The sequence below is a fragment of the Pan paniscus genome, chromosome 1 (assembly GCF_029289425.2).
Source record: "Pan paniscus chromosome 1, NHGRI_mPanPan1-v2.0_pri, whole genome shotgun sequence".
In the NCBI taxonomy this organism is placed as follows: domain Eukaryota; kingdom Metazoa; phylum Chordata; class Mammalia; order Primates; family Hominidae; genus Pan; species Pan paniscus.
Window position 1 is genome coordinate 141,343,919 of NC_073249.2, and position 576,716 is coordinate 141,920,634.

At 39.7% G+C, this 576,716-nt stretch overlaps 7 protein-coding genes across 18 annotated transcripts; 5 read left to right on the forward strand and 2 right to left on the reverse strand.

The window, feature by feature from the left end:
- Nucleotides 1-5,191: 5,191 nt before the first annotated feature.
- On the reverse strand, nucleotides 5,192-8,362 carry CCN1 (cellular communication network factor 1). The gene is made up of 5 exons (XM_003805296.5): nucleotides 7,851-8,362; nucleotides 7,320-7,533; nucleotides 6,613-6,969; nucleotides 6,273-6,481; nucleotides 5,192-6,157 (listed from the first exon to the last, which is right to left on the reverse strand). Exons 1-5 carry the CDS (start codon nucleotides 7,911-7,913, stop codon nucleotides 5,855-5,857), a joined length of 1,146 nt encoding a protein of 381 aa, XP_003805344.3. The 5' UTR covers nucleotides 7,914-8,362; the 3' UTR covers nucleotides 5,192-5,854.
- A 2,212-nt stretch (nucleotides 8,363-10,574) lies between these two features.
- On the forward strand, nucleotides 10,575-270,992 carry DDAH1 (dimethylarginine dimethylaminohydrolase 1). 7 transcript variants are annotated; one of them, XM_063607164.1, is made up of 7 exons: nucleotides 66,888-67,376; nucleotides 93,599-93,714; nucleotides 230,677-230,776; nucleotides 237,920-237,993; nucleotides 238,965-239,084; nucleotides 264,595-264,738; nucleotides 267,913-270,992. In XM_063607164.1, the coding sequence occupies exons 3-7, from the start codon at nucleotides 230,683-230,685 to the stop codon at nucleotides 268,027-268,029; spliced, it is 549 nt and encodes a 182-aa protein (XP_063463234.1). In that variant the 5' UTR covers nucleotides 66,888-67,376; nucleotides 93,599-93,714; nucleotides 230,677-230,682; the 3' UTR covers nucleotides 268,030-270,992. The 7 variants fall into 7 exon arrangements, with proteins under 7 accessions (XP_063463230.1, XP_063463234.1, XP_063463231.1 ...); XM_063607161.1 differs by lacking the exon at nucleotides 66,888-67,376 and adding an exon at nucleotides 67,442-67,634; XM_063607160.1 differs by lacking the exons at nucleotides 66,888-67,376; nucleotides 93,599-93,714 and adding an exon at nucleotides 10,575-10,945.
- Nucleotides 270,993-312,279: 41,287 nt separating this feature from the next.
- Nucleotides 312,280-323,007, forward strand: BCL10 (BCL10 immune signaling adaptor). 2 transcript variants are annotated; one of them, XM_003805295.7, is made up of 3 exons: nucleotides 312,280-312,884; nucleotides 318,354-318,642; nucleotides 321,277-323,007. In XM_003805295.7, exons 1-3 carry the CDS (start codon nucleotides 312,828-312,830, stop codon nucleotides 321,630-321,632), a joined length of 702 nt encoding a protein of 233 aa, XP_003805343.1. In that variant the 5' UTR covers nucleotides 312,280-312,827; the 3' UTR covers nucleotides 321,633-323,007. The 2 variants fall into 2 exon arrangements, with proteins under 2 accessions (XP_003805343.1, XP_008967806.1); XM_008969558.6 differs by having other exon boundaries at nucleotides 312,548-312,884; nucleotides 321,310-323,007.
- A 6,542-nt stretch (nucleotides 323,008-329,549) lies between these two features.
- C1H1orf52 (chromosome 1 C1orf52 homolog) lies at nucleotides 329,550-339,305 on the forward strand. The gene is made up of 3 exons (XM_003805293.5): nucleotides 329,550-329,890; nucleotides 330,526-330,724; nucleotides 336,566-339,305. Exons 1-3 carry the CDS (start codon nucleotides 329,615-329,617, stop codon nucleotides 336,637-336,639), a joined length of 549 nt encoding a protein of 182 aa, XP_003805341.3. The 5' UTR covers nucleotides 329,550-329,614; the 3' UTR covers nucleotides 336,640-339,305.
- Nucleotides 339,306-387,502: 48,197 nt separating this feature from the next.
- On the forward strand, nucleotides 387,503-437,263 carry SYDE2 (synapse defective Rho GTPase homolog 2). Of its 2 annotated transcripts, none has more exons than XM_063600026.1 (7): nucleotides 387,503-389,082; nucleotides 398,496-399,191; nucleotides 406,051-407,153; nucleotides 410,967-411,093; nucleotides 419,977-420,158; nucleotides 424,443-424,674; nucleotides 429,978-437,263. In XM_063600026.1, exons 1-7 carry the CDS (start codon nucleotides 387,663-387,665, stop codon nucleotides 430,475-430,477), a joined length of 4,260 nt encoding a protein of 1,419 aa, XP_063456096.1. In that variant the 5' UTR covers nucleotides 387,503-387,662; the 3' UTR covers nucleotides 430,478-437,263. The 2 variants fall into 2 exon arrangements, with proteins under 2 accessions (XP_063456096.1, XP_003805340.2); XM_003805292.7 differs by having other exon boundaries at nucleotides 387,505-388,998.
- An 18,925-nt stretch (nucleotides 437,264-456,188) lies between these two features.
- On the reverse strand, nucleotides 456,189-530,652 carry DNAI3 (dynein axonemal intermediate chain 3). 2 transcript variants are annotated; one of them, XM_003805290.5, is made up of 23 exons: nucleotides 529,084-530,647; nucleotides 519,598-519,675; nucleotides 518,508-518,546; nucleotides 510,168-510,349; nucleotides 509,179-509,283; nucleotides 506,906-507,055; nucleotides 505,559-505,758; nucleotides 501,364-501,480; nucleotides 497,951-498,141; nucleotides 497,045-497,169; nucleotides 495,983-496,072; nucleotides 494,388-494,474; nucleotides 493,385-493,513; nucleotides 487,454-487,527; nucleotides 483,884-484,028; nucleotides 481,970-482,057; nucleotides 474,243-474,373; nucleotides 470,216-470,279; nucleotides 465,453-465,583; nucleotides 462,991-463,195; nucleotides 460,895-460,986; nucleotides 459,581-459,703; nucleotides 456,189-456,863 (listed from the first exon to the last, which is right to left on the reverse strand). In XM_003805290.5, the coding sequence occupies exons 2-23, from the start codon at nucleotides 519,659-519,661 to the stop codon at nucleotides 456,720-456,722; spliced, it is 2,676 nt and encodes an 891-aa protein (XP_003805338.3). In that variant the 5' UTR covers nucleotides 519,662-519,675; nucleotides 529,084-530,647; the 3' UTR covers nucleotides 456,189-456,719. The 2 variants fall into 2 exon arrangements, with proteins under 2 accessions (XP_003805338.3, XP_063456106.1); XM_063600036.1 differs by lacking the exons at nucleotides 456,189-456,863; nucleotides 460,895-460,986 and having other exon boundaries at nucleotides 529,084-530,652.
- An 11,098-nt stretch (nucleotides 530,653-541,750) lies between these two features.
- On the forward strand, nucleotides 541,751-574,101 carry MCOLN3 (mucolipin TRP cation channel 3). Of its 3 annotated transcripts, XM_034934143.3 has the most exons (13): nucleotides 541,751-543,182; nucleotides 546,209-546,438; nucleotides 550,397-550,564; nucleotides 557,317-557,470; nucleotides 558,589-558,673; nucleotides 558,753-558,849; nucleotides 562,348-562,447; nucleotides 565,270-565,382; nucleotides 565,466-565,615; nucleotides 569,150-569,251; nucleotides 569,358-569,480; nucleotides 570,273-570,479; nucleotides 572,291-574,101. In XM_034934143.3, the coding sequence occupies exons 2-13, from the start codon at nucleotides 546,211-546,213 to the stop codon at nucleotides 572,423-572,425; spliced, it is 1,662 nt and encodes a 553-aa protein (XP_034790034.1). In that variant the 5' UTR covers nucleotides 541,751-543,182; nucleotides 546,209-546,210; the 3' UTR covers nucleotides 572,426-574,101. The 3 variants fall into 3 exon arrangements, with proteins under 3 accessions (XP_034790034.1, XP_034790036.1, XP_063456116.1); XM_034934145.3 differs by lacking the exon at nucleotides 565,466-565,615; XM_063600046.1 differs by lacking the exon at nucleotides 550,397-550,564.
- Nucleotides 574,102-576,716: the final 2,615 nt, after the last annotated feature.

Consider the following 576,716-nt stretch of genomic DNA (forward strand, 5'->3'; position numbering starts at 1 on the left):
ATTCAAGACCCAAGGCCTGGAATTGGGGCCCCAAGACCCCTCTTGGTATTATACTCCACTGTGGCTGAGCTGGTACCTGTGATGCAATACAAGGTCCCCTTTGCTTTTTTGTCTGCTTTTCTCAAGCAGAAGGAGTCTCTCATCATAGTCACAATAGCTGGAAATGTGCTGAGTCTCACCTGAAGTCATCACATCTCAAAGTCTCACCCAAGGCCCACAGCATACTATCTGGGTATCACTGCTGGTTATTCAGGGCCCGGGGGCTCTTTAGTCAGCAGGTAACAGGTCTTGCCAGCTCTGAGTCCTTATCTTGAAGGTAGCAGGTTCCCTTCTGGCCCAACATGTGTCTAGAAATGTGGTTGGCAAGCTAGGACTTGGAATGGGGGCCTCACAACTGTGACCTGTGCCGTATCCCACTGTGGCTGAGCTGGTATCCAAGATGCAAGACAAAGTCCTCCTTATTCTTCCCTCTCTTCTCCTCAAGTGGGAGGTAGGGGTCTCTTTTGGAGCCGCAAGCTGTGCTGCCTGGGTTTGGGGGAAGGGTGATGCAAGCTCTCCCTTAGCTGCCCCAACTGGTATCTCAGTAAGTCACATGCCCTTAAAATCCACCTGCTCTGAGCCCAGCTCAGTGCCAGGACTTGCAGTCCTTACAGCTGAGACTGCCTTTTAAGTTTATTTACGTCCCCAAGGCACTTCAGCCCATGGTGGTAAGGCTTGCCAGAACTCCAGCTCTTACCACTGGGATGGATGATTCTCCTCTGGCTAGGACAGGTCTGAATGCTACCTCCATGGGTGGGCATCTCTGCTGTGACAGGGCAGCACTGCATTCCAGGCAGTCTCCCAGTTGCTGTACTCTCCCTCTCCCAAGAGCACAGATTCTCTACACCATGTGGCTGCTGCCGGAGAATGGGGGAGGGGTGGTGGCAGTGATTCAAGACTGTCTTTCCTACACTCTTCAGTGCCTCTTTCAATGATATGAAGTTAGAAACTGGTACTGAGTGCTCATCTGAATTCTGGTTCTTGTAAAGGTTCTTTTTTGTGTAGGTAGTTGTTAAATTTGGTGTTTCTGCAGAGGGGATGATTGTTGGGGATTTTTATTCCACCTTTTTGCTCTGCCCCTTAAAAAACTTCTTGGTGTAAGGAACTATTAATAATTTAGACTGGGTGGTGAAGAAAGGTTGCTAAGAAGGTAGCATTTGTGCTGAGACCTACATGCCAAGAAGAAGCCTAGGTCAGGGGAAGGGGCATTTGAGGCAGAGGAACGCTAGTGCAAAGGCCCTGCAGGGGAACTTGCTTGGCTTTTTCAAAGAAGAAGAAAAGGCAAGTGGAAGTATAGTGAATGAGGGTGAATGGTAAGAAGTAGGCAGGGTCCAGGACCTGGGTGCCAAGTAAGAAGCTAAATCTCTACTTTGACAGCAGTGGGACACCATTGGAGCCTTTAACCCAAGGGTCCATATAGTCCGATTTACATTTTTAAAGAGTCAGTTAAAAAATGTAAAAGGGGAAGAATGGAAACCAATGATATTTTGGTTATCTATTGCTATGTAACAAACAAACCCAAAACTTATTTCTTTATAATTACCGTATTGGTTTGCCCACTATTTCGTGGGTCAGGAACTATGGGAAGGACTCAGCTGGGCAGCTCATCTCTGATTCACAAGACATCAGCTGGGGTGGCTGAGGCTGGAGGATTCACTTCCAAGATGGTTTCTTCATGGACAGGTGTAATGCCCAAGTGCTCCTGGTCCTTTCTCTTTCTCCACATGGCAACTCATTCTCTAAGGCCTATCCATGTGGCTTCAGCTTCTCACAGCCTGCTGGTCTCAGAGTAGTTGTACTTCTTACATGGAAGCTCATTTCTAAGAGAAAGGATGGAGGAATTCCTAGCCAGTACTGCATGTGGAACTTGTACCACATTGCATTGTTTCCTCCACATTCACAGGTCAAGAGCTCACCCAGATCCAAGAGGGTGGAGAAATAGACCCCCCCCATTAATGGGGGAGCAACAGAGGCACATTGCAGAAGGGCACATGGAGTGGGAGATATTGCTGCAGCCACCTTTGGAAAATACAATATGCTATAAATGAGGAGGCCATTCTGGTAATTCAGACAAGGGATGATGGTGGTCTCGCCTAGAGGTTTGCTCTGGAGATGAGAAAGGGGTAGATTCAGAATATATGGAAACAGCAAAGCAGTAACAAATGCATCTGAGTATTTATTAATTGTAGTTTATAAGATTACATGGATGAATATTGCCCACCACCAATGGAGTAAGTCACAGCTATATCTAATCTATTTGTAGGACAAATGGATCATTGTCATGTTTCAGAATATGCTTTGTTTTAAAGAATCAGTTGTGTAGGGCAGGGAGTTAATGAGGCCTGGATAAGGCTATACAGTGAGGTTAAAGTATGGACCTGTAGACTCTGAGATCCAGGAATTGCTGTGTCCTCTAACCAAGGGTGCTTTAGAAAGTAAAGGGGGGGAAGGGGTCTAGCCACAATACATTTTCAAACGCTTCATGGAAACAAGTGCATTTGATGACAGAAAGCCTTGAGCAGTTTTCAGTTCACACATGTGGTTACTTGAGGAGATAAAAGTTTTAAGGTATGAGAGCCAATGTACCAAAGTGGGTGTATGAGAAAGGGTTTTTGGGGTGACAAAAATGCTGAAAGCTATTTTCCTACTTTAACATGAGGGAGTGAAACAGAAACTTGCCCAGAGTCACCTAGTGAATTCATGGCAGAGCTGGTGCTAAAAGACATGATTCTATGGGATTCTTTCCACTGTATCACCTGCCATTCTGCCCAGAGCATAGCTTTGCTCTGTACTGTGGTCATACTGAACCACTGCTATTGCTCAACTGACTTTCAAGTAGTGCCAGAAGGCTGCAAGAAGAGGTTGTGAACAAACCAAGTCTGTTCCCTCTGTTGGAAAACATAACTCTAAAATATGCTTTGCTAATTTTGACTCAGTTGTATCTCTTTGTGGAGCAGACAACACATATGTTCATATGAAAAAATAGTCATAGTGAGACTACTTGCTGTGCTGCTCAATGTCCCATAGAGTATTTCTTAAAATTCGTGGAATGCCTAAGATTCTGAGATCACTCTCTCAGTTCTAAAATCTCTACCAAAAAATAGCTCAAGACCACCAGGATCTTTTGGATTGAAAAGCAAGAACAACCCAAGGTCTTTACTGTGCATGGGAAGGTACATATATATTATAATGAATATTTCTATATGTAACTTCTATTTCATATATGCAGATGCATAATTTTTGGTTTGTTTTCTCAATATTTAAAGTGGGCAGAGCTCCATTCTGGATGTAGGTAAAACTTACGTGTTCTAAATACCATAATTTTATTCTCCACTACTTTTAATTTCTTCAGGTTTTTCTATAGCTAAACAAAAGACATAATTTGCTTGTATTCATCTTCTTTATTAATTGAACACACTTATTGTGAATGGAATTGGCACTTTCAATCACCCTCATTGTATTTACTAGGATGAAATTAATAACCCAAAGATTCAGTGTTTTCCCATACTAGGTTCTGTTTCATATTTGAACTTATTTGGACAAATACTACTTCCCTGCACACTGAAAGGATCTATAAAATATTGCTCCTTGATCTCTGCATAAGAAGCAATTTGCTGGACTCCAGTGTTGGAGAGCAATACTTCAGGGTTGATGCTTGGGAATGTGTAAATCTTGCCTATGGATTTAGATGTCTGTTCAACAAGATTGCACCACAAAAGCCTCACACCTTTATGATGTTTCACACGTTACATTGCACTGACAAGTTTAACTGCATCCACGACTGGGCCAGCTGATGTTTAAATTCTCAAATACCTTAACATTTGAATGTCTCAGGCAAGAAACCTGACTATTCAGAAGGCACAAGCTGTAATATTTCAGGCAAGTCAAAATCAGAAGTGAAGGCTTTTGGCCATAGATTTTACTAGTGCATTTATATTAACCTTTATGCATTTCCATAAGGCTTTAAAACCATTTCTTAGGCAGTATTTTTCTGTGGGTCTTCATTAAAGTATGGATCTTATTTAATCTACTGGAAAAATCCCTTCAGGATCCCAGGAGCTGTCCTCCTCCATTCCTTTTAAAAGCACTTTCTCTTCTGCCTAAAAACTCAAGTACTCTCTTAACTAAGTGCGGACTGAAATATTTCACTATGGATTTGAACAGGAGCCAACAGTGATGATGAAAGGAAAACTTCTCCCTATAAAAGGTTTATTGTCAGCGCTTTCTAAAGATGAAGATGCTTCTGAAACAGGCTACCGACATTTTCACAAACATTGACACAGCCTTCTCAACCTCTCCTAGACCTATGATTTGGGTCCCTTTCTTTTAGGAATGCTCTGGACCTTTGACCTTCTGAATAGCCAACTCTATATAACTGCTCCCTCCCCCATCAATATAACGTATATTATAAAAAGGAAAGGGGGATGGGGTAGCTTGGCCCTCACGCTATTGGAAAAGTACTTGAAATTCCTTGCATTCCTTTGCATTTAACAGCATGTTTACCTAATCACCGGCTTATTAGGATTAACACAAGTCATGCTTCAAGCTCATTTAGTGAAAACAAACTGACTCCTATAGACTCAGATTTTTCCTGATAACAGCCAAGGGTAAATTTCTAAATAGTTCTCCTAATTTTTAGGAACGGTATTGGGAAAATATAAAGTTATAAACAAGCAAGTCTTTAGAATACATTAATTATATTCAATCTTGCCCATGGATCTGGATGTGGGCAGCCTGAGTTATGGACTACCCCTTTTCATTAAAGGGTTTCTCTACTCTACTAAAGTGGCATGCCCACTAACCTGGTGATTAAAATAATAAATTATTATAGCCATCTCACAGAGTGATGGAGACCCTTAGGCTTTACATTCTGATGAACATGAAGCGCTGTTTTCTTAAATCACAAATTTAGCTTCAGAATCTTTCTTGTGCTTCATACAATGTCGTGCTCAATACATGTTTTTTAAACATTACTTTATATGCAAAGACTTTTCTCTACTGAAGGTATAAAAGCAATCATTATCTTATTTTAATAGCTTAATTCACTGCTGTATCCCAGTAAGTCCTGTTTGAATAATGGAGTACGTGAGCTAGGTTGTTCCTAATGACTTTGGAGCACCTCTAAAAATACCGAATGGCATACACTCAGATATTAGGTAAATATTTCTTTATTAAATGGTTAATTCCATAAATAAAATCTTTTCACTGAATATAAAATTAAAATCATTTACAAATTATTCCAGTATTACATTTCCCCTCCCTCCCCAAAAGCTACATTTTGATAAATAAAACATTCAGTCTTAAAACACCTGATTTCTGTTTGCAGTTTAGAGTGCAGATAGCTGCCTCTCACAGACACTCATGGAGTGTCCCCCTTCAGGAAGGGATGGAATGCCCTCCCATTTACTTTTGTCAAAGGACGAATAAAAGCTTTAAACTGTCCAACTAATCTTATTATCTCTTTTACGACTGTAGAACCCCAAAAGGAAAAAAGCCTAGAGAAAATATGCTTAGCAAATAATTTACAAACAGAAAACAGAAAGTCATCAACTCCACAAGCTCCAAAATGAAGCAGTAACATGTGCTCCAATACTATGAAGCAAAGTATTCTCCAATCGTGGCTGCATTAGTGTCCATCCGCACCAGCAACCTTGACAGTTTCGAAATACCTTAATGCTCCTCAAGAATGAGCAAGGCTTCCTTTCTACAATGAGTCCCATCACCCACACCACCCCCGCCCATTTTCTCCATGATTCTGATTCTGACACTCTTCTCCCTTGTTTGTCTAGGTGTGCCCTGAAAACCCAGGTAGCATTTAGTCCCTAAATTTGTGAATGTCATTGAACAGCCTGTAGAAGGGAAACGCTGCTTCATTGGCATGCGGGCAGTTGTAGTTGCATTTGCAGGACTGGATCATCATGACGTTCTTGGAAAATGTCTCCCCATCTTCGCAGCGGAACCGCATCTTCACAGTCCTGGTCAGCTGGGGCGTGCAGCATCGGCCGTCCACGCAGGAACCGCAGTACTTGGGCCGGTATTTCTTCACACTCAAACATCCAGCGTAAGTAAACCTGACTGGTTCGGGGGATTTCTTGGTCTTGCTGCATTTCTTGCCCTTCTGTAAGAGAAAGGAGAGAAGGAAAGTTAGGGGTGATATTTCTCTTTCTTCAAAAAGATGTTCACATCCCACCCACCTGCCAGGCAACAGTCTACACGTCCCTGAAGGAACTTACTTTCAGGCTGCTGTACACTGGCTGTCCACAAGGCCGCACCTCACAAATCCGGGTTTCTTTCACAAGGCGGCACTCAGGGTTGTCATTGGTAACTCGTGTGGAGATACCAGTTCCACAGGTCTTTGAGCACTGGGACCATGAAGTTGTTTGAACAATACATTTCTGGCCTTGTAAAGGGTTGTATAGGATGCGAGGCTCCATTCCAAAAACTAGAGACAAATAAGAGGGAAGACTTCTCAGAGGCATACCAACACAAACAGGCTCAAGTACTCATTTCTACAAAGATTTAGACCAGAAATGCATCTCAGTACAGTGTCTGAAGTGCTCAGTCTCCACTTACCAGGGAGCCGCTTCAGTGAGCTGCCTTTTCCAACTGCAATCAATTCGTTGTTTCTCGTCAACTCCACCTCGGAGGCATCGAATCCCAGCTCCTTGCCAAGGAGGCCGTCCTGGTCCTCCATGGGGTCCTTGATACTATCCTCGTCACAGACCCACTCCTCGCAGCACTGCCCGCTAACTTTGACCAGCCGAGGGTTGGGACAGCCCAAGTTGGGGAGAGATAGTTCTTGGGGACACAGAGGAATGCAGCCCACGGCGCCATCAATACATGTGCACTGATGTTTACAGTTGGGCTGGAAACTTTCCCCGTTTTGGTAGATTCTGGAGTTATATTCACAGGGTCTGCCCTCTGACTGAGCTGCAAAGATCACCAAAAGAGAAAGGTAGAAGGGGATAAAGTTAAGATTCCAAACCACCGCCTGAAACTCATACATATTTTCTGTTGTTAAATTCAATTTATGGTAAAGTTCCCTACAATTCCCCGGAGACTCCAGACCAGAACAATAAGTTAGTCAGGAATCACTTTTCCGTATGCGCTTTCGTTGGGCCCAGACACACTGAATTGCATTCCAGACTGCTGAAATCATGTGCCTTTCTGCCAAGCTACCAACAACAAAGCATCACCATACATGGTCTCAGAATTACTAAACTTCTGGACTATGGGGACTAGTATTTTTTTTTAAAGGGGCCAAACCACAAGCATCTTACCTCTGCAGATCCCCTTCAGAGCGGTGGAGCTGGCGCCGAAGTTGCATTCCAGCCCCTTGGTGTGGTCGCAGGGCTGCGTTTTGCTGCAGTCCTCGTTGAGCTGCTTGGCGCAGACCTTACAGCAGCCGCAGCCGTCCCGGACCAGCCCGACTCCCGGCGCGCACTTGGGCGCCTCCAGGGGGCAGTGGCAGGCAGCGGGGCAGGTGGAGAGCGCCTGGAAGGGGGAGAAGATACGCGTGAGACTCGGCGCGGTGCGCAGGAGGGGCGCCGCGGCTGCCGCAGGGAGGGACGGGGGTCTCCGACCCTGTCGACGGGGAGCCTCTGATCTCGTCCAGCCCGGCCACCTCGGAAGGCTGCTCCCACCAAGAGGTCCCGACACGTCTTCGGTGGGAGGGGGAGAGTGCTTAAAGAAACGGCTACCCGCAAACGATCGCGAACTTTTTAACTTTTCCTGCCGTGGGCAATCTGGGACCAGGGGAAGGGGCTGGAGAGCGGACGGGGAATAGGTGGCAAAAGGAGAGTCCAACTCACCAGCCTGGTCAAGTGGAGAAGGGTGACGACTAAGGCGAGCGCCCTGGCGATGCGGGAGCTCATTGTGGCGCGCAGGAGTAGCCCGGGGCGAGCGCGGCGACGAAGACGCCAACAAGCTGGTGTGCAGCGGACAGGCCGTGCGCAGCGGGGTCGGGGTGGCGGCGCGGTGGGCCCGGTGGGCAGGGAGGCGAGGGCTGGGCGGCGGGCGGGCGTCTTTCGCTCGAGGTCCCGGCGGAGAAGGCGCGGAGGGCGCGGGCGCTGCTCGGGGGCGCTCTCGCTCGCGGTCTGCCCAGGCGCCCCGGAGCCCGCCTTTTATACGGGCCGGCGGAGGCGCCGCGTGTTGCAGTGACGTCGGCTCTGTCTGCGCGTTCCAGAATTCTCAAACATCTCAGGAATGCTGGTTGGCGCGGGCTGCTGCCAAGCGCCTCCCCTGGCTCCATTGCACCTTTGTGTGTGTGTGTGTGTGTGTGTGTCTGTGTCTGTGTGTGTGTGTGTGTGTGTGTGTGTCTGTGTGTGTGTGTGTGTCTGTGTGTGTCTGTCTCCCAGACCCGTCAAGAAAACAGTTCGGTGTGTGTGTGTGTGTGTGTGTGTGTGTGTGTGTGTCCCAGACCCGTCAAGAAAACAGTTCGTTTTTTCCACCTTAAATTACGACTTATGTTGGGAAGGGTTCTTTGGGGCGTGATGGTGGTGATGGTAGTTGGAGGGTCGTGAGGGGCGAGGGGGGCCAGTTCAGAACTTTGCCTGGACTGGGTGGGTGGGAGGACCTGACAGGGAGGAACAAAAGTCGTTTTGTTTGGTGATGCGAGTTGACCGGGCAGCCACTGAAGCCCTCACCCGGGAAGGCAGTGAGCTGTTTGCTTGTTTACAGCGAAGGTGAGAGGCAAGTTATCTGTTGAAAGAGTAGAACGGGGAAGAGGAGTGTGTCTCTGAGCCAGGAATATTTGTGGACTTCAAAGAGGCGTGTTCGGAACAAGTCCCAAAGTTTTGGCATGATGTTTATTAGCAAAGTTCAGTGAATTGCAAATTAATACCCACAGTGGCATTTATGAATGAAAAGGCGGTGGGGGGGGGTGCGGGGGGAAACTTCCCCATCGTCTGGCAAATTCCCAGGCAGAGGTCTCCCCCACTCCTCCAGCCCTTCCCTCTTTTGGGTATGTTGTACTTGTTTGTTTTTGGAGGTTCCCACTTTAGTTCCAGCCCACTGCCTGGGTTGGAAGTCCGAGAGGAAACGAACGCGGGGAGTTCTCCGGCAGGCTGACTTATACTTCCTCACGGATGCAGGAGACGGGGTAAGCCCTTCCCGCCTCCCTCCGCGGGCAGGAGGCTATGCTAACCAAGCAGCCAGCCAGAAGTGCAGGGGACCACCGTGGAGTGGCCTGAAATCATCACCTGCAAAGACCGCAAGGTCAAACCAGATTCCAGGACCATTGTGCCCTATGAATCTCTGGGAAAAGCAGACTCCTTCAAGCTGGACGTTTTGTGGGGTTTTTAACTCCTTTCCTAGGGACCACTGGAAGCCTCCCATTTTAAATGAATTGCAATGCCCTTCTCTCCAAGTACAGCAAAGAGATTTAGGATGTAATATTTTGCAGTAAAAATGTCAGCAGATTTTAAGATCTTGTTCTACCTGCAACACACTCAGTAGAAGACTCCACCACAAGACAATTTACTTGAACATCACCAATACCATTAGTGTGATTGATAAACTTTCCCTGCAAGTTTCAAAAACTTTTTGCATAATTTTAATAAAAATTATCATGTGAGACTCATATGCTCTAGGATAACTACTTATCCTTTTTAATGTTTAAGGCTGTTCAGACTTCATAATTTAGCAGTCTTGCTTGAAAAGGCCCTTAGTGCTAATGCTGACTTTCCTGGTAAGCACAATGAGAATCTGTCAGGATGAAAACACACTCCAGTGAAGAGAACTCTTGCAGGAAGGAGTTCAGTTTCATTCATTCCAAAGTGCCCTTTCATAAATGGAAGCAGCATTTGCTAGAGGGAGTGGGATCTCTAAAGCTCTGTTGGAGGGTTAGGGGTGGGAGACTTTTCAAGACAATGGATTGTCAGGTGTTATGCAAATACAGTGAGGAAAGTGTGGGCCCAACACGTACACAGATTAATACATCAATTATTATTTACAAAACACTGTTTTTCCTGCCTTATCATTTCATTATTGTTTCCTTCTTAATGAAGTGACTGGGGGGTGGGAGGGGGGAGGAGGGGTGTAGGGACAGTACTGGTTGAACAGAGGGAAATGGTAGAGAGAGAATGGAGAGGAGGGTTCCTGGCTTCTGTTGTGGCGGCTTTTCTATTTGACTTCATGGTTGTAAGTATTTCCAGATGGTGAATCAGACACCAGACGTAACAATATTTCCATATTTGGGTATAGCAGTAGCCTGCGTTTTTAACATTTTTCTGCCTCTGTTATCCAACCACAAAGCATTCTTGACAGCTTCAAATGTTGTTAAATATAGATTTAACTTCTCTTCCCAGAGCAGGAAATTCTTTGGAATTCCTTGTTTTTCACGCAATCTGTCCATCATGATTTAAAATAAAAGCACAGTGGATCATCCAACTGGCCGTATATACCTTAATTGGAGGTTGGGGATGGGGGACGGCAGAGATCCAGTCTGCCGCACTGCGTTCAAACACACGCCATTCCAGAGATTCCTTTAAAATCACATTAAAGTTTTTTTTAACAAGGGTGTGTGGGTTTGTTTCTGGACTTCAACTGGGGAATCTTGAGGATGAGTTTGCCCCAGAGGAGAAATTTAGAGAACCTTACCGTCAGCTGCCCATTTAAAGCAGGGGGTGTGTTGTGGGATGGGGGTGGGAAGCTGGAGCAACAGGGCCAGGAGGTGTGGGAGCGGGAGACACTAGAGTAACCTATGTGCACAGCCTCTCCATATACCATGTGCTGTTGCGCCTGCTAGTAATCGACGACATTAGGCAAGAGAAACAGCGGCTCCTCAAGTCCTGCCCAAAAACCGTCCAGAAACCCCAGCCTCCGGTCGCCTTCTCGCCGCCTCCGCTGGGAGCCGCAGATCAGTCCAAGTTGACGGACAGGAGGCGAAATGTGCAAATGTTTACGGGTAAGTGTTGCTTCGGGTGCTAATTCTGTATGGCTCTTTTGCTAGTTTCTCCTTCACCCTCCCCATACGGGTGCCCCAGGAGGAAATAACGGACTGCCTTGTTTCCTTGGGCTGCCTTGGATTGCAATCCACGGAGAAGGGGCTACTTGTCTTCTGCAGCTCCTGGCTTCGGGCTGAGAGATGGGGACGTCTCTCAACGCTGCTGCCAGGGAATTTTAGGTTACCTAATGAAGGGCTCACTGTCTGGCGGCAACCGAGAATAATAACGGTAAATCTGGCGACTCCAGTTTCCTAGCCCTAGGAAGGCTCTCAGACTAGCGTGCATCCGAGTCGCCTGGAGGGCTAGTTAATGAATGGTTCTCTGGGTTCCCACCCCAGAGTTTCTGATTAGTTACATTTCTAACAAGTCCCCAGGTGATGGTGATGCTGCTGGTCCGGAGATCACACCCTGAGAACCACTGCCCTGGACGACCGGAGTGCCTGTAGTAGGGGTGTGTATGTGTGTCTTCATAGATCCTCGCCTGCACACCCAATCTCACAACTCCACTCTTCAAAGCCACCTTAATGAACAGAACTTAATGGTGTCTGCAAAAGACCGGCTTTAAGGTGGCGCCCCCGTACCATCCCATTTCTCTCCTCTACCATTTCCCCGCCCCCATCCCCTTGGCTTGACAGCCAGGAGAGCCCCAGGAAGCCAGGATCCTGGTGGCTGCGGCAGGAACTGGGTGGCCGACGCGCGGAGAGGGCGGTCGGCTCCGGGACCCCTGCGGAGGGAGCGGAGAGGGTCCGCACCGCGGGAGGGTGCGGGACGGTGCGGGACGCGAGGCATCCGGACGCGCCTGCCCGGCTGCTACCGCCGCCCCCTGCCGGCCACTCCGCCCGCGCGCCCACAGTCACCGCGGTTGCCAAGACTCGAGGTTTCCGGCGGCGCGCGGCGCAGGACGTTTCCAGCCCCGGCCCATATTTGGTGAAAGTCTTTCAAGACTCCGTCATCTAGCTTCGGGGGGCGGTGGCGGTGGCGGCGGCGGCGGCGGCGGCGGCGGCGGCGGCGGCGGCGGCGGCGGCTGTCCTGCGACCGGGCCTGGCAGCCTTGCGGCCGCCGCGTTCCTGAAAAGTTCGCCGCGGCCGCCCGCGCCCAGGCCTCCCTCCGCGCGGGACCCCGGAGCGTTGCGGGCGGCGGGGTAGACCCGGGCAGTTCGGTCCCAGTCCTCACCCCTCTGAGGGCCGAAGTCCGCCCTGCGCTGCGTGGGAGGCTGGCGCGGAGGGCGCCGCGGCCCAGTTGTGTCACTTTTCCCGTCCGCCCCCCTGTTGACTAGTCCTCCCAGCGGGGCAGCGAGTTGCCGTGCTGTGCCAGACGTAGAGGGTGCGTCCGGCGCAAGGGTGTGGGGCTGTTTGTGTATGTGTGTGTGTGGGCGGGGGGATGTTCGGAGGATGGCGTTTGCGTGGACACCAAGCGCACCCGAGCGCGGGACGTGGAGCCAACTCTGGGGAAAAGCCCCGAAGGGCCTGGATTCCATTATCCCCAGAAGGGACACATGGTAAAGCTGACTCTGGGTTTCTCCTGGCCTCCCACGACCCCTTCCCCTCTTCCTCCTCGAGAAGTTCCGCGTGTGGGGAGCCCTGGATAGGAAGTCCTGGCTCTGCCGTCAGTAGCCTGTGGCCTTGGGGACGCTGCTCATCCTCTCGGGACCTTGCCTGCTTCTCAGTAAATTGGGAAAGGAGGCAGCAAGTAGTAAAGCCAGAGCAGCTCCTTTCAGGGCCAAATCTCATGTCATCCCCTCTAATAATGTCAGAAATTAACACATTATATAGGGTTCACATAGGTTGGGCATCACTTTAAGTGCCTTCTATATATTGATTTAATTCTCAGATGCCCCATTGAAGCAGGTCATCTTGGTAACACCATTTTCTTTTTTTTAAAATTTTATTTATTTATTTTTTATTATACTTTAAGTTTTAGGGTACATGTGCACAACGTGCAGGTTTGTTACATATGTATACATGTGCCATGTTAGTGTGCTGCACCCATTAACTCATTTAACATTAGGTATATCTCCTAATGCTATCCCTCCCCTCTCCCCTGACCCCACAACAGGCCCCAGTGTGTGATGTTCCCCTTCCTGAGTAACACCATTTTCTATCTAAATGAAGAAATGGAGGCATGGAAGGTAAGTGACTAGCCAAGGTCACTCACCTAGCCAGCAGCGAAACTGGATTTGGGCCCAGATCATAAGGTCTCACACTTAACTACTGTGCTATACTGCCTACTCTCCATCTCTTACCTCAGACATTCAGGCCCATCCTCTTCTCCTGGAAATTTACCTTTATTTAACTCTATCACAGCTTACGCAAATAGTCTAGGTGAAATGCATCAGATATAAAAAATAGTTGATAAATTACCTGAAGCTGTGCTAACCCCTGAGAATTGCCTAATGTACTGGCTCTTAGGAAGGAGGGAGAAAAGGAATGTTGTATTTTAACAGAAAAGGTCTTAATGCAGATACATTTATAGAGTGGTCTTTAAGCACCTTGGCAGGCTGGTGGGGAAGATATTTAGGACCTCTGGGGTTCTTTTGACACCTCATAAGCCACATTGTTCAGGCAATCCCTACTTCTGGAATAAGGCTTGGCCTGGTAGGAATTGAATTTGTCATTGAGATGAAGGTTTCAGCATCACTCACTTGATGGTTCATCAGTCTGGGTGTTCACTGTGGACCCAGTCTGTTTTTGTTGTTGGCTTTTTTTTTTTTTTTTTGTAACATGGTCTGGTTCTGTCACCCAGGCTAGAGTGCAGTGGCATGATCTAGGCTCACCATAGCCTTGACCTCCTGGGCTCAAGCCATCCACCCACCTTAGCCTCCTGAGTAGCTGGGACTACAGGCTCATGCCACCACACCCAGCTAATTTTTGTAGAGATGGGGTCTCCCCATGTTGCTCAGGCTGGTTTTAAACTCCTGGGCTCAAGCGATCTGCCCATCTTGGCCTCCCCAAGTGCTAAGATTGCAGGTGTGAGCCACTGCACCAGGCTCCCCGTCTGTTTTTAACTCGTTTTCTCCCCAACTATGTTATAATTAATTACATATATATATACAGAGAGAGAGAGAGATGGGTTTTCACCATGTTGGCCAGGCTGGTCTCGAATTTCTGGCCTCAAGTGATCCACCCGCCTCGGCCTCCCAAAGTGCTGGGATTACAGGCATGAGCCATAGCGCCTGGACTAATTACCCATATATTTGAGGACAATGTATTTACCCTTCCCTGAATCCCAGATTTATTCAGAGCTTGTGATGTGTCATGGCATAGTGCGAAGTACTGGTGACATGAGAAAGAGGATTTTAATATTGAACGTCCCCCACAGGACTGTAAGGCATATTGCAGAAGTGGGTACATAAATGCTGTGTGGATACTTCACTGCCTGAGAGGAGTTAGGGGGAACAACTAATCTGGGGCTGAAAGGATGAACAGGAGTTTGATAGCAGGGCAGGACATTTGAGAGGAAGGGAACAAGGCCTTGACTGGGCATAACAATCAGTCTGATGCACTGGGTCATAGGATTCCTTCTGAAAACTGGCAAGAGATGTCAGTTGGGACCATCTGCGAATGGCCTTGCTGTCATGGCGTTGGAACTTTGCCGAGTGAGCCATGTGAGTTTTTGCCTAGGTTTCCTTGTCTATAAGATAACAGGATTCTCCTAGCTCAGAGGACACACACTCAAGTGCCTGCAGGATTCAGCCAGGTAACACCATGCCATGACTCAGGATTAGTGCTGGCTGATATTTGGCCTCGGCCTTGGGAACCATGGGGACACTGGGACCATCTATGAGAGGCTGAATGGTTACTAGGTGAAAATGTAGGTTCACTGTTTGCATATTTTCTCATTTTAAAAAGAGATACTAGAGATCTGAATTTTTATGTGAAGTCTTCAAAATTTTAAAATGTTGGCAATTAATTACAATGTTAAAATGCCATCTAGACTAATCCTTGGAAAACCTAAGAAGACAATGTCTGTGGGTGCCAGTTGTGATCTCTGGACTGAATATCTCTAAGAATCTGTCTTGCTCCAGCATTCTGTAACTCCCAGCCACCTGTGAAATTGTAGGGAACAGCACCCTGGGCTCCATTTAATTGTCAAGTTGACTAGACTTTATTTTGTTTAAGAATCAGGGCTGCTACTTACCTCTTGGTTGTAGGAATTTATAACCTATTAACAAAATTGGAATTGGCTTTTTACAAATTTTCTACTTCATCCACTCTCCAGCCACTACTCTGTCTCCCTCCTTCCTGTCCCCCTGAATTGATGCTGTAAGCAGCTGGCATCACCTTGGCAGTATGATAGGAAACACTTTTTTAGGGCATCTGTATCCCGTGGGAACTCTTATCTGTTTATTTTCTCCACTTGGCATCTATCCACAGGAAGCCAGCATTCCTAACTCCCTTACCTTACAGAACTTCTTGTTTTGTGATAACACAGAAACATTTTATTGGAAAGGACTGGAAGGCACCTCTCCCACCACACCCTGCAATCCATCTTCTAGAGATGATTGAGCAATATGAAATATAATAATTGTAAGTCATTATCAAATGGCTTGGCTCCAGATTGAGAGAATCAGCAATTAACCTCTGCCTTTCGTGTTTTATTTCTGGAGATATCTGTCTCTTAACCGACCACTAACATCACACACAGCACATCCAGAATTTAGAAAGGATTTGCTCTGGGCACAGTAGATGAGCACACAGATTCTACAGAGAGATTGAAGTGATCTATTTGTGACCAATTTTTGCAAGTCTTGGGGATTGAGTGTAAGGGAGTATTCAAGCAGTTGGACTTACTATGTGAAAGAAGACATAAGACATATTTACTGCTCAGCCTGATGCCTGGCACATAGTAAGTGCTTAATTACGATTATTCCTACTGCCAAGCACCACCATTATCTTTACTTTCACTGCAATTAACATAGAATGAGCTAGTCTTATTCTCTAGAGAATACTTTCTATTCTTTAGAACTCTAGTTATCAAATCAATAAAATTCTTTGGTATATGGTATATAGGTGATATGATTAAAAGGATCCATCCAGCCAGGTATTCTGGCTGCACTGAGACACCAGTGACTATCTAAAAAACCACTCAAATGGGCTTACCTCTCATGGCACTGGGACTTTGCCTACAGGCAGTGGTGAGCCATGTGAGGTTTTGCTTTGGTTTCCTCATCTATGAGTTGATAGGATTGCACCAGCTCAGGAGTGGTACACTCAAGTGCCCCAGGAATCAGAGAGGTAAAAAATGCCATGCCTGAGGGTTAGTGCCGGCTGACACTTGGCCTTAGCACTTGGGAGACATAGGAATAGTTGGAAGCATCTATGGGGCCTGGGCTTTGCCTCCCATTGGCTAAGTGGTTAGTATACACAATCTCATCTGATCTTTATAAACAACTCTGTAGGATGAATATTTTATTTCCATTAAAAAGATGAGAAAATTGAAGCTTTGCTAGATGTCAGTTATTGGTGCAAGGGGGCAGGGTTGTTAAGGTAGAGCAGAATACCTGTTTCAAAGACCATTCCTTTCAGGGAGAGCATGGTATTTGTCCTTCATGAAATCTGCCTTAAAGTTCAGGAAGTTGCCTGCAACTTCTTGACTTCCCCTTAACAACTGACTGTGAATCTGTCACTTAAATATTGTTCTAAATGTGTCTTTAGCTTGTGTTTTCAGTAATTGTGGCCCACAGTTTCTTAATGAGAGTCTGGTAATAAACAAGTTAAACAATGAAAGCCTTGCCTGAGCTTGTTTCTGTTTCCTCTGGGAGGAAAAAAGAAAGAGATGTGTCAGAACAGAGGTGGAACTTCTCAGAGATTGAGAGATCCGTCTACTGTAACTTAGTCATCACCATCAATTTTGTTACCTGAGGCAGGCAGAGCTGCTACCTCCCACAGCCTGTGGTTATCCTCACAACAGAGTTACTAAGCACGGAGCCCTCCAGGCCCCTGCCAAGCACACCCTGCATGTGCCTTACGCAAGGTGTCCCTGAGCATTGAATGTTGGGTGGGGTGGGGGTTGCCCAAGGTTATGGCAATAAAGAAAAAACATAGTGCCAGGTGCTTCTCTGAAATCATTTACCCCTTCTTTTGTAGTTAGGTTTTGGCTTTCAAAAGACGGAAAAAAAAAGCTTATAAACAGTTCAATCTAAAAGGACAAAGGCAATATGTATTGTATGCTTAAAATTTCCAAGGCTCTGGAAAATGTCTTTGGGAGAATTAGAAAGTGTAGTCTATATGCTAAAGCATTGCAGACCCAGAAGATAGATGATTCAGTTCATTCTAATAAACATGACATGTATGGCATGCTGCATGCTAGGCAGCAATGCAAAGAGGAATAATATATGGACTTTGCTTCATGGCTCTAGCTGCCTAGGGGAGATGCAGATGCTTAAACAGATAATACAATACTGTGGATTAAAGCTCTAGAAGCCATGCAGCTTTGGGAGTACGGACAAGGGATGTCCAACTCTGAGTCTCACCCTTTAAAGATGTGAGGTCTTGTTAGTGTGTATATTTTTATGGATGAGAGGGATTGGGCACAGTTATTCCCTAACATACACATTCCCTTTGAAGCTGGGGACTGCAAGGAATGTGCACATTCCTGAGAGATTAGAAAACATCTAAAAGTGAGAACTTTCAGGTGAGCCTCTTAAAATGCATTGATTACAGATGGGACCGACCCTTTGGGTGCTATTGAAAATTCTTATCATTATGGATCCTTCTTTCAGAAGGGGAAAGAGAAGGGAAGTGACATTTACAGGGCACCGCCATGGGCCAAACGCCTTACAGGTTCATGTTCAGGGGAGCCCTCTGAGATGAGCTTTTTGACATCTTTCTAAGCTTAGGGAATGAAGGCTCAGAGAAGTTAAGCAACTTGTCCAGGATCAGACAGTTAGAATGTGACCAAACAAGGATTCTAATCCAGGCCTGTCTGACTCCAAGTTCCGTCCTCTTTCTACATTTCTGCTACACAGTCCTAATTCCTTGAGTTTTCACTCCCTGTATGAGTGTTTGCCATTTTTCTCTCTTTTTTTTTTTTTGTTACCACCACTTCGCCTTTATAGAGCCAGCCCTTTACACGTTCCTTAGCACTTTCAGGTGCACTGATTTGAAGTCTTTGAGCCACTGATGACTCTAGCTTTTAAAAGGAGGTACAGATTAAAGTGAATGGGATCATTGCCATCACGTGAACATTCCTGTCACCATCAGTTTGATCAGAGAACAGGCATGGTGATAGCCTGCACTTATCTTTGCTTCTTTGCTAGGCACTGGGCAGAATGATTTAGACATATGGAATCTCTGTTTTCCAGGGACAGATGACAGATTCCAGAGGAAATGGTGCAGTATAATTAAAAATAACTAAGGAAGTATGATTTTCTTATTTTGTGTTTGAAAAATGGTTGGGAGTTGCCACGGGCAGTCTGAGGCTGCACTAGAGTACTATGCTGTAACCTGGAAGACTGCTTTGAGAAGGAAGTTAGATGACTATATGAAGAAGGTGTTAGATAAGTGCACTGAGATGTGTGTGTGTGTGTGTGTGACAGTGTGTGTGCTGGAGAAGGGAGGTTAAGGATCAAAGGTATGGAATAAGCAAGGGAGAGAAGGCTCAGAAACAAAAATAGAAAATATCAGGCATCAGGAGAAGAAAGGCTGAACTCTTTGTAGAGGCTTTGAGGCCACGTGGTAGCAAGAAAGAATGCAGGGGTCAGAGGGTACACTTGCTATGGTGCGACTCAGGTTAACCACCTAATCTCACGGGGCCTCAGTCTCGTCGGTGGTAAAACAGAAATAATAATATCTCAAGAATTATTGGGAGGATTGAATGAAGTCTTGTTTCAGCTCTCCAGAAACTGAGATGTGCCCTACAAATGTTTGTGATCAGCGTCAGCTTGGTTTAAATCTGAAGCTCCTGGAGAGCCTTTGGGAGGGGAGGGTCACATTCTGTGGTGAATAGAGAAAGTCAGCAGTCACTGTGAGCATGGGGTATAGCGAGTGATAAGGAAGAACTGACTTAGCAAGACTAGGTTGTGGAAACAAGAGAAGCTGAAGAGCAACCGTGAATTAGGACATTCTCATGGATTCATTTCTTGTTATCACCACTGATCCAGACTCCCTCCACCTTTCTTTCCTCTGGGCTTCCTGCACTTTCATTGCTCTGCTATTTTGAATAGAGGAGAAGTCCTTGAGTCCCAGTTCAGGAGAAGCAACTAGAAAGGGCCAGCGTGCATAGCTGGGCCATCCTGCAAATGCTTTTTCCAAGAGCTGCAGCCCTGAAAACTGGGGCCAGAGAAGGAGGTGGAGGACGAAGATGGGGTTGGAAACAAACTCAGGGAAAACTTCTGAAGTGACAGAAAGTGAGAATTGAGACAATTTCTGCCTGAAATCACCTCTCCAGCTATTAGTCATTAACCCACCTGGAACCAAATGCAGTTAATTTAGCACCATGTTGGAAAGCTTAGAACATGAACCACATCCTAGGGCCAGGTTTTGATCCTTTGTAAAGGCTTCTCTTTTGGAACACAATTTGGTGTCAGTACACAGGAACTAACAAGTGTGCTGAGTTGTGAGTCATCAGCAGTCTGCTTTCCTCCAGAACATCATGGGAAAAGAATGGGCAGACTGCTTCAGATAAAACCTGGACCCACTCAAACTCTTACTGTAGACTGGAAACAAAACAAATTGACTTTAAAAAGAATGTTTTAAAAATCTGATTGAACTCAGAAAGGAGACCTAAGCCTCTGTTCTTTGGTTTCAATGTGGATCTGAAGTCTTGTTTTGTTTACTGTTCAGTCTTCAGGCAATTGCATCAGGTGTTATTTACAACTCAGTAGATTCTTGGGGAGTTCACACAGGCCTTTTAAAGCACATTTGTGAAATGATTGCACCATACTAGGGTTTGGGGATACAAAGATGACAGATGTGGTCCCTGACTTTGAGGACGACACAGTCTAGGGGAGAGCTTGCATAAATAGTGTGTATATAATGAGTGACTTCATAAAGGTACAGTATACATGAGCTGCTTTAGGAGCCCTGCCTGAACACTGCCCCACACTGGGGTGAAGTCTTCTTGTCACACTGGATGGTGCTGCTCTTGAGACTTCCAGAGCTCCCTCCATAAAGCTTGGAAGGGCAAGCTGTGTTTTTCTCTGCTTGGATATAATTTATTATGCTTTGGACATAGTATCAGCAAAGACTTGAGGATCCTTTAATAAGGATCCTTTAATTATGAACTCTCATTCATAAGGAATTGCATATTTTTATTTTAAATGTCTTTGCACTTCCCTTTGGTAAGCAATCTAGGGTTCCTAATGTGCATAGCCTTTTGGGTAAACGTGTGTCTTCTGGTGTTCTAATGATAGCTAGTGAATGTGTGAATTATATTCTTGGCCTTACTTGAAATGATGCGAGGTTTCTGTTGTATAGTGTTAAAGGTGAGCCTGATTATTTGAAGCCCTTCCCTAGGCAGTGGGCACAGTGGATAAGAAGGGAAAGCATATTGGGTAAAATGACAGTGCTCCAGGATTCCATTACATTTAGTGGCATTTTGGGATATTGTTTTATTTGATTCCACTGTTGTTCATGATATGCCATCTGTCTTTATTTCCTTTCCTTTGTTTGCTTTGGGTTTAATTTTCTCTTATTTGTCTAGTTTCTTAATATGGAAGCTGAGGTCACTGGTTGAAAACATTTTCTCTCTATTATAAGCACTTAATGCTATAAATTTCCCTCTACTCCTGCTTCAGCTGCATCCCACATATTTTGACATGTTTTTATTTTTAATCTGTTTAAAAGACTTTCTAATTTCCTTTTTGATTTTTTTTGACTCAGGTTATTTAGAAGTGTGTTATTTAGGATATTTGGATATTTTCCAGGTATGATTCTGTTATTTATTTCTAGCTTCATTTTATTGTGGTCAGAAAATAAACTGTGTTTAACTTGAATTCTTTTATACTTCTTGAGACTGGTTTTATGACCCAGAATATAGTCCATCTTGAAAAGAATGTCTAGTCTGCTATTGTGGGTGGAGTGGTCCATACGTGTCAGTTAGGCAAAATTGTTTGATAGTGTTGATTTTTTTGTCTACCTATTCTTTGGATAATTGAGAGAGGAATATTGAAATCTCCAACTACAATTATGAATATGTCTATTTTTCTTTTTAGTTCTGTTAGGTTTTGCTTGATGTATTTTGAACTTCTGTTGTTAGATGGATAAACATTTAGAATTGCTATATCCTCTGGATAAATTGACTCATCTGTGATTATGAAATGACTCTTTCATTTCATAATTAGTCTGTTTTCACGCTGCTGATAAAGACATACCTGAGACTGGGCAATTTAAAAAAGAAAGAAGTTTATTGGACTTACAGTCCCACATGGCTGAAGAGGCCTCACAATCACAGTGGAAGGCAAAAAGGAGCAAGTCACATCTTACATGGATGGCACCAAGCAAAAAGAGAGCTTGTGCAGAGAAACTCCCATTTTTAAAACCATTGGATCTTGTGAGACCCATCACTATCACAAGAATAGCACGGGAAATACCCGCCCCCATGATTCAATCATCTCCCACCAGGTCCCTCCCACAATACGTGGGAATTATGGAAGCTACAAGACGAGATTTGGGTGGGGACACAGAGCCAAACCATATCATTGATGGTTAATTTTATGTGTTAAATTTGACAGGGCTACAGGGTCCCAGATGTTTGGTTGAACATTCTGAGTGTGTCTGTGTGGGTGTTTTTGGATGAGGTTAACATTTGAATCAGTAGACTGAGTAAAGCAGATGGTGCTTTCTGATGTGGGTGGGCCTCATCCAATCAGCTGAAGGCCTGAATAGAACAATAAGACTGACTCTTCTGTATGAGGTAATTCTTCCTACCTGATTACCTTTGAGCTGAGATGTGAGGTTTCTTCTGCCTTCAGTCTCAGTCTGACACATTGATTCTTCGTAGGTTTCAAGCCTGCTGGCCTTCAGGCTGGAACTACACCATCAGCTCTCCTAGGTCTCCAGCATGCCAACTACAGATCCTGGGGCTTGTCAGCCTCCATACTCACATAAGCCAATTCCTTATAATAAATCTCTCTCTACTTCTACACATACACACACATACACACATGTACACACACACACACACACATATATACATACATACATTTTTCTGGTTCTGTTTCTTTTGGAGAACCATAACTAATCTAATACAATTTCTTTATCCCTAGTAATATTCTTTGTTCTGAAATCTAATCCCTATTCTAGTTTTCTTTTGATTAGTATTTATATGCTATTTGAAAAATCCTTTTGCTTTTAACCTACTTGTGTCTTTATATTTAAATTAGGTTTCTTATAGTTTGGGTTTTGCCTTCTTATTCAGTGTGACATTCTCTACTACTTTATTTTTCTTTCTTTTTTTTTTTTTTTTTTTTTTTGAGATGGGGTCTCGCTCTGTCACCCAGGCTGGAGTGCAGTGGTGCGATCTTGGCTCACTGCAACTGTCACCTCCCAGGCTCAAGCCATCCTCCCACATCAGTCTCCTGAGTAGCTGGGACTACAGGTGTGCACCACCACACCCAGATAATTTTTTGTAGAAATGAGCTCTCACTATATTGCCCAGGCTGAACTCCTGGGCTGGAGCAATCTACCCATCTTGACCTCCCAAAGTGCTAGGATTACAGGCATGTGCCACCTCACATGGCCCATTCTCTACTTTTTAATACTGTCTACCTTTTCTTCCTTTTGGGGATTGAATTGTTTTATTCTGGTGTATTTCCTTTTTTATTGGCTGACGAACTATAACTCTTTGTTGTTGGTTTTTTGGTTTTTGGTTTTTTTTTTTTTTTTGAGACAGAGTTTTGCTCTTGTTGCCCAGGCTAGAGTGCAATGGTGTGATCTCGGCTCACTGCAACCTCCGCCTACTGGGTTCAAGTGATTCTCCTGTCTCAGCTTCCCGAGTAGCTGGGATAACAGGCGCGTGCCACCACACCCAGCTAATTTTTGTATTTTTAGTAGTCACAGGGTTTTGCCATGTTGGCCAGCCTGGTCTCAAACTCTTGACCTCAGGTGATCCACCCACCTTGGCCTCCCAAAGTGCTGGGATTACAGGCGTGAGCCACCTCACCCAGCCAATATTTTGGCTTTAAACATCCAATTATCTTTAGAAAGATATACAAAATGAGACAAAAGTCTTTTATATTTACCATTTCTGGTGCTCCTTATTCCTTTGTTTAGGTATTATTTTTGCTTCTGCCTGAAGCACTTCTTTTAATGTTTCTTGAGCAGGTGTGCTGGCAATGGATTCTTTTAGCTTTTGCATATCTGAAAAACTTTTTTTTATTTTCTTTTTTTCAACTTTTTATTTTGAAATAATATAGGCTCTTAGGAAGTCGCAAAAATAGTTCATAGAGTCAATCTAATGAGCCCTTCACCCAGCTTCCTCCAAGAGTGGCATCTTATCACTAGTACAATATCAAACCAGGAAATTGACATGAGAGCAATACTAATAACTAGACTACAGACTTTAATAAGGTTTTAACCAGTTGTTTTATGCACTCATTTGTATATTCACCTTAATTTTTGGAAGATATTTTTACTGGATATTGGACTTCTAGGTTGGCAGTATTTTCTTTCATTGCATTATAGCCCTGCTGCTTCTGGCTTATGTTGTTTCTGATGAGAAATCAGCTGACATTCAAAAATTTGTTCTTCTTTATGCATTTTTTTTTTTAACGGAGTCTCGTTCCATTGCCTAGGCTGGAGTACAGTGGCACAATCTCGGCTCACTGCAAACTCTGCCTCCTGGGTACAAGTGATTCTCCTGTCTCAGCCTCCTGAGTAGCTGGGACTATAAGTGTGTGCCACCACACTCAACTAATCTTTTTTTCTGTATTTTCAGTAGAAATGGGATTTCACCGTGTTGACCAGGCTTGTCTCAAACTACTGACCTCGTGATCCGCCTGCCTTGGCCTCCCAAAGTGCTGGAATTACAGGCGTGAGCCACTGCGCCTGGCCACAATGTATCTTCTTTGGCTGCGTTTAAGAATTTCTCCTTTTTTTTTTTTTTTCGACATAGTCTTGCTCTGTTGCCCAGGGTGGAGTGCAGTGGCACAATCTCGGCTCACTGCAACCTCTGCCTCCTGGGTGATTCTCATGCCTCAGCCTCCTGAGTAGCTGGGATTACAGGCACCCGCCACCATGCCTGGCTAATTTGTTTGTATTTTTAGTAGAGATGGGGTTTCACCATGTTGACCAGGCTGGTTTCGAACTCCTAACCTCAAGTGATCTGCCTTCTTGGGCCTCCCAAAGTGCTAGGATTACAGGCATGAACCACTGCACCTGGCTTTATTACCATTTTTAAGCAATTTGTGATGTGCCTTGGGTGTAGTTTTCTTCATGTTTCTTGCACCTGGTGTTCTTGGATCTGTGAGTTTAAATTTTTCACGAAATTTAAACAAAAATTTCAGCTATTATTTTTTCAAATGTGTTTTGGCCTCACCACTACCCCTCTCTGCACTTCAAAGACTCCAATTACATATGTATTAGGTCATTCAAAGTTTTCACCAACTCACTGGAACTCTCTTTGTTTTTTACTTTTAGTCTTTTTCCCTGTTTTCACTATGGAAAATTTCTAATGCTATATCTCAAGTTCATTAATCTTTTATGGGAGGTATATAATCTGCTGTTAATCACATTTATTATATATATATTTTTATCTCAGACATTGTAGTTTTGTTTTGTTTTGTTTTTTGAGATGTAGTCTTGCTCTGTTGCCAGGCTGGAGCTCAATGGTGCGATCTCAGCTTACTGCAAGTTCCGCCTCCCGGGTTCAAGCGGTTCCCCTGCCTCAGCCTCCTGAGTAGCTGGGACTACAGGTGCATACCACCATGCCCAGCTAATTTTTGGTATTTTAGTAGAGACGGGGTTTCACCATGTTGACCAGGATGGTTTCGATTTCCTGACCTTTTGATCTGCCCAACTTGGCCTCCCAAAGTTCTGGGATTACAGGCGTGAGCCATCACACCCAGCTCTAGACATTGTAGTTTTAACTCTAGAAGCTTGACTTGGGTCTTTTAAAATATCTTCCATGTTGCTACTTAGCATGCTTAATCTTTCCTTGACCTTTTTCAATAGATGGAATATAGTTAAAATAATAACTCTTAATCTCTTTATCTACTAATTCTATCATGTGTGTCATTTCTGAGTCTGTTTACATTGATTAATATTTCTCCTAATTTTAGATCATGTTTTTCTGCTTATTTGCATGCTAGTAAGTTTTGAGTGGATGTCATACATTGTGAATTCTACCTTGTCAGGTGCTAGATATTATATTCCTTAAAATATTCTTGAATTTTGTTCTGGAACACAGTTACTTGGAAACTGTTTAATGCTTTCAAGTCTTACATTTAAGTTTTGTAGAGACCAAAGTGGCATTTAATTTAGGGCTGATTTGTCCCCAGGACTGAGGCAAAACCTTTCTGAATATCCCACTTGCTGCCCCATAATTTGTGAAGTTTTCCACTCTGGCTGCTGAGAACATAAAATATTCCCGGCTCTTTGTATGTTGCAAGAACTGTTTCTTCTGCTCCTTTTAGGCAGTTCTTTCCCCAGCCTGGGATAATTTCTTCATCTGAATGTACTGAACAGAACTTAGTTGAAGACATAAGGAGTGCCCTTTTCAGATCTCTGGAGCTCTCTTTGTGTAGCTCTTTCCTGTCCAGCACTCTGCTCATTATCTCTAGACATACTTGCTTCACCAAAAAACTAGCTCTCATCAACCCAGGGAGACTGCTAGACTGCCTGGGTTCCCCCTGCCTGTGCTACAGCTTAGATCTTCTTTTCAAGCAGTAAGCTGGGATAATTGTAGGTCTTGTCTTATTTCCCCACTCTAAGCAATCACTATGCTGTGCAGTTTGATGTCCTATGTCTGAAAAATGTTGTTTTATATAATTTGTCCAGTTTTATTATTTGTTTCAGGCAGGAAAATCATTGTTCCTCCATTTTGGCTTGAAAGTAGAAGTCCTGCCATTGGAATTTTGCTGGAGAAACTGTATTAATTCCTGAGGGCTGCCGTACCAAAGTACGGTAAACTGGGTGGCTTAAAACAACAGAAATTTATTCTTTCACAGTTCTGGAGGCTGAGAGTCTGAAATCAAGGTGTTAGCAGGGCCATGCTACCTTCAATGGTTATAGAAAATAATTATTTCTTCTGGCTTCTAGTGGCTTCCAGCAGTTCTCAGTGTTCCTTGGTTTGTGTATGCGTCGCTCCAATATCTGCTTCCATCTTTCCATGGCCTTCTCTTCTATGTGCCTGTGTCTCTGTGATCAAATTTCCTCTTTTTATGGAAGGGCACCAGTCATTGGATTAGGTCCATCCCAATTCAGTATGACCTCATCTTAACTTTGTTACATCTGTAAACAGCCTATTTCCAAACAAGGCCACATTCCCAGGTACTAGGCCTTAGGATTTCAACCTATCTTTTTGGGGGACACAACTCAACCCATAACAGAAACTTTTATTCTTCTTTTTGATTAAATCGTATTTTAAAGGGAACAAACATGACTGGTCTTTGTGGTAAACTATTAAAAATGCCCTGCATTATTAGTTTATCTTTAAATATCCTCAAGTATTTATGATAGTCGTAATAATTTCTAAATCAACTTCATATCTATCTTTTCTTAAATATGATTTGTTAATACAGTGAGATTGTTGCATTAAAATTTCTCATATTTTCTGTTTTTTTTTTAATAAAGCCATTGTATATTTTTTGGCCTTTTGTTCCACCTTGGATTATTAGGGATTAGAAGGGGTTCAAACTTAAAATTGTAGTAATTAGCTGCTATGATGCTATCTTAAAAGTAGCTTCTTACCTAAGAATAAAAATGTGTAGTCAATTCTGGCTTCATTATTTGGAGGGATTAGAAGCAACTCTGTCAAACAGGGTGACTCTTGATGCCATTTGCAAATTCTTCTTAGAAAGAAGCTGCAAAAGGAATCATTCACCTACTAATCCAACATCCAATAAAGTTTAGTTCCATGAGCTAGTATCATCAATGGCAGAAGCACGGTCAAAATTAGAACAGTAGCCATAGAAGTATACGTTCTAAGTTGACCTTTCTTTGGGTGACAAGAGTTTAGTAACGCCCATGGATTCACTGGCTTTCTGTAGTGGCAGGCAGTTCTCTGGTCTCCATCATTACACTTAACATGTTGTACCATTTTAATTGTGACTTTAATTTTAATTTTAAACATGACTTTAATTTTAAATGTGACTTTCTCCCCAGTAAGAACCTTGAGAGACTATCTTGGTACTTAACACAATATAATACACTAGATTCTTAATATTATGTAAGAGATCACAGTAGGATATGAGGGAGAAGAGAACACATGAGTAAATGAGGCCCAGAGACATTTAGCATCATGTCTGTGGCTACACAGCTAGTTAGTGATAGGGTAGAACTAAAGTAGCTCTTCTATTAGGTTGGTGCAATTACTTTTGCACCAACCTAATAGTTCTCAAGTAGTTTTTTCTTTTAACAACATCTGTATTTTTTATCTCTTTGGATCTCAGTTCTCTAGCCATAGTATAGTAATTTTTATAAATTATAGTTAACACTCTTATAGTACTTGCTATTTTCCTGGTATGTTTTTAAATGCTTTCAATATATTAATTCATTTGATCCTCCTAATAACTCTTTGAGGTAGGCACTATTTTCCCTACATTACAGGAAACTACAATACAAAGGTATTAAGTAACATGCTCACAGTCATATGTCTGGTAAATAGTCAAGCTAAGGTTGGAACCCAGATAGTCAGATACTAAAGTCTATATGTAAACCACTAGGATACACTCCCTGAAATGGAATGACATTATCTTTTTGTTAAAGTCGTATGAGGAAAAGTGAACAAATATTTAATGATGTAGAATAACATAATATAGATTTTATTACACAAAGAACATACATTTTTAAAAATTTCAGTTAATTTTGTGTTAAAGATGCTCATTAATTTGTTTACTTTCCATCAAAAAATGTAGAATCAATAGGAAAAATACCTTAATGTTTATACATTAATATTAGAGACACATTAAAGATTCTCATTAGATAACATATACTTTTTCAAAATAGGTTGCCAGTTTCTTATAAGCAATAATCAGTTCAGTCAGAATTGATACTTAGTTTCTCCAAAGGATTTAAGCCTTATTCTTTTTCTTATTTTCTATTTACTTCCAATGTAAAAATCACTCTAATGCTACTTATTTTTTTAATTGATTGCTCTGGGGTTTGCAATATGCATTGTTAAACTTACTGGTCTCTCTTCAAATAGTATTAGACTACTTCATATATAATGTAAGAACCTTACAATAATATATTTTCATTTTCCCCCAAGAGTCTTTGTGCTATTGCATCATACATCGTACTTCTATATATGTTACAAACTCCATACTTCATTGTAAATATTTTTGCTTCAATTATCTTTTAAAGAAAATATTTCATATTTACTCACATGTTTATCATTTCTGACATTCATTATTCCTTTGTATAGATCCAAATTTCTCTCATGATTTTTCTTTTACTAGAGGAACTTCTTTGAACATTTCTTATAGTTCAGGTCTGTCAACAATAAGTTCTGTTTGCTTTTATTTTTCTAAAAGAGTTTTTATTTTGCCTTCATTTAGGCAGAATATTTTTTCTGGGTTCGGAATTGTAGATTGACAGGCTTTCTCTTCCCCTGCCTCTTTTAGCATGTTAAAGATGTTGTTCCATTGTATTTTTGCTTACATGTTTCTGACAAAAAGTCTGCTGTTTATTTCATCTTGATTACTCGTAGGTAATTAGTCTTTTTCTCTCTGGCTGCTTTTGGTATTTTCTCCTTATCACTGGTTTTCAATGATTTGTCTTGGTGTCATTCATTTTTTATCCTGCATGGGATTTAATTAGATTCCTGGATCTGTGGGTTTATTCTTTTTATCAAATTGGGAAATTTTCTCACCATAATTTATACTCGTTCTGTCCTCCTACTTCTCTCCATGTGGACAAGTTTGCATGTGTTAGATTGCTTGCTATTATTCCACAAGACAAAAAGCTCTGTTCATTTTTTTTTCAGTCTTTTTCTGTGTGCTTCATTTTGGGTATATTCTAATTTGCTATGCCCTCATGTTCACTGGTCTTTTCTTCTGCAGAGTCATATCTGCTTCTACACTCATCCAGTGAAATCTTTATTTTAGATGTTATACTCTTCATCCCTAGAAGTTCTATTTGATTCTTTAAAAAAAGATTTTCACTTCTCATCACATTATGTTTTACTTCAAATACTAGTACATAGCTATAATAGTTGTTTTAATGGTATTACCTTCTAATTTCATTATCTCCATCATTTCTAAGTTTGCTTCTATTGATCGATTTTTTTCCTCTTTTGGATCACATTTTCTTGCTTCTTGGTATGTCCAGTAATTTTTAACTGAAAGCTGAGTATTATGGCTATTATGTTGTTGAGTTGGGGATTTGTTGTCATTCTTTAAATAGTATTGAGCTTTGTCTTGGGGAGTAAATTACATGTAGATCAGTTTGACCCATTCGAGGCCTATTTTAATATATTTCTAGGGCAGGTCTAGAATAACTTTCACTCAAGAGATAGTTCAGTCCTACTACTAAGATGTGACTCTGCTGGTGTCTCTACTGAATGACCTAGGATGACACTGAGGGCTCTCTACTAGTCAAAGTGAAAAGTCAGGTGTGCAATTTCAAATGTAATGGTCAGAGATGACTTCACTGAGAAAATGGTGGCTTGCACATTAATACCTTTCTTATACCTTTCATTACTGAGTCAGGGGTGTGAATTCTTTTAATAATGATATATAATGTCAAACTGCTTTCCAGTTTATACTTCCACTACCAGTTTAGAAAAGTGCCTGCTTCATAATAACCTTGTTAGTATTGAATTTAATAAATTATAGTATATCCTTTGGGAGGAATTATGCAGCCATTAAGAAGCATGATTTTTGAAGACTATTTAATGACTTGAGAAAAGGCTCTCAAACCAATGTTAATTAAACAAAAGCAGAGCAAAAAATTCTATGTACATCAAGATCCCATTTTTACATAAAGATAATATGTATTCTTTGGTAATAGTATTTATCTCCAGATGATGAGATTATGAATGATTTTCATATTCTTATTTTATTTTAGTATAACTTATATACTACTTTTAGCATTATTACTTTTAAAACTTTTAAAAACATGAGGCACCTGATAAATGAGTATATAGAAAAGAAAGAGGCTTTACTCAGAACATGAAAATACCTGAGGGCAATAAAATCAAAAAACATAGAGACCCATCACAAACTAGAACTGGAGTCACTTTTTTGTTTCCGTATTCATTTTGTGACAATGGAGTTGTCTGGGCCATCAAAAAGAATATCCTGATAGGCATCCCACCTAATGGAACTTGCAAAAGTTGTATAACTGGTCAATTTAGATCCATGGAACAGAAACAACTATATGTCTTAAATTGACTTTGGTTTTTGTTTGTTTGTTTTGTGACAGAGTCTTGCTCCTTCGCCCACGCTGGAGTGCAGTCGTGCGATCTTGGCTCACTGCAACCTCTGCCTCCTGGGTTCACCCGGTTCTCCTGTCTCAGCCTCCCAAGTAGCTGGGACTACAGGTGCCGGCCATCAGGCCCAGCTAATTTTTGTATTTTAAGTAGAGACGAGGTTTCATCATGTTGGCCAGTCTTGAACTCCTGAACTCAAGTGACCCACCTGCCTTGGCCTCCTAAAGTGCTGGGATTACAGGCATGAGCCACTGCACCCAACCAGATTGATGTTTTTTTTTTACTGGTTTGGACCAAGTGCATTTTCTTTGTCTCCTGTTTTACATCTTAACACTGAATGTATTCATTTGCTAGGGCCGCCATAACAGAGTCTCACAGATTGGGTGGCTTAAACAACATAAACTAGTTTTCTCATGATTCTGGAGGCTAGAAGTCTGAGATCAAGGTATCAGCAGAGTTGGTTTCTTCTGAGGCCTCTCTTCTTGGCTTGCAGGTGACCACCTTCCGTTTGTGTCTTCAGATACTCTTTCCACTATTCATGTCTGTGTCCAAATTTCCTCTTCCTGTAAGAATGCCAGTCATATTGGAATAGGGCCCCCTGAATGATCTCACTTAACCTAATTACCTCTTTAAAGACCCTATCTCCAAATACAATCACATTCTGAGATACTGGGGGTTAGGACTCTAATATATGAATTTGGGGTCGGGGAGACACAATTTAGCCCATAACACTAAGTTCGGTTCTTCTCTTTAAATTTTTCATGCATGTTACAGTGAAAAAAAGCTAATTTCTTTACTTTCCAAGCATAGGTTTTGAATCCAAAAGTGTCTGTTGTTGAATTTTGGCTCTCTCACTTAAGAGCTGTCCAACTTTGAACAAGGTATCTGGCCTTTCTATACTTCAGTATTCTCATCTCTCAAATGAGGATGGCACAAGCACATATCTTATAACATTGTTGTAAGCATTCAATTATTTAATTGATGCAGAACTCACAGAATAGTGCATGTCACATAGCCATATACTAAGTGCTCAATAAAGATTAGCTGTTACTCTTATATCAAATTATCTCATCTGTGTAGCTATTTAACACTGTACTTAACACGGGAGATATAGTGGTAAATGCAAAAGACAGTTCCTGTCTTCACTGAAGAGAGATTTTCCCCTGAATCTAGATGTTGGTCTTATTTCTGGTGAGGAAGCTTTTATTCTTTTCTTTTCTATTTCTTTTGAGACAGAGTCTCGCTCTGTCACCCAGGCTGGAGTACAGTGGTATGATCTCGGCTCACTGCAGCCTCTGCCTCCTGGGTTCAAGTGATTCTCCTGTCTCAGCCTCCTGATTAGCTGGTATTACAGGTGCCCACCACTACGCCTGGCTAATTTTTGTGTTTTCAGTAGAGACGGGATTTCACCATGTTGGCCAGGCTGTTCTAGAACTCCTGACCTCAGGTAATCAGCCCGCCTCGGCCTCCCAAAGTGCTTGGATTACAGGCGTGGGCCACTATGCCCAGCCACTTTTATTCTACTTTAAAAAATTCTGTATAGAAATACTTTTCTAAGGGATACTGAACAGTCAAAGCATGTTTGGTCTCTCTGACTTTCCCTCATTGAAAGCTTGATTCTTGTTATACGTGGTTGGTAGATTTAGGGAGATGTAAACTCTGAAAGAAACTTGAAAGTAATAAATCCTATATCTCCTTTATGATTATGTCTCCTTTTTTTCTACCCCTTAAACAACACACATACACACCCCTTTAGCTGTGCTGGACACATTATCTAATTCCACGTGCGCAAATTCTGCATCTAGATAATGTTGTCTTGTGACAGTGTGGTATCTACCTCATTAAGCAGTCCTTCTAGAATGCTTTGATGACTAAAAATACAGATGACGTGTCCTTCGTACAGCCGCTTTTTCACCCGCATATAGGAACATGTGCTTTGGGTACATTTTCAAGCAAGGACTTGTGGTGATCTACCTCATACATTAATCCTAGCTGTAGTAATACTTTGGGAAAGGAATATGATCCCAAAATAACCACCAGGAGAAGAGAAGCATGTCATGAAAGGTCATGGCAATGGGGCAGAGGATGTTGGACAGGAGTGTTCTAAAAATAGAGAGTAAGAGATCAAAGAACCAGCAGTAATGAGGAACATTTTTTGGCTTTGGTTCCCAGGAGAAGGAGGAGAAGGAGGAAGGGGAAAGGAGAAGGAGGGTGAGGAGGAGGAGGAGGAGGAGGCGGCGGCGGTGGTGGCCGCACTCCCCAGCCTGTTCGTGCCTTCTGTTCTACCCGCCACTCATACCTGTGTTGTGGAAATGTAGGGTAGGGAGGATGGTTAGCACATTTTCCTGTCCTGGGTGCTGACTGCCTTTAAATTATTTTGATAGAAAGTGTATTTATATAATGCTTAAAAACATGTCAAAATAAGAAGCATGGAGAATTTTACCTTACTGCCATATTGCTACTATTGCAAGGAAGACCTAAACATTTTGGATCAAGAATCCTCAATTTCACCTTTTTTCTGGACCAGACCTTTAGGTTTTACCAGTTCAAATTGACTTTTTGTCATCTTCCTAAACTATACCTGATGATTAATTGTGAGTGTTTGCAGAGCCAAGCACTGAGTTTTTGTGCATTCATGAGAAGTTGGGTCAATCAGCCACTCTGAATATTCTGTAGGCATGGGTGTGGGCATATCTGGCTGCAAGTGAAGAAATTTATATCTTAGATATGCTGTTCAATCCCTCCCCTGCAAATATAGCTTTGACAATAATGAGGCGAGTAGATGAGGACATGTTAAAAGCATAGGCCTCTTGAAGGAATTTTTGGCAGATGATTGTGTGTATGTGTTTGTGTTCATGTATGCACACAATATAGTAATTCCATACAGTAGGGAATTTAAAAATCTGGGATGAATCCCATAACCTTCCTAAGGTCAGTTTACTCAATAGTGAACTAAACTTATTGACACTTGGCTGACAGACGATAAATGTATGGAAGTGCTTGCCAACTATACAATGCTGTACAAATGTTCCTTAAATCCTGTGGTTGTCAGAGAACCAGTCTATATGTTCAAGTCGAATCCACTATCTCCTATTCAAGGAGGTTTCTTTCTTTTTGTTCATTCCAAAACTATTTACTGTGCCACTCCAGTGTGCAAGGCACTATGCCAGGCACCAAGAAGCATTTAAAGATGAATCATACCCAGATCCTGCCCTCAAAGAACTTAGGATATAAGGAGGCAGATAAACTACTGAAAAATGCTCTGCTTGGTTTCTCTAATTTAGCTTCAAATGATGTCATAACTGAGCATAATATGACATTTAAAAAGGGTCTTAGCACTCCCTCTTAAATATTTAAATAACAATGTACATGTTAATTAGTATGCATTTGCCTGTTAGTAGACTTCTTAACATGTATGCTAGTAGTCAAGAATACTGAGAAATGCCTGTGCAGGCAAAGGTGTCTTGATTCAGGACAGGCAATGTGAGGTACTGTAGTGATTAGCAATGACTGACAGTGCACTAATCACAGCCCTTGTTGAGCAATCAGTCTTCATTAGGCTCCCCAAACCAAAACTGACCCAAAAACAATTGATTCTTTCTGGCTTTAAAGCCAATTTCTCCATTTGTTTTGATTTGAGGCTTTTTAACGCTGAATCTGTGTGTGAAAGGCCCTTCTGTTTAATATTTTAGTTGCAGTGCAGTTAATAAATCCTTGACTTTATTCTAAAAGTAGAGACAAAGTTAAGACTTCTCCAGGAGACTAAGGAATCTTAATATTTACATGAGGGAAATATACACAGTTATAATCCTGAAAATTATGCAATTTCCAGTCATTTAAAAATCACCACAAAATCTTATTCTTGTAAAAATCTAGCTTAAAGCACATTCTCAGTCAGAATTCTGGCTTTAAAAATATTCATTGAATAAGAATACTAGAGGTCTTTGGAAAGTATAGGACATGATACTGATCTCTTCTCCCAGTAAAAGAAAGCTGCTTTAGAGATTAAAAAAAAAAAAAAAAAAAAAAAAAACTCTTACAATTTCCTTTTTAGGAAAACTACGAGGGCCTGTACATTGGTCTTGAGCTGGCCTCTCTTTCAGGCATGAATAGATCTAAATCACTGTGAGAGATCTTAAAGATGGTCCTTAGGAAAAAGAAGCTATTGTGAACTCAGAAAAGAGGAATGTTCCATTTAGTGCTCAAAAGAATGGTTGAAAACTAGTGGAGGACATGTTGGTGCTAACATTTAACAAATGAGTTTCATGGAATGCTGCGAAGTGAGATGTAACATTGTGTGAGCAGCAAGTATAATCTTCAAGCCAAGATGTCCAGGGCAGGCACAGAGGCCTGGGCTTCCTTATGAACCAAGACAGACAATTCCCAGCCAGAATCCCCAGAAAGTCCCTCCATGGAGAGTCTGGCAGACTAGCTCCAAGTCTGCAGCCTTTGAGCTCGCTCACTACAATGTTTCAGAAGGAAGGAGAGTCCAGATCACATATCCAGTTATGTAGCACCTGTGACCCCTTAGTGGCTCATTGCCTCACAGTAAACACTACCACCAATATTGCTGACAGTCCCCAGATGCAGTGGATTCATACAACAAATATCAGACCTCTAGACTGTACTGTCTATCAGAAATGAAGAATCTGTTCATGCCTCTGACCTCCAATTTGTGCTTCTGCAAAGTGCAGTGAGCATCTGCAGGCCTGTGTCTGTCTGCCTGCTGTCTATGGTTAGGTCAGCAATAGTGCCCTTTGCTGGTAACAAACCTCTGGGCCTCCAGTTTCTTCTGGCCTCATCTTCATAGTTAGGACCCAGGTCACTCCCTGTTTCTCACCAAGCAACTACATGATTTCTAGAGATCCCAAAAGTTTTAATCTTGAACAGTGATTTTGACTCTTTCAGAAGACTGGTTAGCTTTAGGAATAAAAAGCAGAGTAAAAAATTCACTCTCTGGCTTTTCCAGTATTTACTGCTGTGTAATAAACTACCCCCAAACTTAGTAACTTAAAACATGGATTTTGTGGGCCAGCAGTTTGGCAAGCCTCCTCTGAGTGATTCTACTGTTCCTCCTGGAGATGACTAAGGTCACTTATTGGTACCCAGCTGCTAGCTTGGCTGGCTGAGCGGTTCTAAGGTGACTTTACTCACACATCTGGTACCTTGGTAGGGGTGGCTGGAAGTGTGAGCTCACCTGGGACTATCTATTGGAATACATAATGTGGTCTCTCCAGCACCTTAGTCTCAGGGTGGTTGGATATCTTACATGGCAGCTGCCTCCCCTCAGAGCAAGAATTTCAAGAGAACAAGGAGGAAGCCCTCTTTTTTTCTCATCTAGCCTCAAAAGTCCTGCTACATTCTGTTGGTTTCAAGCAGTCATAAGGCCATCCCAGATTCAAGAGGAGGGAAGTTAGGCTCCATTTCTTGACGCGAGGCTACCTATAGAAGAGCTTAGGAAATTTTGTTGAGGTCATCTTTGGAAAATATAATCTACTTTGGCCTTCAACCTTGTTTTACTTACTTACTGTTCAACTGACTCTGAATACCTGATTCTTGTCCAAGAGTCAGTTATTTTGTCTACTCAAAAGCAAGCTTCTTCCTCCCTTCTGGTCTCCCTTCTTTCCTCTCCACCTAATTAAGAGGCCTGCTTCTAAGAAGCTTCCCACAGATCATCTAAAAGACAAGGCAGAGTTCATGGGTCTTAGCTGGAACCAGCAAGATGATATGGGTCAGAGGAAGATATAATCATGATGAGAAGAATTAAGGGAGCTTCCTTGAGGAAGTGGCCATTATGCTAGACTTCGATGGACAAGTAGAATATGATACATTGAGAATAGGGGAGAAAGGCATGTCATTCCTACATGAACAAAGGCACAGCAATGTAGAAATGAAAGGTATATTGTACGAGGAAAAGCTAAGAGTACTAAAGAATTGGGGATTCAGATTCTATAGCCGTTGAGAAACCAGGTTTTTAAGTTGTGTTTTAAGATGAAACTCTGATAGCAGTGTGGAAGATGCACTGGAGAAGTGAGATTGTAGAGAAAAAAAGATGACCAGAGTATGTTGAGGGCTAGTGTATCCAGGTGAATGGAAAGGAGAGGGCTTTCTTTCTTTTCTGGTCTATAAGAGAAACAGTAGCCATGACTTTTTCCAGAGATAATGGCTGAAACCAGTACTATTCATCACTAGATTTGGGCCTTCTTTCAGCAAAGATTTGTCCAGTTGTATTTGGATTGGATATTGGGTAGGACCAGTTATCCCCTTGGGATTTCATCCCACCTCTCGCACCCCTTTCCCAGTGAATCTATGCCTCAGCCTTCCTGGAAACCTTCAATTTCCCAAGTCCACTTCAAACTCTTGCCCTAGCTAAGAGGGCCCAGACCCTCAGCTGTTTCTTCCCCAATCCTCTAAACTCTCTTTTTTGCCACCCCATAGCCATTCCCTGAGCATGCCATGCTCTATTTCACTGCCACATGTTTGCATATGATCATCTCTCTACCTTCCTAGCCATCAGTTAACACCCAACTGAAATGTCACCTCTGTGAAGCATGATGCATAGGCTACTGCCTTCTGATCTCCCAAGATGTTCTCTCTTCTATCATAACATCTGTCCCATTTTAGCATCATGTGTATTTCATGTTTATTTTTGTGGATTAGACTGAGCCCCTTGAAGGAGCAGAACGCTCCTTATCATCTTTGTATCACTAATGTCTCTCATAGGCCCTAGCATGGAGTAGGTGATCAGTAAATTTTACAAGAAGGAGTGAAAGTTGAAACTTCACTTAACTCATATTGGTCTGTGTTTCTGATCTAGAAATCCTAACACTCTGAATGAGCAAGGGGTTGGTTCCATTCTGTGCAAACAGTGGTGGTTAAGTGTGCTCAGAAGAAGCTGGGTTTCTGTTGACATACAGTTACCGAAGTAATCTGGGAAATTGGCCAGTGAAAACCAGCAGATCCCAGAGTAGTAGAGCTCTGTTCACAAACCTTGTTTATTTCTAACAAACCATTTCCCAGAGGTATCATGAGCAGCCCAATTGCCATGTCTCTCACACCCCAGCAACTATTAAAACCAGCAATTCCCTGCCTGGTTTCAGAGTGCAGAGCAGCCCCGTGTAGTCCCCTGGATTGTCAGTAACATTCTCTTTTCTGAAAGCCTGACATTCATGAGTAGTTTAGGTCATTGTCAACTTCTGTGGTCACCTTTTAAAAGCTAAGGTCATACATTCATAAAATCCTTCCTGACATTGTGTGGATAATAGCAGGTAACTCAGCTTATACATAGACTAAGCCCTGAAGAATGCTCCGTGGGCAGAGCTCAGCTTACTTGAGAGAACTTTGTTTGCACAAGGTTTCAGAGCTTGGGTAGAGAAGATGTTTTCCTTTTTACCAAGAACTCTGCCATGAGCAGCTTTATGTAATCAAGTCAGTGCTAGCAAGTTGTTGCTGCTTTCAAATGGCTAGAGCAGATAGATGACACGTCTGCCTTCTTAAGCCTCAAGTTAATACATACGTACTCAGGGAGAGCCTCTAAATTGTGTGTGTGTGTGTGTGTTTTTAAATTATTACTTACTTGGGTTATTCACTGGGCTTACTAAACAATGGTCTGTAAAGATGTAACATTTTGCATCTTCCTGACTAAAATGTTTGACTTAATTTTACCCCCTAACACCCATACTGCCTCTCTCACTTAATTTCAGTTTCAGATGTTTTCACCTCTAAGGAGACACATTTATGAAAATGACAATTTTTAAAACATACCGATTATGGGCAATTCATCACAACACCAAATAATTCTCCCCTTTAAGGGGAGCTCTTAATTATCCTTTAAGGACGGAGCTCCCTATTTTAAGAATCACCAAGAACTTGGAGCAGAGTAGTTCATGAGGTGGGGTGAAGGGAGAGGGGCCTTTGGAGTGGGCACACTTGGCAGCCTCATGCTACCGCTGCTCCATTGACCAGAACCTCTGGGCCTCAGCTTTTCTTTGGATGAAACCCTCATCACAGATTTGGTATAGATTGAATAATGTAACCCTTAGAAGAGTCTCAGCAAAGATTAATTTCTGTCCTTGTTTCCTAGACAGGTCAGTAGGTCTTGGGAGGGGTGAAAGGAGCAGAAACTTTAAACTAAAGAGTTAGGAAACAGTGGTAGTTGGGCATATCTAAAATTAGAATATGTAAATATGTAAATAGAATCCAATTGACGGTAATTTGACTTGCAATTTCCTGGGAACACATCTACTATACCAGACATGCTGAGGATTTTATGACTCTGTAGCTACATTTAGTCACCATTTTAAAGAGCCCCTTGGCAGTATAGATTCTCTAGCATCATAGCATATTCTATTATAGAAATTAAAGGTCTGGAAGAGCTCTGGGTTCCAGTGAATGGATCCCCAGTCGAAGTGTCAATGATATAAAACTTGTCCATTTATATTTACAAATGATTACTTAATCACTCTTCCAAGGTGGGAAGAATAAACTCATTCTACTGAAATTTAATTTATATGATTGAATGAGAAATAAGAGATTAACTCACATAAATTAATGCTGAATATTTTTGGAATATCTTCTTCTCTTAAAGCTCAAAGACACTCTTTTTTCTCTTAACTCCTTTCTTCATCACTGATGGAAGTTTTAAAAACGTTTGTAATTTAAAAATGCAAAGCACAAAGACCATAAATATTTGGCAGGATATCCAAGATTCAGGCTTAACAGAAAGCAAGAGAAAAGATAACAGCCCTTGATGATGGAAGCAGAGATGAACCAGGTGCCTTCCGGGTCCACTTCATGGTCTACATCTAACACAAGAGGTCTACATCTAACACAAGAGTGGTATGGTCCCTGAGCAGCAGCATTAGCATTCCCTGGGAACTGTGAATAATGTAAAATCCCAGGCCTCTTTCCAGATCTATTGAATGAGAAACTGTGGGAGAGGGGTTCAGCAACTCTTGTTTAAACAGGCAGTCCAGGTGGTTCTGAGAATGGTAAAATTTGAGAAACTTTAGTCTAGAAGGAATTTTGAAGAATAGAAGGACATAACATTTAGAGTGGTGTAGTGTAATAAAAATTTTATTCCATGCTGAAAGAGAGACAAAAATACTTAGCAGTCTGTACAGTGCTTAGATAATATGGCTTTTGACTAAAAACCTTTATGAAAACCCATAATTTCATACAGAGTGACAGTTTTAGGAAAAATCTCAAAAGTTCACTTTTCGTAGCTTGCCACATAATACAAAAATGTTTCAACTGCCCAATTTGAGTTCTAGCCTAAGTCTTTTCTGTGGAACCAGTTCCATGAAATATTTAAAATATTTATGTAGAACAGGAGTTCGATGCCCAGATATTTTCAGGGTACCCCAGGCTATGCAAAACGAAAAAGGTTTTCTTGCTAAGTCTTATAATAAGGAGACCTGTTTCATTTTGTGTGATCCAGTGCTCTGGAGGACTTCTCAGAGCTTACACTGTGTGAATGTAATTATGAATCTCCAAAAGAGGATATTCACTTTTGTGTATGGTGGCTCTTTTAGTTTATGGTGTTCCTCAAACTTCTGTGAAGCATCTCTTAAGACCAGAATTCTGCAGAATCCATTTTGGAAAATGCAAATCTAAATTATAGAATGATAGAATTTCTGGCTTGGAGCTATTCCTAGGGATCAACCAGTTGAATCCCTTACTTCTGAGCACCTGGCTTGCTGAAAGTCAAAGTGAATTATTCTGAAGCTACTCTTTATCTATAGTTTGTGTTGTTATTAACCCTTGCAGATATGAGAATCTTCTTTAAACATAAAATTTTATGGATAAACATCCACCCCTTACACATGTGTACATGGATGAAAATAGGTAAAATGTTTTACACTGGTTAATTAAAAAGTGACCTGATGCTGGGTAATTATAGTACAAGCTTTGGAGTCAGATGCCAGCTCCATTATTTATACCAGTAAAACTAAAGGGTGAGTTAGTTAAACTCTTCAAATATCAGTTTCTTATCTCTGAAATGTGGATGACAATTATACCTACCTCCTGGGTGCTAATGAGAGTTAAACAAAATGATCTCTGTAAATGTTCAATAATGTTAGCCACTGTTTTTATTGCTTGATTAAAATATACATAATGAACAAAAGTTACAACAAAATTCATAATGCTTTTAAAGAATTTGTATTTTATTAAGTCAAATTAAATATATTTTGCCACATGGATTTGAAAAAAGGTATTGCATATAAGTGTAAGACATTATTCATTCTACAGTGTTTGGTATGCAAATCAATTTGCAGATCCTTAGCAATAACAGCTATATTTGGGGTTTACAGACCTTAGGTTAAGAACGAATGGCCTGTGTCAACTTATTTTATCTACAAATAGACTGTCTATTTTTAAAACATTCACTTCAGGAGAGAGCCCTCAGCTTTCTTTGTTCTGTTATTCGTGTGTTCAAACTCCTTTGCAGTTAATTTTTTATAGGTCTCTCGGGGCACGTTCAAAATCCATTTCCTCTGGTCTTGTCTTCTGCAGACCTGGATGGCCAGTCAGCATCTTCCTCACAGGAATATTTTATTCAGAGTAAAAGCTCTTCCTAAAGAAACCTCTCTATCAATCAATTGCTATCAATCACTCTTGTGCCCAGTATTTGAGTAGACATCTTTAGATAGACAGAAGTGTTAAACCACTTTTGTCACTTCGAGGAACTTATAATGTAGTTGATGGAATGCAGTCATAGAGAGTATTCAAATGCTATCCTGACGGTACTGGTTGAAAATGTGCTTGATGTTCGGCAAAGGACAAAATCAATGTGGGAGAGTATTTGTGAAGCCCTGTGAAGGCAAAAGCATGTTTAGTGCAAAAACACTGAATGAGGAATCAGGACTAAGGTTCTAATTTACATTTCCAGACTTTGAAACAAACTCACTGTGTGACCCAGGGATAGTCTCAACTTCTCTAGATCTTAGTTTTCTTATCTGTAAAATGGATGATTGAATTAGGTTCTGCCTGGTGCCAACCTCTGGTAGAAAACCTTTATCTACAATGTGCATTCTCATGTTGAATGCTTACACAGCCCTCTGACGTAGGTACTATTAGTAGCCCCATTTTTGAAATGAGGACATTGAGGCTCAGTGAAGTTGCTAACCTGCCAACACATAGCCAGTGAGTGGTGGTTCCAGTACTCCTACCAGGGTGTTCTCCACTCCGGCCTCTTTCACTCTTAACCACAAGGCCAAATTTCTCCTCTGAGAGGATGGGAAAAAGGTTTGAGCTGGACTTTTTGAGATGGATGAGGGCAGAGATTGAGTTACACTGTGGGTCTAACTCAATCCCCAGAGTACAGGGTAATTTATAGTGCAGCTCCCTCCCTGAATCCCAGAAAGCCTATAATATGAAGTTATTTCTGTCCCCAAACACCAGTATCATTATAGAGATCAGCTGAACATGAGGTTAGTTTATTGCTTATTCATTAACATTTTCTTCTTTGTTTATTTATTTCTTCTTTTTTTAATCCTTCAGTAGTTTTTTAGTTGCTTTTTTCTAAGTTCTCCTTAATTTCTCAAATAAAGCTCTGCCTATTGTCATGTATACAGAAAGACCATTTTCTCCCCACCTCTTACAAATCATAAGCCTATAAGTAATTACCAGTTTAATATCATATTTAGATTTTTAATAAACGAGTGACTGTATTTACTTCCATTTGCTTCTGTTCTAGTAAGGATTTAGAGCTCTTCTGTATGTGACTTTTATCTCTAGTTAGCGTTGTTTGCCTTCTGTTCTTGCATGATCTGCCTTGAATCTGACAGTTTAGAGATGGAGGAGCCAACAATAATGTCTTAGTTCATTTCGTGCTGCTGTAACAATACCACAAGCTGGGGAATTTATAATGAACAGAAATTTACTAGCTCACAGTTCTGAAGGCTGAGAATTTCAATATCAATACCGAAGTCACATCTGGCCAGTGACTTTTTGCTGTATCATCCCATAGTAGAAGGTGAGAGGGCTAGAGAGACAAAAGGAGGCCATGCTTGTCCTTTTATAAGGAACCTGCTCCCAAGATAACTCCTGAGAAAACCGCATTAATCCATTCATGAGGGCAGAGCTGCCATGGCCTAATCACCTCTTAAAGGTCCCACTTCTTAATACTTCTGCAATGGCAATTAAGTTTCCAACACATGTTTTTTTTTTTTTTTGGAGACACATTCAAATCATAGCAAATAGTAGTCATAAACTTGTACTCAGCATTTACTTTGTTTTAGATATTATTCAAGGTGTGTTATGTTCAATCTTCACAACCACTGCAGAAGTTTGGGACTATTGTTGCTCCCATTTTATGAGCAGGAACATTGATACAAATAAGAAAGTTGAGATGCCAGTGCTTTATCCAAAGTCACATAGTCACTTGGCAGAATCCAAGTCAAACTCAGGGAGTTTGGCACCAAAACCTACACACTTGAGGTTAGACTTTTGCCTCCTCAGAAGGAAAGAAGTAGGCAATACATGGGAAGGTCAGTTTCTTCTTCTCCCCCCTCCTCCCTCTGCATCTCCTCCTCCTCCCACCTTCTCCACCATTTCTGCCTCTTCTTCTCCTTTAGAACGAACTAATTTAAATGGAATTTATTTGGCTAACACAAGAAGATTAATTATTTAGGCTAGGAGAAAATTAGGAGGAGGGGAAGGAAATTAAGAAAGGGAACATTTTGGATATATATTTGCCTCTCATATACACCTCTTTCCAAATGGAGAGCTGTTTCCTGAACAGTTTTCCTAGTGAAAGAGGTCATTCACAGCTAGAGAAAGCAGGCCCCACTGCTGCCAGGATGGGCCTGCCACTGCAATTGCAAAATTAATAGCTTATTGCCATTTCTATCATGTTTTAATAGTTGAAAGAATAAGAATTGATCCTTATCTTTAAAAAAGCGAGAAGGGCTTCAGGAAATTACTCCCTTCATCTTATCACCTCTGCTGTGCCTTATTGTCATGATACAATCATGTGTCTGATATTTTCTTTTCCTCTGCTAATAGCAGAGCTTTAAATTATTAAAGGAGAAGAATGTTGACCCTCTGCTTTGCTGCTTCTCCCTCTCTGCTTTGAGAGTTGGTTGACTCTTTCAGCTTCTTTCCCTCTGCCTTAGAAAGGCTCATTTTCTGTTGGGAGTCACGTCCTGGCTCTGCTTCATGCCTGTGAGTATGGAGGGCAGAGTTTGGGTTGCTGAATGAAGCTGAGGAATGTCTGAGAGGCAGGGCAAGGGGGTTGTTGACTTTACTCAAAATATTTCTTGAAAATATCTCATATAATGTTAGATTTTGCAGCTCCCCTAGCTCTTCTCCAACCCCCCACTTTTAAATAAACATGTTGAGTTATAATTGTGTACAGAAGGAGTTAGAAAATGAACCCCACTGTTGCTATCTTCACAGGCATCTGTGCGGGTGTGACAGGGTGAATAGGCCCTTTGGGAATTTTAAGGGGACTCCTCTAGAGCCAAATTCCTCAACCAGGGCAAACTTCCATCAGCTGTGTAAATAGTGTGGCAATGTGTGGAGGCCACAAGCAGTTTCCTGATAGTCAGCTACTGTGCCCAGGTAGTTAAAAGGAGTCGTGTTCCATCCTGAGGCTTGCAGGATGTGAGTTGGGTCTTATAGTCTCTGATGAGTGGGTGGGTAGAAATTTCCTCTCCACTTTATTTAGTACTGGGGAAGGCAGTCTGATTAAGATAGGTAGGGCTGGCTGGATGAAACCACACCTAAGAGAAGCCTTCTGGGTGTCTGAGTCAAGAGAAAAACTGTGACTGTAAACTGAGGACAGAGTTAGGCATTCACTGGCAGGCATTCTTCCCAGCTCAAGAAATTCCTGGGGATGGGAATAGACATTGTGCTCTGGGAGTTTTTATTTAGCTGTTCTTTAAAATATAGAGTTAAATGCAATTCAATTCATGTATCTAGTGCCTTTAACTATTCCCCACAACATCTGAAAGAATTTGGAAACCCTGGAAAGGCTTCCTGTCTGTCAAGCAATGCCACGTGCATGTGCCTAGTTTTTTGCAGCTGCATTAACCTCAGCTCTTCCCTGTACAGAGATCTGGATGCTTGCCCCAGCTCCTGAATCTAAAGTTGTTTTGTTTTTCATTTGCTTATTCTACAGTGTTCATCATTCTGACATCCAATTTGTTTGTTTAGCTTAAATGAATAAGGATAGAGACAAAACAACTAGGTACAGGCAGTTTTCTATGTACATCAGTGCATAATGCATTCTTGAAAATATGAACAAACCTGCAAGAACCAAATAATTGTAAATGGAGTTCTAGTACCAATGAACCAAAAATACTATAAAATCCCTAAATACATCATGTTTTTAGAGGTAGTCTTTAATCATGTATTTCCGGCATCGTGTTTGTTCTTTAATGCTTTCCTTTCACCACTAGACCCATGAAATACTGGCTGACATCCAACCATCATCCAATTGAGGTAAAAGTTTATCTGCTTTTGGCTTGCCCGCTGTTTTCCATGCTCATCTTAATTGTGTTAAATTTATGAAACTAACCCTTCTCATCAACAGTATCAGAATTTATTTTCAGCCCCGCTTTTATAGATGTATATGGATAAAACCCATCAAATTATTCTAATAATTACTTAAACAAGTATTCTAGTACAAAGATGGTGTCATGCTGCCCAGACAGAATAGCTATGCCTGCCATTGTCCAGTTTTATCATGACCAATTTAAGTGCTTGTGTTTCTCCTTTCTTTAAGTGTTCTCCTTTCTTTAACCTGTCTAAACCATTGCGGAAATTACCAGATATCAAAATTGCATGCTGCTGTGGAAATGTTTCCTTGAAGTGATCAACTTTTGTCATTGGTCCAGAGCCACAGGAATTGATGGAAAACAGGGTTGGAGGCAGTTGCTTGTTTCCTGTGTGCACTGTGAGCAAGTCTGCCTCTTACCAGTCTAGATGAAGCCTACCACCCGGCTGGATCCCAGCATTCTCCGTGCATGTTGTACAGCAGTTGTTGTTCTCTTCAAAACAACAAAATGTTTGAAATTTTAAAAATTTCAATGTGTTGAACATGTATATAGATAGTTGTGACTGAGAATTTAACTAACAGTAATTCTTGAGATGAGAGAGGAAATAGAAACCAATGGAAGGGTTGAATCATTTTTGTCTTTTGTTATATCTCCTGGCTCCTTGTGAACATAACCTGGGGATACATAATATTGGACTTCATCTGCATGTTAATATCACATAAAAAAAGATCTGAGAAGCAGTATAGTAGAATCATTAAAAGCATTGACTTTGAAGGAAAACAGACTTTGGATTCCACTTTCTGGCTATGTGATCTTGGGCAAGTTACTTCACCTTACTGAACCTCAGTCTCCTCATTCATGAAACTGAGATAATGATGTCCATCTCTGCAGGTCATTATAAAAAGGAAACACAATATTGTACAAATTTTTGTGAAATCGTCCAGTGTTAGCCAACCAACATAGGTTTGTTTCAAAGATTTCCTTGATGTGGTTTAAAAACCTGTGTTTCTCCTTTTCATCTTTGACATTATGGGCCAATAACAATACTAACCATAGTGAAAAGAGAATGGAAAATGACAGGAGGTCATATGTGTGAAAGTGTATTTGGGTTGGACAAGGTGGATCTGAATATTGGTGCCATCACTTTCTCCCTGTTTGTGGGTAGCTTTTTATAAACCAATACATAGGTTAAGGGTCTGAATAGACAGAAGGCTCTTTCCTTAAAAAGACTGGAAAACCTTCCAAGTAGCTCTTGAACCCTCACATTTCATCACCATTTATGGTGTTGGGAAATTTTTAGAAATTGAGATATGAGGTGATACAAACCTCGTTTTCTTGTGACAGAAATTCCTAGCCAGATATCTGGAAATAGGAGAAGTTGGAGAAGAGGTTTGAGGGGCTAGAGAATACTGATTTCCTTAGAATCTAATCAGTAACAGGCTGAGGAAACATTTTAAAATCACATAGATTCTATGCATGTCTGAGTTGCCGCCTTTCAGGAATATTCACTCTTGGTGTCTTTTCAAAGATCATGACACAACAGCAGTTTGTCAGACTCTTCTATGAATGGCCCCATACTTGAAAACACCAGCTTCTTATAGGCATTCCCATGTTGTATTATAGACAGTGTTCAGGCCCTGAAGTAAGAAAATCTGGATTAAAATCCAACCTCTGCCATTTATTAGCTATATGACCTTAGGTGAAAGGATTTTTCAATAATTCTCAGCCTCAGTTTATTCATTTGCAAAGTTTACATATTAATATCCACATCAAGAAGTTGTTTTGAGGACTAAATGAGAAAATATATGTTTTAGTCCATTCAGGCTGCTATAACAAAAATATCATAGACTGAGTGCTATTAACAACATACATTTGTTTCTCACAGTCCTGAAAGCTGGGAAGTCCAAGATCAAGATGCCAGAAGATTCAATATGTGGTGATACCCTGCTTCCTGGTTCATAGATGGCCATCTTCTCACTTTGTCCTTGCGTGGCTGAAGGAGCAAAGGAGCTCTCTGAGGTCTCTTTTACCAGGACCCTAATCTGATTTATGAGGGCTCCAACTTCATGATCTAATCACCTCCCAAAGGTCCCACCTCCATATACCATCACATTGGGAATTAGGTTTCTACAAATGAATTCTACGGGGACACAATATTCAGTCTGTAGCAAAGAGTTTAAAAATTTCTGTGAACTCTACCACCCAAATGAAGGGTTTTAGTGATAGATCACCACAGGATTTTGCTATAACCTATAAAACATAAACAAACACTTGAACAAGCAAAAACCCAACACAGCATCATTTACTAATGTCTGAAGTTGCAATACCTGAGAAATACTTTTTTAAAAAAATAACAGTTTCCTATGAAATACTAGGGCCAGGGCCAAGACATATTTAGGGTTCCAGCAACTCCTTCTCTTCCAGGCAGTAGCAAGAACAAAATGACAAAACAATTTCCATTTTAGCACACAGGACATTTCTTCCATTTGTTGTTTCGAAGGATTTTATATTTTTTAAAGCAAGGTGTTCTTAGCCTAAGTGCTTACAGAGAATCCTTCAAAAAAGTTTTGGTTCTAAAGAAATATAAAGGCTATCACTTAGAAAAGTGCTACTATGCAGGCCCATCAGTTGTGACTGGATCATGGCAGGAGAATGAACGTCTCTTGAAACACGACATCTCAATTCTTGGCTGAATAGTGGTGACATGCTTGGTGACGTGACGATAACCGGTATTCATTTGGTCATAATGAATAATAGAGAAAAACCATTCAATGTGTTCTGATTAGTCATCCAAATGATAGATATAGATACAGATATAGATATACATTTTTTTTTTTTTTTTTTTTTTTTTTTTTGATACGGAGTCTCGCTCTTTCACCCAGGCTGGGGTGCAGTAGTACGATCTTGGCTCACTGCAACCTCTGTCTCCCAGGCTTAAGCAATTCTCCTGCCTCAGCCTCCCAAGTAGCTGGGATTACAGGCATGCACCACCACGCCCAGCTAATTTCTGTATTTTTTTAGTAGAGACGGGGCTTCACCATGTTGGCCAGGCTGGTCTTGAACTCCTGACCTCAAGTGATCCACCCATCTCAGCCTCCCAAAGTGCTGGGATTACAGGCGTGAGTCACTGCACCTGGCCAAATGATAAATATTTTTAAAGAGCCGGTTACATGCAAGAAGTTGCTGGGCTTTATGGTGGGGATAGGAGGAAAGCATTGGAGGTAGTTGTACAAAGATGTGTGAATTATAGTCTAGGTCTTGAAGAAGCATACTCTAATGGAGAGAAAGCGTATACGTAACTCTAGCACAAGATACAAAGAGTAGTTTCATACAAGAGTGCAAAATGTATGGTAGTTCAGAGGAATAAGAGGTCATTTTAATTTGGGGAATCAGGAAAGAGTTAACAAAGGAGTGGGTGTTGTGCTGGGCTTTGAAACCTGGTTGTCTCTGGGCATGTAGAATAAGGAGGAATTCATAGTCCAGGCACAGCAGAAATCAACGCCAAGGCCCAGGGCTGGGTAAATGTAAGGAACATAAAGAGGAAGATAGGGAAATAAGACTAAAAGGTGTAACCCCAGGTCAAAGGAAAAGGGAATATAGTATATTGGAAAGATCGTTGACTTAGTTTAAAATGGGGATGATACTCTATTTACTAGTTTCTAAGATTCACATTATTTTTTTCTCATTTTAGTGTTTTTTAAATCAAGAAAAATCTTAGTATGTATATTTAATGTAATAATTTTTTATTAAAAAGAGATTATTGAATCAATGGAATATTCATAATTGATAGAAATATTTTAATATTTCATAGTTATAAAATTGATTTCATTTTCAAGGATATGGTATAATACCTACTTTATAAGCTTTTTGGAGAAATAAGTAAAATTATATATGTAAAGCACTGGTCACATAGTGGGCTCAATAAAGTTATTATTTTTATAGAAAGAGAGTTGAATTAAGTTTGACAGGCAATGGAGAACTACTGAAGGATTTCAAAAAGAAGAAAGGCAAATCAAACTGGGTCATTAAAATCACCTGCCAGTAATATAAAGAATTGATCGAGGGATGGAACCTATCTGGGACACTACTACAATAGTCTGGAAAAGAGTTAATGAGGGGTAATTGAGGGGGAGAACTTATGAAAGTGAATGGCCCAGCTTTCCCTTAGGGGTGCTGTTGACAGGGCCTGCCAGCTGATACGGTACAGAAAAGGGAGAAGTGGATATGATTGAGAGAACTGTGCTATTAACCGAAGTCAAAGGTACGGGAAAAGAAACAATTGTGGAAGGAAATGGATATGTTTGATCTGGGAAACACTGAATCCAACTCCAGATGGAGATTATCCAGGAGGCATTTAGAAATCTGTAACTTTGGCAAGGCGCGGTGGCTCCCACCTGTAATCCACTTTGGGAGGCCGAGAAAGGCGGATCACCTGAGCTCAGGAGTTTGAGGCCAGCCTGGCCAACGTGGTGAGACCCCATCTCTACTAAAAATACAGAAATTAGCTGAGTGTGGTGGCAGGAGCCTGTCATCCCAGCTACATGGGAGGCTGAGGCAGGAGAATCGTTTGAACCCTGGAGGTGGAGGTTGCAGTGAGCCAAGACTGTGCCGTTGCACTCCAGCCTGGGTGACAAGAGCAAAACTCTGTTTCAAAAAAAAAAAAAAAGAAAAGAAAAGAAAGAAAAAGAAATCTGTAACTTCATTCTAAGAAAGAGATGGAACTAAACATGTAATATTAGAGTCATTTTCATTTAGATGGTAATTGAAGCCTTGGCTGCAGATAAGATTTTTAAAGGAAGGGAATAGTTGGGGAAAAGACAAGAGGTTGAAGAATGGAAACCCTAGAGGAAAACAACATGCTGTAGATAACTCATTGAAAAGAAGTAGGGGGACCAGAAAAAGAAGGATTTGAACGTTTGGAACGTTTCTCCAAAGAGAAAAGAAAAGCTGGCCAACAGTGCAGAGTATAATTGATCCCACAGGCACACATTTGTGAGCATAAACACAAATTGGTAGGAACAGAAACCTCTTTCTTTACACACCTGAGTTGCCCTTGAATCTCTCTTGGCATTTGACTGCCATCTTTTTGCTGCTTTCACTTCTTTCCTTTCTCAGCAATTTCAGAGCCTTTTCATTTTGACCTGCATTTCTGCGGTTGCTTTAGTAGCTTTGAGTTGTTCTTTTTTTTTTTCCCTCTCTTGCCTGTGAACTTGTGGGAAAATGCACAGCACAGGCGATCTGAGGAAGCCCCTTAGGGTAATCCAGCACTGATGCTTGAGAATGTCAGAGAAAGTAATGAAACTGAGCCCACCTGGGCAAATCATTGAGGTAGGCCCCCGGGTGTTCCCCTTTTAGGGCAATCCAACACTAATAATAATGATACCATATGGTTTAGGATCTGAGTACAGACTTAGCCTGATTCACCTTGAAGTTTCTTGGAAAAGGTGCTGCCACCTCTCACATAGAACTTTCCCACTTCTCAGCTTTTGGTACTATCCTGATGTTTCTCTTTTCATGTTATTTTATGCAGTAATTATTTCTTTCCATACCATACCATTCAGGGTCCTTGAATGAGCTCATGTCCACTAAAACCAGCTTAAATTTTGAGAAAGTTCCTGCATAACTTATGTTGAATGCATTATATACTTGCAGACAGTGGTAGTCTTGTATTTGTCGTAATCACATTTTCATGTGATAATGTATTATACATCAATAGCCTGTTGGCAGTGCATTTAGTTCTAGTGTGGGAAACTTGTAGGAACAGATCAGGTATGGTTTTTATTTTCCTGCTGATGGGGATTGTGATGTCTACATTCAGTACACCCTGAATGCCTGACTGTTAATGTGTCGGTCTTAAGTGTAAAAGCAGAATTGGCTTTACCAAGGACAAAGAGAACACTTATCTGCTTAGCGGGTTTTTGTGTTTTTTGGTTTTTTGTTTCTGTTTTTATAATGATTTTAATAACTTTTAAAGTGCACTTATTAGCTAAATAGAATTAATACTTGTAAATGAGAACAATTAAAATATGCCAGGGTCCTAAAGATTATAATTTACTGAGTCTGGGTCAAAACTTGGGCATCTTATTTTTAAGAAGCTTCCCTAATTCTCTAATGTACTTTAAAGTTTAATGATTACTGTTTGTTTGAAATTAGTTAGAAAACTTAGTATAAGTAGGGAACTTATTGCTATTACTAGTAACTATTGCACAGTTATTCCTACCCTGCAATAGAACACCAGAACTTATTCTTCCTGTCTAATTGTAATTTTGTGACTGTTGACCAATCTCCCCTCCCAGTGTCTGATAACCACTGTTCTACTCTCTGCTTCTGTGATAGCAACCTTTTTTTTTTTTTTTCAAATTCCACATGTGAGTGAGATCACACAGTATTTGTTTTTCTGTGTCTGGCTGATTTCGCTTAATATGATGTCCTTCAGGTTCATTCATGTTGTTGCATATTACAGGATTATTTTATTATTATTATTATTATTTTTGAGACAGGTCCTCACTCTGTCACCTAGGCTGGAGTGCAGTGGTGCAATCTCAGCTCACTGCAACCTCCACCTCACAGGCTCAAGTGATCCTCCGACCTCAACCTCCTGAGTAACTGGGACTACACGTGCATGTCACCATGCCCAGCTAATTTTTTGTATTTTTTTGTAGAGATGAGGTTTTGCCAGGTTGGTCACAAACTCCTGAGCTCAAGCAATATGCCCACCTCAGCCTCCCAAAGTGCTGAGATTACAGGCATGAGCCACTGCACTCGGCTATTCTTGCTTGTGACTGAATAGTATTCCACTGTGTATATATATATATACACACATTGTGTGTATATATATATACACACATTGTGTGTATATATATATATACACAATGTGTGTATATATATACACACATTGTGTGTATATATATATATACACATTGTGTGTATATATATATATACACACAATGTGTGTATATATATATACACATTGTGTGTATATATATACATATACATTGTGTGTATATATATACATATATATATATATACCACATTTTCTTTATCCATTCATCTGTTGTTTGACATAGGTTGATTTCATAACTTGACTATTGTAAATAGTGTTGCCATAAACACGGGAGTACAGATATCTCTTCATCATAACTGATTTCATTTCCTTTGAATAATACCCAGTGGTGGGATTTCTGGATCCTATGGTAATTTTATTTTTAATTTTCAGAGGAACTTCCATATTGTTTTCCTATAATGACTGTACTAGTTTAGGATCCCACCAAGTGTGTAAATGTTCCCTTTTCTCCACATCCTCACCAACACTGTTTTCTTTTGTCTTTCTGGTAATAGCCATTTTAACTGGAATGAGTAGTATCTCATTATGTGTGTGTTTTTTTGTTCATTTGTTTGTTTGTTTTGCTTTGTTTGTTTGTTTTGAGAAGGAGTCTTGCTCTGTTGCCAGGCTGGAGTGCATTGGCGTGATCTCGGCTCACTGCAACCTTCGCCTCCCGGGTTCAAGCGATTCTCCTGCCTCAGCCTCCCAAGTAGCTGGGATTATAGGCATGTGCCCCCACACCCAGCTAATTTTTGTATTTTTAGTAGAGACGGGGTTTCACCATGTTGGCCAGGATGATGTCGATCTCCTGACCTCGTGATCCACCCACCTCCGCCTCCCAAAGTGCTGGGATTATAGGTGTGAGCCACCGCACCCAGCAGGCTTTTTAATTTTTATTATTTTTTTATCTTTATTTGAGACAGAGTTTAACTTTGTCGCCCAGTCTGAAGTACAGTGATGCAATCTCCGTTCACTGCAACCTCTGCCTCCTGGGTTCAAGCAATTCTCATCCCTCAGCCTTCCAAGTAGCTGGGATTACAGCCACGTGCCACCATGCCTAGCTAAGGTTTCGCCATGTTGCCCAGGCTGGTCTCAAACTCCTGAGCTCAGGTGATCCGCCCAACTTAGCCTCCCAAAGTGATGGGATTACAAGCACAAGCCACCGCACCCGGCCTCGTGGTTTTGATTTGGACTTCCCTGATGATTACTGATGCTGAGCATTTCTTCATTCACCTGTTGTCCGTTTGTATGTCTTCTTTCGAGAAATGTTTATTAATGCCTTTTGCCCATCTTAAAAATTGGGTTATTTCGACTTTTTTGCTGTTGAGCTAAGTTCTTACATATCTGAATATTAACATCTTGACAGATGTGGAGTTTGCAAACGTTTTCTTCCCTTCTATAGGTAGTGTCTTTACTTTGTTAATAATTTCCTTTGCTGTGCTTTGCTTTTTAGTTTGATGTAATCCCATTTTCTACTTTTGCTTTTGTTGCCTGGAGAAATGCTTTAAAAGATGGGCAGATTTCTCTGAAAATTTGCAGAAGAATGGAGAACTTTCAGAAAACTGAAAAAGAGCCAATATCGTATCTATATATTTTTGAAGGAATAGAAGAGATTCAGGCAACTGTGGGCTATGTGTTTAATTTCCATTGCTGAAACATATATACAGCACTGGGGATAGTCTCATAACGTTGGTTTGGTAAGTGAGCAACTGTTCTCCAATCATACTTAGGTAGAGCAAAGGGAAATGGGCTGAAACTAGAACGTGCGGGATTTAGGTTAGAATGTAAGAGTTTTATGACTGGGAGGAATATTGGAACAAGTTCCTAAGAAGCATTGTGCAACTTCTTTCTCTAGAGATCTTTAAAAATACGATAGATTTTCATGTCTGGTTTAAATCTGGTGCTGCCCAAAGGTGAAAGAAAGCCGAAGTGTTTTATTTTATGCCCCACATATATTTTGAAGAATTTTAACATCGATTTTCTCATTTCAAATGTTGTAAACCAAGGATTTGAATTATGTAATGGTATCACTAATTTTTAAAATATCCTTTCACCTTAAGTGAGTTTTGCTTTACAAAGCAGTGTATATTCGTTTGCCTTAAGACTTTCATCTCATTTCCACAGGAAAAAAAAAAAGAATTGCTAAGCACATCCACTCCCACGCCACCTCCTTTTCTTTTTCTTTGGTACACTGTGTTTTTGGCCACATGTATACACAACAAAGTTCAAATAAGTAGTCACAGGAACCTTTACTGGGAGGCTTTGGCAAATCAAATATATGCTATATAATATATAATAATTATACGTGGAGAAAAGAGGCAGAGGGCCCAGAAGCTCTTGGCAGCTGTGCTGTCTGGTTAGAAAAGGAAGCAAGTTACAGAATTTGGACATTCAGTTCTGAGATGTTATTCCTGAGTCAACAGGATTTTAATTATGTATGTGGCCTAGAAGAGACATTTATGCAAGAGGAACATATTGTTGTTGAACGTGTTTGTGATTTTACTCATGATTCAGAATTGGAAAGAAGCTGAAAGTAATTTCTGAAGGTACATAACTGAGTTGAAGGAACATAGAATAATGATACCTCTCCTAGTGGCAGAAAAATAACTAATATCTTGGCTTCTCCTTTCAACTTCCTCACTCAACACACTCTCTTTTGTTTTATAGTTATATTTTTCAAAAAAGTATGTGTGTGTATATATATATACATTTTTTTTTCAAACAACACTCAGACATTTCAAATCACACTATTTAGGCAGAAATAAGGGATGTGTTAAATATTACTTCATCTTTAAACATCTTTTTCTCCTATCCTCATGGTGAGGTCACTTCAAGTTAGAGTTCTTGTTTATAAGTTCATGGTGTCTTTGTGTATATTTTAGGGTAGTTTTTGCAAGAAGTTACAAATTTACTGCACTGACGTGAGATGCTTCATGAGACATGGAAAGGCTATTCTGAATTGTGGCAGATAACTTCTGTCTTATGGATAGAGTAGGGGAGATTACGGAGCCTGTAGAACGCAAAGAATTGAGCTTTTCTAAGAGTAAGTTTTTCTTCCTGTGACTCCTTTCATTGATTCATTCACTGATTGATTGATTGACTGATTCATTCACTCATTCAATATTTACTAAGCACCTACAATGTGTCAGTTCTAGTATTAATGCCTCAGCAGACCTATCATTGCCCACGTTTTGTTTTAACTTACCTTTGTTTAATTTACCTTCTCCACCGCCATCCAAATATGCAGCCATAATGACATTTTCTGCTTTTAATAGCTAACAGTTATTGAACACTTACCAGACATTGTCCTAAGGGCTTTTTGCACATTGTCTTATTTAATTTTCACAGCAAGCAACCTTATGAGGTAGGTCTTATTAGCAAGCTCATTTAAATAGGAAGGAGCCAAGTAGGGCAGAATAGGTATCTTGCACTAGGTCACATATCTAATTAGTGAGCCCATGCTGTGGGACTCTAAGGCTTTGTTCTTGTACAGCCTCCCAGGATTATTTATTCTGTTTTTTTTTTAAGCTTTTCTTTAGGTGCAAATTCTCAAGTTCACCTCTTTGCCTCATTAAATTATCATTTTTACCTTCTGTTTTCATCTCTTTTACCTCCTTGAAAATCCATCTGTACTTGTGTTTCTAAGAAAACAGTAAACTAATTGAAGCTCCAGTTACTTTAGATTTTACAATACTTTCTTGGCTGGGTGTGGTGGCTCATGCTTGTAATCACACTTTAGGAGGCCAGGGTGGGAGGATAGTTTGAGGCCACCCTGGACAATATAGTGAGACCCCATCTCAATTGAAAAAAGAAAAGAAGAGAAAAAAATACTTTCTTAATGCAATTTTGATTTTCTCTTAAAGCCTTTTAATATAACCAAATCAATGTAGCAATTTGTAAAGGTTAATGTAAAATAAATTATTTTAGTATATAAAGAGATTTTCCCTCTAATGTCTACACGGTGAAAATTAATACTTGGTGTCTTGAGTAACTTAAAAATATTTAAGACCCTATGAGGTTCTTTGGTGAAGGGACAAAAAGTGCAGAATGTACCTAAGTGAGTTTTCTCCAGTTTAGTAAAAGATTATAAAACCAAGTCTTCAGCAAACCTAGAAATGACAACTATGATTTTATAAGTATGAGAACAAGAATCATGTTTCTTTAATGCTAGTTATACCTTCCAAAAAAACTTCCTTTTAAGTTGAGCCAGATCTGCCAAACCAGCGTATCATCTTGGAGCAATTAAAGGTTTTAGGGTTTCCCCTCTAGAATCTTATTTCCAGTTGACAGATTTTGAAGCTTCCCCAAGGATGCCCATTTGGTAGATGTCATACACTTTCTAATGAAGGGTTGCGAAAAGCAAATGATCACTTTGTTAAAACCTGGGGGCTCATGTTGGCTTTGCTCTGTGAACCCCAGAGTTAGCATCTAAAGTGGCAGAAGACACTTAAAAGAGGGATTCTCCCCTTCATATGCTGCTCCACCATTTGCTAGATAGCTGTGTGGTCTTGGGCAAGTTACTTAAAATCCTAGTGCCTTCTATAAGATGGGAGTAACAACAGCATCCAACTCATAAGTTGTTGTGAAATAAGATAATCTAGGTAAAGCACGTGGCAGAGTGCCTGGTCCATAATAAACATGCAATAAATGTTAGATTTTATTCATCGCAAACGTGGTGAAACTGAAGGTGACTTGTGTTGAACTCAATTCTTTTAGAAAACCTTCATAGAATTTGATACTCACATTGTAATTCATAGCTTTGTAATACTAGAGACTTCTAGGTTTTTTAGTTACTGAAAGCACAAAAGATTGTTTTTCTTTATAGGGATGTTAGAGGAAAAATTCACTTTATATTCTGAAATAATTTACATTAACCTTTACAAATGTGTTATATTGATTTGGTCACATTATAAGGCACTTAGAGAGAATCAAGAGTGCAGATGGACAGGTCTTGACACGTAGCCTCTGCAACCAGGAGACAGGCAGAAAACAGACTATGGGGTCTCTAAGACAGCAGGTAGAATAAAAAGGCATGAACTCTGGATTGGGAGCTGGAGGTGCCTGGATCAATGGGAGGAAGTTGGTATGGTGATTCCCAAATTGCATTCTCCAAAATTGTTAGCTGTGGTAATAGGCATGCCCTACAAATAATGATTACCTAGTCAAATAGGCTTGGAAAGTCCTGGTTTAAACATGGTTAACTGCCTTAATTTATTGTAGAACCACTCACTATTCAGTAGTAGTCTAAATTCCAGCCCTGCCTTTTTCTAGCTGTGTGTGACTTTAAGCAGATTGGTTAACTTCTTCAGCCTCTGTTTCCCCAGTTGAAAATGGGAATACTAATAGTACCTACATTGTTTTATTATGAGCCAAATGAGTTAGAATTTGGTGCCTGGTTCACAGTAAGCATTATACACGTATTGGCCTTTATTAATGTGGTGGAAGAAGCATAGGAACTGGTATCATTTAATCCCTCTATGGACTTTGGGTCACAAACTTGACATCTTAGGGGCACTAATAATTGTCTGTACAATAGGGAAAAAAATACCCACTTCCCTGGCTCATTGTGAGGAATGTAATACACATGAGAGATATTCGAAATGTTAAGGCACAGTGCAGTGTGAAAAGCACATGGTAAATGTATAATAAATGGTAGGTCTTGTTATTCCCCAAATTATCCCCGCTATTATTCACTAAAATACATGAACACTGGGCTGATAGCAGTGTGAGATATGCACAAACTGAATACTGTATCTATAGAATGCAACCTGTGTATTGATTGACACGTGGAGTAGCCTGAGATTCTACCCTTTTTACATTATGAGGAAACAGCAAGAAAGAGTAGAAATGGACCTCTGTCAAGGGCCTCTATGTCTCAGATGGGGTTAAATGTGTAGTATGTTTAGGCCTAAGAAGTCAGGATTGAGAGGGGTAGAGGCACTTGGATCATGGGGCAGAAGTAGGTCCTGGTAGTCCCAAACTGTTAACTGTGAGAGTAGGCATTATCTTCAAATAAGTTTTCACTAGTCAAATAAATTTAGAATGCCCTGGATTAAATATCATTAAATGACTTTCTTTATTGTATATACACTCACATTCTTTGATACGCTAATGTATACTTCAATTTCAATTCACTTTTTTTTTTTTTTTTTTTTTTTTTGAGACAGAGTCTCACTCTATCACCCAGGCTGGACTGCAAAGGCACGATCTCGGCTCACTGCAACCTCCGCCTCCCAGGTTCAAGTGATTCTCCTGGTGCAGCCTCCCAAGTAGCTGGGATTACAGACATGTGCCACCATGCCCAGCTAATTTTTTGTTTCTTTTTTTAGTAGAGACAGGGTTTCACCATGCTGGCCAGGCTGGCTTTGAACTCCTGACCTCAGGTGATCCGACCGCCTCAGCTTCCCAATGTGCTGGGATTACAGGTGTGAGCCACCATGCCCAGCCTTTAATTCACATTTTGAAACTCTAGGAAAAAGATGTGGTTTGCAGCATTTCCCAAATGAGTCCTTTTCTTTTTTCCTCATAAAATGGCTTAGAATGCACTTTACGAAGAACTGACCAAGGGCAATTGTGTATCCTTCATGTTTGCTTTGGTCCTTTGTTCTCCCAAAAGGCTGCTAATGGCCTGCTTTACGATTCGGACTTTTTATTATCAGCAGGATTCAGCCTTGACTTGTTTCTAGTGATGAGGCAGCACATTTCAACCTGTAACATTTTGAACTGTATGAAATTGCTGATATTTGAACACTTTTGACCTACTAAATGACAATTTCATGTGGTTCAAACTAATACTTAGGACAGTGACTGCAAGTGCCATTTGCATCCACCTGGTTCAGGTACTCCTTCCAAATACCTGAAGGAGGATGATTAGTATGTGGGGACTGGATTCTCCCAGTTTGTACCTCCACTGAGCAAATATTTATGGAACGTTTACTATATACTTTGGACCATGCTGTCCATAGCAATTTACCTGTAAAATATTACCTCCCTCCCTCACATTTTATCAGTGAAATACTTGTTGCAAAAGGTTTGGAGGAAGATAAGCCAAAAAATGACATCTGAATATTTTTTTCAGACCCTGGGTACCACCAGCTCTGCTATTTCTGGGTTTTCCAAATGCGTGGGTCAGCAGTTTCCAACCCCTCCGAGATGCCCAGGGTCCTTCCCACAGAGCTGTAGCTGTCATCAGACACTGGTGGGAGGGCCCGGGAAGTAAGCTCCCTGAAGAGTACTTGGCACCTGCTTCACACTGGGCAAGATGTAAGGAGAAAGCTGACTCTGGGATGGGTCTACTAGTTAAAGTGGTGATTAATTTAACATTCATTTACTTATCTATTCCTTCCCTCAACACATTGTTATGGAGTGACCAGAAAATGTGCCCAGTAACTGTGCTAGGGTAGGGACGCAACATCGAACAGGATAGCACCCTGCCTGGTCTCTGCCACCCACAATCTACCACAGGAGGCAGAAGTCAGCAGGCACTTACAACTGAGTATGGTGGGCAATTCAGGCGAGGCAATATGAAGAAAGCCAGGTGGGAATGGGGGTGGAACGGCATATTGAGGATCGTGTACTCAGAATTCCCTGCTCTCGGTTGGGGAGAAGTTTGTGCAGTGTTTCTACCCCACCTGCCACTGAGGAAGGGGCCAGTCCAAAAAGGAGATTCTCAAAGGGTCATTCTTATTAGAACAGTCTGTTTTGCTGTCCAGGGAATCTATATTGTCATGTGTGGAGTTTTGAAATATATATTTCTCAGTCTCAATTTGTAAATTCTGCAGGCAGCATCAAGAAAAGGTATGGATAGGCCCCTATTTTAATCCAGCTCAATATGCAAAAATTTTTACTTATAAACCATACGTGTTAAGTTAGAATACATGGGATCTACTGGGTTCTGACCAGTCCATCAGTTTTAATTAATGAGTGAAGGACCTCTGAATTAGAGTCAGGATTCACATTACACAATGAGTCTTCATTTTCACAGATGTAATCACCACAAAGTTTCTTTAAATAATTACCCTTTTTTTGGTAATTAATATCCGACCCTATCTTAAATGTTAAATTTACACATCCATTTTAAGGAACCATCAAGTGTCCAGAGCCTGAATCTGCATTCATCCTCCTGCTGCATATGGCCTTCTTAGAATAGTCTCAAGTGAGCTTGTTCTAAAACCAGACTTTTAATTCTGTGCTCTGTTGCCCAGGCTGGAGTCCAGTGGTGCAATCTCGGCTCACTGCAACCTCCCTCTCCGGGGTTCAAGCGATTCTCCTGCCTCGGCCTCTTGAGTAGCTGGAATTACAGGCGTGTGCCACCATGCCCAGCTAATTTTTGTATTTTTAGTAAAGACGGGGTTTCACCATATTGGTCAGGCTAGTCTCAAACTCCTGACCTTGTGATCTGCCCGTCTCAGCCTCCAAAAGTGCTGAGATTACAGACATGAGCCTCATTATCTTTTCTTTAAAAAAAATTGGATGGGGTATAGGAAGGTTAAAGGAAGGAAGTAGCCTAATTTTTAAGTTTGAAAAGTTGCAAAAAATGTTCTTTAAAAAGCAAAGAAGGGATTGCATGTCTGTCTTCCTCTTTAAAAAGTTAATATTCTTCAGAATATGATAATATAACAACAGTTATCATAACTAATGTAAGTAAAATATAGAGTCCTTTTATTAGCACCCTTTTATTTCCTTGAATCATTTAAAATCATACCCATATTATTGCCCTATAATATTTTATTTACTTTAATACAATTATGAAATTTTGCAAAGGGCTTGGTAAAGCAGTATTTTCCAAACTCCAGGTCATGACCCATTGGTGAGTCTGGAAATTAATATAAATTTTATACAAATGAGGTAATAGAATGGAATAGAAATACCAGAATGCATCACACTTGGTAAGGGTAGATTTTGTTTTGTGAAATTTTGTTTTATATACATTTACACACATATACATGCATATACACATATATATTCACACATATTTATATGTGTATACAAACAACATATAAACATATACATGTGAGTGTACTAACTCACTGTGGAATGCAGACAAAAAATTTAAGAAATCCTAAAATGAAGAGTTCAAAATAAAGGTAAAATGTAAATAACCATATTACACAATAAATATGATTTTAAACACTAAATAACATTTGTTAAAACAATGCCTTCAGCTTTAACAAATTTACAAACTTGTTTAATAAACAAAAGAGGCATGGAGGCAAAATGTACTCCCATATGTGTATACGTACATGCATACAGACATCTACCCATAAATAGAATTTTTAAAACCTTCAAATATATTTAAAACCTTTAAAATGTAATTCAAAATAGAACTTCCGATTCCATGAATAGCATTTGTTAATAATATAAAGTAAAAGATGCAATTATGCTGATATTTTCACAGTGTTCATTCATTCATCTACTCTAAGCTAAAGACCAATATGAAAAAAAAATTGCAGGGAGTTGCTCTTTTATTTTAAAGTTTATAACCTACTTATATAGTACCTACCCTCTCATTAGCCTGGGATGAGAGTAGACAGTCTGTGTGATGCACAGAATCCAGAAGGAAATTCTGAAACTGCATCTAATAGTTGCAAAGAGACAATCCTATCCTTCATTTTCATGATTTCTTCCTCCATCTCTCTCTGGTCTGAACCAGTCTTGCCTAACATTATAATACTGCTTTTCCCATTCTTCATCATGAACCATAAAGGCTTCTTGCAAACTCTCAAGGCTAAACACATTCCAGACATTCCTTTACACAACGTTCCTGAAAAGGTTCGTTTCTTAGGATCCTGCAGCAACACTGCCTGCATGGTTCACAGAGACCAGACCGCTGCACAAGCCTTTCACTGGCAGACAGCCAATGGTGCTGCCTCTCCTCTCCTCTGAAAGACTTGCTTTACTCACCCAGAGTCCATCAAACTCGCTTTTCAAGGGGTAGATGAGGACAGCAGGATCCTCAGTAAAGAAGAATCACCTAGTGAGGCAGAGTTTCCAGCAGCACAGTGAAGCTACACATAGGTTGTATATCTTGGTATGATGTGTATTTGCTTTGGAAAGAGGCATTTAAACAAAATTCTCCTTAGCAAAGTCTTGCCTCCACCGCCACCAATCCAGGAGTCTCAAAATTATTTTTAATGAATTCAAGAAATAGAAGTTCTACCCTGGAACACTTATTAGCTGCCTTTCTTATATAAGCAATTACAGGACACACCATTTTCTTCCTTTTTCCTATTAACATTTCCGATTCTGCCTCTCTTTTCTCCCTCCCTCCTTCTCTTCTCACTTTGTGTCACACACACTTCATTTGAAATTCTCTAATTCTCTTTTTAGACCAGGGAAAATCGATATCAAACATTCCAGGGCCAGAGGTTTTCAAGAAAGACAAGACAAAAACCACAGAACTTCTTTCACATACGACTGAATCCCTTCACACTCTTTCTGGCCTATGGGATACTCGTTGCTGAGAGGTTTAATTTGCCTAGAATTCTCTTTACCCTCTTCTTCCCAACTCAGCCCCTTCTCTTGGTATCCACATTCCTTGATAAATACAGCCAAACCCAGCATCTTTCTCAGAATCACAAAACCCTAGTGCAAGGTCTCACAATTCTCACTCCATGAAATATGAGTTCCTGGTCAAGTGTTAAAGGCTGTGATCACACACCTAGATCCGGGTGCTCTGACCAGTGGAGTTTGTCATAAGGCCCTATTCTTTCTCAGTGATCCATGAGACAGTGAACAAATTAGAGGTGCTCTATATTCAGCATGTGACTGACTGCCAAAGAAATGAAACTCAGAACCCAGGGGTACATCACAGAATGAGGAGATGATTCAGAAGCTGAGGGATCATTTGTCACTGCAAACATATAGTATTAGAGAGAGAAGGAAAGCTATTAGCTTCAGGAATAAGCCTTTTTCTCTCCTCGTCTCTCTTTCCATGAGCTGGGGCTCACTGAAAGTGTTGCTGAAATGAGGGAAAGATGGGCAGCACTTTTTCCTGTAGCACATACAGGACACTTATATTTCCATGTCCTTTGTCACCATATCTGTTAGTAATTTTTCTGGATCCATTTAACCAGACAGTCTTCTGACTTCAAGATCTGTGGCAGAATTTTCACATGGCCATTCTGAAACAGAGGAGCTCACCTAAACAAATCCTGTAAGACACAGTCACCTAAAAATAACCCTAGCAAATTATTGGGAGTAGGAAATGAAGCAGAGATAGCAAGTTCCCACTGACTTTTTAAAGAATCACTATGAAGTGTTTACAAGGATGCCGCAGAGGACTAAAATTAGTTTATTCTGCACAGCATTATCCACTGCTGACTCAAGATGGTGATACAAGCAGTATTAAGCTGTGAGCTCACCCGGAAGCTCATTCTCTAAAATTACTCTCTTGCAGGGATAGACCCCTAGTTCACATTGGTGAATGGAAGATGGGGTATAAATAGCAACTTGTTACGCCATCACTCAGAAGCTATGTGTCCTGCTAGTCTCCAGTTTTGTTTCTTCCAGATGTAAGAGCCTCCTGATCAGTCTATTGTCTCTCAGTGTTCAAGGGTATGGAGTGTGTGTGTGTGTGAATATCATTCTTTCAGTTGTACAATACAATAATTAGAAAACTTAGAAGTTAAGTGATGTGGTAAAGATCATACAGCAATTCCCTGACACTTAAAACTGAGTTTTTGTTCCTATAATCTTCAAAGACTTAAATGTACTGAACCTTTGCTGTTTCTCCTATGAGCCAGAGGACATGTCCTATCAACTGAGTTAAGTGTCAACGGTCAACTTGCTAGAAACATGTTCAGATATGTGTAGGGAGAGAAGAATATGTAGATACATATGCTGTACGAGTGGATTCTTATGAAAGAAAGGTTTTCTTTATATTTAAGGGCAAGTTTATTAGAATTAAGCTGCATCCACACCCTACTCCAAGTTATTATTTTGGTTGCTTCACTCAAATAGTCAATTCAATAAAGAAAAAAAAGTCAGCATCTCCAGCATTTCTACATCAGCCCATAGCCTGTGATGTTCTCTCTTGGTGGCCGATTTTGCATTTGTTTTCATAGCTACTATATTTTCTATATTTCATACCTACTATATTTTCTATAGCATTCATTTCAAGACACAAACAGATATTCTTTAATGTGTGCCAGTCAGTCATTTTGGTTCTAAATAATTCTGTTTCTCCATAGGTGCCCATTCTTTGCCGCTGACAACTTTCCCTCATCTGCTTAATCCATTTTCTGGCTTATTAAGTACTGGGATGATTTCTTCAGTGACAGAAGAAACTATGCATCACTGATTTCCTATTTTTGAGGCCCTGGCATTTTTCTTGTTGGGACACTGCGTGCTTCATTTCTAATTAGGCTTTTCTTCTTACTCATATTTGGCTTTGCTTTATCAATACATTACGCAACCAGTAACTGGAAACAGGATCCCAGAGAGTGCTGCAAGCAAGCTTCCCAGTGACCTAGGGGAAAGAAGGAGTATTAAGGGGTGAGATGGAATTGGAGTTGCAGGCAAGATGATTATCAGGCTTGATGATGTAATGGGAAGTTGTTAATTTTAAAGCAACAGCTGGATTCTTTCTCAGGTTGATAGTAGTTCTGTTTTGTAGCCAGACGAGTCTTCAGTAGAAACAATCCCATTTTATCAGATACAGTATTTCCTTTAAGATAGGCTTATACCAAACATCTTTAGAGAAAGCCATTGGGCCTATTCTGTTGTACAACCAGGGTATAAAGCAAAATGCTCCAGAAGTAGTGTTTTTTTAAGGTCCTATTCAAACGCCTCCACTTCCATGAAGTTTTTCCAGATCACCCCAGCTGAGAGCCATCTCTCCATCCTCTCAACTCCCACAGCACCCTGGGATAATCCAAGTAAGGCACTTAGCATGGAGCCTGTGTAAAGAAGTGTTCATTATTATTGTCCTTACCTCTTTGTAGTACGTATCATCTTCCTCCTTGTGTCTCCATTGTGTACACACCACTTATCTCCCCCATTAACCTGTAAGCTACTGAAGGGTCTGATGCATCGTTTTTTTTTTTCCCAGCAGTGACTTGCTGGGGAAAAAAAAAGTACTTGGTAAATGTGTGTCGAATGAATAATAGATGGTTGGCCTTCTCAGGTATCTTTGCATCCTCATGCCTGACATCAGTAGATACTCAATAAGTGTGAGGATAATGAATGTTCAATGAATGGATATAGGCAAAAAATTCGATTGCTAACTCTTTTGAAAGGCTGCCAAAGTTCAGCCTTTGTGTTCATAGAGTTAACTTTCCTAATATCCTTAATGTTAATGCCAAAGACAACCAACAATAGCAGCTTTACTCCTGAACCCAGTTCCTATAAATGACATGCTTGTTATTTAAATAACTAGGCAACTAGTTTCACCGACACTTCCCACATGAGGAGTAAAATTATTATGGCTGATAATTTTTGGGCATTTGCTTTATGCCAGTCTCTGTTCTGTGCTCTTTCACACACTCATTCACTTAATTCTTGCTGCAATCTATTTTAAAGATGAGGCTCTGAAGTACAAGAAGGTTAAATCCCTTGCTCCAGGCCAGGCTCTTGCTGAATACCACATTGTAGCCAGAGCTGGGCTGGAGTTGCAGACAAGTTATGGTTTGATGGCACCATTTCTCCATGTTTCATACAAAATGCTAAAATAAGCAAATACCAGAATTGGTCCAGCCAAGATGCTAATGCATAGAGACTTTAATGTCTGTCTCAAATATACTTGAGCTCTCAACTGTTTTCTGTATTGTAGGTGCCCCAGGTAGAGAAGGGGAGGAGGGCTGCAGGAGCTGTTACTTGGTTGTGAGCACCGAAAACAGTCACCTAGAGACTCAGACTTACTTCTATTTGTAAATATCTGCTCTGCTGCATCAGTAGGCGTCACCTTGCCTCATCTACTTCCACTTTCCGTTTCATACTCTGATCTCTTCCAGGTATTCCCTCAGCTTTGAATTTTCCACTTTCCTACCCTCCTTCAACTGCGTGAGCCCTACAGGCCATTCAAGAAGCAACTTAAATGGCCTCTGACCATCTCAGACAGGTGTTGGTATCCCTGCAACTCCTCGTGCATCCCACCCCCAACAGCTGTTAGTGTTTTATTTTGTAATTGTTGGTTTAATTGTCTCTACTGCTAGATTACAGTCTCATCAAGGATAGGGACCCTCTCTTATTCATGGGTATCCTGAGAGCCCAGCACAATTCTGGGCACATAGAAAGTGTCTCATAATGTTTGCTGAATGAATAAATGACAGTGTTGTTTGCATGTCCATACCACTCTGAAAGTATTACATAAACCAACTTCAGGGACTGTGCACCTCCACATTTAGATGCCCAAGATTTGGCAGGAAGGACACAGCCAAGAATAACTGATTAGAGATGTTGTTTCTCTGTCCCTATATAACAGAGAGAAAATATCCCACTGTTATCCAATATAAGACCATAAAAATGAATAGTCTTTGATGAGGAAAAAAAAAAGTAAGCCTGAAAAATGTGTGGCTGGAAAAAAAATGTTTCAAACAGCATTTTATTTTTCCCCTCTGTGGACTTGTATAAATTATGTGTAAGGCAAATATGTGATAGAGAGATGCAGTGGTAATTACTTGTTCTCAAATGTTTGGTTAACTATGCCTCTTAATCCCACATACAGTAGCTTAGCACAGAATTAAATTCTGCCCCTTAGGCAGAATTAGTATTTGGAATTTCTTATTTCTGTAGTTTAAATGTTTTTATCCCAATATTTGTACTTTTCCATTTAGAATAAATAAATGTACTGAGTGTGTGTGGAGAAATATAAATAGCATGGAATTTTTATGATTCAACTCATTGTTCTTATTGGTTTGTGGTCAATTTTTATGGGTACCAATTTTTTAAAAATTACTCACCCATAATTAGTTACAGGAACATAGAAAGAATCGCTAGACCACTCTTTCTTCCAATGAATGTAGTATCATCTTATTGCCAATAATTAAAGTCTTTAATTTTATGAGGGAAAAAATAACTTCCTTCAGGCTTTGCTCTCAAAATGCAGATATTTCATGATACAGTGTTATATGAAATAATTAGGAAGAAAGGTTTTTCTTTGCTGCCACATATAGTAGGAATGGGAAAAAATTGTTGCTCTGATTAACTGGGGAGTCTACTCCACGTGAGTGGTAGTACTAATTTACTAATTCATCCATTAACATCTGCTGTGTGCCTAAAATGTGCCACAAACTGCTATTTACTGGAGATGTAAGAAGAGCTAAGACTTGGCCTCTGTCCTTAAGGAGCTTACAAAGAAATGGGAGATGTTTGTATAAACAATTGCAATGAAACAAGACAATTCTTAAATGGAAGTCTATACAACGCACAGCAAGCCTGTAGGAGAAGGACGTGAGCCGGATGGGGTAGGAGTGGGCACTGAGGATTATGGATTCACAGAGAGAGCATCTGAGCCGAGACCTGCGGGAGGAGAAGGAATTTGCCAGGCAGCACAGCTGGTGACTCAGCGACGGGGGAAGGCATCTAGATACAGGAGTGAGTCTATGGAGTCTTTGGGGTTTTATTATTAGTAGCAAATGGCCTGTGACCCACCTCACAACTCACAGAAACACATCAGTGAGGCAATCCGTGGTAAGGCTCTCTTACGAAGGTTTTCAGCATAGCAGGGATCTTTCAGATTGGCCATTAAAGACAGCATGAGTTCACTCTGGCGGCTGTATGGTGGAGACAGCATCTAGAAGCTGCCACAGTGTTGGGGCAAAATGGGATGAGCCCAGATCTGAAACAACACTGGTAAGAATCAGGGTGTGGAGGGCAATAATGAGGCCAAAGCAGTGGGACCTGGTGATGAACCAGGCAGGTCACAGGTGCCTTGGGCTGTAAGCCACGAGATCTGGATGGACTCAAGTTTCCAATCAGTGGTTGTGGCTGTCTGCATCACCCAAAATAGAACATAGGTTGAGTCTTGCACTCAAACTAACTTGAAGGCAGAATGATGAATAGCCGGACATTAAAGTACTGTGATGACTTGAAGTGGGATATTTTCAAAATAGATGATCCTTTCTGGGGGGGATATTTGTCTGTGTCGATCTATTAAATAACTGTATCTGGCCCTGGAGAGGTAACTTAACACTTTCAGCAGGGAAGGAGCTGAGGCTGACTCACAGCTCTCCATCGGCATTTCCCATTTTTCTTTCAAAGCAGTTCATAAATACCTTCTTTATTCTTTACATTTTTACTGTGGAGCCAGCGAATGTATAAGGAAGAAGTTGATTAGCGTGGTTAATCTACCTCTTCTATTTAATTGCATATTGACATATTCCTGTGTTTACGCCCATAAAATTCCTGTATCTGCTTTCACAGCTCTTCAGAACTTCAGAAGGAAATCTGTTCCAATCACATTGAACTCCTGTTGTCCCCTGCGTTCAGTAATGAGGTCCCTTCTTTGTGCCTCGGCACAGTCCATTTTCCTATCTGAATTGTTCTCTCTTAGAAATCCATGAACTTCTTCATATTCTAGCTCAAAACTTCTCTGAGACATTTAGTCACTATTCCAATTGCTGCTTTGTTTTTTGACACTTCTGAACTGTATTAACTTTGCATATAAGTGTCTACTTAAGTCTTCTTAAACATTTCATGTACATATTTTGGGCATTTTCAAACAGTATTATCCTTAACCTAGTGCAACTGTTCAATAGATGACAACCTTAACCAATGGACAAGTAGTAGAAATACATTTCCCTGTCTGCCTTAGTTCCAAGTCTACCTTTAAAAGTTTAGAACTTTTTCTAGAACCCAAAATATACGTGCCATTAGGTCAGCATCTCTATTTCTGACTTCTAAGTACAGTTCTTTGAACAAATATTCAAAATATTTTATATGCACAGAAAAGTACAGGATGTAACACAGCAGAATTAAAAAAGGTAAATATCTTGTACCATGTTTCAGATATTTTATTTTTATGAAAAAGATTAGGAGCTAAGCTATGAGGATGCAAAGGCATAAGAATGATACAGTGGACTTTGGGGATTCAGGGGAAAGTGTGGGAGGGGAGTGAAGGATATAAGACTACACATTGGGTACTGCTTGGGTGATGGGTGCACCAAAACTTCCAAAATCACCACTAAAGAACTTATAATAAATAAGTCCAATAAATAAATAAATAAATAAAGGGGAAAAAAAGAATGAAACATTACAAATATAGTTGATATCCTTTTTGTAGTCTTCCCCCCATGCCGTTTACCTCCTTTTATTCCTAGAGGCAACCACAAGCCTGAAATTGATGCATTTATTTCCTTTCTCTGTTCCTATAATTTTACTAAATATGTATCTTTCTGTGATCAATATATTAATTAATGCTTGTGTTTTAAAATTTTACCCAAGTAATATCTTTACACATATGGATTTTGTTATTTTCTCCAACTTCAGAATCTCTGTATTTTGATAAGCAGATGTGATCTTTTATGTTTATTGTGATTATTGATAAGTTTAAGATTGTTTTTAGCATTTTTCTTAGAATTTTTTATTTATTGAAATTTTTCATGCTTTTCTTCTTCTTTTTTGTCTGTGTAAGTAATCATTTTAAAATTCCTTTTTGTTTCCACACTGGTTTGGAAAATAAACATTCTATTTGTCTTTTTAGTGGGGCTGCCACTTTAAATATGAAAATAAAATTTACGCATTATTTTTAAAACTCCAAGTCTGTATTTATCTTCCCAGTCTTAATCTGTTGATATTCATCCGTTTTTTTCCCTAAGCCAATACAATGATCCTTGGCGGGGCACGGTGGCTCACGCCAAGGCGGGCGGATCACGAGGTCAGGAGATCGAGACCATCCTAGCTAACACGGTGAAACCCCGTATCTACTAAAAATACAAAAAAAAATTATGCCGGCCTGGTGGCGGGTGCCTGTAGTCCCAGCTACTGGGGAGGCTGAGGCAGGAGAATGGCATGAACCCGGGAGGTGGAGCTTGCAGTGAGCCAAGATCATGCCACTGCACTCCAGCCTGGGCGACAGAGCAAGACTCCGTCTCAAAAAAAAAAAAAAAAAAAGATCCGTCTTTCCTCGTTTCTTCTTGTTTTATAGAAAAATGGTTATACTATATGCACTCTTCTATAGCTTACTTTGCAGTTATAACTTTTGAATATCCTTCTATGTCAGTAACACAGTTCTATCTCATTCTTTCTAATGGCTACATAGCAATGATGATGATAGCTAACATTTTCTGAGTAATTGCTATGTGCTAAGAACTTTGTCTCATCTAAAAGTCACAACAATTATATGTCAAAAGAAGCCCCATTTTAGAGATGAGGGGCCTGAGGCTTAGAGAGGAGTGGCAGATAGAATAATGGTCCCCCAAGATGTCTATGTCCAAATCCCTGGAACCTGTGAGTTTGTTATCTTACATGGCAAAAGGGACTTTGCAGATGTGATTAACAGTAAGAACCTAAAAATGGAGAGATCATGCTGGACTATCTAGGTGGACCCAATCTAATCACTTGAGTCCTTAAAGGTGGAGCCTTTTCCAGCTGGGTTAGGGAGAGATGTGATGGTAGAAGCAGGGTGAGAGAGACAGCAGCCTGAGAAGGATTCACCACCCTGTCGCTGTTTTTGAGAGGTCGACATTTATGTGCAGGGACAAGCAAGAGGCCTCTAGGAGCTAAGGGCAGCCCTCAGGTAATAGTCAGCAAGGAAAGAGAGATCTCGGTCTTACAACCACATGGAACTGAATTCTGCCAACACCTGAACGAGCAGAGAAAGGGATTTTCTCTTAGACTGTACAGGAAGGAGTGCAACCCTGCCCACCCACTGATTTTAGTTCATACCAGACTTCTGACCTGCTGAACTGTAAAATAATGTCTGTGTTGTTTAATGCCCATAAAATTGTGGTGATTTGTTAAGGCAGCAATGGAAATGAATACAAGCAGCCACAACTAATAAGTTGTAGTGAAATGGGAGCTCAGGTAGTCTGATTCCAAGGTGCATATATATAGCTAAATCAGAGTTTATTTAGCCAGTCCATTACTGGTGGGCATTAGGTGGCTTTCAATTTATAGTATTTCAGACAATGGGACAGATTTCCTCATAGCTCTCTCTTTATACACTTTAGAATTTAGAATTTTTATAGAATTTAGGAATTTAGAAATTCCTAAAAATGAAATTATTAGGTCAAAGGATATGCACTTTAAGCATTTTTTAAATAAATACTGTCAAATCGCCTTACAAAGGGTTCCCAATGCAGTTCATAGACAAGAACTGAAATCAGTAGAAATAAAATTAACAAAGAGTATTAATGGCTGTGACTCATTGGTGACCATTTCAGAAAAGCAAAGAACTGAAATGACCACAAAACTGAAAGTCCCTTTCTCCTTCAATTTAGATGGAAAGCCTACAGATGTCTGTTCTGAAAGAATCCCTCTGGCTCTGTCTTCTTTATGTGCTGTGTAAATTCATTACTTTGTGCTTTTACTTCTGGGTCTTGCTCTTTGGCCCTTGAAGCAATAAAGACTGAGAAAATTAATAGTTTTTAAGTATCACTTGTGCCACACATCTGTTCTAAAAATGCTATATTTCTTCAACGGAGGCTAGAGTTTCCCATGTGCACAATTAGATACTTTATGAATAGCATCTCATTAATTTTGAATGATAGGCTGTCCAACAGGGCCCTGGAACCCAACTGTTGAAAGAAATCACTGATTTTAAAAAATTAATGTAGCAGCCAGCTCAAACATGAGGGCCCAGTGAGTAGCCAGCATTTTATGGGAGTCACTGATGAAGGGTCTCATCAGGATGTAATGGCAAATTCCTCATGTGACCCTACATCAGAAGAAACCTCTTCACGTTAGCAAAGCCCAGGCTCTGAAAGACAAGTAGTGTTTCTTGTTGGAAATAATTTTATTTTCTTTGGGCATCTTACCTTCATTTTTTAGATATAGAAATTGGTTTCTTTCTTTTCTTTTCTTTTCTTTTTGTGGTGATAAAAATGTGTATTTAGAATTAGCCAGCTAGGCTCAGTTTAGATGATCTCAATTTTATTGGCAGCATCCAAAGCATCATAGTTTGGAACCTGTTGAGCATATGTTGCCTTCCCTCCATCAGGCCTGCTCAGAGTGTTGACGTTGGTCATGTCAACATCAAAGCTTCTTCATAGCCTGTTTGACCTGGTGCTTGTTGGCTTTGCCATCCACAGTGAACACAATGGGTTGTTGTTGTCCATCTTCATGGCCGACTCAGTAGTCGGGGGAACTTGATTGTGGCATACAGCTCAAGCTTGTTTCTCCGAGGGCGCTATTCTGTCTTTGTTTCTCCTGGGGGCTTGGGCTGCCTTTGGGAGCCTTAGTGTCTTGGGACTCTAGAAGGTGGGTGATGTGTAGATATTTATTTGTGATGCTGTGATGCCTTTCAGCACTGTCTACTTGGCCTTCAAAACCTTTGCTTTAGCTTCTGCTTTGGAAGGGGAAAGGACTTCCTTTGCTTTAGGGACTATCTTGAGGAAAAAGCTAGAAAGTGGCTTTTTTTACTCCTGGCTTGCACCAATATTTTGGTGAGCTTGCAGATCTGGTAGCATCCTTTCTTTTTTCCCATGCTCTTTCCTTTGTTTCAGAACTTCCTTTTATTCTACTGCCTTGGAAATTTTCGTTTTCTCCTTCAGCTGTGATGTTAAATAATTAGAGGTGTGAAACCCTTTGACTCAATTATTAGGCTTGTTTTTTGTCCTTGCGCTCAACTGCTTGATCCTAGCACGTTGCAGTAAACATCCTCTTGGTTGTGAATTGGAAAGATGTCAAGTTAAAGAGGTTTGTCTGTTGTTACTTTATTTTTGCTTCATTTTACCTAAGAAACAAGAATGGAAATTTGAATTCTGATAAATTTTAGAGTGTTATGATGAATAATAACACCTCCTATTTATTGAACACTTACTATGTACCTAACACTATTAATTTTTCAGAATGCTTTCACTTATTTAAGTCCTCAGGGCTGTTCTGTGGTAGGTGCTCTGTTATCCCGATTTCACTGTTGAGGAATATGAAGTTTTAAGAAATTAGACAACCTGCTCAAGGCTATATAGTAGTAGAATGATAAAGCTGAGATGCAAACACAGGCTTGTTTGGCCAGTCTGCACTCTTAACCACTCTACTATAATGTTCCTTGGCATTTCAAGTTATTTGTAAGCAATGCTTCCAGGAACATTTTTTAACCAGAAAAAACTAAACACAGAACTACTTAGTTGTGTAGAAGCAGAAAGAACGCTGGGATAAGAGTCAGGAGATGGAACCCTAGCTGCGTGCCTAACTAGCCAAGCAAGTCCCTGAACCAGTCACTTCACTAGCCCTAGCCCTGTGCTTTTCTCATCTGTAAAAGTGCCAAACTTCTAGCATCCTGAACAAAACTTGATTTCTTCTTCTTTAGTTTTTCCTGTACTAAGGTAGATGAAACCCACCATTCCCATATCATTTATGACAACTAAGGTTGGTATCAGATGAGGCCATTGGCACAGGGCTACTTGTCCAGAAAAAAGAGGGAAAATGCAATGATTAAATGCCACCCACCCCGGGCAGAAAGCAAACTAAGCGTAATGACTCACATCCAAAGCCTAGAAAATCTTGGTGGAAACAGGGTGGATATATTCTTCTATCTTCAATTTTCTCTGTGTGTATTTATTGTTGACCATAGAAATGTGGATAAACATGTGGCTCACCATTAACCATCATCTCCAAATTGCTAAAGCTATTGTGGAGTAATAATGCCACCAAACTTTGTCCAGCTAGAAATGAGACCCAGCCATAGAGAAGACTTCCTGAGTTTCTCAAGCATGTATCTATTCTATCACATAGCTTTTTTTCTATCCCATGTGTTATGGGCTGAACTGTATTCTCCCTAGCAAATTCATATGTTGAAATTCTAACCCCCAGTACCTCAGAATATGACTGTTTGGGTATAGGGCATTTAAGGAGGTAGTTAAGGTAGAATGAGTCCATACAGGTGGTCCCTACTTCACTATGACTGTTGCGCTTAGAAGAAAAGTGGATTAGGACACAAACAACACAGAAACAAAACGGCGACCATATGAGGACACAGCACTAAGGTAGACATCCACAAGTCAAGAAGAAAGATCTCAGAAGAAAACCATCCTGTCGACATCAACTTGATCTTAGCCTTCTATTCTCTAGAACTGTGAGAAAACACATTTCTGTTGTTTAAACTACCCAGCCTGTGGTATTTTGTAATGGCAGCCCTAGCAAACTCATCCACTATGTTTTAAATCCAGGTTTTTTTTTTAAGTTTCTCTTTTTTTTTCAGAAGTTTCTAACCTTAATTTTAAATTTGTTTTTCTTTCCTCCTTTGCTTGAGCTAGATTTCTACACCCTAAGAAGTCATACTCAGGTTTCTAACTTCATCCACATACTGGAGTACAAAGATTCCACAAATTTTAACAGTATTCGAAGAGTGCTCAGTCTTTGAGATGAGTCTTGACTGGTACTTTGGATATAACTTACATTTTATACCTCTGTAAATTCCTTTTCTTATTGCTCACCTGTGTCAGTTCTCAAATAGATTATTTAATTTTATAACAAAGCAACAAATAAAACAAAGCACTGAACTATGTAAAACTGACTTCTCATCCCCTACCCCTGCCCTATGAATTTTTATCTTTTTCTTACTCCTTACCTTGGGTAAAATGGCAGCAGCAACACCATGAACCCAAGTTCAGGTTCTCAAACTGGGAACTTAGGGACTCATTCTTCATTCTTTCTTTGTCCTTGCCTCTTACATTTAACTCATTATTCAAAGTCTGTTCATGCTTCTTTTAAAATGTCTAATAAAAACACTCGTAATTTTTTTTTTTTCAGAGACAAGGTTTCACCATGTTGGCCAGGCTGGTCTTGAAGTCCTGACCTCAAGTAATCTGCCCGCCTTGGCCTCCCAAAGTGCTGGGATTACAGGTGTGAGCCACCGTGCCCAGCCAACACTTGTAATTTTAAGCTATATTAAATTTGAATTGGCAATATCAATATGGACTCATGAATTAAAAACATATATATGTGTGTGTGTGTGTGTGTGTATTCTAGCTCTGTACACTGAAAGAACATAGAAGCAATGATATTCCTCTAGCAATGAGCAATACCTAGAACCCAGATCTTGGTTTCTACTCATCTTTGTTTATTGAAACACAGTAAACAATGTTCCTGTTTACAGGAGAAATAGCTGATTCTAGGTGTTGAGCATGGAAACTACAAGGTAAGTTTAGGACATTTTGATATACCAAGGAAGTGCTCAGCGATTTATGGGGACATGATACAAGGACACAGGGGCTAGTGTGAAAGGGCTCCCACTAGCCAAAGTTTGGACAGTTTGAATATGGCTATATTGATTGCAAAACATTGAATACATAAAAATTCATTAGTCCATAGTAATACCCAAAAAAGTGAAAGAAAAGGAAAAAAAACTAATTTACCATCATTGGAAGTGATCATTCAATAAATCCTTACTCTGACATTGATAGTAAAAGGGAAAGAACTAAACATTTACCTTGCCTTTTTTTTTTTTTTTTTTTAATGCTTTAAGTTCTAGGGTACATGTGCACAATGTGCAGGTTTGATACATAGGTATACATGTGCCATGTTGGTTTGCTGCACCCATCAATTCATCATTTACATTAGGTATTTCTCCTAATGCTATCCCCCAGCTCCCAAGCCCCTGACAGGCCCCGGTGTGTGATGTTCCCCGCCCTGTGTCCAAGTGATCTCATTGTTCAATTCCCACCTATGAGTGAGAACGTGCAGTGTCTGGTTTTCTGTCCTTGTGATAGTTTGCTCAGAATGATGGTTTACAGTCTCATCCGTGTCCCTGCAAAGGACATGAACCCATCCCTTTTTATGGCTGCATAGTATTCCATGGTGTACGTGTGCCACATTTTCTTAATCCATGGTGTATATGTGCCACATATTCTTAATCCAGTCTATTACTGATGGACATTTGGGTTGGTTCCAAGTCTTTGCTATTGTGAATAGTGCCACGATAAACATACATGTGCATGTGTCTTTATAGTAGCATGCTTTATAATCCTTTGGGTATATACCCAGCAATGGGATTGCTGGGTCAAATGGTAATTCTAATTCTAGATCCTTGAGGAATCGCCACACTGTCTTCCACAATGGTTGGACTACTTTACACTCCCACCAACACTGTAAAAGCATTCCTATTTCTCCACATCCTCTCCAGCATCTGTTGTTTCCTGACTTTTTAATGATTGCCGTTCTAACTGGCGTGAGATGGTATCTTATTGTGGTTTCGATTTGCATTTTTCTAATGACCAGTGATGATGAGCATTTTTTCATGTGTCTGTTGGCCGCATAAATGTCTTCTTTTGAGAAGTGTCTGTTCATATCCTTTGCCCACTTTTTGATGGGGTTGTTTGTTTTTTTTCTTGTAAATTTGTTTGAGTTCATCGTAGATTCTGGATATTAGCCCTTTGTCAGATGACTAGATTGCAAACTTTTTCTCCCACTCTGTAGGTTGCCTGTTCACTCTGACGGTAGTTTCTTTTGTCGTGCAGAAGCTCTTTAGTTTAATTAGATCCCATTTGTCAATTTTGGCTTTTGTTGCCATTGCTTTTGGTGTTTTAGTCATGAAGTCTTTGCCCATGCCTATGTCATGAATGGTATTGCCTAGGTTTTCTTCTAGGGTTTTTATGGTTTTAGGTCTAACATTTAAGTCTTTAATCCATCTTGAGTTAATTTTTGTATAAGGTATAAGGAAGGGATCCAGTTTCAGTTTTCTACGTATGGCTAGCCAGTTTCCCCAGCACCATTTATTAAATAGGGAATCCTTCCCCATTTCTTCTTTTTGTCAGGTTTGTCAAATATCAGATGGTTGTAGACGTGTGGTGTAATTTCTGAGGCCTCTGTTCTGTTCCATTGGTCTATATATCTGTTTTGGTACCAGTATCATGCTGTTTTGGTTACTGTAGCCTTGTAGTATAGTTTGAAGTCAGGTAGCATGATGCCTCCAGCTTTGTTCTTTCTGCTTAGGATTGTCTTGGCAGTGCAGGCTCTTTGTTGGTTCCATATGAACTTTAAATTAGATTTTTCCAATTCTGTGAAGAAAGTCATTGGTAGCTCGATGGGGATGGCATTGAATCTGTAAATTACCTTGGGCTGTATGGCCATTTTCACAATATTGATTCTTCCTATCCATGATCATGGAATACTCTTCCATTTGTTTGTGTCCTCTTTTATTTCATTGAGCAGTAGTTTGTAGTTCTCCTTGAAGAGGTCCTTCACATCCCTTGTAAGTTGGATTCCTAGGTATTTTATTCTCTTTGTAGCAATTGTGAATGGGAGTTCACTCATGATTTGGCTCTCTGTTTGTCTGCTAATGGTGTATAGGAATGCTTGTGATTTTTGGACATTGATTTTGTATCCTGAGACTTTGCTGAAGTTGCTTATCAGCTTAAGGAGATTTGGGGCTGAGACGATGGGGTTTTCTAAATATACAATCATGTCCTCTGCAAACAGGAACAATTTGACTTCCTCTTTTCCTAATTGAATACCCTTTATTTCTTTCTCTTGACTGATTGCCCTGGCCAGAACTTCCAACACTATGTTGAATAGGAGTGGTGAGAGAGGGCATCCCTGTCTTGTGCCAGTTTTCAAAGGGAATGCTTCCAGTTTTTGCCCATTCAGTATGATATTGGTTGTGGGTTTGTCATAGATAGCTCTTATTATTTTGAGATACATTCCATCAATGCCTAGTTCATTGAGAGTTTTTAGCATGAAGGGCTGTTGAATTTTGTCAAAGGCCTTTTCTGTATCTATTGAGATAATCATGTGGTTTTTGTCTTTGGTTCTGTTTATGTGATGGATTATGTTTATTGATTTGCATATGTTGAACCAGCCTTGCATCCCAGGGATGAAGCTGACTTGATCGTGATGGATACGCTTTTTGATGTACTGCTGGATTCGGTTTGCCAGTATTTTATTGAGGATTTTCGCATCGATGTTCACCAGAGATATTGGTCTAAAATTCTCTTTTTTTGTTGTGTCTCTGCCAGGCTTTGGTATCAGGATGATGCTGGCCTCGTAAAATGAGTTAGGGAGGATTCCCTCTTTTTCTATTGATTGGAATAGTTTCAGAAGGAATGGTGCTAGCTCCTCTTTGTACCTCTGGTAGAATTCGGCTGTGAATCCATCTGGTCCTGGACTTTTTTTGGTTGGTAGGCTATTGATTATTGCCTCAATTTCAGAACCTGTTATTGGTCTGTTCAGAGATTCAACTTCTTCCTGGTTTAGTCTTGGGAGAGTGTATGTGTCCAGGAATTTATCCATTTCTTCTAGATTTTCTAGTTTATTTGCATAGAGGTGTTTATAGTATTTTCTGATGGTAGTTTGTATTTCTGTGGGATCGGTGGTGATATCCCCTTTATCATTTTTTATTGCATCTATTGATTCTTCTCTCTTTTCTTCTTTATTAGTCTTCCTAGTGGTCTATCAATTTTGTTGATCTTTTCAAAAAACCAGCTCCTGGATTCATTGATTTTTTGAAGGGTTTTTTGTGTCTCTATCTCTTTCAGTTCTACTCTGATCTTAGTTATTTCTTGCCTTTGCTAGCTTTTGAATTTGTTTGCTCTTGCTTCTCTAGTTCTTTTAATTGTGATGTTATGGTGTCGATTTTAGATCTTTCTTGCTTTCTGTAGTGGACGTTTAGTGCTATAAATTTCCCTCTACACACTGCTTTAAATGTGTCCCAGAGATTCTGGTACATTGTGTCTTTGTTCTCATTGGTTTCAAAGAACATCTTTATTTCTGCCTTCATTTCATTATTTACCCAGTAGTCATTCAGAAGCAAGTTGTTCAGTTTCCAGGTAGTTGTGCAGTTTTGAGTGAGTTTCTTAATCCTGAGGTCTAATTTGATTGCTGTGTGGTCCGAGAGACAGTTTGTTGTGATTTCTGGTCTTTCATATTTGCTGAGGAGCGCTTTACTTCCAACTACGTGCTCAATTTTGGAGTAAGTGCGATATGGTGCTGAGAAGAATGTATATTCTGTTGATTTGGGGTGGAGAGTTCTGTAGATGTCTATTGGATCTGCTTGTTGCAGAGCTGAGTTCAGGTCCTGGATATCCTTGTTAACCTTCTGTCTCTTTGATCTGTCTAATATTGACAGTGGGGTGTTAAAGTCTCCCATTATTGTTGTGTGGGAATCTAAATCTCTTTTTAGGTCTCTAAGGACTTGCTTTATGAATCTGGGTCCTCCTGCATTGAGTGCGTATATATTTAGGATAGTTAGCTCTTCTTGTGGAATTGATCCCTTTACCATTATGTAATGGCCTTCTTTGTCTCTTTTGATCTTTGTTGGTTTAAAGTCTGTTTTATCAGTGACTAGGATTGCAACCCCTGCTTTTTTTTGCTTTCCATTTGCTTGGTAGATCTTCCTCCATCCCTTTATTTCGAGTCTATGTGCATCTTTGCAGGTGAGATGGGTCTCCTGAATACAGCACCCTGATGGGTCTTGACTCTTTATCCAGTTTGCCAGTCTGTGTCTTTTAATTGGGGCATTTAGTCCATTTACATTTAAGGTTAATATTGTTATGTGTGAATTTGATCCTGTCATTATGATGTTTGCTGGTTATTTTGCCCATTAATTGATGCAATTTCTTCATAGCATCAATGGTCTTTACAAATTGGCATGTTTTTGCAGCAGCTGGTTCCGGTTCTTTCTTTCCATGTTTAGTGCTTCCTTCAGGAGCTCTTGTAAGGCAAGCCTGGTTGTGACAAATTCTCTCAGCATTTGCTTGTCTGTAAAGGATTTTATTTCTCCTTCACTTATGAAGCTTAGTTTGACTGGAAATGAAATTCTGGGTTGAAAATTCTTTTCTTTAAGAATGTTGAATATTGGCCCCCACTTTCTTCTGGCTTGTGGGGTTTCTGCTGAGTGATCTGCTGTTAGTCTGATGGGCTTCCCTTTGTGGGTAACTTGACCTTTCTCTTCGGCTGCCCTTAACACTTTTTCCTTCATTTCAACCTTGGTAAATCTGACAATTATGTGTCTTGGGGTTGTCGAGAAAGATACTTCTCGAGGAGTATCTTTGTGGTGTTTTCTCTATTTCCTGAATTTGAATGTTGGCCTGCCTTGCTAGGTTGGGGAAATTCTCCTAGTTAATATCCTGAAGAGTGTTTTCCAACTTGGTTCCATTCTCCCCATCACTTGCAGGTACACCAATCAAACGTAGATTTGGTCTTTTCACATAGTCACATATTTCTTGGAGGCTTTATTTGTTTCTTTTTACTCTTTTTTCTCTAACCTTGTCGTCTCACTTTATTTCATTAATTTGATTTGCAACCACTGATACCCTTTTTTCCACTTGATTGAATTGGCTGTTGAAGGTTGTGCATATGTCACAAAGTTCTCGTGCCATGGTTTTCAGCTCCATCAGGTCATTTAAGGTCTTCTCTACATTGTTTCTTCTAGTTAGCCATTTGTCTAATCTTTTTTCAAGGTTTTTAGCTTCCTTGTGATGGGTTTGAACATCCTCCTTTAGCTCAGAGAAGTTTGTTATTACTGGCCTTCTGAAGCCTACTTCTGTCAACTCTTCAAAGTCATTCTCCATCCAGCTTTGTTCCACTGCTGGCAAGGAGCTGCAGTCCTTTGGAGGAGAATAGGTACTCTGATTTTTAGAATTTTCTGTTCTGGTTTTCCCCCATCTTTGTGGTTTTATCTACCTTTGGTGTTTGATGTTGGTGACCTACAGATGGGGTTTTCATGTAGATGACCTTTTTGTTGATGTTGATGCTATTCCTTTCTGTTTGTTAGTTTCCCTTCTAAGAGTCAGGTCCCTCAGCTGCAGGTCTGTTGGAGTTTGCTGGAGTTCCACTCCAGACCCTTTTTGCCTGGGTATCACCAGCATAGGCTGCAGAACAGCAAATATTGCAGAACAGCAAATATTGCTGCCTGATCCTTCCTCTGAAAGCTTCATCCCAGAGGGGCACCTGCCTATATGAGGTATCTGTCAGCCCCTACTAGGAGATGTCTCCCAGTTAGGCTACACGGGGGTCAGGGACCCACTTGAGGAGTCAGTCTGTCTGTTCTCAGAGCTCAAACGCCTGGCTGGGAGAACCACTGCTCTCTTCAGAGCTGTCAGACAGGGATGTTTAAGTCTGCAGAAGTTGTCTGCTGCCTTTTGTTCAGCTATGCCCTGCCGGCAGAGGTGGAGTCTAGAGGCAGTAGGCCTTGTTGAGCTGCAGTGGGCTCCACCCAGTTCGAGCTTCTTGGCTGCTTTGTTTACCTACTCAAGCCTCAGCAATGGTGGACACCCCTCCACCAGCCAGGCTGCCGCCTCACAGATTGATCTCAGACTGCTGCCCTAGCAGTGAGCAAGGATCCATGGGTGTGGGACCTGCGGAGCCAGGCACAGGAGAGAATCACGTTGTCTGCCGGTTGCTAAGACCTTGGGGAAAGCCCAGTATTTGGGCAGAAGTGTCCTGTTTTTCCAGGTACAGTCTATCAGGGCTTCCCTTGGCTAGGAAATGGAAATCTCCCAGCCCCTTGCACTTCTCAGGTGAGGCAACACCCCGCCCTGCTTCAGCTTGCCCTCCATGGGCTGTACCCACTGTCCAACCCAGTCCCAATGAGATGAACCAGGTACTGCAGTTGGAAATGCGGAAATCACCCGTCTTCAGCGTCAACCACACTGGAAGCTGCAGACCAGAGCTGTTCCTATTTGGCCATCTTGGCCTATCTTACCTTGCCTTTTTAAAAGGAATTTTATATCATCTACCTGATGAGGGAAAATTTATCTTTAGAGAAGAATGCCAATGAAGGAGTGATAATATTTGAAATTTACTAATTTGCAACTCCCAGTGAAATAATTGATTCAGGCAAGGATCTTTAATAGTAAAAGATTATTGCAGAACAGGTTATTCACACAGTTACAAAGCATCACAGAACATGTCACTTCCTAAATGTAAAAAGTACAAAGGAGAAGATCTGGCAGTCACCACTTTAACCAAGTGATTGACCTTAGAATCACTAATACGGGACAAATTTGTATTATGTTCCTCCTGATGGGGTACAGATGAAATTCATGAAATCATTTATTAAGTATTCTTGCCAAAAGGGCTTAATCTGAATCAAAGTAAGCTTTTAGGCAGGCCTAACCTCAAATAAATAGGAGTTACAGGGAATCAAAGAAAAATCAAATTACAAAGAATCCTGCAGAAGAATCTGAATTTGAGATATTCTACAAAACAACTATTTTCTTTTTATTCCTCCAAAAGTCATTTTTATGTGGGGAGAAGGACTGGGGGAGCTGTCCCAGGTTAAAAGAGACTAAAAGGCCATAACAACCCAATACGAGAACTTCAAAGGACTCTTAGCTTGATAAAAACAGCTAAAACTTTTAGAAACATTTAGGGAAAACCTGAATATGAGCATATATTAAATAACATGGGTATTATATGATATTAAGGAGCTAATATTAATTTTATTAGAAATGATAATGACATTGCAGTTATGTATAAGAAAATTCTTATTTTTAGGAGATGCTGTTTGTTTGTTTGTTTGTTTGTTTATTGTGAAGCAGGGTCTCACTTTTTCACCCAGGCCAGAGTACAGTGGCACAAACACGGCTCACTCCAGCCTCAACCTCCTGGGATCAAGCAGTCCTTCTACCTCAGCCTCCCAAGTAGCTGGGATTACAGGTGCATGTCAGCACACCTGGCTAATTTTTGTATTTTCTGTAGAGACAGGGTTTCACCATGTTGCCTAGACTGGTCTCAAGCTCCTGGGCTGAAGCAATCTGCTTATTGGCCTTCCAAGGTGCTGCGATTACAGGCATGAGCCACTGCGTCTGTCCTATAGAAGATGTATATTTAGGTGTTAATGTTCAGGTGTGAGGTGTAATGATTTCACCAACTTTCAAAATATATATACACACACACACACACACATATATATATTTGTGTGTGTATGGAAAGATAAAGCAAATATGGCAAAATAGTAACAATTGTTGCATCTACATTGAAGAGATTGTAGAGATATTTATTTTACTGTTCTTTCCAGTTTTCTAGATGTTTCATGTTAAACAATTTAGAAAAGAATTTATGCCTCTACTCCCTCTTCTTTTGTGCCTCTGGCACTCCTTTCTATCCCCATGGTCACTCTCTGACTACTGCTCTTCATCGCCTCTTACCTGAATCTTTGTGGTGGCCTCCTATGTTTCTGTCTTCAGTCTAAATGCCTCCAAGCCATCTATCCGAGGCACCTTCCTAAAAATCAGTTGTCACCATTTCTCTACCTTGCTTCACTTTATCAGTAGTCATTCCCTTCCTCATCACCCACATGGTAAAGTCTGAATAAGCTTAGCAAGCAAGGCCATCCACACTTTTGCTTCAAGCTATACTGACATCACATCCTTGTTCAAGGTGTTCTCCTACCGCCTCATAGCCTAAGCTCTACCTAGGTTACAAACTCAAATGCCCGCATAGAGGGCTGGGAATAAAAGAGTTTAAGTTGTGGGTCTAGGGTGGACTTGGGATCAGGAGCCCTGTCTGAAGGGGGCAGCTATTACTTGGGACCAGATGAGTGTTGCTGTGAGAGGATGTGGGCCAAGTGTGAAATCTTTGTTTCCATTAAGTCAGAAATAAAGATTTGTATACTAATACTACCCTATTTTAAATGCTAATGGTAATTTATTTTTTTAAAAAAACTGCTGCAGAATGAAAAAATTGTGACTGCAGAGTATGATTCTGTGATAACCCATGGGACTTAATGCTCACTCTTTCACACTGACCTCTTTGTCATTCTTCCTTCTCTCTCCACGGTGGGAAGACTTTCTGCATCCTTTTCCTGGTGAAATCTGGTGAATACTTCAAAACCCAGCAGGCAAGACCATTCATGTTGCACTGTCAGGCCCGGGCAGACTGAGGGGCTCTCTCTTTAGTGCACCCCAGCCATTCATTTGTACAACCTTCCTTCTAGAACTTGTCACGGAATTACATATCTGGTTGTTTGTCTTCTCCCACTGGATTCTGAATCCTCATGATTAATAGCCACATTTTATACATCTTTGTCTCCCCTGAGCTGCTCACAGTGTCTGGTGTAAAGTCAGCATTCAATGAACATCTGTTGGTTAAGTTGCAGGCTGTTAAAGGTAATGCTATAGAAGAATTTAGGACATGGCTTCTATGACATCCAGTTTAAAATGTATTAAAAAATGTCTATAAATCAATTAAAGAAAATTTTCTATGATTATAATATTCCAAGTAAGTTTCTCTTTTGAGATCATTTGTCTATTGTAGGAAGTCAGGTAAATAAGTTTAGTTTTAAAAAACAAAAATTTCTCAAATCAGGATTCTTTCTGACCCTTTAATCTCAGATAATAATAGAGTATTATTTCAAGGATTCCCCTTCTAGCACAATCTTGGTCAAGATCAGGCCAAGAATATAGACAGGTTCAGTAAACCACAAGTGCTCTAAACCTGCTTGAACCTATGTAAGAACTGAGCAGTGGGGTGTGCACTGAATCAAATCACCTTCTCTCCTCGGGACATCAATTCCTATCAGTACTGTATGCACCTGATTCTTATTCGTGTCTTTTTCATGCCTTTCTTTAATGAAATACTTTTTCCCTCTTAGCAGGCCTTCCAAAATTCAGCTCAAAACTTACTTCTTCCTAGAAGTGTCTGCTATCACCTGCCTTGATTGTTCCTCTGTATTATATTCTCCATTTATCTGTGTTTCTTTTTTGTTAGGTGTGGCCTACTCTGGTGTAAGACATATAATAAGAATAATTATGATATTAAGAAAAAGATAATACCGTTATCATAATATTTGGCTTTGGGAGGCCAAGGCAGGTAGATCACCTGAGGTCAGGAGACCAGCCTGACCAACATGGTGCAACTCTGTCTCTACTAAAAATAAAAAAAATCAGCCGGGCATGGTGGTGTGTGCCTATAATCTCAGCTACTCGGGAGGCTGAGGGAGGAGAATCGCTTTAATCCAGGAAACGGAGGTTGCAGTGAGCCGAGATCATGCCATTGCACTCCAGCCTGGGCAACAAGAGTGAAACTCCGTCTCAAAAAAAAAAAAAAAAAAGAATCATTGAGGGCCATTGTTAAAAGAAATAGCTTACCAGACCCCTCCCTGGAAATTCTGATTCAGTGGGTCTGGCATGGGGTAGGGAATGAGGATAGGTATTTGTATTTTTAACAAGTGCCACAGATAGTTCTTATTATCAGGCAACCCTGGGAAACATTGCCATCATCCTTATAAACTTGGGTTTGGGAGCAGACTAGTCAGAGTTTGAGGATGGGTTCTCATGCTTTTTAGCGTATGTAACAGTGGGCAAGTCACCATGTCCTAAGCTGTGATTTTTTCATCTAGAAGAGGGGGATGATAATCACTGTCTCAGTGTTGTTCTGGGGACTAAATGACTCATTTAGAGCATGAGCACTTAGAAAGTTCCAGACATTCTAAGTGCTCAGCAAATATGTGACAATCATATTCATATTTTGCTTGCAGTTTGCTTGGTTATGCTACTGTGATTCAAAATCTGAATGATGGTTTTCTTGGTTCTTCTATAGCACTATGGTGACCCAGGAGTGTGACCCAGGAGAGTGACCCAGGAGATTTTATCACAGCCAAAGACTATTGTTGAGAGCCTGCTCATCTCTGCCAACTTTTTATTGACTCAATAAGTTATCACCCTTTGTTCTCTTTAATTTTACCTGTCATCTCCATTGAATTACAGAAAGGTCTTTGAGGCCAATGACCCTGCCATCTAGTTTTGTTATACAGTAGATCCAGTATCCTGTACAGTGGGCTATCAACAGAGGGCATGATCTAATAAAACACACATTTATTTCGTGGAGTTATAGAGCCATCATCTCTTACTTAGGTTATGACAGCTCCTAATGGGTCTTGGAGTCTTGAGGTCTTATGCTCTTGCTTCCCTACAATGCAGCCTATGCTGCAGCCAAAGCGATCTTTGAGCAATATCATCACAGCATGCCAGTCTGTTTGAAACCTTCCAATCCTTTCCCTGTATTTATAGTAAAATCCAAACTCTTTACTGTGGACTTGTAAGCCCTACCTGATCTGGGCTAGTCTGTCTGTCTGACCGCATCCCCTGTGATTCACCTCCTGGATCGTTACATTGCAGCAATACTGAAGTTCTCCCTCCCTAGACTGCCCTTTCCCCCCATCATCACCTGCCACTTAGCCCAGAGGTCACCTCAGAGATCTTCCCTCATCTCCCTATCTCATGTTTTCCTGCCACTATTTCCTATCCCATCTTCCTGCTTTATTTTCTTCTCATCACTTACCACTGTCCAATATTGTACTTATCAGTAGGTGATGTTAGTTTGTGTGTTTATTGGAAGCTCCATGATAGCAGGCATCTTGTCTATCTTGTATTCCAAGTACTGGGAACAGAACCTGGTACCTTCATGGGCTTAGTAGATAGATAGATGGATGGATAATTAGACAGATAGATAGATAGATAGATAGATAGATAGATAGATAGATAGATAGATAGATGAACTTTAAAGAACATCAGCCGGGTGCAGTGGCTTATGCCTGTATTCTCAGCACTTTGGGAGGCCCGAGGTGGGTGGATCACCTGAGGTCAGGAGTTCGAGACCAGCCTGGCTAACATGGTGAAAACCCGTTTCTACTAAAAATACAAAAAATTAGCCTGGTGGCGCATACCTGTAATCTCAGCAACTCAGGAAGCTGAGGCAGGAGCATCGCTTGAACCCAGGAGGCGGAGGTTGCAGTGAGCTGAGACCACACCATTGCACTCCAGCTTGGGCAACAAGAGTGAAACTCCATTTCAAACAAATGAACAAACAAAAAGATAAAGAACATCTATATAGTCTAATATATTTCAACTTTTTTAAAGCAAGGAACTCTTATCAAACAAAATGTTTGTTTTTAAATTATTAATTTGGTTGTTGGGTTTTTTTTTAACTTATTTCTTGACAATTAATAGGATTCCATACACATAAAAAGTTCTTAGCAAACACTTAACAATTTACTGAGTCCATGTTCAATGAGATCCACCACCAGGGGGACATCAATCCACTGACTGGTAGCTATGGATAGTGAGAAAATCTGGCTGAAGGAGAAGCAGATCTGACTCCAGGAGACAAAGGCAGGCAGAGGCACCGAGTGTTCTGGTAGTGTCACTCCTCCAGGGCTTCCCCATGGCTCTGCAGACAGAGGTGGTAGGAGGCAGGAGAGGCAGGGCTATCTCTGGAGAACCCAGAAGAGAAGCAGTAAAAGAGGACTCTTTAATGCAGGCCAGGCTTCAGTGAGAAACTGCCTGGCCTGGAGCAGCCCTGTACCAGTGGCTGCAGCACTGCAGAAACAATGGCAGTGGTGGTGGCGGCGGGGATAGGTGGAAGCAGCAGTGGTGGTGATGCCACAAGAAAAACTTCTTAGGGAGGTACTAACATGGGAAGCAGCCTCTCACCAGGCTGAAGCCAGAGGGACCTGAGAAGGGGGCAATGATGGCAGTGACAAGCAAGGGACAGCAAGGAGGTCCTCAAAAGTGTCACATTTTCCCAGGAGAAAGGAAGAGATTCAAAGAACTGAAATTCCAGCAGTTGAGCATGTGTGATCTCAGTCAGAGCCACTGGCTTTGTTGTCATTTGGTTGTGTTTACTTTTCAGTATCATTCTCAAGAATTAAGCAAGATAACATGTGCAAAGCATCTAGCAGAGTGCGTGGGGTGTAGTCAGCAAATGTCGTTTCCTCTCGTTGTTGGGCAACCACCAGTAGCACCATATCAGAATTAAAGGTGAATAGAGGAATACTGTGTTAAGCTCTGAGGAAGAAACAATGATAAATTAGACATTGTCCATGTCTTCAAAGAGTTTACAATATGGAAGTGACATGATCGTTCAAAAGGCAGAAAGTGCAAAGTGCTGTCTGAAGCAGTGCCAATAAAGTGTTAAGTATGTTCATATATACTTATACCTGGCATAAATTCCAGCGTAGGGGACTGGATAAGCTTTATGGAGAAACTTTGGGTTTTAAAGAATGAATATAATTTAGGCATGGGAAGCATGGTTAAAGGATAAAGAGGAGGAGAAGGTAGTGTAAGAATAATAAGAAATTTAGGAGGAAAATCAAGATTAGAGTTCTAAAAACCAGGGAGAATTTCAAACAGGAGATGATGAGCAAAAGTATCCAGTGTGAAGGACTTCTGCTTCTGGCTTTGATGAAGTTACTAGTACCAGCCCTCTTGCCATAAATAGCTGTAAAACTGGACAAAATATATGGAGCAACTGTTTTCAGACATTGAAATTCACCCAGTGTTGAACTTTGATCCCTGGGAAAAGGGAAACACATGAGATGAAACCCTTGGTCACCTTGTCTTTTTTCCTGGAGGCACAGCAAAATGGAGCCCAAGTTGATAATGGTTGCTTTACTGTTCTGAGGAGGCAGAGATCACAGTTCAGGGCTGTTGAGGTGGTTGGAATTTGTAGGTCAGGCTAATGAAGAGAAAGCTGCACAGAGAAACAGGTCCAGAAATCTGCATATGGGTACTATAAAGTCTTTGGACAAATGCTAAGCTTCTCACTTTCTGGGTGAGACTCTACAAAGTCTGGTGGCAAATAGCTACTGGGGAGCTGTAAACTGGGTGGAGATTCCAGAAGGTGCACAAAACTGGAGATGTAGATGTTCTGAGTGGAGATGTTCTCAGTGATTCCCTGGGGTTTTCAGTGAAGAACCCAGAAAGGCCAGGCAGTAGGAGGAGGGCTACTCTAGCCCTGGACTCAAGGCTATACTAAGTTCATCCAAATAAAGTTTAAAAACAGCTTTGTAAAAATTAAGCTTCTCCACTAGTAAATTAACGTAACAAAACTTAACACTCTTTAAATCCAGACCTGATAATGTAGCGTTTAATGTCTAGCATACAATTCAAAAATTACTAGATACATGAAAAGGCATGACCACAACAGATTTTTTTAAGTCAATAGAAACATACTCAGAGATAGCAGATATGTTAAAATTAGCAAGCAAAGGCTTTAAAACAACTCTTATAAATATGTTTAAATTTTAAAGAAAATATGGACTCCAGTAAATAGAAATTCTCACTAGAAAAATGGAAAGTATAAAAGAAAACCAGCTAGAAATTCTAGAACTGAAAAATGTAATACCTAAAATGAAAAAAAAAATCCCTAAATGAGCTTAACAGCAAAATAGATTCCATAGAAGAAAAAAAAAATAGTGACATTGAAGAGAGGGCAATATAAATGATCTCAGCTGAAGCACATAGAGAAAAAAGCACTGAAAAAAATGAACAGAGCCTCACTGACTCGTGGAATAGTATGAGGTGGCCTAACATCTGTGAAACTGGAGTTACAGAAAAAGATGAAAGAGAAATTGGGGCAGAAAATATATTTGAAGAAGTGATAGCTGAAAAAATTCCCAATTTGGTGAAAAATATTAACCCATAAACTAAGAATCTGAATAAACTCCACGCAGGATAAAAAACAAAGAAAACCACTCATGGGTACATTATAACCAGGTTTATGAAAGCCAAGGATCAAAGAAAAAAGTCTTAATAGCAGTATGAGGAAAAGACTCATTCTGCGCAAGACCCAGGGGAACAATAATGCTGATTTATCAATAAGCCAAAAGGGAACTGAATAACACCTTTAAGGTGCTAAAAGAAATAAAACCTGTCAACCTGGAATGAGAAACCTAGTGAAAGATAAAGATCCCTTAAAAAAATGAAAGAAAGAAAAAAAGAGAAAATGGGAAGGGAAGGGAAGAAGGGAGAGAGACAGGAAAAAAGGAAGGAAGGAAGGAAAGAAGGAAGGAAGGAAAGAAGGAAGGAAGGAGAAAAGAAAGGAAGGAAGGAAGAAAGGAAGGAAGGAAGGATGAAGGAAGGAAGGAAGAAAGAAAGAAAGAAAAAAGAAAAGAAAGAAAGAGGAAGGAGGGAAGGAAGGAAGGAAAGAAAAGAAAAGAGAGAGAAAGAAAGGGGAAGGGGAAGAAGAAAAACACTGCCAAGCAAAAACCAAATGTATCAATGGTGCACATAAACTGTAAGAAATATTAAAGGAAGTTCTTCAGGCTAAAGGAAATGATACCAGATAGAAACTCAGATCAACATAAAAAAATGACTAGTGCTAGAAGTGGTAAATATGTGGGTAAATAGAAATTACTTTTTTCCTTGCCTATTATTGAATGAGTAAAACTTAATTATAAAGCTGAGTTTTTGGTAGACATTGCAATAGTCTGGGAATCAGGAAATCTGGGATCTGGTCCACTTCTGTAACCTTAGGTAAGTGGCTTAATCAATACTTGATATTCCTCTCTAAATGGTAACAATTCAAGAAGTTTCTTTTTTTTTTTTTTTTGAGATGGAGTCTCACTGTTGCTGGAGTGCAGTGGTGCGATCTTGGCTCACTGCAACCTCCGCCTCCCAGGTTCAAGCAATTCTCCTGCCTCAGCCTCCCAAGTAGGTGGGATTACAGGCATGTGCCACCACACCCAGCTAATTTTTTTGTATTTTTAGTAGAGATGGAGTTTCAACATATTGGCCAGGCTGGTCTCGAACTCCTGACCTTGTGAGCCACCCACCTTGGCCTCCCAAAGTGCTGGGATTACAGGCGTGAGCCACCGCACCCGGCCTCAAGAAGTTTCTTTTTATCATTGCTAAATACCTCAAAAGGGCTATCTACTTATTATTTCTTAAATTTAATGTATATATGAATTACCTAGGGATCTTGTTAAATTCAAGATACATTAATAAAGTTATTGTGGTATAGTAAAAAGACAGACAAGTAGATCAATGAAATTAAAAATATATATATTCTTTTTTTATCCCTTTTACTTCTAACTTGTTTATACTTATGCTTTATACATAAAGCATCTCTTTTATAAACTCTATAGCATTAGTTCTTGTTTTTTTATTCAGTTTGATAATCTCTGCCTGTTAATTGGAGTGTTTTGTTTGATGTTGAGGTTACAGCTACTATTTTGCTATTTATTTTCTCCCATCTATTTGTTTTGTTTTGTCTCCTGTTGTTGTTGTTCCTTTGTTTCTCCTTTTCTTCCTTCTTTTGAATTTGTTGAGAAATTTTTTTATTATTTTTATTTTTTTGAGACAGGGTCTCACTTTGTCACCCAGGCTGGAAGGCAGTGGCGCGATCTCTGCTCACTGCAACCTCCACCTCCTGGGTTCAAGTGGTTCTCCTACCTCAGCTTCCCAAGTAACTGGGACTACAGGCGTACGCCACTACCTCCGGCTAATTTTTGTATTTTTTTGGTAGAGACAGGGTTTCACCACGTTGTCCAGGCTAGTCTCAAACTCCTGACCTCAAGTGATCTGCCCACCTCAGCCTCTCAAAGTGCTGGGATTATAGGCATGAGCCACCACACAGGGCTCGAAAATGTTTTAATATTTCATTTTATTTCCTCTATTGGCTTGAAAACTATATGTTGTTGTTTTATTTTGGGCGATCTAGGGACTGAAATGTGCATCCTTAGCTTAGCAGAATCTACTATGATTTCACATCACTACATGTGTAGTATAAAAAACCTACAAAAGCAAATTTTCTGTTTTCCAATATGTTCTTTGCACTATTGTCATACTTCTACATAAGTTAACAGCTCCACGATAAGTTTTATTATTTTTGCTTTAAATAATCAATTGTCTTTAAAAGAAATGAAATAAAGGTTGATATTAGAGCAATTCTGGAAAACTTCCTAGGTTTACTCTGATTACTGTATTTTCCAAATGTCGTATGTGAAGTCCTTTACAGCCCCTACCTGCTGGGTTGGATGAAGCAATCTTTGAGGGAAGTCACCGCTATAGTCCTGTTGGCTATCCCTCAGAATCTCTTCAAAATTCACCCTGGAGAAGGAGAAGAGAAGGATGCTTAGAGAGGAAGGGAAATACTGGCAAGGAGATGGGGAGAATGAAACCACTTTAAGACTGTATTTTAAAGGCTCGTTAAGCTTCACTATTAATGAAGTATAATTTGAAGAGATATATTTCCTTCTGGAAGGCAAGTTTTAAGACACTAGGGGGTTAGTTCACCCAGAGAGATGCTGGTAATTATATTTGAACTGTCAGTAATTCTAGTTCCATCACCAGAAAGCAAAATGCAAGTAGTAAGGGATGACTCTACTTGAAATCTCAGGGGGAAGAAAGAACTTTGCTTCTCTCAAGGTCATCTGGTGTTTAAAGAAAATGTGTCATTGATGATTTAATAATATATAACATGAGAAATTGCATTAGTATAACTGTGTTACATTTTATAATCTTATTTTTTATGTAGAGAACAGATTGCCTTAAATCTGCAAGTATCATATTTGAGTTAAAATTGCATTCAACATACCATAAATATGTACTTCCTAATCATTTAAATGTTTGCAATCATTGTGTATCTCAGTTAAAATATATGTTCACATTATACTTTAAATTTCTATTTCCTTTGGACATTATTGTATTTTGCAAGATCAGAAAGATTATCTAAAAATTTTCTGTAATGATAATGGAAACCATGTTAACATCTGAATCATGTTCAATGTGAAAAAGATAGTTGGGGCCAATTTAACAGTTAGTACTCTTTCTTAGCAGAGAATGACAGAACACTGCTGTAAAAAGGACTGCTGTCTTTTCTTTTTAAATCTGCAAAGTGTTGCTAAGTACCATAGTCCCTCGCCTTTGGAAATACCATGGCTTTTTGGGTCACCAGCTGTGTGTTATATACCAATAGAGAGTACAACTCACAGCCATTTTTTGCATTCTTAGTGCTATTTGTGGCTGTTTCTTTACCTCATGAGCTGTATGACACCTTTTATTTAAATAAATCCTTATGTTTGTGATCACTGTGCATCAGGTTATTGGGCCTGTGGCTGGCCTTCCAGTTGTTCATCAGTCTGAGCTCACAAGAAGCAGACACAATTGTCAGTCATTGTGCTGTTCTGTTAGGTTAAGTCATCCTGGTGGTATCCAAAACATTTCTGGTATAAGAATTATTTTTTTCTGTTTCGAATTAATGAAGCAGAAACACAAACTGTGAACATTGTCTGTAAATAGCCTTTGTTCCTTTATGCAGAATGTCCTCAATGTTAAGGCCTGCAAGAAGACAGTACGTGTTATATTAGTTTTATAGTATTAGTGTTCGTGCTGAATGATGGCAGGAAAACCAGCTAGGTTTTATTTCTTACTGGTTATTATTGGTTGATGAATTCCTGTGAAGGTTTATGATATTAGGTTAAATTATATGAAATTGCTATTTGTGTAGACAATTTAATATGACTCAACCAAACAGGAAACAAAGCAGCTTCAGTTCTAGGATACAAGATATAATTCAATTAATTTGCTGTACATCATTGTGAGTCTGCTACAAATATCTTAAATTAATACATATAACTTAAAAATTGGAACTGGAAAGGAAAGATTTGTTTTCCTCTTATTCTTACTTTGTTTTTACTCTGTGTCATTGCTCTCTTGCTTTCAAGGAAAATACCGACTCTATATACAGAACATCTCCTGACATTTGCCATTCTGTAGGTCTTGAGGGGTAAACAAGTAAGAACACAAATATTACTTACTCAGTTGTGAGTTAAAGTCATCTTTCTATTATTCTAACAATAACAAACTTGCAGCTGTTCCTTAGTGAATTTTCATGAATTCTCTTCTCTCTAGAGAAGACTATTTCATCACAGAAATATATTAGAGGTATTAAAATGCCTTTCCCCTCTCTCTGCTTCCATATTTCTCCATTTGCAGTTTCATCTGTATGGAAAAGGAACTCTGGTAACTTTGGCCAAGACTTTTCAGTAGGAAATGCTTCAAAATACAAAGCAAGAGCTATTTTCAAGAAAGACCTTCTAAATGTATATTAGGTAAGTTAAATTTTAGATGTCCTCCTTTACAGCTAAAAGTAAACACATTTGATTTAATTATATTAATCAAAATGTACTTGCATTCAAGTGTTCTTATATGTCAATACTCCTGGATAGATTTAAATTACATTGACAGAAAATATCCATTTCCTCACATTTTCAAACACCAAGCAAGTAGCAGAACCCGGTCTTTAGCGTGGTTGTATTTTAAAAAAATGTAATCCAGCCAAGGCTGATCTTGTTTTTCCTTTATTCTTTAAGCCAGAAGCAATTACTTTTCATTTCAGGATTAAGCGTCTGTAACGTTGCCACTCGTCGCTGAGGCTCCTGGTTTCAGCATGTCTCCTTGGTTCCCAGCCAGCTCTGGGTGTTCAGGTAGCAGCTGTGTCTGGGAGTGTCTCTCCAGTCCACATTCCTTGGCCATGAATTTTGCAGCCCTGTTTATCTGATGAAGACCTCCCAGTAGTGAATTGCTCATGACATTGTCACACAGACCTTAATGAATGATATGGAAAGATACTGAATATTTTTCCTCCCGGAATGCCAACCAATCTTCAGTGTCCCAGCGCCTTCACTCCAGCTGATCATGGCAAAGGCTTGGTACTGAGATCCAGTGAGACCTTTGTCCTACAAAAACCACATTCTCACTGGATGCCTACAAGTCCTCTCTATGGGACTGTTACCCAAGCCTGTTTACAGAATTTTCAACAATTACATCTGCCCATTTGCTGAGTCTCACTTCTCTGCACTAATTGTTGACTTCAATTTATATTTTTAATGTACAAATGCTATCACCAACTTCAGTGCATGAAGACCTCTCTTCCTTCTCTTCAAACCCATGACTTTGCTTGGAATAACAGGGATGGCTTTATGGCATGTTCTCATTATTTCATGTGTCTTCATTTTGCTTTCCCAAGCCAGATTGTAAATTCCTTGAGAGAAGAGACCCTGAAAACTAGAAATACCTATACAGACAGATAGACAGTAAAAAAAAAAAAAAAAAAAAAAAAATTGGACAGAAAGACATCTGTTGCCTAAGTAATCCAGAAAATTTGCTTTAACACGTTCAGAAGACATATTTGGCTATAATATACAACTCCTCTCCTTTCCCCCGCCTGCCCTCTGCTGGAACTGCTAATGAGCAGTAAGATGGCAAAAGCAGGACATTGTATGGGAAATGTGGGAAAACAGGGGCTAGTCTGACTAGAAGGTGAGTTGAGTAACTGTGATTTGTGAGTCCACAATGGGAATCTTTGAAGTCCTTCATGATGTGCCTTTGTATGACTAGCAACCTCCTCACAAGACTCTATGGTTCACTGTGCACAAAGATATGATTCTGCCTGCCTGCCTGAGATAGATCAAGTGACCTTGTGTGTTCTCTTCCTCCTCTGTGCTTGTTTCATCTGCAGAACCATCTGATGGATGGCAGACAGCTGAACCAGGTACTGCCCCTTCCCAAACGCAAATGCCCTCCCCATTCACCATTCCCTAGAGCGTTCACTTCCTTCATCTATGAAAGGCAATTACTAGGGTCTAGCAAGACTGCCAATTTGGTAATGCAAAGCAGGAGATAAGTGTGAAACTCTAGACTGGTTTTCTGTTTCAAAGGGCAGCAGGATGTGACAGCTGCTGAGGCAGCCCTTTGCCCTTGGAGAGGAGAAGCAGGAGTGTGATCACTAGATGACCTCTCCCTCCTGCTGTCTCCTGGGTGGTAGGGACAGTCTCTCTCCCAACTCTACTCTTGATCAGGTGGCTACATATTATGAAAAAGAGGAGGAAAAACATGTTTTTGCTTTTAAAATTATTATGAAGAGAGAGTACTCTTTGGGGAAGCAGAATCCATTAGCTGAATTCATTTCAGTAGCTATGTTTAATTAAGTTAGGCAGCCTTAATGCAATTTTATTATGTAGCCTTTAAGAGCTGTTCTGGTAAATGCCCATCCTATAAATACCAGCACTACTTTATATGTGTGATATCCTTTTTGGAAGGGCAAATCTGAATTATTATCCAGATATTAATCTGCACACAACCCTATCCAGACAATGCAAAGATGCTTCCTCATATTCTGGACATTGTTCAATACATTCAGAAGGGGGAAAAAACTGCTCAGATATGACCTTCTACATTTTAAGTCAGTGGATAAGCCAGCCTGGTTGCATCCCAAAACATACTTCTGAACATCAGTTTCACCTTACTACTGACCAAGTAATTGATTTCTGCATTTCATTATGTAAATTAAACACTAGACTTTGAATTACTAGAAATACACAGTTAGCCAATAAACCTTTCTTATAAAATGACAGTATTTTAACTTATTAGATGTGTTGGCATGTATTCATGCCTAAGATTTCATCAATCAATTTTCCATTTTAAAAAGCTGTCTCTGGAAGCAACAGTGGAGAGATGCTGAGTTCCAAAAGCAATGTTGTGAAAGGCAGCAGGTCTAGCGTTCCAGGCACATGCTTAACTAAATTCTAGTCAATAACCATGTGGCTCCAAGTATAAGCCCACATTTTTTAAAGTATCTACCTTCTGAACTGACTCTTTTGGAATGTCAGAATTTTAAAAAGAAAATATTTAAATTTCTCTATTTAAGAGGTGTGCAATGTTTGTTCAATATTGGAGCAACCTCTGATATTATTTTAAAATATTTATTTTGCCACTTTGACAGCCTTCTACACTGCCCTTGGGTTTTAATTTTGTTTACAGTACTAAACTTCAATAGTTGGCTTCAGATTAAATGAATATTAGTATGTTGTGGTGATTTTATTAATTATTTGCTTTTGAAAAATTTTTTAAGCTGAAAGTCACTCCAAAATAGAAGCTTTAAGAATCACTACCACCAACTTAACTTTAAGTCATTTATTCATTTCATTCAGTTAACAAAAATATATTTAACACATAGAATTTGACTGACTTATCCCTAAGCAAGGTAGGCATAGCACCTGGGGCCCACAATACTTTTAGAGGCCTATAAAAACAGTCTTTTAAAATCAGAAGAAAACAAATTTTTTTATTTTAAAATCAGAAGAAAAAGATAAAATTTTAGGTCAACGAAAGTATATATAATATTAATATATTCATTTTCATACCAGGATGATCATAAAATATAATTTTAAATATTTTTTAATGAAGGAAGGAGCCCATGAAGGCAAAAGTTTCCAGGACCCATAAAGTGATAATGCAACCCTTTGTGACATATGCCAAGTTTTATCTATGCTAGATTCTAGGGGTAAGAAGATATGTAGGGCACAGTTTCTGTACCCAAAGCACTCATAGTCTAATGAAGAAAATGGACATATACAGTTCATAATGTGGTTGGTTCCCTTGACATTGTTTGAGAGTAATTACAAGCTGAAAAACATAAGGGTTTTACTACAAAATGTCATTTAACACATAGACTTGGCCTTACATTTCTTTCCGTTAAACTTATACAAAAATTAGGTTTATATATATCTTAATGCTACATAGACAGTGTAAGTATATATGTTTGTTCATTTTAAACATTACTGATATTGCCGTTCAGATCTGTAAATCAGAATGTTCATTATTTTATAAATGCTGTCCATCGACAGGATCACAAAGGAAATTCCACGTGCTGATATCAATGGTCCAATGAGGAAAATGAGAAGTGAGATCTAGTTCTCCCTAGCTTAGCAATGCTTATCTATGTCCTTTCGAGTTTTACTGAGATTACAGAAATGGAACAGAATCTTGGCTGCACTTTCCCTCTTCATAAAATTTCACATTTATATGAGATTCTGCATTTATTTTTTTCTATTACTGTTTCTAATGCTGCAATTTGGGTAGTCACAATGTTCCACTTAACCTAAGTCTTCCTTGTTAATATTTGAGTCCATTTTTGCATTTTTTTATTGTTAATTAGAGAATGATTTCTGAACATTTTCTATTTTTAGAGCAATTTTACCTGCATTATCTTATTACACACACAAAAGCTTTTTGAATAAGTAGGACATCATAGGACATTCAAAAGAACACAGACTCAGACAAGCCTGGGTATGAATCTGAATTCTGCCAGTCAAGCTGTATTACTTTGGTCACTTCATTTAACCTCATTTGCATCTCAGCTTCCTCATCCATAAAATGAGGATCATTATGCATGTCTCATAAAGTTGCCATAAGAATTAGGATAATGTATGCTAAGTGTTAGACCAGCACCTGAAATTTAGTAGATACTAAATAAGTAGCTGCTATTATTATTTGCCATATTTTATAAATTAGGAAACTGAAACACAGACATATTCCTCATGCCAGTATAGGGGGTTAGGGCACCTAGTTATTACAGGCAAACTGCAGACTTTGTTTTGAACAAGCCTTATTGAGAATGAGGGTATAGAGTACAAAGTACACAAGCAAAAGATACAGAAAAAACACTGACATCAAACCAACCAGATAACCAATATATGTTTATTGGGCACCTTGTAAGTATAAGACATTCTGTGTACAAGTTGGGCTACTTTGCAAATGACGGAATTCCAACTTGATCACACAAAAAAGAGAATTTGCTGGCTGATGTCACCCAAACACAGAATGTGGACAGCTGGTCCTATGGATGTCTGGACTCAGTGGCAAGCACAATTTTAGGGCTTATACTCTCTATTTCTGATGTATGTTTCCAGTTCTCTTTGCAGATGAGCTTTCTCCATGCCATGGGGAACATGAATCCTAGCAACTATGATCTCTCATCTCATCCTAACAGCAGTTCTACCAGCAAAGAAAGAGGATTCCTTTGTCTTTGTCTGCAGTTTGAAAACAATCCTAACAATCACTTGCATTGAATCAGTTTAGGTCATATACTCTTCCCTGAGCCAATCACCAAGCCAGGAAAATGGAGTAATATAATTGGCCCAATTAAGAGCACACGACATGTTAGGAGCTCGAGACCAGCCTGGCTAACTTAGTGAAACCTCATCTCTACAGAAATACAAAAAAAGCTAGCTGGGCATGATGGCACACACTTGAAGTCCCAGCTACTTGGGAGGCTGAGGTGGGAGGCTCATTTGAGCCTGGGAGGCAGAAGTTGCAGTGAGTGGAGATCACACCACTGCACTCCAGCCTAGGCAACAGAGCAAGACTGTCTCAAAAAAAAAAAAAAGAGTACATGTTACTGTTGTCATTAGAATAGAGGGAAGTGTATTGGGCAAGCAAAAATCATAACCTTTACCTTCAATGAGTTATAATAGAGAAATTAATATTTTAATGGTAGAGTTGGCTCAAGGAGCCAAGAGGCCACAATCTCAGAATGTCTGGCTGAGATGCCATGAGCCCTGAGCAGACATGTCACATGGACTGCCCAGCCAGGAAGGGAGGCCTATCATAATTTTGTCCCCCACTTGTGTTATCTCATAGACTACAGACTTAAATTTATTTCTTAATATGCATACTATTTAAAGAAGGAAGTTATAAACATTTGGGCATTATCTTAGAGAAAGCAGAACTTTCTAAAGAGAGTGTCTGGAGGCTGGACCACAGACTAACATCCCTGTTGGTTGAAAAATTGCAGGCTGTCTTGTCCTGTTGGAAAGCATTATTTTAACAGATTGCTTAATGCTTTTCCTTCCTGTAGCATGGGCTTGGGGGAGTGGTACTCAAAGCAGACTTATAAATTGGATTGTATAGTGAATGAACTTTGCTTAATGGCTTTGCTGGGTTTATTTAAGACATTGAACTGTTTGCCCTTGTCTCCAGTGGTTCAATGACCACTCATGATTACATTAGTGGGAGAACTATTATACTGTGTTAGAGATACGGAGAGCTTGTGACTGGGTGAAGAGTCAGTGTTTTGACTTTTTATGCCAACATCATTATTTTCCCACTCATTTCACATTTCTCCTGTCAGTTCAGCCCTCAATTCAAGGTTACCTTGATTACTTTCAGGTCTTTTAGTCATGAATCTTTCTAAACTATTTTTACCTCAAATTGTTCCTATATTTTCATGAACTCACTTTTTCTTCTTTTCTGTCTCAAAATTAGAGGTATTCCTAGTCTTTTCCAGCACTAAATTCTTCCCTCGTCTACCTCCTTAGAAAACTAACTTCATTCATTCCTTCATCTTCTATTTGCATTTTCAACTATCTCTCTTCATTGCATCTTTCTCCACTTATCCACCACAAGCCTACCTCTTGAAACAGTATCAAATGAGATCATATTTGGGAAAGTGCTCTGTTACTCTGAAGTAGAATATAAATATGGAATAATATCATAATCCTGTCTTTCTTCTTCCCTCCGTGATCATTTCAAAAAACCATCAATATAAAATATTTTTTAATTTTACTATATCACTGTTCAACTCATTACCTAATGTCTTAAAATCTGATTCTGTCTCCTAAAATACTATGTTAGGTGTTCATAACTTTATCTTCTAGTATTTGACACAGTTAACTACATCCTCCTTCCTTGGTTTTTGTAACCTCATTACCTTGATTTGCCTCCTCTCCCTTTAACCATTCCTCTTTCCTTCAATGTCCATCTTTTCCCTTCTATCTCTAAATGTGAGTGGTCTCTATCATTCTGTCCTTCCTTCTCTCCCTCTCTCTCTGATTCTCATAAATACTCCTTGAAACCACCAACAAATTCTTTTCTTCAACCTCTGTTAATTGCCTGCTGATAATTTTAACCTAGATGTCCCACTAGCCCCCAAAGAAAATGTATAGTAAAATAAACTCTTACCCCACTCCAAATATCTTCCACCTTATCTCAGCCAACAGTGTTACTCTTTTACTGAGTCACCTAGGCTTGAAACCCTAATTCCATGATTGATTTTTCCCTCCTTATCCCTGAATCTAATTTCAGCCATATTTTACAGACATTTACTCTGTCTCTGCCTTCTCTTCCTTCAGGTAGTGATAGTTCAGGCTGCTGGAATAGCACACACCCTATTATTTTTGCTTTCAGTAGGGTTGTCCAAACGTATTTTGTGGTCATACTGTTTTTCCCTTCTTTGTTCCTTAGTTCTTTCCCTTTTCTGGTCTGAATAACCATTTTAACTTTATTCACAAAGACCACTAAATCTTCTGTGCTAACATTTTCTCAGAACTTCCACTAAACATGTTTAGAATGGCTAGAATGGCCTGTATAACATGCCTGGTAAGTAACAGCTGGGTGCAAGTTGACTATTGTTTATAAGTAGTGACATGACAAAAATACATTTCATAGCGTATGTCTATTAATTTGCATTTTCAAATGCAGTCACCATCTTCATATTAGAAAATTCAACCGTATTTGATTCAGAATGCTGAAATTTTGAGGATCTAAAGACATGCTAATGAATATACACTGAACATGTTGCCTGACTTTTAATACTTTTTCACCAGTCATCAGAATATAATTCCAGTTTATGTCTAACCTCATCAGAAACATCACCTTTCAGTCTCTAGGACTCTAGCTCTCTAACTTTGTTTCTGCAGATCCTATTAGCAAAAAAATGATTAAGGACAGCTTCAGTTTTCCCAGTTTTGACATTAAGGGTATTTGATGCCACAGTAGTATACTGTGCAACTGTAAAAAAGAATAGGGAAGCTCTTTATATGTCTATATGGAAAGATCTCTATTAAGAAATGAATGTTCATGTCTCCCTCAAAACTCATGTGTTTAAGTCCTAACCCTCAATATGATGATGATATTTGGAGATGAGGCCTTTGGGATGTAACTGGGGTTAGATGAGGTTATGAGGGTGGGACTCTCATGATGTGATTAGTGCCTTTATAAGATTAGATGCCAGAAAGCTTGCTGGTTCTCTATCTGCATGTTAGGACATAGTGAGAAGAAAGCCATCTGAAAACCGGGAAGAGAGCCCTCACCAGAATCTGACCATGCTGGTGCCCTGATCTTGGACTTTCAGCCTCCAGAACTGTAAGAAAATTAATTTCCATTGTTTAAGCCACCCAATCTATAGTATTTTGTTATGGCAGTCTGAGCTGACTAATACAATCTCCAATATTTATTATTATTATTATTTTGAGACAGAGTCTTGTTCTGTCACCCAGGCTGGAGTCCAGTGGTGCGATCTCAGCTCACTGCAACCTCTGCCTCTGGGTTCAAGTGATGTGCCTGCCTCAGCCTCCTGAGTAGCTGGGATTACAGGTGTGAACCACCACACCTGGCTAATTTTTTGTATTTTTAGTAGAGACGGGGTTTCACCATGTTGGTCAGGCTGGTCTCGAACTCCTGACCTCCAGTGATCTGCTTGCCTCAGCTTCCCAAAGTGCTGGGATCATAGGTGTAAACCACTGCATCTAGCCTCCAAGATTTATTTTTAAGTAGGGGAGAAAAGAGTGCCAATGTGTACTGCAAAGTGCCAATGTGTACTGCAATGGGAGTTTAAAAAAGAAGAGAAAATATACTTGTACTGGCTTGCATATATGTTTTTTAAATCTTGGGAAGTGTAAATGAGAAACTGATAATATTGGTTACCTGTTTTGTGGAGATAGGCAGATAGAGAATAAGGGAGGAAAGGAGACATTGCTGTATATCTTTTTATACTTTTTGATGCTTGAACTATGTGAATGTGCTACCAGTTCAAGGAATTAAATAAATAAAATTTACTTTTTTAAAGTAATAAAACAAAAACATTTAATAACAAAAACATTTCATTTGGAAAAATAAGATTATATTCAAAGAAGAAAAATACTGATTATGTTGAAAGAAGATGGCTGACCAGCAGAATAACTAAAGCAGAAGTTTACATTTGATGCAGGCACAATTTGAACAAGATGAAAGAATAGGAGCAGATGTACTAAATAACTTTCCCAGTCAGCTCTTTAATAACTCCCATGACAGTGTAGGCAATTCTTATTGTTACTGCCCTTTTCTTGGATCTGCGTTGGCTACTGCCAGCAGAGCTGGAAGTGCCCACATGACATGTATTCAATTGAAAGGTGATAGCCACAAGTTCTCAAGTACTCTCAATAATGCTCAGATGGTGCCTGAGAGTAACACCTTCTCCTTCAACTTCCCTTGGTTGGAAGTCCTAAGTACAAGGAGAGCAACTACTGAGAAAAGGATCCAGTCATCCATTTGAAGAAGGTTAATTTCTGTTCCAAGAACACAAATGTAACTTTTCTCACAACCTACTTTGGCGAATTAAACATCCAATTGTTTTACGAACACTATATCATACTGCCCCAGAACATTGTCCTTCTGTAGTTCTGATCATTTTATTTCTGTTTAATATCTATCAAAGAATTCTTCTCTATTAGTTTCAGGGTAAAATCCAAAATTCAAAATATGATATTCAAAGACTCTGGTCATCAGGCTTCAGCCTATCTCTCTACCCACATCTGCTCATTTTGAGCTGTTTTGCCATGACCCCAAAGTGCTTTCCTTTCTCTACCTCCATGCCTTTTTAAATGCCATTTTCATTGCCTGGACTACCCTTCTATTTCTTCCTTTTGATGATGCTTTTCCAAATTAAAGTGAGTGTTCTTTTTCTAATATCACCCTGTATTTATTGCACACCATTGAGATTCTCTATGTGCTTGTCCTTTCTATCAGACTCGAGAAGTTCAGGGGCCATAGCATATTCATTTTGCATCTCCAATGCTGGCATCCAGTAAGCATTTGATGGCTGAATGACTGAATAAATGTGTAGTCTAGCTGAAGTTTTAAAGACAGAACATTGTAGTACCCTATAATAAAATCCTACCCAAGGCTTAGGAAAACTGCCTTGCAGGAGGATTCTAACTCTGCATTTTAAGAGTATAATTCAGCCTCAGATTGGCTTGTAAGAGCTGAATTCTGTCAGAACAATTCTCCCTGAGCCTTTTGATTTTTTGGAAGGCTTTCACTTTTGCAGATTTGTGTGTCTGTTGTTTGAAAACTCTGGTGAGCTTTCCCATACTAAGGTAGCTGTTTGACGATCTCCTCTGTTTAACAGCATTTTACTTCTCATATTCTAAAGCATAGATGACAGCTTGCAATCCAGTGGATTTTCATCCTTATCTCCTGAAAACCACATTTCTTAGGCATTGTGATAGTAAGTTCCATATCTATGAAAATCACCCCACAGAAGTGAGTTTTCAGCTCAAACCTCAGATACGCATTTGCTTGCAAGAGAGCAAGAGTGACAGCAGGGCAAACTCAACCACTTTGTAGTTAGATGTCCTTCTCATGTGTCTTTCTCAAAGATTTTCTTTTAAAGTGTGAAATTTCCAGAAAAATCTAACAGTTTCTAGCCAAAATAGTTCACTTCCCAAGCTAAAGGGGTTGATTTTGGTGGGCTTCAGTTGCGTCAATAGGCCACTAGTGAGGCAGACTTCAGAGATAAGCCCATCTTTTGTTAATTCACTTCACTCTGAACAAAACAGACAAAATAAATGCTTGAACCCCACCTATTTAGACATGCTTGCATAAACATGGCTTCATAATAGTTTGCTTTCAGAGTCCATTGACTTTAATTGTCCTACGGATGCTGTTTAAATGCGTCCATTGATATAATGTGTTAGTGCTCATTTTCTATAGTAATGAGCATAGTCACAAGCCTGAGTTCAGGATACATTTGAGCAAAATCCTGGTACTAATCACAATATAAATAGCACATCTGATCTTACTGACATGTGGCTGAAGGCAAAACGTAAATCCAACAAAATTTGCAGGACTTTAGTTCTGATGCCATTTCTTGTAAAGTTTGGGGATAAAAATGATAGGAGTCCTGGAATATTTTTCCCATGCTAGGATTTTAGTTATTCTGCAGTTACCAAATCTGCAAAATTTCTGGATTTGTCCTCCTCCAGGAAACACTGTCTTAATTAAATAATTAATTAAGCTCATTTAAAAGCCAGTGATTCTCCTATGGTTTGCTTCTATAATTGCCTCTTTACTCATTTAAAAAAAACTACCTAAGCTAACTCTTTTATTTGTTCTTAATATGATGCTTTACCTAGTTCATGCAATTGTTTATCATATGACTTATGTGTCTCTCTGTGTTGTCATTGTCATTATCTGTAGAAAATTGTTAGGTCCCAAAAGGCAGGACCTGAGTATCCTTATTTTCTGTGGCACCCACACAGCATTATATGATATTAAACAGGCAATAATTATTTTAGTGTGATGAAGATGGGAATCTATAGCATGCTGATGTAATGTGAGTTTAACATCAAAAAATAAAGTTACTGAAGCTCAGGTATGCTATCCATAGCACACAGTAACCTGTATTAGTTACTAAGAAGGGTTTAGTATTATGTGAAAGCAGTTGATGAAATGTTCAAAATAGCCAACTTCCAATGACTCAGAGTACATGTGTCCCTTAAACTGCTCACCTGCTTTTGCTCTAGAGCTATGTTTCAGCCTTTATGATTCCAGAAAGAGGCTGAAAAGGCATACAGGAGGTCAAATCAGCCAACTTCTACATTTTGGGGTTCTGGTGATAGGGTTACTGAGCGAGATGGTGATAATGATTGTTAAACCATTATTTTTAGGGATTAATGTGGAATTTACATTTACAGTTTACATCATTAAATCGACATGCATTATCAATTGCACTGTTTGTAGAACTGTGGAGAAATTCCTTTTTCTATCAAAAGCTCTACATGTTTAGTCTGACTGTAGATCTTGTATCCACATGCTAGTCTTGATGGACTAGCAGAGCTCAGAGGACCAAGCCTTAAACACAGAGCACAGTTTCCTAGAAGTAAAGAATTTAACCTTTGTTCTAGTCCTTCCATCAGCCTCATCAGCAGGAAAACTGTCAAGGTTGATTTCAAATGAATCATCCTTGGCAGCATTTTTCCCCCTAAAACCGCTTATCTGTCACTTTATGGAAATTGCTACTTGCCCTCAGTGGTATGCAATATGAGCTCAGACATTACACATAATTCATTATACCACAAAGTTGAAAAAAATATATAATACATATAAATATATTATATATTAAACATAAATAAATAGGTAGATAGATAAAATTTATCCTGAACCAGCTATCTATCCATAAACTCAGCAGTTTTACAGTTAAGTTCTGAAACCACAGCCTTTTGGTCACTTGCCGCCAGTATTCTTCCAAGAGAGATTAAGAAATGTTTGGCCTAGAGGCAACCTTTAAAATGTACTGAGAAGTGCATTTTTGCCAGCTCTATTGATATTACTTCTACCTAGATGACCCACATACTTCTTGATATTCTTTAAATCTTTGCAAACTGGGTTTATAACATTTCCCTCCTGGGGTTAAAACAACCCCAGCCCCTTAGGCACCGTGTCTTTAAGACATAGCATTACAGAACTTTCACTCCTGGAGTGTGTATCTGCGATCAAATATGATCATATGCTCTATTCTGAATTGAAATTAGCTTTATGACTTCTACAATCAGAGCGAGTGTTGGGCTTAATGAGTTGAGACTAGATAACAGAAGATGCATCTTTCACAGGCTGTAGCACTGAGTCCCCACTTTTCTCATACAGGTCCGCGATCCATGGTCTGCAATTCAGAAATCCAAAGGGCTCTGAAAAGCAAAAGTTTTAGTAACAAAATTTGGTGGCCAAAATTGATGTGAAGCTTTATAGTCCCCATTCATCTCACTTAATGGAAATATTAGTACATTTGATTATGGGTTGCTGCCCAGGACCCACTGGGGGTGTTACATAAACAGATATACTCACCGCATTATCTTCCTAAAATCCAAAAAATGTCACATCTAGCATCAAATATTTTGGGTAAGAAATTGTTAACTGTACCTTTCCTTAAAATACTAAAGGTTTTTTACTGGGGAGAGCGAGCCAATCAGGTTTTGAAGTTCACGAAAGGCAAATCTGTAGATGAGGGTCTTGATGAGGGCAGAAGTTTAGGGTAGGTCCTAAGACTTTACAACGTAACATCCTCTCTGGTTCTTTTCTGTGTTCCTAGTTTTGTACAGATTTATTTTTGAGTGTTGGTCAAAATAAGGGTACAAAATAAGGGGAATGTTATTTTTTAAGAGAATTCTTTTTTTTTTTTTTTTTTTTTTTGAGATAGTCTTGCTCTATTGCCCAGGCTGGAATGCAGTGGCACGATCTTGGCTCACTGCAATCTCTCCCTCCCAGGTTCAAGCGGTTTTCCTGCCTAAGCCTTCTGAGTAGCTGGGACTATAGGCATGTGCCACCACGCACAGTTTTTTAGTAGAGATGGGGTTTGACCATGTTGGCCAGGCTGGCCTCGAACTCCTGACCTCCGGTGATCTGCCTGCCTCGGCCTCCCAAAGTGTTGGGATTACAGGCGTGAGCCACCATGCCCGGCCAAAAATTCATTTTTATTGTTGTCCCCTTCTTCCTTTTCTGTGAAAGTCCTCATCCTAAGAAATTTATATATTTTATATTAATTAAATCATTTCCTATTGATTTTTGTTGTGATTTTCAAAGGTGGATTCCCACAGATAAAATCTTAGCTATTGCCCAAGACATAGTAAAGGGTCACATGTATGAATTTTTATAATTGGAAGAAAATTCTGCCTTTGTGAGTGCACATGTCCATCCACATTTCATCCCTCCATCCCTCAAAACCCTAGTGAGGGGCATTAAAGAATGGTTGATGTATATGCAATGTCTGTTAAGCATGCACTATGTATTTCATCCTCATTTATTGGGTCTGGGATGGAAGTTTCTAGCCAGCATGAACCTAACCTACTTTTTGAGACAAAATTCACTGTTTCGTTACAGGCAAAATTCTGGTGTGGTGTGAATGCTGTGGCTCAGTCCGAACATGTTTTTTTCTGTAATTTTATCATTATTACACGATTGCAATACCAGTTTTGTTTTTTAATTGGAAAGCAACATTTTCTACTGTTGAAAGTCGTTTTTTGACAAATTGACCCCTCCTAGTATTGAGTACTAAGTTGAGGACTGCATCTTCTTGTTTTTTACATTATAGAGAATAAAATACTATTGATTTGAAAAATACATATCACTTGGTATCTCTGTCTTGGTTGCAGTGGTGATACAGAATTGGTTTCATTAACTCCTACATGGTTGGTAATCACTGATCAAGAAAGTGGGAAAACAAAACCTTAAAACTTCAATCCTCAGTAGGAAGTAGGTTACATTAGGTCAATTTATAGGTAATCTATGCACATGCTAACAGGGTTGGAAAGAACCTTACGAAGCATATTACCTGATAAACTTGAGTGGGTTTGGGAGAACAAACTAACAGGATTATTGTGACTCCTAGTTGGTACATGGGAGCAACTGACGTACCCCCTTCAGAACCTTAACTGTTAGTAACAGTGGCAGTAACAACACAAACCAGTGAGCAGAGATACAGCTCTTAGGCCAAGCTGGCCAGACTGTATGGCTGCAGGAAGTGACTGACCAGTGACAGTGCTCAGCCAGACCAAGATGAGGAGAGAAGAGTCAATAAGCTTTCTGGAGGCTAAGGTGTTCCCGTGGTGGGGAAGTGTGCCCCCAGCCTTCATGGATGAGTTATAGGTCTTAAAGTTAGTCTCCTCTTGTTGGGATTTCACACTCATTAAATAACCTGATAATAACCTGGTTTTCCATGTAACTGCCTCTAGGAAGAAAAGTACTGTTCATGAAGACATAGGTATTTCAGTCTGCATGGTAAAAGATCTATATCTTACTATAAAATAATAAACTAGCTGGTTTATAATGTGTAAAAAAGATTTTTGAGAAATCATTGGTGGTGGTATAATATTAAGTGATATCATCCATATGGGTAGTTATTCTCATAACATCTTGTATGTAACTATAACACTTATAATGTATTAATAATTTGTTTTCAATCCTTTAATTTGGACTAGACATAACTCTTACAGAGAGAAATTGTCTTTAGGCTGGGTAGGTGACTCACATCTGTAGTCCCAACACTGTGGGAGGCTGAGGCAGGCGGATCACCTGAGGCCAGGAGTTCGAGACCAGCCTGGTCAACATGGTGAAACCCTGTCTGTACTAAAAATACAAAAAGTAGCTGGGTGTGGTGGCACACACCTGTCATCTCAGCTACTTGGGAGGCTGGGGCAGGAGAATCACTTCAACCTGGGAGGCGGAGGCTGCAGTGAGCTGAGATTGCACCACTACACTCCAGCTTGGGCGACAAAGCAAGACTCCATCTCAAAAAAAAAAAAAAAAAAAAACCAAAAACCCAAAGAAATGATTTTTATTATTTTATAAAGTATATGCTTCTTAAAGAAAAATTGGAAAACACATAAAATTTTAAAGAAAATAAAAATCACCTATAATCCCACTTCTTAAAGATAGCAAAAGTTACTATTATATTTTAATAAGCATTTTCTCCTATATATGTCATTAAAGTAAAACTGTGATCATACTAAAACATTATTTTCAAAAGCATTATTTTTAATGACTACAGCATATCCCACAGGTATGGATATACCTTGATTTATTTAACTACTCTTTTATTATAGGGCTTTCCAATTGTTTCTGATTTTAAATTTTAATTTAATTAATTAATTAATTAATTTATTTATTTATTTTTGAGACAGAGTCTTGCTCTATCGCCCAGGTTGGAGTGCTGTGGCACGATCTTGGGTCATTCGACTTCCATCTCCCCAATTCAAGTGATTCTCATCCCTTAGTCCCCTGAGTAGCTGGGATTACAAGTGCTTGCCACCACACCCAGCTACTTTTTGTATTTTTAGTAGAGATTTTGTATTTTTAGTAGAGATGGGGTTTCACCATGTTGGTCAGGCTGATCTCAAACTCCTGTCCCCCGGTGATCCGCCAGCTTCGGCCTCCCAAAGTGCTGGGATTATAGATGTGAGCCACCACACCTGCCTGTTCCTGATTTTTAAAATGATGAATAGAGAAACCATTTCTTAACCAGATTGTTAGCCACAGTATCTAACACACTTAGTCACTTAATATAAAAGTATTGAATTGAAAAGTTATTTTCATCTGAGATCCTATCCTGAATAGGTTTATTAGGTTTTATTAGAAGCTTAAGAGGAATCTGACAAAATGAACTCCAGAGCACATATATTTTGGTGTGGAAGGGAGCAGTTTAAGCCTGTGCTCAGAGAGGCAACCCAGGGATAGGGAACTGCTAACAGTGTGTGGGGTGGAGCAGGGGCACATAGAAGAATTTCTAAGGTGAATGTTGACTCTGTCACAGTTTTACCTACTGACAGAAGTGTTGAACCATCCACAGTGGGTTACTTCTCCCACTCTTCTGAAGAAGGAGCTGTTTTGTCACTTGTTCTGTTTCTCTTTTAATTGCTCATAGTTGTTCCTATGAGAGCAGACATGTGCTCTTTGAATTTAATTGAACGTCTGCTTCAGAAAAACGTGACAAGGAAATATTATCTTCTTAGATTTCAGTATGTGTAAGATGGGTATAGTCGTTTACAAAAATTCCCAAATCAGAATTTTGTGACCTCTTCTAGAACATGTGATTAGCCTGGCCCAGCATGACTCTTTCCCAAGCAGGGCCAAACAGATGGAAGCTGGAAGCACCATTTTCACCCTAAAGGGATCAAGACAAGGCCCAGCAAACTGAACTAGCAATATCTAATTGTCTGGTGTTCTGATGATGCTCACATTGACCCCACCTCCAGAGTGCCTGTTACCATAACATCTGGAACTGTTATAACACTGCCTATTTTGATATGTGGCCAAAACCACTCTACTTTCAGACTGTGTGAACACTGTTGTAATACTCAATAAGCAATTAGTGGTGCAAACCCCGATTGTGGTAATATTAGTGCCTGATTTGTTTAATTTAATTAAGCATTTAATTTCCTTCTGGTGTCTTTATAAAAGAAAAACAGAAGGGAGGAAAAATAATCTCAGATTATTAACTACTTTAAGCTTTTCACCTACTACCTCTTGGGCTATAGCAAATCATTAATCTTTTAAAAGCAAAATGCAAAATAAAGTAAAATAAAAATTAAATGTAAACTTTCAAAAGGCAATAAAAATATAATTTCTTTTAAAGCATGTATTAGTTTCACCATATTTCTAGAATATTGTAAAGTAATATACAATTATATAGAATACAGCATTATACAGTAATGTAATATGCTTTAGACTATCCCCCATAATATTAACAACCCACTCTTTATCAATTGATATTCATTAGTCTTGTCTGACTATGCCAAACCTATTCCCTGATCTCCAACTTACCCGTCAATGACCACTTCTGATGAGGATCTGAACACTATTGCAATAAGGCAGACAATATTATAAAATTCAAGAAACATTAAGTCACAATAGGAAGGATACAACTGAAAGGATAATGATATGGTTTGGTTGTGTCCCCACCCGAATATCATCTTGAATTGTAGTTCCCATAATCCCCACATGTTGTGAGAAGAACCCAATGGGAAGTTATTGAATCATGGGGGTGGGTTTTCCTATTCTGTTAGTGAATAAGTCTCATGAGATCTGGTGGTTTCATAAATGGGAGTTCCCCTGCACAAGCTCTCTTGCCTGCCATCATGTAAGATATAACTTTGCTCCTCCTTCACCTTCCGCCATGATTGTGAGGCCTCCTCAGCCATGTGGAACTGTGAGTCTATTAAACTTCTTTCCTGTATAAACTACCCTGTCTTAGGTATATCTTCATTAGCAACGTGAGAGCAGACTAATACAGATAATTCCTAAAATTAATTAAGATGTCAGAAAGCGTTCTTGGCAAAAAGCAAGTTAGAGTGGAAACTTCTCTTTTCTTTTTAAAGATGTATCCTATGATATGGTCTTTAGTGGAAACCCATGTTTTCTATAAAAATGAAACTGATTTTTCTATATAATATTCTTGCCCATTTCTCTCCAAAATGGTTTATCTGTCAGCATTCTCACAGAAGAAAAATTTGCTTTCCAAGGCAATTTCCTTTCCCTTTTTTCCCTATATTTTTGAAAAATACTTTCTTTAAAGGCTTTTCTAATTTTTTTTTAGAAGGAAAGTTGGAGAAACTGAGATTAGGAGATTTTGAGTTGGCAGATGGCATAGATCATTAATTTTTTGCAATTATGTTTAATATATTAAAATAACAAAAACTGAATAGAGAATAGAAGCCCATATACTAGGGAATAAAAGCATAAAATTTCCTGTACAATAAATTATAGACAATTTGTACAGCATTTTTTTATTGATGCATATGCTAATTTGATGGTTGAGATGTTTAAATAAATTCCCTGAAAAATTTAGTAAGTAGCTACATATGTGACCTGTATGAACACAAATTACGATTTTCTTCTAGCTTTCACATCAAAATTTCACATCATAATATACTATATATATTTCTATATATAGTAGAGATAGTATATGCATATACATATACATATACTATCTCAGTATAGCAGAGACAGTAGTGTGAGTCATATATCATCTCTAAAGAGCAGGATAATCTTGGTGTGAGTTAATCTTGATTTACATTTTAACTCCACTCTATAATAACCACCAGGATGTGTTATATTTTCGGTAGATAATGTTTTCTTCGGGTGGTTTTCAATGCTGACTTCTCTGAATCTGCATGGTTCTCACGTAAGATGTCATGAGGTTGTAGGAGACACTCTTCTAGTTGTAAAGGCTGTAGAAAAGGCCTGAGGGCGGATGCATATTATTGACAGGCCCCCTGTCGTTGGGGAGGCACGTATTTATGGAGCCCTTACCTGTGTCAGGGCTCTCAGCCAGGAGCTGACCCTCAGCTTTAAAACAAGGTTAACAATATCACTGACATTCCAGCTGTAGCACATAGATTTTTCTCTTCCTTCCTCCAACATGCTAAATTCCCTCCCACCTTGTGTCTTTGCTCATATGCTCAGCTCAGTTTGGTAATTTCTCTCCACTCCTAATTAATACCTACTCATCTTTCAATTCTCAGCTCAGAAGTCACCTCTCCAGGGAAGTCTTCCTTTATTCCCCCAGACATATGGGATTTACGTTATTATACATGCTCATGGTACCCAGTCCTTTTCCTTTACAGCACTTAGTTTGTGAGTATTTAGTGATGGTTTGATTCATAGCTGTCTCTCTGCTAGACAGTATTAGCACCTACTACTAGTCAGTGACTAGTGCTAGTTGTGTATTATGGACCCTGTTTTTATTTCAGAAAAAAGTTAGCAAAACTTTAGAAAATGAAAGAAATTTTTCTGAAAATATTATTGAAATACTATCTTGGAAGAATAACAGAACTTGATACTAAGAGTGTGACTGGTTAATGATACACACTCCTTCCATCAAGAGAAAGTGTCTGTTCCCCTCCCTTTTATGGGCAGGCCTGTGACTGCTTTGACCAGTACAGGATAGCAGAAATCATGCCATGCTAGCTATGTGCATAGCCCCTAAAGAGCACGGCAGCTTCCACTTCTCACCTGTAGGAAGCCAGCCACCAAGAAATGAGACTATTCTGGGACCACTATTCTGTGAGAATCCTGAGCCACATGAAGAAGCTCTGGAAGAAGGGACCTGTGTGGAGGGGGTGAGCTGGGGGTCAGGCTGAACAACACTGAGGCACTAGAGATGTGAGTGAGAAAGTCAGCTGGAAAGTGGTCCCCAGCTTCAGCTGCCCCAATGGACTCCATGTGGATCAGAGACACAAGCTTTTCCCCAATTCCTAATCCACAAATCATGGTCCAAACAAAATGACTGTTTTATAAAGCCACTAGGTTTCAGGGTAGTTTTTTGTGCATCAACAATAACTGAAACAAAGAGTAAGAAAAGTAAATGCATGAGAAGAAGGAGCTGAGGAAAGATAATTCAGAGGAGAAAGTAGGTGAAGGGCAAAATAAAGAAGCGTGTAACAACTATCTTGAGGCTGGACATGGTGGCTCACCCCTGTAATCCCAGCACTTTGGGAGGTTGAGGCAGACAGATCACTTGAGTTCACGAGTTTGAGACCAGCCTGGGCAATATGGCGAAACCTTGTCTGTATAAAAACACAAAAACATAACCAAAAATTACCCGGGTGTGGTGGCGTGCACCTCTAGTCCCAGCTACTCAGGAGACTAAGGTGGGAGAATCACTTGAACCTGGGAGGTAGAGGTTGCAGTGAGCCGAGATTGTGCCATTGCACTCCAGCCTGGGTTACAGAGTGAGACCATGTCTTGAAAAAAACAAAACCAAAAACAAACAAACAAACAAACAAAACCCAACCACCTCAGAGGTAAGAGTTCAGGTAATAGGGACAGTGAGGCTTTCTCCATAAAACCACTAGAAGTTTGGAACCTCTACTCCCACTCCACTCCAACCATTTTTGCATGATGCAGGTCCCGATATATGGAACCCCTCTATAATTTTATAATGGTGCTGGCAAGAAAAAGAAAGTGTGGGGAAATAATCTGACAGTGTTTACATGATCTATTTTTCTAAGAGTTATGCCTATACATTGTCAAACATATTGAATTAAGTAACCTGAATTATTTAAAATGTAGGTAATTCTTACCAAAATTTAATATAAGAAGGTTCCCATTCAGCAGGGGAAGTTGGGCAATAATTTTATTGTAATGGGATTTGACCCTAGAATGGGTAAATGAAGCTTTCCCCAACCAATAATGGAATAGGAAAGAGGAAAGGGAGTAACCTTTGTTGAAAGTCAACTATTGCTATGCTTTGCATATCTTCTTCTTTTTCCCTCCTCCTCCCCCTTCTCCTCCTCCATCATCATGCAAGTGGCTAACGTTTGTTGAGCACTTGCTATATCTACATGCTGCAAAGCTTTACATGGATCATCTCATTAATCTTCATTACGTCATAATATATGTGTAATCTTTGTTTTACAAGTGGAAAAATACTGAAGCTCTGTATGTGAAGTTAATTGACCAGGATTGTACAGATAGTAAGTAGTGGAGCCAGCATTTGAGCAAAGGGCTTCTTTGAACAAAGGGCTCCCTCAGCAGAAGGGAGAGGAAGAACATATTTCATATGTTGTCTAAGTTAATTTAATTTAGTCCTCATAATAACTATGTAAGATTGATATTACTACCCTCATTTTTCAAATGAGGGTCTTATGCTCAGAAAGGTCAAGCAAGTTGTACAAGATCACACAGCTGTGACAAAGCCAGGGTTCAAACCCTGACCATGAACTCTCCACTCTCCCATAGCAATTTATAAGCATTGGGAGCAACAGAATCATAGATTCTTAAAGCTGGAAGGGGCCTAGTATAATTTTCTTATTTTATAGGAACTGAAACCCATTCTTATGAAAGTGGGCTGATGAGAGTGGGGAGAAAGGAATGCCATCTATTGCTTTAATTCAGCCATTTTCTACACACCTGAATTGAGGATCCAGTAATAACAAGATGTGCCTGTTTGCCAAGAGCTCCTTGGATTAGCAAGTAAAACAGTGCTTTGTCATAGGAGTCAAAACAGGGATACAGATGCATCTCATCCCACCTGGGGACCCAGGGAAGTCTTCTTGAATAGAGTGATGACTTCAATGAGTCTAAAGAGGATTAGGAATTACCCAAGCAGGGATGGGGCCACACACATTCCAGGAAATGGGAAATCATGCACAGAAGCCCAAGTAAGAGAGAATAGGGATGAGATCAGAATGAGGATGGCAAGTAGGCAGAGGCCACATCATGGGGGTGGGGTGTTGGGTGGGCCATGGTAAAACATGTGGACTTCATTCTGAGGATACTGGGAAGCTACTGGAGGATTTAGACAAGACAATGGCAGTTAGATTTGCAGTTCAGAAAGACTGCCTTGGATAAGATGGCTGTTGCAGTAATCTAGGAAACCAATAATTATTTTCTGGACTAAGTGGTAGCAGAGTGGATGAAGAGACATGGGTGGATTTGAATCATTTTAAGGGGATTGATTGGTCAAAACATGGTGATTGATTAAATGTGGAGGTAAAGGAGAACGTGAGCCAAAGGATAACACTCAGATTACTGGCTTAAGCAACTACCAGTATGAATGGAATAGGGATTGGAAGGAGCAATCCTGGGCAGGATATGATGAGCTGTGCTTTGGGATGTCAACTTTGGAGTGCCTTTGGAGCAGCCAAATAGGGATGTCTTTTAGGCAGTTCTGAAGCTGGGCAGGAAAAGACCAGAAATGAAAGTTTGAGCCATGTTGGCACTGGGGTGTATTTGAAGTCATGGGCCTAGATTCGCTCATCCAAAGCAGGAAGCATGTAAAGTTGGAAGAAAAGAGATGGAGGCTAGAGAACTCTGGGAAATACCAACATTTAAAGGAAAGAATGAGGAAAAGCAATGGAGTAGAAGCAGAGGGAGAGAGACAGACTGGCAGAAGAAAAGAAGTCATGAGAGAGAAGCATCACTGAAGCAAAGGATTCTTTGGACATGTGTATACCAATGCTATGTTAAAACCATTGTGCGTTAATACCACAAAAGCAAATACAGTGATTCCCTGGCATTGCGAAACTGGCATTCTCTGTGCTTCATAAGAAAATGAAGCAACTTCATTTCACAAGGAAATGAAGGGGGTTATCAGAGCCCTGTGCACGTGCGTGTGTGTGTGTACACATACATATACATATATAACAATTTTAAATGTAGAGTAATGTTTTTCTTTTCTTCTACATTTAGATTTCCTAGAATTTGAAAGATCTTTCCCCTCAAACTATTTCTTCCCCATAAATATATATTGAATATCAAATGGTCATAAACATACTTCTGGAAAAATAATGTTGCAAAAAGCTCTGAAAAACTGAAAAAATTGCTAATATAAAAGTTTGGGGAACTACCATTTGACCCAGCAATCCCCTTCTACCCAAAGGAAAAGAAATAGTTCTACCAAACAGACACTGTCACTCATATATTTATCATAGCACTACTCACAAGAGCAAAGTAATGTAATCAACCTAGGTGTCCATCAGTGATGTATTGGATAAAGAAAATGTGGTACATATACACTATGGAATATTACACAGCCATAAAAATAATGCAATCATTTCCTTTGCAACAACATGGATGCAGCTGGAGGTCATTATCCTAAGTGAATTAAAGCAGAAACAGAAAATCAAATACTGCAATACTGTTCTCACTTAAAAGTGGGAGCTAAACAATGAATACACCTGGACATAAAGACGAAAACAACAGAAACTGCGGACTCCAAAAAGAGGCAGGAGGGGAGGTGGGAAGGGCTGAAAAACTTGCTATTGGGTACTATGTTCACTACTTGGATGATGGGTTCAATAGAAGCCCAAATCTCAGCATTATGCAACATGTCCATGTCACAAACCTGCACATGTACCCGCTGAATCTAAAAAAAAGTTTGGAGCAATACTCACCTCTGCTTATTACCATAATACATCACAAACTTGTTAAAACTCAACATATTTATATAGTACTTTGAACTTTACAGGATATTTTGGTTATCTCATTAGCCCCTAATGTGGTTGTAATGAGGCAGATGACTCTGGCATCCGTGGGTTATTACACTGTGCTAGGAGAAAGTAATAAGCAGCATAAGAGTGGTGTGGGGACCAAGGGCCCTTTGAAGTTTCACTGAAAAATCAACTCTCAAAAGGAAGATTAATAAGAGAAAAGGCATATAAATTTATTTAGCATGTACACATGGGAGCCTTCAGAATGAAGACCCAAAGACACAGGAGAAATTGACCTATTTTATGCTTAGGTTTAACAAAGTATGGACAGCCATGTAGAAATATGATTGCACCAAAAAGGTATGATCTAATGCTAATAAACTGAGCAAGGAAGCCCAGCCAGGTCTGTCTGCCTAGATTCTCCTTCGCCTCTCTGAGCAGCATTCCTTCTGGGGATGGGACAGGACCTTCTCTGGAATGGGGGTCTTATGATCTACAAACAAGGTATGTCAGATAATTTCTTTATGGCCTGTTTTCACAGAAATAGGGCAGAAGGAAAGTTGGAGTAATATTTTTAGGTTTTATGTCTGGCTTTGGAGAAAAAGGCATTTTGGTTTCTATGACCCACCCTGGGGAAGAGGGATTCTAGTTTCTGAGGCTAGCCTCAGTGGGGCATGGGACTGAGGGACAGGAGGGCAGGAGAAGGTCAGAGAACAAATCTACACCTCTGAGGCTGCTTCTGAGGCCTTCATTTTGGGGCATTGTTTTCTGAGCCCCAACAGAGGAACACAGAAAGAGCTACAGAAATTCAGAAAAGGGATGTGTTGCTTGCACAGGAGGAGGTGGGGACCAGAGAAGGTTGAGCTTTGAAGTGCAGAAAGCACTGAGTGCTTGCAGTGTCCCTATCACTGTCGTGGGCACTTTATGTTATCTCATTTGAAGGACTTGGGTATTTTAAGTAGTGAAAATAGGCACTTTATACAGAGGCAGATGGATACTCCATAATGAATACAATGCCTGGCACAAGAGCACAATAACTGTTAATATTAGTGGCTATCACAATTGAATATTTACTGTGTCCTAGAAGCAATGCTCAGATCCTTTGTATATGCTGTCACATTTCAGCCTCAAAACTCTGAAAACAAGGTATTATAACTCCCACTTTACACATCAATTCAAGACAATGTGTGTGCACACATATACACATATATGTATGTAACAATGTGTTATAAGTGAGGGCCCTGGTAAAAAACAAATGGCATACTTAAAGAATTCTGAAGAGCATGTTTAATAAAAGGAATGTTTTTAGAGGTGTGGGCAGGTAAAGAGAACCAACAAGGAACCCAGGGACTAGCAAAAACGAGAAGCCAATACTACCCCTAGATGGAATAATGGAAGGCAACAGCATTATCAGAACCCAGCCGAGAGCTGGAACCATGGAATAGGAGCCGCCAGCAGAAGCTATGATTGTGGAAGGATGGAGCTGTTGCTACAACCATGAAAAAGCAGGAAGGGAGCCAGAGAAATAAATACCCCAATCTCTCTCCCCTCTTGTCCTCCAGTCTCCTGTAAGTATATCCCATTCACCAAAACCAACAAAAATGGGATCGCAGGTGATGAAGTCCATGAAGATCAGTCCTCCACAGCTTCAAGCAAGACAGAAAATGGTGAAACACGTGTCTTGGGTACACTAAGGTGATATAGCCAGAATGTAGGAGGGCCAGGAATCAAATTCAGGCTTGTCTGAATCTAAAACCCATGCCTTATCCACTGCTTTTATGTATTCCTCTACCATACATACTGTAGATGCTTAGTAAATGTTTCTTCAATGAACGAAACCCCAGATGAAAGTTGGAGAAACTGAGCTTAGGAGGCTATGTGTCTTGACTTTAGGAACCAGAGTCCTGGTTACCGTGGAACCATCTCTGGGTCTGTAACTCACTGCCTGCCCATTCAACCAAACACCACTCACTCCTTGGATATAACAGGCAATCTGCAGCAATGGGTTTCTTTCACGGTAAATATTTATGTAATAATTATGTTAAAACACTCAGGACTTAGTGTCAAATTGCAGATTTATGGTACTTACTTTATCCAATATTTCTAGCACTTAGGTTGGACAAGGACATCCTTGAGCCCTCCTTCTCTTTGAGAATTCCCACCCTGATATGGTTTGGTTCTGTCCCCACCCAAATCTCATCTCGAATTGTAGCTCCCATAATTCCCACATGTTGTGGGAGGGACCCAGTGGGAGATAATTGAATCGTGTGGGGCAGTTTCCCTCATATTGTTCTCGTGGTACTGAATAAGTCTTACAAGGGCTGAGGGTTTTATAAGGGGAAACCCCTTTCACTTGATTCTCATTTTCTCTCTTGCCTTGTGGCCATGTAAGACGTGCATTTTTGCCTTCCACCATGATTGTAAGGCCTCCCCAGTCACATGGAACTGTGAGTCCATAAAATCTCTTTTTCTTTATAAATTACCCAGTCTCGGGTATGTCTTTATCAGCAGTGTGAAAACAGACTAATACACACCCCCATCTCAAAACACCTGTCTCCTATGAAAGTAAATCTTATATCTGCTAAAATGGAGTAAGAAAAGAGTAAGACAGGAATGCCTGTTTTAATCTTCAGATACTTGCTATCTAAAATTGACTTCAAATAAGGCAAGATAACAGCAATATTATCAACGGAAAAGAAAACTTGCCCCTGTGTTAATCAACATCCAACCAGAACAGAAATAGCTTTAGGTATGTCAAACAGAGGGAATTTAAAGGAAATTGCTTATAAAGGTCTTGAAATGTCCAGAAGAGGAAAAGGAACAATTTGACCATAAGCCATAATTATCATTCATAATTACCATTCATAATTACATCCCCATTTCCTAGCACAATACCTGGCATATAGCAAGGGTTCAATAAATATTTATTGAATCTATGATTACACTTGTGGGTGAGATTTGGTCTGTCAACCTAGGAAGGCCACAAGTTCTCCTGGAAAGCATACCTTCAAGCAGCTATATGACTCTGGTAATTCAGTGAATGTGTACGTGTGTTTTGGCATTTGGTAGGAAATCATGTGCAAAGCCTTCTGTTCAAAACCTCTCAATGGATAATATTTACTGAGCATCTATTAGGCTCTAGTTACTTTCTATGCACTTTTTAAGCACTTTGCAATATTAACATTTATAATAACTCTATGATAACGTGTTCATTGCTCCTTATTTATAGATGACGATGAAACTGAGGCAAAGAGTTTTTAAGTAACATGTCTAAAATCATAAAACGAGGAAATAGTGGAGCCAAGCTTTCATTACACAGTCTGGCTCTAGAAGCTATGCTCTTAATTTCCACACCATATGCCTCCCCACAGCTGATGTGATGAAGGCTTAGCCCACTTTTCCACCTTTGTTTTCCATTTTCCCCACTGTTCTCTGGAGGCAGACACCAGCTAGCTGTTTCCCCAACCTCATGTTTTCTTTTCTTTCTGGGCCCACAGCAGAATGTATTTTCCAGCCCTTGCTCGTGGTTATCGTAGCTGGGTGGCAGAATTTTAGCCAGAAGAATGGGAGCAGAGGTGATATGCATCCCTTCTGGGCCTGACCCATTAAGCCTTTCACATGTGGCGGCTGTATGTTCTTTCTTGTTCTTTCAGTTTGAGGAAGGTGAGTGATATGGTTTGACTGTGTCCCCACCCAAATCTCATCTTGAACTGTAGCTCCGATAATTCCCATGTATTGTAGGAGGGACCAGGTGGGAGGTAATTGAATCATGGTAACGAGTCTTTCCTGTACTGTTCTCGTGGTAGTGAATAAGTCTCATGAGATCTGATGGTTTAATAAAGGAGAGTTCCAGGCTAGGCGCGGTTGCTCACGCCTGTAATCCCAGCACTTTGGGAGGCCGAGGCGGGTGGATCACAAGGTCAGGAGATCGAGACCTTCCTGGCTAACACAGTGAAACCCTGTCTCTACTAAAAATACAAAAATTAGCCGGGTGTGGTGGCGGGTGCCTGTAGTCCCAGCTACTCGGGAGGCTGAGGCAGGAGAATGGCGTGAACGCGGGAGGCGGAGCTTGCAGTCAGCCGAGATTGCGCCACTGCACTCCAGCCTGGGCAACAGAGCGAGACTCTGTCTCAAAAAAAAAAAAAGGAGAGTTCCCCTACACAAGCTGTCTTGCCTGCCGCCATGTAAGACATCCCTTTGCTCTTCTTTCGTCTTCTGCCATAATTATGAGGCCTCCCCAGCTATGTGGAATTGTAAGTCCATTAAACCTCTTTCCTTTATAAATTACCCAGGCTTGGGTGTGTCTTTATCAACAGCATGAGAACTGACTAATACAGTGAACATGGAAAACTTGGATGCCACATGTAGAAGAGTTGGAGCCACAAAATAGAAGAAGGCTGGATCCCTGAATATTGCTTGGAAAAAAGAGTTGAGAATCAATCAGGAACATCTGTGCTAGACTTTAAGTGAACAAGAGATAAGCTTCTGTCAACTTTGTGCCATTATATGTGTTGGAGTTGTTTTGTTACAGCAGCTATAGATATGTAAATAGATCTACCTACTGTCCTTTGAAAATGCCTTTCCCTTAGAATTCTCATTCTCTCCTTCAGTTACTCACATCCAAAAATTATTCAAGGCCTAAACCAAGTCCAATCATCTTCAAGCAGCTTTCTTCCACTCCCACCCACCATAGAGATCTCTCTTTCCCTTACCTTCCTGTAGCACTTTGTTATCTATACCTCTCATGTGCACTTACCCCAGCTCCAATTCTGGATGTCTTGTTTTCCTAGTGAGATTGTGAGCTCTTCAAGGTAAGGATCATGTCTTTGTGCTTCCTTCTTTTGTGACTCTGAAGTGCATAACATGGTGATGTGCCTTGGGAATTTTCAATAAATATTCATGGGAAAGATGAACATATCAATGTATTAAGCTCAATAAAGTCCATTTTCCTAAAAACAGTCCTTCATTGCTGAAGTGTGAAAGCATGTAAACTATAATCTACTGGATTTGGTATTTTTATTATTCTTTTTTACTAATATATACATTCTAACACTTTTTGACCACTGCTTAGAGAAAATAGAAGGCATGCTTATCAAATTTCAGATGGCACGAATTAGAAGTAATAAGTAATGCACGAGATAACAGAATCAAAACTAGACAAATTAGAAATAAGTAAATAACATTTAACAGGGATAACTACAAAATTAGATTTTAAAAGAACAGGTACCCAATTTCAGTATGGAAAGACATGGCTAACATCAGGTTTTAGTTGGCTGCTAGACTGACATGAGCCCAGAGTGGTACACAGAGCCCTGTTCATAGTTAGACTCAGGGCACTGAGTGGTAGGTGAAATATTCAGGCTCCAACAAGGCACAGGCATGAATGAAGATTGCTAGATGGTGGCCAGCTAGAGACAGATGGAGCCTCAATGTCTGGTAAAGTCTGCAGTAAAGAGCAGAATGAAGTCCTATGCTTTATTTAACCCGGGAGCTAAACAAATAAACAATATATAATAAGAATAAATAGGCTGGGTGCAGGGGCTCACGCCTGTAATCCCAGCACTTTGGGAGGCCGAGGCAGGCAGATCACCTCAGTTGAGGAGTTCGAGACTAGCCTGACCAACATGGAGAAACTCCGTCTCTACTAAAAATACAAAATTAGCCAGGTGTGGTGGCACATGCCTGTAATCCCAGCTACTCGGGAGGCTGAGGCAGGAGAATCACTTGAACCCCGGTTGCAGAGGTTGCAGTGAGCTGAGATCGCGCCATTGCACTCCAGCCTGGGAAACAAGAGCGAAACTCCATCTCAAAAAAAGAAAGAAAGAAAAAAAAAGAATAAATAATGAACTAATTTAAAAATAAATAAATTTTATATTTAACCAGGGCAAGCTTAAGGTAAAAGATCAACTTTCACCTGTAACTTTGATGGGAATCCTCCATCTGAGGACACCATTAAGTGATTTCTGACGCTAAACTGGGGCTAATGGGGCTGCCTGGATCCCCTAAGAATTTTGCTTTAGAAGTACTACCTAGTCGGTCTTAAAGGTTTGTTATTTTACTTTTGGTCCCACTTCCCAATGTCAGTGTCAGAGCTGTCCTTGAGACTCCTCAAATTTGGGCAGGGCGTGGTAGCTCACGCCTGTAATCCCAGCACTTTGGGAGGTGGAGGCGGGTGGATCACCTGAGGTCAGGAGTTCGAGACCAGCCTAGCCAACATGGTGAAAACCTGTCTCTGCTAAAAATACAAATTAGCCGCGAGTGGTGGCGTGCACCTGTAGTCCCAGCTACTCAGGAGGCTGAGGCAGGAGAATTGCTTGAACTGGGGAGGCAGCAGTTGAAGTAAGCCGAGATCGTGCCACTGCACTCCAGCCTGGGCAACAAGAGTGAAACTCCGTCAAAACAAAACAACAACAAAAAACAAAAAAACTCCTCAAATGTGAAGCTGAGAATTTTGAAGCTCATTTATAAATTCACACCACCCTTGTGGGAGGGGAGAGAAGGCAGATCACATCTCTGGGCTCAGTTGGGGCAACCATTCTAGGATGCTCAGAGAGACCTGCTCCTAGAAATCCTGAGTTTCCTAAAAGCTGGGATCAGAGTTCTGGCAAGAAGGCTGTAGCCTGGGCCTTGGCCCTAGACCACCAAAAAAGTGAATACAGGCTTAGGCAGTGTTCATAGAGGCCCAGCATCTGGAACAAGGGTGCTGCTGTAGTCTGTGCTGGTCAGACCACACAGGAAGAATTGTTTATTTTCCGGATACTATGATTTTAAAAGGATACAAGCAAATTGGTGTGTATCAAAAGGAAGCTGACCAGAATGTTGAAGGGACTTGGAAACCAAATCACTAGTTACTTTTCAGTGGTTTGGGCTCCAGGACTGGAGGGGGTTTAGGGTGGGGGGTAGAGGATGGTGTTAGGCAGCATAGATAATTAGAACTGTTTTCAGATATGCAAATGCTATTTTGTGAAAACACACACACACGCGAACACACACAAAACAAGAAAAACTTGTACTTTAGGTAAGGCCAGAAAACAGAACTGGGACCCGTGGGATTTCAGCTCAACATGAAGAATCTGTAAACCATTATAGCTCTTCAAAAGTGGGCTAGACTTTGTAAGCACGCAAGGTTTAAACTGTTCAGGTAAAGACCAGGAAGCCCTCCAGCTGCTCTTGTCCAGACCGAGGCCGGCTCTCCAAGTCCGCGCTGGGGACGATGGGAGGTGTGCACCTGCGACAGAACACAGGTACCGCCAGGTCCGGGTAGGGGTGGCTTTTCGCCGAGGTCCCCCGCCTCCGCATACTTCTCGCCCTCGCTGCTTCCCCGGCCGCCTCTCCCGGCCCCACTTCTCGCCCGGCGCTCGCCGCTACAACTCCCGCCTGGGCTGGCGCGAGACCCGCGAGCGCCGGAGTGGGCGCGCGGGAAGCGCGCGGGCCGGCGCCCGGAGCTCTGGGCATGCTCAGTCGCGCGGGCAGGGCTCCGGGCGCGAGCTGGGCTCCTTCTGCACCACATTCAGCGGCTGCCAAGAGGAGCCGCCGGGCGCTCGCAGGCTCAGCGCGCGCTGCCCGCGGCAGGACCCGGCCGCCTCCGCCGCCGCCGCCGCCGCCGCCCCTAAGCCTCCCGAAGCCATGGCCGGGCTCGGCCACCCCGCCGCCTTCGGCCGGGCCACCCACGCCGTGGTGCGGGCGCTACCCGAGTCGCTCGGCCAGCACGCGCTGAGAAGCGCCAAGGGCGAGGAGGTGGACGTCGCCCGCGCGGAACGGCAGCACCAGCTCTACGTGGGCGTGCTGGGCAGCAAGCTGGGGCTGCAGGTGGTGGAGCTGCCGGCCGACGAGAGCCTTCCGGACTGCGTCTTCGTGGAGGACGTGGCCGTGGTGTGCGAGGAGACGGCCCTCATCACCCGACCCGGGGCGCCGAGCCGGAGGAAGGAGGTAACTGCCGACTCGAGGGGCGCGGCCGGGGCGCGCGCCAGGCCCTCCCCCGCCGCCGGCCGCCGTGTTGCCTGGGGAGTCGCGCCATTGGCCCTCGGGCTAGTTCACAACTTCCCGTCGGGGGGCGAGTGTGTGTGTGTGTGTGTGTGTGTGTCAGAGAGTCAGAGAGAAGTTCATTGTTCACACCTCCCGGCTGCCGGCAGCCTTCTGGAGGATCCGATTCAATGTGGTTGTACGGTCTCGGGCAGGTGGGTGGGCGGGGGATTCCGTCTCACGGGCATTTTTATTTGTGAAAATTAAACGGCAGCGACGACAATGCAACTCTGAGTGTTTCCCAGGGAGCGAGGGCCTCGAGGGGTGCCGCTCCGGTAGGGCGGGTGGAGGCTGGGCGTCCCTCCAGGGGGCAGCGCCAGTCGTGACACCGAAGCCCCCAAGTCCTGCCTGGCGCTCGGAGCAGGACAAGCTGGATGAATTAACGGGGTGTCGGTGCCCACAGACCTGGGGCTTCTCAAGTTAGTTTTCAGTGGTGGCGAGTGAGTCCCAAAGAACGGGACTAGTAAGTGAATGAATGGAAGGAAAAGTGTTTTGTTGGTGAGCTGTGCTAAATGTGTGCATGAATGGGCTAGGTTTGAAAAGCTGTACTCTGTGCGGTGTTGGGTGTGTGTGCTAGCGAGCGTGTTTAATTAGAGATGGTTGTTTCACAAATTCCATAATTTTTATTCTCTATATTTTTAAACTCACAGCAATTAAGAGAGTTTTTCTGTTCTCAAGGGTTGTAACTACTTTGAAATACTGCAGCTTGTGAAATGGCTGATTGCTTTAAGTGCAATGTAGGTTAGTGGGGAGAGACAAATAGAGTGAGATTGGATTTTAAAATGCCATCTGGCCTGGGATTCTTCTCATTGCCAGTTAAGAGCCCAGGCTCAAGACTCCGTTGCTATTGGCATCCAGTGGCATTGCAAGAAGCTAGTGGTTTCTTTCATTTCTGGAGATTTAAGAATTTTTTTTCTATTTTGTCTGTATTCACTTCACATTGGAAATGCCTCATAGAGCTTATGATAAAATATGCTTATTCCTCACCTGCTCCACTACTTGGTTGATGGAATGCCACATGGTCTGAGAAAATAAGCATATTCTACTAATTTCTCATCGAGATAATCAGCTTTTATTTCACCCTCCATTAACAGAAAACCAAAAGAGTAACAGATCTCTGCTAGCCCTTTGATGTCTTTGCCACACCTCTCCATCTTTGAGTCTGTGAGATGTCCCACTCTTTTAAACTGATAAGGAATGTAATCCCATTTGAATACTTTCTAATGCGTTCTAGGCCAAATGGCAGAGCTATGGTTTGAACTTAAAAGAGCAAAATCGATTTCAAAACCCTTTCAAAATGGCACTCTTTTGATGAGAGTAGTCCAATTTCTTCTCAAGAGACTGTCACCATATTTATTCACCCATTTCATTTTATTCCTATAATAAAAGCTTCCAAGCTTTGGCCTCCCTGATACCTAAGTGAGCAGTGATCTTTTTCCCCTGCCTAGATTTTGAAGCATACATTTTAAATTGGTTTAATTCGGATATCAGCCTGGTGGCCCACTGCCAGAAGTCACATGGTGTAGTGGATAAAAACATTAGACTGAATCTCAGCTCTACCACTTTCTAATTCTGTGACCTTTAGGGAGTGTCTCTTGCCTCAGTTTTCGCATCTATACGGTGGACATAATAATACCTGTTTCACAAAGTTGTTGTAATAGATGTATTAATCTACCTGAAATTCACAGGACAGGACATTTGATGAATGTTGACTATTATTATTCACTTAACTATGGATCAGGGAAGATTTACTCCTTTAATAAGAAGTCAGCTATACACTGATGTAGTTAGTGACATCTCTCTACTATGTGATACTGCCTCTGGGTTTGGGTCTCCTGCTGGTGCCTGCCTTTGCATTGCACATGATCTGGGTCACCAGGGTAACAGGCCTCCCAGGCAGGGAGAGGAATATGGGCAGTCAGTGTTGGATGGGATGCTTCTGGAGGGCAGAGTCATGTAGGGCAATGCTTGTAGAAATCTCTCACAGCACCAGCTCACCGCCTTGGTAGGTGTTAATGCTTGTTGAGTGAGTGGATGAATGAATGAATGAATGAATGAAATGCTAATACAAGAAGATAGTTACTTCAAGACCCTCTATGGATTGCTGTATATTTTTTTCATGTGATGTCTGCATTCCCAACTGTGAAAATCCACAGTAGCCAAGGAATTATTTTAAAATTATTGTCACTGATCTCTGCCTCTAGTCTTGTCAATTTTCCATTCCATTCCCACACTGTAGCCAAGCTGGTCTTTTAAAAACTCAGATCTGATCCTGTCCCTTCTCTGACTAAAATTCTCAAGGGGCCCCCACTGAGCTTAGATAAACCCATTGAGCTGGGCTGTGCTTGCCTTTCCAGCTTCAGCTTCACCTCTGATCCCACCCCAAGCATCCCCTGATCCATGGATCGAGCGAGGTTCTTTCACTGAAGCTCACCAGACTATTGCTTTTATTTTGTCCGGATACTCTTCCTCTTTCCTCTCTTCCCTTTTATCTGTCTTAAGTTCTCAGCTTACTGTTATCACTAATATTATTAGCTAATATTTATTGGGTACTTGCCACTTGCCATACACCATACCAGATTTATGATGTGCATTTCATTAATACTCACATCAACTCTTTGAACTCAATACTATCATAATTCCTATTTTAAAGTTGGTGAAACTGAGGCCTGGAGAGATTAAATAAATTGGCCAGGGTTATAGAGTGTAACCTGTAAAACCAGGATTTGAACTCGGGTTTAGAGAACTCCAAAGCTCTAGTCCCACTTAGACATCACTTTTCCAGGCATGGAATTGGTTCTCCTTTTATGAGCTCCTAAAACGCTATAAACTTCCTTTTATATATATCATACCACATGATAATTGCCTGTTTACCGTTCTGTATCTCCCACTATTATGTAACCTGTCAGGACTAGGATCATGTCTGTATTGGTCAACATTTTGTCACCAAGGCCTTGCATACAATAGGCATGTAGCAAATATTTTGTTGAACAAGTGTTCTCATTATTTTAGATTAACCTTAATTCTCCCTCCTTATGACATATTTGGTGTTTCACAAGCATTCCCAATCAGTAAGGTCCCAAAAGTTCTATTATGAACGTAGGTGGTTTATAGCTGTTTCTTCTTCTCCCTTTCCCTGTCCCTGCCTCTTTCTATTGTTATTGTTGTTTTGTTTGTTTTTATAAAAATCTTGAGAAATTCCTTCTTAATCAAAACATCGTGTTTCATTTAATGACTTTTCTTCCTTGGAATTCAAGAAAGTATTCCTGTGAAAGCCCAGTGTTTGCCTGAATGGGGCCTCAAAGATTAATAAAACACAGGCCCTGTGTGCAGGAAGCCTAAGTTTTAGTGAAGGAAACTGTATTTACAGAAAGTCAGTAAATAATGTTAATTGTCTAATAATGTTGTATCTTTAGATTTTGAGTATTTTTTATGTTTAATACTTTAAAGAAAAATCAGCCATTAGAGGCCTATCAAATTTTACATGACTCCAACTTACTTTTTAGGGAAAAAATGCAACTTCTCTGTTTGTTTGTTTTTAGAGACAGGGTCTCACTCTGTCACCTAGGCTGAAGTGCAGTGGCATGATCATAGCTCACTGCAGCCTTGAACTTCTGGGCTCAACAATCCTCCTGCTTCAGCCTCCCAAAGGGCTGGGATTACAGGCATGAGCCACTGTGCCTGGCCAAAAGTCAATGTTTAAATGTCAAATAATGTAAACAAATAATCTGAAAGATGATGTAGGAGAAATAACAGGGTGTGAGGATTGAATTTTTTAAATTAAAACTTTTGTGTAGATAATTAATGCCTACAGTGCCAAAATCAAAAGGTACAAAAGGATATGCAGTGAAAGTGGGTGTTGCCCTTCTACTCCCACTCTTGCACCTGCCTAACCAGTTCTCCTCCTTAGAGGCAACTACTAATGCCAATTTCTTGAGTTTCTGTCCAAAGGTTCTTAGTACCTAATGAATGATTAACTGACAAAACTTAACTTAAGCAAAATTGCAAAATATATCCTGTGCCCTTTTGCCCCTTTGCTTTTTTTAAAATTTATTTGTCATGTACCCTGTTGACTAGGATTGCTCCTTTTTAACAGCTATTTTATCCTTTCCCAGGTACCAAGTGTTAGTATGTGGGGTAATTTTGTCTTGGAGAAAACCACACAAATGCATTCTTACAAAGTGATAATAGCTTTAATTATTGTTTCCTTGAGCTTTTGCATTTGTAGGGGCCTCTTCAGGAAGAAGTCAATGCTTAGCACCAGGTAATAAATCCCAAAAGTGGAATTAGGCATCAAATGGGGGAATGGGGACATAAATGGAAGGGATGGGGAATATAATTTGGATATATGTTCCCCTTTTATTAGGGTACTTAGTAGGACCTATATATTTTGGTTCTGGGTTTATTCTCTGGTTAGGAAAAAGCCTAAATATGTTCATCCTGGAGGCAAGTGAACATCAAGATAATGTCTAATAGCCATAGCTAACAAATGCCAAGTTTTTGAATGTGTGTGAATCCTAAAAGGTGGTATTATTAACCCTATTCAAAAGATAAGGAAACTGAGGCTCAGGTAACTGAGGTTAAGTGACTTGTCCAAAGTCATACACAGTAATAAGTTGCAGAAATGAGGTTTTTATGAAAATCTGAAGGTCATTTTTTGCATGAAGTGCTTGTTGCCAGTTGCGGTTAATCCTAACATAACATTAAATCTATGTAGAATAACTACTTAAATCCCATTTTACACATTAGTGATATGCAATCTAACTCGAACACTAAGTGAATCATTTTACTTCCCTTCTCTCGTAAATGAGAATATGTTGTTTTCACTTTAGTTTAAAAATAACAATTCAGTCATTTATATAACCCCCTAAATGGCCTAGGCACAGTTTGTGCGTAATTGTATCTTATTTACCAGCATAGTGGATGATTGCATTTTTAAATGCATAAATTTCCTCAAACTTCTGTTTAGTTTCAAGTGAGAAAGCTGCCCCAAACCATAATTAGAAATTATTCTGACACCAAGATGGAAAGTGAATGTGCTGGAGGCTCTTCACATGGCAGCAGATTAACAGTTCTTGATAAATCATCACCGCCAACTAGTTAGAACAACTGCTCCTCTTCAGGATTTTTTTTTATTGTTTTGACTCTTCTACATGGCCTTGGCAGTAACGTTTGGAAATTGATGTGTCCCAGAGACTGGGATGCATCCAATAATGTAGTCTCTTCCTGTACCGCTGATCTTGAAAGCCTTGAAAATAAGGAACAAAATGAGTAGGGAGTGACTTCTATTAGATACTATTAGCTGAAAATGAGCTTTCTGCAGAGATTCTTAGACTCATTAGAGAACCATTATAAGACTAAGAAGGCAGGGCTAGATCCCTTGTAATTCAGATATGCTGGAAAATTGCCTTTGCATGTATTTGAATTCTTATTAAGCTCAGATTTCTTCAAAATTAGTTTTTATTATAATAATGGTAGGTATCCATCCATTAATATAAACCACAAAAACAGAGAAATCTACTTACAACTTTTCAACAAACAGATTTACCTTCCACTGCCTTTGTGTCATAAGTAAATTGTTTGTGGCATCTTATGATTCTCAATATAAATTTGGAGGTGCATGTTTTAAAAATGAGTGCTAGTTATTAATTTTATGGGCTTTTGCTACTAAAATCTGTAACCATTTCAGAAAGCCTCATTTTTTGACTAGAGATCTGGATATGTGTAGTGTTCCTTCCTTCTTATCAAGGGAGTACCATAATTAAAGAGAAAATGACTAAAACCTTAATAAGAGAGAAAAAAGTTTCATTTATATCTTATACAGAACATAGTGCAGTATTTATTTCAGGTTGTCCATAAATATTTACTTACATAACTGAATCCTCTGAAGTTCCATCAAAATATTCCCCTGACCTTTGAAGTTAGCTTCCATCACTTCCCCTAAACTGATATTAGATATTAAATCTGTCAGACATCTCAGGCTCATTTCATAAGCAGGGGCTTTTCATCTGAATGGACAAGCAGGCATAATCTCAAGCAACAAATCCCATTTTAAAATGTGTGTGTGGTGCCTGTAGTCCCAGCTACTCAGGAGGCTGAGGCAGGAGAATCACTTGAACCCAGGAGGTGGAGGTTGCAGTGAGATGAGATAGCGCCACTGCACTCCAGCCTAGCAACAGAGCAAGACTCTGTCTAAAAAAAAAAAAAAAAAAAAAAAAAAAAAAGTGTGTGTGTAATGTCATCCTAGTTCACTTTGTCATTATCAAGTAATTTAATAATATACATCATTTTCCTGAAGCTGATGCTGCTGAAGGAGCAGTAGCATCACATAGAAAGGAATAAATCACCAGACTTTAGACTTTTGTTGCTAAATGTTTAGATTATGCAAGCAACTATGACAAGAGGAATCAGTATGAAAAAGTACAAAGAAAAGTACGAACTAATACAGGGTTGGTTTAATTTTGTCCAACAAATCAGTGTGGACAAGAACCCGACTTAGTTTAGGTTAGCAAATTAAAAGGACTATATCATTTAAGCTGCTTTTGCAGCTGGATGGGCTTATAGGGGTAAGTTATCATTCCAGTGAAGATAAATACATCAGCATTTTCCTCTGTTTGAATATGTGTAAGTAAACCTTTGCCTTTATTAAAAGACGTTTTGGGCTGGGTGTGGTGGCTCACGCCTGTAATCCCAGCACTTTGGGAGGCCAAGGTGGGCGGATCATGAGGTCAGGAGTTCAAAACCAGCCTGGCCAACATGGTGAAACCCCCATCTCCACTAAAAATACAAAAATTAGCTGGGCGTGCTGGCAGGCGCCTGTAGTCCCAGCTACTCGGGAGGCTGAGGCAGGACACTCACTCGAAACGAGAAGGCAGAGGTTGCAGTGAGCCAAGATCACGCCACAGCACTCCAGCCTGGGCAACAAGAGCGAAACTCCGTCTTCATCCTTTTGCCTTGATTCTGTCATCATTATTTTGCTTAAGAAATATTAAAGTTTTCCAGTTTTTGTGTGGCATTAATTATGAGTGCCATGATTGCGTGAAAAATGACTGCTTTTGATAGTAAAGGGATAATAGTTGTGTTACTCATATCTGTTAGTACATTCAATAACTGTCTATTATGTCCAGGCTGAATGTTTGGTGCTGGGGAGATACAGATGAATTAGACACTTCCACTGCCCCTGAGGACGTCACAGTCCAGAGAGGGAGGCAGATCAGTGACAGACACTTGCAGAACACGGGGGCAGATTTTATGACAGACCTCAGCCCAGTGCCATGGAAGCTCAAGAAGATGTGTCTCACCCACACCAAGGCTTCCCAGAAGGAGCGATTATTGAGTGAGAATTAACCAGGGGAAGGCAGAGAAGAGCAACCTTCCAGATACAGAGAACAGGATGAGATAAGATGGGGGTAATAGTCCAGTGAAGATTAATTTTATTAATGTTGAAAAGATGTAGAATTGAGAAAAACCCACCCGTGCCCTCTCAGATCTTTTGAAATTTCAGATCCAATTCCAAGTTCACCAAAAGAAACAGGTACAGAACTGTATTACTTTGTTTTGGGTCTAGAAGGATTTGGCCACTTTGCACACCTCATTTCTAAGTGTACTTCCCTTTTACTCTTATCCACGTGCTCCGTAATGGTCTGGAACCCCTTCTAGGATTCCTGACTAGCACAGTTTGGGAACAATGTAGCCCACTCTGGAGTTGACTAAAGTCTACTTTAAGTCTGAAACTTAAACATTTCCTGAGTTTGCCATTTAGATTCTGGTAAGGCACTTTTTTGGTGGTGGAGGGTGGGGGGGTCCTGTAAGTTATCAGTATATTCTTTGCTGGGGGTTTTCCCCCTTGACCTATAATTTGTTACATGAGGGTGTATCAGGAAAACCTGTCATCTTGTAGTATGTAGTTATATACAGATGCTCCTCAACTTATAATGGAATTACATCCGGATAAACGTATCTTAAGTTGGCAATATCATAAATTGAAAATACACTTAATACTTGTAACCTACCGCACGTTGTAGCTCACGCTACACTACCTTAAACATGCTCAGAACATTTACATTAGCCTATAGTTAGACAAAATCATCTAACACAAAGCCTACTTTAAAATAAAGTATTGAATATCTCATGTAATTTATTGAATACTGTACTGAAAGTGAAAAACAGAATGGTTGTATGAGTACTCAAAGTATGGTTTCTACTGAATTCATATCACTTTTGCACCATTGTAAAGTCAAAAAATTGAAAGTTGAACCATCATAAATCAGGGACCATCTGTACATTACCCATGTCAATGACAAATAAGACAAAACTAATTTCTATTTGCTGTTGAAATTATTTTTATTCACAAATCTCTCCATCTTGACATTAGTCACCATTGAATCTCAAGTGCAGCATAAACTGAGAATGCATCTATAATTATGGGTTGAATTTTGCATGAGCTACAGGAGGCAGCCAGGTGGGGATACCCACTGTCCTGGGGGCAGGAGACACTGGTTTTGATTTTTGCAGTGATATTAAGATCAAATAGCTGAGGGATTTTTTTTTTTTCTTTTTGGAACCCGGGTTGTAGGGGAGAGAAAGTGTAGGGTGGGAAAAAGATAAGAAGATGGGAGAAAGTGGATGGGGAGCTGATGATAACTTACATTTGTGAAATGGAATTGGAGTTTGATAAATAAAAAATACTGGATTTTATTCAACCGAAGACATTATACTTTTTCTGCTTAATTAACTAATCATATGAACTCATGCCTTGTTAATGATAATCCATTATGAGATGCAGTTGAGTTTGCTAAATCTATTTCAAAAGCTCTGCTTACTCAACCATTTATAGCACATTTGACAAGTAATTTTTTTCTATAGAAGACTTTAAATAAAAACCATTGAAATAGTGTAAGATCCTAGACCCACATACTGTCTGCCATCACACATCACTTTCCTCAGTGTCTGTCAGTTGATGTTTTTGTGTGGTGAATGTGAACCAGTGGCCTGAAGAAATGGAGAGTAAATGATGATGAGGTATTGCTGTAAGTTGTGTTTTCTGTTATAACTAAGTCTTGACTTACCCATGGTAATTCTTTCTTACAAACCTTCCATATATGTGTGCTGGTTTCTATTCCTGATGCTGAACTGTTAGTTTTCTAATATTTAACTTTTGGCTTCCAAAACTACATGAAGTTATTATTCTAAAGAAAGACAAAAAAAAAGAAAAAGATACCTACTTAAAAGTAGCCTTCCTATAATTAGCGGTGTACACATGTTAGCCAAATAAGGTATAGATGTAGTCATTTTTAGCCTGAAATGATTGAAAAAGGTGAAATTAATGAATTAATCTTGGTGCAGTTTCAAAATAGTAATGGAAAAAAAACATAGCCATTTTATTCTTTTAATTATTTTTTTCAGTCATAAGGGAACCATCATTTCAGGAAGAAAGATTATTATTACTACAGTTTGGCTTTAGGTCATATTTTAGGCCATTTATGATGTAATCATATTTTCCAGCTCAAGAGTTTTGTGTGAAGAGATTTAGATCTAGTACTTTATTTTGAAATACCCAAACCATTTTTTAAATCTTGTTTTTGGAATTTTCTAACTTTCTGCATGCCATCCTAGTTCTCTGTCAGGGACCCTGGTTTTCCAGCTCCCTTTTCTCTGAAAAAATACACAGTTGGGATGTTGAAGGGCCCTAGTCGAAAGGTTATTGATTTCTTCACTTTCGTCTTTTGTTACTCTCAAACTAAACATCATTAAGGCTTCGGCCTCCCTAATCTCTGAGTCTTCCCAAGTCACCCCAAATGTAGAAACAGTCCAATTATGACTAGAGCACAGCTTCAAGACAAGGTTTTTGTACCATTTTTCCCCCAATTGCTGCTCTCTACCCACTAGTGGGTCATGAAATCAATTTAGTGGGTCATGACCAGATCTTTCATTTTTATTGTAATAGAATCAGTAGAAAATGTCAGAGTGTACTGCAACATAGCGTCATAAGGGTAAGTATTGTTTCATAAAACTTGTTTCATTTTTACACACTATGTTTGTGTATACTGATTAGGTAAATAAATTTCTTACACTAGGTCATGGTAAAAAATAAATGTGAAAAATCGACCGCATCCCCTTTCAACTGGATTGCACCATTCAGCCTCTTTATAGAAATTCTGCAGGGCCATTCCTGTTGGCCAGTTGGGTCCTGGGAATCATGGCCAAAATCTCAGCATTACTTTCTATCAAGTCATGTTTTATTTCCTCTCACTTGTGTTGACTCCTTACAGTGATGGTTTCCTGACTGTTTGGACCCCTGTCCATTCAGCAAACTAGTGATGAGTCCATAGTTCTGTGTGGCCTGGTAGGTGTGATCGGGGAACATGAAGAGGGGGAAGATTGTCAGCTTCACCATTTGCTAGAAGCTGATTCTACCTTTCCTTCTTTGGTGACAAATTTTAACCTGGTTAAGGGAAGGTTATGTTAAGACAGCAAAGCATAGTTTTCCTTCTGAACTTGCATCTTTTGCATTTTTCAGAGGCGGGGAGGGGGAAATTTGGTGGCAGCAGCATTCCCTGAATGCCTTGCCAGGGGTTGTACCTGGTAGGAAGCAGTAGCATCCAGGTGGGGGCTGAGACCTACACAGACACTGGGAGGCATCAGGATCCAACATCAGGATTTGACCACAGACACTCTTGGGGTAGGGACCGAAACTCAGCACACTTACTTTAACCCCAGCATGTGTTCAAATACAGAATGTGCTAAAATGTGATTATAATGTTCATGTCATTCTCAGATCACTGGCTAAAGGCCTAGAAGAGATCTTGGAAATAACTAGTTTCACTCTCTTTCCTTCACACTTATGCAACACTAGATAAGTGGAAATTCTGCCTTATGTAAGAATCCAAAGAAAATTTAGTTTTCTCTGCCAAGTAATCCATTTCAGCAATATTTGTTGGTAATGGTGCCTGTTAAGTATGAGACATCTGGACTGGCATATAAATTGGGGTTCATTCTGACAAAGTATATATGGATGTTTAGTAATGGGTCAATCTGGGATTGCAGGGAAATGAAGCACCCAGTTTTCAGTGGTGATCCCTTTCTCCTAGCTGAGCAGCCTAGTACTAAGAGTGGAATGTATTCCCTTATATATGCTCTTCTATGCCCCAAAAATGAGTGCTTTGAAGATTCTGATGAGAGACATTAATGATAGAGGCAAACAGTGTGTGGCTGTGACTGGAAAAATTGTGTGTTTGTAGGAAAAGGGCTTGGAATTGTGAGACTTGGAGCTGTAATTACATGAGAAAAAATGGGGAGTGCAGTTGTCATGTCCATGTCTACATTTTTCTTTGTGAGCACTGAGCTGGATAACTGAAGCCTCTGAGTGGTTTGCAGGAAAGCAGGATTAATACTGCTTCTAAACTGTCCAGTCCTCAGAAGGAAGTTTCTTGGTGAGTGGATGGGATAATAGGGATTTAAGTTAGAACATTTTCTTGAAAGTAAATGCCAAAAAACACACAAGATATAGCTTGTTGGCCTCAATACAGCTGAGGGCTCAATTATGATTTAGAACACGCTCCCTGAAACACTCGCCTGCCCTGAGGTCAACCTAAGGACTGGAAATTCTGCAAATGTAACAGCTACTATCACTTGGTCTGTTTTTATAACATACACACACACACATACACAGGTTTGGATAAAATCAGTTTTCTAACAGTGCTCTGCTTGTGAATGCTTGGTGGTATTGTGGATTATCAAAAATGTTTACAGGGATTCTTGAGTTACATTATTTCAGTGGTCGTTTAGCCAGGAGAAAGTTTTTGTTGTTGTTGGTTTGCTTTAATGAATTGTGCCTTTTTTACTGAGCTCTTTCAGCCTGTGATCACCTCCATGCAGGTCGTCTTGATTTCATCATTGGGATGGGCTTTTATGGTGCTATCTGTGGAGGAGAAAGCATATATGCAGTTCCTAGAACTTCCCTACCCTTCTTTACCTTCCTTTTTTAGGGGAGCTCCTATAACACTATGAGTTTGTTCTTTTACTCTAGGTCTAGATGGTGATTTTCAAATTTTAAGTTCAACTCGTAAGTGGATCGTAAAGTTACTCTAGTAGGTCACTCCAGTTTTTTTTTTGTTTGTAAAGGAACTGAAATAGAATAGAAAATATCAGAGTGTATTCGCAACCCATAATATAGCTAGGTAATGTTTCATGTAACCTTTGTTTCATTTATACACATACACGCATCTACGCATCTACGTGTTCCCTCTTATGCTGTAGGTTGCAACATAAAGTGTACTTCTTAGTGTAGGTCATTGTCAAGAGGCTTTATTTATTTATTTATTTATTTATGTCGTTGTTGTTGTCAACAGGTTTTAAATCTACTTATCTAGGAGACCAAAAAATACCTTAAATAAATGCTGTCATTTTAGCTTTTGTTGCCATTCTTTGTTGTTTGCAGCAACAGAATTTTGGCATGTGTCAAAGGCACTTGACTTCCATTGAGCAAATGGGCTGTTTGATCTCAGGGCACTGGGTTTTTCATTGCCTAGTAGGAAGGTAAAGCCATTCATCCAAAGGCAGCAAAATGCAGGGGATGGAGAGGAAGAGAAGGAAAACAAACAGTGTAGGTGGAAAGTCTCAGGCTCTTCCCAGGAAACAGGCATTTTCAAATATCAAAGACTCCCCTGCATTAGTGCTACAGAGTATTTCTGTACACTTTGAAGTGATACACTCATTTGTAAACCAAATTATAATGTTGTGATATTATAGCCCAGGATGGCAGGTGTTCAGAAAGCATACCACTTATTAAAATGGCCATATGAAAGCCTAGTACATTTTCTGTTCTATTGATTCCAGTCTCATTTCTACTGCTTCTACTTTCCTCTGCTCCTCACTGAACTGCCCACCTGCTCCCAGACCCACAATCACTCGAGATATCAAATCAGCACAAGATTCAGTCTTCATCACCCCTCTAGCATGCATACCTCTCACTCAACCCAGGTATCTAGAGACACATGCTTCTAAGCTGACTCAGGAGGCAGACTTGCTTGACTCCTGGGGCACTTTTGAGAGGGGGCATTCTCTTCCTTTCCATGTGCCCTGAGGACTGGCAGGGGACAGCTATAAATTCAAATTGTGGTTCCAGTGCTTATTAGCTGTGTGGCCTTGAGCAAGTACAGCATCACTTTCATCATCTGTAGTGTTGAGGTGGTTTTGACTACCCTATAGCATTGTTATGGTGAATACATGCAATAATACAGGTAAGGTACTGAGCAGTACCATGCACAGAGTAGCTCTTCCATCAGTGATCAGTCCCTCTTCTTTCTGCCTTTATATGCTTTTTGTCTTTCTAAAGGGCTGCTATTCAAGCCCCTAAGGATTGAGGCTGTGCCCTTCTCCTGCTATCTTCTCTTCCTGGAAACTGGAGACCTCCATCCATTGGGCTGTGGCCAGACCACATGTGGCCTGCCCAGACTGAGATTCTGTCCAGCAGTTGGCATTCATTGCTCTTGTATTTTGGACCCCTATGCTGACTCCACCTGAAACATGCCAGGAGGATGGTAAGACCATTAGAGATATGCACTTGATCCTCAGCTGGCAGCCGGGCCAGTCACCCAGCGCCTGTGCCACTCTACAGGCAGGTCTCTTGTGGGCACTGGCCTCCTCTCCAGCTCATGGTTTTAGGAGTAGGTCATCAGACTCAACTGAGTCAAAAGGTACTACCCTTTTTATAATTTCTCTTCATCCGCTGATCTTCTAAGTGAATGAATACTTAGAGATATTTCTGCCATTAAGCTTATCATCTGATCTTGAACTAGTCATATATTAGCATTTGAATTCACATTTTAAGTATCTTTACACATTCGATATATTTTCCATTTTAAGTACTTAAAAAATTCCTCTTAGATTGCAGGTGAAATTCCACCTGGAATTGAGTCTCAGTTCCACTTCTCAGTTACATCATCTCGGGCAACTCAAAAGTTTCAGTTTCCTATAAAATATCTTTATGCCTTCTTCCCAAGGATGCTGAAGATCAAAGTTTTCTGAATGTTGTGATGCTTTATACAACAGTGATTACAGTGGCAATGTTATGATGAGTAAAGGATTGTACGTATGGTAATAGTAACGTTATTATTTATGGACTGGCGATAACTAGCCTATTCTTGATGATATATCGGATTGACTAGATTTGACCAATATCCTTTGCATAATAACTGTGACACCAAGCTGTGACAACCTTAGAGAGAGGTCCTGATAGAAAGAGACTACTCTTAGAAAGCTTCGGTCACCTGTAAAGACCCAGACCTACCACTTACTAGCAAGGTGAACTTGGCCAAAAAAAACTTTTGATACAGGTTTGTCACCTGTAAGAAAGGGTGACACTACTTTTATTTATTCAACAGGCAATTGTTGTTTAGTGCCTACTACATGCAAAACATAAAGTAAACAAATATGATGCCTGCCCTCATGGAGCCTGTAGTTTAATTGGAGAGATAAGCATGAAATAAATAATCGCAAATATATGTGTAATTAAAAATACCAGTAAGTGTCCTAAAGGAAAAACGCAACTTGTCTCATAAAGTTGTAAAATGTCAATAAGAGACCTTACTTGCAAAAGACCTGAGTATCAGCTTTTAGATGAGACCGGTGTTACCTGTGTTGCAGAGGAATTAGTGGATTACCCATGCTGTTGCTCCTGTTTGTACACCTCTGATTTTATTCTTAGGAATATTCCCTCTCTCTGCTGGAAGGGACAAGAATCCTGCCCCTGTACTCCAGCACCATGGGCACCTGCTTCTGGCCAGCTCTGACTTCTTGACCCTGTAGTCTACCTCTCTCTCCAGTACAAACACACCTCTTCTCCACCTCCCAACTTCATCTGCCACCTGTTCCTGCTGCCATGCTTTCCAGAGATCCAGCCCCACCTGCTTGGACTTTCACCCACCACACATGCATCTCCGTTGTGCTTCATGTAGTTTTCAGGTTCAGAGACCCCTTCCAGTGTTACACACCTTCTCCCAGCTAATCCTTTCACCCGCAATAAACAACAGCAGTATCATTTATCATGTATTTACTGGGTGCCAGCACTTTAAATCCATCATTCTCTCTAGCTGTCCTGGCCCCCTTCCAAGCCCTGGAAGCCATCTGGCTATTAGAAGAAATAAAGTGTCCCTTGTTCAATAGGTCTGTTGGTCAGCCTCATCATTCTGCTGATGGCCCTACCCCACCATGACTCTTATTCATTTCATATGCTCAGGTAGTGCCTTGGTTCCATTAACTGGGTTTACATCTTGACCCCTTTTGTTGGTTTCCTACCTAGATTCCCTGCAAAAGACCCCAAGGCTGACCTCTAGTCCTCATATGAGAGAATCTCTCAAACATACTGCTATGTCCTCTTGGTGCCATGTTCTGCCAACCTTCTCATATGTCTGCATTGGGCCAGACACCAACCTGCCTTATGCTGGGCTGTGCCATCAGCCTAGCCCCTTCTGTGGGGGCCCCTGATGCCAGCTGCCATTCTGAGTCTTCTTTCTTTTGCCCAGAGTCGGAACCATCCCTGGTCACTGGCCTTGTGCTAGTGGGCCATTTTACTGACGGGACTCAGAACCAATGTGTGCTTTTATATTTTAAAGTATTTACTAGATTTAGCCTCTTAGGAAGTTTGAGGTACGATAACTTGACTGAGGCACACCCTTAACTTTGTCTCTTTCCCCTTCTCCTGTAGTAACTAGCTATATAGCTTATCAATTAAATGCTACTTTTCTGTCTCAGTTTAACAAACTTGTTCTTGGAATGCTCACTAAACTGAATCTAGTCCAATTTTGTAAAATTTGTAAAATTCTTTGCTGGCAGAAAAGAAATTTCACTGTGTTTAATTAAACAGATTAAAATGTGATTTTCTCAATTGTCAAAACTGTTTTTGATAGATTTCCTGTGTTTCGTGGGGTTTTTTTATAAAAGAAAAATTATTCACATTATTGTAATTCCATATTATGCAGAACAGGAACAAAGGAAGTGATGCAGATCCTTTGGCAGAAAGGTCATTTGAGTCACTGGAGTGTCCTGAACCATAGGGGAATTAGAGCTCCTATTGATGGGATGCAGAGCACATTTCTTCAGATTAAGACACCGCTCATTTATGTGGATGTTTTTCATCTGAATATTTGTGCCAAAGGAGAGCAACAGAGGGATACTCACTTGTAAACAAAGGGGGGTGGTGCAAGGAGGAAATGAATACTTCATAGAACTCTAAAATAAACCAATCAGATTTTCAGAACCTCTCACTCTTAATAATTCCTGCCATTCTTTATCTCTTAGAGCAGAGATGATTGAGAGAATTAAAGAGTAGACTTAGTAATGGTGAAAACACAAATTCTGATTGGTAATCCAGGATAACAACTTCAAAGTAATAGACCTTTGTGTTCTAACATAGGGGTGTCCGATCTTTCGGCTTCCCTGGGCCACATTGGAAGAAGAAGAATTGTCTTGGGCCACACATAAAATACTCTAACACAATAGCTGATGAGCTTAAAAAAATCACAAAAAAATCTCCTAATGTTTTAAGAAACTTTACAAATTTGTGTTGGGCTGCATTCAAAGCCGTCCTAGGCCACATGTGGCCCATGGGCCATGGGTTGGACAAGTTTGTTCTAACAAGAAAGGATGATGAAGATGCTGGCTCCTGACTACAATGGGTGGATATTTACTGCTGAACACACAGCACTGTATAAGGTCTCCAAGGCCTCCATGTCATCCTTGGGTTAATTAAAATAAGGGATGAATTTAGGGATGCAGCCGGCTCCTCTTTCTGATGATTCAGCATGAAGGAAGAGGGTAGTTTTGCAGAGAAGAAATCCTTCCAGTGTTTCTGTCAAGGATTAGCCTGTTGATGAGGAAATTCAGACATCAACGGTCAGTGTAGCTTTTGGTTAACATTTTGCATAATTCAGACTGACTAAACTTACAATTCCTGGTAACTCCATTTGAATCTTTGGCAAGCCTTGGAAGTAAACGGGAGCTACCTCCAGGCTCAGACTAGCAATCATATTACTAGGTCAATGATTTTACATTCTAGTCAGATTCCTTTAGGTTGCAAATAACTGAAACATATTCCTGCAAGAAGGAGGAGGAAGATTGTAAGGATAGACTCAAATCGAAACCACAGAATCATTAGGGACATGAAGTCTCTCTTTCTACTCATGCCATCTCTTCTCACTGTCCACTTGCTTCATTCGATTCTCTGGTTTATCTTAAGCTTCCTTGTGGCCCACCCGAGTTTACTTCATATTCCTGTAACTTAGCTGCTGTGGCTTTCTGACTCAGATTTCCAGTTTCTCAACTTAAAATGTTTAAATGGAGAGCCTCATGGGCCCATGCTAATTTTTTGATGCAGGCAACCAAGTGATAGATAGCTGGCCAGCCTATAAATAGACTGAATTCAGTTCAGGTGCCCAGCTCTGGTTCAACCAGATGTAGCTTCAGAGGCCAAGATCAGAGTGGGTTTGCTTAGAGCAGCAGGCATATTTTTGCATATAAATAGGCAGGCAGTGATTGGTGTCTCCTGTGTAGCTGACCTCCTCATGCTAATAAATGAATCCAAACACTGACCTGTCATGAAAGAAAGAGTGCCTTGTGTGGGGAAGCCACATTCTGATCTTTTATTCCATTGAGTTTTAAAATTCAATGATGACCACCTTTCTTTCTTCCTTTTGAAAGGTGGCCTGTCCTATATCCTTTCAGTGAGACACACGTCTCTCCTATCTTAGGTGAAATTTAAGTGTAATGTAAAATGCTATTGCTGCAGGAAGAGTGTACATCAGGAAGAAAAGGGGCAAATAGGAAGAGAGAAGGAGAAGAAGAAAGGAGGAAGAACTAACTGGAAATGAAATCCTCAGTTTCTACCCAGAAACTTGATACATCTCCATGACACTAAGCCATATGCTAGAGGATTGGGGGAGGGGTGGCAGGAGAATTCAGGGAGAGGGAGAGGAAGGGAGGTGGGATTGAAACAAGGGGGCAAATAACAGGAAGGAAAGGATTTTGGATATTAGGCCTCAGAAGGTAGAAATTCCACCTTGATGTCTTTGGCGTGATGTTGCCAAAGGATAGGACTTGGAATGGACATGATCAAGTGGGCCAGGTGGGTTTTCCATTTTCCTTTTTCCTGAAAGCCCACCAGTAGACAATTGATATGGTTAGGCCTTATGTCCCTACCAAAATCTCATCTTAAATTGTAATCCTCATAATCCCCACATGGCAAGGGAGAGACCAGGTAGAGGTAATTGAATCACGGGGGTGGTTTTCCCCATGCTGTTCTCATGATAGTCAGTGAGTTCTCATGAGATCTGATGGTTTATAAGGGGCTCTTCCCCCTTTGCTCGGCACTTTTCCTGCCTTCTTGTGAAGAAGTTGCCTGGCTTCCCTTTCAGCTTCTGCCATGATCGTAAGTTTCCTGAGGCCTCCCTAGCCATGTTGAACAGTGAGTCAATTAAACCTCTTACTTTTATAAATTACCCAATCTCAGGCAATTCATAGCAGTATGAAAGCAGACTAATACAACAAGTCCATGAGCAATTGCTGGGGCGGTACAGCTCACAGCATGAATGTCTCAACTTCTGACATGCCACAGTCAGACATGCACCAGAAAATAAGTGTCTGGCTGTTCTGATGTCCTTACTGGACTGTAATATTTTGAATTTGCCATTCTAACAAGTGGTCAGAATTGCAGATGGCATTTAACTATTGGGATTGCTTCATTTGGCTTTAAAATGTAACATGAAGTCAAGTGTGATGGCTTATGTCTATAATCCCAGTATTTTGGGAGGCCAAGGAGGGAGAATAGCTTGAGGCCAGGTGATTGAGACCAGCCTAGGCAACATGAAGAGACCCTGTCTCTTAAAAAAAATTATCTGGGAATTGTGGTACACACTTATGGTCCCAGCTATTCAGGAGGCTGAGGCAGGATGATTGGGCTTAGGAGATCAAGGCTTCAATGAGCCATGTTTGCACCACTGCACTCCAGCCTGGGCAACAGAGCAAGACCCTGTCTCAAAAATAAATAAGTAGGTAAGTAAATTAATCCAATGTAACGTGATATTTTCATTGAGCATATACCCTTTAGGAAGGACAGAAGGACCTCATTATTCTTTCACATATCTTCACTTGCTTTTTACATTAACCGTCTGTCCTAAATTGATGCCATATAGTCTGGCGTGCAGATTCACATTTGTCAAGATTTCTAAATATTTGATCTTAAGGCACTGTCTAGTATTGCACAAATCACTAATCTTTTATGCTTTTTTCTTGATAATTAAAAAAGAGTATGCTTAGAACTCCTGAATTCATCCTCGTAACCTAGTTCAGATGCCCCTCCTCCTTGAAGCACCCCACACTCCTAGAGCTATCATGTCCCCCTGTGATGCTTAATACTGAGTGTCAACTTGCTTGGATTGAAGGATAAAGTATTGATCCTGGGTGTTTCTATGAGGGTGTTGTCAAAGGAGATTAACATTTAAGTCAGTGGGCTGGGGAAGACAGATTCACCCTTAATCTGGGTGGGCACAGTCTAATCAGCTGCCAGCACGGCTAGAATATAAACAGGCTGAAAAATGTGAAAAGAGAGACTGGCCTAGGCTCCCAGCCTACATCTTTCTCCTGTGCGCGATGCTTCCTGCCCTAGAACATTGGACTCCAAGTTCTTCAGTTTTGGAACTTGGACAGGATCTCCTTGCTCCTCAGCCTACCAATGGCCTATTGTGGGACCTTGTGATTGTGTGAGTTAATACTTAATAAACTCCTTTTTATTTATGTATCTATTCCATTAGTTCTGTTCCTCTAGAGAACCCTGACTAATCCCCCTACTTTGGTCAGCACATAGCGCTCCATATTGTCCTTACTTATTTGCATGGTTACTCACACATCTATGAACTCCTTTCCCACAGCACCTGTGACCTTTTCACTTCTGAGCCTCCAGCACAGAGCACAGTGAGGAGCACACAGTAGGCGCTCAGTGAATGTCTTGAATTGAGTAGACTATATTCAGTACAGTTTAGCACTCACAATATTCTCAGGACCTACCCTGTGGGGCCACATTGTAGGTGGAACTTTGACACAGGACTTGAGGTCAGGATGCCTGTGGTTAAGCCTAGCCTTGTTCTTAAGAGTATGTGGCTTTGCCTGGGAGAGACACAACAAAAAAAGAGAATTTTAGACCAATATCCTGGATGAACATCAATGCAAAAGTCCTCAATAAAATACTGGCAAACCAAATCCAGCAGCACATCAAAAAAGCTTATCCACCATGATCAAGTGGGCTTCATCACTGGGATGTAAGGCTGGTTCTACAAATGCGAATCAATAAACGTAATCCATCCTGTAAACAGAACCAAAGACAAAAGCCACATGATTATCTCAATAGATGCAGAAAAGACCTTCGACAAAATTCAACAGCCCTTCATGCTAAAAACTCTCAATAAATTAGGTATTGATCGGATGTATCTCAAAATAATAAGAGGTATTTATGACAAAACCACAGCCAATATCATACTGAATGGGCAAAAACTGGAAGCATTCCCTTTGAAAACTGGCACAAGGCAGGGATGCTCTCTCTCACTACTCCTGTTCAACATAGTGTTGGAAGTTCTGGCCAGGACAATCAGGCAGGAGAAAGAAATAAAGGGTATTCAATTAGGAAAAAAGGAAGTCAAATTGTCCCTGTTTGCAGATGACATGATTCTATATTTAGAAAACCCCGTCGTCTCAGCCCCAAATCTCCTTAAGCTGATAGGCAACTTCAGCAAAGTCTCAGGATACAAAATCAATGTGCAAAAATCACAAGCATTCTTATACACCAATAACAGACAAACAGAGAACCAAATAATGAGTGAACTCCCCTTCACAATTGCTTCAAAGAGAGTAAAATACCTAGGAATCCAACTTACAAGGGACGTGAAGGACCTCTTCAAGGAGAACTACAAACCACTGCTCAACGAATAAAGAAATGGAAGAACATTCCATGCTCATGGATAGGAAGAATCAATATTGTGAAAATGACTATACTGCCCAAGGTAATTTATAGATTCAATGCCATCCCCATCAAGCTACCAATGACTTTCTTCACAGAATTGGAAAAATCTAATTTAAAGTTCATATGGAACCAACAAAGAGCCTGCACTGCCAAGACAGTCCTAAGCCAAAAGAACAAAGCTGGAGGCATCATGCTACCTGACTTCAAACTATGCTACAAGGCTACAGTAACCAAAACAGCATGGTACTGGTACCAAAACAGAGATATAGACCAATGGAACAGAACAGAGCCCTCAGAAATAATACCACACATCTACAACCATCTGATCTTTGACAAACCTAACAAACATAAGAAATGGGGAAAGGGTTACCTATTTAATAAATGGTGCTGGGAAAACTGACTAGCCATATGTAGAAAGCTGAAACTGGATCCCTTCTTTATACCTCATACAAAAATTAATTCAAGATGGATTAAAGACTTAAATGTTAGACCTAAAACCATAAAAATCCTAGAGAAAAACCCAGACAATACCATTCAGGACATAGGCATAGGCAAGGACTTCATGTCTAAAACACCAAAAGCAATGGCAACAAAAGCCAAAATTGACAAATGGGATCTAATTAAACTAAAGAGCTTCTGCACGACAAAAGAAACTACCATCACAGTGAACAGGCAGCCTACAGAATGGGAGAAAATTTTTGCAATCTACCCATCTGACAAAGGGCTAATATCCAGAATCTACAAAGAACTTAAACAAATTTACAAGAAAAAAATCAACCCCATCAAAAAGTGGGCAAATGATATGAGCAGATTCTTCTCAAAAGAAGACATTTATGCAGCCAACAGACATATGAAAAAATGCTCATCATCACTGGCCATCAGAGAAATGCAAATCAAAACCACAATGAGATACCATCTCACACCAGTTAGAATGGCAATCATTAAAAAGTCAGAAAACAACAGGTGCTGGAGAGGATGTGGAGAAATAGGAACACTTTTACACTGTTGGTGGGACTATAAACTAGTTCAATCATTGTGGAAGACAGTGTGGCGATTCCTCAAGGATCTAGAACTAGAAATACCATTTGAACCAGCCATCCCTTTACTGGGTATATACCCAAAGGATTATAAATCATGCTGCTATAAAGACATTTGCACACTTATGTTTATTGCAGCACTATTCACAATAGCAAAAACTTGGAACCAACCCAGATGTCCATCAACGATAGACTGGATTAAGAAAATGTGGCACATATATGCCATGGAATACTATGCAGCCATAAAAAAGGATGAGTTCATGTCCTTTGTAGGGACATGGATGAAGCTGGAAACCATCATTCTCAGCAAACTATCACAAGGACAGAAAACCAAACACTGCATGTTCTCACTCATAGGTGGGAATTGAACAGTGAGAACACTTGGACATAGGATGGAGAACATCACACACTGGGGCCTGTCGTGGGGTGGCGGGAGGAGGGAGGGATAGCATTAGGAGATATACCTAATGTAAATGATGAGTGAATGGGTACAGCATACCAACGTGGCACATGTATACATATGTAACAAACCTGCATGTTGTGCACATGTACCCTAGAACTTAAAGCATAAAAAAAAAAAAAAGTTTGTGGCTTTGGTCACCATCTTTCTGGGCCTAGTTTTCTCATAGATGAAATATGGGTAATGATTCCTACCACTCAAGACTTTCACGGCGATGAAATGAAAAAATATATATGAAAAGTCTTTGTAAAGTGCAGTTTATAAGGAAGATATTGTCAAAACTATTCTTTCAGAATTTCTGAAACTAATCTTTAGATGTGATATAAGACAGATCTTTCTTCTGCTGAATCCTGCTGTATGGCAAACATAAAGTTGAAAGGTATACTGTTGTGAGAATAATAAATATGAAACATTGGTGTAGTGCCTAGCACATAGTAGTCACTTGCTGATAGCTGTCATTACTATTATTACTACTGCTATTATTAGGATAAAGTAGTGTTTATTCAGCTGGCTTGGAGTTAAGCAATTGAGTGATCTGAGAGGGGTAACAAATTTTCAATCCTTGTGTAGTCTGCCACTTTCTATGCCTGAACAAGCAACTGATTTCTTTTTTTTTTTTTTTTTTTTTTTTGAGATGGGGTCTTATTCTGTCGCCAGGCTGGAGTGCAGTGGCATGATCTCGGCTCACTGCAACCTCTACCTCCTGGGTTCAGGTGATTTTCCTACCTCAGCCTCCCGAGTAGCTGAGACTACAGGCGCATGCCACCACGCCCAGCTAAGTTTTTGTATTTTAGTAGAGACGGGGTTTCACCATGTTAGCCAGGATGGTCTCGACCTCCTGACCTCGTGACCTGCCTGCCTTGTCCTCCCGAAGTGCTGGGATTACAGGCGTGAGCCACCGCACCCAGCCAGCAACTGATTTCTTACCTCCTTTCTCAATACTGTATGTAATCTTTCCTTCCTTGTGTGCTGTGAGGATGACTTTGAGCTCAGAGAAGTGCTGTAAAAATCCAGGTGAGTATTGCTATCCTATTGAGCGTGTGCTTTAATTCTGTTATTATCTGCATCTGTCAGACATGGAGCCTTCACCGAGGATAGTGAGGCTCTAAAAATTTCAGCATTTATCTGCAGGGCTGACATGCCACTTTATTTAGAAGTTGGGGTGGAGATGGAAACTTTCCGAGTACTTGATGTCATTGAGCCTTGTTAATTTGTGAGTTTTGTACTTGCCCTCTTTCTTTCTTTTTAACCATTCTTAATTTTCCAATCCTGCTTTTTGTTGGCTTCAAATGTGCTCACCAGAATCCTGCCAGCTTTAGTTGGAAGAAATATATTTCCGAGCTTAGTTGGACATCAGTTTTTTTTGGGCCCTGCCCAGATTTTTGACAGAGAAGGTAGTGTTAAGGGGGTTGATGGTGTCTAGACAGTAAAATCAGAAACTTTGTAATTTATGTTGTATTACAGACGTCCACTTCCCGGATTGGAAAAAGGAAACTGACTTTTATCTAAGGAAGTTACATTGAAAACCAAAGCCCCTGGGTATTTCTGACCCATGAAAAGTTAAAGCTTGAGTAATTTTACATAACATTCTCCAGCCCCTTCAAAGACTGGAATTATTGAGAGTAGTCCTGTATAGGGTCAGGGATGAAAAATAAACTTCCAAGTCTCAGAAGATAATTCATAGACCCATATAACAGTCTTTCCCGGCTACTCACCTCTGATTAGACCCCTGTGAGCTCACAATGTGAGTGGGTCTTGCACATCAGTTTCAGAGGGATTTTGGAAAGTTGTAGAGGAGAGAGGCTAATAGCAAAAGAGCATGGAGGTGTTCGGAATTCCAAAGAAGATTGAAGATCTGACTCAGGGCTCACCCCGCTAAAAAAATCAGACTTTTCCTTAAGGGAAAAAGCATGTTGTTGATTTGGAAAAAGTATAACAAAAATTAAAAGTACCTTAATTATGCAATGATATTTTGTGCTTCTTTTTATGCTGTTTAATGCTCATAAATATCAGATACATCCTCAATATTCATTATTGTGGAAAATAATAGAAAAAAATCTTAATAAGCTAGGCAAAATTTATGTAAAACTAAAGGCTTTTAAAGCCCATGTCAGCTTTTGTTTTGTTTTGACCTGGATCATCATCCAGGTTCCCAAGTAGAATTCTGAGTTCCTTTCAGAAAAGTATGAACTTCTTTATGTAGAACTATGACACATCATATCAAAGGCTACTATCTGAACTGTTTTAGAACACATGTATTTAAAATGCTGTAGTCTTATTAGCATTATGAATTAATTCTTTGCTTTTCTATCAGTCTGAAAAATTTTAAATATCTTAAAGTAGGAAAATTAGTAAAAACTCCATTCATTACGGAAAAATTGTCTTGTTATTCTTACAAGATGCTAGGTCACTCTCCCTGAGTTAAATTTCACTTTGACAGTTTCCAGCTGATTGTGCCGGGGTCCTAATAGACACACAATAAGTGTTAGCTGAACTGTATGTTGAATTCTTTCTAAATTTTACATCGAAAGCACTTTTCAATGTGTAGTAACTAGATGATTAAAATTTGTCTTGAAGAGCAGATAGTTTAAGAAAACAGATATAAGAAACAAGAGAAGAGTGTCATGTATAGTGTATTGACTACTAAATACTGATGATACGTATAATGTGCAGGAATCTCTGTAGCAGCCAGGGATGTAATGGAAGCCTTTTTCACAGCTTTGTAGCCCCCTGGCAGAGAGCTGAGAGATCAGAACTGTGTCAGACACTTGGGAAGCTGCAGTTCTATGACATTTACTTGCATGTTACTCAGTTTAGGATGTTTAAGTTGTTGGCTTCCCAGGGTGATATTTGATGTTTTTCTTTAGCTTCCACAGTTCTAGCAGAATGCAGAAAAGGTAAAGGGTACAGTGGGAAATTCCTGATTAATTGGCGAATTGTCTTTACAGAAGGATGCTTGGTAATCAGCCTAAGCTGGAACATTCATATTCCACCCCTGCTAATTATGGCAGAATGCAAAGATAGTAAAACTGCAGAAATAACAATGACTGATTATAATAGTCACCATTAATTAAGCATTTTTATCAGCTCACTTAATTTTTACAACTCTATGAATTTGATATTATCACAGTTTTCAAATGAGCTAGTTGGAGTTCAAAGAAGTTAAATACCATGACTAAGATCACAGACTTAGTGAAGACGAGTTATTTCAAATCAGATTTGGTCTGTTTTGAGTTCAATACCCATCCTTTTAATTACCATCCTGTTATAAAGCTTTTTATTCACCTTCACTACTAATTTCTCATAAGAAGTTATATTTTGGCTTACCCTAGTCTGCTCAACAAAAGTATCTAGGTATCAGTATATCATACCTAAAAATCTAAGAGCCCTTTAAAAATAGATCTTCCTCCAGGATCATCTTGATCCCTGTTGTGGTTATTTAATGCTGCACAACAAATTATTCCAAAATGTAGTGGGTTAAAGCAATGGCAGCATTTAATTTGCTCATGAATTTGCAATTTAAGCAGGACTTGGTGGTATAACATGTCTCTGCTTTGCTTGGTGTCAGCTGGGGTTGCTCAAAGAGGACTAGAATACAGTTGACCCTTGAACAGCACAGGGGTCAGTGCATCAACTTTCACACAGTCAGAAGTCTGCAGTCGTTTCCTGTCATTAGGCTCATCTTCCAAAAAGTGGAAGAACTACAGAATGTTCTCAGATGGCAAATAGATTTTAAACCTCTACATTCTTGAGCAAATTTCACCCTTAAATAGAAATTCAGCCAATTATTTTAATCTCATAAAGAGCCATTTTAAGGAGCCCTAAAATTTTTTTCTTCTAGTTTTTATTTTAGGTTCAGGGGGTCCATGTTCAGGTTGGTTACATGGGTAAATTGCATGTTGCTGTGGTTTGGTGTACAAATGAGTTCATCACCCAGGTACTGAGCATAAAGTTAGTTGTTTGATCCTCATCCTCCTCCACCAACCCTCCACCCTCTAGTAAGCCCCAGTGTCTGTTGTTGCCCTTTTTGCATCCCTGTGCACACAATGTTTAGCTCCCACATATAAGTGAGAAGATGCTGGTATTTGGTTTTCTGTTTCTGCATTAATTCACTTAGGATAATGGCCTCCAGCTGCATCCATGTTGCGGCGAAGGACATGATTTCATTCTTTTTTATGGCTGCATAGTAGTACATAGTGTATATGTACCACATTTTCTTTATCCAGTCCACCATTGATGGGCATTTGGGTTGATTCCGTGTCTTTGCTATTGTGAGAAGTTCCAAATTGCCGTCTGTTAGATTTGTTGTGAGAAATAAGGAGTTAATGAGAACAAATTACATGAAACAAATAGAAGTCCTAACATTAATGGTTAATCTGTATTTAGTGGTAAACTATGCTTATGTGTTTATTAAAATTTTATAACTTTACATTGAACATTTAAGAGATTAAATACATTGGCACAAAAAAAACTGCATATAACTTTTGACTCCCCCAAAACTTAACTACAAATAGCCTACTGTTGCCTGGAAGCCTTACCAATAACATAAAGTGCATTAACACATATTTTGTATTGTATGTCTTATCTATTTTAATCTTAAAGTAAGTTAGAGAAAGAAAATGTTATTAAGCAAATCATAAGGAAAATATATTTACTGTTCATTAAGTGGAAGTGGATTATCATAAAGATCTTATCCATGTCTTCAGATTGGGTAGGCTGAGGAGGAGAAGGAAGAGGAGGGGTCGATCTTGCTGTCTCAGGGGTGGCAGAGGCAGAAGAAGATCTGCATATAAATGGACCCCCCTCAGTTCAAACCCATGTTGTTCAAGGGTCAACTATAATTATTTAAATATCCGGCAGTTGATACTTGGAAGACTCGGATAACTAACTAGAGGCTGGCACAGTGAGGCTCCACAGGCCTCTCTCTTCATCACTGTGTGGACATGCCATGTGGTCTCTCCAGTATGGTGGAATCAGAGTTGCCAGGCTTCCTCCATGTCCCTGTTGGCTCAGGTTGCCCAGTGTGTGTGGAGGGGCTGGTGGCAGGCAGCGAGAGAGGGAGAACCAGGTGGAAGCTGCATTGTCTTTTTCAAGCTAGCCTCGAAGTCACTCAGCATCACTTCCATCACAGGTTTTTTTTTGGTTAGAAGTGAGCCACTAAAACTGGCCCATATTCAAGGGAAAGGAAATTAGTCTTTATCTTTTGTGGGAAGAATGTCTAAGAATTTGTGAACTTGTTTTAAAACCATGGAGGCACCTGTGAACCTTGCTTGAGTAGTGTCTCCCATGACACCTGTTTCAACTTAAAGTGATAGGGTTGGCCCTGGACAGAAACGTGCAAGAACTGAGAGTTGTCAAAAATGTCTACCGCTTCACAACTGTGACCCTCACCTCCCTTCAGGGCCTCCCTTCCCACCAGTAATGGCCTGTGTGGCCATAGAGCTGCTCTCTTCTCCCACTTCACACCTCTTCTCACCCACACCATAATACTCATCTGATTGATTAGTTAGCCCAGGATTCTGAAGCCCAGAGATAAGCTGAGCACCATTACCAGCATAGCCAGCAGAGCTTCTGCAGCATCAGCAACACTTTGTGCCTGAGCCAGCTCTGACTGAGGTTCATAGTGTCCCAGATTGCTATAGCATATATGTTTTCACATCAGCAGTACATGCTTTCTCATCTCTTCTAACACATTCGTATTAATGATATGCAACAGCTTTCCCTGGGGTTTTGGCCAAAAGCTTTATTGTCCATTTTAGTATATTTTATGCCCATGTTCTCTTTGTCTTATTAATGTGAATTCACATATAGCTTTAAAATATGATAAATATTAATCAATGATCAATACAAAAGCATGAAAGTATTTCTATTAAAAATCATCACAAGTTTCTTCCAGAGGTTAAAAATAAAGTTAAAATAAAAGGAAAAAAAATTTTTTTAAATTATCACAAGAATATTAGCCACCATGCCTGGCCCAATATTCTGTTAAGGAGACCTTTTTTCACCTTTATTTTTATTATTGTTCTTGAATTTATGGCCAATGCAATAAAATATAAAACAGATATAAGTGGCTGGGCGCGGTGGCTCAAGCCTGCAATTCCTGCACTTTGGGAGGCCGATGTGGGCAGATCACTTGAGGTCAGGAGTTCGAGACCAGTCTGGACAACATAGTGAAACTCCATCTCTACACACACACACACACACACAAAAAAATTAGCCGGGCATTGTGGCACACGCCAGTAGTCCCAGCTACTCAGGAGGCTGAGGCACAAGAATTGCTTGAACCCAGGAGGCAGAGGTTGCAGTGAGATGAGATTGTGCCACTGTATTCCAACCTGGGCAACAGAGAGAGAGAAAGAGAGACTGTCTCAAAAAAATAAAAATAAAAAAGATATAAGTGGTCCAGCACAATCATATGTCCCTTTTATTTCACTTACTCTTGTGTTCTAGGCTAACTCCCATTTAGCCACTTGGCTCTCTCACTTCCTTCAAGCCTTTGCTTAGGGAGGCCTATGCAGACCACTTTATTATTTAAAATTTCACAACTCTCCACCTCCTGCATTTCTGTTCCCCTTACTCTTCACTACTTTTCCATAGGACTTACTACCTTCTCACATACTACATTTACTTGTTGTACTTATTTATTTTTTATCCCCCACTAGCATGTAAGCTCCACTAGGATGGGGATTTTGTATGTATTGCTCACCCATTTATTTTCATTATTTAGTAGTATGCCCAACATATAGTAGATGCTCAATGAATATTTAGTGAATGAAAGAATAACTGTTGGAAAAGAAGAGAACAAAATCATGTTATTTGCCTTATTAAATCATTTAATTAGAAATCTCAAGGCAATCAAATAGAATAATATTGAAACTAATGGGCAGGCTAGTCCAAAGGTACTGAGTTTTCTCAGTTGATTACAGTCAGTTACAGGTCGAACTCTTTGTTCTACCCTTCACCTGCCTTCTCACTATTGCACTTGACTAGTCTTTAATAATACAACAACTAATGGGCAAATTAAGTGGAAAAATCCATTTTTATTTTATATAGCATCAATAATCTGTTAGCAAATATATTTTTTAAATCTTATGCAAATATAAAATGCCTTGGAAAAATTTTTAATAAAACAGTTATAGGAACAACACAAGGAAAATAGTAAAACTTAGAGACATAAAACAAGATAAAAGGGTATGTAATCTGGGTAATCATTACTTACTATATACTGTCAAGATTTCTATTTTTTCTAAATTTATATATTTAATACTCTTTAATATTATATACTAATTATTAATTTCAATATCCTGTATTTAATATTGTTCCAATCAAATTCTAAAAGGATTTTTTGCTTGGGAAGTAAGTTAAAGAAGTTTGCCTAGATTCAAGAATATGTAGATGAAAATAGCCAAGAACACTTTGAAAAAGAAGGGATAGTGTTTGGTCAGAGAATGTCACTTATTGTAACATTAAAACAGAATATTAGGCCAGGCATGGTGGCTAATTCCTGTAATCCCACCACTTTGGGAGGCTGAGGCAGGAGGATTACTTGAGGTCAGGAGTTCAAGACCAGCCTGGGCAGCATAGCAAAACCCTGACTCTACTAAAAATATAAAACTTAGCTGGGCATGGTGGCACATGCCTGTAGTCCCAGCTACCCTGGACCTGGGAGGCAGAGGTTGCAGTGAGCCAAGATCATGCCACTGCACTCCAGCCTGGGTGACAGAGAGAGACACCCTGTCTCAAAAAAAAAACAAAACACACACACAATATGATACTTTAATAATTAAAGTGGTACTAGTGTAAGAATAGACATAAAAATTAAAGAAATGTCATAGTCTTGGAACAGACTCAAGTATACATAAAAATCTGGTAAGGAGGCATCACAAGTCAATGGGGCTAGGCAACTGATTAATCATTTTTAAAAATTGGGGCATCATGTGACACATCAAAATTCAAGATGGATCAAAATGTTAAATGTAATAACTAAAATATAATAACTATACAGTAATGAACAATAAAACAATGAGAAACAGGTGATTTTAAGATGTGCTGTTAGGATAGGGGGTGAGGGAAACAGTGTAAGTAGAACAAGGAAATCACAATAGGAAAAATCAATCACTTTGATTACATTTTACATCCTGATATGGTATCTTAAATGTATTTTAATTTTTAATTAATAAATACTGTACAAAAAATGTTAAATTATTTTTTTGAATCCTACATTTGATCTAAGTAACATAAATAATTACCTGAAGATTTAAATGTGTTTCTTTTCTACAAAATCAAATATCAAGAACATTTAACATATGTAGATTTTGAATGAGCTAAATCAGAAATAATACAATATTTTATTTGTATCTTAAGTTTAAAGTTTCCTTAGTATTACTCTTCATAGTTAACATAGCTTAGGCTACAAATAACATAACTAGATTATGTTGCATGGCTGTTAGCTTGTTGTTGACATTATTGTTTTTATGAAAGAACATGAATATTTTAATGATGTCCTTATGAAGGAATAGAAAAATACACAAGCTTGAGATTTTTAAAAAGTTGCTCAATTTTTTTCCAGCTTAAGAATTTAGTACAAGTTTTATGCATGTTGTTTGCCTAGTCTTTGGATTGACGATAATACCTGTAAAATTCCTTACAATTTAGTGTATTAATTAGCCTTCCTCAGAAAATCCTGAGGATGTTCCCAGACTGTGTGCCGCTTGTACGTTATTGCAGTTGTCGTTGTTTTGCATTAAGGACAGGAATCTCTACAGATGGCAACCAAATACTTGATGCATTTTCCAGAAATCACTGAAGAGAGGTAGATTTCATGTGCGAAGGTGGAGAAGAAAGCCCTGTCTCCTCGCCCCTGCCAAGCTCAAACCCCTGCTGCTTCTCTGCTGCCCTCTTCCTAGGTCTGCCAGCCTGAGTCCCTTGCCAGGTCCTGGGTGTTTTACCTCCTAATTACAACTCTGCTTGGCACCTCAGCCTTTCTTTCCATGAAAAATCACTAGTGGCACATAGAGGACCTTAAAAACAAAAACAACAAAAAAAGATTAAATTATATATGTATGTATGTATATGTATGCATGTACGTATACATATATATGTATAGTCTGGCCAAAAACCAGTTTTGTTACATGGATTGGTATCACACAGTGTAAATATCATGGTCATAGAGTAGATTCCCCCATCTGTAGTTATCTTCTCTGAACTAATATATTTAAGCCAAAACTAAAATGGAGAATTATAAGGTCTAGGGTATTGTTTTGTTTATTTTGTTTTGTGGGAGTTAGTCCAGGTCTTGATCAGTTCATGCCCCTAATTTGCTTTCACCATGCTATGCCTTCAAGATGCTGAAATACCAGAATTAAAAGTAGAAAGTTCCTGTTGATTTTTAGATGCCTTAAATATTAAACATTTAAATTAACTAATGGAAGGTGAAGTAGATAAACCAAATCATCAAGTAAACTGAGATTCATTTCTGTTTCGTTCTGCAGTAAGTCATGTGATATTTTCCTGGGAAAATTCATATTCTTAATTATCTTTGGTTTGCAATAATATTAAAATAACTGCATTTCCTGAGTACAATTCAATTGTGCCATTAAGGGATGTGGTGTTCTTTCATCATTCCAGGCATGATGGAATCTACTGAAAAAAGCTGACCATTCCAGGAAAGGTGGAATCTACTGGAAATTGGTCAGAAACAATACACACGAAAATAAAATAGATTTGATGATATTTAGAAGCATGCATAATGACAGAAGTTGCATTATCTCTGTTCTAGTGTTGCTTAGACATCTCAGAATCATAGCTTTGGGAGGGATGGGTGGAAGTTGTCTCATTGATTTATCACTAGCTAGCTGAGGGCCTGCTTAACCATGTACCTGTTAGCCTGTGGAAAAAGAAAAATGGGAGATGAAGAGGCCACACTTTCAAGGAGTTCCGGTGTGGTGATGTTCAATCTTGCTATCTTGAGCCTTTATTCATTTCTTCATGCTCTAGGACTGCCAAACAGGAGGTCACAGTCTAGGGAGAGGCACAGAAGGACATGGGCCTAAAGAGGGAGTACATTCTACATAGCCCTTTCACAACTTTCTAACTCTGCAAAGTTACCACGTGTTTCCTGAGGTTCTTTTAGAAATCCCTTTTATTGTATTTAGGAGTTAACAAAATATTTAAAACTGTAAAGCTCATCATGTTTGTGTTAACATTAGATTGTACTCATTTGGGATGTTAGCATAGATCAGGTGCCTGAGGTTGTGGGAAATTATCATGCTCTGAGATCCTGCCTCTTGTATTAATTTCAAAGCAACTTCATGTGTGAGAAATGGCGGGACACTTTAAGATCATTCACCTCACCTAGCTTGACCCTTCTGCCTATTTTATGAAGCTGTAAATAAATATATGTAAGGAATATTGCTTATATCTCCAAGCATTAGCATTGTCAGGATGGAGGTGCTGATTACTGAGTAACAGATCAAGAGCCTCCTAATAGGGTCAAATGCATTACTGCACAAGGGAAGGCATGTGGAAGTGTTTCTAACACTATCGTAGAGCTTTCTGAGAGGAAGGAAAGAAGAGAGGGAAGGAGGGAGGGAGAGAGGAGGGGGTAGAGGTGAGGAAGGAGGGAAGAAGGAAAGAAGGAGAGAGGGACCATAGGTTTTCTGGTTATTAGACAAAGGAGGAGGATTCTAGCTTAAGGAACAGCCTAGTCCCCTTCAGTCCCTGAAACTTTTGTTTTCTCACTGTCAGACAAAGAAGGTGAAGCGTTTGTCAGGTGCCCTGCACAACTGTCCTAGCTATCCTTAGCAGGACTAAAATGCCTCCTATCAATTTCAGGCCAATACCCCCGATGAACATCAATGCAAAAATCCTCAATAAAATACTGGCAAACCGAATCCAGCAGTACATCAAAAAGCTTATCCACCACAATCAAGTCGGCTTCATCCCTGGGATGCAAGGCTGGTTCAACATACACAAATCAGTAAACATAATCCATCACATAAACAGAACCAATGACAAAAACCACATGATTATCTCAATACATGCAGAAAGGGCCTTGGATAAAATTCAACACCCCTTCATGCTAAAAACACTCGATAAACTAGGTATTGATGGAACATACTTCAAAATAATAAGAGCTATTTATGACAGACCCACAGCCAATATCACACTGAATGGGTAAAAGCTGGAAGCATTCCCTTTGAAAATCGGCAGAGGACAAGGATGCCCTCTGTCACCACTCCTATTCAACATAGTATTGGTAGTTCTGGCCAGGGAAATCAGGCAAGAGAAAGAAATAAAGGGTATTCAAATAGGAAGAGACGAAGTCAAATTGTCTCTGTTTGCAGATGACCTGATTGTATATTTAGAAAACCCCATCATCTCAGCCCAATATCTCCCTAAGCTGATAAGCAACCTCAGCAAAGTCTCAGGATACAAAATCAACATGCAAAAATCACAAGCACTCCTATACACCAATAATAGAGAGCCAAATCATGAGTGAATTCCCATTCACAATTGCTACAAAGAGAATAAAATACTTAGGAATCCAACTTACAAGGGATGTGAAGAACCTCTTCAAGGAGAACTACAAACCACTGCTCAAGGAAATAAGAGAGGACACAAACAAATGGAAAAACATTCCATGATCATGAATAGGAAGAATCGATATCGTCAAAATGGCCATACTGCCCAAAGTAATTTATAGATTCAATGCTATCCGCATCTAGCTACCACTGAATTTCTTCACCAAATTAGAAAAAACTACTTAAAATTTCATATGGAACCAAAACAGAGCCCATATAGCCAAGACAATTCTAAGCAAAAAGAACAAAGCTGGAGGCATCACACTACCTGACTTCAAACTATACCACAAGGCTACAGTAACCAAAACAGCATGGTACTAGTACCAAAACAGAGATATAGACCAATGGAACAGAACAGAGCCCTCAGAAATAACACCACACATCTACAACCATCTGATCTTTGACAAACCTGACAAAAACAAGCAATGAGGAAAGGATTCCCTATTTAATAAATGGTGTTGGGAAAACTGGCTAGCCATATGCAGAAAACTGAAACTGGGTCCCTTCCTTACACCTTATACAAAAATTAAGATAGATTAAAGACTTAAATGTGACAAATTTGCCAAAATTGACAAATGAGATATATTTAACTAAAGAGCTCTGCACAGCAAAAGAAACTACCATCAAAGTGAACAGGCAGCCTACAGGATGGGAGAAAATTTTTGCAATCTATCCATCTGACAAAGGGCTAATATCCAGAATCTACAAGGAACTTAAACAGATTTACAGGAAAAAAACAAACCCATCAAAAAGTGGGTAAAAGATATGAACAGACAGTTCTCAAAATAAGACATTTATGTGACCAACACACATATGAAAAATTCATCACTGGTCATTAGAGAAATGCAAATCAAAACCACAGTGAGATGCCATCTCACACCAGTTAGAATGGCAATCACTAAAAAGTCAAGAAACAACAGTGCTGGAGAGGATGTGGAGAAACAGGAACACTTTTACACTGTTGGTGTGACTGTAAACTAGTTCAACCATTGTGGAAGTCAGTGTGGCAATTCCTCAAGGATCTAGAACCAGAAATACCATTTGACCCAGCAATCCCATTACTGGGTATATACCCAAAGGATTATAAATCATTCTACTATAAAGACACATGCACACATATGTTTATTGCAGCGCTATTCACAATAGCAAAGACTTGGAACCAACCCAAATGCCCATGAATGATAGACTGGATAAAGAAAATGTGGCACATATACACCATGGAATACTATGCAACCATAAGAAAGGATGAATTCATGTCCTTTGCAGGGACATGGATGAAGCTGGAAACCCTCATTCTCAGCAAACTAACACAGGAACAGAAAACCATACACTGCATGTTCTCATTCATAAGTGGGAGTTGAACAATGAGAACACATGGACACAGGGAGGGGAACATCACACACAGGGGCCTGTTGGGGGGTGGGAGGCTAGGGGAGGGATAGCATTAGGAGAAATACCTAATGTAGATGACGGGTTGATGGGTGCAGCAAACCACCATGGCATGTGTATACCTATGTAACAAACCTGCACATGCTATACATGTATCCCAGAACTTAAAGTATATAATAAAAAAATAAAAAATAAATAAAAAGCCTTCTATCCCCACAGCCATCCCCAGTTTCCTAGCCTTCCGGTCTATAGCTCTAGACTTCCAACAGTTGCCACCTTGGCTTGTTTCACTTCCTCATGTTGCTCCCTCTGGCCATATGGCCACAGATTCTTATCTTTTATCATACATATTCAATAGAAGAAGGCTGCACCAGAAAATTTTAATCCAGCAGCGTTCTGATCCTCTAGCTAAAATGCTTGATCTTCCTGAATAAAGCACAGCATTCTTTGTCTTCCAAGCAAGCAGGAGTAAACAGGCATGCTGCTGGCTATTTATGTTGTCTGGAGTTACTTCTCTTGAGTCTTTGCTGCAGGAAGTTGATGAGGAACAAGACCATTTCCACTGCCTTCTCAGATATCAGTTCTCTGACCTTGGCAACAACCTTACCCTTGTTAAGTAGTGTTTGTCTCTGATATGGTTTGGCTGTGTCCCCACCCAAATCTCATCTTGAATTTGTAGCTCCCATAATTCCCACGTGCCATGGGAGGGACCAGGTGGGAGGTAATTGAATCATGGGGGCGAATCTTTCCCATGCTGTTCTCATGATAATGAATAAGTCTTATGAGTTCTGATGGTTTTATAAAAGGCAGTTCCCCTACACACACACTCTTGCCTGCCACCATGTAAGACATGACTTTACTTTTTCTTTGCCTTCTGCCATGATTGTGAGGCCTCCCCAGCCGTGTGGAACTGTGAGTCCATTAAACCTCTTTCCTTTGTAAATTACCCAGTCTCAAGTATGTCTTTATTAGCAGCGTGAGAGAAGACTAATGCCGTCTCCAATCAAACCTCTACACATACAATAATATCCTTCTCCTGAGTCTTGGTTCTGAGAAGTCTGAAAAGGCAGATGGATAACTGGAAGGATCTTGGGTCACACAAACTACTTGGGTTCTTACTTAGGTAGACCACTTCATGGCAGTTAGCTGTGACTCAGCTGGTTAACACCACAGCTTCCTCTTCCCTTCTATAACCAATAAGACTGGGTTGTGGGTGCCATGAATGTAAGGGTTGGGTCTCCCTATCTTGGATTATACTTCTCTCACCTGTGTTCAGCCACACTATTAGAGGAGACATTTGACACCTGACAGACTGGAGCCTTTCCTATCCCCTCCCTCACCTGTGATATTTGCGGAGCTAGTTCATTAGGAAATACATACATGTTTATGAGGTGGGAGGGGTACAAAAAGAAAAAAAAATGTATGCTCAAATATCAGGGGCTCCTAATGCAAGTTTTTCTATCCCTCTTTCTTTCTCTCTCTCTTTGTTACATCCTTAGAGAGAAACAAAATATTTACACTGTGTTTGTTTGTTTTCCCAGAGCAATTGACAACAGACAGTCATGTAAACATACCCAGTTTAATGATCATGTAAGAAGATGATGACTATTTCAGTCTGTCCCTTTGAGCTGGCTCTGCATAGACTGGCAAGACACAAGCGTTTTGTACTTGCTATTTCTAGATAAAGATCTCACTGCTGTAAAAGTCTTGCTTGAATCCAAGTTACCATATGAACCAGTTGGAATAAAAATCCTAAACAGAGTTCCTTAACTAGCTGCTTCCTTCTGAGCAGGCTTTTTGACAGTTAGAGATCTGATGTTTTGCATTAAAAAATTTCAGAAAATGAACAGATTTTCAGACATGCTGTAGTACAGAATGCCCTCTTCAGTTTGTTTTCCATTGTCTCTTCCACTTTTTTTTTTTTTTTAGCTCACTTGGAAAAAAACAAAAACAAAAACAGAGCCACAAGCATGATGAGTTCTTAACACATTGTGGAACTTAGTAGCGTTTAAATGAGAATCAGAGACCTGTATTCTCTTTTATATGTGAAGGCACCTAATGTGTGCTTGTCTTGGTTTAAAGGTGAAATGGAAATTGGCACTAACTATGATCCTGTGGAAGTCACTTAAGTTTTCTGAGACTTATTTGCCTTCGTATAAAATAAGGAAATTGAACTAACATCATCCTTAAGATAATGAGGTTTAGAAGTTTTAGCCCAAGTGGGTAGTCAAGGAAAATGTAATTTATTTTTCTTTTTCCTTTTTTTTTTTTTTTTTTTTTTTTAAGAATCAGGGTCTCACTCTGTTGCCCAGGCTGGAATGCAGTGGCACATTATGGCTCACTGCAGCCTCAAACTCCTGGGGTTAAGCAATGCTCCTGCCTCAGCCTCCCAAGTAGCTAGGACTACAGGTGCACACCAGCATGCCTAGCTAAGTTTTTTAAAACTTTCTGTAGAGATGGGGGTCTCACTATGTTGCCCAGGCTGGTCTCGAACTCTTGGACTCAAGCCATCCTCCCACCTCGACCTCCCAAACTGTTGGGATTACAGGCATGAGCCTCCACACTGGGCTTGTTTTTCAACTCCTTTGAGATGTCAGGTAATTTATTGATAGGCAATATTAAATTAGCAGAAGTTGTTTTGAGTAGCTTGTTACCTACTTATAATAGGTTAGTGTCTTGGGTCTCAAGTATTTCAGAACTGCTCAAATAGTAGCTATGCAATTGCTTAGGCCATAAATTAATTCAATTAATGTGTATTGAAGGACTTCTGAGTGCAAGGACTTAAGCCAAGGCACTTGCTACATAATGACATATTTAGTCTGTGGAGCACTTGATAGTTTACAAAGCACTTTCATTTAAATTGTTTCATTTTATTTTTATACCAACACTGTAGAGGGGGATATCACCATTTTATAGGTAAGGAAATTGAGGCCTAGTGATACTACATTAATACTATTATTTTATAACTTAAATCTATTATTTCTAAGTTCCAAGGAAACAAGGAATGGGAAAACATAAAGGAAAACTTTTTATGAAAATTAATTATTTGATTATGGTGATGATGGCTTTTACTGAGCTCTCATTGTGTGACACTGTTATAAGTGTTACGTATGTATTCATCAATTTAATTCTTGCAACAATCCTATGAGAGAGGCACTGAAATTATCCCTGTTAGTAATGAACGTAATGTGAGGTCCACCAGGACAGGATATTTTAAAATCTGTTTTGTAAATGTATATCCCCAGTAGCTAGACTAGTGCTTATCACAAAATGAATACTTCATAAATATTATTTTAGTGAATGAATCTGTTTTTCAAAGAGAGAAACTGAGGCCCAGGATAATTAAGTAACTGTCCTTAACCAAAGTCACTCAGCTAATACAAGGTGGGTACAAGATTTGAACTCAGACAGCTTATTGAAGAATTCTTTTAAGACCACAAGCTATCCTTGTTTTAAAAATGAAACAAAATAACCTACCAGCCAAAACTAAATATGTGTGTTTTGGAGGGAAATTTTAAACTACCTTGGAAAAACGTAATAACTTCTCTTATCCTCGGATTTAAGTTCTTGCAAAGAAACATTTACTTGATGTAAAACTTCAGACTGGAGATATAATCGTTATGTATTGATGGTGATCAGACTTGGAAAACAGTTGTTAAGTATTCTGGTGTTTCTGCTTAAGAATGCATTCTCTAAGTGTGTTTGATATTTTATGTTTGTATTGGCAAAAGTATTCCTTATAGATGAGGAAAGTCTAGCTCTGATTTATCCATCAAAGAAATATAAATGTCTGAGAGATGGCATGGCTAGCTGTAGAAGCAGGGAGTGGGAGTTGTGGGGAAAGGAATACAAATTCGGATCAATAAAAAAAAATATTTGAAGAAAACTGAGTAAAATTACTAGCTTGCAGAGATGGACAAGTGAAAATCTAGAAAGAAAAATAAAAAAAGAAGTGATGGATTGTCTTTGAAAAGTGCAAGTCTAAAACTACAGTCCTGAAGTGAGATTTTGGTTTCAACATGAAAGAACTGCAGTGTGAAATGTAATGCCTAACTTCATCTGATAGTTAATGTGACATGACAGCTCACATGAAAATGAACTGCAAATAAATGCTTAATTTTAAAAGATACTGTATGATCTCAATAATTGAAATATTGAAGGCTTCTTAACAGAGCATAAGTAAATGTTTCAATAAAAAAAAAGGGATACTCTTTTCTACAGACAGCCAACGACAATAGACTGGATGACTGTGATCATTCTCATTATTGTTTATATAACTAATTCTTATCTCTTCCTATGTGTTTATATTTGCTTCCTTTTTTTACACTGATACATTAGAAAGGAAAGCCAAAGGTCATTTTCTCTTTATCATATAACTTTTTTATGATTATAGAACTAATAAATATATACTCATTGGAGAGAATTTGGAAAATTTAAAAAAATTAAATTTAATAACACAGCACTTAGAAATTTCATTAAGGTGGTATATATGCCTATGATAAATCCTTAGGGAACTCAGGAAAATTGACTGGTGTTTTTCTAATTATATAGCCCTGTGAACTAAAAAGGAAGGAGATAGTGGTATCTATTTTTACATTTGAGAAAATGGAGATACTGGTTAAGGGGGAAAAATAGTTTTTTAAAAAGCATGCTCACCAGACTATCTCTGTATCTACAAAGATCTTCTTTTCTTTACTTATATAGTGTGTGGACAGATATCACCTTAGTTCATATTTGTGCTGAAAAATATAGGTATTTGAAGATAATCAGGTTGCATAATTCATTCTGTATGTTAGTCTCACATTCCCTATACTGTCTTGATCTCAGTGCAATTAATAACTCAAAAAGAGAAGAATACCAGGCTCAAGTTTACCTTATTGCTAAATTATACCAAAGACTTAAGAAATAACACCAATTCTCCTTAATCTCTTCCAGAAAACAGAAGCAGAGAGAGCACTTCCTAACTCATTCTATGTGGCCAGTATTATCTTAACACCAAAGCCAGATAAAGATATTACAAGAAAGGCCTATAGGCCAATAGTTCTCATGGACATAGATACAAAATCTTCAATGAAATATTAGGAAATTGAATCTAATAATATATAAAAAAATTATACACAATGAACAAGTGACATTTATGCCAGGTATGCAAGGCTGATTGGGCATTTGAAAACCAGTGTAATCCACCACATCAACAGGCTAAAGAAGAAAAGATATGTGATGATATTAATGTTAGAGAAAAAAACATTTGACAGAATCTAACACCCATTCATGATAAAAATCGCAACACATACTTAAGGGTGACAAACTCAATGCTTGCCCTCTAATATTGGGAACAAAGCAAGGATTTCCTCTCTGACCACTGCTGTTCAAAACTACAGAAAGTCCTAGCTAGTGTAATAAGAAAAGAAAAGTAAATAAAAGGAGCACAGGCTGAGAAGAAAGAAATTAAGCTATTTTTTGCATGATTGTCTCCATAAGAAAATCCCAAAGAACTGACAAAAAAGAAAACACAACTTCTAGAACTAATAAGGAAGTATAGCAAGATTTCAGGGCACAATGTTAATATACAAAAGTTGATTGCTTTCTTACATACCAGCAATGAACAATTGGAATTTAAAATTTAAAAACAATACATTTACAGTAGCACCAAAAAAGCAAGAAGGGAGGGAGGGAGGAAGCAAGGGGGGAAAAGGAAGGGAAGGAGGAAAAATGCCTACATATAAATCTGACAAAATAAGTACAAGATCTATGTGGAAAACCATAAAACTTGGATGAAAGAAATCCAGTTCCTTGTTCATGAATTGGAAGACTCAAATTGTTAAGATGTTAATTATTCTCTTCTTCACCTATAGATTTGATTTATTCCCAATTAAAATTCTAGCAAAAGCTGTCCTGTAGATAATGGCAAACTGATTCTAAAGCATATATGGAAAGGTGAGAAACCTAGAATAGCTAACATAATACTGAAGAAGAATGAGTGGAAGACTCACACTACCTGATCTCCAGATTTCCTATAAAGTCACAGTAATCAGTACAGTGTATATTGGTGATAAAATAGGCACATAGATCAATGAAACAGAATAGAGAGCCCAGAAATAGACCCACACAAGTATAGGCAATTTATCTTTGACAAGGATTAAAAGCCATTTCTCCTAATCTGCTCAGCCTGCCATAACAAAATGCCATAGATTGGGTGGCTTAAACAACATAAATTTTTATTTTCTCATAGGTCTGGAGGCTGGACATCTTGAGATTAGGGTGGCAGCATGGTTGGATTCTCTCTTCCTAGCTTTCAGACAGCTGCCTTCTTGCTGCGCGCTCATATGGCCTTTCCTTGCTTTGTGCACATAGACAGGGAGAACAAGCAAGCCGTTTGGAGTCTCTTCACTAATCTTATCATGAGGGCCCCACCCTCGTTACCTCATCTAACCTTAATTATCTCCCAAAGATCCCATTTCTAAATATCACCACACTGGGGTTAGGGTATAAACATTTTAGGGGGACTCAATTCAGTCCATAGCACCACTCAGTGGCAAAAGGATCTTTTCAACAATTGTTGCTGGTGAACGATAGGATGTCCATAAGAAAAAAGTGAATCTAGGCACAGACCTTATACCTTTCATAAGTATTAATGCAAAATGGATCATACACCAAAACGTAAAATGCAAAACTAAAATTTCTTGAAGAAAACAGGATAAAATATAGGTGGCCTTGGGTTTGGCAATAGATTTTTATATACAACACCAAAAGTATGATTTATGACGAAAAATTTTATAATCTACACTTTATTAAAATTAAAAACTTCTGCTCTATGAAAGAAACTGTTAAATTAATAAAAGACAAGCCACAGGCTGGGAGAAAATACTTGCAAAACACATATCTGATAGAGGAGTTGTATCCAAAATATACGAAGAACTCTTAAAACACAGCAATAAGAAAACAGGCTAATTAAAAAGTAGGAAAAAGGCCTGAACAGACTCTTCACCAAAGAAGATATGCAGATGGAAAAAAATTTGAAAAGATGCTTAACATAATTTGTTGTTAAGGAGTTGCAAATTAAAATGAGATATCACTACCCACCTATTCAAATGGCTAAAATTTTAAAAAACTGACAATATCAATCGCTTGGCAAGGATACAGAACAATAGGTACTCTTTTTATTGCTAGTAAGAACAGCCATTTTGGTAGTTTCTTTCAAAGCTAAACATGATCTTACCATACAATCCAGCAATCATGCTCCTAAGTATTTACCCAAATGCATTGAAAAAGCATGTCCACACAAAAACCTGCATGTGAATGTTTATAGCAGCTTTATTCATAATCACCAAAAACTGAAAGTAACCAAGATGTCCTTCTATATGTGAATGGATAAAAAAACTATGGTACATGAATATAAAGGAATATTTTTCATCATAAGAAATAAGTAATCTTTAAAAGACACAGATGAATCTTAAATGCATATTGCTAAATGAAAGCAGCCAATCCAAAAAGGCTACATACTGTATGATTCCAATTATATGACATCTAGAAAAGACAAAACTTTAGCAATAGTGAAAAGATCAGGGGCTCAGGGACAGAGAAGGAGGGTTAAACAGGTACAGGTAAAGCACAGGGGATTTTGTGGGCAGCAAAACTATTCTGTATGATACTATAATTACAGATATGTAATTTGTCAAAACCCATTAACTTCACAGCACAAAGAATAAACCTCAATGTATGCAAACTTAGAAAAAAAAAATCATTCAGGAGGTTGGGAGTCCCAGAATGGAAAGTAGAATGTGATAAAAACCAATCTAACTGTGTTACAATGTGTGAAGCAACCTCACTGAAGCGGGTGGAGGAGAAAGCTGCTGACCTCAGTAACTTTGGAAATGAGTGGAATTTGTAAGATTAAAAACAAAAGATACAACACAAAAAGAATGTACAGTATTCTCATTGATAAAGTTATTTCTTTTGTGATATGGTTTGGATCTGTGTCCCCATTCAAGTCTCATGTTGAATTATAATCCCCAATGTTGGAGGTGGGGCCTGATGGGAGGTGATTGGATCATGGGGTCAATTTTCCCATGAATGGTTTAGCACCATCTCCTTGGTGCTGTCCTCACAATAGTGAGTGAGTTCTCACAAGATATGGTTGTTTAAAAATGTATAGCACCTCCCCCTCCCTCTCTTTTGCTCCCTCTCTCTTGTGAAGCACCAGTTCCCGCTTCACCTTCTGCCATGATTGGAAGCTTCCCAAGGCCTCCCTAGAAGCAGATGCTACTGTGCTTTCTGTACAGCCTGCAGAACCCTCAGCCAATTAAACCTCTTTTCTTTATAAATTACCCAGTCTCAGATATTTCTTTATAGCAATGTGGGAATGGTCTAACACAGAAAATCAGTACTGAGGAGTGGGACATTGCTATAAAGACACCTGAAAATGTGGAATTAGGTAACAGGCAGAGGTTGGAAGAGTGTGGAAGGCTGAGAAGAAGACAGGAAGATAAGGGAAAGTTTGGAACTTCTTAGAGACTGGTTAAATGACTGTGACCAAAATGCTGACAGTGATATGCACAGTGAAGTCCAGGCTACCAAGGTCTCAGAAGGAAATGAGCTTACTGGGAACTGGAGTAAAGGTCACTTTTGTTATACCTTAGCAAAGACCTTGGCTGCATTGTGTCCATGCCCTAGGGATCTATGGAAGTTTGAACTTTAGAGTGATGACCTAGGGTATCTATCTGGCAGAAGAAATTTCTAAGCAGCAAAGTGCTCCAGATGTGCCCTGGTTGCTTCTAACAGCCTATGCTCATATGCAGGAGCAAATAAATGACTTAAAGCTGGAACTTATATTTAAAAGGGAAGCAGAGTGTAAGAGTTTGGAAAATTTGCAACCTGGCCATGTGGCTGCTGAGCAACCACTTGCTAGAGAAATTTGCATAACTAAAAATAAGGCAAGTGCTGGTAGCCAAGACAGTGGGGAAAAGTCCTCAAAGGCATTTCAGAGACCTTCATGGCAGCCCCTCCCATCACAGGCCCTGAGGCCTAGGAGGGAAGAATGGTTTCCTGGGACAGACCCAGGGAGTGTGCTGCCCTGCACAGCCTCGGGACACTGCTCCCTGCATCCCAGTCGAACCCCATCTAGCCATAGCTCAGAGGAGCCCAGGTCGAACCCCAGCTCAGACCACAGCTCCAGAGGGTTGATAGTTTGCAACCTTGATAAAATGTGATGAAAATGGCACTTTACCCCTGTGATTCTCTCCAAAAAATGATAAGCCCAGACTAATTGTTATTTTTAAAAAATCAAGGAAATGCAACTTGAGGGACATTCTACAAAAATAAAATAAAATAAAATCAGCTCTCCTGAAAACTCTCAAGGTCTTAAAAAATAAGTCTGAAAAATTGTTATAGCCAAGAGAAGCTTAGGGAGGCATGAGGATTCAAATGCAATGTTGGATCCTAGATGGGATCCCAATATAGGAAAAGGACATTAGGTGAACCAATATATGGTAACAAATGCATCATACTAACGTAAGAAGGCAATAATAGGGGAATGCATTTGCAAGTCCATATAGGAACTTTTTTGTACTAGTTTCACAATTTTTCTTTAAATCTAAAACTGTCCCAAAGAGAAAGTTTATTTTTAAAATATGTTACCCAGACTTTTTTTTTTTTTTTTTTTAAGATGGAGTTTCACTCTTGTCATCCAGGCTGGAATGCAATGGTGCGATCTTGGCTAACTGCAACCTCTGTCTCCCAGTTTCAAGTGATTCTCCTGTCTCAGCCTCCCGAATAGCTGGGGTTACAGGCACATGCCACCATGCCTGGCTAATTTTTTGTGTTTTTAGTAGAGACAGGGCTTCATCATATTGGTCAGGGTGGTCTCAAACTCCTGACCTCAGGTGATCTGCCCACCTCGGCCTCCCAAAGTGCTGCGATTACAGATGTGAGCCACACTTCTGGCCACATTACCCAAACTTTCTTATTGCTACTGTTTGAAGGAGCACTTCATCGCACAATTCCAGGAGACACCATTCATATAATGGTGTCTCCTGGAGTTGTTCAAGGCTTTAACACTTTTACAATTTTAATGGCTTTTTCCTAGGAAAAGCAATCACATCTGTCATGCATCAACTTGTTTTTCCTGTAAAACTTAGCATACATTGATTACAGATCCTACTTAACTGATTTGTCCAGCTAGGAAAAGTTGGGCAGAACCAGTCTTTTATAGGCAAAGGCATGGAAGGCTCTTTCCCTCTTGTAATGCAGACATCAACCCAACTACGATATGAGCAGAGGGCATAGAGGGAGCCAAGTTGGAGAGATATGACTGGCTTCTCCTGTCCTGACCTATAATCTGTACTCCACTCCTTTATCCACCACTAACATTGATTATGGGATAGGACCCATAGCATGGCAAGATAGCGTTCCTGTTGCACCAGGAACCAATTCAAATGGATGGGAAAGCAGGGATATGGGTACTGTGTTAAAAGGAGAAGTGACAGCATTCCTGAACACTGAAAAGGACATTTCCAACATCCGAAGAGATGCTACATTTTCTAGCTTGCTAGAGAGAAAGGCTGAAAGATAAAAACTTTTGTTGACTTCCTCTGCAAACGAGCATTTAACTGAAAAGTGTAAATGAAATTTTAAATACCAATGAAATGTGATGCCTTCTCCTGGTATTTGGTCCATAAATTATGTTGCACCAGAGTTTAGATCATAGTTCGCCCATTTCAGACCAAATTCATGGTCTTTTACTTTCTGTTCCTATAAATTATAAACCCCAGATGTGTCAAATTGTGTAATAAACAAATAAAAAGAAATTTGTTTTTTAAGGAATTTCATAAATTTCTTGTTTTACCGAGTTTTATTGGTCTCATTTTAGTGGGACAAAAAACAAATTAACCTTTCATGTTTTCACTTGTTACATTGTAGAGAGACCCTGAATTGTTGGGACGAAAAAGGGAAATGCTTTTCTTGGACCAATTTTTTGATTGGTCCACTTGCTGAGATAAGCCTCCTGCTGAATCAAATGTATGTTTTGTATTTGGTCTTGGATCTTATCTGCCTGCAGCAGCAGCAAGCTTAATAGCAAATGAGGTTCAAAAAGATGAAGTAGCTATTTCAGCCTCTTATCCTAATGTTTTCAAAGAGCTCTGTAGATTTGGTCATTATGCCCATCCTAATCAAACTGTCTGAAAGCTTATCTTCTGCCACCATTTCCTACAGACTTTCCGCAAAGCAACTATGATTTGTAATCGTTAGTAGAATGGTATGTGGTATGTAAATATATGTAATAATTATATTTCTAAAACAGTCTTTGTGACCATCTTTTAAAGGATCTCAGCTTGACAATGAATTGCCTATTTTTAGTTTTCAAATCAGGGTATTTTTCAATTATCTTGCAGTTGATTTTCTAAATTCACTCTTCAATTCATGAGAGAAATGGCTTTTATAGGGCAAATAAATACATACTATTTGGGCATTAGAGAGGACAGAGATTATTTTATTCTTTTTGTATTGAATAATTTTGCAGGAAGCTGCTGCTGATTACAAGGAGAGTTATATGTATTAAGATTGATAAAGAGAAATATTTTTAAGGCTTTTAGATTTCCCTATAAGGAGATAGGATTTACATTCCAACTTTGATTTTCTTCAAAGGGATCCTGTTTGCTTAAATTCTCAGAAAATATGATTGGACTTCTCAGTCAACTGAGCTGTAAGAGTGGTGAAGAACCTGCCCTCAGGAAGGGACCTGTCAACATTTAGAGGGTGTGGGGGTGGTGATATTGGGGATGGAGACTGGCATGATGGAAGGGATGAGGCCTAGAACACAAGCATATCGAACCCACTTGCCTCTCTGTGAATGGGGCTCTTGCACACAGCCAGGCCTGACTTCCCTCCCCGCTGTTCCCACTCACCCAGCACAGTAGACTGATCCAGCCCTGCCAGGAGGTGGCTGTCCTTCGCCAGCGCCAACTCCTGGCTGCACGCTGTGCTCCACAGAGCCTTCCAGCCCAGCCAGCTTGGCTGTTGGGGTCTCAGATTTCAACTCAAGGTGCCAGCAGAGTCCCTTCACTAAAATCATATTTTTTCACCGGATAATTTGATCATTTTACAGTTGGTGGGTTTCATCCACAAAAAATGGTTTTCTAAAAAGTAAAATCTAGTGTTGTCTTCATGATGTTATATGTAGGACCACTACCCGGTAAAAGCCACTGAGAGAACCTTGGTTAGAAAAAACACTAGTTCATCCAGGTGCAGTAGTGGCTCATGCTTGTAATCCCACCTATTTGGGAGGCCAATGCAGACAGATTGCTTGAGCCTGGGAGTTCGAGACCAGCCTGGGCAACATGGTGAAACCCCGTCTCTACAAAAAAGCAAAAATTAGCTGGATGTAGTGATGTGCACCTGTGGTCACAGCTACTCAAAAGACTGAAATGAGAGGATTGCTTGAGCCCACGGGGCAAAGGTTACAGTGAGCCATGATCATGCAGCTACACTCCAGCCTGGGCAACAGAGCAAGACCCTGTTTCAAAAAAAGAAAAAAAGAAAAGAAGGCACCAGTTCAGTTGTCTGATCCACTCCAGGTCTGACCACACTATTCTAAATTCTTTCTTTTCCAGAAACTAGAGACAACTGTTTTTAAAATAACTATCTTTGGGAATATTATGAACTTTATGAACATTTCCCTGCAGATAATCAAACTAGTCAAATACTGTTTGTAGGCTGGGCATGGTGGCTCATGCCTGTAATCCCAACACTTTGGGAGGCCAAGGTGGCGGATCACCTGAGGTCAGAAGTTTGATACCAGCCTGGCCAACATGTTGAAACCCTGTCTCTACTAAAAATACAAAATTTAGCCGGTGTCATGGTGGATGCCTGTAGTCCCAGCTACTCAGGAGGCTGAGGCAGGAGAATCGCTTGAACCCAGGAGTGAGACTCCGTCTCAAAAAACCCCAAAAAACAAAAACCAAATACTATATATAGAATGAAACCAAAATCACAGTCACACAAAGACTGTGATAAGACTTTGTTAGAGTGAAAGATTCAAAAAATTTATATTCTTTTTTCATACCTCGAAGTAAATTATATGCAAATATGTCCTAACATAAGCAAACTCAAAACTAAAAGTATGAGCATCAGTATTAATAAATTAAGGGGTTATTTTATTTGCTTTTCTTTCTTTAATATTATTTGCTTTTCTAAAGCTTTCATGATATAATTTATATAAGTAGATAATTCCTATGGTAGGATTCAGGAAGAATTTGATTCATTTTAAAATGTAGCTGACATATAATTTTTTAATTATTGAAAAGTATACATTCAGAACAGTGTTTTAAAACAACTGAAAAGTTTAAAGAAAATAAAATGAATACCTGTATACTTATTACACAGATTTTAAAAATCAAAATTTAGAAGGCATCTGTGAACCTCTCCTCAATCACAATCCTCCCCACAGAGGTAACTACTTGTCTGAGTTTTATGTCAACCTATTCCCTTGTTTTTCTTCATAATTTCATTACTTGTCTATTTCCCCCCAAATAATATAGTGTTTCATTTTTTTCTGTTTTTGAACTTTGCATAAATAGAATCATACTTTTTATGTTTTTGTGTGACTTCTTTTACTTAACATTACTGTATGATGTATTTCAACATATGAATATATTCAGTTTTTTCTGCTGATTTATATTTGGATTGTTTCTTGCTATTAATATTATGAGCAACCCTGCAATTAATAAACTGAAATGTATCTCCTAGGTTACACGTGCTAGAAATTCTCTCAGATTTCTAGAAGTAGAGCTGGCTTGTAAAGTGTACAAGATTTTAAGCTATAGTAAGTACTGCTGAAATAGCTTTCAAGCATTTATGTTCTCACAAGCAATGGGTAAAAGTGCCGCTTGGCCGGGTGCAGTGGTTTCACGCCTGTAATTCCAACACTTTGGGAGGCCAAGGTGGGTGGATCACGAGGTCAGGAGTTTGAGACCATTCTGGCCAACATAGTGAAACCCTGTCTCTACTAAAATTACAAAAAATTAGCCGGGCGTGGTGTCAGGCACCTGTAATCCCAGCTACTCAGGAGGCTGAGGCAGGAGAATCACGTGAACTTGGGAGGCGGAGGTTGCAGTGAGCCGAGATAGCACCATTGCACTCCAGCCTGGGTGACAGTGCGAGACTCCATCTCAAAAAAAAAAAGAAAAAAAAAAGCAACACTTGAAATATTTGATTTTCGTTAAAGTCACAGGGGCCTTCCAAATTTTGATTTTAAAATTTTCCTTCTATTTTTTAAAAAACAAAATTATTGTGGTTTTCATTTTTCTTTCCCTGATTACCAATGAGCTTGGGTATCTTTTCATATGTTTATGGGCCATTTGTGTTTTTGTTCATTCATCAAATGTTGTTTGAGTACATCCCATGTGCCAGGCAGTCTTTGAGTCTCTCCTCCACTTTCAAAGAACAATAAAATAGAAGGAATAACCTAGAAACAACTCCACACATATATACAGGGCCATAACTCAGACAAAGAGAGCATTGTAGGTTAGTGGGTAAAGGAGAATCTCTCTCCTCCATTTCTTAGAAAGTGGAGGAGAAACACTGTACCTATCGATCAATTGTCCATTTTTCTATTGAGTTGTTTCTCTTTTTCAGAGGAATTCTTTATATGTTCTGGAAACATCCTTTGTTGATTGTGTGTGTTGCAAAGATTGTCTCCAAGTTTGTGGCTTGCCTTTTTACTCTGTGGTACTTTTTGATGATGAACCAGAGCTCTTAATTTTAACGTGGTCAGATCCTTTCCTTATATTGTCTTCTAAAAGCTTTAGCATTTTGCCTTTCATGTTTAAGACCTTACTTCCATTTGGAATGTATTCTTATATATTGTGTGAGGATGGGATCCAATTTCCTTCTTTTTCTTGTTACCCACACTGTATATGGAGAACTAACTCTCCTGGCACCATTATTGAATGGTCTGTCCTTTTCCTGCTGATCTACAATGCTCTCTTTGTTGTGAGCTATAGCCCTATATATGTGTGGATCTGTTTCTGGGTTCTAATCCTTCTATTTTATTGTTCTATTTGTCTCTCTCTATGCCAGTTCTACCATACCACTGTATTAATTACTCATCACAAGAAGAAAAGGATAACAATTATTTTGAAAGTTAAATGTACAGTGCCTGACCTGATACATGTTAAGCATACAATAAATGTCATCTGTTATTATTTTAGTAGGAAACACATTTTCATATGTTGTTTTAAACAATATCTAAAATCTGTAGAGAATTAGTCAACATTCAATAGATATAACCACTTCTGTTTTTGCATTTGATATGAGTTACTGTAGCTACCCAAAGACTTAAGAAATTCATACATTCAGTTACTATTTTTGTCTTCTTCTGAAGTATGTTGGAAAAGATGAAAGATGAACTCTATAATTTCTTTACTCATCCTCACTCTGCAGTCTCTTAGAAAGGTTAAATGAAGAAGGCTTGACTTCGATTGTTTTTCGGATTTGAATTTTGGAAAAGAAAATGATGCTGGAAGAATAAAGCAGCACATTTAGGAAAGACTTTCAGTGATAAATATCTGGAGTATCCTGTTTTCTATACCTTGCTTCTATGCCATATTTTACTTATTATAAACTACCTCAGGATCTTTGTCAAATAAACCCATTTATTTGATGAAGGAGAAGGAAGTGCCACATTTTAACTGTTACTGAAAGAAATGTTCTTTGCCCTGTTGGTCTTGGACTTCCACAAAATACTTGATTCCAGATGTTAAATTGTTTTTTCAGAAGCCTTGTTAAAGGGCCAGAGCATTAGATTTTTGAAGGCATTTCCAAACCCCAGCTGATTATCACAACACACAGGAATCCAAACTTTCAAAGCTTAGCTTTGGCTCTTCAGTGTATCAGCAGCTGCAAAAAATATGTGCTAAGGCACAGGTTCATAGGACTGGGATCCAGTGTCCTTAAATGGTAAAACTTTAAGTAAATTTCCTTTACTTTCCACTTATCATAGATGCAGTTCAGTTGTTTAAAGTGCACTAAATTTCCTTGACTCCATCAAAAGTAGTGAGAACTTGATAATGGTAATAGTCATGTAGCAGCCTGGTGTGTAGGTATTCACGGTAATGGATTTATTTTACGTTTTTCTCTGGCTGTATATTTCTAGAATATATTAACAAAGTAATCCTTCCTCAGAAAAATTTATTTTTTGAGAGAGGGTCTTGCTCTGTCACCCAGGCTGGAGTACAGTGGCACCATCACAGCTCACTGATACCTTGACCTGCTAGGCTCAATCAATCCTCCCACCTCAGTCTCCCAAGTAGATGGGTCTAAAGGTGTGTGCCACCATGCCCAGCTAATTTTTTAGTTTTCTGTAGAGACAAGGTCTTGCCATGTTACTCAGGCTGGTCTCGAACTCCTGGGCTCAAGCAATGTGCCTGTCTTGGCCTCTGTAAGTGCTGGGATTACAGGTGCAAGCCACCATGCCTGGCCCTCAAAATATTTTATACATGCCATTTGCACCGTTCTTTAGACCAGTTCTCATCATTCTCTAGGGAACTACCTTGATGCTTTTCCAAGGATGAGGGGTACAAATGTCCTCTCAACAGATGCCTTCAACATGATGAAGCCAAAAAGAGGTGGGATTAGGGGGAAATAAAGGGGAAGTTTTGTGCCATACTACACCGATTGGTAGTAAAGAAGAGGGGAAGATGTTCTCAGTGAAAGAAATAACCGAGCAAAGGCTTAGAGCCAGTAATGACCAAGAGACTTCAGTCACAGGAAGATCGTCTTGTGTTGAGTGAAGGGGTCATTGTGGTTTGCCATGAGGGACTAGCTGGAAGAGGCAGATGAACAATTGTTAGAAGACCCTGAAAGATGAAATTCAGTGTGTTCTAACAGTAGACTGATTATTTCTGTGTTCATTTGTGTCACTTAACAAATAGCGTTAGAGCCTCTAGCATGACGTAGTAGACTCCGACTCAAGAAATTCCTGTAGTCACATGGAGTTGAATTATAAAGACAGTTTATAGTAAACAAGAGACTATTGCCGGCCTTAAAACAAAACCTTTCACATGTTTTAAGTTAATTTTTTAAAGAAATATTCTTTTCTCTGCCATTGGCACTATGCCTGGAATTTGGTACATGTAGGAATTTTAAAAATCAGTCCAATGCCTCTCTTAAATTCCACAAGTACATTCTATATCAGTGGGATAATTTAGACGGAAGTTCTAATGATATCAGTGGAGAAAATTCCTGCAGGCCTTGGTAGATTGGAGGTTCTGCTTTTATTCCTTTCTATACCCTCTTCCAGCTATTGATTGACCTCCACAGTGCTGAGGCTGAGGTGTCGGCTGACCTTTCTCTGGTTTCTCAAGATTCCTCCCTTTCAGAGCAGAAGCCAGCATAATCAGAATACTTCTAAGGAATCTGCAGCAGCAGCAGTCGCCATGGGGAGCCTCAGAATCACAGTGAAACACAGCGTTTACCTTCAAATGGCTCAGCAGTTGCCATCATGGCAGCTATCAGGAACTGCAGATGTCTCTTTCATAGTCTTTATATTTAGGACCCAATAGAATTAATTGTCTGTTGTCCTGATCTATATCTAGACAGATGTATACAGGACAGCCATTTTGCTAAGAGCTAGGGAGTCTAGAAATGAAAGACAGTCCCTGCCCCCAGATGAGCTCATGCAATTTGGTGTAGAAGACAGAAGGACAGCACAGCATGGTAGTGAACACAGCATCAGTCCCCTCATCAGGGTCAAAATTTACTTTGTCAAGCAAATGAGCATCCTAATTAAGGCAGGCCTGTTACCTTTCTAATTGTTTCTCTAGTTATGTGAATTCTTCTGTTTGACCTACTTGACCTTAACACTTGTCGTTTGTTTTTTAAATATTACTCTAAGCTACTTACTGCAATTGTTCCAAATGTTTAATTTATTAATTCCAGGCAATTCATAACAATTTATTGCTATTTCTTAGACTCCTGCCTCACTGTCAACTGTTATTGGTCTGTTTCATGGATGACAGTGGTTAAATGTTTTCATATGCACTGCAGTGTTTTTTGTGATGCTGTGATAACTTGTGGGCTAGACTAAGATGGCTGGTCAGGATCCCTGCCAAGACACTCAGTCAGTGGACCTATGAAGAATATGCTTGGGTAGAGTTGGGTCTCAAGACATCATCTCAGCTCCATGGATGAACAGTGCTATCTACAACAGCCTACGACTTCTTTGATGGTTGACTCTACCCTTTTATACTGTCTCCCTCCCTCTTTCCCACACCTGTCATCAGAATGTCTGCTTCTTATAGGTTCATATTCCACCAGAAGCAGGGGGATATTTCTCATTGGGTTGTATACTTTGGCATTCTAGCAGGGAAGCAAATAATTATTTATGATACAAACTTAAGTAAAATTGAGAATCAAAATATTCTTAGGACTAGGTCAAGCCAACTACTACAAAGTCATCTTTAAAAATTTATTCAAATTATGTGTTTTAAACTCAATTATACTCAGTACCTGAACCCCAGAATATTCAATGTTAACCTCATTTCCATTTTTTTTTTTTTTTTGAGGCAGAGCTTCGCTCTTATTGCAGGCTGGAGTGCAATGGTGCCATCTCGGCTCACGACAACCTCCACCTCCCAGGTTCAAGTGATTCTCCTGCCTCAGCCTCCTGAATAGCTGGGATTACACGCATGTGCCACCATGCCCAGCTAATTTTGTATTTTTAGTAGAGATGGGGTTTCTTCATGTTGGTCAGGCTGGTCTCAAACTCCCAAACAGGTGATCCACCCGCCTCAGCCTCCCAAAGTGCTGGGATTACAGGCATGGGCCACCATGCCCGGCCTCATTTCCTTTTTCTCAAAAAGAGATAAACATTATTACATTTTAAGGAAATTTCTGTAGATCTATTTTTTTTTCCCTTGAGAAAGGGTCTCACTCTGTTGCTGAGGCTGGAGTATAGGGGCATGATCACAGCTCACTGCAGTCTCCACCTCCCAGGCTCAGGCGATTATCCCACCTCGGCCTCCCGTGTAGCTGGGACTACAGGTGTTTGCCAGTGTGCCTGGCTAATTTTTGTATTTTTTGTAGAGATGGGGTTGTGCCATGTTGCCCAGGCTGGTCTTGAACTCCTGGGCTCAAGTGATCCTCCCGCCTCAGCCTCCCAAAGTGCTGGGATTACAGGCCTGAGCCACTGTGCTCAGCTAATCTATAATTTCATAATCTCTGTTGATATATACATAAGGAGAATTGTTATGATTACAATTGGCTTTGGATCTTCCCAATTAACTTGCAGTCCAACAACTCAAGTAGGGCTGAGGACTAGTATAGCAATGAGTTATGACTGATAACTTAAGATTTGATGAAAACTTTAGCATAGGTAGGTGCTTCACAATTGATTTTTAACTAATATGTACAATTTCTTATAAATAAAGTTGAAAACTTATATATGCATTACAAATAATGCTGAAACAGCATGAAATGCCATTATAGAGGTGAATGCAACCTGCTTTGGGAGCACAGAAGAAGTAAATCCCTGCTGTGGAAGTCAGGTAGCCCTTTACCAAAGAGGCAATGTTGAAGCCAGTGTAGAGCAACAAGCAGGAGATCCAGGTGGAAAAAGGTAAAGGACGTTTTAGGCAGTATGTGAAAAAGCATAGAAGTGTGACGTAGAATCTCCACAGACCAGTAGGAAGTTTGATGTGACTAGAACTTAAAGTAACAGGAGAAAAATTGGGAAGTTAGACTGTGAATGTCAGGTTGAGATGATTACACTTTGTCCTGTATTGCCATTTAAGGGAAAATAATGAAGGTGTTTCATTTGGGCAGTGACATGATCAGATCTTTCTCTTTGGGAATATCTCTGCTGTGGATTAGCAGTTCAAGACACTAGACTCAAGAAAACCACATAGGGGTTCCTGCAATAGTTCACACCAGAAATGTGGAAAGTCTAGACCAGGGGTGTCCAATCTTTTGGCTTCCCTGGGGCACACTGGAAGAAGAAAAATTGTCTTGGGCCACACATGTAATGTACCAAGACTAACAATAGCTGGTGAGCTAAAAAAAAATCATCAAAAAAATCTCATAATGTATTAAGAAAGTTTGTGAATTTGTGTTCGGCTGCATTCAAAGCCATCCTGGGCTGCATGTGGCATGCAGGTTGTGGGTTGGACAAGTTTGGTCTAGACTATCAGTTACTGTGGGAATGGAAAGGAGGGGTGAAGTTGGAAGGTCTTTAAGAGTTAGACTGTTACCCCCATGAGGGCAGGAACCGTGTGTGTTCTATTCAGCTTTGACCCATAAAGCTCTCTACTCCTCTGCTCCAAGTGACAAGGCCCCTTTCTGGCAAGATCCCCATCATATTCGTCTTACTACTTGGATTTTAGCATCCAGTGTAACAAGCCCATTCATTGCCTCTGGTGCTATTGGATACATATAATTGTCAAGAGTGAAGTAAGTTAAAAAAAATAGGCTAAATTTCTTCACTCATTTGTACGTTTCCATATGCTGTTTTGTTCTATATGACCATCTAGGTTATTCTGGAAGAACAGCTGTATTTTTAGTGGATGTGTATAACTTGCCCCATTTCAGAAAGTAAGCTAACACTGTGACATACTTTTTAGCAATTTTAAAAATGAAATGGATTCAAATGTACAGGTATGAAAAGATTTCCAAGAAGTACTTTTTTTGTAAAGTAAGTTATAGAACAATATGTGATAATATATTAAACAGGGAAAACATGTAAATCAAAATGATATACCTTTATGTGTTCATTTAATCATGGAAATGCTCCACAAAACAATATGAAAAGGAGTACTTCAAATTGATAAACATGGTTACCTCTGGGGTGGAGCAGAGAATTGTTCAGTTAATCCTGAATATTTTACCACAAAAAGATAAAAAAAAAAAAAAGGAAGAAGGAGAAAAAGGTAAGGGGAAAGATGAGGAAGAAGAAGTAGAGCAGACAAAAGCACAGCTCTTTCAAGGCAGAACATTCCATGCTCTATGCTTACATTTGTGAAGGGCAAAAGAAACCAGGAAGTACATCTTTGTTCACCACTGGGAAACAAGGATTTGGTTTCATGGATTATTTTTATTATAGCTGCTGAAGTTGTGAGTGATAAAGTAGTGCAATGCGTCTAATACTCAATTTTAAACTAGAATATCCATTTGTAAGCCCGGGCCTGCACTTGATTTGAATACCTATGAATGCAAGCCAACAATTTAAAATTCCACATGCGTGGTCTTCCAGTTCTAAAGCAGGAGAAATAATACTTGCCCCTAAAAAGGATGTTGAGGAGACAAATGATAGATGTAACCAAAAGAGCCGAGCTCTTTTGAATTTTATATAAATATAAGCTAGGATGTCCTGGTATATATAATCTTTACATATATGCATAAACTTAGAGACATGGGGTATCTGTTACATAATGTTTACCAATTTTAAATGCACAAATTATTGTTTAGGGTAATGTTTCATAACCCTTGGGTCAATATTACCAAAAACCAACAATCAGTTCTTTCAGTTTGGGATTTCAAAAAGCCTCCTTTCAGATTTAAATTGAATAGGAAACCATTATTTTTAGTGCTTAAAAACACGGTGGTGTCCCCTTAGAAACCTCCAATTAGTAGCAGCCATTGTCTAATTAGGTGAAAATAATAATCTATCGATTGTTATAAAAGCAAGATATTATAATTCAAGTGTGTTTCCAGATGCCAGTGAATTGCTGGAAAGCTGCAAGTTTAACTTTCCGCTCTGATAGAGTTTTAAAAGAGGTCAGGGTACATTTTACCATAGTGTCTAGCAATGTGAGTTTATTCAGACCTTTTGGCAGACATTCCTGCACACTCAGGCTAAATCAATGAATCATCCATTGTTGGCCAGCTCCGCTCTCAGTTGCTAAGAGATTTTTTCAAGCATACTGAGGCTTTATTCTACATGGTCTGTAAAAAGGGCAAACTGTATTAAATTTTAAAATGTCTCATCTTTCCTAAATTAGTAATTAAAATTTTACCCAGAACTTTAATACTGGGGCAATGGGAAAGTCTGTGTGCAGCTGGAGGCCTTTCTACTTGGGAAAATACGTGAGAAAACTTCCTGCTCATAACTCTTCAGAAATATGTGTGTGGAGGAAATGGAAACATTTAAAAAGTGGACACATGAAAAACAAAAACTCAAGGAGGAAGGTCTAAACTCTCTTAAAGAAATATAATGTGTTTTTCTTCTTATATATTTCAAATAAAAGAGGTTTCCTTTAAATTTTATTAAATATACTCTAATTTTCCTTGTTTCTCTTTGAGTCATAAAGACCTTGTAATATAGCATTTTATTTTAAAGCTTTAATATAATAGTTTTTTAATATAAAAATTTAAAACTACCATGAAATAAAGGAATGTAATTTTTTCAGCTTGCCCTTTATGAATGTTTATAGTATATTCTGTTCTCTATATGTAATAACAGTGCTTCATATACTCAAAAACTAAAGGAGTATATTTTTACCTATTCTCACCACAAATAAATGATCAGTATATGAGGTAAGCCATATGCCTGATTCAGCCATTCCACAATGTATACATATTTCAAAGCGTAATGCTGCATGCCATAAACATACACAATTTTTGTTAATTAAAAAATTAATTTTTAAAAAATGTATATTCTATATGTATCCTTCTTGAATATTTCAAGTTTTAAAACATAATAGTTGTTTCATTTCTTTTCTCTTTGGACTTCATGATGATTTCACACTATAGATAATCTCATAATTTATCATAGAGGTTACTATTTCATTTTGCTGAGAGGATGGGGATAATTTGGACTACAAATTTAAAAAGAGAAAGAAAGCAAATGTAATGTATCTTAAAAAAATATTTTTAAGTTTATTGGATCCAGATGTAGTGATGAGGAAAGCTTCTCTTCTGTGTTTCTTAGTTTCTCAAGATAAAATTCTATTTCATAAATCTCTATGAGGACTGTATCAAATATTCTAAAAGAAGCTTTTGAGATAGAACGTGGCTTTTGGAATTGGACAGGCCTGGTTGCTCCATGTTCTAGACAGTGTGGCCTTGAACAAATTACTCCTCATCTTTGGGCTCCAACTTTCACATTTATAAAGTAAACATAATAATGCACACCACCATGGGTGGTTATGGAATTCAAATGAGGAAACATGGTAGGTAGCCCTGGCACATAGTGGGTCCTGGATAAATGTCAGTTCTTACCTTCTTTAAAACTGTTGGAGGCTAATATCCGTGTGCTCTTAAATACAACCAAACCTCTTTAAGTTGGCAACTTAAGTGTTTGGTTTTACTTCTAATTTCAAAAGAAATGTATTCGAGTGAGTGGCTGAGAGCATTCATTACATGAGGGCAGCTTGGAATAAGAGAACGGGATAGTCTTGCACCTTGGCCTTCTTTCTGGCAGAGAAACAAAACATTTGTGATTCTTGGGTTCTTGTCTCCCCTCTCTGAGGCTCTCTCTTTTTCATAGAGGATTCCACCTTCTCTCAAGACTTGTATTCCAACATGCTATCTCCAGTTTACTATTCACTGCTATAAAGTAGGGCTTTTTTTTTTAGGGCACTTTTTAGATCCAGCCAAGGACCAAGTCTTTCCCAGCCAAATGCGGAGCAGGGAATGGACCATGCCTTGATACAGCCCCTGCTCCTGTTGATCCAGACCACGACTTTTTAAGACTAAGCTTACAGAAAAAATAAAGCGTGACCTCCATTTACATGCTTAAGCGTCCTGACACCTGTGTTTATTTAAAGGAACCATCTCCGTGTCTGTACTCACAGCCTGATGATGCATGCCGTCTATAGAACTACATACAGTGTTTTTTACAGTTAAGTTTTTTAATAGCAGGGAAAAACAAGATCTTTTCCTCAGATGCTTGACTATTTCCCTCTGTAATCTTAGGTATAGTTTCAACCCTATTTCTTTTTGGTAATATTTGTTATATTAGGTGTTGGAGGCCAATATCAGCTAATAAATAGACCTATGTGGCCTATTTATTGAATTAAACTGAAGAGAATTGCTAGCATGTCTGCTGTTAGGATACAGTAGTATGAAGTGGCAGCTACATAAAACTGATTACTCTGGTGGCCCCTGCATAAAGGGAGAAGGCCTCATACAACTCAACAGTGATATCAGCAAAATAACATGTCTATCCTTGTCAAGAGAGAAAACAGGGTTGAAAATGACAGAATGAAGATGTAATACTCAGGCTTTCTAGGGCGGATTGTAGAGTCTGGCAAAAATGAAGCAAAACAAAACCCAAAGGAAACAAGTTTAGATTTAATGCCTAAAGAAATGGCGTTCCCTCAAAGAAAGTCCACATGAACTGACTTAAGTTGCAGTGATGGGTCAGTGAGAACAGTACATATAGCAACTCCTGTGGCCTTCTGTTAGAGCTTCACCTTGCAATTGTAATTTTTATATAACTCAACTTGAGAGAGAGAGAGAAAGACAGAGAATTTCCCTCACTTTCTGAATCATGGCTCAGAAGTGTGTTATAAAACACCAAGAACGGAAAAGCTATTACGTGGAATATAAAGAAATACTTGAGTCTACAGTATCATTGAACTCTTGGATTCGGTTTCAGCAGACATGCTCTGTATTCCCACAAGAGTCTGGAAAATGAACTCCTATTTTTTTTTCTGTCTGGAGCTGCAGTTAGTGTTATTATTTGCTCCATGGCTCAATCCGGGTCAGACTGTTCTTCAGTAACACAGGTGGATGTTAAAACAGGGAATCTGTTGAAAAGATTGCGGAGGAACTGCTTCCCAAAAGCAGTTCTGGATGGCAATTTGATGGCAGTCAGCTATGGTAAGGACAAATGAAGCTTAGCAGTACCTTCTAGAATGTGGTCTTTCAGGCTTTGTCAACTGCAATCCTATAGGCAGAAGTTTCATGTATAATGGGTCAATATGAACTGGTGGCATCTTCTAAGAAGTGGATTCTAGAAATGGAGGTCATTAAATGCTCAATACTTGCGAATTGTAATGTTGATCTGCATTTTTCTGTTTAGCTTTATTTGTGAAATATAATATGTAGTTCTTAAAGAAAAATTCCATAAGCCTTTTTTTTCTTTCGTATGGGCTTAAAAATATTTTAGAAACTTGTTAAAAACTAGTTATAGAAATATTCATTATCCTACTAAAAGTGGCAGGAGGAATATAGTTGTGATTTAAGATATAGAAATTGTTTTGTACTAATGTGTTTTATTGTCAGCAATTACATTGTTAAAATGTAACAAGTAAATTTTGCCAAGAGTACAACATGTATCCATTTGTAAGTAAGCACACAGGGAAAACAATATTTTAAATGTTCTACCCATTGAATTATTTTTCTAGTAAACAACTTGACATAAAATAGACTGAAACATTCATTTATTTTAACAACTATGTTAAATTACAGATTAATGGTCCAAAATAAAATTTGAACTGATTTAATACATAATTCAGTTTTGGGGGAAAATAGATCTTTCTCCAACTGAGAATAGACTATATATTTTTTCTTTTGTGAATAACTTATTTTACCCTTAATAAGTTTAGGACTTGCCTGAACCACAGCCAGCCTTAAGAATCCTTTGTTCAGAAATGTTCAGCGTTATATTGACTAAGGAGCAACTTGGGGGTTGAAAAATAGATCACTATTTCAGTTTCTGACTTTAGACTATTTTTAAAGTAAAGTGCTGAGAGTTCCAATTGAAAAATTGCAAATGCTCCAGGACACTGTGCCTGGAAATAAGATTCCTGAAGAGTAGAGCCTAGGGATGTTTAGGCAACCCTTACAGAAACAAGCCTTCAAGTACATTTTAAGTACAATGTGTCTCGCACGTTTTGAATGATTCTTTTCAGATTTTTTTTTCTTTGGATATAACTATTCTGTTTTACTTTACATACATATATATACATACACATATATGTATATGTATATATGTGTACATGCATGTGTGTGTGCGTATATATACACACATATATATTCACATACATATTCATATATATATTCATATATATATAGGTATATGTATATATGTGGTAAATCTAGGAGTTTACATATCCAAGGGAAAATTTCCCTCAAACTTGTGATTGTTACTCACCAGATCAAACATTAGCGGTCCCTAAGGGACAGTCCCAGTCCACAGCCAGCACACACAGATCCCTTCTTATCACTTGGAACAGACACTCCTCCATGGGTACATACCCAGCATTCTTAAGAAAACAGGTATCTGTTGAGGTTAAACTAATATTTTTGGAGCAAAACATGAGAATTGTCAGAAGATTTTTTTTTTTTTTTTTTTTTTGAGATGGAGTCTCGCTCTGTCACCCAGGCTGGAGTGCAGTGGCGCTATCTCGGCTCACTGCAAGCTCTGCCTCCCGGGTTCACGCCATTCTCCTGTCTCAGCCTCCCGAGTAGCTGGGACTACAGGTGCCCACCACCGTGTCTGGCTAATTTTTTGTATTTTTAGTAGAGACGGGGTTTCACCATGTTGGCCAGGATCATCTCGATCTCCTGACCTCGTGATCCACCGCCTTGGCCTCCCAAAGTGCTGGGATTACAGGTGTGAACCACCGCGTCCGGCCAGAAGATTTTTATTAATTGTGTTTTCTAGAAATGTAACCTTAGTTCAGCTATATTTACCAGAAAAATATACAAAGCATTTTTATATCTTAGTATTTGTAACTGAAATTATACATTTCTGAAGAAAATATCAAATCTGAGATAAAAACAGCATGGTAAATTAATTTGTACTGAAAATATTTTTGAAAATATTTTGTCTATAAGAATAGTTTGACAAGTAGCCTTATTTGCTATAGTTGAAAGACTCTGCTTGAAGAAAAGCATTCACACTTAGACCCTGGCTAGAAGAAAGAAATTGGAAGCAGATTTTTTAAAAGACTGTACTTTCAGGCCTGGGCACAGTGGCTCACACCTGTAATCCCAGCACTTTCAGAGGCCAAGGCAGGAGGATCACTGAGGCTAAAAGTTCAAGATAAGCCTGGGCTACGTAGTGAGACCCTGTCTGTACCAAAAAAAAAAAAATAGAAGTATTAGCTGGGAGTGGTGGTTGCGTACCTGTAGTCTTAGCCATTTGAGGGGCTGAGGCAGGAGGATTGCTTGAGCCCAAGAGTTTGAGGCTGTAGTGAGCTGTGATTGCAGCACTGCACTCTAGCCTGGGTGACATAGCAAGACCCTGTCTCTAAAAAAATTAATTAAAGTAAAATAAAATACATTGCCTTCAGAACACATTAAAAAGGAACAAGATGCAAAATAGTTTTGAAAATGTTTTCTTTTAAGTAAGATAGTAATTGTGCTTCTTTTTAAAACAAAATTACATATAACTGAAAATCTAATTCTACAGTTCAATAATAGGAATTTTAAGAGCTCAAAAGCTGCTGCTTAGTCAGGTGCAGTGGCTCATGCCTATAATCCCAGCACTTTGGGAGGCCGAGGTGGGTGGATCACTTGAGTGCAGGAGTTTGAGACCAGCCTGGACAACGTGGTGAAACCCCATCTCTACAAAAAAAATCGTTAAAAATTAGCTGGGCATGGTAGTGTGCGCCTGTAGTCCCAGCTACTTGGGAGGCTGAGATGGGAGGATTGCTTGGGCCCAGGAGATCAAGGTGACAGTGAACCTTGGTCATGCGACTGTACTCCAGCATGGGCAATAGAGTGAAACCCTCCTCAAAAAAAAAAAAAAAAAAGAAAGAAAAAGAAAAGAAAAAAGCAAAGCTGCGTCTCTTAAAATCCAAGGTAAAATTATATTTCATCCTCATTACAACTCTTTTTCCTAAAAGTAAATATAAACCATGCTCTTCTTTATGTCCTATTTAGACTATCTTTATCTGATGTATTTAGTCATTCTCTACTGCTCCAAGGAAGTGAATAAATCCAGGTAAAAAGAAGATACCAATAATGAAAGATTTCACTTTTCATGAATGTTTTCATAGTAGGCCCTCTTCATTTTAGAACTGTAACCTGTTAGAAAAAAGGATCGATTCCTGTAATTGTATTGCTAGACTGTGTCAGGGCAGTGTATTATGAAAGCTACATTTGAGCAGCACCAAGATCGCCTTTTAATGATGAGAGATAGTGTTAGTCTGCTGTACTCAAAAGTGTTCACTCTTTAGCCCAATGTTCTCGTATTATATAAAGCTTTAGAAACCCTGGACATTTGCCTACAGTGTCTTTGAAGAAGGCAATCACATTGTGGGCATGGATCATATCTCTCTGCTTACATTTTTATGGTTTTCATTTATGTACCATTGTACTGCCGAAGGGATAGAAGGCAGCTTGGAAGGATATATATAATAAAGGTAGAACCAATCAAAAGATGGATATAGGAATAAGATAAAATGATTACCATTAGGTGGCCAGGAACACAATATATGGTCTACACACTGTTACAGATGGGTCACAAATTCCACTGAAAGCTTTCTAACCACCAGCATAAAGAATTGAACCTGGTGGGTATTTTAGTCTATGAGGGCCTAAAGATACAGGCAGGTCAGATTCTGAGAAGTGAAAATGTGATTACTACTAAGCTCAGAGAAAAATTTCTTCCTGGGGGTCCCATGTGGACAGTGCGTAATGATATAAATAGCATCATCTACCACATTTTTACCAGTAGGTACAGTTCAGTTAATTCAATATTATAGAAAGTAAACTATCTAATTAGATGTACATTTTAGAATTTCTGCAAGAGTAGGCCAGGCACAGTGGCTCACGTCGTAATCCCAGCACTTTGGGAAGCCCAGGTAGGCAGATCACCCGAGATCAGGAAGTCAAGACCAGCTTGGCCAACATGGCAAAACCCTCTCTCTACTAAAAATACAAAAAACAACAACAAAAAAAAGCTGGGCATAGTGGCACACACCTGTAATTCCAGCTACTCGGGAGATTGAGGCAGGAGAATTGCTTGAACTCAGGAGGTGGAGGTTGCAGTGAGTCAAGATTGCACCACTGTACTTCCAGCCTGGGCAACAGATTGAGACTCCGTCTCAAAAAAAAAAAAAAAGAAAAGAAAGGAATTCCTGCAAGAGTAGACTATGTGTCCTTCAGGCATTCCTCCCTGATTGTTTTTGATAAATAATGCCAGTGAGCTCAAGGTTTTTTTGCTAAACAATTGGCTGGGATGCAGCAAAACAAGACCAAGATTCTCCAAAGAAAAAAATATTTGAGTCCACTTGGGCATTTCAAGAACAAAATTACAATAGATTTAGTTTTAAAGATCACGGTTGGCTTTATTGCAATTCTAGGATCAGGCAACATTTTATGCCATAAAATACAATAAATTTGCCAGTGAGTTGAACAGAAGGGGTTGGTTTTATAGACAGAAAGGGCTAAGGAAAGCAAAAATGAAGAACAAAAAACAGATTGATTATTTCAAAGTTACTTTCCTTGAAAGGCAGGGACAGGGAGGCAGAAAAATAGAAAGATTGGTTAGCATCAGGTTACTTTTAAGGATTAAAACAGAGGAAACTATTATCCTACTGATTGAAGATTGAAATTGGCCTATTTGGGAAATTGGCTGCTATCTCTCTCTCCTGCTTTCTTGGAATGTTATATAACAACTTAGTTTCAGTTTGGTGATGTGGAACTTCGGCATGGATAACTCCATTTTGATTTTTAGTCAAATCTGTTGGGGCCTAATGCAGGAGCTGTGGGGCCTAGTGCAGAAGCTTAGTCCAAAACAATGGCCTCCTATATTTTGTATTTAACAATTTTCCCCTTTCAGTCATGCTTTCACCTGGGTGAGTGCATGACCAAAACTAAGGGCATTAATGCTACTCTTATTATCATGCTGGGTTTCTGGTCTCTACAAGTCATTCATAGGTTATGGTGTACTCATCATCATGCATTTCTTTGAGTTTTTGTCATTCCAGCAGAAAAGAGACTCTTTGGTGTTTGATGAATGGCTGTGTGCAACCTTTAAAACTTTTCGAGAGGATATAGTGTACCAGAGAAACTACTATTATGACTATCAAAAGGATAATGCCAGGAGTTTGGAGTATGCTCCTTTATCTAGGATCCCCATAAACTAAACCAACTGAAATTAAATAGATCAAAGAATGAGCCAGGCCGGATACTCATTATATCTATGGGTAACAAGAAGTATTAGCAATTGCACGGATTTCTCCCTATTCATTTAGTTGGTAGCAATTCTATCATATAGCATTCCAGGAATGGGTTAAATTAAAACAGACAGTACTAACTCTATAAAAGAGATCACTAGTACAATTTGAACAAACAGTTGCATTAGGGATATTAGGGATGTTGCTGAAGTTACCCACTAGGTGGACTAAAGGATCTCAGGTTTTTTAAAGATTCAGATTTGACATAACAGATTCAACATGCTGTCAGATTACTCACAAAAACTAAGGATTGTGAAACTTTAACCATAGCCTTATTCTGCCAAGCGAAAGAAGTAGGCATAAGCAAGGAAAAATTAAGAGGGGTAAGAATATCATAAGAAGTCTTCGTCTGATGGCCTTGGGAAAAGCTGTCCACGGCATGCAGTTAGCAAATTCTCATCCTGGTTTGCAGTTTGAATGTCCCTGGTTGTGGTGTTAGATATTCTGGTGAACTCTCTGTATGGCACGCACATCACACATGAGACTTGTCCCTTGAAATTTATATCAAGTTGTCCAGCTTAGAACTTTTGCTCTTAGTTGAAGAGTTGAAGCTAGATACTGGAGGTAGTGCACTAAAAGAATTCAGGATCCAGTCCAGTCTAGGGAAAAAGTGAACAAGGCTACAATCTACTAAAAGGTGTACTATAGTTTTTCTTTTGCAACATAATTTTTCTGTCTATAATCACCCCCATTTCTACCAAAGATAATCAGAGTAAGACTAATTTGTTTGCAAAATAAGTTTCGTCTCATTAAACTTCACCTGATTATTTGTATATAAGTACAGCAAGAATAACCACACAGTTCTTTTTAAATTTGATTTGCTGGAAATTTTGACAAACAATCTCAGATTATACTTTTAAAAACCTCTCATCACTAGGAAGCCAAACCAAGGCCGACATCAGACTTTGTCTATGGTTATCTAGTGTCTTGAGGTTCCTAGGCCTGCCAGGAAGTGACAACTTTTTACTCACTCACTGTAATGCTGTGTGTAAGTCCACTTTGTGTTGCTATAAAGGAATATGTGAGACTGGGTAATTTATGAAAAAAAAAAAAGAGGTTTATTTGGCTTACAGCTCTGCAGGCTATATAAGAAGCATGGCACCAGCATCTCCTCAACTTCCGGTGAGGGGCTCAGAAAGCTTTTACTTATGGTAGGAGGCTAGGGGAGTCAGTAGAGTCACATAGCGAGAGAGGCCTCCCACCAGGCCCTACCTTCAACACTGGGGATCAGATTTCAGCATGAGATTTAGAGGGGATAAACATCCAAACTGTATCACACTGGGAATCCTTGAAGCGAGGCATTCTATTAATTCTCAAATATTACATTTCAGTCAAAGCCTTGGTAATTAAACCAGTGTTTCCAATTGTATTGTGTAATACAGAGAGCAAATTCTTATTGAGCTTATGAAAATAATCATATTAAGGAGAAAGATGGAATGTTTCAATTTTTGTTTATAAAAGTATACTCTACCAAACCATTGTGAGCTAGAGATAGCTTTAAAAAATAGTTTTCTTAAATCTGGAAAATAAAACATTAAGAGAACCAGCATTGTTTTAAATAAAAAAGCAATAAAAACCCTTACTTTTTCCTTATCAGTTTTTCAGTCTAATGTAATTAGTTCTTGCTCTGTTTGATCTTAGTTGATAGTTTCACTAAACTACCAGTTTCTTTCTTAGAGTTCTACAAATTCTTACCCAATCCAGTGCTATCTCAAAGTTGTCACAAACCTGTACTTGTCAGAATTTTTTCCATTCTTTCCATGAACTTCTTTGAAGATTATGGTTCTTGCAAAAAGCTTTCAGAACAGCATCAGAATAAAGCAATTAACTGAGGACAATAAGACTTAAAATAGCCATCATTGAAAACCTGATGAGAGTCCATAATGATGCAGCTGACAAAGAAATTGTGTTATTTCTGTGGCATACAACATTTTAACATAATAACCAAAATTATGATTGATTTCTAGAAATTTAATGCAATTTTGAAAAACCTTTTTTTTTTTTTTTTTTTTTAAGACAGGGTCTCACACTATCACCCAGCCTGGAGTGCAGTGATGTGATCATGGCTCACTGCAGCCTCTGCCTCCTGGGCTCAGGCGATCCTCCCACCTCTCAGCCTCCCAAGTAGCTAGGACTACAACTGTGTGCCACCATGCCTGGTTATTCTTTGTATTTCTTATAGCAATAGGGTTTTACCATGTTGCCCAGGGTGGTCTTGAACTCCTGGACTCAAGCAATCTGCCCACTTCAGCCTCCCAAAGTGCAGGAATTGCAGGTGTGAGCCACCACACCTGGCCTGAATAAATATTTTAATATCATATCTATACAAATGTAAGGAAAAGACGGTTAAACGTTATCTCTTATTGACAATATTTCCTATATAATTTAACATATCAAATAAACCTAATTGGTTTAATATCTCTCTTTTGGACTTCCAGGTGGCTGTGGTTTGGATGTTTGTCCCCCAAATCTCATGTTGAAATTTGATCCCCAATGCTGGAGGTGGGGCTTAATTGGAGGTGTTTGGGTCATGGGGATGGATCCCTTGTGAATGGCTTGGTGTCTTCTTTGCGATGAATGAGTTTCCATTCTATTAGTTCCTGTGAGAGCTGGTTGTTTAAAAGAGCCTGTCACCTCCCCACACCTCTCTTGCTCCCTCTGTAGCCATGTGATCTCTGTACTGTGACTCCCTTTTGCTTTCTGCCATAAGTGGAAGCTTCCTGAGGCTTTTGTCAGATGCCCAGTCTTCCAGCCAGCAAAACTGTGAGTCAAGTAAACCTCTTTTCTTCATAAATTATCCAGCCTTAGGTATTCCTTTATAGCAACTCTAAAGGGACTAAGACAAGGAGACTTAGAATTTCATTTTGGGAAGTTTGTCAAAAAGATTCAAACACTTGATCAAAAATAGGATCACATTTTTGATCAAGTGTTTGAATATAATACTCATTTAGCCACAATGATAATTAAAATACTTCAAAAGAAGTTACATAGCTGTAGAAAATCTTAACTCTTATAATAAAGAGGAGACTCAGTTTTCCTAAGTAATTAATGACCTAAGAAAGAAAACATGAAGCACAGAAATTATTTTGACAAAATACATAATCTTTCTTTTCTAGGCCACATACCTAAAAAGTCTCACAATTTTTTAATAAGAAAAGATCAGTACACATCAAGAAAACCTTGTTTTAAAATTTTAAAAATAAAGCTTAATTTTTAGAAAAACCTAAAAACAATTCTTTTTTAATTTTAGCCAACTTGATCACACTCAAAATTCCCTTCATAAGATTCATCTTCCTTAAATCTTCTAAAACTTGCAAAGACCTCGTGCAGCTTGCTCAAACCTTCACTTCTTTTTCTTTTTTCTTTTTTTTTTTTTTGAGATGGAGTCTCACTCTTGTTGCCTAGGCTGGAGTGCAATGGTGCGATCTCAGCTCACCGCAATCTCTGCCTCCCAGGTTCAAGCGATTCTCCTCCTTCAGCCTTCCGAGTAGCTGAGATTACAGGCATGCACCACCACGCCCAGCTGATTTTGTATTTTTAGTAGAGACAGGGTTTCTCCATGTTGGTCAGGCTGGTCTTGAACTCCCTCCCTCAGGTGATCCACCCACCTTGGCCTCCCAAAGTGCTGGGACTACAGGCATGAGCCACTGCGCCCAATCTCCTCGTTTTCATATTGAAACAAGCAGTCATTCTACCTTAGGGCAAAAATTTACTTTTCTTTTTCCCTCATCTTTCTGACCACACAGAATTGTCATTCAAAAAAATTAGTCTGTTTTCAACTTTCTTTACCAAAAATATATTCTCAGACTTACAACTTTTTTGTATCTCTTTTTCCTACTTAATAGTTCCTTCCTGCCTTGTTTCCATTTTCTTCATAAATCTTTATTGTGAAAAGCCTTTAACCTTTGAATTAGCTGAAATAACTCTTTTCTACAAAAATATATTCTCATGACTTTTTATAAATTTTTTCACCCAAAACACATTTTACTTTCTCTTGGTATACTTTGCATATAGAATTACATATATTAATTAGAATTTTTAACTTTTAGTAACCTTAATTTCTAGTGAAACCTAGGAAGTAAGCAATTTTGAACTATCATATGCCAACATTTTATAACAACACAAGATGACAAAGTATCTATACTTTAATCATTTTTAGCAATTAATGGGTCAGTATTCTAACTTACTTGGAAATGGCTGACATTTCAGGAATATTACTTAATCATATGACTTTAAGATTATGTTACTTTAAGATTTTTGAAACTATGAAGAGTTTATTTAAAACCTTTAACTCACTTACTTTCACCTAATTTACTTGTTCTTAAAAATTATGCTTCAATTGGTCGTTAAACAAAGCTAGCCACTATCTCAAGTTATTTCCTTGTTAACCATTTTTACAGTATGCCAATGTTAGTTGCTACCTAAACAAGAGCCCTAAAGTTAAATATGAGGTTATTTTGTTGGTCAGAAGACACACTGTTTTATTGAACTAGCCTTATTTACCAAAGATTTACCTGTCACATGAACTGAAAGGTATTTGAGTTAGTCTCTTAGCCTGTTTTCTTTTGCTATAACAAAATACCAAAGACTTGGTAATTTATAAAGAAAAGTGGTTTATTTAGCTCATTATTCTAGAGGCTGGAAAGTCCAAGACTGGGCAGCCCATCTGGTCAGCTTCTGGTGAGTGTCTCATGTTGCACCATAACATGGTGGAGAAACAGAAGGGAAAGCAGGCATGGAAAAGGGATAAAACACAGGCGTGACCTCACCTTATAACAACCTGTTTTCCTTTGAGAACTAATCCAGTCTTGTGGAATTAACCCAGTCTCATGAGAAAGACATTAATCTATGTGATTGACCTAATCATCTCTTAAAGACTTTACCTCCCCACATTGTTATATTGGCAGTTAAATTTCAACACGAATTTTGGTGCAGACACACAGCAAACCATAGCATTTAGTGCAGTTTTTCTGATGAAATATTATATTTTGTCACTTACTTTTTCTTTAAGCCAATTAATTAAAGCTTTTTCATATATTTTGGTAGCAAAATATCACATACATATAACACATGTAGACATACAGACACACAGCCAGAAGCAGATCTTAGAGCTTTTATAAGATTCTCTATTTGCCAGTTTTTCAATAGTTTCTCTTTCTTCTTTAGATTATCAATCTCCTGATTACCTGTTCTGCTGTTTTAAATTATTGTTAGCTAGGCAACCCTAAATTTGTCATTCCAAAGGCATGACTCTTAGGTGAGACAATGTAGAAAATTTACATCTCAAAGCACACAACTGAGATCTAAACACCATTATTTGCTGAGACAAGGGCAAAGATTAAGACCCCATAAGACAAGATGGGCAGGAAAAGTACTATAAACACAGTTAAGGTTTGTTATGTGAATTTTAAGCCAATGTCTTTCTCACTGTAAAAATTTCTAATGGTTTTAGGTGCAAAGAAAGAGAAGCCCTTAGAAATGGAGATTTTCTTTATAGATGTAAATTTCTTTTACAAGGGGTTTTTAAATAGCTAAATGTTAGAAAGTTGTATTTTAGAGACCAATTTAGTACAATAGATGGTCATTTTAGATTGTTTATTAATTGGATCACTGTCTTCAGGGTAGAGCCCTCTAATGAATAGGACAAAGAAGGCATTTTCTTTGCCTGGACTCATGGATAGAAAAACTCCTCACAACTGAAATTTTGTTTTTTATTTTGAGGGAGAGACTGTCCCCACAAGTGGAGTTTAAACTGTGTGACTTATGCCTCAGTCTCCTGATCTGTACACTAGAGGTAATAATATCTCCTTCAGAGGGGTATTTTAAGAAGTAAAGATGATACATAGTGTATAGAACAATGCTATAAGTATTAGTTGTTGATGTTGTTATTGCTATTAAGGAGTGTCTTGTGCAAAACAAATATTTCGTTTGAGGGAATAAAACAATTAAAAGAATGGGCAACTGAATTATTGTTATAGAGCAAAATGACCTAGGAGAGACCAAATACTAGGAATCAGCCATGTATGTCAGATGCTTAGAGTGTCCATGTCAAAGACCTTTGGAAACTGCAGGACTTTTATTCTTACATCAGTCCCCATGAAGTCAGGATCTGTGAAGAGTCTGAGATTTTACTTCCTTTCCTTGTAGTTGCATCGTAGTTGACCCACCTCAAAATGGGAAATGTCAGGCCTGAGAGTCATCAGGGGTTCATTTTCTTTCTTTTTTCTTTTCTTTTTTTTTTTTTTTAGACAGAGTCTTGCTCTGTTGCCAGGCTGGAGTGCAGTGGCGCGATCTCGGCTCACTGCAACCTCTGACTCCCTGGTTCAAGCCGTTCTCCTGCCTCAGCCTCCCGAGTAGCTGGGATTACAGGCACATGCCACCACGCCCAGCTAATTTTTGTATTTTTAGTACAGACAGGGTTTCACTATGTTGGCCAGACTGGTCTCGAACTCCTGACCTCGTGATCCGCCCGCCTCAGCCTCCCAAAGCACTGGGATTACAGGTGTGAGCCATCACACCCAGCTCACGGGTTCATTTTCTAACAAGAGCTCAGCAGCACTTATGTTATGAGTTGAATTGATACCCTCTCAGAATTCATATGTTGAAATCCTAACCCCTAGTACCTCAGAATGTGATCTTATCTGGAGATAGAGTCTTCACAGTGGTAATCAAATTAAAATGAGGTAATCAGAGTAGGCCCTAATTCAGTATAACTGTGGCTTTATAAGAAGAGGAAATTTGGACATATAGACATGCATACCAAGATAATACAATGTGAATATGAAGACAGCTATCTATAAGCCAAGGAACGAGGCCTAGAACAGATGCTTTCCTCATAGCCTTAGCAAGGAACCAACCCTGCAGATACCTTGATTTCAAGTTGCTAGGCTCCAGAACTGAGACAATACATTTTTGTTGCTTAAGCCAAAAACAAAAACAAAAATGGAGTTTAATGTAGAATCTCAGAAATCACCACTAAAGAACTTATTCATGTAAGCAAACACCACCTGTTCCCCAAAACCTATTGAAAAAAAAATTTTTTTAAATAAATAGATAAAGTAGAAATCACAGTTCTGGTGTCTACCTACAGGATAACAACTGGAGCTTCCCCCAAAGGCCTGTCAATCCTGGTGGTCAATGTGGAGATTATCAGAGGGTAGACAGCCTGTTTATAATGTTTTCCCTGGAAATATTTGGGGCAGTCTCTTTTCCAATGTCCTGCTTGTTTGCACCAATACCAACAGTTTTTTGGAAACTGTTTTTTCAGTCATTTATTAAAGAAATGCCCCAGAGCAGGCCAAAAGGCCAGCCTAGGTTGTTGGTTGCCATCCAACTGAAACACTTTGGTAATGGCTTTCAAAAAGTTATTTGCAGTTTTTCCCTGCTTTCCATAATGGACCAGGCAGGGCTTGTCAGGTAATACCATTCTGCATCTTTCACCCATTTTGGGGCTTCTCTAATTCTCACCAATATGTGTATTAGTTGGTTGAGCTCAGATATCCTGGGGTTATAAGTTTCAGTGAAGACCCTAAATTTTTCCTACATTTTTCTATATTTATTTATTTATTTAGAGATGGGGTCTCACTCTGTCGCCCAGGCTGGAGTGCAGTGACATAATCGTAACTCACTGCAGCCTCAAACTCCTGGGCTGAAGTGATCCTCCCACCTCAGCCTCCCAAGTAGCTGGGGTTATAGGCATGTGCCACTACACCTGGCTTCTCTTCAGAAAATATTTGGAGGTCTTCTGTAGGTTTAGGAACTTTTTAAACTATGGCCCTTGGCTCTGTTTCTGTCCAAAGAGTATAAGTCACTCAGGGATTACTTCCTGAATTTGGGGTGGTTTTTCTTATAAAGAAAGCATTTAATTGTGTTTTCAGAAAAGGAAGGCATTTAAGACAGAGTTAGTAGACTGACTATTCAGGCAAAGACAGAGGGGAGCAGAATAAGTCAGGTTAATGTTACTGTCCTTCGTATGGATGATATCTCACATTTGTAACTTTTTATTAGCTCTTTGCAATGAATTTTTTTAAAAAGCAATTTTAGAATCCTGTTGTCTGTTTGAGGCTTCTGAATGCCAATTAGAATAACAATCCCATTCTCTCTGCCTAATTATAGAAACTTGGGATTCAAGTACACTTATATGAATGGTCTTGTTCATCTGGAACATTCTGCATAGTAGCCATTATAATTCTATATTATCTGTAGTAAGATTTGATATTTGCAGCTTCCTGAGCCATAATTCTGTATGTGAAAAAGGCAGGCATACTGGAAGGCAGAGTTGTCAGATGTTTAGAAATTAAGGATCCCATTTTTATGTTGGATTTTGGGTCTCTTAGAGCTAGGATGGCTTTGGCTCTAAGATCTCAGTGCTCAAGAAGAGAACAAATAAAGAGGCCCCTGCAGTAATAACCACTTACTGTGACTACCGTCTAAGAAGCTGGCACTGTGGTATGGGGGTGGGTGTGGCAACCCCATGCCCTCTTTGGGTACATTACATCCCAGCACATCCATGTGTTCACCAACCCCAAAGCTTATCAAATCTTGTTATTCAGAAGTTTTTATGGAGTCTAATCTCCAGTCCTTCCCCCTTCCCTTTCCTGGAGGTCAGTAGGTGACATGGTTTGGCTGTGTCCCTACCCAAATCTCATCTTGTAGTTCCTATAATCCCCACATACGCTGTAGAATGTCTTGGGACAGGTGTGTGGAGTAGAGGATGGTGCAGTTGGGTTTTAAATCAGATTCACTCTAATTGCAGATCAGGCTGTGTTCAGTTCTAACTAGAAGGTAGGAGATCTTGCCAGTTCTCCAATTTGGCCATTACCAAGGGACCCCGGATAAAGCTGATATATGATCCCTATTTGTCATTTGTCTCTTCCTAATTAGCCATAAGGTAGAGAAGAGGTGGGAGGTGGTGATTGACACCCCTAACCACCAGCAAATAGGGTGAGGACACTGAGGCAGGACTGGGCTTGACTTAACATAGAAAGATATGCGACCACATATTTCTTTCTATCTTTTGACTTCAGATATAAAAACGACTAGAATTTATTTTCCTATGATAAGTAGTAAAAAAGATGCTTCTGTTTTTCGTTAGAAGTTAAGAGGTCTTCTAGAATCGTCAACTTTGATTACGCATTCTTTTGCTCTTATCACTGAATTATATTAGCATAACTGTAACAGAAATTGTTGATATTTTACTAATGGTGAGCCCACTAGCATGGTGGGCTCTAAAATTCCCTCCCTAACACTTTTTGCTTCCATTGTCTTTTAGGGAGCTAATTCCAACTCCCAACTAGAACATGAGTTCCCCTAGGTCAAGGAGTTAATCTTCCTTGTGTCGTATTCATTCATCCTTTGCTCATTTATTCATTCCATAAAACTTGTTAGCATCTCCTGTTTGGTAGGCACTGTGCCAGGCCCCGTACATTACATGGTTATATAGCCATCAACATCAGAGTAGAGACTCTAGCCTCACAGAGCTCACAATCTCTTATAAAGCCCATCATGATGAGAGGATTTCAACTAAGTGAGTAAAGCATTGAGCACAGTGTCTGAGACAGCATCAGCCACTCAACACACATCTGTTCAGTGAATGGAGAACTCAGCAGTGCTGGAAGTAGCACAGAGTTGGTATTCTGAGACTTCCGTATGGGATTGTCTAGACTCCCAGACTAAAATTTAATAGTTAGTAAATAATATTTATTGAACATTTACTGAGTAGGTCACCATGCTAAGAGCTTTATAAACATCATTTTATTCATCACAACGCTTTGAGATAAAAACAACTTTTATTTTTATTTTTTCCAGTTTGTTTTTGTTTGTTTGTTTGTTTTGAGACAGGATCTCACTCTGTTGCCCAGGCTGGAGTGCATTTAATTTTCATTTTTAGTAGAGACAGGGTCTCACTTTATTGTCCAGGCTGATCTCGAACTCCTGGGCTCAAGGTATCCTCCTGCCTCAGCCTCCCAAAGTGCTGGGATTACAGGTGTGAGCCACCACACCTGGCCTAAAAACAACTGTTAATGATCATTTTATGGGTGAGGAAACTGAGGCTCAGAGTGTAGTATCTTTCCCAATCAACTAGCAACTATCAGAAAAAGGATTTGAACCAAGTTGTTTAATTTCAAAACCTGTGAATGTAATCATTTTGCTACATAGCCTCTTAGGGGTCGTCTATTTGAATTCCTTTAAGTGAATCCTGGGCCGGTGAACTTTAAACAGACTGTCAGTCAGGATGCCAAATACTCCACACTGAAAGTAGATAGAAATAGCTTCATCAGGAGCACAGTGAAGGTGACACTTTCTCCTTTGTGACATTTTTCAGAGAGCCATTGGTGGTCCTAGAGTATTACTATCTACTAGGATTTACTGGGTGCTACATCCAGATAAGCCAAAGAGGAGATGGCTCTGGGTTGTTATAATGACATTTTCATGATTTTTTCATGTAACCTGTCATTTTACACTTTATTAAGTATTCTCATGATTCTGGACAACAGATTTTGAAATGACTCAGAAAAATGAGGCAAATTTAGTGTGTTGTTTCCTTTTATGATTCCAATTGCATTTTTTCATGGGTCACTGTGAACAAGGCTTACAATTATTTTTATATAATGACTTTTTCATTCACATTATTTCTGTAATCTCATAGTTTAATGACTATTACTGTCTATTTATATGACTTGTATTTATAAGACTGGTGTTCAAGAGAAAGTTTATTTTTTCCTAACAATAGTAGTAATGGCACATAACTAAGATTGAGGGATCACTTTGTGTCAGGCTTTTCATTAAGGCTGTTTATATGTATTATTTCATTTAATCATCATATCAACCCTATGAGATAGTCACGATTGTGATCTCCAATTTACAGACAAGGAACCAAAAGTTGTAGAAGTTGAGTGATATAGTTTGGATGTTTGTCTCTCCAGATCTCATGTTGAAATTTGACCCCCAGTGTTGGAGGTGAAGCCTAGTGGAAGGTGTTTGGGTCATGGGGGCAGATCTTTCATGAAAGGCTTGGTGCCATCCTCAGAGTAATGAGTGAGTGCTCACTCTATTAGTTCCCCTGGAACTGATTGTTAAAAAGAACTTGGCACCTCCCCAAGTTCCATTGCTTCCTCTCTCTCACCATGTGATGTCTGCACACAATGACTCCTCTTTCCCTTCTGCCATGAGTGGAAGCAGCCTGAGGCCCTTGTCAGAAGTAGATGCTGGTGCAACGCTTCTTGTACAGCCTGCAGAACTGTGAGCCAAATAAACCTTTTTTCTTTATAAATTACCCAGCCTCCAGTATCCTTTTATAGCATCATAGACAGAAAATTGGTACTGAGGAGTGGAGCATTGCAATAAAAATACCTGAAAATGGGGAAGCAGTCTTAGAACTGGATAATGGACAGAGTTTGGAAGAGTTTGGAGGGCTCAAAAGACAAAAAGACAAGGGAAAGTTTGGAACTTCTTAGAGACTGGCTAATTGGTTGTGACCAGACTCCTGATAGAAATATGGATAGTGAAGCCCAGCTGACAAGGTCTCAAATGGAAGTGAGGAACTTAGTGGGAACTGGAGCAAAGGTCACTTTTGTTATGCCTTAACAAATATCTTGGCAGCATTGTGTCCATGTCCTAGGGATTTGTGGAAGGCTGAATTTAATAGTGATGATGATGAAGGTTATCTGGTAGAAGAAATTTCTAAAAAGCAAAGCACTCAAGAAGTGGTGTAGCTGCTTCTAACAGCCTATAATCAGATATGGGAGCAAAGGAATGAGCTTAAGTTGGAATTTATATTTAAAAGGGAAACAGAGCAGAAAATTTTGGAAAGTTCTCAGCCTGCCTATGTAGTAGGAAGGAAAGAGCACTTTTAGATGAAATCCAAGGATGTGGCTGATCTATTGCTTGCTAGAGAGATTAACATGGATAAAAGGGAGCCAGGTGCTAATAGTCAAGACAATGGGAAAAAGGTCCTGAAGGTGTTTCAGAAACCTTCAAGACCACCTTTCCCATCACAGACCCAGAGACCTAGGAGGTCAGAGTGGTTTCAGGGGAATGGCCCAGGGCACCACTGCCCTATACCACCTCAGGACACTACCCCGCAGTCCCTGCTGCTTTTAGCTCCGGCCAGTTATTTCTCCAATTGTCTGTCTGGAGGGTATAAGCCTTAATAAGCCTTGGTAATTTCCATATGGTGTTAAGTCTTCAGGCATGCAGAATGCAAGGGTGATGGAGGCTTGGCAGCTTCCACCTAGATTTCAGAGGATATATCAGAAAGCTTGAGTGCCCAGGCAGAAGCTTGCTGCAGGGTGGAGCCCCCACAGAGAACCTCTACTAGGGCAGTGTGGCAGGGAAATGTAGGGTAAAAGCCCCCTACACAGAGTTCCCACTGGGGTATTGCTTAATGAAGCTGTGGGAATGGGGCTGCCATCCTCAAGATCCCAGAATTATAGACCCACCAGCAGCATGTACCCTCAGCTTGGAAAAGCTGCAGGCATTGGACTCCAACTCATGAGATCAACCATGTGTGCTGCCCAGCAAAGCTGTGGGGACAGCACTGCCTAAGGCCTTAGGAGCCCACCCCTTGCACCGGTGTGCTCTGGATGTGGGACATAGAGTCAAGGATTGTTTTGGAGCTTTAAGGTTTAACGTCTGCCCTACTGAGTTTTGGACTTGCATGGGGCTTGTTACCCCATTCTTTTGTCCAATTCCTCCCTTTTGGAATCGGACTGTTAACCCAGTGCCTGTACAAACGTTGTATCTTGGAAATAAATAATTTGTCTTTGATGGTACAGGCTCCCAGCTGTAAGTAACTTCCCTTGAGTATCAGATGAGACCTTGGACTTTGGACTTCTGAGTTGATGCTGGAACAAGCTAAAATTTTAGGTGACTGTTGGGATAGAATGATTGCATTTTGCAATATGAAAAGGACATGAGATTTGGGGAACCAGGGAAAGGATTACATACTTTGGATATCATGTTGAAATTTTATTCCCAATGTTAAGAGGTGGGCCTAGTGGGAAGTGTTTGTGTCATGGGGGTAGATCCCTCATGCTTGGTGCCATCCTCCTGGTAATGAGTGAGTTCTCACTCTATTAGTTCCTGCAAGAGCTGCTTGTTAAAAAGAGCCTGGCATCTTCCTTCCCTCTCTCTCCTCCTTCATCTCTCTCACCATGTGATCTCTGCTTATACCTGCTCCCATTGGCTTCCACCATGAGTAGAAGTGATTTGAAGCCCTTCCCAGATGCATATGCTGGCACCATTCTTCTTGTGCAACCTGTGGAACCTTGAGCCAAATACACATCTTTTCTTTATAAATTACCCAGCTTCAGGTATTCCTTTATAACAATGCAAATGCACTAAGGCATGGAGTAATAGCCCAAGGTCACACAACTAGTAAGTAAGTGGTAGATCCTATATTCAAAATGAGGCCTCATTTGTTCCAATATCCATGAGCTCAACTGCTCTCCTATACCATCTTCCTGCCAGGCCGCTCTAACTGCAGAGTAAACTTGCATCAGATAAGAGGTTATGCCTTGATTAAGGCCTTGTGGTCCAAACTTATGGGTTTTCCAGTGGGCAAAATTATTTGAGGAAAAGATTTCACATTTTCCAACTTTTCTTCTTTTGAAATATGTGTTAAAATGAGGTTGCTTTCTTAAAAGCAAACTGTTAAATAATACAGTCAGTAAGCTATAATTTAGTATGTATTTTACTAATGCTTTATTTATTTCTAAGATGATCCTGGTCTTCTTCACCAGCCTTCAGTGGATTGTTTTTCTCCAAGCCATTCTGAATCTGTTTTTGATTCAAGTTAGAAAAGCTCCCTGGCTATAGCCATGGTTCTGTGTTTCCAGCTGCTTTACTCTGTGCCAGTGGCTTTGAGTTCTTCAGCAAAGGTACTCTGGCAGACCAAGTCTGTCTTACTCAGAAGCTTAAATAGATATTGCAGAGGAGAAGAGGAAAAGAATCAGCAGTGATTATTACTTGTACTTCTGAGACTCTGTTAATTGTAATGTCATGGTTAAATTTGCTTATTAACCACTTTGATTCAGACTCATCTTCCAAATACAGTCCAGAGACAGACTGCTATACAGTTATAAAAGGTCTCCTTAATTAGCTTCCAAGTTCCATTAGAGTTAAGGTTGTATCAGAGCTTAGCATTTTAAGTAACATGTAAATAAATCCTAAAGAAGTTTTATCACACTCACTGTCTGCTCCCTTTCATGCCAATGTCACCAAGATCATCAAGAATCACTAAATTTGTTCTTAGAGAAGCAATTTCTAGACCTCCCTTCTGTTCATTTGTTAAGGGGAGAAATGTTGTTCCTCATTGTTTAAATGAGAAAAAATTTTCATTTGAGTTATGGGACATTATATAATGTTGTCACAGAGGTGGTCAGGAAAGAAAAGTAACAATGTTTAGGTGTATAGTCTTGAAGCTTTGACTTCCATCATGAAAGATTAACTGCTACAGGAATTTTTCTTTTGCTGTAAGTAATTAGAAAACTGGACCAACTATGTGAAACAGCTTTTCAGACAGTGCACACAGGAAGTGTAGGACTGATCCCTGAGGGAAGGGAAACAAATGAATTGAGATTACAATTTTCCCAGCTTATTGTCTGGAGGCAGTTTTCAGGCCACAGAGGTGGAGGAGGGGATGCAGAACAGAACCTACTGGTCTTATCAAATTGAGGGGACAAAAAATCAGTTTGGGAGAACTAAAATGGTAGAATTTGCAGGGCAGAGTACTGGAGATGAGGGGCTGCTCAAATACAGCATTCCAGAGATATGCAGGATTGTTACTTGAGTCTTTGGGTAGGTATGTATTTGTCTGTGCATGCATAAGAGGAACTACCCAAAGCTAGAGAAAGAACCAGCAGAAAATAAGCCAGACAATTCCCAGAACTCACGCAGAAATGAGATTATATTCCTAAAAGCCAGAAAGGAGAGACCTCACAATACACAGGGCTTTGAGTAGAGCCTCAGAAGAGCCTTGCCTTAGCAGTGAGGGGAAATCACTACTTAATACCAGAAACTTTACACATCATGATCAAATACAGGAATACCTCAGAGATAGTACAGGTTCCATTCAGATTATTACAATAAAAGCAAATACCACAATAAAGGGAGTCACAGTTTTTTTTGCTTCCCAGTCCATATAAAAGTTATGTTTACATTTTAATGTAGTCTATTAATTGTGGAATGGCATCATGTCTTAAAAATATATATGTATCTCAGTTAAAGAATATTTTATGGCTAAAAAATGCTGACAATCATCTGAGCCTTTAGCAAGTCATAATCTTTTTCTTGGGGAGGGTCTCGTCTCATTGTCAATGGCTGCCGACCTATCAGGGTTGTGGTTGTTGAAGCTTGAGGTGACTGTGGCAATTTTAAAAAGTAAGACAACAGTGAAGTTTGCTGTGTTGATTGACTCTTCCTTTCATGAAACATTTCTCTGTAAGAAGCAATGCTGTTTGATAGCATTTTACTCACAGTAGATCTTCTTTCAAGATTGTAGTCCTCTCAAACTACCATTGCTCTGTCAATCAACCAAGTTTTTGGACTATTCTAAATATTTTATTATCATTTCAACAATGTTTCACAGCATCTTCACCAGGAGCAGTTTCCATCTTGAGAAACCACTTTCTTTGCCCATCCATAAGAAGCAACTCCTCATCCATTCAAGTTTTATCATGACATTGCAGCAATTCAGTCATATCTTCAGGCTGCACTTCTAATTCTAGTTCTCTTGCTATTTCTACCACATCTGCAGTTACTTTCTCTACTGAAGTCTTAAACCATTCACAGTTGGAATCAGCTTCTTCCAAACTTCTGTTAATGTTGATACTTTGACCTCCTCCCATGAATCACAAATGTTCTTAATGACATCTAGAATGATGAATCCTTTCCAAAAGGTTTCCCACTTATTTTGCCCAGATTCATCAGAGGAATCACTGTTTTGGCAGCAATAGCCCTATGAAATGTATTTCTTCAATAATAAGACTTGAAAGTTGAAATTACTCCTTGATTTATGGGTGGCAGAATGAATCTTGTGTCAGCAGGTGTAAAAACAGCATTAATCCCCTTGAGCATTTCTATCAGAACTCTTGGGTGACCAGGTGTATTGTCAATGAGCAGTAATATTTTGAAAGCAATCTTTTTTTCTGAGCAGTAGGTCTCAACAGTGGGCTTAAAATATTCAGCAAACCATGCTGTAAACAGATGTGCTGTTATGCAAGTTTTGTTGTTCCATTTGTAGAGCACAGTCAGAGTCAATTTAGCATTATTCTTAAGAGCCCAAGGATTTTCAGAATGGTAAATGAGCATTGGCTTTAATTTAAGGTAACCAGCTCCATTAACCTCTAACAAGAGAGTCAGCCTGTGTTTTGAAGCTTTGAAGCCAGGATTAACTTCTCCTTAACAGCTAGAGAAGTCCTAGATGACATTTTCTTCCAATATAAGGCTACTGGATTTAATTTGAAAACTTTTGTTTAGTATAACCATCTTCATCAACCATATTCATAACATACAATGCTGTGTGTTAGCTGTAATAGATCTTCTGAATAACTTGTTGCAGCTTCTACATCAGCACTTGCTGCTTCACCTTGTACTTTTATGTTATAAAGATGGCTTCTTTCCTCATAAGCCAGCCTCTGCTACCTTTAAACTTCCAGCCTCTGCTACCTTTAAACTTCTGCAGCTTCCTCACCTCACCTCTTCTCAGATCTCGTAGAATTTAAGAGAGTTGGGGCCTTGCTCTGGATTAGGCTTTGGCTTAAGAGAATATTGGGGCTGGTTTGATCTTCCATCCAGACCACTAAAACTTTCTCCATATCATCAATAAGGCTGTTTTACTTTCTTATTAGTCGTGTGTTCACTAGAGTGGCACTTTTAATTTCCTTCAACAACTCAACTTCCTTTACAATCACAACTTGGCTAACTGGCATGAGAGGCCTAGCTTTTGGCCTGTCTCAGCTTTTAACATACCTTCCTCACTAAGCTTCATAATTTCTAGCTTCTGATTTAAAGTGAGAAATGTACAATTCCTCCTTTCACTTGAACACTTGGAGGCCATGGTAGGATATTAATTGGCCTAATTTCAATATTGCTATGTCTCCAGGAATAGGTAGATCCCCAGGAGAGGGAGTGACAGGGAAACAAACCAGTCAATGGAGTAGTCAGAACACACACACATTTATTGATTAAGTTTGCTGTCTTATGTGGACGTAGTAAGTTTGAAATACTGCAGGAATTAACAAAAATGTGACACAGAGATATAAGCAAGCACATGCTGTTGAAAGAATGGCATCAATAGACTTGCTTGATGCGGGTTTGCCACAAACCTTCAATTTGTAAAAAAAACAGTATCTGCAAATCACAATAAAGCAAAGTGCAATAAAACAAGGTATGCTTGTAACTGAAAACCAGTAGTGAAGAGATAATCTGAAAAGCAGTCAGAGGAAAAATACTCATTGTGTATAAAGGAACAAAGACTAGGATGACAGCGGAATTCCCATTAGAAACAATGCAGGCGTAAAGGCATAAGAATGATATAATGGACTTGGGGACTCTGGGGGAAGGGTGGGAGGGGGGTGAAGGATAAAAGACTACACATTGGGTAACGTGTATACTTCTCGGTGACAGGTGCACCAAAATCTCAGAAATAACCACTGAAGAACTTATCCATATAACCAAAAATCACCTGTTCCCCCAAAACTATTGAAATAAAGAAAAGAAACAATGCAGGCTGAAAACATTGTAATGACAATCTTTGTAAGTGCAAAAAAACAAAAAACAAAAAACACTTGCCAACCTAGAATTCTGTATCCAAAGAATATATCTTTTTTTTTTTTTTTTTTTTTTTTGGATGGAGTTTTGCTCTTGTCACACAGGCTGGAGTGCAGTGATCTCGGCTCACTGCAACCTCCACCTCCCAGGTGCAAGCAGTTCTCCTGTCTCACCCGAGTAGCTGGGATTACAGGCGCCCACCACCACGCCCGGCTAATTTTTGTATTTTTTAGTAGAGATGAGGTTTCACCATGTTGGCCAGGCTGGTCCTGAACTCCTGACCTCAGGTAATCCACCTGTCTTGGCCTCCCAAAGTGCTGGGATTACAGGTGTGAGCCACCACGCCCAGCTAGAATATATCTTTCAGGTCTATAGTTTCTTCTCTGAAACCCAGAGCGCCAGATGTGTTTTAAAATTTATAATTTTTCATATTTTGAAAGTAAACGGAGTATGTCAACCATATTTCATAACACACACACATAAGTCTAAGATAGCACCCTTTAATCAACCACATTAATATATGTGCAGCAAAACCTAGGAATGTTCATTCTAGATGATATAAAGTCTAAAACTTTCATATCAAATCAGGTTTTACTACCAAATTAGTTCAGGCACTAAATTAAAAAAGAATACCCTTGGTTTTCAGAACTTTGGGCTTTCAGAATTGTAAATAAGAGACCTTGTGCTAGTCAGTTTTCTACGTTATGCCTGCCTTACCTCTGATCCTTACCAATCCTTACCTTGTTTGTTATCACAAATAATATGTGACTACAGAAGGCAGCATGGATCATGTAACCAGAGGCCAGTGGGAATATGACCATTTCAGCTCTGCCAGTGCCAGGGACCAAGAATCTGAGACTATGTTGGGATGATTGTACATCCTGGAAGATGCCAGCACAAAATGCTGGGTAAATGCTCATTGTGAATGTCACCTAGGAAGAAAGCAGTGGAGAGGAGGGGATGGACCTGAATTTAACTGAGTTGGAATTTAAAATAATTGAGAAATTACTGGACTTGACTGTGTTTACCCGGATTATCTACTTATAAGAAAATGAAGTTACATTTTTACATAACAGAATTTATAAGTTTTTAAATTATCTACTAAACATTACTTAATGTCATACGGCCTGGTTCATCATCTGTTAAATAGGAAGAATAATACCAACTTCACAAAATTGTATAAGGCTTCAAGGAGAAGATTGAGAAAGAAAAAGAAAACTTCATACACTTAAAAGAAAAATGTAACAGAGAATGTTTGTTAGGTAAGCTTGGGTTTTTAAACCAATGAGCTCTCTGTTGTTTTGGCAGAATTACTCTGGCTCCAGTGTGTGAGATGAATTTGAGAAGGGACAGCTGTTAGAAGGAGACCAGTTAGGAGGCTTTGCAATCATTCAGGCAACAGGGAATGAGGCCTTTTGTTAGGAAATTGCAGTGTACATGGGTTCAAGATCCTTTCCAGTGGTAGAAACATGGAAAAGAGTGAGGAACTCAGAAGGAGTCAAAGATGACCTAAGATTCCAAGGTTGGTGATTAAAGAGGACAGTGATGACATTAACTGAGTTGGAAAGTAAGGATGCCAGCAGGTTTGGGAAATAGATAAGTTCAGTTCAGAGTACAGTGAATATAAGGTCAACAAATGCCTTGGAAAAGAAGACAACAGTGAACAGTAGTATAATGGTGAAGAGTGGTGTGTGGTGTGGCTCTGCAGGCTGACTCTTTCACAAGTTATGTAAGTGTTCTGTGCCTCAGTTTCCTTTCTGTAGAAATGGTAAAGGTAAAAAGCTTTTTGAAGTTTGCCTTTGGAAATATTTTTAATTTAGAATTTTAGCTGTGCCTCATTATCTCTACCTGTCACTATAAATTTTCTGTAGAATAGTGGTTCAAATATTACGTAATTCATGGACTTGTTATGAAGCTTAAATATTAGGTCATCCAGGAAGAGAGCATAGTTGGGCACCATTATTGACTATAGCTATTGCAACCATTTAGTGGGAGGCCGATGCTGTGGATGTGATGGAAAGAGCACTGCTCCCTGCCCTGGGAGACAGAAGACACAGCTCTGAAATATAACTAGCTGGTGGCTTTTAACAAGAGGTTCAGTTGGGCCTCAGTTTGTTCATCTGTGAAAACAAGGGACTGGATAATTCTCTATAAGGCCACTTACATCCCTTAATATTATACGGTTCCCTTGAGGTTAAAAACAAAATTTGCTACAGATAAACCATAATGGAAATAATGTATTCACTTGTAATGGAGCAATAGATTAAGTGCTATTTTAGTGTCTGTGTGCCTGGCCTAAGACATATTTTTGCATTTAAAGCACATTAGGAAATTTAGAAATGGTAAAGGTAAAAAGCTTTTTGAAATTTGCCTTTGGAAATATTTTTAATTTAGAATTTTAGCTGTGCCTCATTATCTCTACCTGTCACTATAAGTTTTCTGTAGAGTTTCAGATAAATGTACGGTGTCTTCTCTGCCTTTTCCTGTTATACTTGCTTAGTGATGTCACAAAACAGCTGTCTGGATGCTTACTTCATTTGCAAGAATAGAATAGGGCATTTCGTTTGCTAGGATTTCCACTTGTTAAAAAGAATCCCAGAGGGCCAGCCATGGTGGCTCATCCCTATAATCCCAGCACATTGGGAGGCCGAGGTGGATAGATCACTTGAGCTCAGGAATTCTAGACCAGCCTGGGCAACATGGTGAAAACCTGTCTCTACAAAAAATACAAAAATTAGCTGGATGTGGTGGCACATGCTTATGGTCCCAGCTACTAGGGAGGCTGAGGTGGGAAGATCTCTTGAATCCCAGAGGTCAAGGCTGCAGTGTGCTGTGATTGTGCCATTGCACTCCAGCCTGGGTGGCAAAGCAAGACCCTGTCTCAAAAAAACAGTAAAAATAAAAATTAAAAATCCCAGGTTCCATAGAGAGGGTACTCCTTTACTATTACTTTTTCTGCCTTCTATAGCAGAGCACAATCCTCTTTCCATTACATTACTAGAAATTTTTATTAATGAAGACATGCTAAGCACATAACCAAAGCTAAGATTTTCGTTTTGGCATATTTACGGAGAAACTATGAGGAGGAGGAGATACAAAATGGCCTCCTCATAATAGCTTACACCTGCTCTATCACTTTACCTTTAATAGGGGTGATTCCATTCACCCTCATTAACTTCTTTTAGCCCTTTTTGGTTTTCCAAATTTGATACCATTTGTGTTGAACAGAATAGTCTTTTACTTATGTCCTTCATAAAATGGCAATATGCAAAATATGATTGAAATAAGGAATGAAGTCCAATAAGTCACTTATAAAATATTCATGCTGAAAACTTTATTCATATGACATGTTTTATGCTCACGTTATATATACATTTGCCAAGTGTTCAGCTGTCAGAAATTAGAGATCAAATACAAAAATTTTGTTACAGTTTGTACTATATATTTTCCAATTCTTTAGGTGGGCAGCCTTCAAATATTAATGAAGAAGAAGAGAGGTTATCAATTTAGTTGGGAAGCCAAATCTTCAGTCATCAAATGGATTACTCAAAAATTTTACTGAACGTGTGTGTGTGTCTACTTGTATGGGGGTGGGGGGATGAGGGGGAGAAGGAAAGAGAAAGATGTTTTGCTTCCTAAAAGAATCTGTGAAGGAAAATCTGGCAGACATTGTAAATCACTTCGATTTTTACATTTTCCTTATCAATACCAATTGAAAAACACCTAGACCATTAACTTTGAATTGTATGGAAACCTCTAAAAATGTACCTGCCTGCCTAATATCAGAGTACCATGGTCCTCACTCTTGTTTTTCAGTGCCAGGCCACATTTATTCTGTGGCCTTTGGGTTTGGTTAGATGGCAGATGGCTCCTCATTTGATGCCATGAAATGATGAAATCCCAGCCAATATGAAAACTTTAAATGAAATCTGTTAATTTATGCTTGGAGTCTAGAAGACAATTTAAATATATATGTATATATAATTAATAATGTATTAATGATTCTAAAACTTTAAAAGTAGAAACAGCTTTCTATTCATAGTCTTAACATTGGCTTTTCATATCAAAACCATTTTTAGTTTATCAGGAATCTTGTTAAACCGTAAACAAGGGGACTTGGGTTCTAATCCTGCTTCTGCCTCTGTGGCAGGGGAGAGTCATGCCAACCTAGTGGGAGTTGGTCACCTGAGCTGTATGACCACAAATGTCTCTTGTGAGTTTTACATTTCATGATTCTGTGAACTAAATATCCTGTGCTAGTTTTTCATTTAATTCTCCAGTCCAGAAATTTACCACACATATATCTGCATGTAGCTTTGACATACATTAGGTGATCACTTAATATTTGGTAAAGTAACAATGTGTTTTGCTACTTCAGATGGATTGTAAAATTACTGTAATTTTGCAGCTTTTTGTATTGGGGCTATTACTTATTTGTGTTGAATCACATTATTGTTGCTTTAACATTTACTTACTCTCGGTGGCTTTGTGCATCATTTAGAGTTGGTTTTTATGCATTCTCACTAAGGTATTTCAGCAGGGAAGCTGCAGGAAAAAAAAAAAACTTTATTTTGCCTAATCTTGGGAACTCTAAAAAGATAGACATAAATATTTTCATAATCATAAGGTAATCCAGGGAGTGAATTTCACTTTTCTCCAGCTTGATTTTGCTAAAAAAAAAGACCATTCTGGATACACAGGCAGCTTATTCCAAACAAGTTACCCTGTGAAAAGAAAAGCTTCTCTAACTCTGCTCACTGGAAAACTGCCTGGATGGAGGCAAGCGTTTAGTACCCTGAATTTGGAGAGACCTAGACTTTCTTCTAAAGCTCTAAGATGGATATAGAATTTAAAAATTATAAGAAAATAACTTTGCTGTTTGATGAAAGAATTTTAAAGTTAAGACATCTGTTTCCTTTATTTGTTTTCCATTACATATTTTCAGTTAATATCTAAATGGGGGATAAACTACTCATCAGGCAGGTAGTGTAAATAGTGCACTAGTTATTTTTAAATGCCTAATTCCATACGGTATCTATTCAGCTTTACATATTTTCAGTAGTTAACACCCTAATAGGAGTGGCTTAATAAGCCATTTACAATAGAGGCAGTTAATTAGTTATGCTATTAAAAAGCAAACTTTAAAGCATTTAATCCACTGTACATTATTGTTTGCTTTGAGAGGCAAACTTAAGATTTATAAGGTTCCAATTTGAACCCCAGAATAAATGAACGTAAGGGAAGCCAAAACTTCCCTGGTGTTGAGGAAAAACCTTTGCTTTCTCACTTCCTATGAATAGCAGTATTGTCCACCACCATTAGTACAGGGGCACCAGGGCCTTGCCATTCCATGCTTGGGCTTGTTTTTATTTTTAAGGAATGTTGGAAAATTGTGGAAATGAATGTTTTTTCTTCCCTTTTTTCCTTAATACCTCATGGATCCTGACCTTTTTCTTTAAACTGGTTTAATACGTGTTTCCCTTAAGGTTGGTCATTGACCCAAAAATAAGTTTGAGTTTCTTTTTCCATGATCTCCTCTAAAGAATTCTGTTAATAGCATACTAAACTGGATTACAAACTTACTGAATAAGTGCTTTGAATTCTGGGCAACCTTGGAATAAAGGGCACAGAAAGAGTAATACTGCATAGAATGAAACTGGGCAAGTTGGTATAAAGGAAAGGAATGCAACTGTATGGCTGATGTGATCAACATCGTCTAGTAGGTTTATTAGCAATTTAATGGAATATGGCTATTCAAGCACAATAATGGCTTCAGTTGAAATGTCTGTTCTGCTCTTTTTCCCATACACTTTGGAATGAGTAGAATGTGACAGTTGAGCTTTCAACAAGCTTCATGAATTTTAAATCCTTTTTAGTTATAAAATGGGGTACATGGCTTGTAGTCAGTGTGGACAAGGAGCTGGCAGCCTCATCTAGTCTTATGGAATATCAGGTGTCTTCAAGATAATGAGGGCTCGAGTTGACCAGGTACATTCTGGGTTTGCTCTGTATATCCACAGAGAACAGAGGGACCTCTCTCTGTGCAACATCCAATGATTATTTTGCAGTTGTAAAGTTACTTTCTCAACATTTACTGCAAGACCAACTTGATATCATCACAGAAGAAAACCTGTACTGATGTCTCAGAACAACTTCTTTTTGGCAGCTAAATATTTTTATTTTGTTCTATCTCTGGTTGATTCATGCATATTTAGAGAAGAAACACTCTGTGAATTGTGATGTAGCTTTTTATCCTCAAATTTTAACACCTATCCTAATTGATCCTTGAGTATTTCTTTAAATATTTAAATGTTTTATAAAGTTCTCAAATTCTATTACCACCATAAAAGTCTGTATCTCTGCTTTGGGTTAGGTCTTGAAGTACTCTAAAATTCAATACAAGGAGCTTTACTTATTTTATTTGCAGTTACCTAACAACAAAAGACTGTTTTCAGAAGATAATTTTTTTCAGAAAATCTAATTTAAAGCAATCTCAATTTAAATAGTATGAATTTATTTTTAAATTGGTTTATAATAGTACCCTGTGTTCTATTTAACTATGTTTGTGCTTATAGTATAATTTTATAACAACAGTATGAGCAAAAAAAAATTATCATAAAAATACTTAATAGGAATGTGTTGAAGTTTGTGTGATAGATTATTAACAGTAAGTGTTATCTATGCATGGGTGTTGGGATTACAAAGATTTTTAATGGTTCTATTTGACTTATCTGTACTTTCTAATTTCTCTACATTAAATTTGTGGGATGGGATATGTTACCTTTTTCACTTCAAGTCCAGAGAGAGTGGGCTTTAAATAAACCTCTCAGAGAGATTAAATATATTTTTGCAGTTTGGAAACACCAAGGATAGGTGTCTGGGAGATACAGAGGATTAGCAGCTGGTGACTAACAGGTTAGGTAGGAAGCCAAGAAAGTGCTACTGTGTTGGTCATAGCTGCACTGCCAGAGTTTGTAAACAAAGGATGTGCAAGTGTTTGCATGGACTAGAAATGGGTCATGTAGGAGAAAAAGTTGGTCTGGGGCTGTTTTGAGTTCAGTCTAAAATAATAGCCCAGGGAAGTATGGGGACTCCAACAGTGAGAGCCTGGATGGAGTAGACCACAGGTGAACCAGGGGTGGATAACCCAAGCAAAAAAGACTCTGGTAATACAGCTTCCAGTGGTCCAGTCTCCCCTATCTAGAGTCACGTTAGTATTTGGATGTTTAGAGTAATGGAAAGTATGCACTGACAAGCTGTGCCCCCTGCCTTGTGAACCAGAATGAGCAATGGTTACTGGAATTGTAGGTAGTAGATGAAGTTTTAAATATTCAGGCTTTGGGGTCCCAAGTATCTCTTAACTTCTTCCACCAGTGTCACATCAACCATTTTCCACCAACCAACCACAGCTCTTTGCATTTTTGCATATTTCCTTTAAGTCTTAAGAGGTATACTTAACAGGCATACTTAAAAAAAAATAGTTGCAATCTTAGTTTTTTGTGTCTTTTAACTGCTAAATTTACCCACATTCTTTTTGTTCTTAGAGCTGTCTCTTAGTTTCTCCCTGGGTATTTATAAGGATACCGTATTAGTCTATTTTCACACTGCTATAAAGATACTACCCAAGACTGGGTAATTTATACAGGAAAGAGATTTATTTGACTCACAGTTCCGCATGACTGGGGAGGTCTCAGGCAATTTGAAATCATGGCAGAAGGCTAAGGAGAAGCAAGTATCTTCTTCACAAGGTAACAGGAAAGAGAGAGAGTGTGTGAAGGAGGAACTGTTAAACACTTATAAAACCATCAGATCTCGTGAGAACTCACTCATTGTCACGAGAAAAGCATGGGGGAAACCACCCCCATGATCCAATCATCTCCCTCCCTCAATGCTTGGAGATAACAGGTCCCTCCTTTGATATGTGGGACATGGAGATTACAATTTGAGATGAGATTTGGTTGGGAACACAGAGCCAAACCATATCAGATACTCTTTAGTTCACTGCACAGATTCTAAATGACATTGAGCACTAAAGTATGTTACATTGTGCCCTGAAGACCTGAAAGAGTTAATCTACTTTTCAAAGTTCCTGTGGTACTATCCAGGAGGAAGTGAAGCAACAAGAAAAATCTAGCTAACTATATAACGTCAATAAGAAATACTTCACTTATATATTTGCATAATACTGAAATGCATTTAGTTTTGACAGCATAAACAGAACTGTGTTCACTAGGGACTTATTTCAAGATTTGAATATCAACTTATGTAATATTAAATTTAGTTAAGATACATCAGAAAAATTTTACTAACTATACCCACTATTAAACTAAGTGGTTTTTTGCCGACAGATTGTGTGCTTTGTTCAACTGTAAGCTTTGTACATTTCATAACAAGCACATTCCTGTTCTGAAATGGAATGCACCCGATCTATAATAAATCTGCTTGAGAGACAATGGATCCTAGCCAGCTCTGCCTTGGTTCAAGGAAAAAGACAATAAATAGGGGGCAATGACATTTATGAGAATCTAATTTCATTATACTCTGCCTCATAGGAAGAGAATCTAGATGGTGTTGAGGTTATTGTACTTTGAGTATTACTCAAAACCAGATATGAAGTACCTTCTGTGTTATATTCCTAATGGTTATTCCTCCAATGAGTGTTTTACTTAAAAATTAGTTAATATTTAGTGATAAATTAGAAGTAAAAAATAACTTTTTTTAAAGGAGAAAAAAACTATAATGGCAAGAAAAATATGGCTTACCATATTTTTTAAAGTAATTTAGGAAAGGCAAAACTCATTAGCTAGATGATAATTAGTTTTCCTTGGTAGAATATTGACCAGAATGTTTCTATTAGGAAAATACTATTGAACTGTTCCAGTCTTTTCCAGCTGAGGATGCCCAGATTTGATAATAGTGAAGAAAAATTCTTCACTATTTTTTAACACAATGTTAGAACACAGACAGTTATCAAAACCAAGGACAATTTCTTGAAACTAGCCATTTTGTACAACTATGGTTGGAAATGAGCCTTTACTTAATATTTATAAGCATCCAAATACTCAGCTGGTGTTTTTTCACTAACATATTTTAAACAAGTTCCCAGAGAAGCAAATGTATGAACATATGACAAAGGGTGAATATTTACAAAATCATTTGCCATGCTTCAGCCTGGAATCAGAAGGCAGCTTCTCAGAATTAATTACTATGCACTCTGCTTATCCTGACTAGGGCCTTTCACAACCATCTCTAATGAAGGCTTTAATAACACACAAAAAAGCTAAGGACTAGGAAAGAAAAAAAAGCAGCAAAATTCCCCCCCAGAAATCATCCCAGTGTTCCAAAAACCATCTTGCATATCATGCTCAAACCCGAGGCAATGTAGAACAGTCAAAAAAGCACCAACTTGTACCAGCTGTTGAGAAAGCTCCACAATTGGTGAAAAATTAGCAAATACAATATTTTTAAAAGAAATGCAGCCTTACTTATGCAGCAATCATTGAGGATATACTAATGAAGTGTTTCTCAGTTCAGATATTTAGGGGACCTACTTGAATAAGTGAATATGAATGTGTTTTAATTAGCACAGCAAACTTTCATTTAGTCCTATGGTGCTATACAGTGTGAATGTATTTTGGACTGACTGATCTGAAATGTGTTTGAAAGTTGTTCTTGCTATATAGCCTTGCCTACACTATTGATTTGCTTAATGCACTTCAGCTTGTCTCCAATTCAAGTGATCATAATTTCAAAATTGATTTCTGAAATAATAAAATCTTATGCTACTGGTATGGTTGTTTTTTGTTGTTGTTTGAGATAGAGTATTACTGTGTTGCCCAGGCTGGAGTGCAGTGGCTATTCACAGGTGTGAACATAGTGCACTGCAGCCTCAAACTCCTGGCCTCAAAGGATCTCCCTACCTCAGCCTCCCAGGTAGTGAGGCTGCAGACATGTGCCGCTGTGCCCAGCTTTACTATGTTTTATAGCATCTACAAAACTGAATTTAACAAGAAAATGTACAAGCAAGTGGCAAGAAGTAGCACTTGATGACTTCACTACGTGTTACCTCTGGAAAGTTCATTACAATCCATTTATTTGTTTCCAGACCTTTGATCTAGATGGCATTGGTGCAATCATAATGAATGTACATTAAGTAGCTCTTCCTGCCAAAGGGGGATTTTTGCATCCATTGCTGCAAACAGCTACCAAACTTCGCAACAGTAATGAATGAGCAATGTCTCCTGGAGTCTTTTTGTTAGAATAGTATTGTTAATATTAATGGACAAGGCAGGTTTCCTCACATCACTTCCTGCAGATCATGGTTTGAGTTAGCTCTTCTGATATCTCTTAGATTTAAGTACCTTTTTGTATCATTGACTCCCAATTTTTATTTCTGGTTCTGACTACTCCCCTTGATCTCTCCATCTGAATATCTAGAAGTCATTTCAAACTCAGCATGGCCACACAGTTCTTCAATTTTTTCTCTCCAGCCTTGCTTCTCTCCCTGGAATTTTTCATATTAGAAATCAGTACACCTATCCACTCAATTGCTCAAGACAAAAATCTAAAAGTCACCCTGGGCCCTTCCTTTCCTTCACCCCCACATCCAATCCACCAACTTCCGTCAACCCTCCAAAACACATTCCAAATTCAGCACTTTCTTTGTCTCCACTATCACCACACTTGTGCTCACCACCATTTTCTTTCACCTGGACTACTGCAGTTGCTTTTTAACTAAGTTCTCTGTTTCCATTTGTGCCTTCCAATCCATTTTCCACAAAGCAGCTATCCAGAATTTGTAAATTAAATTATATCACTCCCTTCCTGCAGACTCTCCAGTGACTTCCAATAATACTTAAAATTCCAATTCTTTATGTGAGTTTACCAAGTTCAGCTAACCCCATCTGGCAACCCCAGCTTTATCTGGTAAAATGCCATATTAGTTTGCTAGTACCACTGACTGGACATCTTAAATAACAGAGATATATTTTCTCACAATGCTGGAGGCTAGCAGTCTGATATCAAGGTATTGGAAGGGTTGGTTTCTTCTGAGGCCTCTGCCTGGCTTGCAGATGGCCATCTGTGTCTTCACATGGCCTTTCATCTATGTCTCTTTATCCTAGTCTGCTCTTCTTATAAGGACACCAGTCATAATGGATTAGGGCCCATCCTAATGACCTCATTTTAACCTGATTATCTCTCTAAAGACCCTATCTCTAAAGGCAGTCACATTCTTAAGCCCTGGGAGTTTTCAACATATGAATCTTGAGGAGACACATAGCCCATAACACTTGCCCTCTTCATTTTAGCACTGTGCTAGCTGTCTTCCTGTTCCTTGAACAAGTTAAACTTGTTCCCACCTTAGGGCCTTTGCACTGGCTCTTGTTGGAACATTCTTCCTATGGGCAACAGAGTTGGTCCTTTTGGTCACTCAGATATCAGCACAAATGTCACACTTTCAGAAAGGCTGTTCCTGACCTTCCAAACTACAGTAACTACCCTAGCCATTTTATATCACATCTCCTGAATTAAATAACTGCATAGCACTTACCACTAATATTTTTAATGTTTATTATTTATTGCCTATCTCTCCATATCCTCACCAGAATATACACAGGGCTCTTCTCTCTTCGCTGATGTATTCTCGGAACCTAGAATAGTGCCAGGTATATTGAAAATGCTGAATAAATGTTTGTTGAATGACTAAGCAAATGAACAGAATTACTGGAGATGAGTGGCGGTTAGTGATTATTGGGACAAATAGGCCAACGGTAGTTTTCTCACCTGCGGGTTTTTAGAAATAAAGATGAATCTTCCCACCCTTGAAATGTCGTAAGAGTTGTTTAAAAGAGGTCACAGAGGTTGTATGGCTCTTGCCGTGGCTATGCCCTGTCTAAACAAGGTGGATATTTTTGCCGTATACTTGTTTATAACATTTCCAGAAATTCTGTCTGACTTACAAAGTTGTTCAGCTGTTCATTCAGTAAACATATACAGAGAGTCAACTAGGGGCCAGAACTTGTTAATAGAATGCCCCGAGCCTGGGCAGCATAAGTAGACCCCATCTCTACAAAAAAAAAAAAAAAAAAAATTGGCCATTGGGCACACACCTGTAGTCCCAGCTACTCAGGAGGCTGAGGTGGGAGGATTGTTTGAGCCAGGGAGGTTGAGGCTGCAGTGAGCCATGATGGCACCACTGCACTCCAGCCTGGAGGACAGAGTGAGACCCTGTCTCAAAAAAAAAAAAAAAAAAAAAAAGAATCCCCTGGGAGCCATGGGAGCACACAGAAGGAATCTCTGACCCAGCCAGGACCTACATTTGGGCTGGGAGCAGGGATATGCTGGAAGGCTTTTAGGGCAGCTTAATGCCTACAATGTATAAATTGTATACTGAACATACAAAATATTTCCCATACATTAATCTGTTTGTGTCTGGCAGCATGCGATTCCTCTGAATTCACAGAAAATTATGAACACTTCGAGTACTATTTCTGGTGCTTATTTTGGATCATGTGCACAGCAAATTTTTATGCTTCTCAACATTCAGGAAAATTAGTTTAGAATTTTATAAACTTGTCAGTTCCCTGGTTTTTAGCCTACTAAATTTTGCAGGTCTTTTGGCAGCTGACACTTATTTTAATTTGGTATTTGGTGATAAATCATATTTTTATTTGCCCCTTGCAGACAGAACGTCAGTGGCTTTTAAGTACTCAATACATGTATTGTATCATTATCGTCAACAAGGAATTGAACCACTTGAATTAGTACATTATATATCAAGAGAGCTGACAAGACCAGCAGAGCTCCTGCCTTGTTTTTCATTTAGAAAGCTAAATGTCACTTCCAGCCTTCTTCCGGGAAACTGTCTTGTAGTGACATCGTTATGGAGGGACCTTTGAACCTCTGGAACTTTCTCAGTGTATTCTCCAGATAATGAAAAGGGTCTTTCCTAGTTTTGTCCAGAGTGCTTTTTATTTCTCCTGGCTCCGTGGGTTTGCCTTCCACATTTCTGTCTAATCTTCCTAGATGCTATATGCCCTTTGGATCTGAGCACTGGTTCAGAGATGAAGAGTGTTGAAATATTAATTCCAGCTCTGATATACAGAGCTGCAACAATTGTGCTTTATAAACTAACATAATCCTGGGATGCTTTTAGTTTGACAATCTACTGTCTTCTATAGGCAGGATGGTCTTAGTGTTGTAAGTGGTTATAAATAGCATGGTGCATTCCTATAAACAGAAAAAAATCCTCCATTAATAGTTGTTTCTGTATCAGAATTTAATCAGTTTGATAAAGTGGCCTGTTATTACTGACTCTTAGGATACTACTTGTCAATTTTGTTGTATACCTAAATGAGTTACTTTTAGCTGCAGCTAACAGAAAACTCAAATTGGTTAATAAAATGAAAAATCTTATATATTAAGAACTCCAGGGCTCTAGGGTTGGATTTGGCAGCTCAAAATGTCATCAAAGGCTCAAATTGCTTCCCTCTCTCTGCCCTGCCATATTTGATGATGGATGTGTTCTCACCAGTTCCAGGTACAACATCTATACAGAACAATGTCCAAGGGAAGAAGAGGAATTATGTTTCTTTCTATGGCTCCAGGAACCTCTCAACAGACATCCCCTCAGTGGCCAATATTGGGTCACTTGCACCAGACCCTGGCATAAGAGACAGAACTGCCATGCCTGATTTAGACTGGGAGGTACCTTAAGGAATATGGTGATAATTAAATGACATAATCCATGCAAAATCACTTAGCACAATGCTTGGCACTTAGAAAGAGCTTAATAAATTGTATTTATTATTAATGATAGTGTTATGAGTGGTTAAGAGGTTCCTCAAACCTTGTTGATACTGATTGTGTGTTGAGGAGATAAAGATAACAGGGATCACCTGGGGAAGCCCATCTACTCAAATCCTCAGAGCGCATAGCAGGAGCCTACTCATAGGAAGGGAATGGGATAGGTAACTAGAACAGGACTTCAGGGAAAAGAACCAAAGCAGCACCCAGGTATATGGTCAGGAGTAGGACAAAGCAGAAAGAATGACTTGACCCTGTGTCTCAGAGCATCGGCCTGGAGCTTGTTAGATCCTTCTTTTTCAGGTTAAGATCGATCATGGGAATAAATGAGTTATTTTTAGGTGCAGCTAACAGAAAACTCAACTCAGATTGGTTTGGGAAATGAAAAATCTCATATATCAAGAACTCCAGGGCTCTAGGGTTGGATTTAACAGCTCAGTCCAACTTAGGGAATGAACCCAAAGTTGATGAAATCTACTATACTGCATGTGAATATAAATAAGAAAACACACAAAGGTTGGCAAATAAGCAGAGCCTGACATCTCTCTTATAGGAAAAGCATTGTAGATTCTCTGTGTCATATACTTATCTCACTACTGGCAAGTAATTAGCATCCTTGGAGAAACTGTGTGATGGGTTCTTCCAAAAAAATAAAATATAAGTATCATAAGTTAGTGTTGAGTTGACACTCACACTCTTTGTTTCCCACTGCATTGGAATCTTCTGTTTGCCTCTGAGGATTCCCATCTTTCTGGAGTTTTTTTAATCCACTTTTAGGTTTGCCCTATCTTGTCTGCATTCATATATCCAGCCTCTTGCCTCTGATTGGATTTGGTTAAACACCAGAATACTTTACTCATGAGTAACCATCTGGGGTATTTTCAGTAAATTCTATGGGAGGAAAATAGGATTACAGTTAGAGTCACATTTATGAATGCCAAAATTTTTTCTGAGACTGCAACTTTTAGAAGTCTAGAGCTGGAAATGACCTCATTTTTAAGCTTTGTGCCCTCCGTTTACTAATATGGAAACCAAAATGCTAAATATCTTGCTTAATTTTTAGCAGTTTCCACTAGAAATAAACCCATATGTTTGGAAATCCAAGAAATCAATGGGAAAAAATGAAATGGGTATGTAACAGTCTGTGGGAAATGTTTCAAGAGATCTTATTCATGTAAAAGTTATAACAAAAGTTCAATAAGAGGGAAAATGAGCTAAGTGGTTATAAAACTTTAACACGTGTTGACCATTTGATAAAATCATGAGTTCTCTGAATAATCACAGGGTTCATATTTATTTGACTTTGATAACTTTTAAAGATTTTCGTGATTAAATAATTTCCAGTTCTGTTGACCATTTTTGTAGGACTAAGGCTCCCATTTGATTTGTTGGTTGTTGTTTTTTTTTTACCAGCTATCAGCTGAGAATTGCTCTCAGTTCCCAGAGGCCACCCTGTAGGCCCTCTTCTGGCAATTCACAACATGGATGTTTACATTCTTCAAAACAGAGGATCAGAACATCTCTCTGACTTCTTTGTCTCTAACCTTTAAACCCACTTTTAAGGGTTCTCCTTAGGTCAAGCCCACCCAGGGTAATCTCCCTTTGATTAACTCAAGTCATCTAAGTAGATACTTTACACCTGCAAAATTTCTTTACTTGTGCTATGTAAAGTAACCAATCACAGATATGATATCTTCATCATATTTACAGGTCCTACTCACACTCAAAGGGGGAGAGATTTATACAGGACATGTACATCAAGGGGGCAGCAATCATGGGCACCATTTTAGAATTCTACCTACTATACTTCCTAGTGTGGTAGAAACCCTTCTCATCTCTCTAAATTCATCACTTTTGTTTGGAGTGTATATAATGTCTTGGTTTGAGTGTGTCTGCATATCCATATGCTTTGGTAACCTCACTATTTAAAATACACTGTTGACTACCTAAAGATTTTTACACAAATAACTCCTCCTCGTACTCTGATGAGAAAGTAGTGGCTTCCAAAATTTATTAGCCTTAGTTTGTGTATGCTTAGAAAGGCAAAATTTAGACTGTTTAGAAACCAAATGCAAGTTCAGACTGCTGCAATTTGTAGTCTCTATCCTTCCATTTCTCCAGAATGTCTGAGTCCACATTTTTGTTCAATAAATAAATAATAGTGAACATAATCTGTTTTGGAGAGTACTGTAGCTCCTCACAGTCACTCGATTTCATTGTAGATACCTAAATTTGTTTGTTAGTAACAATATTGTGTAGGAAAGAATAACACAAACTTCAGAGCAAAGCTAAGTTGAAATCTCAGCTCTCTGCTTACTTGCTATGAGACTTTGATCAAATTTACTTACTCTGCCCCAGTTTTCTCATCTGTAAAACAAATCATTCTTGTACTTGCTTCATCAGGTTGTAAAAGTTAAATAAGGTTAATATGAGTTCATAGTAGAGTGCCTGGCACATAGGAAGACTATATAAATGTTTGCTGTTACCATTGCTAACTAAATTCCTTCTGAGAGCTTTGTCCTAAAATTAGAATATAGAAGAGGATCCCAATATGTTTTTATTTAGAAATTTTTAAGACCGGATCATTGAGTACACAAAATGTCTGTTCGATCCTTTTTTGTTGGTAGTTTTGGCTAATTTTAGTAGTCAACACCTACAGCCAGGCATGGTGGCTCATGCCTGTAATCCCAGCACTTTGGGAGGCTGAGACAGGTGGAACACCTAAGGTCAGGAGTTCGAGACCAGCCTGGCCAACAGGGCGAAACCCTGTCTCTACTAAAAATACAAAATTAGCCGGGCGTGGTGGCACAAGCCTGTAATCCAAGCTATTCAGGAGGCTGAGGCAGGAGAATTGCTTGAACCTGGGAGGCGAAGGTTGCAGTGAGCCAAAATCATGCCATTGCACTCCAGCCTGGACAAAAAGAGTGAAACTCTGTCTCAAAAAAAAAGAAAGTAATCAGCACATATGGACAAATTTAGGAATGAACCACTGAACAAACCTAAGGGATCTCCAAATCAAAGGGTAGTAATGAATATGCAGGTTTTTCTTGGTGAAACAGGTTGGTGTGGTTTATATATTCTGTTCATATTACTTAGTGTTCTTAATCACTCTATAACTTAACATCCTAAGGCCCTAATATACAGAAATTTCATTTATCTCTAATATGAAGAGATCATGGAATACAAAGCCACCTTGGCACAGGATCTTACAATATCCAGTGGACTTAAATGTACAGAATTGGAAGGCAGAAGGCATGGGCTCCAAATCTGATGTGGGCTGCACTCTATGATGAGACCTCAGGAGAATCTTAATCATACAGTGAAGTGAAAATGAGGATGGGCTCCGGAGGCTTGACTCGGCAAGTCAGTCAACCTCCCTTAGCCTCAGTTTACTCATATATAAAATGGGTATACTAATATCTACCCTTTCTTCTTTTTGGAGTTATTGTGAGCATCACAACAAATATTCCATTTTATTGTCACTATATATTCAGAAGGTGTATCTGTTCCACTAGATTAATTTCACAGAGGCAAGCAAGGGCTGTGGCTTAAAAAAAAGAATTGTAGCCTGATTTGAAAAAAAAAAAAAAAGTTGACATCCACCAAATATTTGTTGAACTGAGATGTTATTCACATGACAAAATATATGTGAAAATGTGATACAACATTAAGCAATGTCATAAAATCAGCCAAGTGTACTAGCAAGTGGCCACAGTGACCAAAGATGTGCTGATTAACAAAGAAGTTTAAAGTAGCATAAAGAAATAAAATGTGGCCTTTTGAATATGACCTCAGACAATATAGTGATTTTGATGCATCAGCAAGTTCCAAGCCATCTGTGCCTTGATGTGCCAAGACAGCTTCTTGAACAGCTTCCTCAGCATTATCTACATGTCACACTCAACATTAAAAGGCAAAACAAAATCAGCAAAAAGTTGGGAGATGAAACCATCTCACTACCAACAAAGCTATGTTGCTGCTGTTCAACTCTCTGGAGCTAGACAAGTGTAGGGATAGAATGATTCTATAATTTTAAAGCTCCTGTAATGTGATGAGTTACAAAGAAACCAGGACAACTTAAGCAGGCATTGAAAACATAGTGGTGACATTGGTGATAGCACAGCTTCTAGCACATGGCAGAACTGTGGTTGACTGAGACATGTCAACCACAGACAGGCCAACTTTGAGGGCCACGTTTATTTCATAGTATCTAGCAGCAGAAACAGCTGAAGGAAAGCAGCTTGGCTAACAGATTGGTGCATATTCTTTAAGGAGCCATAGCTCAGAACTGTTCACCAGGCCCCACAAGCACATTCACAACATTTAGAACGAAGATGTGAAACATTCAAAAGGGGCATTACTGAAAATAAACAGCAAAAGTCAATTTTGGAAAGGGTCAACTGGAAAATATTGCCCTGAAATAAAGAGTATTAAACTAACAGTGCTATAACAAGTTATTATGAATATAGCTTCCTAGTAAAACTATATAAGGCTTTATTTTTGTTTTGTTTTATATTAGGGAGAGTTTTGGGTTTTTTGGGAGTTTTTTTAGTATTTTAGGTTTGAGGGAGATTTTGCAAGAACAAAAGGAAAACTGAACTTAAAAGATGTTTTATTTAATACAGAAAATTGTATTTTTTATCTTTTACTTGTTTTTGAAAGGTAGCCAAAATCCAAACAAAGGACTGAGTTAATTTAGGGCAAAATAATAATATCATCAACTACTAGTTTTGAGCACAATATGCCAGGCACTGAGCTAGGTGTTTTACATGTATTATCTTATTTGTTACTCACATAATCCCTGTTAGAGAGAAAGCACTATTCCCATTTGCAGGTCAAGAAACTGAGACTCAGAGAGGTGAATTTATCCAAGTCACATTGCTAATAAGTGATAAAGACTTTATTCTAATCCCTGGTTCTTGCCACTCACCATGAAGGTCTAAAGGGAATGAAAAGAGAAGACAGGATAATCATGAAAACGTGATAGGATGGAAATGAGAGCCGTAAAAGAAGGAAAGAAGAGAGTAGAAAAGGGAAGGGTAAGGAAGGAGACCAGGCATTGAGAAAGAGAAAGAATTCTTTAGACTGATTGGGTCCCTTAGAGTGGTAATATTCTCAGTGACCATGATCATTCCATATCATCTTAGCTGATGCTCTTTTGAGTCCTGTGGAACATCTTACCAGACAGGCCCACTTCCCACCTTATGTAGTACTTTCCAAGGGCTATTTCAAAGCAGAGGTTACACAAGAAATTTGCCACATGTCTTGACAGCTTCCAGGAGCTGGAAGGAAATCAGATTTGGATTATCTAAATTTAAATTTAAATGTATCCTCAATGTATGTTCTCTAACTGTATACTGGCCTTGCAAAAAAAAAAAATCTATAATTTTAATTCACAGGAAAGCAGATGGGATCTGTCATGGAGGGATAAAACACAAGAAACATGTCCAAATATAAGAAAAAACAACAGTTTTTTTCTTGTGCACTAATTTTATAGTACAAGTATCTGTCACTGTGTATACACAAGCTGTTATTCATAAAAAATACAATATTTATTCAGCAAATACTGTGTGACTTGTATGTATTTAATGACCAGAAGGAGCCTAAAATGTTGATACTATAATGAATAAATACCCACTTTAAAGGTGAGAAAACTGAGGCTCAGAATACTAAATAACCCGAGGACACTGGCTAATAAGTAGCAGAACTGGAAGCAGCAGAGGTGATCTGTAGCAGCTGTGACCAGAGAAGAAATCTATGCTGTGATAAATAGTACGAGGAGAAAAATGGGGCAAAAAATGCAAGTATAACATTGTTTTAAAATGAAATGCAAAGTACATGTAGCATGAAAAAGGAGGGAAGAAAGGTCTTGTAAATCTTTTGCGTAAAGAATGAAAATTACTGTATATACTTTATACTCTAAGGCTGAAATTAAGTAGGTTGTTTTTCTAATTTTCCCTTTTTATTTCTAATTTTGTGGGCTAAAATGACCCATTCAGCTCAGCCGTTGGAATTAATACTGTTTGTCCTGATGGTTTCTCTGAGTAATGCTAAGTTCCACACTGCAGGGTTACTGTCTCAATGAAAGGTGGGTGTGTTATTTGGTCATTTTTTTTCCTCTTGGAAGTTAATAAAGTCAACATTAACCATGGCCATGTAACCACAGAATGGGCAGTTTCTTAAAGGCTCATGGTTTGGATCTTTTCCTGCAAAAACTCCCACTTCTATAGTTACATTTAGTGTTCTAACTGCCTGAATACCTGGCTTGCTATGGACCCATGTGTCAGGCCTGTTTGCAGCTGAGTTTGTCTGCTTCAACGGAACCTCAATGCCAAGAGTGTGTGGTTCCCAATGGACAGCCTGCCGAGTTCAGCCTCTCATTTCTTCTCCAGAAATCTCCCTCAGTTTAGCATTGCCGATTTGATGCCATATGGCCCTGCAGTTCTCAAAACTGTTTACTTGATGTTTACAATTTTTTAAAAATCTTGTCCATGTGCTTAACTCTGAAAGTAATGTAGTATCATCAACATGTGTGGTATGGACCTATCCTGATGACTGTTTGTATAGATGTGATTGAATTTTTTTAAGTACTACCCCTGCACAAGAGCTAGTTTTTTTAATGTCAGTGCAGCTGTTTTAACTTAAAAAGAAAAGAAAACCACAAACATTTTATCCTCTAAAACTTTTTAATTTTCAAAGACATAGGACATTTAAAGAGATGTAATGTTTCTGAAACTGGTATATAGTAGACTCCCTACCTCTATTCTCCTCTAACTTTTAAGAATTGAATACAGTTCCTGAGTTGAGATGTTGCATAGTTACATACAAACTTTTCAAACCAAAATTTATGTTATTGCTCAACTCCTCCTAATCTTTGAAATGTTAAGTTATAATAGAAGCAGTAGCATTAGTAATAGAAACAAAAAGTAACTGTACATCTGTTCTCATGATCTCTCCCTAAGCTCAGTGAATTTTCCATGGACAAAGAGGCAGAGATGTCAAAAGGAAACAGTTGTGTTTTCCTGGGTTCATAGTAGCCCAACAAGTCATGGTAAATATTGTGTTTGCTCCTTATTTTATGCTGTAGCAACAATTCCACTTCCTATTACATAGGAAAACCTATTCTGCTGTTAAAAGAGGTCACTGAATGTATTTACTACAACATTAAGACCATTTTGTCCATGGAAATATTTTTTATTGTTCTGAGTCACTCTGGTTTGTGGAATTTTTACATGAGTTCCAGGACAAGGATGAGATGATATATTTATTTTACTTTGTATCCTCTTTAAATGTTTTTTGAATGCATGAATGTCAGGCTTGTTGTCAAAGTATTTCCATATTTTTATTACTTTAGAAGTAACTCTGCTCTATTTGTGTCTCTTAAACTCTTCACTGACAATTCACACTGTGTACTCAGCATGTTGTATTTTTGGAAGAACTACCTGCTTTGCCCAGTGTGATGTGATCTCTTGTTCCCTTGTCCCCTATTCGAGTCATCTCATTGTATGTCTTTACTATCCTAAAGGTTTTGCAGACCTTTGAAAATATTTAAATTGTTTTGTTGAGCTACTGGATGGACTTGAATTAAATTGTGAGCTTCAATTTGTTATGCTTCACATTCATTTCTTATATTAAAGTAAGCCTCAATAGAAGTGTTCCTTAATTCAACCCAGAATATCTCTGTGCTTTAGACATGCCCTGGAATCATAGAAATACCTGAAATTTATTTTCAAATATTCATTGGTTTGATTGTAATTGTTGAACTCGTTAATCACCTCTAAGGAACTAGGTTTTAAAAGATGGGTAATCATATTAACTGTTTGAATATAACTAACACAGTTTACATTTACAGAGAAGCAAAGGATGTTTTGACATTTTACAAAATATTTGAATAGAAAACAGTGATTGTCCTATGGGTTGAGATTTCAAATTACGAGTTATTGATATTCCTTCCATGTATTATATTGTGTGTGTGTGCAATTCTGACTAAATGACTGACATAAGATTTAAAATGGAATCTTGTATTTCCTGGCAAGGGTAGGATAATTGGGTGCTTTGCCTCCCACCTTCCTTTACTCATGTGCCCTAACTAGTCAGCCTCCAACAATGCCCTAACTGGTTAGCCTCCAATAGTGTGCTAACTGGTCAGACTCCAGCAATATCCTAACTAGTCAACCCCTAACAAATGCCCTAACTTGTCAGCCTCCAACAGTGGCCGAACTGGTCAGCCTCCAATGGTGCATTAACTGGTCGTACTCCAACAGTGTCTTAACTAGTCGGCCTCCAACAGTATTGTAACTACTCAGCCTTTCTACAGAAAAAAATGACACTGTATTGACTCAATCTTACACTAGAAGGGAACAAAATAAACAATTTTTAACAGATCATTTCTTCTCTTACAAATGATCATGACTGGTCATACATTATGTATTCACAAGGATGGGTGTGTATATGAGTGTGGATGTGTGTGGGTGTGTGCACGAGAGCTTGATTTAGTGTTTAGATGTTTTGGATGGTTTTTTCTTGTTAGGAAATTGTAGCATAGTAATCTGAATCATTTTATTTTCAACAGGTTGACATGATGAAAGAAGCATTAGAAAAACTTCAGCTCAATATAGTAGAGATGAAAGATGAAAATGCAACTTTAGATGGCGGAGATGTTTTATTCACAGGTATAGTTGTATTTATTTTTTCTATCCAAGAATATTTTTAATACTTGGCTTGTATTTACTTGTTTTATTATAGTTTTTTGTGGTTTTTTTGTTGTTGTTGTTTTTGAGACAGAGTCTTGCTGTCACCTAGGCCGGAGTGCAGTGGCGCCATCTTGGCTTGCTGCAACCTCCGCCTCCTGGGTTCAAGCGATTCTCCTGCCTCAGCCTCCTGAGTAGTTGGGATTACAGGTGTGTGCCACCATGCCCAGCTAATTTTTGTATTTCAGTAGAGATGGGATTTCACTATGTTGGCCAGGCTGGTCTCAAACTCCTGACCTCAGGTGATCTGCACACCTCGGCCTCCCAAAATACTGGGATTACTATCATAAGCCACCATGCCCAGCCTACTGTAGTAGTTTTAATTACCAAAGTAAGAGATGCTAAATGGAGGGAAATAGGAAAATACAGGAAAACACAAGAAGAAAAAAAATGACCTTCTATTCAAATGTAATCACTTTAGTATTTAGTATATATGTCCTTTTAGTACTTCGTATATATACATTTGCATATTTTTACAAGAACATTATTGGTATGTACATCACCACTTTGTATCTTGCTTCTACTTTATTCTTCTACAGCATGAATTTATAAGTTGCATCATTTTCCATTGTGTTACTGTATATCTGGTTTGTATTTAAAGGATTCATAATTCAAGATTAGTGTCATTTACAAATAACTTTCTTTCCAGATGGCAAGGTGGATTTAAATAATTTCTATGCAAATTGACTTGGCTTAATGCCAGATGGATAATAGCAGAACTCAACAAAATATGAACAGCTAATATTATTATTGATCTTACTGGAGTCAGTTTTTACAGTGTGTAATGTGGCTACTAAAGAAACAGTAATTTTAGCATTTAACCTTTTCAACTCATTTATCGTATAATTAGTGTTGTATAAAATCATGTGTAAAATCTGGGTCCCCAAATTCATTCTGGTTATACTGATGAGCAAGATAATCAATAGTAATTTTAATTTATAGTGAGAATTTATTTTCCCAGACATGTCAGAGAATACATTTCACCAATGTAGCCCTGACAGCAAAGGCTGGTCCTCAGGGACTTGGGAATGTGGCCCACTGAAAGCGTGAAGCTTCTTGGAAGTCTAATATTTTGGCTGATGTGAATTTTATATTGAATCTCATATATATGTATAGTCAAGATATAGCCATTTTTGTTTTAATATCAAAATAATGTTTTGCATTACTTACTTTGGACATAATTAATGTTCCTGAAGAAGGAATAGTGTTTATTCTGTGACATTTAAGTAGTTCTTTGCTAAGTGTCACATACTGTCGCTATGGGTGGGGCCACCACGTTGCCAGCTCTGGGGGCGCCATTCTTGTTAGGGATTGTGTGAATAGTATGCCCTGGAGTTGTGTACTGCACCTGTGCTGCCACTGTCACATGCAGTGGTCCATCTCTGGGGTTTGGTTTGCATGCCCATTGAACCCTAAGAACACAGAACAAGGAGTCAAGAAGGCCTACACTGCACTCTTAGCTCTGGGTGTGCCCAAGCAGACTCAGGCATTCTTTGAATCTGCCTAGTAAGTTCCCCTTAGAATATTCTTTGTGTCTCCCGTTGATGGCACTTTCATTCTTTTTGACAGTACAGAACAACAATCTGTTTATCTAACAAAATAGGCTTTTGTGAAAAGTTAGATGTGTAAATCACACTTCCTTACAATATAACTCTTTTTTATCAGAACATAGCCATGCAATGAATAACTTATTGTAAGCAGGTACTGTTAACATTTGAAATATGGCTTAACCAAGCTATGTTCACAACCATTTATTTTGGCAGCTGAGCCAGAAAGACCCCCTAAAATCTCCTCAGTGTGAAAGTGCAACTTACACTAGGAGTCTCTTCTTTTGGTCAAAGGTCTTTCCCTAGCATCTCAAGCCTAGTAGTTTTGACCTATCTTCAAAGTAGGTACTAAGCATTTAGGCTTGCCTTTGATACTACCTGTAGACTTTTTTTATTTGTTATATTCAATACTTAAGTTAATGTGTTAATAGTTACTTTGTTCAAAACTGAGGTGATGTTGGGATATCTTTACCTCCTTGGCACTCCATTCACACCTAATGTGTGTTCCTGCCTTCTATTTTCTACTTGTCACTTTTCTTCATCTATTTTATTGCGGTTAAACACACATAACATTTGCAATTTTAACCATTATTAAGTGTACAATTCAAGTGACATTAATTACATTCATAATGTTATACAACTATTACCACTCAATTTTTGGATTAGGAAGAGTTAGATAAGAAATAAGGTCTGTAACATTTTCTATGTGCTCTATGTCCTCTTTTCTCTGTAATTCAAAGCCTCATTAATAATTTATCAGGAAATGGACAGAAGAAAAGCTGCTTTCCAAATCCAGTTCCTGCTGGGAAATCTGTCAGTCAGGCAAGCAGCTACTGGCAAAAATTGTTTCAATCCCATTTCTCTTAAATAGACAGCAACTTACCTCTACTTTTATTTATTTTTGTGAAATATAGAGTACATTAAAAAAGAGTTATAAAATGTTTATGTACAGTTTAAAGATCAATAATAAAATGAACACCTGGGTGTCCACCTCCTGACTTAAGAAGTAGAACATTGCCAGGACCATAGACACCCCTGTGGGGTCCCCAGTCAAAACCAGCCTCTCCCCCGACCTCAAGTAACCACTGTCTTGAATTTTGTGTTAATTATTGCTTTGTTGTTCTTTGAGTTTTGCCTCCATGCATGTATTCCTAAAGTGTATGTTGTTTTAGTTTTGTTTGTCTTGTAGTTTTATAAAGCTACAAGATACCTTTATTAGAGTCACATTATATGAACTCTTAGGTGATTTTTCTACTTTTGATCTAAGTTGATGTGTGTAGCTGTAGTTCATTTTCAATGTTGTGTAGTTCTCTGTGATAAGAATACACCATAATGTATGTATTAATTTTACTACTGATGTGGTTTTGGATGTTTTCCAGTTTTTGTGGATTATCTTCTGTGTTTCTATGTACATTCTTGTGTGTGTCTCCTGGGAACATATACAAGAGTTTCTCTAAAGTAAACACCTGGAAATGAATTTCAGGTGATAGAGTAAACTCTTTTTCTTGTCACTGAAATGATTATATGATTTTCTTTAATCTGTTGATGTAGTTAATTTCATTAATTCATTTTCTGATATTTGACCAGTCTTGCAACCCCAGCATGAAATCAAATTTGATCATGATGTACTCTTTTTAACACAGTGTTGAATTTAGTTCGATAACATTTTGTTATGACTATTATTTTTGTGGCCTATAATTTATATTTCTTGTTATCCTTGTCTGGTTTTGATAAAAGAGTTACATTAGCCTCGTAGAATGTATTAGGGAATATTTCCTCTTTTTCTATTCTCTGGAATCAATACTATTTGAATTATATATTCCTTAAACTTTGGAAACAGGCTCTTGTGCCTTCTTTATGGAGAAATTTAAAACTGATTTAGTTGATTAATGATTATGTGACAATTTAGATTTTCCTGAGTCAGTTTTGATGCGTTCCATTTTCTAAGATTTTATCTATTTTAAGTTTTCAATATGTTGGGTATAAAGTTACTTATATTTCCTAATATCTGTTAAAGCTTCACAGCAACTATAGCTATATTATCTTTTCATTGGTAATGTTAATTTATGCCTTCTTTCTTTGTTTGCCAGAGGTTTGTTAATTTTATTAATCTTTCCTAAGGACCAACTATTGGCTTGGTTGAACTCTTTCTCTTGAATGTTTCTTTTCTGTTTCTGTATTTCCTTCCTTCACATTTCTTTCTTTTTACTCTGTTCTCTTTTTTTCTACATCTCAAGTTGGAATTTTATCTCATTAATTTTAGCCTTTCATCTTCTCTAATGTAAGCTTTTAATGCTATGTAACTTGGCCTCCAAGTACTACTTTAGCAGACTCCTTCTTATTTTTATGTGGATATTTTTGTTATCATTTAGTTTTTTAAAATGTTTTGTAATTTCCACTGTGATTTAATCTTTGATTCATTCAAAGGTAATGAGGTTTTTTTTAAAAAAAACTTATTGGTTATTATTGCAAGTTGGTGGAACACTAACTCATAACTCTAATAATTTATATGTAAAAGAAAGACTCAAGCATTTAGCTTTTCTTTCCTTTATGAATTTCATTTCAAGTAGACCAAATACTTGAGGAGAGATTTTCTTTTTAGGGTTGCAGTGAGTAAATGCAGATTCCTAATAAAAAATAATGGATCTGTGCAGTGATCAACAAATGATATTAAAACTGCTATATGAAAGCTTGACAGGAAACTTTATAATGAGGGAATCAGGCTGATGCCACTTGAACACACAGTAGTCCTATTAAAAAATATATGAATGAGCATCTAACCATCTACATGAAACTGCCTGCTTACTGAAAATACAAAGGATAAAGGAAAAAATTTAAATGCTAAGTTATAAGAGGAAGCAACCAGTCAAAGCAAGAATGTAGGACAGTCAGTAGGAAAAATGGCCTGGTTTCTCCTATAAATGACTGAGACAGGAAGGGGAAAAACAAAAATGTGAATTGGCATAGAAGAAAATGACACAAAAGACATCAAAAAAATTTAGATGTCCATTTCAGTATTTTAGTTGTTTCCATCAGGAAGATTATTTAGGAGATCTCATCCAACGTACTGCCAGAGACAGAAGTCCAACCTACTTTGAAGAGATAAGCAGCATCCTTCTCTTTGTACTTTCCCATCACATCTTAGCCTTTTTTAACTTTTTTTCAATCAGCCCACATCATGCTCCGAACACCTTAGTCTTTTAAAATGGAAATGGTATGCATGCCACCCTATAAATTTGTTATATACATAAATGTGGAAATTTTCATCCTCCCTTTGTTTCTTGGAAAAGAATTCCACATGAAATGTGAGAAAACATAGTCAGAGAGAAATCAGTATTTTTTTTGCCTCAGAGTATTATGTTTTTCTTAAAAGATTTTCTTAAAAGTTATAAATAATTTATAAACCTATTTTTATCTTGAAAGAATTAAGGAAACTTGGTATTTTTTCATTGTAGCTGACTATTTAATAAAGTGCATAATACTTTTTTCAAGTAAAATACCTCTCCTTGAGTTAAATTTTGATCTTTATATAATGAGTTTTCTTAAAGGACAACACAATCATACCATTACCCAAAAAACTGTCAGTGTGCCACAAAAGATTCCTGTGTCTGCCAACACCATAAGCCCTTGGATATTGTCATAACATCACCTGACCTATGTCATTTGCCCGTTTAATAAGGACATTATGAAGATTAAAGTTATAATATTTATAAAATCTATCAAGCACTTCTGCATGGCTACTCTTCTTATACTTCACCATAATACTTTGAGGCAAAAAGATACTAATTTCTCTTTGAATATCTTTTCCACATATTATGTGGAATTTCAATAAATAAAGGGAAGATGAGAATTCCCACATTTATGTATTGCCTAACTCCATACTATAATTATTTGCCTATAACTAAGAGACCATTTTTATCTAGTGTTTTGCCTTCTGAGTAGAAAAACTGCTGAATTTCAGAAAAGTCAAATAAGAATGAAGTTTCATCCTGCAGAAATTTTGTACTTTGTACATAGGTATCTTTTGATGTTTTGATTTCAAATATATGGATGTGTAGTTTCAAAGACACGGCTCTTAGAGGTCAGACCTGAAGACCAGTCAGCACTTAACTCACTTTCCCCAGATTGTTTCCTCAGGCCTCACGTGATCATTTTATAAGAAAAGAATCCGAATTTATCAACAATGTCTAGTACTGTTCTTTTAGTGAAAAAAAAAAGGTAGTATAATAAATTCTCACTTAACAATGTTGATAGGTTCGTGGAAATTGTGACTTTTAAGCAAAGTGACATATAACAAAACCATTTTTACCATAGGCTAATATAAACAAGAGTTAAGTTCCTCTGGCATATTTCTAGTCACAAAAATATCACCCAGCTTCTAAATCAAAACCCAAAACACTTATAATATTAAGCATTGAAATAAATGTCAGCCATATGCACATTTTTTTAAATTAATAAAAACAAGATAATTGCCCAATTTTTGGCCAATTACTGAGTGACAGCCGTTGTGGTGGTGGGTTAAATCAGGGAATAAATATTTGCAAAGATAAAACTGTAAGGAGCCCCTCCTCCCACCATACAGCTCAAAACAATCACAAATATGGTGGGCTCATTGAGCACTTTCCTACAACATCGTTTATTGTTGTACATTTGTATGATTATTGGATGCTTTATTACAATCATTTGTATCCATTCATTTTCTAAGGCACTTCTTCCAGTTCAGGGTCATCAAGGGTGGCTGGAGGCTATCCTGGAAGCTCAGGGTGCAAGGCGGCAACCCACCCTGGACAGGACACCGTCCCATCACGGCACACTCACCCACACACACCCACACTTGCTCAGACTGGGACCCTGTAAACATGAAAATTCACCTGCTGTGCACAGCTCTGGGATGTGGGAGGAAACCCACGCAGGCCTAGAGAGAATGTACAAACTCCCTACAGACCATGGCCCCAGCTCAGAATCGATTTTTTCTTTTTCCTCATCAAAGTTGAGCAAAATGATGTTATTTGAGGAACTGTTTTACTGTTAAATTGTCATTGCTATTACTTAATTTCTGATCAGAGATTATCAATGTGTTTATTATTGCCTAAATAAAAATTTCATTCCTATTGTAGTAAAATATACATAACATAAAATTTACCATTTTAACCATTTTTAAGTGTACAGTTCAGAGGCATGAACATTCACAGTGTTAGGCAACCATCACCACCAGGCATCTCCAGAACTTTTTCATCTTCCCAAACTGAAACTTCCTATCCATTAAACAATAACTCCCCATTTACCCTTCCCCATGGCTCCTGGAAACCACCATCCTGCTTTCTGCCCTTTTGAATTTGAAAAAGTTTATTCTTAAGGGCAGTAGTTTGAAATCATTTTTTGTAGTCTCTTTAGTGAAGCTGTTCTCTGTGGTAAGAGAGAACTGTGTGATGCTTTAAGGTCATTATTTATAGATAAAAGAAATGATGTACAGTCACTGGTGCCGCCTGCTCACTATGTTCCATGACATCTATTATAGGCAGAGAATTTTTTGTGGGCCTTTCCAAAAGGACAAATCAACGAGGTGCTGAAATCTTGGCTGATACTTTTAAGGTAGGTAAAAGGTAGTTTATGCCTGGCACAAAGCAATTACTTAATAAATAATCATAGAACCATTGAATCAATGTCATGAGTAATGGTGTTTATGCTTCACTGGCTTTGTACAATAATTCGTAATGTTTGTACATTTACTAGAAGTTTTAGAAGCTATAAAATTCAAATTCCTCAATAATTCAGCTTCACTGGGCTACCACAAGAACAACTAAGTTAGCATGGGCATCTTCTGTCTTCTCCCAGTGTATAATTATACAACCACCTGGCAGATGTTCCTGGAACAATCAACAGCTTAAAAAAAAATCTGGAAGGCCGGGCGTGATGGCTCACACCTGTAATCCCAGCACTTTGGGAGGCCAAGGCAGGAGGATTGCATGAGCCCAGGAGTTCCAAATGAGCCTGGGCAACATGGTGAGACCCTGTTTCTAAAAAAAAAAAAAAAAAAAACTTGGAAACCCAATTGACTGTTATGAAATACAGATTTTTTTTAGATTGGAATCAGGGGTCACCTGTGCTTGAGTGCCTTCTGTGTGCTGGAAACTGTGCTAGGTGTTGCACGTACATCCTCTTAAGGTCCCTTTACTCTATTGATTATTAATAGATTGGCTCTCTACACTGCATAGGAAGAGATATAACTCTCAAGATGCTCCGTTCCCCATGAGGATGTGAGTCTCCAGCTGAGGCACTGTTTACACAGGATATTCAAATACACCCTCCCAGAGTAGCCCACTCCATAGATCAAACAGCCAGCAAAGATGTTGCAGCAGTCACACATCTGGTGACTCTGCTGTCTTCTTAGAAGCAGTCTTCGTTTAACTAGCAATATCCAAATCTGTGGGTCCCAGTTTTTCTTCCAAATATTCAAGGTCCCTGTCAGCCTTCAAGAAGTAGGTATATTTCAGGGAGGTTTTTAATCAGTTTTAGAATTATTCTGCAATACTAAACTGCTTGTTTTTCTATTGTCCACGTAGGACTATGCAGTCTCCACAGTGCCAGTGGCAGATGGGTTGCATTTGAAGAGTTTCTGCAGCATGGCTGGGCCTAACCTGATCGCAATTGGGTCTAGTGAATCTGCACAGAAGGCCCTTAAGGTAAATACAAAACTGTGCTCCTTCTAAATGTAGTGGGGGTGCCTGCCACAGGGTTTTTCACATCCTCTCTGCTGGGGGAGTAACAAGCAGGGTTGGCAGGGAGAGAACAGGCAGGTATTTGAGCTTCTGTGATGTGCACTGTTGTGACCTCACATTCATTAGAAGCCAGGAACACCTAAGTGTAGGAAGAACTCTTCACTGGTGAACTGTTTTTAGTTACACACCAGATTTCCTAAAAAAAAGGCCATGATTCAAAATAATAAACACCAAACTCATCAACATTATCCCTCAGGGGAAAGGAGGGCATGCCACCAGATTGAGCTCCTTGTAATGTTTTCTCACTTAAGTTGGAGAGTTGGTACACAGGGTTTGTTATATTATTCTTATCCTTTTGTTGCATCTGGACTATTTCATAATAATCTTTTAGAAAGCCATGGTTCAGAAGTACCTAAAAAGCTTAACTTCTTCATTTGCATTTGGAATAATAACATTTTAAGACCGGAAATTTCCTCATTTTATAGATAGTAGACTTGCCAGAAGAAAATTAGACTTGCCCAGGTCACACGGCTAAATCAAGAGTGGAAGTCATTGATAAAGAAGATGACCTTCTGTTGTTACAATGCAGTGCTTTCCCTTTCCTTCTCTGTAACTTCAACCCCGTGAGATGATCTGGACACCCAATAAGGATAAAGACTGTGTCTGTTTTGCTCATCATTATGCTCCTTTGCACTTGGCCCACAGTGGGCCCTTCATAAATGTCTGATGAAGGGATGAATAAATGAATGAGAAAGGTGGTATTATCTCCATTTTGCAGATGAGAAAACTAGATCAAGTGACTCACCCCAGGTCATAGTGCTAATAATAAATGGTGGGTCCTGCAGCCCCTTCCTCTTAGCTGGTCCTGCACACGAGCATGCATGACTTATTAAAGGGCCAAAGCCAGAAGTTCCTCTTAGTCATAGACAGCAAATCTGTGGGCCCTGAGGCTCTTTCAGGTCTCTTCTCTTCTACCTCAGTGCCAAGTGTGGTGGTTTGGCTGGGAAGCAGTCGTTTCCTTGAGCTAAATTTCCCCTCTGTATTATCTGCCACTCTTTGAGCTAGCTCACCTGGCCTTTCTTCCGCCTCTTCCCAAACGGTATCTTTGATTCTGTTTCTAAGGCTTTTATTAATTGTTGCTGAACAATCTGTCTCAGAATTTGATTTGTATCATGGTGGCTTTTGTTCGTTTACTTTAGAGAATGTCTTTTGTTCTGCTCCATCTGGAAGTTCATGTCAACTTCTTGCATATAAAAAAAGCTGGTGTCTTGAAAGAAAACATTTGATAAACGGTGTCACTCAGGAGGTCTAGGAAGATTATTTTTCTCCTTAGGGACTGTGGTATCTATCCGTGGTACCTAGGCTGGTCTGCATATGTCTGAGATCGATTATAAGATGAGAGGGTTTAAGCTGGTCTATACCATGCATTTGTGTGTATTAGCAGAAAGAACTTCTTCTGGGTGGACCAACTAGAAAAAGTGGCCCCTTCTGCCATTCTGGGTAGACTAGGTCCCTAACTCAAATCATTTGGTCCCTACCTCAATAGGTCTGTAACTCAAATAGTCTAGAGAGACTGACACATAACAAAATAAAAGGTAATCAAATATGACTAATTAGCACTACGTTATATGATATAGGCCCTAACTGCTCTTCAAAGTTCAGAGGAAAAGGAGGCATTCCCTGAGGCCTAGATATTCAGAGAAAGCTTTGTAGAGAGAAATGAGACTAGATGTGAGTCTTGAAGGATGGATGGCATTTGACAGGGTAGAATTCAATGAGAGAAAATTACAGGTGGGGACATGGCATAAGCAAAGACTGAGCAAAGTACATTCATGAGATGTGAGCAAACCAGCTCAACTCATAGAGTTTCTAGTGGGTTTGCAGGGGTACAGGTGGAAGGGGCAGGTGAGATCTGAAGAAGTAGGAACTTAACAGTGAGGAAGACAAGATTATCACCGTGAGGGAGCAATCTGGGTCTTTGAGGAGAAAGCCCTGCATTGTTTCAGAGATGTTGGACCAACATTGGAAAAGGAAGACCCTGCAGTCAGAAAAGAGGACCACTGATGACCTAGGAAAAAAACCCCAAGCCCTAAGTCCTATTGCATGGCTTGGCAACTCACCCCTATTTCTCTCTTCATCTTTCCCTTCCCATGGTCAAATTCTCTCAGACCACATCTGTTAAGGGCATCCTATGAAGACTTTATAGTCCTCCTCCCTGTAGAGTTCATTCGAGTTAGTGTTAATAATGATGTTCCTTTTCTACTTGTCAGAACCTATAAATAATCCTCACTAGCTAGAAAGGCATTTGTTGGAGATTGCATTTTCCATCAGCAAATGTACTGCCTAAACCACAGGCCTGTGGATTTGGTGAATGCCCACCTGCCATGTTTCTAGCATCAAAAATGTCATGTTACCTTGTAGTGAAAATAAGAGGACAAACTGATCTGGGGAATAATGAGCTCTCCTAAGGAAATAGTCACAGGTTCAAAATGGGTTGGTGAAACTCAGGTTTGCATGAACTCAGCTGCTTTATTTATTTGAGAGCAGTTTGGTTTCTATGTTACAACCATCAATAAAATTAATAATGGGGCAATTATTTTTTTCTTTATTATACTTTAAGTTCTAGGGTACATGTGCACAGTATGCAGGTTTGTTATATATGTATACATGTGCCATGTTGGTATGCTGCACCTATTAACTCGTTATTTACATTAGGTATATCTCCCAATGCTATCCCTCCCCCCTCCCCCATCCCACGACAGGCCCCGGTGTGTGATGTTCCCCATCCTGTGTCCAAGTGTTCTCATTGTTCAATTGCCACCTGTGAGTGAGAACATGCAGTGTTTGGTTTTTTGTTCTTGTGATAGTTTGTTGAGAATGATGGTTTCCAGCTTCATCCATGTCCCTACAAAGGACATGAACTCATCCTTTTTTATGGCTGCATAGTATTCCATGGTGTATATGTGCCACATTTTCTTAATCCAGTCTATCATTGATGGACATTTGGGTTGGTTCCAAGTCTTTGCTATTGTGAATAGTGCCACAGTAAACATACGTGTGCATGTGTCTTTATAGCAGCATGATTTATAATCCTTTGGGTATATACTCAGTAATGGGATGGCTGGGTCAAATGGTATTTCTAGTTCTAGATCCTTGAGGAATTGCCACACTGTCTTCCACAATGGTTGAACTAGTTGACAGTCCCACCAACAGTGTAAAAGTGTTCCTATTTCTCCACATCCTCTCCAGCACCTGTTGTTTCCTGACTTTTTAATGATTGCCATTCTAACTGGTGTGAGATGGTATCTCATTGTGGCTTTGATTTGCATTTTTCTGATGGCCAGTGATGATGAGCATTTTTTCATGTGTCTGTTGGCTGCATAAATGTCTTCTTTTGAGAAGTGTCTGTTCATATCCTTTGCCCACTTTTTGATGGGGTTGTTTGTTTTTTTCTTGTAAGTTTGTTTGAGTTCTTTGTAGATTCTGGATATTAACCCTTTGTCAGATGAGTAGATTGCAAAAATTTTCTCCCATTCTGTAGGTTGCCTGTTCACTCCGATGATAGTTTCTTTTGCTGTGCAGAAGCTCCTTCGTTTAATTAGATCTAATGGGGCAATTATTAATTGCTAACTACTAACATAGAAATATAAATACTCCATGTTATTATAGACAGGCAGGAAGACAGATGAATAGAGACAAATATATCACCTACAAGTGATAAAAGTGGTATTGGTTTTGTTTTTCCCATTTTACAGTTCAAAATACTGAGACCTGATGAAATAATCATTTTGAGTAGGATCTTACAGTTCCAGAAACAAGTTTCCTGGGCCCTGATTCCCCTGGCCCCAGTTGCCCACCCTACTCCATACTGAATCTTCTTTTTTAATTAGAAAACCTTTTCTAATTATTTTGCCATAGATTGGTTCTAGCCGAGCTTGTCTGCTCCTTCCATGTCTTTCCACCTATCTCCTGACTTTCCATTTTTTACTGGTATCCAGGATCTGAGCAGTCTCAGGATAGGTGTGAGTTTGGTACCAGATATTTATTTTTTCCCTTGTAAACCTTGATGTCTCAGTTCTTTCCTCTGTAGAGAAGTCCCTGGTCACTTGGGCATCTCTTTAAAGGGCATATTACTTAAACAGAGGTGAATTGTGCCTTCCTGTGCTACACACCGAAAGCTTGATTACTTCTCACCTCTGTCACTGCTCTCTGAGTACTTGGTTCCTTCAGAATCTACTTCTTACATGTTTAGGTAAAGCTGAGAGCCCCAAGGGTTTCTGGGTAGTTTTATTGCATTTGAAATACTTTGTAATGGGTTGCAATCTACTCTTGGTTAATGAAGTGGATTCTTATGGAGATCATCATCTTGCCATTTGAGATTATAGTGGAGTTAATAGTGTGTGCATTGTATATTTAAATGAAATCATCCATCTAGGAAGAGTTTAGCAATTCTCAGCTAAAAAGCCCAGAACACATAAATTCATTCATTCATTCATTCATTCATTCATTTAAGATGGAGTCTCACTCTGTTGCCCAGGCTGGAGAGCAGTGGCTTGATCTTGGCTCACTGCAATCTCCGCCTCCCACTTTCAAGAGATTCTCCTGCCTCAGCCTCCTGAGTAACTGGGATTATAGGCACCCGCCACCACGCCCAGCTAATTTTTGTATTTTTAGTAGAGATGGGGTTTCACCGTGTTGGCCAGGCTGGTCTCGAACTCCTGACCTCAAGTGATCTGCCTGCCTCGGCCTCCCAAAGTGCTGGGATTACAGGCCTGGCCACCACAACACATTTAATACAGGGTACCAATCTAGGGAAAGAAGAAAGGAAGACATTATTACTGCATTTTACCATCCATATGGCAAAGGTACTAGAAGTTAGGTTGGTTTGAACAAATGCTAGATATTTAACAGCAAGTCTGATCCTAGAAATACTATTATTTAGGCCAAATTAGTTTTTAGAGCAACTTGCATTTCCTATAGTTTTTCTCCCAACTTTGCATCTCACCTTCATACCCCTCTACCTGTAAAAAAAAATAATGTAAGACAAATTAATTAGCGCACAGGCATTAGACCTGTTTGTACTCTTCCAGAAGGAATGTTTGCCTTCTCTAAAAAGATGAGTACTCCAGTCACTCCAAAGTTTGAACAAAAGAAGCCAACCCCCCAAAGAATAAATATTCTATTCTTTCATGCACATAGTTAAACAAGAGGCAAAGCTACTCTCTACTGTTACCTGTCAGAATAATAGTTATTTTAAGATGAAGGGAGGCAGTCATGGTCCAGAGGGCCACTTTGTGTGTTATACTTTATATATTACACTTTGTATACTTTAATTTTTTAAAGTTTAGGAAAAATATATATGTTACATTGTTGGAAGTAGGCTATGATTGACTTACAGAAATAATTCTCCAATAACTAAGTGTGCCTAACTCCTAACCCCCTGCTTTACCATTCTACATGATGACTGTCTTTTCCACAGACTACCCTGTTTTTAATTTTTTTAATTAAGGGGGAAAAAGACATAAGAAAGAGTAAATCTATACCACATCTCACCTTGTTCTTTTTCTAGATCCATCCCTGAAATTGCCTTCTTTTCCAAAAACCTGAATTAATTACATGCTATCGTCACAGGAGGACAGATAGTAATATCTGCCTCAGGAGGGACTCACAGTAATTCTCAGTAATGATTTTTAACTTGACCTCATTGGTAGCATTCACTCTTCCAGTCAATTGGAGAAAAAAATTTTTTCTTAAGGAAGGAAAGATGAAGGGAGGGAGGGAAGGATGGAGAGAGGGAAGGATGAAGGGAAGGAAGGGAGGGAGGGAGGGAGGTCAGGGGAGGTGGTACCTTTAGCTAAAACTTTCCTGAAACTATTCAGAGGAGGAAGCTGCTGACCCCACCTGGGAGGGACTGCAGCACTGACCGGCTACGGGACTGTGCCATCTGCTGGCCGGGCAGCAGGAGGAGCATCCTCACCTTCCTAACCCCGTAGGAGAGGAATTTTTTGTTGTTTTGTCTTGTTTTGTTTTTGTTTTCATTTTTTTCATATATTACATTTGTGTATATTTATGGGACACAGCTATAGTTTTCTTTGGTGGACTTTTTTAAAATTAGTAATTCTGTTCTTTTGTATCACAATAAATTATTACCTAAAAATACTTTTAATAAAAATACTACAAGGACGTGGTAAGAAAAGAATTATGAGATCACCACTCCATTTTTTGTGCCTTTGTCATGTAAATTGAGCTTAAATACAGTATGTGGTTTTTCAATAGACTTGTAATTTTAAATTAAAATGCTCACAATGCATCTCAATGGAAATGTCTTTTAGGTTTCTTATCTACTTCCTGAAATAACTAACTGAATTTCTAACATTCCTTGAATGAACACAAGAGCTGCTTTGTACCTCATTTAAATTGCATAGCACACAGCCTGTTTTTCTTTTGAATGACTAACTATATAATAGAGATCACTCAGACTGTATTTCCTCTTGTTTTGACTCAGCTGCAGCATTGCTTTTATGTCCAAAAATGTCCATGTTATTTTATAGATGGTCATATAAAAAATGAAGATGGAAAAACCCTTAATGTGTTTGGATTTTATATGTTTTTTATTGCCTGGAATTTCCTTTAATGACAACTAGCAAAACCCAAAAGACAGAATGAGAACTAACTAGCTCATATCAACAGGGTGATTGAAATGGAAAAAATAAAGACTTTGCATTTTTAGTTATTGTTGTCACAGGGAATTATAGTGTGTAGCCACAAGATTTTCCACTTTGAGTTTCTGCTATGAAAGGCATACTGACAATCCCATTGTAGGTTTAATTTTGTCTTATTATCTGGCTGTTGTATTCACCAGCTCCACAAAACAATGATTTTTTAAATCTGCCATGCGTGTATTAAGAAATTAAAACACAAAACCAAATAGCCTCTGAATTTGTAACAACTGTTTATGCTCCTTTTCCTGGCAGCAGTTGCCTCATCTGACAATATTCCCAGAACTGTATGCCAACAAGGCTAGGGTGGCCAAAATAAAATGTTTTGGCATAATAAGCCAATAAATAATTTGAAGCTATGACACCAAAACAGCCATGCTGAATTTTAGCATTAGTCCCAAGGCAGGAAGAAGTCAAAATTGGCCAAGTAGGAGAAAGGGAATAATGTGCTTTTTTTTCCTTTTGGGCTTTCAAGAAAATGTCAAAGGGAAAAAGGAATAAATTATATTTAAAAGTGCTGTTCATCCTGTCCAGTATATACTAGACCATCAAAAAGTATTAAACTGACTCTATAGGATATTGTAGGGGTAATCATCTGTTGGATGGTTGGCCACATAGCCTTATAAGGGGCCTTTCAACCCAAGACTCTAACTTCTGAAAGAAAAAGTCTATAAGTGACCTTAAATTAGTGGTTCCTAGTGAGAGTGGTTTCAAGTCATCTGAGTAGCTTTCTGAAAACATACTACCCTGGGTTTATCTCAGAAAATTCTGATATTTTGGGTCTGGAATGGAACCCAGGCATCTGCATTTTTTAAAAGCTCTGCAGGTGATTCTAATGCACAGGCCAAGGTTGAGAGCCACTGCTTTCAAGGATATCTGCAACTTCCAAAAGTGCCCAGCTTACAATCCCGAATAATGTGCACCTGAAGAAGCCAACGTTTTTGTCATACAGGTGCAAAATAACATATCCCAATTACATTAGCAGTAAAAGTAAAGAAAGTATTCAAATTAAAGCCATAGAAAACTAGAAACTTCTTAGGTTTTTCCTGCCCAGAATTAAACATTGTATAAACTTGAAATATAATACCTAACTGGGTAATAATTTGGATGCCATGATTTAATCCATTTGACATGCTAAAATTCCTCATTAAAATATTCCAAGTTACCAAAATCACTAATGTTATCATTTTCTGAGAACAGGAAGCTTGCATTTGACTCATATTCCCATACCTCCTCCTCCAACACACACACACACACACACACACACACTCATAGAAAAACCTAACAACAGGACCTGATCTTACTGTGTGAAGATATATGCCAAAAAGGGGGAAAAAAGTTAAACTTCACACTATTACTGATATTAGAGAATACCTTACTTTTTAAAATAATCATATGTTGATTCTACTAAAGAAGCATAATTGCCTACAGGGCCAAAATGCCCATGAGGACAAAGCAGAGAACTTAGAATCCATTTCATGGATTGTCATTCTGGCTCTGCCTCCAGCTCTCCCTATGTGACCCCTATCTCCTATACTCGTTCTCTTCTTGAAAAAACAAAGTTGAATTAGCCTCAGTAGGAATCGAGAGTGTTGTTCCTTCCCATTGGAAATTTTATAACAGCCAGTCAAGGTGAAATGCCGTGTCTTAAACCTAGGATGGAGCAAACAACTACTTGGCAAAAAGTAGCAACCATATAATTATAAAGCACTAGTGGTAAGGATTACTTCAGAGTGGGCTCACTGTAGAATCTTAATGTGATATTGTCCTTTCAGTGCCTGTAAGTGATGGAACATCTGGGGTTTTTTTTGTTTTTGTTTTTCTCTTTGTTTTTGTTTCTGAGACAGTCTCGCTCTGTCACCCAGGCTGGAGTGCAGTGGCGTGATCTCGGCTCACTGCAAGCTCCACCTCCCGGGTTCACGCCATTCTTCTGCCTCAGCCTCCCGAGTAGCTGGGACTACAGGCACCCGCCACCTCCCCGGCTGATTTTTTGTATTTTTAGTAGAGACGGGGTTTTACCGTGTTAGCCAGGATGGTCTCACTCTCCTGACCTCGTGATCCACCGCCTCGGCCTCCCAAAGTGCTGGGATTACAGGCGTGAGCCACCTCGCCCAGCCGGAACATCTTTATATCTGTTTGTGCTTAGCAATGTTTTTATGCCTGTTTGAGGAAAACCACAGAAAGATTCCAACTTCATTCCATTTTCTTAGAAGAAGCTTCAATTACATATATAACTATTCAGTTGGATATCTAACAAACATGATTTTCTAATTCATACATAAAACTCTGATAGGAAAAGCAGCTAAGATTTTCAAAACCTCTTATTACTGTCTCTTCTGCAAAAAGACTTTTAAAACAGCAATTGAAAAGACATCACAGTGGTAAGATTTACTGAGCAGCAACTATTAATATATGAAAGATACTATCCCAAGCACAGGGATACTGAGTCGGATGAGAAATGATCTCTGCCTTCAAGGCTGCTCCCATTTAGCTGGAGAAACAAGAGAGAACATTAAAAGATAAAAACTGTCACCGTGCAACACAACATAAGTGGCTAATAAATGGTTCAGAGTCCTAGGAAAGGTGGTAGGAGTTCTGGAGAGGGATTGATCAACCAGAAGCAGGACTCAAAGTCTGAGTGCACCTGAATGAACGTCAGGCATAGCTGGCACAGAAGAGTGGTGGTTATTACAAACAGGACAGCCTGGGGAAGTGTCAGTAGTACCATCAAGAGACAATGGCTGGAATGGGGACTGGATGCAGGGAAACAGAGAGAGAGGTGAAAGATACAAGTTGGGGCTGCTTCAAATTATCTTGGCCAATGAAATCGGGGTTTTCTTATCTGTGGGCTGTGGGGGACAACACAGATTTTTTTTTTTAGCAGAGGAGTAGAAGCTGAAGGTGTTTTTTCAGAAAGATCTGTCTGGCACGGTTCCCATAATGATTTAACAGGAATAAGGATTAGGAGTAATAAAACTAGCTGATGCCATTGCACAGCACAGTCTATGAATAAATGAGTGGAGGATCTGGACTAGGAAAGTAGCTATGAAAGTGGAAAGGGCAGTGCAGAAAGTGAGGCCCACTTAGAGAAGTAACAGAACATCGTGACTGATGGACTTTAAAGGGAGAAAAAGGGACCAGATCAACACTTTGGAAGATAATTACAGAACTCCTGTTCTGTGCCCCTGGGGACAATGATGAACAAAATGACTTCAGAAATAACTACCACAATGGCGTGCCTTTGGTAGAATTTTTGGAAAAGAGTTTAAACTCTCCCTGTCACCATGAATTCAGCATTCCTCATCCACAAAGGAACAAACCATCAAAAATTGGTGGGCAAATGTTGCTGGATTTCACTGACCTAGATTCACATTTTAGGAATAGAGCAGTACTCAGATATGACAGCAGCTCTGGTAGGCATCTGATGCCTAAGCTTGCAAGACACTAACGGGGTTGGCTTCCATTTCAGTTTCCATTGGCAGCAGTGGAATCAGTGCTCACTCAAGTCTGGAGTCTCTGTCCTTTACCCTTTTCCATTTATTTTCATCTGTTACTCTCTCTCAAGGCCCACCAAAAAAATCATCTTAAAAACATTTGCATGCCTTCCATCTCTAGCAGTGTCAGATTGTTTCTTGGCTGAATTGATTTGGCAAAAGATTTTTTAAAAAAGGATGATTTCTGTCTCATGGGCTGAGATCGTACATCACAGCATGACCTATGTGATACTCTCAGCCATGCCAACGCCAGTACCTTCGGTCTTGAAGGGATTAGGAAATGTTGTCAGTTGAGCTGGAAGGAGGAGGGTTTTGAGTTTTGGGTTACTGTTTCTCTGTGGAAATCACATGTATTAAATGCCATAGGTGTTGATAAGTATCCTATTGCTTGGCTGAAGGTTAATAAAGCATAGGGTGAAACATAGACACTAAATTAGAAGTGACATTTTGACCATGAATTATTCTGCAGCCTCTGGGGAAAACTTCCCCACTACATGACACAATACTAGAATTTGGATCATCCTTAGAAATACTGACATGCAAAAGAAACACATTAAATTTTCTACCACCCTCCTGCAAAACCATCCCACTACCATTGCCCTGCTCTTAATCACTTACTATTTTTCCTTGTTTTCATCTTTCAAAATGTTGTATTTGTCCAATAATCTTCAAGAATATTTCTAAATCTCATTTTCTCAGCTATGGTTCTGTTGCTGCTGTTGGGTCCCCATATTACTCATCACACTATCTGTTTGCAAATGTTAAAGGTAGCTTTGGAGATAGATTACAACAGCCATTCCCTTTATCTCTTCCCGAAGTGGGACCAAGTTTAAACCTGTGACCACATACTCAGAGGTGACTCACCGTTATAGGGTTCCAAAAACAACAACAATGAAAAACAATCAGGAGCTAAATGAAAAGCGCTGAATCTATTAGAGTTTTTGTATGTTTTCTAATCACTTATTTCTTTTTTACCCACACCCTGGCAAACGATAAGAACTCCATAAAGTTCGGCTATTACCAGTCATATTATCAATAGCAGTAACAATACCTGTTAGGTGTGAAGATCATATATATATATATATTTTTTTTTTTTTTTTGAGACGGAGTCTTGCTCTGTCGCCCAGGCTGGAGTACAATGGCATGATCTTAGCTCACTGCAACCTCCGCCTCCCAGGTTCAAGCAATTCTCCTTCTTCAGCCTCCTGAGTAGCTGGGATTACAGACATATACAACCACGCCCAGCTAATTTTTGTATTTTTTTTTTTTTTTTTAGTAGAGATGGGGTTTACCATGTTGGCCAGGCTGTTCTTGAACTCCTGACCTCAAATGATCCCCCATCTCTGCCTCCCAAAGTGCTGGAATTACAGGCATGAGCCATCACACCCAGCCAGATCATATTAATTTGAATAGTGTAAGTTAGTGGTCCTCAAACTTTAATGTACCCAAGAATCACACACAGTACACACTTAAAAGGTACATCCCATTCCTGGGGTTCACTGCTAGAAATTCTGATTCAGCAAGACTGGGAACCATGGCGTGATTCTGATGCAGGTAATCCATACGCTGTGAGAACACTGGCTGTGTCTGGAGTTCACCAGATGTCAGTTCCTACATGAAGGCAGGGAGAGAAAATCTATTCCTAAAGTAAATTGTTATGTCCTTGAACAGAAAATGTCACCTAAAATCATTCAGAATAATGTCATATTGAGTAAAATACCTGGCACTTTAGAGAAATAGCTCTCATATGAAGGAAAATCAGGCATAACTCCCCTAGATTACTGAAATACAAGTGCTTATGAAATGCTAACTTTTCTCTAAAATGCTGTCTGTTTAGAAAGAAATGCCTACAGAATGAAAGATTTTCATTTATCACATTTTCCATATAGTGCCTTTCTCTCTGTTGATAACATATGTATATTAAAATACAATGTATCTGCAGTGAGTTTTTATTATGCTCATTCTCATTAGGCACACAGTCCCTCAGACATAGAGAAAAGTCTGCCTTCCTTCCCAGCTAAGAAGTCCTGTGGTATGATACTAAATACATGATACTAAATTCTACAAGAAGGAATAGTGGCAAGAGGAAGGAAACCCAGATCTCTGGGGGAGAAGTTTGTCTGGTCCCATCCCTAAAGCTTGTTAGAGAGAATTTGAGAAAGATCTCTGGAGAGCAACCAAAGCTGATGAAAGATGGAAGTTCGGTGACTGGTGTGGATTGCACAGAAGGATAATGCAAAAGTGTGGACTGGCAGCTCTTTTCTCTTCATTGAAGGCAGGCTCTGAGTGAGTGTGTCTTTTAAAGGAAATTGCATCAGGAGACTTTAGGAGGGTTTTCAGAGTTATTAAAATGGATAGACTATGGAGGAAAGGGGACTTTAACTTTTTGAAAAAATTAATTTTATTGGCCGGGTGTGGTGGCTCATGCCAGGACTTTGGGAGGCCAAGGCGGGTGGATCACGAGGTCAGGAGTTTGAGACCAGCCTGGCCAATATGGTGAAACCCCATCTTTACCAAAAATACAAAAATTAGCTGGTCATGGTGGTGTGTGCCTGTAGTCCCAGCTACTCGGGAGGCTGAGGCAGGAGAATTGCTTGAACCCAGGAGGCAGAAGTTGCAGTGAGCCAAGATAGTGCCACTGCACTCCAGCCTGGGTGACAGAGTGAGACTACATCTCAAAAAAAAAAAAAAAAAAATTAGTTTTATTGTGACATAATTTCCTTACAATAAAATTACAGTTTTAAATGGATAATTCAATGAGTTTTGACAAGTGTATGCAGTTAAGTCCAATAGAACTTTAACTTTTCATATTTGAATTTTTTACGAGATGCACTTGTAATAGTGTGATAATTTAAAAACATGTTTTTAGAAGAACTGTTTGACATTGTATAATCACACCTCACCTCATAAAAGCAGCTTACAAAGACACATAAGTACAGCAAAATAACATAACTAAAAATAGAAGGGAAAGATGATATAAAACAAGAAACAAGAATGAGGATTTTAATTGGAGCTGAGTTAGAGAATACACACCATCTATTGATCATATGGTTTTTGTCCTTCATTCTGTTGATGCAATATATCATGTTTATTAATTTATGTATGTTGAACCATCCCTTGCATCCTTGCACCTTTGGGATAAATCCCACTTGATCATGGTGTAATATCTTTTCGATTTGCTGTTGGATTTTGTTTGCTAGTATTTTGTTGAGGAGTTTTGTGTCTATATTCATCAGGGATATTGACCTGTAGTTTTCTTTTTTTGTTGTGTCCTTGTCTAGTTTTGGTATCAGGGTAATCCCGGCCTCATGAAATGAGTTAGGAAGAATTCCCTCCTCTTATTTGGATCCATTCTCTTTTCTTCTTGGTTAGTCTAGCAGTTTATCAATTTTCTTTATTTTTTCAAAAAAACAACTTTTAGTTTCATTGATCCTTAGTATTATTTTTTAACTCTATTTCATTTAATTCTGTTTTGATCTTTATTATTTCTTTCCTTCTACTAGTTTTGTGTTTGGTTCTTGCTTTTCTAGTTCCTTGAGGTGCAACATTAGGTTGTTTTTTTGAAATCTTTCTACTTTTTTAATGTTGGCATTTGTTGGTATAAATTTCCCTTGTAACAATGCTTTTTCTTTATCCCACAGGTTTTGGTAAGTTGTTTCCATTTTCACTTGTTTCTGGAATTTTTTTTTCTTTCTTTCTTAATTTCTTCATTGACCTTGTAGTCATTCAGGAGCATGTTGTTTAATTTCCATGTATTTGTACTTTTCAATATTTCTCTTATTGCTGATTTCTTGTTTTATTCCATTATGGTCTATGAAGAGAATTGTCATGATTTTGATTTTTTAATATTTGTTGATACTTGTTTGGGGCCTAATTTTGATTTTTTAACATTTGTTGATACTTGTTTGGGGCCTAATATCTATCCTGAAGAATGTTCTTGATGTGCTAATAAGAAGAATGTGTATTCTGCAGCTATTGGATGAAATGTTCCATATATTTTTGGTACATTTGGTCTAAAGTGCAGTTTAAATCTAACGTGTCTTTGTTCACTTTCTGTCTTTTGCTGAGAGTGGAGTGTTGAAGTCCCTAGCTATTATTGTACTGGAGTCTGTCTCTCCCTTTAGATCTAATGACATTTGTTTTTTATTTTATTTTATTTTATTTTATTTTAGAGACAGGGTCTCACTTTGTCACCCAGGCTGGAGTACAGTGATATAATCTTGGTGCACTGCAACCTCTGCCTCCCAGGCTTAAGCCATCCTCCCACCTCAGCCTTCCAAGCAGCTGAAACTACAAGCATGCACCACCATGCCCAGCTGATTTTTGTGTTTTTTATAGAGACAGGGTTTCACCATGTTGCCTAGGCTGGTCTTGAACTACTGAGCTCAAGTGATCCACCCACCTCAACCTCCCAAAGTGCTGGCTGGGATTACAGATGTGAGCCACCATGCCCAGCCAACATTTGCTTTTTATATCTGGGTGCTTCAGTGTTGGGTGCATATGTATTTAGAACTGTTATATTCTCTTGCTTAATTGATCCATTTATCATTACATAATAACCTTCTTTGTTTCTTTTTACTGTTTTTCATTAAAAATCTGTTTTATCTGATATAAATATATCTACTCCTGCTTGCTTTTGGTTTGTTTGTGTGGAATATTTTTTCTGTCCCTTTACTTTCAGCCCATATTTGTCTTTTTATAGGTGAAGTGAGTTTCACTAGGCAGCATATAGTTAGGTCATGGGTTTTAAAAAAATATTTTTTAATAACCTTCATTACTTTGGATAGGTCACGGGTTTTTTAATCCACTCAGCCACTCTATATCTTTAAGTTAAAAATTTAAGCCATTTACATTCAAGGTTATTATTGATATGTGAGGACTTATTCCTGTTATTTAGTGATTTTCTGGATGTTTTATATATCCTTTGTTCTTTTCTTTCTCTCTTACTGTTTATCATTGTGGTTTGGTGGTTTTCTGTAGTGGTAACATCTGAATGCTTTCTCTTCCTCATTCGTGTGTTTGCTCTTCCAGTAAGTTTTATACTTTTGTGTGTTTTCATGATGGAAGGTATTGTTCTTTCACTTCCAGGCATAGGACTTCCTCAAGCATTTCTTGGAGGGCTGGTCTCTTGGTGATGAATTCCCTCAGTTTTTGGTTGTTTGGGAAACTCTGAATTTGTCCTTCATTTATGAAGGATAATTTTACTGGATGGATATTGTACCCTTAATTGGCAGTTTTTTTCTTTCAGCACTTTGAATATATCATCCCATTTTCTTCTGGACTGTAAAGTTTCAGATTAGAAATGTGCTGTTAGTCTGATGGAGACTTCTTTGTGTCTGGATGCTATAGTAATCCATTCTCACTTTGCTATAAAGAACTACCTGAGAGTAGGTAGTTTATAAAGAAAAGAGGTTTAATTGACTCACAATTCTGCAGGTTGTACAAGAGGCATGGCTGGGAGGCCTCAGGAAACATAATCATGGTGGAAGGGTAAGGAAGCACCTTCTTCACATGGTGGAGCAAGAGGAAAAGAGAGTGAAGGGGGAAATGCCACACACTTTTAAAACATCAGATCTTGTGAGAAATCACTATCATGAGAACAGTAAGGGGGAAATCTGCCCCCATGACCAATCATCTCCCTCCGGGTCCCTCCCCCAACATTGGGAATTACAATTCAACATGAGATTTGGGTGGGGACACAGAGCCAAACCATATCAGATGTTTTTCTCTTGCTGTTTTTAGAATTATTTGTCTTTGACTTTTTACACTGTATTAGTCCGTTTTCATACTGCTTTAAAGAACTGTCTAAGACTGGGTAATTTATAAAGGAAAGAGGTTTAATTGACTTACAGTCCTGAAAGGCTGGGGAGGCCTCAGGAAACTTAGAATCATGGTGGAAGGCAAAGGGGAAGCAAAGCACCTTCTTCACAAGGCAGCAGGAAGGAGAATGAATGCAGGAGGAACTACCAAACACTTATCAAACCATCAGATCTCATGAGAACTCACTCACTATCATGAGAACAGCATGTGCGGAACCGTCCCCGTGATCCAATTACTTCCCCCTGGTCTCTCCCTAGACACTTGGGGGTTATGGGGATTATAATTCACGATGAGAATTGGGTGGGGACATAAAGACTATATTAGACTGTTTGATTATAATATGCTGGGGAAAAGATTTTTTGGAGGTTGTATCTATTTGGGAATCTTTGAGCTTCCTGTTTCTAAATCTCTTGCTAGACTTAGGGAGTTTTAAGGTATTATTTTGTTAAATTGTTTTTCTATGCCATTAAACTTCTCTCACCCTTTGGAACACCCAAAATTCAAATATTTTGTTGCTTTATGGTGGCCCATAGGTCACATTGGCTTTCTTCTTTCTTGTTTTTTTTTCTTCTTTTTAAAGTTCTGAAATTCTTCTTGATTTAATATCCTGTTGAAGTTCTCATTGCATTTTTTATTCATTCATTGAATTCTTCAGTTTCAGGATTTCTCTTTGGTTCTTTTTTATATGTCTATCTCCTTGGTGAATTTCTCATTCATATCCTGAGTTGTTTTTTAAATTTCTTTTTATTGTTTATCTGTGTTCTCTTGTATATCATGGAACTTCCTTAATGTTGTTATTTTGAATTCTTTTTCAGGCACTTCATAAATTTAGTTTTTATTGGAATCTGTCTCTGGAGAATTATTATGTTCCTTTGGAAGTGTCATATTTCCTTGCTTTTTCGTATTTCTGTGTCCTTTCATTGATATCTGTGCATCTGGTGTAACAGTCACTTCCTCCAGTTTTTTAGATTGGTTTTCATAGGGGAAGACATTTTCCTGTAGATAGATCTATGGTGTTGGTTGGTTAGGGTACTTTTCTTTTATTCTGGGCATATATAGTGGTGTAGTCTCCATAGGATTTCTTTGGCTATACACCATCAGTGGTGTCTGTGATTTCCTCAGTGGCGTAGGCTGCAGTTGTTAGTGGAGATTATGCTGAGGTTTTCCTGGGGATAGGACGCCAGGTGGGCCACTCCTCAGGCCCTGCTGTTGGCAGCGGCAGACCAAGCATGCCTGTTCTTGGGTCCCGGGGTGGCATATGTGGGCGCCAGTGTTAGCAAGTCCAGACGGGCTGATTTTGGGGCCTCCAGGCAGCTTTCTTGGGTGCTGGTTATGGCAGCAGTGTGCCAGATGACTGGATGAGTCCTCAGGCTCCCCATGGGCACTCACTGATATTAGCGGTGGCTGCAATGGGCTGGGCAGCCCAGTCCCCAATCCTCCAGGTAGTGCATGCAGAAGATTGCCAGCAGTGGTGGTGGTGGCAGGCTGGGTAGGCCTATTCTCAAGTTCCGGGAGGATTGCCCAGATGCCAGCTGTTGTAGACAAGGTGAGGCAATCCCCCAGCCTCCAGACAGCATGCTTGGGTTTCAGCAGTAGGTTTTCTGGTCCTGTTAGGCCCCCTGATGGCATGCATATGCACCTGGGTCAACCAATGGGGAGGGGCAATCCCTAGGCCCCCAGGCAATGTGCTTGGGCACTGATGGAGGACAGGGGTGGTGCCAGGCCAGGCAGGCCTATTCTCAGGCCCCCCATGGGGCCCATGGGCCCAGGCTGTGGTGAACAAGGCAGAGCAATTTCCAAGCCCCAGACGGTTTGCTCAGGTGGCTATGACAATGGTGGCAGCCTGACCTCAGGACACATGCTAGTGTGAAGCAGCCCTTCTACTGTGGGAACAGGGTTTTCTCTCATTGACAGTGGCCCCAGGAAGTCAGGTTTCATGCTCTGGGAAACACATGCTTCAGCTCCCTTTGTCCCAGGATCACCCTCCCCAGTGTGCAGTACAATGTGTGGGCTAGAGTTCTGGAGACCCTGCCACTCTACTGTGTCCAACCTGCATTGCACCCTGCAGCCCTCTGTTAGTGGGGCTCCAGGGATGTGAAGATACAGGGGTTGCTGGGTCCCAGGGCACAATGCAGTCTGGTGGGAAATGGGCTTTCTAACTGGCTATCTGTCCAGAACTAAGTGGGTACATGGGACCCGAGTGGGCTCCATCTCTGGAGCAATGCTGCCACACGGACCCCGGGAATACCAGTTTCAGGGTCCTTGGGGTTTGAGAGACTCTTATGACTAGGATTTCAGCAGTCAGCATGGGAACATGTACCACTGGGAATCTCTCACTTACCCTTTCCTCTCACTAGGGACCCTCTCTGGGCTCCCAGCTGATTCCAGCCAGGCTGTCTACCTTGCCTCCCTCTCCTTCAGTATCTCAGGTGTTTTCTGTCACTTCTCTGCTGAATTCCAGCATTCTCTCTTAGATGTCTATTCAAAGTATGATTATCTACTTGCTATTTTGGCTCTTCTTTGCTGGGGAAACAGGTGTCCAGTGCCTCTAGTCAGTCATCTTAAAGCCCCTCTCAGGCAGTGTTCATTTTGAACTAGTCTGTGGAAAGACTATAAAACATGAAAATATGCTATCAGTTTTAGAATGTTATCCATAGCTATATTGGCTCAGCCTTAAAAAGACCTCCAGGGCTTGATGCTGGTATGTTGTCAGGCTCTCAATACACTCTTGATGGATGGATAAATAAATAAATGATTTTAGATATGCAGTAGCAATGAAGAGTGTACTTGGGCATCATATATTGTATCAATAGACCATAGTCAGTTGTTTTTAATACTGGTTTAGCTTTGATATGTTAAGATGGGTACATTATGTTTTATATATATATACATATATGAATATAAAGATCAATTATGAGTGACCCAAAAATGTGCTTTGAATATTCCCTAAACATCTCTAACTACCTTTTATATACCTTTGCTTCAGAGTTTGACCAATAAGTTCTAAATTGTTCCATGAAACAACATAGCCCAGGATTTTTTAAAACATAATTACCATTATACAAAGAAAGCATGAGTAAGAAGCAAGAGAATGGAGTGGGCTTTCAGTCGTTTGGATGAGAAAATTCCCAGAAATGTTGGGAACTGCCGGAAATGCCTGGTTGTTAATGCAACTTGCCATGCAGATTCTCTTGGGCTGAAAGCCAGACAGTTCCCACTCTATTTTGTGACAGCTCCACCCTGGGGAGCAAGGCCAATTCCTCCAACCAGCAGCTGCGTAACAGACCATGACAGTGTGGCCACAATGATTCTCAGAGCTATTTCCTCCCTACAGCTGCGTGCCTTCTTCGTTAAGGAGTTGCCTATGATAAAAGTGAGGTTGACTGTCTTTTTACTGCTAGCATACTCTTCATGTGCTTGTCCTGCCCTAAATGATAGATTTTCATCTCCTGAAGGCATCTCTTTCCCCTTTCCCTTTCCCACCTCACACTGCCATTGTGCTGAGCCCGAAGGGGGCGTACCATAAAAGATTGTTGAACAGAGCTGACCACCAATTGATCTAATCCCCATAATAATCACTCAAATTAGTTTCCATAAAGTGGAATCATTCCTTTGGCAAAATTCAGAAAGGGCATTCGGAACAGCAGCTTGACTTCTCAGATCTTTCCCCCAAATCCTGTAGAACTCATTTGTATCATTCAGAGTTGAGTCTGGGGCCTCTCAGGATATCAAGTAATCTGCTCTTAGGGAAAGGAATTTGTGGTGACGTGTGGAGGGTTTAGGTGTGTCTCCTTTCCATTCTGGCTTGAGACACAGTGAGAAGCAGGAAGTACAGTCCCTGGGGTTGGAAAAACACTACATACAGCACTGGAGCAGTACCACCTCCTCCATGCTTTTTTAGGAAAAAATGTTGGAACAGAACTAAACGGCCCAACAGCTGCATTCTCGGGATATTTGAAATGGTACTCATCTTTTAACAAAGCCTCTGTGCATCCACAAAGGGGAAACAGAACCTGTTCCTTGGCCTCACTGTTGCTCAGTCCTCAGGAGCCTGAGCTCTTTGAGGTGATGCCCTACCAGACAGGATGTGTTAACGCATCCTCACAGTGCCCATTAGGGTGTAAAAAGGGAAAGATGTTCAAGAGCAACACAGCCTTCCTGCGTCTTTCTCTGCATGTTCCCTGCTGAATGGCCAGCACCCTGTCTTGTGTACATACATGTGTCTCCTAAACCCAGCTACAAATAAATCGTAAGCTTATTCAGACAATAACAACATACAAGAGAAAGGAAAATAATTACTCCAACAGGAAAGGAGAAATCTGTTCTTTGCCTCGAAAGACAAAATCTCTTTGTGTTTATAATAAGCACCTTTAGCATTTTCAAGGGGGAAAAGCATATTTCTTGTTCGTTATCTACAGTTACCACTTCATACATCCCTTTCATTTAGAAAGGCTACACCTAACATAACTTTTGTAATTTTTTTCAGTTAAGCAGAACTACTCACTGCTCCAAATGGGGCCTGTTCATTATTAAAAGTCATTTCTTTGGGCATATTCTTAAATCTGTCTTAAAATGATAACCGTGGAGTCTTGATAAATTAATTGAAAAGCTTCTCCTAAGGTAGCTTTGTTGGGGTTTTGTTAAGACATTTATTTTAAGAGTAACTCTCAGTAGAATTTATCAGTGAATTACTTCATATATTCTCAGCATTAAATTATTTCCCCACTAAAGATATTATAATTCCTTTCCTCCCAGTAATGAAAAATTGAAACTGTCCTCAAATAATTCTAAAGTAGGTACTGGCCTTTATGTTAATAAGTATAGGAATGTCCCCACCAGAAGCTTTAAATGATAAAAAATAAGGCTCAGAAAAGGAAGAAGCATTAAAGAGTGAAGAGTGATTACAATTTCAAATACATGCCAGTAACTGAAGAACAATTCAAATAGGAACCAAGTAGGGGAGAGGATTGTTCACTCAAGGAGGTGAGGTTGGGGGATAGGGCAGAGCATGGAAACAGCTGAAGTCAACTGGACAGGCCCTGTCACTTCAGTGACACGTGGTACTTTCTGAGATGGGCACAACCTTGGAGATTTTAGTTTGTTTCCTCACTGGTAAACAAGAAGTCAGCACTGATAACAATCCCTGAGAACACTTCCTCTGGAATGTATGACATTCCATGCTTCTGCTTTGTAGTCACCACCGGACATGCATGAGTCACGCTGAGAGGTGGGGAATTTGCCCAGACCGCTAGATCCAGTGAATAAAGTCAGGCCTAGGAGATGTAGTCTTGCCATGTTTCTTTCTCTTTCAATTCATCTGGTACTAAGAGACATGGGTGATTTATTTATCTGTGGGTAAAGAGTACAATGAAGCATCTGCAGATCACAAATTAAAATGGAAAGCCAACTGGCAGTTATCTGGTGATTATGAGTGGTGGGAGCACTTAGCCTGAATGTGTGGGCCAAAATATGCCACACACAGTTTTCCCAATTGCTTAGAAAAGTAAGTCAATGGGAGTAATAGATTTTCTAGATTTTGTTTCGTTTGTGTCTAGGTTGACCAGGTAGCAGTGGTTGTGTATACATGTTGTAAGGATCTCTCTGAGGTCCTCAAACCACTGGGGTCCTACTTAGTAAACCTCTGGCTCAGAGAACTGCCTCCCCAGTTGTCTGGAAGAAATTCTGAACTTCTTGGGTAAACTAGGTCCAATTCATGTGACAGGATGACCGTCCAGTTCTGACTGCAAACATGAGCAGACTGGCCATCTTGGTCCACCCTCAACAGCACATAATAAACAGAGATTTAGACATAGTGGAATCCCATTCCCTGCACCTGGAAAAAAGCACGTTTGTGAGACTGACCAAAAGCTATTGTCTAGAAGCTTCACAAATCCTAACTGCCACCTTGCATATCGAGGCAGCCCCACTCTACTATGAAGAAGTCAATCTGCCCATTGGGTTTATGGACTATTTTACTAAATTGGGGTCACAACCTGACAGAGGCTTATGTGTTCGGTTTGATATACACACAAGTTTTTCTTTTCTTTCTTTCTGTGAATGCCCTTAGGTGCCACATACTCTGCAGGTAATTCCAGATCCAACCCCCTGTTGTCTTACTTTGTCATCCAGAGTCATTTGAGTTAGGACCACAGAGTATAGTGCCCTTCTGTATGGCTTTGAAAAACAGACAAACCTTGGCCTCGTTGATTTTAGCCATGTTTTTTCACATTAAAAATAATGAATTGTATTTCTATTTCTGGACATAGACCATACCTTGTTTCTCTGAGGGAATTCAATTGTTTACCCATGTGATTGACCACACAGTTCATCACAGTGCCCTCCTGAGGTTCTCTGTAGCGTTTAAAAAGGTGAAAGGAATGAAGAAATGAACCAGTTAGTGCAAACATATTTTGGTCACCTGCTATATGTCAAGTGACTTGCAAGAAACAAAGAGGGAAGTGAACCGACTTTTATTACACATTTAATATCTGCTAGAAGCTTGTGCTAAGCATTTTATGTACATTATCTGTTTTGGGGTTTTTTTTAAATAATCTTCAGAGTTACCCTGTGGAGGATAGGTATAGCATTCCCATCCCATTTTACTGCTGAGGGAATTGAGGCTCACAGGGCATATGTGACTTTCCCAAAGTCACACAATTAGTGTGTGGCTGAGCAAGGCTTCAGACCCAGACCTTTCTGACTCTGAAGCCCATGCTCTGTCCACCTCATTATGCCTGGACCTGCATTCAAGGAGGTAGCAGTCTGGTTGAAGGGAGCAAAACTGCACAAAAACTCATAGTAAAATTTGTCCTTATTCCAAAAACTTTGGGAACTTTGTAGCAATTATCTCTCTAGGGGATCTAGGTAGAAGGGATGCTAAGCCTGCAACACTACTAGATTACATGTTAACGTAGGCCTTAGAAAGAAGGAAGCTGAAGAAGTAATTGTGAGAATATGGTAGGTCTAGTCTTTTATGGTTTTTAAGACTAAGGATTAGACTCCAAGACAGATTATCTGTGGCTCAGGCTGGAGTGCAGTGGCACTATCTCGGCTGGTGGCAACCTCTATGATCTTCCCACCTCAGCCTCCTGAGGAGGTGACTACAGGTGTGTGCCACCACACCCAGCTAATTTTTTTGTAGAGACAGGGTTTCGCCATGTTGCCCAGGCTGGTCTCAAACTCCCGGGCTCAGGCGGTCTTCATTTGTTCCCTTGCACACAATAATAAATGGAAGCTGCTATTATTGTGTTTTGGAAGCAGCCAAAAAGAAAATCTGCATAAGAAGAACTAAATTGCAATTCGTAACAAAAGAGCTACTTGGGTCTGTTTTTTATTCTCTCAAGCTTCTTCATATTATTTCTGGGCATATCCATTTTATAAAGAGGGCTAAATTGAATATGTTGTTAATTTTCTTAGAAAAGTTAATCTTTAGGAGTGTCTTTAACTTCTTAATTGCCCACATGTTGGATTAGATCTAAGGTTTCTAATCAGGGCTGTAAAGAAAGACCCACTCCATAGGTGATCCCCTCTACGGGCCTATCCCTTCAAGAACAATTTAAATTCAAAAGTGCAAGAGAGATGTCCAGTTAAGTCCTTTACCTATACCAGATGGTAGCAGGTCATAACAGGATTACATACAAGAAAAGAATTAATGGTACTGCCAGAGAATGAATAATAAGTATCAAGTGAATGTGAAAAAGTAGGTGTTATGTAGTTTGTAGGAGGTAGTTTCCTGCTGCAGAAGTTGAGAAAGAGCAAAGTGAGATGATTAAGAAACGTTTTGAGTTGCACAGATCTGGGTTTGAATCTACCTATGTGACCTAAAGCAAGTTATTTGACCTCTCTCAGTGCAGTTTCTTCATCTGTAAGATAGAATTTTGAGATTAGATAACAAATGTAAAATGTTTGGCATGGTGCCCTGCTAGTTCTTATTGTAATATAATTATCTATTTTTCTGTCAGTTTCCTCCACTAAACTGTAATCTTGGAAAACTGGGTCTGTGACCTGTTCATCTGTATGTCTCAGCCTTTCATACAGTGCATAAGCTCATCCCCATTCCTGATGTTTCATTCCATGTGAAGGGTATTCCATTATGGGATTGCTCTTGGCCTCTCTCCACCCTTGACATATTCCACACTAGAAGTGAATGATTTACCTGACTGGTGAGTCAGGAAGGGCTTACTATGTGCCACTCTTAGGAATGAATTTTCTACAGGAAGCATGCTGTCTCTCTTCTGCTTTTCATACCATAAATCTCACTATCCAGTGCCCCCATGACTGAGTGGGCATGTCTGCCTAGTAATATGAAGCACATTTCCATACAAACACTGAAAAGTAAAAGTAGATGGGACCATAAAGGTAGATTAGAACCAGATTGTGGAAAAGATCATGTTATACCTTCCTAGCATGATATTTCAGCAGATTCCTTAAAACTGTATGGATATTGATAAAGAGTAGAAAGAGTCTACATGACTAAACCCCAAATAATATTTGTTTTTGTGGGTTTTTAATTTGGATATTCTTGTTGTTAGGGGGAGGAGTGTTGTTTTTTGATAGTTTTGATTATGTTGAGGAGGTAAGGATGAGGTATCAATATTTTAAATTTTGTGCAGAGTTCATTTTTGTGTTGTTTTTAAAGTTATTTTATGCTAGGATACTAATAAGTTCATCATTTGAAGAACAGACCTGCCAAGTAGGTTTTTTTTTTTTTTTCTCTCCAGTTGTGGTCCAGGGAACCTCTGCCTCAAAATTATCTGTAGGGCTTCAAAATGCAAAATTCCTTTGCCTCACCCAAAATCTGCCAAACCAGCTTTCCCTAAGGGTGAGGCCTGGGAATATGATTTTCTTATTCTCCCCAGGTGGCTTTTATGCTCATTGTATTAAGGCCATCACCTGCCAATGAACAGGTGAATTCAGTTTAAAAGTATATGGAAGAGCAAAGCGTGTGTGTGTGTGTGCATGCGCGTGCGCATGCACGCGCATGCACACACGTGTGGTGTTACTGATTAATCAGACTCACATTATTGACTATTCTGATTACTGGTATGGCCCTTCTTTCCTATAGAGGAGGCAGCCCTGCTTACTCAGCCAAAGATATCAGAACCCCTGCTGGGCCTTACATGTGGCCATTTTGCATCTTACTGATAGGTCTTACGAACAAAGACTAGAAAAATAATAGACGGTTTTAAAACCTTAAAAGAAAAGAGAGACAAACACATACTTTTAAAGAGCAACAAAAACCCTTGCAATTCTTCCAAAGACTCATAGCTTAATCAAGTTTTCCTTTTCTGGTTCTAAGTGACTGGAGGTAATAGATGGGAATTTGAACAGAGGAACAGCCTAAAGTGTCAGTTCCAAGCTTGTATCCTACCACACTGCCTTCCTTCTGTTTGAAAGTGTGGGGAGTTACTCTTCTTAGGCCTGCTTTGTTTCTCTTTATAGATCATGCAACAGATGAGTGACCACCGCTACGACAAACTCACTGTGCCTGATGACATAGCAGCAAACTGTATATATCTAAATATCCCCAACAAAGGGCACGTCTTGCTGCACCGAACCCCGGAAGAGTATCCAGAAAGTGCAAAGGTAAAAAAATATCCCTTCTGGCCACTGCAGCTGGGTCAGCCTCCCTGAGGATTTTTTCATAAAGGAGTGACCAACAGGAGCCTCCTTTTCCTGTATACATATCAAACAATTAAGAAAAGAAAGGATAATACAATTTAGGGCGCAAGGAAAATGTGTTTCACTTTTCTCATTCATGTCATTGCTCACTAATGCATGCATAGTAATTGAGATGATCATGCCGGGTATTCAAAGCTTTTCAAATAAATACTCAGATTTTCAAATAAGTAGTCACCCAAGTCTATGCCCCAGCTCTGATTAAATGTACTTTCCCACCCTCAGATACTCATTAAGCATAAAGACCTACAATTAGATGGTCAACGGTATCACTGTTTTCTGACAGATCTGAGCTGTCCCTCAGAAAAGGGCAGCTTTTCTTTATATTTCTTTTTATTTATTTATTAATTATTATTATTATTATTATTATTATTTTTGAGACAGGGTCTCACTCTGTTACCCAGGCTGGAGTGCTGTGGCACGATCTTGGCTCACTGCAACCCCACCTCCCGGGCTCAAGAGATCCTCCCACCTCAGCCTCCTGAGTAGCTGGGACTACATGCATACACCACCACAACCTGGCTAATTTTTGTATTTTTAATAGAGATGGGGTTTCGTTATATTGCCCAGGCCGGTATCAAATTCGTGAGCTCAAGCAGTCTGCCCGCCTGGGCCTCCTAAAGTGCTGGAATGACAGGCATGAGCCACCATGCCCAGTCCTTTTTTTTTTTTTTTTTTGAGACAGGATCTTGCTCTGTTGCCAAGGCTGGAGTGCAGTGGCATAATCATGGCTCACTGCAGCCTCAAATTCCTGGGCTGAGCAATCCTCCTACCTCAGCCTCCCGAGTAGCTGGGACTACAAGCACGCACCATTATACCTGGCTAATTTTTTATTTTTTGTAGAGACGGGGTCTCCTTATGTTGCCCGAGCTAGTCTCAAACTCCTGGGCTTAAAGGATCCTCCCACTTCAGCCTCCCAAAGTGCACAGGCATGAGCCACCACACCTGGCCATTTGTTTCTTTAGGTAGAGGAGTATGAATGACCCAGAGTGGTGGGTGTTCATTGTCAGGGCTGCAGAAAGAAGAAACTGCCTGTGCTAGGTAGCAAAAAGCTCTTCATTGAAAAGATAGAGCAGGTAGTAGTATGGTACACTCGAAATCAGCCAACTGGTCGCTCCAGGAGTCTCTGTGTTTGTGTTCCAATAAGGGAGCTCTCTCTGGATCTGGAATGCTTTTCCTGGTCTAAGAAAATCTCCCTTGTTTTTCAGCGTACTCTGCCAGTCTCATCTATATACTTTAGTAATTTTGATTTTACCCTACCAAGCAAACATAACAGTGCTCGTCCATAGATTCTTCAAGTGTCCATATCTTCTAGGCACTCAGCATCTCATCTCTGCCCGGAGGAACAAGATATTTATACTATGCATTACAGAAGAGCCTTTAGTAATCATTGATCTTTTTTTCTTTTTTGTCTTAAGCTTCGCAAATATTAGAAAATATTTTATACTACCTTTTAAATATGCAATATTATATAATTACTAGGTTCACTCTCTAATCACAGCCCCTTTCTGAGCAGATAAAAAGAAAAAGGTGAGGGAATACATAGATAATTTTTTCTATTTCCATGGCTGAAAGTGTGAACCTGAGGAAAATAGAGTACTCCTGACCCAGAACTGGGGCTTACCCAGCTCTTAGATGAGTAATGGATCTCATACTTTAATGCACATCAGGGTTGCTAAAAATGCAAGTTCCTGGACCCCCACCCTAGAATCTGCAATATCAACAAGCACCCAGTCACAGAACTCACTTTGAGAAATACAGGTCTGAATCATTCATCCCTCTTTAGCCACATTGATCATCTGACCTACCAGATGTTATTCACTGCCCCCCTGATTCAGCCGTGTGTCTCTCAAAAATAACAATAGTATTAATAATATCCCTGTTTACTGAGGGCTTCCCCGGTGCCAGGCAGGGTGCCAGGCATCCCAGGTGTATTATCTTATTCAGTCCTTGTAACAGCCCTATGGGGGCAACATTACTATTCCAATATTACAGAGAAGTAAACCGAGGCTCAGAGGGAATGTCACTTCACTGAAATAATTCTTTAAGTAGTAGGTTGACAGAACTGGGTTTGGGACCCTACTCTGGCTCCAACACTCTTAATTAACCACTGTGCTGAATTTTAAGAAACGCAGTGCTTCCTAAAGAAGCACAGGAGATTGTTATTAGGCAGTACACTTTCAAGTGATTCTGTTTTTTAAAATATGCTTTGTTTGATCATCACAGAACAATCTATGAACTGTTAATTGAAGTTTTGACATATGCTTTCTATTAGTGTCAAAAGATGCTAATAAAATTCATACCTGTAATTTAAAAGCAGTTTAACCTGAAATACTTAAGTTATATCTTGTCAAATTTTTCCAGTGGTGTTGGTAAGAAAATAAACCTAAAGTATAGTTGAGAGGGTTTTAAACTGTGAAGAGAAGGCCTAGTGTGGTGGCTTATGCCTGTTTAATACCAGCACTTTGGAAGGCCAAGGCAGGATGATCACTTGAGCCCAGGAACCCAAGACCAGCCCTGGCAACATAGTGAGACCCTGTCTCCACAGAAAATAAAAAATAAAAATTATCCAGGGATAGTGGTGTGTATCTGTTGTTTGTCCCAGGTACTTAGGAGGCTGAGGTGGGAGGATCACTTGAGCCTGGGAAGTCGAGGCTGCAGTGAGCCATGGTCGCGCCACTGTACACCAACCTGGAAGACAGAGCAAGACCCTGTCTCCAAAAATATATAAATAAATAAAAATAAAGTGTGAAGAGAAAGTAATATTCAGACTGACACATGGTCACCAACTTCCACGTACCACTTAATCTAGCAATGACAATGGCAGAGTAAAGGCATCTCTAGCAAAACCACATTTCTGACACATCTTTGGCCTTGAGGTTAAAGGACAGGGCTAGTGGTTAACCAGTTCCCACCAGCTCTATAGGGATGACTGTGGGCATGTGTGTGGTTGAGACTGCCTGTGTGTCTTGGGATTAAATGAATGAAAAGCCTAGATGTACAAATCAAATTGATTCTCCACTTCTGAGGATGGTAAAACATAATCCTTCTTTTCTTCCTTTTCCTTGATTCCCACTGTAGGTTTATGAGAAACTGAAGGACCATATGCTGATCCCCGTGAGCATGTCTGAACTGGAAAAGGTGGATGGGCTGCTCACCTGCTGCTCAGTTTTAATTAACAAGAAAGTAGACTCCTGAGCTGCAGAGTTCCCCCCGGTAGCCGGCAAGACCGCACAGGCAAGGCCGATGACTCTGTGCCCACTCCTGTTGTTTTCCTTGACAATCTACTGTGCCACTGTGCTACTAACTCTTGTTTACAAAATTTGATTCTAAGTTGAATTGCTTCATTGAACACCCCCACCCTCCCTCCCCTCGCGGTGGTACCTAAGCTGTGGATTTGCTAAATGAATTAAGCAACCTAGAAGATACAGAGCTAATGAATTATCAAAATGTGATTAATCCCAGTAAGGAAACACTCATTTAGTGTCTGTATTTTTGGTGTGAAAATTATTTAGTTGCCAGTATATTCTGAAGAATGTCTTCTTGATCAGTCAGATAAGCTTGCTTTTTTTTTTTTTTTTCATGAATCATGTTTGGTTCCTGTGAAAGTCCCTGGTCCAGGGATCCTCCTCCTTTCTCTTTTACTTCTGAATTCTGAAATTCAGTTAGTTACTTTTGCCTTTCGCTCTTCTATCACAGCCACCTTGACCTTGGGTAAAACCCAAGGTCTTCCTTCTGGCTACCTTCCTGCAGGTCCACCCTGTCTGCCATTGGTCTCCTCTGCCTCTGACTACATCTGCCACCAACAACCCTCCCCTCACCCCTGCCAGGAGCGGACAGGCTTCTCAGCAGAACTGTGACTGAAATCAGAGCTGCTGTCTGGGGCAGTGTTAACTACACAGAGGCACATCCTGATAGGGTTTGCCCCAGAGATCTAAATTCCAGAAGGAGGGCACCACACCTAGGAAGGTAAATCCAGTATCAGAAGGTTGCTAAAAGATTAAAGATCAAGAAGCTTGGAAACATCCCATGGGTACAATGTCTTAGAAAGTCTTTAAGTCACATACCATGAATTTTTGCTTCATTACTGACCATATATGACCTTGGAGGAACTCTTTTTTTTTTTCCTTCAACTCATTTCTGTTTCCACCTACCCTGACTCACCCTATTTCCAGTCTTCTACCCCTGCAGTTATCCTAGTCCAGCAAAGTCATTTCTTTCAAAAGAGACATCATGTCTGAAAATGATTACTGGTAGTCTAATATGAGCCAGAGTAAACAGCTCCTCATGGTCAATGAACATGTTCAGGAAGCGATCACCTTGATGCTTGAACCCAACCCCAGACAGTGGACAATTCTACTTTGAAATATCCGTGAATATTTACTGTGGAATCCAATTTAAATTTCTTTCTTCTCTAGCCTTTAAATTACACAACTTTCAACTGACACGGATCTCTTACAAAGAACAATGCGGCACTGAAGGAAGAGATGATTCCTTTACTCAAACCTGCAGGAATCAGCCTATTAACAGGCAGGGGAAACGGTACTTTCCAATGAATGGTAACTGATCCAGGCACGTTATCACACTTCCTAGTCATCTCCACCTTTCCTGTATTGCCTGTGGCTTGTTGTTTTAGATTAAGAATCAAAGAGATTAAGAAGTATCACTTCAAGTCTTGCTCTGCTCACTTCTATGTTTGCAGTCAAATTATTCCTTATGTTGGTGACCTAAAGAGAATTACTTTCATTCATTTCATTTCCCCCGTAGCAGATGGAAGTGAGAAACCTCTGAGAAAATGAAAACATCCTTAACCACTATCTTTCCCTTTTATTTGATTATTTTATGTCAGAAATTTGCAAAAGTTTTTTTCTCCTCCTTCTCTTCCTTGTTGCTTAACTTTTTAATTCATGCCATATGCAGATATCCAATTATGTGCATCCTGTGAATAAACCACGTCTTGGTCACTGTCATATTTTGAACCATCTCATCAGAAATGAATAATATCTTTTTACCAGAGAGAGAACGAATGTTAGCCACATGCCCGAGTTAACAAAGAAAAAATGTTCTCAAGGTTGTCCTTTTGGGTTAAATCTGGCCCTTCCTTGGCAAAAACAAAAATTCTCCCTGTGAGAGCTCAACATCTCAAATACAACCACAGGAAAAATGGCCCAATCTGCCAGTTTAGGCTTACCAGCATATAATTTTTAATATCTTTACTTCTATCATCCCAAATCAAAGAACTCTTCTCTATTATGTTTAATCAATTGCAAGCAAATAGATTTTTCTTTGTAACAATTTGTTCTGCAGAAGGCTATTTTTCACTTTTCCTTTCTTTTGCTTCTTTCTGTCTTTCCTTCTCTTTTGTCTGGAGAAATCACTTAGACTCTGTGTGCCTCTTCTACATTGCATTCTGCTCTGCTATGTTACCTGCTAGGCTGGCTTCTTTGGACTCCCTATGTGATTGATGATGTGAAAACCTAAATTACTTGCAGCATAGTATTACTTCTTTGATGTTCTCATTAGCATAATGTTATTTTTGAAAAGGAAAGATACTATCACATAAGTTTTCCTCGTCTGTTGTGATATACACCAATGGATAAACTAACGGAAACTGCTTTTTGACATTAAAAGACAGGAGAAATTATATTTAACTAAGTAAAAGTTAAGTCAGAATTACTTGGGTGATGTGATTCAATTTAGTTAAAGGATGATATAGAGAAAATACATTATTTAGCATTATTTCTTCAGCTATAATGAATTGCTATAGAAATCAGGCAGATCTTTCTAATGTGTATTGATTGGTCTTTTCGGCTACTCTGAACAGATTACTAAGGCCATCTCCTCATCTCTAAGGGAGAAAAATAGTCTGTAGATGAATAATGTAAGGTAAAGAGTTGCATGTCAGTCTTTGTAATTATTTACACTTTAACTTTCTCCAGAACTCAGACATGATTTCAACATGGTGTTAGATTTGTGCATTTTATTTTCCTGACCACCTCATTCCAGCCAATGTATGGTTATCCACTCTGTGTGCCAAAACCAATCATGCCTTTCACGGCCCTTTAGTTCAGAGAAGTTCTGCACTGATTTTTAGTCTCTTGATGTCTCAGTCTTACATGTATAACAATCACAATGGAATAAAGTGTTGAGTTGTACTGTGATCAACAGTGTATGTCTCTTTTCTTTGCAACAGAAACTGCCATGGGGAATGAAGTCATCATTTCTTTGCTGTCAGTCATGGGATATTTTCTCTCTTGTCCTTTAGGCTATGAACTTAGAAAAATACCATACCTGTAAATCAATTGCCATCAAAGCTTGGGTTGAAATAATATTTGAAGTGATACTTCATACTTCAGGCACTTAAAAAGTGTGCATATTATGTACACTAGGTCAGGAGAGCTTGAGTTCCCCTGTGCCTCTCCTCAAACGGCGTCCCTTCATCCCTTTCACTGTTAACCATATTCAGCACATAGTCAGTTATGTGGTTCAGTTATGGAGGCAGGTAAATGATTTTTTTATTTGCTCATTCATACAAGAGTTTGTTTTTGTTATATAGTAAGCATCTTTTAGCAAATTTGAAGGTTTTTTTAAATGAGGCTTTTTTCAACAAGTTTTTTCAATCTGTATTGTTTTCTTTCAATGATTGTAAAAATAACTGCTTACTGTTAAAATCCAAGCAACACAAAAAACTAAGTAAATTTAAAAACTACCCCACAATTTTATCACCCAGAGATAACTATTATTAACATTTCAGAGAATAATCACAGATCTGTAAATAGATAGCAGTATAAATATGCAATAATTTTACATAATCATGCTGTTCTGTAGTCTGCTTCCTTCGACTTAGCAATATTGTTGGCCGCTTTCCATCTCAACAAATGTAGATCTACATCATCAGTTTTAACAGCCCTGAATATTCTACAACACGGTTATTCAAGCAGCTCGTTCTAAATTATACATAGTGTTATGTCACAGATAGTCAATATGCCCACATTGCTATTAGCCAGGGGTCTTCAGTCTATCAAAAATGCACCGCTTCTAAGCTTTCACCCAGCCCCAGAGCTAGTTCATGTGGCATATTTTTATCATAACTGAATGAGCTGTGTGAATGCTCATCAGAGGCAAAGACCAGTTCTAAAATTCCTTGGGGATGTCATTGATTTAATCACACCTTCTCAGTTGGTGTTGCATTGATTATCTCTGCATTATTTAGATTGTCACTGGCAGTGATGCTAAAAAATGCCAAATGCCACCTTGCAAACCTACTGTGGGTCCCAGTCGGAAATGGAGCCCTCCACCTCAGTGCCAGATATACTGCTCCTCCAGAGGAGAAAGGGAGATACTTCTTAAAGGAAGAGTTGGCAGGGGTTCCCTGACTGACCTTCCTCCCCACCTCTGAAAGAATAAGGGGAGAGGAAACAGAAAAATACCCTCCGTAGCAAGCTATAGATTCTGGAAGTGGGAATTTTGCTCACTGAAGAATGCTGGTCATCAAAGATTTTAGACAAGTAAGTACATATTTAACAAGTGCCCATACTCTGCCAGGCTCTGGAGTACAGCTCCTATCTTTCAAGAACTGATGGTTTGGGAGAGGCAGGGAAGGATGACTACACAATTACACAAATGATTATGATACAGCAGAATGTACGAACTACAAAAGAACAATGCCGTGTCTGTTCCCAAGTCAGGGAGACCAGACATAGGAATTGGGGTTTCTGGGCTTGGAAGGACAGCTCTGGCTTCAATAGGTTGAGATGGGACTACAGGTTGTCTAGGCTGAGGGAGCCGCAGAAGCAAAGGCATGGAGGTGGGAGAGCATCGTGTTCACTTCAGAAGCAAGTATTTGAGCCCCTGTTATGTGCCAGTTAACTTTGCTAGGCCCTGAGGATACAGTGGTGACAGTCCCTACCCTCCTGGAATGTACATGCAACAGGGAAGACTGACATAGAACAAGTTAGGGCAAGGGGAATGAACATTATTAAAGGAGAATGGGGTGCTTAGAGCAGACCATAGGGTCAAGCAAACAGATTTATTTGGCTGAAACACAGGGTAAGTATAAGAGCATGGTGAGACAACATTGGTTGGAACATTGAGGGCCTTGCCTGCTGAGTTAGGATATTTGGACTGAAATTGGCAGTCTGCCAGGATCCCCTGAAGACTTTTCAGTCAAGAAGTGATATTATTGGAGCTTGATCTGGCAGCATTATATAGGATGACTGGGAACTGAGAAAGACTGGTGTTTCGCCAAGCTTAATTTCTCCAAGTTTAATTTGTTATTTAAATATCTCTTCTTACCACCAAAATGGAGCCTGAAAGCCTGGCAATTAAGTCTCTTTATATTTTCTTTCCTGAAGAACAGATTAATAACACCTTCCCCTCCCAACTCCGAAGGGACATTTTCAAGGCAAATGCGATAAAAGAACTGAAGGGTTCTTTGGATGAAAGAGATAATGTAAATATCATTATCATCATCATTATACTTATTAACTCCGATCACAGCAAGCTTAGATCCCATCAAAATGTCATCTTCTATTTGAAACGTCAATCACCTACTCCAGAAATAACTCGGGATTTTCATCACGGATGCCTCTAAGCTGGCCTGATGGCTTCCGTGGTGAATTCACAGGTTTCCCTGGTAGCTGACATGGCTGTGCCACAGACATACTTGCATTAGGAAACTGTTGGCTAATCCGAATGTTCCCTGTCTCCCTTCCCCCTCCAAACCCTCATTTCTAAGTTAGTGAAAGCTAGGCCACTTATAGCACAAGATAACTGGGGTTATCAGGCTTTTAGGAGGACAGGTAAGTGCCAAATATATTACTGTCACTATAAATAAATAAAAGATTCAAACAAGTATGAACTTGGTAAAATATTGCCTGAGCTGGTGTGTGACATGAATGCCTAAAAGCAATCATGGGTCTCTAGGTCTTGGGAGGCCCCCTCTATTTATAAATGGAAAGTTTAGTTATTTTGGCTATGAATACTGAGAAAGAGCTTGAGTGAATTAACACAGGCCTAAGGAGGTAGCTTGCTGCCCCAACTTTATTGAAGTCTAATTGACAAATAAAAATGGTATATATTTAAGGTGTACAACTTGATGCTTAGAAAGACATTGTGAAATAATCACAGTCAAGTCAATTAACATAGCCATCACCTAACAGAGTTATCACTTTCTTTTTTTTTTCTTTTTTTTTGGTGATAAATATTTAAAATCTTTCCTTTTAGCAAATTTCAAGTATGCAATAGAATATTGTTAACTATAATCACATTGCAATACATTTGATCTCCAGCATTTTTCTATCTTGAAAACTGAAACTTTCTGCCCTTTGGCATCTCCCCATTTCTCACTTTAAAAGCACTTTAAAAGCAGGAACTTTAAATTCCTGCTCATGGACAAGAAAGCTTATTTATTAGCTAAGGCTTTGAGGTAAGAACTCAGAGGATGACCATTCAAAATTAAACTAGGACCCTATATGCTATAGGTTGAATGTGCCTCTATCCCACCAGGGTACAAAGACTGCATATTTCACATTGATGGAGGAAGAGCTCAGGAACCAAACAAGTTCTGATTTCAAGCAACAGTCTAGCTGTGTAAAAGGAGCTAGTGGAATAAATACTGATTCACAGGGCCACAGAGGCTTAAAATTCCAGGGAAGGATGTGAGCAAAGTCATCATTTTGTTTACAGGGGACCCAGATGAGGGTATGAAGTCCCCTAGAGTTAATGCTAAGACAGTAACATGGGGTTTGCTTCTTTCCAGGCTTGATAATAATTGGGAGAGACAGAAGGAATGTTGTTAGCAGGGCAAGATATAATAGTATCAAGGAGTCTGTTAGGAAATAGAATTCATTCCCACTTGGTTCAAATAAAGAGATGACCTTAATGAAGGTCTGTTTCAGAAGTATGGGTGTTAAGGGTAAAAACAAGGGGTGGTAAGACACCCGGAAAACAGATGTCAGCAGCACTCCTAGGCCCAGCAGGACAAGGACAGAAAATTGTGCTGCAAAATATAAGACAGAGAAGGCAGGGCCACAGACCCAGCCAGAGAGCAGAGAAGAAGTACCTTAACCTCTTTCTCTCCTAACTCTGATCTGCTGGTGCTCCCCATTGGCTGAACACAACCACAAGATGCAGTTAGGGGCTCAGGGGATGCCTCCAGCCTAGGAGGTCAGCGTTCTAGGGCAGAGAACTGGCAGAGAAGGGCAGAGGATGGATCTGGAGAGTCAGAGGATATCAGCACAAGGCCACTGTGAAAATGAGCTCTTAGCCTATCAGACAGTGGCCATAACCAACTCTGTAAATTTACAACTCTCTGTAAATTTAAATAATTTATTATTTCAGTTATCATTTAATAACTCTTGGCAGATTCCTTAGGCACATGCCAGTTCTGTGGTCTGGTCCTCCCTCCCTCAACATCAGAAAATAATTGGAGCAGAATCAACACCAGAACATGAGTATGCACGGCCTGAGGGTGAAAGAACGTTGCATTCCAGACCCATGAGTCCTGGACCTCTTTAGTAAGCACTGTGTTATTTCTAAAATTAGAGCAGTCTCTTGGGCACCTGGTATCCCAAAACAGCTAGTTGCCTTTTTGTAGCATGCCCATGACCTTCTGGTAACATAAAGTTGTTTAGGATCCTGAAGTACCTCTTTTCTGTTTCCTTTTGTTTGTACATCCTGCTCATCTTGGCAGGCACAGCTGTTTTGGTTTTACTTGGTCATATTGCTTATGGGGATAATAGTCAGTCTAAACTAATAGTAGTGAATTCCCCTTTCCTGGGGTGTTCAAGTAGCATTTGAAGGACCGTGTGCAGGAGTGGTCCTTCTATCCACTAACATCTGATATACTTAACATCCATACCAAGGTATTCCTTTCCCACCCTGGAATCTTTTAGTAGGCCTTTGTACTATATTCTGATTCTGGGTGACTTTCGTTTCCCCTCTACTACCCCTAGTCTCCCAAATAGATGAACATTGCCCTCATCTAGTGTTTTAGTTCATTTTCTGTGGCTTATAACAGAATACCACACACTGGGTAAATGATAAACAATAGAAGTTTATTTGGCTCATGGTTCTGGATCTGGGAAGTCCTAGAGCATGGTACCAGCATCTAACAAGGTTCATCCCATGGTGGAAGGTGGAAGCAAGTGCACAAGACAGAGGCACTAGGGATCAGGCTTACCTTATAACTACCCACTCCCATGATAACTAACCCACTCCCATGACAATGACATTAATGCATTTGTGAAGGCACCACCCTCATGACCCAATCACTTCTTCTTAGGCCTCACTTCCAAACACTGTTGTTTTAATGATTAAGTTTCCAATGCTTAAACCTTTGGGGAACACATTCAAATCACAGCATCTACTAAATGACAGTAGTAAGGGTTACAGCTTCAATATGGTAGCATGAAGAGGTCAATGGATTCACTCCCAAGTGAAACTGGCAATTCCTCAAGGATCTAGAACTAGAAATACCATTTGACCCAGCCATCCCATTACTGGGTATATACCCAAAGAATTATAAATCATTCTACTATAAAGACACATGCACACATATGTTTATCGCGGCACTATTCACAATAGCAAAGACTTGGAACCAACCCAAATGCCCACCAATGATAGACTAGATAAAGAAAATGTGGCACATACACACCATGGAATACTATGTGGCCATAAAACAGGATGAATTCATGTCCTTTGCAGGGACATGGATGAAGCTGGAAACCATCATTCTCAACAAACTAACACAAAAACAGAAAACCAAACACCACATGTTCTCACACATAAGTGGAAGTTGAACAATGAAAACACATGGACACAGGGAGGGGAACATCACATACCAGGGCCTGTTGGGTCGGGGGGTGGGGGGAAGGACAGCATTAGGAGAAAGACCCAATGTAGATGACAGGTTGATGGGTGCAGCAAACCACCATGGCACACGTATACCTATGTAACAAACCTGCACATTCTGCACATGTACCCCAGAACTTAAAGTATAATAATAAAAATAAATAAATATTTAAAGTCTCTGGAAATGGTCATAAATGTACATAGCAAATGAAGAAACATTTATTCAAGAAAATCTATTAAGACTTGGTAAGATCAGTGAATCAGTGATATTTGACCCAAGACCCACACCCTTCCTCCCCGCTCACAGCTCAGTGAGGCAGAAGCTCCACACCTTAGGGTAGAGCTAAGAACACAAGGCTCCTTTTCCCCACAGATCCTAATTGAAAGTCAGTCTTCCTGGGGAGAGACAGGATGTCAGCATTGCTTATCCTGCCATTCCCACTCATGACCTAATGCTGAGACTAAGTTCTGGGTGAGTGTTGCCAGGAGGGTCTCTTTTCTTCCTCCAAGCCCGAACTCTCAGGGGACAGAGGCTCCACTCTGAGAGCATGGTACCAATATGATACAGGGAGCCTGAATGTCCTTGCCTTGGCTCATGGGGCAGGAGTTTTAACCCAGAGAAGCAAACCAAAAAGACCTGAGTCTGTTGCCTCCTCTCTACCTGGCACTGAGAAACAAAAACAAGGTTGTCATTCAGAGACAAGTGAACCATATTTTCCCTGCCCTCAATCCCGCAGAGGATGGCTCAGAGATTTTCCCCAGGGGGATAATCAGGCTGTGGAAGGAAGAGCTCTGAATCCCTCCCTAGAGAACTGACTTCATTTGCAACAGAGTGTGAAGTTCAAGTCTAAGTGTGCTCTCAAAAACAGTTGTGGTTGTGGTGAAAGGCAATAGAGAGGAAATTGGTAGATTCCTTGGAGGTAAAGGCTAAATTGTAGGCATCCAGATCAGAGAGGAAGAGGTAAAACTATCTCTATTTAACATGCTTGTCTATATGGAAAATCCTAAGAAATCCACTAAAAATATATTAAAATTAATAAATGAGGCTGGGCACGGTGGCTCACGCCTGTAATCCCAGCACTTTGGGAGGCCGAGGTGAGCGGATCATCTGAGCTCAGGTTTCGAGACCAGCCTGGGCAACATAGTGAAACCCCACCTCTACTAAAAATACAAAAAATTAGCCTGGCATGATGGCGCACGCCTGTGGTCCAAGCTATTTGGGGGGCTGAGGTGGGAGGATGGCTTGAGCCCAAGAGGCAGAGGTTGCAGTGAGCCGAGATCACACCACTGCACTCCAATCTGGGTGACAGAGTGAAACCTCATCTCAAAAAAAAAAAAGAATTCAGCAAGATTTTAAGATAAAAGATCAATATATTAAAAATTGTGTTTCTACACATTTGCAGTGAACAATTCCAAAAATAAGATTAAGAAAACAATTCCATTTATAATTGCATTCGAAAGAATAAAACACTTAGCAATAAATTTAGTAAAAGTCCAAAACTTATTCTCTGATAATTATAAAACATTGTTGAAAGAAGTTAAATATCTAAATAGATGGAAAAACTGCTTATGTTCATGTATTAGAAGACTTAATATTGTTAGGATGACAACACTCCTCAAGTTGATAAACAGATTAAATGCAAGCCCAATTAGAATCCCAGCTGGCTGCTTTGTAGAAACTGACAGGCTGATTCTAAATTTCACATGGAATTACAAGGGGCCTCAAATAGCCAAAACAATATTGAAAAGAAGAATAAGCTTGGGGGACTCGCACTCCCAATTTCAAAACTTTAAAAGCAACAGTAATCAAGACAATGCAGTACTGGTGTAAAGATAAACATATAGATGAATGGAATAGAATTGAAAGTCCAGAAATAAGTCCATGTCTCTATGGTCAACTGATTTTCAACAAGGGTACCACGACTATTCAGAGGGGAAAGGACAGTCTTCTCAACTGCTGCTGGGACAACTGGATACCCACATATCCAGCAAAAGAATGAATGAAGTTGGATCCTTTCTTCACACCATATACAAAAAGTAACTCAAAATGAATCAAAGACCTAAATATAAGAGCTAAAATATAAAACTCAGAAGAAAACTTAGTGATAAATTTTCATAACCTCAGAATTGCCACTTACATATGACACCAAAAGCATAAGCAACAAAAGAAAAACTAAATTGAACAACATCAAAATTTAAAACTTGTGCTTCAAAAGACACTGTCAAGAAAAGGAAAGACAGGCACGGTAGTGCACACCTATAGTCTCAGCTTCTCGGGAGGGTGAGGCAGGAGGATCCCTTGAGCCCAGGAGTTCGAGGCTGCAGTAAGCTATGATCTCACCATTGCACTCCAGCCTGGGTGACAAAGTGAGACCCCATCTCTTAAAAAACAAACAACTGAAAAGATAACCCACTGAACCAGAGAAAACATTTGCAAATTATATATCTGATAAGGGACTTCTATCTAAAATACATAATGAACTCTTACAGCTTGATAATAGAAAAGACAGTTTGAAAACAGGCAAAGGATCAGAGACATTTTTCCAAAGAAGATATACAAATGGCCAACAGCCACATGAAAAAGATGTTTGACATCATCAGTCATCAGGGATGTGCACATCAAAATCACAATGAGATATCACATCATACCCACTAGAATGGCTAGAATCAGAGTCAGGTAATAGCAAACATTGGTAAGGAGGTGGAGAAATCATACCCTCCTGATGAGAATGTCAAATGCAGCCACTGTGGAAAACACTCTGGCAGTTCCTCAAACACCTACACATTGAGTTACCATATGATCCAGCAATTCCACTCCCTGGAATATACCTAAGAGAAATGAAAGCATATGCCCCCACCAAGGCTTGTACATGAATGTTTACAGCAATTATTTAAAATAACCAAAGGGTGCAAACAACCTGTGTATACCAACTAATGAATGGATAAATGAAATGGATGCCAACTGATGAACAGATGAACAAAAATATCCATACAACGGGATATTATTCAGGTGTAAAAAGGAATGAAGTACTGAACATGCTTCAACATGAATAAACCTTGAAAACATTATGCTAAGTGAAAGAAGCCAGTCACAAAAGACCACATATTATATGAAATGTCCAGGATAAGTAAATCTGTAGAGACAGAAAATAGAATAGTGATTGCTTTGGAGGGGAGGGTGCAAGGAGGGAGGAGAGGGAGGAAAAGGGAGTGATAACTAAGGGTAGAGGGTTCTTTTTGTGGTGATGAAAATTGATGTGGTTATCGTTGCATATATCTGTGAACATGCATAAAATCATTGAATTGCACATTTTAAATGGGTGAAGTGTTTGGTATATGAATTATATCTCAATAAAGCTGGTTTTTAAAATGACAGCAATAATTCTCTTTGTCCTTTTCATATCTCAAAGGGTGGTTGGGAACATCAAATGAGAGGATTTATATAAAAGTACTTGGTACTCTATGCAGTGCTATACAAATGTAGCCTATTATAGTATTGAATGGGATTAATCAGCTTTTCACCAGCACCTGTCAGTACAAAACTCCGAAGCTGCCATTCCTAAAACTACCTTCGCCCCCAATTAGAATTCCTTTTCTTTAGTGGTTAAAACTCATTGACAGAGCCCAACCCTTGAAATAGTGCTGCATAATAATTGCTTATGGAATGCTTCTTACCTTCATAGCCTTTAGAAAAAAAGAAAATAACGTTTCTTTTATATGTTTTCCTAAGACTCAACTCAAGTGTGTGTAATTACCACACATACCAAGCTCCTCATTATGTCAGCCCTGGAGCCCACGTGGCCATTATAATAATTTGCTAACTGGCAATTGTTCCTTTCTTCTCACAGTCCCAACCCCAGTCTTATATTTTGGCCATTGCTCTGTCCTTCTGAACTGGGGTGAATAGCAGTGTGAAGGCAAAGGGGATGAGAATGAAATATGCTCCAAGTGGCAAGTTTGAGAGTAGTATAGACAGAAGCTGGTCCTTGGCCAGGTGAGCCTATGAGTGCAACACCAACGCAGCATTTACACCTAGGACAAGGAGGGGCGGAACAAGTCCCCTATGCAAAACTGAGGCCCAGAGAGACTCAGTCACCAGGAAGTCACACCGCTAGTAGGTGTGGTACTAGGGCTCAAACTCTGTGTTTGGCAGCATTACTCTACACCGCCCATTGAAAAACAGGTGCCCTACGAAAGTTTCAAAATTACTGCACATCAAAGTATCTTCAAAATGTATAAAATGTTTCCTACCTCTGCTTTTCCATATGAATGCCGATCCGACAGTGCATGTTGCCCCTTTTCCCCAGAGGCATCTTTTGATTTAGCCTCAAAAACAAAGGAAATCCGAATATCCATGTTTGCCGACCTTAGCTTTTGCAGAAAAATCGTGGAGTAACAGCGCCCTCGGGTAGTCACTCGCGTTTTCTCAGCCGGCCTTTGAGCGCGGAGAAGTGAGGCTAAGAATGCCGCCGCTGCCCCCTGGTGGGCTTTGGACGCCTGGGCCCTCCTTACTGAGTAAAGGGCGTCTTCCCAGGACCTGCCTGCCTATGGGCCCGCGGAGTCACCTGGGAGACCCATTCCCAGTCCTGGCCTAGGCAGATCCTGAGGCGTGGCCTCTCCCACCTCAGCTGAAACCAATTAGCTGAAACCAAAATTGGAATCAAAGCCCTTGGCAGGGGGTGTTTTAAGATCCACACGCGCTGGGACCTGGGAAGGCCTGAAGGCTTTGTGGCCAGAAACCCCTGCTGCCACCTATCTCTGGGCCCAAGCCTACGTTTCCTCCCCTGGAGCAGCGGCTCTTTAGCTAAGGGATTGTTCCCTTTTTGGAAAAAAAAAAATCACCAAGCTCTAGGGTTGAGGTATGGGTAGCAACACTCTAATTAGTTATTTATATCTTAGTGTGAAATCTGACCCTTACCTGGTAGCAGGTGTTTCAGGGGAAAAGAAAGAATCTAAGAATAATGAGAGCCTACAGTAGGCATGGAAGGCAAGGGGAGAGAAAGGGAGAAGAAAGGGAGGAACGGCAATGGGGAGGGGAGGACAAGGGAAGGGAAGCGAGGGGAAGTGAGGGGAGAGGAGGGAAGGAGAAAGGAAGGGAGGGAAGCAGAGGACAGAGGAAGATAGAGGAGAGGGGTGGGGAGGAGGCCAGCTAGACCCTTCTGCAGTCTCACTCAGTCCTCATTGCCCTAGTCTAGGCTTCAAATGTGTAAAGAATTTGCAAGTGCACTCTTGTTCAATTCGCAAGACATTTCAGGGCTCCCACGGACTCCCACCATTGCTTAGTGTATTACTCTGAGTTCTCCAGAGAAACAGAACCAGAACCAATAGAAAAAATATATATCTCATATATATGAATTACTATATATGCAATATATATGACTTACTATAAGGAATTGGCTCATGGGATTATAGAGGTTGACAAGTCCCAGATCTGCCGTCAACACACTGCAGATCCAGGAGAGATGATGGTGTAAGTTCCAGTTCAAATCTGAATGCAGAGGAAGACCAATGTCTCAGCCCAAAGGCGGCCAGGCAGAGAAAGAAAATCCATCCTTACTCAGCCTCTCAGTCTATTCAGGCCTTCAGCAGACAATAAAGTCCACTCACACTGGGAGTGGGAGGGCTCTGTTTTCCTCAGTCCACTCATTCACAGTTGATCTTAACCAGAAACACCCTCATAGACACACACAAAATCACCTTAATCAAGTATCTGGGCACCCCATGGCCCAGTCAAGTGCACACATGCAATTACCCTCCCATTTGGCAGTAGCAGCACCTGTCGGCCACGCTACCTTCTGGTTGCTTGTGCCAGGCTGCTCTCCCACTAGACAGTAGAGGCTGAGGGCAGAAACAGCCTTTTCTAGCACAAGATCCCGGTATCTAGCACAAGAACTAACACAGGAAATGGTAAGTGCTCGGGATGTTTTAAAACTGCAAAAATGGACAAATGAACAAATGCACATACCTGGGTCCAATATAAAGAAAATATAGGCCAGGCACAGTGGCTCATGCCTGTAATCTCAGCACTTTGGGAGGCCAAGGCAGGTGGATCACTTGAGGTCAGGAGTTCGAGACCAGCCTAGCAACATGGCGAAACCCTGTCTCTACTAAAAATGCAAAAAGCAGCCGGCCATGGCGGTGCACACTTGTAATCTCAGTTAGTTGGGAGGCTGAGGCAGGTGGATCACTTGAATCCGGGAGGCGGAGGTTGCAGTGAGCCGAGATTGCACCCAGCCATATAGTAGTTGTCTCATTATACATCTATGTCCTTTATAGAGGACAGTGAGCTCCTTGAGTTAGGAGCCAAGTAGGTCACTGCATCCCCAGTGCTAAGTATGATGTTTGACACATAGTTGGTGCTCAGTAAATATTTGGTGACCCAGAGATGAATAGACCCATCAGTGAGGGAGAGAATGAAGCCAGCCAGCTGTCTCCCCAGAGATGGGGCGGGCTCAGATTCTCATTTGGAGCTAACTAAGAGTTACTCTTACCTGTGGTCAGGATCAGAGACAGGCTTTTACAAACTGGTATCCTGATATTCTCTTCAAACAGATTTGAGAAACCTTTGTAAAATTCCAATCTTGCTGCCTGTCACCACAGTTATCCAGAAACTGTCAAAAGCAATAGGACTCCTTGGGGGGAAAGCCAGGAAGGCTGTACAATTACTGCTGTCTGTCAGGAGACTATGACAGCACCTTGGGCCCTTCCAGGGGAGGATGAAAGTTCTGATTTCTTCCTACTGGAGGTAAAAACAAGAAAAAAAAAAGTTCTGATTAGGTGGACTCTGTCTCACCTAGCAAGCCTGCTGGGCTGACTGGAGAGCTGCCCTAATGCTGGGAGACAGGTTTCCAGAACAATCTGGAGCAGAGTGAAGAGATCCGGCTCGACTTAATTGTACTTACCTACTAAAAAGTCTCTGCTGCTCAGAAAATGCAAGAAAGAGAAATCTACCTTTTGGGTTTCTGTGCCTCAGTTTTGCTTGTAAAAATATTAACAATGGGCCAGGCGCGGTAGTTCATGCCTGTAATTCCAGCACTTTGGGAGGCTGAGGTGGGCAGATCATATGGTCAGAAGAGCAAGACCATCCTGGCCAACATGGTGAGACCCCGTCTCTACTAAAATACAAAAAGTTAGCCAGGCGTGGTGGTGCGTGCCTGTAGTCCCAGCTACTTGGGAGGCTGAGGTAGAGGAATCGCTTGAACCCTGGAGGCAGACGTTGCAGTAAGCCAAGATCGCGCCACTGCACTCCAACCTGGGCGACAGAGCGAGATTCTGTCTCAAAAAAATAAAATAAAATAAAATAACGAAGGCCCCAGGGAGAGTCACAGGCAAGTGAAGAGAAGCTGTTGGGTAGGTACAGAGCTTTCACAGAAGCTTAGGGAGCACAGCAACCCCCAGCTCCTCAGGTGGGAGGGAAAAGCAAACCTCTGGTTAGCCAAGTTTTCTGCCAGCTCACAGAGACCGTACTGGGTAGCAATGAAGATGTGGGACCTAGAATCAGAGCTGCTCTCAAATCCTGGCTCTGTCATTTACTTGCTTGGCCCATTACTGTGGTAGCACCAAAGGGAAGCTTGGAGGGATGTTAAACAGCTGTGACCTCCATGAGTTCCCAAGCTGTCCCAAGTGATGATAATAATCATCATCGTGATGGACAGTTCTCACACTTATGTAAAGTATAAATATAACCATATGAGAATTTTTTGGTATTTTTTATCACAATCTAAGTTAATATGTGTGCTTTTCATGCAAACACAGCATCAAGGCAATTCCCTGAGCAATGCCCCCACCACCCCATCACCACGATAAACCCCTCCTCTATGTGAATTCTGGAGCCAACACTGGCAAATCTCCATTCCTCTCTAAACCTTGGTTTTCTTCTCTGTTACAGCAATAAAGGCTAATATAGTTATTGAGTACTTTCTGTTTGCCAGGCACTGAGCCAGATGTTTTTATGTGAATTATCCCATTTAATCCTTACAACAACAGTATGAAGTAGGTCCTTACCATTCTGTGCTTCAGTTTCTCAAAAGATAGAGACAATAATACCTACCTCCTGGGATTGGAGTGGGGGCTAAAAACAAGATGCATGTGGGATATCTGGCCCTGGTGGTGCTCAATGGTACAGTTCTAACAGTTGTAATGATTATAATGATGTTGGAGAGGCTGCAGGTGAGGAAGTGAAGCAGGAAGAGGAAGAAGATGAGGAAGATGAAATCATGGTTCCTGGTGGGCAGAGATGCCAGCGTATACTTAGACCCTCCCTCAAGTGCTCATCCACAGATGCTGTCCCTCCTGACCATGAGACCTGAAGTGTCTCAGCAGCGTCACCATGCTTGGTTTTATTCATCCACACTCAGCTGAAGTAAAGAGGGGGCCTGCACAGATCTATAAAGTAAGTGGGTCTGGCCTTGATGTCCCTGGCCTTGGCTGTCAACATCTTATTTCTCTTTTGGTGACACCCCCTCCCCTCAGAAGGGCCCCTCCCTAAGCAAGTTACTTACAAGGAGTTAGAGGGAGAGGGAAAAAAAGGAACAATCCAAAGTAGCCCAGGTCTAGGACTCCAGAGAGAGCCACCAGGTCAGGGAACATGGGAATGAGGTATGAGGTCTGAAGGCCAATAATGTAAGGACACAACAGTCTGGGCCATGTGAAAAGGGGCTAAAGGAGTGTGTGATCGAAACTGGTCATTGTCCAGCTATATCCACTCTCCCCTTCTTCCTTTTAGTAATAGGTTCTTGAAATTTTACCATGCACTTGGCCACTCAGCTGAAGACTACATTTCCCAGCCTCCCTTAAAGCTAATTTATAGTCACAGGAGTAAGTTCTAGCCAATGAGATGTGAATGGAAATGACATGAACAGTTTATAGGACACATCCTTAAAACAGAAGCCACATGCCCTTCCTCTCATTTCCTACCTCCCAATATGCAGAAACCCAGACCTGGTCCTGGTAAAGCAGCTTCAGCCAGGAAGACAAAGGCAATCCCATGGGGTTGGCGAAACCACAAGGAACCAGGCTTCCCAGTTCCCCTCACCCTGGGATGCTCACATATCTTGGAGTTTTTCCTTTAGGATTTTATAAACATCGATATTGTTTGCTCTTTGCATTAAAGCAGCATAACACGTGCTCATTTGCCAGTTGTCCAAAATGAGTCTAAAATCCAGGTCCAAGAATGAGAATCCTCTGGCTAGAATCCCAGTCAGCATGTTACCAAATCCAGAGAAATCTTGAGGGCTTCTCTGAGAGGACATGGGACTGGTTTTCAGGGTTTCAGGGGAAAAAAACATAAAATTCTGAGGCTCAGATGCAATTTCTGGGCTGAGGTGCAAGGGGAGGTGAGCCACTCCCATGAGAAAGGGCAGAGAGACCCTCTCTCGTCCCCAGATTGCTGGGATCAAGTTCAGGCCAATGCAGAGGACTGGCTTGAACTTGATCCGGCCAAAGATCCAGTGTGCAACCGTGGGACAGCTCATTCCTGGGAAAAACAAGACCCAGCTTTCTCACCATTGTATCCTGGCTTGCTCACCATCACATGGCCTGGCACACAGAAGGAGCTCAATAAATATTGATTTGAATATTGACTGAATGAATAATAAGAATTGTACATTTTGAGGTCTTCAAAACAACAACAGTTCTGGCAGCAAACACCAAGAGTTAGACACTCTAAAGGAAAGACAAGGGTTGGCCCTGCTTGGCCAGTTTCTTCATGGAACATCCCTCTGAAAACCCAGGGACTGCAAAGACTCTTTAAAAAACAGACCTCTCTTTCTCTCTTTCTCTCTCTCTCTCTCTCTCTCTCTCTCTCTCTCTCGGCATCCCTGGGCCACTTCCCAAACTGTAGCAAACGGGGAGTTTGAGTACGTCAAAAAGCCCATGGATTTGGAAAAACTGATTTAGGAAGACTGACTAAATGGAACTGCCTTCTTTCACCACTCATTCATTCATGCAACAAAACTTTATTGAGAAAAGATTATAGTCTCTCTCCCCAACCTGAATGAGCTCATGTACTGTCCCAGGCTTTTCTCACAATCACAGCCTCTGCATACCTCCTAGCCTCCCCCTCAAAGAGTGGGTAGGCCATGGGGAGCACAGCCAGGATGCAACAGCTAGGAGCTACTTGAAGATGGAAGCAGAGACACAGTAATACCACAATCCAGGGTTGGAATGAAAATGGATTTCCCCCTGCCAGAATTGTCCTCAGCTACAAACCAACCTTGCCCCTTAGGCCTCCACTCCCCTCCTTCCCATCTGCTGAAGGATGAGTGGGGCTGCCCTTACTCTGAGGTGGCACAATTCAGAGTCCAGGCTGCTGCAAACCCCTGCACATGCTGCTGGCTGGAAAGTGGATGCAGAGATCAGATCAGAAGGCTTTCCTTGTTGGAGCCTGGACACAGGTGCTCATACTACCCACTGCCATTTGGAGTGCAGTGGTTGCTGTCTCCCAAACCCTCCTTGACCTTGGGCAGATTGGAACTGGGCAGTGAGTGACCTGGGGACCCGGGAAAGGGAAAGACTGGAAGGCAGGGGAACCAGCCCTGTGCCTGGGGGTTGGGAGAGGAGTGATAGAAGGGGTAGGAATGGGAAGTAAAATACCTAGGAAACCCTGCCTATTAGGGAACTGTGTCTGAAAGCTTTTTATCAGAAAACCAGTGTGTATGACAATGATGACGGTGACCACGAGTGTGATGTGGGGCCATGTGTGGTATCAGGAGAAAGTGATCATGATCCATCCCTCAGGACAGCCAGCAATGAGGAAAGATGAACTAAAACCCTCACTGGTTGTTTAAAGAAAATACAGATTTAGTTCTTGCTGGAGGAGCTGCTTATTTGTGGTTGACCTTATATTTGCAAAAACCAGGATGCATATTAAAAGAACATGTCAGGCTTTTGTAAAAAAATTTTATTTTGAACTTGTCTGAGACTTGCAGAAGAGTTGCAAAAATAGTACAAAGAGTTATCTATATCCCTCATCACGTTCCACTAATGAAAACATCTTACATGACCATAGGATAATGATCAAGAACGAGAAGCTAACATTGATACAGTATTATTGACTACACCACAGGCCTTATTTGAATTCCACCACTTTTTCTGCTAATGTCCTTTTTCTGTTCCAGAATCCTAACCAGGACCCCACATTACATTTAGTTGTCATGTCTTCTCATCCACTCCAGTCTGGAACAGTTCCTCAGTCTTTCATGAACTTGACACCCTCGAAGAGTACTGGTCAATTCTTTTGTAGATTGTCTCTTCATTTTGTAGAATGTTTTCTTATGATTGGAATCATGTTATGCATTTTTGGCAAGAATATCACAAAATTGATATTGTGTTCTTCTCATCACATCAAAGTGTTCATAATGTTGATGTGTCATTACTGGAGATGTTTACATTCATCACTTGGTTAAGCTGGTGTCTGCTGAGTTCTCCACTGTAAACATAACTATCTTTCCATTTGTAGTTAGTAAGTAGTTTGGGTGCAATATTTAGATTTTTAACAATCCATTATTTTCTATTGATCATCCTTCTTAACCTCTGCAGGTGTCTGATTCTCCAGTGTAGTATTCTGGTTAGCTTGAGTAGGTCACAGCCCCTTGACCCCAGATTGTCTTGAGGTCAATGGTTTTAGCAATGCCCAATAAATATTCAATGGGTATAGGTGGAAAGTTCCACATGAGACATAACCATAAATGCAATGTACAAGCCTTGTCTGGATCTTGGTTCAAACAAACCAATTATAAAAAGACATGTATAGCAAATTTTAATATAGATAGGATATCGAATGATACTAAGAAATTATTGTTATTTGCGTTAGTGTGATCATGGCATTATGATTATATTAAAAATATCTTTTTCTCATAGAAATATATAGTGAAGTATTTACAGTAAAAGTGATATGATAACAGGGATTTGTTTAAAATAATCCAGGGAAAAAATATGTGGAGAGACACATGATGAGAGAGTGGCAAATGCTGATCACTATTGAGGCAAATAATTGGCACATGGGGTTCCATTATATTTTTCTAGTTCTGTGTATTTTTTTAATTCCCAAGGTAAAAAGTAGAGGTTTAGATAAATTAAAAAGTGATTTATCTCAGCTAATCTGCCTCAGAAAATACCACACTCATATATTAGTGTAATTTTATTCTGCATTCTGTGAAAACTGGACACTTCCCATACTACAACAAAAGCAAAAAATGATCCCATTCTCAGGATCTGGGTGATTGCTTGCTTTGGGTTCCCAGCCCGGATGACACTCCCCTTTTGGTGGCATTTTCTCAGGGGCACTCTTTCATCCTTGTCTTCAGTAAGTATACACCTTTCTTGCTGCTAACTCCTTTCTTTTTTTACCTTTTTCTTTTTTTATAGAGAGATAAGGTCTTGCTGTGTCACCCAGGCTAGAGTGCAGTGGCGCGATTACAGCTCCCTGCAGTCTCAATCTCCTGGGCTCAAGTGATCTTCCCACCTCAGCCTTCTGAGTAGCTGAGACTACAGGCACATGCCACCACACCCAGTGAATTTTTTTTCTGTATAGACAGTATCCTCCTACATTGCCCAGGCTGGTCTTGAACTCCTGGCCTCAAGGAATCCTCTCACCTCAACCTCCCAAATTGCTGGGATGGCAGGCATGAGCCACTGCGACCATCCACCAACTCCTTTAATTCATCTTAATGTTTGTCCTGTTCCTTCTAGAGATTTCAGAGGTCATTTGACCCCAGAGTTGGATTGGGTAGGAAAGTTAGCCTCTTTGAGGCTCAAATTCTTTATTTATAAAATGAGGCTAGCATAGACCTACCACACGGGTCATGAAGAGAACTGCAGAGGATAACATGCATGCTCCTATTCTGTGCAGGTGTGGTACATTGGGGGTGCTCAAGAAATAGAACTTTTCTTCCACTGTGGTCATGCCTGCCCCAGAAAACCCTAGAAAAGGTCCCAGTCCTGGCACAGCAAGACATTTAGGACCCAAAACCTGGACATGAGACCTGGACAATGTGACTTTGCTGAGTGGCAGAATTGTTGCCTCACTCGGTAGCATAAGTTGTTTTGGAATTTGATGTGGTTAGAGATATAAACGGCAATAATCTGACAATTCTATGCTCTTTCTGACCTGGCAGATATCTCTGAGACCACCGTAGATGATTGTGCAGTACATATACCTGTGATAAACAGCTGCACATGGTGGTCCCAGACATCTGCCCCCCCCAGATGTAACTCACTTCCTGCCTTCCTCTCTCTATCCCCCTCTATTCTTTCCCATCCTTTTTCCTCTTTTCATCCTTTCATGTAAATGGAAATCACAGTAACACTCTGAGGTTGTAACGTAGGTCAAAGTAGATGTGTCTAAAACTGCTTTAACTCTAAAATGCTATATAGAAAGTTATGCTTTATTGTTTCATTTTTCAGAGCAAGAACTATTAAATATGTGTTAGATGCCATCAGTTAAAGTGCTGGGTTGGTTTATTTGGCGGGTTTTGGTTCTAGTTGCTGTGCACATTCCAGTCCCTAAGGCAATCAGTGGTATTTTGAGAACCTAGCTGGCATCCCTGCATGACTGGGATAGAGACATACTCTCCCGAGCGGTGACCCTCCTCCTGGAGCATGCTAGCTAGATCTGCACAGGTGAGAAGTGGCTCAACTACAAATTAACACCTGGCATTCAGTGTGTCTGCCCTTGTAATTCTTGGTGTGGGGATTGTATCAGAAACCATACGTGTTTCCTTTGTCCTGACATACAAGACTTGTCTCTCCAGATTGGCAGGTACACAGGCCTCTGGCTGAACCTCAATTTCAACAACTCTGGAAGACCCTTTGAGGTGCTCCCCAGGACGCTGTTGGAGTCTCAGTAATAGGATTTCACTTCCCACCCTGATTTCTGAACCTATTGAGGAATAAGATAAAAGACCAAGTGGTTAGAGGCCAAAATATCACATTCACCATTGATAAAGTTTAGGTTGGAAGGCCCAGCTTGTATCTCTTGGCAAATGGAACCTGAGTTTTAGGTGCAACCCTTTCATGGGAGTGCTGGGCCAGGGAAAGCTTCCACCCTGGCCAGAGCCTGCCTGGAGGAGCTGAGCAGAGCCTGTGCTCACAGCACATGAGTGCTCCCAGGAGGAGGACATAAGGTTTTGAGCCACGCTCCCAGTTTTTCCTCCAAAATTCACCAGGTACAGAAGGAACTCTGACAGGGACCAGTGCTAGCCAAGAACTGTTCCTCTCCCACAAAGTCTTCTCAGGGCAAAATGTTTATAGAGTGACAAGTTCCCTCAAGAGGAACATCTGGTCACCCTCTAATCTATGCTATTCTGACAGAATAACTAAAACACGCTCTTCCATGCCCTGTCTGGTGTTTACCACAAACCAAAGCTATGTGCTGGCATTCACACCTCCCACCACTGCAGTCACTTCTTCCGTTTACCTAGCATCCAGCACCCACTCACCACCCGCTCTAGTCTGACGGCCCACAGGGTATTGTGGCTGGAGCCTAGCATTTCCTTTTCAACTGTTTAAGGGATGCAACCTGCTTCTCTTTTGTTCTTACACAGACGCATTCTGTGGGCAGCTTCCATACCTTTGGACCTCAGTGTCATGAAGTATCACATGGCCTCACAACAATAAATGGAAAACCTAATCCTCGTGTGTGTGTTTTTAAAAGTCCGTTCCATTTAAATGAGTCATACCATTAAGTCAACACACAGTTTCGCTTTAAACCCTAAGTCACTTACATAAATCCCCAGGGGTTCACTGTGACCCTGTGTAAGGCTTCTTCCTTTTCTGTAAACTTTCGTTCTTGGATTACACATTTCCAGGGATGACTGCCAACTCCTTCTTTTGCCTTCAGTCCTCTGAGAGTGTGTGTGCGTGTGTGTGTGTATTTTACGTCTGCATCCTGGTCCTGCAAATAAAAGCCACCTTTCCTGTTTTCTCAGCGACTTGAATCAATTCCAGTTTTCCATTTTCCCATTAGTGTTTGGTGTGTGTGCTTTGCTGGATTGGTCAAAGAAGCTCCCCACTCTGCAGAATTTTTGAAGGCTCCTAAGGTAGAGAGCATTACATTGGAAAGAAATGGAGCTTTCTGATTCTTCAGAGACTCAGCCTTCTCCTCTGAGGACCCAGCTGCTGGTCAGGTGTTTAGGAGAACCCAGCAGGCAGTCTATGCTTCCATGGTCTTCCCAATAACACTTTATGCTTCCTTCTATTAAGTACAACCATCTATATTTTAATGACTTGTTTCTCTTTCTCCTTCCCTGCTCTGTGAATTTCTCCAAGGCAAAAACTCTGTCCTAGCCAGTTATGATGGCTCACGCCTATAATCCGAGCTACTCAAGAGGCCAATCACTTGAGGCCAGGTGTTCAAAACCAGCCTTGGCAACATAGTGGGGCCCTCATCTCAAAAAAAGAAAAGAGAAAAAAAGGCCTGTGTTCTATTCTTCTTTTGATCCATTTCAGTTAGCTCCTGACTCTTAGTGCCAGCTCAGTTAGTATTTGAGAAAAGGTAAAGGAAAAGAAAGAAGCAAGGGAGGCCAGAAGGGAGAGAGGTTCCAGCACCCTTGAATATGCTGGCATTCCCTCTAGAAAGCTGCTCCTACATGTTTCCCTGTGGCCGGCTCCTCCTCTCTCTCTCATTCCTATGTCCATTCAGCATCACCCCCTCAGAATGTCCTTTCCTGACATCCTTCTTAAAGAAGCCACCACACAGTCACTCTCTATTTTATTTTCCTGTTTTATTTACTTCATAGCTGTTTGTGATCCGAAATTATTTAACTGTATGTTTATTTATTGTCTGACTCCCTCCACTATGATGTAAGCTCCATGAGGTACAATAGTTTTAGGATCTTAAATAGTGCCTAGCACATGATAAGTGCCTAACAAGAGTCAATTGAGGCTGGGCGCAGTGGCTCACTCCTGTAGTCCCAGCACTTTGGGAGACCAAGGCCAGTGGATCACCTGAGAACAGGAGTTTGAGACGAGCCTGACCAACATGGTGAAACCCCATCTCTACTAAAAATACAAAATTAGCCGGGCATGGTGTTGGGTGCCTGTAATCCCAGCTACTTGGGAGGCTGAGGCGGGAGAATCACTTGAATCCAGGAGGTGGAGGTTGCAGTGAGCTGAGATCATGCCATTGCACTGCAGCCTGGGCAACAAGAGTGAAACTCAGTCTCCAAAAAAAAAAAAGGCCGGGCACGATGGCTTATGCCTGTAATCCCAGCACTTTGGGAGGCTGAGGCAGGTGGATCACCTGAGGTCGGGAGTTCGAGACCAGCCTGACCAACATGGAGAAACCCTGTCTCTACTAAAAATACAAAATTAGCTGGGCATGGTGGTGCATGCCTGTAATCCCAGCTACTTGGGAGGCTGAGGCAGGAGAATTGCTTGAACCCGGGAGGTGGAGGTTGCAGTGAGCTGAGATCACACCATTGCACTCCAGCCTGGGCAACAAGAGCGAAACTCCATCTCAAAAAAAAAAAAAAAAAAAAAAAAAAAAGTCCATTGAATGAATAAACAGAGAAAGAGAGAAAGGTAGGCAGGCTCTCCTCTCCCTTTTGCCCACTTGAATTGACACCTTAAAATGTAGACCACCACAGACAAAAAAGAAGCTGTTCTTCTGTCCTTTGCTGACCTGTCTACCTGGCTCTTTAACATGGACTGCAGGGCCCAGAAGACATCTTTACTGGGAGAACAGTTCAAGATGCAAAAGAACACCGTCAGGAAAGTGGTGATGCTCACGTGCAGAGCCCTTCTAGAAATGGTTCCAGCCACACCACCTGTGTTCACTGTACAGACTGAGCTTCTGAAAGGATGGCAGGGAACATAGGTTTCACAGACACCCACAGGTATTTAAGCAGAGGTGAGGGCTACTGTTGATATGTCATGGCACCTGGAAACACGTGGCACTACAAGACCTCAGGAGAGAGCCAGACTTGGCCAGCCAGGGGCCAGGGGCTGCCGCGCTGCTGCTCTGCCAGCTACACTGTCCTCATCTCTCCTCTGTGCATCCATTTCCTGCTCTCTCACTGCAGACCTGTGCACAGGAGCCAAACATGCTGCTCAAGAACCTCAGAGGCCCATTTCCCAATTCCACAAGGGAAAACCTGGTGAGTCCAGCTTGGGTCCAGTGTCTACATCTTGTCCACTCAACTATGAAGGGAAGAGGGTCACACTGTATAGGTGTGGCAGCTGATACAGGGTTCAGAAAAAGGGGTATGTAGTTGGGGATCACCCCAAAAACATTTACCATCTTTACCTTAGTCAACAGATGGTGTGCTCAGACTCCAATATCTGAGAAGCAGTTTATTATCATTGCCCTTTAAATGTCCAGATGTTTTCCATTTGTCTTTTCTGTCATTAGCCCACAATCACCTGGCAGTGGAAGCATAAAATATAAGAGGCTGCCCTCTGAAATATTTGCTGGGTCACTAAGGGCATTAAACACTTGTTTCCAGTGTTAGGGAAGCTAAAACAGAGGTCGTGGGTCAATGACAGAGCAATGTTTTAATGTCTACATTGGCCTAAGGAAGCCAAATGCTGCAGAAATCCTGTGGGCAGCTTTCCATCTTCCTCTTTCATCAATGTCAGGGCCTGAGAAAACTCTTGGAATGTATCCACTTAAGTCCAACCACTTTAACAAAACAAGATAGAGTATATTCTGAATGCAACCCAAACACACCTCTCTGTGGGTAATTATGAAGCCAGCTCAAGCAGCCTTATGCCTCCTGCGATGACTATTTCTGACTCATTCCATTGGTTTTCTGACTTTATAGCCCAGGTGTATGTGTTATAAGGTGACACTAGGTGAGATCATACCCTGTTTTTCTTAATACTTGGTAATTTTCAACCGAATTTATGTTTAAGAAACTGTTCCTTTGGGAGGCCAAGGCGGGCGGATCATGAGGTCAGGAGATCGAGACCATCCTGGCTAACATGGTGAAACCCCATCTCTACTAAAAATACAAAAAATTAGCCAGGCTTGGTGGCAGGTGCCTGTAGTCCCAGCTACTGGGGAGGCTGAGGCAGGAAAATGGCATGAACCCGGGAGGCGGAGCTTGCAGTGAGCCGAGATCGCGCCACTGCACTCCAGCCTGGGTGACAGAGCTTGACTCCATCTCAAAAAAAAAGAAACTGTTCCTCTGTTGAGGGAATCCTGTTGATGGACTGGAAGAGAGATGGGAGGAAGATGGGCATAAAATAATGTGGCTTCAAAGAGAGATGTGGCTCTGCACATTAAAGTAAGAAATTGGTTTAGCTATGGACAGAGACACATTTCCAAAGATGATGTCTCCTTTGGAGACATATTCCTACCTGAAGAATATGAGAATATGTAACCCAGTGTGTCCACCACTGCCTTGACTTATTGAGAGGTTTGGGGCCAGTTCTGTCTGGTCCCATCTTGCCCGGGTACTATTCCATGAAGACCCTCTAGGAGACCAAGTCTTCAATCCTGGGGCTTCTAAGTGCCCTGGACCGTTGGAAGCAGGGACTTTTCACATGGTGTGTGAGGGGCAGAGGGCTGAACAAAGCCCTAGGGAACAGGTGGTTGTCTTTGGGCCTTGCTAGTCATCACTGTGACTGCAGGCCATGAGCAATGTTCACCACAGGCAAATGAGACATCTAATCTAGGTCCTCAGGACCAGTGGGGGTCTCCAGGAGTGTGGAGCTTATGGGCTACAGTCCATAGAGGACAACTATCTCTCCTTCTGCCCTTGGGGTCCTTAGCATCTCCCTATCCCCCAGTCTGTGGACTCCTTAGTCTGGAGAGCAAAGCTTTCTTTGCATTTGCAGTTATGCAGCAGGCTGTTTCTGTCTTATACCTGCACTGGTGACTTTTGAACTTAAACACTATAAATTTGGCTAATTCTCTGCCTCAAGAGCGACATCCTTCCCCTAAAGCAATGATAACTCATATCGAGTTTTCTGGGCTGGGAGGAAGATCATTAGAGTGCAAGTGAAGAAAATCAGAGAGCACAAAGCTGGAAGAGGTGTGCAGGCTGGGACTGGGTAAGAACACAGAGTGAATTATTTAAAACATTAACCCACTTCATATATAGGATCAGGTATTGCGCCTGTATATAAGCCTTGTTATTGTGGAGTTGTGTGTTCTCGTTCACATGATTCCTTGCTGGGCTACAGGACAGACATGTGGACCTCACATGGAGGAGAAAGCAGGAAAAGTAGCTGGACTTGGCTTGGTTCAGCAGAGTCTGGGCTGAACTGTGGACGTCCTGCTGCAGAGTTGAGTGGGGAACCTGGATCTTGGGATATGTACCAGGGTGGGACAATTCTGAGGATGTTCTATACCAGCTCTGTCCAATAGGAATATGCTGAGAGTCACATATGTAATTTCACATTTTCTAGTAGCCACAGTTTTAAAAAGCAAAATGAAACAGGTGAAATTAATTTTAATATTAATACATTTGTTGAACCTTGTCTACCTAAAATATTATATCAATGTGGTAATCAATATAAAAAATAATCAATAAGATGTTTTACATTATATATATATAATTTCTAACTATATATATATATATATATATACTGTTAGAAATCCAATGTGTATTTTACATTTGGAGTGCAACTCAATTCTTACTAGCTACATTTCAAATGCTCAGGGGTCACAAGTGGCTAGTGGCTACCATCTTATAGGTCAGGGAAGCTCTATACTATTTCTCACAGGTTCCCAGTGGGATTGAGCCCCAGTTGCCCACAGTGGTAATCTTCTGATTGACGTCCCCTATCTAGATTTCCTTTCCTTTCCTGAAGGCCTCCATTCCCTTGCCAATGCTTCCTGGGATCATCCTTCAAGTGAACCACTTGCTGTTCACTCCTTCCCTCCAAGTCAGCTTCTGGGAAATCCAACCTAAGATATGATGTTCTAAGCCCATAAGCACTAAGGATAGCCACATCTTCTGTTAGTTAACTTCTTCTCACTGTTGAACTTTCTATTATTTTTACATGGAGTAAATACTTGCTAAAAGTTACAGCAGGGTGTATTCTGCGTTATGACAACCTAGGGGGTCTTCCCATTCTGGGGCCTGAATAGCAAAGAAGAGAACAATGTCCACTTCCCTCAGGCCAAAGTGGTGGGAGCAGTAGCAGCGCCCAAGGAGATAGCTGTGCTTAGCAGCGGGGTGACCTCTCAAGTGTCACCAACAGCAATGTGCCTGGGCATCAAGGAGCCTGGGGCAGCAGAACACAAAGGACTCATCTTGCTTTCACTTAAGATGGCCCTGGGGACCCTCGGATAGGCCAGAGGACAGTTTCCAATCACCAGACCAAGAGGAGGAAGTACCAGCTACCACAATTTTATATTTAAAAGGAAATTTAAATTTTTGTAGGTATAGATGGTAAGGTCAGGACACCCTGGTCACAAGCGAATTAATTCTCTTTTTTGTTTTGTTTTGTTTTTTGAGACAGAGTCTCACTCTGTTGCCCAGGCTGGAGTGCAGTGGTGCAATCTCCACTCACTGCAATCTTTGCATCCTGGGTTCAAGTGAGTCTCGTGCCTCAGCCTCCCGAGTAGCTGGGACTACAGGTGCACACCATCACATCTGGCTAATTTTTTTGTATTTTTTTGTTGAGACAGAGTTTCACCATGTTGGCCAGGCTGGTCTCGAACTCCTGGCCTTAAGCGATCCATCCACCCACCTCGACCTCCCAAAGTGCTGGGATTACAGGCGTGAGCCACTCTGCCCGGCCACAAGTGAATTAATTATCAATCTGCTGTTTCAGTCAGGATGACTTCAGAGAATCCTCTGTCCATGCCTCTGAGAACAACAAAGAAAAACAATGACCAGTTGAGATGCAGATCAGCTCTGGCACTGTTCATAAATTCTCCTAGAAGAAGTGCTTTCCAAGGAGTGGGAACATGACTTATAGTGATGCCAAACAACACCTGACACATAACACAGCCCTGTGGGGGTGTGGAGCAAAGAAGAAAGAGCAGTTTCATGTCAGCAAGCACTAAAATATTTCTAGAAGAAACCTGACCCCTAAATGTCTATGTCTACATATATTAACAAAATATTCTGTGATTTATTTATCCAATGAAACTGGAAATTTCCTTCCTGCTCATTTGTATTTTGTCTCCATTTCTCTTATGCAAAATGGAATACCCTTTTGAGAATCTAGATGATTATTGCCGGGCACATTTTCACTGGAGCCAACATCTCACCAAATAAAGGCCAATATATTTCAACCTCCATCAGCCAACATAGTAAATGAACAAAATATTATACAGAAGATGAGTCTAACCTTGTGGCCTTATTTCCTTACCTCCCAAAACCATATGCCTCATCATCTTTTCCAAACAGTGAATTTAAAATAACAATAATAATAACATTTCATTTTGGCTTCCTTCCACAACACACTCTACTGAAATTACTCTCTCTAAAGTCACCAGCAACTCCCTGTGCTAACATCAGGGGTCTTCTCTCAGTTCTCTTCCTACTTGAATTTTCTGCAGCACGCAACATATTGAACAATCTTTTTTTTTGTTCACTCCATTGCAATAAATATTTATTAGTACCTACTATAAGCCAAGCACTGTTGTAAACATCTTCAGTATATTAGAAAATAAAACAAAGACCTCTGCCCTTCTGGAGCTTACACTGTAGCATAAGAAGACATCATAAACCATAACCCTAAGGAAATGATAGCATATGTTAGAAGGTGGAGACCAAACTGCCCTTTTGGTGTAGAAAGGAATGTCTTGGGCTTTGGAGGCAGGAGAGCATGATTCAGAGACTGGAGATGACAGAAAGCTGTGGGGTGATATGAGATTTTCTCCAAAAATATCCCCAAACAGTCTGTGGCTTCCTAAGCATCACAAAATGCCAATGTGACCAGATGTCTTATAGAAAACAGAGTTGGGGTGTTGCTTCCTGGCTGGCTCTGGCAAGTTCTGTGGATTCCCTCAAATCCACCTCTCCGCGCTCTCTCACTCCTGCCACTGCATTGAGTTCGGGTCCTGAGTTCTGCCTGGATGACCACCTCAGCTTTCAAGCTGCAGTCCCTTCTGGAGCCCCAGTCTTAAACTATCATCCACTTCACTCCCCATAGTGCTGCCTGGTGGATTGATTGTCCCCTAAAATACAAATCAAATCCTGGCACTAGCTTTTTCCTGAAGTAGACATCCTAAATTGGCAATATGCTTTCCAAAGAGCCCCTAATAATATACACACTGAGAGACACACACTCATCTGCTGAGAGAAGCATACCTAGAAAAAGCACAATGGAATCCATTTTTCTCATGAAACCAGAGCAAAATGCTACTCCTATTAAAGAGGGTTGACATGCTTTTCATTGCTTTAGGAATTACCCGTAGTTGAAATAAACAGCAAAGATTCTAAGGAACTGTAGGTCATTGACAGAGGTAAACTAATTTTAACAGCAATCCAGATAATCACGAGTGGTTGGTTTGGGGGCTTTAGAGCTGTCACCAAGCAGTTTAAAGCACAGGAAGCAAGCTCACTGCCTGGAAGTTGAGCTGCAAATGAATCCCTAAATTTAGCATCTTGATATGGGTGAAAGCAAACTAGGTACATGATTGCCCAATCAGAAACACAGAATCAACTCACTTAGCAATAGCGAGTTATGTTTCTGCTCTGACGGTAGGTCAGCAGTGTACAGGCATCGCGCAGAGGAAACTCACCCAGGGAGGCAGTCTGGGCCTGGGTTTCCTCAAGGAAGCATGGTTGAAGGAAGAAACTGCAGTGTAGCTGAAATAAATCAAGGTTATCATCAAGAAGATGGTGCTGACAAGTTTCAGATCTGAAGGATGAGTTAATAATGATACTAAGTCTCAAGAGTAGTGAAATCGTGATCATTGCTCACATCTCCTGCCTGCATGGTATATGCAGAAACTAAGCACTCTCCAGCCTTTACATGAATCAATGAAATAAGATGTTGCTATTTCTTTTTCTTTAAATGTCAGTGTTTCCCAATATTCCACCTTTACCCCTCTTCTCCTATTTAAGCTTTTTCCTGGGTGGATGAGGAACCTGGGGCATGGAGCATTTAGGTAACTTGCCTGAACCCGAACAGTGAGTAACAGGACTACAGGGAGTGACTCAAGCCCAGGTAAAGTAAGGCTGAAAACCAGTGAATGAGGCGTGAGTCAGAAACCACAAAGACGGAGGTCAGGATGGAGGATGGGGCAAGGAATGGGTTGGTGCAGGTGGATTAGAACTAAGGCAAGGAGGAACTACAGAACACTGAATTTTCCTTTGGCTGTTTCCTGGTGTATCCCAGAAGTAAGAATGGTTGTTGAGAGGAACCACAAAAGTAATAGAAAAAGTATGCTGACATAAAAGGGGTTAAGAATGACCTCCAATTGAGGCTGGGCACGGTGGCTCCTGCCTGTAATCCCAGGACTTTGGGAGGCCAAGGGGGGCGGATCACCTGAGGTCAGTTAGAGACCAGTCTGGCTGACATGGCGAAACCCTGTCTCTACCAAAAATACAAAAAAAATTAGTCAGGCATGGTGGTGGGCACCTGTAATCCCAGCTACTTGGGAGGCTGAAGCAGGAGAATCACTTGAACCCGGGAGGCAGAGGTTGCAGTGAACCAAGATCACACCACTGCACTCCAGCCTGGGTGACAAGAGCAAAACTCCATCTCGAGAAAAAAAAAAAAAAAAAAAAGAATGACCTCTGATTCAGTCACTCATTCAATATGTATTTACTGAACACCTACCATATGTCAGGCTCTGTTCTAGGAGCAGCACTGAAAAAGTAGATAAAATACTGGCCTCACTGGAGTTACTGGAGTTACACCCTAGTTGAATAATAATAGATTAAATATTAAACAATAAAAATAATAGATTGCATATGCCCTGTTGTCATAGGCAGCCCTTTCCAAGGCAAAACCCCAGTAAAACCAGATTAGGAAATTAGAGGAAGAATAAAGGACAAAAATAACAACTTCTGACCCTTCAGGCCAAGCTCTTCCCCTGTCTAGCAGAGATGCCCAAGATACAAGTGGCTCTGGCAGTGTGAATACAGAGGCTTAGAGCTGGGCACACTCAAAATCACTAGGCCAAGCCAAGCACCATGGCTCATGCCTATAATCCCAGCACTTTGGAAGGTCAAGGCAGAAGGATCGCTTGAGCCCAGGAGTTCAAGACCAGCCGAGGCAACAAAGTGAGACCCCCCATCTCTACAAAAAATCAAAAAATTACCTGGGCATGGTGGTGTGCACCTGTGGTCCCAGCTACATGGGAGGCTGAGGCAGGAGAATCACTGGAGCCCAGGAGGTCAAGGCTGCAGTGAGCCTTATTCACACCACTGCACTCCAGCCTGGGTGACGGAGTGACATCTTGTCTCAAAGAAAAATAAAAATCACTAGACCAATCACATCACCTTCTGGTTTTTGAGGGGTTTTTTAAGAGACAGAGTCTTGCCCTGTCGCCCAGGCAGGAGTGCAGTGGCGCAATCATAATCACGGTAGCCTTTAACTCCTGGGCTCAAGGAACCTTCCCGCTTCAGCCTCCCAAGTAGCTAGGACTACAGGTGCAGACAGGGTCTCATTATGTTGCCCAGGCTCATCTCAAACTCCTGGCCTCAGGTGATTCTCCTGCCTTGGCCTCCCAAAGCACTGGGATTACAGGCATGAGCCACCATGCCCAGCCACCTTCTCATTTTTTAATTACCTTCTATGACTCCCTCACCACAAAACACACACACACACACACACACACACACACATATATATATATAGTTTGGGTTGTGCTTGCTTGAATACCTTGCAGGAAAGAAAACATTACTTCCCAATGCAGCTCACTCTAGAGAAGTTTAGGTTTTGTTTTGTTTTGTTTACCTTATATTGACTCTGACATTAAAATTTTTTTATAACCTAGGTGATAGGTCAATAGATGCAGCAAACCACCATGGCACATGTCTACCTATGTGACAAACCTACACATCTGGCACATGTATCCTGGAACTTAAAATAAAATTAATTTTTAAAAAATCATTTTAAAAATCATTTTATATTTTCAGTTTGGGGTTATCCATAAATTAATAAAAATACTTTCTGGATAAGTGGCTTTCAAACAATGCTCTATAAAGCCCTTGGTGCTTTGAGGAAGGACTCAGAAGTAGTGGGGCAGGGTGGGTGGGCAAGACAGAAAACTTCTACAGACCCGGTAGACAGAGACTTGAGTTTAGTTTCCACAGAGAATTTTATTGGAAGAAAGGGTTGCACAGTTAGAAAAACATTTGAAAACCCCTGTTCCAGATATTCATCCCACAAGTCATTATTATAAATGTTGAATCAAATAGAGGTGAGAGCAGAGCATTAAGATACATTTCCCTGCATACTGATGGCAATCACTGTGTCTTGGGTATGGCAGGAAAGCCAGTTGCGAACCAATCTCATTGTTCCACATGGACCCCCAAGGCTTAAGAAAGACCCTGTAAATGTCTCCCTGAAGCTGTCAAGAGTGTGCGTTTCTGAGTTTCACCATTTGTTGGGATCACTGCTTTTCAGCCCTGGATCTGCATTAGAATCAACTGGGAAGTTTTAAAACTACCACTGCTCCTCGAGAAATTAAATATCGTTACCACGCGACCCAGTCATTTCACTCCTAGGTATATACCCAAGAGAAATGAAGACCCAAGTTCAAATGTCTGAAGGCCACATCCCTATATACCAGCTGGTGAATACTGGGGGAGGAACTAGATGTCCCAATTTGCACATGAATTTTTATAATATTATTCATAACAGCCATATAGCCATATGAATAGCATTATTCATAATGGCCAAAAATATGTGGACTTAATCCAAATCTCTCTCAATTGATGATTGCATAAACAAAATGTGACATATTTATACAATGGAATATTATTCAGCCATAAAAAGAAATGAAGTACTGATTTGTGCTACAGCATGGATGAACCTTGAAAACATTGTTAAGTGAAAGAAGCCAGACACAAAAGGCCATATATTGTATCATTCCATTTATATTAAATGTTCAGTATGGCAAATCTATAGCAATAGAAAGTAGACTAATGGTTGTCTAGGGATAAGAAAGATGAGAGGGTTAGGGGTGGTGGCTACAGATACAACTATCTTTTTGGAGTGATGAAATATTCTGAAATTGATTGTGGTGATGGTTGTAGAACTCTGTGAATATACTTAAAACCACTGAATTGTATACTTTAAATTGTATATGTATAAACGTATACTTAAATTGTATGGTATGTATATTATATCTCAATAAAACTGTTACGACAAAGATAATAACTACCTCTGCTTTGGCTTCCACAGAATTTTTGTTAGGTAAAATATTTTATTAAAGAACAATTTAAATATATATAAAACAAGTGTTATGGTTTGAATGGGTATCTTCAAAATTCAGGTGTTGCCAATATGACAGTATTAAGAGGTGGGGCTTTTAAAAAGTGATTAGGCCATGAGGGCCCCTCCCTTAGGAATAGAATTAGTGCTTTTATAAAATGGCTTCATGTAACGAATTCATTCCTCTTGCTCTTTTTCTACCTTCCACCATATGAAAACTTAGCATTTCTCCTCTCTGAAGAATGCAGCAATAAGGCATCATCTTGGAAGCAGAGCGCAGCCCTCACCAGACACCAAATGCTGGTGCTTTGATCTTGGACTTTCAGCCTCCAGAACTGCTTGAAGAAATTTTCTCTGACCCCACACCCTTGGGGCTAGTCTGGAATACAGGCCTTTCCTTCATATTTCCAAGACATAGCTCTGTTTGCTTCTGTGATCTTTGAGAGTGAAGACACCTCTTCTTATTCATATTCCATTCTTGGTCTTTCTATATACAATGTCCCCTTAGCAGCAAATACCTCCTTTAAATGGAGGAAATTCTCTGGCACATACACTAAAACCATGGCTTCTCCCTAGTGAGAGGGCTGGGCTTTGGAAAACAATAGAGACGATGTGGTGGAAGTAACAGCTCAGTACTTACAGCTAGCAGGCACACATCCTCCTCCCTTCACTTTGGATTTTTCCAAAGAATTTTTTAAATTGATCTAGGTGGGACTTGGATGTCCATTCCCAAGTGATTCTATTAAATAGCCTAGACTGAGAACCAGTGACTCCAGTCATGGGAATGGGAAGGGAAATGATTGATTTTGAGGGATGTCACCCTCAAAGAATATTAAAGGAGTAGCTCTTGAAAGCCTAGATGTTCCCACTCTAGGCTTTCAAGAGCTACTCCTTTAATATTCTTTTCTGAGGCTGGGCACAGTGGCTCATGCCTGTAATCCCAGCACTTTGGGGGACCAAGGCAGGTGGATCACTTGAGCCCAGGAGTTCAAGACTAGCCTGGGCAATATGGTGAAACCCCATCTCTATAAAAAAATACAAAAATTAGCTGGGCATGCTGGTGCATGCCTGTAGTCCCAGCACCTTGGGAGGCTGAGGTGGGAGGATCACTTGAGTCCAGGAGGTTAAGGCTGCAGTGAGCTGATGTCATGGGATCCTGTGGGTGTCACTTCACCAGCCGGAAACCTGTGTGGCCAGTGGTGCTTTTGCCTGAGTTTTTACTTGGGCCCGCTGGGCTTGTTCCACCCAATCAGCCTGGCAGGCTGTGCTCAGGTTGCACTACTGGCCTGAATCTCATGCCTGCCAAGGGACAGCCAGGCACAGAGCAGCAAGGGGTGTGTGAGTGAGCAAGCATAGTGCCCGGCCACTGAGCACAGCCAGGCACACTGGCTGTGGTGGGGCAGGCAGTTCCAAGCACCAGCACAGGCGCCAGCTCCCTGTGAGGCTGTGGCTGGACCACGTGGACCACAAGCAGCTTCCATGGCTGGCACTGAGGAACGCGGTGGAACTTGGAAGCTTGGAGATGCCAGAAACCACAGAGCCCCAGAGAGGGTGTTACAGCCCTGGCTTGGGGAGCTCCTAGGTCTGGGCTCCCAGAAGGGCTGCAGCTCTTCTCTCCTTCTTGTTGCCCACAACATGGTAAGCAAGGGGCGTATTTCAGACCCATTTGTGTTATAGCTCTTTTAGCCCAGGCATTCAGTGCATCCCGAGTTCTTGTCCTGTGTCTAGGAAGAATGAGGTACGCAGACACGTGGAGGGTGAGCAAGTCAAAGAGGAGTTTGATTGAGTGACAGAACAGCTTAGAGGAAACCACAGTGGGTAGCTCCTCTCCACAGGCAGGTTGTCCCAACAGTGTTCAGCTCTCAGCAGAGGAGACCCTAGAGTGGGCAGCTCCTCTCCACAGGCAGGTTGTCCCAACAGTGTTCAGCTCTCAGCAGAGGAGACCCTAGAGTGGGCAGCTCCTCTCTGCAGCTGGTAGTCCCAACTTATGCCCAGCTCTCAGCAGAGAGGAGATCCTGGAGCAGGTAGCTCCTCTCCAAAGGCAGGTCATCTGGTCATCGGAGTCTGGCTGAGTCCAGGGGTTTTTATGGGCTTCAGAGGGGAGGAAGTACATGCTGATTGGTTCACGGGTGGCAATGGGTGGGCCTGAAAATAGCACCATAAGTTCCCATTCTGGCCCATCAGCCCCACCATCAGGCTTTAGGCCATCCCTGGCTTGAGGCCATCCCTGGCTTGAAGGTGAGGCTTCACCAGGGACCTGCCCCTTTCTGCCCAGAAGCTTGTCTGCCTCCTGCCACTGCCCAAGCTATTTGTGTTGAGGGGCTCCTGCAGGCCCATGCTGAGCCACCCTCAGTGCTCCCTCAGCCTCCCTCCTGTGCTCATCAGTGCCCAAAGCCTGGAGGGGAGCCAAGGCGGCAGGGGTCTGGCATGTCAGTGCTGCTCTGAGCATGCATACACCTGGCTGGGTTGCAACAGGGCCTGGGCTTGGCCTCAACTTTGCTCCAAAATCAGAGTGGGCACCGGGAGTGGGGAGAGACCAGGCAACAGGAGCAGGTACTTCTGAGCCTGCAGGGGCAGGGGGGCTTCCCTGGCCCCCAAGAGATGCCCGGGTCCACAGCCATGGCTGGATGGCTGCAGCTGTGCCTGAGAGGGCAGGGCTCCTGCCTGATTCTGGCCCCTAAGAGCACAGGGATGTCCAGGTCTGGAGCTGTGCCTGGGCAGCTGCAGCTGCACCCAGGGAGCACAAGGCTCCCGCCCTGCCAACTTGGAAGTGGGCAGGGCTTCCACAGTTCCCGGCTCCTCCCAGCCCTGTAGAGCTCGCAGCCCTGGCCACGCCTCCCCCACTGCAGCCAGTGTCATGATAGCAGCCACTCCAGAAGGGCCACCCACACCATCACCAAGATTGCAACACTGAACTCCAGCCTGGGCAACAGAGCAAGACCCTGTCTCAAAAAAAAAAAAGTTATTTTCTGGAATTATGCTTGCCATCATACCCCACCTGGAGTTTGCAAATATCATACTCCTCTTTCTGAGACTTGCATTAGTTAACATTGCCAGTCTTCAGCTACTCTCATTGTTGCACAGTGCCCTTCATGGATCCTAAGCTGGAGCAGATACACCCATTTGTGAGGCTCAGGATATAATGATTCAGAGAATGCTCAAGCATCCTAGCTTCTCTGAATCATTATGTCCTGAAGCACTTAGCTCAGTCTGCAGCTAGTAATTAAGAACACTGGCCTTATTATCAAGGCTGAACTGGAATCCCGGTTCTGCTACTTGGTGGGAGAATGACCTTGAGCAAATCATGTTTCTAAGCCTCGGATTTCTCATCTCTAAAGTGAGGATAATAAAGCCTACCTGTAAGGACTGTTATAGGCATTAAATTCCCACCACAGATGTAAAGTGCTTGGCTCAGAGTGAATGTGAAATAAACTGCTAGTGATTATTTCTTCCCAGGGAGTTGTAAGACTGGGAGATCTAGCCCCTCCTCCAATATCCCCCTGCTGGTATATAGGTATGCAACCTCCAAACATTCAGGACTCATAGCAGGTGCCTGCCTGCACTCTTCAAACCAGTCCTCTAGGGGGAAGGCAAAGGGAATGATCCCTTATCTCTGGTTCCCTCATCAGCCCCAGCAATGTCCTAGTCTTGGGGTACACTAGCAAATATTGTCAGAGCATTTTCTCAGATCCACGCCCACCACCCTACACTTTCCTGGTCTTTCCTCCCTAAGCCAAGAGCCATTCCTAGAGACAGGACCCCCAGGAGTCTTCACAAAGTCCCTGTGCTGAAACATCTGAATTTCACCACATAGTATCTTGTCATTAAAACCTAAGAGTGTCTGTCTCAGAATTGGCCACTTTTTTCTTCCAACCATTTACAGAAAATGTATAATCCACAATTTATAATTCCACAACCACCTGGAATAGTATTTGTTGCTCAATACACATCTGACATCTGACATCTGACAGGAAGTATGGAATAAATAATCAAGAAGCAGTTAAAGCTCCCCCTGTTAAAATCCTCCCACCCAGCTTAAATACTGGGTGAACTCCTCTTTCATGTTGTTTTATCGATCAGAATGGTTTCCTCTTCCCTACCTCTGAATTCTTATTATCACTATCTTTATTGCATACTTACTAATTGATCCAAGATCCTACAGCTAATAATTGGCAAATCTAGAATTCAGCTGTACTGACTTGAATAGCATCTCCCCAAAATTCACATCTACTGGAACTTGGAATGTGAACTTATTTCAAAAGTGTCTTTGGCTGGCATGGTGGCTTATGCCTGTAATCCCAGTAATTTGGGAGGCTGAGGCAGGAGGACCATTTGAGCCCAGGAGTTGGAAACCAGCCTGGTCAACATAACAAGACACTGTCTCTACAAAAGTAAAAAAAAAAAAAAAAAAAAAATAGCTGAGCGTGGTGGCACATGTCTGTATTCTCAGCTACTTGGGAGGCTAAGGAGGAAAACTGCTTGAGCCCAGGAATTTGAGGCTACCATAAGCCATGACTGTGCCATTGTACTCCAGCCTGGGTGACAGAGAAAGACCCTGTCTCAAAAAAAAAAAAAATGTGTCTTTACAGATGTAATCAAGTTAAGATAAGGTCATACTGAATTAGGGTGGGCCCTAAATCCAGTGACTGGCATCCTTAAAAAGAAGGAAATGTGGACACAGAAACACAGGAGGAGACACAGAGAGGAAGGTCATGTGAAGATGGAGGCTGAGGTGGGAGTGATGCCGCCACAAGCTGAGGAATGCCAAGGATTGCCAGAAGTCACCAGAACCGAGCAAGAGGCAATGAAAGAATCCTCCCTCACGGCTTCAGAGAGAGCATGGCACTGCCAATTTTGGACTTCTGGCCTCCAGAACTGTGAGAGACTAAATATCTGTTAAGCCACTTTGTTTTTGGTAATTAGGTATGATGGCCCTAGGAAACTAATACACTGTCTGTCAGATATCAGACATCCTCATTCTTAATGATATCTCATCTGTACCATGATGTTATGCAGCCTCATGATTGTAGCACCTAAACCGTATCCCTCATGGCACATTTCTCAGGTGCCTTCTATTTCACAGTAGGAGGCAGATGGAGCACCTGGAAGTTGAGGGGGTATGGAGGCTGTGTTAAGGGATAAGGAAGAAGTAGGATTATTGCAAGGTAGTGGATGGGTGGGGCTGTTTTCTTGAAACTATGCCCAAACTTCATTGTTAGCCAGACCCTGTGATTTAGCAGAAAGAGGAAAATTAGTTTACTAATGAAAGAATTATGATGCATTAGAAAGCAAGAAGGACTGGGAGTTGCAAAGCCTGCCACAAAGGAGCTCTGTGATTAAGCACGTGGTCTTCAGATGTGGCTTTTTAAGCTAGGCAATTCATCTTGGGAACATTGACACATGGTCTGAAAAGCAAAATATTACTCTTTCAGCTATAAAAAAAACTCCCGGAATCCTCATTCAGTCCCGCCCAATCCCTGATCCTTATTCTGTAACTCCCAATTCTAACACAGGGCAGACACTTAACTTTTTAGTTGACTAAATAAATAAGGGAATGAATACTGAGGATAGAAAAGGGTTGGAGGTGTCAGAAATGAAATGATGGTCAAGGAAAGAGGAAGACTCAGATGTATAGGGCATGGAAGAATGTTCAAGAATCAAAGATGTCTGCCACTAACATTTGGTAATCAAAAGCCATAACAAGCAAATGTGGCAATATATCAGTATCTGTTCAATCTTGGTAGTGAGCGTAGGGTGTTTGTAATATTCTTTATAGTTTGGTGGGTTTAAAACGTTTCCTTCAAAAAGAACAACAGTGCAGTAGCAATCTCAAAATGGCCAAATCAAAATGAGTGCATTAAATTGGCAGCATTCAATTCACTTGCTTTGATGGGTGAATCCTCCCCTTCATCAGCAGAACTGATTTGACTGTGGTAAAAACAGTTCATTCCCACACACAGATAGACCAATACAGCCCTTTTGGAGAGCACCCATATATACGAAAAGCCATAAAATATTCATTTCCTTGGGCTTTGTACTCCTGGTTCTGGGAATTTATGCAAAGGCAATGATAATTTGAAAGGAAAAAGGATGAAAATATGTGAATTATATGACAATTTTTTAATAACAATGAACACTTGGGAAGGATTTAAGATGTCAGTGGGGAGTGCTCACCACTGCCCCCACCCTGGTCAAGCCATCCTAAGCTGTGCCTGGATGGCTGTGTGTAAGGAACATGGCTGTGCTTTGGTCAAGGATAGGACGAGGTAAACATCCACAGGGACTCAGCGAGTTTAGAGCGCAGGCATATAACTCCACTTGTTATCACAGCTATGTAGCCATAACATGGGAAGGTCATCCCTTGGCTCTAAGCCCCTATTGTCTGTAAAAGGTATAATTGCCCTGTTGACATCATGCAGGCGTGCTGACACCCAGAGAGAGAGAGAGAGAGCCAGAGTTGTCCCTCTTGGAGATTGACAGTGGGGAGCCAGGACACAGCTCGGCTTGCTCATGCCCAGAGAGAGGAAGAGTTAAGCTGCTGACCCCGAAGGCAAGGGAGAGTCGGCCATGCAGCTGTGTGGGGGAGCCGCCAGACTAAGCACCTGAGACAGGGCAGACAGTGTAGAGAGCTAGTGTAAGAAAGCTGTTGATGAGAGCTGCTGCTGAGTAAAATCATCTTTCACCTGCCTACGGTCCCCTGAGTGTTCTTTCTGCTCATCCACCCACTCCCCTTGGACCTCAGCATGGGCTAGAACCTGACCCCAAGCATGAAATTTGGCTCAGTCGTGAACCTGACATTATGGTAGCCTCCACGTAGTCTCTGCTTCTTGCCCTTGCCCCTGCCATCTACTCTCCACTTAGCAGCCAGAGTGATCCTTTCAAAATGAAATCAAACTGCTTCCTTGCTTCATTTCAAAATGCTCCCACCACCCTCACTGCTCCACCCTGGTCTGAACCACAACCTCCTGGGGCCTGGATATAGCAATACCTCCCTAAATGGTTTTCCCTCTTCCATCTTCTTTCCCCTTAGCACGGAAGTGAAAGTGCTTCTTTTCAAATCACAAATCAGATCATGTCACTCTGCTCAGAACCTTCCAGTGGCTTCCCGTCTGACTCAGCACACCCATATGACTCAACACACAAGGAGTTCATCTCCTTCCAGTTACACTGAGCATTTTTGTTGGTTGCTGGCTGTACTCATAATGCTCTCTCCTTATATCCACACGGTTCACTCCCTCACTTCCTTTAAGCATAAATCAAATCCCTTATCTTGGTATTGACAAGCCAAGAACAGACTCCTCCAAAGTGAGCAGTGAGGTCATGACCACCCTAGTTTAAATTTTACCAATCCATACAGCCTCATCCTACTTCCCTGTTTTATTTTTTCCTCTTAGCATTTATCATCTTCTAATAAATTAAATAACTTAGATATAGCCAGGCATGGGGGATCACGCCTGTAATCCCAGCACTTTGGGAGGTTGAGGTGGGCAGATCACCTGAGGTCAGGAGTTCAAAACCAACCTGGCCAATGTGGTGAAACCTTGTCTCTACTAAAAGTACAAAAATTAGCTGGGCGTGGTGGCGTGTGCCTGTAGTCCCAGCTACTCAGGAGGCTGAAGCAGGAGAATCGCTCGAACCCGGGAGGCAGAAGTTGCAGTAAGCTGAGATGGTGCCATTGCACTCCAGCCTGGGCAACAGAGTGAGGCTCCATCTCAAAAAAATAAATAAATTAATTATTTTTTAAAAATAACTTAGATATAGCCGGGTGTGGTGGCATGCGCCTGTAATCCCAGCTACTGGGGAGGCTGAGGCAGCAGAATCACTTGAACCTGGGAGGAGGAGGTTGCAGTGAACAGAGATCGTGCCACTGCACTCCAGCCTGCGTGAGAGAGCGAGATTCTGTCTCCAAATAAATAAATAAATAAACTTAGATAAAATTTTTCAAGTGCCTACCTCATCTGCCCCAAACACACATAAACTAAAATATAAATTCCATGAGGAAAGAGATTTTTATTGGTTTTGTTCACAGCTGTTTTCCTAGCACCTAGAACAGTGTCTGGCACATAGTGGACATTCAAAAAACATTTGTCAAATGAAAGGATTCATCCTAAAGTTAAGGATGGTTAAGTAAATCGGATGGAAGACGATGAAAAATTAAGCAATTAGAAAAAAACTGTCCATGTATAATGTGTCAACATGGAAACAGGACATAATGTAAACATCAGAATCCCTGTGCTGTGATTCTGGTTTTTGTGGCTCTGGTTACATTGTTTTTTTGTGTGTGTGTGTGTGTTTTTCGCTTTCCCGTTTCTTAAACATTGGCGTTCCCAAGTTTCTCCTTGGTCCTCCTGTCATTTTTATCTACTCTCGTAGCTTCAAATACCATCTAGTTTATAGTTTATTTAGCATGTTGTCCAAGCGATCGTCTTGGGCCCAGGGCTCTACCTGTAGCTTTTCATCCACACTTCTCAGGTTGCTTCTTACACAGCGCCATAGTAGTTACAATACGGTCTGGGGATAGTCGTCTCTTCATCAGTCTCCCCCTATAAAATGGAGGACTCATAGTATAAGTTGCCTAGAACATATTAGTAAGGACTCAATAAATGTTTGAGTAGGATGAGCTGGGTGGCTCATGCCTGTAGTCCCTGCACTTTGGGAAGCCGAGGAGGGTGGATGGCTTGAGCCCAGGAGTTTGAGACCAGCCTGGGCAACATGGCGAAACTCCATCTCTATAAAAAATACAAAAAAATTAGCTGGACTCCCAGCTGCTTGGTGGCTGAGGTGGAAGGATCGCCTGAGCCCTGGAGGTGGAAGCTGCAGTGAGCAGAGATCGCACCACTGCACTCCAGCCTGGGCGACAGAGTGAGATCCTGTCTCAATAAATAAATAAATAAATAAATAAATAAATAAATAATCAGTTGAGTGCATACTGTGTGCCAACTACCTTTAAGAACTTTACATATGATCCCGGCAGCCCTAAAAGGTAAGCATATCTGTCTCCATTACACAGATTAACTAATAAGGAAAAACTATGTTTATAATGAACAGTGACCAAAAAGTATGCAAACGTTAAATTAAGTGTTAAAGTGGTGGGATTGTAGGTGGTTTCTTTTTTTCTTTAAAAAATTTGTTTAGTATTGTAGTTAGGCTGTTTGTGTGTATGCATGTGTATGTGTGTATGAGTGCGTTTGTGTGTGACCAAAACAGTAACTGGCAAACATAACAACAGGAAATTGTAGGGCAGGGTCTGGGAAAAGGGGAGGAACCCAAGGTACTGACAAGCCCATACCGGACTCCCCCGAAGTGAGCAGGCAGCAAAGGCTGAGAGTGCCAGCTGCCTGGGCACTGACGGACCCCACCCACGGAAACGATGCCTTATGAGGAAGCTAACCCGGGCCACTTACCGACGACCTGCGCAGGCGTGGCTTGAGGAAACGCCCGCTGTGGGCGGAGCCACCCGAAAGGCTCCGGTCGGGGCGGGAACAGGATCGGCCCGCGGGCTGGCGACGATAGGCTGCCGCAGAGACAGGGCGGGCTCTGCTAAGGGACGCGCCTCGCCGTGGGGCGGTGCCTGCGCCTGAGCCTCTACGAGAGGGAGGGAACGCTGCTCCGAGCTCCGCGTCGCGTCGCATAGATTTGCGACGCCGTCGACCTCAGAGGCGGGGCCGGAAGCGCTACGGTTTGACCCCCGAGTCCCTCTGTTCCCGAAGGGGCGGCCGTCTTTCTCCCGACCCGCTCCGCCTCCTCTCCTTCTTCCCCATTACCCAGAGGCCGAAGCCCCCAGCCAGGGCGGGGCGGCGCAGCCCGAGCTCCCGGACCCGGAAGAAGCGCCATCTCCCGCCTCCACCATGGAGCCCACCGCACCGTCCCTCACCGAGGAGGACCTCACTGAAGTGAAGAAAGACGTGAGTAAAGCAGCTGTGCCCAGGGCGGGCGGGGGCGGGCTGCAGCCCAGCGGGAGAGGAAAGCGGAAGCCTGGAGTCCGAGGACAAGGAGGATCCTCCAGGTCGGAGGAGCGGAAAGTCCTAGCACAGGAAGATGTGGCGAGCCCTGCATCCGAGGGACCTTGGTGGCAGTGATCCTCCAGTGATCTGTCAATCCAGGTTTTACATCGCTAAACGCAGAGCTTGGGCTTTGTTGCCAAGTGGAGTTTTGATTCTTGCCCACTCCTCACCCATCTCCTCATGCTTTCCCCCTAACTGGGTTCTTGGAGATGCTTCGTTAGGGACTGGCGGCTCAGATTCATCCTTAAGTCAGGCTGCCTAGGCTGCTCACTCAGCCTAGGGCGAAGGCTGTACCAAGTAAAGGATCCCAAGCAGTGGACCAAAAATGTGAAGCTCTTTTGCATAGGGGGCTTGAGGAAGCTCAACAGCTGAAAGCACAACCTGGAATTCCCCTAGTAAGCAGACGCCCACATATTTAAATTGGGGTTGGGGGAGTGAATACACGTAGCTGAGAATTAATGTACAGGTAAACGTCGAAAATATTCAGCAGCTAAATTATGCTCTTCTCGGATAGTGCAGAACCACATAAACCTTCATATTTATTTGTAACGAATGGCTTTGTTGAGATATGACATTCTTTTTCCTTTGCGTTTACTTGTTTTGTCAGATGAGACCTATATGAGTATCACTAAAATACTTTATCTGAAGTCAAGTGAAAAACAGAAACTCAACATGAAACGTGTTCTTATTGAACACTGCAGTACTTTTACAAAGTCATTTTGATGAACTGGACAGGATGGCAACTTTTTAAATGTTCATCCACTTCAAATCCCTTCCTCTTCCCTGTAAGGTTTATTACACTGTACTCACAATTGGTGTGACTCACCAGCAGAAGGAAACTGGATATGACTGGGAGTTGTGCTTAGTTTCCTCATTCAACAGAGATTTATGGAGCACTTGCTATATGGAAAGCACTGGCCTTGGGTCTGGAAGGATACAAAAAAATGAAGATCAGTTTCCTGCTTTACATTCTAGTTGAGATAAGAATGGAACATAAATAACTACTGTAGAATAAATGTTGTCTTATTCATGGTGAGTGCCAGTAAAACTTTGAACTTCCAAGAGCTAGGCCTCCTATGTTCCAGATGCTGTGTCACACAGTTTACAATGTTCCCACTTAACCTTCGCAACAGCCTCTAAAGAAGATAATTGCCATTCCCATTTTACAGCTAATAAAACAGGAACTGAGAAATTACAAGTGGAAGGAAATAAGATCTGTATACAAGTACAGATGTGAAGAGTGGCTTCCAGGTCTTTGTTTTTCTCTGTCAATTCATTGATGTTATCTGTCTTCAGGATTTCATTTTACGCCTATATCAGAAATAAATAACCTTGAGGAAACCATGGATGGGTTTCAAAAGGTCTATGAGAAAAACTATGTGCATGCTTTTTTCTTAGAGATTTTTTTCATGATATTTTCAAAATGTCTTCTGATCTTAGAAAGTTTTAAAATTATCCACATATTTGGACTTTTCTCTCCACTCTAGGTCCTTATTTCCAAATGTCTACTGGAAATCTACTTTTATATCCTACAGATTGCTCACCTTGTCAAAAAATTGAACTTTTACTATCCTTTTCCCAAAGTTGCTTACTGTTGCTGCTGTATTGCCTTTCTTGATGAATGGTGTGCTACCACCCTTTGTCTTGGGACCTCCCACTTCTTTAGTGTCTCCCCCTTCTCCTATCTAGTTATTTGCCTCATTGTGTTAGTTGGATTTAGTACAGTTTAATAAATATGGATTACATGCTACTGTGAGGCTGATACTGTGGTTGGTTCTAACAGTTCAAAAATTAAAAATGAAAACACAATCCTAACTTGAAAAGAGCTCAATTTCTTGAGGGGGATTGTTTTAAATCACAAAATAAGTGCAGTGAGTTTTGCATTCACCTGAAACATTAACTACTTGGTGCCCTAGTAAGTGCAGGATATACAGTGTTGGCTAAAACATACCTCGTAGCTGCCTGCTTCAAACAGAGATGTTAGTTTAAAACAAATCAATAAATTTTGTTTTCATTATTGCAGTTACTATGAAGGAATCCAACAGTGCCAAGACAATAATAGGGGAAATCGACTTGAGATAGGATGGTCAGGAGAGGTTACATTTAAACTGATTCCTGAAAGATTTGACAGAACTGAGGGAAGAGCATTCTGGGCAGAATGGAATTTGTCAAGGACCTAAAATAGGCAAGACCCTGGTGACTTGGGGAAATCGGAGGAAGGCAGAGGGTAATCTGAAGTGAAGTTAGGAAGGTGGGCTAGAGCCATTTTCATGAAGAGCCTTTTAGTAAAGTATCTGGGGTTTTTTTCCCCCCAAGTATAGTAGGGACTTGTTGAAGAATTGTATAGTTTAAAGATCCCTCTGCCTGTTTCATGGACTGAGGAGAACAAGAATCAGAACAGGGAAGCCAGTGAGCAGGCTCTTGGAATCTATAGAGATGAATGAGGATGGTGATTTGGATCAGGGTGAAGGCAGTGGAGATGGATGGAGCAGGAGAATTCCAGATGCAGTTTTTGAAATAGAAATGATATGACCTGGTGATGGATTGAACATGGGAGTTGAGGAAGAGGATGTAATTAGATTAGTACATGGAAATGTCAGATCAGCAATTACATCTTCAAAGTCAAAGATCAGAAGAGAGATCTGAGCTAGAAATGTAAGTGTGGAATTGAATGATTTTACCTAGAAAGCTGCGAGCTAGAAATGTAAGTGTGGAATTGAATGATTTTACCTAGAAAGCTGCGAGCTAGAAGAGAAAAATGGTGTAAAACCCTTTAAAGAGAAGAATTTTAAAAAGTGAATTGTTAGCTTGAAAGTAGGGTAACAACAACAACAAGAAAATGATTGAAAAGTTGTATCCACAGAGATGGGAAGAAAACCAGGAGAGTGTGGTATTCATGTAACAATTTTCTTGTTTCAGGGAGGGAGTAGTCAACTGTGTTTATGCAGCTGAAAAATGAAATGAAGACTGAAAAGATTTGGCAATAAGGGGGTCATTGGTGACTTCGAGAAGAATACTGGGGCAGGATGGAAATGTCTGGGAATGAATTGGGAAATGAGGTGAAAGAAGTGGAGTCCTGGTGTATAGAAAGATGAAGTGTATACACAAGGTGCTACAAGGACAGAGGAGGGGGTGCCTAACTCATTCTGGGGAGTTAGGTAAACCTTTCCAAAGAAGATGACCACTGACCTAAATCTTAAAGGACAAATAGGGGCTTTAGGGTCTGATAAAAGAAGACAAAAAATACGTAAGGAAATGTAGAGAGACAGATAGTTTTAGGTAGAGCATACATTTTCAGGACAAAGGTAGTGATAGATTAAGCTGGAGAGGTAGGTAGGAGCCATATTATCATAGAACCTTGTCTTCCATAATTAGTTATTATTGAGTACTTACTGTGTACAGAGACTATGCGTGGCCTTCATATATAGTATTCCCATTTAGTCCTCCTTGATGTCCTGTGAGTTAAGTTTTTAATCCTTATTTTATCAATAACATACCTGAAGCTTGGAGTGGTGAAGTAACTTGGCCCAGCTCTCACAAGGGTGAGTACTAGATTCAAGATTTGCACTGAGGTTGGTCCAACTTTAGAGCCATGCCCTTAACTTTTCTACTCTTCTGCCACGTAAAGGAACTTTATCCTTTAAGACAGGGCAGAACATTGTTTTTAATTTTTTTTCTAAATTAACAAAATTTCAATATTAGAATTTGCTGGGCACAGTGGCCCACACCTATAATCCCAACAACTCAGGAGGATAAGGTGGGAGGATTACTTAAGGCCAGGATCAAGACCAGCCTAGGTAATGTAGCAAAGATCCCTTCTCTACAAAAAAAAAAAAAATTAAAAATTAGCCAGGCATGGTGGCTCACACCTGTAGTCCTAGCTACTCAAGAGGCTAAGATGGGGATCACTTGAGTCTAGGGATTCCAGGCTGCAGTGAGCTATGATCAAGCCACTGCACTCCAGCCTAGGTGACAGAGTGAGATCCTTAAAAAAAATTTAGTAAAATTCATATAATACTCCAGATTTCCATTTTCTCCTGAAGGAGAAATGTTGAGGAGGGGGAAGGAAGTAGTAAGTGCAGCTAGGTTTCTATTGTTAATAGTCCATGCCAGATATGATAAGGACCAGGTCCTGGACATAGTTATTTGCTCACTCTGCGCTTTTCCTGTATTTGACCTATAATCTTTTTTTTCTGGGCCCGATCACATTGTTTTATAATTATTACCTGTGATATGTATTCCCAGCTAGACCATGAGCCCTTTGCATGTAGGATTCAAATCTTGTTCGTCTTTGTATACTCAGTGCTCAGCATTCGGCATATTAGGAATTTAGATTTGTAAAATACTTGTCATGTGAATAAACAAGTAAATGTGGAACTTCGTAGACCAAGAACCACAGGAACCCTTCACCTAGCCTACTTTCCTGCCATCATATACTAGGGTACTTGAAGACGTTCCATTACCTTTGTCATTATTACTAACATATATTGATCACTTACTATGTACCAAGCACTTTTCTAAGCACTTTGCATGTCTTTATTCCTCATATAACAGTCAGCTGAGGAAACAAGCACAGAGGAGTTAATTACTTGCCCAAGATCATATATCTAGTAAATAGAGGAGCTAAAATACAGTCACCGGTACCAAATTATTAATGCCATTTATTGAGATCAACATGGATTTTCTACTAATTAAGCTCTCAGGCACTTCTCAAATCTAGGTTTGCTTTTTTATGGTGTCCTTTTTCTTTATTTCTTTCATTTTTCCAACACTCCCTATTCCCCACACATCTTTCCATCTCCCTTCCACCAAGACTGATTCACTGAGTTAGAGTGTAGTCTTTCCAGCTGACCCCAAAGACAGATACATTATGGGCTCTTTCAGTTTAGGGTTTTGTTTTTTGTTTTTAACAGTTTACTCTAAGGAAATGGAGTAATTAATAACAAACATGAGAAAGTTACAGACTGTGAGACCTCTCACTAAGTTATTGGTCCTGACTAATTCTGCATTCCTTGCCAACTGATAGCTAAAATGTACAGTAGTCTTTGCCCTCATCTTTACTCCCGAAGATGGCCCTCAACAGACCTCCCTGTTTCCAAGGACCCAGGCCCTCTAGATTCAGCTGGTCCCTCTTCACAACAGCCTGGTCTTGGTTTTTAGGTTTGAAGGTGAGATCAAAGCAGTGAGGAATGTCTAGGACCTACTTGTGTCTACTTGGACCTTCATCTTAATTAGCATGCATTTTAGAAGGCCTGAGCCTCCTGACTTTAGAACATTGTCTCACACCAGCTAAGACTGCCAACTAATAGTCAGTATGTGATTTTCTTAGATGTTACAAAATAACGTTGAACCATATTTTATGTCTTTTAGGCCTTAGAAAATTTACGTGTATACCTGTGTGAGAAAATCATAGCTGAGAGACATTTTGATCATCTACGTGCAAAAAAAATACTCAGTAGAGAAGACACTGAAGAAATTTCTTGTCGAACATCAAGTAGAAAAAGGGCTGGAAAATTGTTAGACTACTTACAGGAAAACCCAAAAGGTCTGGACACCCTTGTTGAATCTATTCGGCGAGAAAAAACACAGAACTTCCTGATACAGAAGATTACAGATGAAGTGCTGAAACTTAGAAATATAAAACTAGAACATCTGAAAGGTAAGATATCTTAATTATCTAAGAGCTAATTTAAATGTAATAATGCTTTTAAAAAATGCAGAGCAGGCCAGGTGCCTGCACTTTAGGAGGCCAAGGCAGGAGGATTGCTTGAGGTCAGGAGTTTTGAGACCAGCCTGGGCAACATAGCGAGACTTTGTCTCTACAAAAAATTAAAAAATTAGCCAGGCATGATGGTGCATACCTGTGTTTCCAGCTACTCAGGAGGCTGAGGTGGGAGGATCACTTGAGCCTGGGACATTGAGGCTATAGTGAGCCATGATTGTGCTACTGCACTCCAGTCTGGGCAACAGAGCAAGACCCTGTCTCAAAAAAGCAAAACAAAAACAGAAATGATCATTTTGCTTTCAAAAAGTTTAAACTTCAAAATTATATTCAATTTGCACTTATTTTACCTTATATGACACTGTTACATTGAAAAAGTGGACTATCTCTCAATATCCTGTATTTGTATTCATTTAATACCATTTATAGAAAACTATTATGAAATCCCTGCATACATAAGGATTTGTTTCTAAAGTCAGTAGAATGTAAAGTTAATCTATTCAAGAGTAAGCTCTGAAAATACTGTACATCACACATAAAGAACAGTATTTAGGCAAAGTATTGTAAAAGTCCAACTCTGCTAGTTTTTCTTGTGATCACCAGTTGATCACAAGATGAAGTAATTGGCATATGTTTATAGGAATCACGTTGCATAAAATATTCATGACTTTAAACTAGTCTGGCAAGATGTGAAAGCATGGAAACAGATTAAGAGAATAGCAGATTCACCTGTCCCATTTCACTCTCACTCCAGAATATACACTCACTGATTGGAATATTGTGTGGAATTGCCTACACAATTTAAATCCCCAACCCGCTCCTGCCTCTGTTCCTCACTGTCTCTCTCCAGAGCACATAAATGTGCATGTGATGTTCTACAGCTCTTCTAGGCATTAGGGATACAGAAAAGAATAATTTAGGGCTCTGCCCTTAAGGAACTCATAGTCTATAAGTGTCCCCTTGCTGGGACACATTACAAGTTTTCCCTTTTGAGCCATATCTAAGAAAGTAGTTTGTATAGCATGGAATAGACATGCTGACTGTATTGTGAGGTTGAAAAACTAGTGGAAGAAGTGACATGTAAGTGCCCTTTATACACTATGCAGGTTTTGCCTAAAAATTGTCAACTCAGGGTTTCTGTGCCTGTAGGTTGAATATTTGCTAAGCCTAACAGAAGGGTAAATTGTATTTGTGTTTATTCTTTCAATCCTCTGGATAATGGTTAACTATACCCTTTGGATATCATAAAATTCTTTGATGGTATCTAAGTTGTTTTCTGCTGTAGCAATACCTGAGACTGGGTAACTTTTAAAGAAAAGAAATGTATTCATTTCTTACAGTTCTGGAGGCTGGTTAAGTCCAAGACCATGGCGCCAGCATCTGGCAAGGGTCATGCATGGTGGAAGGGCAGAAGATGGAAGAGCAAGGGAGGGCAAGAGTGTGAAAGAGAAGAAAAAGGAGTCGAACTCCCAAAATAACTAACCCATTCCCGTGATAATGGCATTAGTCCAGGGCAGAGCCCTCATGACCCTGTTGCCTCCCAAAGGCCTCAGCTCCTAACACTGCTGCAGTGGCAACCAAGTTTCCAACATGTGAACTTTTGGCGGATACATTCGTACCACAGCTGATGGGAACAACCACTGTCATTTGAGTAAACTGTGAGGTTGAGAAACAGGACATTATCTATTGAATTGTAGTTCTCACTTTCCCACAAAGTAGTCCTGGAATGTTGGACATGACTTAACTGTCCTGTGCCTTTTTTTCTCTTTTTTTTTTTTTTTTTGAGACGGAGTCTTGCTCTTGTCACCCAGGCTGGAGTGCAATGGCATGATCTCAGCTCACTGCAACCTCTGCCTCCCAGGTTCAAGCGATTCTCCTACTTCAGCCTCCTGAGTAGCTGCGATTGCAGGCACCTGCCACCACGCCTGGCTAATTTCTGTATTTTTAGTAGAGATGGGGTTTCGCCATGTTGGCCAGGCTGATCTCAAACTCCTGACCTCATGATCTGCCCACTTTGGCCTCCCAAAGTGCTGGGATTACAGGCGTGAGCCACCATGCCCCACCCTTTTTTCTCATCTTTAATAATAAGAGACTATCCTAGGTGACCTCTAAAATTCCTTTTAGTTCTAATATCCTATTATTCAAGAATTAGCCATTGTCATTGATCAACAGATAGAATTTTAGCATCTGCCCTGTTTACATTTTTTTATTAGCTAATATTTTTTATACCAGAATACTAAAGAATATTTATTGTGAAAGCTATTTCTTATTTTATAAAAAATTTTAGGTGGTTAAGTTTATATGTACACTGTACCTTAAATGAGAATTACGGCATGTCGTTTAACTTCCACGAGACTATTTTGTTATATAGAAAATGCAAATAATAGTATACTTCATGGTTGTTGAGAAAAGCAAATTAGATTTGAAATAGATTATGGCGGAAATTACAAGTTGCTATTTAAATTTTGATTGTGGGGTAACTAGCTTGTAATCTTTAACAAGTCACAAGATGGACAGTGACTCCATTTTTTTAGTTACTTTTTCATTTACATCTGAATAATTTTATTGTAGGACTAAAATGTAGCAGTTGTGAACCTTTTCCAGATGGAGCCACGAACAACCTCTCCAGATCAAATTCAGATGAGAGTAATTTCTCTGAAAAACTGAGGGCATCCACTGTCATGTACCATCCAGAAGGAGAATCCAGCACGACGCCCTTTTTTTCTACTAATTCTTCTCTGAATTTGCCTGTTCTAGAAGTAGGCAGAACTGAAAATACCATCTTCTCTTCAACTACACTTCCCAGACCTGGGGACCCAGGGGCTCCTCCTTTGCCACCAGATCTACAGTTAGAAGAAGAAGGAACTTGTGCAAACTCTAGTGAGATGTTTCTTCCCTTAAGATCACGTACTGTTTCACGACAATGACACTTTATTGCCTTTTAATTTTTAATGATGACAAAAAATGTTTTAAAGAATATGACTTTTTATAAAACGGCTGTAATCATTTGTTTACATTTGATGCATGTCTTTTAAAATGCAATGTAAGCATACTTTGTAAATAGGATTTTTAGAATTAAAAAAGCATACTTCTAGGATAGCTAACTGTAAATCATGTTGATCATGTACTTTTTAGTAATTTCTTTTTTTCCTTTTTAAGGTCTTTCAGTATTTTTTTAAATATTTTCTATTTTAAGACTGATTTTAATAGGGAATATATCTCTATTTGAGAATAGACCCTTACTGGGAAGAACGTTTTTTCCTCAGTGCATTTGTGCTAGAAATTTTCAAGAGTCTTAATAGTCTTTGCCAGTCATTCAGTAGCAAATTTTCAGCGTTAAGCTGTTCCTGTTCAGTAATAAAACCGATCACTGATGGGAAAACTGCCAATATAGAAAAATAAAAATCTCTTTTCCACTCCATTGTCGTATAGGCACTTAAACAGCCTCTTTTTGATACTGGAGGAACACTTGATGGAGTGTGAGCCACCTAAGATCTCAGTTTGCCAAAATTCATTTCTAATTAACCTTACTAATTATACTACTTTGTTAGGATTTTCACATTCTTGGCTTAATCATTTTCATTCCTAAAGAAAAATATCTTGGCCTAAACCTCAGTTATTACATGTAATTTGATGAGGTATTTTTTCCTTTTTTCTTTTTCTTTTTTTTTTTGAGACAGTCTTGCTCTATCGCCCAGGCTGGTGTGCAGTGGCACATTCTAGGCTCACTGCAACTTCTGCCTCCCATGCTTACGTGATCCTCTCACCTCAGCCTCTCAAGTAATATAGCTGGGACTACAAGTGTGTGCCACCATGCCTCACTAATTTTTGTATTATTTTTGTAGAGACGGGGTTTTGCCATGTTGGCCAGGCTGGTCTTGAACTCCTGGACTCAAGCAACCTACCCAGCGTGGCCTCCCAAAGTGCTGGGATTACAGACATGAGCCACCTCACCTAGCCTGATGAGATTTTTAAAAAATATTTTCTCTGTACTTTTCATTCTCTTTTAATGAGGACCAATGTACAGTTGAAATAACTGGAACAAATTATTTTTGATGTGTGTGAAAATTCTGTTTTTAATGCTATTTGAACAAGTGGGCCATTAGCCAGATTTGTCTTTTTGTTGTAAAACAAAATTTGACTAATTTTACATGTTTATAAATCTTATGCTCTCACTGTTTGTTTTTATTTAAATTACAATTTTATCTGTTTCCTGACATTGTCTCCTATATATTTCTATTATTAATTGCAAAAACGTAGAAATGGAAATTTTGCTATCAACAATAAAATTTTTTTAAAGTAGTGAGTGCTATTTTGGAGTTCCAAATTTTCAATAGGAAGTATCTAAAACTTTTTTTAATACGTGCCATTATCTATAGAAAACATTACTTCAGGTTGTGAGATTGAGTTACATTTCTGGATGGACTGATGAATTTATCCAACATGAAGAAGATTGGCATATTAGCTTTAAAAATTTTTAAAGATTGGATTTTTTTTAGTATAAACATTTTCTAAGGATTATAGAGAAATGTTTCACCTCCAATGCATAGCAAAAATAGTGGTGTTAGAAAGAAAATAGGTTACATTTAAGGAAGGTGCTTTAAAAAGCAGAAGCAGACTTTAAAATTAAATTTGTGGACACCTTTTTAAAAATTGAATCAAAGATTATAATTTAGATATACAATAACACCTATATATAGATTAGTTTTAACACTGAGTTTTCTTTCAGACTGTTTTCTAACTACATAGACAATAAAATTAAGCTTTGCATAAAGCTAGGTTTGTGGATTTTTGACTTCTACAAAGTCATTTTTTTTCCTTTTAGCCCTGAAAACTAGCCATTGCCAAAAGTGTGTAATTTAGGATGACTGACAGGATGCAATTTGTTAACTAAGTTCATCAATGCAGCAGTGAAAAAGTTACTTTTCAGGGATACCATATTATCATAATACAAAAACACGTTAGTTCATTTTTATGTATATGTATATACTTTTAATACTTTATTTTTGGAGCAGTTGTAGGTTTACAAAAAAGCAGAAAATACAGAGTGTTTCCAAATACCCCCCCTTCTCCCTCAGTTTCCCATATTATCTTGCACTGATGTGGCACATTTGTTATAATTGAGTCAATGTTTTGTTTTGTTTTGTTTGGGGTTTTTTTTTGTTTGTTTTTTGTTTTGTTTGTTTTTTGAGACAGTCTCGCTCTGTCACCCAGGCTGGAGTGCAGTGGCATGATCTCAGCTCACTGCAAGCTCCGCCTCCCAGGTTCATGCCGTTCTCCTGCCTCAGCCTCCCGAGTAGCTGGGACTACAGGTGCCTGCCACCACGCCCAGCTAATTTTTTATATTTTTAGTGGAGACGGGGTTTCACTGTGTTAGCCAGGATGGTCTCAATCTCCTGACCTAGTGATCTGCCCACCTTGGCCTCCCAAAGTGCTGGGATTACAGGCATGAGCCACCACACCCGGCAAATCTTTTTTTTTTTTTTTTTTGAGATGGAGTCTGGCTCTGTCACCCAGGCTGGAGTGCAGTGGTGCAATGTCGGCTCACTGCAACCTCCACCTCCCAGGTACAAGCGATTCTCCTGCCTCAGCCTCCAAAGTAGCTGGGATTATAGGCGTGTGCCCCCACACCTGGCTAATTTTTGTATTTTTAGTGGAGACAGGGTTTCACCATGTTGGCCAGGCTGGTCTTGAACTCCAGACCTCAGGTGATCCACCTGCCTCAACCTCCCAAAGTGCTAGGATTACAGGTGTGTGCCACCACACCCAGCCTGATGAGTGAATCTTGATACTATTATTAATCCAAAGTCCATTGTTCACATTAGGGTTCACTTTTTGTGTTATACAGTTCTGTGGGTTTTGACAAATGTGTAATGTCATGTATCTGCCATTATGCAGAATAATTTCACTGCCTTCAAAAGCTCATGTGCTCTACCTATTCATACCTTCCTCCCTCTCATCTCACTCCCAACCCTGGCAATCACTGATCTTTTTATTGTCTCTGTAGTTTCATCTTTCCCAGAATGTTATACAGTTGGAATCATAGTATGTAGCTTTTTTCAGACTGGCTTCTTTCTCTTATCAATATGCATCAGAATTCTTCCAGGTCTTTTCATGATGAGTTCACTTTGTTTGTTTACTTTTAAAAATTTGCCAAGTTCACTAGTGAGAGGGGGAGAAAGAGTAGAGCAAGGAGTTCTGTCTGTGACTGAACAATCAATTGAGATAATTCACTACTTGCCGGAGAGCGAGAGTTCACTTTTGAAGAGGTGATTCGTCTTTAGTCAGCATGTCACTCATTGTGTGCAATGTCAAACACTGGTAAAATAGGGGCAGGCCAGGATAATGGCAGTTTTTTGTTTATTTGTTTTCATAAATAGTTTTTTATTTTAAATCCAATTTATCACATTTTTTCTCATGGCTAGTGATTTTTGTCTCTTGTTTAAGAAATTTTTCCCATCTCAACATCCTGATGATATTCTATGCTTTCTTCTAGAAGTTGTTTTAGTTCCTCATTTAGCTCTATGATCCATTTCAAAGTAAATTTTGTGTATGGTATGAGGTAGAAATCAAGTCTTACAGCTACCATCTTTTTATCTAAGCAATGTAAAAAGGAGGTGGAAGTTTCACACTCTAGTCTTATATTGTATCACTGGATAAATATGTCCACTGTTGACTTTGGAGAAAAAGCAAACCAAAAAGCAAACTGATCTACAGTTTTTAAATGTAATCTTATGAGGGCTTTCTGAAAGGAGAGCTGAACTTAAGGATAGATAATATATAAAAAAACTTGAGTGCTGCTGCTAAAATCATGCTGAATTTGCCATACTATTTAATTACCAGAAATAGTTCTTTATTGCAATGTTTCCCAAATTTTGCTGTCCATTTTACAATCAACTGGGGAGTGCTTAAAGATCCCTATCTCCAGGCTGTACCCCATACCCAATAAATCACAATGTTTGGTTGTGGAAGCCAGGCATCAGATTTCCAGGTGATTTTCAGTGGGCAACAAAATTTGGAATCCACAGCCTTACTAGATGCCAAATAATGAGTTTAGTGTTTCCGCATGTGTGATCTTGTTTCTTGTTTTTTAATCCTAATAACCCTGCAAGGAAGGTTTTATTGTCACTTTTTTTTTTCTACAGTTGAGAAAGAAACTCAAAATAAAGTCAATGATTTAAAATCACACAGCTCTTTAGGATTAAAATCCAGGGCTGTTTGACTCTTAAGCCTGTGTTCTCATACAACTCATGTTTTCATTGTGGGAGAGAGTCCAAAAATAAAGAAAACTAAGATAATTCTAGTTATCATGGAGACAAAATAAGGCATGAGTTAAAAAGTAACTTGAAAGATACTTGATAGTATTATTGTAGAAGGCTTCTCAGAGCAGGTGAGGCTTTGAGCAGAGACCTAACTCATAAAAAAGGAGCCAGCCATGGGAAGTTCTAGAGGGAAGAGTTCCAGGCCGAAGTAACATTGAGGTCAGAAGCCCTGAGGTGGGAATGAATTAGTGAGAGAACCTGGAAACATTAACACCTTATTAGCAATGAGCTCACCTAGCACCCAGACCTTGGCTTCTAAATACCCATTCTCCATTAAAAGGAATCAAAGTTCCTTGGAAATGGCTAATTCCAAGGCAAAGTATAAGATGAGCCTGAAACATCTTGTTCCAGGAAGCAGACAAGTGATCAAAGAATCTCGAGGAGGACATGTCCAAAGGACACACAAGCCTGCTTGAAGGGGCTCCCATTGGCCAAATCAGATAATTTCAACATCAAAATAAATAATAATGGATTATAACTCATTTGATAAACCATGGGTCAATGCTAATATAAATAAATGAACAGTCTAGGCATGATGGCTCACGCATGTGATCCCAACGCTTTGGGAGGCCAAGGTGGGCAGATCCCTTGAGCCCAGGAGTTCGAGACCAGCTTGGCCAACATGGGGAAACCCTGTCTCTACTAAAAATACAAAAATTAGCCAGGCACGGTGGCAGGTGCCTTAATCTCAGCTACTCAAGAGGCTGAGGCACAAGAATCATTTGAACCTGGGAAGTGGAGGTTGCAGTGAGCTGAGATGACTCCAGCTGAGTGATGGAGTGAGACTCTGTCTCAAGCAAAATGAATAAATAAACAAATAATTTGAAGCAGAATGTGATGTTGACATGGTCTTTAAATACCTCCTTACAAAAATACTTATTTACAAAGGAGGAAAAAAGTAACTACAGTGGAGAAGCCTGGCAGATACAACCTTAAACAAGAAATCAAAGGTAAAATCATCAGTGCCACGACAAACTGAAATCATGTGCCTTCTGATAGAAGGCAATGAGAAGACCGTAATACCACTTTCATAATATTCTTGCCAAAGATTCATAACCTGACTCAAATCATTAGGAAACATGAGACAAGAGGAATTGTTGGCAGCTATCTTTGTAGACAATCTGCTACAAAAATGCTAAGTTTGAGGAGCTTCTGAGACATTGAAGTAGGAAATTGCATGCAGGAGTTTGGTGTTCAGGAAGACTTGTGGACTAGTTATGTAAATGTGGGAGTTATTAGCATAAACTAATATTTAAAACCTTGGAACTTGGTGAGTTTGCCTTGAAATGGAGGGCAGACAAAAAAGAGAGGAAGGCTCAGAACTGAGCCTGAGGTGCTTCTGCATCTAGAGGTGATACAGAGAAGACAACAGAGAAAACTGAAAAGGGCCCTGTGAAATAGGAAGAGAACTAAAGTGTATGATCTAGTGAAAGGCAAGAGAAAAGCATTTCAAGAAGGCACCTATCTTGTTGAAAGGTCAAGTAAGAAGTGGTCTTTGGACCAAGTCTCACAGAGACCACTGATGGTTTGATAACAAGAACTCATGTTGCTCAAACTGAGTACCTCAATCTCCAAGGCATTCAACAGTGAGCCCATTTTAAAAGTCACTCAGAGTGTCAGTTTTACTCAGTAATAAGTAAGTCTAAATATTTTTGTCTATTAAAATAAAAGAGCTTTATTAAACACAACCATGCAAAATTTGCATACATTTTCAAGATCTTATATTAAGAAAAATAAGTATGTATGCCCATGGGACTTTGGGTCACAATGTATCAGCTCAGCTTCTGGAGGAACTGGAGACCGAGGTCACTCGTGGACAATTAACTGTGCCTATATGGCCAAGCCCCAATAAAAACTCTGGACAACAAGGCTCAGGTGAGTTTCTCTGGATGGCAGTATTCCATGCATACTGTCACGTGTCTCTGCCACAAGAAGTTCATACTGTTCACAATTCCACTAGGAGAGGACAACTGGAAGCTTTGAATGTGGAACTCTGCACCGTGTGCCTCTTCCCTTGGCTGTTTGGTTTTTTCTCCCCGCCTGTATTATTTTGCTGTAATAAACTGTAACCATGAGTATAATGGCTTGCAGTGAGTTCTGTGAGTCCTTCTAGTAAATTATCAAACCAACCTGAGGGCAGTCTGAACTTTGCAAAACCTGAAATTGGTGTCAGGAGTGAGGATGGTTTTGAGGACTCCCAAACTTTGCACTTTGAGACCATCATTTTCCTCTGCCAACATAGGAACCTGGATGGGAAAACTTGAGAAACACTTATCTAGACCCACACCATCATAAATTATTATAATCCAAAAATATTTATTAACCATCTGCTCTGTGACAAGTACTGCGCTGGGTAGTAGGAATCTAAAAATGAGCAAAGCACAGTCCAGCTCCTCCCCTCAAGGAGCTCATAGACATCGTACCACAGCAAAGAGGGAGTGAACAAGATAGTTATATAACTCTGCCCTGGAGCCTACTTCCAGGGAGGAATGGCAAGTTATGTGTGAGTGTGAGTATCATCTAAACGAGCAGGCATCCTTAAGTGAAATCTAAATACACTGATAACAACTTCATTTGGGTGTCATTCCCATTTAGTTCACCAGAAGGAGTCAAAGAGTTCTAGTTTCCCTGAATACTAGGCATATGGTTACACCATTTACCAAAAGAAGGAACAAAAATGCAGAGAAAAATTATATGAAAAGACAGATTACGGTTCCAATAGGTGGGTGTTTGAGGCCCCAGAAGGATACCATATGGAAAATGTAATCCAGGTGGTGGTCGGGTCTAGAGTTTGGGTGGAAAGATTGGTATTAGACACCCAGATTTGGGAATCATAGCATAAAGTAGTTAATGCGGTGGAAAGGGATGGGCTGACTTGCAACTTTGTAATGCCCTTTAAAATGTTAGAAGCATCACTGAAAGATAGTACAATATGTTGGGAAACACCAACATTTAAGGGCCATATGGAGCAAAGCAGACAGAGAAGAGGCTGACAATGAGAAGCCAGAGAGTTTGGACGACCCGAGTGGTAGGCTATGATCCAAGAGGAGTTTTGTCAAAGCTATTCAGAGCGCACTTGAATGAGGTCAAGCAGGAAATGATTTGGTTCTTGGCTTGGGAAGTCCACCACCCCTAGAGGTCTTCCATGACAACCTAGGGAAACACACTGAGAGTAATTTTTATTTGGAAGACGAGATGCAGTGGATCAGGAAAAAATCCTACCCTCTCTGGGCAAGGGCTAAAGTGGAGTGACAGCGAAAAGACAAAATTCTTAGGTCTTCTATGCCTTTGGTAAATGCTATCGAATGCAGGAAGTTTGGCTGGGATCCCTGGCTCAGAACTTCGTCTCTTCTCAGAGTTCCTCAGAAATGAGCAAAAGCAGCCCCCGCCCCTGCTTGGGAACGTGCCGGGTCCGCCTCCAGCCTCAGCCCCTCCGAGGGGGAGCAGGAGCGTGGCGCAACCGCCAGGGGGCGCAGACTGCAGGCTTATTTGTAAGAGTTGGGGCGGGGCCACGCGCGGGGCGGGCCCTGGGGTGGCTTCCGGTTTCCGGCTTCCGGCGGAGTGCTCGGTTGTCGCTCGCAGCCGTCATGGCAGCGGAGGAGAAGGACCCTCTGAGCTATTTCGCGGCATACGGGAGCAGCAGCTCAGGCTCCTCGGACGAGGAGGATAACATCGAGCCGGAGGAGACGAGTCGCAGAACCCCGGATCCGGCGAAGTCGGCGGGCGGCTGTAGGAACAAGGCGGAGAAGCGGCTCCCGGGACCTGACGAGCTGTTTAGGAGCGTGACTCGCCCGGCCTTTCTCTACAATCCGCTCAACAAACAGATAGACTGGGAGAGGCACGTCGTCAAGGCGCCTGAGGAGGTGAGGTCCCCGACCCCGTTTCTCGGTCTCGGCCCCGGCCTGCGCCCCCTTTCTCCTGAGCCCCCTGCTGGGGACCTGCTGTCCATTCCCCCACACGCAGTCACCCCCGCGGGATGCCGCACCACCCCCTCCCACCTCAAGCCCTGGGAAACCTGGCCCCCTCCCCCCGCCTGGTGGGTGTTAGACCGGACCCGCAGCCCCGCCCCTTGTGAGGAGACCCAAACCTCCGCGCTCGGTGCCCCGACCCCGCGCGGCGAGGACTAACAGTGGTGACTCCCCCGCCCCCCCCGCTGCAGCTTCTCCCTGAGACCCCTTCCCTTTGACGCCGAAGTGCCTGCGGTGCTGCCTCCAAGACAGTGTCTGCTGCAGCCTCCTGAAGGGGTCAGCCTTGGCGTAGTATCTCTGAGACTGGATTCTTCTTTGGTAACTAAAAGTTATTAGCTTTATTCATATAGGGAACCCTTTGGCTTTTCACTTAACAGTATTGTGATTTTGATGGAAAAATGTGTCTTTCAACCTTAAAGAAAAAAAAAGTCAGCCTGAACGATAAGCGAACGGCAGGGAGTTGCATGTGCCCACGTCCATCGTAGGAACCTCGGTTCGTCACAGTGCTTCTTAATGTGCTTGCTTAACAGCCTCCAAAGGAATTCAAAATATGGAAGTCAAATTATGTACCACCTCCTGAGACCTACACCACTGAGAAGAAGCCTCCGCCTCCAGAGCTTGACATGGCAATAAAATGGTCTAACATATATGAGGACAATGGTGATGATGCTCCACAGAATGCTAAGAAAGCTAGGCTTCTACCAGAAGGGGAGGAGACGTTGGAATCAGGTAAGGAAAGTCAGAATCCGATGGTGGTCTATTTTGATCCCCGTGATGGGCTTAAAAAGAATGAGATATTTAATGAATGAAAATTAAATCTAGCGAATTGGCAAACTAATTTGATGGTCTTTGGATACTTACTGCTCTGCTTTTGAGAAAGATCATACATATTTGGCTTTAACATGAAGTCTCTGATAGCTCAGCTAGTAGTAGTTGCTGTATTTTAGTGAAAGATCATAAATTATTCAGGCTTTAAAGTAAAATATCTGATATCTCATCCAGTGGTCTGATTTATGATGCCTTATTAGAACAACACAAATCAATTCATGGTTTCTTGTGACTGTAGCTACAAAGTACTGAAGGCTTAATTTTCTTTTTTTCTTCTTTTTCTTTTTTTTTTTTTTTTTTTTTGAGACAGGATTTCGCTCTTGTTGCCCAGGCTGGAGTGCAATGGCGCCATCTCAGCTCACTGCGACCTCCACCTCCCAGGTTCAAGCGATTATCCTGCCTCAGCCTCCAAGTAGCTGGGATTGCAGGCGCCTGCCACCACGCCGGGCTAGTTTTGTTTTTTTTTTTTTGTAGAGGTGGGGTTTCACCATGTTGGTCAGGCTGGTCTTGAACTCCTGACCTCAGGTGATCCACCTGCCTCGGCCTCCCAAAGTGTTGGGATTTACAGGCGTGAGCCACCGCTCCCGGCCGAAGGCTTCATTTTCTATTAAAGCAGTTGTGCTTCAGAGCTAAAATTAGTATGACAAAATGAATTTAACTGAGCATTACTACATAGTAATAGGAAGATAATGACTGAGTTGTTTTACTTTAGTTCATAATAGCATAATTTCGTCTCTTACTTGGACTGTCACAGTAATCTTTGCCTGCACACTCTTATCCAATCTGTACCATCCTTCACTGCAACTAGTGTTGAGTTTCTAAAAGTCGTATATGATTATATAACTTGCCTGCTTAAAACCCTTCAACGGGATAAAGTCAAGGCCTTGTATTAATAGGCCCTTTCTCCCTGTCCACAGTCATTTTTAATGGCCCCTTTCTAGCACTTGAAGATCTTGAAATCCAGAACTGAATTGTATGGTTCCCTGCCTTTCAGTATACGTTGCACCTTATTCTTTAGTGTTCTTTCTTATCTCTGGCTAGTAAACTAATTCATCCTTCAAAATCCAAATCAAAAGAAGAAATCTTAGGTATCACCTCTAATAATTATTTGCTCCTTTGTACTTTGTTTATGCTAATGCTGTTGATTGCCCTCATCACTTGTATGTGATTTTTTAAAAAGTCTGTCTGCTTTATGATGAGTTCCTCAAACAGCAGGATTTGAAGTGTTTGTTTGTATCGAGTACATTGTAAGTATTCAGTAATTGTTGAATTGAACTAATGTTTTGGACCATTATTTTTAAGAAAGTATGCCATTTTTGTTAAACAGATTTCTGATCTTCCCACAATACAAGGGCTACTTAGCCCGTTTTTAACAGTCATGCAGGGAGTGATGTTTTGTTTTAAGAGAAAGGAGAACTGACTGGCAGTTCTTTCTTTCTTTAATTTTGATTCTACCTAGCTTTTCCATTACTTTTGCTGACTTCCAATATGTATTAGTCACTAATGAAGGAGCATCTTCAGTAAGTAGCATCTTTTTGCAGACCTTAAATGATGTAAACATTTATAATATCTCATATTGTACAATCTTTTTGTTTTCTTTCTTTTTTTTTTTTTTTTTTTGAGACGGAGTCTCGCTCGGTCGCCCAGGCTGGAGTGCAGTGGCGCCATCTCGGCTCACTGCAAGCTCCGCCTCCCGGGTTCACGCCATTCTCCCGCCTCAGCCTCCCGAGTAGCTGGGACTACAGGCGTCCCACGCCCGGCTAATTTTTTTGTATTTTTAGTAGAGACGGGGTTTCACCGTGTTAGCCAGGATGGTCTGGATCTCCTGACCTCGTGATCTGCCCGCCTTGGCCTCCCAAAGTGCTGGGATTACAGGCGTGAGCCACCGTGCCCGGCCATTCCTTTTCATAATTAGTAAAAATATATTTGCTTAAATAATCTTTATTACAACACCTTGTGAAATGAGATAGAGAAATGTGGAAATGATAGCTTACATAACTTGTCCAAGGTCACAAACTAGAAAATGCCAAATTCTAAAATAGGTACTTTCACACAGTTTTCTAATTTATTACTCCGGGCAACCTGATACAGAAGTGCTACATGACTCATTATTACTGTTTTACAGATGATAAAACAATCTGAGATTAGGGACTTTACCCAAATTCATTCACGCAGCTAAAGAAGAGGCAGAGTAGTAGGCATTCAAATCCAGAACTTTAAATAGAAATTATGCCTTATTAAACTGGGAGTTGGTCTCCTGATGAATAGCCATTTCTCAACAGTGAGATATAGCTATTCTTCTGTAGGGCGAATGGCAGTAAAGATACTAGGGTTGATACTCAAACTAGATTTCCATAGGCTGGTGCTCTCACATCTTTGTAGTTATATGGAAAAAACCAGGATTATACACCAGGGCAAGCAAGCAAGAAAGAATTATCTTTTTCTAGCTTAGCTTTTGAGTTAAGTTAGAAGGAGTTCCAAATATGTGGCAGGTAACACTGCTATTCACATAGATAATTTCTGTCTTTTTGATCACATGATGGTCCTTTATTGGAAAACAAATACAGGCAAAATCAAATAACAGACCCATTTTTTAGAAGTGATTTTCAGATTCCTATATCATAAACCCACTGTAAAATCAATTTATGTCATGATTTTTTAGGCTTTCTTTTTCATTCATAAAATATATATCAGAAACTCTACACTCTTATCCAAATTTTAGATTAGCAAGTGACTTTTTTATTTTGCTTCCCCATTCTGCCCTTTGGCCTTCTATTGCCGGTTAACGTTTTCCAGTTACTTTAGAGGAAGAGCTGGGAAAGGTTCAGAACTCATCATTGGGTCTTGCTGCTTATCAGCACTTCGGGTTTTTTTTTTTTTTTTTTTTTGAGATGGAGTCTCGCTCTGTCGCCCAGGCTGGAGTGCAATGGTGTGATCTCAGCTCACTGCAACCTCCGCCTCCCGGGTTCAAGCGATTCTCCTGCCTCAGCCTGCCAAGTAGCTGGGACTACAGGCACACGCCACCACGCCCAGCTAATTTTTGTATTTTTAGTGGAGACGGGGTTTCAGCACGTTGGCCAGGGTGGTCTCGATCTCCTGACCTCGTGATCCGCCCGCTTGAGCCTCCCAAAGTGCTGGGATTACAGGCGTGAGCCACCGCACCCTGCCACTTCTGGTTTTAGTGGTTGTAAAATGTAGGTAAGCAAAGCTTAGTTATTAGTTGTAGCTTTATTGACATGTATAATAATTAATTGTAAAAGCATAATTAATATAGTGATTTTTAGTTTACACTTTTTAGAATTTAGAAAGTTTGTCTATTGATAAGTTAAACTTACTTGAGTGATTTGAGTTCCATAATAAAAAAATTGCTTCCTTACCAGTACATCTATACTATATGAGACCGAGTAAAAAAGCTCAGTAAAGTTGATAAATGAACATTGCTCAGATTTTTTCCCCTACTCTAGTTTATAAAGCAATGCCTTGTCATGACACTAGATGGCATAGCACTTCTGCTCAAATCACTGATAGCCAGTTACTTTTTAACTTCAGTAGTTTGTGGTTTTGTTATTCAGTTAATTTACTTGTAATAAGTGGCAAATTAAAAGCAAAAATATCTCAGTATCATCTTCTAAATGTATGTTAATGCATAGTGAATATTATAGTAAACTTAGTACTTTCCATTTTTATATCATCACTACTGAAAATCTCAAAAGAGGAGCTTAGTGATAATTAACTCATTAAAAAGCAAAAGGTGCCGGGTGCGGTGGCTCACGCCTGTAATCCCAGCACTTTGGGAGGCCGAGGTGGGTGGATCACGAGGTCAGGAGATAGAGACCATCCTGGTTAACACCGTGAAACCCCGTCTCTACTAAAAATACAAAAAATTAGCTGGGTGTGATGGCAGGCACCTGTAGTCCCAGCTGCTTGGGAGGCTGAGGCAGGAGAATGGCGTGAACCTGGGAGGTGGAGATTACAATAAGCTGAGATGGTGCCACTGCACTCCAGCCTGGGCAACAGAGCAAGACTCCATCTCAAAAAAAAAAAAAGCAAAAGGTTTGGCTTGTTTTGGTGGTATACCATGTTATTTGGTTTGTGGAGCCAGTGTTTTTGTGTGAACATGATGAACTGCTGATTAAAACTTTGATTTGTAAATTCCTGGGGTGAGTTGATCTGAATTGTATTTTATTCCACTGCCTACATAAATCCATAGTGCTCTGTGAAGCATGTGAATAACATCACCGTGCTGTGCTTGAAGGGGAGTGAAGATGAATGGTATTGATTGTTATCTGCATCAATAAATGAGATATTCTGATTATGGTACAGTTAGCAGAAGGGAATTGAAGGCTTAAGATTTTAATATTTCCTTCAAGGAATTTATGATTTGATGTCAGTAGTTCCTCACATTTTTTAATAATGAAGGCTTCTTTCAATATCAAGATATTTTATAGATCTCCACATGATAACCTGTTGAACTTTTTGAGTATCTGTTGATCAAGAAAATAAAGTCAAAAGCTACAATTAATTAGTAATGTGCTCAAAATAAATTTGTATTTTATAAATCATAACATCTTTTCCATGTTACTCTGTCTATATGGAGTTCTTAATACCACACATTTGCTTAGGGAGATGGAATTAGCAACTAGTCTGTGCTACCCTGTATTTTTTTTTTTAACCATGTAGTTGGATTTTTAAAAATACAGTAAAAGAGTTCACTTTTCCAGGTTTGACAACATTTTTATGAATTGGAAATTTTCTGTGGCTACAGATACTATTAACATTTTGGAAAGGTGTAAAGAACATTGTTTTAATGTAAGGCTCTTCTCTAACCTCCCTCCCCTCTCCAAATTCTCCATAATATGAAGTAGGAAGATATGTATTTTTCTGTTGCCATTAAAATGCTCTGGCCATCGTAGGAGTGGGGATGGGGAGGGCGGGGATGAGAATTACAACTTACTAGAATAAAATTCCAAATAGAGGTTTGGGGAAACCTACTTGTGAGTGCTTTTTAACCTCAAAATAAGGATTTGGGGTGGGTGGAGAAGGTGATGGGGCAGAAGAAGTTGTTTTTGGAGGAGAGAAAGCAGATTGAAAGGAAAAGGACAGCTGATAGCCACTTAAATAATGTCATCGTTAGAGTGATACCTATTTTTTGTAAAAAGAAAACAATATGCTCCATTCTTACAAAGCATTGATTGTATTTTAATATATGCAATGTAAATACTATCATGCAGTGGTGTCCAAGGGAGAGAATACAGTCATGAGTTCTTAGTTTCTGTTATTGGTTGGGCCAATAAAGCCCCTTCATCATCATCCTTTTCTGCTTATCACTAGAGACAGAAACTAAAAACCATGGCTTCAGGCTGCTAAAAGCCTAAAACAAAACAGAACAACAACAACAAATAAGGCAGGTTGGACAAGCTTGCTGAGTATTTGGGAGCCTTTTTCAAAAGTCTGATTTGGGGGAAGTAAAGTCACTTATTTTAAGCTACCTTAGTATAGCACCTAATGAGTTACTTTGTGAATTTTGTATGGCTGCAATTGAAAAAAAAAAAATTGCTCACTTTCACTTGCATTTAAAAATCAGAGCTCTAAAAGTTAATTCTTGTTTTTTATTGGGAAACTCTGAGAGAAACATTAGTTGATGAGGGTAATAATTTTGGTATAAAGCCAGTGAAATTTTAATGCTTAACATGTTGGGTTTTTAAAAATTACTGATTGAAACTCTTCCTTTTCTATTTAAAGATGATGAAAAAGATGAGCATACTTCTAAAAAGCGCAAAGTAGAGCCAGGAGAACCAGCAAAGAAGAAAAAGTAGAAACAAATGACCAGAATTTCTGTACTGCTAAACTTGTTGAAATGTTTCTTTGGACAGATTAAGTTGATATTGTGGGTTATTATGCCACATCTCCATGAAAGTGCATACGTTAATGAACTAATAAGTATTGCCTCAAGAACTTTCCACTGTAGAATTCTTTTTTTATTTAAAACATGTATGTATTTAAAACTCAACTGGTGACTTGTGATTGTGAAATTGATAACACTTGGATGCATTCTTGCTCTCACAGAATTGGTGACATGCTTTGAGAGTTTTGTCACATGTTGACATGCCAATGTTCTATAAACCTTTTATAAAGGAATATATTTTTAAAGTAAATATATTGTAATGTACTGTGAACTTGTAGGGTGCTTTCAACAGTCTTTGTACAGTGTAAATAGATCATGGAAATAAAATTACTTATTCAATATTACTATTATTGTATAACATTAACATTTGAATGTTTGTCTGTGACAAGTACCCTATTTGTCGTGTGACATTTTAAGTTGTAATAAGAAGTATTACCATTTAAAGAGTGCCTCCTGTGTTCCAGATGCTTTGTGCATATATTTTCTCTGATCCTTAAACAACCTAGCAAGGTATTATTAGTATTCTCATTTTATAATAAAGAGTGCTTGAGTAGCTTGTCTAATGTTACACAGCTAGTGAGTGGTTCATTTGGAATTTAACTTGGGACACTTGAACCTCAAAATCATCACATTAAACCACCTGTCCACCAGTCAAAATTTAGTCATCTTTCAGGAATGACATCAATTGTCATCTCTTCCAGGTACTTTTCTGTTGTACCTGGAGATCCGTTAGTGGAGAGCTTTTCCTCTCCTGATTGGATGACTGTACTTGTCATCTGTGCTTTATGGTTATTCATTAATTTCTTTATTAAATTGTAAGTTTACAGGACATTCAGTTAAATTTGAATTTCAGATAATGTTTTAGTATATTTAATATTCAGGACATATACAAAAAATGTGTTTATCTGAAATTCAAATTTAACTGAACATCTTTTATCTGGTAACCCTACTTCTACATGTTTTCTCTACCCAGCTTCTATTTTAATGCTTTGCGTATAGTAATAATAAAATGAACAAGAAGTAGTTGGGAAGGTGTGATCTTTGAGTTCCAAAATGCAGTTATTTTAGCATTTTGAACAATAAAAAGGTTACACTCTGCATCAATCTTTCCATGAATCTGAAGCCCTTAAGAGATAAGAATTACAGAACAGTGCACATTCAGTGTATAAGAACAAGACAGCCAAGCATTGTGGCTTATGCTTGTAATCCCAGCACTTTGGGAGGCCAAGGTGGGAGGATAGCTTGAGGCCAAGAGTTGGAGACCAGCCTAGACAACATGATAAGACCTCATCTTTACAAAAAATAATTTAGAAAAAGACATAATCTGAGTATTTTTTTTAAAATCTGTTTTTCCCCATTGTGGAAGATAAAATTTGAACAATTACGTGAGATTTGTTTACTTAGGCATGTGTATCAAGTAGATTAAAATTCATAAAAGTCATTAAGAGTGATTGCATCAGCCATGGTGCTTTGTGGAATGAAGGTCCATAACAGCATGATGGCTTCCAGTATATCTCGAGTTTAGAAAAACCAATTCTATAGCTGCCCATCCTCTAGGTTTGCAAATATATGAATCCCAAAATTGAAGTAATTGCTAAAGCAAGAATATGTTTTTTTAAGATTGTAGTCTTTGTAATGAATTTGGAAATCTGTGGTATCATATACTAAGGAGTGGCATCAAGTGATAAAGCAAGACCATAGTATGTACATGACACCAAACACAACCAAATCAAGTTATATTTGTGAAGTTGTGATTCCCAAGCTCTGGAGAAATCTAAAATTTGGATGCATGTGTTGGTGGAGCAAATATCTCAGAAGTTACTGAAATATTGCAAGGTTCTTAAGTTAGCAGGAAAGCAAACTTTTTTCTCTCTTTCCTGGGAGATGTGCAGAGTATGTTGTATGAGGAGGAAGACAGGACTTAGGGAAGAGGCTAAATATTTTGGAGCAAGTCTGACTCAGCCATTTGTATCTCCTGGTTGGAAAATGGACTGTCATATCACTCTACATTCATCATCACATTAGAGAATAGATTATTTTCCCCTTTAGAGATGTCCTGGGAACGTGTTTGCACAAGTGTCCACGTGGGTACTGAGGTGAAGTTTGGTTGAGCTAGTGGAAACCTAGTGGGGAGAAGTCTTAAAAATCCATATATGTAAGAAAAATCATCTATCCAAGTATCTTTCATTTTAGAGAATCGAGTCACTTGATACTTCTGATTGTTTCCTCCACTTTAAGTTAAGCCTGGGCAACATGTTGAGATCCTGATCTGGTTTGGCTGTGTCCCCAACCAAATCTCACTTGAATTGTAATTCCCACAATTCCCACGTGTCATGGGTGGTGACTGAATTATGGGGGTGGGTCTTTCCGGTGCTGTTCTTATGATAGTGAATGAGTCTTACGAGATCTGATGGTTTAAAAAACCATCAGTGCAGGGAGTTGCCCTGCACAAGCTCTCTGCCTGCTGCCCTCCACATAAGATGTGTCTTGCTCCTCCTTGCCTTCTGCCATGATTGTAAGGCTTCCTCAGCCATGTGGAACTGTAAGTCCAATTAAACCTGTTTCTTTTGCAAATTGCCCAGTCTCTGGTATGTCTTTATCAGCAGCATGAAAATGGACTAATACAGTTAATGGGTACCAGTAGAGTGGGGTACTGCTGAAAAGATACCCAAAAACGTGGAAGTGACTTTGGAAGTGAGTACAAGGCAGAGCTTGGAATGTTGGGAGGGCTCAGAAGACGACAGGAAAATATGGGAAAGTTTGGAACTCCCTAGAGGCTTGTTGAATGGCTTTGACCAAAATGCTGATAATGATATGAACAATGAAATCCAGGCTGAGGTGGTCTCAGATGGAGATGAGGAACTTGTTGGGAACTAGAGCAAAGGTCACTCTTGATATGTTTTAGCAAAGAGACTAGTGGCATTTTGCCCCGTCCTAGAGATTTGTGGAACTTTGAACTTGAGAGAGATAATTTAGGGTATTTGGTGGAAGAAATTTTTAAGCAGCAAAGCATTCAAGAGGTTACTTGGATGCCATTAAAGGCATTCAGTTTTATAAGGGAAGCAGAGCTTGAAAGTTCAGAAAATTTGCAGCCTGACAATGCAATAGAAAAGAAAATCCCATTTTCTGAGAAGAAATTTAACCTGGCTGCAGAAATTTGCTTAAGTAATGGAGAGCCAAATGTTAATCCCCAAGACAACGGGGAAAATGTCTCCAGGGCAGGTTAGAGGTCTTCACAGCAGCCCCTCCCATCACAGGCCCAGAGGCCTAGGAGGAAAAAGTGGTTTTGTGGGCTGGACCCAGGATTCCTGTGCTGTGTGCATCCTAGGGACTTGGAGCCTTGTATCCCAGCCACTCCAGCCATGGCTGAAAGGAGCCAATGTAGAGCTCAGGCCATGGCTTCAGAGCATGCAAGCCCCAAGCCTTGGCAGCTTCCATGTGGTGTTGAGCCTGCAGGTACACAGAAGTCAAGAATTGGGCTTTGGGAACCTCTGCCTAGATTTCAGAAAATGTATGGAAACAACTGGATTCCCAGGCAGAAGTTTGTTGCAGGGATGGGGCCCTCATGGAGAACCTCTGCTAGGGCAGTGCAGAAGGGAAATGTGGGGTTGAAACCCCCAGAGTCCCTGCTGTGGCACTACCTAGTGGAGCTGTAAGAAAAGGGCCACCATCCTCCAGACCCCAGAATGGTAGATCTACTTACAGCTTGCACCATGCGCCTGAAAAAGTCACTGACAGTGCCAGCCCATGAAGGCAGCGGGGAGGGAGGCTGTACCCTGCAAAGCCACAGCAGCAGAGCTTCCTGACCATGGGAACCCACCTCTTGCATTAGCATGACCCAGATGAGAGACATGGAGTCAAAGGAGATCATTTTGGAGCTTCAAGATTTGACTGCCTTGCTGGATTTCAGACCTGCATGGGGCCTGTAGCCCCTTTGTTTTGTTCAGTTCTCCCATTTGGAATGGCTGTATTTACCCAATGCCTTTACCCCCATTGTATCTAGAAAGTAACTAACTTGCTTTTGGTTTTACAGGCTCACAGGCAGAAGGGACTTGCCTTGTCTCAGATGAGACATGGGACTGTGGACTTTTGGGTTAATGCTGAAGTGAGTTAAGACTTTGGGGGACTATTGGGAAGACATGACTGGTTTTGAAATGTGAGGACCTGAGATTTGGGAGGGGCTGGGGTGGAATGATATGGTTTGGCTGTGTCCCCACCCAAATCTCATCTTGAATTGTAACTCCCACAATTCCCAGATGTCATGGGAGGAACCCATTGGGAGGTGACTGAATTATGAGGGCAGATCTTTCCTGTGCTGTTCTCATGATAGTGAATGGGTCTCACGAGACCTGATGATTTTAAAAATGGGAGTTGCCCTGCACAAGCTCTTTTTGCCTGCTGCCATCCAGGTAAGATGTGACTTGCTCTTTCTTGCCTTATGCCATGATTGTGAGGCTTCCCCAGCCACATGGAAGTGTATGGCCAATTCAACCTCTTTCTTTTGTAAATTGCCCAGTTTTGGGTACGTCTTTATCAGCAGCATGAAAATGGACTAATACAGACCTCATCTCTACAAAAAAATTTAAAAATTAGCCAGGCGTGGTGGTGCACGATAGTGGGCCTAGCTATTGGGAAAGGCTGAAGCAGGAGGATCACTTGAGCCCAGGAGTTAAAGGCTGCAGTGAGCTATGATGCACCACTGTACCCTGGCATGGGTGACAGAGCAAGATCCAGTCTCTAAAAAAAAGAAATAAACCATATCAGGCATGAATGGCTTTTTGTACAGGGTAATTTGAGAAAATAACTAAGCATATGTGGGCCATGTTTTAAAATTTGAAGTGTAAATAGCTTCATAGAGTTTTATGGGAAACATTCTAACTGGAATCAGAAAAATATTACTGATTCAACTGCTTTGGCCAAAAAAAATTACTGAGAAAATTGGCAATGCGTTTTCACCATTAAAACACTAAGATCTGGACTCAGTTGTAAACTTGCAACTTTCTAATCTTAAAATTTAATGCTGTGTAGTGCTTTTGAATTCACAAAGTTTAGTCACATAATATTTTAGTTTCCAAAATCCAATTAGGTAGGTTTCATCATTTTCAAATTGTGGAATGGAAAATAGGCCCAGTGAGCTGACATAGTGTACCCATGGATGTACAGTGTGTTAGCTTCAGAGAAGAGAGGGATGGAGAAACTGGTAGTGCTTAGTTGGATATAATAGCTGAGCATGAGGCTTTCTTTCATTGCTAATTATATTTTTAAATTTAAAATATGAATGGATTAATGCAGGTTTGAACATAATCTACATTTAAAATATGTCACACAAGTTAGGTACAAAGCTCTACCAGAGACATTTGAAACCTCTAAGTATTTTTACAGGTCTATATAATCCGAATAAATGCAGCAACTCAATTTGATTAAGTCAAAAACTGACTAATCTGAATTCATAACTGGACTTTAAAACATGGGTGGTATTTTGGAGTTTTAGAATTTTTATCCATACTGTACTGCTTCCCTATGTCACCCCTCCATTTCATAATAGTACAGAAGTTTCACATATTCCTACAAAATCGTGTTAAAATTCCCAGCAAATGTTTTGGAATTTGCATTACATTCTAAAGTTTTCTCTCTTCATCTTCCTCCACATAGATAATTTTTCCAATTTTTTGAAGCATTGCCTTTCAATAAAAAGAGAGTGTGGGGAGATACCAAGAGGCATTTTTGTGTTCTGTCCACAGACAAGGGACTTTTTGCCTGTTTTGTTCATTGACTAGAACAATGCCTGGCACATAGTAGGCACTCAATATGACGGCTAAATGTTGCAAGTAAGCTGAATTCCTCACCCCTGGTTTAGGGTTGATTCTCATTTGTCTTGGTATAATGCTATCCCCCTATCCAAAGGCTTGTGTTTTCAGTTATATGGGCCAATATGTTTTATTAACAATGTAAACAAGTTTGAATTGGGTTTTCTGTCATTTTTCCACTAAAACCATCAATTAGTGCAAAACTGATTTACTCCTTTGGTTTCTTCCAGGGCTCCATGCTATTCTGGTTGTATTTTCTCTGGTTCCTTCTCTTCCAACTGCCCCTGGTTGCCAGTGTAGTCTACATTGTTATTCTTCTCATTCTCTACCCTTGTTCTTGAAGATTTCAACCAAGTTCATGGCTACTACAATCAGTAACACTTTGATGATCCCCTATACTGTATGGCTTGCCAGAGTGCTCTTATAAAGCCTAGATTTGTGTATCCAATTGTACATCTCCACTTGGTTCTTAAAGGTCCCTCCCATACTGTATGTCCAAACACATTGTGTCAAAGGTCACACCATGTACCATATTTTGTTTCTGATTAATGGCATCACCATAAACCCAGAAACCTGCCCTACCTCACTTTGTATCACATAGGTTTGGTCAGTAAATCCTGTGGTTTCTACTCCCTCATTCCCATGTGCCTCTATTTTTTCTCTCTCTTTTTTAAAATCTTTGCTTTTGGATGGAGGCAGCATATGTCACATGCCTCTTAATCTAGCTCTAATGAATCATTTACAATTCCCCAGATATGCTATTTAGTTTCGTGATTCTGTGCCTTCACTCACACCATTTGCTTGACCTGGCCCTTTTTTGTCTTCCTTGTGAACTCCGTATTTTCTCCAAGAACCAGTTCAAATATTCCCTCTTTAATGCACTTTGTTTTATTTATCTCCATATCCACCTCTACATTGCTTTCCCTCATACTGGGCACAAAATGAATAGCCAACATTTATTGAATGCTTGCTATGTGCCAGGCATTTTTCTAGGTGCTTTACATGTATTGAGTCATTTAGTTTGATGAGGTAGGTGCTATTACTAACCCTACTTTTCAGGGGAGAGAACTGGTACAGAGAGGTTATGTAATTTGTTCAAGGCACTGGAGCTGGGAAACCCAGGCATTCTGGCTCCAGGGCCAGTACATTAAGCTGGAGGAGGGAGGAATGACTGCATTAACCATTAGATTGGCTTAGTTCTTTGTGTGTGTTTGATTCAAAGAATGTCTTATCCTTAGAAGGCACTCACAATACAAATATTTGGAGAATTAATGGATCCAAAACCATTTCACTAAACAGACGAGCAGCATTGGTTAAATACACCGGAAACATCTTTTACATGGATTAAAGTCAATATGCAAATCTTTTAGGAAGATTAATACATATTTTAAGGACTTAGTAACTTATTACATGTTTGGAGTATCTGTAATCGAAAGCCTTAAAAGATAGTAATAGGGCTAAGAATATTACTCCCTCCCCCAAAAAAATATTTTTTAGCTTTTCAGTTTCTTTAAAAAAATTTTGTTGCTTGTAAAGAACAGTTTTTCAAAGTCTACATTTTTTAAAGCAAAATGAGCTTTAAGCCACAAGTTCTGCCTCAAATTTCATTGGCTTTCCTCTAACATTTCATTTTATGACTTGAGTTTAGAATCATAGCACCTGGCATGGAAAGGCCTCCAGAGGTCCTCCAGTACAGCCAGCCCCAAACAGTAATGTCTTCGGTGTGATCTTTGTCTCGCTTTTCTAGGCCCACAGACAAGCCCGCGAAATGACAGGTTTACAGCCTGGATTTGAAGAGTCATTTCCTGTGTGTCTGTAATATTTTGGTATGCACGGTCTGGAACTCCTCTTTCTTTCCCTTGTTTACCATTTTCTGAAAGGAAGAAACAGAGGATTTGGTGCATGGCATTGAGGTAAAAGTGTAGCCCTTTTCCTGGTATAATTACCTGTCTCTGTTTCTAAATGGGACCCAGATCCTAGCAACCTTCCCTGGCATGGCATGCTAGAAAGTTGGCATTCACATTTTAAATTTAGAATTCCTGAGGGAAACTGCAGTGAACTAACAGAGCAATCACTTCCAACTGAGGAGGTGACTTATCTGCCAGCAAAGCTCCAAACAAGCCAACTCAGAAATCACTCCTCCAAGGCCTTCCCCCAACACCCCCAGTCTAGGGGCATATTAAGACCCTGCTGCTAGTTTTCAGTTTGGAGATATATACCGGTACACATACATACACCCTGAGGTGTTCGGTAACGATCAGTAGGATCTTTCCCTCCTTTTTCAGGCTGTTCTGCCTTGAGGCCTTCCCTTCCAATCCTGTCCTTAACCACAAAAAAGTGGCCTAAAAGCCTTAGCAGTAAAATGTCTTCCATAACATCTGGAATCCATATGTCAAATCTGTAAGGCATAAGCTCTTTTTTCTTTTCTTTTTATTTTGCCTTAATTATTTGAGCTCCAAATCCCCCACCCCAGCCTCTTTTCATGCCAAACTAATTAGGGCAATTATCTGAGCCATCCGTGGCTACAGATCAGTTAAACCCTGTTATTGAGGGTAACAAATGAGAGGGTTAATTTTTCTTGACTGCTCCATAGTTGGGGAAGAAAGATAATAAGCCCTTACATTTGTCGGGTGCTTTTGAGTTTTCAAACTCTCTATTCTCTACACCAAGCTGCCACCTGGGAAAAGGGCTTACTTTGGGGTTCCAGACTGTCTGGAACCCTGAGGTAAACGATTTAATTCTGAATGAAGCACTGGAATTTGCTGCTATACATGAAAGAGGCCCCTCCAGCTTTGCTGCTCAATATGTAAAAAAGATTTTGATGCTATTTTAAAGAAACAGGTTTGCCATTTCTTTAATGCCTCTGGCACCAACTTGGAAATGTTTACTTAAAATCTTAAGACAGTAAAGTGACTTTTTCTGGATAATAGGACAATGTCTTGTGTGTTTCTAACTTACATAGAAGTTGCTGAATTCATCCAGTTGCTCTGGCTAATTATGAACTGCTTAGGTTTTTCTATTCTTTTTCCACTTTTGTTTCATTGCAACAGTAAGAAGACTATCCTATGTCAGGCTTGCTGGGCAGCAAACCAGTCCCTAATTTAATCTTTTGCCCTGGAGGTTTATTTTAGATCATGCAGCCTAGCATTGAATGTTTTTTTAAGCCCAGGAGAGTAGGTGGAGGAGGATTAGGGTTTCTTAGCATTACCATGATTTCAACTAGTTTTTCCAAGAGGGATTTGTGAAAATTTGGTAAACAATGATGGAGAACAGCTTTTCAATTGCCTCACAGAAATACTAACAGTAAGCCATATGTCATAGAAGCACAGGAAAAAAAAAAACTCTACATGGTTTTATTACTACAAATATACTTAGCCTTTTCAAGGACAGGAACAATGTTTACAACAAAAACACAATAACAATTCATTCTACTTAAGCTACATTGTTTTAATTCTCATAACATTAACGTTATATAGTTAGATATAAATTATTTGTAAAAGTAATACTCATTAAAATTTTTTCTGATTATGAAGATGAGATACATTCTTACTATAGAAGTTCTGGAAGAAAAAGAAATTTAAAAATAGAAATCATTATTAGTAGAGAAATCCACTGTTAACATGTTAATAGTATTTTCTTACAGTGTTTTTTTCTATGCACATATATATATATTCTAAACAATATAGATGAGAATTAAGAATTCCTGGCCAGGAGCAGTGGCTTATGCCTGCAATCCCGGCACTTTGGGAGGCAGAGGTGGGTGGATCACGAGGTCAGGAAATCAAGACCATCCTGGCCAACATGGTGAAACCCTGTCTCTATTAAAATACAAAAAATTAGCCTGGCATGGTGGTGCCTGCTTGTAGTCCTAGCTACTCGGGAGGCTGAGGCAGGGGAATCGCTTGAACCCAGGGGGCGGAGATTGCAGTGAGCCGAGATTGCACCACTGCACTCCAGCCTGGCGACAGAGTGAGACTCCGTCTCAAAAAGAAAAAAAAAAAGAATTCTTGGCCGGGCGTGGCAGCTCACGCCTGTAATCCCAGCACTTTAGGAGGCCCAGGCCGGCGGATCACCAGAGGTCAGGAGTTCAAGACCAGCCTGGCCAACATGGTGAAACCCCGTTTCCACAAAAGTACAAAAATTAGCCGGGCATGATGGCAGGTGCCTGTAATCCCAACTAGGCGGGAGGCTGAGGCAGAAGAATCACTTGAACCTGGGAGACGGAGGTTGCAGTGAGCCGAGATTGTGCCATTTCACTGCAGCCTGGGCAAGAGAGTGAGACTCCACCTCAAAAAAAAAAAAAAAGAGAATTCTTTAAAAACCCAATTTTTGGCCAGCCACGATGGCTCACACCTGTAATCCTAGTACTTGGGAGGTTGAGGCAAGAAGACCCCTTGAGGCCAGGAGTTCAAGACCAGCCTGGGCAACATAGTGAGAGTCCATCTCTACAAAAAAATGAAAAAATTAGCCAGGTGTTGGCCAACATGGTGAAACCCCGTCACTACTGAAAATACAAAAAATTAGCCGGCCGTGGTGGCGCATGCCTGTAATCCCAGCTACTAGGGAGGCTGAGACAGAATAGCTTGAATCAGGGAGTCGGAGGTTGCAGCGAGCCGAGATCACGCCACCGCACTCCAGCCTGGCGACAGAGCGAGACTCCGTCACAGACACACACAAAATTAGCCAGGTGTTATAGTGCGTGCCTGCAGTCCCAGCTACTTAGGAGGCCAATGTGAGAGAATCACTTGAGCCTAGGACTTCGAGGGTACAGTGAGCTATGACTGTACCATTGCACTCCAGCTGGGTGACTGTGTTAGGCCTTTTTTTGTTGCTATAAAGAAATACCTGGCCGGGCACGGTGGCTCACGCCTGTAATCCCAGCACTGTGGGAGGCCGAGGCGAGTGGATCACGAGGTCAGGAGATCGAGACCATCCTGGCTAACATGGTGAAACCCCATCTCTACTGAAAAATACAAAAAATTAGCCGGGCGTGGTGGTGGCACATGCCTGTAGTCCCAGCTACTCGGGAGGCTGAGGCAGGAGAATGGCGTGAACCCGGGAGGCGGAGCTTGCAGTGAGCCGAGATCGCGCCACTGCACTCCAGTCTGGGCGACAGAGCAAGACTCCGTCTCAAAAAAAAAAAAAAAGAAAAAAAGAAATACCTGAGATTGGGTAATTTACAAAGAAGAGGTTTAATTGGTTCACGGTTCTCTAGGCTTTACAGGAAGCATGGTGCTGGCATCTGCCTGGCTTTTGGGGAGGCCTGGGGAAGCCCATAATCATGGCAGAAGGCAAAGTGGGAGCGGGCATGTCACATGGCAAGAGCAGGAGCAAGAGAGAGGAGTGGGGGAAGGTACCACACACTTTTAAACAACCAGATCTCACAATAACTCATTCACTATCATGAGGACAGCACCAAGGGGATGGTGCTAAACGATTCATGAAAAATTCCCCTTCATGATCCAATCACCTCCCATCAGGCCCCACCTCCAGCCCTGGGGATTATATTTCAATATGAGATTTGGGGGGATAAATATCCAAACTATATCAGTGACAGAATGAGACTTTGTTTTTCATAATTTTTATGCCTGTTTGAGTTTATTTAATCAACCATTTATCCACTGGACATTGAAATGGTTTTCAAATTTTTCACCACTATAAATAATGTTGAGACAAACATCTTTGTAAATAAGCATTTGGCCACAGTATTTTATTATAAAACTACTTTTTGTGAGTAAGATTTCAAGATGAAGTCGTATGCATTTAAAGTTTATCTAGTTGGCTTGACTTCCTGCTTCTAACTTCCTGAGATCATATTTAAACAAGAACTTTCAAAACATGTCTACATATCCTTGAAGTCTGAATTGTTCAGTCCCTTGCCAGAAGCCAGTTCTTTATAACAGCAATTTGGCATTTCTAATATGTCCTCTTTTTAGCTGCTGTCAAAAACCACATTTCTTTTTAGACTGCTCCAAGAAACTACTCATCAGTGCTCAAATTGAGAACCTACTTATTTTACCTTCTGCCGAAGGAATTTGTGGCCACAATGCACTAAAGACAAATTTGGAGGTGAAAAGAGAACTGGGACAAAAAAATAAAGTAGACTAGGCCTTTTCTCCCTCATTTGTATATTATTGACAAGATTATTGCAATTAGCAGAGATACACCTTAGGTGGAGCTAAAGGCTACAGAAGCATTACCCATGGTGGCCCAGCAGGCAGCCCTCTCTGATGCCCAAAAGCAGCTGGCTGGCCTCACTGTGGGAGTCATCCAGAACCAACTACAAGAGAACACCTGCTCACCAAAAAAGAAAAGAAGGAAAATACCTCCTTATCTTGGCTTGTGGAATTTAGGAAATTCCACAACTAGAGCTCCCAATAAAGCATTAACCAGAGGGTTAAAAAGCAGACTCCCAAGAGAGGAGCTACCCGGGAGAAGTAACATTATCCTAAGTCTCATCTTGCCACTTAATCACACTTACATTGTTAGCTCACTGCTGGGCATATTTTACCCTCCTAAGGAGATCAGGGCCTGCTGGAGAGTGCGCTGGAGCCTTACATTTCTTCTGGGACTACCTCAGGGACCCAGCACAAAGCAATAAATTTAGAAATTGTTCAATAAGTAACAATTTGTTCAACTGAGCAAATGAACAAACACCATCTTAGAGCAAATGAGTTTTCAGATCTTTGCCTGCCAGCTTGTTTGTGATGGGGGCACTAAGCAAACCAGCCAAGGAGTAAAGAGGCCTAAGACACAGCAGTTTGCCAATGTCTTCATTTCCTTGGGCTGGCCCTGAGGGACGCTAACCAAGGCTGGATTCTGACTCCTGTACCTCAGGTAATCCAACTAATAAAAACCTTCCATTAACCAAGATCCTCCCCTTTTCTCTATTATTAGAAAAAAAGAAGTTATAAGAAAACAGTAGGGATTTTATCTTAAATAAAATGACTTCTCAGGGTTGGCCTTTAACTGGGTATAAATTCAACTCAACCTCCTAAACCTTCTCCAGCAATGTTTCCCAAAATGTGTTCCAAGGAAACTATGGAAGATTCTCTGAGAAAAGGGATCCACTAAAGTCCAAAATTCTCCCCTCCTAGCGATCCATTAAAAAAAAAAAAAAGAAAAGTTTTAAAGGCTTTGAGGAGTCATTAAATAAAGAAGCCTCTTTAGCTTCTTGGTAAAGTGTCCCAGTGTCTCAAACTTGGTAAAATTTGCGGAACGAACTCTGAGACACGCTGCTCTCCACCGTGATAATACTCTTTCCTGTGGCATGGCAGTGCTTATTTGGGCTTGCACTGGTGGGGATGAGAAACTGATCATTGATTATTCAAAGGGTTAGTGTCTTCTGTAGAGTGTATTTTCTTTCTTTCTCTCTTTTTTTAGAGATGATGTGTTACTGTGTTGCTCTGTCACCCAGCCTGGAGTTCAGTGGCACGGTCATGGCTCACTACAGCCTCGAATTTCTGGGCTTAAGTGATCCTACTACCTCAGTCTCCAGAGTAGCTGGGACTACAGGTGCACCACTACACCTGCCTAATTGTTTTTTTTTTTTTTTGTACTGACAGAGTCTTGCTATGTTGCCCAGGCTGGTCTTGAACTCCTGGCCTGAAGAGATCCTCCTGTCTTGGTACTCTGGGAAGCCAAGGCAGGAGGATCCCCTGAGGGATCTCTTATAGGCATGAGTCACTGCACCTGGCTAGTTTCTAAGTTATTTTTCACAATAGTTGAATCAAATATATATTTTTATGAGAAGTGCAAATTAAAACTACTTGTAAATGGTATTTCTTAACAAATGGGGATTAGAAAAATTCCACTTAACAACATACTCTGTTGGTAAGGCAACGGGAACACAGCACACCCTTACAATGCGGGTAGGAAGACAAAATAGTCCAACCCATATAGAGAGCAATTTGACAATATTTACAGAAATTACAAATATATTGACTCTTTGACCCACCAATCTCACTTCTGGGAATGTATCCTGGAGCTATGCCTGTCCATGTACGATATATGTACTAGTTATTAACTGAAACATTGTTTATAACAGCAAAACGTTAGAAGTAATTCAAGTGTCATAGGGAACTTGTTAAATAACTGTGGTACAATGGAACATTACGCAGTGGGGAAAATGAGGAAAATAAAAAACTCTCCATATGATTGTGGAAAGATATCCAGGATATACAATAAAATGAAATAAGAAAGTTGGAGAAGATATATTTACTTATACTACTCTTTGTGGAAGAAAGGGGAAGATAAGAATATATATTCATACTTACTTGCATTTGTATTAGGAAATACTGTCACCATGTAAGAAACCAATAAAAATATTCACATATAGAGGGCAGGAGGAGTTTGGGGTAGACACTAACAATGTCAAGCTTTAAGCCCTGTGCTTCCAGAAAACAGTGAAGGTTAAGAAATTCCCAACCCACTGGGCAAGGTGGCTTACACCTGTAATCCCAACACTTTGGGAGACTGAGGCAGGCAGATCACCTGAGGTCAGGAGTTCGAGACCAGCTTGGCCAATATGGTGAAACCCTGTCTCTACTAAAAATCCAAAAATTAGCCAGGTGTAGTGGTGGACGCCTGTAGTTTCAGCTACTCGGGAGGCTGAGGCAGGAGAATTGCTTGAACCTGGGAGGTGGAGGTTGCAGTGAGCCGAGATCGCACCACTGCACTCCAGCCTGGGTGACAGAGAGAGACTCTATCTAAAATAATAATTAAAAAAAAGAAATACCCAATTCTTTGTGTGCCAGGAACCAGCAAAGAGCACCTGCTGTCTGAGGTAAGATCCAACTCTGTCCTTCTCGGGAATCCCATGAGACCCATTCATGGTGACGCCCTTGCTTATCTGCCCCTTGCCTTCTCTTAGAAACATTCCTTGTTGATAAACATTCTCACTATTACAGTAGCCAGAATAAAATAATCTCCTTAATTGACCAGTGCATTTTCACAACAGGATTGGGAACAGGGGTGTGTTCCTCTGATACTCATCTCTGTGTATATCTTTTAATATCATTTTAATTTCTAAACAATGTGACTGCATCACTTACTTTTAAAAATTTACTTAAAGATACAAAACAAGCAAAATAATTTTCTGATTAATGGCTTAATTGAAAGTTCCATTAACCAGAAAAACCTCAGTTCCAGCATCCCTGTTAACCATTTCAGGATAAAAGCACGTCCCACTTTTCAGTGCTCCTTTTCTTTGGAGGGATGAGGTGCTGGCTCACTGACATGCACCAGCCTTTCCCTTCCTCGTAAGTACACTTGTAATAAGAGGAGGTGGGCAGAAAGAAAAAAGAGGGAAAAGACATGAAGCAATTTTGTTCTCTGGTGTATATTTTTTAACCCCTGGCTGATAAAATTCTCTACTTTCAGCCCATAATATCACCTCCTACCACAAAAACAAAGGAATGTCATGTTCTCTTTTCACCATTTATTCCTGCCCTCTGGGGCTTCTTTCTCCTTTCCCCTTCTGTTTTCATTAAGGTTTTGGAAGGCTGAGCCTAGATGTACCTCGTGCATGCTCTCTTCCCGCTTCTTGCTGGCTGGAACTTGGACATGGTGGCCTCGCTTTGATGACAAAGCCCTATGAGAGGGCCCAGCAATTTCCTAAAAGGAATCTCAGTCCTTGAGTGATCATGAGGAGCAAATTTACCCTGAAGACCTAGACCATTCACACTAAAACTGAGATATAGAGGAAAAAGAAACTTCTCTTCCAGGTGGTATGACTTAACTTCATCCTAACATAATTTCTTTTGAAGAAAATAGAAAGAGTTGTACTAGATGATCTCTAAGAAGCTTTCTAGTACCAACTTATGTGAATCAAAGCATGATATTGTCACTGTAAAGGGTTAGAGAGGCTTCGAATCATAGCTTGTTTATACAGCATGTCACTGGTCACAGCTGTGATACATTTGCTACTCTGTGCCACAGTGGGTAAGACCTGGATCTTGGGTTCAGCCCTCTTGAATTCAATTCCTGCCCCTGTTCCTTACCACCTGTGACCTCAGGCCAATTGCTTAAGCTATCTGAACCTCATTTCCTTATCTACAACATTCAAATAATACTAGGAATAATTTCTCAGCATGAGATAATCCAGGAAAAGTCTTTGACTAACAATATGTTCTCAATAAATTATAGTTATTTTTATAACTGTCATTGTTATTGTTGATACGACCTTTATCAAAACTGTCATCCCCAACTGTAATACTCTTTGTATGGACAACTTTTGTCCAATTCTGATTATGTGCTTTATATCATCATTTTGGAGAATGACTGGATAAAAAACATCACAACAGATTGAAATCACTGTGAAGAGTGAGGTGAATAGATGTGACAGATACGTCACTCCTTGCATATATCTGGTTCTCCTCTCTTTCCTGGGAATACAGGAAAACCATACTTCCCAGCCCCTTTGCAATAAGCTAAGGCTTCATGACCAGTTCTCATCAAGGGACAGTAAGTCAAAGAAACATAGATGACATCGGGTGCAAAGCATTTCAGAATGGACGTGAATTCTCCCTGATTTTTCTTCCCTTGAAGCCACTGGGAGCCCCCATTCACCTGGGTCCTTGAATGACTAACTGGAGCAGGTCCACCTCCCAACCCCCAGTAATTCAAACTGGACATGTGGAATGAGAAATAAACCTTTGTTGTATTGACATTCAATATACGATCACATTACCTGTCCTTTTCTAATACAATGAGTAATGACTAAGTTACCATAATTTCAGAATATGTAAGCCTTTGAATTGACTTGAAGGACAAAGTACTCACCATCTGTCTATTATGATGGGCCCTTGCTGGAAATTTTCATGACAAAAATCATAATAATAATAGCTAATGTTATATAGGACTTACTATGTGTCAGGTATGTTCTAAGAGCTTTATATGTATAAATTCACTTAATCCTTTTTTAAAAATAAATTTAATTGGGAGACCATTAGGTTGAGATGACTCCAGTACCCTGGGTTGCTACATAAGCAAACCAAAGCCCATGCAAACAGTATAAAAAACCTAAGCTTTGAGGCGGGTGGATTACTTGCAGTCAGGAATTCGAGATTAGCCTGGCCAACATGGTGAAAACCCATTTCTACTAAAAATACAAAAATTAGCTGAGCATGGTGGTGCATGCCTGTAATCCCAGCTGCTCCTGAGGCTGAGGCAGGAGAATCGCTTGAACCCGGGAGGCAGAGGTTGGAGCGAGCTGAGATCGTTCCACTGCATATCAGCCTAGGTGACAGAGTGAGACTCCATCTCTAAAACAAAAAGCAAAAAATCAAAACAACAACCTAAGCTTGACTAATCAGAAACCCCTAACTAACCTCTAACCAGAGACATTCTATTTTAACCAAATACATATATACACATACATATATGTCTATTTTTATGTATGTATACTTGTTGTTGTTGTTGTTGTTGTTGTTGAGACAAGGTCTTCTTATGTTGCCCAGGCTGCTCTTGAACTCCTGGGCTTAAACAATCCTCCCACCTCAGCCTCCCAGAGGGCTGGGATTACAAGTGTGAGCCACTGTGCCCAGCCCCAAATACATTTTGTTTTGCTTTCATGAACACCTTATAAAAGTTTCCTTTCTCACCACCCCCCACCCAGTGGAGTGCCAAACTGCTTGTGCTGCCCAATTCGTGAATCATTGAATGCTCAAACAAGTGCTTTCTATTTTTAATGTATCTAAGTTTATCTTTTTAACACCTTGTGACAACTCTATAAGTGAGGTACATCAAACCATTTTGCAAATGAGGAAACTGAGGGGCAGAGAAATTAAGAAACTCACCCAAAGTAAGAAGTGAAGTCAGGATTCAAACCTAGGCAGTTGGACTGTAGAGTCAGATTTAGAGTAGTCTTTAACCACTATGCAATACATATGAATTTAAAAATTGGCTGGATGTGGTGGCTCATGCCTGTAATCCCAGCACTTTGGAAGGCTGAGACAGGTGGATCACTTGAGGGCAGGAGTCAAGACCAGCCTGACCAACATGGCAAAACCCTGTCTCTACTAAAAATACAAAAATTAGCTGGGCATGGTGGTGCACACCTGTAATCCCAGCTACTCGGGAGGCCAAGGCAGGAGAATTGCTTGAATCCAGAAGTGGAGTGAGCCGAGGTTGCACCACTGCACTCCAGCCTGGAGTGACAGAGCGAGACTCCATCTCAAAAAAAAGTCATCTTGTCAGGCACAGTGGCACATGCCTATAGTCCCAGCTACTCAGGAGGCTGAGGCAAGAGGGTTGTTTGAGCCCATGAGCTCAAGGCTGCAGTGTGCTATGATCCTGCCTGTGAATAGCCACTGCACTGCAGCCTGGACAACATAGGGAGACTCTGTCCCTTAAAAAAAAAAGAAAGAAAAACAAATCATCTTGGTACACTCTGTAAAGAACTATAATTTCTAAAGGAAACTTCAGGCTAATATCCCTGATGAACACAGATGCAAAAATCTTTAACAAAATACTAGCAAACCAAATCCAGCAGCCCATCAAAAAGTTAATACAGGCCAGAAGTGGTGGCTCATGCCAGTAATCCCAGACTTTGGGAGGATTGCTTGAGTCCAGGAGTTCAAGACCAGTCTGGGCAATATAATAATACCTCATCTCTACAACAGATTTAAAAATTAGCCAAGCATGGTGGCATGTGCCTGTAGTCCCAGCTACTCGGATGCTTAGCTGAGAGAATCACTTGAGCCTGGGAGGTGGAGGTTGTAGTGAGTTGAAATTGCACCCCTGAACTACAGAGCAAGATCTCATCTCGAAAAAAAAAAAATAATACAAGACAATCAAATAGGCTTTATTTCTGGGATGCAAGGCTGGTTCAACATATGTGAATCAATAAATGTGATTCATTGCATAAATATAATTAAAAACAAAAACCATACAGTCATCTCAATAGATGCAGAAAAAGCTTTCAGTAAAATTCTACATCTCTTCATGATAAAAACCATCAACGAACTAGGCCTCAAAGGAACATATCTCAAAATAATAAGAGCCATCATTGACAAACCGATAGCCAACATCATACAAAATGGGCAAACCTGGAATGCTTCCCTGTGAGAACTGGAACAAGACAAAAATGCCCATTCTCACCATTCCTATTCAACATAGTACTGGAAGTCCTAGCAAGAGCAGTCAAGCAAGAGAAAGAAAGAAAAGGCTTCCACATAGGAAAAGAAGTCAAACTATCTCTCTTTGCTGATGATATGATTCCATACCTAGAAAACCTTAAGCACTCCACCAAAAGGCTACTAGAACTGATAAATGATTTTAGTAAGATTTTAGGATATAAAATCAATATGAAAAAATCAGTAGTATTTCTATACACCAATAATGTCCAGGCTGAGTCAAATAAAACACACAATCCCATTTACAATAGCCACAAAGAAAATGAAATATCTACGAACAGAGCTAACCTAGTAGGTAAAATATGTTGTCTAGAAGAAGAACTACAAAACACTTCTGAAAGAAATCAGAGATGACACAAATAAATGGAAAAACATTCCATGCTCATGTATTGGAAGAATCAGTATCATGAAAATGACCATACTGCCCAAAGCAATTTACAGATTCAATGCTACTCTTATCAAACTACCAATGTTATTCTTCACTAAATTAGAAATATCTATTCTAAAATTCACATGGAAAAAACAGAGCCTGAATAGCCAAAGCAATCCTAAGCAAAAAGAACAAAGCCAGAGGCATCACACTACCTGACTTCGAACTATATACTACAAGGATATAGTAACTAAAACAGCGTTGTACTGGTACAAAGACAGACACATAGACCACTAGAACAGAATAGAGAGTCCAGAAATAGAGCTGCACACCTACAATCATCTGATCTTTGACAATGTCTACAAAAACAAGCAATGGGGAAAGGACACTCTATTTAATAAATAGCACTGGGCTAACTGGCTAGCCATACGTCGAATGAAACCAGACCCTTACCTTTCACCATATACAAAAATTAACCCAAGATGGATTAAAGATTTAAATGTAAGACTTTAAACTATAAAATCCCTAAAAGAAAACCTAGGAAATACCCTTCTTGACATGAGCCTGGGCAAAGAATTTTTGGCTAAGTCCCCAGAAGCAATTGAGACAAAATCAAAAATTGACAGTGGGAACTAATGAAACTAAAGAGCTTATGCACAGCAAAAGAAACTAACAAGTAAACAGACAATCTACAGAATGGGAGAAAATATTTGCAAACTATGCATGTGACACAGGTCCAACATCCAAAATCTATAAGGAACTTAAATCAACAAGCAAAAAACAGCCCTATTAAAAAATAGGCAAAGGACATGAACACTTTTCAGTAGAAGACATACATGTGGTTAACAAGCATATGAATAAATGTTCATCATCATTAATCATCAGAGAAATGCAAATCAAAGCCACAGTGAGATATCACCTCACACCACTCAGAATGGCCATTATTAAAAAGTCAAAAAAACAGGTCAGGTGCAGTGGCTCACACCTGTAATCCCAGCACTTTGGGAGGCCAAGGTGGGCAGATCAGTTGAGGTCAGGAGTTTGAGACCAGCCTGACCAACATGGTGAAACCCCATCTTTACTAAAAATACAAAAAAAAATTAGCCGGTCATGTTGGCACATGCCTGTCGTCCCAGCTACTCAGGAGGCTGAGGCAGGAGAATAGCTTGAAACCGGGAGATGGAGGTTGCCATGAGCTGAGATCACACCCCTGCACTCCAACCTGGGTGACAGAGCGAGACTGTCTCAAAACAAACAAACAAACAAACAAAAACAAAAAACAATGGATGCTGGCAAGGCTGCAGAGAAAAGGGAATTCTTAACACTGTTGGGATGTAAATTAGTTCAGCCACTGTGAAAAGCAGTTTGGAGATTTCTCAAAGAACTTTAAACAGAGATCCATTTGACCCAGCAATCCCATTACTGGGTATATACCCAAAGGGAAATAGATCATTTTACCAAAAAGACACATACGCTCATATGTTCATTGCTGCACTATTCAAAATATCAAAGACATGGAATCAACGTAGGTGTCCATCAGTGATGGACTGGATAAAGAAAATGTGGTACATATACATCATGGAATACTATGCAGTCATAAGAAAGAAGGAAATGACGTCCTTTGCAGCAGCATGGATGGAGCTGGTGGCCATACGCCTAAGAGAATTAACACAGAAACAGAAAACCAAATACTGCATTGTTCTTTCTTATAAGTGGGAGCTAAACATCGAGAATCCATGGACATAAACATGGGAACAAAAGATAAGGGACTGAATTGAAAAACTACCTATTGGGTACTATGCTCACTACTTGAGTGCAATATACCCATGTAACACATTTCCAGATGTACTCCCTGTATCTAAAATAAAAACTGAAGCAAAAAGTAAAAACAAATAAACCACTATAATTTCTTTTCACTATACTGAAAACAACCATGAGCTCTGATCATGCCACTGCACTCAGCTTGGGTGACAGAGCAAGACCCTGTCTCAAGAAAATAAAAACAAAAATAAGAAGTAAAAACAATCACTAAGTAGTGATTATTTGCAGTAGTGAAATAATTATAAATTATTTCTAAATAAATTTAACATGAACAGTATGAGACCCATATAAAGAAAATGATAAGATTTTTTTGAGAGGTAGAAAAAAAGATCTCAACATGTTCTAGGATGGGAGAATTTAATATCACAAAAAAAGTTAATTATTGTATATTAGGGCATATTCATACTAACAGTGGTTTAAACAACCTAGAAGCTTATTTTTCTCTATGTAAAAGTCTGGGTAGGCCCTTCAAGGGCTGGTAAGGTGCTCCGCAATGCCAGAGCCTCAGGCTTCTTTTCCCTTGATGCTCTGCCATGTCTTCACCCAGCCAGCAGAAGGAGAGAGCATGCCCTTTCCCTTTGAGGACACATCTAAGGTGGGTTCCAGGCGAATAGACTCTGAGCCAGAGATTGACAGCAGGAAGTTTACTGCGAAGTGATCTTGGGATAAATATCTGGGGGAAGAGTTATTGGGCAAAGAGCTACCACAAAATTTGCAACAAAGGCCTCAGCCAGTTCCTCGAGGAGTTCTGGAAGTGTCGTAGCTCTTTAGCATTGATTTCCCTTAAAGCAAGGGGACTGGACCGACCAGTCATTGGAGGTGGGTTGATGGGCAGCCCTGGGAAGAGGAAGCAATGTTAGGCGAGGTGGCTCCCTGCAGCAGTTCTTGAAGCAGGATGCAGCTGAGAGCCAACAGCTGAGGGAATGAGTTCAGCAGCTCTGAAGTGGTGTCTGGGCAGTGCCCTAAAGCAGCAGTCCCCAACCTTTTTGACATCAGGGACTGGTTTTGTGGAAGAAACCAGTCACTGGTGCCAAAAGCACCTCGGTTTTTCCACGAACCAAGGTGGGGGTATGGTTTCGGAATAATTCAACTACATTACATTTATTGTGCACTTTATTTATATTATTATTATTACATTGTAATATATAATGAAATAATTATACAAACCACCGTAATGTAGAATCAGTGGGAGCCCTGAGCTTGTTTTCTTGCAACTAGATGGCCGCATCCAGGGGTGATGGGAGATAGTGACAGATCATCAGGCATTGGATTCTCATAAGGAGCCGCACCTAGATCCCTCACATGCACAGTTCACATTAGGGTTCACACTCCTACAAAAATCTAATGCCACCGCTGATGTGACAGGAGGTGGAGCTCAGGTGGCAATGTGAGTGATGGGGAGCGGCTGTAAAAACAAATGAAGCTTTGTTCGCTCACTGCTCCCCTCCTGCTGTGTGGCCCTGCCCTAAAGTATTACTATAAAGCACTTCCTGAAAGTTACATATATTAATTCTGCTAACATCTCATTGGCTAGAACTTAGTCACATGCATACTGGTACCTGCAAAGAAGGCTAGGAAATGGAGCCTTTATTCTAGTGGACTACGTGCCCAGCCTAAATTTTTTTTTTTTTTAAGTGTCAGGATCTCACTCTGTCATCCAGGCTGGAGTTCAGTGGTGCAATTATAACTCATTGCAGCCTTGAACTCCTGGGCTCAAGCAATCTTTCTGCCTCAGCCTCTTGAAAAGCTTGTACTAGAGGCATGCACCACCATGCCCAGCTATTTTTGAAATCTTTCGTCGAGATGGGAACTCACTATGTTACCCAGTCTGGTCTCAAACTCCTGGCCTCAAGTGATCTTCCTGCCTCAGTCTCTCAAAGTGTTGAGATTACAGGCATGAGCCACTGCAACTGGCCAAAACATTTACTGGGAAGGAAGAAGAGGAGAATAGTAAAAGAGAAATTGTAGTTTCTGTAACATCTTCCAAAACTGATATAACTTTATCACAGTTTATTTACACAAGAATAGTTTATTTTTGGGAGCTGGATAAACATAACTTATAACTCATGTGTACAAATAAATGTCCAAGAACAGCCAGAGAAATTATGAAATAAAATGATGTGTGGGACATGCTTGCTCAAATGTTAAAATACTTCAAAAATGACTGAAATTAGAACAATATGATCCTGGCATAGGAATAGACAAGTATGTCACTGAAACAGAATAGAGAACCCAGAAATAGATTCAAGGCAGGACTGCTATCCTCTTGGTTTGCACGATATCCCTGTTGCAGTGGTTTACAGACAGCATCTGTTCTGACTGGTCTGTGCCCATACTGTTTTAATTGTTTATATTTTGGATGTACCCCTGGTCCCAGGACATACGGTAACTTAGTAAATGCAAAATGTTATACTTCGATTCAGTGGTTAAGAATGATTTGCTTCACATATTTAGCTGATAAATGCCTCTCTCTACAGGTTAGACTAAAAAGTGAGACTCTTACCTTATACTATATAAACAAATTTCAGATGGACTTGAGTTATAAATGTTAAAAATGTAACAATGGGGCCAGGTGTGGTGGCTCATACCTGTAATCCCAGCACTTTGGGAGGCTTAGGTGGGAGGGCGGCTTGAGACCAGGAATTCAAGACCAGCCTGGGCAACGTAGTGAGACCGCATTTCTACAAAAATACAATTTAAAAATTAGCTGGGTGTGGTGGTGCATAACTATAGTCCCAGCTACGCAGGAGGCTGAGATGAGAAGATTACTTGAGCCCAGGAGCTCGAGTCTACAGTGAGCTACAATCACACCACCGCACTCCTGGGTGGCAGAATGAGACTCTGTCTCTTAAAAAAAAAAAAAAAAAAGGTAATGATGAAAATTTAGCCCTATAAAATTACGGTTAGATAGGAGGAATATGTTCAATAAATCTATGGTACAATATGGTGACTATAGTAAATAACTGCATTATTTTCTTGAGAATCACTAAGACAGTAGATTTTAAATATTCTGACCACAAAAAATAAAAAATATGTGAGATAATGTATATGTCAATTAGCTCAATTGAGCCATTCCACAATGTATACATATTTCAAAACATCATGTCATATGTGATAAATATACACCATTTTTATTTGTCAATATAAGAAAATATAAAAAAGAAATTTTGCCCTAGATGTTGGAGGGATTTTATTTTTTAGATGGAGTTTCACTCTTGTCACCCAGCTGGAGTGCAATGGTGCTATCTCGGCTCACTGCAACCTCCACCTCCCAGGTTCAAGTGATTCTCCTGCCTCAGCCTCCTGAGTAGCTGGGATTACAGGCGTGAGCCACCGCGCCCAGCCGATGTTGGAGGGATTTTTTAGCAGGAAACCCAGAAGCTGTAAAAGTAAAAGGAGAGAACTACTCAAATATAAGAAATATTATAGTGTGGAAAAAAATACCACAGACAAATTAAAAAGACAAATAATAAATTAGGAAAAATATTTCCAGTGCATGTGAAAAATAAAAGGTTAAGAGTTTTACTGCACAAAAGGCTAAAAAGGTCACATAATTAAAAAAACAGTCAAAGGACGTAAACAGGCAATTCACGTAAGAGCAAGTCCAAGATGGCCTCTAATTAATCTCACGAGGAGTCAGGGAACTGCAAATTGAAGAAACAAGTGAGCTTTCTCTCTACAGACATCATATTGGCAAAAATGAAAAAGGGATAACAGCTACTGCTTTCAGGAATATGTGGAAAAGGCTATTTTCACACATTGCTAATAGAAATGTGAATTGTTATAGTATTTTGGAAAGCGAAATTAAAATTAAAAAGATATATACTCTTTTTCTCAGCAATCTATTCATAGGAAGAATTTTCCTACTTACGTAAAAGCATTAGTATGAAAAGCTACACACAGAAAGATATTTACTGCATCCTGGTGTGCCACTGGGATAAAAAAAGTTAAAAATTAAGTGTTAGGTAGAAAAACGATTAAATAAATTATGCTTCATGCATACAATAGAAAAATTATGCAGCTATTAAAAAGAATGATTTAGAACTATCCAGGGTTTTTGGAGGGGAATCCATGACAGTTTAGATGAGAGAGGCAAAATGCATAGAATGCCTATTACCCACAGACACACAGGGTATATATGTATCTGATTTCATAAGCATGGGGAAGGAAAAGAACATATGTATAGCATATTTTGATATTGATTCCCAAAGATGAAGAAAACAACCAAGCAAGCAATATTTTAAAAATTAAGGGCCATAATAAGAATAGCATGCATGTTACTCTCTTTATATAAATGTGTATATGGAGATGTGTGATGTGTGAAAGGACAGGTGCCAAAATGTTAACGTGGTTATCACAGGGTGATGAGGTTTCAGGACATTTTTACTTTCTTTCTGTCTATAACTTGTTTTTGAATTTTTTAAAAATTCATTACTTATATAGTCAGAAAAGCATAAAGCCGTTTTCATTATTGGGGAAATAAATAAGTGAATGAAAATCCTCAATAAACTTCTTGTTAAATTAGATATTAATTTAGGAAGAAACTTGAAATGTCATGAAAATACTTAGGCAATATTGAATCGTCTCTTCCTTTATTTAAACTTGATTTAAAACAATAAAAATATTTAAGTACTTTTAAGTGTTTCTTTCCAGTTTGCTACCTTAGGTAATAAAACGTAGCAAACTTAGTCAGTTATGTCTGACTAAGATTTTGTTATTGAGAGAGAAACTTTTCACTGTGATTCAAAAGAACAAAATTTGTTAAAAGGTTTATTTTCTTTTAATACTTTTTATGAATTCCTTTAATTTTTTTTCTTCAATGGCCCACAACCTCATATTCTGAGACCTGCTATTTCATGGTTTATTCCCTCACTCTGCTTCTTTAAATCTGATTGAACTTTGCGGTTATCAACTTACTATAACAAACTTATTATTAGAGCACTTTGGCTTTCTACAGCCTCAACACAGAATTTATAGTGTTTCTCATTATTTCCTTGTGAGTCCATTCATATGTATGTACAACTTCTTTTAAATAAGTGAAAAGCTGTTTACAAAAGAAAAGCTAAGTCATAACTGTGAAAGGAACTCTACCTGTTACACTATGAAGTGGTATTAAAGGGAAAAGACAGCAGTGAAAGCTCTATCAGCATAAACTGTGACTGATTAGACACGGAGAGATAGGGCACTGTTTCAAACAGCTTCGCCAGACACATAAACACATTTTTCTCTTTTCTGACTCCCCTGGGCTTCTACATTCCAGCCCTCTTGTCGTTGTCTACCCACGCAGTCTTTTTCTTCTTTCTCTGACTGAAACATCTTCATGGTCTTTTTGAGTATTGTATTCCAGCAACTTTTCTTTTATTTCACAATGAGAGGTTTATTGGTATCTAGATTTAATAAATATATTCTCTTTTCAGTGACCAGGTTTTTGAAAAGCAAAAAGGATAGACCCAGCAGAATTTCAGGAACATTCCATATTCCCTGAGTGAGACGCCTTAGTATGTAGCCCTGGATCCAGAGTGCTAAACAGCTTCATTCCTCCTCTGGCTAAAAGCCTCACTTTGTTATGGGTTGCAGGTAGGGCACTCATTTGCCCCTTAACCTAGACCAGTTCTGCTTTTCTAGAGGCAATAAAATTCATGATCATGTAAAAAATGAGATCTTGTAATACCTACCCAATAGGGAAATTATGAAACAGCCATGTTTTAATAGCACTTTCCAGCCCACTGCCGAAAGAGCTGTGGAAATCCAATGTTAGTCTTGTTTTTGTGGCTAGTGTGACTTATTTTGCTTCAGTGATGCAACAGGTAAGCAAACAATGGTTGCTTATGATCAAGGTAAGATTTGAGATTTACATATGACACCTTTAAAGAAGCAAAGACATCTATCTTTCCTTAACAAAAATCTTACTCAACTGGCTCTCTGTAATGACTGGGTATCAACACAAATCAGATAATGTGTTTTGATGTTTTAGAAAATTCCAGTTGCTCTTGAGGCTTCATTATTGACAAGGGCTATCAGGCTTTCCAAGAGGGTCTTATCTGCAAGCTGCAGCAGTTACTGCGTGAGCTGCCAAACAGGTTCAGTGGGATTACACAGCTGCCTTGGAGCTGGAGGCCAGGCGGGGTGAACTCCCTGCTTTCTCTTTTCAAGGCCTGCAGGCTTTGACCTGTAAATAGGTGCCTAAACAGGGTCTAATCTGTCACACAAATATGCCTTAGCAAAAGTGGTAATGTCCCTTATTACCTGGTTTAGCAACGATTCCAAGACATATATTTAGAGAGGTACTTGTATAAATTGCTATACTTGAAGCTATGCCTGGTGTTTCTATAAAACTCTCTTAAGAGATGATACAATGGTTCACATTTTATTTATAGCAACCAATGGAAACAAGGCCTTTTCTATAACCCCAGCTCTCAAGAGCAGTTCTAAAATAACAAACCAACATGTGCAATTTGAAGATATGCCCTTTAGGCTGAGCTCAAGTGTTCTGTTCTTAGGGGATTGCATTTTATGACTTTTCCCCTCTGCCTGCCATGATTTATGATCTTAATGCTTCTATTAAGAAACAGATTTTGAGATGACTTTTGAGATGACTTTTCCCCTCTGCCTGCCATGATTTATGATCTTAATGCTTCTATTAAGAAACAGATTTCAATTTTTAGTTTTTTCTTGATAGTTCAGAGAACTGTTTTCAATTTGTAAAAGATAAAAAAAACCTCCTTAAAATTGGTGTAATCTTTGACATTCACAGTTGAAAAGTAAATTCCTAGCTAAGATTTGCTGTTTTATTCCTAAAAATTGGGACAGATTGGGTAAAAAAAATGCAAAGAGCTATTTAAATGTAAGTTGTTTTGAAGGCTGTTTGGCAGGATGCTTGCAGAAAAATGTAATTAGAAGAGAGATTAGGACTTCCACTTACCAAATAATGTAAATATTTAAAATAGGCAGTTAGCACTTAATAATAACAAAAATCCTTATCAGAATAGCATTCTTCTTTTGAAGTGGGGAAGAATAACAACTGGTCATTCTGTTCTACAGTAGCAAGTCAAAGCTTGTTATTGGGAATGATATAGACTATTAAAACATTATCTTCCTTAATGTGCATTTCATTAATTAACTTTTCAATGTTAGTATTCTATAAAGCAAAACGGAAGCTATATATACCAATTATTTAAAGCATACTCATAACTACCAGTTATTTAAAGCATATTTAGCATTTAATATATATGGCAAGGTACTCTTTTCTTAAGAGATATACTTTAATAGAACTGGCTCCATGGTGGTAGACAATAATTAAATAGCCAATGTTAAACAATGACTTGTTTTACCCTTCCTTTTTTAGTTAGGACAGTCATTTTGAAGGTATCATTTTGTAGCATATATTCAAGTCTGAAGAACTTTTCAACTTTATTTGCTTCCATAATTAGCTCTGTGATATGAAAGTGACAAGAATTGCCAGGTTTTCCAATTTAAAATATTGCCACAATTTTGATATTAAATGAACAACTTTGAGGCAATTTATTTTGTAACAACCTGAACTAATGTGAGACAGAAATAATACAGGGGTGGCTGCAGGAGAATAGAAAATTCCAGGCAGCAGTTTCACATGACTAGGAAAAGGAAACTGTTGAAATACCCACAGAAGCTAGGGGCTTATAAGATCCCCAAAACCAGGATGTAGATCACGCTGGCTAAGACCCAACTGGACCCAACATGGTGCTAGATTTGATCTAAGTTTCACCTAGGACCTTATTATATACTCATTAACATGCTAAATCACCCATCAGTGCCATGACAGTTCCAGGGACACCCATAGTTAATGGTTGACACAACAGTTCTGAGAAATCTCTACCTTTTTCTAGGAATTTTCATGAATATTCCACCCCTTAGTTAAAGAAAACCCTAAAGGTAGCTACCTCAAACCCCCATGCACGTGACTCTCTCTTATGTACGCCTGCGCTCCCTTTTCTTGAGTGTGCATTTTTTGCTTTGCAGTAAATCTTCGTACTTTCACTACTTTCTGATTCATCGTTGAATTCCTTCTTACCATGTTGTCAAGAACCTGGACACTGGCCAGGGTCGAGGTCCCACCAGCATTTCAGGACCTCACCTATCCCGCTAGTATCAAATTGACACTGTTTATTTAACCTAAAACAAATAATTACAAGGTCTATAAATGATATTATATTATTGACACCATGGATTTTGTGGAGTATCTCAGTTTCAGAAATACTTTTTTTGCACAACCTCAGTCTGATTTATATGTCTGTTTTAAGGCCGCTGCCTTTTGCCTCACTCCTTTTCCATTCATTCATTCATTCATTCATTCATTCATTCATTCATCTATCCACCAACTACTATGTGCCAGGCCCTACGTATATGAAGAACAATATTTGAGCTGACACTTGAAGGATAAGTTGGGTTGTACCTGTGCTTGTTTTCTGCCCTCATGGAGTTTACATCCTAGTGGGAGAGACAGACAGTAAATAAGTAAAATATATCAACAAAGAAGATAATTACAGTTTGTGATATATGTTATGACCAGAAACTCTTTGTTACAAGGACATTTAAGCTTAGACCAGAGGGCTGAACAAGAGCCATGAATTCTCTGCAAAAAGGAACTATTGTGCAAAGTCCCTGAGCAGGAAATCTTTGGCAGGTTTGGGAAACAAAAAGGTGACCAGCGTAGTGGGAGGGGGAGGGGGAGAGTGGTATGAAGTGAATACTATGATTTGAATATTTGTGTCCACTGCCAACCCGCCATATGTTGAAATCCTAACTCCCAAAGTGATGGTATTAAGAGATGAGACCTTTGAATGGGATTAGCGCCCTTATAAAGGAGGCCCAAGAGAGGTCTCTTGCCCCATCTACCATGTGAGGACACAGTGAGAAGGTGCCATCTATGAACCAGAAAGTGGGCCTTCACCAGACACCAAATCTACTACCACCTTGATGTTGGACTGCCCAGCCTCCAGAACTGTAATAAATAAATTTCTGTTGTTTATATGCCACCAGTTTATGGTATTTTGTTGTAGCAGCTGGAACAGACTAAGACACTGAAGATACAAAGGCAGGTAGAAGCCACATTGTGCAGGCCCTTGTAGGCTGAGGAAGGGGGTTTGGAATGTATTCTATAAGCAATAAGGCCCTGAAGGGCTTAAGCAGCAGAGAGTTGGGGATGTGAAGGGGACAAGTGTTCAGGATCAAGTGTGTCACATGCAAAAATGTGGAGATATGAAAAAGCATGGCTGGGAGTGGTGGCTCACACCTGTAATCCCAGCACTTTGGAAGGCCAAGGCAGGAGGATCACTTGAGCCCAGAAGTTTGAGACCAGCCTGGGCAATATAGTGAGACCTCACTGTTAAAAAAATAGGAGAAAATTTAGTCACACATGGTGGCACACACCTGTAGTCTCAGCTACTCGTGAGGCTGAGTCAGGAGTATTGCTTGAGCCCGAGGTTAAGGCTGCAGTGAGCCAAGATCACACCACTGCACTCCAGCCTGGGTGACAGAGCAAGACCCTATCTCTAAAAAGATAAGAAATAAAAACTATGGTAAAATTGTTAAAATTTAGGAAAGGGCTCCTTGTTTAGAATTTTGAATGGAAATGGATATGATAACTAACTTGAGCAGTTTTCTGCACTAAAATTTTGTCAGTAGTCAAAAGTTAAATGACAGCCCCTAAAGTCCAAAGCTTTAGAATATTTCACTATGCCAGTGAAATTAAGCATGTTTTCTAAATGGATTTATCATGCTCTGAGGACACATTAAATGAACTAAGTGAGCAACTTTGACCCACTGGTTGTCTTTCAAAGGACACAGAACAGTATCATTTTCTCCTTCCTTTTCTCTGGCCATAGGTAATCAGAAATCATTGGTGATTCTTATTTTTATTGGTTCAGAAATCACTGCCTCTCTAAAGGGTGCAGGGAGATCATTTATGGTGAAAGTGTCTATTTCCATGAATAAGAATTACATTAACAGGATGGAATTTTATATTAATAGGATGTTTGTGTTTGGGCAGAAATCCATTATGAGTTTCTAAAAAACCTTTCATTAAATTATGAATTCAATTTCAGCCTTTGCATTTCTTCCTTATACTGATGGCCATCTTCTCCATGTCTTCCCAAAGGGAGATTTCTGGCAGGCTCTTCCATTGATAAGCTTTCCAGTTATAACTAATCTTTCTGATCCCTCTTTGCCTTTCTGTCTTGGCCTGTAATTGACCTCATTCACGCGTTTTCTTTAGCATACCAAATACTCTGTGTTTCTCCAGCAGTAGTTCTGGAATGTTTACATGGAGAATTAGTTTATAGTTTGGCTTATTCGTTTGTTAACATAATGCTATGGAATGAAATCCTTGCTTTCCTTCAGCCTTGACAGGTCTTGGCAGTAACTGCTACTTCATTGCGATTTCCTTTTGGGGAAAAAGCACTCACTCCTCTTTCACACACGACCTCACCACAGTCATTTCCCCGAATGGGATGTTAAACCTCTCCCTCTTCCAAGTCTTACTTAGGAGTTGATCTCACGTTCTTGTTGAAGCAGACCCCTTGCTATTCCCAAGTACACGGTGTACTTTCCCACCTCTCTGCCTTTGTTCATGCTGTTCCACAAGGGTGGATACCTTTCCACTCATCTCTACCAGCCAACATTTGGGTCGTGCCTCCTTCACTGAATCTTTTTGGAACCCTTTAATCAAAAGTCTTTGTTTGATTTCACAATGAGCATTTTTCCTAAGACTGTGAAATGACCTGATCAGATTTTTCGAAGACAACGGCTAGAACTCAAGATTCAGTAAACAAAGGGATAAGCCTGTGGCTAGAGTGGGGGGTAAAAGAACTAGGTATTTGGGGAATTAGTAAGATATAGAAGGAAAGCTTTAGCTTTCAAATCAGATTTTTTTTTTCATGTGAATTCTAAAAGTCAGTTACCACTTCTGTGACCCTGGATGACTTACTTTCCCTTCCTGAGCCTGTGAAGTTGAGATAGCAAGTCCTATTTCTCAGAGTTATGAGGATAAATGAGATGATATATGACTTAGTGCTTCGCATGGGTTTGGATCTCCAGAAATGTTAGTTTTGCATCACTAGATTCTATATGGGAAGAGATCAGGGAGGGACCCCAGTCTGCAGCTATCCAAAGAAATGGGATGCCAGGTAGTATCAAGTATAAATAGTAGGTTTGAAGAAGACTAAAGTCAGCCCATAGGAACTAGTTAGAAATTCAAAGCACAGGGATTAGAAAAGTTGAATATGTGTATCCTTAGCCTTGGTATTGTGGCTTTCATTGGCCAATAGAATGCAGCAGAAATGACATGTCAGTTCCAAGCCTAATCCTTTAGAGGCATACCACAGGTAGCCACTGCTCCTTCAGCCAGGCAGCAGAGTGAGGCATGTGTAGCCAAGCTGACCTGTAGTCTGATAGCAGAGCTGCCCCAACTGATCTGCAGACCCATCAGCCAAAAGTAAATATTCATTGTTGTATGCCCCTTATATTTTGTTTTTATTATACCGTTATTATTGCACCAATAGCTAATTCACCTCTCTTCTTATCTGTTAGTTCAATGGCATGAGGAGCCCAAAATTACCAGGTGATAGTTTACACCTGAATTACACCTGAATTACAATTCAATGAGATATTTTTGTGTCCCTTGATGGATGCATTCCTTTCACGGGGACTAAGGCCTCTAAGCCAACAGAGCACAAAATTTCAGGGACAGGAAGCACAAATTCTGTGAGAGAGTTGAGACATAATAGTGAGAAGAACCTCTACCCCCTGCTGCTACACTTTGATTCTGGGACTCCTATATTGTTACTACGGTATAAACAATATCCTATATTGGTTGCTGATACAAAGCACATACTCCATTTTGTAAAATAGAAAGAACATCACCCTTTCACAGGAGGTTGTCTCCCAGTTGGCACCAAAACTAAGCCTTCAGGAGGTCACTCAACCATTTCTTTCTTTCTCTTTTTTTCTTTTGAGACAAGGTCTCACGCTGTTACCCAGGCTGGAGTGCAGTGGAGCAATCTTGGCTCACTGCAGCCTCTGCCTCCCAGGCTTAAGTGATCCTTCCTCCCCAGCCTCCCGAGTAGCTGGGACCACAGGCGCACACCACTGCACCCAGATACTTTCCACCATTTCTAGTAGGTTATCTGCTTCTGGGTGATGGGATAAGTGTTAAGACCATGAAATCTGAGCACATATCCTATGCTGTCTGTCTTTTATTGAACTCCTTGAACAGAATCAAAGTTATGACAGAGAATAAGGCATTCTGTAAAGTCCACAGATGATGGTACTGGCAGATGTGTTGTAGGAAGGAAATGCAAATTTATATTATGAATATGTTTCTAGTCCAGGGAGAACAAATTCCCTCCATGTTGGAAGGGATCCAGCACCATCAGCCTGCTACCAAGGTGCTAGGCTCCTCCAGATGAAGGTTGCTGTTCTACAGACTCAGTGTGGACTAGGCTGATGGCAGATTAGATTCTCAGCAGTTGTTAACCAGGTCAGTCTTGTTAAGAAGAAAAACATGCACTTCATTCTACCAAATAATTTCATTGAAGAAATGAAGGAGGAGCAATGGAAGTGGTAAATATTTAGGTTAACATAGTAGACTAGTATTTACCTTTTAAGTTCTTCAAAATATATTTGATGGTTGAAAGGAAAACTTTTGAGGCTGGTGCAGTGGCTCATGCCTGTAATCCCAGCACTTTGGGAGGCCGAGGCGGGCAGATCACCTGAAGTCAGGAGTTCGAGACCTGCCTGGCCAACATGGTGAAACCCAATCTCTACTAAAAATACAAAAATTAGCTGGGGTGATGGTGGGCGCCTGTAATCCCAGGTACTCGGGAGGCTGAGGCAGGAGAATCATTTGAACCCAGGAGGTGGAGGTTGCAGTGAGCTGAGAATGTGCCATTGCACTCCAGCCTGGGCAGCAAGAGAGAAACTCCACCTCAAAAAATAAAAAAATAAAAATAAAAATAAAACAAAATTTTAACATTCTCTGATGGGGTTTCAACATACGTAGATATAAGAGATAAGACTATTATAAAGCGGGGAGGGCAAGAGGACCCGTATGTTGGGAGGTTTCTATATTCCACTTGAAGGGGTAAAATACTGATTTTAAGTGGACTGTGGAAAGTTAAGTGTGTATATTATTCCCCAGATGAACTAATTTAAAAAAAAACTATACAAAGAGATAGAGTCCAAATTGCCATAAATCAAAATGGAGTATGAAAAATTATTCAAAAACCCCAAAGAATAGAGAAAATGGGAAACAATAACAGAGAGAACACACAGAAAACAAATAATAAAAGGGTAGACCTAAATCCAAACATATGAATAATTTTCATTTTTTATTTTTTTTGAGACAGAATCTTGCTCTGCTGCCCAGGCTGGAGTGCAGTGGCATGATCACAGCTCACTGCAGCCTCTGCCTCCTGGGCTGAAGTGATCCTCCCACCTCAGCCTCCTGAGTAACTGGGGCAACAGGCACATGCCACAACACCCAGCTAAGTTTTGTATTTTTTGTAGAGACAGAGTTTCACCATGTTGCCCACGCTGGTCTCAAACTCCTGGGCTCAAGTGATCCACCTGCCTCTGTCTCTCAAAGTGTTGGAATTATAGGCGTGAGCCACTACCCCGGCTGAAACATATCAATAATTTTACTAAATTTTTGCAGATTGAACACTCCAATCAAATTTATTTCTAGTGTCATTTCTCTTTTATCTGAAGAACCTTATTTAAAATTATTTTAGAGCTGGTCTACTGGCAATGAATTATCTTAGTTTTCCTTCCTCTGAGAATATTTTTATTTCACTTTATTCCTGAAAGAGTGCTATGGGGGTATATAATTCTGAGTTTCTAGCTCTTTTCTTTCAACATTTCCTTCTGATCTGCAAGGCTCAAATCTGCAGTCATTGAAATCACTGTCCCTCTTATAGGTATGCATCATTTTTCTCTAGCTGCTTTTAAGATTATTTTTCTTTGTCTTTAGTTTTTAGGAGGTTGATTATAATTTCTGGGCATGGAGTTCTTTGGCTTTATTTTTTTCAGAGTTCACTGAATTTTTAAAAATCTCTATGTTTATGTCTTTTGCTAAACTTGTGAAGTTTTCAGTCATTACATCTTCAAATATTTTTCCAGCACCATACTCTTTTTCCTTCTGGAACTCTAATTACATAAGTTAGCCTTTGTTTTTTGTTTTGTTGTTGTTGTTGTTGTTGTTTTTTGAGACAGGTTCTCATTCTGTCACTCAGGCTGGAGTACAGTGGTATGATCACAGCTCACTGTAGCCTCAACCTCCCAGGCTCAAGTGATCCTCCTGCCTCCTGAACAGCTGGGACTACAGGCATACACCACCATATCTAGCAAATATTTGTAATTCTTCTAGAGATGAGGTTTTTCCATGTTGCCCAGGCTGGGAAAGTTATACTTTTTGTTAGTAACTCACAGGCCCCTAATGCTGCATTCATTTTTTAAAAGGAATTTTTTTTCTCTGTTTTTCAGATTAAAAGCTTTCTTTCTTTTCTTTTTCTTTCTCTCTCTTTCTTTCTTTCTCTCTTTCTTTTCCTTTCTTTTCTCATTCTTTTTTTTTTTTGACAAAGTTCTCATTATGTTGCCCAGGATGGTCTCAAGCTCCTGAGCTTAAATGAGCCTCCCACTTCAGTCTTCCAAAGTGCTGGAATTACAGATGTGAGCCACTGTGCCTGGCCCAGATTGGAAAATTTATATTGACATATCTTTAAGTTCATTGATTCTTTCCTCTGTCATCTCCATCTTTTTTTTTGAGCCTATTAGTAAAGGTGGTTTTTTTTTTGGCCATTGTATTTTTCAATTCTAATATTTCATTTGGTTCTTCTTCATATCTTCTTTTTTTCTGAGACTTTCTATTTTTCCGTTTGTTTTAAGAGTGTTCGCAAGTGTTTGGTAAAGCATTTATATAATAGCTGTTTTAAAGTCTTTGTCAGATAATTCCAACATCTGTGTTAAGTTTGTATTAGTGTCTGTTATCATTTCCCAGGCAAGCTAAGATTTTCCTGGTTCCTTGTACACCAAGTAATTTTTAAATTACTATTATTTGTAGAGATGAGGTCTTGCTACGGTGCCCAGGCTGGTCTTGAACTCCTGACCTCAAGTGATCCTCCCACTTAAGTCTTCCAAAGTGCTGGGATTACAGGCATAAGCCATCATGCCTGACTACCTCCAAGCAATTCTGGATTGTCTCTTGGACATATTGAATATCATATTCTGAAACTCTGGGTCTTATTTACATTCTATAGTGAATGTTGATTTTTTTGGTTTGTTTTTTCAGCAGATAATTTACCCTGTTAGGTTAAGGCTGCAAGTTTCAACCCACTTTCTGTGAGCTGTGGTTCTAACGTCAGCTCAGCTTTTTAAGCCTCTGTTGTGCTATTCAGATCTGTCCCACATATAGGTCATCTGGTGGCCATTTTGGGCCCTGGATGGTGGCACATTTGTTAGTTTGGTTTTCAAAGTCTTTGGTGTGCTGATTAGAATCAGATTCACGTATGCAGAGCTCACTGATGAGTTCAGGAGTTCATAATCCATCTCCCCAGTTTCTATAGTTCTTTCCAGTCCCCTGGTGCTCCCTGTTTTTGTTCTTTGGCTACCAAGCTGAGGCTTTAGTTACCCATCTCTGCTGCACCCTTCTATAACTGTGCTTGCATACAGGGCCAAGTAGCAGAAGGATGGAGAGAGAGAGAAAAAGGCAATGGGGGCTTGCCCCACTCTCTTGGGGCCACAGTTCCACCATTCAGAGAGAAAGGTTCCTTCTCATAGAGTGTTGGCTCCTGCAGGCTCCTATTGTGGTCCCCACCATCACCCCTACAAGACTGCTTGAGAGTTGGAATCCAAGACAGCAGAGAGAATAAAAAACGCCGAGGACTTCTGTACTTTCTCTGAGCATTAGGAGTTCCTACCCAGCTCTGTAACAGAAACCTAGAGGGTTTCTCCTGGAGCTCTCCCTTTTTGGGCCCCAGTGCCCGCTTCCAGGTTTAAGGCTGCATTGCATTCAGGTCAAGAGATACTGGAAGAAAAAGAAAAAAAAAAGTAAACTCATCATGATTTTGGTCATCCATTGAATGCTGATCTTCCACAATCCACCTTCTACTATTCACTTTCAGAGTCTTCAAATAGGTGTGGTGCTGCATGTGCATTCTGTCCACATTTTATAATTAGAAATGTAACACTCGAAACCCAAAACCAGAACACCCAAAACGCTGGTTTGCTTTTCGGCTTTGCAGTTATTTTATATTGTATTTGTTATGACTGCATTCTGGGGAGAAGTATCCAGACTCGTGGGTGTATGTTCGCTTTTTATTAAGAAATTTTATCTGAAAAAGAATTCTCTTGTTTCTCCTTGTCTATAATATGTGAACCAAATATAACTGTGATTCATATATTAAATACGCATTTATTTAATTTACTTCTAGGGTAAACAGAGACATAAAACTTCTCATGCCTCAGGGCAGTCTTGACTTAGGCATTGAACTCTGTTGCGAGCTTTGTTCCCTTTTTATTTGAACAATCTTCAGGCACTTAATTATGAGGTTGCTGACTGGCGTGCATGGTGAAAAAAAAGTTTTCAGGTTAGTGAACCTCTTCTACATTTAAAGAAAAACATTTACCACCAAAGTAATTTCACAGAGATCCTGGTGGAAATGACATTCCTACTGGGTAATTTGATGTTCTCATTGTAAAATAAGTTTTTAACTTTTTCCTTCCTCACACATGTTGCATCCAATATACTAGCAAGTACCAATGCTGTTTACAATAAAATATCACACTCTAAGATAATTGTTCTGTATTACCAGAATATTACTTTAGTACTACTTATGAGGTTGAAATATTGAAAAACATGGTTTCCAGCAACTACTCTTCACGTGAAGTTGAAAACTGAATTCCATTTTAATAATTATGACTGTGGGAGTGGTTACATGAGATTTTTCTTTTTGTTTATCTTTGCTTTTCCATGTTTTTAAGCTATCTATGATTTTAAAGAAAGCATCACTTTCATCAGATTAAACATGCTTTACAAATGAGGAGACTTGTACTAGAAGCTTGGAAAACTAGGGATGCATCATCTTCAAACCTGAATAAGCGTGATTAAATGGCTTGTCCCTTCTGGGTCTCAGCTATCTCATCTGAATGTGGTTACGATCATCTCTGTTCTGCTTATTTATTCCCAAAGGTTTTTGGTGAGAATCAGACTAAGAGGTAAAGTAAAAACAGTTTACTACTCATAAATTCTGTGCAATTATGAGGCTCCTGCTGATACTGAGATTATAATGATGAAAAATAAGGCAAGAGAGGGAAGTTTTATCATTACCATAGACCTTAACCCTTTCAGTCATGAGGCTAATGGTAAATTATTTAAAATTATGATATTATGCATTCCTTTCTTCTGGAAAAAATTTTTGTGTGTTGTTCCCTGAAGATCAGAGGTCAAACCTGGCAACTAGCACATGTATTTGGTTGACTCACCCAAAGTTAGCCTATGTAGTATATTTTAAAATGTGAAACTCACTTCCTTAGCCAAAGGGTGGAAGAAAGGAACATGGGAAAAGGGTGAGGGAATGATTCTTTGTAGTTCTCCATTCTTTCAGCTGAGAAAGTACTTACTCTTTTTTACTAAGTCCTCTGGTTATGTTTGGACTTGAACACTCATTGACAGGACCTGCCTGGCCCCAGTAGGCACTGAGTTTAGAATCCTGTTGTAGATGTGTAAAATCAAGTTGTCTTTGCATGAATTCTACGTTAGGTTTTTATTTTCAGAGCAATTACTGAGCTTCCATAGGGTACTGACCTCTCCAGTGACCATCACAGTGTTGCTGATGACTCTGTAGTCTCCTCTTGTCTTTTAATTAAGAAGCCACTGTATTTTATTTATTTGTGGCCGGGCACAGTGGCTCACGCCTGTAATCCCAGCATTTTGGGAGGCCGAGGCCGGCGGATCACAAGGTCAGGAGATCAAGACCATCCTGGCTAACACGGTGAAATCCCGTCTCTACTAAAAATACAAAAAATTAGCCAGGCGTGGTGGCGGGCGCCTGTAGTCCTAGCTACTTGGGAGGCTGAGGCAGGAGAATGGCGTGAACCTGGGAGGCGGAGCTTGCAGTGAGCCGAGATTGCGCCACTGCACTCTAGCCTGGGCGACAGAGTGAGACTCCGTCTCAAAAAAAAAAAAAAAAAAAAAAGAAGAAGCCACTGTATTTATTTATTTGTTTAATATGTAGACTTCAGGACTCTATCAAAAAACTAGAATATAGTATGTGAAAGCATTTCTGACAGTGATTATGCAATGAAACATAGCTTTCAAGCTGCTCTTCTCTTGGAAAATTGTCATGTTTCTTTCTTTTTTTTTTTCCTTGAGACAGAGTCTTGCTCTGTTGCCCGGGCTGGAGTGCAGTGGTGCCAGTGCATCCAAGAACACCTGGGCTCAAGTAGTGATCCTCCAGCCGCAGCCTCCCAAGTAGCTGGGACTGCAGGTGCACACCACAATGCCCGGCTAATATATATATATATATTTTTTTTAATGTTGTGTAAAGACAGAGTCTTGCCATGTTGCCCAGGCTGGTCTTGAACTCCTGGTCTCAAGCTGTCCTGCCTTGGCCTCCCAAAGTGCTGGGATTACAGGCATAAGCCACTGTACCTGGACTATGCTTCATCTTAAATGAGTCAGAGATGGTGATTTTGTCTACTCTGATGACAAAATAGATAGTTCTATTCTTCATCTTGGGTTCAGTGTTAGTGTGTGAAATAACTTTGTTAACTCTTGGATGACTTGTATAGTAAAAATGCTGAGAAGGTGACAGGAATGTGACTTGAGACTGATGTCCAGACTTCAGAAGATAGGTAGAGGCGTGCAGTGCTGGGCCCAATGGATTCAATGAATCACATATGATCTCAGCCTTCAAGGAAAGTATAATAATGCAGAAAAGAATTTCTTTGACAATTACTATCTTGTCTTGTGATGAGTAATTGGAGAGAGAACTCTTCAGAGCAAAGAAACTATCCTAAATTCCTGATGTGATTTATCAGTATTTATCTCAAATATACAAAAAAGCAAAATCTTTCACTGCTTTGATAACCTTTTAAAAACATGTTACTTTAAAAACTTTCTTGTTTTGAAAGAATATACTTTCTTTTTTTTTTTTTTTTTTTTTTGAGACAGAGTCTCGCTCTGTCACCCAGGCTGGAGTGCAATGGCACAATTCTGGCTCACTGCAAACTCTGCCTCCTGGGTTCAAGTGATTCTCTTGCCTCAGCCTCCCGAGTAGCTGGGATTACAGGTGCCTGCCACCAGCCCAGCTAACTTTTTTGTATTTTTAATAGAGACGGGGTTTCACCAGGTTAGCCAGGCTGGTCTTGAACTCCTGACCTAAGAATTCACTTGAAATATGTTTCTTGGAACATATCATTTCTACACTGAATGGACATATCTGGCCTTATATATACTATGTCTCACTTTCTTGTGTGTGCCATAATTGCATGCATGCACCACCCTTTAAAACAGCAACTGAGGGCCGGACACGGTGGCTCACACCTGTGACCCCAGCACTTTGGGAGGCCGAGGAGGGCCGATCACGAGGTCAGGAGGTCAAGACCATCCTGCCTAACACGGTGAAACCCTGTCTCTACTAAAAATACAAAAATTAGCTGGGCGTGGTGGCAGGCGCCCGTAGTCCCAGCTACTTGGGAGGCTGAGGCAGGAGAATGGTGTGAACCAGCTTGCAGTGAGCCGAGATTGAGCCACTGCACACCAGCCTGGGCTACAGAGCGAGACTCCGTCTGAAAACAAAAACAAAAACAAAAAAAAACCACAAAAAACAGCAACTGAGATAAAATTGAGGTGTTTCTAAACACCTCAATTAAACAGTAAAATTAAACAGTAAAATTAAAATTAAACAGTAAAATTAAAGAGTCATTAATAGTTGTATGTGCGCTTATGAAAATGAGGCTGGGAGGAAAATAACTGATTTTTATTATTTATTTATTTTTGAGACGGAGTCTCGCTCTGTCGCCCAGGCTGGAGTGCAGTGGCTCAATCTCGGCTCACTGCAAGCTCCGCCTCCCGGGTTCACGCCATTCTCCTGCCTCAGCCTCCGGAGTAGCTGGGACTACAGGCGCCCGCCATCACGCCCGGCGAATTTTTTTGTATTTTTAGAAGACACGGGGTTTCACCATGTTAGCCAGGATGGTCTCCATCTCCTGACCTCGTGATCCGCCTGCCTCGGCCTCCCAAAGTGCTGGGATTACAGGCTTGAGCCACCGCGCCCGGCTGAAAATAACTGATTTTTTTATGGTAAAAATAATCCAGCTTCCTCTGGACCGCCAGAAACAGTTAATAAATACGTGCGTAGCCACGGTTCCCTCTTTACATATAATTGAATTGTTGGAAGATAATTTTAATCAGGAAAGAAGTTATCGGGTAGTTTTGGTTTGTGTTCTTCCCCCTAATTGGTTTTCTGCTATTTCTAAAATGTTACATAATATATAGCTCCTAACCCTCTACCTTAGAGAAAATTATCCAGTAAAAGAATACAAAAGGCTAAAGATATGTTTACTTACCTATCTTTTTCAGCGTAATTATGGTTTTTCCAGGTAGTTTTTTGCTATAAGGGTAATGTCCTTTGGTTTTGTTTACATGAAAGAACCATGACTTTCCAGCAGGAAATGAAAGTAGGCTGTTATTTCTAAATGCTGGAAAATGTTTTTGTTTTCTTGGTGGAAGTGAGAGATTGAGGGGTCCAGAAGTCTTGTTTAATTTTGTAGTTCTGTATTTGAGTTCTTTGGTAGTTGATAGAGAAAAGTGAACTTTAAGAAGCCATTTGTATTTATTTGTTGAGTAGATAATTGGTCTTCTATGTCTGTGGGTTCTGCATCCATGAATTCAACCAACCTCAGATTAAAAATATTTTGAAAAAAAAATTCCACAAAGTTCCAAAAAGCAAAACTTGATTTTGCCATCCAGTGAGTACTGTGTTGAATCCACTGGAATGAAATGATATGTAGGCATTGTATTAGGTATTATAAGGAATCTGGAAATGATTTACAGTAGACAGGAGGATGTGCCTAGGTTACATGCAATTGCTATGCCATTTTATGTAAGGGACTTGAGCATCTGTGAATTTTGGTATCTGAGCGGGATTCTAGAACCAATCCACTGAGGGTACTGAACGAAAACTCTATAGAATCAAAGGTTTTATTGAAAAACTAGCATTTGGGAATGTGACAGTATTTCTGACAACAATTACCCAATGAAGTAGCTTTCAAGCTATTTGTATCTCCAATCCTTTCTTAAAAGTTCCAATAAAACGTTTTCTTTTAAGATTTTCCATGAATATTAGTTGGGAGGATAGCTAATGATAAAAAGGCAGGGAGTTCGAGACCAGCCTGGCCAATGTGGCGAAACCCCGTCTCTACTAGAACAATACAAAAATCGGCTGGGCGTGGTGGCAGGCACCTGTAGTCCCAGCTACGCAAGAGGTTGAAGCAGGGGAATTTCTTGAACCCCAGAGGCAGAGGTTGCAGTGAGCTGACATCGTGCCACTGCACTCCAGCTTGGGTAAGAGAGCGAGACTCCACCTCAAAAAAAAAAAAAATAATAATAATAAAAATAAGGCGAGAAAAGAGTCATCTTTTAAAAAATTGAGATAAAATTTGCATACTATAAAATTCACCATGTTAAAGTCTAGTATATTGACAAGTTTGTGCAATCATTATCACAATGTAGTTCCAGAGCATTTTCATCATGCTAGGAAGAAAACATATGTCCTTTAGAAATCATTCGTTTATTTCCTTCTTCCCCCAGCCTCGAGCAGCTACTAATCTACTTTCTGCCTCTATGGATGTGCCTATCTGGACAGTTCATATAAATGGAATCATACTATGAGATCTTTTGTGTCTGGCCTCTTTCACTTAGTGTAATGTTGTTTTTTGTTTTTTATTTTTTTGAGACAGGGTCTTGCTCTCTCATCCAGGCTGGAGTGCAGTGGCACAATCTAGCCTCACTGCAGCCTCAACCACCGGGACTCAAGTGATCCTCCCACCTCAGCCTCCCGAGTAGCTGGGACTACAGGCACAGGCCATTATCTCTAGCTAATTCTTTGTATTTTTTATAGAGACAGAATCTCACTGTGTTGCCAAGGCTGGTCTCGAACTTCACTTGCCTTGGCCTCGAAAAATGCTGAGATTACAGGCGTGAGCCACCAGGCTCGGCTGGAACATAATGTTTTCAAGGTTCATCTACCTTGACTGTTACTCTTTTAATTCTCTTAACAACACCCTGTGAAACAATGGCAAACCAATTTTACCATGGAGGAAATGGAAACATATATTAACTTGCTCTTGGGCACAGCAATCACACTTTCATTCAACAAACATGTATGGGGCACCTATGCCTGACAGAAATCTTCTGCAAAGTGAGGTTCTGGCATTGAGAAGGTGGTGATACCACAAATAAATGGACATCCAATATAATGGTAAATAGTAGTAAGTATAATAAAGAAAAATTAAGTGGATAGGAAATGCAGAGGGCATTATTTTAGATGGTGGGGGAGTCAGGGAAGGTCTCTCTGAGGAGATAACATTTGAAGTGAGACCTGAATGAAAGGAGGGAGGAGGTCATGAAGAAATCATTTCAGGCAGAGGAAAGAGCAGATGCAAAGGTCCTGAGGCAGGAGTGCATTTAGTGTGCAACAAGGTAGCCAGCATGAATGGATGGTAGTGAGAGGAGAGGGGTGAGGACAGAGGTAGAGGAGGCAAGAGATTTGGCCTCAGTTAGGGGCAGGGGCAACCCTATTGTAACAGGGCAGCGGGCACATGGCAGAGTATCAGAGTACAGATAAAACAGGCTGGTATAGCCGGTAGTGGAAGGATGAGGAAACTCCTGAGTGTTTGTTATCTCAGTGTAACAAGAAGAAAAGTGATAACTGAGAGTGAGGAGAGGGTGATGGTGTCAGAAAGTTGAGAAGAGAGTGAATGGACCAGGGATATTTTGGTGAAGTTATCTAGCAACACCTGGGGACTCTCTGTGATGTGATTTTCTCCAGCCACATTAAGCCTTCCAAGTGCCAATGCAGAGTATGAAGGAAAATCAGTTTCAACCAGGGCTGAGGTTTTGCCAAGTAAGGAGGACAATGGGAAAGAGAGACAATAGACTGGGTGCAGTGGCTCATGCCTGTAATTCCAGCACTTTGGGAGGCAGAAGAGGATCACTTGAGGCCAGAAGTTCGAGACCAACCTGGGATATATAGTGAGACCCCATCTCTACAAAAAAGACAAAACAAAGACTTATATCAAGAGGGACAACAGAGCATGGTGATATGTGCAAGGGAGTGATTCTACAAGGACCACACAATCTCAACAGAGAAAGCAGGGAGGAAAGGACAGAAGGGGGAATGATAGAGACTGTAGGTTAGTGGGATGGAGTTAATGGAGTCTGACTGCCAGAGGGAGTGAGCTGGAAAATAGGAAGTGATATTTTGAGAGTTTGTAGTTATTGGTTATGACAAAGTGTAATGTAAGACTCTAGGACTGTGTGGCTGAGGTGGGTGGAGGTTAAGATTATTAGAGAAGAGAAACTCAAGAAAATAAGAGACCAGGGTATTAGATGGACCCTTTTTGTGAATAATGAAATCACCAAGAGGATGACAAGAAAAATGGTGAAGAAAAGGAAATAATGAGGGAGACACTAGAATGAATGGAGGGAAGTTAGTGGATAACTACAAAAAGCAGATGACTATAAACAGCAAAAAGCAGTAGTATCATTTAATGTCATATATTTCAAAAGAGCTGCAGATTTTTAGAAAGGGGGAATAATGGTCTGGAATTAGCAAAGATGAACAAGAGTTCACTTCCATGATCAGTGGTTTTGGGGTATATGACTGATAAAGTTAGGATTTAAACTAGTTCTGTCTGATTTCCAGTCATTTCCATTATACCACCTCAGGTCTGGATTGGAATTATAGTTCTTGGACCTAGATTTCAATATTCTCTTACCACCTCTGCATTTGGCTGCCCTCAAAGTTGTGTTGCTTTAAACAGTTGCCAGGATCTGTTATAAAAGTCTGATTCATGTTAAGATTTTAAAAATATATTCTGGAAAATTTCAAACATGTACAGAAACAGAGATACTAGTCTAACAATCCCCCATGTAGCCATCACCCAATTTCAACACTTACCAGCCCAAAACTCATCCTCATTCTTCCACATCCTCAGTCTCTTTCCTCTGCAATTACTTTGAGAAAAATCCCTGGCTTTACATCTTGTCATCCATATTTCAATATTTACCTCTAAGAGATAAAGCGCTATTTGTCAAAAAATCGCATCTAAAATTACAATAATTCTTCAATATCATCAAATATCTAGTCAGTGTTCAAATCTTCCTGATTGGCTCATAATTTTTTTTAAACAGATGTTTGTTCAGATCAGACTCCAAATAAAGTCCACTCACTACAATTGGCTAATATGTTGAAGAAACTGGGGCCTTTGTCCTGTAGCTTCCCACAGTCTGGATTTTGTTGATTGCATCCTCATGGTGTTATTTAACATGCTTCTTTGTTTTCTATAATTCCTGGAAATTGGCAATCAAATCTTGAGGCTGGTCAGACACAGGTTTTATTTTTCTAAGAACTCTAACATGAATAAAATCATAGGTGGTGGTGTATACTTGATCAGAGGCTGTAGGTCAGTTTGTCTGTCTCTGATGTTAGAAGCCACTGGTGATTTTTGCCTAGATCCATTATTTCAAAATGGCAACATTGTATCAATTTTTCTTCATTTATTAGATTGACAACTTTGAAACACAGCAAGTTCCCTTCATGAACTAATTTGTTACCCTGAAGTCCAATGATGTGGTTTAGGAAAGGCAGCCTACACTTTCCCTTTTCTCACTGCCTATTTACTTTTGAAACAGGCTTATCTGAGTGTATATTTTGTCTTTTATGTGTTTAAAGCTCGTCCTACGTTTAAAACCAGAGTACATTTCAGGATGCACTTTTGCATTGTGGTGTAATATGAATAGATTTATCACTAAATGGAAATATAGGATTTAGTTCTAACACCCTTGAGTTGGACTGTACTGAGAAGCATTCAAATGTTTAACAAGCAGCTTCCCAACGTTCAGATGCATTTCACAAAAGTTCATAAACTATTAAACTCTTTTCTGAAAGGTGACCAACTAAATAATTTATAAAAACAAAGGTTCAAGCCAGTGCAAGGATTATTACATCAACTGTCTAGTCTCTTTTTCTATTCAAAGAAATAACACAGGAGTGTAGTGTCTATGGAATCAGACAGATGGGATTTGAATTCTTCTTTACTTATTACGGTGAGCTTGGGCAAGTTGTTCTATATATCCCAAGTATATTAATATAATAAGAGATTCTGAAATATCAGTGACTATTCTAAAGCATACATTTCTAAAACATCACAAAATACACATGCATTTAACAAAAGTCTCTTTTTTACTACTTTGTTTTTGTTTCCTTTTTTTTTTTTTTTTTTTTTTTTGTTGAGACAGAGTCTCGCTCTGTCACCCAGGCTGGAGTGCAGTGGCACGATCTCGGCTGCAAACTCTGCCTCCCAGGTTCACGCCATTCTCCTGCCTCAGCCTCCCAACTAGCTGGGACTACAGGCACCCACCACCATGCTCAGCTAATTGTTTTTGTATTTTTAGTAAAGACAGGGTTTCACCGTATTAACCAGGATGGTCTCGATCTCCTGACCTCGTGATCCACCCGCCTGGGCCTCCCAAAGTGCTAGAATTACAGGCATGAGCCGCTGCACCCGGCCTTTGTTTGCATTTTGAGGCAGAGTGTTGTTCTGTCACCCAGGCTGCAGTGCAGTGGCACCATCTAGGCTCACTGCAACCTCTACTTCCTGGGCTCAAGTGAATCTCATGCCTCAGCCTCCCAAGTAGCTGGGATTACAGGCGTGAGCCATCACACCCAGCTAATTTTTGTATTTGTAGTAGAGATACAGTTTCTATGTTGGCGCGGCTGGTCTTGAACCCCCCAGGTTCAAGTGATCTGCCCACCTTAGTCTCCCAAAGTGCTGGGATTACAGGCATGAGTCACCAGGCCCAGCCTATCTTTTTTATTACTTTGATGGGGGTGGGGATGGGTTAAGCAATATTGCAAATTGCCAGATATTAATTATGAAACAGTACAAATTGCTGTACTGAGAACATGCCATCTTTGATTCTCAGTGCAGTGTTAGCGTGGTCAGCTTTAGGCTGAAGTATATTTTACTCCATACTAACGGAGTTGCATGGCAGACGAGGGAGGTCTACTCCAGGACATCCCTGTAAGGCAGTTTAGGGAGACAATACTGGACAAATGGTAGAGCTAAATTTGCCTTTGGTTCCACTAAGAGTATAATGGAAGACTGAACATCAGTGAGACAGAAATGCACTCTAAATTGACTAGAAAATAACCATAACATACCTAAACACTTCCCTTCTATTACTGTTAAACCTAGCCCTCTGCCTCAACTTGCCCTGCTTTTCTCCCCCTCCTCCCAGATTGAGTCAGTGCTACTCCATCCCTAGTTTGGATCCCTGCCTTACTGGAGCCCTGTTATCCCATAGTTGTTATATCTTTTGTGACAGTGCCAACACATAGTTAGTAATTCATGGGGCATCAAAATTATTTCCCAGTCACTGAGAAACAAGTATAAACACTGAAAAATGATTCCCATCCCCTAATTTTCATGGGAATCTATGGATTAGAAAGATATGAAAATTGAGATAAGTGAGGGAATAGGATACAAATTGTAAAAAAAGATTTTACAAAGTATAGTTTATGTTCATATCTTGTCATTATCTTAATTATATTAAGTTTTGTGGGCATTGTCTCTTTAGAATTACATTTTTACCAACTTTTTATTGATGTGTAATGCACATACAGAAAAGTGGAATTTACATTATTAAGGTCTTTAAATAGTGTCATATGGCCATGACTGCCTTATTAATTTCTGTTGTGACACAAAATGATTAAAATTGTGAATTCATGAGTTAGAACATTCTCAACTTTAAAGAAGCATTAAGTTCAGTCGTGGTATGCTGCATCAAACTTAGTTCTGAGTAACGCCTAGAACAATGCATAGTATTTTATATTGGCCAATAACCAATGTTTTATAACTCCTGAACAAGTGGATAAACTGAATTCGGGATGAAGTTCAATCTAGATCTTCAAGGTTATATTTTTCTACTCATATATATCTATCTGCATATAGATATATATGCAGCTTATAGTGTTCTTAACAGCTATGTTAACTACAAAGCATAAAAAGATTTTGCAACAGAGTTGGAATGGAAACAATTTCTGAGATAGAGATCAAATTGTGTTTATAGAACCATTATTGGCAACTTTGCTATCAGTCATTTCCTGTGGGGATATTTCACTGGGACATAGTTTTATGCCTTGACTATTCATTAAATAGCCTGGGGCCCATGGAATGAAAATATTGTAGAACTATAAATATCAATATATGCAAATTATAGTGTAATATTTCATCACATTTCATTGCATTTTCTTAGATACGAATTAAGATTATTTAACAAACTGTGTCTCTTACTCATCGCAGAAAGAATCTTAAAACAACACTAATATAGCATGGTCTAGTGGAGAGTTAGGCAATAGACTGGAATTAAAGCCACTTGTTCTCTCTAAATTAAAATTGATACTAATTCAAAAATGTTTATTCATCATGCACAATATATAAGATGCTAAAGTTATACTCCTGTGGAGAATATAAAGGTCAATTATAAACAGTTTCTGCCCTTAGGGAGTTTATGAATTTTCTTGTAAAGGAGGAAGGACATGTGTACAAACTGTATAAAACAAAAAACAGTAACTATACTATGGGTGGGAATAAAGTAATATTGAAGTTTAGAACTTGAGTTCCTGTCTGGGAGATCAGAGATGACTTCATAAACAAGAAGGCAGTTGAGCTGAGTTTTATTATTTCATTCTTATTATTTTGAGACAGAGTCTCCCTCAGTCATCCAGGTTGGAATGAAGTGTCATGATCTCGGTTCATTGCAGCTTCAGCCTCACAGGCTCAAGTGATCCTCCCACCGCGGCCTCTAGAGTAGCTAGGACTACAGGTGCACACCACCACATCTAGCCAATTTTTTGTGTGTTTTTTTGTTTTTGTTTTTGTTCCTCGTAGAGACCAGGTTGTGCCATGTTGTCCAGGCTGGTCTTGAACTCCTGGGCTCAAGCAATCTGCCCATCTCAGCCTCTCAAAGTGCTAAGATTACAGGCATGAGCCACCCCGCCTGGCCTAGAGCAGAGTTTTAGAGAGTGGGTAAGATTTCTGCAAATATTCTCTCTTATCTGCAAATCTCAGATGCAGATAACAATTATTCCAGAAAGCAGAGACTAGGTACTAATAAAGGTAGTATAGTCAAAGCACATTCAGAGATTGGAGCCATTGGACAACAAGAAAACAACTGACATAGGAAAATATACTGCAGTTGCAAATAAGGTAAATTAGGGCAAAATTATTTTATTCAGTAATGCAAACATTTATTTATTCAACAAATATTTTCTTAAGTATTTGAGTATCTACTAAGTGCATGCACTGTGCTAGGTGTCAGTATATTTATGAGTAACTCAGAAAAAGGCCCTTTCTACTATGTAAACACTAAAAAAAGTAACTCAAATCAGGGATGATAGCACGACTGATTCTTATCAGTCACTGAATCAATTAACCTCTGGCAACGAGGGGTACTTGAGTTTGCAACTGCTGCCCAGAATCTGGAATTTAATGTTTTTGGGAGACAGCCGGTATTTCTAGATTACACTGTGTCTCAATTTCAGTTCAATTGCTTCTCAACTCACTATTTAAATTAAAATGAAGTGTTAACTTTTTTATATTAGAAAGCTGCAAACCTGTATGATAATCTTGTAGGTAGGGTGATGAGGGACATAATATTTGTGGCTCCATTTTACAAGTTTTGGCTGATGTAATAATTAATTTTGTTAGCATGCATTAACTGAAATAAAGAAGGAAAAACAGACTTAAAAGAGACATCGGTGGGTGGGTTTTGTTTTGTTTTTGATAAAAGAACTCTTATAGAAAAGGAATCGCTGCAAATTTCTTTTAGCTAGCTAGCTCTCTGGGCGATTAAAATGATTGATACATTTCTAGAACACATGCACCGAGATACACCTGCACTCGTACTTTGTCCGTCAAAACAATCTTTGTTTTCTCTCAAGCTAGGACTTGCTGTGCCTAAGACACACCTCGTGCAGCGGTGGCGGTGAAGGTGCTGGGGTGACAGCCAGGAGGGCACTTTCCCTTTCTCGGGCTCCCTAACCAAAACTTTGCAGCCACCAGCCCAAACTCACGTTCCTGCTCGTTCTTCTTTCCTCTGCGTCAACTCTCCCCGCACCCTTCGCGCTCTGTGCGCCCACCCCTGCTTCCGTCGGTCAGCTTCAGCCGACCTACTACTCTACCTACCGGCCCGCGCCCTCCGCCTCCACCTGCACCACTCGCCCACCCCGAGAACCCACCTCTGCCGCCCCCGGCCCGCGCGCCCCGTCGCGGCCCGGGGCTCCGGGGCATGCGCGTTGCGGCGCCACCGCCCTCCCCCACGCCTTCCCGCGGCAGAGTTATGCCAAGTATGTGAGGAGCCGGCGAGGGCCAGCGCCGGTCATGGGGAGCCGCCGCCGCCTCCGCGAGCGCGGTTTTCTCCCCAGCGGGGCTCCGACCTCTCCCCCCTGCGGGGGTGAGCCTCGCGGCTAAGGCAGAGGGGATGGCGGACCCTCTGAGGAGGACGCTGTCCAGGCTCCGGGGAAGGCGGGGTCCCCGCGGCACCGGGGGGCTAGGGCTCCGGGCGGCAGCCGCAGCTGCGGTGGCGGCCTCTTCGGCAGCCGCGGGAGACGCCTGGGGTGCCGCAGACACCCCCCAATGTGAGCACGCCGGTGGACACGGGCGGAGCCTACAGCAGCCCTCGCCGTCACCTGAGGCGTGGGGTCCCGGGGCGCGGGTCCCCAGAGGGCACCCGGAGCAGTTGGGGGCGCTCGGGCCTCGGCCGCGCGGCGGGCAGGAGGCCGCCCCCCGGAGCCATGGGCTCGCTCACGCTCCTCCGCACTCCCCGGAGGGCTCCGAGGGCAGCGGAGAGGAGGAGGAAGACGACGAGGACGAAGACGACTACGACGCCGACTACTACGAAAACCTGCCCGGCGGCTCGCAGTCAGCGCCCGAGCCTGAGGGGGCGGAGGCTGAACGGCGTCCCCCGCCTCCCCCAGCGGCGGGCTCCTCCCTGGGGGCGGAGGGCGGCCGCCTGGAGACAGGCAGGCTGCGGACCCAGTTGCGAGAGGCCTATTATCTGCTGATCCAGGCCATGCACGACCTGCCCCCTGACTCGGGAGCGCGGCGGGGCGGCGGGGGCTTGGCGGATCACAGCTTCCCCGCGGGAGCCCGGGCTCCGGGCCAGCCGCCTTCCCGCGGCGCCGCGTACCGCCGAGCCTGCCCCCGAGACGGGGAGCGGGGAGGCGGCGGACGCCCTCGGCAGCAGGTGTCCCCGCCCCGGTCGCCTCAGAGGGAGCCGCGGGGAGGCCAGCTGCGGACTCCTCGGATGCGGCCGTCCTGCAGCAGAAGCCTCGAGAGCCTCCGGGTGGGTGCCAAGCCGCCTCCCTTCCAGCGGTGGCCGAGCGACAGCTGGATCAGGTGCGGCGCGCACGGGGACTGGGACGAACCCCCGCCACGTGGAGGCAGGATGGACGGCTGGAGTGGGGACCGCGCCCGGGCGGCTGCACCCACCGGCCTCCAGCCTCCAGGCTCCAAGGACCACGGCTGCTCCTCGGGAAGCCCTTTCAGGGATCCAGCGGGGTCCTCTGTGATACGCAGTGGCAAAGGAGACCGCCAGGAAGGCCCCTCCTTCCTCAGGCCGCCGGCAGTGACAGTCAAGAAGCTGCAGAAGTGGATGTACAAAGGGCGTCTGCTGTCCCTGGGAATGAAGGGTCGTGCCCGTGGGACGGCCCCCAAAGTCACAGGAACGCAGGCAGCCTCCCCAAATGTGGGCGCTTTGAAAGTGCGTGAAAACCGTGTCCTGTCGGTGCCTCCAGACCAAAGAATTACGCTGACAGGTAGGATACTTTGCGATGAAAATGCTAGCACCGCGAGCCTTACTGTTTACCGACTGGGCTTCTGTCTTAAGAGCCAAGAAAAAGGTATGTTTTTGCAGACAGGTACGTTACCGGGCGAAAGTAAGTGTCATGTAAGTGGCAGCTTAAAGTAATTTCGGGGTTACTTAATGTAATGCATTTACTCGTTTTGCTTTTTTTTTTCTTTTTAATCAGACAATGGCATGAAGAATTGAGGTTGTGATTTCTTCTCGAAAAACCAGTGTGTCTATTCCCTAAGTATTACCTAAAGGAGTAAAGATTAAGTATAACACACTTTTAGTAGGTTTACAGATGGGCGGCACTGTCTTGATTTTTATTCTTTGTAGCTCTAGGCAAATCCGTAGACTTTTGTGGAGTTTGTAAATTTGAATTTGATTCAAGGTAGATTTTATAGGCTTCATAAACTGTCATTTTACTCATTACAACTTTTTTTTTTTTTTTTTTGCCTCTCCCAGGCACGCACACACATGCATACATACACACAACCAAAAACCCAAACAAATCAAACAAAAAAAACCCTACCATAAGTAGAATTTTTTAGTCAGGTAGTATTTCACATACACCATCTCTCCACCTGCCTCCCCCCGACAAAGAAACCTCAACAAAGTAATCTTTTTATTGTGAAAAATCAAGGACACTAACATTTTAATCAAAAGAAAAATGTTCCTCAGGTAGTTTTTTTTTTTAAAGCAGTCATTTGCAAACTTAAATCCTATTTATATGGGAAGTAAATTAGTTTTTTAAAAAGTATATTGATCCTTATAATAGGATTATGCTCCCTATTTTGTATGTGCATGATTTTTAACTATCACTGAAGGTTTAGGTTATCAATTCTAGAAACCAGTCAATTATGTTGTAAATATCAAAATATCTTTCCTGAAAGGAGTATAATATCTTCAAAGTGAGCCAGAACAACATGGTCTTTTGAATACTCTTACATATAAAAATTTTTAGTGATCATAAAGACTTATAAGTCAGGAATAATTTGGAAAACATTAAATCCTGAAATGTAAAAGGTATTCACAGTACTTGGCGGTTTCTCTGGTAGTAATTACAAATCCTACAGGACTGGATTTATACACATTAACTTTGTTTAACCAATAAACACACAACAGTGGGGAGAAACAAAGTTCACAAAACTTCTTATCAAACAATGAAGACAAATCAAATGATTCATTCAAAGTGTGTGCCAACTTGCAAAGTTTTTTCCTGTCTATACGGCTCTAATACATACCTGTCAAATTTTATTCTCAAGGTTAAATATTCCATTTCACTTGAACAAAAGAATAATAGAATGTAAATTCTTTGTTGAGAGGTGTACTTTATACTAAGTTCATATTAAACATGCATTTCCAGGAGTAATTTGTAATCATTTATTATATTTTATTGCCACAATATTTTTACCTCCCCTCCTTTGGCTTAGTTTTAACTCTTGGTACCATAGTTGAATTTCAGCCATAACAAAAAATAGTCAAATATTTTTCACCCTTTTGTCACTGAGCTAAAACATTTACCATGTGATGGCTTTCAATGCCCTCAGTAGTAAACATTCAAGGATTTTTAAAGTAATAAATATAGTTCCTTTAAGAATGAATTTGATTTTTGCATTAAGCAACTAATTAAATGAAACTGCTAACTTAGAAATTAAAATGAAACAATTATTATGTGATAATATTTTAGATATTTTATGAGAAATCTAAGCCAAAGCTACCATAATCTCTGGTTTAAACAACTCTCAGATGTTACTTCCTTTTAAATCACTAATTCATTTTTCAGGAGAGATGAAAATAATTTGTGCAGTGTTTACATATCTAGTATAGATTTGGAGAGCTTTTTTAAAAAAATATTTTTCATGAAGTTTAGTTGGTCTTACTAAGTCCATTCTGGATACATTAGGTGGTTCTCATACAATTTTTATAGCCCCCAAAATGGAGATATGCTGTCATTTAACAACAGCTACAAGAAAAAGAACAGAGGGATTAAGCAGTTTGCCCAAGATCACTCAGTTGGTACCTGTGTATGGATTCAAACTACTATGTGGTTTCAAACCCAAGGCGTCATGAGTTTGAAAAAAGCCCGTTTATATAAGATCAGAGACTCTAGAGTTCTTTAAAGGTCTGATCCAATTAATTCTATTAAATTGCTTGGATTGAGGATATGGGTGAATTTCAACAAGGCATAGCGGGGTAAATAACTTCCTCAAAGTTGCAAAGAAGATGGGAGAATCTTAGGGCCGGGTTTAAAGACATTTCAAAAAGTAATTGCTGGGCCGGGCGCAGTGGCTCATGCCTGTAATCCCAGCACTTTGGGAGGCCGAGGCGGGCGGATCACGAGGTCAGGAGATCGAGACCATCCTGGCTAATACGGTGAAACCCCGTCTCTACTAAGAATACGAAAAATTAGCCGAGCGTGGTGGTGGGTGCCTGTAGTCCCAGCTACTTGGGAGGCTGAGGCAGGAGAATGGCGTGAACCTGGGAGGCGGAGCTTGCAGTGAGCCAAGATCGCGTCACTACACTCTAGCCTGGGAGACAGAGTGAGACTCCGTCTCAAAAAAATAAAAAAATAAATAAAATTTAAAAAAGCATTTGCTGTATTCATTTTAAACTTTTACCTTTAAATATTTACTTACTTGAAATTGATGTCACTTGACTTCTACTTTTAAATCATGTTTTCTGCAAAACTTTTTTGGAGCGGTCTAGATGAACCAGTACATTCTTGTTTATGTAAAGATGTTAAATATCCTAAAAGGTTTATAGCACATTTTTCTGTACAGTATTATTCATAAGATATTTTGTCAAAATTATATTTAGAATTTGTAATACAGAATAATTATTCAGTGGAATGGAGATACTTTATATAGGTATTGTGAAAATTTTTGAGACTATATGACAAATGGAAACACAAATGATTTTCTATTTTGATTTCTGGCTCCTACTAAGAACTTTTGATAGTATTATAATGCCAAATGATTTGATGCAGTTAAGTATGTAGTGTTCACAGATTGGCCGAATTGTTCCTAATTGACATGATTATTTAAGAAATCTAAAGTCATTACACATAATAAAAATTGTCAAGTTTCTGCAAGCCTTAAGATTACAAAGGAATCTTAATGTGTTTGCCAACTATACATCATTATAAATCTTTATAAATAAGTTTTAATTAGAATATAGTTTTCAGAAACAAATTCAAAAGCACCTTTTATTGCTTTAAAAAATAATTAGCCTACTTTGACTCCACTTTTCCTGCTACATGGTCTGTGAAAGAAAAAACTTTAGACTGTATAACTTAGTATTTTGCCTAAAATTTTTAGACAATTATTTTAAGGTAGTATTAATTAGTTTGGTATGATCTTTAACCATCTTAAAGTGAAGTTGACACTATGACTTGATTCCCATCTACTTTTCTCAAGTATTTGTAACTCTGATTTTTTATCTTTATGAATTGCATAATCTTTATGAATTTTTCCAACAATTTTTTTCTGTATTTGCCCTCTTCAAGGTGAGTAGCAATAGTTATATAGTTTTTGACAGTCTTCTAATTTTAAATCTCTTCCTGAGAGATTCTGCTATTGTGGTGCTAGAAAGCAAGTGCAGTTGCTTTTTTTTTTTTTTTCTTTTTCTGGAAGAGTGCCATGGAACATTGGAGTTGCTGGTGGCTGGAAAACTTCAAGAATTACAAATTCAGCAGAAAACAGTGTTGTGTTGATTTGAAAGTCCTACATTTCTAGACCAGTGGCTCCCAAGAAATGTTGTGTTTAAGAAGGCTGTTTGCTAGACCTTTGCCACTCAAAATGTGGTTCAATGTTTTAGAGCAGTGCTTTTCAAACTTAATGTCCATATGAATTCCCTGGAAATTTTGTTGAAATGCAGATTCTATAGGTGTGGGGTGGGACCTGAGATTCTGCTCCCAGTGTAGATGCTGCTATCTGGTGTACCGTACTTTTGAATAGTAAGCTTCTAGAGCTCTCACATCCCCGAAGTTTTAAAAAAAATTCTACCTTATTCTGATACTTGGTACTTAAACTACCCCTATTAGAGCAAAGCACTTGGGCTCTTTTTGCTTCAGTTTTATGTATATGAATGAATATACTTACTACTTATATATTACACATTTGAGCAGTTCCCTCTATATTGGCCTCATCTTGCACTAACAAGTATTAGTGAGATTTTGGAAATGCAAGAGAGGAGGCCATATAGGACAATGGTTAACAGAATAGAGATTCTGGGTTTCTGGACAGACTCTACCACTTACCAGGCTTGTGACCTTGGATAAGTTACTCAACCTTGTGTAGCCTCAGTCCTCAGGTTGCTGTGAGGATGAAAAGAGATAATCCATTTGGTACTGTGCCTAGCACTTACTTGTTATTATCAAGGGGAAGGCAAGCAGGCTTTGTGAGAATACTGCTTTGCCTCAGATCATTAGGATTCTAGATGGAGAGTGAAAAGATCGAAGTTGAGGAGTACTGCCTTGAAGAGCACTGGGAATTGAGCTAGAGGACACCTTTTTGGGGTATTTATTTATTCTGCTCATCTTTTGTGCTCCTTTCTTTTGCTGCTCCCTGTTACTTTTGCGGAACTGAAAACGGTCTCAGAGTTTTCTTCTCTACTTTCCCGTCTCAAAAGCTAACACACAGCTTTTTTTTTTCTTTAGGGTTTTTATTGCTAGCCACAAGGGAATGAAAATAAAAAAGGTGCTTCTTTCCTTTTCATTCCATCTCTCTCCCCTTTTTAGATTTGTCTAGGAAAGATAAAGATACACACACACATATACACAAACAGAAACTTAAGACTTAAGTTTATTCTAGTAATTTCATCTGGACTGCCAAGTTTGACTCTAAGCAGGGGATACTTGTACTTATTTAGAAACAGGATTTTAATAAATATTAAAATGTTTAATGCTTTTAAAACAGATTTAAACATCTAATACAGTGTTCATAAGATACTTTTATTTGGGATTTTTAAAGAGAAGTAAGGAAAAGCAAGAGAGTTTATTTCTGCAGAATTTTTTAAATGATGAAAAGATGTCTCTCTAGATACTACACTTTTTTTTTTTTTTTTAGACGGAGTCTAGCTCTGTCGCCCAGCCTGGAGTGCAGTGGCGTGATCTCGGCTCAATGCAAGCTCTGCCTCGCGGGTTCACGCCATTCTCCTGCCTCAGCCTCCCGAGTAGCTGGGACTACAGGCGCCCGCCACCATGCTTGGCTAATTTTTTGTATTTTTAGTAGAGACAGGATTTCACCGTGTTAGCCAGGATGATCTCCATCTCCTGACCTCGTGATCCGCCCGCCTTGGCCTCCCCAAAGTGCTGGGATTACAGGCGTGAGCCACCGCGCCCAGCCGGTACTACAGATTTTCAATGAGGGTTGAAATATATAATTTCTTGGAAAATTTGCTGATGGCATTTGAGCTGGGGGCACTAGTTAAATGTTCAGTAAGTAATCTAGATTTATTATGAAATAATAGTTGAGAAAACAGAATTGACTTGGGTAGTTCACCACTGTGTGGAATATTTTTCTGAGTGAAAAACTTTTAATTGCCATTTCCTTCTCTTACAGATTCAAAGTAAAATTACTTTAATTAGAATCTGAAAATTATCCCATAACATGTATAGTTGCAAGAGACTAAGGACTTTTTTTGCCTTGTAACTTTGCATACTTATTTTTATATTTTTAGTTGGACCTTCTTTCAATATGTGTGTGTGTATATATAACATATTTTTATATTATATATGAAATATATTTTATTATATATTGTATGTGTTTTTATATATAATATATAATTTAATATATAGGCAACAGTGAGACCTTGTCTCTACAAAAAAATTTATAATTTATAGGCAATATATAGGCAACAATGAGACCCTTTCTCTACAAAAAGATTTATAATTTATGAATAACATATTTTATATATATGAAGCTAAAACTCTTAAATTTATGCTAATATGGTTAAACATTGTTGCATTAAATGGGAGGGCAGATTGCAAATAGCTTTCCATATCTATGAATTTACATTCATGTGGATCCATTTAATTTAAGTGAGATAAAAATGTTTTAATTATAAATAATTGCTCAAGTTTATTATCTTGAATAATGTGTTGATTAATTCAGTTTAATAAATAAATTTGGCCTTTGTAATTTATATATTTATAATACACAATATAAATTATAATAATGTGCCATTTATCTATAAGTTTAAAGTTCAGCATCATTTATTTTAAAATATTCGGCAATAGCAATCAGAGTGAATGGATTCAAGCTTTTGTAGTTCACAATTTCATTGAAAATAGTGGCTAGACATGGTGGCTCACACCGTAATTCCAGCACTTTGGGAGGGGGAAACAGGAAGATCACTTGAGCCTGGGAGTTCCAGACCAGCCTAGGCAACATAGTGAGACCCTGTCTCTACCAAAAGAAAAAAAAGAAATTAGCCAGGTGTGGTGGTGCAAGCCTGTAGTCCTAGCTTCTTGGGAGACTGAGGCGGGAGGATCACTTGCGCCTGGGAGGTTGAGGTTGCCGTGAGCCATAATGGTGCCACTGTGCTCCAGCCTGGGTGACAAGAGTGAGACCCTATCTAGTAAAAAAAAATTCCTTTTAATATTATACTTTCATTAAATGATTATATCAATGGAAGTATCAACTTGCTTAAATATGGGATACTGGTAGCTTTATTTTTCTCACTGCAGTTCCTTGCAATGTAGTAGAAACATGTTCAAAGACTCATTTATAGTGTATGTCAGAAAACTCCAAAAAGATTTAAAATAATGAATGTGTCTAGCTATATAAAAATTTGGAATTTCTAAGAGATGTCTGAGAAAAAGATAAAATAAGATGTGGCTCATAGCCATCATGAGTAATGTAATTTTATACTGTTTGCTTCAAATTTAAATTGGGTCAAACTATAATATCCTGTGAAGGTCTGAAATACTGTTAAGTAATACTGGATTTGAACTTAAATGTGAAATAGATTTAGACTTCAGTGCACCTGGCAAAATCATGTGATCACTGAAAACCCAGAAACCCCAGTGATTGCTGAGTATGTTTTGATTTTCAGTTGTTAATTTTAAGTGTAATGGAGATAGAACCAGAGAAAGACTTTTGAATTTCCCTTATAGTAGCCTAGATATATCACCACAAACTTTGGAGTCAGAATAAGTTTGAGTGCTGCCTTTTCCATTTACCAACAAGGTACACTCGAACAAGTTACTTGACGTTTTTGAGTAGAACTTTATAGTTTTTCAAGTATGTTGAACATTATTTCACTTAGTTCTTACCAGCAGCCACTTTAATTTATAAGATAAATTGGGATGAATATCCCCATGTTCAGAGAGGGTTGCCTACTTCTGTACTGTTTGTGAGTAGCATGGTATGGGTAGCATCGTGTGGTTTGTGGGTAGCATGGTGAGTGGAGCATGGGTTTTAAGGTTAGACAGGCTTAAATTTGAATCCTAGGGCTAGTGACTTGGCCATATTTCTCAAACTCTTTGAGGCTCATGATGGTAATCATACCTGTTTCATAGGATTGTTCTAGAGTTTAAATGAGGTTGGAGGCCTCCTTACTTCTTTATCTCTCATGCCTGCCACATAATAGTCACTCATTTGTGGAGTAAATAAATGCCTGGCATAGTAGGTATTCATGGGAGCTTCCTTGCCTTCTGATTTCTAGTCTAATTCCTGCATCTGGAATTGAATGTGACTTGCAATTTGTGTTTAAGGTTTGTTTATTTATTTATTTATTATTAATCTGCTTGGTTGGGTACATGTTTAGGATTTTGTAAAAGGAAAAATATATTTATTCATTTATTTTTAAGAGACAGGGTCTCACTCTGTTGCCCAGGCTAGAGTGCAGTGGCACAATCATAGCTTACTGCAGCCTCACATTCCTGGACTCAGGCAATCTTCCCAGCTTAGCCTACAAAGTAGCTAGGATGACAGGTGTGTGCCACCACACCTGGCTAATTTTTAAATTTTTTGTAGAGATAGGGTCTTGCCATGTTGCCCAGGCTGGACATTTGGATTTTTTAAAGGATTTTCTTTTCAGTAGAAGGGAGGTTACTGAAAACCCTGATTCTGCATAAATATGATTTTTTGGTTGTTTTAAGCTCCTTGTAGCTTAGTGTGTTTTATCACTCTATTTTTAGACCATTATTTTTTACTTGCTGTGCCAATAAGATGAGTTGACCATATAATTCCATAATTTAGAAACCTGAGATGATCTTAGATTTTTTAAATGTGGTTTTAATTATGTACGGTGAATTTTTATTATAATGATAGTTATATACTTAGCTTATGGACTGTCATTGAAGCCTGCTTTACAACTCTGGAAACACAAAATATTTTCCTCTTTAGATGAAATTAATGTTATGTATACATTTGTAGAGTCTTACTTATATTAAGATATGCATATATCTAAGCATTTGAGGTCTCCCATTGGACTATTAATTTTTTTTTTTTTTTTGAGACGGAATCTCGCTCTGTTACCCAGGCTGGAGTGCAGTGGCACGATCTCGGCTCACCACAACCTCCGCCTCCTGGGTTCAAGCTATTCATCTGCCTCAGCCTCCTGAATAGCTGGGACTGCAGGCATGCGCCACCATGCCCGGCTAATTTTTGTATTTTTAATAGAGACGGGGTTTCACTATGTTGGCCAGGCTGGTCTCAAACTCCTGACCTCGTGATCCTCCCGCCTCGGCCTCCCAAAGTGCTGGGATTACAGGCATGAGCCACTGCGCAGGGCCTGGACTATGAATTTCTTAAGGGAAGGGATTGTTTTGTTCATTCTTATTTCTCTGCTGCTTAAGTTTGTGCCTGGCCAAAAAAAATAATAGCTGTGTAGTGCATACTGTGAGACAGCATACCTGCTTCTAATCTGGGGCCTTCTGAAGGGATTTTTGTTTTTAGTTCTGCCCTAGATATTTAGAACTTAAACCCTACATAAGGTGCCATTGTGTTATATGGATAGGAAGCCAATGTTATGTTGACATTTTAATATTAGTAAGGCATAGTTTCTTGTTAGGTTTGAAAGTTAATCTTTGTGTGAAAAGGGTAGGAGGAATATTATACTTCTAAGGACTTCTGGTCCTTGTAATAATGAATTGAAACTTATTCAAATATTGATTAGAGGTATACTATGAATAAAGCATTCTAGATAAACTTTTTATAAGGTATGTTTTGCTTAGGGTAAGGCTTTGTTAGCACTATAGTTTTTATAAAGGCAGTCTCAGAGTTTGTATATCCTTTTTCTTAGAATTCTTTGACACTTATACTAGCAGTTTGATTTCTAAATAATATAAATCGTATTTATATGTAAAATTCAAATTTTTTCTAGTTTAATTTTAGTCTCTGAATGTGATTGTTGCTACTTTTTGTTTAAAAAAATTTTTTTAAATAACTGGTCTGAAGTGACATGTCTTTCTGATATACCAGACATTATATTCTACCTTCTATTCTATCTTTGCAACAGATTTATTTGAAAATGCCTATGGGTCTTCAATGAAGAGAAGAGAACTTGAAGATCTGAAGGATAATATTGAATTCAGAGGTCATAAGCCACTTAACAGCATCACTGTTTCAAAGAAACGCAATTGGCTATATCAGAGTACTCTGAGGCCTCTTAATCTGGAAGAAGAAAATAAGAAATGCCAAGATAGAAGTCATTTATCCATCTCACCTGTGTCTCTACCTAAACATCAGCTATCACAGTCTTTCCTCAAATCATCTAAAGAGTACTGTACATATGTGGTATGTAACGCTACAAACTCTTCATTATCGAAAAACTGTGCTTTAGATTTTAATGAGGAAAATGATGCAGATGATGAAGGAGAAATATGGTACAATCCCATTCCTGAGGATGATGACCTTGGTATATCAAGTGCCTTGAGTTTTGGTGAGGCAGACTCTGCTGTTCTGAAGCTCCCTGCTGTCAATTTGAGCATGTTGTCTGGCAGTGACCTGATGAAAGCAGAGCAGCATACTGAAGACTCACTGTGCTCTTCCGAACATGCAGGTGATATTCAGACCACACGGTCAAATGGAATGAATCCTATAGATCCTGCCCATTCCACAGAATTTGTGCAGCAGTACAAGCAAAAGCTAGGACACAAGACACAAGAAGGTATAATGGTGGAGGACAGTCCCATGTTGAAATCTGCTTTTGCAGGTAAAAATGATCATATATCTGTCTTTTCTTTCTTCTTCCATTTTTCAATTATTTGATAATAGCTAAAACTAAATATAAAAGATGTTTGTTATATTCATGTACTTTTTCTTGTGAAGTGAATATATTTTCATGAAAATAAAACTCAAAAAGTTTTATAAACATTTTAACGTACACGCTGGTTTAATTATTACTATCACAGACTTGATTTTTATTTTATTTTTTTGAGAAAGGGTCTCACTCTGTCACCCAGGCTAGAGTGCAGTGGCACAATCATGGCGCACCGCAGCCTTGACCTCCAGGCTCAGGTGATCCTCCCACCATAGCTTCCTGAGTAGCTAGGACTACAGGTGTGTGCCACCATGCCCAGCCAATTTTTGTATTTTTTGTAGAGACAGGGTTTTGCTTTGTTGACCAGGCTGGTCTCGAACTCCTGACCTCAAACCATCTGCCTACTTTGGCCTCCCAAAGTGCTGGGATTGTAAGTGTGAGCCATTGTGCCTGGCCACAGACTTGACTTTATAATCTGGTATGCTTTAATATGTCAATCCTTTGAGACAGTAATTGCTTGCCTATTAGTTGGAAGCAAGAAATCATAGGGAGTTGAAGAAAAAGTAAGTCTTATTTTGCTTCATTCATTCATTCATTCACACCTGGCCTGGCCACAGCTGAAAAGTTTTGTTTTTAGTGTACCAGTGGTCATTAGTTTGTGTTTTTTATGCGTAAGTTTCCTCATGAGCAAAAGAAAGAAGAGAGAAAGAAATGAGAAGTAGAAGTAAGTCCCTTGCAAATAGGTGCTACAGTAGTTATGGAACTGAAAAATGAAGTAATTGAAGTTTTATGTAGATTAGGTTGACCCATTTGAAAATAAGTGCTACAGTAGTTATGGAACTGAAAAATGAAATAATTGAAGTTTTATGTATATTAGGTTGACCCATTTGAAATTGTGAATATTCAAAAGTTTTTGATGTACAAAAATTGCCTTTAATTTTCTGATATGCTTCTTTTAGTCCCAGACACACTACCCAGGAAACAGAACATAAGGCACATTTGCTTGCAAATATCAAATGTAGAATAGAAAGCAGTTCTGTTTTATATCAAGTCATTTTAATTTACAGAATTTCAAATGATGCAGAATATTTAAAGATGTGGGGTATAGGAGATGCTGTCAGTGCTTTGTCTTATATCCCCTGGGTTTTATTACTATTTAAATGGGAGAAGCCTATTTCCAGCCACCAACATCTTCACCTCTGCTTAAGGACTTTCTCTGAAGTCTTAGAGAATCTCTGCAGGGCAGCCTCGGTGTGCCTCTCAACCAGTGACTCACAAGAGCTGGTATAGAACTACGTCAGCTCCCTCAACCCTTGGGCAGAATAATTCTGAGTTTATATTCTATGTTGTTTCCCAGAGTTTTCTCATGAGGTCAAGCTCCAGTTGCCCGTAGTGATAGCAGGCTTGATAATTCAGCTTGAATTTTCCCCTGAATTTTCTCAGCTCCCTCGCTGATGTTTCTGTACTTTGCAAATAAACTACTTACATTTAAAACCTTTTCTCAGGGACAAACCTTTTCTCAGGGACATAGGAAGGTGGAGTAAATGTATATTAAGAGAAAAAGCAAGTTCCAAAACAATGTGTACTGTATGATGGCAATTTTGAAAGAAAAGCTGAAAGATGTCCTGGAAATGCTGTGTTTTTTTATTTGTTTTAATTTTTTTCTGGGTGTTGAGATTGAAGGTAATTAAATTTTTTTCTTTGTGCATTTCTAATTATAGGCTAATTCTCCAGAGCAAATGTGTGCTGCTTTTGTAATCTGGATGGGGAAAGAAATAAATACTGTATAGAATAGTAATTTGGAATGCAGATTGTGATCAGGGTGGAGTGATAGGGAAGGCTATAGTATCACAGATAGTGATGGATATGGAATAGTTCAGAGAAGGCAAGAGAGTGTAAGGATAAGAGCAAAGATAGAAAGTTGGTGTTCATGAAGTGACACACACCTTGATTTAAGTGACTATCCTTAAACTTTTTTTTAAATTTAATTATTATTATACTTTAAGTTTTAGGGTACATGTGCACAATGTACAGGTTACATATGTATACTTGTGCCATGCTGGTGTGCTGCACCCATTAACTCGTCATTTAGCATTAGCTGTGTCTCCTAATGCTATCCCTCCCCCCTCCCCCCACCCCACAACAGTCCCCAGAGTGTGATGTTCCCCTTCCTGTGTCCATGTGTTCTCATTGTTCAATTCCCACCTATGAGTGAGAACATGCGGTGTTTGGTTTTTTGTCCTTGAGATAGTTTACTGAGAATGATGATTTCCAATTTCATCCATGTCCCTACAAAGGACATGAACTCATCCTTTTTTATGGCTGCATAGTATTCCATGGTGTATATGTGCCACATTTTCTTAATTCAGTCTATCATTGTTGGACATTTGAGTTGGTTCCAAGTCTTTGCTATTGTGAATAGTGCCGCAATAAACATACGTGTGCATGTGTCTTTATAGCAGCATGATTTATAGTCCTTTGGGTATATACCCAGTAATGGGATGGCTGGGTCAAATGGTATTTCTAGTTCTAGATCCCTGAGGAATCCCCACACTGACTTCCACAATGGTTGAACTAGTTTACAGTCCCACCAACAGTGTAAAAGTGTTCCTATTTCTCCACATCCTCTCCAGCACCTGTTGTTTCCTGACTTTTTAATGATTGCCATTCTAACTGGTATGAGATGGTATCTCATTGTGGTTTTGATTTGCATTTCTCTGATGGCCAGTGATGGTGAGCATTTTTTCATGTGTTTTTGGGCTGCATAAATGTCTTCTTTTGAGAAGTGTCTGTTCATGTCCTTCGCCAACTTTTTGGTGGGGTTGTTTGTTTTTTTCTTGTAAATTTGTTTGAGTTCATTGTAGATTCTGGATATTAGCCCTCTGTCAGATGAGTAGGTTGCGAAAATTTTCTCCCATTTTGTAGGTTGCCTGTTCACTCTGATGGTAGTTTCTTTTGCTGTGCAGAAGCTCTTGAGTTTAATTAGATCCCATTTGTCAATTTTGGCTTTTGTTGCCATTGCTTTTGGTGTTTTAGACATGAAGTCCTTGCCCATGCCTATGTCCTGAATGGTAATGCCTAGGTTTTCTTCTGGGGTTTTTATGGTTTTAGGTCTAACGTTTAAGTCTTTAATCCATCTTGAATTAATTTTTGTAGAAGGTATAAGGAAGGGATCCAGTTTCAGCTTTCTACATATGGCTAGCCAGTTTTCCCAGCACCATTTATTAAATAGGGAATCCTTTCCCCATTGCTTGTTTTTCTCAGGTTTGTCAAAGATCAGATGGTTGTAGATATGCGGCATTATTTCTGAGGGCTCTGTTCTGTTCCATTGATCTATATCTCTGTTTTGGTACCAGTACCATGCTGTTTTGGTTACTGTAGCCTTGTAGTATAGTTTGAAGTCAGGTAGCGTGATGCCTCCGGCTTTGTTCTTTTGGCTTAGGATTAAGTTGGCGATGCGGGCTCTTTTTTGGTTCCATATGAACTTTAAAGTAGTTTTTTCCAATTCCATGAAGAAAGTCATTGGTAGCTTGATGGGGATGGCATTGAATCTATTAATTACCTTGGGCAGTATGGCCATTTTCACGACGGATTCACAGCCAAATTCTACCAGAGGTACAAGGAGGAACTGGTACCATTCCTTCTGAAACTATTCCAATCAATAGAAAAAGAGGGAATCCTCCCTAACTCATTTTATGAGGCCAGCATCATCCTAATACCAAAGCCAGGCAGAGACACAACCAAAAAAGAGAATTTTAGACCAATATCTTTGATGAACATTGATGCAAAAATCCTCAATAAAATACTGGCAAACTGAATCCAGCAGCACATCAAAAAGCTTATCCACCAAGATCAAGTGGGCTTCATCCCTGGGATGCAAGGCTGGTTCAATATACGCAAATCAATAAATGTAATCCAGCATATAAACAGAACCAAAGACAAAAACCACATGATTATCTCAATAGATGCAGAAAAGGCCTTTGATAAAATTCAACAACACTTCATGCTAAAAACTCTCAATAAATTAGGTATTGATGGGACGTATCTCAAAATAATAAGAGCTCTATGACAAACCCGCAGCCAATATCATACTGAATGGGCAAAAACTGGAAGCATTCCCTTTGAAAACTGGCACAAGACAGGGATGCCCTCTCTCACCACTCCTATTCAACAGTGTTGGAAGTTCTGGCCAGGGCAATTAGGCAGGAGAAGGAAATAAAGGGTATTCAATTAGGAAAAGAGGAAGTCAAATTGTCCCTGTTTGCAGATGACATGATTGTATATCTAGAAAACCCCATTGTCTCAGCCCAAAATCTCCTTAAGCTGATAAGCAACTTCAGCAAAGTCTCAGGATACAAAATCAATGTACAAAATCACAAGCATTCTTATACACCAATAACAGACAAACAGCCAAATCATGAGTGAACTCCCATTCACAATTGCCTCAAAGAGAATAAAATACCTAGGAATCCAACTTACAAGGGATGTGAAGGACCTCTTCAAGGAGAACTACAAACCACTGCTCAATGAAATAAAAGAGGATACAAAGAAATGGAAGAACATTCCATGCTCATGGGTAGGAAGAATCAATATCGTAAACTTTTTTTTTTAATGTTTGTGGCAAATTGTGAACCTGGAAAGACTAACAGACATTTTTTTAAAAACACAACTTAAAAGTATGGTATATCTGCTTTTTTTACTATCTCCTTTTTTACTGTCATTCTTCTCATAAATATATAATTAAAATATATTTATAATTATAAAATAATTATAAATATATTATAAATATTAAATATTTACATTTAATATTGTAAAATATATGATTATAATATATAATTAAAATATTTTTTGGTCAAAAATCCTAAATTGACCAAAGGAAATATTTAGACAGTTTATTTATAAGTCATCTTTTTTTGTTGTTTTATTTTGGTGGAAAAACCGTTACTTAAAGTGATCTATTTCTTAGCAGTATTGGCAGAAAGCTGTTGAGAAATTGGCAAAGAAAATGGTTGAATTTCAAAATAATTTTTAATCAGAGAATTGGAAAGCTAATTCATCCTAATACAATTATGACTTGTTTTTTCCTCATTAACTCCCAGATACATATCTATCTTTTTTTTTTTTTTTAAGACGGGGTATCTCTGTGTTTCCCAGGGTGGAGTGCAAGTGGCACAATCACGGCTCACTGTAGCCTCCCAGCCTGAGAAACACTCGACCTTCCCAGCTCAAGCAGTTTTCCCACCTTGGTTTCCCTAGTAGCTGGGACTATAGCACACCACCACACCTGCTAATTTTTTTGTATCTTTTGTAGACATGGGGTTTTGCCATGTTGTCCAGGCTGGTCTTGAACTCCTATCTGCCTCAGCCTCCCAAAGTAATGGGATAACAGTGAGCCACCATGATATATATGTATCTTTTATCTAGTTGTAATCATAGTGGACTTTATTTTTGATTTTTGCTGTTTTTACTTGGTATCTTCATCTTGCATTGTTACATGTAGGGGAGTATTGTTTCTCAAGCATTGTAGTACAGTATTTAACTGCGTTGATGTGCCCTAATCTATTTGACGGTTTCCTTAAAGTTAGGTGTTGATAGATTGTTTCCAGTGCTATTGCAGTGATCTTCATAATGTTTTTTACTTCACTCAGATCAATTACCAGTATCATTACTTGGTGTTTATGCCTGGTAATTATTATTGTTAATTTCTATGTTGCATTTTCTACAAAGTTTGCCAGTTACAAGGCAACTAACAATTGGTTATTCATTTATTCACTAAATATTGAGTTCCTGCTATGTACCAGTTACTGTTCTAGGTGCTGAAGGAGTGTGCCAGTTTCACTCGACTCTAGCCTAGTTCATAAATTTATATTTAAAGATTTTTATTTTGTACCTTCTTTTTAAAGATAGTATGTGATTTGATTAGTGTAGTTGTAGTTTAATTTTAAGCGACTGTGGAATTTGGTAATATTTTGACTCTTGGGTTTTATAAAAACAAAGCATTTTGGTTTTAATAAATTCAGTTTTATCTGCAGTAGAAGTTGCTATCATGTACAGTATTTCATTTTAATAATTAGTTAAGGACTTCAGTAGAAATTATTTACTTACAATATGTAAAAAGAGTCAGTTTTTTTATGTGATAATGTATTTAATCTAAAGCAATTTAATATACTAGATAGCTTTTCTAGGCTGTGATAAAATAGACAGATTGATGTTTATAGACTAAAGCAGGACCCCGATTAACTCTAGAATGTTTCAAACTAGTAAGCCAGTAGAATTGTACTATAATTTTAGTACAAGGGGATGCTTTATCCAGTTTATCAAACACTCCATTTTCTATTATCTTCTTAATAGAAAAGCCCTGTAGGCATACTTAAAATAGTTTTTTTCTCTATAAAGAAACTACTTATTTGTCATTAGGACACATAGGGGTGGAGGGAGAATATTAATACTTTTTAAAGAAAGGTCATTTGTTGATTTTTAAAATGAATAAACACTTTTTCTCATTTTAATTGTGAAATGTTGTGTTACATACATTAGCTTTTGATGTGAGGTTATTAGATCTTTCTCTATAAGGAATAGTTAAAGTATGAAAAATTAAATTAAATTTTAAATAATTGGGATAATGCGGTATTCTGCTTGAATATCATGATGGAAGTTGACCTGAACTTCTAATGAAATCTCCCCATTGAGATGAAATAAGAGAAGAATTTCTGCCTATGTGAGAGCCTGTTTAGTTGATGGTTTATAAAATAAGAATAAAAGAAATCAAAACATATTGCTTTATAACGTATTTTTCTTTCTTTCTTTTAAGGTTCTGGGATCCTGGCTGCTACAAATAGTACTGAATTGGGAATTATGGAACCATCTTCTCCAAATCCTAGCCCTGTGAAAAAAGGCAGTTCAATTAATTGGTCATTGCCAGATAAAATAAAATCTCCACGAACTGTGAGGAAACTTTCCATGAAAATGAAAAAGTTGCCAGAATTTAGCCGAAAGCTAAGCGTTAAGGGAACATTGAATTATATAAACAGTCCAGATAATACTCCTTCTTTGTCTAAATATAACTGCCGAGAAATTCATCATACTGATATTCTGCCCTCTGGGAACACAACCACCGCTGCTAAGAGGAATGTTATAAGCCGATACCATCTTGATACCAGTGTATCCTCCCAGCAGAGCTACCAGAAGAAAAACTCTATGACTTCTAAGTATTCCTGCAAAGGTGGTTACCTTAGTGATGGAGACTCACCTGAACTTACAGCTAAAGCTAGCAAACATGGATCTGAAAACAAATTTGGAAAAGGAAAAGAAATAATTTCAAATAGTTGTAGCAAGAATGAAATAGACATTGATGCTTTTAGGCATTATAGCTTTTCTGATCAACCTAAGTGTTCACAGTACATATCTGGGCTCATGAGTGTACATTTCTATGGTGCTGAGGATTTAAAACCACCTCGGATAGATTCAAAAGACGTCTTTTGTGCAATTCAGGTAGATTCAGTAAACAAAGCAAGAACAGCTTTGCTCACATGTCGAACAACATTTTTAGACATGGATCACACTTTCAACATAGAAATTGAAAATGCACAACATCTGAAACTAGTAGTATTCAGTTGGGAACCCACTCCAAGAAAAAATCGAGTTTGTTGTCATGGAACTGTTGTTCTTCCCACCTTATTTAGAGTGACAAAGACTCATCAATTGGCTGTCAAACTTGAACCTAGAGGTCTTATTTATGTGAAAGTGACTCTTATGGAACAGTGGGAGAATTCTCTTCATGGACTAGATATAAACCAAGAACCAATCATATTTGGAGTTGATATTCAAAAAGTTGTAGAGAAAGAAAATATAGGACTGATGGTGCCCCTTCTGATACAGAAATGTATTATGGAAATTGAAAAGAGAGGCTGTCAGGTATTATCTTACTATGGTTCCCTACTACTTCCTTTATTGATTGATTAATTGTAAGTCTTGGGGGAAGGAATTCAAGGTAATGTAAAAAAATCAAATTTAGATATTTTACCATTCCTATTCTTTATTTTTATTCCATGACTGTTTAGGGTATAATTTTTAACTTGACTCATGTTGTCCATTATTGAGAGCATGCTAGATGATTCCACAAATTTATATTGCAACACAGAGCTTCATGGGTCTTATAATTAGAAATCAGGATTGCTTCAAAATGGCATTAAAAGGAAAAGTCAGAGCTGATAACATAGGCAAAGGATATTGATTCTTTATACTAATTTTTGTGATACATATTAAGACTAAAAATTACGTTGAGTTATTTCTGCTTTAGTACTATCTGAATTTATAATATTGGTTGAAAAGTTAAGTTAAAAGACAATGAGTAAATATTATAAAATCTGAAATATTTATTTAATAAACTTAAGCTTAATATGGAAACTATAGAAACAGCATAAGTTAATGGAATTTTGCATTAAGATGCAGAATACCTGGATTCTGGTTTCTCCTCCATTATTACTTAGCTGTGTCATGTTGGGCAAGTCACTTAATCTCTGTGGGTCTTACTTGCTTGTATCTATAAAAATAGATGGAGTGGCTGGGCATGGGGGCTCACACCTGTAATCCCAGCACTTTGGGAGGCCAAGGCGGGCAGATCACCTGAGGTCAGGAGTTCAAGACCAGCCTGGCCAACATGGTGAAAACTGTCTCTACTAAAAATACAAAAATTAGCCCGACATGGTGGCGCATGCCTGTAATCCCAGCTACTTAGGAGGCTGATGCAGGAGAATTGTTTGAACCCAGGAGGTGGACATTACAGTGAGCCCAGATTGTGCCACTGCATTCTAGCCTGGGCGATAGAGTGAGACTCCGTTGCAAAAAAAAAAAAAGGAGTAGCTTCCTGAAGCTAAGAGGTAACACATCTCAACTATTGAAACTTCCCCTCTTCAGGCCCCCCGTGGGGTTGGATGAAACTTCTAACTCAGATATATCATTCTGTCTCCAGTTTGTGTTGTCTTTGTGTGAGTGAGGCCTTTACTTTTCCAATCCAACTTTTGGTTAATTATTTTTCTTTCTTAAGATTCTGTTTTTTTCTTTTATCTTTTTTCAGGCAGTGAGGGTAGAGTTCAGAAATTATGCAGACTTAAAAGCTAATTATTAAACAAACTTTTATAGTTGAATATTAAGTAACTCAAATGGCACTATATTTTTACAGTCTATTTTCTGAAATATTTAGAAAGAGCAGGTATATATAGACTGTTACCACTTTAAGTGCCAAGAAAACATTTTTAGAAATGCTTTTCATTTTTATTTAGAACTGTATTTTTTTTTTTTTTTGAGACGGATTCTTGCTCTGTCGCCCAGGCTGGAGTGCAATGGCGCAGTCTCAGCTCACTGCAGCCTCCGCCTCCTGGGTTCAAGCAATTCTGCCTCAGCCTCCCAATTAGCTGGGATTACAGGTGCACGCCATCATGCCTGGCTAATTTTTGTATTTTTTTTTTTAGTAGAGACAGGGTTTCACCATGTTAGCCAGGCTAGTCTCCAGCTCCTGACCTTGTGATCCGCCTGCCTCGGCCTCCCAAAGTGCTGGGATTACAGGTGTGAGCCACCGCGTCCGGCCTAGAACTGTACTTTTTAAAGACATTTTTGTTTTGTTTCCCCTGCTTCTTTCTCCCTCACTTGCCCTCCCCTCTCCCCCACCCCCAATAGAGAGAGGCTTATTGTGCTTGTATTTTACAGACTGGCATACTGCTTAAATTTTGTTTACCCTTTTAGTCAGGAATTATTCTTGTATTATTGGGTTTTTATTGTAAACATGAAAATAGGCTTTGATAGTCATATACAAAGAATTTGTGGCATGGGTCTTTGCATCTTCCAAATGCTTTGAATGCTACTACCACCCATCTCCTGCTTAAAACGGGAAAAATTGCTATGGAGATCATACTTATGGTCTGTCTTTCATAGAGGCATCGAGCATGTACTTCAAGGGTTTGATTCAAGATATCATCATCAGAAAGTAGGGATATATCCTAAAATATCTTTTCCTTGAAGTACCTGTAGTAGATCTTCCTTCCTTTATTCATCTTTTAAAAAATTATATTTGTGATTTCAACTTTTGGGGGTAAAATATCCCATTAATTTATTGTGTACTAGTTAAGTAGCACTTCCTTTAAGTTGTTCTAGGCTCATCTTCTTCTCAAGTTTAAGGGGATACATCGTTTGTATGGTACTTTATGACACTTAAATGTGCTCACACCAGCAGGGCTATAATCAAGTTCGTTTCTTCTGTTGTGGTAGCATTTCCTTTGATCCTGTTTAATATTTTAGTTTCATTTTCTGAACTGTCTACATTTCTACTGTGTCTTTCTTGAGATGATGTGATCAGCATAACTCATTCCATTCTCAATGTGAATGCATCATGAATGTGGATAAGGGTAGGAAATTTGAATTTTTTTCCTATTGTATTTCTTGGTTTCCCATATTATCTTGATCCTTTTGAATGTAGCAGCACCTTGCATTATCACCTCTTGGAAATAGTTTTAGGTTCTTTACTATCTTTCAATTAATACCTATAGCTTATCATCTCAAATATTTTAGATAATATTTCCCTGTATCTATTGACACTTTCTCATATTGAGACCCACCTTACAGTGTATTCTATCAGTTTTTTTAATGAGTCAGAAGAGATTAGTATCATAAGGAACCCTGGAAATTTCATTTGTATACTTCTTCCTCTAGATCATTTATTGCATTTTACAGTGATTCCTAATTCAAATCCTGGAAGATTACTTTTACTTTATTTCGCTCTTTAAATAGTTTATTTCTCCATAATTTTTCCTTCAGTTCAAAGTGACTGAGCTTTCTAAGTAGTCTTAGATGTGGAAGTATGGCTGACAATCACTTATTCTCTCCTCAAGTTTTTTTGAAGGTTTATTCTTTCAAAGAACTTTGATAGCTTAATCAGGCGTGTTTTCTCTTTACAGAGATCGTGTTTATTCTAAGTAAATTTATAGTGAATAACTTAAGACTTAATATTTTAGAACCTGTATGACAGTGTTTAAAGACAAATCTTTTCAATGTAGGTTGGTGGGATGGGTAGTGTCTGTGCATCTTATATAAATTTTGAAGTAGAGGTTTTATTTTACCTTTAATATATTATTTTAAATTTCCTCCATCACTTTATAATCAATTAATTTGACAACTTAAAAAAAAAAACCCTAGGTTTGCTTCTGTGTCTTCCTGAGAATCTTTTTTCTTAAAAAGTTTTATATAGTATACTAGAACCTTATTTCAACTATATACTTATTTTAAGGATAAAAGAAACTGAGTTTTAAAGAGATTAAATAACTTGCCCAAATTCATGAAGCAAGCAGTGGGGCTTTATGACTCCAAAACCCTTGTTCAGTGTCTGTGCTGTACTACTTCAGTCTAGAACAAAAGATGTGAAAGGGTGCACATTCCTGGGGCATGGAGATCTTTATTGAGCATATAAAACTGAAAAGAAGGGATTGTGTTTTGCTTAAGATAGGTAGCTAGCATTACTGAACTGATAGTGTATTGTTTGAATTTAAATGAAAGAATAGGATATTTTTATTAAACTAATCAACATAGTATATAATGAGACTTCAAAAGCTATATTTGAGGTATTTAAAATTAAATGACATCAGAACATATTTGATTGCAAAGTTCATGTGATCTATAATGCAATTATATTTTCCCTTTATCAAATTTACTGTAATGTGGCCATAATTTTATTCCTAGGTAGTAGGCCTGTATCGATTATGTGGTTCGGCAGCAGTCAAGAAAGAACTGCGAGAGGCTTTTGAGAGAGATAGCAAAGCTGTTGGTCTGTGTGAAAACCAGTACCCAGATATAAATGTAATAACAGGTAATAAATAGATTTTATTTTATGTACTCTTTCTGGAAAGACTACATCTGCAAGAAAGATAACTGAAATACGTTTGTAGCTGAAATTTAATTTGTTTTTATTCTGAAGTCTTTTCTTCCTTCACAAACATTACTTACTGTGTTATTTTCTATGGGAAGGTATTAAGCTATGGTCCCTTGCCCGCAAACAGCTGACATGATGAAGGGAAGTAAGACCTACTTTAAGTTAGCTATAGTAGCTAGCAGAAAGAAAAAGGTACCTCCATAGAGGGATAAATAAAATGCTTTGGAAGTTGAGTTTGACTGTTACTTAGGTGATATAGAGGGTATTGACTATCTGGTTAGAGAATTTAAATTTATTTACTAGCCAGAGGGGATCCATTAAGATTTTTTGAGAGGGGGAGTGATATCATAGAGATTATTTTCAGGAATATTAATCTGGCAACTCTATGTGATGGATTGAAATTAGAAGAGACCAGAGGAAGGAAAACCAATTAAAAAGCCTTGGCCGTAGTCCAAGCAAAGAGGTAGTAAGAGCTAAAGGGGCTTGTAGCAGTAGAAATAGGAAGAAGTAGAATTGAAAGGAGGTGGAGAAAGAAGGAGCCCAGACAGATATGACTTTGAGACATGGTTGATTGGGTACCATTAGCAGAAAAAGAGAGCTTCAGGGAGAGCTACTGCTTTTGGTGGGGAAGTGTCAAGAAAGATTATGAATTGGGCTTTGGATATATAGAATTTGAAGTGCTAGTAGGAGATCTAAATGGGTAGATCAAGCAAAGTTGAAACTGCTCATCTGCAGCTAAGAAGAGGATGCAGTAGAATTTGAGGGATCTCTTATTTACCCAAGTGGTGACTGTAATTCAATGTATGGCATTGGAAATTTACTTCTATTACCCCTGAAAGATAAGAGTGGAAAGAGAGTCATTGGCATATATGTGTAGTAAAGTGTTGCAATTGTCCATAAAGTTTGAAAAGAAAGAACTTTGGGGGTCTCCAAACTTTGGAGGCTGGCAAAGAAAGAAGAAACACCTAAAGAGATTGAGAGGAAAGGAGTCAAAAAGTTTGGGAAATAAGAGACAACAGAGATTAAGCAAAGGTGTGATACAGTCATTCTATGGAGAGATTATATGAGAAAAGAAAAGGGCCTTTGAATTTGGCCATTAAGAAATGGCTCATAACCTTATTGGTAACCTTCAGGAGCTACTGGTTTATAATAATTCCATATTCGTTTTTGTTGTTTTAATTTTTTAATTATTGAAATTTTCAAGCATATGCGAAAGTAGAGAGAATACTATGAAAAATCCTCTCTGTTTGTCACCTGGTTTCCATAATATCAACACATGAACAGACTTGTCTCATTCATCCCCCCATTTGCTTCTTCTCAACCCTTGATTATTTTGAGAAAATCTCAGACGTATCCTTTCATTTATAGATGCTTCAGTGTGTATCTCCAGATCTTCTGTGTATTTTGGTAGTTCTTTCTCCTCTCTACTGACAACTGCCATTTTTTTCTTGCTGTAAGGCGTTAATTTTTCTCTTATAACTTGCTTTCTTATTTTTACTCAAAATTAATTGTTTGGGTTAAAATTTGAGGAAGGTTCATCTTGTACGTATTTAAGAGAATTTGTTGGTGAAAATCCTTAAAGCTTACTTTTAGGATTGAGGCTTTCTGAATAATTGAGCTTCCCACCCTTTGAGTGCTGAATGACTGTATTTTCATCAAGTATTTAATATATAACTCTTGGATAATCAAAACTTTGATTCCAAGCATTTTAGTAAGATAAAACAAACTGTCACTTTTTTCTTACATATTTTAACAAATCAGAAATAATGGTTCCTTTTAATTTTTATATAGGAAGAGGCATATTTCTACAAAAAATTGAGATACCTGAAGAATGTTCTTTCCTTGTTAATGTGTAATTAACAAAATCAGCAAAAGACTCATTTTATGAATCCATGAAAGAGAAGTTTTATAAATACAAATTTCCAGCAAGTACACTCTATAAATAAAAATAGATTTTGTCTTGGTGAAGCTTTGTCTTATAAATAAAAATTATGTTAAACATGTATAATTTTAAAATATGAAGTGAAGAAAGGGTTCCTAGTTTTGGAAATTGGCAGCATATGCAGAAGATATGAACAATAGGTCAATGAATATTGGATTTACAGCATTCTTTCCTAAAATTGAGAGTTTCTGTAATTTATAAATTGGATATTTCTTGGCTCAATTCTCTGTACTATTCCATTTGGGTAAAGCTGTTTTTCAGAAGAATTTAGAACTATTTTTTTCTTGATAAAAAGGCAATGAAATGATTTAAGATTTGTCTGCAAAATAATTGCATGACACAAGGTTTTCATGGCTAAAAATAAAGGGTATTGTTGATTTGAGGAGTTAGCCAGTGACAGTGTTGCTTAATGTGTTTGTTCCTCATGAACTTACATTTCTGAGTAAACTTTGAAATATGATTAATAGTTCAGTAGGTCTAAAAAATGAGAAATTAATGAAGTGAGTGACAGATTTTGTTCACAGTTTAATGTGTTTTTAGTAGTTGGTTTGTCTGGAGCATGGAATGAAATACTCCAGACAAACCAGTTTTTTTTTAAATCAAGTGCAAAATTTTAGGTATAAAATCCATTCGTAATTCTTTTTTGTTTGTTTGCTTTTTGAGAAAGAGTCTCACTCTGTAGCCCAAGCTGGAGTGCAGTGGCGCAACCTCCACCTCTGGGGCTCAAGCAATTCTTGTGCCTCAGCCTCCCGAATAGCTGGGACTACAGGCACACGCCACTATGCCCAGCTAGTTTTTTGTATTTTAGTAGAAACAGGGTTTCACCGTGTTGCCCAGGGTGGTCTCGAACTCCTGAACTCAGGAGATCCTCCCGTCTCAGCCTCCCAAAGTGCTGGGATTACAGGCGTGAGCCACTGCGCCCAGCCTATTCATAATTCTTTATAGGGCTTATTACCAAAGAACAGAAGGCTTTTTAAAAGTCATCTATTGTTTAATGATTATTAAAAATAAGTCTTCCGATGAGGATTACATGTATCTAACTACTGTAAAATAGATTTCATGTCAGTGCTACATAATCAGTATCTAGGTTCAGTACCTGAAAGTTCATTTGACCATGCCTTTTTATGATTTTAATCCTACCATAGTCATTTTTGTCCTATTTGCCGTTCACGGAAAACTTTATCAGAATATAAGTAAATGATCTTGAAAACATTAATATTTATCTTTTTTGTACATACTATACATTTTCTTACCATACATATTATATGTTCTCTGACCTCTGGAACATTAACTTACAAATTGTTTCCGTTTTCCTTTACCTAGATTGCATATAGATGTCAAAACTGTGCAAGCACCAAGGAATGCTAAATGTTGAGGAATGGTCATAGACTTAGCAACCCACATATACTGAGATTGTTTATGAGAGCCATTTGGTCTGAGTAACATGTATAGGGTATGACTAAAGTAGGTGGTAAGGCCAAAAAGAGTAAGTGAGGTAAGGTGGGGGTGGGTTAGTGGATTTAAAAAAGTAATTTGTAGCTCTACCTTCAGGAAATGTCAGTGATTCAACATTCAAATCTACCTAATCAACTGTATCTTTACTACCTATATAAGTTTTGTATGTGAGAGAATGATTCTCATGTTTGTATATGTGAATATTCAGTCTTCTGGTTCATAGGTCCTAAATGCTTTTGTATTTATTTAGGCTTATTTTGAAGCCCAGAATATGGTCTTTTGTGGTAAATGTTCCATTTGAGCTCTTGAAAAGAATGTATATTCTGGTGGTTTTGGACAGATTGTGCTGTAACTATCAATAAAGTCAAGTTAATTAATAATGTCCCCGTCTTCTACATCTTTGTTTTCTTTCTACTCACTGAGAGGAGTGTTGAAATCTTCAACTATAATTGTAGTTTTTCTCTATTTTTTCTTCAAACTGTTTTTGTTTCCACCCTACCTACCCACTGCCACTACTTTGCCTTTGAAGATTACAATAAGCATGTCTTAGGCCATTTTACGTTATGTGACAGCTCACTGATAATGTATTTTTTTCAGCTTTTTCCATACTTTGTTTCATTTTAGATTGTTTCTATTGCTGTATCTTCAAGTTATATTAGTCTTGTCTTCTGATATTAATTTCATTCATTGCATTTTTAGTTTCAGACATCCTAATTTTCACTACTAGAAGTTCGATATGGGTTTTTCAGTATTTTCCATGTCTCTACTTAATATGTTCAGTCTTTATTCTAGCTTCTTGAACATATGAAATACAGTTATAATAAGCGTTTTCATGTTCTTGTCTACTAATTCTATTGTGTATGTCTTTTCTGGGTTGGTTTCCATTGATTTTACTCCTCATTATAGGTTATATTTGCCTCCTCCTTTATATGCCTCGTAATTTTTTACTGGACATCAAATGTAAATTTTACCTTCTTGGGTGCTGGATATTTCTGTTGTTTGGTATGCAAGTACGTTACTTGCAAAGAGTTTTTTTAGTCTTGCTTTTAAGCTTTATTAGGCAGAATGTGAACTGCTTTTAAATAAGGCTCTTCTTTGTCTATTTCTTTGATTCTCTACTGAAGCAAAACTCTGCTATATACTGTGTACTTATATTAGCTTTCTATGGCTGCCATAACAAAGTACCACAAACTTGGTGGCTAAAACAACAGAAATGTGTTTTCTCACAGTTCTGGAGGCTGGAAGTTCAGAATCAAAGCATTAGCAGGGCCCTGCTCCCCCTGATAGCTGCAGGGGAATCCTTCCTTGCATCTTCCTAGTTCTGGTGGTTTGCTGGCAACCTTTGACAGCCCTTTCTTTGCCTGTAGATGCATAACTCCAATACTCCATCTTCACATGGCATTCTCCCTGTGTTTCTTCATATCATCTGCTCTCTCTCTGTGTCCCCCATTTTATAAGAACATGTCATATTGGAGTAGGGCCCACCCTAGTGACCTCATTTAACTTGATTACCTCTGTAAAGACTCTTTCCAAATAAGGTCCTATTCTGAGGTACTAGGAGTTCAGACTTCAACATGTTTTATTTTTGGTTGGGGGTGGGGGCCACAATTCAACATAGTGCTGTACCCATATCCCATGAATTATGAAGTTTTCCACTCTGGCTGCATGGAACGAGAGTGATTGCCCGCACTATGAAAATTCCAAGAATTGTTCTCTCTAATCTGTTTGGCTGGTTCTTTCTCCAGCCTTGGGGAGTTGCCCCACCTGCGTGTGCCAATTAGTACTCAGATGAACACTTGGGACTCCTTGCTGATTTCCTGAGTCATGTCTAGGCAGCCCTTTACTCTCAAGTGCTCTGTCCTGCAAGGTCTAACAGCTTTAGCCTCCTTGAATTTCTAGCTCCCCTTCAACTGTCGGGCTTTACCTGGGTTTTCATTTCCTTACTGCGACCTGCAAAGTCTCTCCAGGCAATAAGCTGTGGTTGTTGTGGGCACACTTCATTTGGTTCCCATCTCTCAGGGATCCTTGTCCTTTGCCTGATGTCCAATGTCTTGGACATAGTATTGTCAGATATTTTGTCTGGCATTTTCAGTTGTTGCAAGCAGGAAGGTAAATCTAGTCCCTATTGCTCCATCTTGCCTAGAAACACTGGTCTGCCTTTCTAGCCTGTATCTGGGTTACTGATTGCAATGAGAAAAAAAAATCAATGTTATTTGGTATCAGTATTAATCCATGTACTTCAAAGTCATTAGAAGGCTGTGAATGGTGCCTAATAATTGTATGTTTTCTTATCAGCTCTCTTATACTCTGGAGTGTCTATTTAATATCTTCTCACTCCCCTCAAACCTCATTTCACCCATGTCACTCTTAGCAGACGACCTTGCCTCCTAACTTCACAGAGAAAACAGAAGCCATCAGATGGGAACTTGCTCTACTTCTTGTGACCCAGCCTATCAATGTGCCTTCTTTGGCATACATTCTTTCCACTTCCTTTCTGTAATAATAGAGAAATGATCTTCCTTACATCTTGGACAAATTCTAATTCCTTCATGTGTTCTCAGAAGTTTCTTCTTTCTTTTTAGGGACTTTGCTCAATTGATCATATTTCCTCTCTCCTGAACCTTGAAAACCTTTTTTACTATCGCCTTTACATTACCATTGAAATGTTTAGGTGTCTCCTGTCTTTAAAGAAAAATCTCCACTTTGATCTTGTTTCTCCCCCGCCCTCCCCTCTCCTCTGTGGTTATCTACTTTTCTCAAAGCCAGATTTCTTGAACAGGTTGTGTGCATTTCTTTGTCTATTTCTTTAATGCCCATTTACTTCCTAACCAACTGCAACTTGACTTCAGTGTCCTTTATTTTCCTGAAACTGTGCTTGCCAAGGTTGCTGACTTCCTTTTCTGGTGGACATTTTTGAGTTCTTAAATTGTCTCTAGATCATTATTTTCTATGCCTGGTTACAAAACCCCATTGTCTAAACATAAGACAAATTTGTTAAAAATACTGGGACAGGAGCTCTGACCTCTGTGCATTATGATTTAGTATGGCTGGCATGGGGGTCCAGAATCTAATTTTTTTTTAAAGCCTCAGTGTGCAGCCAATTTTGAAAAAACACTGTTCTCTGCAATATTTAACACTATTCTTATCTAACCCAACTATTGTTTGGGTATCATTAGATATCATAGACTCTTTCTTGGAACATTTTTCCTCGACTTGGCCTCACTTTTGCCACTCTCCTCTCGCCCCATCCCCACCTCCTCTCACCATACATACATCTTTTGCCATTCTTCCTTAGTCACAACTGGAAGATCCTCTTCCCTGATGACCCCTGGAAAGTTGATGTTTTTCAGGGTTATTTTCTGAGCCTTCTCTTAATCACTCTGTATGTCTCCCTGATAATCATTCCCAAGATGCAGTTATCTTTAAGTTGATCATTCTTAAATCTGTGTCTCCAGTCATCTCTTTCATCTCAGATTTTTATATCCAGCAGCCTTGAATGCCCCATAGATACCTTAAGCTCCATATGTTCAAAATGAAACTCTTCTCTTTACCCCCTAAAACATGATTTTCCTCCTGTGTTCTCTATTTGAAATAATGTCACTAGTATCCACCTAGATACTCAAGTTCCAAGCCTAGGAAAGAAACATTCTTATTCCTCTTTTTTCCTCAAAATTGCAAATGCATTTTTTACTTAGCAGTCCTGTTTTAAGAATTTATCCTACAGACATACCTGCATATATACAAAGTGATTGTGTGCAAGGTTATTAATTGTAGCATGTTTTGGAAAAACAAAAGATAAGAAACAATTCTAGTATCCATCTGTAAGAGACTGAATAGATAAGACTATGGGACATCCTTACATTGAACTACTATAATGTGGCTATAAAAGTGATTAAGGAAGCTCTCTATGGCCTGAAAAGATCTCAAGGATATGATGTTAAATGAAAAAGCAAGAAACAAAATAGCATATCCAGGTTTCTTATTTCTGATTTCTTTGGGTTTTGGAATATTTGCATTATGTGTACCAGTTTAGCATCCCTAATCCAAAAATCAAAAATCCAGAATGCTCTAATGAGCATTCCTTTGAGCATCATGTTGGCATTTTAAAAGTTTTGGATTTTAGAGCATTTTGGATTTTTAAACTAAGGATACTCAACTCTCAATGAGGGAGACAAATCATATTTATATTTGCATAAACATTAGAAGGATGCATAAGAAACTAATGAATCATGTTACTATTAAATATTTAAAACTTGGGGCCAGGCACAGTGTCTCATGCCAAGTACTCTGGGAGAATAAGGTGGGAGGATCACTTGAGGCCAGCAATTCAAGTCTAACCTGGGAAGTATAGTGAGACCCTGATCTACAAAAAATAAGAAAATTAGCCAGGTGTGGGGGCAACCACCTGTAGTCCTAGCTGCTTAAGAGGCTGAGGTGGGAGGATTGCTTGAGCCTAGGAGTTTGAGGTTACCAGTGTACTCCAGCCTGGGTGATGGAGCGAGACCCTGTCACAATTAAAAAAAAAAAAAAAAAAGAGATGGGAAGCTTCGTATAGAATCATGTTTAAGTTCAAACTAAGCAAGGCTGAGAGCATGTTCTGAATCAATATTGTATATACTTAGGTTTTGGTGTTAGGAGTATCTCCTGTTTTCCCTTGTGATCACATGCCAGCCTTTAGCTTGTATCTTACCTACCTTACTTATATATAACAACCACTATTCTTTCCAGTTTCCTCTACTATAAGTAATGTTTCTTAGTTCAAAACTACGTGTGGAATGTTTGCAGTTGACTTTCCTCATTCCCATTATAGTGACACGTCTGATGTTTTCTGTTCTTAGCTTTTGGTTTTATTTGTTTGGTTTTAGGAATGATTTTTTCTTGCATATGATAGTGTAGCATTAGCAATTATCCAGCCATCCAATATATCGGTTTAAGACACTTCTCCAGTGTTAAAGAGGAAATGTATTTATTTCCAAGGGTTTCAGACAATTGGTACTCTTTCATTATCAATTTAAAGTCTAGAAACTCAAAATTTGTGTAATTGGAATAATTTATAATTAACATAAATATGCCTTGCTTTCTTAACTTCTGTTTCACATGCATTTAGAGAAGCTTTTTATAGGGGGCAGAATCAATAAGGGTATATGTATCAAGAATAGCTTACTTTATGATTAACAAACCTAACGTGTGGTAACTGAAAATTATGTGTACATTTTTAGCATGCTTTCACAACAAGTCAATTACCAAGGCAACTTAAAAGAATACAAAATGCTAGTATTTTATAATTCTTTTTATGTTGTTGCTTTTATTGTTTTCAAAATGTTGAAAGTTGGCTATAATACTTAAATTTTAAAAAATTGACCATACTTCTTTATTTCACTCTGCAGTCCAATCACCAACTGTCTGCGGTTTGTTTTTTAAAGGTGTTCTTAAGGATTATTTAAGAGAACTCCCTTCTCCTCTGATAACAAAGCAGCTTTATGAGGCTGTATTAGATGCAATGGCAAAAAGTCCTTTGAAAATGTCATCAAATGGTTGTGAGAATGACCCAAGTGACTCTAAGTACACTGTTGACCTGCTGGATTGTCTGCCAGAGATTGAGAAGGTAAGCATTACCAGTATACATTTTTCCTGAAAGCCAGTTAATGAACTGTATAACTACCTCCAGAGCTACAAATAATTTTAGATATTTGACATTTGTGGCACTCATGGATTTAAAAGCTCTGCCATTACTGCCTTTAAACAGCCTAAGTCTGTAAAAGCTTCTTAAACAGAATAAATCTAGAAAACAGTTTTATCTTTTCTATATGTGATTTTAGCCCAAGCATGAATACTCACTGAAGTTTTTTTAATTGTATTGTTAAAATATTATTACAATAATATTTGTTCATTATAGAAATATTGAAAAGATACAGAAAAGAAGAATATAAAATTGCAATCATCAATATCCAGAGGCAGCTATAATTAACGTTTTGGTGTGTCTCCTTTTAGTATTTTTTAGATACGACAACTGTGTTGGTGTACATGGCTTAACTTTAAGACAAACAAAAGCCCCACCCCTCGGTTTTTCCTCCTTATCCTTTCCATTCACCCCCCTCTCCAAAATCTTCAGACCAGCATCCTCAGCTGTGCCTGTAGGAGAGAGAGAGAAGGATAGGTAGGTCTTCAGAACCAGCCTTAGCCTAACTTTATCTGTTGTTCCTTAGAATAGAAGGGAAAATAGGAGAAATGTATGACTGGGCTTGTCTAGATGAGGCTAAATTTGCCTACATTTTTTATCATGTTGGGGCAGAAAGAGCAAGAATTAGTGGGTAGAAACTGTAAGTCCAGTAACTTGACTTGCGAGTTTACTGTGGTCCCCTGAATGTCCTATGCTCTGTCCAGTTGGATTAACAGTTACTCCTCCTTTGGATTAGGGGAAGGGAACAGCTAAAGAGTGCAGAAGCACAAGGGTGGGGTGAAGTTTAAGGGGGTGGGTGGAAAAAGTAGAGATACTGGTTTCCCAACACTAGGTAAAATTGTTTTTTTTTTTTTTGAAGATGGAGTCTCACTCTGTTGCCCGGGCTGGAGTGCAGTGGTGCGATCTCAGCTCACTGCAACCTCCACCTTTACAGGTTCAAGCAATTCTCCTACCTCAGCCTCCTGAGTAGCTGAGACTATAGGTGGGCGCCACCATGCCCGACTTATTTTTGTATTTTCAGTAGAGACGGGGTTTCACCATGTTGGCCAGGCTGGTCTCAAACTCCTGACCTCCGGTGATCTGCCCACCTTGGCCTCTCAAAGTACTGTGATTACAGGTGTGAGCCACCATGTCCAGCACTAGGTAAAATTATAAGTGCCACTTATAAGTGAAGAACTGCGTGTTAGGGAATTTAAATTACTTGCCGAAAGTTACATACTTCTGTGAATATTAAATAGTCTATCACACTATAAGTCTGACTCTAAGGCCCATGCTATTACCATCCTTTCTAAAAAGATTGAGTAAGCCTGGGCTGTATGGCGAAACCGTCTCTACAAAAATTACAAAAATTAGCCGGGCATGGTGGCACGTGCCTAGGGTCCCAGCTACTTGGGAGGCTGAGGTAGAAGGATGGCTTGAGCCCAGGGAGGGCTACAGTGAGCCGAGATCATGCCACTGCATTCCAGCCTGGGCGATAGAGGCAGACTTTGTCTCAGTCAGTCAATCAGTCAATAACTGTGTGATATACCATTGAGTGGATTTGACAACATAATTTATCAGTATTCCCTTTTGTATATTTAGATTTTGAGTGATTTGTAAATATTTGTACACAGATTTATTTTTAATTTAGAATTATTTAGAATAGAGTCTCAGAAGTGGAATTGCTTATTTAAATAATATGAACATTTTAAGGCCCTTATATGTTCGCATACTAATATTCTTTCTTCTTTTTTTTTTCTGGTTTTTTTTTTTTTTTTTGAGACAGGGTCTCACTTTGTCTCTCAGGCTGGAGTGCGGTGGTGCAAACACAGCTCACTGCAGCCTCAACCTCCCCGGCTCACGGCTCACGCCATCCTCCTGCCTCAGCCCCCCCAAGTAGCTGGGACTACAGGCATGTGCCGTCACCCTCAACTAATTTTTTTTGTATGTTTTGTAGAGACTGGGTTTCACCATGTTGCCCAGGCTAGTCTCGAACTCCTGAGCTCAAGCAATCTACCTGCCTCGACCTCCCAAAGTGCTGGGATTATAGGCATGAACCACCACGCCCAGCCAGACTAATTTTCAAAAGGAACATGACAATTACATTTTTTGGCTTATCTTATTTAGTAGTCAAAAAAAATTTGCACTCCTTTGCTTGCTATTGAGATTGAACATATATTTAACCAGGTGTAGTGTGTTTGTGTCTGTGTGTGTGTATGATCACAATTATTGCTGGAAATACCCTTAAGAGGCCAATGTATATGGAGTTGTGTTAGGAAATAATTATGAATTTAAAAAAGAAATATGATTCATATATTTGACTTGTTTTGATTTAAAATGCCATATTCTTCTCTAGTTTTCATTCTCTCTTCATTCCTTCCCTTCATAGCCAAACATTGAAGGGCTGTTTATTCCAGCTGTTATCACTTCTTCATCACTCATTTACTACTCAGCACATTGTAATCTGGCTTCCTACCTCATCTTGCTGGACTTGTTCTTGCCACAGCTATTAAATGGCCTTCTGACCAGCAAATCCATTTGTCACTTTTGGCTCCAGAAATAATGTTATTTTGATTTTTCTTTAAATAAGATTTTTACCAGCTTAGACAACATAGCAAGACCCTGTCTCTACAAAAAAAAAAAAATTTTTTTTTTTTTGAGACGGAGTCTTGCTCTATCACCCAGGCTGGAGTACAGTGGCACAATCTTGGCTCACTGAAACCTCTGCCTCCCAGAATAAGTGATCCTCCTGCCTCAGCTTCCTGAGTAGCTGGGATTACAGGTGTGCACCACCACACCAGCTATTTTTTTGTATTTTCAGTAGAGTCGGGGTTTCCCATGTTGACCAGGCTGGTCTTGAACTTCTGACCTCAGATGATTCACCTGCCTCGGCCTCCCAAAGTGCTGGGATTACAGGCAAGAGCCACATGCCTGGCCTACAAAAAAATTTTTTTAAATTAGTGGGTATGGTGTTGCATGCCTGTAGCCCGAGCTACTTGGGAGGCTGGGGTGGAAAGATTGCTTGAGCCAGGAAGGTCGGTGCTGCAGTGAGCTGTGATCATGCTACTGTACTCCAGCCTTGGCAACAGAGTGAGACCCTGTCTCCAAAAAAAAATAAAAATAAAAAATAAAGTTTTTAATTGGCATCAATGTCTTCAATACAGTTTTGAAGAAAAAATTACTCATTTTGTTAAATGATTGATCCTATGCCACTACATCAAAAAACATCATTTCTTTCCATAATTGTTGAAACCTAAATAACCATTCCACTTTTTGAGCCAACTCCCCTTACTAGTTTCTTTAAGGATTAAAAAATAATTTTTTTGGTAATTTTTTTCTTTCATTTCTAACTGTACTATTCTTCTTTTTAAGGTTTATTTACCACATATATATTTATTTATTTATATTTATATTAGTTAAGAAGCATATTGGCCTTTTAAACATGTCTTTCATAATCCAAATCATTATAGAACCTGGCCATGTTCCGGAATGGTTAGCTTCCTAGATTTAAGCATGATAGTGATTACAACTTACAACTACAGGACTTATCTGTACTTAAAAATGAACATTCTTACCCTAATCCCCTTTTCATCACAGCCTTTGCTGTTGCCATGTTAGAAGAGAAAGAGGTAATGGATGCATTTTCCCAGGGATTCCAGCTGAAATTTGGAATGCATTCATAAGTATTTTATAAAGAATGTATATTTTAACCATTTAATGGATTAAATTGTGTTGTTGGAACATAATTTTTTTTTTGACAGGGTCTCGTTCAGCCACCCAGGCTGGAGTGCAGGGGTGTAGTCTCGGCTGACTGCAACCACCATCTCCTGGGTTCCAGCAATTCTCCCATCTCAGCCTCCCGAGTAGCTGGGATCGTAGGCACCCGCCATCATGCCCGGCTAATTTTTCTATTTTAGTAGAGATGAGGTTTCACCACGTTGGCCAGGCTGGTCTTGAATTCCTGACCTCAGGTGATCCTCCTGCCTCAGCCTCCCAAAGTGCTAGGATTACAGGCATGAGCCACTGTGCCCGGCTGGAACATAATTTAGGCCCCATATAATGTTTCTATTAGAAACTATGTTCTAGGTTCCAAACATCCAATTTATACTCAAATCTTTTTTAAAAATCCTTTTAAAAGTGACAAGATGCTTATCTGTATTTCCTGCTATAAATTGTGTCCTTGAATTTGCCTCTTTATGACTATATTAATTGAAATTTAATTTAATTTAGGCAACCCTAAAGATGTTGTTGGATCATTTGAAATTGGTGGCTTCCTATCATGAAGTGAATAAGATGACGTGCCAGAATTTGGCTGTGTGCTTTGGACCAGTATTATTAAGTCAGAGGCAAGAGCCTTCCACCCATAACAACAGAGTCTTTACTGATTCAGAAGAACTTGCAAGTGCTTTGGATTTTAAAAAACACATTGAAGTTCTTCATTACTTACTCCAACTCTGGCCAGGTAAATGATTCTATGGAAATATTTTTCACTTTCAATGATAGGGTATTTGAATTAACTAATCATTAAATATGCTCATATATGATTGAAGAAACTCTTCTAGATTTTGCTTTTTCAAAATGTTGTGAATTGATACCTGCCCTTTAGATTTTTTTCATTTAAATGTTTTCTGCCTTTGCTGATGACATTGTAGGCACGTAGATTAATGTGCACATTTTAGACTTGGTCAGATCTAGATTTAAATCCTGGTTGTGCCACTTATTAGCAATCTGACCTTGGGTTGGTTTCTTAACGTCTTAGAGCCTTGTATCATCTTTTGTCATATGGATTTAATAATATGTTTATAGATTTTTATTAGGATTTTTAAAAATTGTGTATGTAATGTGCTCAGTGTAGCTCTTGACATGTAATAGAGACTCAATAAACACTAATTTACTTACTCTTCTCATTTTTAGTTCAACCGGTATAAAGCAGAATTCATTTTTCTCCTTAAATCAATTCTTCTTTATGTCTTTAACTGCATTCATGGTCATTAGTCAAATTATCTCAGCTTAAATTGGGAATTACCCTTGACCTTTCCATCTTTCTTATCCAATCCTTATTTCAATCAATAACTAAAGACTGACAATTATTTTCCTAATTATCTCTGATGTAATTTCAGAGTTAAAATAAATATGTGTTTAATTTGACATTCTATAAATGACCCTGCATTTAAATTTCAAATTTTTCTTAGCTTTTAGTAACCCCTGATACTCTCACCCCACACTGCATGGGACCAAGTGTGAAGTACTTCGGTGTTTAGTGTAGAGCACACTAGTAACCGTGCTTGGCCCTGGGGTCAGGTTTGGGTTCAGATCTGGATGGTGGCACTTGCCAGCAGGATGGGCTAGGACAAAAACTTTAACCTCTTCAACTCCCAGTTTGCTTCTCTCTAAATCATGCCTGCCTCAGGGTTGTTGTAAAGATTGAGATAAAGCATCTAAGGCAATGAGCAAAATGTTTAGCACAAAGTGAGCACTCAGTCAATGTCTTCGGTTACTCTTTTGTTATATATATATAAAGATTAAAGTACAAGAGAATGCTTGATTTCATCGTTTAAAGTGAATTAAAAATTAAGTTAATAAAAATTTTCCAGCACTTTGGGAGACCGAGGCAGGTGGATCACAAGGTCAGGAGTTTGAGACCAGCCTGGCCAACATAGTGAAACCCCGCCTCCATTAAAAATACAAAAAAATTAGCTGGGCATGGTGGCGGGCACCTGTAGTCCCAGCTACTTGGGAGGCTGAGGCAAGAGAATTGCTTGAACCAGGGAGGCGGAGGTTGCAGTGAGCCGAGATTGCGGAAGTGCACTCTAGCCTGGGGGACAGAGTGAGACTCCGTCTCAAAAAAAAAAAAAAAAAAAAAAAATTCAACTTTAAAATTTGGAAAGTTAAAGCTTTTACTTTCTTTTAAATGCCGGCTTAAAAATTATTCTAATTCATGTTTTAACTGAATTAGAATGTTATTTTAACTATTTTAAAACCCTGAATCAAGATTCTCAGGGTAATTGAGCTAATTTCAGCATTTGATGACCAACATAAGGGATCTTTCAGAGTGTCAACTGTGTCTCCTTTTTCTAGAACAGCTTTAATTCTAATAAACACCAAGAATTTGGGAGAAAGCCATCTTGTCATTACCACAAATGAAAACTTGCTTCCCTGGAGATACCATTAAGTTTACTGTCAGTGCCTGAGTTCGTTATGATTAATTATTAATTATTCTGTGCCAGAGGTTAAGGTCATTTTATTATTTTGTAATAGTAGCCACCTTAGTTTTGGGTTTGAGAGAAGAAACTTAATGTATATCTTGTGTTATAGAAAAAGCAGGTTCAGATTTCAAATTCACTGTATTCTAAAGACAGCCTTAAACAGCTGTTCCTAGTGTACAGCACCTTATTCCAAAGATTTGTGTTGGTGGTTTTAAAAATAACTGCTCCTTTTTCTATAACCTGTTATTTTTCTTTAGTTGTAGTACCTCAGACAAAAAACAGGGCAGAAAGTTGAGAAGAAACAACAGTTTTACCCTGTCAATCACCTGCTGTTGAATTCAAGAAAAGGCAGAAATCAAGTAGACGAGGTGCATTTACTTGGCCTGAGAAAGTTGATGGTGACATAGAGAATGTGGCAAAGACTAGTAGGCCACAGCATATTAACTCAGTGAATGCCTATCCTATCTCCATGCATTCAATAGAAGGTTTTAGCTTTCCTTGATATGCATATCTTATTTTTCCATTTGGAAATTCTCCAACTCCAGAGTTAAAAAGAGTCGCCCCCTTATTTTTTATTTTCTAAACTTTTTGTTTTGTTTCATGTTATTTTTTGTTTTTTATTTTTGGGCAAGAAGATAATTTGCTTTGAGATTTATATTTGAAAAATCCTATCTTCAAAGTAATTGGTTAGAACTTCAGCGTTTATCAGCATTAGAAGGTAAAAGTCGTCCTGCCAATAGTTTTTTAGATTGTCTTCTACTAAGCTCTAGGGTTCTTTGGAAGCAGCTTAGAAGCCAGGTCAGCAAGGGGTGGGGGAACAAAATGGAAACACACTTCCCGTTGACCAGAACAGCCTTCTTTTTTATCTGTTTTATGTATTGAGTTTTCACAAAAATGTTTCTTTTAGATATTCATTTTCTGTTTTAAGAATACTGAAAATAATACTCCTGGCCCCCCTATCACTTTAAAGATGGAGAAATCAATTTAGAGAGAGTATAATTCCTAGATCCTTGCTATACCACATTTTCTTTCTTTTTTTTTTTTTTTTTGAGGTGGAGTCTCACTGTGTCGCCCAGGTTGGAGTGCACTGGCGCAATCTTGACTCACTGCAACCTTTGCCTCTCAGGTTCAAGCAGTTCTCCTACCTCAGCCTCTTGAGTGGCTGGGATTACAGGCGTGTACCACTGCGCCTGGCTAATTTTTGTATTTTTAGTAGAGATGGGGTTTCACCATATTGGCCAGGCCAATCTCGAACTCCTGACTTCAAGTGATCTGCCTGCCTTGGCCTCCCAAAGTGCTGGGATTACAGGCGTGAGCCACCACCTGGCCGCTATACCACATTTTCTATGATAAATATATTTGGGGCAAGTTTTTTGGAAAAGGTATCAATTTTTCTCTTATTTCTTTTTATTTCATCTTTCTTACAAGATTTTAAGTTTGGTGACGTTGGGGATTCTTTTTAACTTTATATTCCCAGGTCCTAGCAGAGTATTTGGCACTAACTAGACAGTCAGTATATTTTTGTTAAATAAGGTGATTATGGATAAAAGGATAATAAAGTACTAATTAGAAACAAATCTACTGGTAGAAAACAAGATAAGGAAAAATTAAGTTTCTTAGTACTTATTACATTTTGAATTCTTTTTCAGCAACCTTATAGACTGCATTTTTAATTTTGTTCTACTGAAGGTGGGTAGTCAACAGTGATGGGAAAACCAGAACTTTTGAGGTTAAAATTAGCCATTTTCACCGTATATTTAGTTGTAAACCACTCTGACATCAGTAGTCTAAAAAGTCAGTGATGTTGGTTTTTCAGAAATTGAAATTTTTAGTCTAAAAGATGTAAAATATCAGTTTAATTGGTTTCTTAATATTTTCCAAGATAATATACAGAAACAGTGTTTCAATAGGGTCTTAGGTGAGCAACTCTAAGCAACTGGCAACAAAATGAATCTGGATTTTGCAGGCAAATGTCTGAAAATGCAGGCACAATAGGACAATTTTAAGACATAAAGCAAAAATACATGGTTAGATCAGACCAGATAACCTCAAGGCTAGCAGAATATTGTAATTGGTTGGTGAAAACAACAGGCATGACAGTTAAGCACTAAAAAGAAAAGGAATAGCACAAAGAATGAGGGGGGAAAAGCAAGGAGATAGTGGTGATAAGCAGCTAGAGGAAGAAAAAGAATATGAATAATTACACAGTGGAAAAATCAGTTATCCATTCTGCACTTACATCAGTTGATGGTATGGACCAGTCTATATTAATACTAACATTAAAGATCAATTTAAAGTAAATAACTTTTATTTTCTAGAAAATTTTAGATTAAGAAATTTTGGCTATCTATAGTGATACATAATAACCATCTTAAAAATGCAATAGAAATGTTAAAAACATACCTGTGTACAGTTATCAAATATTTCAATAAAATCTAAATTTAAAAAAGTGTGAGATCTATGAAAAATGTTATGAATATCACTTTAAGTCTGGAAAACTAGAACCATATATATGTTTTTATAGTTTTTCAGTTGTCTTATTTTATACAACAGCAAACAAGCATTCATTATATATTGGAGAGTATAAAGTTTGTGTGTTATCACTGATTTATGTTGCTTTATCTTAGTGAAGGGAAATAGGAAGGGGCACTTATTCATGGAGAATAAACAAGCAGAAAGAGAAAGATATTATGGGTAATCTTTAATAGCTATGTGTCAGCATTTTAAATTGTCTGTTTTATATACAGAATAGCCTTAAATATTTTGTTCAACACACAAGAGTAAACCTTGGTTTGTAATGAAGTAATGTGTGTCTCTGTGGTAATCGTCTATATGGCTAGCACAATGCATACTCTCAGAATAAACTAGTCTTAACGTGGAAAATGTTATTTGGGATTGTTAAATACCTAACCAGAATGAGAAAATAAAATATCTGTACTATTTCCAGGCAATAAATGAAGATAGTAGATAATGCTGTATAATCAAACTCAGGTAACAAGTGGTCAAATCTAGTATTTGTACATTTTATCAAAGTGAAATTTGATCTGCTTAGTAAACTATGACTCTGATGCTAATAGAATTGCAGAAAAGCCCACAAGGGTCAGAACTTACTAGGCTGATCACTTTAGATGCCTTTGCCTCATTTAGATGTTTGCAGACAAAGGAACTTCTTGTTATATTTTGTTTGTACACCAATATGCCTTGCCTGCTTTTTGCTGTAGCTTTTAATTTAGGAGAAGCTACCAGCTTAGCTATTGTTTGAATTATAGCTAGATAATAATAAAGTTGCGTAGAAAATTAATCGACATTGGAAATGTGATTTGTTTGGAGACGTTATGATGTAGCATGAATTAGCACCATGGAACGTTATACTGCTTCTATCCTTAATCTAGATTATGTCTGGTAATAAAAATTATGGAATGCTTTCTTTTGACAGAGTGCATGTTTTTGTTTTAATGCATGTTTGTAGTTGATGATTAAATGGCTTATCTTTAGCTGTTTTTTTTTTTAAGTTCAGTTGGATTACTGTCACTAAAGCAAAATTATTGTTTGTTTCTAGTGCAGCGTTTAACTGTCAAAAAATCAACAGACAATTTATTCCCAGAGCAGAAGTCTTCTCTGAATTATTTGAGGCAGAAGAAAGAACGACCTCATGTGTTAAATTTGAGTGGTACTGATTCATCAGGAGTACTTAGGCCAAGGCAAAACCGATTAGACAGTCCACTTAGCAATCGTTATGCAGGAGACTGGAGCAGCTGTGGGGAAAACTACTTTTTAAATACAAAAGAAAATTTAAATGATGTGGATTATGATGATGTCCCTTCAGAAGATAGAGAAATCGGAGAAAATTATAGCAAAATGGATGGGCCAGAAGTAATGATTGAACAGCCAATTCCCATGTCCAAAGAGTGTACATTTCAGACATATTTGACAATGCAGACAATTGAGTCTACAGTGGATCGAAAAAACAATCTCAAAGATCTACAAGAAAGTATTGATACTTTGATTGGAAATCTGGAACGTGAGCTCAACAAAAACAAGCTTAATATGAGTTTTTGAGATTGAGGGTTTTTTTTTTGTAATGTCTTAAAGTTTCAAATCTGTTTTTGTTTTATTTTCTTATACCACCCACAGCGATGTTTTCATTTTTTTACTCTTGAAATCTTTAATTAATTTTTAATAAGTTTATATGATTCAATTAAAAACACTATATTCATTAATACAATTTTTACTTATCTCTCTAGAAAACTTTTCTGGGGATCAATAAAACTTGGACTTCTTGGGATATTTTACTAAATCTTGCCAACTCTATGGAGATAACTTTCAAATGCACTTAAGGAGGTTCACATAAGTTATTAGCCCCTCAAGGTTTTTCTGCTTTATGGGAACCACTCTTCTGTAGCTGAGACAGATGTCCTTTTTTTTTTTGTTTTTTGAGACAGAGTCTCACTCTGTCGCCCAGGCTGGAGTGCACTGGTGCGATCTCAGCTCACTGCAACCTCCACCTCCCTGGTTCAAGTGATTCTCCTGCCACAGCCTCCCGAGTAGCTGTGATGACGGCGCCCACCACCATGCCCAGCTAATTATTGTATTTTTAGTAAAGACGGGGTTTCACCATGTTGGCCAGGCTGGTCTCGAACTCCTGATCTCAGATGATCCGCCCACCTTGGCCTCCCAAAGTGCTGGGATTACAGGCGCGAGCCACTGCGCCTGGCCTCTAGATGTTCTTTTAGAGGAACATCACAGCTGCTCAGTCTGATTTGCAGTACTGGTCCTGGTACACTGCAACATCCTTTGGTCAAATTTTATTTGTAATGCAAATGCTGCTATAAGAAAATCTTTTTATAAATAAAAGTGAAATTATACAAGTATTAATGTTTTCTGTATTAACAGTAATTATTTAAGCTTATAAAAATTAAATATTTTTATAATCCTGAAACTGTATATATTTATAAATGCATATATGTATAGATATCAGGATGGGGGAGGGATTATTGTAGAATCACATGTATTTTTAAAGTATATATGTCATGAGGCCAAAATTATTATCTTAAAGTATTTTTTTCAGGGAAAGAACATTTAAATTAAAGGAGGAATTACATAAAAACACTTGAACAATAATACTCTAGAAGCATCTGAATAGAAATAATAGACTTTCTTTCCTTTATTCACAGAAAGTCACAATGTCCCCTGGGAAAAGTCATCTTTTAAATTTGAAATCCTCTAACTCCTTAAGGGATTAAGTACCCAGATTTCTGCACTGGTGACTTAGATTTAATAAATCTGCCCCTGTTCTATGCATTTTTATATTCTGCTTTGTTTTAATTATTTATTTGTAGTAGTACATTTATAACATTGACTTTATAATTACCCCCATTTGTTTCTAAATAGTCTTGCCAGCATATTACATGTTACTGATTTTTTAAAATTAACTTATTTTGGCTAAGTATATATACAATGTTATAGAATCACAGTAATGTTTGAAAATGTAAATTTAGAAGGCTTTTGTATTAAATCAAAATGTATTTTTTTAAACTTTTATATCTACAGAATATGTAATTTTAAAATTATAAATAGACTTTAAGTTACCAACTTTTAAGATATGGCAGCCATTGAAAAACTGGCTTCCTGATGTTTTTCTAAATATTAAAGTACTTAAAATATTTCTATGCAATAAATATTGATAAACAGACATTATTTAATTTGAAAACCCATTGTTAAAAAAGATAAATATTTTTATATGAAATTTTCATTTTTTAAAACTTTGTGTTAACAGTTCAGAAGAATACCAAGAGAACATATATATTGAGTAAACAGTCAAAGGAAAGTACTCTTGAATGTTTTATAGGAAAGCTGTCTCAGTTTCCTTCCTTTTGTTGCTATATCATGTATGAATTGAATAAATTGCTCTAGAAATGTAAAAATTTTATTAAAATATTATAATCTTCGTGTTATGCTATTAATTATAATGGTTTTAAGGATCACTTATTTTAATATTCTTTTTAAACAAAGGTGTTAAAATTTTGGACCATCATGTATTATCCATCAATATATGTAAATAACATTTATTTGTCCAAAATTTTCCAGAATCTGAAATACTTTTAAGGGCCATGCTTGTATTACTATATTACTATATTATTTTGGATGAGAATAGTTTTAAAGTTGATCTCTGCCCTCTTAGAGAATTCTATCATTTTTTTGTTGTCTAATCACCGAGTTATAGCTATAAACTGCTTTTATTGACTCTGCTGTACCAGAAGTGTTGGATAAGTTTAGATGTCTTTACTTTAAATGGCATTTTACTTCAAATATTTTTTGCGAGTTTTTATACCTGCTTTTTATAATTTCCTAGGATCTTTCTGTAGTGTCAACTGTTGCTCCTTTCTGAGGCTGCCAGCTTTAATTTTTCTTTTTCTTTCTTTTTTTTTTTTTTTAATAGAGACAAGATCTCAGTATATTGCCCAGGCTGGTCTCAAATTCCTGGGCTCAAGCGATTCACCCACCTCAGCCTCCCAAAGTGCAAGGATTATAGGCGTGAGCCACTATGCCCAGCCCCTAATGTTTTTTAGGATTAAAAACAATTTTAATTTTAGAGCATGTACCTGAATAAAAATTCTAAACAATTCAGATGGATAGAAAATAAAAGTACAAGTGTTTCTGTCTGCCATCCACACCAATTTCACCTCTTAGAGGTTAACAGCACGTTTCTTGCTGCTGTTTCTTATCATTTAAGCCAAATTTGTCATTCTATGAATGATAAACAATTTATCTCACTTCATTCCTTCTCACCATTTTTGTTATGTTTTTAGTTCATTTGTTCTCCTTTATAACTGTAGTTAATAATTTTTTTGATCCATTGATTTTAAATATATTTCCATAACATTGAGGAAATGACCAACCTTGTACTTCCCTTCCATTACTGTCCTTTACCTCCTAACTTCTCTTAAGTTATACTATTAGTTTATATAATCAGTTTTAATAGATGTATAATGTTTTCCCTCTATACTGTATATTTATTTGTATATTGTATATACCGTATACTGTATATTTATTCTAAACACTGCAAATCAGTAACTAGCAGTCACACTATGCAAAAGTATGCACAGGTAAACCAGGTGATTTATCTCCTTCTATGTATCTATCTTATATCCTTAAGTCTGTGCTGATTTAAGCAGAATGTTTCACGCATAAAGGCCAAATGGATTCTTTTATAGCCAGTTGTTAACTTCCCCAAATCATGCCATGTGTCATTTGCTACGTAATTGGGTCATGGCTTTTGCATACCTTAATGGTTCCTGGAGTAAGTAATTGCTTTTATTTCTTTTTTTTTTTTTTTTTAATCTTTCAATAGAGACGGGGTATTGTTATGTTGCCAGGACTGGTCTCAAATTTGTAGTCTTAAGCGATCCTTTCCGCCTCAGTCTCCCAAAGTGCTGGGATTACAGTATGAGCCACTGCTTCCAGCCTGCTTTTATTTCTCGACAGAAGAAAAATACTTGCTTTACTGTAGCTCTTCTTTTAATCATACTATTGAATTACCAAATTTGTTCAGAGTGCTTTTAGCTCTCATCTTGGGATTCTGGAACTATATTCTTGTTTTATTTTTCTTTGACAGAATTGATAGGAAGGAAGGAAGTATATTCTTCACTCTAACCCCAAGATCATTTTATGCTTCTTAATCAGCTTCATCGAATTTGGACAAAGTGATTTTTAGCTGTCATCTTGGGATGTATTTTCTTTGTACTCCTATTTTTTTCTTTTCTTTTCTTTTCTTTTTTCTTTTTTCTTTTCTTTCTTTCTTTTTTTTTTTTTTTTTGCTGCATTTCTTGAATTTGTCTTTTCTGTTTGCTGAAGTATATTTACAGGTGCCTTTTTTTCCCCCAGAAAGGGTGCATGGGAGAGAAACTAGGAGTCCTTGTGTGTTTGACAAGGCCTTTATTTTTTCCTCACACTTTATTTTTATTGGGCCTGCAGTTCTATGTTCAAACTCATTTTTCTTTAGAATTTTGAAGACATTTCACTATTACCTTCAAGCATCCAGTTTTGCAGTAGTCCAGGCTAGAAAGATTCGGACCAGGATAGAAACAATAGAGATGGTGAGATATGGTTGGATTCTGGATATATTTTGAAGCAGGAGCCAAAAGAATCTGCCAGTGGACTGTGAAAGGAGTAGGGCCTGAGCAGCTGGATAGAGCGCCATCAAATGAGATTGAAATGACTCCATGTTTTTTCAGTGAGTTCCTTCTGTTGGACGTTGGTGTTGTTAATACAGTAGTTATTAAAATGTCTTATAATGTCCTGTTAACGATTAGTACTAATGCCTCTGCACTTGGTGATGGTGCTCATAGAGTTACTACTAGAATAAGAAGGCCAGAAGACTTCATCTATATCTTTTGATTTTTTTTTTTTTTTTTTTTTTTTTTTTTGAGACGGAGTCTCGCTCTGTCGCCCAGGCTGTAGTGCAGTGGCGCGATCCCGGCTCCTGCAAGCTCCGCCTCCCGGGTTCACGCCATTCGCCTGCCTCAGCCTCCGAGTAGCTGGGACTACAGGCGCCTGCCACCATGCCCGGCTCATTTTTTGTGTTTTTTGTTTGTTTGTTTGTTTTGTTTTTTGTTTTTTAGTAGAGACGGGGGTTTCACTGTGTTAGCCAGGATGGTCTCGATCTCCTGACCTCGTGATCTGCCTGCCTTGGCCCCCCTAAGTGCTGGGATTACAGGCGTGAGCCACCGCGCCCAGCAAGACTTCATATATATTTAAAGTCCCACATAATAACTGTCTGGACCCCGTCTCTACTAAAAATAGAAAAAATTAGCCAGGTGTGGTGGCGGGCGCCTGTAGTCCCAGCTACTCGGGAGACTGAGGCAGGAGAATGGCGTGAACCCGGGCGGCAGAGGTTGCAGTGAGCCGAGATTGCGCCACTGCACTCCAGCCTGGGCGACAGAGCGAGACTCCGTCTCAAAAAATAAAAAAGAACTGTCTGGAAAATTCCAGATTATGTAGCTTTACATGTTAGGGACCCTAAAGAAACAAGGTTGAGTACTGGTGGGGTCCCTGAAAAGAATTTAGTTTCCAGACCACAGATTGACTTTGATGGTTAAGATTTTATAAATTAAATATATCAATTTTTAGGTACTTTGGTATGATAAAGTTGTATTATGATTAATAATAACAAGTCTTAATTTGAGGCTTACTCACTTGAGGACTTTGGTACAAAAATGCTCTTTTGCTGTTTTTCCTGACCAAGTTTCATTCTGAATGCAAAAGGGTCATATTTGATAAACACTGAAGTGCCACAAGTCAGATTTCTTGATTGCATTCTGCCTCAGCCTGAAATGGACTTGCTAACTCAGGCAGAAATTGAATTTATTGAGAAAATAGTGTATCAAAGGGAAGACTTTGAGGGTGCTGAAAGTCTTTTATATTTTGGTCTAGGTGGTGGTTTCATAGGTGTTTACCTGTCAGGTTGCATACTTAAGATTTGTGCCCTTTATATGTCATACCTCTATTTTTAAATTTTTTTTTAATGGGCAAGCTTGAGAAATAGACTTGGAAAAGAAACAGAAACTAAGAGAGGCTAGGTCGTCAGAATGACAGCAATCAAGGCCATACCTGGTTATGACACTGCTGTTGCTGTCACTGTCACTAAGCAGCCTCATGTACTCCCCACTGGAGTTAGTTAGAAAACATCCTCATTCTCCATTACTCCTGATTCACAGTCCCAGACAGAAGCATGAGATTGTACTCCAGCTTCCAGGAGGCAGAGAGGAATTAGCTTGCATCCTTTCTTAGAATTTGCATAGTAAGTAGATTCTATGATCACAGAAGGAGATTTGGATGCTGAGCAGGCAAAACAGTGACAAATATACACTACACTTTCCTAATCATCGGAACCCTGTTGCTCCAAAATTGGAGTCTTTCTTACCCTGTCCCCCCTGTATATCCCAGCCATCAACAGGTCTAAGTGCTGTGTGTCTTAAACTGCATTGGAGTTTGTCACTGCTAATACCCTAGTCCAAGCCACCATCATCCCTCAATCTCATATTTCCTCTCTGCTATCACTCTCCCCTCTCTACACCCACGATCCAGTCTATTCATGGAAGCTACTATGAAAAAGATATACTGCATCATTTCCTAGGCCTTCTCCCTTGCTCCCCGGCTCTAGCAACACTGGGGACCCTCATTGCTGTCTGAGGCTCTCTGCTCTTGCCATTGCCCATGTCTGGAAAGCTCTTTATCCAGATGTTACTTAAGCAGTTTCTTTTTGTCATTCGCTTCTCTGCTCAAATGTCACTTCAAAGAGGCTGCTTCTGAACAGCCTGCTCTGAGAATAAGGGGAAGAAGCAGATGGAGATTTCTGGGTTTTTTTGTAATAAATGCTATTAATAAATACTTATGGTACTATCTGACTAAACTGCAGATATTTATCACTTTGGTAAATGTTTACATTTAAACCAAATTTAAGAAGAAAAATGTTTAAAAAACTACACCCACATCCATTGTCACTTTTTGTCATATCACCTGGGCTTATCTTCAAGGCTTTATCATTATCTGAAATTATCTCATTTATTTATTTGTTTATTCATTTATTGTCTATGTCCACTCCTCTAGAATGTAATCTCCATGGCAGCAGGGACTTTGTATAACAATCTAGTTCATTGCCATATGCCTAGGGACTATAACATAGAAGCTGTTCAATTAATTGTTAATCAATGAATAACTGTAATAAGATACTTGAGAATGGTTGTCTTTTTGTTAGGAAAAGACTAAGTACTATAATCGCAATGTCTCCATAATTTTAAAAATATTCACTCCTGAGTAATAAATTATTTGTGGTTAAGAGAGTAATGTTTTATCTGTTTTTTAAAAATGACTTGTCTTTTTTATAGTTAAAGTGGTCTTGGGAAAATTAATGACTACAAGTCGGTGGGTAAATTTGGGGTGATTTTTTGTAGCATTTCTTTGCTGCAGAACACAGTCAAAACAGTTATTTATGTGATATGTGTATGAAAATGCACATCTCACCATGACAAAGAAACATCTTTAAGAAATATTTTGTTAAAATGCATCATTTCTTTATAGAAATCATAAAGAGCAAAATATATCCTCTTAATTTTGACCTAATTTACTTCATATGCACTTTCTCTAGAACTGGAAAAAACTATTTTTCATTTTGTTAAAAGAAAACATTTTCATAAACTTGAATGAACCCTATAAGTAGAACTCTTCCTTATTAGAAAAAATAGCAGAGAAACCACTTTGAGGGACAGGCACTACATTTAATGTTTTTATTTTCCTCAATGTCAAGTGTTTGTTTTAAGCAATGAGAAAATGCGTAAACATTGCCCTTGGGTTGGGTTAACTTCATTCTTATTTGTTTCATAAGGCCACTTGACATGCTTTTAAGTTATTTGGGTTAATCTGGCTTTCTTGCTTAATGGAGGTATAGATGTAGTAGAAACTTGGTGTTGCCCTCTATATTCTATATACTTTGGAAATTCCACTCTTCAAAATAATTTTCCAAAGAGAGTTTAAAATTTCAACTTTAGAAAAGTGCAATACACATTAAATGAAGAAACAGGAAAGCCCCACATTCAAGACTTTTTTGTGTGAAAGTTATGAAACAGCATGCCTGCAGCTCACATTTTTTTCACAGCTGCAGATATTGAACAGTGACCCCTTGTTCTTGAACTTTGTTCAAGAAACGAGATGCAGGTTGCCAGCCTGTTTGCGTCTGTTCTTGCCTTTTTTCCCCCTGTGGCCATTGTAAAACCCACTCTTTAACCTAAGAGCAAGTTTGAATCATTAGGTAAGTGAAAACTACTTGTCTAGGCTGGTAGATAAGAAATGTCAGAGCATAAAGTGCCATCTGTCCAAGGTTATAAATCTACATTTGATCTGTACTGTATATCAAATTCACCTATAAAGCCAAGGAAATATACATAAAAGAAGCCATACCGGTGTCTTTTCCCTCAACGTTTATGAACACTTTCAACTTTATAGAAAAGTTGAAAATTTTATGGTGAATACCCATATATCTAGCATCCAGATTCTATAATTTATAAGCTTTTTGTTATATTTGCTCAATCACATATCTATCCATTATTTGTCATTTTTTTTGTGCATTTCAAAGTAAGTTGCAGGCATCAGGACATTAGGAAGAGACTAAGTACTATAATCGCAATGTCTACATAATTTTAAAAATATTCACTCCTGAGTAATTATTTGTGGTTAAGAGAGTAATGTTTTATCTCTTTTTAAAAAACGACTTTTGTCTTTTTTTTATAGTTAAAGTGGTCTTGGGAAAATTAGTGACTACAAGTCAGTGGGTGGGTAAATCAGGACATTTCACAGTAAGTGTCATTTTGGAAGCCAAAAAAAAAGATTCAATTGTTGGTGAACTTGGTGTGATTATAATTAACCTCTAAAAGATTTGTGGTATTAATTCATCACAAATCTTAGAATTCATCACTGTTAGAAAGAACCAACATTGCTATTAATAGCTTCTAAAAAGTAATGAATATTTTGTATTCATTTGTATACAAGTAATGAATATCTTGTAATTATTTCTTTTTTTTTTTTTTTTTTGAGATGGAGTCCTGTTCTGTCACCCAGGCTGGAGGGTAGCGGTGTGATCTCAGCTCACTGCAACCTCTGCTTCCCGGATTCAAGCAATTCTGTCTCAGCCTCCTGAGTAGCTGGGATTACAGGCACGTGCCACCACACCCAGCTAATTTTTGTATTTTTAGTAGGGCTGGGGTTTCACCATGTCGGCCAGACTGGTCGTGAACTCCTGACCTTAGGTATATCTTGTAATTCTTACCAAATTACTTTTAGCTATCCTAGACTCCCATCATTCACAGACAACCTGCACAATTTCTACCATATTTAAATACTGTGTATATTACTTTATTTTATTTAAAATTATTTTTTCAATTAAAAAAATTGAAATGTAAAACTTTACACTGCTGCCATATATGGAAAACCAGTATCACTTGTCATTAACGAGTTAAACGGTTTTTTCTATACACTAAAATGAATTCATAACTATTGAGATAATTAAGGTGTGAGCTCTATGTACAGTTATGTACACCTTAACATGCATACCACACTTTGGGAAATACTGAGTTTAGTCTCTGCTATGATCTGGATATGGTTTGTTTGTCTCCACCAAATCTCTTGTCAAAATTTAATCCTCAGTGTGGTGTCTTGGGAGGTGAAAGTTGTTTGGGTCATGGAGGCAGATTCCTCATGAATAGATTAATGCCCTCCCTGGGAGGTGGAGTAAGGAGTGAATTCTCACTGTATTCGTTCCAATAGAGCCAGTTGTTAAAAATAGCCTAGCAATTCTTTGCACACTCTCCCTCCACCACCACCCCTTCCTCGCCATGTGACCTGTGCATACACTGTCTCTCCTTCACCTTCTCCTGTGAATGGAAGCAGCCAGCAGCCCTCACCCAATCTTGAACTTTCTGGCCACCAGAATCATGAGTCAAATAAACCTTTTTCCTTTATAAATTGCTTAGCCTCAGGTTTTCCTTTATAGCAACACAAAGTGGACTAAGACAATCTCCATCTTTTCTATCACAAATGTTGGGACACAAGAAAAGTCAAAGCTGCATTGAAAGTTGAACACACAGATAACACCAGTCTGTTTTCTTTTTAAGGGACAAAAGTACCATGTCTAGGTAAGACACTTGACTAATTCCCACCCGCAGCTGGCGATAGACAGAGTGAAAGGTCTCCTATAGCAGGGTTGGGGAGGGTCTGTCTGCAGTCTGAGATTGTGTCCCAAATGGGGCCCATTCTTCATGAACCCTGTAGGCTCCACACTGGCAGGAACAGAGCCAAAGCACAATTCTTACAGCCTGCATTTCTGCCTTGAGGACTTCTCAGTGCTGTTTCCCTGACCACATTTTTTTTTTTTCATTTTGTTTCCTCTCACACTTTTAACCCTTTCCTACCAGCATATTTTCCCCTGAACTACCAACATAGGGTTGGTAGGAAATCACCAAAAATGTATCTTTCCTTCCTAAGATTAGAACCAGGGCATAGGAGCCAGACATAGAGATCAAAATATGAAATTTACTTTTGACAAAGGTAAGCTGGAGAATATGACTTGGGTCTATGGCCAAGTGGGCTTCTTCATATATCCTCTGTGATCTGATCATTCCCACCTAGTCACTGGTGGAGTTAATGAAAAAAGACCTCTCCTGGCATGGGCAGAGCCTGTCAGCACCATAAAAGTATGTATTACCAACAGGCTGGTGTGTGGTGAGAGAATGCAGAAGGCTCCTAGCCAAGCATGCTGAAGTTCTTCTCAATTCACTACTCAGATGAGTCATTCTTTGTGACTTGGGGAACAGTAAATTAGGGGTTTAAAGAGAAGCTGGAAGTGATTCTCTCATACTCTTTTCTCTTGAGAAGTAGCTAAATCCCCTCCCTTTTATGGAAATGGTAAAAGCACAGGATGTTATCCTCTAAAAATGACCACCTATTGCTTCCTCTTAATAAAGGACCAAATGTCACAAGATAAACTTTGGGACCCTTTTGTAAATGGAGTAGGAAGTGGAAATGCTGAACTGCACATAGGCAGTCAAAAAAAAAAAAAAAACACACACACACACATAAAGATTTTCCAGGTAATCACTAGGCAATTGCTGCCATGGGGCACCCAGTTAATTTGCAAAGTGGTCAAAGCAGCATATTCTCACCTCTTTTGGTAAATCCTTTCCCCTCAGGCCCCAGTGGCCATGTGCCACCTCTGGCTGCCTTGGGCCTCAGATATCCCAAGTAGTCTTGCCTTTCCTTCCTGTGCCCAACAGAATCTGTCTCCTGCTTCTCTACCTCCAGGGAAATCTTGCCTTCCATTTGGTTTTACAATCTTGCCTGGAAGAATGTGCTCTCATCACCTGATTCAAATGCTAAAGTGTTAATGATGGATAGGGTTTATTTGTACTTTATTTTAAAATGGGAGCATATTAAACTATGCCTAAGAAAGTACTGGAAGTATTCCTTAGGTTCTGTTGGTTCTTTTTGCTAACTGTGGGGTCCCTCGATGCTCCTGCTACAGTTCCATGTTATGTTCACTTCTGAAAGACTGTTGGCTTTTGTATTAGCCATCTCAACTTCTCAGGTCTACTTTCGGCCTCAGCCAGTAGGGAACAGTACTTAAGCCATTATCAGCCATATCCTTAATGCCTTTAAACAGGGCCTAGGTCACAAGGGGGTTGTTGGGCTTCTAACAAATCACCTAGTGGAAATTTTATGAAAGTCAGAATTGCATATGTAAATTTTTAAAATATACATACACATACGAAGGACTAACCAAAACAACTTTGAAAAAGAACAGAGTTGGAGGACCAACATTATCTGATTTTAAGGTGACTTATAAAGTGACAGTACTCAAGATGGTATAGTAATGGCATCAAAATAGACAAATCAATAGAATAAAAGTTCAGAAATAGATTCATACATATATGGACAACTGATTTTTGATGGGAAAATTCAGTGAAGAAAGAATAGTCTTTTCAACAAATGGTGCTGCAACAATAAAATATTTGCATGAAAAAAATGCTTTGATCCACATCTCATACCATATGTAAAAATGAACTCAAAATACATCATAGACCTAAATGTAAAGCCTAAAAGTATAAAACTTCTAGAAGAAAACCTTGGATTATGCACAGATTTCTCAGATTGGTCACCAAAAACATGATACATAAAAAATTTTTTTTTGATAAACTGAACTTCATCAAATTTACAAACTTCTGCACTTTGAAAGACCCTGTTGAGAGAATAAGAAGACGAACCACATTGGGAGTATATATTTGCATATATCTGATAATGGCCGGCATCTGGGATGTATAAAAAATTCCAAAGCCTCAATAATAATTAAAAAAACACTCCCCTTGCTCCCTGCAATGAGCAAAATACATGAACAAACACTTCATGAAAGAGTATATATGAATGGCAAATAAAGACATGAAAATTAACCACTATCATTAGTCATTAGGAAATGCAAATTAAAACCACAAAAAGATACCACCACACAGCAATTAGAATGGCTAAATTTGAAAACAGTGACCCTACTGGCAAGAATGTGGAAGAAATGAGACTCTCATATACTGCAGGTGGGAATGTAAAATGGCAAAACCACTTTTATTTAGCATTATCTTTAAAAAGTCAACATATACATACCACAGGATCCAGACATTCCATTCCTAGATATTTATCCAAAAGAAATGAATGCATATGTCTGTAAGGAAAACTTGTACAGAAATTATCATAGCAGACTAATTTGTAATAGCAAGATACTCATCTGACAAAGGTCTAATATCCAGAATCCACAAGGAATTTAAACAATTTTACAAGAAAAAAACAACCCCATCAAAAAGTGGGCAAAGGATATGAACAGACACTCCTCAAAAGAAGACATCTATGCAGCCAACAAACATGAAAAAAAGCTCATCATCATCACTGGTGGTCAGAGAAATGCAAATCAAAACCACAATGAGATACCATCTCACACCAGTTAGAATGGCGATCATTAAAAGGTGAGGAAACAACAGATGCTGGAGAGGATGTGGAGAAATAGGAACGCTTTTACACTGTTGGTGGGAATGTAAATTAGTTCAACCACTGTGAAAGACAGTGTAGCAATTCCTCGAGGATCTAGAACCAGAAATACCAGTTGACCCAGCAATTCCATTACTGGGTATATACCCAAAGGATTATAAATCATTCTACTATAAAGACACATGCACATGTATATTTATTGCAGCACTATTCACAATAGCAGACTTGGAACCAACCCAAATGCCCATAGACTGGGTAAAGAAAATGTGGCACATATACACCATGGAATACTGCGCAGCCATAAAAAAGGAGGGGTTCATGTCTTTGCAAGGACATGAAGCTGGAAACCATCATTCTCAGCAACTAACACAGGAACAGAAAACCAAACACTGCCTGTTCTCACTCATAAGTAGGAGTTGAACAATGAGAACACATGGACACAGGGAGGGGAGCATTATACACCAGGGCCTGCCAGGGGCCTGGGGGCTAAGGGGACGGATAGCATTAGCAGAAATACCTAATGTAGATGATGGGTTGATGGGTGCAGCAAACCACCATGACACGCATATACCTATGTAACAAACCTGCATGTTCTGCACATGTATCCCAGAACTTAAAGTATAATAAGAAAAAGAATGTATATTATCTAGATGCATCTATTTAAATTTAATGGGTATTAAATTTATTAAACATACCTACAAAATCTAAGTAAGACATGAATTTAAAAAAAATAAAAGAACAGTGCCTCACACTGTAATAGGAAATGACAGCTATTGCTATTAGGAGTACGGCATCTATTAACAGTTTCCAGCAGTAAACACAACCATTATCAAATAATAAAGACCTATTATAAAAATATTCAAGCAACAGAGATCTATTAAAATTTTTATCTTTGCTTCAAAATAATATGGAGTGAGGAGTGTAGGTTAAAGATTAGTCATGTACTGATCTTTATAAACGCTGGGGCTGGTAAAAGCCCCCTCTTTGCCTTGCACACTTGTCCCTTCTCCCATTCCATCCCTCAGAAGTAAACATAATGAACACATTGATGGCTACACTTACATACAGAGAAATGTGAATGTTAGTACAAATACACATACACAGTTTTACACAAGTGGGGTCATATTGGATATATTGTTTTGCAACTTGATTTTTCCCTTGATAATTTGTAAACTTCCTTTCTTGTTGGAATGAAGAATGTTCCTCATCATAGCTGAAGGTTCCTTGTCTGATGAACATATTTTGCCATTTTCCTACTGATGGACATGTAGATCCCTTCTGCACATTACAATTTTGTTCTGGCCAATATTTTCTCTCTCCTTTTTCTATTTCTTTTTTTATCATCTGCTTCATTTTTCATTTATCTATTTTCTCTCTTTAGTACCAGAAGTCAACACTTTTGTCAGCTTCTGGGTTAGCACTCCCCACCCACTGCTTCCTTGAATGCTCTGAAGACCAATGAATTCCTTATTCTATGAGCCTGACCTTTATAGGCCAAAAAAGAGAGAGAGAAATAACAATGAAAGTGAATTTCTACTACTGTTATGTTTAAGTCACAGTGCAGGCTGCTTTTGCTTTCCTGAGAAAGTATGTCAAGTGTTTTTTAAATTCTTTTTTAAAAATTCTTTTCTTTAAAACCTTATTTTTTTCTTGTTCTTTCTTTTCTCTTTTTTTTTCTTTTTCCTTGCCAGCAGAAAGTGAAGGAGGCACACTTTCAAGTTTGCTTTTTAATCCACAAACTCAACATTTTTTATTTTCTGTTTACTAAGTCATACAATTCCCTTGGAGGCAGACCTTTATGTGTCCCTTTATTAATGTTTTGTCCTTTATTTTCCACATAAAGTAATAAACTAATAAGTAAAATCTTTATTAGAATTTCTCTCCAACTTTGGAATCTTTTTATGAGGCTGTAGGAGCCTGAATAATAGTCCCAAAGCCATCCCTGCCCTAATCCTTGGAACCTGTGAATGTTACCTTATGTGGCAAAAAGGATTTGACAGATTAAGTTAAGGATTTTGAGATGGGGAGATTTTCCTGGATTATCTAGATGGGGCCTAAATGTAGTCACAGGAGTTCTTCTGAAAGGGAGGCAAGGGGAGATTTGACTAAAGAAGAGGAGAAGGCAATGTGTAGGTGGAAGCAGAGATTAGAGTGATGCAGCTACGAGCTAGCAAATGCCCACAGTAAGTTGGAGGAGGCAAGGAATGGGTTCTCTCTCCATTGGAGCTTCCAGATGGAACTAGCCCTGCTGGTTTCGAACTTCTGGTCTCTAGAACTGTGAGAGAACAAATTTCTCTTGTTTTAAGGTACAGAGTTCATGGTAGTCTGTCAGGAAATGAATACAGAGCTCTATTCACAATGTTCTGTAATTAATTATGCTATTTTTTTTTCAATTTGTTGCTTGTTATTGTTCTTTTTAATTGCTTTTCTTCCCAGTAGTTTGCAGACATCAAAACAAAGTTATATATTTAAAACTGGTGATAAACAATGAGTTTATAATAGCCTTTCATGATAAGTAGGGGCTTGTTTAACTCAACTCACCTGTTTTTTGCCTTCCCCACCGGCACTCTAGCTGCACCAAACTCCTAGGGCCTTGCTTTGATACGGTCCTGAATCTGCAATCCCACTCTCTAGAGGTTTCTGCTATTTATAGGCTTTTTTTTTCACCTTTATCAATTTTTAAGACACATAGCACTTATTTCCTGTTTTCCGTTCTAGGTATTTGAGTACACAGCTTATTGTGTCTACTGGATTGTATGTATTAAAGGCAAGGATACACTATACTTCCTTATCATCTTTCCTGGAACAAAGTAGAAAGAAATAAACTGACTATTTGGGAGGTAATTTCCCAAATAATGGCCCCAAAGAGATTCATGCCCTAATCCCTGGAACCTGTGAATGTTACCTTATAGAGGAAAAAGGATTTGATAGATTTAATTAAGCTAAGGATATTGAGAGGGGGAGATTGTCCCGGATTATCTAGATGAGCCCTAAATTTAGTCACAAGGATTCTGCTGAGAGGCAAATGGAGATTTGACTATAGAAGAGGAAAAGGCAGTGTGCAGATGGAAGCGGTTATTGACACATTATAGGTATAATAACTAATATTTACTGAGGATCTACTATGTTTCAGACGATGTAATGGGCATTTTATATATTCCGTCTCAGTTTATCCTCACAAGAGCCATGTGAAGTGGTTTTTCCAGTTATCCATTGCTACATAATAAACCGTCCCAAAACCTAGTGGCTTAAAATGATGACAGCATTGGCTGGGTGCGGTGGCTCACGCTTATAATCCCAGCACTTTGGGAGGCTGAGGTGGGCAGACAACCTGAGGTCAGGAGTTCGAGACCAGCCTGCCCAACATGGTGAAACCCTGTCTCTACTAAAAAAAAAAAAAAAAAAAAAAGAATGCAAAAAATACAAAAATTAGCCGGGTGTGGTGGCGGGAGCCTGTAATCCCAGCTACTCAGGAGGCTGAGGCAGGAGAATCACTTGAACCCAGGAGGCAGAGGTTGCAGTGAGCCGAGATCACGCTGCTGCACTCCAGCCTGGGTGACAGAGCAAGGCTGCAGTTCGAAAATAATAATAATAATAATAATAATAATAATAATAATAATAATAAATGACAGCATTTGCTTTACTCACCAATGTGCATTTGGACAGGTCAAGGCAGGGAAAGCTCATCTCTGCTCCGCTCTGCGTCAGCTAGGGTAGCTCGAAGGCTCAGGGTTGGAATCATCTGAAGGTTCATTCACTCACATGCCTGGTGGCTGACACTGGCCATGGGCCGAAACCTTATTTGGAGCTGTGGACTGGAACACCTCCATGCTCCCTCTCCTTGAGCTGCCTCACAATGGGTTCCCAGGGTGAGTGCCCAGTGAGAGAGAGCCAGGTGGAAGCTGTCTCACCCTTGATGACCTGGCTTCAGGTGAGATGCAGTGTCATTTCCACAGCATTCTGTTGTTCGAGGCAATCACAAAGTGCCACCCAGTTTCTAGAGGAGGGGAAATGGAGTCTGTCTCTTGATGGGATGTGGCAAGAAACGGTGGAATGGGAAATATTGCTCCACTTTTGAGAATTCCTTCTGCTGCAGCAGAAGCTCATCATGGTTAAATGATTGAAGCTGTAAGTGGCTGAGTGCTCAAAATTCTGACTCCAAAGCCCAGACTATGATTCAGATATTTCTCTTACTATGTGACTTTTAAAGCTATTAATATCACATGATCAATTCCTTTTATAATCTCTAAACAAATTCTTATAAGCACTCTTTATTATTTTTAAACAAAAATTTCTACTGATGCACATAGATGTACATAGTTTCAGGGTACATACGATCATTTAATACATTTATGTAGTTTGTAAAGATTAATCAGTACACGTGGAATATCCATCACCTTAAATATTTGTCTTTTCTTTATGCCAGAAACATTATTCTCTTCCAGCTATTTTGAAATCTACAATAGATTTTATTGACTATAGTCACCCCACTAATCTATTGAACACTAGGTCTTATTTTTTCTATCAAACCATATATTTGTACCCATTAATCAACTTCTCTTCACCCATACCACCCCCTCACCTTCCTGGACTCTGGTAACAACAAATCTGTTCTCCATCTTCATGAGATCCACCTTTTTAGCCCCCACAGATGAACTAGTACATGTGATATTTTTCTGTGCTTGTTTTATTTCATTTAACATAACCTCAAGTTCCATCCATGTTGATGCAAGTGGCAAGATTTCATTCTCTTTTATGGCTAAATAATATTCCACTGTGTGTACCACATTTTCTTTATCCAGTCATCTGTCGATAGGCACTTAGGTTGATTCCATGTTTTGGCTGTTGTGAATAGTGCTGCAATAAACATGGGAGTGCAGATGTCTCTTTGATATATTGATTTCCTTCCTTTTCAGTATATACCCAGTAGTGGAATTGCTGGATCATACGGTAGTTCTATTTTTAGTCTTTTGAGAAACCTCCAAACTGTTTTCCACAGTGGTTGTACTAATTTACATTCCCACCAGCAGCATAGTTCTTCTTTCTCTACATCTTTGCCAGCATTCATTATTGCCTGTCTTTTTGATAAAAGCCACATTAACTGGGGTGAAATGCTATTTCATTGTGGTTTTGATTTGCATTACTCTGATGATTAGTGATGTTGATCATTTTTTCATATACCTGTTGGATTTGTCATCTTTTGAGAAATGCCTATTCAGATATTTCGCCCATTTTTTAATCCAATTGTTCTTTTGCTATTCAGTAGTTTGAGCTCCTTATATATTCTGGTTATTAATCTTTTGTCAGATTGGTAATTTGCAAATATTTTCTCCCATTCTGTGGGTTGTCTCTTCACTTTGCTGACTGTTTCCTTTGCTGTGTGAAGCTTTTTAGCTTGATGTAATCCCATTTAGTCTATATTTACTTTGCTTGCCTGGAGCACTGTTCATTTTTCCATAGGAGGACTATATATGAAAACTTTTTCAAATGTGTATAGATACTGTTGTGCTGCATAACATACTAATTCATAGACCATTTTTGAATTTTTGGTAGCTTTTTATCCAGGGAAAGGGAATATCATTTTCAAGGAAGCAGAGGTGAGAGGATATAGCATGTGTGGAGAACAGCATGGAGTGAAATGGCTAGAGCAGAAGTAGAGGAGAGCAAGGCTGTAAGAGATGAGTTTACAAGCAAGCAGGGCCATGCCACAGGAAGGCAAAGAGATTAGACCCAATCCCCGAGGCAAGGAGGAGCCATTGAAACGTTGTGAGCAGGGAAGTGATGGATTTCAGGCCTGATTTTTAAATGACCACTTCGGCTTCAGTGTTGAGAATTTAAAAGCATAGGATTTGGAGTGATATGTAAATCTCAATTCACCCACTTACTGCATAATTTGGAATTTGCTTAGAATATTTTATGCTCGTTCAATCTGTAGACGCAGGTATTTTCAATTCAGGAAAGGTTTTTTTCCTTTTGATGTCTTTGGCTTTTTAATTTTCCTGGTGTCTTATTAACAGTGCATAGATTTAAGTTCAAATCCTGGGTTCCAACTGAGAGTTGGGCACACCTGTTCTAGTAAGACGGCGTGCTCTCTAATCTGCCCGGGTTCATCAGGATGGGCTTAGCTAATGGCATAACAAATAAACCCTGAAGTCTCGGTGGTTTAATATGATAAAGGGTTATCACCTGCTTGTGAAAAGTCTGATACAGAATGAGAAACTTTTCTCTACTTTGTAAATTATGGCCTCTGGAACACATAGCATGGGGAGATGAAGTTGGAAGGTTTCATGAGATGAGTTAAAGTCAGGCCTGGAGTGGCTTCCGTCACTTCCACCCACATCCTGTTGGCTAGGATTCGGTTAAAGGCTCCAATCTGACTGCAAAGGAGGCTGGTAAATGCAGAGGTACACGTGGATATTTGACCAGCAAAAGTGGTTTCTGCCATCTTCCTCCCCGTCCAGATTTTCTGTTACTCTCAATCAATTAAAATTGAGATTCTCATAATGAACTGATGCAGTTTTTTTATTTCAAATTCTGTCTACAGCATATCATTTCTGAGGACTAGACACCTCACAAGTACTCCCTACTTATAGCCCAGGTGTTTTTCTGGAGTTTGCCCTCTCCTGATGCTAAGGTGCCTGTTAGAGAAATGCAGACAAAATTCCAACAGTCTTAAAAAATAAAATGTATGATTGAGTAATGGCTACATGGTTCCCTACTTGACATGGATGGGTTGAAAGGAACATACAGAATGTCATCCTGCCTTTTAAACAAGTGGCTTTCATATGACCATGTCTAATATTTTTCCCTTTTTCTAAGTTTCAGACTTTAAGATCCATTTGTTTGTATTTTTTATTTTTTTCCTATTCTCATCTGCTGAGAGGACCCACATAATTATTAAACTAATTAGCTACTAATACATGTAAATTATTTATCTAGTAGGGTAAGAGAATGGATATCTTGGTTAGCTGTTTTTTTAGTAGGTACAAGGTTTCACCATGTTGGCCAGGCTAGTGTTGAACTCCTGACTTCAGGTAATCTGCCTGCCTCAGCCACCCAAAGTGCTGGGATTACAGGCATGAGCCACCAAGCCAGGCCAAGCTGACTGTTAATTAAACACTAGCAGGAATGACAATGTAATAAAAATATACTACAATAAATATAATTAAACTTCCTTTGATAATTCAAAAGTGACCTCAGAATCCCAAAGGAGTTCAGCATCTATGTAAAATATTTTAATATGTATTTTACATATTTTTTTAAAGCACTTAGACTTTACAAAGTGCTTTCATATGTTTTATCTTATTTAATCTTTATAATTCCATGCAGTGGGAGTTATTATCCCCATTTGTTGGATGAAGAAATGAATCAGAAAGGTTATTTACCCAACATTACAAAGCTTGAGACGAGCTGTCTTTATACTGATGACCACCAGCAATTATTGTCCAGTCCTGCAGACATGAATTCTGACATTTGGATGGACCTTGAATTTGGTTCTACACATGATGATAACTCCTTAATAAAAAGTTGCTTATTTGTCTTTTGTTGTCATAAATGTTCATTGCAGAACTAGAAAATAATGAAGTTCTAGCTATTGGTTGTTAGGATTCTGGATAATTGGGAGTTCATTCTGTTTTGTTTTGTTTTTGAGACAGTCTCACTCTGTCATCCAGGCTGAAGTGCAGCGGCACGATCTCAGCTCACTGCAACCTCTCCTTCTCTGGTTCAAGCGACTCTTGTGCCTCAGCCTCCTGAGTAGATGGGATTACAGGCACACACCACCACACCCGGCTAATTTTTTTGTATTTTTAGTAGAGATGGGCTTTTGCCAAGTTGCCTGGGCTAGTCTTGGGGTTACAGGAGTGAGCAACCATGACTGGCCTCTGTTTTTTATTTGTTATATTTAGATCCATACAAACTTCACTATAAATGAACAATTGGTATCAATTCAATTGTTAATTTAGCTTTTTTACAAAGGCTGAAATAAAGTAGACACTTTCTTTTCTTTTTTTTTTTTTTTTTGAGACAGAGTTTTGCTCTCATCGCCTAGGCTGGAATGCAGTGGTGCAATCTCGGCCCACTCCAACCTCCGCCTCCCAGGTTCAAGTGATTCTCCTGCCTCAGCTTCCTGAGTAGCTGGGATTACAGGCGCTCACCACCAGGCCCAGCTAATTTTTTGTATTTTTAGTAGAGACAGGGTTTCACCATATTGGGCAGGCTGGTCTTGAACTCCTGACCTCAGGTGATCCACCTGCCTCGGCTTCCCAAAGTGCTGGGATTATAGGTGTGAGCCACCATTCCCAGCCAAAGCTGGGATTTTAGATTTTACTTAGCATTATTTTCTAAAGTTTTTTTTTCTCTAAAGGGAATTATTATTCTTAAAAATATGGTTCCTAAAAAGTACTGGAAAATGCATCTCTAGTTGACAGGGAAGAATGTGAAATCTTCTATTTTACAACTTTCTTCCTTTTCTTAAGAAAAAAAAAGAATAAAAACATCTCAGAATATCACATATACAGATGAGTTTGGGAAAGCTTATTTTCTGTCTTTTTAAGTTTGGAGCATTGGCATTGTAGAAAAACACAACCTATATTATCTGTCATACTCACCGTCTATGTTTTTTATGTCATATTTGTTAACAAGAAAGCATTTAAAAGCAATTACACAACTTTTAAAAATCCATCGTTTCCCAATAAGCTCCCAAGGCTGGTTTTGCTGGTGTGCAGGGTTCTGCTCTGACAGTGTGTACTGTTTCACATGAGCCCGTGCGTGCCCGCAGAGAGCTGATCAGCCATGGCAGGAGGAAATTGACCACGCAGGGGTTCATCAGCCCTTCACTGAGATATTTAATTTCCGTTGTGAGGACCTTGCTCAGTTGCACAGATCTGCCCTGGCAATGGCAACCTAGCAACCCGGTGGAGCAGCACCGACCCTGGGCAGCGCTCCGAGGTAGAAGGGTGCAGGGAGATGTTAATTATTTACAGTGCTGGATTAGTGAAGCCGTGAAGAGCACCTAGGCCACCATCCAACTGGAGTTAATTGCCTTTTCATCTGAAGTGCACACACACGATGTGCTTATCTGAGGACCTGAAAATATGCTGGTTTAATTACATGTTTCTTGGCGGATAAAAAGCAATTTGTAAAGCTGAATGATCATTAAATTTAATTGAAATTAATCAAATATTAGAATGATCAATTTTCTGAGTAGCATTATCAGTTCTGCAAAAAAGAAAGCTGTTCAAATTTATTTAAATTTTATGTTAAATAGTATGTCCAACACTTGTGGTCTCATATTAAGATGATCAAAGGCTAATATTAAACCAGGCATGGACAGTCACTGCTTAAGTTGCACTTGAGTCTGGGAAACATTCCTGTTATTATTAGTAGCAACAAAAAGTTAAAATCAGAGATTACTACATAGAACAAAGAGGAAACACTACGTTTCTCTGGTGTGTGTGTGTGTGTGTGCGTGTGTGCATACACCTGTGACCAAGCAAGAACAGGCAACAACATTCATTAAGCGCCAACTATATTCCAGGTGCTTTATATACATTGTCTTTGCATGGGGTAGGCTAGGTATTATTATTATTATCCCCATTTACAGACAAGGCATCTAAGACTTAGGGGATAGTGCAGTTTGCCCAAGGCGACGAAGATGGGATTTGGACTCAGGTCTGCCAGGACCTAAAGACCCCTGTCTTTTCACTACACTGTAGACCAGACCAAATGACTTAAGGTCAGAAGATCAGATTGACTCACAGTGGGTGGTAGGGGAAAGGGTTGGAGCTGTGGGAATTGGAAGGAGGCATACCAGTTAACTCCATTTGCATTCACACCTGATATTCCTACATCTTCAGTACAGGTGGTTAGCATCCTCGCTTGAGCCTCAGCTGTGTTCTTTACTGGGATTCAGCATGCCTGGCCTTGTCTGCCAAATGGAAGTTCTGGGCCAAACAAAAGGACCTTAGCTTAAGGGGTTGAAGAGCCTCAGAGAAAACTCATCCCAGAGAAGGAAGAGACATCACTATGAGTTTGTCTGTTTCAAAGTCTTAGTGTCCAAGAGAGGTATCATGAATAATTAAACCACGCTGAGTGGTCTGAGATGAATCCTATCATCTTCTGTCCTTTCCTCTTTTCTTCCATAGGTACCAGACCTGCATGAGCTCTGAAGGCTCTGCCTTGCTTCTTGCACCTCTGCTACTGCCTTGGTGTTTGCTTCTCGCTGAACTTGAACTAACCCAGAAGCATTGTCCCAGCACCTTCCCCCATGTTACAGGCCATTAGGCAGCTCTAGCATTTTGAGAGAAGGGATCCCTGAGTGCCTGGTGGTTGTGGGCTTGAACATATGTGACTCCATCTTCATCCCAGTGGCCACTGGACACACTTGGGGGCACTCTGCAGAAGGCTAGCATACCTGAGAAGCAAGTGGGGCAAGGTCCCATGAAACCTGGGCTATGGCTGCGTATGTGTCCTCTCGGTGGCCACAGGTGATGAGACTCAGGAAAACTGAGGTTATAAACACACAATGAAAATACCACACCAGGTCTGGGAGCAGTAGCTCACGCCTGTAATCCCAGCACTTTGGGAAGCCCAGGCAGGTGGATCACTTGAGGTCAGGAGTTCAAGATCTGCCTGGCCAACATGTGAAACCCTGTCTCTGCTAAAAATACAAAAATTAGCTGGGAATAGTGGCACATGCCTGTAATCCCAGCTACTCAGGAGGCTGAGGCAGGGGAATCACTTGAACCTGGGAGGTGGAGGTTGCAGTGAGCCGACAACGAGCCACTGCACTCCAGCCTGGGCAACAGAGTGAGACTCCATCTCAAAAAAAAAAAAAAAAAAAGAAAAAGAAAAAAGACAAAAATCACACTGAACTAATAATAACTGCTATCATAACCATAAGGAGCCCCATGTTTAGTTTCTATAGCAAGAATTTTACAACCATTTTGTATTTGTAAATCAGGCAAAACATATTTACTGCTTGCCATATGCTAGCCACTATACTAAGCTTTATATTTGCTAACCCTAAGGCAGACACTTATTCAATACCCATTACTCCAGTCCTTTATGCTAACAACACCCTGCTTTTATTTGAGACAACAATGTGCTCAGCCTCCAGTCATGGTTTATGACACTCAGTTATGACACACCTGTTCTCTGCAGTCCCAGCTTCTTTTCATTGAAGAGAGGGAGACTGGGTTATGGAACACACTTCTGGAAGACTACAGGTGAAACCCCTCACCCCTTTCAGGCCTTGTTCAAGTGTCACCTTCCCTGACCATCCTGTTTAAAATGGTAGACCCTGGCACATAGAAGGCACTCAATATATTTTTTTAAAGTCGGGTGTGGTGGTATGTGTCTGTAGTCCTAACTACTCAGGAGCCTGAGGCAAGAGGATTGCTTAAGCCCAACAGCTTGAGGCTGCAGTGAGCTATGATTGCATCACTGCACTCCAGCCTGTGCAACTGAGTGAGGCCCTGTCTCTAAAAACAAACAAACCATTTTTTAGAGTGAACTCGTGAAAATAAAATTAGAAAAATCTCTGGAGAAAGTACTGAACAGCAAGCACAGATGCCCAGGGAGAGGAAGATGCCTGGCATGTTTGGTGAACAGGAGGCCAGCATGACTGGGATGGGTGTGATGGAGGGGAGAGGAAGGAGGGATGGGACCAGGTGACAGTGGAAGGCCTGCCTGCACAAGGGCTTGCAGGGCACAGACAGGCATTGGGAACATACTCTGAGTGATCATACTATGAGGTTGAGGAAGGATTCTGGGCAGAAGGATGACAGCATCTGACAGCATCCATTTAAAACTACCATCTGGCTGTGGCTGAAAGAGACTGAAAATGACAACATAGAAACAGGGAGAACAGGAGGCTGCTGCAAAATCCAAGCTGGTGATGATGCAGCTTGGACCATGGTGGTAGCAGTGAGGGAGAAGAGAAGCGATCAGGTTTCACATGCATACTGAACATGTAGTCAACAGGACTTGCCGACAGATTGGATGTGGATTGTGAAAGAAAGGAGATGAAGGATGACCTTAAGGCCCCAAGCAGCATCATGGCTGGGAGGACTGCTGGAGGAATGGGTTTTGAAGGGAAACATCAAGCACTCAATTTTGGACATGTTTAAGTTTGAGATGCCTATTAAACATCCAAGTGGAGATACAAAAGGTCAAATAGATACACATCTCTTGATTTTAGAGAGAAGGCCAGGTCAGGGACAGAGGTAGTATCTAAAGCCTTGAGAGTGGATGCATGCACCTAGAAAGTGAGTGCAGAGAAAAGAAAGAATAAAAGAAGTTCAAGTGTAAGGATGAGCCCTGGGATATTTCAATCATGATGACAATAATATGTGCCAGGCACAGGCCCCTTATCTGCAGGGGCTCATTTGCCCCTTACATAAATGCTGCAAGTTAAGTTCTCTCAACCTGACTTGATGGAAGGGGAATCTGTTTCACAGAGCTGGGTCATCTGTTCAAGGGCACACAGGTGGTTAAGAGCTAAAACCTACCCGACAAAGTTTTCCTTCCTCTAGCAATCTAACTTATAAACCTTGGTATTATCCTTTGTCTTCCCCTCCCCATCCAACCAGCCTTTGATTTCTATCTTCACATTAAACTTTGGTACAGGGCATCCTAATCCTTTGCCCTGAACAATTCCTCCTGCCTCCTAATAGGATTTCTTGCCATGAGACTCTCCCCTGCTCTAGTTCATTCCTTGTTTCCTAAAAATAAAGCTGATCGGGTCAACTTCCTGTTTAGTCCTTCCATTCATTCCCCATAAATTCTAATCCAGCTCCTTAGCTTGGTAAACAGGAGCCTTCACAATCTGGCTCCAAGCTCTTTTGTGTCTCAGTTTCACATACTGTTGTTGCTTTTTGGTGCCTATGCTGGGCTTAAACAGCATGGGAACAAAAAGGCAACTGCAGTACATGATGTCAGGCACCTGATGGTGTGAGCTGTGTCTTGTTCCACATCTCAGGGGAAAGCTTTCTGCTTGTCACCATGAAGTACGATGTTTGGTGTAGTATTGTTTTACACGCCCTTCATCACATTGCAGGAATTCTTTCTGTAGATGCTAAGAATGTATCATTATTATCATGAATTGATGTCAACTTTTATGAAATGTTTTTCTGCATCGACTTGGCATCATAATTTCTCTCTTTTGATTAATCACTGATTTATTTTCTACTCTTAAATTAACCTTATCTTCCTTGGATAAACCCAACTTGGTCTTCATGTGTTAACCTCTTTAAAAAATATATATATATATTTCTGGATTTGATTTGCTAATATTTTGTTTAGCACATGGCCCTACAGTTTGTACAGTGGCCAAGGGGAAGCACTTTTTTTGGAAAGGTGGCCAAAAGCAAGCTGATAAGTAGGAGCAGTTTGATTTCCCCTTCTGCCTGGGATGAGGGCCTCTGTGTGGACAGCAAGGATTGGGATGGAAGGGACATCCAAAGTTCTCTATTATTATAGGAAAATGCAAATTTTGTTATTGAAAACATTCATTAAAAACACTTTCATATTCAGTACAAAATTTGGTACATATGTGGTACAAAAACTGAAATAGATCTCATTGCTAAAATTCAAAAGTTTTAATAGCAGGGAAATAAAAGTCTATAAATGAGCCTGTATATATACATGTTCAGCTTGCCAGTTCACCTGACATAAAAATAAATAGAGGGAAGAAGTCCCCAAAACACCCCTTCAGGAAGCTTTTTTACATCACCTCCATGTATGACCCCTTCTCTGTGACTTTGATTAGGCCAAGGTTGATAAGAACAGTCTTTTCCAGTTCCAGATAATTCTCGTAGTCCATTTTTAATTCAGCCTGCATTTGTTCTTTTGACTTCTGATATGTTTTCTGGGGGGGAAGAAAAACAAGACATCCCTATAAAACACTGATATCTAAAAATACCAAAGGATGAGAAGGGGCTGTTTGTGAATAGTTGACCTGGCTACTGTTTTCTGGAAAGGGTTGGATGGAGGGCAGGAAGGCAGGAGGGCAGGTGGGCGGGAGGCAGTCAGATGTGCTGGGAAAGGAGGGAGTGGGGGGAAACATGGTCCCCAACCACTGTCTCTCAAAAAAAGTCCCTTTTTCCGGCCTTCTTCCCTATAACTCTTGTTTCCCTTATGTAGACTGGAGGGTGACTAATAGCCTAGAGGTTGCAGAATTCTTTTGAAATCTCCCTCTTCTGAGTCCATATGGATGGCATAGCTTGTGGATCACACGGCAATGACTACTCTCCCAGGCTGAGTCTCCAGCTGAAATTCTGGTTAGGAAAATTCCCATTTCATATGCGACCAGAGCAGTGATTATTATTGTCCATTGAGGAGTGAGCTGTTTCCAGATTTTATGTTTGCAAAGAGACAGGTGCATGATTTTCCTGAAATCTGTGTTGAACTGTACAGCCTCATCCTGGCACCTGGTGAGCACTCATACAGGCCAGCCTTGCTGGACGAACATGTGAACACTTTCTATGTGCCAGTTATTGGCTAAGTGCTGTAAATATTTTAACTCATTTAAGCTCCATTGCAATCTTCTGAGGTTGTTACTGTTGCCATTTCCCCCTTTATCAGCCATTGCTTAGAAGGAGACATTTCTGACTAACATTAGTTGTTTTTCCTTAGTGACTTTTTTTATGTTCTAAATGTAACAGAGGAACCCTTTCAAATTCATTCATATACCCACAATCTATTAATAGTTGCAGAGAAAATTTGAGAAGTGGTGGCTTTACTTAAAAGAGGGCACCATATCAAATGGAAATGAAGTTACAAGAAGTTGGGAAGGTTTTGGAAATTAAAAAGTATAATACAATTTAAGATATTATTATTATAATATTCAGGTGTTTAAAAAGTATTTCACATGCAAATTATTTTTGGATTATCCACAATTCTACTCGCTCCCACCGATGTAGATAATTAGGAGCTGTTGCTATGGTATTTAAACACTCATAATAATCGTGGATAATTGCTGGGGAAGGGGAAGGGTGGCAGATTATCTCCCACAATAGAATCTCAACAAATCAACGTTTGTTAAGTGCAAAAGAACAAAACTAAGATCAATTTGTTTGTAGCAGTGGAATGCAATGAAAGTTTAATTGGCATTCTTTTACACTTTGTCACCAAACATGTTTTTGAAATGAGATCCTCTGCTTTTATTGCACTAATTAGTATTTATCAATAAGTGATAATGTTAATTTATTTGCTAATGCAGCACATTACAATATTTCCACATGCTAATGCTTTTTTTTTTTTTCTTTTGAGATGGAGTTTCGCTCTTGTTGCCCAGGATGGAGTGCAATGGCACAATCTCGGCTCACCGTAACCTCCGCCTCCCAGGTTCAAGTGATTCTCCTGCCTCAGCCTCCCGAGTAGCTGGGATTACAGGTATGTGCCACCATGCCCGGCTTATTTTGTATTTTTAGTAGAGACAGGGTTTCTCCATGTGGGTCAAGCTGGTCTCGAACTCCTGACCTTGTGATCTGCCCGCCTCAGCCTCCCAAAGTGCTGGGATTACAGGTGTGAGCCACCGCGCCCAGTGCCACATGCTAATGCTTTTGAGACTGAAGGCCTCATGTGAGTAATTGTGTTTGAGGACGTATGTATTTGGCTATACGGAACCTACAGATGGGATCAATGATGAAATGCTGGTAACAAAAGCGCAAAGGAGAGAGGGAGCAAGAGGGAAACAGAAATTGAGACTGAGGTGATCTCAAGTGAGAAAGAGAGAAAAGCCTAATTCACAAAGTATTTAGAAGCCCAAAATTCCAGTGGGCAAGGGAAGACCAGCAGAGTCACAGAATTCGTATCAAACAGGGAGAAGCTGAGAAAGAGGAGCATGGGGTGCTTTAGAGCTTAGGTTCTTTTTTGGCAGAGTTTAAGACGGATGTGCCCTGTACCAAATTCTCCTCTATTTCAAGTTTCATAGCTTCAGCATATCATATACAGTAAAATTCACCTCTTTCTCTCTACCCCCTCATATCTATCTATCTGTCTATCTATCTATTTATCTATCTATCTATCATCTATCTAATCTATCATCTATCATTATAATTATAATAGCACTATTTACTGAAAGTCCATTTGTCACTTTCTTTAACTGACAGCCTTACAGTAATCCTAGTTATTAGTATTCCCATTTTCAAGATAAGAGACCTGAAGCTCAGCAAAGGTGACAGCCTTGCTCCAAATCTCACAGCTAGTCAGTGGCAGAGTTGGGATTTCAGCCCACGTGTCTTCATTCCATATTCAACTCTTTTTGCACCACCTTCTTTAATGCATTATTCACCAGATATTAAAATTCTATAATGAAAGCATTCAAATTTTGAATTAAGGTATCTGTACTAAAGGACTTTGAAATTATAGAAAATTTCAGAAACTTAAATTGGACAGAATCTCACTAGGTGTCTAACTGGCAGTGAGCTAGGAAATCAAAGGAATGCCCTCTTGACTCTCATGAGAAGAAGAGAAGAATGTGAAAAAGTATAACTTTTCTATGGAAACTGTGGATTAAGCCAAACAAATATATTTCCACTGGTGTTTGAGGAAAACATCTTTCATTTCTGAAATTTAACTTACAACTTTTTTCTTTGCCATTTCTAGTTCCATTTCTTTCTTTTCTTGCTCACGAATTTTTTTGCGCTGTTCTACGTATTCCAGATGCTTGACTTCTCTTTCAAAGTAGTGGTTGACACTTGCCATCTGTTAGAAACAGAAGTCCATGAGAGGGTGACAGGCAGGAAGCCCCCATGACCTTTACAAGGCTCTGTTAGAATTTCTGCTGCTTGTAATTAGGTAGACGACCTACCTAATCTGCCTCCCTAATCTACTTGATCATTATCTAATGATCAATCTACCTAATCATTATGTAGATTATCTATTTGGCGATACTTTAAATCTTTTAGGTGAATATAATTTGGAAATTGTATTCACAGGCCCACTACCAGAGGAGCTGGTACAATTCAGGGGCTACTGTGCTAACATTTAGGGCTCTGTGACTTGGAGGTTTCCAAAGCAGGGTTGGAAGGAGAGAGCTGCAAAAATGTGCAATTTTGTAGTAGAAATATTCAGGGGTTGCTTTTTTCCCATTTCTTCCTTCTTCCTTCTAAATCTGGGGGAAGTTTCATATCATCAATCAAACTTAGAAAACCCAGATGAGGGTATCAATGTAGATCCTAGAGGGACTGGAAGCAGAGCTGAACTCCTGATCCCTGGAGGGCTTCGAGTGTAGGCACAGAATAGAAGCAGGAAAGTCAGCAGAGACCTTGGGGAAGGCAACCAGGGCAGAGACAGCCTTTTGCCTGCCAGTAACTAGGCCGATGTTTGGACTTGCAGCAGACTGCAATCTATATGTTTAATGTTCACTGTATATACATTTATATATTTCTATTCATTGATCTTTTTAAAGCCTCATTATTAACATTGTTTGAAACACTTGGGTGGTGGGTACAGTGTGGGGGGTGCAGAATACCGCCAGTTCAGCTGTGCTGCCTGCTATACTCCAAGTTGGGTTGGGAGCCGGTGGGGGTGGGTGATGGAGAGATGCATGAACATGTCAACTGGGCCCTCAGGGAAGGGTATCACTGAAATCAGCACCCCACACTTCGGTTACAATGGGAAAAATGACATTTTCTGATTATGAATCCCCAAGTCATTATTCTCTCAGAATCTGGACTTCATTGACTTGGTTTCCCTCCCATGTCATGTTTGGGGCTTTTTTTTAAAGCTTCAAACTATTTAACTCATACAACAGAAATACATCCTCTTATTTACTGTATGAGTCTTTTGTTCCCTTACAGAGCAAAAATGCTGTCATTTCTAACATTTTTTAAAAGACATATCTCAGCAATATCTGGTCACATTAATTCTCAAAGTCATAAGTTAGTTGCTAACCTCATTGGTGGAAGGGCGACTTAATGTCCAAGGAATTTCTAATATATGCAGTGTTCCATAATAATCAGCTGTGGCTATAAATTGCTGTTTAGCTGAAAGATTTAAAATAAATGGGAGGAAAAAATCAGCAAACAGAAAACCATCTTAAGCAGTTAAACATGAAGTATGTTTTTGTTTTGTGTTCTCCCAAAGGACCTGCTGTGGTTCCAGTGATCTTGGCATTTTCATCAGATGTTCATGGCTGGACCACGTAAACATGTACAAGTCATTTTTTCCAGCTGATGAAATGAAAGCTAAGACTGAGCCTTTGTCAGTCCCCCTGCTGCCTCAAAACTTGTATTTCTGGTGACTGTATAAGGAATGTGGCTCCTGGCTGAAGTTGACTCTCTCTGTGGCTGGGCCCACTGGGCATACTTGAGAAGAAAGCAAGGAGAACACATGGAAAGATTTTCAAAGAAAAGTCATGAAGTTCATTTTCACTGAACACAGAAAGGGCTAAAGGGTACCATCATCCAGAAGAATTTCAAAGATGTAGCCAGAATCACAGGTCTTATTGTAAAAACAAGTAGCTGCCTTTGAACATTTAAAATGGGTATAATATGCAAAGTATTTGAGATTTTTAATCTTTTTCTTCTCCTTCTCCTTCTTCTTCTTCTTTTTTTTTTTTTTTTTTTTTTGTTTTTTTTGAGACAGGGTCTCCCCGCTGTGGCCCAGGCTAGAATGCAGTGGTATGATCATGGCTCACTGCAGCCTCAACCTCCCAGGCTGAATCAATCATCCCACCTCAGCTTCCTGAGTAGCTGGGACTACAGGCACATAGCACCATGCCCGGCTAATTTTTGTTTGGTATTTTTTGTAGAGACAGGGTCTTGGCCATGTTGCTCAGGTTGGCCTTGAACTCCTGGACTCAAGTGATCTTCCCACCTCACTCAGCCTCCCGAAGTGCTGGGATTAGAGGTGTGAGCCACCATGCCGAGCCTGAGAATTGTAATTTTCTATCTCACTGTGTGTGTGTTCTTTTCCTTTTTAGTAGGTCTGCTTCAAATTGCAAAATCCTGGATTCATAATCCCTGTAGGCGTACAAAGCAATGTTTTACACCAAAGTGGGAAAAGATACTTGGGTGGCACATATGGCTAAGCAGTAGTCTGACTGTGACACTCAAGATGCTGAAGACTGAGTTTCCAAATCTAATGTTTCTGAGAAATGGATAGAAAGAGAATTTCATGCTGTACACCTTTGGAAACAAAGGGAAACTTCTTCTTTTAAAAAAGGCAGGTGGGTTACAGTGGTTCACCCCTATAATCCCAGAACTTTGGGAGGCTGAAGCAGGAGGATTGATCACACCACTGCACTTCAGCCTGGGCAACAGAGCAAGACGTCACTGCAAAAAATAAAAATAAAAAGAGGCAAATGTACTGGATTTACATAGAAATTACTACTTGGGCGAAACAGAACAAAAATGGAGACAAAGGACATACATCCCGTTTCTATAGACACATCATTGAATTTATGCTTGTTTTGTTATATAATACTTTTTCCTCATAGTTGGTTCAAAGGTTAAAGCTTACATACATATATAACCCCAGATAATCATTTTATCTTATGAAGAGAATTGCTTGATATTAGCCAGGGGAGAACCACAAAAGTGATATAATATTTAAAAATATGATTTGTAATGAAAATTAAAGAAACAAAATTTATTCTATCTGCGAAAAAAGTCAGCAAAAGATAACAAAGATCCGGGTCATCCTGTCTGACCCGGAGAAGAGAAGGATGTTTCCCATCGTGCGGTTCAAAACCAGCCTCTGCCTGACACGTGTCTCAGAAATCATTCTTGATGAGGCAACGGTGAGAAGAGCTCAGGTTGTGTCCAAGCTTTGAGACCAAGAGAGAAGGAAAAGGAAGAGGAAAGATGGGAAGGAAAGGGAAGAGAGAAGAATGAAAAGGAAAGGAAGAGAAGGGAAGGGATAAGAAGGGATGAGCAGGAAGAAAAACAAAAAACTAAGAAATAAACATTGGAGGCTTTTCAGATGAATGTCAAGATGTTCCCGAGTTACCCAAAATGACTTAGCTTATTTAGTTAGAATTAACATACAAGAAAAGATCCAGGGTTTGATGCAGGTGATCATAGTTATGCAAATGTTTTGAGACTGGGCTGGTTCATGGGTTTTCTCCAGAAGGTCCCAGATATCAATGTATCCATCTTCTCGGCCGATGTAGAAAACTCCGGGCCGAGTCAGGGACCAGTGGCCTGAGGTGTACCTTTTTGGTGCACAGCATGACTGAAGGAGCGGTCCAGTCTTTAAACAAATTTTTAAAAAGACAAATAAAGAAGATTTTGTTATTATCTGAGGGAAATTCACCATGATGTTCGTTAAGTGCAACTCAAGCTAGCTATGATCATATAACAACAAAATTATGCCCACAGGAAGTCTTACTTCTCTTTGTTGTAGGGTTTTTATGTAACACCAGCTTTTCTTTCTTGTTTTCATAAGCCATTTTTAGTTGCTTTTCAGAAAATATTAGACATTCCAATTAAGTTGTTGAAGTTTCTAATAATCCAACTTCTAAACCCACGACTGCTTCTAACCTTACGACTACTTCTGTGGAAATTGGTGGACATTAGACAAGTAAAGATTATAAGGACATTCTGCTTATGCCTTTATTTTGCTATTAGATATCTGCTTCCCATGGAAACAGCTCAGTAAACAGAAGAGAGTAAAACAAATGAAAAGTCTGCCAGTTCCAGCTGTGTACTGCATGTTGAAAATCAACATCAGAATTGGCAAATTCTCATATAAAGTGACTTCAGCTGGAAGCAGTTGATCACCTATAAATACACTAGGAAGAGATTTTAGACCATCGAAGCATCATGCAATCATCTTCTCTTTTCTCTACCATGGAGTAGTCTGCCTTCTTTGGGAGGTTTTCAAAAGTAAGAATAGAATGTGCTTTCTACCCACTTCAGGCTTCATCTACTGACCAGGGGTGCTCCTTCGCCTACTTACATCTGCAGGGACTAAACTAAATCATGGAGCTGTCTCCCACCCTCCAATATATGCATAAGAGATTTTCCTGTGAAGAAAGCATGTCGCAGATTCATGGACTCTGTGGAGGTGACATTTCAAACTTGTTCTCCTTGTCTACTTCTCCCAGCACCTTGAGTTTCTATAACCAAATTCCTGACCCTGGCATAGTCTTTGGACAATCATGCCTGAATTTCCTTTTTCTTTTTCTTTAACTACAAAACTTGCTAATTGTAAAAAAAAAAAAAAAAAAAATCAAACATACAGAAGTACATTGGCATAAAGCAGAGTTCTTTGTTGATGACCATTTAAGTAGTTTCTAAATTATTTTCAATGATAAATATACAGTTTTTGAGTATTTGTATATGTTAGAGTTTCAGAAGTAGAACTGTTAGGTTAAATATATATACATTTATATACGTATATATGTATACCAACTTTGAAATATATATATGTGTGTGTATATATATCCACATTATATACCTATGTACATACACACATGTATTTCAAAGTTGGTATACACATATACATATATATTATATGCATATACACATATATATATAGTTTCAGGCTTTGATAATCTCAAATTGCTCACCAAAGAGACATGTCAACTTACAATCCCACCAAAAGTACTGATTCCCCCACACCCTTGCTTCACCGGATTTTATCAATCATTCTAGTTTTTGGCAGTTTAGCTCCTATCTGCCTAGATCCAGCCCCTCTCCTAATCCTGACCACACTCTTGCTGCCTCCCTTTAACCACTGTATGTCCCTGGACAGGCAAGGGTCTGCCTGCTGACATACCCTCAGCTTACTCACTCCCACTTTCTGCACCTGCCAAGATATTCCTGGTGCAGAGGGAAAGATGACAAACCCAGTGTTTCTCCTTGCACTTCAATCAGAATTAGGCATCCCATCTTGTATTTCCAAGGGAGGAAAAATGCAAGTCAAGTTCAGGTGTGGTGTCACATCTGTAATTCCAGCACTTCGGGAGGCCGAGGCAGGTGAATCACTTGAGCCCAGAAGTTTGAGACCAGCCTGGGCAACATGGTGAAATCCCCATTTCTACAAAAAACACACACAAAAAAGCTGGGCTTGGTGGCGTACACTTGTCGTCCCAGCTACTCAGGAGGCTGAGATGGGAGAATCAACTGAGCCTGGGAAGTCAAGGCTGCAGTGAGCAGAGATCACGCCGCTGCATTCCAGCCTGGGCCACACAGTGAGACCTTGGCCCCCACCCCCAAAAAATGCCAGTGAAGTCAACTGCCCACAGTAGATATTCCAAGACTGTTAAGTTTCAGAGAACAAGGAACTTGTAAACTGTTTTCTCCCCTCAGGAAGGAAAAGCAAATGAATGTGTTTTCAAAAGGATTACAGTGGTTCTGCTGACAAGCTGGTGTCCCTGCCATCTGTTCTAATTTCTCTAAAAAGTGTCCCAAAGGCACTATTATGTCAGAACATAACAGTTCCTCTTGTCTTTCTGAATAACAAAAGATCACACACTCATGCCTCCATTTTGCAGGCAACTTACCATAACACCTTCTTTCCATATGGCCACGTTCCAACCTCCAACCGTGAGAATAATGTCGTTGTAGAAAGGTGATCTCTGAATAGTGTGGACAGTTCCGTCATGAATGGTGTGGTGGCTCACTGGCTTCTTTGCTGTTGGAGTGAAAGAAGGCCATCTCATCTTTAATAACACTGTTTGCATTCCTGCAGTGAGGAATGGACAGACCTCCAATGGACAGACAGGGCCCCATGAATGGGGTCGGGGAGTGGAGAACCAGAGGCCAGCTGGGATGAATAGATATGTCAAGGGATGGCTCCTTCTGTTATTATGGAATGTCCAGGGAACATCCCATCAAGGCCATTTTTCAAGCTCAAATGAATACTTTGTGTTATTCATTTACTCATTCATTAATTCACTCAATTAGTCAATAAATATTTATAGATTGCCAATATGTAATAGCAGGTACTGTAGCTGGCTGGGTAGACAATGGTTAGTAAATAAACATGATTTTGCCCCCAAGGAGCTTACAGTCCAGTGGGAAAGATAGAATTTCAATAAACACATCCCAAAGTATACAATGTAAAAATTGTGGAAAGTGTTGTGAAGGAAAAAATATTACAAGTAAGAATAACAAGGGGATTTGTAATTTAGACTGAAGGGTCAGGAAAGGCTTCTGTGGAGATGCATCATGTAGGCCTGAATAGCAGCTCAACATGGGAAGATTTTGGTGTGAAGGAACATTCCAGACAGTGGAAACAACACACACCAAAGTCCTAAGGAGAGAAGTGTTTAGTGCTTTTACACACTTGAGGAAGGCACCCCCAACAGCAATCTGGTCATTTTAGAGTGAGACATGAAACAAATGGGGACTAGGAGGGTCTAGGCCATGCTGGGCCTTGTAAGAAAGGAGTTCAGATTACACTCTAAGTAATGAGTCCTTTAGGTCTCCAAGTGAGACAATTTGATTGATGTTTCTGAAAGAGTCTCTGGCTGTTGGGGGAGAATGGATTAGGGGAAGGTAAAAGCAGAGGAGGCTGCAGTGGCAGTTCTGGTGAGAGAGGATGGTGGCGTGGTCTAAGATGCAAGGGAGAAGAAGGGATAATCAAGAAATATTTGTGAGCTAGAATTGACAGGACTTGGACACAACTTGAATAGGAAGACAGAGATGAAATGCTGAGAATGACAGCCAGGTTTCTGACAAGAGCCACAGTCCTTCCATTTGTTGCCAGTGGGAAGCCTTACAGGTTCTAATGTTAAGATCAAGAGTTCACTTTAGCCTCTGCCCCAGGTCCCAGGGTCTTCCTGCTTCTCTGGTCTCTTTACTCAGATAACAGGAGGATTCTGCTTGGGTTTCCTCTCCCTGAGAGTTGGCTGCAGACCTGAATCCTCCTAATTTCTTGTTGCCCACAACCCTATGCCCCAGGCATGACCACAAAAACATATGGCTGTCAAGGTCACACCACAATGTCCAGCCACTTTATACTAATGTTTTCTGAATTTTATCATATTAATTGCTATGTGAGAAATGGGGTTTTTCCCCCAGAACACTCGTGGCACATTAAGCAGAAAAAGATGCACTAAATCTTTTAAGAAGCTTATAAAGTAGGGTTTCAAACAGGTACTTCTCCACTCAAGTTCACAGTAGCATTATTCGCAAAAGCCAAAATGTGGAAGGAATCCAAGTGTCCCTTGAGGGATGAATGGATAAACAAAATGTGGTGTATACATACGAAGGAATAGTATTCAGCCTTGAAAGGGAAGGAAATTCTGATCCATTCTACAACATGGATAAAGCTTGAGGACATTATGCTAAATGAAATAAGCCAGTCACAAAAAGACAAATACTGCATGATTCCAGGGTAGTCGAATTCATAGAAACAGAAAGTAGAATGGTGTTTGCCAAGGGCTGGGGGACTAGGGACAAATGAGGAGTTAGTATTTAATAGGTATGGAGTTTCCATTTTGCAAGAAGAAAAGAATTCTGGAGATTGAGTGTACAGCAACATGAATGTACTTAACACCACTGAACTATACTTTTGAAATTGGTTGAGATGGTAAGTTTTACGCTTATGTGTATTTTACCAAAGTTAAAACATTTTTTAAGTAAAAATAAATAAAAACTTATATGTAGCTTTTTCTGGATTAAAAAAAAAGGCTAATTTTCCTCCAGCCAAACCCCTTGCTTGAAGAGAGCACAGAAGACATACTTCTGAGGCCATCTTGAAGTGATCTAGAAGATTCCTGGTAAGGCTCAAGACCCCTGGAAACCAGCAGCTTTCTTCTTGCTGCTGCTTCTGTTTCTCAGAGCCTGGGTTTGCCCTCCGTGTTAGCGAGGCTTCCTTAGACACCACCTCACTCTGGGGAGCAGGGCCCTCTAAGAACTGAAATGATTACCAATGATAGTGATGTTGACAGTCGTAAGGTTTGCAATTTAAAATAATGTTAGATGCTCTCAGCCCATAAAAACTTTTTCTTTCTTTTGTCCGTTGAAAGACAGTGTCATTCAGCAATGAATGGAGTGGTCCTTAAATTATTAAATGGACTGCCAGAGCCTCCAGGCCAGGTTATTATAAAAAAATGAAAAAGCCATTTTTCAGAGCCATTATCTAATGCTGGAAGCAATATAGAGCAAACTACCTGTGTTCAAATTCTGGTAATGCCACCTACAGCAGCTACCCATAGGGCTGCTGTGAGGACTACACGAGTTATTCACAGAAGCCTGGCACATGACTTGTGCTGATTTGTGAGTACAGTATATGACATGATTATGCCAACTGCCATCATTCAGCTGGCATTTATCTTGGCTTGTCACTTAGATCATCTGGAAAGTCTGTTTGGGCTTCCTTATCACACACATCTCAGTTAAGGTAATCTGTCTCTTAGAAGTTTCTTCTTCAAAACCTGTTTGTCGGCCAGGCGCGGTGGCTCACACCTGTAATCCCAGCACTTTGGGAGGCCGTGGTGGGTGGATCACGAGGTTAGGAGATCAAGACCATCCTGGCTAACATGGTGAAACCCCATCTCTACTAAAAATACAAAAAAAAAAAAAAAATTAGCCAGGCGTGGTGGTGGGCGCCTGTAGTCCCAGCTACTGGGGAGGCTGAGGCAGGAGAATGGCGTGAACACGGGAGGCGGAGCTTGCAGTGTGCTGAGATCGCACCACTGCACTCCAGCCTGGGTGACTGAGCAAGACTCTGTCTCAAAAACAAAACAAAACAAAACAAAACAAACAAACAAAAAAAACCCTGTTTGTCATGGGCCCCCTCCAAAGCAGTTTAGGAAGCTGGCTCTAGGAGAAAGTGGCGCCCCAAGAAAATCTCTGAGACCAGGAGGAATCAGTGTCCCCTGTGCACAACCAAGTCATGGCATCCGGTCCTCAGCTTGTGTCCCAGGGGCATGGTAAGACTGCTGTCATGTTCTATAATGCCTAGCTTGCAGTACGTGCACAATGAACACTCATTAAGTGTTGAATAAACAGATAGATGAGTAAGCATAAAAGAAGTTGAATGTAATTCATGATATCCAATATCTAATTTTGAGTTCATCTTTAAATCATGAAATTGGGAATGAATGGAAAGTGGAAAATCAGTCTCTGTTCTGTGTGCACTTGTCCCTCCCTAGGATCCATCTAATCCTCTCTCAATGGCCCACTGTTGTCAACAACACACATTTGAGGTTCCATTCAGGGAAGAAAGTGGGAGTATTTTGGCTGCAAGATTAAATGGCTACCCTGGAGGCACGGCTGATAGTCTTCTCAGATCTTACAACAGACTCTGATTTCTGGAACCACACGCAGTAGGAGTGAGGCCAGGAGGTTACAGGTGAAGACCTGAGCTCCAATAGCTGTCCCCTATAGGCTGTGGCTCTGACCTCTGGCCCCTGTCAGTCACTCACACTTCCACTCGCATGATTGACTAGATACCCTTCTGCAAAGAATCCAGCTGCTCTACCACACTGCTCCCTCATGGTGTTCTGAAGCCTTCTTGCCAGCCTTTGTGGGCCTAGCAGTCCCAGGAGCTGCCTCTTCGTTTGCTTATGGTTATCCCAAACTGTGAAATGCATTAAAATATATTTTCACACTATGACAAAAATCAAAGGTTTAAAATGAGCAGTTATAATTGTAGTGAACCCCAAGGCTCTGAGCCTGCTAGAGATAGGGAGCTTTGCTTATTGGGGTGCCTGTATTCCTGACTGCAGTTCCTTCTCCCGCCTGGATGTGACCCACATGCTTCTGCTCAGCTTTCCAGAGGCCCAGGTCCTGGGAGCGGCAGACATAAAGACACAACGTGTCCTAGCCCCAAAGGAGGGTCCTGCAGTCCCTTTTCCCGTACTCTGCTGGGGTCTTCTAGATTATCTTACATTTTGCTTATAATCTCACATTGACTCAGATTTTCCACATAGATGAACTACCAGGTTATTGAATTATTGAAACAGTATTTTATTTTTAAATTAAATCACTCACGTTTCTCAGTCATTTAAGCAACATATAGGTCAGTGCTCCTCAAATTTTGGTGTGAAAACAAGTACCCTGGAAAATGTTATTAAAATCCAGATTCCAATTCAGAAGGCCTGGCATAGGATCTAAGATTTTTATGTGTATTTTCAGCAAGCTCCCAGGTGATGACTATGCTGCTTATTCAAGGCCTTCACCTTATTAGTCAGTACCTTAGGAGCCCTCCCTCCCATTAGCAAGACCAGGGTGACTCTGTACTGCATGAGATTCCTTTGGGTAGTTTAAATTAAAAGGAACATCTTATTAATAACAGGGCAATCACAAAACTTACACATAAGTCGGCCAGTTTCAGGGTCTTTTTCCATTTTCCAATCTGTGTATATCACTTCGCCTTCCTAAAAATATTACAGGTTCCTGATGAGTACAATGACAACTTAAGAGACAAAAGACTTCACACTTATGTGCTAAGAATGACTGTTAAGCAAAACAAATGCAAAACAACAAGTCAATTTAATCAAGTAATTTGATCCAGTGGGGGAGAGAGAAAGCCTCAAAATAAGTACTCAATTTTATACTGAAGAAACAATGAGTTTGTTGTGTTTTTATCCACATATAATGATGTGGAGAACATGATAGTTCTGCAGATACTCCATCTGGGACAATAGTCCCAACCGCTGGGCATCCAAAGTTTTTGTCGTTGATCCGTAAAGGGAGGGATCAGCCCATCTTATTCAGTGATTACTTTTCAGCCCATTAGAAAGTCAATTGTTAATAAATATTTGTGGAATAAGTGAGAATGAGGGACTATGAATGCATACGTGGTAGTAATTACTACTTTTCAGGTTGAGAACAGGAAACATAAAGTTCAATCTAAATAAAATAGCAAGCGATATATATTCTTATTCTGTCTTATGGCCGTTTTAAGGAGAGGGGAAGGCAAATGGACCTGATGTAAGAAGAGGAAGAAACAGTCATGCAAAGGGGAAAGACAGAGAGAACTGATGAATTACAGAGGTGGGAGAAGTTTACAGAAAATAATTAGTCCCTCGCTGTCATTGGATGGATGAGAAAACTGAGAGAGGTTAAATGACTTGCTCTAGGTCACCCCATGCGGTCTCCTAATTCCATTGTTTCTTCACTGGATGAGAAGAGAAAAGCACAGGAGTTTGTATAAAACGGGGGATGGATTGGGATCTGTAGCCAGGAAGGGGAGAAGAGAGCACATTTGATTTATGCAAAGGGAAGGATAAACTCGCCGGGGACAAGGTCACTCATTCACCCACCTGAGCTTTTATTAATCTGTGTTAATTCATTTAACAAACAAGGACTGTATTTGGTGCTGGAAATTCCAAACCCAAGGACAAGCCCTCTCTCTACTCACGATCCTCACAGTCTAAGGAAGCAGACAGATGGGTACATGTTTTGCTAATCTATGGCCATGTTGCACATCACCCTCAGGGATACCACTTCTTGAGCACTCAGTCCTTGCCAGCGTTCTTAGGAGTTTTATGGATGTGACCCTTAGCCCTCACCAAAGTCCTGTAAAAGAGTTATTAATATCTCCTGGGTCTCATAGCCAGTACATGAAACAATGAAATTGAACCAAGTCAACGAGGACTAGTTGGAACCAATCTAATAAATGTGTGTTGAAGGCTCATCATATCATCAGTCACCTAGCTGGAAACCTCTATATCCTTCTCTAGCCACTTCTGTAATTCTGTTACCCAACTCCACTTCTCTGACCCCTGTGTTGACATTCTTGGCCCCACTGCTCAGGCCCTTTTCATTTCTGGGCTGGCCCACCTGAAATCACCGCCTGCCTGTCTTCTCTCCCTCCAGGGTTCCACTCCCTTCCCTCAGCCCACACCAGCCAATCGAGATCCCAGTGATGCCTCCCTGAACATCTCTATCCAACTCCCTTCCCTCAGCCCACACCAGCCAATCGAGATCCCAGTGATGCCTCCCTGAACATCTCTATCCAAAGTAGATAGATCAGCTGTGTCACAAGTTGGTAGAACCTTCCAATGGACTGCCAACCCCATGAGGCCAGGGAATTTTGTCTGTTTGTTCAGTGCTATATCTACAGGGCCAAGAGCAATGTCTGGCATATATTAAATGTGCAGTGAGTATCTGTTGAGGGATGAGTAAAGAAATTCCAAGTAGGGCAAGGCCTCCAAAGGCAGGCAAGAGTTTGTATTAGGAGGATGAGAAAAAAGGCCGGGCACAGTGGCTCACGCCTGTAATCTCAGCACTTTGGGAGTCCAAGGCGAGCGGATCACCTGAGGTCAGGAGTTCAAGACCAGCCTGGCTAACATGGTGAAACACTGTCTTTACTAAAAATACAAAAAAATTAGCTGGGTGTGGTGGCACATGCCTGTAATTCCAGCTACTCAGGAGGCTGAGGCAGGGGAATTGCTTGAACCTGGGAGGTGGAGGTTGCAATGAGCCAAGATCGTGCCACTACACTCCAGCCTGGGTGACAGAATGAGATTCCATCGCAAAAAAAAAAAAGAAAAAAGAAAAAAGGAAAAAACAGAGCTGCCAGAGTGAGAGGGAGGTTGGTGCAGATAAGGTAGAGAGATAGGCAGGGGACGAATCTTATAGGCCATGGTGCGAAGAGTCTGGATTTTATTCATGTTGTACTGAGTTGTCACTGAAGAGTTTGAGCAGGGGGTGTCATGCTTTAATTTCTGCTTTAAGATCTTGCAGTCACTGATTTTTCTAAATCTGGTCTGATGGTGTCATTCCCCTGTTTTATAAACTTTGGTGCACAAAAGGACAAATATTGTATAATTCCACTTACATGAGGTATCTAGAATAGTCACATTCGTAGATACAGAAAGTAGATGGTGGTTACAAGTGGGTAGGGAAAGAAAGGAAGAGGGAGTTATTGTTTAGTGCGTACAGATGCCCAGTTTGGGATGAGGAAAAGTTCTGGACATGGATGGTGGTAATGGTTGTACAATATGAATGTACTTTTCCAACAGATTATTGAACTTCTTTGGGAAAGGAGTTTCTTAATACCACTGAATTGTACATTTAAAAATGGCTAAGATGATTAATTTTATGTTACATATATTTTACCACAATTAAAAAATTTTTTTAAACTTTGCTGTGAAACCCAAGTTATAAAGCACACATTTATTTGGTAGTGTTGCATTCCTTACTAAATGAAACTCAAATTACCTAACACAGCAGGAAAGGCTCTTCAGTATTGGATTCCAACCAGGCATTCTAGACATACCTTTCCCTCTTACACCAAACTATTTCACTATCTCCAGACAAATACTGGGCTTTCATAACTCCAAATATTGTTCAGGCTGTTACTTCTGCTTGGAATTCTACTCTCAACCTGACCTTTGAGATTCCTTCTCAACCTCCAACATCCAAGCAGCCTGTGGGTCACCTTCCCCAACCTCCTTCTTCCTATCAGAATGGCCTCTGGACTGGTGTTGGTGTTTATCATGTGTCTGCTCCTTGACTAGGCAGAAAGTGCCTTGAGGAGAGAGGGACCATGCTGTTCACTTCTCATCCCAGCACCCAGTGCTGTGCCTGAGACACAGTCATGTTCTCCAGAGCTTGTGGAATTGATTGCTTTCCTCTTCATACCAAAGTGTGGATGAAGATTGCATTCTGGTGAGACTGAGCTATGGCCTCTTCTCATGGTGACTTGGCCTGGGAAAAATACTCTGTATTTCAGGGAATGAGAGTCATGAGTGAAAAGAGCATCTCTGCCTCTGTATTACTGTAGATAAAGTTCTGAGCCTCATTTCTTCATTTATAAAATGGCAATAATAATATCAACCTTACAGGATTACTGGGATTAAATGGGATATAATTGGGAAATAACTTGGCACAGACACTGATACATAGAAAATGTCCAGTAAATGTGAACTTGCTTTGGTTATTATTATAGTATGTCCTTAGAAAATGGCAGCCATTATCATTATTATATCCAATTGTTATTTATCTTTTGAAATGAGTGAGTTTTTTTACTGTCTCTTCTACTAGATTGTGTTAGCCCAACAAAACACTATAGTTTCTTAGTAAATCTCTAACACTTAGTATGGTTTCTTCCAAATGATAAAGGTATTTGATGAATATTTGTAGATTGAACAATATATTATTAGTTAAGAAGTATGCAATTTTACAGATTTGTCCACATACGTTCAGGAACATTTTAAAGGTGAATCTACGAGGTATCAGAGTTAAAAATGTTTAATGCAAACAAGCATACTAAAATACGAAAATGGTATAACTTTTATGTCTTTACACAGCAAAAATGTACAATAGATATTGTAATAACATATTTTAGTATAAATAAGTATTAATTTTAAAAGCAGATAATCCCAATTTACCTCTGTTCCCACAAAGAACTTTGTGCAGAAGTCATCTATTGGCTTGAGAAGATTGGCCATCCCACTTTCCAGATTATGGTACGGGTTCATTTCTTCTGCCTTCTCTGTTTTGCTCTGTGCTAACATTTTGTCTTTCAGAGGAGTGTGGGTAGAAGAAGTACATATTTACAGGGAAACATCTTTTAAAATATAGACAGTTTACATTTTCTGCCCCTTGCCACCTGCATTTGCCCCATTCCCTTCCCAATGTAGTGAGCATAAGTCCAAGCATTTTTAGATTTCTAATTTAGCAAAAGAACCCCCTTTTGTTCCAAACCAAACATCAATGACTGTACTATATTATAGCTCTAGGTATACATGCACATAGTGTAAGAGCGTAGCTAATTCGGGGGTTGAAACACAAACATCATCGGCAACCTGTTTCTTTTTAAAAGTATTTGATGTTACCTTGTTTTAAAAGTCTTTTTGTAATCTAAAATTAATAAATGTTATTTATTTAAGCCTTGGAGAATAAAGAAAAGCATGAATAAAAGAACAAAAATCATCCATTATCATGTCTCCCAGAGATAATATTAAAATATTGTGACTTTTCTTGTAAATTCACTTTTTTTAAAAAAACTGGATAATATCCTATTTTAGTTTTATATGCTGCTTTTCTATTCTCTTAAAGCTATGTCCTAAACATTTTTCCAGGTAACTTACTAGATTTTCGAAAATATGATATTCAATTCCTGGGAAAGATGGTAGAGAAATATATGCTCATAAAACCCTCCTCTACCACACTTCCTCAATATGTCCTCTGAGTCATATTACCCAAGAAGAAACAAAAAACCATAAAACCAACCAACAAACAGACAAGTGAAAACTAAAACAGGAGAATAAAACTTCAGCTATACTAAAAAGACATATTACATTAAAAAAAACTTTAGCATAATTCTGGACAAAACTTAAAAATGATTATCATGATTTAGTTGGTATAGTCAACCAATACTTTCTTTGTTTTGGATCTACATGTTTTGAGAGGTATCTTTTCCCACCAAGTAAGACATCAAAAACGAGTATCAAAATGAACCAAACATCAAACTAGATCTTTAAATAGCTGTATTACAAAGTGTAAACCAACATTTCAAACATGACTGGGCATATTCAATCACATTATTCTCATTAAAAGATATTATTTATAATACATGTAGGAAGAGCAAAAAGGCATTTTGTACCCATTTAATATATACAATTAAAATCATTAAAATATTTATTTCAAATTCTTCACTCACATTTCAATGTCTGTTCCTCTCTTTTTAAATCATGTACACAAATATATTAGAGAAGTAGAATATGTATATAATTTGTAAATACATATACATACATTGAGAATCTGAACTCAGAAATGTTAAACAAGGGGCTATAAGATTAAAAGTGTGGAGACTTCTGGTCTCACAAGGGGAGACAAGACCCTGATCTATAGGGTTACAACTGATAATGAAAAGGAAGAGGCAAAGGTGCGATAAATGTAAAGGAAAACATGATTAACTTGAGTGAGAGACTGGAAGTGGAGGCCTGAAGAGAGAATCAGGAATGACTCAAGTTATCAATCCTGTTCTGGACACATTGACTTGGATAGGGTAGATTGGGTTTAAACCCAGGAGACAGCAAGAGTCAGATGGAGAATTCTCAGCAGAGATAAAAGTTAGAGCCATGCAGGTAGACTGTGTTAGCAATGAGGAAAGTACACAGCTGAAGCTAAAGTTCAAGGTACATTCATGAGTAGATGGCAGCAAGGTGAAATGGAGCCAGGAAAGGAGATAGAGGAGGAATAACGGAAGAAGTAGCAGGATAGGAAAATCACAGATGCTAAGAGAAGTGTGCACTCCAAGAAAATAGGCTGAGTTAATAGCATTTAATGTGGTAGAGCAGGGGTCTGCAGCCCCTGGGCCACAGATACTGGTCCGTGGCCTGGTAGGAACTGGTCAGCACAGCAGGAGACAAGCAGCTGGTGGGCGAAAGAGCATTACTGCCTGAGCAGTATGTCCTGTCAGACAGCAGCAGCATTACATTCTCACAGAAGCGTGAACACTATTGTGAACTGGACATGCAAGGGATCTAGGTTGCACGCTCCTTATGGGAATCTAATGCCTGCCCCCTCCACCCGCCACCTCCCCCTACCACCCAGTGGAGAAATTATCTTCCACAAAACTGGTCCCTGGTGCAAAAAACGTTGGGGAAGGCTATGACAGAGTCAAAGAAGGTGAGGCTAGGGAAAAATGTTATTAACTATGTTTATTCAGAGTTGACGGGAATAACTTTGGATACTTAGATTCAAAATCATCCTCATAGGTCATGGATTTCCCATCCTTTGAGATAGTAATAATAACAGCATCTGACATTTATTGAATGCTTACTACATGCCAGGCACTAAAGTGTGTGCTTTATAGGAACCATTTCATTCAGTCCTCACAAGAACTTCCAGTTGGTTATGCATTCATCCTCCTCCAAGGATGAGTAAACTGAGGCTTAGAGAGATTAAGTAATTTATGCAAGGTCTCACACATGGTAGTTAACATTTGCTGTGTGTTGACTATGTGCTATTCTGAGAGCTTCGTGTATAACTCATTTCATCTTCACAACACCCTATGAGGTAGTTCTCTTTATTATTTACTCCCCTCATCTTCCTCACTCTATTTTCAAATGGATTTAAAAGCAAAAAAACAACTAAGGTACAGAGAGGTAAAGTAATTTAACTTGGTCAAATAATACATTGTGGCTTTGGGATTTAAACCCAGACCATCAACTCCAGAATCTACCGTCTTAGCTGCTATGCCACATTGCTTAGAAGAATATATGTCAGGCTCTAAAGGCTATTCCAACAGAGGAATTCCAAAAGCATTTAGAGCAAGGGTTTCCTTATCAGAATAAATACAGAATTTCTTAAAGTGACCACTTAGAAGAGCATGGGTTGTCATGGACCTAAAATGGCAGACAAAGGGTGGGTGGTCCCTGGCCATTAGATAGTGACAGAGTACCAGACACTGACACTAAGTCTCAACAGGCCTCAAGAGAAAATGGTGGGATAGCGAGGACTTGTGATACAGTCAAAGGAGAAACCAGTACAGGATCAAGAATCAAAATGTGATCAAGAACCTTATGAGTATATTCTAGTTAACAGGGCCAAATCTGGTCAGAATGGGCGGATAGTTGGCAGTGTGACCAAAGGAAATCTGAAATACCATAGTTGATCTCAAAGTCTTGAAAGCTGGCCTCCTCCACACAGGAGGCAGATCATGGCCATACAGTGACCTTCCTCCAAAGATCAGGAACAAAACAGGGATGTCCACTCTCACACTTCATTTAACATTCTGGAGGCTCTACACAGTGCAATCAGGTAAGAAAAAAATAATCATCCAGATTGGAAAAGAAGTAAAACTGTCTCTATTTGCAAATGACATTATTATCTATATAGAAAACTCAGTATGTCTAAAAGAAGCCACTATAACTAGTAAGAGATTTTAGCAAGATTTCAGGATACAAAATTAATATTCAAAGATAAATTGTAGGCCAGGCGTGGTGGCTCATACCTGTAATCCCAGCACTTTGGGAGGCCAAGGCCGGTGGATTACCTGAGGTCAAGAGTTCGAGACCAGCCTGGCCAACATGGTGAAACCCCATCTCTACTAAAAATACAAAAATTAGCCTGGTGTGGTGGTACATGCCTATGGTCCCAGCTACTCGGGAGGCTGAGGCAGGAGAATCACCTGAACTCAGGAGATGGAGGTGCAGTGAGCCAAGATCATACCACTGCACTCTAGCCTGGGCGACAGAGCAAGACTCCTTCTCAAAAAAAAAAAAAAAAAAGATACAAATTGTATTTTTATACACTGGCAGTGAACAATTGGAAATTAAAAAAATTTAAGTACCATTAACAAGAGCACCAAAAAATATGAAGAATATAGAAATAAACCTGTCAAAAGAGGTGAAAGACCTGTACACTGTAAAATACAAAACATATCTGAGAAATTAATGACCTAAATAAACGAACAGATATACTGTGTTTATGGGTTAAAAGACTCATTTTGTTAGATGCTAATTCTCATAATACTGACCTACAGATTCAATACAATCTCAGTCAAAATCACAGCTAGCTTTTTATGCATAACAAGCTGTTCCTAAAATTCACATGGAAAAGCAAAAAACTTACAACAGTCAAAAACTACTTTGAAAAAAAAAAGGTTGGAAAACTAACACTATCTAATTTCAAGACTAATTATAAAGCTAGCATAATCAAAACAGTGTCGTATTGCTCTAAAGATAGGTCAATGGAACAGAATAGAGTTTAGAAATAGACTCACATATATATGGACAAGTGTTTTTTGACAAAGGTGCAAAGCAGTTCAGTAGAAAGAGGATGGTGTATTCAACAAATGGTGTGGGAATACCATACACAAAAAAATGAACTTTGATCCATAACATATACCAATTACAAAAATTAACTCAAAAGAAATCATAGCCCTAAATGTAAAACCATAAAACTAGAAAAATTAGGAGAAAACATTGGCAACTGTGGGCTAGGCAAACATTTCTTAAATTCAACACCAAAACCATGATCCACAAAAGAATAAATTGATAAGCTGGACTTCCTCAAAATTAAAAACTTCTGATTTTCAGAAGACTGCTAAGAGATGAGACAACAAATCACAGACTAGGAGAAAATATTTAAAAATCACATATCACTAGTCCTGAGAAAGAACTAGTATATAAGATATATTAAGAACTCTCAGAATTCAATAATAAGAAAACAAACAGGCCAGATGTGGTGGCTCACATCCATAATCCTGGCACTTTGGGAGGCCGATTTGGGCAGATTGCTTGAGGACAGGAGTTCGAGACCAGCCTGGCCAACATGGCAAAACCCTGTCTCTACTAAAAATATGAAAATTAGCTGGGCTTGGTGGCACACGCCTATAATCCCAGGTACTCGGTTGGCTGAGGCATGAGAATCACTTGAACCCAGAGGCAGAGGTTGCAGTGTGCCGAGACCATGCTACTGCACTCCAGTCTGGGCAGCAGAGCGAGACTCTGTCTCAAAAATAAAAATAAAACAAACAACCCAACTGATAAATGGGCAAAAGATTTGAACAGACACTTAACCAGGGAAGATATACAGGTGGCAAAAAACATGCGAAAATTTGCTTGACAACTTAAGTCATTAGGTAAGTGTAAATGAGATCCGACTGTATATTTTAGAATGGTTAAATTAAAAGGATTAACCATATCAACTGTTGGCAAGGATGTGGAGAAAATGGAACTCTCCATACACTGCTAGTGGGAATGTAAACTGGTAAAACTGGAAAATGCTTTGGCAGTTTCTGAAAAAGTAAAACATACACCTGCCATATAATACAACCATTCTATTCCTAGGGATGTACCCAGGAAAATATGAAGGCATATGTCTATACAAAGACTTGTACATGAATGTTCATAGAAGCTTTATTTGTAATAGGTCTAAGCTAAAAATCCAAATGTTTATCAACAGGTGAATGGATAAACCACTGTTGTGTATCCATACAATGAAATGCCACTCTGTAATAAAAAGGATTCATTCAGACAACATGAATTAATTCTAAAATAATCATGCTGATTAAAAGAAGCCAGATTGCTGCACGTGGTGGCGCATGCTTGTAGTCCTGGCTACTCAGGAGGCTAAGACAGGAGGATTGCTTGAGCCCAGGAGTTAGACGCTGCAGTGAACTATGATCATGCCCCTCCATGCCAGCCTGGGTGACAGAGTGAGCCCCCATCTCTTAAAAAAAAAAAGAGTATATACTGTATGATTTACATAAAATTCTAGATAATGAAAACTAATGTATAGTGACAGAAAGCAGATCCGTTGTGGCCTGGGAGTGAGGGAGGTGCTGGAGGGAAGTGTCCCAAAGGGAATTCCTCTATGAATAAACTTTTGGGAGTGGTGAATATGTTCATTATCTTGATTATGTTGATGGTTTCATGGGTGTGTACATATGTCAAAGCATATCAAATTAAACACTTTGACAATATGCAGTTCATTGTATGTCAATTATACCTCAGTGTGGTTGTTAAAAATGAATAAAAACCCCTCACACTTTAAAAGAGATACTGATATCCTTCCTATAAACTGGATAAAGGTAGTCTCATCCTCCTGGCCACCTGTTTTCATTAGGTTAAAAAATAATACTAGGACATTTAATAAAGTTACCTTTTTACAAGTTATATTAACCTCTCTCAGCCTTGGTTTTCTTAATTATAAAATGGTAATGGAAATTCCCAGCTTGCAGATTGTTGTGATCATTAGCATCTGTTTTTGCTCACCATCGTACCCCTGGGGCCTAGCACAAAGTAAGCAAATTACAAATATCTGTTAAATGAATGAAAGTATGTGCAATAGTAGCACCGTACCTGAACCATGGCTGGAATGTGATACATTATAACCAATGATCAAATACAAAAGAGGAGGAAAAGAAGGAAGAGGAGAGGTGGAGAAGGAGAAAACTCCCGTTAGATTCCCTCTAGAATGAAGCAGGCCCTAATAGAGAAATAGCATGCAATGTTTTAATAATGCTTTGAAAATGTCTATAAAAGTTTAGTGAATCAGTATTTTTTAGCATGAGGTTTTGGGTTATATCAATAAAACACATGGCTTCAAAGTGAAATTTTGCTCAAGCTGGGTATTAGGTATGTGTTTTTCTTAGATATTCTATCATCTAACATTGAAAAATTTATAAATGGAAATCCTTTTGATAAGGCGAATGTTTGGGAAATATTTCAATTGCTAGTTATTCTCGAACATTTTCATTATGCATTGCTCTCCAGGTGGGATATTCATGCATACCTTTATCTTAATAGTTTTGACAGCTTATATGTGCCCCCTTCAATTATTTCAGCAAAGATGTGTGGGTTGAGTTGAGATAGATTTAAAAGTCAGTTTTCTTTCTTTATTCAGTTTTATCTTGGTGCTGTATAAATATTATTTTTAAAAATTGTATTCTAATTGAGAATGGTAATTTGTTTCTTGATACTTCATAACTTATTTTACTAGACTTCAGATGTGTTCCATCCTATAGCATTATTCTTTGAGCATGTAACATTCATTAAGTGGGCTTCATTTTATTTTAATGTAATGAGTTTTTGAAGACACATAAATGTGCTCAATAAATATTTTGAGAAGCTGAAATGAACTGAATCTTTTTTGTGTATAGGCAATTTTAATGCGTTGGCAATAGCTATTATTGCCATTATAAAGTTGCACATTGGAGGGTTTGATTTTCTGTATTCTTTTTACAAATTAGACTATCCTAGTGAGTAACTCACGTTAGTCATAATCAGCTACTAACACTCAAACTAGTAAATTTATTTATTTATTTATTTATTTATTTATTTATTTAAGACGGAGTCTCGCTCTGTTGCCCAGACTGGAGTACAGTGGCACTATCTCGGCTCACTGCAAGCTCCGCCTCCTGGGTTCACGCCATTCTCCTGCCTCAGCCTCCGGGATAGCTGGGACTACAGGCGCCCGCCATCAAGCCCGGCTAATTTTTTGTAGTTTTAGTAGAGACGGGGTTTCACCGTGTTAGCCAGGATGATCTCGATCTGCTGACCTCGTGATCCGCCCGCCTCAGCCTTCCGAAGTGCTGGGATTACAGGCGTGAGCCACCGCGCCCGGCCTTTTTTTTTTTTTTTAAATAAGCAAAAGCAGTTACCTTGTGTTTTGCAAAGAAGATGGTCTTCATTCAGGCTTATCTTGGTTGGACAGTGGTCTAAACTTGTTTCACCCTTGGACAGCCTTACCTTTTGGGAGAACATATAGCAAAGATTATTTCCACATATCCTGAAATTATCCTTGGGTAATTTATTCTTGCCTTTCCCTTCTGCTCCCATATTGAAGGAAACCCACCTCCTTTTTTTTCTTCTTTCCCTTTCCTCCCTCAAATTTCTAGTTTCTTTTCTCCATGGAAAGCACCTAAACCACATTTCTAAACCCAGCTACAGAAAGGAGCTTGTCTGAGGACACATTTCCACATCCCAAATTCTCATGTGTCATTTTCTTTCTGAAAAATGCCTTGTATTGTATTCCATAATACATCCTTAAGAGTTTTAATACAAAATAATTACTTGTTACCCTGTTCCCTAAATCTTTCAGTTAAATGAGACCCCAGAAAGTTGTGCAGGGACCTTGCATCTGCTTGGCCACCTCCAAGTCCTCTCAGGAACACATGCACTGGAGTTCCAGAAGGCCCTGGGCCTGCACTGCATCCTGGTGGCTGGAAAGAGAAACTGTCACACTTCACAGTTTTCCCTCACAGCTCCCTCAGCCCTTTCTCCTTCAGGATGTTTGTCCACATGCTATGCAATTATTCTTAGATGAGTTTGGGGTTGTTTGTTTGAACTATTCATAGCTCAGTAGATCCTACCCCCAGTCCCCCAAATTTATAATCTTCTCTTTCCAATTCTTTCCCAGTTATCTCAACAATATTCTTATTCCTCCATGTTCTCTCTTCCATTGGGAGCAAATACAAAATAATATAATTCTTGTGATATTTATAAATCAGAAGAAAAGTATTAAGTTAAACTTAAAACTAGACATTCTAAAGAAAGAGAGCCATCAAGTTTGAAGTCTATTTATATTTTCCACACATATCTTGTCCATAGCCATATTTTTCTCAAATTAAAACTGCTTTTCTTCAAGCTCTGCTATGCGAGATAAATACAAACAACTTCTCATTCAGTTAATTTTCAGTTCTGTTTGGTCATAGGTATTATCAAGCTTTCCGTGGTCAAATATCCCAAAAAACGTACAGAAGGAACAATACCAGTTCCTTCTATTGATAGGCAAAATTTTGATAGGCAGAATTTTGGCTACAGTAGTGAGGAAAATTAGCTTTTCTGGGCTAACTTGAGCACCAACCAATTTTCAGGCAACTGACATGCTATTGGATAATTATTACACACACCATTTGGAAATTGTGGCTTGTTTATACATGAAATATCAATCTTGAATTCATGATGATTTTGATTTCTACCTGGATCTAAAGAGGCATCAAAATAACTTGTAAGGGGGAAGGAAAGAAGGGAGGCAAGGGTTGAAAAACCACCTATTGGGTACTATGTTCACTACTTGGGTGATGGGTTCAGCAGAAGCCCAAACCCCAAAATTATACAATATAACCATGGGACAAACCTGCACATGTACCCCCTGAATCCAAAAATAATAATTAAAAAATAATGAGAGCTTGAAGCTCTCCCAGGAACTCTGAAACTTATCATTGTTATTGGCACAGTTAGAATGACTGAAATGTTTTTCTGCTCCCTTTTTCTGTATATTGCAAACATCAGCTACATCAGCAACCATATACTTCTTCATTGTCAGCTTTTCAAAGTAAATCTGTGTAAATCATTATGCAATATATACAATAACATGTATCAATTAAAAATAAAATAAAACTAAAAATCCTCTCAATCAAGGAATTTATTGGTTGAATAAACACAAATTGTACAGTCTTGTGTTAATCTGAGCTGCTCTACTTTTAGAGAGTGTGTGTACATGTATGTCTATGCATGCAAAGTAAATAGTGTATTATGCAAACAGGATGGACTAAAAACCCCACATTACTTACCTTAGTGAGAGGTTTCCAGGAGAGATCTAGATGCAAAAAAGTAGATGGTACATCAAAAGGAATTTCAATACTTTCCTCCTTCTTTTTCTCTGTTGTTTGGGGGGTTAAAGGTTTCTGTGGTCTAATATCCCAAAAACATATTGTGCTAAAAAAAAGTTTATATATATTTTTTATTAAGTACAAACAAGAGGTGCAGCCTCAGGACTACCATTAATGCTGCTACATATTAGCATTGTGACCACGGCTATATTTTAATGTATCTGAAACTAAGATTTTTATGAAACAAGACAGCTTTGTACTTTATATTTTAGAGAATTAAACTGTTTATTGAGTTAACAGCCTCCCTCATCTTGGGACTAATAACATATGAGAATTGAGTTTGATGCAATCTTTTAAAAATATAAGTTTTATTTAGATATAAATCATATACTACAACATTCATCCAATTAAAGTGTATAACTCAATGGTTTTCAATATAGTCACAGAGTTGGGAAGCCATTACCGCAATCAATTTTAGAAGATTTTCATTACACTCTCCCACCTCACCAAAAAATCTCATGCAGATTAGCAGTTGCTTCCTATTAGCAGTTTTTCCCAAGCCATCCCACCAGCCCTAGACAACTACTGATCTGCTTCTTAGCTCTATAGATTTTACTATGCTGGACTTTTCATAAAATGAATCATATATGGTCTTTTGTAACTGCCATTTTTCTCTTAGCATGTTTTTAAGGCTCATTTGTGTTGTGGCTGGCACGTATCAGGACTTCGTTACTCCTTACTGATGAATATTCCATTGTGTGGGTATACTACATTTTATGTATCCACTCATCAGTACATTTGATAAATAAATTTGAATTCTGCACCTCCCCACCACAGCTTTTTCACTATTATAAATGCTACCAGTGAACATTTGTGTATGTTTGCATTTCTCTTGGGTGTATCTAGGACTGGAATTGCTGGGTTAAATGGTAACTCTGTGTTTAATCTTTGGAGGAACTGCCAGATTGTTTTCCAAAGCAACTGCACCATTTTTACATTATATCAGCAATGTGTAATCACTCCAATTTATCCAAATCTCTGCACGTTCACCAACACTTGTTGCTTTTTGTCTTTTGATTATAGCCATTGTAGTGGGTATAAAGTTGTATTTCATCAAAAGTAGTTTTGGGTTGCATTTGTGCTTTTGTTGTAATGTCTAAGAAATCACCCCTCAATTCAAAGTCATGAAGATACGTGACTATGTTTTCTTCTAAGAGTTTTCTAGTTTTAGCTCTTACATTTAGGTCATTATTCCATTTTAAACGTTTGTATATGGGGTGAGATAGGAATCCAACGTTATATTTTGCATGTGGATATCCAGTTGTCCCAGCACCATTTGTTGAAAAGATTATTCTTTATCCATTGAATTGTCTTGGCGTCCTTGTTGAAAATCAGTTGGCCAAAGATGTATGGGTTCATTTCTGGACTCTCAGGTCTATTTCATTATCTATGTATCTATTGTTATGCTAGTTCTAGTATATCTGTCTCTATTACTATAGCTTTGTAGAAAGTTTAGAAATTTGGAAGTGTGAGTCCTCCAACTTTTTTCTTCCTTGACAAGATTGTTTTGGCTATTCTAGGTCTCATTATTTGCCTTCCCCTGACAGCTAATGATATTGAGCATCTTTTTATGTGCTTATTGACCATTTGTGTATCTTCTTTGGGGAAATATCTACTGAGAACCTTTGTTCACTTTTTAATTGGGTCATTTGGGTTTTTATTGTTACATGGTAAGAGTCCTTTTATATATTCTGGATACAAGTCTTTTATCAGATATATGATTTGTAAATATTTTTTCCTATTCTGTGGTTGTCTTTGCAATTTATTGGTAGTAACTTTGGAAGCTCAAAAAGTTTTAATTTTGATGAAGTCCAATTTATCTATTTTTTTCTTTCATTGCTTGCACTTTTGGTGTTTCATCAAAGTCACATAATCTTAAAAGTGATATAGTGAAAATAACATACACAGAGTTGGATATAATGTGCTTTGTACACAGTAGGCACCCAACAAGACAAGGAGTACCCAGGCTGGAGTGCAGTGGCACGATCTCGGCTCACTGAAACCTCCGCCTCCTGGGTTCAAGTGATTCTCCTGCCTCAGTCTCCTGAGTAGCTGGGACTGCAGGCATGTGCCACCATGCCCAGCTAATTTTTTGTATTTTTAGTAGAGACGGGCATTCTAGTGGTTCTTTTGGGAACCACCCCATTCTCCATTACATGCAGTCAGGTTGGGATCATCACTCAAGGTGCTCTTGTCATTTCTTCCCTGGCTAAAGGAATGGGTTCATGATACAGTAGGAGCCAGGCACACCCCTTCCAGTTAATTTGAATCTTGAGCAGCGGGACACAATGATTGGCACTGATTCATTCAGAGAAAAGGGGCTGGCCATTTGTTCCTGCTACCCAAATCTCTGGGGCTGTTTCCAAGGCCCAAGTCAGCTCTTCCTTTGATTCAGGAATGTCATTACTTACTAGCTACAATATAGGACATTCAGTAGTGTTACATATAACTCACTCTATATTTAGTCAGCTATAGGTGGAATATGAATTTGCCTTCAGAGCCTCATATTTTCTTTTCTTTCTTTTTTTTTTTTTTTTGAGACAGAGCTTCGCTCTTGTTGCCCAGGCTAGAGTGCAATGGCGCAATCTCGCACCTCATATTTTCTATCTGTAAATATTTTTCAGGGTTGTTGCAAATATAAAAATAGTTAACCTATTAAAGCACTCAGTAGAGTATTGGCATAAATATCCAATACATTTATTTCCAATAAGCTTATTTCTTTCCCTTAAGTTAGCCACAGTCAATTCTCATTGCCTGTAGTCACAGAATCTTCCCCAACACATGCTCACAGGATTAATCATGTCTCCCTCATCCCTGGCCCATGGCTGCTACTAACATCACTTGTGCCTTCTTCTGCCACTCCACAACTTTTTCTGTGGCGTATGGTGTCATTGTTTCCACTGGGGTCAAAGCTATTTGGAATGGGAAAGTTTGTCCAGCATTTGGATGCTAGATAATGATACTACTCTTCATATTTCCTGTTTCATTACGAATTCTTAGTTCTATAAACTGGGAGATGTAATTTTATTTAAGTAAATCTTCTTCAACGTAGCTACCGAGTTGTTTATTAAAACACTTTTTATAAATATACAATAAAAATGTAAAAACTCTTCTACTTTTAAAAAGAGGCTTTCCCAATTAAATGTTGTAATCTTCAAAATTCTTAGATAAAACTGAATATAAATAACATATATTACAAATTTACATATATGAGAATGTGAAGAAGAACTATGGATAATGCTGTACAACGTTATCAACCACAAAGCTTAGTTAATTCTTCTTTACATAACATATTTAACTCTATAAAACAAATTTTAAGCTAGCAACAATCCATAACATTCTTTCATTTAGTTATATTAGATTTAATTGCTACCATAAATATTAAGGAGAAGAAGACACTGATTTTAGGAGCATCGAAGAAAAAACACCATGTATGAAAACACATTAGGAAATGTTTGAAACAAGACTTACCAATCTGCTGAACATGTGACAAGTTGACAGCATATTCCACTTCGATTCTCAAAGACGGAGCCCATTCTGTTAATCTATTTTTCAAAAATGAAAGAGAAATAAAATTTTCTCATAGCTATTTACCTTTTAAATTCTTTTCTTCTTTGTTTTAAATGTTAATAAAAGAACATACCGGCCGGGGGCAGTGGCTCACGCCTGTAATCCCAGCATTCTGATAGGCTGAGGCAGGGAGGATCACGAGGTCAGGAGATAGAGACCATTCTGGCTAACACGGTGAAAGCCTGTCTCTACTGAAAATACAAAAAATTAGCCGGGCGTGGTGGTGGGCGCCTGTAGTCCCAGCTAGTCCAGAGGCTGAGGCGGGAGAATGGCGTGAACCCGGGAGGTGGAGCTTGCAGTGAGCCGAGATGGTGCCACCGCACTCCAGCCTGGGCGACAGAGCGAGACTCCAGCCCGAAAAAAAAAAAAAAAAAAAAAAAAGGACATACCACTATCTCAGAAGTTTGTGAAACAGAAGGTTTAAAATTAAATACAATTCTGCAACATATCCTTGTCTAGTCTTTTGTCACAGAAACATTTTTACATAGTAGTAATTAGAATGCATATACATTTTTATACTGAGATTTTTCCCCCCACATAATTTGAACATTTACCTATATATTCATAAATTATTATTATTATTATTATTATTATTATTATTATTATGAGAAGGCATCTCATTCTGTGCCCCAGGTTGGAGTGCAGTGGCACAATCTCAGCTCACTGCAACCTCAGCCTCCCAGGTTCAAGTGATTCTCCTGGGTCAGCCTCCTGAGTAGCTGGGATTACAGGCATGTGCCACCATGCCCAGCCAATTTTTGTATTTTTAGTACAGACGGGGTTTCGCTATGTTGGCCAGGCTAGTTTGGAACCCCTGGCCTCAAGTGATCCACCCACCTCGGCCTCTGAAAGTGCTGGGATTAGAGGCATGAGCCATGCGCCCGGCCTCATAAATTATTTTAATCCTTTTATAATATACGGATGATATACCACCATTTCATTACCCATTATTATTAGAAATGTAGGCTCTGTCAGTTTTTCACTGAATTGTGCAGTCGAACATAGATGCTTTTATGAGGTTGCTAAGCAGGTAAGATCAATGGGAAAGAGGCTAAGTGTTAAATGAGACACCAAATAAAAGTGTGCCATGACTGTTGTAAGACCTGACCTTTTTGTAATCACGGGCATAAGTCTGCATGCACACAGAGGACTCACAGGAGGGTTTATGGTTCCTCAGGTCCTAGAAGGTCCAAAATTCCAACCCACTAGCTCTCAAAGCAGGCAGCAGGCTTTGAGGCAACCTGTGAAGATGCCACTCTGGAACTGAGAGGGAAACGCATGACTTTCCTAAATTCTCTAACCTCCTGAAAGAACTGATGAGCAAAATAATAAACAGAGGTGGGGCTTCTAGCAGCAAATGAAGTTAGGTGAAAACAGGGGTGGGGAAGGTATAGGTGGCACCTGGGTCATGTCTGCAGGCATCCAGAAGCCAAATAACCACAAACCTGATGGACATCTCTGTGGCCTGAACTACCAACTTCCACTCATTCCAGAACCTGCATGGTGTTACCTCTCTCTCTACTGAGGCTTTTCTGCTATAATGAAGTCAGAGACCCCAGAGATGTGCTTGCTCTGAGGTTTTATGTTTTAATGACTAAAAATCCAAAAACATAACAGTATTATAGAAGTTTAGAAAACAGAATATTTTAGAATCATATATAATTCTCCCGTATATTCTCTTCCAGTCTTCTTTCATGGAAACACTGTGACATGATTTTTCAAGGTATGCATATTATTTTGTATCTAGAGATACAAATTGGATCATTTCTTAGTATGAATTCTCTAAAATTGGAATTACTGGTCAAACAGTTTGAAAATCTGGATGACTTAAGAACCACCTTGACTAACTGCATTCCAAAAGTTTTATGTTGAAATCAGCAATGTGTTCTGGTTTCACCACTTTATTCTTTTTAACATATTAATCACGTTTTTCATTTAAAAATTAAATAAATCCAAAATGGCACATTATTGTTGCCTTACTATTAATTTCTTTGATATTAGAAAGGCTGAATGATTTTCATGTTGATTTACTGTTTTATTTTATATGTCTTTTGCTTATTTATGAAAAATTTTTATATTTACCGTATTTGGTAGAAATATTTTCCTCCATTTTGTTATTTGTTCTTTACTTTTTATTTTTTATTGATGCATAGCTGATGGACATATTTGGGGGGTATATGTGATATAGTGATACATTCATATAATGTTTAAAGATGAAATCAGGGTATTTGGGCTATCCATTACCTTAAATAATAATATTTATTTTCTTTATACTAGGAACAGTCATATTATTCTCTTCTAGCTATTTTGTAATATATAATAGATTATTGTTAATTATAGTCACCCTACTAATCTGTCAAACACTGGGTCTTATTTCTTCTATCTAACTGTATATTTGTACCCATTAATTAACCTCTCTTTATCCCTCTCATTATTTAATTTTTTGTTTGTTTGGTTTTACATAGATACAGGGTTTCGCCATGTTGCCCAGGCTGGTCTTAAACTCCAGGTCATCCTCCTGCCTCAGCCTCCTAGTGTTGGAATTATAGGTATGAATGAGCCACCATGCCCAGCCTCTCATTATTTTTTAATTTAGAAATTTATATGTGTATATTTTGAATCTGTCAATCATTCCTTTCTGATTTCTTTCAACATTAATCATCTTTGAAAACTAACTTCATTCCAGAGTCTGATACTCTATTTTGATTTTATTGTATTTTTGTATGATTTGTTATTTTCTTTCTTTCTTTTTTTTTTTTTTTTGAGATGGAGTCTCGCTCTGTCGCCAGGCTGGAGTGCAGTGGCGCGATCTCGGCTTACTGCAAGCTCCGCCTCCCGGGTTCACACCATTCTCCCGCCTCAGCCTCCGGAGTAGCTGGGACTACAGGCGCCGGCCACCACGCCCGGCTAATTTTGTTTTTGTAATTTTAGTAGAGACGGGCTTTCACCATGTTAGCCAGGATGGTCTCTATCTCCTGACCTCGTGATCTGCCCGCCTCGGCCTCCCAAAGTGCTGGGATTACAGGCGTGTGAGCCACTGCGCCCAGCCTGTTATTTTCATTTAAATTTAAAATCATCTCAATTAAATTGCATGCATGGTGTGTGTTGAAATGGAAGTGATATGAAGTTCCTTTACTTGTATTACAACTCCCATTATTATATGTAAACTTAATATATCACAGAAACTATACGTGGGCTATTTATTTTGGTTCATTATGACTTTTAAAAGTATCATTGCTTTGCATCATCCATTTGAATACCTCTTAAAACTGGTATAATGATAATCACCTCTTACAACTCTAATTTCTCAGAATATTCTTTTTTTTATGTTCAAGTGCTATTTCTTTTTTTTAATTTTATTATTATTATACTTTAAGTTTTAGGGTACATGTCCACAATGTGCAGGTTTGTTACATATGTATACATGTGCCATGTTGGTGTGCTGCACCCATTCACTCGTCATTTAGCATTAGGTATATCTCCTAATGCTATCCCCCCTCCTCCCCCCACCCCACAACAGTCCCCAGAGTGTGATGTTCCCCTTCCTGTGTCCATGTGTTCTCATTGTTCAATTCCCACCTGTGAGTGAGAACATGCAGTGTTTGGTTTTTTGTCCTTGCCATAGTTTGCTGAGAATGATGGTTTCCAGTTTCATCCATGTCCCTACAAAGGACATGAACTCTTCATTTTTTATGGCTGCATAGTATTCCATGGTTTATATGTGCCACATTTTCTTAATCCAGTCTATCATTGTTGGACATTTGAGTTGGTTCCAAGTCTTTGCTATTGTGAATAGTGCCGCAATAAACATACGTGTGCATGTGTCTTTATAGCAGCATGATTTATAATCCTTTGGGTATATACCCAGTAATGGGATGGCTGGGTCAAATGGTATTTCTAGTTCTAGATCCTTGAGGAATTGCCACACTGACTTCCACAATGGTTGAACTAGTTTACAGTCCCACCAACAGTGTAAAAGTGTTCCTATTTCTCCACATCCTCTCCAGCACCTGTTGTTTCCTGACTTTTTAATGATCACCATTCTAACTGATGTGAGATGGTATCTCATTGTGGTTTTGATTTGCATTTTTCTGATGGCCAGTGATGATGAGCATTTTTTCATGTGTTTTTTGGCTGCATAAATGTCTTCTTTTGAGAAGTGTCTGTTCATATCCTTCGCCCACTTTTTGATGGGGTTGTTTGTTTTTTTCTTGTAAATTTGTTTGAGTTCATTGTAGATTCTGGATAGTAGCCCTTTGTCAGATGAGTAGGTTGCAAAAATTTTCTCCCATTTTGTAGGTTGCCTGTTCACTCTGATGGTAGTTTCTTTTGCTTTGCAGAAGCTCTTTAGTTTAATTAGATCCCGTTTGTCAATTTTGGCTTTTGTTGCCATTGCTTTTGGTGTTTTAGACATGAAGTCCTTGCCCATGCCTATGTCCTGAGTGGTATTGCCTAGGTTTTCTTCTAGGGTTTTTATGGTTTTAGGTCTAACACGCAAGTCTTTAATCCATCTTGAATTAATTTTTGTATAAGGTGTAAGGAAGGGATCCAGTTTCAGCTTTCTACATATGGCTAGCCAGTTTTCCCAGCACCATTTATTAAATAGGGAATCCTTTCCCCATTGCTTGTTTTTCTCAGGTTTGTCAAAGATCAGATGGTTGTAGATATGCGGCATTATTTCTGAGGGCTCTGTTCTGTTCCATTGATCTATATCTCTGTTTTGGCACCAGTACCATGCTGTTTTGGTTACTATAGCCTTGTAGTATAGTTTGAAGTCAGGTAGCGTGATGCCTCCGGCTTTGTTCTTTTGGCTTAGGATTGACTTGGCGATGCAGGCTCTTTTTTGGTTCCATATGAACTTTAGTTTTTTCCAATTCTGTGAAGAAAGTCATTGGTAGCTTGATGGGGATGACATTGGATCTATAAATTACCTTGGGCAGTATGGCCATTTTCACGATATTGATTCTTCCTATCCATGAGCATGGAATGTTCTTCCATTTGTTTGTATCCTCTTTTATTTCATTGGGCAGTGGTTTGTAGTTCTCCTTGAAGAGGTCCTTCACTTCCCTTGTAAGTTGGATTCCTAGGTATTTTATTCTCTTTGAAGCAATTGTGAATGGGAGTTCACTCATGATTTGGCTCTCTGTTTGTCTGTTATTGGTGTATAGAATGCTTGTGATTTTCTCAGAATATTCTTGATATTTCACCTGTTAATTCTTCAAAGTACATAGTAGATCTTTAATGCCCTTGAGGAAAACATGTGGGGAACTTGCCAGTTTCCAAATTTGTAGATCCCATGCTTTGTGAGGTTATAGTCAAGTAAGTGTACAACCATAAAGACAAACACCAGTGCAGAAGCTGGGCAGTCAGCTGGGCTCACAGACTGCACAACTAGTTTTCACCCACCAGCCTCTCAGCACACTCAATTCCAGATTGTGCCCAGCAAAATTACATGGTATGCCACAGATCTTTAGGGTTCCCTTCCCCCAGATATCTGAGATCATAAATCTTAAATTCATACATGCTAAGGGTGTAAAATATTTGCAGTTCATTTTTACACATCAAGCCCTCATCTTCTCCACTATTGTATTATACCAGTGTTGACACCGCCCACATTTTTTAGTTAGAAACCAACTGAGTTGAAAGATTGGCCTTATTCTTACTCCAACTCAGATACTGGTCTGGCAACAGTAACCCCATTTTTTGATGCTTAGTTCCTGGTTATTTCACAATTTAAGTGTAAATGAATTGTTGACTTGAAACATCTTCTTTGCATAAAATCTGAAAATGTGTAATTCAGCAGGAGAAAAGTATAAGGCCATCAAGTCTCACCTCAAATGTGTCAGACAACCAGTGTATATCTGTAATTACTTTCTTATGTCCATTTTCTATTGAAGAGACTGCACAGTGTCTGATATACATTGCTTCTTTATTACTCTCCGGTTCAAGGAGAAACATAGGCTGAAAAATATTAAAAGAAAGTTAAGTGCTAATTTCAGAGGGCTGATGAATGAACTCATACTTTACTCATCATCCCAATTAAAATGAACAATTTAGAGATATACCAGTTCAAGGAAAAACATAAATTAGTGTTTCTCTATATCATATATTTAGGTAATAGGATTATCTACTTTTCCCTTCAGTTTGGTCTAAGACTATTTCTCTAAACCTAACAAGTATTATTGACCTACTCCATAAAGAATCAATGAGACATCTCATTTTAGAAGGAGTATTTCTTTGTGCCTATAGAAGGCTGCATCTCACTATTCTTTGGTAAGAGACTTGTTGATGTTAAGGCTGAAGAACTGGGCTGGAGTAGATGCATAATATGGTGGGTAGGTATGGAGTAATCTTCTCAACCCTCTTAACAGAATCCATAGCCCCACAAAATCATGGTATATTATCATCAAATATGATGTAACCCCTTCATTTTATACATGAGAAAAGCTATCCTGCTGAGGTGAGGTGGCATGTCCAAACTCACAGGACTATGGTCCACAGCCTGGGTATCCGCTCTTCTGTCCAGTGCTCTTTCAATCACCTCACTTTAGGCAAGTCACTTGGTCCCTTCATTTCATTTAACAATAACAACCAGACAGAACTTCATATCCTTGGGTAGATGGTGCAACTTGATTCATTGTGTTTTAATCAAGGGCCCACATAAAAGTGATTCAGAACATGTTCACAAGCACAGGTGAAGGCTTGGGAAATAACATTCTTTTTTTTTTTCCTTTTTTCTCTTGAGTTTTTATTAGCCTTGGCAACTATATTATGTACTTTTCCATAAACTCTTCAATGGAAAAAACTTGCAAGTGAAATGTTGTAAAAAGCTTACCTTCAGTGTGGCTCTTTTACTTCTACTACCACCTGCCTTAATGTTTTCTATGCGATCTGCATGTGCGGTGATATCCCACATGACAATCTAAAACGGAAATAAATGTTATCATAACCTTTTCAGAAAATATCTAATTGAGTCTTAATTTTCTTTTAACTATTGGTTTGTAGCCTGATAAGTCAATCACCTTAGGGGATAATCAAATGTAGCTTATATCTTAAGTAAGTCAGCAATTTTTAAAGCTAATATAAAAAGAATGTTTTCTTCTCTAAAAGTATCTTTAGCACTTTCATTTTTGTGCTTACATTAATAAAGGCCAGTATTTTAAAAAAATCCAAAATAAATGTCATGCAATTCCCTTTGCTTTAGGAAAAGTTCTTCCTGTTTTTGGAGGTGTGCTATGATTGTAGGGCCAGTTGCTTTGGACCCAGGAAAAAACAGCCCATACTCCAGAATTGAGTACAAACACCCGACTGTCCAAAGAAGGCTGGGAAGTGATTATTTCTATTGAATTGACTATTATGGCCAACTCTGAATTCTTATGTATCTAGAAGGCCATTTTTAAAAAACAAGTCAGGATAAGGTAGATATATAACACTAAATTAGGTTTCCAAAGACTAAAAGGTATTTCAGTACACTAAAGTTTTAACAAAATGTCAGGAGTACAGAATTGTAAGTGATTTTATTTTCATCATGTGCTTTTCTGAAATATTCTAAAATAAAGTCACATTACCTTTGTAATGAGTGAAAAAGGCATTTCAGGATTTGCAGGGCTTGGAGGATGGGCTTTGAGTCATTATGACCCTCAGTTATTGTTGAACAAAACTGAGGGAGAAAAAATTGTTTTCCTGGTTATTTTGGTTTTGGATAAATGGACATGGAAGCTGCAGACATTTACATTTTAACCACAAGGAAGTTTTTCAAACCACACACACAAAAATCATATACCCTTTTGATGGTCAAACCCACTGAATCACAATGAATTTAAACTTTGACCATAAAACAGCTTTATGATTGTTTTGCTTCACTAGAGAAATAGGATATTGGAGGATAGGATCTAAATTTGATATTAGATAACTTAAAAAGAAGATAAAAGCAAACGGTATTGAGATACATATATATATAATCTTTATATATATATAATCTATATATATATATACACATATATCTGCCTATAAATTCAGTGATGTGTGTATGCTTTCTAGTGAATTTCTGTTTAAGTTCTGGATCATCCCCTAACTCCTACTCCCAAGGAAATTTCAGAAGAGGCCTTTTTTTCCAAGAGATAGTAATGCTTATAGCTTTTGTTCTTCCATGGAATCTTATACAATATGTGGTTCAGTCCCAGCAACACAAATAGATTTCACCCAATTCTGTTTCAGTTTTGAAGCTGGGTTACCCTGTGAACACCTCAGGAGCTGATACCATGTGTAACACGTCTCTATACCCTGCTTCCTGGTGTGGTGTCTGGCACACAATTGGCATGCCTTCCTTCTGCTGAATTGAATCCTTAAGTCCAAGGAACTGCCAAGTCAAAACTTATTACCAAAGGTTGTCTACATTAATACATAGCTGAAAAAAATTCCGTTAAGTACCTGCCCATTGATACAGCCTCCAGCAATGATATTAGGATCACTCGGACAGAACTTGAAGCAGAAGATGTCATCTGGGCTCTCCAGCATTAACTAAAGTAAACCCAGCAAATTCATCAAAGAATGAGAAAACAGATTAAGATCATGCTGAGAAAATAATATTAAGACAGTTAAAAGTCTAATTTTATAGCTATCATTTTGATCTCTGGGTCTATAATCATTAAAGTATCTAGAATCTATTACAGTAAAACTACCTTAATTCAAAAGAATTGGGGAAAGGAAGAAGGGGAGGCTAGGGTTTTTTAGGGAAAGTCTTAATTATGAATACTTTTTAGAAACAAAATATTATTATATTTAAAACATTGAAATAACTTAATCTAACACTATACACCACCCACCCACTAGGCAGATCTCCTATTGAGCAGACCATGAAAACTAGAACCCTGTGTAGCAAACCCAGCCTTCAGCCTCATTTTATTTGAATTGCTATGTGTTTTGGTTGGTTTGAGTGGGGTTTTTGTGTGTTTTGGCTTGGTTTTAGTTGAGCTATTTAAAATTGGGCGATTTCATACAAAATTCCAAATTTCTCAATTCTCTTGACAATGGGGCCACCTGGCAACAAGAGGGCAGCCAGCCTAGAGACGGATAATGCACTCTCCAAGGCCGCAGTCCCTACCACTCCCCAGTGCTCTCCCACACATTCACCTTTATTTATTACCCAGTGATCCTTGGAATTGAGGAAACTCATGTGAAACTAAAATCTATTTGCATTTGACCAATTAGTATTCAAGTAAAGTCCATAAAAGAGTTTGTTTTAAAAATAGTTTAAACATTCCTTTTACAATCTTTGAAAAAAATAGCATGTTGATTTGTTCAATAAACAAATTGTAAACTTTAGTTTTGCTCAAATTGAATGATGACAAGTTCTGCATTGAAGAAAGCCTAACTTTATAAATGTTTACAACATTACATGATTATAAAGTACTTTGCAATAAAAACTGCTAAAGGTATACATGAAAGTAGTATTTGAAAATTTAGGCTATGTAGGCAACTCTCCCTAATTACCTGAGGATGTATAGGATCAGAGAAGCTCCAGAAAAGAATCAGTGATGGCTGCAGCAATAATTTATCAGAAAAGTGAACTCTGTCTTCAAAAGAAAGTCGCACAGCCACCGACACAGCTATTAGCCCTGATGGAAACACATGTAGAAATTAAAGTTGGCAGCAACTATACATGGAGAGATGTATCTAGCTTTTGCTTTTCTACACAGCCACTCTTGATTTTCACTTTGCCCACAGGAGAGCAGGAGTTTTCTTAGAGCTCTGCTGGCTAATGTGGTTGCCAATAGTTACATGCTACTTATTTAGCACTTGAAATCTGGCTGGTCCAAACTGACATGTACTGTTAGTATAAAATATACAGGGGACTCAGAAGATTTTGGAAGAAAAGAAAATCTTGTTTTGTTTCTTTTTTGTGAGAAAAGGGCCAGTGTAGGGTGAAAGGAGGAAGAAAGAGGACAAATACCTCTCTCTTTCCATGTTTCCATCTGTGCACATCCCTACCTACCACCCTTGGCTGCTGAGCTCTTTAAAGGAGGCACATTGCCTCTCTTGTCTAGTAATCAGAAAGGCAGTGTTAGAGGAAGAAATTTAGCCTTGGGAGAGCAACAGGCCCAAGCCCAACCCAGACTCTGCCTTATGCCATCTGGGTGACCTGGGCGAGTCACTTCCCTGAGTTGAGCTTGGGTCCTTTTGTTGTGAAACAGAGATAATGACAGGTGTGTGTCCTACAGGGTTTTTGGGAGGACACATGACAGTGAAGGCATGGAAAGCACATGGCAGGTACCTAGCGAGTACAGAGCAAATGGAAGGTGTCTTATTGACATTGAACTAGTTTGCAATTTTACATATGAAAGCAACAGACAATTTCAATGTTATCACAAAAAGGAATCCCCATCATTTCCATCTCACCATAGATAGTTGGATGCCATGAGACACAGGTAATCATTTTCTCCATTGGGCTATGAAGGTCGGTAAAGGACTGGTACTCTTTCAGGTAGGTATCGGTCTTGTCCCCAAAGGTGCCTTCTTCTTCTGCGAGGTATTTCCAGTCATCAATAAATGTGTTCATGATTTCATTTTGCTGCAGGGCTATTTCAACACTAATTTGTAAAAATAAAAAAGCAATTAAGATATTGGTTTTTAGTATCCAATAATGTGACTATCTTAGCAACTCCTCCTCCTTCATTTATACTGAAAAAAAATAATAATTCTCAATTATATTTGGTAATAATGATTAACCTCATGTGAAATAAATGACTTAAGAGAAAAAAACATCATGGTGGCATGTTACTCAGAACCTCGAGCAACTTCATGATCTGCCTCAGTTTCCAAGCCAAGGCTGTACTCTCTCCAGGCCAATGCCTGAGCATGCAGCTGCAGGGATGGCTGGGCCTGGCCAGTCCTCCTTGTGCAGCACTCCCACAGCAGGTATCTTTGCTCTGGAGCTCCTGCTAAGTAGGCTGAGAATTTGTCTGATGCTCTACCTTCCCGGTCCTGTCTCCTCCTCCTTTATTTTTCACAGTGTAATCCTCAGTAAACGTCTGCCTCTAACTTGATGTCATTTGCTTCCTGGAAAGCCCCAACTGTCACAAATGGCAGTTTTCTTAGGCATATTCTGTACTAAATGATCACTTATCCTTAACAGGATAGCCCCAATACATATGTAATTCAAAACAACAAATAAGAGATTCTGAACAAGGGAAGAATTGGAGTTTAGAAGTGTGTGAGTGTGTGTGTGTGTGTGTGTGTGTGTGTAGTTTTAGTTGTCACAATGCCTGGGAGGTGCTACTGTGTTTAATTCCATTACCAAACCTCCTGCAATGCATGAGACAGTCCCCAAAATGAAAAATTATCCTGCTAAAAATACTAACATTGCTCCTTTAAGATACCATCTGAGTGCTACAATCATTTGCTAATAGTCTAGGGACCTTGGTTTGACAGGCTCCTGTCTTAAAGTAGTTACTATGATAGTTATTGTCCCTTTTTATGCTTAGATCTGAAAGCTCTGCATACTCCCAAAGTTGCTAAGAGCCCTCCCACAATTAGAATGCCACCCAAGGTTTTACCCTACTGATCAAAACTGTAAACTTCTTGGTTTTATATAGGTGTGGTAAGTTGAAAAAGTGGTTCTCAATTATGAATTTCTTAAAATAAGAAAAAATCCTTTAGATAGTTCAATATAAACAGTAAAAATAGATACTCCTAAAATATAAAAAAGGGCACCGTTTGATACCTCTGTCATTGATCATTACACTACCAGTCATTGCCTAATTGAGTCCTCCCTTGGTTAAATTCTTCTTGTATTTCATCTTTCAAAATAGACCCCTTTCCTAAGACCTGGCCACTTAAAGTGTGATCCAGTGACCACCAACATGACCTGGGGCTGTTAGAAATGCAGAGTCGCAGGCTCCACCCGACTTACTGAGTCAGAACCTGCATTTTAACAAGAGTCCTCAGGTGATTCATAAGCACATTGAACATTGAATAACCCTGTGTAGCGGACTCTCGAGGCTTAAACAGTTTCCAGTAGAAGCATTAGTGAGCATTTTCTAAATCATATTTCTTTCTGGTTAAGCCCAAATGAGAAGGGAATTCTCAAGAGAAAAGTTAAAGACGTGGCTTTCGATCTGGTTTCCTGATTCTACCTCCTTAGCCAGAACGGGGAAGTAATTCAAACGGAAGAAGTGAAAACACATCTTTCTTCTGGTTTCTGGTTTCTTGCTTTCCTGGAACCATGTAGCTCCCGAGAGTAACAAATTGGAGGCTAGCAAAACTGTTGTCTAGGAATTTTAACCCCGAAAGGAAGGTTTCTTAGTTGTTTTGTGAATCCCCCTGAAGTTCCTGTCTCTCATCTCATGTCATTGCCTTCTTTTGCAAATAATGCTTCCCTTAAGTTTGTTTTAGATAAAATTCTATGAGAAAGAAATTTCTCATTTCTAAAAGGGCTTTCTTCCAGAACAAAATCAGGCTTACCTTAATTAAAAACTATTGAATAAACCTTAAGCAGTTTTAAAGCTGGAAGTTATGTTTGCAGTGATATAAACATGGGTTTCTTATCCACTCTGGGCCAGTGCTATTATAATTCCTGTGCCAATTTTCCTCTTTCTTCTTATAGATCTGGCTTCTCCTTCCCACATCTCAGGGATGGAATCATAAAGCTGCCCACTATTCTTTTCTTTATAAGCATGGCAATTCATAGGGAAGAATAAAAGCCCAGGTCTAAAGATAATATACAATGTGGATTTATTTTGAACATTTTTTTATTCCCTCAAGATCTAGTTTTCTCTGGATATTGATTATATGTAAACAAACTTCTCATTTTGAATATTCTTACAGGAAAAATTGTAATGACTACTAAATTTTGATAAGGGGAGGGTGAAACTCAGGTTTTCTTGTTTCTACCTCATTGCCCGTATAGCAAAAATTATAGCATCCTTCCTGTAAGTGAGTGGCAAATAATGTTCTCTCTGAATCATTAACTGAATTTTTGAGCCAGAGTCTCCCTAGGCATAGGTAACAACTTTGAGAGTTGTTGGAATTTTTAGGATATTTAATCCAGTATGAAAGAACCAATGACATTTCTTAAAAATAAAAAAGTTTAACTTGGGCTATATATGAACTTGACCACCAAGTTTTTAATTTTAGAAAGAAATAGAAACCAGCCTATTGAGTATAACTGGCAGACTTGTCCTCCAGTGGATCCACTTCTCTAAACTCTAGTATCAGCTTGGTGAGAACTTGTCAAGCTGTTTCTCTGGTTTAGAAGCCCCAGAACTCTACCCAGGGTCCTACTAACAGCTTAGGGGGCATTTTGAAGATGCTTCTCTTTCAAAGCCAGCAAGAGTGCAGGAACACAGGAATTGGTGATAAGAGTGAAATGTCCAAAAAGACATTTGAATTAAATTCAGGTTCTCATCTACAAAGATATTTTTGCAAATACTTACCATCATAATAATGGCCACAGCATTCTCCTCATCCTATAAAAAGTTAATGAGGAAGAGGAGTGAGGAGTGGAGAAAAAGAATTACATAAAAGTAACCCTGGTAAATACAAGTAAATGTTAATCTGCAATTAGGAAAACATCCTCACACACTCAACTCCTCACACAGTTTGATGTGGCCTTAGCTTGATAGGGCTAAGATGTTGCTTAGCAATAGAAAGGAAATAAATATTGAGAATCTGTAGAATGTGTCACACCTGACAACTGTCTTCATACTTTTTATCTAGATACCCTATATGGAATTGTTTATTTAGACCTGTTATTCTATGTAAACATATACATTTTATGTTTTATTTTTAAAATTTAATATGCAATTTTTTACCTTATGGATGCATTGTTAAGAAAATCAACCAAAGGCTTTGATTGTTTGAGTGTCTCTTTTTCCTCTTCTGAGAATTCTCTTGGATAATATTGCGTAGTAGCATTTTTAGGATATGTCCTAATATATTAAAAGAAAATTCAATACTAAAGATTAGGTCAAAGAAGAGCAAATATGGGCCACAACAGGTCAAAAGTGTGTCTCTGTGACAATGATGTTAGGATATTATTTTATATTTAAATTATATACATTGGATTTTCTTTATCCTAGACAACTGATATTGACCACTATTCAAAGGCTACGTGAATTTCTCTCCAACATAATCAAAAAGATCTTATTTTTGTAAAATTTTTACTTAGAAATCATTTCAAACTTATAGAAAAGTTGTAAGAAGGGTATAAGGAATTCCCACACACCCTTCACCCAGATTCATCAATTATTAACATTTTGCCATCTTTATTGTTTTCTCTCTCTCTTCATTTCATTAAGTCAGTGTCCACTTCACCCCCTCATGGGACATTTGGCAATGTCTAGAAACATTTTTGGTTGTCACAACCTAGACATGCTACTGGTGTCTAGTGAATAGATCCCAGGGATGCTGTTAAAAACCCTACAAAGCACAAGACAGCCTTCCCTCAAAGAGAATTATCCAGCCCCAAATGTCAATTTGTTGAAGTTGAGAAACTCTGCTCTAAACATACAAAACTAGGAATAAGATACATTTCAGCAGTGATGGTGGCAGGAAGTCTTGCTCCATCAAGTATGCTCTTAGTGGCCTCTGTATGTGAACACCTCATATGGCATTGTAACTCTGGGCTTTATCAATCTCAAGTATTAGACTGGGTGAGCCCTTGATCTTGGCATGTAGAGCTTGGAAAAGTCACAGGGCACAATCATTAAGAGTGTGGACTCTGGTGATTGGCTGCCTGGCTTTGAAGCCTGGTTCTATCATTTACTAGCTATATGACCCCTGAGCTAATTATCTAACCTTCTGTGCCTGTGTTCTCATCTCTAAATGAAATTCTTAAAGTAGCTAGTTCATAGTGTCATTGTAAGAATTGAATGTGTTGATACATGCAAAACTTTAAAAACAGTGCCTAGCACATTTTAAATGATCAACAAAATATTACATAGTATTTGTGTTTGTTGAACAAATGTCAGCACAATGCAGAATGTCTCTGTGAGAGGTAATATATTAAATGGAGAGTAATCAGACAAAGGGGTAAAGGGAGTTTTTAGAATAATTCATTTTTCTTCCTTGTTTAGGTCAGTATCCATAGCAGAAGGCAGAGTGGTAGAAAGAAATAATATTAGTATTGGAACCAGAGAGATTTGGGTTCAATTCTCAGCTTCACCTTTTAATTTCTGCTCTCTAGACAGGGTTAAGTAAAAAAAAAAAATGATATATTGCTTGGTGGTTTTATCAAAGTAGCAACATGCCTAAGAGTCACTCTTACTTTCGAAATATGATTTGTTTTGTTGTTTTTCAGCAAAACCATTCATTATTGCTTCAGGTTTAAATTATGCCCGAAACATTGGGCTTTCATTTTTAACCTCTCTTTGCTTCAGTTTCTCTATTTGTAAAATGGGGATAGTGCCTACCTCAGAGAGCACTTGTGAGGATTGAATTGATGTGTGTAAAGCACTTAGAAGAATGCCTGGTATGTGGTGGGAACACTAGGCATTTGCTTTCACTGTCATTATTCTTTGAAATTCATCTTTGATTTTTCTTGACTCCCTCCAATATAATCACATATCCTACTTTCTCTACCTCATACCAGCTACCCTTCCCAATTTCCTGCTTGTAATGCATGGTACCAGCATTCTCCCAGTCACCTAGGTTTAAACCATTTGAGTTCCTTTTAATTCTTTGAAAAAATTGTTTTTTCATTTTGTGGGTCAAGACCTGCCCTTATTTCTCATCTGTTTACTCCCTCTATGTAGGAACACTGCCAGTATTATTATTATTAGTCTGTATTCTGAGTCTACCTACTGAGTCTACCCTGGCTGACTCATTCTTGGTACTTGTCTGTACCCTAGTAGGAACATAAAATAAATCTCTGGCTGGCTTGACTTAGAAATTTGTCTCAAAATTCAAGTTCATTTGGTACTAATATATAACCTCTCTCCTTCCTCTCTTGCCCTCACTTCTTGATATTTATGGATGTCTGATGTCCTCTTTCCCTGCCAGGACTTGACCACCAATTCTTGCCTTTCTCTTTACCGCCTCTTGTTTTGGCCTGTCTGTTCATCTTCTTCTCTTGTTTCTGACTCATTTCTTGGCCCAACTTTTGGAGTCCATATATATATATATATGCCCTGACTTTAACATTGCACTTTCATGGTTTTTAACCTGTTAGTTCACATAGATCTGAAAAGTATCTTCTGTATTGCATTCCATGGTGCTGAGCCCTGATTCTCCTGGTCATGACTTGTCTCACTGTGTATTTCATAGCTCTTCACTTAACACTGAATTCAAGTCTGTCATCATTCTGCACATTCTTCCTTACCTATGTCCTTTTCTTCCTGTTTTCCCTCCTCCATTCTTTTTTCCCCTCCATTTAATAAATATATGCCAGGAACTGTCCTAGGAGTTGGGAACATAGCAGTAAACAAAATATACAAAGTTTTTATCTCATAGAGCTTAAATTCCAAGGGCAGAGTGAAGAGAAGAGAGATGACGAAAAACACAAATCAAGTGATTATGGCACAGTGGAGAAAAATAGAGTAAGGGGATAGATGGTAATGGAGTTGTTGCCTTTTTTCTTTCTTTCTTTCTTTTTTTTTTTTTTTTGAGATGGAGTCTCGCTCTATCGCCAGGCTGGAGTGCAGTGGCACTATCTTGGCTTACTGCAACCTCTACCTCGTGGGTTCAAGCAATTCTCCTGTCTCAGCCTCCCAAGTAGCTGGGATTACAGGCACACGTCACCACGCCTGGCTAATTTGTGTATTTTTAGTAAAGACGGGGTTTCACCGTGTTGGCCAGGATGGTCTCGATCTCTTGACCTCGTGATCAGCCCACCTCAGCCTCCCAAAGTGCTGGGATTAAAGGCGTGAGTCACGGTGCCCGGCCAAGTTGTTGCTTTTATATAGGAGTGTCAGGGAACACCTCATTTGAGCAGAGATCTGAATGAAGGAGGGAATAAGCACAAGGGAAGAGCATTCTATGTAAATGACTCGTAAGCTTAAACACATCAGGTATGAGTATGCGTGGTGAATCAAGGAATGAGGAAGCCAGTGTGGCTGGATGGATGAGCAGGGAGAACTGTGGGAAATTAGGGCAGAGGGGTAAAGGGATCTAGATCATATGAAGCCTTGTAGGTTCATTTGGGATGACAGGCCATTGGAAGGTTTTGATCAGTGACATGATCTGACTTGCATTTTAATAGGATTACCAGGGCTTCTCTATGGAGAACTGAATGCAGGAGAGAAAGGATGGCTAGAGGAAGCCCACTTAGAAGGAATTACAGTAATCCAAGCAGGAGATGATGATGAATGGTCTAAGGTAATAGCAGTGGGTAAATTTTGAAGATAGACCCAACAAAATCCAAGGCTTTTGGTCTGAGTAATTAGAACAATATCATTACCACTTACTGAGAGGAGGAAGATTCAGCATGGGCAATGGCAGGAGGAGGTGGAACCGCAGGTATTCTGGGAACTGGAAGCAACTCATAGGGCTGGCACACAGAGAGCTTGTTTAGGAACAAGGGATGATGGGACTGGAGAGGCAGACAGTGCCTCGTCATAGAGGAAGGAGAACCTCATATGCCATCCTAAGGGCTCTGGATGGATGTATTTTTTAAGTGATGAAAGCCAGAGAAGAAACCTAGACAATGAAGTAACACCATCTGATTTGATGTTTAAGAATGATGACTTAGGTAGTAGAACAGAGCAATGAGGGGCATGGTAATATGCCAGATGAGAGATGACCAGCACTGTCATGATAAACAGCATCACTCATTTTCCCACTCCAGTCTTTACAATCTTCCATACTTGTATCTCATTTTCCTGTTATGATTTTTAAAGGCATTATTGAATATAATTAGATCTTCCTGAATTGAATTACTCTGTGGAGATCTATGTGTCATCATCATTAATCCATTTCTATTTATTATAAAGAGCTCTCAAAATAATAATGGAAGTTACTAGATTTTACTGTAACTGGCTATAAAATTACATACACCCATCACATACTTACCATTTTGTCTGAGTGCTTATGTCCTTTATTTGGGGGATTACTTGCATGCCAACATCTTTTTCAAGTTGTTTAAGGGTAAAATTTTTATCTGGGTAGGCTGTACATTCAATATAGGCATCTTTTACACTGGAAGCATTCTGGTCACTGAACTTAATTGGTGCACCAAATTCACTTCGTTTTCGAGAAATCATATATGTAATCTGTAACACATGTAAACAGTAAAGGTAACATAATGAAGTCCCTGAAGAAAAACTGATGTGTAGGCAATGTTGGTACTCTGCTCAGATCCACTCAGAGCCCTTTGTGCACTTTCTGTGAGCACCTCCAGCTCTGCATGCTTTCCATTCACATGAGCAGCACCCGCTCCTCCTCTTTGGAGGGCTGCTCTAGGGCTATTGGGACCACTTTGCCAGCAGATGCAAAGAACAGGAAGTAACTGGCAGTTTCATCTTGACTAATGGTGGACTGGCAGGAGGGATACATAAACCCCTCTCCTTGGCTTCTGTGTGGGACAACTCTGAGGTATAATTTACACTCCAGAGTACCTCTTTGGGTTTGGCTGAAGCCTTCCCTCTGCAGACTTTTGCCTGAGAGTGCAGCCTGGCAGGGCTTCCTCCATATCCCTGTTCAGCGCTTGTCATGTTCTCTTCTGGGGCACTTTCCTAATAAACCACTCATACACAATTCCCCCTCACAGGAGTTCCTTTGAGAGGGAATGCCACTATATTAGCTTCCTACAGCTGCCATAACCAAGTACTACAAATGGGGTTGCCTAAAACAACAGAAACTTATTCTCTTACAGTTGTGGAGGCTAGAAGTTTGAAATTGATGTGTTTGAGGGTTGTTTCCTTCTGAAGGCTCTGAGGGAGAATCTGTTCCCTGTTTCTGTCCTGACTTCTGGTGACAGCCAGCAATCCTTGTGTTCCTTGGTTTGTGTATCCATCTTTCCAGTCTCTGCCTGCTTCTTTACATGCCATTCTCCCTGTGTGTCTTTGTCATCCCATGGCCATCTTATCACAAGGATACCAGTCGTATTGGATTAGGGACCTCCCCTACTCCAGTATGACCTCATCTTAAATAGCTATACCTGCAATGACCCTATTTTCAGATAGAATCACATTCTGAGGTGCTGGAGGTTAGAAGTTCAACATACCATTTTTTGGAGACAAAATTCAACTCATAACACCCACTTAAGACAATGACCATTCTTCTATAAAAGCAAACCAAAACAACACACCAAAAACTATGCCTCCATAGCAAACACAGTAAACCTTATGAATCCCTCAGGAATAAGTGTTGTTCAGCTACAGGGAGGTAATGATTACAGATCATATATAACCCTCTAACCTGCTTTGTAGATTCCGTAACTGATTCTTCCTCAATTTCTTTTTCACTGCCCAAAGAAACCCATGGTTTAGAGACAGGTGGTTTATAAATATACACATCTTCAGGAATATGTTCTTTATATTCTTCTTGTTCTTCTGGTACTTCTGGGGGCTAAAGTAAAATAAATAGCATTCTACAATGTATGCCCAAGTTTAGGTTATAGCTTTATGTATATATATATTTTGCAACAAACTTTACTTTTATATAAATTCATTAAGCACCTTTTTACTTTTTTTTGTCAATTCACACTTTTGAATTATGAAAAGGAAACAAAGCAAAAAAGGAAAAAGAAAAAAGAGGTATCAAGCATATAGAAAGAAGAAAAAGACAGTAGACAAGAAGAGATATATATACACATCTCTACATATGGATGTGTATATATATATATATACACACTGCTGATATATATATACACATATATATACACATCTCTACATATAGATGTGTATATATATACACACACACATATATATATATACACACACTGCTGCTTTATTTGTAATAGTAAAAAAAAAAAATCAACCAAATGAATATCAATAGAGGAATGGATTGATGACAGTGTGGTAAAACCATAAAATAAAATTCCATAGAGCAGTTATAATGAACAAATTTGACCTACATATATATGGTATCTAAATGTACTGATATTGATAGATCCTAGAATTTTATAATTTGGTGAAAAATGAAGTTGCAGACTGAGTATAAAAATGACACAATTTTTATGTGAATGTTAAGTTAATAAGACTATAAGATCCATTATTGTAGAACATAAATATATGGTAAAGTGTAAAACCACAGACAAGAACAATATGTAACAATTTAGAATAATGGTTCCTTATAGGGAGGAGTGAAGAAAATGGAATTAGGGAGGATACGAGAGGGAGTGGAATATTGTCTGTAATATTTATTTCTTTTGTTAAAAAAGTTTTAAAGTAAATATAATAAAAATTAATATTTTAAAATTCTGGATAATTAAGTGTAGATATTTGTTATACTGCTCTCTAGTTTTTTCTAAACATTTAAAATATTTCATTACAATAAAAAATTAAAAACAGAACAACAATCATAAAACTAAAATTGAAAATGTTAAGGCTAAATGAAAGATGATTTTTAATTATAAACTGTTAGCTTTTATTTTACTTTTTTTTCTTTTTGAGACAGGGTCTCACTGTCACCCAGGCTGGAGTGCAGGGGCATGATCATGGCTCACTGCAACCTCCACCTTTCCGGCCCAAGTGATCCACCCATCTCAGCCTCCCAAGTAGCTGGGACTACAGGCACGTGCTACCATGCCTGGCTAATATTTTTATTTTTTGCGGTGGCAGGGTCTTGCCATGTTACCCAGGCTCATCTGGAACTTCTGGCCTCAAGTGATCCCGCCTCAGCCTCCCAAAGTGCTGGGATTACAGGCATGAGCCACTGTGCCCAGCCTAGATATTTTTTTAATTATATGGTTTCCCTTTATTCTTATTGCTTATCGGACAGCCACACAAACCTCTCTGTCATCCTCAAACAATTTAAACAAACCTCCCAAATTGCTTCCTTCAATTTGACCAAACAGGAATGGAAGATTGGAAAGAGAGTCTCATACATCTGTTACCTTTCTTACCTACCTTGAACAAAGGGCTTTACCTATATGAATCCTCATGAAAGCCCTGGAAATGTGCAATAATGGTGCCACCATTTTACCAATGAGAGGCTCAGTAACTTACTCAAAGTTGTGGAGATGGCAAGAAGAGAACAAGGAAAGCGGTACTCCAGATTCACTGTTTCCTCTCTCACGAGGTCAACGAAGGGCAAATCTGCTACCCTGAGATACTTGATTTAGTTCATCCCCCATTTACTGCTTACTTATTCTAGGTGCCAGAACCTGATCTGGGTCCCAAAGAAACAGAGCTGAACAAGAATAATCATCACTATGTATAGGGATCCCCCCAGAGGTACCGCTTCTGCTTCCTTCTGCTAATCAGCAAATTGCCCAGCCTGGGCAACATATGAGACCTCATCTCCACAAAAAATAAACAAAATTAGCTTGACGTGGTGGTGCACGCCTGTAGTCTCAGCTACTTGGGGGGCTGAGGTGGGAGGATCACTTGGGCCTGGGAGATTGACGTTGCAGTGACCATGATCGTGCCACTGCACTCTAGCCTGGGTGACAGAGCAAGAGCCTATCTCAAAAACAACCACAACCACAACAAAAACAAACAAATTACAAGGGCTTGGGGTTTGCTCACATTTAAATAGTTTTCTTTGCCCTCTTCAGTTGCAATAAGATAAAAGTTAAGTCCATATTTGAAGTCTTTGTCATAAACAAGCAGAAGCTCATTTCCAGGATATTCCTACAAGAATATAATTGAGATAGGAAGTTAATGTTCAATGGTCATTCAGTTTATTTTGATGCCAACACAAAATTCACATTTCGCTAATCAACCAATTATAGAAGATAACCATTGTGCTAATCTATGGCTGATAACACCAAATTGCAAAATTATTTTATTAACTTTAAAAAGCTCTTAAAAACATAATGCATCCAGGGAAATATACATGCACTTTTACTTCTAACAGGAAAAAAGAAGCAGTTTTTGTTTGGTATTGTGCTCTGTAGCATGCATAGAGATAAATCAGAACCAAAATTATGAATTAAACAATTAAAGCAGAAAATAAGGATAGATTCATATTCTAGTTAAAACTGGGCAAAGGCGGAGCACGGTGGCTCATGCCTGCAATCCCAGCATTTTGGAAGGCCAAGGCGGGAAGATCACTTGAGCTCAGGAGTTTGAGACCAGCCTGAGCAACATGGCAAAACCCTGTCTCTATAAAAACAAAAATCAGTTGGGCATGCCTGTGCCTGTGGTCCCAGTTACTCAGGAGGCTGAAACGGGAGGATTGCTTGAACCTGGGAGGCGGAGGTTGCAGTGCGCCATGATTGCGTCTCTAGCCTGGGAGACAGGAGTGAAACCCTGCCTCAAAAAACAAAACAAAACAAAACAAAAACTGGGCAAGGATGAGCTTTTCTGGGTGTGGGATTAGATAACAAGTCATTGATGGAACTTTGCTTTTCACAGAGGATCATCAAACAGGATTCCCAAGGAGGGGTGGGCAAGCTAGCACTTGCCCAAAGCAATGGGGCCAGATTTGAACCAACAACCTCTCCAACTTTTGTTATTATCTACCAGGAACTTCTTGAGGTAGGACTGAAAATAAATAGGGATATTGTGCTTACCTGGACAATTTTTTTGACTGGGTGGAAATCAGATACTGCAGCTCTGTTGCGCAGGTCCTCAAAAATGTCTTCTTTTTTGATAAGCTTATAAGGTTGTTCATCTGTGACATCTTCATCTATTCGGCAGTTAAATATTTCTTGGGTCTTGGTGGTTAATACTAAAGGATAAATTTCTGGATGACCTAGGAAAGACAAAGTGGAATTTGGACATTAAATATGACCACCTAAAATATTAGCATTAGAAAACATGCAATCGCTTGGTTTTAATAATTATCTTGGTTAAATTTTAAGACTTTAAAATTATTATTCCTGTATTTAAAGTAAATATATCCATTATTTTTTAAATGCCAAAAACATTTTTAAAAAAGAAGAAAATAACAATGGCCCATAATACTACCTCTCAAGAAGAAAAACCTCTATTAATATTTTGTTTCATTTTCTTCTAGTCATTCCATATATACCTCATATGAACTTCTAAATACTGCTTTTAATATTTACCATTATGTCACAAGTATTTTACAATGACACTAAGTATCTGTCTAAAACATAATTTTAGATGAATTGAATTCTATAGCATAATTTTAAACCATTCTCGTATTGGTAAGCATTCTAATTTCTTTTCTTGCTTGTTTCCAATTATTGTAAATAATCCTACAAACAAATATCTAGTTATAAATTTTTATTGCATTTCAAATTATTTTCTTGGGATAGATTTAAAAAGTGAAATTATTGGTTGGAAGGTATGACCACTTGTTTAGGCTTTCAGCCTGTATTACTTTTCTAAAACACCCCAACCTCACCCTCTCCCCTGCTGCTCTCTCTTACCAGGTGACTGGATTTTTATTTCACAGAGAAAACAGGGTCTGAATAGCACAGAATCCTGCCAGGTCCTGCAGCCCTGCCCACCTGCTAATCAAAACGGGCACCACCTTTCTGCCCTTATGCACTCAGAGGACCTGCCCTCCTCAGCCACCAGCATCCATTCAACTATTCCTTTCCTTTCAGCTTTTCTTTCTTCCATGCTGCTTTCCCTCAGCATGCAGATTTGCTCAATGGTCTCTCATTTTAAAGAAACCTTCCCTTAAAGCTGGGCGCGGTGGCTGACACCTGCTCGAGGCAGGCGGATCACGAGGTCAGGAGATCGAGACCATCCTGGCTAACACAGTGAAACCCCATCTCTACTAAAAATACAAAAAATTAGCCAGGCATGGTGGCACGCGCCTGTAGTCCCAGCTACTCGGGAGGCTGAGGCAGGAGAATGGTGTTAACCTGGGAGGTGGAGGTTGCAGTGAGCAGAGATCACACCACTGCACCCCAGCCTGGACAACAGAGGGAGACTCTGTCTCAAAAAAAAAAAAAAAAAAAAGAAAGAAAAAGAAAAAGAAAAGAAAGAAAAGAAAAGAAACCTTCCCTTGAGCCTATATAGGGATCTCTGCTCTTTAGGGCTTCTCTTTTTCACAGTCAAGCTTACTGTTACTCAATTCCTCACATTTTTCAAATAGTGGCTTCTCAGTTGGTTGTATTAATAAACCCTTGGACACAGGAAAGTGGGTAGGGAATCCCTTTCCTCCCATCTGGCTGCCAGTCCCAGTATTGCTCTCAGGAGAGAGGAGAGGTTCAAGAGGCTTCCATCCCTGGTCTTCCCATCCCTTCTTTGCGCCTCAGGCCAGTCCTCAGCAGCAGCATGCCCCGGGAGGGTGGACGCTAGAGGACAAAGGAGAATTTTGCCTGCTGCCCTCCCCTCTCTCAAGCCTTCTTCCTGTTTTTTTTATCCTTCATATCACTATTATCAGCCACAACAGTCTCAGCTCTGCATCTGTCCCCAGGACTCTCTCCCCAACTCCCAGGGTCCACTCCCATCTCCTCCAGCACCCACGCCCCTGGATGTCAGGCCATCCTCCCTCCAACTGCTCAATAGATGTGCCAGCAAGGGGGAAAGTGTATGTGGCCTCTCATGTTGGAATTTTGAGCTTATTTTCCAATAGAAATATTTTCCCCCACCCCAGGGGCTCTATGATACAATAATTCAGGTAATTTGGAGGTTTTAAATAACTGTATGCATAACACTGATTATATGCAGAAGCATATTTCAAACTGCAGTCAGTTGGCATAACATTGGGAATTCAAGTTGTTCATGAGCGAAGGACAAATTATACACTTTTATCTCCCTCAAAAGAGTAACCATAACACCTGGCACTTCTAAGATGCTCAATAAGTAACTGTTGACTTGATTCAAATCAAGTACTCCTCTGCAAACAGACTGCATTTGTAGTGTTGAATGGGTAACAAAAGTTCTGTAGTTTTGTCTGAGAAAACCACTAGGTGGGACTGTGAGACTCACACTGTGCTAGTGCCGAAAAGAAGGCAGCTGTCCCTAATAAAGAGAGGCATTCAGAAGACCAGAAAGCTTTTTATCATCCTTGACACTGGAAAGACAGCACCAAAGATTGTTTTCTATGTTATCTGCCCCTACTAAACACACACTTCGAATTCTACTGGCTTGATATTTTTCACACACAAAAAATGATCCTTTCACACTAATTGGACTTTTTCAAGGCAACTCTAATTAGGATCTAACATTCCTTTATCTAGAAGTCAGTAAAACTAGTGGACTGTTTCTGCTTCGAGTTGGCAAACAGTGATAACTGCAGATAACTGGCAGCCAACAGATCACACAAAACTGCTATAGTCCAGTACCATCACGCTCCATTGCCATGAGAACTAAACTAACCAGGGCAAGGCCTGATGCTTCTGGCCACCCCAAAGGGTCACCAGCCAAATACTGTAAAACAACTGCTATTGGGTAGGCTTTGAGGCACACACTGAGAACAGCACCATAGGCTACAGCAATGAGGCCACTGTGATCAGCAATGAGATGGGCTCCCTGGAGCCTCCAGCAGAGTGGGAGGCTGGTTGCTCCAAGGAGTGTGAAACAAGTGTTGGTGCAGAGGAGGAGGCCTTCAGGGCCTTCTGAAGCTGACTGAAGTCAGGAGTGCCAATCACAAGGACAATGTCTGCGAGGGCACTTCCATGGTGCACCTACTGCTCCAGGCACAGTTTTAAGCACTTTATGTGTATTATTAACTCATTTAGTCTTCACAACAACATTCAGAGGTGGTTACTATATTTGTCTCCATTTTTTAGCTGAGAAAACTGAGGACCACAGAGTTCAATAACATGTCCAAGGTCAGCCTCTGGAAGTTGAAAGTGGTGGTACTGGGATCAAAACCAAGATCCCTGAACTCTACTATGCTATGCTTTCTCTCTAATGAGTGGACACAGAAGATCCATGGAGAGGGTCCTGCTTCTCTACACATAGACAAGGAGGGAACAGAGATGACGTTCCATAGGATCCAGTGAATGGCAGTTATTCACCTAGCAGGAACCAAAGGCAGACTCAAGCTCTACACAATTCATGCCTCAGAATCTTACTATGTGCACACAATAGAAGGCTATGCAATATAAATCATAGGTTACACATATATTATCCTACATAATGAGCGTTGTTTAAAACAACTCTCATACATTTCAATTATACATTCTTTTTTTTTTTAACATTTTGGTTGCTATCTAGTTTTTTAAAAACAGCTTTGCTGAGTTATAATTGACAAACGATAAACTGCATACAATATGTACAAGTTGATAAATATATGTACATACCCCATGAAGCCATTACCACAATCAAGATAAAGTACATACCCATAAGACCCAAATGTTTCCTCCTGCCCCTGCCTTCCAATACACCTCCTTCATCCCTAAGTAACCCCAAGTAACCACTAAGCTGTTTTCTTGTCACTATAGATTAGTTTGCTTTTTTCTGGAATATTTATAAATGTACTCTTTTTGTTTATCTTCTTAGCATAACTATTTTGAGATTCATTCATATTGTTGAATGTAGCAATGGTTCATTCCATTGCTGGCAAGTATTCCATAAAAGAAAAAAATCTTTAAGATTTTAAAAAAGAAAATCTTAAGAAAGCTTTAAGATTTCTTGGGATTTTGGCTGTGGGTGTCATATCTGGGAAATCTTTGCCAACTCCAAGGTCACAAAGATTTTCTCCTGTTTTCTTCTAGAAGTTTTAGAATATTTGGTTTTACCTTTAGGTCTATGATTCCTTTTGAGTTAATTTTTGTGTATGGTGTGAGGTATGGATTGAGTTCACTTTCTTACTTACAGCTATCTAACTGTTCCAGCATCATTTGTTGAAAAGACTATCCCTTCTCCACTGAATTATCTTTGCATCTTTGATGAAAATCAATTGACCATGCACATGTGGTCTATTTTTGGACTCTATTCTCATGCATTGATCTACTTATCTGTCTTTATAGTATCTTTTTATAGTAAAAAGAGTTAACATGAACCTACTTTGTGACAGCCCTATGTAAGGAAATGTGCATGTACTACTAATTTAATTTCCACATCAATCTTATGAGGTAGATAGTCTATCTTGCTTTTCAGATGAAGAAGCAGAGGCTCAGGAAGGTGAAGTCATCTGTGGCCACACAGTCACTAAATGACTTTAAGTCATAAGTTTATGACTTAAACCAGGTCTGTCTAATTCCAAAGCCTGTGCTATTAACCACTTCTGGCAAACAGAATAATGTCCCCCTAATATGTTCATGTCCTAATTCCTGAAACTTGTTAATGTGGTTTTGCTGTGTCCCCACCCAAATCTCATCTTGAATAACTCCTATGTGTAGTGGGAGGTAATTGAATCATGGGGGCAGGTCTTTCCCGTGCTGTTCTCATGATAGTGAATAAGTCTGATGAGACCTGATGGTTTTATAAAGGGAAGTTTTCCTACACACGCTCTCTTGCCTGCTGCCGTGTAAGATGTGACTTTGCTCCTCATTCACCTTCCACTGTGATTGTGAAGCCTCCCCAGCCATGTAGAACTGTGAGTCAATTAAACCTCTTTTTTCAAATAAATTATCCAGTCTCAGGTATGTCTTTATTAGAAGCATGTGAACAGACTAATACACTTCTGTATTGTTACCTTACATAAGAAAAGGGATTTGTGGATATAATTATGTTACGGATCTCTACTTTTTGTTGTTTTTGTTTTTATGTTCTTTTTATTTATTTATTTATTTTTCATTTTTTAAAACATTTATCCCAGATACTGAAGGTTAAGGATTTTGAGGTGGGGAGATGACTGGGCCTTTGACATTGGCCCAGTGTAATCCCAAGGGGCCTTATAAGACGGTGACAGGAGGATCAAAGTCAAGGAAGGAGATGTGACAAGGGAAACAGAGGTCATAGAGAATGATTCAAAGATGCTATGCTGCTGGCTGTGAAGAGGAAGGAAGGGGCCAGGAGTCAATAAATACAGTGGCCTCTAGAAGCTGAAAAAGGCAAGGAAACATATTCACCTCTCAGGGCCTCCAGAGATAATCAGCCCTGCTGATACCTTGACATTAGCCTGGTGAAAGTAATTTCGGACTCCTGATTTCCAGAACTGTTAAATGATACATTTATATTGTTTAAGCCACTAAGTTTGTGGCAATTTGTTACAGCAGCAATAGGCAACTCATATACCACTAACTCGTATTATAATTTGGGTAAATTATTTAACATTCGGGAGTCACAGCACCTTCATGTCTGTAATGGCCTTGATAATGCCTACTTTATAGAGCTAAGGCAATAAGAAGAGTGGGCCTGGCAGAAAGTCATTGCTCCACAAATATTAGCTATGTGTAAAAATTATATTTATTCTCCAGAAACCTCTGGGCATCGCCTTGTTAGGCCCTTAGGACTGACAGTTTTTTAGTTAGCCTATTGATACCTTGGCTCCTTGTTAGAAAAAGGGATCTCAGTTTCTTGGAGCGTGACAGCCATCAGCCCTGATTAACAGTTGGCAAGGTCAGGGCCCACCATGAGGAAGTCAGAGGGGTCCTGATGCTACCTGAGGGGAGTCTGGGGGTAGAGAGAGGCTTGAGGAGAGGGGGATGCTAACTCAAAACCTACACTTGTCTCACCATAATGTTCTGAGGTTGGTTTTTTCTTTCCCTTAAGCAAACATATTCCTATTTTTCAGTTCATTTACTTTCAATGAATACATCTCAAACTGTGCCCCTTTATCAGGTTCATAGATTTTCTTACCAGTCAATTCATTTAGTTAAGAAATATTTACTGAGCACCCACTATGTGAAAAGCATGGTGCTAGTGCCAGGGTATCCAATCTAGACAGAGAGACAGATAATAAACAATGAAGTACACTCATAGATACAAATTGTGGGCTGGGCATGGTAGCTCACACCTGTAATCTCAGCACTTTGGGAGGCCAAGGCAAGAGGATCCCTTGAGCCCAGGAGTTCAAGACAGCCTGGGCAACATAACGAGAACCCATCTCTACAAAAAAAAAAGAAAATAAATAGAAAAAACAAAAATAAGTAAATACAAATTGTGATAAGTGCTATTTGGGAGAAAACAGGATGAGAGATGGAACTAAGAAGGGTAGCTGTGGTGGTCTATTTAGATAGGAGCAAGAGGGAACACAACTCATTCACTCATTTATTTATTCAGTAATGAGTTATAGTGCTGTTTGCCATGATTTGGCCATGAGTTCAGTGTTAAGGAATCAACAATATACATTAAATAAGGAGCCTTTAAACAGAAATACACATAAAACAAGGTTATGTATTGACTAGTTAATGAAAATGTGAACAGAAGCTCACAGGAACCTAACCCTGTGTTTCCCCTAGGAGCAATAGTCCAGTATTGGCTAATTTAGTATTCAAAGGGACTGTATAGAATACACGAACGAGAATTGACTGTACTTTAACTTCAGGATTTTAAGTGCTATGAAAGCAATTAAACAAGGTAATAGGTGACACAGAGGTCAAGGAAAGTCTCTTGAGGAAGTGAGATGGTAGTCTAGATCTCAACGATAAGAAAGAGAAAGTTGCATAAAGGGAAGATCTATCTATGCATCAGGGACAGCAAAAGCAATGGCCCTGAGGCTGGAATAAATTTGGAACATTCTGTGCTAAGCAAGGCTGATGGGCTGTAGGTTGGCGAAGAGGAGGAGGAAATAAGGTCAGGACCACTTGAGCACAGGAGCCAGGACCACTGCAAGTTGTGCCCAATGGCAAAGAAAGACTATGGGGGAGTTTAAGCAAGAAAGAGGAGTTTAAGCATGGTTGGGCTGCTGTGCGCCAAATGGACAGAAGGAGGCTGAGTGGAAGCAGTGATATCAAATAGGAGCCTTGGGAACTAACCGATGTGAGGAGTGCGGAGGTTTGGACTAAGGTTGCAGGTGGGAAGATAATATGAAGCAGATGGGTTTGAGATATATTTTAAAACAGGTGGAATTCACATAAGTTGGGGTGGTTTGAAAGGGGTAGGGAGGTGTGGAGGGAGAGAAAGAAAGAAATTAAAGATGACTCCCAGGTTTCACTAACTCAATAAATATTTATTGGGCAGCATATCCTGCTGCAGGCACTGTGCTGGGTGCTGATAACAGAGCCACTTACATTAGCTGACATTCTCCCACTTTCTCCCCACCTCCACACTCCACACCTCTGCCCCCTCTACTGCCCTGGCCCAGGTCACCACCATCTTTCCCCTGGATTGTTGGAAAAACTTCCTAACTAGTCTCTCTGCTTCAGTCCTTGCTCCTGCAATTTGCTACACAGTAGCCAGGATGACCTGACCCTTTAAAAACATGTCAGATGGAGTCACCCTTTGCTTAAATACTACCAATATTTCCTCATTCCATACGATTAAAAGACAAAATCTTTACAGTGGCCTACAGGGCTTTTAGGTCTTCCTCCTTGCCCCCTTCATTGTCTCCTTTCTGTTTCTAAAAGTGAAGCGTGTCATCTAAGTCAACTCTAAGAGAGAGGTTCCCCCTCCATCCCACCAAAAGAAGTCTTGTTGTAAGATTATTTAGCCTTTACATGTAGGAACAACATTAGTTTAGTTGTCTAAGTTCTAGTTATTTGCTTAAAAACCAGCCTCTTTCCTTGAAATAGTGGCATCTTAGCATGAAGTACAGATAAATATTACCTATGAGCAAAAGTTTGAAAAAATACTTATCTGATAAAAGTCATAAGTTGCAGGCTTATAACACTTTATAGTTATAAAAGGCCTTTCAATAATCATATAATGCATTTTTAACTAACTGCTTGGTTGAAGTTTATTTCTCAGTTTGAAATTCTCTACTCTTATTTTTTCTTTAAAAAATTTTTCATTTTATATTCTAAATGGAATGGTATCATTTTAGCCCATGTACATTTTGATTGATCACTTCAGTTTGTAGTATTCCTGCTTGCTTATTGCATTATTAAAATATTATAAAACTGAGGACGTAAGTTGTAAATTATATTTCCACTTACCCATGCTCTCCATATTTACTGGTTCCATGTCTTCACTAGCTAGAATATAATAAAAGGAAGTCAAATTTACATTTTTGAATCAAATACATCTCAATTTATTATAATCTTTTATTTCTTCTTTTTTTTTTTTTTTTTTTTTTTGAGACGGAGTCTTGCTCTGTCGCCCAGGCTGGAGGGCAGTGGCGCTATCTCAGCTCACTGCAAGCACCACATCCTGGGTTCACGCCATTCTCCTGCCTCAGCCTCCCGAGTAGCTGGGACTACAGGCGCCCGCCACCACACCCGGCTAATTTTTTGTATTTTTAGTAGAGACGGTGTTTCACCGTGTCAGCCAGGATGGTCTCCATCTCCTGACCTTGTGATCCGTCCACCTTGGCCTCCCAAAGTGCTGGGATTACAGGCGTGAGCCACTGTGCCCGGCCAATCTTTTTTTTCTTTTTCTTTTTTTTTTTTTGAGATGGAGTCTCAGTCTGTTGCCCAGGCTGGAGTGCAGTGGCGCGATCTCTGCTCATTGCAACCTCCGCCTCCCGGGTTCAAGTGATTCTCCTGCCTCAGCCTCCTGAGTAGCTGGGATTACAGGCGCGTGCCACCACGCCCAGCTAATTTGTGTATTTTTAGTAGAGACGGGGTTTCACCATGTTGGTCAGGCTGGTCTCGAACTCCTGACCTCGTGATCCAACCGCCTCGGCCTCCCAAAGTGCTGGGATTACAGGCGTGAACCACCGCGCCCAGCCAGTTTACTATAATCCTTACCAAACCTCAAAACACAAAATATAAGTGCAAATATACAATGAAGACTTAAACTATCTTGTGAATAATTAAACAGAGAAAATCTGAATAATTGTCTTTCATACTGTTATCTCTTAGTGACATGTTTACTACAGCATTCATTATATAGCATCTAATTGGTATCATAATGAAATTAGTCAAAAGTAAGAATGAATCTCCATATATCTTATTCCTCATACATTTGACTTTATGTCACAGAAATATTTTATTTCATTTGATATGTAAAACCATAATCATTTTGCTGCTAATATATATACAAATACTCCACAAAAAATCCCATTCAAAGAAGAAATATTCCTACCAGCTAATACTGGTTTTGGTCTTTTTTTGCCACGTGATGACTTTTTCTTTTGTTTTGGAGCCATGGTTCTGACTTGGGCTGCATAAAGAGATGATATTATTAGTAAATTGTTACAATTTGCAAACAACTTACAATTTCAAATACTAAACATTATCATTTAATAAACATAAGAATATGTTTTCTAAGTTTTACCCTGGGCTAAATCAACCTGTATCTTCATAGAACGGGTGTTCTGTGACAAAGGCTTATTGCAACAACAATCTTACTGATGAGATCTTACTGTTCTGGTGGAGCCATTTAGCTGAAGCGCACCGTGGTGACCTGCCAGAACAAAGTCTCAGCCATAGGTCCTGCCATGGAAGCACGACAGAGGACTTGGCTTCCCCGCCTCTCACTGAAGTTCCCATCCCAGGTAGCTGCTCTGTGCTGCCTTTTGCTGGGCTTCCCAACAGGTAGCCCAGCTACAAAGACAAGATAGGCCACTGGGAGTGACAGGCCCACAGTGTGCATATGCGTATATAATTTTTAAATTAACGTAATTGAGCTCATACTTTTATCTCAGCATGTGAACACAAAACCACTAAGGCCTTATTTGGCCTATCAGAGAGAATGCCTCTAAAAGTTTTCCATGGAACTGCTTATCAATTTTGACAGGACAGAACACTGGCCAAGGTCATCACCATGACATCAAATCCTTGTCATCTCCGCCATGCTCACCTTTGTCCCATTCTGTTTAAATGGTTAGGAGTGTGACTGCAGGAGCCTGGCCAGCAGAGTTTTTAAACAGGCTCTACTTCTTCCAGCTGAGTGACCTTGGGCAAATTACTTACCTTCTCTAAGTCTCAGTTTATTCATCTATTTAATGGGGATAATAATAAAATCTACCCCACAAGGTGATTGTGAAGACTTAATGAAATAAAGTGTCATCAATCAACTCAATCATCTCTGACTGGTTTGCGTCACTTTAACAAATCAACACAGACTATTATTTCATAGCCCATGGTCAAAATATCACAAGTTTTATTTTATTCCTAGATGCTGGATCACAAAATCTTGTCCAAAGTGTGGATGTGAGTGTGTCTGTGTTCCTGTGTAAACATCTTCCCTTTAGATTTTCTCATATGAATTTTTTTAAATGATAAAAATAATAGCTCACATTTGTGAAGTGCTTACTATGTGCCAAGCACAGTTCCAAGTACTTTACTTGTGTTTTTAATTTAATCTTAACCACATTAAAACATTTTTATTGACATATAATAGTTGTGCATATTTGGGGGTACATGTGATACTTTGATACATATATACAATGTATAATGGTCAAATCGGCATAACTGGGATTATCCATCATCTGAAACATTTTTCTTTGTGTTGGGAACATTACAATTCTTCTAGCATTTTGAAATATGCAATGGATTATGGTTAACTATAATTTTCCTACTGTACTATTGAATACTAGATAACCACATTTTATTATTACTATTATCTTCATCTCCATTTTATAATGAGAAAACGAGGCCCCAAGAGGTTCAGGTGACTCTCCTGAAGGGACACAGAGCGCAATAGACAGTGGTGTCAGGCTGTGAGCCCAAGCAGCCTGGCTCCAATAGCCACATTCTTAACCTCTGTACTAGATGATCCCTTGGATTTCAATGATAACTGCTGTGTTTCATTGCAAATGAAACTATTTTAAATCATTGACTTTACCTAGGAAGGCAGGAATTTTTTTTTTTTTTGAGACAGAGTTTCACTCTGTTGCCCAGGCTGGAGTGCATTGGCGCGGTCTCAGCTCACCGCAACCTCTGCCTCCCAGGTTCAAGCGATTCTCCTGCCTCAGCCTCCCAAGTAGCTGGGACTACAGGTGCACGCCAGCACGCCCGGCTAATTTTTGTATTTTTAGTAGAGACGGGGTTTCACCATATTGGCCAGGCTGGTCTCGAACTCCTGACCTGGTGATCCACCCGCCTCGGCCTCCCAAAGTGCTGGGATTACAGGCATGAGCCACCGCGCCCAGCTAAAAAGCAGGATTTTATTATCTAATCAATATTTTATGATTCTGACAATTTCTATTTTTAAGATATTCTGCAATGAATGGATCTGACTCAACTCTTTAGACTGTCAAATGTCCTCCATATCACTTCCCAGTCTTAGCATAATTTCAAATCTTTCATCTATTCCTTTTTTTCAGAAGATTCCTTATCAATATACCCCTTCTCCATATGCTATCCCAGCTGCATTTTAGTTTGATGTAAAATACTTGAAAAACTTTCTTTTTTTCCCCAAGACAGAGTCTTGCTCTGTTGCCCAGGCTGGAGTATGTGGCGCGCTCGTGGCTGTAATCCCAGCATTTTGGGAGGCCGAGGTGGGTGGATCGCGAGGTCAGGAGTTCGAGATCAACCTGGCCAACATGGTGAAAAACTCTTCACACCACTTAGCCTCACCCCACGCACACACCATCACCACCACCACTATTTATTCCACATATATATATTGAGTGACTATGCTGCACCAGATGCTATCCTAGGTGTTAGGGATACAGCAGTGAACAAAATAGGCAAAACCCCTTGTGCAAGCTCACATTCTAGGGGAAGACAGAACAAATAAACAAATAAAGGAGGAAAATATAATTAGTATTTTAAGTGGTGAGAACTACTAAGGAGAAAAATAAGGTAAGAAAAGGAACTGGACATTGGAACAAAGACCTGAAAAAGGAGAAAGCAAGAAACACAGATATCTGGGAGAGGAAGAGTATTTTCAGGTGGAGGGAACAGTATGTTTAAAGGTTCTGGGGCAGGATCATGCCTGGCATATTTAAGAAAACAGCAAGAAGGTCATGATGGCTGGAGCAGAGTCAGGGAAAGACTATAGGCAAAGCTGGTCAGAAAGGTGACAGGGATATATTAGTCAGCTTTGCTGCAGTAACAAATGACCCCTACATCTCAGTGACATACGGTAACAAACATTTATTTCTTCTCATGCTATGCACTGTGGTGTGGATGAGCTGCTGCAAGTCTTCTTATTCTGGGATCCAGGCTGAAGAAGCAGGCCTTATTTCACACATACCACTTTCACAGCAGAGAAAAAAGCAAGAGAGCTAACGGAACTACATAATGCTTCCTAACTTTCTCCTTGGCACTGACATATTGTGCCTCCCGTTCACATTCTATTGGCCTAAGCAAGTAAGTCAATCCTGATAATGGGGGAGGGATTCTCTGCCTGATTGGCAGAAGGTGGGAATGTATGATCCTCTTACAGGTACGGGAGGTAGTGGCTGGGAATGATATAATTGGAAACAGCTATATAATATACCACAAGGGGGGCTAGGTCGTGTATTAGGACCTTGGCTTTCACTCTGAATGAGGTGGAGAGCTATTGGATGGTTTTGAGCTGAGAAGTTACTTTACTCCATCTGTCCCACAGTTTAAGGATCAATATGACTGCTGTGTTGAGAGAAGACTGCAGCAAGGAAAAGGCTGAAGCAGGAAATCCAGTTGCGAGACATTTAAAAATCCATGGGAGAGATGAGGGTGCTTAGATCAGGCAGGTGAAAGTGATATGGGAAAAGTGACTGGATTCTGGGTATTTTTGTTAAGTAGACCCAATAAGATTCACTGGTGACTTGAACATATCGCTTATGAGAAGGATAACATCAATGAATTTTGCCTAAGAAATTGAAAGCATGGAGTTGCTATTTATTGAGATGGAGATCCCATGGAAACAGCAGATTTGAAAGAGAAGTTCAGGAGTTCAACTGAAGGTATATGAAGTTAGACTGCAAACTAGACTATAAACTCTGTGAGCATGGGGATTGTATTTTCTTTCCAATTTTTGTAATCCCTGTAACTAGCACAGTGAACATACTAAAAAAAAAAAAAAGTTAGATTAATAACTCCTTGGTCCTCCTTCCCTTCTGCCATGCTTAGCCTATGAATTTCCAGTCTAAACAAAAAGCTTCTACCTAATGGTCTGTGGAATACTCTATATGCATGCTGTATTAGTTTTCTCTTAATGCTGTAACAAATTACCACAAATTTTGTGACTTAAAACTACACAAATCTATTATCTTACAGCTTTGTAGTTCAGATATCTGACACAGGTCTCACTGGGCTTAAACCAGAGTCAGTGGGGCTGCATTCCTTTCTTTCCAGAGCCTCTAAGAGAGAATCTGCTTTCTTGCCTTTTCCAATCTCTAGAGCCCACCAGCACTTCTTGGTTTGTGGCCCCCAACCTCCAACTTCAAAGTCAGAAGGGAGAGTTAAGTCTCACATAGCATACTCTAACCTCTTCTTTGTCTTTCACTTTTAAGGACCCTTGTGACTACACTGGGCCTACCTAGATAATCCAGGATAATCTCCCTATGTTAAGTTCCGCTGATCTTAATTTCATCTGTGACTTTACTTCTTTGCCATATATGGTAACATATCCACAGGTTCCAGGAATTAAGAAGTGCTGCCGTAGAATTAAACTTGAATACAGGTATCAGTTTACAATCATCCCCCAAATAATCAAAGTAAACAAGTGTCCTGTTCTTTTCAAACGCTGCTATTAAATGCTCTGTAGATAATTTGAGTTTCCAGTTTTCAGGGAAAAACAAAGTCAAATTTTTGGCAATAAATTAGGCACCAAAATTGGAATGTGCATTAATGCAAGCTGCCTTACCTGAACAGCTCATTTACTACTTTCACAAATGTTAATTGACTTCTGTCTAAATTACTGACTAGTGACTAAGGGCAGAGTGACTAGTGACCAGGTACTAGTGACCAGGTTGTTCTAAAGGCTTTTAGGGGTCTTAATTCTTCTTCACTAAAAAGCATAATATCTACATTTCTAGGCACCATCGATAGAAACATTTATAAGCTGAAGAGAGCCTGGTGAATATAGTCTAAACTGAAAGGAAAATGATTACTTTGGGAGTAGCCACCTTATATTGTATTTCAGTTTCAGGCAAAATTTTGCAGTTTATTTTAGTAATTATAAATAATGAAAATCCTACCAACATTATGTCTAGAAAATAAATAACTTTTAATTGGGGGTATCGAAACCAAATGAATAATACACTTTTTATAACTTCAATAAACGCATTTATTCAAGGTTTATTTTTTATGTAGATCTTTCTTTTTAAAAACAAATCCCCAACAAAGATATTACTTTCAAATTATAGCAGGGCTTACTGAAGTTTTTTTCATAAAATTAATTGAATATTTCATAAATGTGTTATATTTAACAAACTTTTTTCTATTAAGTTGCATATTAAAAGCTTATGAAAAAATTTTCAATATCCAATCCTACTTTAGTCTAAGTTTACTTTGAAATATGCATAACATTTTTTCTGTTCCCAGCTGAAATCAATTTGTAATTATTAAGGGTAGCAGAAGAGGCCAGGTGCAGTGGCTCATGCCTGTAATCCCAAAACTTTGGGAGGCCGAGGCGGGTGGATCATGAGGTCAGGAGATCAAGACCATCCTGGCTAACACAGTGAGACCCCCGTCTCTATTAAAAATACAAAAAAATTATCCAGGCGTGGTGGCAGGTGCCTGTAGTCTCAGCTACTCGGGAGGCTGAGACAGGAGAATGGCGTGAACTCAGGAGGCAGACGGAGCTTGCAGTGAGCTGAGGTCATGCCACTGCACTCCAGCCTGGGCAACAGAGCGAGACTCCATCTCAAAAAAAAAAAAAAGAGTAGCAGAAGAGATAATTCATCTACTCCTAAAATCAATGTTGTGCCTAACCCAGTGGCTTGTGTTTTGACTGGTTTTCAAACCAGTAGAGCTGAGTGGATTTCAAAATAGAAATTTTGGAAGGTAACACTTAGAAATGTTTAAGCATTTTTATTAAAAATATTCTTGATATTAAAACTACTTATTTTCTTTGTAAATTAATTTACCCATTTCAGAACACCTTTTGCCATCAATGCACAAAGGTCACATTTTCTAGATTCTATGTTAACAGCAAGAGACATTAGAGGTTGACAAAAGTGTGTATTGGGTAAGTCCCCTGCATAACAGATCAAAACCTGTGATGGTGCACCACTTGATTATGAGGAACACTGCATTCACAGCTGTCTACGATCTGCTTCCAAACTAACTCTCCAACTTGCCCATGAGTATATCCTTTTATGATGCTTCTATTATTCAGGAGGTTAACTACTATAGATGAAGGCATAAGTAACATAAATTAAATTGTCATAATACAGTGATTTAAACAGCTATTAATCTCCTCTCTTCACTTTATTCATGCAATGCATTGTGAAAGTTGTCAGAATCAGCATGGAGCCACTTGTGTTAAAAACTCAGACAAACAGAGCTAGGGAAGTCCATGAAGGGAGTGTATGTCACAAATGCCTGATAACAAGAACTATCACAAAAGACTATACAGAATCACAACCTTGCATAAAGGCCATTGCCACTCTACACACACACACACACAAAAATACTTCTGCAAGGATATCTGCCCAGGAACTGCCTGTCCAACCTCAGACTGGTGCCACCCTTGTCACTGATTCTGTAGCCAAGGATAACTATCTGAAGACAATGACATAATCCTCCTCATTTTTCCTTTAAAAACGTTTGTGTCCTTTTATCTCCCTGAATATACATATAGTTTACTACCGCATGCATCTTCCCATTGTAATGCCTATTCTCAAATAAACATTTTATTTTAGAGAGTCCCCCTCTCTGCTTGCTATCTAGGTTGATAGCACACACCTGTTTACATGCTCTCATTTGTTGCCTGTGTGTATGTGTGGCTTATTCCCAGCCAAGAGATCTTGATTATGAAAGGACTTGTAGCACTGGCACCTTCTCTTTAACTGGGGTCTTCCTTACGCAAGTCTTATCTTCCCAGGTCTTCTTCAATTAGCTGACCTCATGTAGGTGGTCATCATCCTCTTTCCTCTTCCCAAATAATTTATAAGCTCATAATGCTTGTTTCCATCTTTCTACATTTATTTATTTATTTTAATTGAGACAGAGTCTCACTCTGTCACCCAGGCTGGAATGCAATGGCGTAATCTCAGCTCATTGCAACCTCCGCCTCCCGGGTTCAAGCGATTCTCCTGCCTCAGCCTCCCAAGTAGCTGGGATTACAGGTGTCCACCAACATGCCCAGCTAATTTTTTATTTTTTAGTAGAGATGGGGTTTTGCCATGTTGGCCAGGCTGGTCTTGAACTCCTGACCTCAGGTGATCTGCCTGCCTCGGCCTCCCAAAGTGCTGGGATTACAGGCGTGAGTCACTGCATCCAGGTTTTATTTTATTTTTAAGAGGTGAGGTCTGGCTTCGTTGCCCAGGCTGGTCTAGAACTTCTGGCCTCAAGCAATCCTCCTGCCTCAGCCTCCCAAAATGCTGGAATTATAGGCGTGAGGTACCTCTCCAGGGATATCTTTTTAAAAAAACAAACAAACAAACATTGATTTAGAATAAAACCCAAGACTAACATCTTGGGCCTCTGGTAAATGTGTCTCCAAGAACTATTGATTCTCAGTAAATCTTCACTAAGACCCTGATTAAACTTCAAGATTCTCCTGGGGCCTTCAGCCATATTTTGGCAAGTATACAACATCCACCCCTAGAGACAACTATTCCTACAATGTCTATTAGTCTATACTCTTGTTTCCTTCCTTCCATAGCTATTTCCACTTCTTTCCAAGATTGGATATTCACTTATTTGAGTAGATGCTATCCTATTACTTCTCCCTTCCAAATATCTTCTGAATTCCAAGCCCTTCTCTCCCAAGGCCTCCTCTGGTTCGGGTCTTTAACATGTCCTCCAAAACTGGAGCTTCAACCCTGTTTTGTGCCATGAACCTTTGGCAGCCTGGTGAAGCCCATGCATCAAATAAAAACATGGGATTACAAAGAAGACAGATTATATGGAAATATAGTTATTAAAATATTTTTTTAAATTATGATAAAATAATTTGTACTTCTTTATTAACACGTTAAATAACAAATAGCTGTGGTTCTAATAACTACCTTAATTGTGAGGTAATGATGAGTATAAATAATATATTTACAATCTCTATAATGTAATATGAAAAGAGTTGCTAACAAAGTCACAGGCCTGTGAGTACTACTGTGGTTTGTTACCAATTGAATACATTTCAATTGGTGGTTAGTGAAAATAAATATGTAATTTAAAAAATCCACAGATTCTCCTCCCTGAATCCTCTGCCCTAGATCATGGACACTTAACTGGCCTCTCTGCCTCTGTTCTAACCAGAACAACTACTTAAGAGGCCAACCTCAGAGCTCTCCAAAAATGCATCTCTTATCAAGTCTCTTCCCTGTATAATGACTTTTGTGGGTCCCTATCATTCACAGTAGCATTCTCTTCCAGATTGTAGAAATGGAGCTCATTTGAAATGCAAATTTCCTGGACCTCCTTTGATTTTGCTGGTCTGGGTTGAGCCTGGGACTCTGCATTTTTAAAAGCATTGTGAGACAGTCTTGCACTGGTGGTCTACACACCAGACTTTGCAAAACAAAATAGAGTCCGAACTCATGTAAGTATGGCCTTCAATACTTTCACAGTCTGCCTCACTGCGTCAACCTTTCCAGTTCTATTCCAGCCTCGCACGGTTTCCATTCATTCCCAAACAGTCCAGGACTTTCCCACCTCCCTCTCTGGAGAATCCCCTTCCCTCCCACCCCACCTGCTGCTCCTGGTCCACACCATGCAGGCATCTCTCTGCCTGTTTCAATCTTTCTCATCATTCAAGGCAATTATGAACTTTTCTCCCAAAGCCGGAAGCCTCCCTGACTTCCTCACTCAGGCTGAAACAATCTTGTTCTCCCTGACACTTTCCAATCATACTATGTGTTATTACTTATGTCAAGCCTCTGCAAAGGCAGAGGGCTTCAAACTCAGAGCTTCCTAAAAGATTGCTGTGAATTCATTTAGCATTCACCATACACAAGAAGGAGAAAGTATTGAGCAGCAATTAGGTACTGGGTAAACTAGTCACTAGGGGAATAAGACAATGTCCTTACTTTCAAAGAGTTTGTGTTCCCTGTTCATCTTCCTCACTATTTATCTACTCCAGCCCTTTCTAAACAGTCCTGAAGTAATCTATTTCAGCCCACATTAATCTTTTATTGTTTGACCCCCGCCGCTAGACGGATAATCAGAATCATGCTGTTTTGGCATTCATTCATTCATTCACTCATTCATTAACTCACCCATTCATGGTTTATTGAGTTCCTACTATGTACTAGGCAATATGATAGTCACTGGGTATATATAACATGGGAACAAGACAGTACATGCCCTTAAAGTTCTTAGAGTGTCGTTAACTGCTCTCTCGTTGCTATTTTTGTTTCCCTGACGAGGCTGGAAGCTCTTTGAAAGCAGGGAAAGACTTGTGTTTTTTGTAGTTTTCACTGCCACTAGCCTAGCACATTGCTGACACAGCGAGTGTTCAAATACCCTTGAAAGAGTGAGTAAAATACTTGTTTTCCACGCCGCCTTTCCCATTCAGAGCTTCTCTTACCTGATACTGCTGATCTGAAGGAAAAGGAGCCTCTTTGCAGTGCCCTCAGGAAAAGCTCCTTCGAGAGCTGGAGGTGGGAGTTTGACTCTCCTCTCTCAGAAAAACAAATCGCAAGGGCACAAACAGCAGCAACTCTGCCGACTGTTGCCAGGACGCATCTGTCGCTAAGAGAAAAGAGGCGATTCCTCTCCGAGATTGATAGAGCATCTCTACCAATACAGTGTCCGCTCCCTAACAGTATCTTTCAAAGCAGACTTGTGATTGGTTGCCACTCTGTGACGTCACTCAACGCAAACCGGGTGAGGCCCGCAGCTTTCCACTACCAAGGAAAGAGTTCTGTGGCTTAGGTATGTTAATGACAGTGGCCCGGCCTGAACCCAGGTCTAACAGGCTCGGTCCATGCCTCACACCCACCGCAATCTCAGCCAGAGAAGAATCTTTTTGGGGTGTGGGCCCTAGGAACCAGGAGAGAAAATGTTAAGGAGGCTGCCCGCTCAGAATCCTTTCGGGCAGCTTTCCTGCCCACCCCCTGCAGCGAGCTGGGCCCTCCTAGGGAGTGGAGAGGAAGCTGCGCCCCACTGGTTGTCGTGGGCGCCCCAGAACCCTAATGGGTTACATTTCCTTCTTGCCAGAATAACTTTTGTTTAGAATTTGACTCAAGCTGTAAATATGAGTCTCCGGGGAAGAAACTTGAATCCGTGAGTAACCCAAGGTTCGTTTTATCTGTGATTAGGAGTCCGGTGGGATTCATACAGTGACGCTCAACTCTCTGAACACCGTTCTCCTCCTTTCCCTTAAAAAATAATTATAACTGTCTAATTTGTAAAGTGGCAGAATTTAATAAAGTAATGTAATTGACTGCTGTAATTGGTGTAAATAAATTTTCACACCCAATTTAAATAAAATCTTTAATTGAGAAGAGGCTGATCATTTATAACATATGAGACTTCAGGGGGCTGGTGCGGTGGCTCATGCCTGTAATCCCAGCACTTTGGGAGGCTGAGGAAGGCAGATCACGAGGTCAGGAGATCGAGACTATCCTGGCTAACACGGTGAAACCCCGTCTCTACTAAAAATACAAAAAATTAGCCAGGCGTGGTGGCGCGCACCTGTAAGTCCCAGCTACTCAGAAGGCTGAGGCAGGAGAATCGCTTGAACCTGGGAGCCATGATCACACCACTGCACGCCAGCCTGGGCGACAGAGCGAGAGTCCGTCTTAAAAAAAATAATAAATAATAATAACTTCCTAATTTGTAAACTGGCAGAATTTAATAAAGCAATGTAATTGACTTCTGTAACTGGTCTAAATTAATTTTTACACCCAATTTAAATAAAATCTTTAATTGAGAAGAGGCTAATCATTTATAACATATGAGACTTTAAGGATCCTGAATGAAGATTTTTACGTTATGTGCAGAAAGATTATATAGATTCTTTCAAATTTCTGAAGAATTTGTGTTCACAAAATTCAAATGAATTTTACAATACAAATTATGAAGAAAAAAACTAAAAAAGAGGTATTATCTAAACATTCTGACAACTTTTTTCCAGCTTGTCCACTCCCAGGAAGTGGAAGATTCGTTTTCCCCTGGGCTCAGTCTTGAGTCTTCTTTTCTCACTCTTCGCACTCTCCTGGTGGCATCGGCATCATATATTCCCCTTAGCTTCAGCCATCACCACTAAACACACTGGACTTCCATTTCTACATTCTCAGCCTAACATATCTCTTAAATTCCATACCTGAATTTCCTCTAGCTACTGGACATTTCCAACTACCTGTCTAGTTCAGTTCATGTTGTTTAATAGATGCTAAATAAAGATTAAATGTAGTGAATGAATGAATGACCATAGCACCACAACTTAACAGAGCCAAAGTCAACTCATTATCTTTCAGAAACTTTTTTTCCTTCTTTATTTTCTACCCTAGGTAATAGTATCATTGTCCATCAGTTGCAAAACAAAATCTGAAAGTCATCCTTGACTCCTCTTCTACTGCCCACAGTCAACATATCATTTAAGTTCTGTCATTTTTCTTTCTTAATTGTCTCTCAAATAATCCATTTTCTCTTAGCCATCCTCTGCCTCTGCCTTATTTCAGATATGCCTTATCTCTCACCTAGACGGTAGCAATAGTCTTTTGACTTGTTCTATCTCTTTCCCTCTAATTTATTTGCCAAGTTGCCACATAATTTTCCATAGTTTGAATCCTGACGTCACCCTGCTTAAATATGCTCAATCTGGCATATGAAACCCTGTATAAACAGGGTTCTGAAAGACACTGGAAATAAATCTGGAAGGTAATTAGTTATTTTTCTAACCTCATTTCCTGCCTCTGTCCGCAGCCCAACCCACATTTTAGTCCAGTGCTTCTTAACTGAAGACCCTTAACAGCCAAGGAGCAGGAAATCACAGGGGCCAGGAGTGAGTAGTAGGTTGATGGAAAGAAGGTTTATAACATGAAATAGACTTCTGCAACTGAGACATATTTGTTTCATATAAAGAATTTATGAAGTTTTTGCATTTGGCTCTGCAATGGATTCGTGTTTGTTTCAATTTTTAAAAAAATGTCTAAAGCCACTATTAACTAAAATTGACAGAAAATTGAATAAACACAAAGAAACCTTAGGCAACTGTGACATGCTCATCCTGTGGTTTTGCACAGCCCCTGACATACTGCTGTGCAGGTCCAGGAGTGTGTGGGTCTCAGGTTGAGAGCCAGAGCTCTGGTTACACAGCTCCTGACTGGTCCCCTGTGCTGTGCTGGGTTACAACTGTGTGTCTGCTCATCCCGCTGCCACCACTTCTACCTCTGCCTCCATCTGTAATGCCTTTCTTCATCCTCATTACTTGGTAAATGACTATTTATTTTTCAAGACCCAACTCAAATGTCACCTTCTCTGTCCAGCCATACAGGCACTCGGTAGAATTAGACACTCTTTCCTCTATTTTTCCATTATAGCAAGTATTACATTGTGTTGCAATAGCTTGTTTAGATAGATGTCTCCCCCTCTAGACTTTAAGGCAGGGATGGTGTCTCATTACTTTATATTTCCTTTATATCCTTTATATCACACTGTGATATAATGTCAAACATAGGTTTTGGTTTGTTGTTGTTGTTTAGAGAGGGGATCTCACTATGTTGCCCAGGCTGGTCTTGAACTTCTGGGCCCAAGCCTTGGTGTCCCAAAGTGCTGGGATTACAGATGTGAGCCGCCATGGCCGGCTGGACATAGGTATTTAATAAAACATATATTTAATTATGTAATTGATTTACTATTCTTGGAAGTAAATCTAAAAGAAACTCTGTAACAGAAGCTTCTTTGTATTTTTCCAAATAATTTGCTTTCCTTAAAAAAAATTATAATCCTTCACAGTCAGATTTAAGGAAGTAAGAATTATATAACCTTGTGATCTGGCTGAGACACCAAGGCCTTCTGTCATCTTTTCTTTAGAGACATGCCAAGAGGATGTCCATTTGATGGAATGAGTCATAAGTCACAATACCAAGAAAGTTAAAAGTTAAATTGGAAATGTTTAGAAATTTCTTCATGTTACAAATTCAGGATTGATTGACCATCTGTTCTTTCATGGGAGTGGTCAGAAATGAAATATCATCATGGTAGCTAGTGAATGTGTCCATGCTCTTCCAGGGGAGGTTGAATTGAATTTCCCTGAAACTTGAAGATATGTAAAAATTAGTTTTAGTTTTATTGATTGAGTGAACATCTAAAGAGTCAAGAAGTCATAATTGAAAATATTTCTCTGATTATTTAAGGACATCTTGATAAGTTTCAGATTGGGTTTACAAAAGGACAATCTGATAAATTGATATGAGGTAGATTTTTACTAGTTATTTTGGTGAGTGACTCATTCTTTTTATGGATTTTTTTTAAAAGAGTTAGCTCAGAAACTAGGTGTGGAGGACCCTATTTTATGTCTGGAAGGGAGAAATGTTCTTGTTTGAGCCCTAAACTGCTGGGATTACTACATATTTTCCAAGCACTTGGGGAAACTACCACAACCTATTGCATGAGGAAGTGAGAAGCATCTGAAGAGTACTCAGCTTCAGAAAGGAGAAAAAGAGACAAAAAAGCCTGACCCTGGGACAAAGATTTAGCTGTTGGAAGAAAGGGCCAATTTTGGCAATTCTAGAAAAAAAAATGGACTAGAACATCAGTGAGAAATTAGGATCTATACAACATTAAAGTCAGGAGAAAGGCATTCTTAACTGCACAGAATAGCTTGAGTCTACTGGGGACTAAGGAGGACACAGGCCCCATGTGGCTCCAGAATTGCTGGCCCTTCCCATAAGAGAAGGCAGGGCTCTAGCACTCATCTGCAGTCTTCAGGCAGTAGATATCTCCAGAAGGGCCAAAGCAAGAGCTGTGGAGGTAAAAACAGGGCCATGTGGTAGCAGAGTGGACTTACTTGTCAGTATGGCTGAGACTTAACTCTCTACACCCAGAAATAGTTGGTGGTGGGAGAGTCATTGTATGGTAGTGACAGTCCTACAATATCATAAAGCATTAAAAGCCAGTGAATATCAGTTCTACATGTATAATTTTTATTGTCATTAGAGCACTTAAATATTTTTTAAAGTGAAGTCACTCAAATATTGTATTTAAAGTAAGGAAATTATGTTGAAGCCTAAATTTGTCACTTTCTGCAAAGGTGGCATTAGACAAGTTATTAAACTCTCTAAATCTCATCTGCAAAATTTGGGATGATAATGCTTTCATCAGAGCCAGGCCAGATAAAGGGCAAGAGCAACCACATTGAACAACTAAGGGTGAGGGCAACCAATGCTGCCCTAAGGGGCATTCTTCAAAAGATACCAAACTTCCCTGTAGTGAATTGTGAATAGGTTGTCAGTTAGTTTGGGTTTCCATGGGGAAATTTTTACATGCCAGGAGAGACATAAGTGTATTCTTCTCTCAACCAAATAGCTTCAGATAGGAAATAAAATCTATGTTGAAAAATTTTGCCATGTAAAAGTACCAATCCTGAGGGTCAACCAAAAGGCAATACTCCCATTCCTGAGTTCAGCCTGCTTTGATACCTACATTTTGATTTAATTTTTTCAAGATGGAGTCTTGCTTTGTCACCCAGGCTGGAGAGCAGTGGCATGATCTTGGCTCACTGCAACCTCAGCCTCCCAAGTTCAAGCGATTCTTGTGCCTCAGCCTCCTGAGTAGCTGGGATTATAGGTGTGTGCCACCACGTCCAGCTAATTTTTTGTATTTTTAGTAGAGATGGGGTTTCACCATTTTGGCCAGCCTGGTCTTGAACTCCTGACCTCAAGTGATCTGCCTGGCTTGGCTTCCCAAAGTGATGGGATTATGGGCATGAGCCACTGTGCCCGGCCTGATACCTATATTTTGAATAGTTCAGCACTCTCCCCAAAAGTCGTCTAGTTTGGAAAAGTGTGTTTTTAATAAGTTGTTTCAAATGTAAAGAAAGAATATATATGTTTATTAACAGAAATCAGTTTTTCCCTATTTCCACTAGAAAAACGGTGAACACATTTTTAAGGGGTATTAGTATGAACGGATACCAAATTACTAGCCTGTCCAGATTGCCCACAGATTTTAATCTGTCCCTTCCTCATAGCATTGCCATGAAAAACCAGATAGTGCCTCAAAAGTGGCATATTCTCAATGAATAGCTGTGGAACCAGAATTAATCAAAATTCTGTTCAAAATGAATGTATAGACATTGCCTCTGTCCTTTGGTGACTATTAAAAGTAGATTTGAGTATCCAACTGTCTACGAGACATTTCCACTTGGATGTTTAATACATAGTTATCTAAAGCCTGGCCTTTCCTTCAATGCCAGCCAGGAAATATTTGCTACTAGACCACTAGTTTATGAAATAATTGTTACCCAGCTGCAATAAAAGTAGTACTGAAATTGGGTGTTTAAAAACTTTTTAGCAAATTGACACAGTAACTTTATGTTATGTATGAACAAAATTGAGGTTCGTATTACAAATGTCCTTATTTCATTCTTTTAGCAATTTATTTATGTTGTAATTTTACAGAATTATTAGTCTGTGAAAGAAATGAAAACAAAACCAAGTCAACTAACCCTTTAACAGATAGTCTATGAAGCACTTTACAGACATCTCAAAAACACACTAAAAACTGAACTGCTGGTTCTCCCCAGATACCTGCTCCTCCTGCCATCTTTTTCATCTTAGCTGATGGCAATTTCATCTTCAGGGTCACTTTGCACAAACTTAAGAGTCATACTTCACACCTCTTCTTCCATCCTTCATACTTTTAGGATATATTTTCAACATTGCAGTCAGAGGGATGCACTTTTAAAACAGGTCATATCATGTCAGTCTTCTGCTCAATACCCTCCAACAGCTCCAATTTCATTCCATTTAAAAGCCAAGGTCCTCACAATGGCCAAGGTCCAGCATAACCTGGTTCCTGTTACAAGCTTCATTTCCTGCCATTACTCCCTGCAGCTCACACCACTGCAGACACACTGGTGTCCTTGAGGTTACTCAAACACACTAGGTAGGCATCTCCTCTTTTGCACTGGCTGTTCCCTCTGCCTGGAGAACTTAAACAAGATATCCTTCAAGTTTTTGCTAAGATGTTAACTTCTCAGTGAGGCCTACTCTCCACTCTTTTTAAAATGCCAACTTCTCAGCCTTCCTCATTCTCCTTTCTCCGTTTTATTTTTACTCATAATATTTATCACCTTCTAACACACTATGTACTTATGTTTGACTGTTTTTGTCCACTAAAATGTGAACTCTACAAGGGCAGGGATTTTTGCCGTGCTTACTCCTCCTGTCCCAGTGTCTAAGTCTACGTTGGCATATAGAAGGTATGCCACAAATGTTCATTAAAGGATTTGGAAAAACCACCTTGGAGAGTAATTTGGCAGTATATATTAACTAAAAATGAATACTTCCTGTAATCTAGCAATTCTACTTCTGGATATTTACCCTAGAGAAAATTTTACACACGTGCATAAGGAAATGATTCGTGGATGTTCACTGCTGAATTTTTTTTGTTTTTTGTAATGGCAAAAGATGGCAGAAACCTAAATGTCCATCAGCAGTAAAATGCATAGAATGATATGGTATAATCAATAAAATGGCATACGGCTGCTAAAATAAACTTGGATGGATATAGCTTAAGACAAACTGGTAAGGTAAGTCATAAAGATTAGGTACAGAGCAATGCTATCTTTGTAAACAAAAACATGCATGAATGATTCCTATATATAATGGGAACATATATTCAAGAAAAGTATTACAAATGGACTGAAATGATTCACACCAATTCATGATAGAAGGTTGCACTTGCGGAGGGTTGGACTAATAAGTCCATTCTCACACTGCTACAAAGATACTACCTGAGACTGGGTAATTTATAAACAAAGTAAGTTTAATTGACTCACAGTTTCACATAGCTGGGGAGGCCTCAGGAAACTTATAATCATGGCAGAAGAAGTAGGCATCTTCTTCACAAGGCGGCAGGAGAGAATGTGAGTGTGTGAAGGAGGAACTGTCAAAAACTTATAAAACCATCAGATCTCCTGAGAACTCACTCACTATCATGAGAACAGCCTGGGGGAAACCGCCCACATGGTCCAATCACCTCCCACAGGGTCTCTCCGTTGACATGTGGGGATTATGGGGATTACAATTCAAGATGAGATCTGGGTGGAGACACAGCCAAACCATATCAGTTGGTTAACTTTATAATGCTTTATTCCTCATAAATTAGGAAGGCCAAAAACAAAAGAAAATATAAAATTTGTTCAATTTGGGGGGTTGTGGGTATTGAATGGCATTAATGTATTGTTATTTTTGTACTTTTCTGTATTTGAAATTTTCTCAAAATTAAAAAATCATCTTCTAGACTGTAAGATCCTTAAGAACAGCAACTATATTTTATTAATATTTTCATTGGCAGTATCTAATACCATTACTGAAAAATAGGAGTCCTCAATAAATACTCGCTGAATATGTATGTGTTAAATAAATAAAAATTTTATTGAGAGAAAAAGAAGAAATTAAGGGGAGAAAGATGAATGGTACAGATGTAAGAAGACAGAAACGTAAAAAGTATTTTGGGTTTACAAATGTGTGATTTAATACCCAGGCTACCTGACACTTTCAGCTGAGCTGTTATTCTAAAACAGATAGGAATTTTGAATGCGAAGATAAGGATGTGAAAAAAGCTCCCTTTCACCCAGCAGATATGAAGAATGTCATAGAGATCTATTGGCTTGAGATTTAGGAGCAAAAAATTGGAATTCTTGAAATCATAAGTTATTTTGTAGTTTTCATACCACTTTACATGTTTTAAAAACATAATGAGTAACCATAATAATAAACTGAATCTTTTCTGTGCTAGGATTATACTAAAAGTTTCAGAGGTTTATTTTGGTTTAAAAAAGATAATAAAAGCATGATTTGTTATTATTATCAGCCAACATACTGAAGAACAGTATATATTTGATTATATATGATAATGATCACTACCTGTCATAGATATTTCATAGTAAAAATCATTAAAGGAAGGAAGCATCAATGCAAAATAAATTCTAAATAAAAAATTCTAAATTTTAATTAAAAAATAATTCTTCAAGTGACAATTTAAAACACATAAAACAATTTCCTTATCTGATAGATTTCATCTTTGCTTTGTGACAGATATTCCAGATGAGAGAAAATTTCTCTCATTTTGCACTTCATGTCAGTTCACTTGTTAAACGTGCTTCCAAAGTATTATCAGATTGGACGTTGGGGTATCTGTTGCTTTATATAAGCTCGTTTACTTTTTTAACAAAAAAATACTTTGTTTTACAAAGAACTAAACCCATCAGTGAATATTCAAACTATGGAAAATGCAGAAAACAAGATTGGGTATTCAAATACAGTTATGCATAGCTTAATGATGGGGATACGTCGTAACAAGTGCATTGTTAGGTAATTTTGTCGTTGTATGAACATCACAGAGTGTACTTACACAAACGTAGATGGGATAGCTTTCTATACACCGAGGCTATATAGCGTAGCCTATTATTCCCAGGCTACAAACCTGTACAGCATGCTACCTTACTGAATACTGTAGGCATCTGGAACACAGTGTTTAGTATTTGTGTATGTAAACATATCTAAATATAGAAAAGGTATAGTCAAAATATGATATAAAAGATTAAAAATGGGGGCCGGGCGCGGTGGCTCATGCCTGTAATCCCAGCACTTTGGGAGGCCGAGGCGGGTGGATCACAAGGTCAGGAGATCAAGACCATCCTGGCTAACACGGTGAAACCCCGTTTCTACTAAAAATACAAAAAATTAGCCAGGCGTGGTGGCAGGTGGCTGTAATCCCAGCTACTTGGGAGGCTGAGGCAGGAGAATGGCGTGAACCTGGGAGGTGGAGTTTGCAGAGCTGAGATCGTGCCACTGCACTCCAGTGTGGGCAACAGAGCGAGACTCTGTCTCAAAAAAAAAAAAAAAAGATTAAAAATGGTACACCTGTATAGGAGACTTACCATGAATGAAGCTTGCAGGAGTGGAAGTTGCTCTGGGTGAGTCAGTAGGTAAGCAGTGAGTGAACGTGAAGGCCTAGGTCATTACTGTACACTACCATAAATTATAAACACGTACACTTAGACTACACTAAATTTATTTTAAACATTTTTCTTCCTTTAATAATAAATTAATGTTAGCTTACTGTAAGTTTTTTACTTTATAAACTTTTTATTTTTGAGACAGGGTCTTGCTCTGTCACCCAGGCTAGAGTGCAGTGGCACAATCATGGCTCACTGCAGCCTCGACCTCCTGGACGCAGTGATTCTCCCACCTCAGCCTCCGGAGTAGCTGGGACTACAGGCACATGCCATCATCCTTGGATATTTTAAAAAATTTTTGTAGAGATGGGGTCTCCCAATGTTGCTCAGGCTGGTCTCGATCTCCTGGACTCAAGCAGGCCTCCCGCCTTGGCCTCTCAAGTGCTGGGATAAACAGGGATAAGCCACCTCTCCTGGCCTAAAATTTTAAATTATTTATTCATTTATTTATTTTTCATTGCACAATGGAAATGGTATGAACTTTTATTTATTTATTTTATTTTTATTTTATTTTTGTTTGAGACGGAGTCTCCCTCTGTCACCCAGGTTGGAGTACAGTGGTGCAATCTTGGCTCACTGCAACCTCCGCCTCCTGGGTTCAAGTTATTCTCCTGCCTCAGCCTCCAGAGTAGCTGGAACTACAGGCACCCACCACCAAGCCCGGCTAATTTTTGTATTTTTAGTAGAGACAGGGTTTCACCATATTGGCCAGGCTGGTCTTGAACTCCTGATCTTGTGATCCACCCACCTTGGCCTCCCAAAGTGCTGGGATTACAGGCGTGAGCCACCGTGCCTGGCCAAACTTTTAAAATGAGTAAACTTTCTTTTGTAATAACACAGCTTAAAACACAAACATATTGTACAGCTATACAAAAATATTTTATTTATATCCTTATTCTACAAGCTTTTTTCTATTTTTCAATGTTTTAAAACTTTTTTTTGTTAAAAACTAAGACAAAAACACAGACATTAGCATAGGCTTACACAAGGTCAGGATTAACAATATCACTGTCTTCTACCTCCACATCTTATCTCACTGGAAGATGTCCAGGGGTAATAACAGGCATGGAAGTGTCATCTCCTATGATAACACCATCTTCTTCTGGAAATCATCCTGAGGCTATTTGACAGCTGGCTTTTTTTTTTTTTCAAGCAGAAGTATACTCTAAAATAATGATAATAGTATAGTAAATATGTAAGCCAATCACATGGTTGCTTATTATCATTGTCAAGTATTATGTACTGCACATAACTGTATGTGCTACACTCTTATAGACTGGCAGTGCAGTAGTAGTTTATTTACACCAGCATCCCCACAGATAGGTGGATAACGCATTGCTCTACAACGTTATTGCGGTGACATTATCACATCACTAGGTGATAGGAGTTTTTCAACTCTGTTATAATCTTATGAGAAGTGTTGTATACGTAGTCAGTCGTCCACCAAAATGTGTTATAATAGTAAGATACCATTTGGATATTCTAGCAACAACAAAAGCATTACATAGAATCATATGTTGAGGCCGGGTGGGGTGGCTCATGCCTATAATCCCAGCACTTCGGGAGGCCGACGTGGGCGGATCACCTAAGGTCAGGAGTTCAAGCCAGCCTGGCCAACATGGTGAAACTGCATCTTTACTAAAAATACAAAAATTAGGTGGGCATGGTGGCATGTGCCTGTAATCCCAGCTACTCGGGAGGCTGAGGCAGGAGAATCACTTGAACCCGGGACGCAGAGGTTGCAGTGAGCTGAGATCGAGCAACTGTACTCCAGCCTGGGCAATAGAGCTAGACCCTGTTTCAAAAAACAAAAACAAAAACAAATGTATTCTATAAGTATAAATGTATTGATGTTTATTTACAAGAATGACTCACTGACAAGTCCAGAAACACAAACTTATAACATTGTAAAAGTTAAAAGCAAGATTGACTGATAAGATCTTTACCGCTTCTCTTTTATGCACTCCTCTCTTGCTTTCCAGGAATGTTTATGTAAACCTTTGATGTCAGCGTTTCCTGTCTTTCTTTTGATTTGGTGTCAATATATTCCTTTAAGCCAGTAACATCATTATGTTGATTGTTAAGGTTTAATATTCCCCTTTACATTGTTTTAACATCTTTGTCAGAAATCAATTGACCATATATGTGTGAATCTATTTCTGGATTCTATTTTGTCCCATTGCCTACGTGTAGTCTATATGTCTGTCTTCATCAGTACCAAGTTGTTTAGCTTAAATAGCTTTATAGATATAGGTAGGATAAATCCTCCAGTTTTATCTTTCTTTTAAAAAATTGCTTTGGTTATTCTGGATTCTTTGCATTTGCTTCCATAGGAATTTTAGAATCAGGTTGTCAATTTCTACAAAACAGTTTGCTAGAATTTTCATTGAGATTGGGTTGAATCTATAAATGAACTTGGTGAAAACTGACATCTTAATGATACTGAGTCTTGTAATTTATGAACATGGTTGATATTTTCATTAAGTCTTCCAATAAAAAGGGGGAATCAGCATTTATAAGCACATCACATATGCCTCATATAGTAATGGGTGTTTTACATGTATCATATTAATTAAAAATCACCATTCCTTTTATTAGCTAGATTGTGTTAGGGACAAGCTACCCCAAAAAAGCTTCTTGGTACTGCCAACACCCCCGCCCCCCACCCCCGCAAACCTCTCTGTACCACCCCTCCCCTTCCCCCAAACCTTTTTACATTTCTAAGCCCCTATCTAGGCACCGCGGTGAAGCCAGTAGACTTTTACCTATCAGGTCTTGCTGCTATAAAGCAAACCCAATTACAAACCATCCGGACCGCACAGTGGGAGGTCGTGGGAAGCATAAACAAACTTTACCTACACCCTCTGGTACCATAAACGTCACAAGGTGATATGTGGCAGAGTTAACCAACAAACAACTCCAGGGTCTCTCTCCCCCACATAAACCCCTCATTTTGTAAGCTCAGGACTGCCTCCTCTGTCTGTAATGGAGCAGCCGGCAGGTTGAATAAAGGCTTGCCTGAACTTGGGTCTCGGTCTCTCTCGGTCTCTCTCTCTCTCTCTCGTCCTTTCTCTCGGCTAACTTCACAGATAGCACATAAAAGGAAAAGGGGTTCAGAGAAGGTAAGTAACTCCCTAGAGACCAATAAGTGGCACAGAAGTGAATTTGGGCCCTCATCTGTCTGAAAACCTGGCTTTTTCTATTCACCGGTCCTTATAACTCAGCTAAAACGAGGGTTAAGCAAGTGCCATCATTTATGACTGTGAACCTCTCCAAAGTTCAGATTGTTCCTGAACAATCAAGCATTTCAAACTCTTACCATCAAGTAAGGAGATAGCGTTACATCGTGTGTAGGCATATGGGGATTAAAGATGACATTATATTTTCCAAATTGCACTTGAGAATTGACTGTGCCAATTATATCCTTTCTGGGTATCTACCTTGTTCACAGTTTGTGGGATCCAGGTTGATGAACAGCATAAAATTCTTGTACCCTGTTGCAAAAATTTATTAGTAATCCATGCATACTGGTTTAGGATTTGAAAACAGGTTTTATAAAAGGTTTGCTAGGTATCGATCTAATTTCAGGAATACCCTAGTAGGGAAATTCAGTGACCTTTACGAACTTACCCGTGGCCAAAAAAAAAAAAAAAAAAAAAAAAAGTAAAAATTAAAAATCAGAACAAATCCAAAGCAATTATAATTAAAATTAACCAAAGTTCCTGATCCAATCCTGATAAGGGGTATTAGGTTTAATATTTACAGATAATTTATGAAGAAAAAGATTACGGTTCAAAGTCTACTTCAGGTATTTCTATTTACATTTCTTGGAAAAGTTTCCCAGGGCTCTTTCTGCCCCAGCCCCCAATCTACAGAAGAGTCTAGTCGACTGTCCACTCATTTCACAGCACTTGTCTGAAACTAGAAGACCCAGGGAGGGAACAAGGTTCAGGCTTGAAACGCTAAGACATTCAAGATTTCACCTTGTATGCAAAAATCAGAATGGGAGGCTGCAGCGGGGCCTCACACTCACCGGAGCTAGGCGCTATAGTTCCCGCACCCGCGGAGCCCGGCAACCACCTGAGGGGCCTTGGCCAGGAGGAGGTGGCCCCCCGGCGCCGGCGGCAGCTCCGGAGCAAACCTGGCAAACCTGACCAGGGCGGTGCGGGTTGCTCAGGGAGAAAATGAAGGGAGTGATAGGGTGGGGGTGGCAGGGAACGGGCACAACGCCGGCTTCCTCCGGACGGCCTCCTGCGTCCCACCTGTGCTCCTGAAAAGCGGCCCCCGACAGGGCGCGGCGGGAACCCGAGCCGGGAGTAAGGTCACGAGTTAAAGCGGCGGGGGCGGGAGGATGCGCGGGCGGCGGACGGGGCGCTCTCCTCCCGTCTGACTCTGGGCGGAGCGGGGCTCGAGGCTGCTGGAGCCGCTCGCTGACTCGCCCTGCGCCCTCGCCGCGGACACCGGAGCTGCGGCCGCTCCCCGCTGTCCCCCAGGTGAGCCCGCGGGGCGCCGCCCCGGGGCGTCGGGTGTCGCGGGAACGGCGCCCGCAGCGCACAGGGAGGGCCGGGGAGGCCGGGAGGCAGCGAGCCGTCGGGGACGCTGCGGGAGGGCCGGGCCGGGCAGTCGGCGCCATGGAGGGCAGGCGGGCTGGAGCTGGGCGTGAGATGCAGCCGTTCCGCGCCGCCCCCAAGCCGCCCGCAGGTCAGTGGAGGTGCGCGCCTGCCGGGCCTGCCCGGGCCTGGGCGGGTGGGGGTGCTCTGCTCCTCGGTCCCCCTCCAGGCCGCCGCCCACCTGTGGCCAGGGCTCAGAGGGCTGGAAGCCACCCCCGCCCGGAGCCCCTGGGCTGGAAGGCTTGGATGCTGGCCGGGGCTCCCGATGGCCTTGACGCGGCTCGGCTGGCCCCTCTCAAGGCGGACTGTCCCCCTGTTAGAGGTAGGGGCGGCTGGAAGTCGGGGCTCAGGCCCGGGTCGCTGCGCTGGCTGAAAGCAGCCGCCAGCCGGGCTGCGGCCGTCTGAGCTCAACGGCAGTGCCCGGGGATGGCAGCGACCGCTCTGGGACATCGCTGCAACCCTGCGGCTCTTTCTCGCACACACTACCCGACAAAAGTGTCAACCCTTGTTGTTTGTTTGAAAAAAAAAAGAAAGAAGACTGGAGAGACTAAAGTTTTGTGTCTGGTGAAGTGGGAAAGCGCTTCTGAAAAAACGAGGTTGCATAACTTTGTCGCCAACTGGGAGGCCTTTGCTATTTATACACTCCCGGGCTTTCTCCAATTTTCTACAGCTTACTCCAATCAAGCCTCTGCCCGCCAGGAATAGGTAACCTGTGTGTGTCCGTTTGCTCCTTCTAAGAGCATGCCTGATAGATACTTCGGTAGCCTCTCCGGATGGCCCCTTCGTCGGGTAGCCTCTCCTGATGGGGTCCTTCGCCCACCCTGCCTCCCGCGCCGGCACTCCGGGTGAATGTCAAGGGTGGCTGGCTGCGAATACCTCCTTCAGCTGCTGGGGTTCCCGACAGTTTGCAGTTTTTAAAAGTGCACCCTCGGAAGGGCTTTTCAGACTGGGTAAAGCTGACTTTTCCAAGGTCAGCATCTGCTCCTGGTGAATGAAATGTCTACCGGGACAACTCGTTGTGATGTGCTGAATATATGCTGGTTGGCTTGTTTTCTCTTTGTTCCTGTGGATTACTGTTACATGGTGTGTGGCTAGTTTGTTTAAAATTTAATTTTCCCTGTATCAAAGTGGAAAGCGCTTAGTGTCAATATACATCTCACCAACATGCTTATTAACAGCTTCATCATTATGTTGGTGTTCATATGCGAGCTTTGGTCAACATGAAATCATCTGCGTTTTAAGTCCTATAGATAAAGTCTCCTTAAATGCTGGTTAAAATATCCTGCCTTTTTGGAGGAAGTAAAACTGTTAAGTGAAAATCCTAATTTATTAATAACTTTTTCTTTCCTTTATGCCTTTACCTAAGAATTACTGCATTTATGCTTTGACAGGCATTTTAACACGCACACATGAGCCACACTTTAATGAGTTATATAATAATTACTTCATTTTGAAGGTACTGCATTTGCCATACAGTAAATATGTTTTATGGTTTATTCATCCAGCAGTATCCTTATTAATCTTTTCATTAACAAGAGTTTAAAAACCTTCCCCATGCTATTCTTTATAGCCAGTATCTATTGTTCAGAGATGTTGGGCTTGCTAAGAATGCTTGAATTGGAATCAAAAGTGGGGTTCTAGACTTGGAAAGCAGCATGGTATCTAACCAGTGACTTGTAAGATATTGTATGAATGCAGGTTACAATTTTCCTCCTTCATTGCTGAGTACAAGTTATTATTAAAATATCAAATAAAGCCTGCCTTTCTATTCTGTATGGAAGGACGCTACTCATTGTTTGGGATATTTTACTTTGAACAGGTTTCCATAGTATAATATCAATCTTAGTCTGAGGGAAAATCCAAGATCCATCCCAGTCTGTAGAGTGACTTCTCCGTCACTTTGAAAAAACTGATTCTGAAGACAATAAAACCAGCCCGACCCAACCCTTTTCAAACGTACCTGCCCCCCCAAATAGACATGAAGTACTTTGAAAATATGCTATAAATATAAGGCCTTCAATAAAAAGTCATTACAAGCGATGCCACAGACTGGGAATTAGGCTTAAATTGAGGGCCCACTTTCCCCTTTGTACAACAGTTATGTTTCCTGAGGCTCACACTGCCCCTTAAGAACCTTACTGGCTTTCTAGGAAGCCGCCCTGTCTGCTGTGGGTGTTAGGTAGGTGAGTCTGCTTAGCGCTAGACCCTATGCAAAGGCTTTGTTTACTGTTTTATTTAATGCTCTCTACAGTCATAACTATTTAATTCTGGCTACAATCGTAGAAGGGTAGGTGTTGTTATTCCCATTTTGCTGGAGAGGAAACTGAGGCTCAGAAGGGCTAAGTGATTTCCCTGAGATTGCAGAAATGTCAAGTCATGGAACCAGGATTAGAAACCAAACTGAATCTTGTTCTTTACACTACACCCTGCTATCTTTAACTCGGTGGTTTTAAACATTTTTTGATAATCTGTGAAAGTTTTAGTTACCTCCCAGGAAAAAGTGTCCACAGCCACATATATGGAAGTTTTCATATAACTTCAAGGCCCACCTACCCTCTGAAGTCCTTCCCCCAGGTCCTCAGGTCTCTGATCCTCTAACTATACTGAGTGAGGCAGAAAACATATACATCCTATATATATGTACATATAATCTTTTACTAATGGGAGCAGCCCTTGAATTTGGTAACTTTGAACTAGGTGAAAATTCACTTTGTAATTAAAACAAATAAAAAAGTGACATCCTACATTGGAACTGATTCTGTAAACATCTAAAATGCAGTTTAGAGCAATGGTGCTTATTTGAAACCAGGACTTCTGTATGGGCTTCTCCTTGCAATATTAAAGAATATGGACTTGTGTCTTTACTCACTAAATGGAAATGTTGGTTGTTGTTGTTTTTTTTCCTCTAGAGATGGCAGATCCTGAGGTAGTTGTGAGTAGCTGCAGCTCTCATGAAGAGGAAAATCGCTGCAATTTTAACCAGCAAACATCTCCATCTGAGGAGCTTCTATTAGAAGACCAGATGAGGCGAAAACTCAAATTTTTTTTCATGAATCCCTGTGAGAAGTTCTGGGCTCGAGGTAGAAAACCATGGAAACTTGCCATACAAATTCTAAAAATTGCAATGGTGACTATCCAGGTAAGCATCTCAGATCATGAGTTTGGTGAAAGCCTCTTTTAATTACAAAGATAACTATGGACAGTGGTTTTTTTTAAAATAACTTTTAACTATATGCAAAATGTTGAAGAGTAGCAGATAAGAAAACATACAATCTTAGACCCTTCTGTCTTCAACATTTGTGAAAGAGTTTGTCTTCTTTTTTCTTAGTTTTTTTCTTCTATCGTTCGCTAAGTTATAATTTTAGTCACATAATCTAATTAATTTTCAGGAAAAGAAAACTAATATTTGGCTTCCAATGAAGAGGTTCAGCTGGTTTCTAAATAAGCCATGGAAACTAGTGTTGTCCAGCATTAGGACTTTCTTTTCCTTCCTAGTTAGTTTCCTGGGAATTTCTCTCTTCAGAAACTTAAAGGGTTCCTGCTACAGGCAAATTCTTAGATTCTCACAACCCTGTGATCATGAGAACCATGCAATGGAAGAATGTGAAGTTAACTAACAGAAGAGGAGTGGCAGGAGCTAGTGAAACACAGGACCTCTTTTTAGTTCAAAGGGAGCTTTTAAATCACATTTCCTTGGCTGCTTTTAATATTTTTGGGGGGGAAAGGGGGAACCATATTTTGTGATTCTTAATATATACTGGTTGTGATTTATTCTTATGAAAATATGTTTTCCTGTTGGTGAAATTATCTCTTGCTAAAAGCAAAGGGCAAAATAGAAGCAGATTTTAGTGAGAAAAATAGATGTGATAGGTTTATTTTTATTATTACTTATTCTTCCTAAGTTGGTGAAAAATGCCTAAGTAAATAAACAATTGGTATTGAAGGAGAGATTAAAAAAAACAGGATATTACTAATTTTAACTGCTTATTGAGAACAAACACTTATGATTGTTAGGGAACCAAGGCAATTTTTACAATCATATGAAGTTGGTAGAATTCTTGCTTGTTTCTAATGCTGGGTGTTGTATCAAGGGAAACAAACATTTAGTGACTACCCTGTTCCAGTACATTATTTCATTTAATTCTAACATTCTTACTGGCTCATTGTACAGAAGAGGAAACTGATATTCATAGAGCTCTTTTAAAGTCACATGGCTTGGCCAGGCAGGGTGGCTCATGCCTGTAATTCCAGCACTTTGGGATGCTGAGGTGGGTGGATTGCTTGAGCTCAAGAGTTCCAGACCAGCCTGGGTAACATGGTGAAAACCTGTTTCTGTAAAACATACAAAAATAAGCCAGGTGTGGTGATCACACCACTGCACTCCAGCCTGGGTGACAGAGCGACACCTTGTCTCAAAAAAAAAAAAAAAAAAAAGTCACATGGCTAGTCAGTGGCAATATCAAGACTTTGAAGGCAGGCATTCTCTCTATTATATTACCCTGAAAATGGATGTTCATTTCTCAGCCAAATATTTGGCAAGTTGAAATTGAAATTCTTAACTTCTGAGTGATAATATGGTGTGTCTCAATAGTGAAAAGTTTATTGTTTCTTATAAAGGAGAAAAGCCTGTATCAATTGAACATGAATATTTTCTACTTAGAATAATAATAGGTACCACTTGAGTGTTTGCTGTGTACCAGGCTAAACATTTTATAGATGTCATCATGTTCAATTCTTTTTTTTTTTGAGATGGAGTCCCACTCTGTCACCCAGGCTAGAGTACAGTGGCACCATCTCAGCTCACTGCAACCTCCGCCTCCCGGGTTCAAGCGATTCTCCTGCCTCAGCCTCCTCAGTAGCTGGGATTACAGGCACACACCACCATGCCCGGCTAATTTTTGTATTTTCAGTGGAGATGGGGTTTCACCATGTTGGCCAGGCTGCTCTTGAACTCCTGACCTCAGGTGATCCATCCACCTAGGCCTCCCAAAGTGCTGGGATTACAGGTGTGAGCTACCGTGCCCGGCCCATACTCAATTCTTAAAACAAGTTGGAAGGTAGGTAGTGGTATCCTCATTTCACAGAGGAGAACAGTGAGGGGCTTGGTAAGGAAAAGGACCCTGTCATAGTCAGGAAACTAGAAGAGTAGAACTGATATTCAAACTCAGATTTATTTTCTCTAAGATTTATGTTCGTAATTACTTCTTAATTTTTAGGGAGCTCATCTACCTTCCTATGTTTACTAAGGTGGTCAAGGGAAAACTGAACAACGGTTTAAGATATTAAGGCTGCTAGTAATAAGCATGTAAAAGGTGTTTAGGTAAGTTTTTAAAAGGAACTGAGGGTTTCTTAATTGTGATGTTTCCTTAATTTATATCAGAGCAATCAAACAAATATTAGATAAAGACAGCTTTGTAATTGAGCAAATGAAGTGAGCAAATGGTGACAGATTATCTCAGGGAAAACGAGGTGGTCCTTCTGTTAAATTGGAGATTTTGTGTCTGCAGCAGCAAAAGAAAGATGTTTACAATGATAGACACCCTACTAAAAATTTCTCTTTTCCCACTACCTGGCTTACTCTCTGAATTACAGCAGTTTTCTCTCAGCCATTGTTATTCCTGTCTGCCACTAAACCTTTGAGGGCAGGGACCAATTGTCTTCTCATTGTATCCTCAGTCCCTAGCTCACTGCTGACACAGGAGAGGTACTCATGTAGTTGAATGACTGGTAAGAATATCTTTGGGAATTCTTTGGGGCTGTTTGGTCATCAGCTTCAACAGATGCAAAATCCCTAGAATATCAAGATGTCATCTTATTGAGGACAATTAAAGAAGCTCTGCAGAAATGAGAGTTAGGTGCAGAGTGATGATATGTGTGGGGTGCAGACCATATATCATATGTGGAAGGGAGAGGGGAAAAGATTTGTCTGCTGTATTTTTTCTGATCAAACCCTGGATTACTTTGTGTAGCATGACAGGGTGGATAGAACCTAGATTTAGTGTGTCAGACATGGGTTTCAATTTTCACTGTATCAACACTGGCTAGTGATGTGACTTGAAAAAACTATGTAACTTCTCTGAGCCTCATCTCTAAAATTGGTGTATTAGGAATACACTGCAGGATTAGTATGAGGAAAGTTCCTGGAATAGTGTATGGCACATAGGTGCTCAACATTGTTCCCGCCTTCCATATAAAATATACTCTGCCTCACTCTGGGATTTAAGTAAGGGTGTAGTTTCTCAATTTACAGCATGTACAGCATGTGGTGTGTGTGTGTGCGCCTGTGTGTGCTGTGTGTGCATTTGTGTGTGTGAGAGAGAGAGAGAGGTTTGGATGAGAGGGAAGAGAAGACAAAAGAGAGACTTAGAGTATGGTAAGATTTTTTTTTTTTTTTTTTTTTTTTTGAGACGTAGTTTCGCTCTTGTTGCCCAGGCTGGAGTACAATGGCACAATCTCAGCTCATAGCAACCTCTGCCTCCCGGGTTCAAGCAATTCTCCTGCCTCAGCCTCCTGAGTAGCTGGGATTACAGGCATGCGCCACCATGCCTGGCTAACTTTTTTATTTGTAGTAGAGATGGGGTTTCACCATGTTGGTCAGGCTGGTCTCAAACTCCTGACCTAAGGTAATCCACCTGCCTTGGCCTCCCAAAGTGCTGGGATTACAGGCGTGAACCACCACGCCCGGCTGTATAGTAAGCTTTTAGGTATAATTGAAAGGCCTTAGGTTAATATGACAACAGTGCAGTGAAACCTTTTGTGTGTGTCAACAACTGAGTTTCACGTAAAATGCTGAGGTCAATCCTGCATGACTATTAAGGACACATTATGTTAATATACTTTAATTTAAACATGAGTTGAAAGGATATTTTCTATTTTTGGTCTTACTGTCATGGTTTTGGTGATTAGACCTAGGAATATAGTTTGGTCATAGGACTTGGACTTTCTTAATTTATTATCCACCTGCTGCAAAACCTTCTTGATGTCCCAGAGAATTCATTTTAAACTCTTCTATTTGTTGTTCAAGCCCCTGTACCTTCTGCTCTGCTTTTTCTGCCCACATTTTCCACCCTCTTACCTTTTCTTTTTTTTCTTTTAAGCTGGTCTTATTTGGGCTAAGTAACCAGATGGTGGTAGCTTTCAAGGAAGAGAATACTATAGCATTCAAACACCTTTTCCTAAAAGGATATATGGACCGAATGGATGACACATATGCAGTGTACACACAAAGTGACGTGTATGATCAGTTAATCTTCGCAGTAAACCAGGTAAATCAAGTGTGTGCATTATTTACTTGGGAAAAAGAACAGACTGGAAAAATGGTGGCAATGTACATAATAGAAACTGACATTCAAGTGGAGAAGGGTGAACATTTCTGCTTGGAAATGGCACATACAAAATTATTTTTAATTTTTTAAAAATATTGTCAACAAATTTTTATAAAACCAGAAGTTGAGAAAAGCTTTTGTTTAGTAACAGAAAGGCAGAAACTTTGAAGATTTAATTAAAAGAATCAGAGTTAGGGCTTGGCATGGGAGTCTCAAAGATTGAAATTACTAACTATGACCCTGGGTATAAGTAGTCATTAAGTCCTCAGAGCTGAAAGTATACTTTCAGGGCCCCTTAACAAATAATGAGAATATTAACTTTTCATAGTTTGTACAGCAACCAAGACCTAAAAATTCACTTGAAAGTAAGGCCTTTATGTCATACATGACAATGATTTTACTGTGACATTGACTAACTGCCAAACAAAAAACAAGCTTGTTTTTCATATAGATGAATACTGTATTTTATTCTGAGTTTGTAATATATATTTTTGCCATAAATAATACTTTCTCAAGACCCCAAATTTTAAAATCTCTAGGTGTCATTGAAAGCGTCCTTGAAGTCAGCATTCCCAGACTGGGTTAGTTTGAAGGACACATTTCAAAATTATTACAATTTTTCTTCAGAAAATTATTATCGTATAATCATGGCTATTCATTTTCTAGAGACAGTCTATGCACAGTAAGATGTAAACTGCTAGGATAAAATACATATTTATGGCATGAAGTCTTTCTGTTAGCACTGGGGTTGGGAAAATGAGCCAGAAATCTAAAGTACTAGAAATAAGTTACATAAACTGTTCAACAGAACTATGTCCTACAGCTTGTAGGGGGAAAAAGGCATAATGATGGAGATACTCCATTTTTAGAATTTTAAGTATATTACGTTTCTCTAAAGCTAGTCTGATCTAAACTGGTAGTTTGGTGTTTTTCGGGGGGTGGCGGGGAGTGGGATAGAGGCAAGAGGTAAACAGTTCATTAAATTTTTTTTTTTTTTTTGAGACAGGATCTCACTCTGTCACCCAGGCCGCAGTGCAGTGGTGCAGTCACAGCTCTCTGCAGACTCAACCTCCTGGGCACAAGTGATCCTCCCACCTTAGCCTCCCAAGCAGCTGGGGCCACAGGCATGCACCACCATGCTTGGCTAATTAAAAAAAATTTTTTTTTATAGAGACAGGGTCTCCCTATGTTGCCCAGGTTGCTCAAACTCCTGGCCTCAAGTGATCCTCCCACCTCAGCCTCCCAAAGTGCATTAAATTCCTTATAAATCATCTTAACCTTTATTCGTAGACCTAGACTCAGTCTTCAAAATGTAGTATTTGGCACTTAGGCCATTCCACTTTTTCAGATTTCCACATTCCTTCTGGAAATCCATGTACCTGCTTTATTCTAGTTGTCTTGGTCTGTTCCTTCTGCTGCAACAAAATACCTGAGACTAGATAACAGACAAACAACAGAAATTTCTGCCTAATAATTCTGGAGCCGGGGAAGTCCAAGATCACTTACCTTACCACTGGTAAGGGCTTGCACCTTCTTGCTGTATTCTTACATGATGGAAGGCAGAAGGACAAAATGGCCTGGCTAATTTCTCCCAGCCTTTTATAAGGCCAGTAGTCCTATTCATGATTGTTGACCTCCTAAAGACTCCACCTCTTAAGACTATCATATTGGGGTTTAATTTCCAACATAAGAACTTTGGAGGGACACATACATTCCATGTATGACTCCCTACTGTTGATTCCCTATTGTTTTCTAAGATGATTTACTGTTTTTCTAAGCACCAGTAGGTACTTTTAGCTGAAGATAAAAAGTGTCTTGATCAAAATTTTTATGAATAAGTAGGGTTTTGAGTGTTAATGAGGTCAGTTCTCTTTCAGGCTTCTGAGAAATGAATAGAAAAAATGTGAATTAATATTTTTTATTTTTTATTTTATTTTTTATTTTTGAGACAGGGTCTCACCGTGTCACCCAGGCTGAAGTGCAGTGGCACAATCTTGGCTCACTGCAACCTCTGCCTCCTGCGCTCAAGCAATTCTCCCACCTCAGCCTCCTGAGTAGCTGGGATTACAGGCTCCTGTCACTACCCCCAGCTAATTTTTTTTTTGTATTTTTAGTAGAAGCAGGGTTTCGCCATATTAGCCAGACTGGTCTTGAACTCCTGACCTCAAGTGATCTGCCCGCCTTGGCCTCCCAAAGTGCTGGGATTACAGGTGTGAGCCACTGCACCTGGCCAAAATGTAAATTATTATTAAAACAGGAAGGATCTTTGTTTTCTGTGAAGAAAGCGTTTCTTTACTTAATAGTTGAGGTGATTGTTACTGAGAGGAACTGACAAATAGGGCAGTGGCATCTCAGTTCTTAGAAGCATATCCATGACTATTAGTTATCCCCAAGGGTTTAGCCCCAAGATGTCATCCTACTGGATAATCTCCAGGGCTCATTCTGATCCAATACTGTGATTATAACAGCACTACTGTTTATTATATATGTTTCTATATTTGAATGTGAGAGACCTTATTTTCTTTTTAGGCTGTCTCCTGGCTTTCCTCTTATTTCTTCAATAATTTTTGGGTCAGCTTTATTGGCTCCTTTTCTTTCATCTGCCTCTTAAATTTGAGCAGTCCTCAAAGCTTGGTCGTTTTCCTACAGAAATGACCTCCACTACCCAGACTCAGCCATCACTATGATGAAGGGACTCCCAAGCAGTTGCCCACACTGCCAGACACCTACCTCACAAGCACCTCAGAACTGCCCATCCAAGAGCAGCTTCATATTCTCCTCCCACCCACACTCCCTAGGCTGTTTCTTCCTTCTGGTCTTCTGGCTTAGGTTGAAAGGCCTCAGGGTCTTCCGGGAATCGTTTATTCTTGCAGCTCAAACATAGTTTATAAATTCCTGTTTCTGGATGGCTTCCTTTCTTTCCTACCCCCCTGCCCTACCACCTCTTGCTTTTGGTGCCACAGCATTTAGCTAAGGACATTTAATGTGTTTTTATATTACCACTCAAAGGCTGACCTGGGACCCATGAATCTGACTGAAAACTCCTTCTCTCAAGGCAGAGCTGCAGAGACCAGGAGGGACGGATGCCCAGACTAATTAAAGCTCCTCCAAGGCCTCAGCCACTTGGCTGCTCTGTGCCGTCTCACCATTGTTAGTTCCACCAGTTAGTTCCAACCATCATCTCATACCACATTTCTGTCCCGTAACCCTCTGTCTTGGGCTCTAGAGCTGCCCTCTAGCTGGACACAGCCCTGCTGCTTCCCTAGATTACCCAGTTCTTGCCAGATGCTCAGACCTGCACAAAGAGCCATATGGAGAGCTCAAGGAAGTCTGGCTATAGCGTATATAGTTAATGTATATATTATATAACGTAACTATGTGGTGTATGTAGGTATAATGTGAACAGGTACCTGCAGCCGTGGGTCTCAGATCTTTCACAGTTCAAGAACTTAAAAGGTTTAAGACACAAGATTCTGTGGTCAGGAGGTTCAGACCTTTAGGTGATTCTTGTGGGGACTGCCCCACAATTACACCTGGACTCTGGGAGAGTTGTAGGGCCCCATCACAGCTATGACTGCGCTTCGTGACCCCTGTTTGCCTTTCCCAGTTTACCTCCCATTACACATCATATGTTCTAGGCACACTGGTCTTACTGGGTACCTTAAATGGAAAACAAAAATCTCAGAACTGAGTATCTCCAGCATTATTCTACTTTATCCCTATATGCCAAGCACAATGTTGTTTACTAGCTTAGGAAGCTTGCTTCTGTTACCATAGATTTCTGGCTCACTTTCCCAATCCTAATGCTAACAGAAAGCTTGGTGCCATAATCACCTAGCTTATCCTAACAGTTTACCAACTCACTGTGCACAGATTAGCTCTAGTAATGAAGAGCTCCATCGCATTATTATAATTTTTCACCTCACCATTAATCTGACAAATATTTGAGCACCTACTGTGTGCCTGCAGGGCTGGTGTTAGAGCAGTGAATTGATAAATTCCCTGTCCTGTGGAACTTGCATTCTAATCGGGGAGATAGATTTTAAACAAGTTTAACTAAAATCTTTTGGTTTAGGGTAATGATAAGTGCTATGAAGAAAAATAAACTAGCATAAGGCAATAACAGTAGTCTCAGAGTGGTCAGAAAATGCCTTTCTGAAGACTTGAAATCTTGGGGAGAATATTTCAAGCTGAAGGCGTGGCAACAGAAGGCCCTGAAGCTGGAAAGTGTTTGGTATGTTTGAGAAAATGCGAGGGAGGCAAGTATGAGGGGGCAGAGTTAGGGCCAGAGGAGCTGGGGGCCAGGTCTCTCAGGACATGGAAAGGAGCCTTGAATGTTATTCTGAAAGAGACAGGAAGCCATGGAAGGGCTTTTGATAGGGGAGAGACAATGATAATATACATAAGCAAAATCTAACATGTATTCACTCAAATATTTATTAAATAGTATCTATTGGTTGGGTACGGTGGCTCACGCCTGTAATCCCAGCACTTTGGGAGGTCGAGGCGGGCAGATCACGAGGTCAGGAGATCGAGACCTTCCTGGCTAACATGGTGAAACCCTGTCTCTACTTCTACAGAAAAATTAGCCAGGTGTGGTAGCATGAGCCTGTACTCCCAGCTACTCAGGAGGCTGAGGCAGGAGAATTGCTTGAACCCAGGAGGCAGAGGTTGCAGTGAGCCGAGATCATGCCACTGCACTCCAGCCTGGGTGACAGAGCGAGACTCCCTCTCAAAAACAAAAACAAACAAAAATAGTATCTATTATGTATCAGGCACTTTTTGTGTGTGCAAGGGTACTGCAGTGAACAAATAAAGTCAAGGAGGTCATATTCTCATTGGAAGAGCCAGGTAGTAAATAAGTATAGAAGAGCATCATCTGTCAGTTTGTTATAAGTACTGTGAAATACAAAACAAAGCCAGCAAAGTGAATAGCTGGAGGTGGTTGGAGAAGGTCTCTCTGACAAGGTGACATGTAAGCAGACAGCAGACTAAAGAGAGGGCATGCAGCCTGTGTCTATCTCAAGGAAGAACCTTCCAGATAGGAAGAACAGTAAAAACAAGAGTCTTGAGCAAGTGTATTTTGGATATCACTGTTCTAAGAGCTGTACATGCATTAATTCATTCACTCTTTATAGCAATCCTATGAGTTCTAGATGGAGACTAGACTAAGGTGAGAGGGAGGATTGGAGAGGCAGAGGCTTAATTTTTTAGGGGAGAGAGGATGGTGGTTTGGACTAAGGCCATATCAGTGAAGGTGATGAGAGACAGTCCTATTTGTGGTGAAGAGGCTCAGATTTTTAAGTGATTCTTTTGCAGAGATAATTTGAAAGTCATGCATGACTTTCAGATGGACTGGAAGTGGAGTATAAGAGGAATTGACAAAAGGATCTTTCCTAAGTTTTGGCCTGAACAACTGACTGACTTACAGAATAATTTATTGAGAAGGGAATTACTGTGGAAGAAGCAGGTGTTTCTGTTTGCACATTTACTAGAGATTCCTCTTAGACACCATAGGCATCATGTAGGCAGATTGTCATCCATGTGTGGTATTCAGTGGAAAGGTCAGAGCTGGAGATGCAAATTTGGAAGCTGTCAGCATAGAGGTGGTATTTGAAATATGGGACTGGTTGAAGTCAGCTGTGGAGAGAATGTGGATAGAGGTCATGGCTTGAACCCAAAGATAGGCCAAAATATAGAGGTTGGCAGTGGGAGGATTTCAGCAAAGGAGACCAAGAAGAAACAATCAGTGTTCCAGAAGTCAAGTAAAGAAAGTATTCCATGTAGGAGGAGCATTCAACTGCATCAAATACCATGGAGATGTCAAGTTATAGGAGGACTGAGAACTAGGCATCAGATTTGGTAATACGCTGCTCATTAATGACCTTGACAAGGTCCAACTCAAAATCCATCCCATATTAGAAATTATTTTCTTCATTTGTCATAGCATGCTTCACTCATATCTTTTAGCAGAATTATTTTCTATGTGTCGATCACACAAAGTTGTTCATTTCAAGAGTGACAGAATGACCAACTGTACCAGACATATTGCTCCAAAAACACTTTGTTTTGGAAACATGTCTGCAGACATCCATTAAGAATTTAAGATGACAGTTATTCCAAGGCACTATAAGATTCTTACTTGTAAAAGTAATTTTTTTAAATGTAGAGGACCCACTAGGATAGGCAATATTGGTATGAAGGTGATTAAATTATAATCTTGCAAAGATAAAGGTTAAACCAATACTTTCTTTAAAAAAGGTTTTGCTGGCTAGCCTATAATAATTGTATCCCACTTCTTATACTACAGTGTTAAAGTAGAACTCTGACCTTACAGGAGATAGTTTAAAGATAAATATGTATTTACATTGAATATCACCTGAATTAAACATAATTCTTTAAGGGAGGAAAGAAATGCAAAGATTATGTGGCTTCAGACTTTAATTTTACAGATCAGGAACTAGAAGGTCAGAAAGTTTGTCACAGAAATGAGGCTTGAATCTAGAACTCTAATTTGTGAGTGCCCTTTGCCTTCCTAGTGCACAGCAGCAAGTCACTTACCCTGTTTATCAAAGTGAATGTCTCTATCCCAAGGGAACCTGCCAGGATCAGAGGTGGGGAGGGAGGGGAGTTATGGCTTCACTCCTGCCCTGGCTGGCATTACCATTTTCTGTTTCTCATTTTGGTTGAAGTACTTGCAGCTATACAATGTCTCCGTTGGGAATCATGCTTATGAGAACAAAGGTACCAAGCAATCTGCTATGGCAATCTGTCAGCACTTCTACAAGCGAGGAAACATCTACCCTGGAAATGATACCTTTGACATCGATCCAGAAATTGAAACTGGTGATGTTCTTCTATAACCTAGAACCTCAATTTTTAACACCTCAATTTATATTTAAAATTAGTAATTTCATCTTTGAAAACATTGATTTGGTCTGTGATATTAGGACATAGTAAGAATGATATACGAGTTATTATGTGTCAGGTACTGTTCTGAGCCCTTTACTATAACTCAAGAATCCTCAAGGAAACCCAGCAAGTCAAGGATTATTATTATCCCCTTTTATAGAAGACTAAAGTATGGCTCAGAGAGTTAAATGATCTGCCAAAGATGGAGCTAGAAGAGGCAGTGCTGAAATTGGGCTCAGGCTGTTTGTGTTCTTAGCTATCGTACTCCACCATCTCTTGTGCAGGACATGCCAGTGAAGTATTAATAGATATAATGTTTGTAAAACATTACGCTTGCAAACTCTTGGTACATATAAAACTCTCCTGCCCCAATACCACTTCACTATCATGCATCTTTGGGGGTAGATTGAAGGGGAGGAATGAAAATCAGAACATGGAATAGCATGGCGTATTCTTCTTAGCAAAGTTCTATTTGCAATTATGCCTAAAATATTAGCTTAGGTCATTGAGTTAAAAAATAAGTATTGAAATACTTTTAACAACAGCCACTAGGATTTTTTTTTTCTAGAGATAATACTGATAACAGTACTGAAAGGGAAAACTTTCTAAAATGCTGTCTTCCTTTTTTGGTGTGTGTGTGGGATGTCTATTGAAGAAACATTGTTAGTGCATATTTTAAAAATAGATCCCTCAAACTGCTTAGAAAATATTACTGTAATTACTGCAAGTGCCTCAAATCCTATGCTTAGGATACAAAAAGGGGGAGGGACTCAAAGTTTATCTAGGCTTAAAAACGAAGACAGCATTTATATAACATTAATGAAATAGAGTTCAGATCTTTGTCTAGCCTCCATCCACTCCAGAAATGTAGCCACTTAGGTCTTAAAAACACATGAGTCACGGTAACCATGTGGTATCAATGTTTATTTAGCTTTTAAAATTTTAATTCAGAAAAATAATAGAATCTGAATAACTGGTCTTAAATGTATCAGCCTTTCAAAATGCAGTCTTATTTAAGTACTGTATCATGTTTTTGTTCCTTTCTATGGCAGAGTGTTTCTTTGTGGAGCCAGATGAACCTTTTCACATTGGGACACCAGCAGAAAATAAACTGAACTTAACACTGGACTTCCACAGGTGAGGGGAGCAGACAGGAGTGTAACTTACGTTTGCACGTATATATTGCCACAGAACTAAAATCACCTCTGTTTTCTAGACTCCTAACAGTGGACCTTCAGTTTAAACTGAAAGCCATTAATCTGCAGACAGTTCGTCATCAAGAACTCCCTGACTGTTATGACTTTACTCTGACTGTAAGTGTGGGCCAGGCTGAATTTGGTTCCAGTCTGGAGAAAAATTGTTTTATCTGGTAATGTTTCATATCCTTGGATTACGGTGTGATAAAAAAATATAGGATGTTTTCACTTGAATGTGCATAAGGGAAGCATTGATACATCTAGCTCTATTTTGCTATAATAACAAGTTTACTTGTTAGTTATGTCTTCTGCACCTCTGTATAAGTTCTAGAAAAGCAGGGACCTTGTTTTGTTCACTACTATTTCCAGTACCACGAACAGTGCCTGGTATAGATTTTCAAACCCAAAAGGAACAGGTGTTTTTAGGTTTTGTGTGGTTGGCTCTCAGCAGTCTATGGCTGGCTGTCAGCTAAAGGTTACTGCCAAGGGTTCTTGTTACTTAGTGTCCTCACCATGGATGTTTCCATGTTTGGGGTTTGTAGTATACATCTTTAACTTATTACAGTCTACCTTCAAGTTATACCACTGCATACAGTGTAAGAACCTTACGACAATGTACTTCCATTTCTCCCATCTTGACCCTTGTGCTATTGTGGCCACATAATGTATTTCTACATGTGTTATAAACCCACAATATATGTTATTAATCTCTCTCTCTCTCTCTCTCTCTTTCTCTCTTCTTTTTCTGAGACAGAGTCTCGCTCTGTCACCTAGGCTGGAGTGCAGTGGCGCGATCTCAGCTCACTGCAAGCTCCGCCTCCCGGGTTCACGCCATTCTCCTGCCTCAGCCTCCCGAGTAGCTGGGACTACAGGCATCCGCCACCATGCCCGGCTAATTTTTTGTATTTTTTTTAGCAGAGATGGGGTTTCACCGCGTTAGCCAGTATGGTCTCGATCTTCTGACTTCGTGATCCACCCGCCTCAGCCTCCCAAAGTGCTGGGATTACAGGCGTGAGCCACCGTGCCCAGCCTATTTTTTCTTTAAACAGTCAATTATCTTTTAAAGTGATTTAAATAATAATAAAAACATTTTAATATTTGCCCATGTAGCTACCATTTCCAGTGTGCTTCATTCTGTGTGTAGCTCCCAGTTTGTATCTGGTATTATTTTCCTTCTGCCTGAAGGGCTTCCTGTAACATTTCTTACAGTGCAGGTCTGCACTTTCAGCTTTTGTATGTTTAAAAAAGTATTTTGCCTTCCTTTTTAAAGTTCTTATTAGCATCTTTTAAATAAAAATTTTATGAATACATATTTATGGGGTACAGGTGATATTTTGATGCCAGCATTCAGTGTGTAATGATGAAATAAGGGTAATTGGGACAACATTCACCACCTCAAATATTTACCACTTCTTTATGTTGGGAATATTCTAAATCTACTCCTTTATTTATATTGAAATATAAAATAAATTATTAACTATAGTTGCCATATTGTGCTACTAAACACTAGATCTTATTTCTCCCATCTCACTGTATTTTTTTTTTTTTTTTTTGAGATGGATTCTCGCTCCGTTGCCAGGCTGGAGTGCAGTGGTGTGATCTTGGCTCACTGCAACCTCTGCCTCCCGGGTTCAAACGATTCTCCTGCCTCAGCCTCCAGAGTAGCTGGGACTACAGGCACACGTTACCACGCCCAGCTAGTTTTTGTATTTTTAGTAGAGATGGGGTTTTACCATGTTGGCCAGGATGGTCTCGATCTCTTGACCTCATGATCCACCCACCTCGGCCTCCCAAAGTGCTGGAATTACAGCCATGAGCCACCGTGCCCGGCCCTCACTGTATCTCTATACCTATTAACGAACTCTTATTTATCCCCCATGCCTCCCCAATACCCTTTCTAGCCTCTGGTAACCATTATTCTATTCCAAGCCTTCCTTTGCTAAAGGTAGTTTCCTTGGCTATAGAATTGTAGGTTGACTGTTTTTTTCTTTAGCACTTTAAAGATGTTGCTTCTAGCTTGCATTATTTCTAATGAGAAATCTGCTGTCATCTTTATCTTTGTTCTTATCTATGGGATGTTATTTCCCATCTGTTGGCTTTTAAATTTTTCCTTTATCTCTTACTTTAAACAATGTGATTGTGAAATGCTTTGATGGTGTTTTCTTAATGTTTACTGTGTTTAAGGTTCATTGAGCATCTTGGATCTGTAGGTTTATAGTTGTCATTATATTTGATATTTATTCAGCATGATTTTCTTAAAATATATTTGTCACTTCCCCCCACCTTTTCAGAGATTCAGAGACAAAAACGTCTGTATTTGGTTACTTGGAGTTGTCCCATAGTTCAGTAATGATCTGTTTGTTTTATGTCTCAGTTTTTTTCAGTGTGTTTCATTTTGGATATTTTCTGTTGCTATATTTTCAGATTCACTGTTTTTTCTTCTGTGCTATCTAATGTTTTCTAATCCCATCCATTATTTTTCTTCTTTCTTTGGGATTCAGTTTACTGAGATGTGATTGACATTAAGTCCCAGTTTTTTTACTCAATAGATATTTAGTGAGCACCTATTATTTGTACAAGTTGGAGGCCCTTTGTGTAGGAAAAGCATGGCTTCTCCGTGGCAAGGATTTCTGACTCAATCAAGTAACACTGAGCGTCCTCCTTGCACAAGGCCGTAGGCTGGGTCTTGCAGCCATTAGGGATATGGGCAGACACTGACTATGCCCTCAGTTGCTTGTCAAAGAAAGAAGCTTACAGTCCCTCATGAGGAGAAATACAGTGGTTGAACTTTTAAAAGTCATTTGAAATCTTATATTTGAAGTGTTTCTGATTACCCCATATGGAGAAGCTTCAATACAATTTATTTAAATGACAAAGTTTTCAAAGAACTTTTTTTCTTCAGGACTTGAGAGAAAGAGAAGAGGCAGAAATGAAACGGATTGATTTTCTTGCCTTGCCTTCCCTGTCCTTGCATAAGGAAGACAGTAGGAAAACTATGGAAGGTGTTCTGGCCTAGCTTTGTCCTGCTTGGCCCCTGGTGTCCTGAAGTGGTTATTCTTGAAGCAAGATGTGACTGTTGACTCCCTGTCACCAAACCCTTTATAATACATGTAGTGCCAACGTGACTAAGAAATCTAGGCCCAGAATAAAAATCAAAAAAGCTCCACTTGAAATGTCTCAAAGCAGAAATAATGAGCCTTTGTATTAGTAAGAATTACAGCAGCACTAAAAATCTACCCCTAACTGAGGTCCTGCCGGAATTTGGCAGAAAGCACAGTTGTACCAGTTCTTGCTCACATGAAGAAGGTATCTGGAGGTACTTAGAACAGAGAGCAAGAGGAAGTGCTCTTGTTATATAAGTTCTTTGGAGTGGAAATGCTGCCCTAGACATATAATGTTTTAGAGACTACAGGGTCTCTGTAGAAGATCTAGTTCATCGTTCTCATTTCACAGAGAAATGAAGAGAACTTCCCATGGTTGAACAGAATTAGCAACAGATCAGAGTTGAGAATCTGGGTCTCCTGTCCCCTTGAAAGAATTGTTTCCTAATTAATGTGTAGAGGTTTCTTGGCTCCAAAACTATAAGTATGTTTTTGACTTTTCCTGTCTTCACAGATAACATTTGACAACAAGGCCCATAGTGGAAGAATTAAAATAAGTTTAGATAATGACATTTCCATCAGAGAATGTAAAGACTGGCATGTATCTGGATCAAGTAAGTGATGCGCATTACTAGTTTTCAGAATGGTTATTAAATAATGTAAAATGGTTATTAAAATACCACCCTCTGGATATCTAGAACAACAAATAGAAGATTAGACCATTTTCAAGTCCCTAAACCTCTACAAGTAGATCAACTCTGATGTTTCAGGCAATATATGAGTCATTAATAACTGAAATGGCCTTCCTCTCCTTGTGCCCTCACTTGCCCACTCCTGACCAAGAATGTACTCACAGTCCCCCGCCACCAAAACCCTACATACATCTTCCCAGACCAACACTTACCGAGTGCATGCTGTATACCTACTTCCACCTTAGTTTTCTTCATTTTAATATTTTTAAATGCCCTTAAGATAGGGAGAATCCTTATTTTTACAGATGAAGAAACTAAGGCTCAGAAGCCAGGGGCAAGTCAGGTAGGATGTGACCCTGCAGCATCCCACATATTATGATTGTCTTCAGTCCATTTAAAAGTGTACTGAAAGAGGAAAGGATCTACTCTTAGAAATATGGACAAAAATTCAGGTGTAGACCAAATACTGTCAAGAATTTTGGAGCTGAACTGGAGAGAATTGCCTGGAAAGAATTTATCTAATTTTCTAGTCTCTCATAAGTGACATAATGGTACATCGTACTGGACTTAATGGTCGCTAGATGAGGAGTTCTCAGATTCTAATCAGCAGAAGAATCATCCTGGGTACCTGCTATGATGCAGTTTCCCCAGCTCTATGCAAGCCAGTAGGTCTGGGGTGGGGCCTAGAAATGTGTAAATAGTCCTTACTCAGACTATACTTGGATAATCACAGTTCTAAAGTTTCTTACTAATTGATTTGCCAAGTTCAGACGTAATAATGAGATAGAGTAAATAAAATGAAATTTTGCCATGATAGTATTTTTTTCACTAATAGGTAACTTCAAATATATGAGGCTCTTGAGTCACATTTGAAACATAAGCCTGTTTTGTCATCTGTATACTTTATAATCATTCTCCACGAACACCAGAATGAGGAAAATGAGAGCATACACAAGTGTCTGGCACCTAGGCATTCTCTCAAATGTTTGTTTCTTAATTTGTAAGTTTCTCTAAAGTCAATTTAGACATTTATGTAGTAATTATGCTCCTTGGCAGATACTAATGGGATGCTTCGTCACAGAGCTAGTCTTAAGTACTTTCTTTTTTTTGTCAGCAGAGAGCAGTCTAACTTGTTAAATAGAGACAAGCTCTGTGGCAGTGTACAATGGCTGACACCTCTGCCCACCTCTCTCCATTGGCTCCACGCATGGTGGCCAGGACTTCGCACTTTCGATTCTCCAAAATCTCCATAAGCGTGGCTCTTTCTTATCACTCAGGTTTCAGCTAAAACCCCCTGCTCCCTCAGTGAGGCCTTCCTTTACTATGCAATATAAATCAACCTCTCTGCTTCCACATTGCCCGACACTAACCTCCCTCATATACAGCAGTAGGTCTCAAACTTTAGCATCACCTGGAGGGCTTGCAGAAACCCAGTTTCTGATTCAGTGGGTCTGGAGTAGGACCTGAGAATGTGCATCTCTAACAAGCTCCCAAAAAATGCCAAGAACCACTGACATAGAGTGATGGACACTGGAAACAAACTGCACAGATTTTCCCCCAACTCTTCCACTGACTAGCCCTGCAACTGTGGGGAAATCATGTGACCTCTCTGTGCTTCAGGTTTCTCGCCTGCAAAGTGGGGATAATCATGCTTACCTCATTGGAGTTGCTGTGAAGATCAAATAGGTTAACACGTATAAAGTGTTTAGAGCTATGTTTGGCAATAAATGTGCTCAATACATGTTGCTATTGTGATTTATCTTCTTTCTATTACTTACTCCTATCTGAAAGTATTTTGTTATGTGTTTGTTTACTTCTTTGTAGTAGAATAGAAGTTCCACAGATCAAGGGCCTTGTCTATCTTGTTCACCACTGTATCCTAACATCTAGAAAAATGCCTGACACATAGTGAATGCATAATAAATATTTTATACCTAGATAAGTACATTTTAATAGAATATGCAGGGAGATGGTCCTGGGCATGGTGGCTCATGTCTGTAATCTCAGCACTTTGGGAGGCTGAGGTGAGAGGATCACTTGAGACCAGGAGTTCAAGACCAACCATGGCAACAAAGTGAAACCCTGTCTCTACAAAAAAATTAAAAATTAGCCCGGTATGGTGGCATACCTATAGTTCCAGCTACGAGGGAGGCTGAGGAAAAAAAAACAGAATATGCAGGGAGGTAATTGTATTAAGAACAAAAGACTACAGGCTTATAATTAAAGATCTTGGAATGATAGTTGTGGTGATTTTTCTTTTTTTTTTTTTTTTGAGATGGAGTCTCCCTCTGTCGCCCAGCCTGGAGTACAGTGGCATGATCTTGGCTCACTGCAAACCCCACCTTCCAGGTCCACGCCATTCTGCTGCCTCAGCCTCCCAAGTAGCTGGGACTACAGGCGCCCGCCACCATGCCCAGCTAATTTTTTTGTAATTTTAGTAGAGACAAGGTTTCACCGCATTGGCCAGGATGGTCTTGATCTCCTGACCTTGTGATCCGCCTGCCTCGGCCTCCCAAAGTGCTGGGATTACAGGCATGAGCCACCACACCTAGCCTCAGTTGTGGTGATTTTTTAAAAGAAGGACTTTTGCCCTTCTTCAAATACTAATTGGAAGACCGTTTATCAGGGCTTCTTTGTTGTCTTACCAGAAAGAATGCTTGAATTATTTAAATGATTCTAAAAAGAAGATGTCACCATATTAATGTCCCACCACATAAGCACTATGTAATCCTCTTTGCTTTCAGTTCAGAAGAACACTCATTACATGATGATCTTTGATGCCTTTGTCATTCTGACTTGCTTGGTTTCATTAATCCTCTGCATTAGATCTGTGATTAGAGGACTTCAGCTTCAGCAGGTAGGGAACGTTGCTTTCTAGGAATGCTACTGACATTTTGATTGACAGAGACATTCACTGTGCCTCCCCTCTTTTCCCTAAAGGAGTTTGTCAATTTTTTCCTCCTCCATTATAAGAAGGGAGTTTCTGTTTCTGATCAAATGGAATTTGTCAATGGATGGTACATTATGATTATTATTAGTGACATATTGACAATCATTGGATCAATTCTAAAAATGGAAATCCAAGCTAAGGTAATTTTTTTCCTAATCATGCTATTGTTAGTGTCAGATTTGCACTAATGGTAATGTATTTTTCCAGAATGTAAGAATTTCCAGAATGAATTGTTTCTTCCAAACTGTATATCAAGTAGACTTGAAATTGGTAATGGTAATTTTCTTAAATCTAGTCAGGAGGTCTCTTAGGCAGAGTTTTTCAAAGTGTGATCCACAAACCATTGCATCAGAATCATTGGGTGCCTGGTAAAGTGTACCATGTTAGACCTACTGAATTCAGACTCTTCGGCGGGGCCTGTGAATTCTTACACACACCAAAATTCATACACAACCAAGGTAACTAAGGTAAGAGTTTTTTTTTTTTTTAAATCTTACAAGAAATGCTCAAATCTTTAACAAAAATGAGTGGGTCTATAGGGGAAAGTGAGGTCAAGGCACTATGGTGTGCATGCTTGCATTTGTTTCCTCCGTCCATTCAAAGTGAGAATGCTCCCATTTTCTTACTTTACCATTGATGTGCTACAAGCTTATTTATTTTAAGACTAACCTAGCCTAAAAATCAACTGTCCCCACAAAATAAAAATCACATTAAAAAAACTAATAGTGTTCAGACTAATCTTGCTCAAACTTATGTTTCCCTAGTCTTGATGCAACTGATTGAGTCACCTGGGGAGTTGGTTATAAACCTGGGCAGAGACCCCAAATGCAATGGCTCAGAGAAGATAGGAGCTTATTTCTGTCTTATGCAATAGTCAGAATGGGTTTTACAGACTGGTGAGTAGCTCAACATCTCACAGTCATTCAGGCACCCATGTTCCTCCCATTTTGTTTCTCTGCCATCCCTTAAGGACTTGCCCTGACTGCATGATTATTGCTGTGTTGCCTCAAACAGGTTGCAGCTTATGGGAAGCAAAAACACGGTATGGTGGAAGCTCTCCCATAGACTGATGGCTTGGCTCAAGAGTGGCTGACTTTATTTCTGTACATATCCCACTGGATAGAATTTAGTCAATCCTAACTGCAGAGGGAGCCAGGGAACACAGCCCAGGCATGTGCCTAGGAAGGGGAGAATGGGTTTAGGTTGACACTTAGCAGCTGCCACTATATGTGGCTATAGTATGTATCATTGGAATAGATGTTTAACTTTAGGGACAAATAAACAAAAAACCAAAACAAAAAAAGGAGTAAGGGGAGAGATTTGCAGCAAATCTTTATTTTTACCAACCTCAACTATCATTAATTTCAGTGAACCCTAAATGGTGTCCAACAAAATATCTTTCTAGACCATTCACCGTCTCTGCCTCATAGATGATCATATCATGTTTTCTTCTCTTCTGAAACCTCTAATACCCTTGTCCTATCCTCATTCTAAGCTGATGACCTTACTTCCTATTTCACAAAAATAATAGAAAAAAAAAACAGAATTTCCACAAACCCCCACCTAATTTATCTGCCTCCTGCCATCAGTGCCAATATACTGTGCTTTTCTTCTGTGGATATATTATTTAGGCCACTATTCAGGGCCAACCCCTCCACCTGCCTACTAGAGGCCATCACCACTTGTTTATTCAAGGGCACAGCTCCAGGTAGTTTTCCTTCTCTTGGGGATCATCAGTTTCCTTCTGTCTACCAGGTCATTCCCATTAGCATGTTTTTGCCGCTTTTCTTAAGAGATAATATCTCAACCCTAATTCCTCCCGCTAACTTACTACCATCATTTATTTAGCAAAATATCTCAAAAAAGTAGTTAATCTTGTTGTTTCTGATTCTGCTCCTCCCCTCCCCCACCTGTTTTTTTTAAGAGACAGGGTTTCACTCTATTGCCCAGGCTGGAGTGCAGTGGCGCGATTATAGCTCACTGCAGCCTCAAACTCCCGGGCTCAAGCAATCCTCCCACCTCACAGCCCCCCAAAATCTCATTCTTTCTGTGTCTGTTCCAATCAGGCTGCCCTGCCACTCCAAGGAAAGTGTTCTTTTCAGTGTCCTCTCATGCTGATAAGTCCAATAACCAACTATGTACCCTCATGCTGACCTAGCAGCAGCTTTGAATACTGCCAAGCACTCCCTTTTTGTTGACATGCTTTCACTGGACTATCACCTGGTTTTCCTTCTAAGTCACTGGCTGGTCTTCTGACTTTGCTGGTTCCCTCACATCTCACCAACCTATTAAGGTGATAATGCTTCAAGGCATAGTGCTTGGACATCTTCTCTTTTCTGCCACTGTCTTGGTAATCTCATCCTGTCCCATAGCTTAGTATCTATATGCCAATGATTCCCAAATCTATACCCCCACTTAGAATTCTTCCCTGAACTCCAGATTCGCATATCCACCATTTAGTCTATATCTCCACTTGGATGTCTGCTTTTCCTCTCAAATTTAACACACCTAAAACAGAACATCTAAAGCCCCCACCTCTGCAGTCAAAACCTGCTTTTCCCATAGCCTTTCTAATTTCGGTTAATGGTAACTCTCATCAGTTACTCAAGCCAAAAATCTTGGATTCATCACAGACTCCTCTCTTTCACTAATCTCCTCTTTCCCACATCTAATCCAAGAGGAAATCCTATTGTTGTACCTTCATTGGCCAGGCACTGTGACTCATATAATCCCAGCACATTGGGAGGCTGAGGCGGGAGGATGGCTTGAGCCCAGGAGTTCCAGACCAGCCTGGGAAACATAGTGAGACCCCATCTGTACAAAAAATAAAAAAAATTAGCAGTCAAGGTGGCATGTGTCTGTAATCCAAGCTACTTGGGAGGCGAAGGTGGGAGGATTTCTTGAGCCCAGGAAGTCAAGGCTGCATTGAGCCACGATTGTGCCACTGCACTCCAGCCTGGGTGACAGAGTGAGACCCCTGTTTCCAAAAAAAAAAAAAAAAAAGAATAAAAATCACCTGGTCAACTCCACTATTACCAGCCTGGTCCAAGCTACTATCTCTCATTTATATTATTGTAATATCCTCCTCACTCCTCCAACAACCTGCTGTCAACCACAGCAGCCAACATCTGATCATATCACCTCTGTTTGTGGTTCTCAAATCTCCCCAGTTGAGTTACAGTAAAAGACAAACTTGGTAAGTGCCACCTTATCTCTATAACTGTATACCCTTTCTATTGCTCACTCCAGCCAGATGCAATATCTTGCCAAGCACCCTCCTGTCTCAGGGCCTTTGCACTTGCCAGTCCCTGTGCCTGGAAGGCTTCTCCCCTAGATTTTTGCCTGACTTCTCCCTCCCTCCCTTCAGATCTTTGCTCAAATGCCTTCTTTTTAGTGTATGTAAAATGACAAACCCATACCCATTCCTTATCCCCTCCTCTGAATTTTCTCTTCAGCAATTATCAGCAGCAAGTGTCCCAAAGTTTCTATTAACTTATTTCTATTGTCTGTCTTCCCTCCACTAGAATGTAAGCTTTATGAGAGCAGAGACTTTTGTTTGTTCACTGCTTTATCCTTAGCACCTAAAACAGTGCCTTACTCATAGTTACCTCAATATTTATTGCCAAATGAATTTCTGCTTTATAATCTGATTATATTTTTCCACTCTCTCTTAGAGTCTAACTAGTTATGATGTCTGTAGCATACTTCTTGGGACTTCTACCATGCTTGTGTGGCTTGGAGTCATCCGATACCTCGGTTTCTTTGCAAAGTACAATGTAAGGAATTCCACAGATCTCCATGCTGTTGGTATTTCTCTCAAAGTTATTGCACTGCTTTGGCTAAAGGACAAAGCCATTCTAACGGCCTCTCTTACTTTCCCAGCTCCTCATTTTGACCCTTCAGGCAGCGCTGCCCAATGTCATCAGGTTCTGCTGCTGTGCAGCTATGATTTACTTAGGTTACTGCTTCTGTGGATGGATCGTGCTGGGGCCTTACCATGACAAGGTACTGATAAACAACTTTTTTCCTGTTACTATTAAGCTTTTAGCATAGTGCCAGTGGCTTGTTATCCTTTTTCAATGAACTCCTTTTATTTTGTGATTCAGCCTTGAAATGTTGAAGGTAGTATATCTAGTGCCATATTTATAAAGTGAAAGGGTGTGACCAGCTTGAGAGAATATTTGATGTACTCAACTGCCTCACATTCTTTCTTGCAATATATCAGGTAATTAAGTCCCATTTACCACCAGTGAAGTCAAGTTTAGTCAATTTGATTCATCGATATATCCAAGAGCAGTCTCTTCAGATAAGCCTTCTCAAAATGTGACATTATTTAAAAAGTAGCATGGGGGAAACTTGTAGAAATATTTGAAAATTTTATTACTAGAGCTATAGTCTGGAATATTATGCCCTTATCTTAAATGAAATGAACTTTAAAATGAGATGTATGAGCATGCATGGTTGGGACCTGGGTATCTCTGCACAGGCATTTCAAGGTCTCTTTAAGGTAAAGGGCAGATGCAAGGCTTGATTCAAAAAAGCACTGAGGGTGCAGACCAGCTCCTGCATTTGATTTAGGCTAGTTTAAGAGAAAGCTGCTTGTCTCAGGAAAAAATAGTAGGCTTATATATGTTATATGCATCACAAAGCAAATGTGTGTGGTTACCTCAGGTTATTTGTTTGAAAATGGTAGCTTGGGTTATCTGGTCCCTTTATGTTTAATACAATGTCATGAACAAAGGTCTCCAATGGGAAGGAACATGGAATAAAGTGAACTTTTCTCTTTTCTTTTTCCAGTTTCGTTCTCTGAACATGGTCTCTGAGTGCCTTTTCTCTCTGATAAATGGAGATGATATGTTTGCCACGTTTGCAAAAATGCAGCAAAAAAGTTACTTAGTCTGGCTGTTTAGTAGAATTTACCTCTACTCATTCATCAGCCTCTTTATATATATGATTTTAAGTCTTTTCATTGCACTGATCACTGATACATACGAAACAATTAAGGTAGGTTTATCAAGAGCCATAAGTAGTAGCATTGTCCTATAACTTGTAGAGTAGCAGTAAAATTCAGTACCTAATGGTAGAAGAAAAGTTGATGGAATGTTAATTTCTTCAGGATAGAGAAAAAGGACCTTATTTTTAGAAATTGATAAATAGAAATAGTGGAAAAATTGAATGTTGAAAGTCTTAGTCTCTAAGTAGTTATACTTTCTCACACAAGCTTTCTAACCTTTTATTAGAATTATAAGGGTCATTAGAAGTCTGGGGGGCAAAGAGTAAAAAACTAAATAAAGAATTATAAGGGTTAGTAGATATTGGGTGAATAAAACATATGGCATTTCAGAAAGCCAAAATATTGTGGGGAACATAAAAACTCCAATTTTCATAAAGAAAAATTGACCCCTTTGTTTTGAGTGTACTGTAACTGAGCCCATTTTCTTTGCAAGGCCCTGCAGGGCACAAGCCCAGGGGCCCAGCCTCCAGAATAGCAAAAGGATTAATGGGTCCAGTACTAGCATGTAGCTTTATACAGTCAGATACCTGAACTGAAAAGCTATTGTCATTCATATAAAATCTTTTAAAAATCAATTTGAGCCTGTTGAAATATGGAAAGGCAGAATAAATATCCATATATGTTTCAATTTCCATAACTTATACTGTTAGGTGTATTTGTGGCATAGACACTTCCACTTGGGGACTTTTCTTTCTGGGTATGAGAGGGATAAAGAAACATGAAGCCATGTGATTGGCCCTAGGGATAAAGAGAACGCCTTGGTTTGGAGCTGATAATGATGAATACTTTGCTCATGAAGCCAGGGCTGTGACTTCATCCTCACTGAACAAGATTTCAGGGACCGAATGTCCTCTTTGCTCTCATCTGCTTAGCAGATGTGTCCTTAGGATCACCAAGGCAACTGGGAAAGAATGTAGTTGTAACTTCAGATCCCTCCAAATGGTGCTCTAAAAGTTCACTGCCTCCAACTCTGCATGCAGAGAACTGTGTGTTATTCGAGGGTGACATCTGAGAGCTCTAAGGATAACATGGGTTTTCACCTTTGATGACATAAGCCTGAAACTCGTATTTTAGACGCTAACCTCTTTCCGTGGGCTCAGAGCACTTGCCAAATGGGCAAGCTAAGTTACTTCTGATCCTTTCTAATCATGGCATGTCCTAGAAATTTTAGGTCCCAAACCGATATAAATATGAGGCCCTTAAACAAACTTGCCTGGCTGGAAGACTGACTCCAAAAGGGTGTGCAGATTGGAAAGGTCCCTTACAGCATTCAGACCTTTGTCCAGACACCTGGGCCAACTCGAGAGAGTCCAAGACTGTGCTGAGGTGTTCTGGGCAAGGCCAGGGATTTCCATCCCTCGGCCTACTAGAAAACCTTGTTAATTTAGATCCACTGGGCTTCTTGTGGCCTGAACCATGTTCCTTCAAAAATGCCTGCATCACACTGGTCTGGAAGTCACAGGCCTGCAGGGCAGAGTAGTGACAGAGGTTCTCGGACTTGGGATGGGGCTAGCTCAATTCTCCCTGGAAGGACAACTCAGACTTCGACTCAGTGTGCCCATTTGGGTTTCAGTGGACCCAGAAAGAGAGCTCAGGTAGGCAGCTGCAGAATCCCAGGCCCACTTTACCTCCGCCAAACCTGAGTGACTCTAGAGGCTACATCTCCTTGCAGGTACTCAGGAGTAACGATACTATCTCTCTAGAAAACCCCCTCCCTTGCCAAATGATCCATTTTGTATTTGGAATGAAGCTGTTTTCAAGGAGCTTATTAATGAAAGCTTTTTAACATTCTTCTGTTTAGCAATACCAACAAGATGGCTTCCCAGAGACTGAACTTCGTACATTTATATCAGAATGCAAAGATCTACCCAACTCTGGAAAATACAGATTAGAAGATGACCCTCCAGTATCTTTATTCTGCTGTTGTAAAAAGTAGCTATCAGGTTTATCTGTACTTTAGAGGAAAATATAATGTGTAGCTGAGTTAGAACACTGTGGATATTCTGAGATCAGATGTAGTATGTTTGAAGACTGTTATTTTGAGCTAATTGAGACCTATAATTCACCAATAACTGTTTATATTTTTAAAAGCAATATTTAATGTCTTTGCAGCTTTATGCTGGGCTTGTTTTTAAAAAAACTTTAATGAGGAAAGCTATTGGATTATTATTATTTCTTGTTTATTTTGCCATGGCTTTAGAATGTATTCTGTATGCCTCTCTTTTGCTCTGATACTCTTGCTTCCTGCTATTCTGATTGTGCAGACTGTGTAATTAGTGGAAAACAATCCTTGGTCTGACTGTGACTTTGGACAACTCAGTAACCCTGGCTTGGACCACTCTCAGGAGTCCATCCTTGAGAGAGTGGGTGTAGTTACCATTTATACAGTAATCATTGCATTTTAAAATCTTCTCTTGAAAGGAAGAATAAGAGTGCACCAGAATAAGAGCGCACCAGAATAAGAGCGCACCAGCTAACAATGTGATACGGCCATATGTCACTTAAGGATAGAGATATGTTCTGAGAAATGTGTCATTAGGCGATTTTGTCATTAAACATCATAGCATGTACTTCCACAAACCTAGATGGTATAGCCTACTACACACCTAGGCTATTTGGTATAGCCTGTTGGTCCTGGGGTACAAATCTGTACAACATGTTACTGTATTGAATACAGTAGGCAATTGTAACACAATGGTAAGTATCTAAACATAGAAAAGGGACAGTAAAAATATGGTTTTATAATCTTCTGGGACCACCATTGTATATGCGGTACATCGTTGACCAAAACATCGTTATCCAGCATATGACTGTATTTGGTTATGAAAGCCAACTGTTACTTGATTCTGCTTTTAGTTCTTAAGAGGATCAGGTTTTTAAATACTCATTTACAAGTTTTCTATCCTCCTTCAGTGTTAAAGTAGAAAGTAAAAAGAGTATCTTATACATGCATGAAATTAAAGCATATACCAAATGCATTTTTGATCAAGTAATTATTATTTTATTAGTACTTGAGCAGCCTGTTAAAACTAGTGATGTACTATACCTTTCATAGGCACATTATGTCTCACAGCGAAGTGTTTTGGGGTGAGAGGCTGTGGTTTTATCGGGCAAGGTTCTATAACTCACATTAAAAATATTTCGGGGCTATGCACAGTGGCTCATGCCTGTAATACCTGCACTTTGGGAGGCCAAGGCAGGAGGATTGTGAGAGCCCAGGAGTTTGAGACCAGCCTAGGCAACATAGTGAGACTCATCTCTACAAAAAAAACAGAAAAAACTAACTGGGCGTGGTGGTACACGCCTGTAGTCCCAGCTACTTGGGAGGCTAAGGCAGGAGGATTGCTTGAGCCCAGGAAGTCGACAGCAGTGAGCTGTGATCATGCCACTGCACTCTGGCCTGGGTGACAGAGTGAGACTCTGTCTCAAATATGTACACACACATATATATGTGAAAATAATTATGCTTAAAATTTTAAGATAAGATAAATGTATGCTGTAAAAAGACATAAAAATAGTCTCTACTCCTTATAGACTGCTAATTGAGAATTGCAGGGATTTTCAACACATGAATATTTATTGTGTTTACTATTTATTCAAATAGAAGTGAATTCAGTTATGTGCAGTAAAGATCTTCTCAAAGCAAACTCTTTTTTTAAAAAAACTGATTTTTAAATTTCTAATTTTGTTTTACTGAGATTTTATTATTTAATTATAATGACAGTCATAATAATGACTCCAGGTGTTGAAATGGGAGGTTTTATAACAGGTATAAGCTGTTTCTGAAGTACCTGAGGCTTTAAAAAAAAAATCTAAATATCTAAGTGACTATTTTGGGGGCAGTTCTAATATTTATAATACTATCACTTTTAGAAATTACTAGAATTCTATGTGAGTTTTGAAATCATGTTTATTATCTGATAAATCCTTTTCTTTACATCTTGTGAGCTTTTTAGACTAACAGTACTTCAATGGAAACATGAAACCATTGACGCAGTGTTGGGCCTGGAGTTTTGCTTTGCTCTGAAGTCATTATGTTTCTTCTGTAGAATCACAGCCAATGAGTTGGTGCCTTCACATCTCTCTCCTATTTCTCCAGGCTCTCTTATTGTGGCAGGAGTCCCTGATAAATTCCAAGGCTTAATTTTTAGTAATGATGTCCATGAGAGAATAGCTCTTCTGTCTACTGAAAGAAATAGCACTGACTGACTTTTTTGAACTGTCCTCAAACCAGTACAATGGCCTGATCTGGGTAGGCAGATAAATTATGGGCCATTTTAGAGTTCTCCTTACATGTATATATGTATCATAGAGAATGTCAAGGCAGTTGTAAGAAAGAACATAGAATGGAAGTCACTTTTCTTCCAGGCTTCTAGTCTTCTTATCCCAGGAAATCAGGGCTGGGTTTTTGTCGATGAAACCTCCTTTTTCTGGAAGTCAGATTCTCTGTCTCCTCCTCTTGCCATAATGATTTTCAGGGTTGTAAGCATAAGGGAATTTTTTTTTTTTTGAGATAGAGTCTTGCTCTGTTTCCTAGGCTGGAGGCTGGAGTATAGTGGAGCAATCTCACCTCACTTCAACCTCCGCCTCCCAGGTTCAAGCGATTCTTGTGCCTTAGCCTCCAGAGTAGCTGAAACTACAAGCACACACCACCACGCCTGGCTATTCTTTTTTGTATTTTTAGTAGAGACAGGGTTTTGCTATGTGGGCCAGGCTGGTCTTGAACTCCTGTCCTCAAGTGATCTGCCCGCATCAGCCTCCCAAAGTGCTGGAATTATAGGTGTGAGCCACCATGCCCGGCCCACTGGGGGATCTTGTTAAAATCATGAATGTACAGGTAATACCAGCAGAGATATTCATATTCTCTCTCTCTCCTCTTTCTTTCTTTCTCTCTTTTCTTTCTCTTTCTCTTTCTCTTTTTGTCTTTCTCTTTATCAAAGCCTAAGCACAGATTCTTATTCATCATGTCCTGGGGGAGGCCAGGAATCTGCCATTTTTAGCCGGCACACAAAGTGATTCTGATACAAGTGGTTTGTGGTGGCTGCAGGGCCCAGAGCTCAACCAGGAACAGATAAATCCCTTTGTTGGGCTACAAATAAGTTGTTTATAAGTCTCAGTATTCAGAATGGTCTTCTATCACTCAAGAGAGAAACCACAGTAGTCAAGAGAGAAACACCAAGAAAATGGGCTTATAGATATCAATGTGGATATTTTAGTATTTGTGTCTGTAAAAATCGTTTTTGTGCAGACATTGATTTTGCTGATGTTACATTTTTTTAAACAATTCAGATGCCATTTTCTTTTTTCACTCAATAAAGTTTTAAATTATCTAATACATATTGAATTTTAATTTTTTTATCCCACCACACTATTTTCAAATTAAATTAATACATACAAATAGGTGTATGTATTAGAACAAAAAAGGTAAAACTCATTATTTGCAGATATTATAATCTACATAGAAAGTCTAATAGAATCTAAATAACACATAGGTCAAAGAAGAAATATCCAGAGGCTCAGGCAGGAGGATCACTTGAGCCCAGGAAGTCGAGGCTGCAGTAAGCCATGATTGTGCCACTGCACTCTGGCCTGAGCAACAGAGTGAGACCTTGTCTCAAAGAAAGAAAGAAATCTTGAGAAATTAAAAATTATTTTGAACTAAATACAAACGCAAACACAAATGATCAAGAATTATGGGAAACAGTAAAAGCAGTGCCTAGAGGAAAATTTATAGCATTGAATGCATATATTAGAAAAGAAGAAAGATGTAAAAATCAATCTCCTAAGCTTCTACCTTAGAAAATGGACAAAGAAGAGTAAGTTAAATCCAAAGGAAGTAGAAAAAAATAAAAATTATAGCAGAAATTAATGAAATTGAAAACAGGAAATCAGTGGAGAAAATCAACAAAACCAAAAGCTGGTTCTTTGAAAAGACAGATAAAATCAGTAAGCCTATAGCCAAGCTAAGAAAAAAGAGGGAAGATGCAAATGACTAATACTAGACATGAAAGAGGGAGCATCACTACCTATCCCATGGGCATTCAATAGATAATAAAAGAATATATGAACAAATCTATGCCTGCAAATTTGAAAACCTGGATGATATGGACCAATTCCTTCAAAGACACAATTGCCAATTGACAAAACTAACACAAGAATAAACAAACAATCTGAATAAGATTCTAGTAAATAAATGGAATCAATAATGAATAACCTTCCAAAACAGC

Excerpts from the sequence above, each read along its gene's own strand:
- DDAH1 (XM_034934167.3), top strand. The coding sequence starts at position 124,531 with ATGGCCGGGCTCGGCCACCCCGCCGCCTTCGGCCGGGCCACCCACGCC. Across the intron at positions 237,994-238,964 it reads TCTTGGCTGATACTTTTAAG|GACTATGCAGTCTCCACAGT; the intron begins GTAGGTAAAAGG and ends TTGTCCACGTAG. Across the intron at positions 239,085-264,594 it reads CTGCACAGAAGGCCCTTAAG|ATCATGCAACAGATGAGTGA; the intron begins GTAAATACAAAA and ends TTCTCTTTATAG.
- SYDE2 (XM_063600026.1), top strand. The coding sequence starts at position 387,663 with ATGGCGGACCCTCTGAGGAGGACGCTGTCCAGGCTCCGGGGAAGGCGG. Across the intron at positions 389,083-398,495 it reads TCTTAAGAGCCAAGAAAAAG|ATTTATTTGAAAATGCCTAT; the intron begins GTATGTTTTTGC and ends TCTTTGCAACAG. Across the intron at positions 399,192-406,050 it reads GTTGAAATCTGCTTTTGCAG|GTTCTGGGATCCTGGCTGCT; the intron begins GTAAAAATGATC and ends CTTTCTTTTAAG.
- BCL10 (XM_003805295.7), top strand. The coding sequence starts at position 312,828 with ATGGAGCCCACCGCACCGTCCCTCACCGAGGAGGACCTCACTGAAGTG. Across the intron at positions 312,885-318,353 it reads TCACTGAAGTGAAGAAAGAC|GCCTTAGAAAATTTACGTGT; the intron begins GTGAGTAAAGCA and ends TATGTCTTTTAG. Across the intron at positions 318,643-321,276 it reads AAAACTAGAACATCTGAAAG|GACTAAAATGTAGCAGTTGT; the intron begins GTAAGATATCTT and ends ATTTTATTGTAG.
- DNAI3 (XM_003805290.5), bottom strand. The coding sequence starts at position 519,661 with ATGGCTCCAAAACAAAAGAAAAAGTCATCACGTGGCAAAAAAAGACCA. Across the intron at positions 518,547-519,597 it reads ACCAAAACCAGTATTAGCTG|CTAGTGAAGACATGGAACCA; the intron begins GTAGGAATATTT and ends ATTATATTCTAG. Across the intron at positions 482,058-483,883 it reads CCTGGAAACCTCTCACTAAG|GTAAGGCTGTCCAAGGGTGA; the intron begins GTAAGTAATGTG and ends TTCTCCCAAAAG.
- C1H1orf52 (XM_003805293.5), top strand. The coding sequence starts at position 329,615 with ATGGCAGCGGAGGAGAAGGACCCTCTGAGCTATTTCGCGGCATACGGG. Across the intron at positions 329,891-330,525 it reads TCGTCAAGGCGCCTGAGGAG|CCTCCAAAGGAATTCAAAAT; the intron begins GTGAGGTCCCCG and ends CTTGCTTAACAG. Across the intron at positions 330,725-336,565 it reads GGAGGAGACGTTGGAATCAG|ATGATGAAAAAGATGAGCAT; the intron begins GTAAGGAAAGTC and ends TTCTATTTAAAG.
- MCOLN3 (XM_034934143.3), top strand. The coding sequence starts at position 546,211 with ATGGCAGATCCTGAGGTAGTTGTGAGTAGCTGCAGCTCTCATGAAGAG. Across the intron at positions 558,674-558,752 it reads TTAACACTGGACTTCCACAG|ACTCCTAACAGTGGACCTTC; the intron begins GTGAGGGGAGCA and ends TCTGTTTTCTAG. Across the intron at positions 570,480-572,290 it reads ATACATACGAAACAATTAAG|CAATACCAACAAGATGGCTT; the intron begins GTAGGTTTATCA and ends TCTTCTGTTTAG.
- CCN1 (XM_003805296.5), bottom strand. The coding sequence starts at position 7,913 with ATGAGCTCCCGCATCGCCAGGGCGCTCGCCTTAGTCGTCACCCTTCTC. Across the intron at positions 7,534-7,850 it reads TTCTCCACTTGACCAGGCTG|GCGCTCTCCACCTGCCCCGC; the intron begins GTGAGTTGGACT and ends TCCCCCTTCCAG. Across the intron at positions 6,970-7,319 it reads TCTGAAGGGGATCTGCAGAG|CTCAGTCAGAGGGCAGACCC; the intron begins GTAAGATGCTTG and ends TGATCTTTGCAG.